This window comes from Moschus berezovskii, chromosome 18 (genome assembly GCF_049115385.1).
Source record: "Moschus berezovskii isolate FMDL1 chromosome 18, NW_MosBer_1.0, whole genome shotgun sequence".
In the NCBI taxonomy this organism is placed as follows: domain Eukaryota; kingdom Metazoa; phylum Chordata; class Mammalia; order Artiodactyla; family Moschidae; genus Moschus; species Moschus berezovskii.
The window spans coordinates 44,861,077-45,437,792 of record NC_142477.1 but is presented as its reverse complement, the minus strand read 5'-3'; the positions used below and the strand labels follow the sequence as shown (position 1 = coordinate 45,437,792).

Genomic DNA, 576,716 nt, shown 5'->3' with positions numbered 1-576,716 from the left:
GGAGAATCTCCTGGAGAAGGGAATGGCAACCCACTCCAGTATTCTTGCCTGGAAAATTCCATGGACATGGGAGCCTGGCGGGCTATAGTCCAAGGGGTTGCAAAAGAGTCAAATATGACTTCAGTTCAGTTTCAGTTCAGTTGCTCAGTCGTGTCCGACTCTCTGCGACCCCATGAATCACAGCACGCTAGGCCTCCCTGTCCATCACCAACTCCCAGAGTTCACTCAGACTCAAGTCCACAGAGTCAGTGATGCCATCCAGCCATCTCATCCTCGGTCGTCCCCTTCTCCTCCCGCCCCCAACCCTTCCCAGCATCAGAGTCTTTTCCAGTGAGTCAACTCGTCTCATGAGGTGGCCAAAGTATTGCAGTCTCAGCTTTAGCATCAGTCCTTCCAATGAACACCCAGGATCGATCTCCCTTAGAATGGACTGGTTGGATCTCCTTGCGGTACAAGGGACTCTCAAGAGTCTTCTCCAACTTAGCACTAAACAATAATATTCTTCACTAATGGTAAGTTTCTACCTTAAGAAATAACAATAGATACTTACTGAGCACTTTCCTTGTAGTCACCATTTTGGAAAGCACTTTAGCTAATCACTCTCTGAGGTAGATACAGACAATCTGACTCATGCTGGTCTAACACAATTTTTCGACTTTATGATGGCACAAAAATGACACACATCCATTAGAAACCACACTTTGTATTTTGATCTTTTCTTGGGCTAGTGATATGCCCTATGACACTCTCATGATGGTGGGCAGTGGCAGCCACAGCTCCAAGTCATGGGATCCCCAGGGTGAACAACCGATATGCTTACAAGCATCCAGTACACACACAACCATTCTGGTTTTCATTTTCAGTACAGCATTCACTAAACTGCACCAGTGGTTCAACACATTATTATAAACTGGGCTTTGTGTTAGGTGATTTTATTCAACTGTAGGTCTAGGTAAGTGTTGACAAGTACAAATTGCCATCTACCTCTACAAGGATTAAATCATGAGCTGCTGCAGCTGCTGACCTTCAACACCCTCTGAAAGGAGCTTGGGGGAGAGCAGAAATGAGGCACCCCGTACTGAGGTAGTGGGGAACTGGCAGAATAGGTTTTTCAGATGGATATTTTCAGGAGCAAATTTTATCAGCCCAATTCTTGTATCTCCTCACATCTAGAAAAGCACTAACATTCTTCATGGTGAGGAATTCTCCTTGTGACTAACAGAAAGTTTCTGCAAAAAAAAAATATATATGTTGCTTGATTGCATGGACTACCCCTTCACCAAAATTACATACATACTGACCTTCCCCCTACTTCTTTGGAGCAGTTTCTCTGAGTTTTCTGAAATACTATCTCCATAGTACTCGTTTTGCTCCAGGTAAAACTTCACTTACAACTCTTACACTGTGCTTTTTTTTTTAGTCTACAGTGTTCTGAGCACATTTAAGGTAGGCTGGGCTAGGCCATGATATTTGGTAGGTGAGATATAGTAAATGCATTAAAAGTTTTTCTTTTTAGCTGTGCTGGGTTTTCATTGCTGTGTGGGCTTTTCTCTACTTAAGGTGGGCAGGGGCTACTCTCTAGTTGCGGGGCCAGGGCTTTTTGTGGTGGTGCTTTTTCTTGTTGCAGGAGGACGGGATACAGACATGCAGTCTTCAGTAGCTGTGACACACAGGCTTAGTTGCTCTGAGGCATGTGGGATCTTCCCAGACCAGGAATTAAACCCATGTCCCCTGAGTTGCAAAGTGGATTCTTAACTACTGGACCACCAGGGATGCCCTTAAATGCATTTTTGACTTACATTATTTTCAACTTATCATGGGTTTATCAGGATGTGACCCCATCGTCAGTCCAGGAAGATCTGTGTTCTTACTGCCCTTGCTTTACAGGTAAAACAACCTAAGGTTTTAGAGATGATATTGACACAATTTAGTAAGTGTTGGGACTCATGTTTGCACCCAGATAGTTTGAATCCCAGAACTCAGGATCTTGTAATTTTGCTCAGTTTCACTTAAAAAAAAATCTGTTTCCTTTTATAAAGGGATGTTCAAAAGTAGAAAATTAAAATAGGTAGATAAGTAGCGAGAGAGAGGGATTAGTGTTTTTCCATCTGCCCCTGTCTTACTTCTCCTCACTGCCTGAACCAAATACCAGGTTGCTCCTTCTTCCCAGCATAAGATTGCTTGGAAGACCTGAATTCCACTCCTGCCCCAGCACTAACTAGGACTATGAGCTGAACTTTCTGTAAAAAATCAGACAATTTCTGCCTGGAAGAGATGCCAAGAGAAGTAGACACCATGAACATTCTAGAGCAGGCTTGTAAAGGTGGTAAATGTTGTGAATGCTGCTGCTGCTGCTGCTGCTAAGTCGCTTCAGTTGTGTCCGACTCTGTGCGACCCCATAGATGGCAGCCCACCAGGCTCCGCCATCCCTGGGATTCTCCAGGCAAGAATGTTGTGAATAACTGCCCCTAAATGACCTTTCTTCACCAGGTCCTCTACTGAAGTTTTCCCAACTCTGTTCCAATCCATTCTACAGTCTACTCAACTTTGAAAAATATGTGTAGGATGGCCCAGTTTCCCCCTATTCTGCCCTTTTTTGATTTCTGACACCCTAAGAGGCCTGGTTAAATAAGCAGGGTGACAATATACAACCTTGACGTACACCTTTTCCTATTTGGAACCAGTCTGTTGTTCCATGTACAGTTCTAACTATTGCTTCCTGACCTGCATACAGGTTTCTCAAGAGGCAGGTCAGGTGGTCTGGTATTCCCATCTCTTTCAGAATGTTCCACAGTTTATTGTGATCGTGTTGGAGAAGACTCTTGAGAGTCCTTTATACTGCAAGGAGATCCAACCAGTCCATTCTAAAGGAGATCAATCCTGGGTGTTCATTGGAGGGACTGATGCTAAAGCTGAAACTGCAATACTTTGGCCACCTCATGCGACGAGTTGACTCACTGGAAAAGACTCTGACGCTGGGAAAGGTTGGGGGCGGGAGGAGAAGGGGACGACGGAGAATGAGATGGCTGGATGGCATCACCGACTCTGTGGACATGAGTTTGAGTGAACTCCGGGAGTTGGTGATGGACAGGGAGGCCTGGCGTGCTGTGATTCATGGGGTCGCGGAGAGTCGGACACGACTGAGCGACTGAACTGAACTGAACTGAACTGAAGAGGCCTCGTTTATCTCTCAGCCCAGACACACTTCTTCTTTAGACCTGGAGATGAAGCTAGGTCACAGCCACACTTTTCCTACAGAAAGCAGGCTTGAAATTCTGCAGTGGAGGAAGCAGCGCTTCAGGCATCCTCGGCCTTCTTCCAGAAATGCTTTAGGCAGTAGGCATTGTCTTAGGACCCCAAGTTGGGTGATCCCTTTTAGCCAGAACCCTGAATTCACCTTGAACTTACTTAACTGTTTTTGTGGGCTGTCTTGGTGAGGTGTCGGAGAAGGAAATGGCAACCCACTCCAGTATTCTTGCCTGGAGAACTCTGTGGACAGAGGAGCCTGGTGGGCTGTTGTCCATGGGGTTGCACGGAGTCGGACATGACTGAAGTGCCTGAGCAGCAGCAGCGTGGTGGGGTGTTGGCATTGATCATAGGTGACATTGATTTTAAAATGCCAGAATTGATGGAACTGAGGAGGGAAATTATGCCATTCCATCATGGAATCATTCTTACTATTAATATTGCAATTAATAGTTGCAATTCCTGGAGTTGCTTTCATAGGAGAAACCAAAATTAGAAAACTAGAAATCAAAATGTTGGTTACACAGTTCAAGGCTTGCCCCATTATATCTTTATATAGCTGGATAACATTCACTTAAAAATGATCAATCTTTTAGTTATTGTTTTCTTATAGATCAATTTGCCTAATAAAAGACAAATCCCTAGATAATAAATCTTTTAAATAGGTTTCTGGAAGCCAATTTACCATATTTACATGTTTCTTTTAATCCTTTAGTTTACTGAACAGTTTTCATTGACTATTCTTATCAAGATTTTAAAGAATGTGGGATTTCTCTCTCAACTTTTCTGCCGCTGCCTATAAATTCGAAATAAAAAATTCTTAGAAAAATATCAAAACTGACCCTTTGAGTGCTAATGATACAACATATAGAGAATGAGCTTAATTTTGTAAGTATGTATGTATTACATGCATTTCCACAAATAAGCATACATATGAGCCAAATAAATGAAAATGTCAACTAATAGGGGTGTTAGTACCTGTTGAAATTATAGGTCATTTACTTTCGTTTTCCACATTTTTCAAAGTGAGTGAATTTTTTTTTTTTTTTTTGGTAATACTAACTGAACTGAACTGAAAAAGGGTTACCACAGGAATTAATATGTATTAAACATAACAAGTAACTTTTGGAAATAGACCTGAAAATTTTAACTCTGCCCCTCACCAGCTGTAGGACTGGGTAAATTAAAGTGATCTAACCTCTCCAACCGAGCTGGTTTTCTCATTTGATGCACGTGGACAGTAAATTTCTTCTTTGTGAGGACTGAATGATGCCACATGTAGGAACTCAGTTCGGTTCAGTTCAGTCAGTCGCTCTGTCGTGTCCGACTCTTTGCGACCGCATAGACTGACTGCAGCACGCCAGGCCTCCCTGTCCATCACCAACTCCCGGAGTTTACCCAAACCCATGTCCATCGAGTCAGTGATGCCATCCAGCCATCTCATCCTCTGTCGTCCCCTTCTCCTGTCTTCACTCTTTCCCAGCATCAGGATCTTTTCAAATGAGTCAGCCCTTCGCATCAGGTGGCCAAAGTATTGGAGTTTCAGCTTCAGCATCAGTCCTTCCAATGAACACCCAGGACCGATCTCCTTTAGGATGGACTGGTTGGATCTCCTTGCAGTCCAAGGGACTCTCAAGAGTCTTCTCCAACACCACAGTTCAAAAACATCAATTCTTCGGCGCTCAGCTTTCTTTATAGTCCAACTCGCATATCCATACACGACTACTGGAAAAACCATAGTCTTGACTAAATGGACCTTTGTTCGCAAAGTAATGTCTCTGCTTTTTAATATGCTGTCTAGGTTGGTCATAACTTTCCTTCCAAGGAGTAAGCGTCTTTTAATTCTATGCAACTCAGGCACATTCAATAAGGATTGTTTCGTTCAGCTCTGAGTCCAACCCGTCATCTAAGGCTGTGTTGCTGTATTCCCGCCTCTCGCGGGCGCTGCAGAGGGGCGGGTCTGGGGTCCGGGCGGGTTCGTGGCGGCTGCAGCTGCCGGGCCTGAGCCGCCGCCTCCTTGCGCCTCCGCATCTCGGTTGTTAGGGTGACGCCTTTTCCCGCCGTCTTCGGAAGGATGACCTGTATAGTCTCTCCCCCAGGCTCCACGACTTCTCGGTGGGCACGGCGGGGAGGCCGGGATCCGCAGCTGGTAACTGGGAACTGGATGGCACCCCCCACTCTCCCGGGGTGGCGGCGAAGGCGCGCGGGCGCCGGGGCTCGCAGGGCTGGGGCTGGGGGCGCGGGGTGGGCAGCCTGGAATCGGAGGAGAAAGCCTCCGGGTGGCTGGTGGGGGCGCCGGGGGCGACGCTAAGAGGTCTGTAAGGATCGGAAGAGTTAGTCCTCTCGGAGGGCTCGAGCCAAGAGCAGCTGGGTCCCGGGGCGGGGGCTGGGGGCTGGGGGCGCGCGGGCGGCGGAGCGGGCTTGGTCCAGGCCGCCAGGGGCCCCGCGCGCTGGGCGGCCCCGCGCGGCGTCTTCCGCTGGTTTCTTAAGCTCTTCGTCCGCCCCCATTCCCTCGGTTTCCGTTTACAGCCCACGCGGATGCCTGGAGCCGCTGGTCTCTCCTCCAGGGGCCCACGGAAGCATCAGCAGCGCCGAAGGAATCGGGGGCGGGTTGCCGCCGCCTGGGGCCTCTGGGGGCGCTGCGCCGGCTCGGGGGGCTGCGGGACGGTACTGTGGGGCGGGGGGCTCCGCGCTCTTTCCCAAACATCGCCGGGGATCTGCGGCCGCCAGGGGCCACCTTGTGGACCGCGAGCGTGAGAGACCTGGAGGCCTGAGCCAGGGTGGCCGGGGGAAGCCGGAGGGCAGAGGCTTCAGAAAAACGCGCAGCGCCCCGTGGGGGCAGTTTTCGCAGAAAGTAAGCTCTGCGTGAGCTTGGAATAGTCGCCTTCTTCCTTGTCCACCGTCTGCTTTATGCTCTTCCAGTGAGCGTATTCCTTTCTCGGATCGCCCTCCTTGGCGTTTTCCATCCTCCCTCGAAAAGGATGCCGCGGGAAAGGAACATTCGGATAATTTAACATTCATAAGTTGGCGTCTGGGGAAGGTTCACCTTTAAGCTAGTGAGACTTGAGCTTTCAAGAAGTGTAAAATTCGCAAAACTAAGATTCCTCCCCCCGCTACCCCCATCTTTCTTAAAGACGCCCCTCACCCCGCATAAACTTCCTGCTCCACAAAACCTTGATGCTGGAGTCACTGGAGGTAAGAATGTATACGGGAATTTCAAAAGATGAGAGAACTAGAGAGCGGGCGAGGGAGAGAACTAGAACCTCCCCTCACGGGGAAGGGAGTGGCTTTAGACTAAAACCCGAAGTTCAGGAGCCCGTTTGTCGCCTGCTTTCCTCTCTCATCCCTGCTTCTGGTCCTTTATCGTGCTTGCAGTTAACAATATTTTTTTTTTTTAACTTTTTATTCTGTATTGGAGTGTAGCTTATTACCAATGTTGTGATAGTTGCAGGTGTACAGCAAAAGGACTCAGCCATACAGCAATACTGTATGTTCACACTGGAAATTTTGCTAAGTGAGATCTTACTATAGGTGTCTTTGTCTCATGCAAACGAATAAGGGGGTAAAGGGAAACTTTTGGAGGTGATGCATTTGTGGCACAGACTGTGGTTTTACCAATGTATGCTGCTGCTGCTGCTGTTTAGTCACTTCAGTCGTGTCCAACTCAGTGTGACTCCATGGTCTGTAGCCCCCCAGGCTTCTCTGTCTGGGGAATTCTCCAGGCAAGAATACTGGAGTGGGTAGCCATTCTTTTCTCCAGGGGATCTTCCTGACCCAGGGATTGAACCCCCATCTCCTGCATTGCAGACAGATTCTTTACCCTTGGAGCCAGGAGGGAAGCCCTGTATATCAATCATACCTCAATTAAATGTTTCATAAAAGTTAAACTCACTGGTCTAAAAACTCTTTCCATATCAATAGTTTAAAATATAATTCTGTTGATAGAAATGAAGTTTCAGAGACCATATTAAAAAAACTTATTTAGAGTTCTTGACTCAGGCAGTGTCTTTTGGTAGGAGGGCAGGAGTGACTATTTTCTCTACAAGTACTAGTGTAGCTGTCTTATCTTTGTTAATGAGTCATGAACTGTGACACCATGTTTGGTAGACAGAATAATGGCTTCTAAAGATGCTCATGTCCTGATCTGCAGAGCCTGTGCATATGTTACCTTACATGGCAAAAAGGGACTTTATGGATATGATTATATTAAAGATCTTGAGGATGAAAGATCACCCTAGATTATCTGGTAGGCCCAATGTAATCACAATTTTGATGCTTGCTGCTGGCCGCGAACTGAGGAATGCAGGTGGCTTCCAGAAACTGGAAAAACATATTCTCCCCTGGAGCCTTCGGGAAAAACGAAGCCCTGTTGACCACCTTGATTTAAGACTTCTGACCTCTAACTTCTGTAAGATGATAAATTCGTGTTGTTTTAGGCCGTGAAGTTTGTGGTATTTTTTTCACAGAAGCAACTGGAAACTAATTTACCAGAGTCTCTTCTTGATGTCCTCTTTTCTCACAGTGGTGTATCAATCATACCCTTGGCTTTTCTAAAACTTTCAGTAACTTCAACGCTTTCATACTCTCACTGTGAACATCCCCTCCTCTGACCATCTCCTTCTGTTTTTCTTTTTTTTTTTTTCTGAAAATACTAGGTTTTATTCACCTCCCTAAGATAACCAATAACCATACTATTAGTTAATAAGCTTTTCTTATAGTAACTAATGTCACTTGACATTCAAAAACCTGTTAATCTAAATTATCAGGTGTAGTCTTACTGGAAATTCTTAACCATGTACTTGTCTTGACAAGTTTTGCTTTTTAAACGATGAATTGTCTTAATGCAAGCCATTGTATTTCTATAACAAAGTAATGACAGGCACAGCTCTTGCAAGCAAACTTAAACCCATTCAACCAGCTAAAAAAATACTTTGGTTCTTCAGGAAAAAAACTTAGCAAGACAAAAAAATCTGGTTCATTTCACAGTTCTGTTCATTTTCATAGCTTTAATCTAACAGTTACACAATAAAAATACTCCAAGAAGAACCAAATTATATAGCAATGGACGAACATGCGTGAGAGATTCTGTGCATTTGATGCAGCTGGCAGAAAAACTAGTTAAAATGCTAAGTAGAACAAATTTGGTCTTTAAAGTATCAGCTCCTTTCCTTTAAAAAAAACTTCTGAGTCTACCAAGAAAATACAAAAACATAAGGCTGTAAGTAAACAATAGCTGTGTTTAGGCTATTACAGTGCAGGTTTCCTCAAGGCCACACACATCCTGCTCACTGCTGCTTGCACTCTGCTGGATTTTGATCCTTCTTTGGGTCATAGTCTGGATCATTTTCCTCATCTCCTTCTTCTTCCCCTTCCTCATCCGCTTCTTCACCTTCTTCATCATAATCATCGTCATCATCTTCAATAGTTTCTCCAGTAAAGTATAACACTGATCTTGGGATTATACTCTCACGTAAAAAGTGACCGATTTCAAAGTCTGCAGCGAGGATAGCTTCAGAATCATCATCCAGATCTCCACTCTCAGGAACTTCAGGAGGGGCAAAAAAATTAAAGAAAGAGTCATTAGAAACTGTTTTGGTCACAGTACGAACTGTCCCACGTCCCTTGTGTTTCTGTTTCTTCTTAATCGTTTTCAAAGTGACATTCTTCCCTTTTTTCCAATCTATCTGGCACCCTGTACAACCCATAATTTCTGGTCCATCAAAAGAAAAGGGATCAGAATCATCTGGTTCTGACCTCATCCTATATGTCTTTGTCAGCACTTCATTTGTGAAATATTCATTGGGTTCAAAGTGAAATTCTAAGACAAAACTCATAGGTTGACCAGCATCTGAGAACTTCACTTTAATATCTTTCAAGTGCTTCAGAATAGGTTCATCATGTTCCTGAACCATATCACTGAGCAAGTCAACATTCTTAAAAACGGTCAACCAAAACTCAGGAATTCCCTTGGGATCTTCTTTTTCTTCATCCTTTTTCTCATCTTCAATCTTGGCCTTTTCTTTCAGCTCCTCTGAAATTTCATCTTCCTCATCTGGTTTCCATTCACATTCTTCTTCTGTAGGTTCATAAATGGCATTAATGATCTCAAATCGCTTATCAAACAGAGGCCGATAAAGAACAGCATACTTTCTTTCAAGATCATGAACTTCCTCATAGAATTTGGCTTCTATCTGTGCACATTTAACTTGAAGGTTTTTGAGAGCATTCACTCGTCTTTTAACTACCCTAGGCAAGCTTTCAATGTATCCTGTCGGTGTTTCTACCAGACCATCAAGTCTTTCTTGAAGGGCTGCAAGAATCTGAGGATTTTGCATCATCTGAACAGTCAGCTGACGCGCTTTGATTTTTGTTTCTTCACCAGTTTCTTCTTCTTCTACTTCTTCAACATCATCCAAATCTTGATCAAGTTCAGACTGTTCTTTGTTGTCAATGTCTGCCATGTTGTACAAATGCCAAATATTTTCAAAAATGGCAAATTTCGTTTTCCAGCTCAGCTCTCCGGTGGCGAGCGCGGGGAGCCGAGCGGCCCGAGCTGCACAGGCAGTGACTCGGCGGTGGCGGGAGGAGCAGGAGGCGGCGCCGCGAGCAGATGGCGCTAAAAAAGCTCCTTCTGTTTTTCTAACACATTTTCTCAATTGCTATATCTGGATTCCTACAGTTTTGACCCCACCAGAGCCCTTAATTTTTAAATTTTACACCTTTTCACTTTTCCGTCTCAAGTCTTCTCTTTACCCAACTTAAATTTCTTGTTTAATTATTATTTAAAAAATTTATTTTTGGCCGCGCTGGGTCTTCGTTGCTTTGTGTGGTCTTTCTCCAGTTGAGGCAGGCGGGGGGTACTCTTCACTGTGGTGTATCAGGGTGGCTCCTCTTCTTGCAGAGCACAGGCTCTAGGGCTTGCAGGTTTCAGTTGCTGCAGCTCGAAGGCTCCGTAGTTGGTGTGCTCAGGCTTAGCTGTTCCAAGGCATGTGGAATCTTCCTGGACCGGGGATTGAACCCATGTCCCTTGCATTTACAGATGCATTCTTATCCATTGTGCCACCAGAGAAGTCCCGTGTTTCATGATCATATCTGCACTCTTGCATAAGGCTTCCACATCTTTGCCACTTTACCATTTTGTTATACTTGGTGAAACCACAACCCCCTTTAAGTTCATCTCTCTAATGCCTGCACGTGCCAGCCAAAAAAGCCTAAAGAAAAATATAGCACCATGCTCACTGACCTGCTTTTAAATTCATAATTACCAACTCTAACTCCATATCTTACTTGGCCTCACTGTAGCATTTGACTCAGCTGATTACTTTTTCCTCTTTGAAATACTTTTACTTGGCTGAATTTTTGTGTACCAACTTTCCCTGACTTTTCTGATGGCTCTTGAATTCAGTCTCCTCTGCTGATTCCTCTTTATCTATCTGCCAATGGATTGAAATACATCGAACAGGTGAAAATTCATAATGATATTACAAAAGAACTCATTTAAAAAAATTGGAAGTTTTTAGCACACCACATAATTATTAGGAAACTGGTGAAAGTGTGAAAGAGTTAGTCGCTCAGTCGTGTCTGACTCTGCAAACCTATAGACTGTAGTCCACAAGGCTTCTCTCTCCCAGGTGAGAATACTGGAGTGGGTTGCCATTTCCTTCTCCAGGGATCAAACCTGGGTCTCCCACATTGCAGGCGGATTCTTTACTGTCTGAGCCACCGGGGAAGCCCCTTAGAAAACTCGTAGATAAATGTTTATCCTGATTTCTCTTCTCAAGCCAAGTTTCAGGGTAAATAAATAGTTGATAAGGAAGTGTTCCTTCTTTTATAAGAAGTCCCATTAGTAAAAGTAGAATGTTAGAATTACAATATTGACATTTTGTAATTCTTAATAAAATAATGGAGCTAGACAATATCAACAATGGCTTCTAAAACCATCATGTGAAAGTTTGATGGAGAACTTTGTAATAAATAGGTTGGCCTGAAATTGCTAATCAATTTTAGCTTTATCCAAAAGGGACAACTGGACAAAATGCACCTCTTAAAGTGACACGATAGGTGTGCATGTATGCTCAGTCATGTCCGACTCTTTGTGACCCCATGGACTGTAGCCCGCCAGGCTCTTCTGTCTATGGGATTTCCCAGACAAGAATGCTGAGGTGGGTTGCCATTTTCTCTCCGGGGGATCTTCCCAATTCAGGGATTGAACTCATGTCTCCTGCACTGGCAGGTGAGGATTCTTTACCCCTGAGCCACCTGAGAATCCACAGTAAGTGTATGCAGCACTATCTATTAGGTATTTTTGCCTAAAAAACTCAGACTCAAGCCTGAAACTGAATTGAATCCAGATTCAGTTCTAACTACTAATTTAGAAAGTGGCATCTTGGGAATGTAGTTAATTAAATGAAGAATGTTGGAGTGTTTCACAGGAAATTATGATGGAATTTCTTCAGTAAATGTCACAGAGGAAGAAAAAAGGTGTTACAGGTGTAAAGAGAGGGGAACAGAGTTAAGAAACACATTGCCTGTCTTAAGCTGGGCTCTCTAGAAAGTAAAGGCTAAAGCCAGAATTTAGATGCTAACAGTCCCTTTGGGTTGTGCAAGCTCTGTGATTAGGAAGGAAGAAAAGATGGGAGAAGGGAGACAATACACAATGTGATGGGGTGTGCTGTGCTGCCTCTGCCTTCACACGAGTGGGGAAGACACACAGCAGATGGCCCAGCACGGTGGGACTCGAGTTCTCCAGCTGGAGTTGGGGGGAAACCACACCGTGGATGGTCTGCTGAAGAATGAAGAGCAAGTTTATTTGCCAGGTGCCCTGATGTCTCCGTTTTTCACTGGTCAAATTTCCCCTTTCAGGAGCCCAACTCTTGCTCTTGGCTTGTTTCATCCGTCTCTCAGGATGTTAGATCCCACACTTGGTGGGCTGGTGTTTCACCCAAGGCCCAAAGCGGCATGCCAACTAAGAAGGAGAAAGGAAGGTAGTTGAGGGCATCTAAAAAGGTGCTTAAGTTTATGTCTAAAACTGTTTATTCCTTTTCCCACGTAGGTCTACTCATACCTTCCCGATACACCCAGCTCTCAAACCACAGTCTGGAGAGTCCCTTTTCTTCCTTGGGAACAAACAAAAATGTCCTCATTCTTTCTATTTCAGGAGAGGTTCAGGTCTGATTAGCCATAGATTCTTCATGATCTCCTAGAAGAGGAAAGCAAGAGTTAAAACAGATACCATTTCTCACTTCTCTGGCTAATATCAAGGCTGTCAAACAGTTTCTCAATGTTGCCACCAGGTGGAGCCATTGGACCAGGCCGGTTTCCTCACGCCCTGAGTAAGGATGGTGGATACATAACCAAATATGTTATGAGATAATTGGTGTAAGGAAACTTTGGAAAGTGTTTCCAATTAAAAGTATACTAATGAGTAAAGTGTTGTTACGAAAGTGCCTGCTTTCAGAATTTTTAGGTTTTGTGGTGGGGTGAGACAGAAACAAAATACATTAACATTTTATTGAGTATAAATGATTTCTTTTCATATCATGTCAATAGCACTTAGAGGATTATGTGTCTTTCCCTGTGCTCGGCCTTGGAGCTACAAAAACAAAACATCAAAGCACTCATAAGCCAGTCAAGAAGAAAACACATTCAAAGGCGATTACAGTATAGTCTGCCCAATATAAAGAAAAAGGTTTTAGATAGATGTTGGAAGGTGGAGAAGGACCCAGCTTCAGGGATAACATTCCAGGAAGATTCTCAGATCAGACATCTGACATCTGAATCGATGATCATATAATTAAGGAGAACAGCATAGGAAAGGCACAAAGGAACAGAGCGATGTGGATGGGTAGGTGACCACCTATGAAAAAGTCATTTTAGGGAGCATAAGGACGCAGGCTCGGAACGGAGAAGGACAAAGATGGGGACTCTCGTCACTAAGAGCCTTGTGTGCTGTGTTGAGCATCGGTGCCCACAGACGCAGGCAGACAATGTTTGCAAGGAGGGGAGAAGGCTGACATTTCACTCTTATCTGTAGGAAGGGTCTTTGAAAGAACAGGCTCTCTCCCATTTGTTTTTGAAACATACTGCCCTCTCTGTCTTTTACCACTTTTGTTTGTAACAGAAATCCAGAGCAACATTCCTCCCCTCATTCACAGGCCCTGAAATACTGTATGCTGAAAAAGCAACTGATATTTGGCTCCGGAGCAGGAAACAGGAACTGGAGGCAAAGAGCAAAGTGGAAATCCCCTGTTCTAAAAGCACACTGCTTTGGGAAATTGTTGTCACAAAGTAACTCAACACAAGTGTTCTTGGGACCCTTTAATTTTTTCCAGAAAGGCAGAATAGTCAGGGATGCCTCAAATTGTGATGTCTTCTTTAAGTTAATGGGAACCATGGAAATATTTTAAGCAGAAGGGGGACATGGTCAAATTCACATCAGAAAAATTACAGTGGCATTTCTATGGAGAGTGGATTGGAAGAAACAATAGGAGAAGCGTGGACAGTTGTTAGAGACTTACTGAATAGGTGACTGGTTATACAGATTGGAATTTGGGCAATAGTGAGGGGAGGAGAGAAGCCAAAGGTGTACATACCACATAAAATATTCAGGCCTTGGTGATGAACTGACATAATTCGATATAATCAGGTTTATATCTACCATCTTGCTGTTTGTCTGTTTGGCCCATAAGTTTTAAGTTCCATTTCTCTCCATTTCTTATCTTCCTCTGGAATACCCAGATACTTTTAGTTTTCCATTGTTTTCTTTGTTGACTTGTTGTTCAGTCACTAAGTCTTGTCTGACTCTTTGAGACCTCATAAACTGCAGCACGCCAGCCTTCCCTGTTCTTTACTATCTCCTGGAGTTTGCGCAAACTCATCTCCATTGAGTCGTGACTTATTGGCTATGCGATATTTTTCAGTTCAGTTCAGTCACTCAGTTGTGTCCGATTCTTTGCAACCCCATGAACTGCAGCACGCCAGGCTTCCCTGTCCATCACCAACTCCCGGAGTTTACCTAAACTCATGTCCATCGAGTCGGTGATGCCATCCAACCATCTCATCCTCCGTCTTCCCCTTTTTCTCCTGCCCTCAATCTTTCCCAGCATCAGGGTCTTTTCAAATGAGTCAGCCCTTCGCATCAGGTGGCCAAAGTATTGGAGTTTCAGCTTCAACATCAGTCCTTCCAATGAGAACCCAGGACTGATCTTCTTTAGGAAGGACTGGTTGGATCTTCTTGCAGTCCAAGGGACTCTCAAGAGTCTTCTCCAACACCACAGTTCAAGAGCATCAATTCTTCGGCGCTCAGCTTTCTTTATAGTCCAACTCTCACATCCATACATGACTACTAGAAAAACTATAGTCTTGACTAGACGGACCTTTGTTGGCAGAGAAATGTCTCTGCTTTTTAATATGTTGTCTAGGTTGGTCATAACTTTCCTTCCAAGGAGTAAGCGTCTTTTAATTTCATGGCTGCAGCCACCATCTGCAGTGATTTTGGAGCCCAGAAAAATAAAGTCTGACACTGTTTCCACTGTTTCCCCATCTATTTCCCATGAAGTGATGGGACCAGATGCCATGATCTTCGTTTTCTGAATGTTGAGCTTCAAGCCAACTTTTTCACTCTCCTCTTTCACTTTCATCAAGAGGCTCTTTAGTTCTTCTTCACTTTCTGCCATAAGGGTGGTATCATCTGCGTATCTGAGGTTATTGATATTTCTCCCAGCAATCTTGATTCCAGCTTGTGCTTCTTCCAGCCCAGTGTTTCTCATGATATACTCTGCATATAAGTTAAGGAAGCAGGGTGACAATATATAACCTTGACGTACTCCTTTTCCTATTTGGAACCAGTCTGTTGTTCCATGTCCAGTTCTAACTGTTGCTTCCTGACCTGCATACAGGTTTCTCAAGAGGCAGGTCAGGTGGTCTGGGATTCCCATCTCTTTCAGAATGTTCCACAATTTATTGTGATCCACACAGTCAAAGACTTTGGCACAGTCAATGAAGCAGAAATAGATGTTTTTCTGGAACTCTCTTGCTTCCTCCATGATCCAGCGGATGTTGGCAGTTTGATCTCTGGTGCCTCTGCCTTTTCTAAAACCAGCTTGAATATCTGGAAGTTTACAATTCACGTATTGCTGAAGCCTGGCTTGGAGAATTTTGAGCATGACTTTACTAGCGTGTGAGATGAGTGCAATTGTGCAGTAGTTTGAGCATTCTTTGGCATTGCCTTTCTTTGGGATTGGAATTAATACTGACCTTTTCCAGTCCTGTGGCCACCGCAGAGTTTTCCAACTTTGCTGGCATATTGAGTGCAGCACTTTCACAGCATCATCATTTAGGATTTGAAATAGCTCAGCTGGAATTCCATCACCTCCAGTAGCTTTGTTTGTAGTGATGCTTCCTAAGGTCCACTTGACTTTGCATCCCAGAATGTCTGGCTCTAGGTGAGTGATCACACCATTGTGATTATCTTGGTCGTGAAGATCTTTTTTGTACAGTTTTCCTGTGTATTCTTGCCACCTCTTCTTAATATCTTCTGCTTCTGTTAGATCCATACAATTTCTGTCCTTTATCGAGCCCATCTTTGCATGAAATGTTCCCTTGTTATCGCTAATTTTCTTGAAGAGATCTCTAGTCTTTCCCATTCAATTGTTTTCCTCTATTTCTTTGCATTGATCAAGTTTGCTCAACTCATGTCCATTGAGTCATGACTTATTGGCTATACGTTATTTTCACAATATACTGTATATTGGTTATTACAGATTATTGATTATATATTAAGTTGTATATTGGTTATTATGTACGTTATTTATATATTTTTAGTGATTACACTAGGGATGAAAACATTCAAACTGGACTTATTTAATCTCATATATATTATTGATTTTACCATTTTTCTTTTTTCTATTAACATCAATATCTGGGTCATCTGTGGATTTAGTTTTTCCACTTAATTCTGGATATTTTCTTGCTTTGTTTTATATAAATTGATTGTGTACCAAATGGCATGAATAAAAATATAGATAGAACCCCCTCCAGAGAAGGTTTCCCCTTCTCTTCTCTTGTTTAGTCACTAAGGAGAGGGAATGAGGGCTTATCAGGGTTTGCGGAAAATTGAAGCTGGGTTGCAGTTTGCCTGTGTTCCATTTTCTCAGAAGGAATCATTCTGTCCTTTACAGCAGAGGTCCCCAACCTCCATAATCTACTGTCTGATCTGAGGTGGAGCTGATGTAATCATAATAGAAATAAACTACACAGTAAATGCAACACGCTTGAATCATCCTGAAACTTTCAAACCCCTGCCCCTGTCCGTGGAAAAATTGCTTTCTACAAAACTGGTCCCTGGTGCCAAAAAGGTTGGGGACCGCTGCTTTACAGAAAGAGCCATGCTAGTTTCCATCTGCAGCCCTGAAGGCCAAAGGAGATCTGGGGCTGTCGGCTCTTCCCAAGTTTTCTCTGCAACCCCAGCTCCTCCTGCTCTGCAACTCCTAACACACCTGGAGGGAGACTCTCCTACCCCAGGGCTAGTGTTATCCCCTTTGTTTTAGAGTAGCCATCACAGATGAATCCTCAGCAAAATTCTTGTTTATGATCTATTTATTAAATTTTTTTTGTTGAGGTATGATTGACATGTAAAAATCCAAACATATTTAGTATATACAACTTGATGGGTTTTGGGCTAAGTATAAACCTGTGAAACCCACCATCAAGTCCATAAAAATGTATCACTTCCCAAAGTTTTCTCTTGCCCTCTTTATTATTACTATCATCGTCATCATTATTTGGGGAGGATGACAATAATTTTATAAGGTGTACATTCTTAGGAAATTTTAGGCATGCCTTGTAGTGTTGTTAGTTACTATGCTGTGTAGTAGATCTTGAGAAATTATTTATCTTGTGTGACTAGATCTTTATACCCTTTGACCATCACCTCCTTATTTCCCCTTCTTCCACCCCCTGGCAACCTCCGTTCTACTATCTGCTTCTATGATTTGACCATTTTTGGATTCCACAAGTGAGATCATAGAGTATTTGTCTTCCTGTGTCTGGCTTGTTTCATTTAACTTTCATGTTGTCACAGATGGCAGGATTTCATTTTTTTTTTAAAGCTGAATAGTAGTCCATGTATGTATACACAACATTTCCTTTAGTCATCTGCTGATAGACATTTAGGTTATATCCATATCTTGGTTGGGAAGATCACCTGGAGAAGGGAATGGCTACCTACTCCAGTATTCTGGCCTGGAGATTTCCATGGATTGTATGGTCACAAAGAGTTGGACACAACTGAGCGACTTTCACTCACCATATCTTGGTTACTGTGAATAATGCACTGAACACAGAAGTGTCTCTTCAAGATCCTAACCTGGATTTTTTTTTTTTTGCATAAATACCCAGAAGTGTAATAGCTGGATCATATAATGGTTCTATTTTTAATTTTTTGAGGAACCTCCACACTGTTTTTCATTGCTATAAACTTGTCTTTTAGAACAGCTTTTGCTGCATCCCATAAGTTTTCATGTCTTGTGCTTCTAGTTTTGTTTGTTTTCAAGATATTTTTTTTGACTTTTGATGTCTTCTTTGACCCATATGCTGTTCAGGAGTATGTGGTTTAATTTTCACAAATTTGTGAACTTTCCACTTTTCCTCTTGTTATTGATTTCTAGTTTCTTAGCATGTTGGTCAGAAAGGATACTTGATATGATTTCAATTGTAAATTTAATACTTGTTTTGTGGCCTAACATATATGATTTGTCTTGGAGAATATACTCTGTTGAACTTGCGAAGAACTTAGATTCTGCTGCTTTTGGATAAAATGTCTTTTACATGTCAGTTAGGTACATTTGGTCTACAGTGTTGTTCAAGTCCACTTTTTCCTTATTGATTCTGCGTCTGATCTGTTGATTGTTGAAAGTAGGGGTACTGAAGTCCCTTACTGTTATTGTATTCCTATGTATATCTCCATTTCTGTTCATATTTACTTCATACATTTAGGTGCTTCTACACTGGGCACATATACAGCTACAGTTGTTATGTCCTCTTGCTGAATTGACCCTTCTTTCATTATATAATGACCTTCTTTGTCTCTTGTGACAGATTTTGACTTAAACTCTGTTTTGTCTGCTTCAAGTATAACAACCCCTCCTCTCTTCTGGTTATCATTTATGTTGAATATCTTTATCCATCTCTTTGCTTTCATCCTGTGTGTGTCCTGAAGCTAAAGCTTATAGGCACATATAGTTGGATCTTACTTTTAAAATCCATTCAGCTACTCTGTCTTTTGATTGGAGGATTTAATCCATTTGCGTTTAAAGTAATTACTGATAGGTAAGGGCTTAGCATTGCCATTTTATTAATTATTTTCTGACTATTTGGTGGTTCTTCTGTTCCTCTCTAACTTTCTTGCTGTCTTCCTTTGTGATTTGATGATTATTTTTTTCTTGTGGCATGCTTTTATTCCCGTCTCTATGTTTTGTATATCTCCTACAGGTTTTTCCTTTGTGGTTTTCCATGAAGCTTATTCAAAACATCTTATAATTATAACAGTCTATTTTAAGCTTATAATTTTTTTTTTAGATAGAAATAATTATAAACTGTAGAGAAAATCCTCAAATATCTTAAACTTCCTCTCTTCCTTTTTAAAGGAGTCAAAGAGGTCAGTGTAATGGCTGGCTGGTCATCTAAGCTGAAACTTGGAGGCCTCAGGCTCTCAGGTCAGGGTGGCTGGAACTGTCTAACACCTCTTGTGGACTCAGAGTGGTTGTATCTGAGCCTGCTGCTGCTGCTGCTAAGTCACTTCAGTCGTGTCCGACTCTGTGCGACCTCATAGATGGCAGCCCACCGGGCTCCGCCGTCCCTGGGATTCTCCAGGCAAGAACACTGGAGTGGGTTGCCATTTCCTTCTCCAATGCATGAAAGTGAAAAGTGAAAGTGAAGTCGCTCAGTCGTGTCTGACTCTTCATGACCCCATGGACTGCTGCCTACCAGGCCCCTCCATCCACGGGATTCTCCAGGCAAGAGTACTGAATATTAGCTAATCCCTGGCCTTCTCCATCTTCATCATAAAGAGGATTCCTCATGTTTGCTCTAAATCATGAGAGTTGTGTCCTTGATTAAAAGATGTCATTAGAGGCTTTTTGGTAGCTGCTCCATTTCTTGTCAACTTTACAAGCTCTTCCTGTGAAGACAGCTTCTTATTTAGGATGGCAAACTGAGGATTCATGTTTGTCTCTCCTCGTTGCTTCATTAAACTTATAGCCAACAAATAATAAAAATTCAAATCAAAGTGAAGAAAATAGGATGGAGGTATCAACAGATGAAATATGTCAATTACTTTTGCAAGTTGGGAAAATAAGAGAGGAAGAATTTGCAACCCAAGGTGCGAAAATGCAGTGATACAGTGAATCTTCTGCCACGGCAACCCTCCAGGTTGTGACCTTGTTAGCAGGTAGAGAAGGGGTGCTGAAGTTAGTGTTTACTAAGAGTCTGCCTATGAAAACCTGTGCCCACTGTCTTCTTACTCCCTCTCTTATGTCTGCATTTGAGAGCAGGTGACTGGAATTTAGCTCCTGAACAAAAGCTGGGAGGTTTTTTCCCTAAAGAACTTGAACATGTAAGGAAAACTGGGGGCTCCTAGCATGTGTGCTGATGCTTTTCAGTTATGTTTTGCATCATTCCTTCTGAAATCTTGTTAATGGATAAACTCTGCTATAGATACAGAGCTTTTTACTCAGAATTTCTGTTCAGGAACAAGCTAGTGGTAAAATGATTTCGAAGCTGTACTTTTATAGCCAGACAAATATGAATCATTGTCAACAAAATGGAAGACTTTTCAGACGTTCAATGGCTCAGACATTTTTCTTCTCCTGCACTGTTTCCGGAGAAGTTGCTTGAAGGTGTTCTAGAAGGAAATGGAGATGTGTTACATGTAGGCAGACTATGTAGGCTATGAGCAGGGAGATGGAACTCAGAAAAAACCAAGAGCCTTTAGAAACTCTCTGGGGAAAAAAAAAAATCCACATTCTGAAGCCAAGGTCCAAATATGAAGCAAACAGACAAAAATGCTAATAATCTTGAAGAACGAATAGCCTGTAAGAAGGGAGGATCTATTAGATCTGAACTTTGGAATCATTTGGAAATGGGAGAAGGAAATGGAATCCCAGGACATTGTGTGGCCCCATAGTGATCAATATTACATAGGCTAACAATATAAATGTTCCTTATTTATTTTTAATTTATTTATATTTTTTTGTGCAGCTTGTGGGATCTTAGTTCCCTGACTCGAGCCCTTGGCAGTGAAATTGTGGAGTCCTAACTACTGGGCCATCTGAGAATTCCTTGCTTTCAATTTTTAAAATCAACATGTAGACAAAGCACAGATTTAAACATGGTGGAGATGCTGTTGGACAGCCCTTAGCAAGAAACCCCTTGGGTAGCAGCAGAACTCTTGTGGGTTCTTAAAGAGATGAAATCTGACCAGGAAGGATGGTAAGTCTGTGTAATAGTCATGTGGAAGTTTCTTTGTCTTGTAGGGAAGGGGCTGGAGTTAGGATATTAATGATGTGTTTCTGGCAGTAGTGGGAAATAGAAGCCTGCCGGTGAGAAAATTCAAGATTCCTCTGAAGTGGTGTGATCCTCACACATTCTTTGGAGATAAGAAAGGCCCTGGGGAGCTGGGTTCTTCTCCCATCTGCTGTATACTTTGCCCCAATAGCTGGACCATATTCTTTATCAGAGTTAAGAAAATGCTTGCTATCATAGTAAATAATGCCTAAGTATTTTATTTTTGCTGATCTACTAACCAATGGGGTTTTTGATTCCTCGCAATAAAAAGTTTCATGTCAAATATTAAACATTGTTACTTCCCTGATGGTCAAGTGACTAAGGCTCTGAGCTCACAATGCAGGGGCCCAGGTTCGATCCCTAGTTGGGGAACTAGATCTCCCACACCTCAACTAAGACCTGGCATGGCCAAATATATAAAAATAAATAATATTAAACATTATCAAGTTATTAACAGTTGTCCTTTTAAGAAATGTACTCATTACCCAAATAGTACTTGTTCATTATAAAATTGGAAAATGCATGTACAGAAAAAAAATACTCACTTATAATCTACTCCTGTAGACTCACTTCTTTCCACTGCTGTTTGTTGATCATTATGGAGAGCTTGTTAAGAATCCACATTTCTGGTTTCTAATCTAGAGCTGCTGGGTCAAAATTTCCCAATGTGAAGCCTGAGAATCTGTGTTTTAAAAATTCTGGTGCAGCAAGTTCACTAATTTGAAACCACAAATCTAGATAGAACCACTGTTAACATTTGGTAGATTCTACCATTTTCTCTGTAATTAATTTTATTTATTTTTATAAAAATTTGACATACTATTATGTAGTACAACAGAACCTCAGTCCCAGTTAAGCCAAGTTTATTGTTTCATAATTGAAAATTCTAAGGTTGGTTCTAACTTGGAGAACTACTCAATCCAGGGCATCTGATACCCATACCATCTTTAACTATTTTTGAAAGTTCAGGCCCTTTTCTCCCTTAACGACTCAAGGAAGAAAAGTACAGGAATTATTCTCATTAGTCCATCTTTGATGATGTGCCAAGTGAATGAGGAACTTAAAATTTGGTCTGAGTCACTTCTTTGGCCTATATGGGTTGGAGTCAGCACCACTTGAAACACACGGAGTTGTTTTCCTACGAGAAAGGGAAATTCTGTTCGTGGAAGAAAGCAGGGATGGACATGTGCTAATAAGACAAAAACAAATTTATGCAACACACCACACAGATGGTACTGCTTCCTGCTGCTTCCACCTAATATTGTGTACTCATCACTTTTTCATGTCATCAAGTATTCTTTGAAAATTTGATATCTTAGTACCACTTAATATTCTACTTAATATGAACAGTGTTAGTTGTCTATTTCTGCAGTATGAATTAACCCAAAATTTAGCAGCTTAAAACAACAAACTTATCATCTCACAAAGTGTCTGAGGGCTTCCCTGGTGACTCAGTGGTAAAGAATCTACCTGTAATGCAGAGGAGACTTGGGTTCGATATCTGGGTTGGGAAGACCCCCTGGAGGAGGGTATGTCAACCCATTTCAGTATTCTTGCCTGGAGAATCCCATGGACAGAGGAGCCTGGCAAGCTACAGTCCATGGGGTCACATAGAGTCAGACACAACTGAAGCGACCAAGCAGCAGCAGCAGTGGAGTGTCTGAATGTCAGGAATCTTTGAGTGACTTAGTTGGGTAGTTCTGGCCCACGGTCTGTCAGGAGGCTGCAGGCAAGCTGTGAACTGCAGCCCCAGGCCTCAAGGACTTGACTGGAGGCTCCTCTTCCAAGCTCAGTCACATGGCTATTGGCCACAGAGTGACCTAAAAGAGAGAGGAAAGTGGAGAAAAAGGTAGTGCACCCTAAACTGGACTCTCCCTCTTTATTTGTCTCATTCTCAGATGACATGCTCCTGCTTCTGGCATAATTTCTGAGATAGACTCCTTGTGCCTGGTGCTTCAATCAAGGTCTGATTTCAAGAGCTGCTGCTGCTAAGTCGCTTCAGTCATGTCCGACTCTGTGCGACCCCATAGACGGCAGCCCACCAGGCTCTTCTGTCCCTGGGATTCTCCAGGCAAGAATATTGGAGTGGGTTGCCATTTCCTTCTCCAGATTTCAAGAGACTACCAAACAAATCAGCAGGGTTTTATAATTACATAGCAATCATCCTGTTGAATTAAACTGTGAAGTCCCAGGAAAGACCAAGAACTCTGCTATTCTGTGAAATACGTGGGACATGGTATACATTCTTTCTCTTACTGTGCTTTTTTGATTAAGAACCATCACTTCCTTGTTTCCTTTACTAAACACATTACAGCAAGCTGCCTAATAAATACTATTAGAAAACTTTGCTTTTTAAAGCTACATATTAAAAAATTTGCTAGGGTTTTTTCCTCCAAGAAAAAGTAGCTTAGATCTACCATATGTAGCATCTTCTCTTGAGAAATCAAGGCTTCCAGCTCCTTCGGCAGGCAGGGTTGTTAGCGGAAGAGACACTGCTATGTAAACAAGGAGGGTTTACCCTGACTGCAGTCCTCATTGGCCAGATGTAGAACATGCCAAAGCCATTACTCAGTACAATTTCCAGCTTGCTGATGTGTCAACAAAGTACAAAGAACAATCTGATATCTCCTGGGCTGACCATGAACCAACTGCTGCCACTTCATATAGGATCCAATTGCTTGGGAAGTGGCTTCAAAACAAATCTCCATTACTCAGGAAAATGGGGGGAGGGGATAGATGACATCTGTTCCATCAATGCCGCTCATCCTCTTTGTACATGTTTTTACAAACTATGGCTATACCTGACTATGTAATAGAAACCTTTGTGAAGAAAAATTGAGTACAACATGTTATCACCGTTTAAAATCACCAGGTGGCGCTAGTGGTAAAGAACCCCCACCTGCCAATGCAGAGGACATGAGAGACGTGGGTTCGATCCCTGGATGGGGAAGATCCCCGGGCGAAGCAAATGGCAACCCACCCCAGTATTCTTGCCTGGAGAATCCCATGGACAGAGGAGCCTGGTGGGCTACAGTCCATAGGGTCGCAAAGGGTTGGACATGACTGAAGCAACCTAGCACACACACACATGCTTATCACTAAACTCAAATTGTACACATTATACACAGATTTTTATATGTATAAAATTTTAAAAAATCACAAAAATGGAGGAGGAGGATGTACATTTACTCATGCAGAGACAGGATAGTTTCAGATTTAGATTTTATCTTTATTAAAATTCTCAACATTCAAAAAGGATGCTAGCTAGCTTCCCAGAACAGCTGTTGGTTAAAACGTTTGTGTCAGAACTAAACTGAGTATACAATTCCCAAGGAATTTGGTATGACTACAACTATAAATTTACTCTTCAGTTCAGTTCAGTTGCTCAATCGTGTCCGACTCTTTGCGACCCCATGAATACAGCACGCCAGGCCTCCCTGTCCATCACCAACTCCCGGAGTTCACTCAAACTCATGTCCATCGAGTCGGTGATGCCATCCAGCCATGTCATTCTTTGTCGTCCCCGCCTCCTCCCACCCCCAATCCCTCCCAGCATCAGACTCTTTTCCAGTGAGTCAACTCGTTGCATGAGGTGGCCAAAGTATTGGAGTTTCAGCTTTAGCATCAGTCCTTCCAATGAACACCCAGGATTGATCTCCTTTAGGATGGACTGGTTGGATCTCCTTGCAGTCCAAGGGACTCTCAAGAGTCTTCTCCAGCACCACAGTTCAAAAGCATCAATTCTTCGGAGATCAGCTTTATTCACGGTCCAACTCTCACATCCATAGATGATCACTGGAAAAACCATAGCCTTGACTAGACGGACCTTGGTTGGCAAAGTAATGTCTCTGCTTCCCAATATGCTATCTAGGGTGGTCATAACTTTCCTTCCAAGGAGTAAGCATCTTTTAATTTCCTGGCTGCAATCAGCATCTGCAGTGATTTTGGAGCCCCCCAAAATAAAGTCTGACACTGTTTCCACGGTTTTTCCATCTATTTCCCATGAAGTGATGGGACCAGATGCCATGATCTTCGTTTTCTGAATGTTGAACTTCAAGCCAAACTTTTCACTCTTCTCTTTTACCCTCATCAAGAGGCCTTTGAGTTCCTCTTCACTTTCTGCCATAAGGGTGGTGTCATCTGCATACTCAATGGATATTAAAAGGTTAAGGTGAGATCCATATGAAAAGGCTAATTTTTTTTTTTTTGAAAAGGCTAACTTTTAAACACTGAATATTTTGGTGAAGTGAGGAATACTTCTATCATGTGAGGAACCACTTTGATTTACGTCTGCATTTTTAAAATATTGAATTACCTGGTGAGTCACAAAGTACCTTTGTAATTAAAATGAACTGACATAATTTTAGCTAAATGCAAAAAAACCTTGGGAGTCTAGTAAGTGTTTGTAGTATTAGAGTAGGCAAATGAAGATATAGTTTTTTTTTTTTTTGAAGTACAATCTTTAATATCTCAGACCTTTTTTACTACATTCAAAGGAATCTTTAGTAAAGGAGCCTTTAGTAGCTGAAAACCCCAAATTAAGGCTCACTGGTTTAGATCACTTTTCTATTGCTTAGAAGTCTTTCTGGGTCATTTGGTGCCAATCAAGTCTGCTGCTGCTGCTGCTAAGTCACTTCAGTCATGTCCGACTCTGTGTGACCCCATAGATGGAAGCCCACCAGACTCCCTCGTCCCTGGGATTCTCCAGGCAAGAACACTGCAGTGGGTTGCCATTTCCATCTCCAATGTGTGAAAGTGAAAGTGAAGTCGCTCAGTTGTGTCCGACCTTAGCGACCCCACGGACTGCAGCCTACCGGGCTCCTCCATCCATGGGATTTTCTAGGCAAGAGTACTGGAGTGGCTTGCCATTGCCTTCTCCAGCCAATCAAGTCTGGTAATCCAAAATTATCTCCAATGCCTGACTCTCAGGTAACCTAAGATCATAAAGTAGTCTCAGAGATAGAGCCCTAACCACTGGGAGATGAGTTCATAGCTAAGTCCACACCAGAGGTAACTCTCTACTGGCAGATTGTGCAGAGAAAATGTTTGATAAGCGTTTTTAGATTGAAGTGCCCCTTTGTGAGGTCAAAGTTGGCCTGTCTGCTGCTCCTGCCTGTGCTGGGGTCTGATCAAAAGCTGGCAGTAGATCATATGGAAGCTTTGCTTTAGGCTCAAGACAGAGAAATTTTAGTCTTTTTGCTTTCCACTCTCTCTTCCCCCAGGCCAGCCCCTGCCTTCCCACACTCCCACCCCTGCCTCTGGCCTCTTCATGCACACACCACACACACACACACACACACACACACACAGACACACACACACACACACACACACACACACGTGGTCTTTCTCCAGTAGAGGGAGGTAGGACATCAGGAGAGCCCCAGATGCAGTCCTTCTCAGCTTCTCTCTCTCTCTCTCACACACACGCATGCACACACACTTGTGCTTTGTTCATCGGAGCAGGAATAGACCCAAGGGCATTGTTTACTGAGCCCACATGTATTGCATGAAGTGCTTTCTCATTTTTTGACATTTAATGATTCCAGGTGTGGGTTACACCTTGAGAAAAGCTAAATATTAGACATGTTCCCTGTCCAATTTTTTCTTATTGAAAGGGCTAAATGTTGAATTCACAACTTTTAGGGTGAAGTCAAGTTATCTTTTTCTAATCGAACACTCAGATTTTTAAGTAATTGACTATGGTCCTTAAAATTTGAGGTTTTTTTTTTCCCCCCTTCCAATCCTTTTTTTTTTTTTTTCCAATCCTCTTTTAAAAAAATACCCATAAGAACTTTCCTTTTGCATTTTGGGTAGTTAAATTTAAGACAGTAATTTAGAAAACATGTGAGTGTATCTTGGTCAATAGGGCAGCAGCTGGAATTCCAGTGTAAAGCCTGTCAGTGGGGCAGAGACCATCTTTCAGCAGCTGCTGTAGTTTTGTTAGCTCTCTGGCTGTTGACAAAGAATCAGTTGCTGTCATTTGATATTGAATAATTTTCAGGGTTAGTTTTCTTCTGCTCATCTCTCATATTTTATAAAGTTTGGAGTCACTGTATGGGGATTATTAGACCCTTGTCATTCCCAGTGAGGATGCTGAGGTCTCAGGGGTTCTGCTTCCATCCCAAGGGCAGCTCTGCTGTGCTGTGCCTGTCACTTTCTTCCTACTGCCCCCGAGTGCCCTGTGTTCCAAGGTCAGATGCTTGAGAAAGAACATGATGAAACAGCCAAGAGGAACTTAGAGGTCAGAGCTCTCTGTTCTCCTCTGGCTTGGATCCACCTCCTCCATGGGACCTTAAGTTTGGCAGGCCTCAGAATTAGCAAAGACGTGAGGCTAACTGACCTTGGCCTTCTCATCAGAAGAGTCCTCTTTCCTCCGGTTCCTGAACCCTCCAGCTTTCTCTAGAAATCTGAAGTTCAATGACTGAACCACGACGTAATTAATGATAGCAGTAAGCAACATGGAGTACCTCCAGTGTTGGGGGCACACTCGAGCTATAATTAGATACTCTATTTACTCCTCAGGGAAACCTGTGAAGATTATTATGCTAATTTATTGGTGATGAGGCTGAGTTTCTGTGAGGCTCAGCTGCTGGTCTAAGATCATTCATCGATTAAAGTCTGGATTTGATTCCAGACTTTGAAGTGTGTTCCCTGCAGGACACTGTGAGAATGGTCACCTTCCTTGGGGATTGCAGAACAAGTACTTGCACCCGGCATATGGAATCCATTAAGATACTGTGTTCCATCCAGGCTGTGCCATCACATGGATGTGTGACAGGGAATGTCTCCTAAGAACACCAGCATCCTCCTCTACGAGGTGAAGGTTTCAGCCACATCTCGGGCCCCTGCTGTGCCAACGGTCCCCCGAATCTAGTCACAGGGAGGAAGGAGGCATTGCATCCGTAAGCTCCCAGGAGAGGGGAAGGTTAAGTAGTGGAGGGGGAGGCTGATCAGGACTTCTTGCAGTTGTGGAGGCATGGGTGCAGGCTGGACTCTGATAACCCGCACGTGTGGCTGAACGATGTGCCTGAGGCAGACTGGGGCAAGTCTGACCGCCTCTGCAGTTGTCCTTCGGGCTCTAGTTGGTGGAGTGAAAGCTGGACGCCCTGTTCTGAGGGCCATCGTCTTCCCTCACCATGACCTTCTCCTCTTTAGCCCACCTGGCCTTGAGATGAGGTCCCCGCAGCCTTCAGTAACCTTCACGTGGGAGTCAGCAATGCCAGGGGCAAGGTATAGGTGGGGAAGGAAGGAAACAAACAACTGGGCTCTGGGCTCCACCCAAATGGATTCCTCTCTTTGCCATTGGGAGCCAGAGCCTTCCGCTCCGTGGAGCCTCATGTTCCTGTGCTAACTAGACCCTCTTCTCACCCTTCCCAGTGCTCCTTGTCACCCGAACTTCTCCAGAGCAGTGCAGCGGGCCTGCCTGTACCTAAGCTCCCTGCATCCATCTGTACAACTCGCCCAGAAGAACGTTTTCCTAAAGTCTGTGTCCCCTGCCTGTGAGCTTCTCTGAGCACCCAAATAACAGCAAAAACTGTGACTGAACCAGATTCCTTTGCCTGATGTGCAGCAAGCCAAATGCTGAGATCCTGAGGTTTGCGGCCGGGAAAGGGTTTACTCACGAGACAGTCAAGTGGGAAAATGGAAAAACAAATCTCAAAACCCCTTGCTGAAGGCGAGGAGCTCAGGATATCTATGGGATAAAGCTGAGCCCTGGGGAGTGTGGGGGAAGGTGATGGGAAACAAGAAAAGGTGAGACAATCATTGTCCTGCCCAGCTGAAACTAATCAAAGCCTTTCCCTGGGCTACAAGTTCAGAAAATGGTGATAGTAGCACCTTCTGATGGAGAAGGCAATGGCACCCCACTCCAGTACTCTTGCCTGGAAAATCCCATGGATGGAGGAGCCTGGAAGGCTGCAGTCCGTGGGGTCACTGAGGGTCTGACACAACTGAGCGACTTCACTTTCACTTTTCACTTTCATGCATTGGAGAAGGAAATGGCAACCCACTCCAGTGTTCTTGCCTGGAGAATCCCAGGGACAGGGGAGCCTGGTGGGCTGCCGTCTATGAGGTCGCACAGAGTCGGACATGACTGAAGTGACTTAGCAGCAGCAGCAGCACCTTCTGAGGGTGAATTCTGAACCCTCTGATGTCAAAATGTCATGGAACGGACACACAAATAGCCAGTTGAAGGGTTGGTGATCTTAACCAGTCCTGACCAGCTCAAACTAGATACAGCTGACTCAAAATTTCCTGAAAAACAACTTGGCAAACAAGTAGGCTACGTGACACTTGGAGGAGTTTTGTGTTTTTTTTTTGCAAGATTTTCCTAGCCACAGTTAAAGCAAGCTTGATCAGTGAAGGTAGGTTACAGGTTTAATGGATTGTGGCTGATAATTACGTTCTGTTTCAAAGCTGCTATTTGTTGAAGGTCTGTTAACGTCCCAGGCATTTTAATAGCAGCCTTAGGTAGTTTATCTAACTTGATTTATTCCTCACCACCCTGTGAGTCAGCTAGTATTACCCCATTTGCTTTTGAGAAAATTGTTGTTGAGAGTTTGAGCTGCGCAGTTACCCAGCTAGTGAAAGGCAGAGCCCATAGTCCTATCAGCTTTCCTGATTGAAAAACTTTGCTTTCCCAAGGCTATTTATCATGACTGTGCTTTCTTAACTAAAAGTTAAAGTGTGCATCCTTTTTTTAATCAATATTTTTTTAAATCAAAGTATACTTGATTTACACTGTTTTGTTAACTTCTGTTGTACAGCTGCTGCTTAAGTTGCTTCAGTCGTGTCCGACTCTGTGAGACCCCATAGACGGCAGCCCACCAGGCTCCCCCGTCCCTGGGATTCTCCAGGCAAGAACACTGGAGTGGGTTGCCATTTCCTTCTCCAATGCATGAAAGTGAAAAGTGAAAGTGAAGTTGCTCAGTCGTATCCGACTCTGCTGTACAGCAAAGTGATTCAATTATACATATATGTACATTGTTTTTAATATTCTTTTCCATTATGATTTATCATAGGATGTTAAATATAGTTCCCTGTGCTATACAATAGGACCTTGTTGTTTATCCAGTCAGTATATAAAAACTTACATCTGCTAACCCCAGCCTCCTACTCCATTCCTTCCTCAGTGTCCTCTCCCTGGGCAACCACCAGTCTGTTCTGTGTGTCTGTTTCACAGGTTCATTTGAAAACATGCCTTCTGATCAGATGTAGTGTGCAGTGGGGCCTCTAATAGAACATCTAAGGTCACAATTGTCTCAAATGAACTGGGACTATGTTGGCATCATATTTCACAACTGCCTCTTGTTCCATCTCCCACACGCCCCAAGTTGGAGGATGAGTATCAGCTAGCCATTAGGAAGGAAGGGACATGATGAAATAAGACATCCCAGTCAGGCTGCTGTGTTGGCTGAGTTGTGTTTTGTTTTCTCTGTGGGTGAACAGGGAAGGGCCTCAAATCACGGAGTAGCTTGAGAGATTTCCTGTGTTTCCTGTAACTGTTTTTAGGGTGATGTTAGCATGTCAGTGCATGCTAAGGCACTTCAGTCATGTCCGACTCTTAGTGACCTCATGAACTGTGGCCCCACCACGCTCCTCTGTCCATGGGATTCTCCAGGCAAGAATACTGGAGTAGGTTGCCGTGCCCTCCTCCAGGGGATCTTCCCAACCCAGGGATGGAACCCCATCTCTTAACGTCTCCTGCATTGGCAGGCATGTTCTTTACCGCTGGTGCCACCTGGGAAACCTGAATGTTAGCATATGCTATTGCTAATTTGACAAGCATTCTTTTTCTCTTGAGCGAGGCACCAAAAGCCCCAGTTTTCCAGCAGATTCAAAGCCCATCTCTGTCTGCACTCTTGCCAGTGCAGTACTGTGTCTGTTAACTTCATTCTTCCCTTTAGTAACAGACTTTGTAAAGGAAGGTGATTAACACAAAAGAAAGTGTGATGGGGTTTCTGGCTGGGAGGGTTTTCCGATTCCTCTGAAATCACACACCAGATAGCCTCCTCCTGCTCCAGGAGTGAGTAAAGTGAGTCCTGGGCTTAAGGAGAGCCCTCCAGGTCGGGAGGAGATAACAGACCCAGGAATGCTCGCATCTCCCCACCCCCACCCAGCTCTCTTTTGGATTATACCTGAGGGAGGCGGCCCAGGCCCTGAGGGGTCTTAAAGTACCAGCTTGATGGGCTGCCCACTGAGACTGCCTTCCCTGGATGGATGCCTGGTTTCTTACTGCCGCAGACTGAGATCCGTGCCCCTCTGCTTCCTGTGCTCAACTCTGACCGCTCGGCTCCTCCTTCTCCCCTGTGGCCTGAGAAAGCGGATACGGGAAAAGGCAGGGTGATGTCCTGGAGGAGCCAGAAGCTCTGCAGTTCTCACTGGGGTAGGGAGGGGGTATTCTGAGGGTAGATTCTGGATCTTCAATATTTGGGAATCTGAGGGTAGAAGAAAGGGTGTGGAAGAAAAGAAGACATCTGCCAGACGTATAGGATCTAGGAAAAGAGGTCACAGCACTGCAGTCAGGGGACCCGTGTCCCAGGCCTGGTGAAGAGGGTGACACCAGCCCACAAGGGTGCCTTCAAGTCAGTTGAAAGACTTTCAATTTTAATGTTATACCAAGGTACTGACTTTAGATTTGTTAGTCTTCCACTGCATGAAACACTTTACTTTTCTCAGTCATTTTTGCTGTTTATTCATTTCTGAGCACCTTTTAATATGGGTGAGAGAAAGGATGTGAACACACTGCAGCCCCCACAGGGCAGGTATATTTACTCCTAATAAACCACTGAGACCAAGCTCCTGGTGGGCATGGGCAACCTGCCTTTGGTCAAGTCTCTGAGGCTGGGTTTCCTCCTAGGAAAGTGTGGGAGAAAATACCTGCCTTGTTTTTCATATACGGCCGTTGTGAGGATTCAGTGGGCTAATAGATTATTCATTTATGTTTTTCTCAACAGATATTTATCAAAAGCCTACTCTGTGCCCACCCTCCTCCATACTTTGGGGGTTCTCAGTAAACCAGATAGACAAGAACCCTAATGTCAAACCATTTACATTCCATAATACATCCATGGTTTTCAATTGTTTTTAAATTAAAAATTAAGTTATTTGTTATTATCTTACCTGCAAATCCAATATGTAAAATAAGTAGGAAGGAAATAAGATCAGGGATTAAAGTTCTGCCTGTTTCTCTCAGCCCCAGTTTCCCCAGTGGACTTTGGGAACACTGTTTGGAGTGCTTTTAGAAATTTCTTCACATTCACTTAGCGTGTGAGAACTCACTGACTCCCGACTTTGCAAATAGTGTATGAGTAGGGCCACCCAGACCACCTACGCTGGTAAGACTAGCAGCGGAGGAGCCTTCACCCTGGGCCTGCAGAGTAAAAGGAGGGAGTAATCATTTTTAGTGAGAGCCACAACCAAAGGAGAAGCTGCTTGCGTGGCTTCAGCAGAGGGACGCACCTGCTGCCAGGCCAAAGCCGGGCTGGAAGGGGCTCTGATCTCTGCTCCTCCCCTTCCCTTCTTCCCTCCCATTTCCTGCCAGTGTACTCCAGGGGTGGAATCCATCCAGAAGCCGGAGGCAAGGAACCCCTCCTGGTGCAGGCACAGAGCAAGGCGGGGATGGGTGTGGAGTTGACCTGTCACCCCTGACATGCCCTGCGCTGTGCCAGGCACCCTGCGAGGTGCTGCAGATACAAAATGGGTGAGCCACAGCCCTGTTCTAGAACACAAGTCAATAGTAACTCCAGGAGAGTGTGACGAAGACAAGCGCTGGCTTAGAATCATGTCCAGATGAAAATCAAATGACAGCTCAGAAACAATCTAGAAGTTGGAATCCTCACACGTAGTTCAGCTTCTATGCACCAGGAGCCTCTGGACCAAAAACCACATTGATAATTGATGCCTTCTTGTCTGTTTTTCTGACGGGGTCCTGCCAGGGAAATGCAGACCTTTGAACCTTCAAAATTCAGTGACCTGGTCTCCTTGTCAATAAAGACTGTTTTACTAATAGCACTAAAAGGTGTCGTCAACAACATAGTAGTAAGGAGTAGAGACAGACTCCCACGGCACCCCCACCCATGTGTCACACCAGCTCAAGATGTGTTTCTGTCATCTCAGAGGAGGCAAAACGGCTGCAACTGTGCAAAATATGATAAACCACGAAACTAAATAGTACCTGACATCTGCTTAAATAGTGAAACCTGAGCTACAGCTTTATGGGTTTGGCAAACATGCTGTGTGTGTGTATCATCCTGAACACTGAAGATGAAGATAAACTATGTGGACTGGCTGCTGCATTAGATGATTCCTTTCCCATCTCAGTTTGTCTCCATCAGGGAGTAGAAGTGGAGATGGGTGTGGCAGGACTCCTGTCACCTAAGCATTGGTGACCCCTCTCCTGCAGTGACTGGCTGAAGGCAGATCCCGAGAAGCCCCAGGGGTCTGCTGGTTCCCTGAGCCCCCTGAGGGAGCACCTGCTGACCAAGAGTGCACAAGAAATTTCATCCTAAATATTGTAGCTCAGTCTCAAATTGAAGTTCCACTGGGATTGTTAGGAAAAATGGAAATAAATTCTCAATCAGAGGGATGAAAAGAATTGGTTTTGGTCAGAGATTTGGTGATGTTTCTAAATGCCAGCAAACACGCGGCCTAAACATCTGAAAAAGACTCTGAGGTTCCGTGATTCTGATGTGATTTTTGGAAGAATTTCAAGCTTAAGTCATTTCATTAGCTGATCCTGAGTACCAGTTCTTTAAGGAAAAGGAAAAGGGACACATATTTTGGCAATATTCTTCCCGTGACTGAGCCCGCCTGAGCCTCTGGGAAGGTGGAGAGGTTTCAATGAATTTTGTGGGCTCCCTTTGCAAAGCAAAACCTGACAGAGGTGGAGATTGTGAATTCCTTTCTGAACAGCAATTGAGACCAAAAGAGCAGAAAGTTCACTTTGGAACACAGGCTGTTCTAGTTGATTTTGTTCTCGGGAGCTGCTATTTCCATTCGCCCGACTGAGCTTTTTAAATGTGCACAATAGAGAAGTGATCCAGCTGGGAGGGCTGGAGAGGAGCCCCAGACGTGACAACCGTGTACACGCTGTTCAGCAGACACACCAGCACAGCCAGGGACCTGAGGGGTGTCGCGGGCTTCTCGGGCTGATGACGGCTCTGCTTCACTTCTGTCCTGGCTGCCCCGTGTGAGGAAAGCTGTGGCTCCTCCTTGTCACCAGTGACTTGACAGGAATGAGGTGTTCCATGTTTCCGAGGAAAGAGTTCATGAACTTGAGGTTCATTAACAAGATACAAGTAACAAGATCCAGGCCCGTTGATTGTCTTTTCCGTGACTGTGTAAATGGTAGATTTTTTTTTTCTCTTTGAAAACTGGAGGTTTAAAGGGCCGGTTTTATTCATGGAAGGCTTCCTTGGTGGCTCAGATGGTAAAGAATCCTCCTGAAATGCAGAAGACCCGGGTTCAGTCCCTGGGTCGGGAAGGTCCCCTGGAGAAGGAAATGCCAACCCACTCTGGTATTCTTGCCTTGAGAATCCTATGGACAGAGGAGCCTGGGGGGCTTAGTCCATGGGGTTGCAAAGAGTCAGACACGACTGAGTCTAAGACTTTATTCATGGAAAACTGGCTGGAAGAATGCTTTTGGGGTTAAGTGCCAAAGCACAGCTTCCTTCTCTTTTTCCCCTTTGAATGGAGTTAACCCATTTCGCCACTGAGTATTGAAAAATAAGCCAGGGAAACTGCAGCTGGGCCTGGCAGAGAGGGAGGCAGGGAGCCCTGGCCCTGCGCGGGACAGGTGGGAAGCGGGTAGGGGTAGGGGGCAGGATGAGGAGGGGGAGAAGCCGGGCACCAGCAGCTTCCTGCTTCCAGTTTTCTTTATACAAAGAAGGAATCCCCTCCTCGTCTCCCTGTTTCTGTCCACATACACCCCCACCTTGATCCTGGGATGGATTCCCCTCCACCAACTATTCGTGTGTGCCTTAGGCAGGTTACATAACTTTCTGTGAAAGGGAAATCATGATAGTCTTTAGTCATTCTGAGGATTCCTGGAGACAGTCCATCAGAAGCTCTTAGAATTGTGGAGAAAACAGAGTTTCTTGGCAAATGCTGATAGACATCAGGGCTCCTCTTCCTGCTTCTGAGTCCTTCTGATTTCCCTCAGGCCTGACTTGAGGCTGAGTTGGGGCGGGGTGCCCTGGGTATAAGCAGTTAACTGGGGAAGTGGAGAAGAAGCATTTGTCCATAAAGTCCTCCTCACTTCTGGAAGCTGGTGAGAAGGTCAGTGACAACAGCTGACCCGGAGACCATAGTAAGCATTGAGGATTCAGTGATAAGGGGTCCTTGCTTCTTTTTTTTTTTTTTTTTGGTTTTCCCACTAAGTTTTATTTGGGCAGACCCGGGGACAGAGGGCAGGCACCTAAAAGAAGGTGTTGGGCCTCTTGGTGGTGAAGTGTGGCTTGTCCTGGCGATGGAGGATCCGGTGGGGCAGTGGGAACTTGATCTTGGAGTCGTGGAACTGCTTGACCGCTGGTCGGCGGCACTTGCTGCCTGCGATCTCCTCCACCTTCATGGTCTGGGTTGAGAGGGCCTGGGCTCCGTGCCAGGCACCCATGTCTCGGCAGCACTGGGTGAGGGCGCCAGCTGTGGTCAGGTCCTGGTACTCCCGGTACATGTTGTGGGTGCCGCTGCGGGAGTCAGTGTAGCCAGATGGTGAAGCTCTTCACCAGCAGGGGAGATTTCTCGAACGCCTGTCCACAGTAGAAGATTTCCCCCGAGGATTTCTTCATCTTCTTCAACTGAGACACAAAGTACCAGAAGTGGGACTCGGCAACAACATGATTAGATGCAAACATTCTCATGCGATAGAGGGGCGGCGTGCAGCGTTTGGGGGTCAGCAGGCAGCGCCCCACCACCTCGAAGCGTCCCTGAGGTCTTCATGGTGCTCTGTCCACGATCGCTGCCACCCTCGAAAAGGCCAGTGTGCGCTGTTGATTGTGCCACACAGAGGGAGTGCTGAGGCCCACAGATCTGTAGCAGGTGATGATATGTAAGAAAGAAGCCACCTTGATGCAGAGAGAAGTATGCATAATGAACAGTAATAGAAAGTGAGGGACTACCTATAGGTTAGGAGTAGCTCCAAATCTCAAGACTTGAGAAGACTCATTTGGGCTTGATCTGAGGCCATAGGGGCTTCCCAGGTGACACTAGTGGTAGAGAGCCCGCTTGCCAATGCAGGAGATGTGGGTTCGATCCCTGGGTGGGGAAAATCCCCTGGTGTAGGAAATGGCAACCCATTCCAGTGTTCTTGCCTGGGAAATTACATGGACCGAGGAGACTGGCGGGCTAGTCAGTGGGACTGCAAAGAGTCATACACGATGGAATGACTGAGCACTTGAGGCTGTAGAGATGACTTTATTTCCCCAGTAGAACTGGGAACTAAACACAGTGGAACAGGGAAGAGCAGCAGGCCTTTGTAGGGAGAGTTTTGAGATGGAAAGATCAGAGATCAGGCAGAAGTAATCATTGTTGTCATTTTCACCATCAATAGCAAATATTTGCTGAATCTCTGGACAATTTTATCTCATAAGCAACACCCAAGGACTTTGAAACCAGGCTGTTTACATGGAACAACCCTACTTGTATAGTGTGTTTACTGTAATTTTTCAGAACATAGTGAAAACTTCTATATTCTAAGTGACTGATTGAGGGGGTTTGCATGACAAATCCTTACTGAAGAGAAATGCATAGAGAAATAGGGTAAAGGTTACAATATTAATAATTAAAAATATTAAAAATGTTGCACTCCCCTCCCCCACCCCCGCACTGAAACATGAAATATGAAATGCTCCTTTAGCCTCTGTGGCAAAGACAGTGCAATGCATTCACCAAGCTGTATGACGTTCAGTTCCTGGGCAAACAAGAGCATTACATTCCCAGTGCTCTTTCATCTAGTTGGAACCATGAGGCTAGTTCTGGCCAGTTGAATATTAGTAGAAGTGATACAGCCACTAATGTTTCCTAGATCTCCAACTCTTCTTTTTCCTTTCCAGGAGGCAGATGGAAGGAGGCTGCTGCTGCTGCTGCTAAGTCACTTCAGTCGTGTCTGACTCTGTGCGATCCCATAGACTGCAGCCCACCAGGCTCCCCCGTCCCTGGGATTCTCCAGGCAAGAACACTGGAGTGGGTTGCCATTGCCTTCTCCAGAAAGAGACTAGATCCTGCCCAATCAATATCAGAATGTGAGTGGACCTGAAATAAAAGCAGCTATGGCTTGATGAAATTTTAGGGTTATTGGTTGTAGAAGCCAGTGTTAAGGACCCTGGATGGTACTGCCTCAGACAGCAAAAATAACCAATATTGAAATCCTTTTATTAGAGTAACCATGGTGTTTCAGAACAATAATATATTTCTTTTGCCTTGAAATTTGGGGATGTTCCTATTAAAGTGAGAATATAGAAGTATTAATATATTAAGTGACTGAAGTTCATGGTATTTGCTGCAGTCAGAGACACATAGAATGGTATAGATTTGTTCATTCATTTATTCAGTATTGAACAGGCACCTACTATGTGCTAGGCAATGGCTGGATGCTAGAGGTACTGAGTTTTTCTGATTGGGAGTTTGTGAAGAGTTTGTTCATTGGGGTGGAGATTTTTTTAGTCTAAATGAGAAACATCCACTTGCTGGGGTGTTCCCCCCCTAGTTTTTCTCAGTCACACCCAGCAAGGGCAAGGGAAGAGTTCTAAACTATGAGCATCTGGGCCCACTCTTTGTGGTGCAAGTGGAGACAACTCCTTGGCAGAGAGGCCCTGGGCTGAGAGCAGGGAGGAGCGGAAATCCTTGTGTATCCAAGTTGGTGGGTAGGAGAGGTCTGTTTACTCATTTATGTTAATTAAGACAGTCAAGATTGGAGCCTGGAGGACTTCTGGGGAGCTTGGGATTCCTTGGAATTAGAATCTGTTAGAAGGTCTTGATGTCTAAAAATGATCATTGGTATTAAAATAAGCAAAAAAAGCAGTGCAGTTTTTTTCCCATCTATATTTATATGTCCTTTGGAATTCTTTTAGCCTTCTTAGTGTGGTGGACATTCTGAATAATGGGGTGAGGAACTGAAGCAGAATTTTAAAATATGATATGAGCAAATTCCATATGTATAGAAAGAGATAAAAGAAATTACCTAACCATTGACAATTGTTTCACTTTTATGCATAAAGTCTTCCATAAGAGAAGGATGAAAGACCTACTGATTTTTTTTCTTTTTTGATATGGACCATTTTTAAAGTCTTTATTGAATTTGTTACAATATTGTTCCTGTTTATGTTTTGGTTTCTTGGAGGTGGGATCTTAGCTCCCCGGCCAGGGATTGAACCTGCACCCCTTGCATTGGAAGGTGAGATCTTAACCACTGGACCACCAGGGAAGTCCCTGCCTACTCTTAATTATCAAGGATGAGACTCGAACAAGCTGATATCCTGGGAAAGGGGACAGAACATTTTGTATTTGATGAAGAGAGCCCTTCACTTAACATGTGGAGTTCCGGAGAAGGAGAGACCAATTGCGTAAAGAGATCAGGCCTTCCTATGAGAAAGAAGTGGGAATATTCCAGATCTGCTGAAGGCAGACTCCTGTTAGGCTGAACTGGAAGGCAGTTGAAGGTAGGAACACTTCCTAGATGACATGTTCACCCTGGCATGATTTCAAGCCTTTGCAGAAAAAAATGGCTGAGCATCAGAAGGTGGACTCGTGCCTGCAAAATGGAAGAGATGAAACCTTGGAACTGTAACCCGGAGCGGGGACAAGCAATCATTAGCTGGAGCAGGGCCAAGAGTGACGGTGGTGCCAGCGGGCTGATGACAGCATCCAGTTCTTGCTCTCCCTCTTTCATCATTTGATTTCTGGACGCTCCTTGTGCTCTTGAACAATAAGGGGTGTGTATTGTGAAACTGTGATGGGGGAGGAAGCAGTGCCTGAGAGGACAGAAAGGGTATACAAAACTTGGAACAACTGAGTAAAAGAAAAAAAATCAGCATCATATTTTCACTCACAATAATTTGCAGGGGTCATGTAGACCTTGCCAGCCTTTAGTATATCTAAGTGAAGAATGGGATTGAAATCTAGCCCCTCAATACATGCACTAAAGGAATATAGGGTGTGTAGCTGTGGTGAAACAGATAATGGACACAGAATCTGTAGCTGCCCTTTGAGCTTGGTCTGGTCTGAACATGTGAACAAGATGAATAATACATAAGAACAATGAGATCCATTCATTTATCCAAGCTAGTTTTGAGAAACAGAAACCAAATGATCCTCGTTGCAGTACTGACTTAAAGGAGAACGGCAATTCATTTAAAACAGGTTCTTCAAAACTAGTTAACATACAGACTTCTTTTAAGGGAAAATATTTTACAGATTTCCACCACTGACTTAAATTATCTCTACTATAATGATATGGTCTTTCTTTTCTCCTTTTTTCTTGTGCTTGGGGACAAGTGGTGGTGGTTTATTCGCTCAGTCGTGTCTGACTCTTTGCGACCCCATGGACTGTCTCTTCAGTCTATGGAATTTTCCAGGCAAGAATACTGGAGTGGCTTGCCATTTCCTTCTCCAGGGGATCTTCCTGACTCAGGGATCGAACATGGGTCTCTGTGGAGATTCTTAAATCTTTAGTTTCTGATTTTTTAAAAATCAGATTTGGAGGATTTCAACCACTATCTCTTCCAATCTTTTATTTTATCACCACACTCACCCCAGTTAATCCAATAACATATAATTAAGTTGCTTGAAGTTGTTCCATAGCTCACTGATACTCTGTTTTATGTTTTTCAGTTTTTCCCATTTCTCAGGGACTACTCTCCTGCACAGCTTGATGCCCAGTGTCTGAAAATCATTGTTTTATATGTTTTCACCCTTTTTCTTTCTTTTTTCCCCCAGTAATTCCAGCAGGAAGGTATAGGTCTTGGCTACTCCATCTTGGCTGAAAGGCGAATGAAACCATCAAGAGTAACTTTCAAAACTTCTCTCTCAAAAAATAGGAACCATCTCTCTCCCAGAAGCCTTCAGGAAATGTCTCTTTTAGGTTCACTAATCATTAATGGTCTTGTGTTGACTGCAAAGCCATAATTCTTGCAGTGCATGACTAGCTCTGTGGTTCTGCTCAAACAGTTCACCTGTCTCATACCCTCCCTAGCCACCAAAGTCCTGCCTTAGAGAAGCACAGTCTCCTCATCACAGACCCTGAGACACTTTTGTGCACAGAGAGAAGCCTTGCTGCTTGAAGGATACTCATAAGACCAGCAGTATGGGTACCACCTGGAAGTTTGTTAGAAATACAGAATTTCAGGCTTCCCCCTCCCCGACCTACTCAATCAGAATCTGTAGTTTAATAAGACCCCTGCATGCTTCGTGTGTGGAGAAGGAAATGGCAATCCACTCCAGTATTCTTGTCTGGAGAATCCCATGGACAGATGAGCCTGGTAGGCTACAGTCCACAGGGTCACAGAGAGTCAGACATGACCAGTGACTAAACAACAAAATGCTTCATGTGCACATTAAAGTTTGAGAAGTGCTATATTTAATCTAGGTGTCCTTCTGTGACTTCTCAAAGTCCTCTCTAGGATAGTGGTTCTTTAACTCAACAGCAGATGACCTGGGCAGTTTTGATCATTCCAGGGAGGTGTGTCTAACCGTCTTATCGATGTTGTGACTCTTGTTAAGGTTGTATTGTCAACAAACATGTCTTCTTCAAACTCTTCATAACTTGGAGTCACACAGGAGGGTTTATTTCTGAAGATCCCAGGTGCGTAGCTGCATTGGATCTAGCACAAGCTAGACATGAATATCCAAGGGACGTGGTCTTGAATGTCAGAAGCACTGTACTTATGCTGTCCCACTGGGGTTATCAGGTGGCTATAAATCATGCTACTTTCAGGATCTTCACAGATAATATACTTCATTCTGTAATGGCTTAGAAATGTAGGGATTATCTTACAGAATGGTGATAGTGACAGGTCTGAAATCTGACTTTCAGTTTTCTAATTCACAGGGCAAGAAAACGGATTTCTCTAGACCTCACTTTTTTTGTAAATTGAAGGGATTAGACTGCTAGTGAAAGTGAAAGTGTTAGTCACTCAGTTGTGTCCGACTCTTTGACCCCATGGACTATACCCCACCAGGCTCCTCTCTCCCTGGAATTTTCCAGGCAAGAATACTGGAGTGGGTTGCCATTCTCTTCTCCAGGGGACCTTCCTGACCCAGGGATTGAAACTGAGTCACCTCCACTGGTGGGTGGATTCTTTATCAACTGAGTCACCAGGGAAGTCCAGATAGTATCTTTACTGTAGCTGTAAAACTTGACTGTGATCATGCAGACCACACTCTGTATGAGTTTATGAAGACTGAAAATGATAAACATAGACTGAGAGAGACTTGGAAAGGACTTCGAACGACTACTAAGATTACTCCTCCAGAAGCATCACAAAGCAGGACACGGAGCTCACTGTGACTTGGTGAGACAGGCTGTGACTGTAGTTATGAGACTGATTCATGTGCTCAAAGTTCAGATGCCTTACAGGGACACTACTTACAGAAACAGAAAGGAACTTTCTGTCTACTTCTGCTTCTGCAGGAGGCGAGGTCTTACCTAGACAAGGATGAGCTTTGCTGGTTCAGCTTCTTCATTTAGCGAAGGGTCAGTGATTGTGGCTTGATATGTGTTCAGCACCAGGAGCTTCTTTTTAAAAAAATTAATTGCAAAGGATTTCAAAAATACAGAAAATAATAGGTACTAACAAATACTAACATTTTGTCATATTTCCTTTAGATCCTTTCTTTTCTCTATAGAAATTACTTACACCTACAATTAGTCACAACCATTCCTACGTTTACTCTAAAATCATGATTTTGAAGTTCTCTCCCTTTGAAATTAGAGATTGTAATTTTATAGCAATAGGAAGGACTGATGCTAAAGCTGAAACTGCAACACTTTGGCCACCTCATGCGACGAGTTGACTCACTGGAAAAGACTCTGATGCTGGGAAAGGTTGGGGGCGGGAGGAGAAGGGGACGACAGAGAATGAGATGGCTGGATGGCATCACCGACTCAATGGACATGGGTTTGAGTGAACTCCAGGAGTTGGTGATGGACAGGGAGGCCTGGTGTGCTGTGATTCATGGGGTAGCGGAGAGTCGGACACGACTGAGCGACCGAACTGAACTGAACTGACCCTTACATTTAAAAAAATACTCTAAAATGTCAAAATTGATGTCTACCCTATTTCTGAGCAAAATAATGACTTTAGAATTCTGTAATTTAAATCACCTTCTCTATCTCCTATTTTTTAAGTATCTTAGTTTTACTTCATTTGAATTCCTCTCTTTTAGTCATTATTATTACCTTTATTTCAGATAGTGAATGAGTATTTACCAAAGTACTTACCAGGTTCTTTGATCCATACTGATTTTTGATCTCCACATGTTTCTTTTCTATTAAATTTTCTTTTTCTAAAGTACATTCTTTAGTAGTTCTTTCAGGGGCTGTTTGAAAACACACACTTTGTTTTATCCATCCTCTTGAATGATATTAGGAGGTATTTTTCCTCAGCACTTTCTGTTATTTTGTGGTCTTTGTTTTTTTCTGTTGAGAAGTCTGCTTTAGTCTAATTGTTAACTTTGTAGGCCATCTATTTTTATTGTTGTTGTTCTGAATGCTAAAATTTTCTTATCACTGGTGTTATGCAGTTTTACTTGGATGAATCTAAGTGTGGATTTTTACTAGTTTAGTATTAATTGTGATTCTTAAGTCTGAACATTTAAGTCTTTCATTGATTCTGGAAAGTTCTTATTGACTATTGCCTTTCCCCCAGTCCTCTGTTCCTTCCTTTGTGATTTCTAGACATTGTCTCAACTCCTCTTCTTCAGTAGTTAACTTTGCATACTTCCTGGAGAATATGGATTTTATCAAGTACAGACTCCTACTTATTCCTACTCCAAACTACAGATGTATTAATAGATGCACCTCTTTTCATTTCAAGACACAGGTTTTGGTGTGAAAATCAAGTTCATATTTGTGTTCCATTATTACTAGCTGTTAGTTAACAATTTTCACACCTCAATTTTAGACTTGAACAGAGGTCCTCAGTGGAGATAAGTATCTAGCAGATGATAATTAAAAAATTGTCATCATATTTGCTTGAGTCAAATTCCTACACCTGTGTTCACTGTCCATCTCCTCTGCAATTTTCAATATTCTCCTTTCCTCTAGTATTTTCAACTTCTTCACCTCTACTCAATCCCACCTCGAAGACTATAATAATATTCAGGGTTTTTTTCTTCTGAAACAACAAGTGCTATCTGTACCCTGAAATCTCCTTCCAATTATCACCCTTTTATCTTCCTTTCTCTGAAAGGCTTTCTGCTACATTCTGCAAATTATCCTTCCCAAATCACTTTTCAACCAACTTTTTGTCTTTTTTCACAAACTTTGCTGTGGGTTGCTGTATAACATAGGGAGCTCAGCCTGGTGCTGTGACGACATGGAGGGGTGGGATGGTAGTGGGGTGGGAGGGAGGTTCAAGAGGGAGGGGACATATGTATACTGTGACTGATTCATATTGTTGTACGGCAGAAACCGACACAACATTGTAAACCAATTACACTTCAGTTGAAAATAATAAAAGATAAAATTCTATATTTAAAATATCTTACTTTTGCATGCAGTCACTTTAATTATGAAGATGGTGATAATAACTATATTAAGCCCTTGCTTTTGGCTAGACATCGGGCTAAGTGCTTCATACCAGTGTCCCATTTAATCTTCATAACAACATGGTGAAGTAAGAACAATTATTATTCCTATTCTACAGATGTTGAACTTGAGATTTAGAAAAACTGAACAACGTGTCTGAGTCATATTCCTAGTAAATGGGAAGTTGGTACTTAAAGCCTAAGTTCCTTGAAACCAACTAATTGGAGTCACTAGATTAAGCTGCGTGTGCTACTTTCAGGATTCCAGTTACATCATCCAATCAGAGTCCTCAGTATTTAAGCCCGCCACATTTTCTGATATTTGTAGTCTGTAGTGTCCTGTAGTTGACCTAGATGGGGTCGCAAAGAGTGGGACACGACTGAGCGACTGAACTGAACTGAACTGAACGGATAATGCTTTAAGTCCCTTAAGGGCTGGGTCTCTGGTATGCTTAACTTTTGTATTTGTTTTTTAATGTGTTTATTTTTGGCTGCTCGGGGTCTTACTTGTGGCGCACAGGATCCTCGTGCGGCTCTGTCTTCTCTCCAGTTGAGAAGTTGTTCAGTAGTTGTTTTTCTCAGGCTTAGTTGCCCTGAGGCATGTGGAATCTTCCCCGACCAGCGACCGAACCCACATCCCCTGCATTGGCAAGTGGATTCTTAACCACTGGACCACCAGGGAAGTCTCATTTTTTGTATTTTTAATTTTTAGCACCTAACACAATGACTCAAACACAGTAGGGATTTGAATTTATCTTGAATGAAAGATTTTATTCTTCACCATTTCTGTTAGGCCCTCCTTCAACTATCCCATTCATTTGAACATTTAACACAGTAATTTTTCTGGAGCAAAGAGGTGGCAGAGCCTCTCTGAGAAGGAGGGGCTGATGTCTGGAATGTTCTGATCTGTAGTCAGACACATGATCATTGAACCACTGACCCCCCTTGGAAGGGCTCATGTCTGAATCACCTGGGAGAGCTTTTCAAACCTATATATTCCTTTACTGTCATCTTGATTCTCCTCTCTATGGGGCATGTTTTCCAGTGTCCTGACTGAGCCACTGAAAAAAATATGTTATAACTTTCCTGTGTATTCAGTTCAGTTCAGTCACTCAGTCGTGTCCGGCTCTGCGACCCTGTGGACTGCAGTATGCCAGGCCTTCCTGTCCATCATGAACTCCTGGAGCTTACTCAAGCTCATGTCCATTGAGTTGGTGATGCCATCCAACCATCTCATCCTCTGTCATCCCCTTCTCCTGCCTTCAATCATTCCCAGCATCAGGGTCTTTTCAAATGAGTCAGTTCTTCACATCAGGTGGCCAAAGCATTGGAGTTTCAACCTCAGCATCAGTTTTTCCAATGAATATTCAGGAATAATTTCCTTTAGGATGGACTGGTTGGACCTCCTTGCAGTCCAGGGGACTCTCAAGAATCTTCTCCAACACCACAGTTCAAAAGCATCAACTTTTCGGTGCTCAGCTTTCTTTATAGTCCAATTCTCACATCCATAGATGACTACTGGGAAAACCAAAGCTTTGACTGTGTATTAGGAGGACAAAAAACTTCCTAGGTACTGTATATTCCTACCTAAATATTCCATGCACACAAATTTTGTCATTTCATATTCCTGAACTTCTCAGGAATTCCTTTTTCATCATGGAAATGTTAGGCTCATAGAAAGAACTAGAAAGGATCTAATATTACCTGATCCATGTTTCATATTTTTCATATTTCATTGATAAGCAACCTGAGGCCTTGAGAATTTAAGCAGTGCTTCCGTGGTTGTATGCTGTGCAATAGCTGGCAAAATGTCAGACACATAAAAATGTGCTCAATAAATACTCATTATAAGGGTGAAAAAAATAGAAATAAAAATCAGATTGACTTCAGAGTTGTCCTGCTGTTCTCCTATGCCTCAGGGCAAAAATGCTGTGTTCTAACCAATTCCAATCACAAATGCCCAATCAGAAAAATGTTAATTGGACCCTTCCTGTCTCTATTCTCTCTTATCTTTGAGTTCTTGGGGTATTATTGTAAGATATATTGTATGATTTAGTGCTTATTGCTCTTATTATCTTTCTGTGCATTTTTAATGTCTTTCTGTGCTTTGCCTTCTGCCCATTAAATGCTCTGAGAGCATCTGAGTTCCTATAGCTTTGCCTACCTCCCCCACACCTAACCGTGGAACAGCTGAGTTCTAATAATGGTTAACAGTGGGGATTTTGTAATGGTTAATAAGTTCTTTTTCATTGATTACTGATAGATTAACTGATGCCTAACTTCTGAGTAAAGTTGCTATACAGGTAACGATTACCTTTTTTGAATTGAATAATGTCATGTGACATAGCTTTAAAAGTAAACAAGTGAAGGTTAAATTCTCTTTTCAGTGTAACTACAGCAAAAAAAAAAAAAAACAACATTGTGCTGACTCCTTCTTAGAGACCTCAAAAGTACATATTTTGAATGTAGCTTCCTGTTATTTATGAACATGTGATCTTAGTCTGCAAAGATTAGCACATTTGAGAACGATATATTATTTACTTATTGCACAATCACAAATCCACAGCCTTGTGAATGTTAATGTTTTCTGGGAATGATAACATAGTTTGGAAAGAAAAAAAGCTGCAAAAATAGTCAGAAGTTATCCATAGTTTTGGATCCTTAATTCTATTGCACAGCAAAAGACAAACATGTAGAGCCCACAATGGCAATAAATTAGCCTGGGGTTGGGAGACTAGTGTTCTAGTTCTGCTGTGGCTCAAGCCAGCTGTGAGACTGTGGATCAGCCTGTAAATCTTGCTGGACCTATAGCTTCTCATCTTTGAAACCAGAAGATTTATTGGTGATGTCTCTTCCGGTTCTAAGATTTCCTATTTGTTTGAAACAACAACCAATGTAACAGGAAGCATAAGTAACGGTGATAGAAAGTAGCACTGGAAAGATGAATTGCACAATGTAGAGGAGTAAACTCGTGATCTTCTGATAGAAAACGTTAGCCACTTAGTCGTGTCCGACTCTTTGTGACCCTGTACTCTAGCCCACCAGGCTCCTCTGTTCGTGGAATTCTCCAAGCAAGAATACTGGAGTGGGTTGCCATTTCCTTCTCCAGGGGATCTTCCCAACCCAGGGATCGAACCCAGGTCTCCTGCATTGCAGGCAGACTGTTTACCGACTGAGTCACCAGGGAAACCTTTTGATAGAGGACGGTCTTAATCCTTCCAGCCAAAATCTTGAATTTCACAGCATCTGAACTGAACAGTTATGTGATTATTTCACTGCTTAGAAAGATTTTGTGAAAGTGTGTTAGTCTCTCAGTCATGTCCGACTCTGTGACCCCATGGACTCTAGCCCACCAGGCTCCTCTGTCCATGGAATTCTCCAGGCAAGAATACTGGAGTGGGTAGCCATTCCCTTCTTCATGGGATCTTCCCGACCTAGGGATCGAACCCAGGTCTCCTGCATTACTGGCAGATTCTTTACCATCTGAGCCACTGGGGAAGCCCAGAAAGATTTTGAAGTCCATAGATATGTTCTTTTACATGAGTGAGACCAAGTTATAACTGGATGAGTTTCATAAAGCTGGCAACTTTTCCACAATTCTCCATCAGTTGTTTTGTATTCTGTCTGGGAACATGAAGACCAAATCTTCATGGTCTCTGTTACCAAAACTTTGCAGTAATTTCTTCAAAGGTATCATCCCATTCATCTCAAAGTCCACTTGATGTGAAAGGTGGCCTGTGGCTAAGAGTAACTGGCTCTGTGAAGCCTATTCTGGGTGACTAGTCCACATGCCTTTTTTCCTTTTTGTTTTTTTGGTTGAGGTTGTCGTTGGTTGCTTTTTCTCTGCCTGCTCCTGAGTTGATCCTGGCTCAGTATTACGTGATGTTCACTCTTTAAACTAAGAGATGTACCGTGGCTGAGTGATTGAGGTTTATAGCAAGGATAAACTACCTAAATGGAGGATAAACTTATAAAGCGACTCCACAAAGATTCATGGAAAATGAGGAACGGCTGGGGTGATAGGTCTCAGGGAAAGAACAACAACAGGATTTGGGAAGCAGAAGAACTGATAGAGACCTAATAGTTGAAATGCCTTGCTGAACCCTCAGCACTGGAGTTTGTGCTCTGTACTGGAGCATTGCCATCATGTGATTCAGTCATGTTCCTGTCTTTGCTTCTCTTTGTGTGTGGTCGCTCCTCCTCTCAAAACAACTTCCTGAGGCTGTTCTCATTTCCCAAGTCAAATTCCTGGGGCAGAATTTACCCATCTAATTGACAGTCCTCATCTTCTGTTTGGGGCTGTGTGCAGAAAAGTCAACGTAGTCAGGCCTGCTATCTTTAGAAGGGGCCAGCTTGCAAGACTGGCCTTTGGGTGGTGTCTGGGTGTTTCTATCATTCTCAAAACTGATAAGGGTGGTTCCTGCAACTTGTTTGCACAAACAAGGATATTTATGCTGAGCATCTGCTTTCTTTCTGGGAGTCTGGAATTCTGATGCATGCTAGGCAGACAGTGCAGGTATGGGCAGCCCCCAAGGAAAATAAAAGTGTTGAATGCTTTGCTTCTAACTAGGACGGAAACACTGCACACATATGACTGCATTTTTCATTCCTGGAGAAAGTAATGTGTTCAAGGGTATTCTTCATAGGAAGAGAACACAGGAAGCCTATGCATGGATTTCTCTAGATTCTTCCTGTCTTTTTCCATTAGGATCTGACAGTGTATCCTTCTTCCATCACTGCAATAGATCTTTAAAAAAATTTTTTTTGGTGTGGACCATTTTTAAAGTCTTTATTGAATTTGTTACAACATTACTTCTGTTTTACATTTTGGTTTTCTGGCCCCAAGACATGTGGGATCTTAGCTCCCCCATCAGGGATCTAACTCATACCCTCTGCATTGGAAGGCAAAGTCTTAACCACTGGACTGCCAGGGAAGTCCCCATAATAGATCTTAACAGTGAGTTCAACTATATATTGAGTCCCATGAGTGCCTGTAGTGAATTTCTGAATATAGGTATTGTCTTGGGGATCCCAACACAGGCCACCTCATAAGATCCAGGCCAACTTAGGTCTTGGCTGTCCTTGGGCCAAGAGTTCAACACTGGTCCCATCAATTGCATATAGAGGAAAGAGGGTGGAGTCATGCTTGGCTTCTCCGACATATGGAATGGTCTGCAGCAGTGGTGCTCAACTCAGGCTGCAAAACAATCATCTATGATGACTTTAAAAATTAGACCCCATCCAGGATTAATCGGAGCCTTGAAATCAGAATCTGTGGGGTTAAGCCTGGATAGTGACATTTTTCAAAGCTCTCCAGGGATTGTAATGTGACGCCAGAGCTGGGACTATGTCCTGGAGCAGTTTTCCTCTGCAGGGCTCTCAGTGGCAATTTCCTTTGGTAGGTGACTGTAGGCTTGGGAGCGTTGTGACTCATCTGGCCAGTATAATGCACACTTTTCATATGAAGAAATGAAGAGCCACGTCTTCAGACATCCTAAAAAATCGATGCAATTGCTTAGTTGTAAAACAAGACTCTGGGAATTGTGTCATTTTAGGGGTTCTACTGAGGCCATCTTTAGAGCATAAAGTTTATGTTGACCACCTTCTGTGCTTCCAAACTGGTAAAAAAAAAAAAAAAAACAGCAAGGGAAAAAAGCATTAAAATATATATAACTGTTGGCACAGAATCCTGAACATGCTGTTCCACAAAGTCTCTCTCTTATGAAATAGTCACGTGTGTTTTTCAGGGGTGATTCAAAGATCCATGCTAAATTGTTTATCTTGATTAGAGAGAGTCTCACTTTGTCTTTAGAAAAGCTGGTTGTCAGGAAAGCCCCAGTGGGTGGTATTGTGATCACCTTCCATTCAGTGCAGGGGACACAGCAGTTGACCTTGGAGAACGGTGGGGGTGGGTTCCTCCCCAACTCTTCCTGTTGCTGGCTTCCTTACAGCCTCCAGTGCCAGAGCTGCTGCACAAACCAGCTCCAGCTCCCTAGAGCAGCTTTCATGGGGGTCCATCTACGTTAATGCAATGTCCTGCTCACAGTGGACACCTGGCAAAGCTGGAGTAGTCTTCATCAGGTTCATCTACCTTCATGCAATGTGCTGCTCACAGTGGATGCCTGGCAAATATTTGTTGAATTGACTTGATATGATGATGAAACTCCTGGAAGAAAGAACTGCTGCTGACAGAGGGGAACTCACCACTCTCCCTCCCTGGTTTCTGTAGAGCCTGAGGCTGCTCTGTAAAGAGCCACTTGGATAAAAGCAGTCCTTTTTTCTATGGAGGCAGCCTTAGCTTGGTCGTCCGTAAGAAATATTCTGATGCTGGTTTAGGATATAATTTTTTCCTCATGATGAAAGTGAAAGGCTAAGTTGCTCACTCGTACTCGACTCTTTGTGACCCCATGGACTGTAGCCCTCTAGGCTACATGGGATTTCCCAGGCAAGGATACTGGAGCAGGTAGCCATTCCTTTCTTCAGGGGATTTTTCCGATCCAGGGATCAAACCCAAGTCTCCCGCATTGTGGGCAGATTGTTTACCATCTGAGCCACCAGGGAAGCCCTTTCCTTATGACAGCTGTAGGGGACTTGTAAGAGACCTGGAGTAACGATGGCGCCACCCCATCACCCTGCACAGCTTCCACTGGCCCTTGCACAGTTGGAGATAAACAGGACTTGACTTCAGCCTCCAGCCTCCCCTTCTTGGAACTGGTATCTTTCTTATCCACACATGCTGTGTATTCTCTCAAGCTGTTCCCCACCAAAACCTGCTTTAGGATAGGGCTTGACACTCATTCATCTTAAGAACTTCGGGTTTAAATACTATTGTGACTTTCTGCATTTTAAGAACCTCAGTGGACAGACCTTCAGGTGAAGGAGGTTCCTTTTGGAAGGTAGGGGTGGTACAGAGGCACTGAGGGGGTTACTTCCGGTACCCTTGGCAGCCCGGCTGGGGTCCCCTCCTGTAGGCTATAGGCTGGCTGATTCCTGGGGTGGCCTGGCTCTGGCTCAGACATGTGGGCCTGGAGGCATCCTGACCCTTAGGACCGCTGCTAAGAGCAGCAGAGGAGCAAGCCCCCCTCCTTCCCCCGCCATTTCGTGGTCTCTGAAGCATTTCATTTCGCCATTCTGTTTTGTTTCCCTTTGGCAAGCTAACCCAGGCGTCTGGCAGCTGTGGTGCCGAGTCAGCAGGAACAGTTCTGTTTTTTCTTAGCAGCTGACACCAGCTCAAATGTGAACGAGTTCTCAATCCGCGACTGTGCTTTTGGAAGTTTTCCTAAACACAAGGGGGCTGCTAAAAGAATTCAGTCTGAAAATGCAGGAAATTCTATACCAAGAGGCCTGAAGAAATGCTATTCAAATGAAAACACCATGAAACCAGAAAACAATATTCTTATGTGTGGGGAGCTTAAATACCCAGAAACAGCACTTCATAAATAGCTAGCAATGAAACTATACCATGCGTGAAAAAAAAAACAAAAACCAACAACAACAGACTGCAAAATAGCGTGTGCAGGTTGATCTGTTATGGTAAAATACAGGCTGGATAAAGTTGCTATTCAGTTGCTCAGTCATGTCTGACTCTTGTAACCCTATGGACTGTAGCCTGCCAGGCTCCTCTGTCCATGGGATTCTTTACCACTGGGCCACCTGGGAAGCAGGCTATATAAAGTATATATACCATTCATTGTTCGCTTATTATGTGCCAGGCACTTTTAGTGTTTACATACCGTATGTTATTGTATACAACTAACAAATCCCCAGGAAGGCAGATTGTATTGATCTCCATTTCATAGATGAGAAAATGAAGCTTCCAACTTGCTTGTACTTGCCCAAAGTCACATTGATAATGTGTGGGAAAAATCCATGCTCCATTAGAATATTTTGAACCATTACTGTTGGGTTGAACCATTACTACTGGTTTTTTAATGGAAAAAATTTTTGGCCAACCCTATATATATATAAACACATATATATATAAACATATATATATATATACCCTATATATATATATATATATACATCTATTTCTGCTTCATTGACTATGCCAAAGCTTTTGACTGTGTGGATCACAATAAACTGTGGAAAATTCTGAAAGAGATGGGAATACCAGACCACCTGACCTGCCTCTTGAGAAACCTGTTTGCAGGTCAGGAAGCAACAGTTAGAACTGGACATGGAACAACAGACTGGTTCCAAATAGGAAAAGGAGTACGTCAAGGTTGTATATTGTCACCTTGCTTATTTAACTTATATGCAGAGTACATCATGAGGAACGCTGGGCTGGAAGAAGCACAAGCTGGAATCAAGATTGCTGGGAGAAATATCAATAATCTCAGATACGCAGATGACACCACACTTTTGGCAGAAAGTGAAGAGGAACTCGAAAGCCTCTTGATGAAAGTGAAAGAGGAGAGTAAAAATGTTGGTTTGAAGCTCAACATTCAGAAAACAAGGATCATGGCATCTGGTCATATCACTTCATGGGAAATAGATGGGGAAACTGTGGAAGCAGTGTCAGACTTTATTATTTTGGTCTCCAAAATCACTGCAGATGCTGATTGCAGCCATGAAATTAAAAGATGCTTACTCCTTGGAAGGAAAGTTATGACCAACCTAGATAGCATATTAAAAAGCAGAGACATTACTTTGCCAACCAAGGTCCATCTAGTCAAGGCTATGGTTTTTCCCGTGGTCATGTATGGGTGTGAGAGTTGGACTGTAAAGAAAGCTGATCGCCGAAGAATTGATGCTTTTGAACTGTGGTGTTGGAGAAGACTCTTGAGAGTCCCTTGTAGTGCAAGGAGATCCAGCCAGTCCATTCTAGAGGAGCTCAATCCTGGGTGTTCATTGGAAGGACTGATGCTAAAGCTGAAACTGCAATACTTTGGCCACCTCATGCAATGAGTTGACTCACTGGGAGGGATTGGGGGTAGGAGGAGACAGGAACGACAGAGAATGATATGGATGGATGGTGGCATCGTTGACTCGATGGACATGAGTTTGAGTGAACTCCGGGAGTTGGTGATGGACAGGGAGGCCTGGCGTGCTGTGATTCATGGGGTCGCAAAGAGTCGGACACGACTGAGCGACCTAACTGAACTGATATATATATATATATATATATATATATATATATATGTATCTATCTGCAAGGATAAATCATTGGTGATAAATCATAATATTAGTTGATAGATTTTTGTTTTCTTCATTTTGCTTATGTATATTTTCTAATTTATCTTCAATGAACATCTTTATTTAATAGAAAGTTATGTTTTTCTAAATGAGAAACTTATACCAGATGCCAAATAGTTTTTCAGTTCAGTTCAGTTCAGTCGCTCAGTCGTGTCCGACTCTTTGCGACCCCATGAATCACAGCATGCCAGGCCTCCCTGCCCATCACCAACTCCCGGAGTTCACTCAGACTCATGACCATCAAGTCTGTGATGCCATCCAGCCATCTCATTCTCTGTCGTCCCCTTCTCCTCCTGCCCCCAATCCCTCCCAGCATCAGAGTCTTTTCTAATGTGTCAGCTCTTTGCATCAGGTGGCCAAAATATTGGAGTTTCAGCTTCAGCATCAGTCCTTCCAATGAATATTCAGGGTTGATTTCCTTTAGGATTGACTGGTTTGATCTTCTTTCTGTCCAAGGGACTCTAAAGAGTCTTCTTCAGCACCACATTTTGAATATCAATCCTTCGGCGCTTAGCCTTCTTTATGGTCCAACTCTCACATCCATACATGACTACTGGAAAAAGCATAGCGTTGACTATACAGACCCTTTGTAGGCAAAGTGATGTCTACTTTTTAATATGCTGTCTAGGTTTGTCATAGCTTTTATTCCGAGGAGCAAACATCTTTTAATTTCACGGCTGCAGTTACTGTCCGCAGTGATTTTGGAGTCCAATAAAGTCTATTACCATTTCCATTTTTTCCCCATCTATTTGCCATGAAGTGATGGGACCAGATGCCATGATCTTAGTTTTCTGAATGTTGAGTTTTAAACCTGCTCTTTCGCTTTCCTCTTTCACCTTCATCATAAAGAGGCTCTTTGCTGCTGCTGCTGCATCACTTCAGTCGTGTCCGACTCTCCGCGACCCCATGAATCACAGCACGCCAGTTCCTCTTTATTTCCTGCCATATGTGTGTGTATGTTAGTTGCTCAGTCATGTCCAACTCTCTGTGACCTCATGGACTGTAGCCTTCCAGGCTCCTCTGTCCATGGAATTCTCCAGGAGAATACTGGAGTGGGTTGCCATTCCCTTCTCTAGGGGATCTGATCTTCCTGACACAGGGATCAAACTCGGGTCTCCCACATTGCAGGCAGATTCTTTACCATCTGAGACACCAGGGAAGCCACCAGGTGTCATCTGAATATCTGAGGTTATTGATATTTCCCCTGGCAATCTTGATTCCAGCTTGAGCTTCATCCATCCTGGCATTTTGCATAATGTACTCTGCATGTAATTTAAATAAACAGTGTGACAATGTATAGCCTTGACGTACTAATTTCCGAATTTGGAACCAGTTCGTTGCTCTATACCTGGCTCTAATTATTGTTTCTTGACCTGCATACAGGTTTCTCAGGAGGCAGGTAAGGTGGTCTGGTATTTCTATCTCTTTAAGAATTTTCCACAGTTTGTTGTGATCTACACAGTCAAAGATGTTAGCGTAGTCAGTGAAGCAGAAGTAGATGTTTCTCTGGAATTCTTTTGCTTTTTCTAAGATCCAACAGATGTTGGCAATTTGATCTCTGGTTCCTCTGCCTTTTCTAAATCCAGCTTGAACATCTGCAAGTTCTCAGTTCATGTACTGTTGAAGCCTAGCTTGAAGGATTTTGAGCATGACCTTGCTAGCATGTGAAATGAGTGTAATTATACAGTAGTTTGAACCTTCTTTGGCATTGCCCTTCTTGGGATTGGAATGAAAACTGACCTTTTCCAGTCCTGTGGCCACTGCTGTGTTTTCCAAATTTCCTGGCATATTGACTGAAGCACTTTAGCAGCATCATCTTTTAGGATTTGAAATAGCTCAGCTGGAATTCTGTCACCTTCACGAGCTTTGTTCGTAGTGAAACTTCCTAAGGCCCACTTGACTTCACAGTCCAGGTTGTCTGGCTCTAGGTGAGTGATCATACTATTCTGGTTATCCAGGTTATTGAGAATTTTTTTGTATAGTTCTTCTGTGTATTTCTGCTACCTCTTCTTAATGTCACCTGCTTCTGTTGAGGATATCCTGTGTCTTCTCAAATACTGCATTCATGAAATAACAGTATTTTTAGAGTAAACCTTATGTGATTTTCCCAAAGACTCCAAAAAGAGCCAAAGAAAGGTCTAATACTGATAATGGTGGTGGTTTAGTTGCTCAGTTGTGTTCGACTCTTTGCAACCCCATGAACTGTAGCCCTCCAGGTTCCTCTGTCCATGGAATTTCCAGGTAGGAATATTGGAGTGGGTTGCCATTTCCTTCTCCAGGAAATCTTCCTGACCCAGGGATCGAACCCTTGTCTCCTGCATTGCAAATGGATTCTTCACTGACTGAGCAACCAGGTAAGTCTAATACTGATAATTAGTTCAGTTCAGTTCAGTTCAGTCGCTCAGTCGTGTCTGATTCTTTGCGACCCCATGAATCACAGCATGCCAGGCCTCCCTGTCCATCACCAACTCCCGGAATTCACTCAAACTCATGTCCACAGAGTCGGTGATGCCATCCAGCCATCTCATTCTCTGTCGTCCCCTTCTCCTCCCGCCCCCAACCTTTCCCAGCATCAGAGTCTTTTCCAGTGAGTCAACTCGTCACATGAGGTGGCCAAAGTATTGGAGTTTCAGCTTTAGCATCAGTCCTTCCAATGAACACCCAGGATTGATCTCCTTTAGAATGGACTGGTTAGATATCCTTGTAGTACAAGGGACTCTCAAGAGTCTTCTCCAACACCACAGTTCAAAAGCATCCATTCTTCGGCGATCAGCTTTCTTCACAGTCCAACTCTCACATCCATACATGACCACGGGAAAAACCATACCTTGACTAGACGGACCTTTGTTGGCAAAGTAATGTCTCTGCTTTTTAATATACTATCAAGGTTGGTCAAAACTTTCCTTCCAAGAAGTAAGCATCCTTTAATTTCATGGCTGCAATGATCAACATTCGGAAAACAAAGATCATGGCATCTGGTCCCATCACTTCATGGGAAATAGATGGAAAAACAGTGGAAACAATGTCAGACTTTATTTTTTTGGGCTCCAAAATCACTGCAGATGCTGATTACAGCCATGAAATACTGATCATATAGATATACAATTGTCACACAGTAGGAATTCAGACTGCTATGACAGTCATCATTAAATCATTCCTTAGTGGTATGGATTTGTGACTCAGGAATTCTCACTTCCACATTGTATGAGACATATGCCGCATTTTAACTAAATTTCTGCAGTCCAAATGATGAGACTTAAGTCCTCAGGATGCTTCATGTGAAAGTGCCTTCTGTTCACTTTGTTTTCCCGTGGTCGTTTCCAGTGATGAATGGTTCACTCAAGCTTCGGAACAATGGAGCAGTATAACAATGACCTCAGAGATGGTACAATAGACTGAAGGAACGAAATTCCACTCCCTGCCCCCACCTCTGACAAGATGAGCAAATGGTGTTGACAGTATTAGGATCAGGCAAAGGATGGTCTCTTACTCCAGAGTCCCTGATGCTGGTGGTTACTGGCCAGAAAGGAAACCTTGAATGAACCTTGTTTCCCCCGCTGTGGCTTTTCCTAATGCCTTTCCCGCTAACTTTCAGACTCTCAAAGGTCTAGACCTGCTTCCCACCTGCCATCATCCACTCTACTCTCTGGCTTTTCCTATCCCCATCTCTGCCTGCCCGTTGAATACTGCCTATCCAGTGAGGTCTGGCCAAGAACCTAGCTCACCTCGTTTGGAATGCCTTTCTCAACTGGAACTTTGATCTTGTTGCCTTCCCTAGATGTTTGTAGACTTGTTCAGAATGTACCTCCTTCAAGACAGGGAACTCTTCTTGTCCCTTATGTGATTTTATCTCAGTAATTCCCTGGTGGCTCAGAGGTTAAAGCGTCTGCCTCCAATGTGGGAGACCCGGGTTCGATCCCTGGGTTGGGAAGATCCCCTGGAGAAGGAAACGGTAACCCACTCCAGTATTCTTGCCTGGAGAATCCCATGGATGGAGAAGCCTGGTAGGCTACAGTCCACGGGGCCGCAGAGAGTTGGACACGACTGAGCGACGGAATGGAACGGAATGCTCAAACAGGAGGTGCTAAGTGAATGGATAGATGAATGAGTTTCACATATTGGGGTCCTTACTTTTGGCACAGTTTCTGTATTAAAAATCTATTGCTGTATAACAAATGACCCCAAAACTTAGTCACTGAACATAACAAACATCTATTATTTCTCAGTTTCTGGAGTTAGGAATCAGGGAACAGTCTATGTGACTACCTCTGCCTCAGGATCTTTAACAAGGTTGCAGTCAAAGTGGCAACTGGGGCTATACAGCCTCATCTGAAAGTTTCAATGAGGGGAGGAGCTGGTTCCAAGTTGGCTCATGTAGTTGTTGGCAGGATTAATTTCTTTGCTGGCTGTTGCACTGAGGGTCTCACTCAGCTTCTTGCCACATGGACTTCTCCACAGGAAAGCTCTCAGCATAGTGGCTGGCTTCCCTCAGAGCCAACGAGCAAGTGAGAGAGGGAAGAAAGATGGAAACCAGAGCCTTTTTGTAACCCAATATTGGAGGTAACATCCCATCGCTTTTGCTGTGTTTTGTTCCTGTCCCACCTGCACTCAGGGAGAGTTAATTACCCAAGGACATGAGGACCAGGAGGCAGGGACCATTGGGGCCTGCTTAGCTGCTGCCTGCCCCAGATCCCACTCTGAACAGGCATTTTTTCTTGTTGCAGTTGGTACTTTTCTCTCCAGGAAGTCAATTTTAACTCCATGGTACAGGCTTCTGGGGGGTGCTCAACTCTGGGCTGGGTTCATAAACCCAAAGTCTGAATGAATAACTCTTGCTTTCATTTAAGAAGGTCTCAGAAAGCTCCAGACATTCGCTCCTGTTCCTGTTTCATTTTCATGGCCTTGATTGGGCTTTATTTTGAGTGACTGTCCTGGATTTTTAGCTTTCTTTACTCTATAGGCAAAACTCTAATTCTGGGTATCTTATTGCTGTGTTACCCTGATAGGATTCCTCCCACTGTGTCACTGTGCAGGCCATTATGGTTTCAGATTGGCCAAACTTTTTAAGTCCATCCAGAAACCAAAAGGAGAAAACTTGAGTTTTGTAGAATGCCATTGCATGATCTTAATTTAGGTTGAGAGGATTTTTAGAGTTGGGGTAAGAAAACACTTAAACTTCAAATATCAAATTATAACTAACAGTTTTTAATTCAAAACTGAATAGGATATGCCATCTTAAACTTGTAATATTCCATTAATGTAGATAGCAGTTCTTACAAAAAGACCAGAAGATCTAGAACTGGATGTTGAAGACCTGGCCCTCAAACTTGGCATGTGATGTTGGGAAAAACATTCAGACTTTGGTCCTGGAGTCCCTACAGCTCTAAAGTGAGGCTAATAATAGTGACCTTATAGAATTTTAAAAAATAATTTTAAAAATTTACTTTGTTTATTTTTATCTTTTTGCCTATGCTGGGTCTCTGTGGCTGTGTGAGGGCTTTCCTTAGTTGCAGAGAAGGGGGAGCTTCTCACTGTGGGGGCCTCTCTTGGGGAGCATGGGCTCCAGGGTGCAGGGGCTTCAGTAGTTGCGGCTCCTGGGCTCTGGAACGCTGGCCCAGTAGTTGTGGTGCATGGACTTAGTTGCTCTGAGACATGTGGGATCTTCCTGGACCAGGGATCAAGCCCATGTCCCCTGCATTGCAAAGTGATTCTTAACTGTTGGGCCACTAGGGAAGCCCTGTTTTACAGAATGTTTTTAAGGTCAACTGGAAAAGACTCTGATGCTGGGAGGGATTGGGGGCGGGAGGAGAGGAGGACAACAGAGAATGAGATGGATGGATGGCATCACCAACTCGATGGACATGAGTTTGAGTGAACTTCGAGAGTTGGTGATGGACAGGGAGGCCTGGCGTGCTGTGATTCATGGGGTCGCAAAGAGTCGGACACGACTGAGCGACTGAACTGAATTGAAAATAATTTATATCCACCAACTGATTAAAAACCTGTATTCTGTCATCATAATAGGATAATCTGTTTTTAAATGATGATAATCATATTGACTTTTTGATATATGAAAATAATAGTATGAATTAAGGTTTTTTTAAAATGTTAATTAAAATATAGAGAGGCCCATGATAGTAATGATTAAGAACAAACTCTATAGAGCACAACTGTCAACTTTGAGCCAACTTACTAGTTGTATGACTTTAGGCAAATTACTCACTCCTCTAGGCTTCAGTTTTTCTCATCGGTAGAATGGGTTTAGTAATAGCGTTCTCATATGATCAATAGAGATTAAATAAGTCAACAGATATAAAAGTGCTTAAAATGGTAACATAGTAGGTTTTCAGTTAAAGATTAGTTTTCTTATGTGCAAATGAATTACAACAATATGTGAGTACAAGCCTTTAGGCAAACGAAGTAAATTTGGAGGCGTTATAGTTAGGCTATATGTCATTCATTCTCTTTAATTTTCTGTAGTATTAATAGCTAATATATTGAACACTTACATAAAGACATTATCTAATTCTCATGTCAATATTATGAAGTAGTTAACATTCCTTTTTTTAGAGTGTAGAAATGGAGACAAAGAGGTTAAATGGTCATTTTGCCAATAGCAATGTGAAAGGAATGGGATTCACACATAGATTTGGACTCAAAATATGTGCTTTTAGCATATTGATGTATGCTATATTGCCTTGTATAATAATGCAATTTAGTAATATGAATTAACAAATATTTGTTTGTTATATGCCAACTACTTTCCTAGAGACTGAGTCTGCAGAAGTAAATAAGACAGCCATGATCCCTAATTTTAGTGGGGAGACAGATAATAAGCAAATACAGAAATAAATACCCAGAAAAATCCAGTGTACTAGGAGCTGTCCCATGAATTAAAGTAAGATGGGGTGACAGTGTAACTGGACAACTATTCAATTTTAATTAATTAATTTTTGGTATATATTTAGGTTTATTTTTAAAATTTATTTTGTTGAAGCATCATTGATTTACAAAATTAATTTCTGCTGTACAGCAAAGTGATTCAGTTATATATGTGTATGTTATATATATGTTTTATATATATATAAAACAATAACTTTACAGGAGAAATTAACACATTATAAATGTATATATGTACGTATATACATATGGGCTTTCTCAGTGGGTGCAGTGGTAAGGAATCTGTCTGCCACTGCAGGAGACACAAGAGATGCATGTTTAATCCCTGGGTTGGGAAAATCCCATGGAATAGGAAGTAGCAACCTATTCTAGTATTCTTGCCTGGAAAATTCCATGGACAGAGGAGCCTGGCAGTCTACAGTCCGGGGCGTCACAGAGTCAGACTCCACTGAGCACACACACACACATACACACATATATACACATATTCTATTTTATATTCTTTTCCTTTATGGTTTATCACAGAATGTTGAATATAATTCCCTGTGCTATACAGTAGGACCGTGTTGTTTATCCATATTATATATAACAGTTTGTATCTGCTAACCCCAAATTCCCACCCTATCCCACCCTCAAACCCTCCTCCCCTCCTTGGCATCCACAAGTCTATGCCTATGAATCTGTTTCTGTTTTGTAGGTAAGTTCACTTGTGTCATATTTTTGCAGGAGTTTGCAGGATGGGAAGTGTAACCTGATAGGTCTCAGACCAAGGTCATGACCTCCATTCCTAGGGACTCAGATCACTGAGCTCATTTGCCATGGTAGCACCCTAGTGAAATCAAATATGCTGGACATACCACTGTAATCCCCACCCTCTAGCAGAGTATGGCTGCTTCACTGATGCTCAGTTATTTATAAACAGTGAAGGAATGCAGCCAGTTTTGTTCCTAAGCAACTTTTGTCATTGTATTAGTATATGGACCCAGGTCTTGTGGTATCAGTATTGGACTAAATAATATCCATTCCAAAGGAGATTGATCCTGGGTTTTCATTGGAAGGACTGATGCTAAAGCTGAAACTCTAATACTTTGGCCACCTCATGTGAAGAGTTGACTCACTGGAAAAGACTCTGATGCTGGGAAGGATTGGGGGCGGGAGGAGAAGGGGAAGACAGAGAATGAGATGGCTGGATGGCATCACCGACATGAGTTTGAGTGAACTCCGGGAGTTGGTGATGGACAGGGAGGCCTGGCGTGCTGTGATTCATGGGGTCGCAAAGAGTCGACACGACTGAGCGACTGAACTGAACTGAATATTTTGAATATGGGTCCAATTGGCCAGTGTGTGTCCTCCAAGGGCTTAGGAATGCCAGAGAAATTGATTGCAAGGCTCTTTGCTACAGCTTTCCTCAGGAAAAAAAAGGAACATATTGTTTTCTTTCCCTATAGGCCTCTAAATGCTAGGCATAAATTTCTTCTCAGACTTTCCAGAAAACCTCACCCTTGGACTAAGATCAAGAAAAGAAAACTCCAGGCTTTTCTCTGGGTAAATGCAAATAAGGTTTTGACTGAAGTCTTCAGCTCCTAGGAATGCTCTGTTTACTTTTATCGAAATTCGTGATTAGCTAGTCAGGTGTCTGGGCTCTGCCATTGGAAACCTGGGAAGGTGAGAGTCTGCTGGGAAATCAGGCGTAGATCTGTTTTCCCTCATGCTGTCACACCAGCTCACAAATTCCTTAATTTAAACATCTTTCCCCAACACAAACATATAATCTTCCCGACTCTTGACTCCTTTTATCAGTCACTTCTTTGCTTTCCACAGAGACCCTAAATGGCATTACTTTAGGGGAAAAAAATCTCTCCCTTTTCTCAAGACAATAAACCACGTAAAGGTAGTAATTATGGTCAGCAAGATGGCAAGGCATGAGTTTTAAATCTCCCTTGAAAGCTCGTAGGGTAGACACGAGTCTGGCAACAAGCTTACAACAACACTCTCAGTCTAATTTGGCCCTTCTTCCACTTCCAGACTTTTCTTCCAGGCTCCTTGTTAAGCCTTTGGACCCCTGCCAGAAGGGAGGTGATGGTTGCGAAAGCAAAGACTGGTGTTTGGAGAAGCTCTTTGGGACGTCGAAGCTGCACACTGCCCCTCTTGCTGCCTTCCAATTACTGTGCATGAAAGTGACATTTGGGAAAATCCAGATCTGATCATCCTACAAACTCCCACAGGTCTACACCACCTGGCTCCTGTGCATGTCATCTAGGCACATGAAGAAGAGGCAAAATATAGAGGTCACTGTGAACAGTGCATTTTCTCTCCCAGTCTTTGGTCATTCATAGTCTAATTCTGGAGTTGAGGGCAGCTCGTTAAAATATTGTATCACTTGATAAGAAAGACAGTTGTATTAATAGCTAATACTACTGTTGAAAAGCAGAGACATTACTTTGCCAAAAAAGGTCCGGCTAGTCAAGGCTATGGTTTTTCCCGTGGTCATGTATGGATGTGAGAGTTGGACTGTGAAGAAGGCTGATCGCTGAAGAATTGATGCTTTTGAACTGTGGTGCTGGAGAAGACTCTTGAGAGTCCCTTGGACTGCAAGGAGATCCAACCAGTCCATTCTAAAGGAGATCAATCCTGGGTGTTCATTGGAAGGACTGATGCTAAAGCTGAAACTCCAATACTTTGGCCACCTCATGTGACGAGTTGACTCACTGGAAAAGACTCTGATGCTGGGAAGGATTGGGGGCGGGAGGAGAAGGGGATGACAGAGAATGAGATGGCTGGATGGCATCACCGACTCGATGGACATGAGTTTGGGTGAACTCTGGGAGTTGGTGATGGACAGGGAGGCCTGGTGTGCTGTGATTTATGGGGTCGCAGAGAGTCGGACACGACTGAGCAACTGAACTGAACTGAACTGTTAAAAATCTGTGTTGCATTAGTAGCCTTTCAAAACTTGCCATTGATGGAGTACCAGTTCTACAGTATTCAAAAAGCTAAGAAAAGCATTTATTCCACAGAAACAATTTCATAAAAACCTCTCAGCTGTTTAATACATCTAGGGAATCCTTTAAAGAATCTGGCTGCAAAGTACAACAGGAAATGTGAGGAAGCAAACTTTCAGATGCTTCAGCAGTTCTAGAGTTCTTAAACAATGGTTTATTTTATTGAGTAGAACCTATATGCAGAGAACTGGGGTGGGCATTGTAGGGGGGGAGACCTTGAGGCATTGTTACCCCCACAGTTTATTATCTATCTGTAGAGTCAGGAAATACAAATTTAATAACAACAGTACAAAAATTACATAGCCATAGAAGAGACTTCAGGCTTAAGATATGTGCCTAATGAGTGGTACACAGTGTAAGTCTGAAGCGCACTTTGAGAGGGGAAATATCACAGCCAACTTGTATGGAGCCATTGAGACTAAAGTTGGGGTTTGAAATAACAACAGCTAATAGTTTTCTAGCACTTACTGCATGAGACATCACAAGAGGTGCTTATCCATATCTTCTTATTTAGTTCTCACAATGACAAAGTCGTTAGGTAACAGAAAACTGGTCATAGTAGAATAATCAAGCTGAGGCTTGCTTTTCCTCACTAATAAGAAGTCCAGGAGTAGACAGTCTGGGCTGATGCAGGTACTTGAGACATCATCAAGATTCCAGCTCCTTCTAACTTCCTGCTCTGCCAGGCTCTGGGTTTGGTTATCCCTGGTACAAAAGGGCCGATCCACTGCAGGCTGTGGATTGGCATCCCAGCCGAAAGGAAGCAACACATGCTAATAAATGGAAAGAAAAACTTCCCTAGGAATCCCTACTGACTTCAAACTTCCCTTTGGTCCCATTGGTTAGACACCTCAGGGGCAGGATTGGGAGATAGAAGGAGGCTTTTGTTTGTTAATCTGACCACTGCTGCTACTGCTGCTAAGTTGCTTCAGTCGTGTCTGACTGTGCGACCCCATAGACGGCGCCCATCAGGCTCCCCCGTCCCTGGGATTCTCCAGGCAGGAACACTGGAGTGGGTTGCCATCTCCTTCTCCAATCTGAGCACAGAGCTGTCTAAAAGTTTCTGAGCTGAAGGAGGAAGAAGGAAGGACCTGGATGTTGGATCAGCTGCTGGTGGTGCCTCCAGCTGATACTGATACTATTCTCATTTTACACATGAGAAAACCTAGGTATTGAGAGTTCAGTTCAGTTCAGTTCAGTCGCTCAGTCGTGTCCGACTCTCCGCGACCCCATGAATCACGGCACGCCAGGCCTCCCTGTCCACCACCAACTCCCGGAGTTCACTCAAACTCATATCCACAGAGTCGGTGATGCCATCCAGCCATCTCATTCTCGGTCGTCCCCTTCTCCTCCCACTCCCAACCTTTCCCAGCATCAGACTCTTTCCCAGTAGTCAACTCGTCGCATGAGGTGGCCAAAGTATTGGAGTTTCAGCTTTAGCATCAGTCCCTCCAATGAACACCCAGATTTGAATGGATTGGTTGGATCTCCTTGCAGTCCAAGGGACTCTCAAGAATCTTCTCCAGCACCACAGTTCAAAAGCATCAATTCTTCGGCGATCAGCTTTCTTCACAGTCCAACTCTCACATCCATACATGACCACAGGAAAAACCATAGCCTTGACTAGATGGACCTTTGTTGGCAAAGTAATGTCTCTGCTTTTAATATACTATCAAGGTTGGTCATAACTTTCCTTCCAAGGAGTAAGCGTCTTTTAATTTCAAGGCTGCAATCAGCATCTGCAGTGATTTTGGAGACCCAAAAAATAAAGTCTGACACCGTCTCCACTGTTTCCCCATCTATTTTCCATGACGTGATGGGACCAGATGCCATGATCTTTGTTTTCTGAATGTTGAGCTTCAAGCCAACCTTTTCACTCTCCTCTTTCACTTTCATCAAGAGGCTTTTGAGTTCCTCTTCACTTTCTGCCATAAGGGTGGTGTCATCTGCAAGTCACACTTAATTAAGGCTGTGTAGTTAATATGTGGAAAACCTGGACTCAAACCCAGGCAATCTGATTCCAGAGCCTGGATTCTTAACCCTGTGCTAGGATTTGAACTGGGAATAGAGGGAAAGGGACTCTGGGGTAGGGGGACTGTGTTCCTGACAAAGTGGGGAGGACAGGGAGCAGGTGAGGCCCTAAGGCTGGAGAAGGGAGCCACACTCAAGAGTCCTGGCAGATCAGGTGGGAGAGCTGGTTTGGCTTCATTCCACCTGCCTGGTTCAGCCTTCAGGGTCATGAGCCTTGTCAGTGCTGAGAATGAAATAATGATGCCATAAATAGGCAAATGTTGGCAAGAAGTGAACACCTTGTCCGGAAGGCAGAATCCAGGTCAGTGAATATGATCTGGGTCAGTATATTGGGAGATGCCAAATGTGAGCAGATCCAGAACCCACAGTTTGTGGCAAATTGAAGTTTGAAGCTGGAACATGTTGAGAAGCTGCAGCCAAGGTTAGGTCCAGGCATGTTCTGAAGGTTCAGATACCTTAGGTGTTCGTAAAGATATAGGAGCTGGAGGCCAGGGTCTGGGTCTGATGGTTTGGGGTCAGAGGATTGAAGAACTGGAAACCTGGTATATTATACACCTAAGGCCTGATTCATTTTATAGAAATATTTGCCCATTCCAAAGCATCACTACGAACAAAGCTAGTGGAGGTGATGGAATCCCAGTTGAGCTATTTCAAATCTTGAAAGATGATGGTGTGAAAGTGCTGCACTCAATATGCCAGCAAATTTGGGAAACTCAGCAGTGGCCACAGGACTGGAAAAGGTCAGTCTTCATTCCAATCCCAAAGAAAGGAAATGCCAAAGAATGCTCAAACTACTGCACAATTGCACTCATCTCACACGCTAGTAAAGTCATGCTAAAAATTCTCCAAGCCAGGCTTCAGCAATACGTGAACCGTGAACTCCCAGATGTTCAAGCAGGTTTTAGAAAAGGCAGAGGCACCAGAGATCAAATTGCCAACATCCGCTGGATCATGGAGAAAGCAAGAGAGTTCCAGAAAAACATCTATTTCTGCTTCATTGACTATGCCAAAGCCTTTGACTGTGTGGATCACAATAAACTGTGGAACATTCTGAAAGAGATGGGAATACCAGACCACCTGACCTGCCTCTTGAGAAACCTGTATGCAGGTCAGGAAGCAACAGTCAGAGCTGTACATGGAACAACAGACTGGTTCCAAATAGGAAAAGGAGTGTGTCAAGGCTGTATATTGTCACTTTGCTTATTTAACTTATATGCAGAGTACATCATGAGGAACGCTGGGCTGGAAGAAGCACAAGCTGGAATCAAGATTGCTGGGAGAAATATCAATAACCTCAGATATGCAGATGACACTACCCTTATGGCAGAAAGTGAAGAGGAACTCAAAAGTCTCTTGATGAAAGTGAAAGAGGAGAGTGAAAAGGTTGGTTTGAAGCTCAACATTCAGAAAACAAAGATCATGGCATCTGGTCATATCACTTCATGGGAAATAGACTTTATTATTTTGGGCTTCAAAATCACTGCAGATGCTGATTGCAGCCATGAAATTAAAAGACACTTACTCCTTGGAAGGAAAGTTATGATCAACCTTGATAATATATTAAAAAGCAGAGATATTACTTTGCCAACCAAGGTCCATCTAGTCAAGGCTATGGTTTTTCCCATGGTCATGTATGGGTGTGAGAGTTGGACTGTGAAGAAAGCTGATCGCTGAAGAATTGATGCTTTTGAACTGTGGTGTTGGAGAAGACTCTTGAGAGTCCCTTGACTCTTGAGACTCAAGGAGATCCAATCAGTCCGTTCTAAGGGAGATCGATCCTGGGTGTTCATTGGAAGGACTGATGCTAAAGCTGAAACTGCAGTACTTTGGCCACCTCATGCGACGAGTTGACTCACTGGAAAAGACTCTGATGCTGGGAAAGGTTGGGGGCGGGAGGAGAAGGGGATGACAGAGAATGAGATGGCTGGATGGCATCACCGACTCTGTGGACATGAGTTTGAGTGTAGTCCGGGAGTTGGTGATGGACAGGGAGGCCTGGCGTGCTGTGATTCATGGGGTCACGGAGAGTCAGACACGACTGAGGGACTGAACTGAACTGAACTGAACTGAACTGCAACATGTTTGACAATGTACTGAGCACCAGCTTTCAGCCACTATAGTTAACACTTAACATTTAAGAGGATGTGATGACCTCAGCACCAAAGCATCATAGAAGGAAGTGTTTTCCATTGGAACTTAATTACTTTCAAGTATTAGCTTCACCTGTGTTATCTCCCAGGGTAACTGGAGTGGGAACACAAAGAAAAAGGTAGAATTCAGAAGGAGGGAACTGGGCACAATGGTAGCCTCATAGCTTTAGACAATGTACTTTTCTATGCAGTTCCCAAGTGCAGATCTTACACCGTGAGATTTCAGGTTCTCGTGGGGAGACTTTACTTACGGCATGGAGACTTATAATATGGGAGGCTCCATGAGGGAACATGTCGCCTCTTGGAGGGGTGAGCTCTTCACACTAAAAATGTTTGAGAATAGGCTAGAAGACTCTTGAGGCAAGAGATTTTGGAATTGTTCCCTGTATGGCGTGTGAGCATGGAGCTTGAGGATTTCAAATCTGCATTTTTGTCATTGTATAGCACACATTGGAGAAGGAAATGGCAACCCACTCCAGTGTTCTTGCCTGGAGAATCCCAGGGACAGGGGAGCCTGGTGGGCTGCCGTCTGTGGGGTCACACAGAGTCGGACACGACTGAAGTGACTTAGCAGCAGCAGCAGCAGCATATTCATCTGAAACTCATCTGATTTTTAGGCTCCAAGTATTGATAGTAATCTGAGAGCATATCAGTCCTGAGTCAGGTGGCTACCAAACAGTAGGAGGGATTTGCAGAGCCCTCTTCCTCCTACTACAAGGTTCTTTCTCCTGAAAAACCTAAGAAGTAAGGTATTGTGGAAAATAGTTATAATGACTCTTCTGTATTACCTAAGAGAATGAAATTCAACTTTAAATGCTGTGCATTTATTTAAATACATGCATATGTCTAGCCTTAAAAATGCATATATGTATATATATATATATATATATATATATACATCCATACACATTTATGAGGAAAAGTAAACTCATATTTATTGTAGCAGCTAAGCTCTTTTTGAACATTGGAATGGTTGAGTTTGAATCCCAACTTTTGTACTTTCTAGATCTGAATCTGGGGCAAGTTACTTAATATCCATTTGCTTCAATTTTCTCATCTACAAAGTGAGGGTAATAGGCTTTTGAGAGGATTAAATGAGCTATTACCTAGGAAAGACTTAGGATAGTGACAGGCGTATAATAAAAGATAGCCATTTTATTATTGTAGACTATTTAGTCATCACTACTGTAGACTTTTCAGAAAAAAGCATGTAAACGCAAAGAACTAAAAACTCACCCTTACACTGAAGGAGGAGGACCGCTGTGAGTTCTGTGTGCCTGCTCGTCTTTAATGCACTTGCCTTCCACTTACTGTCACTCTGGCGTCATGCTCCAGTGTCTAGAGTTTCAGTGCACGGGGGTGTGCACACATGAGAACACAAGGCACACACACACACACACACATCCCTTATGCTTCTTACAAAGATGAGACTGTGCCTTAGTAACCCTGCACAAATATGCATTCAGGATTAAGCTATGCACTAAAAGACTGAAACTTGTTTTAATTGTTATTATGGAGTCATTTTTCAAAAAGAACAGCTATTTTGTCATTTTTCCATTAATCCTCAAATCAAGGAAAGCGTATGCCCTCCTACTGACTACTTGGTTTGAGCACTTATGTATTTGTGTTACATAAACATGAAAGACTTTAAAAAGGAAGTGGATGCCTCATTTATACAACCTATGTTTCATTTCAGAAGGGAAAGGGAGTCTGTCCACAGCTGTAGTTGTGAATTCCCGATGAAGTGTCAACAGTGTTTCAAGGAGCTGACACATTCCTTTTCCCACCTTGGTATGCTCCTGCCTTCCCCACATTCCTTTTTCGTGTAGAGAAGTCAGGTGGCCTCTGCTCATCTGTTTGTCCTTGAGGGAGGGTGATTTGTCCCTTCTCTGACCGTTTGTGGTTCTAGGCTCCTCGGATGTGGTAAAGAACCATAGACACTTACACAGATCAGAAAGCTGGGGTAGAGGGTGATAACAGAGGTTTCCAGGGAGAACTAGGAGTGGGTATGTCTCCTGTTTGCTCTCTGTCCTCCAGAGGGAACATTCTGTGCTCAGTTTCTTCACTTTATCACATGATGATTCTCACAGGTCCAGGGGTCATATCTCTCATTGGTGAAAAACATCACCCCCTACATGAGGGGCATGTGATGATGACAACTTGGCCTACTGATATTCCCCACAGTTGTAAGCCCTAAGTTTCAGCATCCTTCCTTCCAGGCTTCATTTCCTTAGATCCCAACCTTGCTGCAGCACTAACTGGGAATGGCTCCCTTCCCTCTCTCATAACCATTTGCTTTATCCCAGGCCTTTATGGAGACAAAGATGATTTTATTGGGAGGACTTAAGTCATAGAGGAGGTTATTTTTATGCCCCTCAAATTAAAACCACATAGATGATTATTTACCTGCCTCCAAAGACAGATGATTCAACAAACAACTGCTTTATAATTTTTTTTTTGAATGATATGATTGCTTTTACCTGCACTAGAGTGTTAATAATGGAGCAACAAAGGAGGAGAATTTAGAGCTAAATCTGAGTACTGGTCTTACATATTTAATAGCTAGGATGGTCCCATGCTATCAGTATTACACTGAAACTAAGTTGTAGCAAAACCTAGTAAAGTGAAAAGACAACCCTTGGAGTGGGAGAAATTAACAGCAAATAAGACAACTGACAGAGAATTAATTTCCAAAATATACAAGCGGTTCATACAGCTCAATACCAGAAAAACGAACAACCCATCAAAGAGTGGGCAGAAGACGTAAACAGACTTTTCTCCAAAAGAGGCATACAGATGGTTAATAAACACATAAAAAGATGCTCATTATCACTCATTATTCAGTTCAGTTCAGTTCAGTAGCTCAGTCGTGTCCGACTCTCCGCGACCCCATGAATCACAGCACGCCAGGCCTCCCTGTCCATCACCAACTCCCGGCGTTCACTCAAACTCATGTCCACAGAGTCGGTGATGCCATCCAGCCATCTCATTCTCCGTCGTCCCCTTCTCCTCCTGCCCCCAACCTTTCCCAGCATCAGACTCTTTTCCAGTGAGTCAACTCTTTGCATGAGGTGGCCAAAGTATTGGAGTTTCAGCTTTAGCATCAGTCCTTCCAATGAACACCCAGGATTGATCTCCTTTAGAATGGACTGGTTGGATCTCCTTGCACTACAAGGGACTCTCAAGAGTCTTCTCCAACACCACAGTTCAAAAGTATCAATTCTTCGGCTATCAGCTTTCTTCACAGTCCAACTCTCACACCCATACATGACCACGGGAAAAACCATAGCCTTGACTAGATGGACCTTGGTTGGCAAAATAATGTCTCTGCTTTTTAATATACTATCAAGGTTGGTCATAACTTTCCTTCCAAGGAGTAAGCGTCTTTTAATTTCATGGCTGCAATCAGCATCTGCAGTGATTTTGGAGCCCAAAAAAATGAAGTCTGACACTGTTTCCACTGTTTTCCCATCTATTTCCCATGAAGTGATGGGACCAGATGCCATGATCTTTGTTTTCTGAATGTTGAGCTTCAAGCCAACATTTTCACTCTCCTCTTTCACTTTTATCAAGAGGCTTTTGAGTTCCTCTTCACTTTCTGCCATAAGGGTAGTGTCATCTGCATATCTGAGGTTATTGATATTTCTCCCGGCAATCTTGATTCCAGCTTGTGCTTCTTCCAGCCCAGCGTTCCTCATGATGTACTCTGCATATAAGTTAAATAAGCAAGGTGACAATATACAACCTTGACGTACTCCTTTTCCTATTTGGAACCAGTCTGTTGTTCCATGTACAGTTCTGACCATTGCTTCCTGACCTGCATACAGGTTTCTCAAGAGGCAGGTCAGGTGGTCTGGTATTCCCATCTCTTTCAGAATGTTCCACAGTTTATTGTGATTGACACAGTCAAAGGCTTTGGCATAGTCAATGAAGCAGAAATAGATGTTTTTCTGGAACTCTCTTGCTTTCTCCATGATCCAGCGGATGTTGGTAATTTGATCTCTGGTGCCTCTGCCTTTTCTAAAACCTGCTTGAACATCTGGGAGTTCATGGTTCACATATTGCTGAAGCCTGGCTTGGAGAATTTTGAGCATAACTTTGCTAGCGTGTGAGATGAGTGCAATTGTACAGTAGTTTGAGCATTCTTTGGCATTGCCTTTCTTTGGGATTGGAATGAAGACTGACCTTTTCCAGATAGATAGAGTGCCTGATGATCTCTGGACGGAGGTTCGTGACATTGTACAGGAGACAGGGACCAAGACCATCCCCATGGAAAAGCAATGCAAAAAAGAAAAATGGCTGTCTGAGGAGGCCTTACAAATAGCTGTGAAAAGAAGAGAAGCGAAAAGCAAAGGAGAAAAGGAAAGATATAAGCATCTGAATGCAGAGTTCCAAAGAATAGCAAGGAGAGATAAGAAAGCCTTCCTCAGTGATCAATGCAAAGAAATAGAGGAAAACAACAGAATAGGAAAAACAAGAGATCTCTTTAAGAAAATTAGAGATATCAAGGGAACATTTCATGCAGTGATGGGCTCGATAAAGAACAGAAATGGTACGGACCTAACAGAAGCAGAAGATATTAAGAAGAGGTGGCAAGAATACACAGAAGAACTGTACAAAAAAGATCTTCACGACCAAGATAATCACGATGGTGAGATCACTCACCTGGAGCCAGACATCTTGGAATGTGAAGTCAAGTGGGCCTTAGCATCACTACAAAGAAAGCTAGTGGAGGTGATGGAATTCCAGTTGAGCTATTTCAAGTCTTGAAAGATGATGCTGTGAAAGTGCTGCACTCAGTATGCCAGCAAATTTGGAAAACTCAGCAGTGGCCACAGGACTGGAAAAGGTCAGTCTTCATTCCAATCCCAAAGAAAGACAATGCCAAAGAATGCTCACTCATTATTAGAGAAATGCAAATCAAAACTACAGTGAGATATCACCAGTCAGAATGACCATCACCAAAACATCTACACACAATAAATTCTGGAGAGGGTGTGGAGAAAAGGGAACCATCTTACACTGTTGGTGGGGATGCAAATTGATATAGCCAATATGAAGAACTGTACAGAGATTTCTTAGAAAACTAGGAATAAGCTACTGAATGACCTAGCAATCCCACTACTGGGCATAAACACCGAGGAAACGAGAATTTAAAAAGATACATGCACCCCAATGTTCATTGCAGCACCATTTACAATAGCTAGGACATGGAAGCAACTTAGGTATCCATCAACAGATGAATGGATAAGGAAGTTGTGGTACATATATACAATGGAGTATAATTCAACTGAAAAAGGAACACATTTGAGTCAGTTCTAATGAGGTGGATGAGTCTAGAGCCTATTATACAGAGGGAAGCAAGTTAGAAAGAGAAAGACAAATATTGTATATGAATGCATATATATGAAATCTAGAAAGATAGTACTGATGATCCTACTTGCAAGGCAGCAATGGAGACACAAACTTTTTGGACAGTGGGGGAAGGAGATGGGGGGATGATATGAGAGAATAGCATTGAAACATACACATTACCATATGTAAAATAGAAAGCCATGTATGAAGCAGGGAACCCAAAGCCAGTATTCCATGACAACTTCTAGAAGGGTGAGATGGGGAGGGATGTGGGCTCAAGGGGAAGGGGATATATGTACTCCCAGCCCCGATTCATGTTGATGTATGGCAAAAACCATCACAATATTGTAAAGTTAATTATCCTCTAATTAAAACAAACAAACAAACAAACAATAACCTAGTCTGAAAACTCCAAGAGAAACAGAGATGTCATGCTTCTAGCTGGTGATTTAAGGATGATTTAAGCTGGTGACTTAAGGATGTAAGAAAAGTAAAATTCCTTCTGTACTTAGCCTTATATTGCTAATAAACCAGAATTTAAAAGATGCATTCATGTAAGTTGATACATAAAACAACAAAGGTAAACATACAAGAAAGTAAACTTTCCTTAATGTTTGTAATAAATTTTAAAAGATGAGTTTGAGTGTACTCCAGGAGTTGGTGATGGACAGGGAGGCCTGGCGTGCTGTGATTCATGGGGTCGCGGAGAGTCGGACACGACTGAGCGACTGAACTGAACTGAACTGAACTGAATAGCAAAATAGCCAAGAGAGTACAAATGTTTAGTGCTAAGGGCTGTATTGTATTCTCCCAAATATGTGTGTTGAAGTTCTAACCCCAGTACCTCAAAACGTACTGGCTCTGGAGACAGAGCCTTGAAAGAGGTTGTTGTTCAGTTGCTCAATTGTGTCTGCCCCATGATAGCACACCAGACTTCCTGTCCTCCACTATTTCCTGGAGTTTGCGCAAATTCACGTCCATTGAGTTGGTGATGCTATCTAACCATCTCATCATCTGCCGCCCTCTTCTCCTCCTGTCTTCAATCTTTCCCAGCATCAGGGTCTTTTCCAATGAGTCAACTCTTCCAATCATGTGGCCAAATTATTGGTGCTTCAGCTTCAGCATCAGTCCTTCCAATGAATACTCAGGATTGATTTCCTTTAGGATTGACCGGTTTGATCTCCTTGCTGTCCAAGGGACTCTCAAGAGTCTTCTCCAGCACAATTTGAAAGAATCAATTCTTCACCTCTCAGCCTTCTTTATGGTCCAATTCTCACATCTGTACATGGCTACTGGAAAAACCATAGCTTTGACTATATGGACCTTGGTCAGAAAGTGGTGTCTCTGCTTTTTAATATGCATCTAGGTTTGTCATAGCTTTCCTTCTGTTGGGGGAGGGTGTAATTTCTTTGGTTCTGTCTCATTGCAACAAAAATTTGAAGTGACAGATGGACCGGTGTTGGAGCCCCATGTTATTTCCTCGGGCAGACCAGTGTTACAGCTCAGTTTTATTTAGAAAGTAAAGGAAAATACATCCTCGAGGCATGAGGGGAGGCAGACCCAAAAGATGCGAAGAGAAGAAAAGCCCCTGGCCCAATTTTGGCTCCTCTTTTTATATGTTTTTTCTCCTCCCTCTGAGCCTGCCCTATGTATCCTGGGCTAGCCAAGAGGGTTGTTTGTTTTACCTGAGGTCCTCACTCCAGTCCTGGACCTTCCTTTGTTATATTTTCATGGGCTTTTCCCTTCTTTGTCTTTTAGCCACTGCCATTCTGGACTCCTTTTTCCTATTTTAACTACCTAACATTTCCCCCTCAAGAGATGGGAGGCCCAATTCTTTGGGAATAGGGGCATAGAGGTCTCTCTGGCTACTTCCTGCAGAACTGGGATAGCACGGGGCATTGGGCCTCCCCCTCTTGTTAGTCTCAAGCCTTAGAGTCCCTACACTAGTGTCCATCTAAGGGTGATGGTATTTTCTGTGGTCAGCTGCAGTTTTATATATCTTTGTTGAACTGGCACTGCATGTTGTAGCTTCTTGACCTGGGCAGAGACAAAATGGGTTAGACAATTGATAATATATGGAGCAATCATAAACAGCATCAATATGGTGATAACAAGGATTAGCAAGGGTGTTAGCCAACTCCAAATTTCCCATCACCAGGAGGATCCCCCAAAGAGAGATTGTAGCCACCCCGAGAACTCTCCAGCTCATTCTTTGAGATCCTGTAGGGTCTGAATGTTTTTCTTGAGGACTGTGAGACTTTCTTTAACTTAACTGGAGGTATTTACCCAGAAACAACAAGTCTCATTCAAGATGGCTCAAGTCCTTCCTTGTTTGGGGCTCAGGAGATCTATCTTTTGTCTCTTTTTGAGTACAACCCCTGCCAAGCTGTGTTGGCTCTTTAGAGCTATCCTGAGAAATCTTATCCCCAGAAACTTAATTTTGGGAGTGTTCATTAGAATGGCACTCATTTGTAGTCCTGAACAGGTATCTGAGAGCTCCCAGGGGCTCACAGGTGTATTGAGTATCCTCTTCTGTTTTCTTCCATGGCTTGACTCGTGAGTAATGAATCCACGAGTCGTGTCCTGGTACCTTGACTGCTGTGGGGGTAGAAAGTATTACAGGGTAGGGGCCCTTCCATGTGGGCTGGAGTTGAGCCTTTGGGGACCCATCTTTCCAGATTTTAATTAGGACTTCGGTCCCTGGAGCATATAGTGGTGACTCTTTAGAATCTTTTGGGTCCTGGTTGACACCCCACAAGTGTATATCCTGTTGGAATTGCCCAGTGGCTATAGTGTAAGACTGGAGGGTCTGAGCCTCTGGATCTAGGAAGAAGTCATTGACATAAAGTCTCCCATATAGCATCTCATAAGGGCTAAGACCAACTTCTTCCTTAGGGGCAATATGGGTGCAGAGGAGAGCTACTGGTAAAGCCTTTTTCCATCCCAGAGAGGTCTCCTGGATTATCTTTTTTATCGCTGATTTTAAGAATTGATTGGCTCTTTCTACTTTTCCTGAAGACTGAGGCCTCCAGGCACAATGGAGATAATAAGTAATGCCCAAAGCTTTAGAGACCCCTTGGGTGATCTTAGAAGTAAATGATGACCCACTATCACTTTGTAATGACCTGGACAGACCAAATCTTGGAATGATTTTATGGAGCAGTTTTTTTTAACCACCACCCCAAACTTCTCAGTCCAGGTGGGAAAGCCTTCAATCCATGCTGTGAATGTATCTATCATGACTAATAGGTATTTATACCCTTGAGAAACTGGCATATGGGTGAAGTCCATCTCCAAGTCCTTTCCTGGGTAGGCCCCACGTCGTTGGATGGGCTGGGCCAGTGGGGTTTTGAGCTCCTTGGGGGTTGTTTAATTGGCAAGTGGGACAAGAGGAGACCACTTGTCTTATGGTCGTTTGGAGGCCTGTTCCTCTGAAGGATTTTTCTAGTAATCTTTGGAGGGCCTTTTCCTTATATGAGTAGTGGCATGTAAGAAGTTAACCAATTCCTAGGCAGAAAAAGGAGTCCCTCCTTGTGGAACCACCCCATCTGATCTTCTTGAAAGCCCTCACTCTTAGCTTTAAGAGTCTCACCTTCAGTATATGAAGGAGTTTCTGGCAGACAGAGTAGTCTTACTTCCACAGAGTAGTCTGGAACTAGAGTGGCAACCCCTATTAAGTCATTGTTCTGTAATACTGCTCTCTTAGCTGCCTGATAAGCTGCTTGGTTCCCTCATGCCACTTCCATGCTCCCTTTTTGGTGTCCTTTACAGTAGGAGACTGAAACCTCAGAGGGCAGATGAACTACCTCCAAGAGTCTATGGATTTGATCACAATATTTGATTGGGGACCCTCAGGTGGTCAAGTGGCCTCTTTCTTTCCAAGTAGCAGCATGTGAATGTAGCACCAGAAAGGCATACTTGGAGTCAGTGCAAATGGCTACTCTTTTTCCTTTTCCCAGTTCTAAAGCTTGAGTCAGGGCTATGAGCTCAGCTAATTGGGCTGAAGTACCTGGTAGCAAAGGTTTAGCCTCTATGGTCTCAAAATTGGAGACTACTGCATATCCTGCTCTTCTTTTTCCATCCAAGAGAAAGCTGTTTCCATCAGTATACCATATTTCCTCAGGATTGGTCAGGGGATCTTCTGACAATCCCTCTCGGGATTTTGTCTGGTGGTCCAAGGTTTCTAGGCAAGAGTGAAAGGGGAGAGAGCCCTCAGGGCTAGGCAGGAGGGTGGCTGAGTTAAGAACCTCACAAGGGGATAGAGTGAGGCCTGGATTTTCCATCAGCACTACTTGGTATCTGAGGATTCTTTGATCAGACATCCATAAATGGCCTCTTCCAATTACGAGTTGTTTCACTTGAAAGTGAAAGTTTAGTTGCTCAGTAGTGTCCGACTCTTTGCAACCTCATGGACAAAGGAACCTATCAGGCTCCTCCATAAATGGGATTTTCCAGGCAAGAGTACTGGAGTGGGTTGCCATTTCCTTCTCCAGAGGATCTTCCTGACCCAGGGGTCAAAACCGGGTCTCCCACCTTGTAGGCAGATGTTTGACCGTCTGAGCCACCAGGGAAGTCACTAGTTTCACTTGGTGACTGGAAAAAATAGTTTGCCCCCCCCCCCCCAAAGACAGTTTTAAAACATCTTCTATCAGGATTGCAATAGATGCAAGATTCCAAAGGCAGGGAGGCCAGCTTTAGGCATTTGGGTCAAGCCTCTTCGATAAGTAAGCTACAGGCTGGGGCTCAGGTCCCAACCTTTGAGTTAACACTCCCAAGGTAATTCCTTTTTTGTGGACATAAAGTTGGAATGCTTTTGGCTTGTTTTAGTGCAACCTCTACCTTCTTTTGAGGAGTTACCCACATCAGTGGGATTGAATTATCCCATCCCTTCAAGCTTTCATATAAAGGCTGGACAATTAGACCATAGTTGGGTATCCAGATTCTACAATATCCAGTTTGCCCCAGGAAAGCTTGCAGTTGTTTTCAGATTATGGGGGAGGGCAACTTGAGGACTCCTTGCACTCAATCAGAGGATAGGCTCCTGGACCCGTGTGTAATCTGAACCCCCAGGTAAGTGACCTTTGTCTCAACCATCCATGCCTTAGTGCGGGAGACTATATCACCTCTCTGCCAAAAAGTTTAGACCCTGAATTCCATGTTGTTGGACATTTTTCTCATCTGGAGAGCAGATTAGTAAGTTATCTATGTATTATAATATCTTCCTATTAGGTCCCAGGCCCAGATCTAGGAGATTCGGCTAAGAGCCTGCCCAAACAGGTGGGGGCTATTTCTGAAGCCCTGAGGTAATATTGTCCAAGTCATCTGTTGGTGTTTTTCTCCTGGAGCCTCCCACTTGAAAGCAAAAAGATAGTGAGATTCTTTAGCCAGTGGTATGCAAAAGAATGCATCTTTGAGATCCAAGACTGTAAACCACTTGGCACTGGACAGGATTTCTCCCAAGATTACATAGCGATTGGGTACTGTGGGATGGAGGGGGACTACAGCTTCATTTATGACCCAGAGATCTTGAACCATTCGCCAGGTTCTGTCCTTTTTCTTTACAGGGAGGATTGGGGTATTACACGGTGAATTGGTGGGGACCAATAGACCACAGGCAAGGAATTTATTTATTAGAGACTGTAGTCCTTCCCGAGCTTCTCTTCTGAGGGGATATTGTTTCCAGTTTGGAAACTGAGTGGGATCTTGGAGGACAGTGATTACCAGTTCAGCTTGGTAGGCTTGTCCAGGAGTCCCCTGGTCCCACACCTGGGGGTTAATTTTGTCCTCCCATAGTTTTTGGTCCCTTCCTATTGGAGAGGGTGTAATGGGTTTCTCAGTAGTAACCAGAAGCTATGGGGCTCTAGGGGCTGAAAAACTTCCCATCACAAGGGTGATCCCCAGTTTAGGGAGTATATCTCTTCCCAGTAAGAGAGTAGGACACCCAGGGACCACCAGAAATTTGTCCCAGGAACAAAGAAGTGCTTGGGTGAATCATTTAGTAATTGTTTTTCCTGTACAGGTTTGGGATGAGAAGGCTCCAGAGTAGGAGGTTAGGACAGAGTAGGTAACCCCTGTGTCAAACAAGAAATTCTCGGACTTACCTACCACATTCAGTTGCACCCTTGGCTCCAGCCCCTTGATGATTATCTGTGACAGATGGGCTGACTGGAGTGGGCCGCTTCAGTCCTGATGAACCATCGTGAGGAGGCTTGGTGCTTGACCTTGAGGCTCTTGGGTCCCAAGGGCAGAGTGCCGCCCAATGTCCCAGTTGATGGCGTTTGTAGCAAGCCATTTCAGGAGACTTGTCACGGTTTGAACACTCTTTGGCCCAATGTCCTGCCTGTCTACAGGTTAGGCATTTACCTCATGCCTTGTGCTTCAAAGACTTGGGGTTTGCCATAGGGCTTCCCTGGAGAGCAGCCAACATCTGGGCATGGCTTGTCTCTCATTTTCTCCCTTTCCTGGGCTTTGGTCTCCTCTCCTGTTCTCTGTTATAAAAGGTATTGGTGGCTGCCTGGACCATCTCATCTAAAGAGGAAGCAGGATCCTGCTGCTGTAGCTGTTGTAACTTTATCCTGATGTCTGATGCACTTTGGGACAGGAATTTGTCCTTTAAAATCACCTGTCCCTCATAAGAGTCTAATTCCAGATTGGGAAACTTTTGGAGGGCCTCTTTTAGCCTTTCTAGAAAGGCAATGGGGTTCTCTCTGGGCTCCTGAGTTATTGCTGAGACCTGGGCATAGCTGATTACTTTTTGCTGGGCTGCTTTCAGTCCTGCCTTTACACAGATCAGAAAATGATCCCTTTCCCAGATGGGCTCAGGGTCATTATAATTCCAATTAGAATCTGAGGAGGGGACCACAGTTTCCCCTACTGGGTATTTATCGCTTGACATGTGAAGCCCCATAGCGTATCTTCGGGCTTACTTTAAGACCCTAGCATGCTCAAAGGCCAAGGTAATATGTTGGAATGTATCCATATATTTGCCTGGGTCATCTGTATAGCTTCCCAGGTCTTGTTTGATCTGTCTTAGTTCTAAGAGGGAGAAGGGCTTATAGACCCAGGTTGGTCTGAATTCTCCTCCAGTTTTGACTAAGTGACATACTTAAGTTGGCTTTTGTGGAGGGGGTGCTCCCAGATATGGGGGCACATTTGGATACAAGGAAGGAGCACCAGGCAACACAGGAGCCATGGGAGGTGAGCCTTCACGGGGGGGTTTCTTCTCTTGGTTGCCTGTGCCTAACATCATTTGCCTAGTAGGCTCACTTTTAGGGAATACAACGATCCTATACTTAAGACAGAGTTTCTTCATATCTCTTAGTCAGAAGGAAATTTGGACATAGAGATCTCTGTCCATTTCCCTTGTCTTTTGCAGAATAAGTCTAGCTGCAGGATGGTTCAGTTCAGTTCAGTTGCTCAGTTGTGTTCAACTCTATGTGACCCCATGGACTACAGGACGCCAGGCTCCCTGTTCATTGCCAACTCCCAGAGTTTACTCAAACTAATGTCCATTGAGTTGGTAATGCCATCCAACCATCTTATCCTCTGTCATCCCCTGCTCCTCTTGCCTTCAATCTTTCCCAGCATCAGGGTCTTTTCAAATGAGTCAGTTCTTCACATCAGGTGGCCAAAGTACTGGGTTTCAGCTTCAGCATCAGTCCTTCCAGTGAATATTCAGGACTGATTTCCTTTAGGATGGACTTGTTGAATCTCCTTGCATTCCAAGGGACTCTCAAGAGTCTTCTCCAACACCACAAGTCAAAAGCATCAATTCTTCAGTGCTCAGCTTTCTTTATATTCCAACTCTTACATCCACACATGACTACTGGAAAAACCATAGCTTTGGCTAGATGGACCTTTGTAATTTAAATTCCCATCCTCAGGCCGGTGTTCCTTGTCCCCCAGAAGAGAGGAGCTGAAGGTCACTCCAATGTGACCAGTGCTGGGTAGGATTAAGGGGTTGTAATCTTAACTCATTGTCAGTTTGTTCACCACAGATGGGAATAGATATTGTGATATAAAGCAATCCAAGCCTGTGCCCCAGACTGGGAACCTGGTGAAGCAGCCATAAGCCTTATCCTCTTATTGCTCTGAGGGAATGTAAGTCACTGATTTCCTCCCCAGTCCTCCATAAAAGCAGTGTAGGGTGTTTCCAATGGTAAACAATTCATTGTCATAGACCCACTTTAGGTAATAACAGAAGTAATGACAAAGGAGTGGGTTATCTGGTCCTGTAAGGGGCATTAGGAGTATTTTAATAAAAAACATGTGGTGCAATGTTGCCTGGGTCCTGGTTGTAGGAGTTAGTAAGTGACTTAAGAAGAAAATGATAAGAGGCAACAAACCAGATGTTCCATAAAAGTGGAGTGGAGATTTGATCCAGGGGTATGTTTGTAACTTTAGGAGAAAGGTGGTAAGGGTTTTGGCCCAAACAGCCTGCAGGGCTAACTCCCAAAGTGGCAAACATTATCCCTGGGAGCCCAATTGCCCTTGAAGGGATGCCACCAACAGATGAACTTCCAGCAGGCATCCTGTGTCTGTCACCCGCCCTAGTGGGTTCACTGAGAGATGCTGTTGTTGCACATGTAGGAAACACGGAAGATGAAGGCCTGTATAACTAGAGGGACTGGATATTATACAGTATTTCTCTCCCAAGGGTCAGCTATTTTCTGGTTGTCCCTCCAGAAGATTGTAGAAGTAACACTGGGGGCCTGGACAAGGCTTAATAAAAGAGCATGAAACAGGAGGGAAGGGGGCAGGGCACAACTTTTGAAAGAATGACATAGCCCAACATAAACCAATTAAAATCAAATGGGTCCAAGATGACAAGTCAAATTCAACTAAACCTTGATCCCCCAATCTGCAAGCTAAATGACACACCCAAAGTTGCCAGGACAGTTCCAAGGCACTGCCAAAGAGGGGAGAGTGGGTGGTTCCCCAATTGTTGGGGTGATCCTCCCACTCATTAGCATATGAAATCACCCAGCTCTTGAAAACTGACCACACCACATTCCATGGCCCCTGCATGCTCCTCTATGATGGCCCACACCCTGTGGAGTGTGCTTCTCTCTGAATCTGAACAAATCCACCTCTTACTTATCACTGTGTCTCTCACTGGATTTTTGCAATGAGACATCAGAGCCTGAGCTTCATTAGGTCCTGAAGCCAGGCACCATGGGTTTTGTCCGGGCTCAAGTCCCAGGAGAGAGGAACTGAAGGATGGGAGGAAATAGCAGTGGCAATAACATGCCGAGGAATCCCCTTCATAGCCTGCCAGAAAATCTGCTAAATACCTGACCTGTGCTCATTTTTCATTGTCCTGATCCTTGGCACAAAGAAGATTAAGGACAGAAGAACCCCCACATGCTTGGGCAACAGTTACTAGGGCACAGCAGATAGTGGAGCCTTTGGGACACACTGAGGAGTAGCCCCTGCCAGAGTCCCTCAGTTGCACCCACTGCTGCTTGCCTATTCACAGGGGGTTTGAGCAAACAAGAAACGAGAGATTTTAAAGGAATTAAGATTTTGTTAACCATATGTCTTTCCAACCATAGTAGCGAGGAGCTCCTACCTTAACTGGAGGTCTTCTGGAATCTGAGACTGAGCCACGTGAGCTTTCTGTTGATTTTGTTTTTGCTGTCCTGGTTTCCAGCATGGTGGGTTTCTTGTCACTTCCACTGTGCTGGGTTTTCTTCTTCACATTCAGCTTCCACCGCGGGAGCTTTTGCTGAGTTGGGCTTCTGATTTGCTTGGCCTCCACCTTGCGGGGACTAAGCTGAGGTTGTTTCAGCTGGGTTAAATCCAAGTCACGGCACCATAGATGTCGGGGGAGTGTATAATTTCCTCGCTTCTGTCTCTTCGCAACAAAAAACTTGAAACAATGAATGGACCAGTGTTACAGCCCTCAGATGGACTAGTGTTACAGCCCCGTGTAATTTCTTCAGATGGACTAGTGTTACAGCCCCATGTAATTTCCTCGGACAGACCAGTGTTATAGCTCTGTGTTACAGCTCAGTTTTATTTAGAAAGTAAAGGAAAATACATCCTTGAGGCGTGAGGGCAGGCCAACCCAAAAGATGTGAAGAGAAGGAAAACCTCTGGCCCAATTTTGGCTCCTCTTTTTATATGCTTTCTCTCCCCGCCCCCCACCTCCCCGAGCCTGCCCTATGTAAACTGGACTAGCCAGGAGGGCTGTTTGTTTTACCTGAGGTTCTCACTCCAGTCCTCAGACCTTCCTTTGTTTTATTTTCACTGGATTGGGGGTGGGAGGAGGAGGGGACGACAGAGAATGAAATGGCTGGATGGCATCACTGACTCTCTGGACATGAGTTTGAGTGAACTCTGGGAGTTGGTGATGGACAGGGAGGCCTGGCGTGCTGTGATTCATGGGGTTGCAAAGAGTCAGACACGACTGAGTGACTGAACTGAACTGAACTTCCCCTCTTTACCTTTTAGCCACTGCCATTCTGGATTCCTTTTTCCTATTCTAACTACCTAACACTTCCAAGGAGCAATCATCTTATAATTTTGTGGCTGCAATTACCATCTGTAGGATTTTGGAGTCCAAGAAAATAAAATCTTGACCACTTCTACTTTTCCCCTATCTATTTACAAAGTGATGGGGCCAGCTGCCATGATTTTAGTGTTCTGAACGTTGAGTTTCAAGCCAGCTTTTTCACTCTTTTCTTTCACCCTCATCAAATGGCTCTTTAGTTCCTCTTCACTTTCTTCCATTAGATTATTATCATCTGCATATCTGAAGTTGTTGACATTTCTCCTGGCAATCTAAGAAACTCTGAAAGTTTCAAAGAAAATGGGCATAAAGTGTTCTCAGTGGCTAGTCTATGGCATTATTAGTTTTGAGAAGGAACTCATCAGACTGACTTATGTTTTCCATGTCTAGGATATGTGAGGGAATGAATAATCACTTGAGCTGCATTGGCAGTAAGAATTACTCTTATATCTCTTTGGAGTACAAGTTACTTTGGGCTTCTATTTTGGAGAAACTGCAGACATAGGAGGGCTTCCTTCCACCTTGTTTTTGGTGGCACAGTGGTAAAGAACCTGCTTGCCAGTGTGGGAGATGCCAAGAGATACGGGTTTGATCCCTGGGTCGGGAAGATCCTCTGGAGAAGAAAATGGTGACCCACTCTAGTATTTTTGCCTGGATTATTCCATGGACAAAGGAACCTGGCAGGCTAGTCCATGGGGTCACAAGAATCGGACACGACTAAGCATGTGTGTGTACAGACACAGGAGAAGCTCTGAAAATGGAATAGAAGTTATCCTTTTATAAGGGATATTTACATTTATAAGGAAAAACTCCATCTGTAAGAGTATCTCTGTCTCTGAAACAGGAAGAGGAGAATGACCAAATCTCTAGAAACTTATCAGTGGAGAAGACAATGGCCTAAACCTGTGTAATAACCTTACCTTTGTTTACTGTGCTTTCCCCAGTAGCCTCTCATAACCAGCTCCCAACACCTTCTTTTGTCTTTAGCTTAAGATGGTATTTAAGGTGGTGATGTGTGCCATTTCTGGGCGTTACTCAGTTTTCCTGGGCCTCTCCCATATATTCAGGAGGTAAACTTGTTATTGAAGGCAAACCATTCTATATCACAGTAATCCAAGTCTATGCCCCAACCACTAATGCCAAAGAAGCTGGGGTTGAATGGTTCTGTGAAGACATACAAGACCTTCTAGAACTAACACCAAAAAAAGATATCCTTTTCATCATAGGGGACTGAAATGCAAAAGTAGGAAGTCAAAAAATACCTGGAGTAACAGGCAAGTTTGGCCTTGGAGTACAAAATGAAGCAAGGGAAAAGCTAACAGAGTTTTGCCAAGAGAACACACTGGTCATAGCAAACACCCTCTTCCAAAAACACAAGAGAAGACTCTACACATGGACATCACCAGACAGTCAATTCCAAAATCAGATTGATTATATTCTTTGTAGCCGAAGATGGAGAAGCTCTTATACAGTCAGCAAAAACAAGATAGGAAGCTGACTGTGGCTCAGATCATGAACTCCTTATTGCAAAATTAAGACTTAAATTGAAGAAAGTAGTGAAAACCACTAGGCCATTCAGGATGACTTAAATCAAATCCCTTACAATTATACAGGGGAAGTGACAAACAGATTCAAGGGATTAGATCTGATAGAGAGAGTGCCTGAAGAACTATGAACAGAGGTTCCTAACACTGTATAGGAGGCAGTGATCCAAACCATCCCCAAGAAAAAGAAATGCAAAAAGGCAAAATGGTTGTCTGAGGAGGGCTTTCAAACAGCTGAGAAAAGAAGAGAAGTGAAAGACAAAGGAGAAAAGGAAAGATATACCCATCTGAATGCAGAGCTCCAAAGAAGAGCAAGGAGAGAGAAGAAAGCCTTCCTAAGTGTTCAATGCAAAGAAACAGAGGAAAACAATAGAATGGGAAAGACTAGAGATCTATTCAAGAAAATTAGAGATATCAAGAGAATATTTCATGCAAAGATGAACACAATAAAGGACAGAAATGGTATGGACCTAACAGACGCAGATGTTAAGAAGAGGTAGCAAGAATACACAGGAGAACTATACAAAAAAGATCTTCATGACCCAGATAATCACACTGGTGTGATCACTCACCTTGAGCCAGACATCCTGGAATGTGAAGTCAAATGGGCCTTAGGAAGCATCACTACGAACAAAGCTAGTGGTGATGGAATTCCAGCTGAGCTATTTCAAATCCTAAAAGATGATGTTGCTAAAGTGCTGCAGTCAATATGTCAGCAAATTTGGAAAACTCAGCAGTGGCCACAGGACTGGAAAAAATCAGTTTTCATTCCAATCCCAAAGAAGCACAATGACAAAGAATGTTCAAACTACCACATAATTGCACTCATCTCACACGCTAGCAAAGTAATGCTCAAAATTCTCCAAACTAGACTTCAACAGTATATGAACTGAGAACTTCCATATGTTCATACTGGATTTAGAACAGGCAGAAGAACCAGAGATCAAATTATCAATATCTGCTGGATCACAGAAAAAGCAAGACAATTCCAGAAAAACATCTACTTCTTCTTCATTGACTTACACTAAAGCCTTTGACTATGGGGATCACAACAAACTGTGGAAAATTCTTAAAGAGATGGGAATACAAGACCACCTTACCTGCCTCCTGAGAAACCTGAATACGGGTTAAGAAGCAACAGTTAGAACTGGACATGGAACAATGGACTGGTTTCAGATTGGGAAAGGAGTACATCAAGCCTATATATTGTTACCCTGCTTATTTAACTTCTAAGAAGAGTACATCATAAGAAATGCTGGACTGGATGCCAGGGGAAATATCAATAACCTTAGATATGCAGATACCGCCACCCTTATGGCAGAAAGCAAAGAGCAACTAAAGAGCCTCTTGATGAAGGTGAAAGAGGAGAGTGAAAAAGCTGGCTTAAAACTCAATATTCAAGTGGGAAGGAACAAGATGGTGGAGGAATAGGATGGTGAGACCACTCTCTCCCCCACAAATTCATAAAAGAACATTTGAACGCAGAGTAAAGTCCACAAAACAACTTTTGAATGCTGGCAGAGGACATCAGGCACCCAGAAAAGCAGCCCATTGTCTTCGAAAGGAGGTAGGAAAAAAACATAAAAGATAAAAAGAGAGACAAAAGAGGTAAGGACGGAACTCCGTCCCAGGAAAGGAGGCTTTAAAAAGAGAGAAGTTTCCAAACACCAGGAAACACTCTCACTGGCGAATCTGTGGCGAGCCTTGGAACCTCAGAGGGCCACATAACTGGGAGGAAAAAGAAAGAAATAATTAAAACCCACAGATTACCCGCCGAACGGTAACTCCCAGTGGAGAAGCAGTGCAGACGCCTGCATACGCCATTAGCAAGCAGGGGCTGGGCAGGGAGGAGCCGGCTGAACTCCTTAGAGAGAGGACTGGGCTTGAATGCTGCGAGAACAATCTGAGAGAACTGGGGATAGCAAAGCAGATTAGGATAGCTTCCCCATGAAAGGCGGAAAGCTCTAACCTAAGACTCCGCCAGCCCCACTCACAGAACAAAGGGCTGAGCAGAGCGAGCAGGCTGCGGTCGGCCCATCCCCCATCCCCCCATTGAGACAGGCAGGGAGGGCAGCCAGAGCCGGAGGGGGCAACCACGGCCCCAGAAAGGCATCTGATACAAACTGCAGGCAGGCTTGTTGCTAATCAAGACTTCTTGGGCTCAGGCCGGTCGATATCCGCCTGAGAAGGTGCGCTGGTTGTACAACCAGAAAACCGAGTGGCAGGGACTGGGGAGGCGATAAGTCGCAACGACCGTGCTTGCCAAACACCTGGTCACCTGAGCTGCTCAGACCGGGGAAGGCACAAAACGCAGGCCCAACCAAGTCTGCGCCTCTGTGGAGTACCCGAGAACCTGAACTTGAGCTGCTCAGACCTGGGAAGTGCATACAACCCAGCGCCAGCCTCGGACAGTTCCTGGCAGAGCAACCTAAAGCCTGTGCATTGTAGACTGGGACAGCACACGCGCTGTGAGCAGGGGAAAACCCAGTGTGGCCAAGACTCTGTGAGCACTCCCCACAGACGCAAGAGATATTTGTCTGCATTGCTCCTCCCTTTCCAGAACAGGACTGAACAACTGAGCCTTAAAAAGTGTCCACCCGCACCCTAATATCAGGGCAGAAATTAGACACTGAAGAGACCCGCAAACAGAAGCTAAAACAGAGGGAACCACCTTGGAAATGACAGATAGAGATGTCTAGAGGCTACTCCAAGAATAAGACTGAAAACCAGAGGCAAGAGACTTAAGCCAGAATCCTGAGAACACCAGAGAACTCCTGACTCCAGGGAACATTAATTGATAGGAACTCATCAAACGCCTCCATACCTACACTAAAACCAAGCACCACCCAAGGGTCAACAAGTTCCAGAGCAAGACATATCATGCAAATTCTCCAGCAACACAGGAAAATAGCCCTGAGCTTCAATATACAGGCTGCCCAAAGTCACTCCAAACCCACTGACATCTCTAACTCATTACTGAACACTTCATTGCACTCCAGAGAGAAGAAATCAAGCTCCACCACCAGAATACCGACACAAGCTTCCCTAACCAGGGAACTTTGACAAGTCACCCGTCCAACCCCACACACAGCAAGGAAACTACATAATAAAGAGAACTCCACAAACTGCCAGAAGACGGAAAGGCCACCCCAAGCAAAGCAATATAAGCAAGATGAAGAGGCAGAGAAATACCCAGCAAGTAAAGGAACATGATAAATGCCCACCAACACAAACAAAAGAGGAAGATATAGGGAATCTACCTGATAAAGAATTTCGAATTTTGATGGTGAAAATGATTCAAAATCTTGAAAGCAAAATGGAGTTACAGATAAATAACCTGGAGAAAAGGACTGAGAAGATGGAAGAAAGGTTTAATAAGGACTTAGAGGAAATAAAAAAGAGTCAATATACAATGAATAATGCAATAGATGAGATCAGAAACACTCTGGAGGGAACAAACAGCAGAATAACAGAGGCAGAAGACAGGATAAGCGAGCTAGAAGATAGAATTGTAGAAATAAATGAAACAGAGAGGAAAAAAGAAAAACGAATTAAAAGAAATGAGGACAATATTAGAGACCTCTGGGACAATGTTAAACACTCCAACATTCGATTCATAGGAGTCCCAGAAGAAAAAGACAAAAAGAAAGACCATGAGAGAATACTTGAGGAGATAATAGTTGAAAACTTCCCTAAAATGGGGAAAGAAATAATCACCCAAGTGCAAGAAACCCAGAGAGTCCCCAACAGGATAAACCCAAGGCGAAATACTCCAAGACACATATTAATCAAATTAACAAAGATCAAACACAAAGAACAAATATTAAAAGCAGCAAGGGAAAAGCAGCAAATAACACACAAGGGGATTCCCATAAGGATAACAGCTGATCTTTCAACAGAAACTCTTAAGGCCAGGAGGGAATGGCAAGACATACTTAAAGTACTTAAAGTGATGAAAGAAAATAACCTACAGCCCAGATTACTGTACCCAGCAAGGATCTCATTCAAATATGAAGGAGAAATCAAAAGCTTTACAGACAAGCAAAAGCTGAAAGAATTCAGCATCACCAAACCAGCTCTCCAACAAATGTTAAAGGATCTTCTCTAGACAGGAAACACAGAAAGGGTGTATAAACTCGAACCCAAAACAATAAAGAAAATGGCAAAGGGATCGTACTTATCAATAATTACCTTAAATGTAAATGGGTTGAATGCCCCAACCAAAAGACAAAGGCTGGCTGAATGGATACAAAAACAAGACCCCCAAAAATGTTGTCTACAAGAGACCCACCTCAAAACGAGGGACACATACAGACTGAAAGTGAAGGGCCGGAAAAAGATATTCCATGCAAATAGAGACCAAAAGAAAGCAGGAGTAGCAATACTCATATCAGATAAAATAGACTTTAAAACAAAGGCTGTGAAAAGAGACAAAGAAGGAAACTACATAATGATCAAAGGATCAATCCAAGAAGATATAACAATTATAAATATTTATGCACCCAACATAGGAGCACCGCAATATGTAAGACAATTACTAACAAGTATGAAAGGGGAAATTAACAACAATGCAATAATAGTAGGAGATTTTAATACCCCACTTACATCTATGGATAGATCAACAGAAAATTAACAAGGAAACACAAACTTTAAATGATACAATAGACCAGTTAGACCTAATAGATATCTATAGGACATTTCACCCCAAAACAATGAATTTCACCTTTTTTTCAAGCACACACGGAGCCTTTTCCAGGACAGATCACATTCTGGGCCATAAATCTAGCCTTGGTAAATTCAAAAAAATTGAAATCATTCCAAGCATCTTTTCTGACCACAATGCAGTAAGTAAGATTAGATCTCAATTACAGGAGAAAAACTATTAAAAATGCCAACATATGGAGGCTGAACAACATGCTGCTGAATAATGAACAAATCATCAGTTCAGTTCAGTTCAGTCGCTCAGTCGTGTCCTACTCTCCGCGACCCCATGAATCACAGCACGCCAGGCCTCCCTGTCCATCACCAACTCCCAGAGTTCACTCAAACTCATGTCCACAGAGTCGGTGATGCCATCCAGCCATCTCATTCTCTGTCGTCCCCTTCTCCTCCCGCCCCCAACCTTTCCTAGCATCAGAGTCTTTACCAGTGAGTCAACTCGTCGCATGAGGTGGCCAAAGTATTGAATCATAGAAGAGATAAAAAGAGACATCAAAATATGCATAGAAACGAATGAAAATGAAAATACAACAACCCAAAACCTCTGGGACACTGTAAAAGCAGTGCTAAGGGGGAAGTTCATAGCAATACAGGCACACCTCAAGAAACAAGAAAAAAGTCAACTAAATAACCTAACTCTACATCTAAAGCAACTAGGAAAGGAAGAAATGAAGAACCCCAGGGTCAGTAGAAGGAAAGAAATTGTAAAAATTAGGGCAGAGATAAATGTAAAAGAAACAAAAGAGACCATAGCAAAAATCAACAAAGCCAAAAGCTGGTTCTTTGAGAAGGTAAATAAAATTGACAAACCACTAGCCAGACTCATCAAGAAACAAAGGGAGAAGAACCAAATCAATAAAATTAGAAATGAAAATGGAGAGATCACAACTGACAACACAGAAATACAAAGGATTATTAGAGAATACTATCAGCAATTATATGGCAATAAAATGAATAACTTGGAAGAAATGGACAAATTCCTAGAAAAGTACAACTTTCCAAAACTGAACCAGGAAGAAATAGAAAATCTAAATAGACCCATCACAAGCACGGAACTAGAGGCTGTAATCAGAAATCTTCCAGCAAACAAAAGCCCAGGTCCAGACGGCTTCACAGCTGAATTCTACCAAAAATTTAGAGAAGAGCTAACACCTATTCTACTCAAACTCTTCCAGAAAATTGCTGAGGAAGAGAAACTTCCAAACTCATTCTATGAGGCCACCATCACCCTAATCCCAAAACCTGGTAAAGATCCCACAGAAAAAGAAAACTACGGGCCAATATCACTGATGAACACAGATGCAAAAATCCTTAACAAAATTCTAGCAATCAGAATCCAACAACACATTAAGAAGATCATACATCATGACCAAGTGGGCTTTATCCCAGGAAGGCAAGGATTCTTCAATATCCGCAAATCAATCAACGTAATACACCACATTAACAAACTGAAAAATAAAAATCATACGATTATCTCAATAGATGCAGAGAAAGCCTTTGACAAAATTCAACATCTATTTACGATAAAAACCCTCCAGAAAGTGGGAATAGAAGGGACATACCTCAACATAATAAAAGCTGTATATGTATATGACAAACTCACAGCAAACATTATCCTCAATGGTGAAAAACTGAAAGCATTTCCCCTAAAGTCAGGAACAAGACAAGGGTGCCCACTCTCACCACTACTATTCAACATAGTTCTGGAAGTTTTGGCTACAGCAATCAGAGCAGAAAAAGACATAAAAGGAATACAAATTGGAAAAGAAGAAGTAAAACTTTCCCTGTTCGCTGATGACATGATCCTCTACACAGAAAACCCTAAAGACTCTACCAGAACACTACTAGAGCTAATCAATGAATACAGTAAAGTTCAGTTCAGTTCAGTTCAGTCGCTCAGTCGTGTCCGACTCTCCGCGACCCCATGAATCACAGCACGCCAGGCCTCCCTGTCCATCACCAACTCCCAGAGTTCACTCAAACTCATGTCCACAGAGTCGGTGATGCCATCCAGCCATCTCATGTCGTCCCCTTCTTCTCCCACCCCCAACCTTTCCCAGCATCAGAGTCTTTTCCAGTGAGTCAACTCGTCGCATGAGGTGGCCAAAGTATTGCAGCTTCAGCTTTAGCATCAGTCCTTCCAATGAACACCCAGGACTGATCTCTTTTAGAATAGACTGGTTGGATCTCCTTGCGGTCCAAGGGACTCTCAAGAGTCTTCTCCAACACCACAGTTCAAAAGCATCCATTCTTCGGCGATCAGCTTTCTTCACAGTCCAACTCTCACATCCATACATGACCACGGGAAAAACCATAGCCTTGACTAGATGGACCTTGGTTGGCAAAGTAATGTCTCTGCTTTTTAATATACTATCAAGGTTGGTCATAACTTTCCTTCCAAGGAGTAAGCGTCTTTTAATTTCATGGCTGCAATCAGCATCCGCAGTGATTTTGGAGCCCCCAAAAATAAAGTCTGACACTGTTTCCACTGTTTTTCCATCTATTTCCCATGAAGTGATGGGGCCACATGCCATGATCTTTGTTTTCTGAATGTTGAGCTTCAAGCCAACCTTTTCACTCTCTTCTTTCACTTTCATCAAGAGGCTTTTGAGTTCCTCTTCACTTTCTGCCATAAGGGTAGTGTCATCTGCATATCTGAGGTTATTGATATTTCTCCCAGGATATAAAATCAACACACAGAAATCCCTTGCATTCCTGTACACTAATAATGAGAAAATAGAGAAATTAAGGAAACTATTCCATTTACTGTTGCAACAAAAAGAATTAAATACTTAGGAATATATCTACCTAAGGAAACAAAAGACTTGTACATAGAAAACTATAAAACACTAGTGAAAGTAATTAAAGAGGACACTAATAGATGGAGAAATATACCGTGTTTGTGGATTGGAAGAATAAATATTGTAAAAATGAGTATACTACCCAAAGTAATTTATACATTCAATGCAATCCCTATCAAGCTACCAACGATATTTTTTACAGAACTAGAACAAACAATCTCAAAATTTGTATGGAAATACAAAAAAACCTCAAATAGCCAAAGCAATCTTGAGGAAAAAGAATGGAACTGGGGGAATTAACCTGCCGGACTTCAGGCTCTACTACAAAGCCATAGTCATCAAGACAGTATGGTACTGGCATAAAGACAGAGATATAGATCAATGGAACAAAAGAGAAAGCCCAGAGATAAATCCACACACCTATGGACACCTTATATACGACTAAGGAGGCAAGAATATAAAATGGAGAAAAGACAGTCTCTTTAACAAGTGGTGCTGGGAAAACTGGTCAGCCACTTGTAAAAGAATGAAACTAGAATACTTCCTAACACCATACAGCAAAATAAACTCAAAATGGATTAGAGAGCTAAATGTAAGACCAGATTCTATAAAACTCCTAGAGGAGAATGTAGGCAAAACACTCTCCGACATAAATCACAGCAGGATCCTCCAATACCCACCTCCCAGAATATTGGAAATAAAAGCAAAAATAAACAAATGGGACCTAATTAAAATCAAAAGCTTCTGCACAGCAAAGGAAACTATAAGCAAGGTGAAAATACAGCGTTCAGAATGGGAGAAAATAATAGCAAATGAAGCAACTGATAAAGGATTAGTCTCCAAAATATACAAGCAGCTCCTGCAGCTCAATCCCAGAAAAATAAACGACCCAATCAAAAAATGGGCCAAAGAACTAAACAGACATTTCTCCAAAGAAGACATAAAGATGGCTAACAAACACATGAAAAAATGCTCAACATCACTCATTATCAGAGAAATGCAAATCAAAACCACAATGAGATACCATTTCACACCAGTCAGAATGGCTGCTATCCAAAAGTCTACATGCAATAAATGCTGGAGAGGGTGTGGAGAGAAGGGAACCCTCTCACACTGTTGGTGGGAATGCAAACTAGTACAGCCACTATGGAGAACAGTGTGGAGATTCCTCAAAAAACTGGAAATAGAACTGCCATATGATCCAGCAATCGCACTCCTGGGCATACACACCAAGGAAACCAGAATTGAAAGAGACATACGTACTCCAATGTCCATCGCAGCACTATTTATAATAGCCAGGACATGGAAGCAACCTAGATATCCATCTGCAGACGAATGGATAAGAAAGCTTTGGTACATATACCCAATGGAGTATTACTCAGCCATTAAAAAGAATGCATTTGAATCAGTTCTAATGAGGTGGATGAAACTAGAGCCTATTATACAGAGTGAAGTAAGCCAGAAAGAAAAACACCAATACAGTATACTAATGCATATATATATAGAATTTAGAAAGATGCAAATGATAACCCTGTATCAGTTCAGTTCAGTTCAGTCCATTTCAGTCGCTCAGTCGTGTCCGACTCTTTGCGACCCCATGAACCACGGCACGCCAGCCCTCCCTGTCCATCACCAACTCCCGGAGTTCACCCAAACTCATGTCCACAGAGTCGGTGATGCCATCCAGCCATCTCATTCTCTGTTGTCCCCTTCTCCTCCCACCCCCAACCTTTCCCAGCATCAGAGTCTTTTCCAGTGAGTCAACTCGTCACATGAGGTGGCCAAAGTATTGCAGTTTCAGCTTTAGCATCAGTCCTTCCAATGAACACCCAGGATTGATCTCCTTTAGAATGGACTGGTTATGAGACAGCAAAAGAGACACAGATGTATAGAACATTCTTTGGGACTCTGTGGGAGAGGGTGAGGGTGGGATGATTTGGGAGAATGGCATTGAAACATGTATGTTGTCATATGTGAAACGAGTCACCAGTTCAGGGTCGATGCATGTTACAGGATGCTCGGGGCTGGTGTGCGGGGATGACCCAGAGGGAGGATAAGGGGAGGAGGGAGGTGGGAGGGGGGTTCAGGAAGGGGAACTCATGTACACCCGGGGCGGATTCATGTCAATGTATGGCAAAACCAACCAATATAATATTGTAAAATAATTAGCCTCCAATAAAAAATAAATAAATAAAACTCAATATTCCAAAAATTAAGATCATGGCATCTGTTCCCATCATTTCATGGCAAATAGATGGGGAAACAATGGAAAGAGTGAGAGACTTTATTTTTTGGGCTCCAAAATCACTGTAGATGGTGACTGCAGCCATGAAAGCTATGACAAACCTAGATATTAACCTCTGCATATTAAAAACTCTACATGTTAAAAAGCAGAGAGATGACTTTGTTGACAAAGGTCCATTTAGTCAAAGCTATAGTTTTTCCATTGGTCATGTATGGATGTGAGAGCTGGACCATAAACAAGGCTGAGCGCTGAAGAATTGATGCTTTTGACCTGTGGTGTTGGAGAAGACTCTTGAGAGTCCCTTGGACTGCAAGATCAAACCAGTCAATCCTAAAGGAAATCAATCCTGAATATTCAAGGAAAAGACTGATGCTGAAGCTGCAGCTGCAATAATTTGGCCACCTGATGTGAAAACTGCCTCATTGAAAAAGACCCTGGTGCTGGGAAAGATTGGAGGCAGAAAGAAGGAGAAGGGGACGACAGAGGATGAGATGGTTGAATGACATCACTGACTCAGTGGACATGAGTTTGAGCAAACTCTGGGAGATGGTGAGGGACAGGGAAGCCTGGTGTGCTGCAGTTCATGGGGTTGCGAAGAGTTGGACACGACTGAGTGACTGAACAAGAACAAGAACAACACTTGTTATCAAACTTCTCTTCGTTTTCTCTTGTTAGTCTACCGTGTATTACGTGAGAGTCTCAGCCACGAACCTAGAAGGGGAGAGGGAAAATCATTCTTCCTTCTTTACGTGTCATCAAGGGGCTATTTGATGTCCCCTCGCTTCTTGTATGTCGATGCTATGTCCTGTGAGGAGCTGCTGGTGCTGGCTCTGGTTTACACAAACTTTTAATTTTTTTTTTTTTAATAACAGCCTATTTCAAACAGAAATTCTTCTGTTGTCTGTTACTCTCTGAATGTGCTCAGTCCTGCATGAAGTTTGGCACTCTATGTAGTTATTCCCTTAATTGCATTCATGTTTGATATAGCAAACAGTTCTCAGATCTGTCAAACTTCTGAGCCTGAAGAAGAGCTCCCTTCAAAGCATATTTCAGTTCACATGAATCTCAAAGGTTTATATTACTCCTTATCTAATCCAAGCTTCTGGTCCATGCCTTCCTCTGGCCATTGTTCTTATTTTGCCTTTTTAACTTTGAAAGCATCTTGTTTTTTCCTGGACAACCCTTGCATACTCAGTCACTTACCTTTCAACATGGATGTTCAAACAGTATTATATTGGGTATAATGCATAACATGAGGTCTAGGGCACCTCATGTATTTGAAAGGGGAGGAAAAAGAATTTAGGTCAAAGGGTTCCATTTCTCAAAATATTGGAAAAAATCTTCATTTCCCTTTGCTTTTAAAACAACATCTGACAACCAAGCTAAGGGGGTTAATATTTTATATAGTTCCTTCATATGGTTATGACACTCCCTTGTTAATTATTTGAGACATCAATGTTTTACAAATGTTAAATGCTAATGTCATATTATCACCTGCTATAGCTAAGTGATTTCTAAAATCACAGTTCATAGTCCTTTTCTCTTCAAAGTCTATAATGAACTCAGATTCTTAGGGCCCTATTCTCCATGAAAATCACCAACAACACATTAAAAAGTTGAGAGTGCTTATTAAAAACATAGTTTACACATTTACATAGACATTCTGAGGAAAAATGATAAGGCTATGGAAGAAGATAGATTCTTGGCTCCAGGGCTGGAAGTTATGGGAAATTAGGATAAAGTTCAGCTTGATGGGATACAGTCAGTCATCCTAATGTTCCCTGTATGGTGGTATCTGGAACAAGCTCTCAGGAGATTTTAATCGTTCATTAAAAACGGAAACAAAATAATTTTCTAGACAGTCCTATGATCAGAGTTACTGGGGACTTTGGAAGTAGGGTGAGAAACCTAAGATAAAGTGCCTGTTGAACTTGTGCAAACTGTCCTGCTGGCCTTGTCTCCAGGCTGCATTAAGATGCTCCTCTTTTCATTTCCAAGGTTCCAACAGAACCTTGTGCTTACAGGCATTCTAGATATTGTCACACTTTCTAGCGTCTTTTCACTGCTTACTTGTCTGTTGATTCTGTTAGATTTTGAAGTCCTTCAGAACAAGGAACTCAACATTGTGTCTAGCATAAGAACCTAATAAATGTTTGATTTTGTTTGATTTAATGTTATTTAATACTCACTAAAAGTCTGTTCAAAACCTTTGCTTTTTTAAAAAACCTGACTAGACCTAGTACAGGTCTAAGTCATTGCCATTACAGGTCATTGCCCAGCACAGAAGAGGCTACTAAGAACGGATTCCCTTCAAACCCTCTTACCCTGTAGTGGGAATGTAGATTGGTATAGCCACTATGGGAAACAGTATGGAGGGTCCTTAAAAAACTAAACTAGAGCTACCATATAATCCAGTAACCCTGCTCCTGGGCATGTATCCAGAAAAGATGGAAACTCAATTTGGGAAGATACATGCACCCTACTGTTCATAGCAGCACTATTTATAATAGCTAAGACAGGGAAGCAAACTATGTGCCCATCAACAGACAACTGGTTTAAGAAGATGTGGTACATATATACAGTGGAATATTACTCGGCCAAAAGAAAAAATGAAATATTGCCATTTGCAGCAACATGGATGGACCTAGAGATTATCATACTAAATGAAATCAAAGACAAATATTATGATATCACTTATAATGTGGAATCTAAAAAAATACAAATTAATCTATATACAAAACAGAAACAGATTCACAGACATAGAAAACAAACATGGATACCAAAGGGGAAAGGGGGAAGTAATAAATTAGAGGAATATGGGATTAGCAAATACAAGCCACTATACATAAATAGCTAAGCAATAAGGATTTATTGGGTGGGAACTACATTCAATACCTTGTAGTAATCTATAATGAAAAATAATCTAAAAACTATATCTGAATCACTTTGCTGTATGTCTGAAACTAACACAGTAAGTTAACTATGCTTCAGTTTAAAAAGCCTGAATTCCCTTCAAATACTGCAAACTCCCCATCATCTCCTTTGGCCATTTGGGGGTTTTAGACATACAGTGACCTGGACACACACAATCCTGGGTGCTTTGCTTTGGAGCTAGTTGCATACTTACAGGGAATTTTTTGGTACAGGAGGCAAATGCTAAGCCACATGTAAAGGAAGGAGGTGATGGTAAAATACTCAATACTCTGTTGCAGAAAGCCCCAACATGACTATTTAAATTTCGTAAGCAAATGAACCACAGGGGGAATTATCTGTTTTATACGAAATTTTTTTCCCCCACAAGATTCTTTTAAAACACAAGGATGCATATGTGCACTTTTTTTTTTTTTTTTCTGGGGAGAAACTAAGCATTTTACTGGATTCTCAAAGGGACCCTGAAAGATTAAGGTTACTGCTTGGTGTGAGTAAATAGAATTTGACTTTCAAATGCCAAGCTTCTACTTTGATAATATGTTTCCTTACAGGAAAATCACATCTGAGCCTCTTTGTACTCTCTGCACCTTGTAAAGCAGTACCGAGCTCATAGCAATCCATAGTGGTTCATTTGGACAAAGCGCATTTGTAGGGAAAGCAAAGCTTACCTGAAAATCATCACTATCCAGGGCTGACATTGCTTGGCATTGCCGCGTGCCTTACCCATCATGGATGTGCTCAATGGTAGCAGTTAATAGAAAGACTGTATCACTGTCTGAAAGGGTAGTGATTTTCAATATATTCGTATACTTTGAAATGTCCATATTCTTTCCCATGTGCAGCTACTATCACAGTTAGCTTATTTGTATGGTACTTAAATTGGTAACAATTTTACAATAGATTCTTAAGAACTTCTATGGGTCTTCCGTAATGAGAAAACTGAAGCCTGGTTTCCCTCAGACAGAAGGTCTGTTTCCTTATTCCTTCCCGTAAATGATAAAGAAAAGAGCAGAAGTCCTGTGAGATCCCAGAGATTCAAGTTTTAAAGCTGCAGAATAATCCAAGCAGGTCTGTAACAGCAGGAGACTTTTCTAACAAAGCTCACACGGTTTGGGTTGGGCTAGCACCTGACCACTACAAAGTTAAAAAAAATTTTTTTTTCTTTTTTTTAAAGGGACAGCTTACCTCGCTGGCTTAGCAAATATTTTTCCCTATTATAGTTTGTTTGGAAAAGAGCGAAACTTGGAAGCCTTCTTTACCCTTAGCTCTTCCTCCCGCCCCCGACTGTACCATTAAATCCTAGCAAACGGGGTGACTAAAAGCGATAGGGAATATATCAGCAATTACCCCCAAATTTCCCCCATTTTATGTATGTCAGCGCTTGTTACTTTTTAAAAGTTGATTGTAATAACCAGTTCAGGGGTTGTCTCTCCTTGCAAGGTCATAGGCTGAGCGTGCATTGAACTTCTGACTTTAGCTCAGGGGGTGAGGTAAACAACAGGACTATAAATACACGAGTTTCTCACTGTGGCTTTGTGGAGCCGCCCAGCTGAGCAAAGAGAAAGGAAGCAAGCTGGTCGGAAGGGGTTGTGTAAGTAGGAACTTTGTGTTTTCCAAACTTGATTCCTTGAGAGTTTGGTAAATGATTTGATTTTCAGGTCTTGATAAAATATTTATGTTCTTAGAATAGATTTTAAAAAAAGAGATGGGTAAAGAAAAGAAAGAACATAAGAGTCTAAACTCCGGGTGCGGTGGGGACATTGTCAGTTCTAGCTGATTTTTGCCCTGCCTTCTGCACTGCTGAGGATAAAGATAGGGGCAGAGGAGGCTGGAGAAGTGGAATACTTTTCCTCTGCAAAAAGCTGTGTTGTTATATAGGCAATACTGTGTGTTCAAGGTTAAGTATTTCCCACTGAACTGCGAAGTGAGAGCTCTAATGGCAAAACAGCTGGTGGGTTTGAGGAGCAGAGACTGAGATCTGGTCTGTGTAAGGTGCTGTAGAAATGTCCAGGGATATTGTGAGCAATTTCAAGGTAAAAAAAAAGAGAGAGCAGGTTTGGTTCACTGTGCAGAATAGTCATCTTTGAAAGAGTTACACCCAGGTCAAAATCAGTGATGTTGGTGCTTTGAGGAGAATGAGGCGGGGACCCTCAGAAGGGGGTCTGCTGGGTGGGGGAAGAGGGTGGAAAAATTTCTGCATATTTTGCCTTTTAATGGGGAATTTTAAGCAAATATTGGTCTGTTTGTGGTCAAGAAATCTAGGTTTGTCATTGAAAAGTGATGAGATTAGTGAAATTCGCAACTATATTTTAATTGTTACTGCATTCAGTTCAGTTTAGTTGCTCAGTCGTGTCCGACTCTCCGCGACCCCATGAATCACAGCTAATTTTATTTATCGTCATTATTTTATATAGTTGTCTGACAGCTGTAATCAATCAAAAGTTTCTTATGTAAAAAGTGATTTTAAGAAAACAAAGATACCAGCTTCTTGATTATAGTGAGGGGAAAATCTGGGAACTCTGTAATTCACTACCCTCTGCCAATGGCTTCAGTTATTTTTTCATCAAAAAACTAAATGAGTGAAATAACCTTTTCATATATATTCACTCTTCAGCCAGTTGGAATGGTGTGCAGAGTGAGGGTGCCAGGTACTGAGTTTATGCTGAAGGGTCTATAGCTACTGAATTTATAAAGTGGAGAAAATCTAGTCATTCTAGTAAGAAACAAAAAAGCCTGAATAATTTTGATGTTTTCTTTGTCATTTTAGGGCATAAAAAACTCAATCCCCTCTGTCCTAACCTGGGGGGGTGGTGGAGGGGAGAGAGGGAGGCTTAAGGGGGAGGGGGTACATTGTATATACAGCTGATTCATGCTGTTGTTCGTGATGGAAAGCACAGAAACGAACACAACATTGTAAAACAGTTATACTGCAATTAAATAAATATATTAAAACCCCCAAATTCTGGCTACTGTAGTTACTCAAGGTGACCTATTTGAAAAGAGTCAATATATTGCTGTAGGTAAGAGGTCATGTGTTGGAATCAGTAGAACTGGTTTGAATCCAGTTTTCCTGTGACTTAGTACCTGTGCGGACTTGGGCAAGCTGCCTAAACTCACACTTAGCCAGTTTTCTCAGCTGCAAAAGGAGATAATGGTCATATAGTTGTAATCAGGTTTTTAAACGTTCTATCCACACCTACTAGTGCTAAAATCAGTCTGATTTTAGCTTCTCTGCCCCCCTCTTAACTCTGGGCTCACTCTAGGTAATTTATCATTAGCTGCCTCCCCTCCCCCGACCACTCCCGTCCACAGAGTACTTTTACTTTTTTATCATAGATCAGTGCCTGAACATGGCCGACTTCCTAGTTTTGGAATTTTCCCTTGATCTCTCTCTCACCGACACTCATATCAAAATAAGCAAGCTTATCTTGATGACCCGATTCACTTGGTGTGTCTGAAATTAAAAATTCATGTTTGCATAAATGTATGGATTTTTCTTTCTCTGCTCATCTCTGCTGAATATGATCTTTTTCCCATCACCTACCTACAGTTCATGTGTTTTATTTGTACCTCTCTGCAGAGAGCTCTGGCCCTTGTTTTGGGAGTATTTCTCATCATGTATTAACTTTCCTACTCAGAGGGGTCATTTTTTTTTACCCAAGAACATGCCATCTAGTCACAGGAACTTCCTGAATGTAGTGGTAGCCAATAAGTAGATTCATAGGAGTGTAGATTTCAGTGACTCTTAAGGTACAAGGCCCAGTGATTTGTAGTATCCTGGTTAGGTGTCTTCCCATTGGTCCTTATTGGTCTTGGATATAATAGCAACATTTTGGCAGGCAGTTATATCTGAATCTCTTCATGTTGGTGGACTGCCCTCACTGCCATCTCCTTTCTTCCAAAGTTCTCTTCCCGTAATGTCTTTTCATTTCTATGCAGAATTCCCTATATACCCTTTCTTTGCTTAGATTGGTAGAGGATAGAAAGAAGCAGTCAGAACTTGTATCTCAAGAATGAAATCATGTCTGTAGAATGTTACTTGCTTGTAGAGGCCATATTCTCAGAATTTCGCTAGACATGTATTTTCTTCTGGACATGTATCTTCTACTAGAGAAGCACTTGACTCCCTGTTCAGGCTAATCTTCATAGTAGGCTTATTCAAGTATCTTGCTAAGCCAGATAGTCAAGAGGTGCTTAGGCAGCTTTCCTGACTCAGGCTGATCTTTCCGCTTTACAGGAAGATTTGGTGCTAAGATGCCCAATATAAAAAACCCAACAACATGGAGACAGAATTAACTGGCTAGATATTTGTAGAAAGTAGAATTATACCTGCTAGAGATTCCTTATTATGACTATGAAGATGGCAGAAAGGTTTTCTCTTTTACAGGACAACCCCAGCCATGTGGAGAGGCCTGGGGCTGGCCCTGGCTCTCTGTCTCCTCCTAAGCGGAGGAACAGAGAGCCAAGGCCAAAGCTCCTATTGTAAGCAACCTCCAGCCTGGAGCATAAAGGATCAAGACCCTATGCTGAACTCCTATGGTTCAGTGACCGTGGTTGCTCTTCTTCAAGCCAGCTGATACCTGTGCATTCTGCAGGCATCTAGGTAAGGTAGTCTTTCTGTGGTCTAGAATTTCTTGAGGAGATAGCTATTCAATAGATACATGCATCCGTTCCGTTCTGTCGCTCAGTCGTATCCGACTCTTTGTGACCCCGTAGACTGTAGCCTACCAGGCTTCTCCGTCCATGGGATTCTCCAGGCAAGAATACTGGAGTGGGTTACCATTTCCTTCTCCAGGGGATCTTCCCAACCCAGGGAACGAACCCGGGTCTCCCGCATTGGAGGCAGACGCTTTAACCTCTGAGCCACCAGGGAAGCCCAGATACATGCATAAAACAATAAAAATAGAAAAGATATATTTACTAAATTGCATTAAAAAAAAAAACTTTATTTGTTGGCCTAGAACATGTTAGAAGAGAGAAGACTAGGAGGATGTTCACAGTGGCATTCCTGGAGCTATGTAAATTTTTTCTTCTTTTTGTGTACCTGTATTTTATAGTAGCCTACTAAATGTGTATTACTTGTGTAACGAAATGTTCTAAATTGTACTCCTGCAAATGGATTAGTTATTTCAATATAGGAAGCAGATATGAGAGCTTTGGCCGAGTAGAACAAACACTGTATTTGCCACCAAAGGTCTTGAGTCATTTAATGAATTTTATAAATATATATATTTGTTGGGTTATTTGCCAAATACTTATTGGCAGTTGTACTTATGGTACAATTTCTCTGTAACTGGGAGATGGATTAAAAAGATACACACTTCATAGGATTCATTTGAGGACCACATGAACTAATGTTTGTGCAAGCACTTGGCATATAGTTTTAACTGAGTATAAGAGTTCAGTAAATAATTAGAAAAACAAAAGTTTTAGTCTTTTAAAACTATAAAAAAGAGGTCTAAGTAAAAAACAACAAAAGAGTTTCATGTAGGAAAATAGAGGAGAAAGGGAGAAGTCACTAATTATTCCTTTTTTTGTATTTTTTCCAAATATTTTAGATTGGAGGACCTGCGAGTGAAACTGGAGAAAGAAGGATATTCTAACATCTCCTATGTTGTTGTTAATCATCAAGGAACCTCTTCTCGACTAAAATATGTGCATCTTAAAAATAAGGTTTCAGAACATATTCCTGTTTACCAACAAGAAGAAAACCAACCAGATGTCTGGACTCTCTTAAATGGAAATAAAGATGACTTCCTCATATATGACAGGTGTGTACCCACATTTATACACATGTGCATGCACACCCACCCCCAAATTACAATATACCTGCTTCATATTTAATGTCGTAAGTGATTTAAAATAAGACATCTGCTTTTATCTTGTTACCAAATACTGTTTCAAAGTGAGCCCATTAGAATGTTTGGTTTTGCCAGATGACTTCCTTTCACACAAAAGTATTTTCAAAATGACTTCCTTTTACACAGAAGAATTCGCCACTCCAATAGGGAAATAAGGAAACTTGACTCTACTTTCTTCCCCCGTACATTAGCATTCTGATGAAATAAAAGGAAAAATTAATTTGTACCTTACGTACAATTCTCACTTAAAAATTCTGCAGATGAATAACCGTACTTTGCAGACTACTGGCTTATCTCTAAAATCTAATTACTATTAATACATTTTAAGGCTACATATGTGCATTTCTGAACTATAAAGTATGTTAATCATTTAGGCATAATCTGTATGAATCTGCTTTTGATTCCATGAATGAATAAAATGTTTGTATTATGAAAGAACTTCAATGCATACATTATTTGCTATCATCATTTCTAGTTGGTGCTGGTTTGTTTTTTGGTTCTTCAGGGATGGTAAGCCAGACTCTGCCTAGGTCTGAGACCTACTAGGTCTTACTCTTAAGTATTTTTAATATTATATGTTATTCTTTTAGGACTGCAAGCTTCTAATTTAATCTGTTGCCAAGTGTAACCTTTTGATATTCATATAAAATTGTATATACAGGATAAAATGGGGGCTAGAAGGACATTTCAACTCCACCGTTTCTGAAAATGCCAAGTGTATTTCCATTTCTTTCATTGTGCTGAAATTTTTGCTGCATCAGATTCTTTTTTAAATCAATGGGCTACTGGCCAAGACTTGAGGATCTTTTTCATTATGCTGTGATTTCTTATTGTGTGGAATTTGTGCTGCCTTAGCAGTTATGAAAAGATCATGTGATTTGCAGACCCGATTTATGAGGTCAGCGGTTTGAACTCTGATAGAATACATGAGTCAATTACAAAATTGTATTTGACCAAATCACAATAACTACGTAATTTTGACATTATTTATTGTGACGTATATCTATTTCATTTTTCACAATGCTAGTATCAGACTCATTGTAGTCTTTTTCTTTTAAACTTTTTGTTTTGGGGTATAGCTGATTAACAGTGTTGTGGTAGTTAGTTACAGGTGAACAGTGAAGGGACTCAGCCATACGTACACATGTATCTATTCTTCCCCAAGCTCCCCTCTCATCAGGCTGCCACATAACATTGAGCAGAATTCCATGTGCTATACGGTAGGTCCTTATTGGTTATCCACTTTATAGCAGTGTGTACATGTCCATCCCAAACTTCTTTACTATCCCTCCCACCTGGCAACCATATCAGACTCACTATAGTCTCGTCATAACCTGACCTGGTATGCAGTGCCAGGGAGCTTGTGAGACCCCCTTCAGGGAAATTTACTGAAGTTATGAAAGGGTCTTAGTTATAAGACCATTAAACCTATAGTTTCATCCCAGATGGTGCATGAGTAGGATCATGATACTGAAAATATTGTTCAGTTTACTCACTCAGTCGTGTCCAACTCTTTGTGACTCAGTTCTTCGAATCAGGTGGCCAAAGTATTGGAGTTTCAGCTTCAGCATCAGTCCTTCCAAGGAATATTCAGGACTGATTTCCTTTAGGATTGACTGGTTTGATTTTGCAGACTCTCAAGAGTCTTCTCCAACACCACAGTTCAAAAGCATCAATTCTTCAGCACTCAGCTTTCTTTATAGTCCAACTCTCACATCCAAACATGACTACTGGAAAAACCATAGCTTTGACTAGATGGACCTTCATCAGCAAAGTAATGTCTCTGCTTTTTAATATGCTGTCTAGGTTGGTGAAAACTTTTCTTCCAAGGAGCAAGCGTCTTAATTTCATGACTGCAGTCACCATCTGCAGGGATTTTGGAGCCCCGCAAAATAAAGTCTCTCACTGTTTCATTGTTTCCCCATCTATTTGCTATGAAGTGATGGGACCAGATGCCATGATCTTAATTTTTTGATTATTTTAATGACTGTTATTTTTCAGATGTGGCCGCCTTGTATATCATCTTGGTTTGCCTTATTCCTTCCTAACTTTCACATATGTAGAAGACTCCATTAAGACTGTTTACTGTGAAGATAAATGTGGAAACTGCTCTCTCAAGGTATTTTTTCTCAATTGTTTTTCTTTGGAGAAAAGAGGAAATCTTTTACGAGCTATCTAAGTGTTTCATGACTAATTAGGTAAATCAGTGTTTCTTTTGGTTTACTGTAAATAAACTACAATAGTCATTTTTATAATTACCTACACTTCCCATTATGTAACATACACTTTAAAACATCTTTTCAAGATTCATATTGCTTTTATCTAGGAGGAGTTTAGAGAACAAAAATCAATGCAAATTATGTATTTTAATTACCACCAAATGATATTGCATGACTGTTAAGTGCTTAAAGAATTCAGCCAAATACACTATTGCAATATTATGAATGTGCTCATATAAGAATGTAGTGATAGCGAAGATTATCCATGGCATTATCTGAAGTGGAACAGAGGCCCAGATAACTACTTAATTTACCAGAAATGTAAGACTCCCAGCTTTTCTGTGACGCTCTTACACAATGCACTTGGAATTACTGATACTTCTTTCTTAACAACCACTAGGATATTTATTCTTTGTTATGAGAAACACTATATGTATGATTTATAAAAACGATACTCAAGGAATTGATTTTAACTTATATTAACTAAACTTTTTATATTAAATAAACTTCTTTTCCTCTCAGGTTGAGAAGGAAAATAACTCCAAACAATGTTTCCTTGACAGAGCAAGTTGGTAAAATTTGAACTCAGATTCATGTCAATGTATGGCAAAATCAACCAATATAATATTGTAAAATAATTAGCCTCCAATAAAAAAGAAAAAAAAAGATTCAAAAACAATTAAAAAGTTTTATTTTAGATTTTTCCCAACTCTAAAGAAAGCCGTTCACATTTTAATCAATCACTTAAGTTAAAAAGAAAATCAATGGTTTAATTACAGTTTAGTTATGTCATTCTTCACATTTTAATCTGCATAATAATACTGTGAGGGTTATTTTACTGCTTTTACAGATGAGACTGAAGTAAAGCAAATAAAGTACTAAGTCAGTGTCTAACTTATACTCAGTGCATAATGAATGTTAGCTGTGTTGATTCCTATTTTGGGGTTTGTTTCAGTATTTTGCAATTTTGAAAATGACTAGTAATTGTAAATATTAGCAGAGTTAATTTTATTGGCTCTTTTGAGTTATCAGAGAGGAATTAGTTTGTTTCAGAAAATAATATTAGATTTGATGCTTTGTTGACACCGGTGTGAAAGGTTCCGTTTGGTAAACTGATTTTAGGGTTTGATAGTTATTTGACTGTACTGCAGTCAATCTAAGTTCTTTTAACCAGTTTAGTTTTGCTTCTGCAGATATAAATATATGGTTTTGTTTTCTTTTTAAGCCTTACGAATCTCTCAAATTCTTCCTCAGAATTCTTAAAAACTTAGGAAATACTCTTAATAAGGAAAGGAAAATTTGGATTCTGCTGTTGATTTAACTAGTATTGAAACATAATTGTTAAAGCTTTAACTTACTACGTTCTTTTTTTTTAAATCTATTTTCAAAACATTTACATTGATTCATTTGCAAAATGTTTGAAGATTCTTAAGTTAAATGCAAACTTTGTACAAGAAGCACTTTATAATTAGGTATGGATGGGAACCAAATTTTAATAAAAAGTCTAGGTGTTGAGGCTGAGATCAATTTTTTTTCTCTCATTAATCTGATGCCGGAAACACAAAACCAGTTCAATCCTAATTAAGCAGTTTGACTTTCATATATATTAACTCCAGAATTCATTTTTTTCATGCATTCTTGCTAAGTCTATACATTTGTTAAGTGATTTATAAAATGTATTCCAGACACTGGAAGATGAAGACTTCTGTAAAAATGTATCTCTGGCTACCAAGGAGAAAACAGCTGAGACTTCACAGCGACATCAGCATCCCCATCCTCACCCCCATCCTCACCCCCATCCCCACCCCCATCACCATCATGGGCATCAGCTTCATGAAAATGCTCATCTTTCAGAATCTCCAGAACCAGAAGCACCAGATACCCCTGAGAATCCCCCTCCTTCAGGTCTTCATCACCACCACCACAGGCACAAGGGTCACCAAAGTCAGGGCCACTCAGATAACTGTGACACACCAGTAGGAAGTGAAAGTTTACAGCTTTCTCCTCCACAGAAGAAGCTCTGTCGAAAGAGATGCATAAATCAGTTACTCTGACAGCTTCCCAAAGGTTCAGAATCTGCTCTGAGTAGCTGCTGTTGCCACTGTCGACATCTGGTATTTGAAAAAACAGGGTCTGCAATCACCTGACAGTGTACAGAAAGCCTCCCCTCTTTGTGTAGCTGACAGGGCCTTTTGGCAGAGGAGAACGTCATTGAATCCTGACAGTGACGTTTGCCTCCAGCTGCCTGACAGGCAGCAGGTCAGCAGCGCAGCCCCACAGAAACCAGCAGCAAGTGAAGCTGAAACAATCAGGCCAAAATGTGAAAATGACCTTCAAATTAAATGCATGAGATTGGATATACTCCCCAAGTCAATCTACACAATTACATTGCCAGCATTTTATAAGCTACCTAGTTAACAGTGATCCAAAAATAGGAATTGGATTTGTGCAAACATGGAGAAATTGGCTTCCACATTTTAAAATTTAAGTCAAAGAAATTTTGACCCAAACCATATTTTTATTCAGCTGAAAGGTGGTTGCAGCATTTGGTTAATATGTTTTTCTTTTTCTTTTTCCAGTATTCTACTTGCATTAATGAGAACAGAAACATAAACTATAACCTAGGGGTTTCTGTTGGATAGTTGGCAACTTAGAATAGAGGAAGAACAACAAAGACATGTTTTCCATTTTTCTCTTTACTTATTTCTCAAACCAATATTATCTTTGTCTTTTTAATCTTATGTTTTTAACAGATTAAACCTTTAAAGCAAGAAGTGAATTCTGTCTTTTCAGACCCAGAAATACTCACACATGAATATTTTGCTATGATTACATTTTAGATATCCATTTATACTTTTTATATGTAAGACTCATATCTTGATTTTTACTATCATATATGAATGAAGCCTTTATATCTTGTTTTCTTTAGCATTTTATCATACCCTTTAAAATTTGAGATTGCCAATCTTGAAAGATAGATGGGAAAAGATAAAAGAATGTTGTCTAACTCTTGATTGCTTAGAAAGTATTTCCATAGTCAATGATGGTTCAATAGGCAAACCAGGTCCTATAAACCTGAATCTTTTTATGGTTAATACTATTAAGCAGAAATGTAGAACAGGATTGGCAAAAATGTGGATTTTAAATTCAATAAAAAAGTTTAAAGCTTTTTGTTTTCATTGTTGTTATTACTTAGGTACTGTGTTATACTGGCAATCGAAATTAATTTTCAACTGCTTTTAAAGAAATTAAATAGCAACTCATGAATCTACTCAAAACCGTCTACGCTTAAAGTGAGAATCTTTGCCAACAAGTTTAACTTGAGAATCTTTGCTGACAGAGAGGCGTTGTTCTAAATCACGAACGGTATTACGAAGAACTGCAATCTCCTTGTCTTTTTCTTCCTGAAGATGTTGAAGTTTCTAAATGGAGCAGAACAATTTTATTATTGCAGTTCATAAATAATACAATTAAGCATTAATACAAGGAACAACAAAACAGCAAAAACTATGCTTCTGGTTTAAGTAGAAGTAGGTATTTAAAAAGATACCATATTTTAAAAGGTCAATAATTTTTTTTTTGTAGGCATTAACAGGGTAAAACTGGTGTAAGGACAAAAAACACACATTAGCACTATTTGTTGAACAAGAAGAACTATGCTATCTGAGTACTAAACAACTTCAGAATAGTAAGTCAGCTTTAGTTCAAAATACATTGTGGAATTCCTGAGATAGTCCAAAGAGTCAAAGGACTTGTCTAATGTTTTAATTTACCACTAAGATTTACTAGTTTAAATTGAAAGTGACTTACAAAAATTATTAAAAATTTAATGTCTTTCTCATAGTGGGATATATTTTCAGGAAAACTGATAAGTATATTGTTTTAAATATAACATGGAAACACATTAAGATAACTTATTTGAGCAACAGTCATGGAAGAAAAACTCACGTACCCTTTTGTAGATACTGTGTGGCGAAACAGTAGAATCTGGATATGATTTTGATTTAGTTTGAACTCTTGCTAGCTTGGCATCAAACTGAATCAAGTTTAAAAAGAAAGTTGAGAACATTCTAGTTAAAGAAACAATTGTTTCTATAAATATAATCCACTATATTCTTACATGTATAATCTGTAGTTCAAGTTTATTCACTGTATAACAGAAGATAGAAAAGTCTTCAATACAAGAAATACCCAAACAAGATTGACCCCAGCTGCACTTTATCTGGGCAGGTTTTTTAAAGAACCGAATACCTGGATAATACCTTAGAGATTCTGGGGTGGGGTCAGGAGCATTTTTCCTCAAGATATCAGTTTATTCTATCATGTAGGGTTAAGAATCTAGTTAACTAGGGTTGAGAATCTCATTAATTTAAAGGTAGGTAAAAATACTTTCATGTTACTATGAGTGTATTTTGTAAAGAAAATGTAGTGTAATCAACAGTCATGGGAGAAAAATTTAAATACCCTTCTATAGAAACTGTGAGGCTAAATAGAATTTGCATATGATTTTACTGATTTAGTTTGAATGCTTGCTGGTTTGACATTAAGCTGTATTAGGTTAAAAAAATTCTCAAGGGCCATTCTTACAGGTCATGTTTTTTTTGCAAAATCTTCCATTATTTTTCCTTCAGGTTGAGTTTAGTGTAGCCTCAGTGTGAACTAAGAATAAACTCTGTGAGATTGGGTTCTGGTTTGGAGAGAGAATGGATAGTTACAATGAAGATAAACAGCAAGTCAAAGTCACTCAGTTGTGTCCAACTCTTTGTGACCCTATGTATTATACAGTCCATGGGATTCTCCAGGTCAGAATATTAGAGTGGGTAGCTATTCCCTTCTCCAGGGGATAGTCCCAACCGAGAGATCGAACCCAGGTTTCCTGCATTGCAGGCAGATTCTTCACCATCTATCTTTCTACACATTTATTAGGAAAAAATAGTTATTTATTGTAAATGAAAAACTTCCAGTTGGTTCATCAGGGTTTCACAATCACTGCTGAAGAGAGAGTAACATTAAGGATTAAAAACACTCTCCCTACTGCTAGAATGGTAGTCCTAAAAAGGCTGCATAGACTCAGCTGTCAAATACAGGTAATCTTTGAACTGTCTCTGCAGCCAGAGGAGACAGTACCCTCTGTGGAAATCAGCACCTTTTGAACAACTGAAGAGTCCCACCTTGAGGCCAAGTGCTGAAAGGCAGTGTAGCTAACAGTTGTGCAGGGTTTGAGCATTGCGTGCTATGGATGAAGAATAAGCATGTGTGAAACTGTCTCACAGGGTTGTTTCTACCCCTGAAATTTATCTCACTGTGATGGCAGAGAGTGGCCTAGACTAAGGGATGCATCCTCAAATTCAGCAGAGCCTTCAATACTTACCTCTAGCTGTAGTTTGATCATTTCATTTTGTTTTTCCTTTTCTTGAGTTCTTAACTTTGCATTTAACTCGGAAATTTCCAAGTCCTTTTTCTCTATCAGTTCTTTATTCTTTTCTTCGCTTAATTTGACTAAATAAAAAAAAATCACCTTAACATGTCAAAAATCTTAAAAGATTACTTTTTTGTATTTAAAAAAATGACAAGAAAGTACAATTTATTAATAAAAACATATTTTAGAAACTTTATCTGCAGGGTAAGCTTTTATATAGTTTTAACAAGTCTCTTAAAAATGACTGAAACAAAAGGACTGCCCGTTGAATGCTTTGGAGTGAATAAACTAATTTTTACTCTTAAATATCTAGAGAATAATGTTCCTTGAATGCCTGGAGAATAGGAGATTTATTGGTTAAAGAGGGACACAAAGCCTGGGTTCCTAGGTATAGAGGGCTTCACATCACAGGATGATTAGAGCTATACCAGCTTGTTCTGGCTCCCCATTTCCCTTCATAGGCATTTAGTCCAGTAAATTTCTTTGAATTTCTACTCCCATCTTGGTGGTTCCTTGGAGGATCTGAATCAGCACAAGAAACAGTTAGGATGGGCACTTACCACTTTGTGAGGAAGAGGACGCCATCATCAGTGGTATGTGGCAGACTGGGAATTCCTAGTACACCACAAGGGGTCTGATCACTTGAGATTCTATTGTTTAGTTGTTAAGTCGTGTCCAAATCTTTTGCAACCCCATGGAGTGTAGCCTGCCAGGCTCCTCTGTCCATGGGATTTCCCAGGCAAGAATACTTGAGTAGGTAGCCATTTTCTTCTCTAGAGGATCCTCCCAGTCTAGGGACTGAACCCGCCTCTCCTGCATTGGTAGGCGGATTCTTTGCCACTGAGCCACCAGGGAAGCCCACTGAAGGTTTTACCAGCAGTTATCTGGGAAAATGTCCTGGTGGAAGTGAATGCCTTGTACGTATAATAGTTCAGGCATCTGAAAGATGAGAAAAACCCCACAAAGACAGGAGAGTTATTTATCGCTAAATTGAATTGACCTCCTCTGTGTGTGACCCCATGGACCACCAGAGTCCTCTGTCTCTGGGATTCTCCAGGCAAGAATACTGGAGATGAGTTGCCGTGCCTTCCTCTGGGGTATCTTCCCAACCCAGAGATCGAACCTGCGTCTATTACATCTACCTGCATTGGGATAATAAGAAACAGAGCTGTTAGAAGGTAAAGATTTAAAGAACAGGTGTGAGAGTCAGAGGGTCTCTGTGGAAGCCCACAGACAGGCTCTTACGAACTCTAGTGGAAGCGCAGGCACAGCTGAGCAACAGAATCTCATCATTAAAGTTGCAGAACTGCTGCTGCTGCTAAGTCACTTCAGTCGTGTCCGACTCTGTGCGACCCCATAGACGGAAGCCCACCAGGCTCCCCCGTCCCTGGGATTCTCCAGGCAAGAACACTGGAGTGGGTTGCCATTTCCTTCTCCAATGTGTGAAAGTGAAAGTGAAGTCGCTCAGTCGTGTCCAACCCATAGTGACCCCACGGACTGCAGCCTACCAGGCTCCTCCATCCATGGGATTTTCTAGGCAAGAGTACTGGAGTGGCTTGCCATTGCCTTCTCCATGCAGAACTACAGAGAGGTTTAAATGCTCAGCCAAAACAGCTGTGCCATGCTAAATTAGGATCCTGGTTGGAAACACCTAATATCCTAAAAAATAGGACAGGGATATCTGGATCAATGCCTGTGAGGAAACTGCTTTGACAGCTCCCCTAAATGCTCAGAATTGGCAGAAGTGACTTACCTTTTCCTAATAAGAGCTAGCCCTTAGCTTAGCTGATGAAAGATGCTGCAGAGGCTCCTCTCCAAAGCTGCCCCAGCCTCCTCTTTTGGTGGCGAGGCCAATAACTAGGGTTAAAGCTCAGTATCACATGGCTGGGGGAATGCTGGGGCTGGTAAGTGGGGAAGTGAATATACCCCAAAGAGCTGCAAGAATTAGCTAGGTTATATTGGGAAGAGCCATGTGAATACCCTTGAGAAGGCACTTTGAGGGTGCCGGATAGAAGACAGAAATTAAGACTAGGTAAGCAAGAATTCATGGACTTGAAGATACTCTTTAGGGTCAGGGGACATAATACCCTAGCAAGGACCCAGGATATGGGGCAAAATATGATGGAGTAGCCTTAGACCTCTAGAGAAAGCACTGGCCAAAACAGAGTGAAGTGGCGACACCTGAGACCCTGACAGCTAGCGAGAAAGGTATAAGGAGGCTCTCAAAAGTTGGCATGCAAAGCATCAAAGGATTATGTTCCTTAGGAGGACACAGAAGACACACTATTAATCAAGCCACAGGGAATGTGCGGGTGAGAGAACATCACCAAGAAGTTCAACTTTCACTCTTATCTGCAAGCTAGGCCTGACAGTAAGAGGTTATAAAGTTGGGCTCATTAATATTCATGAATGGTGTCCCCCTTCCCCCACCAAGTTATAGAAGCCAGATGATGGTGCTTAACTGCCAGAAGCCAGGAAGCCACAATTATCATAATGACCAGAAAGGTCAGAAAGCAGCCAAAGGGGTGTTTTTGAGAATCTAGAGTTAGTTATCAGATGAGCAGTAAATGCTGCTTCACAAGTACAAAAGAAATTAGAATGGAGGAACAGGAGGCTGAGGGCACATGGCCCCATTAAAAATTATTCTTTGCTTGGTTCCCTAACCTGAACCAAGGTTTTGGTCCCCTAACCTGAACCAAGGTTTTGGTCTAGAACTTGCTAGCTGAAAATACACGATTAGGTCCCTAGGAGGAAGAATACTTCAACAACCCCTCTTCTAGGTTTCTCCTGAGGAAGAAACATCCACAGGAAGTATGGAGAACTTGCTGCCCAAACTCCTATGGAGAAGGAGGTACGTGTAGCGTAAGGAGGGGACTGTTGTGGCCATGGAAATGCATCTTTCAGATCTCCAACTTCAGGGAACGTAACTGACTCATTGCTTTTCACAACCATGTTTATGCTAAGGTCACAATTCCCAAGAGCTGCTCCTAGGCACTGACTGAACTTGGCATGGATACTAAGGCAGATTTGTTCCTGAGAGTTCCTGAGAGTTGCAGAACTTGGTTGATGGGCAGGTTTGGCCCAACTTTGCTGATATTTTTTCTTATGAATGTGTCACAGACTGACTTCTCCTGCCCAGCACACCTTTCTTCCTTCTCTTTTTCACATCAGTTCGACCTGTAACAGCTAACCCATCTCCCCCAGTTTCCTCCTATCTACCCTCACAAATGTTTTCCTTTACAAATCTCTTGAATATCTAATTCTATCTAGGCATCTGCTTCCCAGAGAACCCAAAGAAACTGCAAAACTCTTTTCTAAAGTGGTTGTGTAATTTTACAGTCCCACTGGTAATGTATGGGAATTCTAATTGCTCCATATCCTCACCAACACTTGGCATTGAAGCTTTGAGTCCATGGGGTTGCAAAGAGTTGGACATGACTGAGTGACTGAACAACAGAAAGTGCAATGTGGTATCTCATTGTGGTTTTAATTTGCATTTTCTACTAACCAATTATGTTGAACATGTTTTCATGTGTTTATTTTTTCATCTGTATATATTATTTGTGTCCAGATATTATGTTCATTTTCTTATTGGGTTGTTTGACTTATTATTGAATTAAGAGTTCCTTACAGATTTTTGAACATAAGTTTTTTTTTTATCAGTTACACATTTGTAAGTATTATCTACCTGTAGCCTGTCTTTTCATTTTCTTTTGTGTTGAAGGACAGAAGTTAATAGTTTTTGATGTTCAATTTAGAATTTTTTTCCTTTATTGCTTGTGCTTTTTGTTTCTTTGTTGTGGCTAACTCAGGGTCACAAAGATTATCTTCTACGCTTTCTTCCAGCTGTTTTATAGATATAGGTTTACATTCAGACCTATTATTCAAGTTAACTTTTGCATATGGTGTGCATCTAGGCTTGTTAAGAAACTTTAATACCTTTATGAAACCAGTTAACTCTCAACATTAGTTCATGAGACCTACTTTGCTGGTGGAAGAATATTTCATTAGTGAAATTATATTCAATATAATGAGTATATAAATATCAAAGCTAACTTACATTTTATATTAATTTTACAATAATATTAACTATCTTACATTTAACTTCAAACTCCATGAGTCCAATTTATAAATGTAATTTATATCACATAAATATATAGAAAGCAATAAAACCTAAATTCAGATGTGTAAAGGCAGTGTTTATTCAAGAATACTGGTAATTACTGAAAAAAATTATATATGCATGTAAGTTTTTTTATGGTATCTTAGAATTCAGTAAGTTAAAAATAAAAACTTACCTTTCTTCTGCATATCTTGATAAAGTTTTGTCATTTCAATCTTATGTCCCTCCTCTTTGATTTTCATTTCACTCATAAGTTTGGCAATATTATTCCTATGTTCCTATAGATTAAAACATATATTCATTGTTCAATTTAAGTATGTGCTCACATCTTTTGATAAATTAGATGAAATTTTCTAAGTTTATATTAATTTTTGATATATAGTTATATCTAGAGAGGAAAGATATTGTTCATTGTTTGAATGCTAAACTTTGAGAAGGACCAATTTCTTGTTCAAGTAGATCATCCAGACACAATGATTTTTATCTTTGCCTCCTGAATTCTCAACACCATATCCATAACTTATCATAGATGCTCAAAATATTTTAAGTGTGTGCAGAAATGCTATGAACATTAAAATATTTCAAAAAAGCCAAACTATATTGTAGAGCCAACTTTATGTATCATTTGATAGCCAGCAAGCTTACCCTAATATAGGGTGAATCTCTTTGAATGTGGGCTAAATTTCCATTTCTGACAATTATATAAACATTCCTAATTTCCAGGAGGAGGTTAAGCATTATCTATGGTAAGGGTCAGCTTTATGAGGAGGCTAAAGAAGGATGAATTTGGAATCTGAGAAGTGCTCAACAGCCTCCTAAGTTAGTTTCATAGGCTGCTGAAGCAGAGAAGTGATTTATTATGCTCATAGGGAGAGTGGCATTTAAAAAAGTATTTATTTTTTCGGGTGTGCTGGGTCTTCACTGCGGTGCAAGGGCTTTCTCTAGGTGCAGAGAGCAGGGGCTACTCTCCAGTCGGGGCACCTGGGCTTCTCACTGTAGTGGTTTCTCTTGTTGCAGAGCACAGGCTCTAGGCCCATGGGCTTCAGCAGTCGTGGTGTATTGGCTCAGCTGCGCTGTGGCATGTGGAATCCACCCAGATCAAGGATCAAACTCACGTCCCCTGTACTGTCAGGTGGACTCTTATCTACTGTACTGCCAGGGAAGTCCCTGGAGAGTGACATTGAGAGAAGTATGGAAAGAGAAATCCACCAGAGAGATTCAATTTTCAATTTTTCTAGAGGTATATTTCTAAATGGAGAGGAGTAAAGGAAAGAAGGAAGAATAAAAGCGAAGTGGGATAGTAAGAAAGAGACAATGATGAAGGCAAGAGGCCCAGAAAAATCTTCTAATAAGCACGGTAAGGCTTCCCAGGTGGCACCAGTGGTAAAGAATCTACCTGTCAATGCAGGAGATGCAAGTAACGAGAGTTTGATCCCTGGATCAGAAAGATCCCCTGGAGCAGGAAACGGCAACCCACTCCACTATTCTTGCCAAAATCCCATGGACAGAGGAGCCTGGTGGACTACAGTCCATGGGGTCGCAAAGAGTTGGACATGACTGGGCACGCATGTATGTTAAACACTGTAAAAGCAGGGACTTTGTTTTTACTCACTGTTGTATTCCCATCTCCTGGTGTATATCCCTTGATATATATTCAATGAATGAGAATGCTAATAAGAGTTATTTGTTAGAGGTTCTTACGCTAGACCCAGATAAAGGGTTTTTGAGGGTCTGTTAACTTCCTGAAATTGTATGCAAAATCATGTGTGTATGCATGCATGTGCCCTTTTGAGCACTTTTAAAATCAGAGTTCATGGGTTTTAATAGATATTCAGTATATTCAGGTATTTGAAGAGATTAAAAAAAAGTCAAGATCCACTGGTTTAAGCAGCTATAATTAAAAATAAAGATTAATTTATATATGTAATTAAAAATTTCCTTAAATTCAAGAGGATACAGTCAGGATTCCTACTTGTGCTACTGAGTTTGCCAGAAAACTTGGAGGAATGGTTGAACCTATGCAACCATTGCCTTTGATTAAAGTTAGGTAGGTGACTGAAGGTCAATCTCATAGACTGTGATATCTTTCCTATGCATGTGTCTAGATTTCTAGTTGGACAACTACACAATGGCTTTTGTAAATGACTCCTGACTCAAATGGGTGCACTAAGCAGTTGCTGCTCTGGGAAACTCTAGGAGACAAATCTACATGTCTTTCATTCTCCACTGATTTTCCCACCTGACATGTTGCCATTAGTTTTGTAAGACTGTGGATTTTCACTGTAGTCTTGAGGCATGAAGCCTATCTTAAACGTCTGGGCTGGTACCAGGCTGTATCTCACTAGGTTCTTCTCCTCTAGTATAACCTGTAACAGCCCCCAAAAGTCCAATCTTTTCTTCTCTTTAAGGGGACAAAATTCCAACAGGTTCTTCTTGATTGCCTTCTTTTCATTTGCTTTCTTGAGAACTTTAAATTCCAAGGGACAGCTTCTGGTTCTATCTTTGTATAAAACTTAAGCATTCTTCATATATAAGTTACAAATCTTCCAGTCTCATAAATATGGCTGTTAAGTAACTCCAAAGTTTATTTCTAGGGAGCGGTTCTCCATGTCTTGGATGTGCCTGGAGGTGTTGTACTAGAGAATGTTCATTAGATTGAGGTAATCTTTAGTTTGCTTTGGACAGCAGTTAATAAGTTCAGAATCTTGGATTACAGTGTTTATTCTGTCATTCCCACCCCCCTGAAAATTCATATTATTTTAGACAAAGAAGTATTCTACAATTTGACATTTTAGAAGAGAAAGGAGGCAAAAGTCTTCTCCTTTTCTGTTCCAATTACACCCTGACTTCACATTTATTGTTGAAATGTAGAGGAAAGATATGAAAAGGGTGGGAAAATAAAGGAAAGATATAAAGGAAATATAAAGAATGGGATATAACCCAGGGATATTTAAATTATTTCAAAATTGGTGATGAGAAGCTAAATTTTCCAAGAGTACATCAGATGCCATTCATTACTCTTGAGTATTACCTAGAAGCTCTGGCATGTTTGCAGAGTTAGCTTGGGTTTCTTCCAAGGCTCTTTAAGTGAAGAACCAGATTGAAACAGAGATGATCCTTCAAGTTGAAGTTCTAAGATAGATACAGATCTAAGCTGAGTTTTGGAAATCTTAGATCTGCCAGAGTTTGACATATTGGCTCTTGGGAGATGAGAAAAAAACTAGCATAATAAACCTCCCAAAGGGCAGAGGAGTGGGAACTTATATTCACTGAGGATATTTTATGTTCTAGGCACTAGGTTTTATGTTCTATAATTACTATCATGATGCTGCTCTTACAGGAGAGAAGAAAAAGTAGCAGAGTCTATGCTGGCTCTTGGGAGAAAATTAATAGGTGAGCCACAAAAAGTGCTCTCTTCATTTGGATGGTGCCACAAAATTTCAATAGATCACTCAAATCATAAATACTGAAGGCATTCATTTTATCATAAAAAAGCTTTTATAAAGTGCTAAGAGGTTCAGTTCAGTTGCTCAGTTGTGTCTGACTCTTTGTCACCCCATGAATCGCAGCATGCCAGGCCTCCCTGTCCATCACCAACACCTGGAGTTTACCCAAACTCATGTCCATCGAGTCAGTGATGCCATCCAGCCATCTCATCCTCTCTTGTCCCCTTATACTGAAGAATAAAAACTCTAACATAATTTTAAAACAAATGGTAAAATTGTTGCATCCCTTTTTGTTCGAAAGAAAAAGTAATCCAAGCAATATATTAGTGCATTAGTCTGTAAAACACTGAGGGTCTTCAAAACTTGTCTTTTTAGGCTGCCTATCATTTTCATTAAGAAAAATGACTTTTGTTTTCTAATTTGGGAAGACAGTACTCCACAGGGATTTGATTGAATATAAAGACACATAAACTCACCTGTTCATGCATTTTAAACTTTTCTTTCATAAGATCAGCATTTCTTTTTAGTTGTTCATTTTCACCTGTGTAAAAATCATTGAAGAGTATTATAATATATAGAACTTTTCAATTAATATGGGAATGTTTTTAACTCATCAAGTTTCTGTTCATGTATTAACCCTGTGAATACAAAATCTACTACACATTAGGCTCTGTGCATGACATTGGGAATGCTGAAACAAAAAAATTATTGCTCTTCAAAGAACTTCAGCCTCAGTTCAGTTCAGTTCAGTCGCTCAGTCGTGTCCGACTCTGCGTTCCCATGAATCACAGCACGCCAGGCCTCCCTGTCCATCACCAACTCCCAGAGTTCACTCAAACTCATGTCCACAGAGTCGGTGATGCCATCCAGCCATCTCATCCTCTGTCATCCCCTTCTCCTCCCGCCCCCAATCCCTCCCAGCATCAGAGTCTTTTCCAGTGAGTCAACTCGTCGCATGAGGTGGCCAAAGTATTGGAGTTTCAGCTTTAGCATCAGTCCTTCCAATGAACACCCAGGACTGATCTCCTTTAGAATGGACTGGTTGGATCTCCTTGCAGTCCAAGGTGGTAAGACAGATGTGTAAGCAGTTATGATAATGCTGTGATAACTGTTCTGTAATGGCAGTGTGTCTGAAATATGATGGGGTTACATGGAAGAAAAGGTTAGGTCAGTTCTAAGTCAGGAAAGGGTTTGTAGAAGAGGAAGCACTTGATCTGAGACTTAAATAGTAAGTTGGAGAGATGCATTCTAGATACAGAAAACTATCCAGAAGACTTTGGGCTTTAATCAATATAGCACATTTGGGAAAATTACAATTCAAGTACAGTATTGTTGGAGTGTAAATTATAAGGAGAATGTGTTAAATAGACTGGGAAAGTAACTTTATAGGAGGCAGACAGATTCTAGATGAAAAACTTTGAATTTTATAGGTTACAGACTCATCAAAGAATTCTGAACAGTGAAATTAAATGATTAGTTATATGTTCAAAAAGATTATCTGGCAGTATGGAGGATAAATAGGGAAGGGGTTGACCCCAGAGGATGTCCATACATCAGTAATGAATCAAGTAAGAAATAATGGGAGCCTAAATTAGGTCACTGGCAGTAGGAGACAATGGAAAATAAAGATAACTATATAGATGATAGAATTACCAGGAAACTTAACGCTGATTGGATAGAAGCAGCAAAAGCAAAAGGGGAACATTTGCCTTCTAGGTTTCTGATTTAAGTGGATGAAAACTGTTAATCAATTTGGGAAAAATTAAAAGGAGAAGATTTTTAGTAGAATGATGAATCTCTATCATGCCAAATTTGAAATGCTCGAGATATCCAGAATATTTCTTGTAGGCTGAGAAACACTTAGAGGTGGCTAAAGGAAAACTATCCTATAAAGGAGACTAAGAAGTGTCCAGAGATGCAGGAGAGGGCGTTACTAAGAGAAGAGAGTTTACGGGGGTTATAATCCATGGCAGTAAATGGAATAAAAAGGTGAAATGAGAGAACTTTGAATATGAAATCTTTGGGAGATGCCCAATTGTTCTAAGTTGAAGACTAGCTGAAAAGTGAAGTGAAGTGAAAGTAGCTCAGTCATGTCCAACTCTTTGCAACCCCATGGACTGTATAGTCCATGTATGACTAATCCAGCCCAGAATACTGGAGTGGGTAGCCTTTCCCTTCTCCAGGGGATCTTCCCAACCCAGGGATTGAACCCAGGTCTCCCACTTTGCAGGTGGATTCTTTACCAGCTGAACCACAAGTGAAGCCCAAGCATACTGGAGTGGGTAGCCTATCCCTTCTCCAGTGGATCTCCCTGACCTAGGAATCGAACAGGGGTCTCCTGCACTGCAGGTGGATTCTTAACCAACTGAGCTCTCAGGGAAGCCCCAAACTAGATGAAGGTAAGGAAACAGAGATAGTGAGTGCAGACTACCCCTTGAGACTCTATTGCAAAGGAAAGAGTGAGGGTAATTGGAGGGAATAAATCCACAATCAAGGACACTTTGTTGTGTTTATTGAAAAGATGGGAGAGATCTGAGTTGTTTAAAAGCTGAGAGGAACGACCAACAGAAAGAGGGAATGAAAGAGAGGAAGGAAGGGACAATAAAGATGCAACATCCCAGAAGAGAGAGGTGAAGAGAGATGAGAGTTAAGTGGGAAAATAACTTTGCATAGGAAGAAGGATTTTTTCTCTTCAAAGCTAAGGAGGAAGAAGTGAGGATATGTCTGTGTATGAATACACTGGAGGAAGTGCAGTGGGAAGAAGGGGTAGTGGGTGACAGGAAATCAGGTAGTTTATGTCTGACAGGTTTCATTCTTTCTATGAAATGGAAAGTAAAGTAGGTTCAAAGAGAAAGAAATATTTAAAGTTGGGGACTTAAAGAATGAAAAATTTAAAAGCCTGGATAAATTAAGGGTATATGTGAAACTAGGACTCAAATTAAAATGACTTTGAAATTTATGTTTTTTTACCAATAGCCTTCAGTGCCTATAGCACTGTAAGTCAAACAAGTGTATGGCTGGATTGATCTGTATTTGAGGATTAGTACCGTTTGTATTCTAAGATAGGTGAGGGAAACAAAACCACCGTACAAAAAAGATGAGGGACTTCCCTGGTCGTCCAGTAGTTAAGACTCTGAGCTCTCAATGCAGGGAGTCAGGGGTCGATCCCTGGTCAGGGAACTAGATCCCATAAACTGCAACTAAGACTTGGTGTGGCCAAATAAATAAATAAATATTTTTTAAAAGAAGATGAGTTGATACGCTAAGCTAAACTAGAAGGAAAGGAAGGTTTAATCTTTGAACAACATTTTTGAGAACCATAGTTATATTTATATAATGCCCTATTAAGTACAAATAGCTGTGAAAAGAAGAGAAGCGAAAAGCAAAGGAGAAAAGGAAAGATATAAGCATCTGAATGCAGAGTTCCAAAGAATAGCAAGGAGAGATAAGAAAGACTTCCTCAGTGATCAATGCAAAGAAATAGAGGAAAACAACAGAACAGGAAAAACAAGAGATCTCTTCAAGAAAATTAGAGATATCAAGGGAACATTTCATGCAAAGATGGGCTCGATAAAGGACAGAAATGGTAGGGACCTAACAGAAGCAGAAGATATTAAGAAGAGGTGGCAAGAATACACAGAAGAACTGTACAAAAAAGATCTTCACGAGCAAGATAGTCATGATAATGTGATCACTGACCTAGAGCCAGACATCTTGGAATGTGAGGTCAAATGGGCCTTAGAAAGCATCACTACGAACAAAGCTAGTGGAGGTGATGGAATTCCAGTTGAGCTATTTCAAATCTTGAAAGATGATGCTGTGAAAGTGCTGCACTCAATATGCCAGCAGATTTGGAAAACTCAGCAGTGGCCACAGGACTGGAAAAGGTCAGTCTTCATTCCAATCCCAAAGAAAGGCAATGCCAAAGAATGCTCAAACTACCGCACAATTGCACTCATCTCACATGCTATTAAAGTCATGCTCAAAATTCTCCAAGCCAGGCTTCAGCAATATGTGAACCGTGAACTCCCAGATGTTCAAGCAGGTTTTAGAAAAGGCAGAGGCACCAGAGATCAAATTGCCAACATCTGCTGGATCATGGAGAAAGCAAGAGAGTTTCAGAAAAACATCTATTTCTGCTTCATTGATTATGCCAAAGCCTTTGACTGTGTGGATCACAATAAACTGTGGAACATTCTGAAAGAGATGGGAATACCAGACTACCTGACCTGCCTCTTAAGAAACCTGTATGCAGGTCAGGAAGCAACAGTCAGAACTGTACATGGAACAACTGACTGGTTCCAAATAGGAAAAGGAGTACGTCAAGGCTGTATATTGTCACCTTGCTTATTTAACTTATATGCAGAGTACATCATGAGGAATGCTGGGCTGGAAGAAGCACAAGCTGAAATCAAGATTGCCGGGAGAAATATCAATAACCTCACATATGCAGATGACACTATCCTTATGGCAGAAAGTGAAGAGGAACTCAAAAGCCTCTTGATGAAAGTGAAAGAGGAGAGTGAAAAGGTTGGCTTGAAGCTCAACATTCAGAAAACTAAGATCATGGCTTCTGGTCCCATCACTTCATGGGAAATAGATGGAAAAACAGTGGAAACAGTGTCAGACTTTATTTTTTTGGGCTCCAAAATCACTGCAGATGCTGATTGCAGCCATGAAATTAAAAGACGCTTGCTCCTTGGAAGGAAAGTTATGACCAACCTTGATAGTATATTAAAAAGCAGAGACATTACTTTGCCAACAAAGGTCCGTCTACCCAGGGCTATGGTCTTTCCCGTGGTCATGTATGGATGTGAGAGTTGGATTGTGAAGAAAGCTGAACGCCGAAGAATTGATGCTTTTGAACTGTGGTGCTGGAGAAGACTCTTGAGAGTCCCTTGTACCGCAAGGAGATCCAACCAGTCCATTCTAAAGGAGATCGATCCTGGGTGTTCATTGGAAGGACTGATGCTAAAGCTGAAACTGCAATACTTTGGCCACCTCATGTGACGAGTAGACTCACTGGAAAAGACTCTGATGCTGGGAAAGGTTGGGGGCAGGAGGAGAAGGGGACGACCGAAAATGAGATGGCTGGATGGTATCACCGACTCTGTGGACATGAGTTTGAGTGAACTCCGGAGTTGGTGATGGATAGGGAGGCCTGGCGTGCTGTGATTCATGGGGTCGCGGAGAGTCGGACACGACTGAGTGACTGAACTGAACTGAAGTAAAACTTAGGAAAAAATGAATTTAAGTAAAATAAAATTTTGCATGTTCAATTTGCCCTACTATTTCATATCTATCATAATTTTGACATTTTTTTTAAACCAAAACTCTTCTCTTGATAAGGCATGATGGAGAAGGAGGGGTGCTTTACTTTTTTCTATATTCACTGTTGTTAACCACTAGGTATTTTAAGGAAAATCAGATATATACTTATATCAGGAAAAAGTCAGTCCTGATTTAGTGTGTGGTGAGGGTTTGAAACAGAGCAAGAATCTGTACCTGAGCCAGACATTAAAGGTGCCCATTTAAAAATTCTCTTTGTTCCTGCTGATCAATTTGTAGTGCTCTTTGTATTGTAGATATGAACTACGTTGGTATTTGAAAACACTTTTATTTCAAATAAATTATTTGCTTTTTGACTTTTGTTTTACATGTAACATGTAGAGTTTACATTGTTGTTGTTTGTACTTTTGTTGCATTTTTGTTAAGAAGGTGTGTTAGGTCTTTTTTTTTTCTTTATATAGTAACCGAGGTTCCCAGATTGGTTAAGATGATATCCCGCAGCTTTCTATTGTTCCTTTTTGCACTAAAGTGTTTTTTTTTAATCCATCTGGAATTTATTTTTGATATGGTTGGAAAACTTTCCAGATGGTAAGCTAGTTGTGCCAGTACCATACTTTAAAATATCATTCTTTTTCAGTAAATTGAAATATTCCTTGCATAATACATTAAGTTAGCAAATATTGGGGCCTGTTTCTAGAATTTAGATCATTCTTTCCATGGATGTATTTTTCACTTTCTATGCTAACACCATATTGATTTCATTACAATGGCTTCAGAGCATGCTGTTTTCTGGTAGTGGAAGTCCTCTTCCCTTACGTTCTTCTTATTTTTCATACTTTCTGTTTTTGTTTGTTTCTTCTGTCAAATGAACTGTAAGATTAGCTTATGCAATCTTCTCCTTTACCCCTAAATTTAATATTTTAAACTACATGAAATGTGTATATTAAGTTCAGGAAAATGACATTTTAATGATGCTAAGTTTTCCCTCTGCCAGAAATATTGATCAAGCCACTTCAGTACTATTGCCTAGAAAATCCCATGGATGGAGGAGCCTGGTAGGCTGCAGTCCGTGGGGTTGCTAAGGGTCAGACACGACTGAGCAACTTCACTTTCACTTTTCACTTTCACACATTGGAGAAGGAAATGGCAACCCACTCCAGTGTTCTTGCCTGGAGAATCCCAGGGACGGGGGAGCCTGGTGGGCTTCCGTCTATGGGGTCGCACAGAGTTGGACACGACTGAAGTGACTTAGCAGCAGCAGCAGCTTTGGCATATATGTAATTATGCTAAACAGAAGCACATAACTTACCTATGAATTAAAGTCATCTACTGAAGAAATAGCTAACCTCCTTAATATTTTATACTGCACCTCAGTTGGCTTTTTGTTGGCTTTCATCTGTAGTATAATCCATGTTATTATTATAATCCATGTTATATTATTATTGTTGGCACTGCTCTTTTTCATCATCTTCCCAGATTTTACATTAGATTTTCAAACACATATTTCCACTTCCTTAAGGCTACTTCCTTAAGGTATAAGGCTCTTGCTGCACTGGCTGGAGTAGAGATAAATTCAGATAGCATCTTGATCACTGTAGAGTCCACCTGGTCCTGATATTTGACAAGGAATTGCTCTCTAACCTGAGCTAGACTTTGCTTTAAATCCAGAAAGAAGGAAATGGTCTTCTAAGAAACATGAATGACCAAGCAACTCGATCATATCCTTTCTTACTACTTCTGTTACTTCTCTCTATTAGCCAAACAAAAAATGATGACATGGAACAAAAGGGAAAAATAGGGAAATTCATAGTTATTCTTCTTTTCAGTCTTTTTTTACTCATCAGTAAGCAGAAGGTATAAAGTGTTGGTAGAATGTGCATGTCTCAAGAATTAAAATGAATGAAAAATGGTTGAGGTAGTTTTGTGTAGCATTTCCACTATTCTGGTAAGAATGAAATAGCTATACATGTATAACTATGAAGTATTAATCGTGTACTTCTGTACTTCCACATATGAGTTGTGTTCTTTGAATTTAAAACTAGTTTGTACAACAGAAAGATGAATAGTAGAATTCATGCTCATAATTAAAATTAAAAGCATTTTTCACTGAGACCAATATTGAACAACAAATAAAATATCCTGACAATTGAGAGAGACCACAAAAGAAAGGAAGAAGCTTTACATTTCAGAACCTTTAATGTTATTTTTTTTCCTGATTTTTGAACATGGGCTCCATGTTTTCACTTTGCACTGTGCCCTGAAAATTATGTTGGTGGCCACAATTATTTATAGGTTTTGTTCTTTACCTTCCTTTTAATGTTCCTTTAGGAAATCTCTCTTGGAAGGTGGCAATTTTAAAATAATGAAGATTCTACAGTATACATTCATAAGAAGTCATTTCCCCATACTTAAAGATGCTTATATAAATATGATAGCGTTCGTCAAAAGATATACTATAAGCTAACAAGTCAAAATCACTGCAGATGCTGATTGCAGCCATGAAATTAAAAGACGCTTGCTCCTTGGAAGGAAAGTTATGACCAACCTTGATAGTATATTAAAAAGCAGAGACATTACTTTGCCAACCAAGGTCCGTCTAGTCAAGGCAATGGTTTTTCCCGTGGTCATGTATGGATGTGAGAGTTGGACTGTGAAGAAGGCTGACCGCCGAAGAATCGATGCTTTTGAACTGTGGTGTTGGAGAAGACTCTTGAGAGTCCCTTATACTGCAAGGAGATCCAACCAGTCCATTCTAGAGGAGATCAATCCTGGATGTTCATTGGAGGGACTGATGCTAAAGCTGAAACTGCAATACTTTGGCCACCTCATGCGACGAGTTGACTCACTGGAAAAGACTCTGATGCTGGGAAAGGTTGAGGGCGGGAGGAGAAGGGGACGATGGAGAATGAGATGGCTGGATGGCATCACCGACTCTGTGGACATGAGTTTGAGTGAACTCCGGGAGTTGGTGATGGACAGGGAGGCCTGGCGTGCTGTGATTCATGGGGTCGCGGACACGACTGAGCGACTGAACTGAACTGAACTGAACTGAACAAGTCTGATTATTTTAAGAAGGTCTTTCTCACAATTATGTTGAAAGAAGTATTTCTACATTTTTCAAACTAATTTTCATGCGAGCATTATTTTTTTCTTAAGTAGTAGTTGATCATGGATTAGCTTAGTTTCTCATACAATTCTTTTATAGAATAACACTGAATATATGCTTTTGCTCTTTTTAAAACATTCTGATCAGTGATCAGTTTTGACTAAATCATTTTGTTTAGCACAATTTTATACAGTAAAGCTGCACTGTCCATAACAATGTCTTCCTTAAAATCCACTCTTTTAGAGTATAAGGGCTCAAGTAAATTTAAGTTATTCAGGCTCAGTTCAGACATGAAAAAAGCACTATTAAGTTTTAATGAATTATTTAGAGAAAATTGGTAAATATGTTTGAATTCTACTGATTTTGGAGGTGCTCTGTATTTTTGGCTGATTTCACATCTCTATTTTTTTCTCTTTTCATTGCCCATGTGTTTAAATTCCTGAAATTCAATTGATCTAGGGCTGGTTATATAGCAATAATTCTCCTCTAGTGGAAAAAAGGCTCTGAATCTTGTTTTCTTTGCCCAGGCAGTAATAACCACTGATGATAAGGTAGCAGGTATAATGTCACTATCTCTCATATAGTGAATTACTGAGATTCTCCTAAAGTAGAATATAGAATAATGTATTTACAATAATATAAGAAACAATATAAAAATATTCCTATCATTTATGATATATTGTGATGAATCCTACTCTATGTTCATATCTTGAACTCCAAATACATATTACTTCAAAGATAGAATGAATTCATTCTTTGAATAAAGACCAAATTGGGAAGCAGAGGATACGGTAATGAAGCAACAAGAAAATAAAGGTTCATAGTATAAAGGGCTGCCAACACTCTTGCATAATCTACACAATGGGCCCTTGCCTTTCTCCAGCCTGATAGACAGCACAACAGATGTCATTAAATATTGTTTCATGACTTTCCTTCTCTGTGTCAGGTTATCAGTAATAAATGAAGAGCTTCTTTGGTCCTTGACAATGAGAACATCTCAGAAAATATATTTAATTTAATCATCCAATCACTCATGAGAATGAGAGACTCAAGTTTTCCCTTAAGTTATGAAATTCTAATGCTATTGCAATAAATGGTTTGTTGTTGTTCAGTTGCTAAGTCATGTCTGACTCTTTGTAACCCCATGGACTATAGCCCCACCAGGCGCCTCTGTCCATAGGATTCTCTAGGCAAGAATACTGGAGTGGGTTGTCATTTCCTTCTCCAGGGGATCTTCCTGACCTAGGGATCAAACCCGAGTCTTCTGCATCAGTGGCCAGATTCTTTACCACTGAGCCATCAGGGAATGGTAAGAGGGATCATCCACTGTCTCATATGTAACTGGTAAAATATTAGGAGGGAATAGGCAGGCCAACATAAATAATAAAATTACAAAATCTGAAAAGTAGTGACAAACAGATGAAGTGTTCTCAACTAACAGTCTCCAAACTCTCATAATTGTGTGCCCTGTTAATAAAAATAATGAGAATGTACACCCCAATTCTTGTCTAGTTATTTACAAATTATATATATATATCACTTTAGTATTGTATATAATTCTTAAGATGGATACAAGTAGAAGTTACGAACGTGAACTAAAGAGGAAAAAAATGTTAATTTATTCTAATATTATTTAAAGCACTGTTATAAAACTTTAAAATTATTGAATCACTATTATTAATAAATTTTAGTGAGATAATGCCACTGGAAATGCATCAGTAGCTTTTACAATGTTGATTTAACTCTTTGATTATGAAAGTTTTTTTAATATTCAGGCTGTCTTGATACTTTGGTTTGACGGTACAAATGCATCACTGGCTGCACTTACTAAACCACAACAGTCATCCTTGGGTTTCCCTTGGAGATTAGTTGCAGGACCACTGTGGGTACCAAAATTCATGGATATACTCAAGCCCTTTACATAAAATGGTGTAGTATTTGCATATAACCTATGCACATCCTGTATATCTTTTTAATTTTTTTTAATCTCTAGATTACTTATAACACCTAATACAAGTACTATGTAAATAGTTATAAATACAATGTAAATAGTTACTTTTGTTGTCCAGTCACCAAGTAATGTCAACTCTTGGCAACCCCATAACTGCAGCATGCCAGGCCTTCCTGTCCCTCACCATCTAGTGGACTTTGCCCAAGTTCATGTCCATTGAATCAGTGATGCCCTCCAATCATCTCATCCTCTGTTGCCCTCTTTTCCTGCCTTCAATCTTTACCAACATCAGGGTCTTTTCCAACGAGTAAGCGGTTCGCATCAGGTGGCCAAATCATTGGAGCTTCAGCATCAGTCCTTCCAATTTAGTCTTGATTTCCTTTAGGACTGACCTCTTTGCTGTCCAAGGGACTCTCAAGAGTCTTTTCCAGCACCACAGTTTGAAAGCATTAATTCTTTGGTGTTCTGCCTTCTTTATGGTCCAACTCTCACATCTGTACATGACCCCTGGAAAAACCAAAGTTTTGACTAGATGGACCTTTGTCAGCAAAGTGATGTCTCTGCTTTTTAATATACTGTCTAGGTTGGTCATAGATTTCCTGCCAAGAAGCACTCAGTTCAGTTCAGTTCAGTCACTCGGTTGTGTCTGACTCTTTGCGACCCCATGAATCACAGCACGCCAGGCCTCCCTGTCCATCACCAACTCCCGGAGTTCACTCAAACTCATGTCCATGGAGTCGGTGATGCCATCCAGCCATCTCATTCTCTGTCGTCCCTGTCTCCTCCTGCCCCCAATCCCTCCCAGCATCAGAGTCTTTTCCAGTGAGTCAACTCTTTGCATGAGGTGGCCAAAGTATTGGAGTTTCAGCTTTAGCATCAGTCCTTCCAATGAACACCCAGGATTGAGCTCCTCTAGAATGGACTGGTTGGATCTCCTTGCAGTCCAAGGGACTCTCAAGAGTCTTCTCCAACACCACAGTTCAAAAGCATCAATTCTTTGGCGATCAGCTTTCTTCACAGTCCAACACTCACATCCACACATGATCACTGGAAAAACCATAGCCTTGACTAGGCGGACCTTTGTTGGCAAAGTAATGTCTCTGCTTTTTAATATGCTATCTAGGTTGGTCATAACTTTCCTTCCAAGGAGTAAGCGTCTTTTAATTTCATGGCTGCAATCAGCATCTGCAATGATTTTGGAGCCCCCAAAAATAAAGTCTGACACTGTTTCCACTGTTTTTCCATCTATTTCCCATGAAGTGATGGGACCAGATGCCATGATCTTTGTTTTCTGAATGTTGAGCTTCAAGCCAACCTTTTCACTCTCCTCTTCCACTTTCATCAAGAGGCTTTTGAGTTCCTCTTCACTTTCTGCCATAAGGGTGGTGTCATCTGCATATCTGAGGTTATTGATAATTCTCCTGGCAATCTTGATTCCAGCTTGTGCTTCTTCCAGCCCAGTGTTCCTCTAGTCTTCTAATTTCATGGCTGCAGTCACCATCCTTAGTGATTTTAGAGCCCAAGAAGAGGAAATCTGTCACTGCTTTCACGTTTTCCCCTTCTATTTGCCATGAAGGGATGGAACTGGATGCCATGATCTTAGTTTTTTTAATACTGAGCTTTAAGCCAGCTTTTTCATTCTCCTCTTTCACCTTCATTAAGAGGCTCTTTAGTTCCTCTTTGTTTTCTGCCATTAATAGTTACTGCTGCTGCTGCTAAGTTGCTTCAGTTGTGTCCAACTCTGTGCAACCCCATAGACAGCAGCCTACAAGGCTCCTCCGTCCCTGGGATTTTCCAGGCAAGAACACTGGAGTGGGTTGCCATTTCCTTCTCCTAGCCCTTGGCAAATTCAAGTTTTGGTTTTTTGAAACTTTCTGAATTTTTTTTCAAGTATTTTCAGTCTGGGTTGGTTGAATCCATGGAGGCAGGACCTGCAGATATGAAGGGCCTGCTGTCCTCATTTCTCAGTCCCAAACACTGATTATGCAAAAGTGATTTGTTTTTGAAATTCTGTCAAATCCATCTTCCTTGATGTTATTAAAAGCCTCTCAAAAGATTTTTGGAAACAAACATTTATCAAAGGGTTGAGAATCATTGTTAGATCATTGTTTGAAGAATTATTAATTGAATTTAGCATTTCTATGCCAAGTTTAATACACAAGTAAGAATATTTAAAGTTGACGCATTTTTGACCCCCAATCACTTAATGATGGAACCATTTCTAAATATTCATTTGCAAACAGTTCTGCTATAGATTAATTTTTTCAAAGGTAGTTATACATGGCCAACATTGGCTGACATTTCATCAGTTATGATAGTTTTTCATTATTTTTAAACTTTTTAATGTGTCTGAACTTGTACAAGGGTAGAAGTGACAGCTCTGCTACTTTTTTTTTGCTATTTTTTTATTGCTGATTTGTGCTTGCATTATTAGTATTATTGTCAAACATATTTTATTTCTTAAAGCTTCTGTCCAGTTTGAAAGGATTATTTTGATTGTAAGCAGCTAATATATAAATCCTCTTAAGCAGGTCCATGTAGACTGTACTACGTATCAGTACACTGAGATGAGAAAAAGTAAAGATGCAACTGTTTAGCTTTAGAACTCCCACTCTCCTTGGGAGAAGAATCTTGTGTATCATAAATGATATATAACTGATATGCAGAAAGAATAAAGAATAACGTTCCATTATTAAATTTTCATAAAATTATTTGCCTTCAGTTCAGTTGCTCAGTCGTGTCCCCATGGACTGCAGCACACCCAGCCTCCCTGTCTATCAGCAACTCCCGGAGTATACTCAAACTCATGTCCATTGAGTTGGTGATGCCATCCAACCATCTCATCCTCTGTTGTCCCCTTCTCCTCCCACCTTCAATCTTTCCCAGCATCAGGGTCTTTTCCAATGAGTCAGCTCTTTGCATCGGGTGGCCAAAGTATTGGAGTTTCAGCTTTAGCATCAGTCCTTCCAATGAACACCCAGGACTGATCTCCTTTAGGATGGACTGGTTGGATCTCCTTGCAGTTCAAGGGATTCTCAAGAGTCTTCTCCAACACCACAGTTCAAAAGCATCAATTCTTTGGCACTCAGCTTTCTTTATAGTCCAACTCTCACATTCATACATGACTGACTGCTGCTGCTGCTGCTAAGTTGCTTCAGTCACGTCCGACTCTGTGCAACCCCATAGACGGCAGCCCACCACGCTCCTCTGTCCCTGGGATTCTCCAGGCAAGAATACTGGAGTGGGTTGCCATTTCCTTCTCCAATACATTAAAGTGAAAAGTGAAAGTGAAGTTGCTCAGTCATGTCCGACTCTTCACAACCCCGTGGACTGTAGCCTACCTGGCTCCTACGTCCATGGGGTTTTCCAGGCAAGAGTACTGGAGTAGGTTGCCATTTCCTTCTCCAGTATATGACTGACTACTTTTAATAAAAAATAAGCATTAATAGGAATTGTGTTGTTTTCTTTCTGCATCTCAATGGATCATCTTTTACACAGCCCATAAGCACCTACTGAAAAGACTGATGGATGAGAGTAAAGGGAGGTATCATTTCTCTCATAGTGGCTGAAGAAACTCTTAAGCTTAGAGGGCAACTGATTCAGTAACTCAATAATGCAGTCAAGACACCATGTCCTTTTAGTCTTTTCTTGCTGCTCTCCTCAATGTTGTCATCACTTTCAGGTTGAAAGCAGTTTGTAACAATTTCAGGCATTATATGCAGACTTAACAACAACCAGAAGAACAGTTTTTTGGAAGAGAGGAAAATATTTCAGAATCCCTCCCTTGGAATTGGGGTGTAACTAGCTTCTCCTGAGGCAGATGATCACGTGGATTAAGAATGAATCTTAGAAAAAAAGTCAGGTTTATATTAAGAAAAGGAAATAGTTTCTGGGGAGACAGACATTTATAACCACTGTAACCTTGATAAGCAAATTATCCATACAATCTTGAGAATCAAAGAGAAGAAAGACAGGTAGTTCACATCTATCATGTTGGTCAAAACCTGTAGGAGAACTGGACAAATGAAATCAGTGAATCACTATTTCTTCCTGTGAGGCAGCACGGGCTATCCATTTTCCAGAAATGGATTATTAAAAAATCTGTACTACCATATCTGTGAAAATATAATATTCTTGACTGTTGGTTGATATTTGATAACCTCTTATGAAGCAATATGTTTAACATGTTTATAATCAACTTTCTGGAACTTCCAAGTATTTAATGTTAATTTCTGGTAGATGTTTTATTTGAACAAAATCCTGGAAAGAGTTGAATCCTGTAAAGGATTATGAACAGTTACATTAAAAAAAATGCAGCTAGGTGTCATATTTAGTCAGAGAAAGGAAAAGTTGTTCTGAGCCCTTGGCACTGAGATGGAAAAATGAAAGCCCAAACCAGGTGTAGGATAGGGATCAAATACTGGGAAAAAATGAGCAGGATGCTAGAACCAAGTCAAGGAAAAACCTATGGGACATACCGTGATCAGACATCTGGAGGAAAAAATTTTAAAAAAGGTATTGGAGATGGTATAGTTCGCTGTCTACTACCCTTCTTGATCTCCAGAATAGCTCTTAGTGGTGTATTAACATGGAAATGAATCCTTATGTACTGCAGATGCTGTTGGGCAGTGTAAGTGTGAAGTCTTCTGATCTAATTTCTATATTTGTTTCATTAACACTTGAGGAAATATTTTTTGAGGTAAAGCAATGGGAAAAAAGTAAGAACTAATAGTAATTCTTAAAACATTATAAGGAATAACACATCAAATCAAATAAATACCATGTAAGGTCAGTATTGTATCTCCCCTACATATGTAAGGTAGTTTCATTATGAGAAAAGGAGAGGACTAAGATAAAAAATTCTTATTGTTTGTTGTCAGTTTTATGATACCTTGGAGGCAATTTAGTTTAAACTCATTAATATAGTAGAGGAACATCCTAGGAGAAGGGATAGGCTACCCACTCCAGTATTCTTGGGCTTCCCTTGTGGCTCAGCTGGTAAAGAATCTACCTGCAAAGTGGCAGACCTGGATTCAATCCCTGTGTTGGGAAGATCCCCTGGAGAAGGGAAAGGCTACCTACTCTAGTATTATGGCCTGGAGAATTCCATGGACTGTAGGTCATGGGGTTGCAAAGAGTGGGACACAACTGAGCGACTTTTATTAATTAATTATAGTAGAGGAAAATGCCACTAACATTGCACTGTAGCTAAATTAAAGCAGGACAAAACACTTGGTTGCCTTTTTTAGTCAGTGGTGGCCTATTGGCTTAGCACAACTATACAAGTAAGACAAGCTGAAGATGTTGGCCTCATTTACACAAATAAAGCCTCACTTAATGACAGAAATTAAATAGTAAACTAAACTATCACTGAAGTTTGAATAGAATACTCGTGATGTAATTACTCATAATACCCATCCTTTAAAACTGAACACAAGGTTATTAAAGACCAAGAATACTACTGAGAATAAATATACTTCTAACCTTTCTAAAGTAATAAAGAGAATTATAATCAACTATAAAACCCTGATGTTCTTGTCAGAATATGACTGAATTGTTCTGTTCAGCATGACATTTCTTAATTTACAATAATTTAGGAAGATATTATTGAGTAGTAAGGAATCCTGCTCTTAGCTGATAAATTTAACAAGATTAGAATAAGAGATTACTGGCAGCAATGTAAAAACTTTCTATTCTTAAAGATGCTTAAATACAACCATATATATTTTTTTATTTTACTTTTTTTCTAACTTACCCTTCAAATTATGTTGATATTCAATGGTATGCTGTAGCCCTTTTATCATATCATGAAGAGTAGCACATTCTAAAACATAAAAGATAAATCTATTTGAATATTTACTTTCATTTTGGAATTATCTCAAATTTAAAAATATTTAATTGACAATTATGAGACTTAATAAAGCAACCAGGTATCTCAAAATAAGTTATATAATACACACTTTATTTTTTACATTGAAGGGTAATTGCTTTATAGAATTTTGTGGTTTTCTGTCATATATCAACAAGGATCAGCCATCGGTATACACATGTCCCCTCCCTTCCGAGGCTCCCTCCCATCTCCCTCCCCATACCATCCTTCAGCCTGTCACAGAGCCCTTGTTTGAGTTCCCTGAGTCATACAGCAAATTCCCATTGGCTATCTGTTTTACATATGGTATTGTAAATTTCCATTTTCTCCATATACCTCCCCTTCTCACTCCTCCCCTCCTCTATGTCCATAGGTTTGTTCTCTATTTCTGTTTCTCCACTGCTGCCCTGAAAATGAATTCATCAAAGCCATCTTTTTAGATTCCATATATATATATATGTCAATATACAACATTTATATTTCTCTTTCTGACTTACTTTTATGATAGGCACTAGGTTCATCCACCTCATTAGAACTGACTCAAATGCGTTCCTTTTTATGACTGAGTAGTATTCCACTGTCGGAGAAGGCAATGACAACCCACTCCAGTACTCTTGCCGGGCAAATCCCATGGATGGAGGAGCCTGGTAGTCTGCAGTCCATGGGATCGCTGAGTCAGACACGACTGAGCGACTTCACTTTCATGAGCTGGAGAAGGAAATGGCAACCCACTCCAGTGTTCTTGCCTGGAGAATCCCAGGGATGGGGGAGCCTGGCGGGCTGCCGTCTATGGGGTCGCACAGAGTTGGACACGACTGAAGCGACATAGCAGCAGCAGCAGCAGCAGTATTCCACTGTATACACCACAGCTTCTTTATCCTTTCATTTGTAGATGGACATCTAGGTTGCTGCCATGTTCTAGGTATTGTAAATAGTGCTGCAATGAACATTGGGGTACATGTGTCTTTTTCAGTTCTGATTTCCTCAGGGTATATGCCTAGGAGTGGGACTGCTGTGTCATATGGTGGTTTTTATTCCTAGCTTTTTAAGGACTCTCCATACCATCTTCCATAGTGGTTGTATCAGTTTACATTCCCACCAGTGATGCAAGAGTGTTCCCTTTTCTCCACACCCTCTCCAGCATTGATTGGTAGATTTTTTTATGATGGCCATTCTGACTGGTGTGAGGTGGTATCTCATTGTAGTTTTGATTTGTATTTCTCTTAATAATGTGTGATGTTAAGTATCTTTTCATGTGCTTGTTCAGTTCAGTTCAGTCGCTCAGTCATGTCCGACTCTTTGCAACCCCATGAATCGCAGCACGCCAGGCCTCCCTGTCCATCACCAACTCCCGGAGTTCACTCAAACTCATGTCCACAGAGTCGGCGATGCCACCCAGCCATCTCATTCTCTGTTGTCCCCTTCTCCTCCTGCCCCCAATCCCTCCCAGCATCAGAGTCTTTTCCAGTGAGTCAACTCGTCGCATGAGGTGGCCAAAGTATTGGAGTTTCAGCTTCAACATCAGTCCTTCCAATGAACACCCAGGACTGATCTCCTTTAGAATGGACTGGTTGGATCTCCTTGCACTACAGGGACTCTCAAGAGTCTTCTCCAACACCACAGTTCAAAAGCATCAATTCTTCGGCGATCAGCTTTCTTCACAGTCCAACTCTCACATCCATACATGACCACGGGAAAAATCATAGCCTTGACTAGACGGACCTTTGTTGGCAAAGTAATGTCTCTGCTTTTTAATATGCTATCTAGGTTGGTCATCACTTTCCTTTCAAGGAGTAAGCGTCTTTTAATTTCATGGCTGCAATCAGCATCCGCAGTGATTTTGGAGCCCAAAAAATAAAGTCTGACACTGTTTCCACTGTTTCCCCACCTATTTCCCATGAAGTGATGGGACCAGATGCCATGGTCTTAGTTTTTGGAATGTTGAGCTTCAAGCCAACCTTTTCACTCTCCTCTTTCACTTTCATCAAGAGGCTCTTTAGTTCTTCTTCACTTTCTGCCATAAGGGTGGTGTCATCTGCATATCTGAGGTGATTGATATTTCTCCCAGCAATCTTGATTCCAGCTTGTGCTTCTTCCAGCCCACGTGCTTGTTAGCCATCTGTAATACACACTTTTTAAATCAGTCTTTAAGTCAAACACACTCCATGATTTAGTTATGAGTTTTCTAAGGCATGAAAAACCCAGTAAAGTAGGGATTCCCTCTATGTACTTTTAGCAACAGCTGCCCTAGAAATAAGGCACATTTGGACATGTCTGGAGAACTGTGAGGCATGTATCCAAGTGGCTTTTCCATAAAAAGAACATTCCGAGGAAAGAGAGTCAGAACATTCCAAGGAAAGAGAGTCAAGGAACATGAAGTTCTTTTCAAAGTTACAGAGTCAGAGCTGGTGAACAAGTGTCATTTGGGAGAAGATAATGCTTTTCTTCCTCACTGTCCTCTACCCTGTCCTCTTGCCTGAGTCCTAGGGCAAGGGAGTAGAGACAAAGAGTAAAAACTCAATGTGTTGGGTTACAAGGCATCAGCAACTTTGGTGCCAATGTCTTCTTGCATAATGGGAGAATTCTGTGCAATCAAGCCCAACATGTGCAAATAAGCTTTCAGTATGTATATTCCTGGTATCACCAGCAACAGCTAAACATTTGAAGTGGGGCAACAGTGACGGAGACTTCTGTAACTTTAAGCAGCCCTTGGCTGTAAGCTTCAGGATAGCAGGGACTATCTTCTGTCTTGTTTACCATTTCTCCCTAGTACTTAGTAGAGTTGTGGTCCGTAATAGTCATTTCATAAATATTTGTTAAGTGATTTGATTGACAGGCATTATAATGGTAAGAAAGGAGTAAATGGAGAAACTGTGGTATGAAAATAATAACACACTGCTATTTTACGTGCTTTCCAAATATTAATTCATTTAACTCTTTTAACTCTATGACATTGATTCTAGTATTTGCCTCATTTTTACATACGAGGAAACTGACACATAGAAGTTTAGCAAATTGTCCAAACTCACACTTAAAAGTAGTAGATGGTAGAGCTACAACATGAACTCAAGTAGTTCAGCACTAACGTCAATGATTCTAACTACTTTAATATACCACCAAGAAGATCGGTGCAGGATCACTTCTTCAGACTAACCTGAGTAGGTGTGAGGCCCTGGAAAGAGGGCAGAAATAGAGCCAGAGAAAGACTTTGTGATAGTTATTGCTATCACATTTTTACTATAAGGTTGAGAAACCCAGGTTGCACTAAAGTTTACAATTATAGTAGCTAAATATATAATGATGAAAACTTCACAAAGAGTAACAGTATTTTTAAAAAGAAAGATTAGGCAATTTTGTTCTTATGTGCTTGGCTTAATGGCTATTAAATATTGAACTTTATTCTCTTTCTTTCAGTTTTAGAGGCCCACAGTGGATATTCAGCCACTGTGCATTAGTGTGACATACTTTTATCTAACAATAAAAAGTTGTCTAGGTACATTAAAGTACTATTATTGAATATTTACCCTGTCAGGCACTACATTAAGTACATTATAAACATTATAATCAGTATTCAAACTGATGCTGAGAAGTTGGCATCATTATCTTGATTTCACAAAGGGAGGAAATCACCCATAGGTATCTGGTAACAAAGATTCCACAGTTCATGGAAGATCTAGGTTTGAACACAGGTTTTTCACATTTCAAATCCTGTGCTCTTAATTCAAGACTTCCTCAGGAATTGTATAACATGCTGATGAAACCATGAAATTTGGAATCAGAAGAACTGGATTAGAGTTTTTTTCTTCTTTGCTTTGTAACTATGACGCTCTGGGTAAGGTGCTTTTCTCCTATATTAGGTTGTTCTGACAACCAAATGAAAAAATATACTTTCTAAATTCATTCACAGATATTTGACATTGTTACTTTTTCTCTCCTCTGTGTCCCACAATTTGTATATATTGCTTTTACCCACCATTCACATTACATTTTAGTTAGATGGCTTCTCCCACTAGACAGTGAACTCTTTCATGTAAAGATTTATTTTGATAATCCTTACTTCTAATGTGATGACTATTTCATAAGTGTTCAATAATTGTTGTATTTATTAACTAACTGAGAAAACCAACACTGTGAGAGGAGAGTTCAAAACTTCCCGTTTGCAGTTAGAGGTCCCATAACTCAGTCTCCATGCACTTCAACAACATTAATAGAAATCTAAGTATTCGGTAGAAGTTAAAAGCTTTATGCCAGTACAAGGTTCTACTCCTCCTCTTTCCCTCTCTACCTCCTCTGCTACCAACTCAAAGTTCCCACCATCCTTCATTTTGTTCTGCTGCTGAGTCCCAGGAACAGAATGATGGTTAAATGACAACTGACATCACCTACTTCATGTATATTACTGTATTAGCTGCTGCAATTAAAAATGGAGGTATAGATCCTGCCATCACTTGTCCTTGCACCTTTAGAAGCATGAATCCAGCATGCATAAAGTATGTTATCTCAGTAGCAAATTGAAAACAGAACCCTGAAACTGAAAGTATACTGAATATTTCCAAACTGTGTATTTTCAAATTTAGAACACAAGGTGGCTCTCTAAACACATTTTTTTAAAACAGGAAACTGACTCATTAAGGAATTTTACCCGGGTCTCCTTGCAGGCAGATTCTTTACCAAATGTGAGCCAGCAGGGAAGCCCCATAAAATAGAATATCATTCATTATTTTAGAATAATAGCTTTTAATTTTCTTTGCAAAACTTCTACGCATCATTTCTGTTGGACTATACAGTATAATTTGAAGAATATTATCCTATCCAATTCTTAAAAACTAGAGCTCAGAACATTAAGCTATCACTTATATTGTATAATTTAGTAAACCAGTGATTGTTTTAAGGCCAAGTTTAGGCTCTACCATTACAAGCAATTTGGGCATTAATATCTATATCATAAATCAGTTGGAAATATTAAATAAAATGTGCATGAAAAGGCTTTTTTTTATAGTACTTGGTCTTCAATATCAATATTGTTACCATCTTGAGCTGGCAAAGGCACTGTTTACCTGATATCAAGTGAAAAAAATAAAATATAAAGATATAATGATTTACTTTTGAACAAGTCCAATCACATATATGGTTTGTCCTTCCTAAGTGAATTAGTCTAATGGTTTTCCCACTTTTTTTTTCTTCAGTATATGTATTTATTTTTATTTTTAAAATTTATTTATTTTAATTGGAGGCTAATTACTTTACATTATTGTTTTGGTTTTGCCATACATTGACATGAATCTACCCTGGGTGTACATGTGTTCCCCATCTTGAACCCCTCTCCCACCTCTCTCCCCATCCCATCCCTATGATTTGGGAGAATGGCATTGAAACATGTATATTATCATATGTGAAACGAATCGCCAGTCCAGGTTCAATGCATGATACAGGATGCTCGGGGCTGGTGTATTGGGATGAACCCACTTTCAATTTAAGTCTGAATTTGGCAATAAGGAGTTCATGATCTGAGCCACAGTCAGCTCCCGGACTTGTTTTTGCTGACTGTATAGCGCTTCTCCATCTTTGACTGCAAAGAATATAATCAATCTGATTTCGATGTTGACCATCTGGTGATGTCCATGTGTAGAGTCTTCGCTTGTGTTGTTGGAAGAGGATGTTTGCTATGACCACCAGTGCGCTCTCTTGGCAAAACTCTATTAGCCTTTGCCCTGCTTCATTCCGTACTCCAAGGCCAAATTTGCCTGTTACTCCGGTGTTTCTTGACTTCCTACTTTTGCATTCCAGTCCCCTATAATGAAAAGGACATCTTTTTTGGGTGTTAGATCTAAAAGATCTTGTAGGTCTTCATAGAACCGTTCAACTTCAGCTTCTTCAGCGTTACTGGTTGGGGCATAGGCCTGGATTACTGTAATATTGAATGGTTTGCCTTGGAAACGAACAGAGATCATTCTGTCGTTTTTGAGATTGCATCCAAGTACTGCATTTTGGACTCTTTTGTTGACTATGATGGCTACTTCATTTCTTCTAAGGGATTCCTGCCCACAGTAGTAGATATAATGGTCATCTGAGTTAAATTCACCCATTCCAGTCCATTTTAGTTCGCTGATTCCTAGAATATCTATGTTCACTCTTTCCATCTCCTGTTTAACCACTTCCAATTTGTCTTGATTCATGATTTAAGGGACTATTTCTGATAGATAGAGTGCCTGATGAACTATGGACAGAGGTTCATTACATTGTATAGGAGACAGGGATCAAGACCATCCCCATGACAAAGAAATGCAAAAAAGAAAAATGGCTGTCTGAGGAGGCCTTACAAATAGCTGTGAAAAGAAAAGAAGCGAAAAGCAAAGGAGAAAATGAAAGATATACCCATTTGAATGCAGAGTTCCAAAGAATAGCAAGGAGAGATAAGAAAGCCTTCCTCAGCAATCAGTGCAATGAAATAGAGGAAAACAACAGAATGGGAAAGACTAGAGATCTCTTCAAGAAAATTAGAGATATCAAAGGACCATTTCATGCAAAGATGGGCTTGATAAAGGACAGAAATGGTATGGACCTAACAGAAGCAGAAGATATTAAGAAGAGGTGGCAAGAATACACAGAAGAACTGTACAAAAAAGATCTTCATGACCAAGATAATCACAATGGTGTGATCACTCACCTAGAGCCAGACATCCTGGAATGTTAAGTGAGCCTTAGAAAGCATCACTACGAACAAAACTAGTGGAGGTGACGGAAGTCCAGTTGGCTATTTAAAATCCTGAAAGATGATGCTGTGAAAGTGCTGCACTCAATATGCCAGCAAATTTGGGAAACTCAGCGGTGGCCACAGGACTGGAAAAGGTCAGTCTTCATCCCAATCCCAAAGAAAGGCAATGCCAAAGAATGCTCAAACTACTGCACAATTGCACTCATCTCACACGCTAGTAAAGTCATGCTCAAAATTCTCCAAGCCAGGCTTCCGCAATACGTGAGCCATGAACTTCCAGATGTTCAAGCTGGTTTTAGAAAAGGCAGAGGCACCAGAGATCAAATTGCCAACATCCGCTGGATCATGAAAAAAGCAAGAGAGTTCCAGAAAAACATCTATTTCTGCTTTATTGACTATGCCAAAGCCTTTGACTGTGTGGATCACAATGAACTGTGGAAAATTCTGAAAGAGATGGGAATCCCAGACCACCTGACCTGCCTCTTGAGAAACCTGTATGCAGGTCAGGAAGCAACAGTTAGAACTGGACATGGAACAACAGACTGGTTCCAAACAGGAAAGAGTATGTCAAAGCTGTATATTGTCACCCTGCTTATTTAATTTATCCGCAGAGTACATCATGAGAAACACTGGGCTGGAAGAAGCACAAGCTGGAATCAAGATTGCTGGGAGAAATATCAATAACCTCAGATATGCAGATGACACTACCCTTATGGCAGAAAGTGAATAGAAACTAAAAAGCCTCTTGATGAAAGTGAAAGAGGAGAGTGAAAAGGTTGGCTTAAAGCTCAACATTCAGAAAACGAAGATCATGGCATCTGGTCCCATCACTTCATGGGAAATAGATGGAGAAACAGTGGAAACAGCGTCAGACTTTATTTTTTGGGCTCCAAAATCACTGCAGGTGGTGACTGCAGCCATGAAATTAAAAGACGTTTACTCCTTGTGATTCATGGGGCCGCGGAGAGTCGGACACGACTGAGCGACTGAACTGAACTGAACTGAACTCCTTGGAAGGAAAGTGATGACCAACCTAGATAGCATATTAAAAAGCGGAGACATTACTTTGCCAACAAAGGTCCGTCTAGTCAAGGCTATGGTTTTTCCCGTGGTCATGTATGGATGTGAGAGTTGGACTGTGAAGAAAGGTGAGCGCCGAAGAACTGATGGTTTTGAACTGTAGTGTTGGAGAAGACTCTTGGAGAGTCCCTTGGACTGCAAGGAGATCCAACCAGTCCATTCTAAATGAGATCAGTCTTGGTTGGAAGGACTGATGCTAAAGTTGAAATTCTAATACTTTGGCCACCTCATGCAACAAGTTGACTCACTGGAAAAGACTCTGATGCTGGGAGGGATTGGGGGCAGGAGGAGAAGGGGACGACAGAGAATGAGATGGCTGGATGGCATCACCGACTCGATGGACATGAGTTTGACTGAACTCCGGGAGTTGGTGATGGACAGGGAGGCCTTGCGTGCTGTGATTCATGGGGTCGCAAAGAGTTGGACATGACTGAGTAACTGAACTGAACTGAATTAGTACACACTTTGCTTTCTAAGAGGTCATTCTCACTTGTTCTTTCACTTCTACTGTGTATTATTCAGAAAAAGGCCATTAGATTTAGAATAAGTATAACTAATTTTTAAGGAAGTATTTGATTATGTTTTTCAAATAATACACACACATGAAACACAAGTTTAGTGATAAGTGAATATCTTGACAATCTCTGCCCCAAAACTAAGCAGTTTCTTTCTCCTCAAAGTAAACACTGTTACTGCTGCTGCTGCTGCTAAGTCACTTCAGTCGTGTCCGACTCTTAGTGACCCCATGGACTGCAGCTTACCAGGCTCCTCCATCCAGGCAATTTACTGGAGTGGCTTAAACACTGTTACTAGGGCACTGTTTATCTTTCCAGGGATCTACAAATATACAGGGGAGAGGGTGTTTGTGTGTTAAGATATATTTTTGTAAAAATGATAATACACTGCTGTGTACATTATTTTCATTTACTATATGTGGGAGATTATGCTATGTCATATAAAGATACTTAATTCTTTTTATCAGTTATGTAGTAGTTCATTGCAAAAAAAGACTCTGATGCTGGGAAAGGTTGGGGGCGGGAGGAGAAGGGGACGACGGAGAATGAGATGGCTGGATGGCATCACCGACTCTGTGGACATGAGTTTGAGTGTACTCCGGGAGTTGGTGATGGACAGGGAGGCCTGGCGTGCTGTGATTCATGGGGTCGCGGAGAGTCAGGCACGACTGAGCGACTGAACTGAACTGAACTGATTTAACCAGATATCCACTGACAGATGTCACACTTGGAAAGGCTTTCTCCAGTCTTAAAAACATAAAAACAAAACTCCCTATATTCTCTTCTATTGGTGCTTCCCTTTTCACCCTTAATTAACTTTATTTTTCAGAACAGTTTTAGATGTATAGACGGGTTGCCTAGGTGGTGCTAGTGGTAAAGAATCTCCTGCTAATGCAGGAGTCATGAGATGCTGGTTTGATCCCTGGGTCGGGAAGATCCTCTGGAGTATGAAATGGCAACCTGCTCCAGTATTCTTGCCTGGAAAATCTCATAGACAGAGGAGCCTGGTGGGCTACAGTCCACAGGGTTGCAAAGAGTTGGGCACGACTGAGCGACTGAGCACAGATGTACTCAAGAAAACTTGCTACAGACTTGTGAAATATCCTAAGCAAAGCAGAGAAACGGTAACCCACTCCAGTATTCTTGCCTGGAGAATCCCATGGACGGAGAAGCCTGGTAGGCTATAGTCCACGGGGTCGCATAGAGTCGGACACGACTGAGCGACAGAACGGAACGGAAGCTTCGCCTATTATTAATATCTTACTTTAGTACAGTATGTTTGTTACAGTTAATGAACCAATGTTGATACATTATTATTAACTAAAATCTATACTTTATCGAGCCCATCTTTGCATGAAATGTTCCCTTGGAATCTCTAATTTTCTTGAAGAGGTCTCTTGTTTTTCCTATTCTGTTGTTTTCCTCTATTTCTTTGCATTGATCACTGAGGAAGTCTTTCTTATCTCTCCTTGCTATTCTTTGGAACTCTGCATTCAGATGCTTATATCTTTCCTTTTCTCCTTTGCTTTTCACCTCTCTTCTTTTCACAGCTATTTGTAAGGCCTCCTCAGACAGCCATTTTGCTCTTTTGCATTTCTTTTCCATGGGGATGGTCTTGGTCCCTGTCTCCTGTACAATGTCACGAACCTTCATCCAGAGTTCATCAGGCACTCTATCAATCAGATCTAGTCCCTTAAATCTATTTCTCACTTCCACTGTATAATCATAAGGGATTTGATTGAGGTCATATCTGAATGGTCTAGTGGTTTTCCCTACTTTCTTCAATTTAAGTCTGAATTTCACAATAAGGAGCAGAAGATATTAAGAAGAGGTGGCAGGAATACACAGAAGAACTGTACAAAAAAGATCTTCACGACCAAGATAGTCACGATAACGTGATCACTGACCTAGAGCCAGACATCTTGGAATGTGAAGTCAAGTGGGCCTTAGAAAGCATCACTACTAACAAAGCTAGTGGAGGTGATGGAATTCCAGTTGAGCTATTTCAAGTCTTGAAAGATGATGCTGTGAAAGTGCTGCACTCAATATGCCAGCAGATTTGGAAAACTCAGCAGTGGCCACAGGACTGGAAGAGGTCAGTCTTCATTCCAATCCCAAAGAAAGGCAATGCCAAAGAATGCTCAAACTACTGCACAATTGCACTCATCTCACACGCTAGTAAAGTCATGCTCAAAATTCTCCAAGCCAGGCTTCAGCAGTATGTAAACCGTGAACTCCCAGATGTTCAAGCAGGTTTTAGAAAAGGCAGAGGCACCAGAGATCAAATTGCCAACATCCGCTGGATCATGGAGAAAGCAAGAGAGTTCCAGAAAACCATCTATTTCTGCTTCATTGACTATGCCAAAGCCTTTGACTGTGTGGATCACAATAAACTGTGGAACATTCTGAAAGAGATGGGAATCCCAGACCACCTGACCTGCCTCTTGAGAAACCTGTATGCAGGTCAGAAAGCAACAGTTAGAACTGGACATGGAACAACAGACTGGTTCCAAATAGGAAAAGGTGTATGTCAAGGTTGTATATTGTCACCTTGCTTATTTAACTTCTATGCAGAGTACATCATGAGGAACGCTGGGCTGGAAGAAGCACAAGCTGGAATCAAGATTGCCGGGAGAAATATCAATAACCTCAGATATGCAGCTGACACTACCCTTATGGCAGAAAGTGAAGAGGAACTCAAAAGCCTCTTGATGAAAGTGAAAGAGGAGAGTGAAAAGGTTGGCTTGAAGCTCAACATTCAGAAAACAAAGATCATGGCATCTGGTCCCATCACTTCATGGGAAACAGATGGAAAAACAGTGGAAACAGTGACAGACTTTATTTTTGGGGGCTCCAAAATCACTTCAGATGCTGATTGCAGCCATGAAATTAAAAGACGCTTGCTCCTTGGAAGGAAAGTTATGACCAACCTTGATAGTATATTAAAAAGCAGAGACATTACTTTGCCAACCAAGGTCCATCTAGTCAAGGCTATGGTTTTTTCCGTGGTCATGTATGGATGTGAGAGTTGGACTGTGAAGAAAGCTGATAGCCGAAGAATCGATGCTTTTGAACTGTGGTGTTGGAGAAGACTCTTGAGAGTCCCTTATACTGCAAGGAGATCCAACCAGTCCATTCTAAAGGAGATCAATCTTGGATGTTCATTGGAGGGACTGATGCTAAAGCTGAAACTGCAATACTTTGGCCACCTCATGCGACGAGTTGACTCACTGGAAAAGACTCTGATGCTGGGAAAGGTTGGGGGCGGGAGGAGAAGGGGACGACGGAGAATGAGATGGCTGGATGGCATCACCGACTCTGTGGACATGAGTTTGAGTGTACTCCGGGAGTTGGTGATGGACAGGGAGGCCTGGCGTGCTGTGATTCATGGGGTCACGGAGAGTCGGACACGACTGAGCGACTGAACTGAACCGAACCGATACTTTACTTAGGCTTCCCAGGTGGCGCTTGTGGTAAAAAACTGCCTGCCAATGGTCAGGAAGATCTCCTGGAGAAGGAAATGGTAACCTACTCCAGCATTCTTGCCTGGAGAATCTTTTGACAGAGGAGCCTGGTGGGCAGCAGTCTATAGGGTTGCACAGAGTCAGACACGACTGAAGCGACTTAGCATGCATGCATACTTTACTCTGATTTTTTTAATTTTTACCTAATGTCCCTTCTCTATTCTACGATTCCATCCACAATACCACATTACATTTAGGGGTCATGTCTTCTTCAGGTCCTCTTTGCTGTGACAGTTTTTCAGAGCTTTCTTGTTTTTGATGCACTTAAGTTTTTCAGTCCACTGGCCAGGTCTTTTGTAGATATCCCTCTATGTGAATATGATGCTTATCTCATGATAAGATGAGGTTACAGGGAGGAGGAACATAGAAATAAAGTGAATTTTCATCACATCATAGTAAGGGTACCTACTATCAACGTGACATCAAGTTGACCTTGGTTTCGTGCCTGAAGTTGTGTGTCAGATTTCCCTACTATATAATTACTCGTTATCACCCCCTTTTCCATTCAGTATATGTTTCACTACAGTGAAGAAAATCACTGCACACCACCCACACCTGATGAGTGCCATGTTATAATTATATTTCCTTGAGGCCAAGTCATTTACATAAGCTATTTGGAATTCTGCAGAGATTTATCTCTTCACCCCATTTATTTATTTATTCATTTATTTTTATGAATATGTATTCATGGACACACCTGGGGTTTTAATCTAATACTGCTTTATTTTGTTGCTCAAATTGTTCCAGCTTTGGTCGTTGAGAACTTTTTCACTTGGGTCCTGTATCTTTTACATACCCCATTATTGTGCAGTTTTTTCCTTTTTGAGCACTACAAGATGGTTTAGACTTATATACTTCTTGCCCCCGTCTTAGAATCAGCCATTTCTTCAAGAAGTCCTGGTCCCTTTTGTAATAAGACAGTATTAGAAACCTGGTGCTAGTTTTGCTTGTTGCTATGGATTATGTGCCCTCTCAGTTGACGTAACAAGGAAGTGTATGTATATGGCTCCTTTTTTTCTCTTCCTGATGCCCAGCACTTTATTAGTAAGGAGCCTTGGTGTGTGAAAGGGGAGGCTGGGATGGACAGGACTAACATTCATCTGAGGAGATTTTCCTGGTCATCAGGTGGTTTCTCCATGCAGGTTTAGAGGAAATGTGGATGAAACCCACACAGAGGGTGTCACTGTGACTGGCAAGCAGCAGAAGTAGGAGGGGAGCACTCAGCATAGCTGTGCTCCTGGGACAGCAGTGTTTCCATGTTGGGCACAGATGCACCTTCCAGGAACTTCTCCAAGTTCCAGGCAACATCGCTGCAGCACACAGAGACCAAGTGATGAGCTTGGAATCTGTTGAAAACAGTGGTTGTCAGGGGGCCAGGGCAAGGCCTTCCACAGGAAGGTGCAGAGCAGGTGCATCTGCATGCCACTCACCATACACTTCTGGAAAACTCTCTGAACTTGAGGGAACTCAGGTTCTCTTTGTACCTAGCGTTCTCCTGATGCCAGGAACAAGTTGCATGGGAGGACCAGCACTGCCAGGCCTGGGGTGAAGTTGCTATGCAGCTTGTTCAACTGAGTGTAGTCCCAGACCTTTGTGCTGACAGCAATGCCACTTTCTCAACAAGTAGCACCATGCCAGGCTGGGTGCCCAGGCTCCCACGCTCCGAGGGCTAACGGGTGCACAGAGAGGGGGCAGAGTAGACACAGGGCGGGGGATGGTGGCAGCTGGGAGCTGAGCAGAGCACACGGCATGGATGTCTGAGAAGTGAGCGGGATTAGGACAGCGTCTTTCTAACACTGTAATTTTTGACCCATCTGAAGTTTATTCTGGTGTAATTGTGAGTCAGGAATTCAACTGTACTCTTTCCATGTGTTTGAAGACCTGGACTGAGCCTTGGATTTGTCATTTCTTAGCTGACTGGATGCAGACAGATTACCCTCCTTTGTTTATGTTTCTTCATTATCAAAGTGGAATAATAATATCAGTCCTATCTATATAGTCTTTCAGGGCTATATTAAGGACAAAATGAAATGATAATCTAAAAAGTTCTATGTGAATTAAAAATATTTTACAAACGTAAAATTACTGTTATAGCAAAAAGCACACTCATTAGAATGACTGTTTCTATAGGTAGCAAAGAACTAACCTTGTTTCATTGCGACCTCTTTTGTTTGCATTACTTTTAATAAACAGTTAGCTTTTTCCAACTGCATATCCAGGATATTGTTCTTCCCACTGGATTCCATCATTTTCTATAGAAGAAACAGAATACATTTTATCACCAAATCAATGCTGCTATTTTGATTTTTTTTAACCTAAGAATATGAAAGTATAAACCATTTAATACCTGAAAGTCTAATAATTAGGTTTCGCACACATTTTTAAATAAGTCAACTTCCTAATTTATCTTTAAAGAGTAACATAATAAAAAGTTAAAATAGGTGAACAGTTATGAAAAGTTATAAAAAGTAAAAATATGACCTAATTTGAACTCCCTTCTTTCAAACATTCAACCTCCAGTTCTAAAACTAATCATTCCTCATAAATATTTCCAAAATATTTTATGACTATACAACTATAAAAAAGGGTCACATTATACTCTGCTCTGCACCTTGGATTTTCCACTTAGTACTACTTTCTCAGAGATGATGGCATATGAGCATGTAAAAGTCTTAAACCTCATTCTTATTAACAGCTGCATTGAGTTTCATTCATGAATATAATTTATTTAAATAGTTCCCTATTGAGGAAAATTTGTGCTGCTCCCATTTTTGCTATTACAGTCAATGAACAAATATTCTCAAATATATATCTTTGTGAATAATGTAATAACTGCCATGTACCCTTCAAACACCTTCAAAAATCATCAATTCATAACCTATCCTATATAATCTGTACTTCTGTTGCTCCTGTATAATCTGTACTTCTACCCATTCTCTATTCTCATCGCTTCTGAATTTATCTCAAAGCAACTCCTTGACACTATATTATTTCATTGATAAATATTATCATTTATGTGGCTAAGAGATGACTCAAAAGTACAATCACAGTACCATTATGACATTAAAAAAGAACAATATTTATAATTTAAAATATCTAAGAATATGAGAGATAATTCCAAGTTAAGCTCCAAATGCTTTGTACCAGTTCCTCTGCTACCAAAGTGTTATTTCCTTCTCTCTCCTCTCTTACTTTTGTCAGAATCACTTGGTTAAAAAAAATACAAGCCCATTGTTGAAAAAAAGCTTATTATATGAAAATACCCATTATCATGAAAAATTTTTTATGATGGCAATACTACATTGTACAGAGGAAAAGAAGGAATAGAGAAGGATGGTAAGAAAAAGAGTGAAAATAGAGGTAGGGATTATTCTTCCTCCTATTCCTGTTTCACAAATCTACTTCCCAAATCTGATTTATCCACTGACATTTCTCAACAGATATTCCTACTCCTCTCCCAGGCAGAGGAGACAAAAAGCCTAGTAGATACTTGAGGATATGGTCTGACATATAATTTGTGTAGAGTTTGGGTGGGGGACTTCAAACAGGTCTGCTTTTAGGCAAAAGAGAAAAGGGAACAGATAGAACAGGAAAGACTAAAAAGGAAATTAATCGTAACAGTAAGAGATTGAGGATTGAATCTACTTCAATCCTTACTAAACCATTCTTGAGTTTATGGACATCCTGGGTATATACATATGTATTTCCCCTTTAACTTTAGCAAAAGTATATCAGCTATTTGCTCCTTTGCCCCCAAAACATTTTGATACTAGTATTAATGAGTTACAATCACATATATTCTAAATACAGATTTTAAAAATGAGAGAGAAGGGGCTTAAAAAATACATTTCCATTATTTTTACCTTGCTTCTTTTTTGTATATTGTTTTTTTCTTCCTTACTCCCTCCATTGACAAAATGTTACACTTTCCCTTATATTCTATAATTGTTTGATATCTTTACATACCTTTTCTATCTGTGAAAAGTCACTTATAAGTTTGTCAAGATTCACACTGCTAATCTTTTTCACACATCCTTCGCTGTTTTGATTCATATCTAAACTAGTGAAGAATAGATAGTGTTAAAACAAACAAACAAATAAAATACAAAGCACTATAATAACGATAACAGTCCAAATACTAAAGTTCCTGTATTCCACTCATGGAGCACATACTTCAGTTCCATTGCACTCAAGAGAATTTTTATTATACCCCCATTATTAACAACAATCAAATGAATTAAGGCTTCTCTACTCTTCTGCACATCCATTCCAGCCAAGTTTGCTCTAAACAAATCTATAATTAGTGCAATGATATGTGCATATGTATTATTTGTCCCTATTATACAAAAATTATGCCACCATTCATCATTCAGCTCTTTGCCATCAGTATGACTGTATTTAAAATCTGATGCATTACTAAATCTGATGCATGGCTTTTAAATTCCATGGACAGAGAAGCCTGGCAGGCTACAGTCCAGGGGGTCGCAAAGAGTTGGACACAACTGACTGACACTTGTATTTGCATGTATTCTCAATTTAAAGTGTTTAAAATATTTAACTATCATGCCACAAATAATTTTTGCTGTATTTCTTGGTAGTCTGCTTGTTGCTAGGAACTGATCTATGTCTCCTTCAAACTTGAACCCAAAGCAATAAAGAAAATGGCTACGGGATCGTACTTATCAATAATTACCTTAAACGTAAATGGGTTGAAATTTTCAAAAAGGCTAGGAAACAATTCTCATAGCCGTCAATAGTTCAGTGTTGAGTTCATGAATAGTTTTTAAAGTTTGGGACAAACTGTAGTATTTGCTATTTGAAGTACTATTTGTAATTGGCATATTACGATGTAACATTGGTCTTCATTTCCAACTTAAAATGCCTAAAAATGCCTAACAGGTTTTTAGATTTGTGAATTTTAGTTGAAATGTACTTTACGATGTTACTAAACCTGCAGAAATATTGAAATATTTCAGAGAACTTATTCACTGTACATTTATTTTATTTATAAAAGTTATGAACTGTAAAAAAAAAAGTGGCTGATAAGAGTAAAAAAAAAAAAATTCACATGTTGAAGTTCTAAACCCAACTGTGACTATATCTGGATATATAATATTTAGGAGAATATTAATATTGAATGAAATCATAAAGGTGTGGCCCTAATCTGATAAGACTGTGGCTTATATAAAGAGGAAGAGAGTGATTTTGTTCTTTCTACACTCGTTCACACTGAGGATAGGCCCTGTGAGCACACAGTGAGGTGGTGGCTCTCTGAAACCCAAGGAGAGAGTCTTCACGAGGTATCAACACTGATGTCACCTTAATTTTGGACTTCTCAGCTTCCAGAACTATGAGAAAATAAATTTCTGTTGTTTAAGCCACTGAGCCTGTAGTATTTCGTTATAGCAGCAGCCTGAGTAGACATATACAATTAATTTTCTTATTTTGTTTGGCTGGCAACCTATTTGGTAAATAAAGAACACAAGGAAATTAATATGCTCAAAGCAAGCACTAAGTATTTCTATTATTTTACATAAGAGTACTTTGGGGTATAACCAACTAACTGCTGAAGTGAAGAATAAGAGTTCCAGTTTCAGTTCTATGGACTCAATCATAAGAAATTCTACAGAATTCCAGAGGTAAGCTCATCTAATTAGGATTGAGAAACTGACTTTTGCAAAACAGCAAGTATTTACATTTGAGGGTGGGAGAATGGCTAGAAGAATCATGATTAAAACAATCTAAATGTATGAGATATTTGTCTTTAGACTTATCCCTAGCAAATATGAAGGAGAAAATAAAAATGTGAAATTTAGGTATTCTAGATTGAGGACAGGGCATGTGCAAATGCCTGGTGTGTGACAGTGGCAGTGATAAGTGGTCCAAAGTAAAAGGTAAGTAAAATTCCTAAAGTAATTACTCAAAGTAATTTTGGGGACATATTGTTTAAAATGAGGTACCCCAAAACACAGACATTGTTTGACAATTTGTTACTTCACAAAGAAATCCCATTTCCTTCCTCTTTTTATATTATACTGCATTAACAACTATTAGTGGTTTTAAATTTGAATTTTAGCTGTGTATTTTCAGTTTACTGAATTATTATCCTCTGTAACACATATAGTAGTAAAACTCTAAAATAGTTAAAACTTGATCCTTAAGACAGAAGGCTAACTGTAATAGCATCCCATGATGCTATTAAAATATTTAAATGCAGTAAAATTCCTTTTGGGGTAAAATTTAGAAATCATCACAATATATTATTTTTGTTTAATTTATAGGATAATCTGAAGTAATGATGCAAAATCTTTCCTCACTACTTTTTTCCTTAATTTCTAACATTTTTTTAATTAAAAAATTTTTTATTGAAGTACAGATGATTTACAATGTTATGTCATGCTCTGATATACAGCAAAGTGACTCAGTTATGTACATATATTCTTTTCCATCATGGTTTATCACAGGATATTGAATACAGTTTCCTGTGCTATACAACAGAACCTTGTTCTTTGTCTTTCCTACATAAATCAGTTTGCATCTGCTAATCCCAAACTCCTAGTCTTTCTCTCCCCTACCCTCCTCCCTCATGGCAAACACAAGTCTGTTCTCTATGTCTGCAAGTCTGTTTCTTTTTTGTAGATAGGTTCATTTATGCCATATTTTAGATTCCACATACAAGTGATACTATATGGTATTTCTATTTCTCTTTCAGACTTATTTCACTTAGTATTATACTCTCTAATTGCATCCATGTTGCTGCAACTGGCATTAGTTCATTCTTTTTTATGGCTGAGTAGTATTCCATTGTGTGTATGTACCACATCTTCTTTATCCATTCATCTGTTGATAGACATTTAACTTGTTTGCATCTTTTGGCTATTGTGAATAGTGTTGCTATGAACATAGGGGTTCATAGCATATATCTGAATTACAGTTTTGTCTGGGTATATGCCCAGGAGTGGGACTGCTAGATCATATAGTAACTCTACTTTTAGTTTTCTGAGGAAGCTCCACACTGTTTTCCATAGTTGCTGTAGGAATTTACATTCGTACAGTGTAGGAGGGTTCCCTTTTCTCCACAACCTCTTCAGCATTTGTTACTTGTAGACTTTTAAATGATGGCCATTCTGACCAGTGTGACTTGGTATCTCATTATAGCTTTAACTTACATCTTTTCATGTGCCTACTGGCCATCTATACGTCTTCTCTGTAGTTCTTAACATTTTAAATAAATAAAAGGTTTTACTAGAGCTTTGTCTCAGAATCTGGCTCCTGAACTAAGTTTGTTTTAATTTGAGTTTGATTTCTCCCAACTCCTTCCTCCTAATGAGACCCTTATGGAAGCAACCTAGATGTCCATCTACAGATGAATGGATAAGAAAGCTTTGGTATATATACACAATGGAGTATTATTCAGCCATCAAAAAGAATACATTTGAATCAGTTCTAATGAGGTGGATGAAACTGGAGCCTATTATACAGAGTGAAGTAAGCCAGAAAGAAAAATACCAGTACAGTATACTAACGCATATATAAGCAGGGTGACAATATACAACTTTGACATACTCCTTTTCCTATTTGAAACCAGTCTATTGTTCTATGTCCAGTTCTAACTGTAGTTTCCTGACCTGCATACAGGTTTCTCAAGAGGCAGGTCAGGTGGTCTGGTATTCCCATCTCTTTCAGAATTTTCCACAGTTTATTGTGATCCACACAGTCAAAGGCTTTGGCATAGTCAATGAAGCAGAAATAGATGGTTTTCTGGAACTCTCTTGCTTTCTCCATGATCCAGCGGATGTTGGCAATTTGATCTCTGGTGCCTCTGCCTTTTCTAAAACCTGGAAGTTCATGGTTCACATATTGCTGAAGCCTGGCTTGGAGAATTTTGAGCATGACTTTACTAGCATGTGATATGAGTGTAATTGTGTGGTAGTTTGAGCATTCTTTGGCATTGCCTTGAGTACGTCAAGGTTGTATATTGTCACCCTGCTTATTTAACTTATATGCAGAGTACATCATGAGGAACACTGGGCTGGAAGAAGCACAAGCTGGAATCAAGATTGCCAGGAGAAATATCAATAACCTCAGATATGCAGATGACACCACCCTTATGGCAGAAAGTGAAGAGGAACTCAAAAGCCTCTTGATGAAAGTGAAAGAGGAGAGTGAAAAGGTTGGCTTGAAGCCCAACATTCAGAAAACTAAGATCATGGCATCTGGTCCCATCACTTCATGGGAAATGGAAAAACAGTGGAAACAGTGTCAGACTTTATTTTTGGGGACTCCAAAATCACTGCGGATGCTGATTGCAGCCATGAAATTAAAAGACGCTTGCTCCTTGGAAGGAAAGTGATGACCAACCTAGATAGCATATTAAAAAGCAGAGACATTACTTGCCAACAAAGGTCCGTCTAGTCAAGGCTATGGTTTTTCCCGTGGTCATGTATGGATGTGAGAGTTGGACTGTGAAGAAAGCTGATCGCCGAATTGATGCTTTTGAACTGTGGTGTTGGAGAAGACTCTTGAGAGTCCCTTGGACTGCAAGGATATCCAACCAGTCCATTCTGAAGGAGATCGATCCTGGGTGTTCATTGGAAGGACTGATGCTAAAGCTGAAACTGCAATACTTTGGCCACCTCATGCGAAGAGCTGACTCACTGGAAAAGACTCTGATGCTGGGAAGGATTGGGGGCGGGAGGAGAAGGGGACGACAGAGAATGAGATGGCTGGATGGCATCACCGACTTGATGGACATGAGTTTGGGTGACCTCCGGGAGTTGGTGATGGACAGGGAGGCCTGGCGTGCTGTGATTCATGGGGTCACAAAGAGTCGGTCACGACTGAGCAACTGAACGCATATATATGGAATTTAGAAAGATGGTAACTTTAACCCTGTATACGAGACAGCAAAAGAGACACAGGTGTATAGAACAGTCTTGGGGACTCTGTGGGAGAGGGTAAGGGTGGGATGATTTGGGAGAAATGGCACTGAAGCATGTACATTATCATATGTGAAACGAATCACCAGTCCAGGTTCGACGCATGATACAGGATGCTCGGGGCTGGTGCACGGGGATGACCCTGAGGGAGGATATGGGGAGGAGGGCGGTGGGAGGGGGGTTCAAGAAGGGGAACACATGTACACCCGGGGCAGATTCATGTTAATGTATGGCAAAACCAACCAATATAATATTGTAAAGTAATTAGCCTCCAATTTAAAAAAAAAAAGTGAAAAAAATAAAAAATAAAAATAAAAATTCAGACCATAAAAAAAAGAAAATGAGACCCTTGAGGTGCTTTTCCTCATAAAATCATCCCTAATATTACACTCGCTATCAACACATGCTATCACTTTTGTCACACTGGCCAAACCATGTGACAGTTCCTAGATGTCTTCATTACCTCTCCTCCAATACAGGAGGGACAAGATCAAGATCTCTTCAGTTGGTATGGTCTTCTTGCCCGGTGAACCAGGTCACAAGCTGCTGATTCAGTGACTGGCAAATTCTTGCTGAGAAGCCAGGACTGACTCGTGACTTCTACAACCCCAAATTCAACCACCCCCACAGTGGGCGGCAGCCCCATTTCCTCCCTTGCCCTCGCCCCCGGGATAGGTTTGTGTTATCTCCCCAACCCCCCTCTTTGCCATACTGCGTGAATTCACCCTCAGTCCTGAGGCCTAGGGCCCCTGGTTTCGTCTACTCCTATTCTGGTGTCCCGAGGAGCTCAACTCTACAGCACGACAAAAATCCCCCGGGGTGGGAGAGGTGGCTGGGTCAAACTTCTGCCTCGAACCAGGACAGTGTGAGGAAGTGCTAAGTGAAGAATACCTGCGGAAAAGGAAATTTCGAACCCGCGGAGGAAAGGCCTGGAGCGTTACCTGTTGTCGCTCGCGGTTTCCATAGCCTCCACACGCACAGCTTCCCCCTGGTCCTGGTCCGCCCCTGAGTGTTGTCCCCTCCTCAGGAAGCGTGTTCCCCCAACAATGGGCCCGCCCTACTCCTAGTCCCCACTGAGCCCGCCCTAAGGGCCCCACCTCCAGCCTTACCTCCTTGGGCTTCGTAGGTATTTTCACGTAGATACTAGAATACGGTTCAACACGTAGTGACTATCAGATCAATAATTATTTTCTGAGCAAAGAATAAATCACATTGGATTAAGTTGTGATTAATGAGTCAGCACTACTGAATAAATAGTAATCCATGTTTATTCTAATAACATAAAGTAGGCTTATAAAGTACCAGACACTGTGCTAGGTGATGGAGATGAAATCGTGGATATAATACAATCTGTGCGGTCTGGAGTCAGTTAATGGATATGATCTCCCTTCTACAGAGTTTTGTCTTAGTAGCTCAGTGTTTAACGGCATGAGTTTTAGTGGGTCCAAGCCGCAACTCTTCTATTTACCAAGGGGGTAATCAGTGAGCAGATTCTAAATTACACCTGTTTCAGTCTCTGTCTGTAAAAATAGACATTAGTTAATGCCTACTTTATGGGCTTTTCTGGTGGCTCAGCTCATAAAGAAACTGCCTGCAATGCAGGAGACTTGGGTTCTGTCCCTGATTTGAGAAGATCCTCTGGAGAAGGGAATGGTTACCTGCTCCAGTATTCTTGTCTGGAGAATTCCATGGACAGAGGAGCCTGGCGGGGGACAGCCCATGGGGTTGCAGAGTTGGACAGGACTGAATGACTAATTCAGTTCAGTTCAGTTCAGTCGCTCAGTCGTGTCCGACTCTCCGCGACCCCATGAATCACAGCACGCCAGGCCTCCCTGTCCATCACCAACTCCCGGAGTTCACTCAAACTCATGTCCACAGAGTCGGTGATGCCATCCAGCCATCTCATTCTCCGTCGTCCCCTTCTCCTCCCGCCCCCAACCCTTCCCAGCATCAGAGTCTTTTCCAGTGAGTCAGCTCGTCGCATGAGGTGGCCAAAGTATTGCAGTTTCAGCCTCAGCATCAGTCCTTCCAATGAACATCCAGGATTGATCTCCTCTAGAATGGACTGGTTGGATCTCCTTGCAGTATAAGGGACTCTCAAGAGTCTTCTCCAGCACCACAGTTCAAAAGCATCGATTCTTCGGCGATCAGCCTTCTTCACAGTCCAACTCTCACATCCATACATGACCACGGGAAAAACCATTGCCTTGACTAGACGGACCTTGGTTGGCAAACTAATACTACAGGCTAATTCCTACTTTATAGGGCTGTTGTAATGTTTAAATGAAATGATGTACTTTAAAAGTGCTTAATGTACTTCGTGCCAAAGGTTAAGTGTTAAAAGTATTATTATAACTAAAAAAATTTTTGATAAGCATTTGAAAGTGTATCCACTGCCATCTTTTCCCTTTATTTTTTTTGAATGGGAGAGGGAAGATTTATTAATTTGATTTTTCTATGAACAAAACTGGCAAGCAAAAAAATGTAAAGTGTAATAGGATAAATCATACATTATTATCTGAAAGGTATTATAGCATGGTGGCAACAGAACTAGATCAAAGTGGTAAATATGTGGGTGGGTGGGGGAACCTCTTCATGCTGCTGACCAGTTAGTAATCTTGGAAAGATAATTCCCAAGTCTTTTTTTTCTCACTTTAAAATAAGGAAAGTGGACTAAATAACAGATAAAATTTTAAGATTTTAAATTTGCCTTATGATAAAACATAGCTCATGAAAATGTTTTGAAAATGTTATCTTCTCACGTTCTTTACTGTATTGATTTCACAAAATTCACATACACAAACACACACATAGTTTAATTTTTAGAGATCTTACAAGAGATGAAACTTCTGACTACCCAAGAGGCTTTCCTTGACATTAGTAACAGCACATAGGGATATTGAAAATGGCCTTTTGAATTGCTGATTCTAAATAATTGTTGTTTTGTTAGTCACTCAATTGTGTTTGACTCTGCACCAGGCTCCTCAGTTCATGGGGTTCTCCAGGCAAGAATACTGGAGTGGGTTGCCGTTTCCTTTTCCAGGGGATCTTCTGGACCCAGAGATCAAACCCAGGTCTCCTGTATTGCATGCAGATTCTTTACCACTGAGCCATAAAGGAAACCAATTCAAAATAATAAGTATGCAAATAATGTTCTGTGTTACTTATTTATTGAGTTGAACCCACTTTAAGACCCTCCTAAAATGTTACCTTCTCCATGAGGCATTCACTGATTTTATCAGTCATCAATGACTTACTTTTCCTTGTTCTATGCTTTTATTACTTTTTTCCCCATTACTTTGGATCATCCTGGCCTTCTTTGGTATTTGTTAGGGCTGTTTGAATTGATATCTTTCCTGCTGCACTGTCTGCTCCTTGGAGAAAGAAACTATGTGTTTGTCTGTATATAATATTAGATGTATGTATTTCTGTATTGTGCCAGCATACTCAGGATAAATAGATGAACCAACACGCCAGAAACAAATCACAAAAACCTGGCTTGATTTTTCTAGTTTGAAATGAGTCACAAGCTTCTCTTCCAGTTTGTATATGCTAGCGTTTTTTTTTTTTTTGGAAAAAATCCTGGTGAGTTAAAAATATATCTGTGGATGAGAAACTATATGAACTGCCCATGATTTCATCTTGAAAAAGGAAATGCCTTTCATGGTTGTATTCATCAATACCATCTCACTGAGAAACAGAAAGGACTCATTGAATATTTGCTCAGAAACTGCCTGGAAAACCATAAGAGAGAAATAACTTACATTATTATAACATGATAACAAAGGGAGTAGAAATAAACTAATGTTAGAATCTATTAAAAAGTACCTTGATTTGGAAAATAAATGCAACTGAAGAAAATCGAAAGTTACCAATTTATGTATGTAAGGATCTTAAGATGAATGATACATTGATGTCTTTCTTGTAATAAACAACTTCATTTATTAATCCATTTTAAAATATTTAAGTTCTTGCAAGGTATCAGCTACTAAGGGTGTAGGTGCTAGGGAGAGCAAGACAAATAAGACATTCTCCTTCTGCTTCAGTGCTTATAGTTTCATGAGATGGCCTTTTAAAGATTATCAGCACTAACTCATCTATTTGTTAAAAAACAACATGTTGAGCACCAACCATGTTTGGGGATCTATGAGAACACTAGGAATAAACAAAGAAGACATGGTTCCTGACCCCAGGGGATTTACAGTATAGAGAGGAAAATAGATAATCAACAAGTAAATAAATGATAAATAAAAATTATAATAAGTGAAGGAAAGAAACCCAAATCCATGATTTTGATTTAAAAAGTGAACAGGAGTTGCATTAAATATAGTGCACTGACATGGAGAATGTCTCAGAGAAGATAAGATGGAAGTAAGCCCTGAGGGATACATCAGAATGTTAGCTGAGGGCAACAGATAGATGCTGGGGTTGCTTTCATTTGCCCCCTCCTGCACGCTTGGCACACTTCTCCATGCTGTTATCTCTGTATTTATCTGATTCCCATATTTCACTATCTGCTACTGAACCATCTTGTCCTGTCTTCAACTATAACTTCAGGTCCCAGTTCTGTGACTCCCTGGTTTTCAGCATTGTTTGCAATAATTGGGTAAAAGACACTCTGTACAGGGTCTGTGACCCCATGGAACTATGTTGGTTGGACCTCTCTCCTTCTCCATGTAGAGAGAAAGATTTGGGCATGACTCCAGGATAAATCCTAAATCATGGAATATTTGGACTACTTTTCTTGAAACAATCATCCTTATATATGTAAATATTTCATCTTTCAACAGGCTTCTGTTAAAAGTAGAATCACATTGTAACTGGGAAGAATTTGCATTTTTGGTTGAGGACAGAAAGTACAAATATTCTATTTACTCAGAAGAAACCAATATAGTTTAGACATGAGTATATGATAAAGGTGACTTATTTTTGTGAAAATTAAGGAATCTAGCCAACTCTTGGTAGCTTGGTCTTCCATAGTTGGTTGGAGGTGACTATGGGGGTACTCTCAGTAAAAGTCAGATTTTTTTCTCAAAATACAGTTTTAAGTCTTCACAGGTACATAAACAAGTGATCCATGATGGCTTTAATGTCATAGCATGAATATTTAAAATGGATAACCAGTAAGGACCTATTGTAAAGCACAGGAAACTATGCTCGATGTTATGTGGCAGTCTGGATAGGAGGGAAGTTTGGGGGAGAGTGGATACATGGATATATATGGCTAAATCCCTTTGCTGTTCACCTGAGATTATCATAACATTGTTTGTTAATTGGCTATATTCCAATACAAAATAAAAACTTTAAAAAAGATAATACGTCATGAGTTTAATGGCTTAAGTCTAGAATATCCCTTTCTTCCTGAGAACATCAACTTTTTCATAACATACTTTCTTAGTGATAACTTGATTGTGGGTCAAGGGAATAAATAGACTGTTAGGTATCCATGGGGTTTCAAAAAGTTGGACACAACTGAGCGACTAAGCACAGCACAGCACAGCTTCAATCCCGGCTTTGCACCTATGAGCTGTGTGATTCTAGGCAACTCAGTTTCTGTCTCTACCCCTTAGTTTCATAATTTTCAAATGAGAACAAACTTCTGAAGATCGTGGAAGGGATAAAATGAAATATCTTATCAGGGCAGGCTTAGAGTAGGCCACAGGTATTTGTTGAATGACTTGGTGAATCAATGAACAATGTTAGTTTCTGAATCAATAAGCTATTGTGGTGTAGTAAACTACTCTAACTCCAGTACTTTGGCCACCTCACGTGAAGAGTTGACTCACTGGAAGACTGATGCTGGGAGGGAATGGGGGAAGGAGGAGAAGGGGACGACAGAGAATGAGATGGCTGGATGGCATCACCGACTCAGTGGACATGAGTTTGAGTGAAATCCAGGAGCTGGTGATGGACAGGGAGGCCTGGCGTGCTGTGATTCATGGGGTCGCCAAGAGTCGGACATGACTGAGCGACTGAACTAAACTGAAACTACTCTAAAGCTTAGTGGTTTGAAACAAACATTTATTTACCTACTGCTATTTCTGCTCAGAAATTTAGACTCACCTCAGTGAACTGTCTTTCTGGTCTTGCCTGGGTTTGCTCATGAACTTTGGGTCAGCTGTGGATCAAGGAAGTGCTGTAAGTGGCTTTGTTGGTCTTGATTGGGCTCTCGCATCTTGGGATAGGAGTTGGGATGACTTTCACTCTGTCACTTGGTCTCTCATCCTCAAGCAGGCTTAGTCAGGCTTGTTCTGAAGGAGTGTCAGGTTTTCAGGACAGAAGCAGCAGTGTGCAAGGCTTTCTAGCGGGGGAGGCTCAATACTGGCCCCAGTGACTTCCGCTCCATTATATTGGCCAAAGTGCATTTCAGGGCCACCCAGATGGAAGGAGTGAAGGAACAGATTCCACCTCTTGATGACAGGAATTTTGAACAGAATGAATACAGGGAAGGTAATAATTGTAGTCATTTTGCAAAAAAAAAAAAAAAAGATTAGGTACACCTGTCAAAATATAATTGTTACAGAGTGCATACTTCAGTAAAGGGGAAATAATGGCCTGTTGCATATAATGGTTAAGTATAAACCCAATAAAATTTGGAGGACATCTGGCTCAGACCATAAAGATTTTTGTGTTAGAAAAATTGAAATTTGGTCATTAGTTCTAACAGTGGTTAGATAGCAATGTCTTTTGGGACAACTCCATTTTAATCATCCATATACAGGGGTGTATGTATTCTCTTAGGAAGTTATAAATAATAAAGCAATATCAAAAAGAAATGGAGAAAATGAAGAGGCAGGCGATTCTTAAAACAGAGCTAAATGGGATGTCCTCCACGCTCTTGCCTTCTACCAAAGGAGTCATTAGCAGCCTTGCCATTGGCATCTCCAGAAAGGATTCATGAGTAAAAAACAAATAAGCAAAAAACTAACACACTGAAGCTAGATATATAGTCAATATAGGTAACTATACCTACACTTATACCATAGGAGGGTAACTATAAACATTACAGATGGAACATTCTTCTTGAAAAGAAACAGAGTCAGGTCAGAAAAGAAATCAATACTACTCTATGAGTCTATTCCTTTAATGAAAATCCTCCTTTTTCTTCACCATATGATTTGTCTTTGTTTAGTAAATCCTCAGATAATTACCTTCTTACAATCTCTTTAATAACTCCTTTCCACTATACTCAATTTGTGCCCAGTAGACTTAAGAAGAGGGGCTTCCCTGGTGGCTCAGACCATAAAGAATCTGCTTGTAAAGCAGGAGACCTGGGTTTGATCCCTGGGTTGGGAAGATTCCCTGGAGAAGGGAATGGCAACCCACTCCAGTATTCTTGCCTGGAGAATTCCATGGACAGAGGAGCCTGGCAGGCTACAGTCCATGCAGTTGCAAAGAGTTGGACATGACTGAGTGACTAATACTTCACTACTTCACTTCAACCTTAAGAGGAGGGTGGGTGTTAGCTATGATCAGTGCATTCTGTTGGCAAAACTCTGTTAGCCTTTACTCTGTTTCATTTTGTACTCCAAGGCCAAACTTGCCTATTACTCCAGGGTGCCTGTCACCCTCTTCCAACAACACAAGAGAAGACTCTACACAGGGACATCACCAGATGGTCAACACTGAAATCAGATTGATTACATTCTTTGCAGCTGAAGTTGGATAAGCTCTATACAGTTAGGAAAAGCAAGACAGGGAGCTGACTGTGGCTCAGATCATGAACTCCTTATTGCAAAATTCAGACTTTAATTGAAGAAAGTATGGAAAACCACTAGACCATTGAGGTATGACATAAATCAAATCCCTTACAATTATACAGTGGAAGGGACAAACAGATTGAAGGGATGAGATCTGATAGAGTGCCTGAAGAACTATGGACGAAGGTTCCTAACATTGTACAGGAGGCAGTGATCAAAACCATCCTCAAGAAAAAGAAATGCAAAAAGGTGAAACGGTTGCTCAAGGAGGCCTTACCAATAGCTGAGAAAAGAATAGAAGTGAAAGACAAAGGAGAAAAGGGAAGATATACCCATTTGAATGCAGACTTCCAAAGAAGAACAAGGAGATATAAGAAAGCTTTCCAAGGTGAACAATGCAGATAGAGGAAAATAATAGAATGGGAAAGACTAGAAATCTCTTCAAGAAAATTGGAGATACCAAGTGGACATTTCACACAGAGATGGGCACAATAAAGGACAGAAATGGTATGGACCTAACAGAAGCAGAAGATATTAAGAAGAGGTGGCAAGAATACACAGAAGAACCATACAAAAAGGATCTTCATGACCTAGATAACCATGAGGGTGTGATCACTCACCTAAAGCCTGACATCCTGGAGTGTGAAGTCAAGGGGGCCTTAAGAAACATCACTCCAAACAAAGCTAATGGAGGTGATGGAATTCCAGCTGAGCTATTTCAAATCCTAAAAGATGATGCTGTGAAAGTGCTGCACTCAATATGCCAGCAAATTTGGAAAACTCAGCAATGGCCACAGGACTGGAAAAGGTCAGTCTTCATTCCAACCCAAAAGAAGGCCAATGGCAAAGAATGTTCAAACTACTGCACAATTGCATTAATTTCTCATGGTGGCAAGGTCATGCTCAAAATTCTCCAAGCTAGGCTTCAACAGTACATGAGCTGAGAACTTCCAGATGCATAAGCTGGATTTAGAAAAAGGCAGAGGAACCAGAGATCAAATTGCCAACATCCGTTGGATCATCTAAAAAGCAAGGGAATTCCAGAAAAACATCTACTTCTGCTTTATTGACTATGCTAAAGCCTTTGACTGTGTGGATCACAACAAACTGTGGAAAGTTCTTCAAGGGATGAGAATACCAGACCACCTTACCTGCTTTTTGAGAAACCTGTATGCAGGTCAAGAAGTAACAGTTAGAACCAGACATGGAACAACGGACTGGTTCTAAATTGGGAAAGGAGTATGTCAAGTCTGTATATTGTCACCCTGTTTATTTAACTTACATGCTAAGCACATCATGGGACATGCTGGGCTATATGAAGCACAAGCTGGAATCAAGATTGCTGGGAGAAATATTAATAACCTCAGATATGCCAGTGACACCACCCTAATGGCAGAAAAGGAAGAGGAACTAAAGAGCCTCTTGATGAAGGTGAAAGAGGAGAGTGAAAAAGCTGAATTTAAACTCAACATTCAAAAAATGAAGATCATGGCATCTGGTCCCAACACTTCATGGCATATAGAAGGGGAAACATTGGAAACAGTGAAAGACTTTATTTTCTTGGGCTGCAAAATCACTGCGGATGTTGACTGCAGCCATGAAATAAAAGATACTTGCTCTTTAGAAGAACAGCTATGACAAATCTAGACAGCATATTAAAAAGCATAGATATAACTTTTCTGGCAAAGATCCATGTAGTTAGAGCTAGTTTTACCAGTAGTCATGTTTTTTCCAGGATGTGAGAGTTAGACCATAAAGAAGGTTGAACACCAAAGAATTGATGTTTTTGAACTGTGGTGCTGGAGAAGACTCTTGAGGGTCCCTTGGACTGCAAGATCAAACCAGTCAATTGTAAACAAAATCAACCCTGAATGTTCATTGGAGGGACTGATGCTGAAACTGAAGATCCAATATTTTGGCCACCTGAGGCGAAGAGCTGACTCACTTGAAATGACCCTGATGCTGGGAAAGATAGGAGGCGGGAGGAGAAGTGGATAACAGAGGATGAGATGGTTGGATGGCATCACCGCCTCAAGGGACATGAGTTTGAGTAAGCTCTGGGAGATGGTGAAGGACAGGGGTGTGGCATGCTGCAGTTCATGGGGTTGCAAATAGCTGGACACAGCTGATAAACTGAATAACAACAACAAGCTTAAGAAATCTCTCTTTCTTTCTTAGATTAATTCATATGTTACCAAAATAAAATTAGTTTTGGCTATTATCAGCAATTGCATTAATATTATTATTATTAATATTATTAATTATAATATTATTATTAATGCAATGTGACCCACAAAAGAGAAAATGTAAAGTTGGGAGCCAGTGTGAACACCTCCAAATCCCTTGCAAGCTTCTTGAACTCCTCTTCATCCTTCTCACACAAGCCTCCCTCTGCCCCCTCACCTTGTGCTAGTTAAATGTTCTTCTCAAACATGAAACGAAGGGTACTTTAAAAATTGTTTCTTAATCACAGAATTAATTTTCTCAGTGCACAGAATCTACATTTTCATCTTGAATGTATAGCATTTCAGTTACACTGAGGTTTAACTGTTATGCATCTATAGGTATGCTTAATCATAGAAGCTGACCATTTCTACAGAAAAATGCATTCCGAATACTGAACATTTGAATTAATAATGAAATCTGGAACACATTAATTTTACATATTATATAAAATAAACTGGATTAATTTTCTTTTTAGATTTGTTGGCTGTGCTGATCTTTGTTGCTGCACGTGGGCTTTCTCTAGTTGTGGCAAGTGGGCCCTCCTCTTCATTGTGTTATCTGAGCTTCTCAGTGTGGTGGCTTCTCTTGTAGAGCACAGGCTCTAGCCACACAGGCTTCAGTAGTTGCGGCTTGGGGGCTCTGCAGAGCTGGCTCAGTAGTTGTGGCACACAGGCTTAGTTGCTCTGCAGCATGTGGGGTCTTCCTAGGCCAGAGAACCAACCGGTATCCCTTGCATTGAAAGGTGGATTCTTAACCACTGGATCACCAGGGGAGCCAAACTGGGTTAATTTTTTAAGGAGAAAAAAATTTTCATACTGACTGTATAAAATTTAGAAACATTTGAAGAACATGGAATATTCTGAACAAAATAACAAAGATCAAAAAGAAATAGCAAAATAAAAAGGAAATTGTTGCAAAATGTCGACTCCTCTAAATTAATCTATAAGTTTCAGTTCAGTTCAGTTCAGTCGCTCAGTCGTGTCCGACTCCTTGCGACCCCATGAATCACAGCATGCCAGGCCTCCCTGTCCATCACCAGCTCCCGGAGTTCACTCAAACTCATGTCCATCGAGTTGGTGATGCCATCCAGCCATCTCATTCTCTGTCGTCTCCATCTCCTCCTGCCTCCAACCTTTCCTAGCATCAGAGTCTTTTCCAGTAAGTCAACTCGTTGCATGAGGTGGCCAAAGGATTGCAGTTTCAGCTGTAGCATCAGTCCTTCCAATGAACACCCAGGATTGATCTCCTTTAGAATGGACTGGTTGGATCTCCTTGCAGTCCAAGGGACTCTCAAGAGTCTTCTCCAGCACCACAGTTAAAAAGCATCAATTCTTCAGCGATCAGCTTTCTTCACAGTCCAACTCTCACATCCATACATGACCACGGGAAAAACCATAGCCTTGACTAGACGGACCTTTGTTGGCAAAGTAATGTTTCTGCTTTTTAATATACTATCAAGGTTGGTCATAACTTTCCTTCCAAGGAGTAAGCATCTTTTAATTTCATGGCTGCAATCAGCATCTGCAGTGATTTTGGAGCCCCCCAAAATAAAGTCTGACACTGTTTCCACTGTTTTTCCATCTATTTCCCATGAAGTGATGGGACCAGATGCCATGATCTTAGTTTTCTGAATGTTGAGCTTCAAGCCAACCTTTTCACTCTCCTTTTCCACTTTCATCAAAACGCCTTTGAGTTCCTCTTCACTTTCTGCCATAAGGGTGGTGTCATCTGCATATCTGAGGTTATTGATATTTCTCCCGGCAATCTTGATTCCAGCTTGTGCTTCTTCCAGCCCAACTCCATGTTCAAGGTCAGGAGGGGCGGCCTTGAGATACCCCTCATCCAAGGTAAGGTGCAGCGGCTGCGCTTTCTTGGAGCAGCTGTGAAGAGATATCCCACGACCAAGGTAAGAGAAACCCAAATAAGGTAGGTATTGCGAGGGGGCATCAGAGGGAAGACACACTGAAATCATAATCATAGGAAACTAGTCGATCTGATCACATGGACCATAGCTGAATGTGGTCCACTGGAGAAGGGCATGGCAAACCACTTCAGTATACTTGCCTTGAGAACCCCATGAACAGTATCAAAGGGCAAAATGATAGGATACTGAATGAGGAATTCCCCAGGTCGGTAGGTGCCCAGTATGCTATTGGAGATCAGTGGAGAAATAACTCTAGAAGGAATGAAGGGATGGAGCAAAAGCAAAACCAATACCCAGTTGTGGATGTGACTGGTGATAGAAGCAAGGTCCGGTGTTGTAAAGAGCAATATTGCATAGGAACCTGGAATGTTAGGTCCATGAATCAAGGCAAATTGGAAGTGGTCAAACAGGAGATGGCAAGACTGAACATAGACATTCTAGGAATCAGTGAATTAAAATGGACTGGAATGGGTGAATTTAACTCAGATGACCATTATATCTACTACTGTGGGCAGGAATCCCTTAGAAGAAATGGAGTAGCCATCATGGTCAACAAAAGAGTCCGAAATGCAGTACTTGGATGCAATCTATAAGTTTAGAGCTAAACTAATAAAAGTAAGTTTAGCTCCAGTGTTGTGGTGGTTGTTGCTTTTAAAACATGAAATTTATTGAGGTAAATTAAATGATTTTTACATATTTTAAATAACTTCCTAATAACCTATAAGATGGTCTTTATTATTTAAAATGGGTTCATCTGATCATGTAAAATTTCAATTTTGCTTGAAGTAATAGGTGATTATTCAATCAAAATACCATCAGTATGCTTTTAGATTCTGCTAAGTCGCTTCAGTCGTGTTCGACTCTGTGCGACCCCATAGACGGCAACCCACCAGGCTCCCCTGTCCCTGGGATTCTCTAGGCAAGAACACTGTAGTGGGTTGCCATTTCCTTCTCCAATGTGTGAAAGTGAAAAGTGAAAGTAAAGTCGCTCAGTCTTGTCCGACTGGTAGCGACCCCATGGACTGTAGCCCACCAGGCTCCTCTGTCCATGGGATTTTCTAGGCAAGAGAAGTGGAGTGGCTTGCCATTGCCTTCTCCATTTAGATTCTAGAGTGTTCAAATGTAGTTGGAAATATGTTCATAAGCATTAATTACAAAACATTTTCAGGGAAAAATAAAGTTCTATCAAACTTCTATAAGAGCAAAACTAGCATCAGTTAAATAACTGCAACTAAACTAAAAAGAAATGAGCTACTTTTAGAGACAGAAAACACAGCTAGATGCCCTGTTGTGGCTCTGGATGTTCAGAGGTTGGCTGCTGGGAAAGCTGAATCAGACCTGCTTGTCCACTGGATTCTTGAGTCCTCACAGTGTTACCCCTTTTCTCTGAGGACTTGATCATCCAGCAGTTCTCCTGATCCTCACAGGCCTCTGCCCAGGACTGTGTGTGAAACAGTAGGGGCAAAAGGGCCACTTGGAAAAAGCTGGAATTTAAACCCTGTTTCCACCAATTTTGTCTATCATGACCTTTCCCTCCCCTACCCCACTTTTCTCTCTGACCTTTCTCTCAGTTGACAGAGCTGCCAATCATCTTTCTTGAGGTTTGTCTCACTGGAGATAGTCTGCCCTTGATAGAAGGAAGGCATTCTTTCTCACTCTTTCACCAGATCTTCAGCCATCTCCCTGGTTTAGCTGATGTTTTCACAGTTTGGGAAGCTATTGTTTTCTTTATTCGTGTTATAAGTAGTAAACACCCTCCTCTACTAATTTTCTGCAAGTTGCATTACAGGTTCTTGATAAAGTTCAGGCCATATTTGCAATTTCAGCTGAAGCTTTTGAATTTCATTTTTAACCTGAGAAGGTGAAAGCCACTTAGCTTAAAAGTTCACTGTCTTTCCTGCATGTCCTGAGCACTCCCTGCCTGGCCCCATATACTCAGTCCCTCTATTAATCTGACTTTCTCAATCCCCACCAGAAACAAGTATTTAAATAATTAAACAAGGAGGCTATTAGAATGATTGGCTCTAATGTAGTGGGGGCTTATGTAAGCGAACCAAAATTTAAGGCTGGAAGTGAGAAATAGATTTAACGGACTCTTGCTGATAGATAGAGTGCCTGATGAACTGTGGATGGAGGTTCATGACATTGTACAGGAGACAGGGACCAAGACCATCCCCATGGAAAAGAAATGCAAAAAAGCAAAATGGCTGTCTGAGGAGGCCTTACAAATAGCTGTGAAAAGAAGAGAAGCGAAAAGCAAAGGAGAAAAGGAAAGATATAAGCATCTGAATGCAGAGTTCCAAAGAATAGCAAGGAGAGATAAGAAAGCCTTCCTCAGCAATCAATGCAAAGAAATAGAGGAAAACAACAGAATAGGAAAAACAAGAGATCTCTTTAAGAAAATTAGAGATATCAAGGGAACATTTCATGCAGTGATGGGCTTGATAAAGGACAGAAATGGTACGGACCTAACAGAAGCAGAAGATATTAAGAATAGGTGGCAAGAATACACAGAAGAACTGTACAAAAAAGATCTTCATGACCAAGATAATCACGATGGTGAGATCACTCACTTGGAGCCAGATATCTTGGAATGTGAAGTCAAGTGGGCCTTAGAAGAAAGCTAGTGGAGGTGATGGAATTCCAGTTGAGCTATTTCAAATCTTGAAAGATGATGCTGTGAAAGTGCTGTACTCAATATGCCAACAAATTTGAAAAAACTCAGCAGTGGTCACAGGACTGGAAAAGGTCAGTCTTCATCCCAATCCCAAAGAAAGGCAATGCTCAAACTACTGCACAATTGCACTCATCTCACACGCTAGTAAAGTCACATTCAAAATTCTCCAAGCCAGGCTTCAGCAATATGTGAACCGTGAAGTCCCAGATGTTCAAGCAGGTTTTAGAAAAGGCAGAGGCACCAGAGATCAAATTGCCAACATCCGCTGGATCATGGAAAAAGCAAGAGAGTTCCAGAAAAACATCTATTTCTGCTTCATTGACTGTGCCAAAGCTTTTGCTGTGTGGATCACAATAAACTGGAAAAGTCTGAAAGAGATGGGAATACCAGACCACCTGACCTGCCTCTTGAGAAACCTGTATGCAGGTCAGGAAGCAACAGTTAGAACTGGACATGGAACAACAGACTGGTTCCAAATAGGAAAAGGAGCACGTCAAGGCTGTATATTGTCACCCTGCTTATTTAACTTATATGCAGAGTACATCATGAGGAACGCTGGGCTGGAAGAAGCACAAGCTGGAATCAAGATTGCTGAGAGAAATATCAATAACCTCAGATATGCAGACACCACCCTTATGGCAGAAAGTGAAGAAGAACTAAAGAGCCTCTTGATGAAAGTGAAAGAGGAGAGTGAAAAGGTTGGCTTGAAGCTCAACATTCAGAAAACAAAGATCATGGCATCTGGTCCCATCACTTCATGGGAAATAGGTGGGGAAACAGCGTCAGACTTTATTTTTTTGGGCTCCAAAATCACTGCAGATGCTGATTGCAGCCATGAAATTAAAAGACTCTTACTCCTTGGAAGGAAAGTGATGACCAACCTAGATAGCATATTAAAAAACAGAGACATTACTTTGCCAACAAGGTCCGTCTAGTCAAGGCTGTGGTTTTCCCCGTGGTCATGTATGGATGTGAGAGTTGGACTGTGAAGAAGGCTGAGTGCTGAAGAATTGATGGTTTTGAACTGTGGTGTTGGAGAAGACTCTTGAGAGTCCCTTGGACAGCAAGGAGATCCAACCAGTCCATTCTAAAGGAGCTCAATCCTGGGTATTCATTGGAAGGACTGATGCTAAAGCTGAAACTGCAATACTTTGGCCACCTCATGTGATGAGTTGACTCACTGGAAAAGACTCTGATGCTGGGAGGGATTGGGAGCAGGAGGAGACGGGACGACAGAGAATGAGATGGCTGGATGGCATCACCGACTCAATGGATATGAGTTTGAGTGAACTCTGGGAGTTGGTGATGGACAGGGAGGCCTGGTGTGCTGTGATTCATGGGGTCGCAAGGAGTCGGACACGACTGAGCGACTGAACTGATCTGAACTGAAATACCTTAAGGTTACAAAATCAAAGCGCTAAGGACAATCAATCACAAAGAGCTGACTAGGCTTTAAGTTATAGGCAGTCAGATGTTTCACTCTCTTTGCCTCCACACTTTGTCTGTGTAAGTCTTTCTCCTGGCTCCTATGGGTGGACAGTTCTCAGTCACTCTGTTTGGTGCTGCCTGACTGGAATCTATTTTTGCGAATAGACCTTTAAACTTTGTAATATGCCTCAGTTTATCTCTTAACACAAGTTATCAGAACATTTCTTCTAACTGTACATGGTTGTCTGAAAGGGGATTCTGGGTTGTTTTCTTCATCTTGTTATGTCTCCTGATTGGCACTTAAGCTCTGCCCTAGGCGGTGCTCCTTAATTTGGCCGAGTTCTGGTGGTCCAGGCAGACCCCGCCCTACCTTCAGTGGAACTCCTTGGAGAGTTCGCTCCCTTCCCTCCTTCTCTGCCCACTCTCTTAATGCTCCCTCTCCCTGACCCACTTTTGTGTTCTTATATTTTACTTTTCACTAATCTCTCTTAGTGATCTATGAATCTCCCGTCAGAGTACCTCATGGCATTCACCACGGAGAAGGAAGTCGGTTCTCATTTTCCTGGGTTTTAGGGCACCCATCACTCTTTGAATTTCATGACCAGGTTAAGAGGGAGGCTTTTGGCTCTTTGGAGTTTGAGGAAATGTAATGTCTATTATATCTATTATTGTACATTCAAATATAAATTTCATATTGTGCCTTAAGTTACTTCATTAATCTAGCCTGCCTCTAAATTCTGTGTGAAGACTGGGAAGTGAGGTCTAAGTTTCTTGTGTCTTGACTATGAGAACAACTCAGATAAAGCTGTTTGCAGCTTTTCCTGGAAAAACTGATTAGGCTGTCTCCTCTGAGACTTTGTTAAATCTTCACAAATAGAGTTTACCTCTTTAATAAGAGCTCATTTCTGCTTCATGGGTGATATCTTCATGAGAGATTCTTAAACTCAATCTGAGTTCTGGGAGCCTGTGTTCTATAAGAAAGTCAGTCCAGGTTTTTCCCTTCCTCCATCTCACCTGGTAGCTTTAACCCCTCCTCACCTGTCCCTAATCACAAGAAAGTAACAATATTTAGTCTACTTCTCTCCATCATTAGAAGGTATAAGCAGAAGTTTCAGGACTTTCCTGACTCAACAGTGAGGCTTAGGCTAGCAGGAGGGGAGGGTGGGCAGAAGAGCTCTTACTCACCATCCTCCATTTCTTCTACTGATTGTCATCTTCTAATTATATGACATAAGGTCATGACTCTCCTCTTGTCTGTTTCTTGTCATTGAACATTGTGACTGCTTTCATCTTTTTTTTTTGTTTGTTTATTTTACTAATTTGTAATGTGAGATTCTGTCGTTAGTTTATTATCTCCCATCTTTACCAAGAAGCATTGATAACACTTTGATTGTAAAGCAATTGTGCATAAAGTTTGAAATGATTTAAAGAGATATATAGTATTTTAACATCATTATAACTCCTATGAAACAATTTATCCATTAGTTTCCTATGACATTGCATGAGTCTCAATTTGAGTCATCTCCTAAGACCACTTGGTGTCCACTTCTTAATTGACGTCGCTGCAGAAAGGTGATTTACAGTTCCATTTAAGCTGATACTGTAATCTCTACAGAGTTTACGTTATGATTTTAAAGGCAGAATCCAGGTCAGAGAGGAAGAAGTGGCAACCTGTGACTTGACCCCTTTGTCCACTGCTCTGTGTGACTGCATCTTTCAACCAGGTCCCCATCAGCAGCTTCGTTATTTATTTGCTAAAACTTGTTGAACTCTCTCAAAGCCATGTCTTGGGACAAACAAGATAACAGTGGGAAATAAAATATCTCTGAGAACCAGAAGGACTCATTTCAGTTTTAGGAATTAGAAATACTGCAGAAACCTAAGTTACAGAGGGCTCACAGACTCACCTGAAGGGTTAAACACCTCTAAACTGCTGGGTCGAAGGCACCAAACCTCTGCATCTGAATCTTTAGGGCAAAACACACAAAACCAGCTCCCAACAATGAAGCTATTCCCGTCATCACTGTTGGGGAATATTGGAAAATAATATTGCCCCACCCCTAAAACAGAATGGGAAAATAAGCACATGGGAAACAAAAGGAGATAATTTCCACCTGGATCCCTTTGCTTACTGAAGGAATCACAGAAAATCACGGAGAACCAGCTGCCCAGGGTTAGCAAGTTGTATAAAATGAACACTGGTGGAATAGCTCTAGGGTCAGGCCATTCAAGATGGCTGTTCTCTTGCTCTCTGTGCATCCCCTGATTGACCAGGTCCTGCTTCACTCACACTGTGACCAAGCAGGACCCCATGGGGCCTTGAGGGGGAGGGAACGACGGCCTTCCCCATATCCTCTGCTAAGTCGCTTCAGTCGTGTCCGACTCTATGCGACCCCACAGACGGCAGCCCACCAGGCTCTGCTGTCCCTGGGATTCTCCAGGCAAGAACACTGGAGTGGGTTGCCATTTCCTTCTCCAATGCATGAAAGTGAAAAGTGAAAGTGAAGTCGCTCAGTCGTCCGACTCTTCATGACCCCATGAACTGCAGCCTACCAGGCTCCTCCGCCCACGGGATTTTCCAGGCAAGAGTACTGGAGCCGGTTGCCATTACCTTCTCCCCTGAAGTACCTAGATAATAGTATTTGATGCACATTTCCTGGGTTGTTTTTGTAACAACCCCCCTCTCCAACAAAGGGAAGACGTTAGCTACTTGATGACCATGAGCACGTAGCCCCAGGCCTCATGCAGCCTAAGGACTAATACTGCTAACCCTTGTGGCACCGCTCTGCTTCCTCACCATCAGCCAATCAGAGAGTTGTGCAGAAGCTGACCATAGACCCAGCAACCCTCCTACTTCTTCACCTGGACTTTAAAAGTGTTATGCCAAAACCCTTCAGGGAGCTCAGGGCATTTCAGGGCATGAACCACCCATCTCCTCACAGGGCCCTGCAGTAAACTTTTGTTTGCTCCAAACTCTGAAGTTTTAGTTTGTTTGGGCTCACTGTGTATTGAGCATGTAAACTTGCATTAGTAACATGACTATCCAGTTCTCAATTACAGGGCATCATCAGTGACAGCCTACCGTGCTTGGCCCCCTCCCCCCCAGCTGTAGGTTTCCCTGGTAACTGATGAGCCACGCTGACGTCATTGGCCCTGTAAGTGGCGGATCCTCCTCTGCTCCGGGTCGTGAAGGTTCATGCGGTTGTTAGTCCACCACCACCAGCCACAGCGGGGTGTAGTTCCATGACCTTTTGCTTCAGACAGGTAAGATTCCCTTCCCGGTAAACAGTTGATGTCTTTGTTGCTATTTCCAGGCGCTCTTTCTTTGGTCTTGAGGCTGGCAACTGCAAGGCTTACGGTTCTGTGGGGTGCAGCCCACCAATTGATGAGTGAGCCAGGAGGCCGAAGAGACTCCTGTGAGAGCCAAGATGTCGGGAAGTAAGAACGGGGAAGGGAAAGGTGCTGGGGGGACCCTGGCGTTGCTGTGCAGTAAGGAATGGGTGCCCACAAGAGTCCGGATGGTCAGGGCCCGTCTGAATTGGAACCCTGGGGTGTGCGACCCTGCTGAGGGCTCTGAAGAAGAGGAAGAAGGTTGGGAGGAGGCCGCAGAGGTCCCTGTCTCTCGGGGTAGAGGGGAAGAACAGCTCCCTTCTTCAGAGCGGAGGCAGCTGATTACTGTGAGAGATATTTATCACTATATTGATGATATCCTGTTAACCTCAGAGCCTCGTTTCTACTTTTAAAAGTAGCAGCCCTGCATTTGTGCTCATCTGACTGCACAGGGGTGGCCGCTGAATACAGACAAAATGCAGGAACCTGGATTATCTAGCAAGTACTTGGGTGTTATGTGGTTGGGTAAAATAAGCATTTCCAGAATTACAGACACAGGTTTTAGGGATATTCACCCAGGGACAGGCTTGTGAATTAGATGTGGCCAGTTAACTGGAAGAGTTTGGTTAGGGCCTGTGGCAATGACAAAATGAGTGCCTTTGGTCTTCTGGTCCCGGCTATAGAAAGGGGCAGAGTCATGACACTGTGTTGGAGCAACTGCTACATGTGGGCTAGTGTGTGGCAACAGGTGGAAGGCATTACGAAAGGCCTACCTGAGTCCTTGAACAATGCAATAAAACCACTATTTGGGAGTCCATAACAATCAATCCTGGGTGTTCATTGGAAGGACTGATGCTAAAGCTGAAACTGCAATACTTTGGCCACCTCATGCGACGAGTTGACTCACTGGAAAAGACTCTGATGCTGGGAAAGGTTGGGGGTGGGAGGAGAAGGGGAAGACAGAGAATGAGATGGCTGGATGGCATCACCAACTCTGTGGACATGAGTTTGAGTGAACTCCGGGAGTTGGTGATGGACAGGGAGGCCTGGCGTGCTGTGATTCATGGGGTCGCAGAGAGTCGGACACGACTGAGTGACTGAACTGACCGACTGACTGAACTGAACAGCTGTGCGTGATGCATGGGACTTCCCTGGACTTGAATAGAGACCAAGGGGCCTGCTTTACCAGCCATGAACTTCAAGTTTGGGCCGATAGAAATGACACACACTGGGCTTTCTACCTGCCCTGCAATCCCACTGCTGCCGGCTCATGGAAAATGTAGGTAGACTACTTAAATGACAGTTAGGAAGAAAACTTGCTCAGGATCAGGAAGCTAACCAAGCCCTATGGACTATAAATGAATGTCCAGCGTCTGCACCGTGAACCCAGAGGCAGCTAGGTCCTTCACTTAAGGCAGTAACTCACTTTCATCCTTGCCATAGGATCTAACCACCCTGCCAGGGGAACACACCTTAAAATGTAACAGGCAGGAAGGCCAGGGGTCTCCAAACGGAGGAAATAGCCTGCAAGTGTCAGACATTTTTATCTCTCTTAAGCGCCAGGAGGAAACAAACTAGCGATATTTTTTTCTTCTCTATACAAATTTAAAAGGAAGTTTCTCTTAAAGTACTGTGTTGCCATAATGACACCTGGTTTCACCTGAAGTTAACTATTCTCAAATCTTGAGTTAACCAATGCATTTTTCTTATGGAAAGGTTGGTCTTAAGCTATGTAAACGTACTACGCATTTGCCCCAGACTCTCTCTTCAAGTCGGTTCCGCCAAATGGCTCAGAACCTACTTGACAAACCTGTATGTTATACTCAGATATTGTTCCCTTAATTTATGTAAAATGAAACTATTTGTATGGTAGTCTTCCCTTCTACAGGATTTCAAGTTAATCATTTTATGTCCCGAGATGAATCGTCCAGTGTCAAAATTATCCCCAAATGCATCTTATGGGTGAGGGGCCTGTTGCCATTCTGAGCCTTAAGACAGTCCTTTCTTTCATTAACAGACTGCTAGTGACTATATAACATCCAGATGAAGACTAGCAGGAGGGTACTCTTTCTGCCCCCTTCTGATGTCTATGTCAGAAGCTTTCTCTATCTCCTTTATACTTTAATAAAACTTTATTACACAAAAGCTCTGAGTGATCAAGCCTCGTCTCTGGCCCCGGATTGAATTCTTCTCCTCTGGAGGCCAAGATCCTGGTGTCTTTGTGTCATTCCGCAACAACCTTTCAAGACTGGCAGGTAAATCCCTGGTAGTTTGGGTTTGCTGCCTTTTGGGGGAATAGGATCAAAAAGGGACTTAGATTTCACCTGTCTTCTACCTGGTCACACCTAAAACTACTAAAGTAATCTGGGCCCTTACGGGAGAGGTACCGTTACATTAACCTTGGGGTCTGTTGATGTGTGTGGTCTCCAGTCCTCAGCTCCAACTGTGGCAGCGGAGGCTGGACAGGTAGTGTGGCACTGCCAGCCAGGACAAAACCCCAGGCAGGGGTGGTATTGTCTCAGAATGCTGTGACTGCCTGGACTTTGCTTAATAGTCATGTCTCCCCTGTACTGTGCCTGTCAGATATCTCACGTTTCACCCCTAGTCTGAGCAGAGGAAATGTGTTGAGGACTGGGTGACAAGGGTGGTCTCACTATGAAGTGAGTCTGATTGCTGGGTCAGCAGTGAGATGCTATGGAAAGTTGACCAGGCTAATGCCACTACGTGGGGACAATCGGAAATGCCTACCTCCTTCCTGTCCTGCATGCCAGGAGTCTGGCTCCAGAATTTGCCCACCTCTTGGTGAATCACTGTTTTTAGCATACTGAGTATCTTAACTCCTGATACCCTTTAGCTGCTGTTGTTTGTATTGCATTTGTGGTATTTGGTGTCTGCGTACTTCTGTATAGCTGACCCCAGGGATATCATGGAAGATGGGCAGACCAAGATTGTAAGAGCTGTACAGTGTATGTAGGGGTGCAGTGAAGGCCTTAACAGGCCACTTGCTCTCTCTCTACATCCCTCACATGACACTCTGATCCTCTTAATTATAGGGCTTAATCAGTAGCTGGACCACATAGACCACATAGTGAAAGTTGTGCAAGAATACTGGAGTGGGTTTCCATTCCCTTCTCCAGAGGATCTTCCCAACCCAGGGATCAAACCTGGGTCTCTTGCATTATAGGCAGATTTGTTTACCATTTGAGCCACCAGGGAAGCCCTCGTGCTTGCCTTCGCCCCAGTCACTGGTTTCCCTGGTAACTGATGAGCCCACCTGTCAATTTCACCTATAAATGGTAGCCGCCTTCTACACAGGTAGTGAAGGTTGCTGTCACGTTCTGCCTGCTCTCTCCATAGGTAGTGAGTGGGTTGTCACTCCAGAACATTCTGCTTTGGACTGGTAAGATTCTCTATCCAATGAACTGTTGATTGTCTCTGTAGCTGTTTCCAGGCTCTTTCTTTGGTCTTGAGACTGGGAAACAAGGCCTGCAGGCCTGCGGGGTGTAGCCCAGCAGTACCTGATAGCTAGTTTTAGATGTGACTGAAAGACTTTATTATTGATTTTTTTGGCTGTGCTGGGTCTTCATTGTGCGGGGTTTTCTCTAGTTGTGGTGACTGGGGGCTGCCTTCTAGCTGTGTTGCATCACAGTGGCTTCTCTTGTTGTGGAGCACAGGCTCTAGGGTGTGGGCTTCAGTAGCTGCGGCACGTGAGCTCTAGAGCACAGGGTCTTAGATGCTCTGAGGCACGTGGGATCTTCACGGATCAGAGATCAAACCCACGTCTCCTGCATTAGCAGGAGGATTCTTAATCACCGAGCCATGAGGGAAGCCCAGAAGATTTTATGACTGGGCATGGGTTGTATTTAAAAAAAAAAAATCAAAGCGTTCCTTAGGGAAGGTTAGATATGGCTGGAAGTGCCAGCCTCCAAACGCTCTGACCAGAACTGGCTGCACAAATTATGAGGCCCCTTGCATTAAAAACTAAACTTCAAGACTGAACAGAGCATTGAACCAAGGACAGACCCTTCTGTATGTGGAACCTTGTGCTTGTATACAGGCCACATGCTGATGAAGCTGGCCTGCCTTCCACTCCTGAATTTTTGCTCCACTGCTTTTTACCTTTTTCTAACTTTCCTGTTTTTTGTCTTGGATGTTTAGGGTCTGTAGCTGCTTGGTGGGAATGCTGGAGATGCAGAGGTGGAGGGAGGTGCAGCGCCCCCTGGTGACATCCCTGAAGCATTGCACAATCTCCTGGGAGGACTGCAGGCATCTTCTGGGTTCCCTTTTGGGCTTTGTTACGATCAGTTTTATAGTCATAGTCCAGTGTAAACAATACTTTAGGATACAGGTGAATTTAGGTATTCCAGAATTTCTTCCCTTAGAGCCAAGCCTCCTCCCCGACCCTTTATGTTGGTTAGATTTGATGGAGTCAGGGAGGGTCGGTGCTCACAGCAGGGCTAAGACCACTAAGTCAGTTCATTGCAAATGAAATCCACATGGGTCATCAATCTCCCAGCCAAAGTTAAAAGTCAGTTTTGATTAAGGTCTTGTTCTAAATTAAGATAAAAATTAGAAATGCCTAACCTGAAACTCTGCAGCAGGGTAGAGCCCTGGATAAGCTTGTGATGAGTTTTGAATATCAGACTAAAGAGCATAAAGATTACTTTGGTTAAGACATGTGGCTGCCAAAGGATTGCCACGATCATACATACATTATAGAAAGATACTTCTAAGGCCACAATTTATGGAAAAAGTTGAAGCTGGGAAATTGGACAATAAAACTCTGAACTCTTAAAGACAAGTAGTAGTTGAATTCTTATTCATTTTTTCATTTTTTCCTTGAAGTAGAATTGATTTATGGTATTATACAACTGTGACTCAAATTCTTATACTCCATTTAAAGTTATTATATTGGTTATATTCCCTGTGCTATTTAGTATATCCTTATAGCTTATTTTACACATAGTAGTTTGGACCTCTTAATCCCCTACCCCTGTCTTGTCTCTCCTCGCTTCCCTCTCCCTACTGGCAACCACTGGTTTGTTTGCTAGATCTGTGAATCTGTTTCATGATATACATTCATTTTGTGTTCATTTTGAGCCCACACACTAGTGATAACATGGAATATTTGTCTTTCTCTGACTTGTTAAGCATAACAACCTCCAAGTCTAGCCATGTTGCAAAAGGCAAAATGTCTTTTTTTTTTAAAGCCTGAATAATACTCTGTTGTGTATATATACCACATCTTTAGTCATCTATTGATGAACACGGGAGTTGCTTCCATGTCTTGACTGTAGTAAATCTGCTATGAACATGGGGTGTATGTATCTTTTTGAATTAGTGTTTTCATCTTCTTCATATATATACCCAGGGGTGGAATTGCTGGATCATCTGGTATTTCTATTTTAATTTTATGAGGAAACTTCATACTGTTTTCTCTAGTGGTTTTTCCAATTTATATTTTCGAAAACAGTGTAGGAGTGTCCCCTTTTGTAGAAATTGAATTTTGATTATGGAATTTGATGGAATGGGTATCTGGGAGTCAGAGTGGACATTTGGGGCTTAGATATTTTGTAACTTAGATTAATATAAATGCTGATGCTATCATTTGATATAGGGAGCACCTGCAAATTGCCATTAAAATTCCTACCAGGGGTGAGTTTTGGGGGGGCCTCTACATAGTAAGATAGTAATAAGATACTTACCCTTTAGATTTCTATTTTCAGTCGCATCTTTAGAGATCTAGTCCATTATGACTTTTGAAATTATCAAGCAAGATTAAAAGTTTCTCAGAAAATAGGCTTTAGTAAAGCTGGTGAAAGTGAAAGTCTCTCAGTCGTGTCTGACTCTCTCTGACCCCATGGACTATGCAGTTCATGGAATTCTCCACGCAGAATACTGGAGTGGGTAGCCCTTCCCGTCTCCAGAGGATCTTCCCAACCCAGGGATCTAAAGTAGCTATTAATAAAAAAAACCCAAAAAACAAAGAAACTAGAATACAGCTGAGACAGATGTCTTCCAAAGAGTTTCAATAAAAAGCTGTTATAATGTAAGGCATTAGACTATGGATAATGCCTTTACATTCTGTAGAGAACTCTTGGCAGAATGACTGACTTCCTCAATTTGGGGTAAAATGTTTGCATTCTGCTGTAATCACATACTCATTATGGTGGCAATGAGATTTTCTTTACAGAGGCTTTGAGGGCTCTGTAATCTCACAAGTTTAGCATAGAAAGCTATGTAGTAACAGTATTTTTTCAAGTTTGAATTGAGAGGCAAGTTACCAGGATCTGATAACCTCCAGAAACATAACAAATCCTTAGTGATAGTGGAGACTTTTTTCCCTCTATTCATCTTCCTGAGGGAGCTGCCTGAGCCTGTATTTCTGAATCCATACACTGACTAAACCCAACTTTGTTCATACAATTTTTAAATTGTACTAATTTTTAAAAACAAAGTTTAAAAGCTTCAAAAACTAAATCTTTTGATTAATGTGGCCTGAAAACTCAATCCTGTAATGCTCTTCTAATTTCTTTTTCAAATGTTTGTAGTTATAGAAGGAATGTACTTTAATTTGTAAAGAGTATGTGAGAAATTTATTCATGCATTTTTTTTCATAGGTGTAAGGGTATTTTTTGGAGAAGGTAATGTCACCCCACTCCAGTACTGTTGCCTGGAAAATCCCATGGACGGAGGAGCCTGGTAGGCTGCAGTCCATGAGGTCGCTAAGAGTCGGACACGACTGAGCGACTTCACTTTCACTGTTCAATTTCATGCATTGGAGAAGGAAATGGCCACCCACTCCAGTGTTCTTGCTACCAGGGACGGGGGAACCTGGTAGGAGGCCGTCTATGAGGTCACACAAAGTCGGACATGACTGAAGTGACTTAGGAGCAGCAGCAAGGGTGTTTTTTGGGTTGTCACAATGAATGAGGACCTTATTAGAATTAGTATCTGGAAACCAAAGGTATATCCTATAATGCAGGGGACAGATGTATACCTGAAATCCTGGATAACTGTAGGCTTCTTTGCCTTTAAAAATATTACCAGAATATGTGTAGCTGTATTCGTATAAGCCTGTTGTATTGTTCACCTGGCATACACATGCTATCGCAATATGCAGGGTTTCTTTATATCTCTCTTCTCCAGTCTCTGGATGATCCGGTTGTTATTGTGGCAAAACAAACTATCCCCAAATGTAGTGATGCTCACACCAAGCCTTTTAGCATAGTTCACATAATCAGTGGATCAGGAATTTGAACAAGGCTTGGGTGAGCAATTATTTTGCTGCTTGTATCATCAATTGAAGGTATTCCACAGTACCCAGCTGGTGGATGGGCTGGTGTGTGACATGTCCTGCTCTTTTGGCTTCCTGGCAGGAGTGGTTGGGAGGCTGGGCTTAGCGGTGACTATCTATTGTCCAGAGTGCCTACACATGATGTCACCAGCATGGTGGCCTCAGTGTTGTCATAGTTGTGTGGTGGCTGGATTTTCCAAAAAGGTTGTCCCAGGAGAGCTGAGAAGAAGGTGTATCACCTTTTGTGACTTAATGTTTGAAACCACACAGTATCACTTATCACAGTATTACCACACAATAGCACATACTGATGCTAAACCTGAAACTGCAATACTTTGGCCACCTCATGCGACGAGTTGACTCACTGGAAAAGACTCTGATACTGGGAAAGTTTGGGGGCGGGAGGAGAAGGGGACGACCGAGAATGAGATGGCTGGATGGCATCACCGACTCTGTGGACATGAGTTTGAGTGAACTCTGGGAGTTGGTGATGGACAGGGAGGCCTGGCGTGCTGTGATTCATGGGGTCGCGGAGAGTTGGACATGACTGAGCGACTGAAATGAACTGAACTGAACTGAGCACATACTTTGGTTGAAGCAGTCACAAACTCACCGGATTCCAAGGATGAAAACATAGAAAGCAATTTCATATAAACTACAGAGTTTCCTGGGGCTCCAAGGGTAAAGAATCTGCCTGTAATGCTGGAGACCTGGGTTCGATCCTTGGGTCAGGAAGATCCCCTGGAGAAGGAAATGGCAACCCACTCTTGCCTGGAGAATTCCATGAACAGAGGAGGTTGGTGCGCTACAGTCCACCAGCCCACAAAGAATCAGACACGACTGAAGGACTTACTCATTTAATATTGAGTGTCAAATATGTGCTAAATACTCTGCTGGTCTTAAGGATAATGAACATAGGAAATGCATGCCCTCCTATTAGGTGGGGGGAAAACATGAAAACAAAATCAGCACAAATAACTACATAACAAAAGTGCTAGAGACTTCCCTGGAGGTCCAGTACGCGGAGAGTCTGGGTTCAATCCCTGGTCAGGGAACTAGATTTGCATGCCACAACTTAGACTCAGTGCAGCCAAATAAATATTTTTTAAAAAAGTACTGTGAAGAGCTAATCTGCTCTGGAGATCAAGGGAAGAACTTCCTGTAAAAAGGATATTTCAGGAACTGAAGGATGAGCAGAACATAGCCAAGCTGGGGAGGGAAGGAGCAGACATTCAGGGTGAAGGAGGATGGTCTGGGAAGGTACAAAGTGTTCAGGGAGCAGAGAGATACTCTGCGGCTGGATATTGAGAGTAAGGTGGAAGTGGCCCATATTGTGCCTACTTTTTAAAGGATTTTGTAAATTATCACAGGACAAATGACAAGTGTTTTTTATCAGGGGAGTTGGGACCTGATCAGATCTGAAATTTTACTGTAACTTTGTTTGCTCTGAGCCCCAAGTGAAGGCAGTTGTCTTAGTCATAATCAGTTTATAGCACAGCATCCATGATGTGTCTTTCCTCCTCTTAGTCTTTTTAACCTTCATCTTCCCGCTTCCATTTCCCTTCTTCCATCAAAGGCTGCTCCTCTAAAGTGATTAATGTAAATCCTCGGCAAGATATATATCATTCAAAGATATGGTGTATTTATCTATTAGGTGTGCCTTACATTTGGTAGCTCAGAGGTTAAAGCGTCTGCCTGCAATGCGGGAGACCTGGGTTCGGTCCCTCGGTCGGGAAGATCCCCTGGAGAAGGAAATAACAACCCACTCCAGTATTCTTGCCTGGAGAATATCATGGACAGAGGAGTCTGGTGGGCTACGGGGTCGCGAAGAGTTGGACACGACTGATCAACTTCACTTTCACATTTGCATGAAGTATTATGTGCTAGCTCTTGTTCTATTTCTTTTTCCCATTCAACATTTTATCCACAAAGTTTATACTTGGGGTAATGGTTAAAAGTATTTAACCAAAAGCATTTAAAAGCATGACCTCTCAAAATTAAAATTTCTCCATTTAAACCCTGGCTCTGCCACTTTTTAGCTATGTGACCTTAAGCAAATTGCTTCACCTCTCCTTTCCTTGGTGTCCACAATTAGGAATGCTATAATGGAACACTGGGTTGAATAAAGGTGGTGCAGATAAACATTACTTTCCCGACAAAGGTCTGTCTAGTCAAGGCTATGGTTTTTCCAGTAGTCATGTATGGATATGAGAGTTAGACCATAAAGAAGGCTGAGCGCCGAAGAATTGATGCTTTTGAACTGTGGTATTGGAGAAGACTCTTGCAAGTCCCTTGGACTCCAAGGAGATGCAACCAGTCCATCCTAAAGGAAATCAGTCGTGAATATTCATTGGAAGGACTGATGCTGAAGCTCCAGCACTTTGGCCACCTGATGCAAATAACTGACTCATTAGAAAAGACCCTGATGCTGGGAAAGATTGAAGGCAGAAGGAGAAGGGGACAACAGAGGATGAGCTAGCTGGATGGCATAACTGACTCGATGGACATGAGTTTGAGCAAGCTCCAGGAGTTGGTGATGGACAGGAAAGCCTGGCATGCTGAAGTCCATGGGGTCGCAAAGAGTCGGACACGACTGATCAACTGAACTGAGATAAACAAAGAGGCTGGCAAATAATAAATTAGCTAGCATTTCCACACACCCACCCCCCACAGAAACTTAAAGTTTACTCACTGAAGTAAAAGAATTGCTGAATTGACAAAATTGAATAACTTATTCCTCCAAGTTACTAGTTTGCTTAAAAATCACAAAAGAAAGGGATGAAAAGAAAGAAGTTAGAGGTTCTTAGTATTATCATTACCTGCAGTTCATTATTGGAGAAGGAAATGGCAACCCACTCCAGTGTTCTTGCCTGGAGAAGCCCAGGGACGGCAGAGCCTGGTCGGCTGCCGTCTATGGGGTCGCACAGAGTCGGACACGACTGGAGCGACTTAGCAGCAGTAGCAGCAGTTCATTAAGGGCTTCCCAGGTGGCACAAGTGGTAAAGAACCCGGGTGCCAATGCAGAAGACAGATATGGGTTCCATCTCTGGGTGGAAAATATCCCCTGGAGGAGGGTATGACAGCCCACTCCAGTATTCTTGCTTGGAGAATCCCATGGACAGATGAGCCCTGACGGATACAGTCCATAGTGTCACAAAGAGTCAAATGCAACTTAGCACACAGTACATGTAGTTCATTAAATGTTCACTATTATCCTCAGTTCACTGTTTCTGACCACTGAATAGGGCTGTCATATGCCTCCACCCCATCTGGCTTATGTGGTTCCTTGGTGATGGACAACACAGACTTTAATTCCCTGTTACACCATTTCTCCCTTGTAAATCTATTTAAGAGTTACTCTGAGGAACACAAGTAATATTGACAAGTCACAGGATGTGTGCTGACCCAGATCCACTAACTGCTAAATTGCATACTCTTTAGAATGTCTATAGTAGTTTATACTCCTGACTAATTGAGGCAGGGGAATGTAGGCCTGAATGGGCTTTCCTGGTGGCTCGGTGGGAATGAACTCCCTTGCCAAAGGAGGGGGTGCGGCTTGGTCCCTGGGCCAGGAGGGTTCCCCTGGAGAAGGAAATGGCAACCCACTCCACTATTCTTGCCTGGGAAATCCCATGGACAGAGGAGCCTGGCGGGTTGCAGTCCATGGGTTGCAAAGAGTCGAAACGACTTAGTGACTAAGCAATAGCAAATGTAGGCCTGCGCATCTTGGGACAGTTCAGGACTATCTTGAATATCCCAGGTCTGGCACTCTCTGGGGGTGGGGTGAGAGGGATGGGAAGACTTTCTTGGCCTGCTTTGAATCCTGACCTTTTGTTCTGCCCACTCCTTTTCATTCCTGTCACAGATGTCCGTTCCCGGGGTACTCCCTAATAAATAGTCTGCATGCTAAACTTTGCTTCCTGGAGAACCTCAACCTGAGACTCTGTGCTATTTTTCAACTAAATTTTTAAACAATTTTATACATTAAGCATTCAAATAATATGAATTTTACAACATGCCAATGAGAAGGCCATGTAATTTTGTCACAATGTTGAAATAATTGTTTTTAGGAAAATACATTCATTTCTTTCTGTTTTGCTTCCTCTCTTTTTGAAAAACTAGTTTTTCCCTGAATCTCTATTAAAGGAAATAAAATATTGAAGGATAGCAGATTATGCCACCCCAAATTATGCTTCTTTGGCATACAGATTATTTTGAGAAACTGCAGACACAGACGTTCTGAAACCAGTAGAAGGGATCTTCTAGAAGAGTAATTTACATTAGAAAGGGGGCCTATACAAGGAAGAGAGTTATTGTTCAGTTACTCAGTTGTGTCTGACTCTGAAACCCCATGGGCTGCAGCATACCAGGCTTCCCTGTCCATCACCATCTCCTGGAGTTTGCCCAAACTCATGTCCTTTGAGTTGATGATGCCACCCAACCATCTCACCCTCTGTCGGTCGCCCCCCTTCTCCTCCTGCCCTCAGTCTTTCCCAGCAACAGGGTCATTTCCAATGAGTCGGCTCTTTGCATCAGGTGGCCAAAGTATTGGAGCTTCAGCGTCAGTCCTTCCAGTGAATATTAGGGTTGATTTCCTTGACTGGTTGGATCTCCTTGCTGTCCAAGGGACTCTCAAGAGTCTTATCCGGCACCACAGTTCAAAAGCATCAATTCTTTGGCGCTCAGCCTTCTGTATGGTCCAACTCTCACATCTGTACATGATTATTCCATTGCTTTGACTATACAGACCTTTGTCATCAAAGTGATATCTGTGCTTTTTAATATGCTGTCTAGGCTCGTCATAGCTTTTCTTCCAAGGAGCAAGCGTCTTTAAATTTCATGACTGCAGTTACCATCCTCAGTGATTTTGGAACCCAAGAAAATAAGCCTGTCACTGTTTCCATTTTCCCCATCTATTTGCAATGAAGTGATGGGACTGGATGCTATGATCTTAGGCAAGAATATTGGATGGGGTAACCATTTCCCTTCTCCAGGGTGTCTTTCTGACCAAGGAATCAAACCTGGGTCTCTTGCATTGCAGGTGAATTCTTTACTGTCTGAGCCAACAGGGAAGCCCAGAGAGCTATCACCAGAGGTAATAGTCACCTGAGGTACCTACCTTCAAGGCAGGCAACATTAATTTAACAAACATTTAATTTTCACTTTTCACCTTCCCATGAATTGTCTCTCTCTTTGAAATCCAGACCTTCATCACTTTCATTAGGTCAGAACTGTATATAAGCCTCAATTGTCTGGCTGCCTTTTGAGTCGCCCATCTTTGAAAGGCTCCTTATATAAGAACATAATTAAAATAGTGTTTTTTTCCTGTTTATGACAGTTTAATTTTAAGTCAGCCACAGAACCTTGAAGGGTAGAATGGAGTTTTCCTCTCTTACGATGTTAATATGCTAAAACTTGATTTTCTTTTCCTTTTTTTGAACTAACACATTGATTTTCTAAAATTTATTTTTAATTGGAGGATAATTGCTATATCATCTTTATAGTTTCTGATATAATCATCAATGAAGCAGCTGTAAGTATACATATATCCCCTCCTTATTGAACCTCCTGCCCCTCTTTGTAGACCACTAAGCTGAGTTCCTTTCTATACAGCAGCTTCCCACTAGCGAGCCTTTTTACACACACATATATATATATGAGTTTGAGTGAACTCCGGGAGTTGGTGATGGAGAGGGAGGCCTGGCATGTTGTGATTCATGGGGTTGCAAAGAGTCGGACACAACTAAACCGAACTGAATATCTATCTATCTATCTATCTATATATATCTATGTTAGAGCTACTCTCTATTCATCCCACACTCTCCTTCCCCCACTGTGTCCACAAATCTGTTCTCCACATATACGTCTCTATTCCTGCTCTGAAAATAGGCTCATCAGTCCCATCTTTCTAGATTCCATATATGTGCGTCAATATGCAATATTTGTTTTTCTCTTTATGACTTCACTCTGTATGATAGACTCTGGTTCATCCACCTCACTGCAACTGACTCAATTTTGTTCCTTTTTATGGCTGAGTAGTATTCCATTCCATGTATATACCACAACTTCTTTATCCGTTCGTTGGGTGATGGACATCTAGGTTGCTTCCATGTCCTGGCTATTATAAGTAGTGCTGCAATGAGCATTGGGGTACATGTCTTTTTTTGAAAAATTATTTATTTATTTTTGGCTGTGCTGGATCTTAGTTGCTGTGTGCTGGCTTTCTCTGGTTCTGGCGAGAGGGGGCCTCTCTCTGGTTGAGGTGCATGGGCTTTTCATTGTGGTGGCTTCTTGTGTTGCAGACCAAAGGTTTCAGAGTGTGCAGACTTCAGTAGCTGTAGCAGGCGGGCTCTAGAGAATGGGCTCAGTAGTTGTGATGCTTGGGCTTAGTTGTCCCACTGCATGTGGAATCTTCCCGGACCAGGGATCAATGTGTACCCTGCAGTGGCAAGTGGACTCTTAACCACTGAACCACTAGGGAAGTCCACGTGTGTCTTTTTGAACCATGGTTTTCTCAAAGTATATGCCCAGTAGTAGGCTTGCTGGGTCATATGGTAGTTTTATTCTTAGTTTCTTAAGGAATCTCCATAGAGGCTCTATCAATTTATATTCCCACCAACAGTACAAGAGGGTTGCCTTTTCTCCACATCCTTTCCAGCATTTATTGCTTGTAGATATTTTGATGACCAGTGTGAGGTGATACCTCATTATAGTTTTGATTTTCATTTGTCTAATAAAGAGCAGTGTTGACCATTTTTTCATGTGTTTGTTGGTCATCTGTATGTGTTCTTTGGAGAAATGTCTGTTTAAGTCTTCTGCCCATTTTTTGATTGGGCTGTTTGTTTTTCTGATATTGAGCAGAGTGAATGGCTTGTATACTTTGGAAATGAATCCTTTGTCAGTTGCTTCATTTGCAATTATTTTCTCCCATTCTGAGGGTTGTCTTTTCAGCTTGTTTACAGTTTCCTTAGGTGTGCAAAGGCTTTTAAGTTTAATTAGGCCCCATTTGCTTATTTTTGTTTGTATTTCTACTACTCTAGGAGGTGGGTCAAAGAGAATCGTGCTGCAATTTATGTCAAAGGGTGTTCTGCATGGGTTTTATAGTTTCTGGCCTTGCATTTAGGTCCATTTTGAATTTATTTTTGTGTATGGTGTTAGGAAGTGCTCTAATTTCAGTCTTTTACATGGTTCAATCCCTGGGTGGGGAAGATCCCCTTGAGGAGGAAAAAGCAACCCACTCCAGTATTCTTGCCTGGAGAATCCCATGGACAGAAGAGCCTGGCGGACAGTCTACAGGGTTGCAAAGAGCCAGACATGAGTGAAGTGACTGAGCACAGATAGTATGCTACTTGGATGCATAGGACAGCTCCTTCTCCAAGGTTGGGAAATACAACCAACCTACCAAATACATGAAAATAAAAACAGCAACTTAGGCAAAATGAGGTGTTTAGCTTAGCAAAGTCTTACCCAGTCTCTAAACTGAAGACAACTGCTCAGTATCCAAACTGAGTCTTCCCAGTGTGTTTTAAACTGATAATAACCTGCTCAGTGCCTAAACTGAGCAAAATCGTTCCAAGTCCTTTGACTGAGGATAACGCAGGTGCATCTTCTTGAGACCAAGTTTCTGAGATCCTGGAACCAGGATGTCTGGACTTCTCGAGGAGGCGGATGGGCACAAGAGGCCTCTGCTGATTCCAAGGCTCTGGATTCTCTTAGAATTCAGGTGAAAGAGAGGAATCTGCTCTGGTCCCTTCATTGGCTGCCATAACTGGACTTCAAAAATATTCACAACCTAAGAGTTAAAAATTATGTTTTATCTGGTGGGAATTTTTAGGATTTCAAGCTCTGGAGATAGCATCTCAAGTGACCCTGCTTCCCGTTTTTTGATTTCTTTTTGTTAAAACTAGCTTCTTACTCTGTGCATCCATTCTTCTCCTGAATCCTTTGTTCATTTTAATGATCACTATTCTGAACTATCCTGAACTCCTCCTTGAGTGGATTGCCTATCTCCACTTCACTTAGTTCTTCTGAGGTTGTATCTTGTTCCTTTGTTTGGAACATGAGGCTTCTGTTCCTCTGTCACCTCATTTAGCCTAGATTGCTGTTTTTACTTTTATGTATTTGGTAGGTTGATTATGGAGAAGGAAATGGCAACCCACTCCAGTATTCTTGCCTGGAGAATCCCAGGGACAGAGGAGTCTGGTGGCATGCCGTCTATGGGGCTGCAGAGTTTGACACAACTGAAGTGACTTAGCAGCAGCAGTAGGTTGATTATATTTCCCAGCCTTGGAGAAGGAGACATCCTGTGCATCTAAGTAGCGTACTACCCACTTGCAACCCAAGCTATATGCTCTCAAGGCTCCCAGCTATGAGGGCTTGGGGGTCTTTCTGTTGTAGTGGGCTTACCATGTAGCATTCTGGCATGGTTGGTCAAGTTGACGGCCAGGCTGTACCTTGTGCAGAGAATGTAGGCTGCTGATTGGTGGGACCAGGGCATGAAGCGGCTGACTGTGGAGTCTCAGGGGGCCCCAAGTATTATGCTCACTCACTGCTGGACTGAGCCAGAGTCAGAAGACTCAGGGGTGTTGCCTGCCCTCTGGTGGGTAAAGCCAAGTTCAAGGGTGAGAGCCAGGTCCTGGAGTCTGGTTGCAAAACCCAGAGGCCCCAAAGCTGGTGGGGCGGACTGGTTTCTGACACAGTTGGGTTTAGTGTCAGAGTGTCTTGAAGTTTGTTGGCCTGCTAGTGGACGAGGCCAAGGCCCAGCTAGTCTCATGTCAGAGTCTGTTTTACTGATGGACATACTGGGTCTACAGGCTAGGGGATTCTGGTTTTCTTGAGTCTGGTTTCTGCCCCCTGGTGGGTGAGGCTGCTCCAGAGACCAGACTAGGCTCCCTGGAAGGCAGGGCTTGGACCCAGGGTATTCTGGGACTGGTGTCTGCCCAGTGATGGATGCAGCTATATCCCTGGTCCCTCTGGTGTGTTGCAGAGTCATGTCCAGAGGTGGCTGTGGGCTTAGGGGGTCTTACGGCAGCCTGTCTCCTGGTGAGTGGGGTTTTGAACCCACTCAGCTAGTTGCTTGGCCTCAGGCATCCAAGTACTGGCCAGTTTTCCATGAATAAAGTCTTAGTTGCTCAGTCATGTCTGACTCTTTGTGACCCCATGGACTATAGCCCGCCAGGTTCCTCTGTCCATGGAGATTCTCCAGGCAAGAATATTGGAGCGGGTTGCCATTTTCTTCTCCAGGGGATCTTCCCAGCCCAGGGATCACACCCAGTTTTCCTGCATTGAAGCAGATTCTTTACTGTCTGAGCCACCAGGGAAGCCCTGGTGTCATCAAAGATACTGGGCTGTAATTTTCTTCTTTTGTAATGTCCTTGTCTGGTTTTGGTATGAGAGTGATGGTGGCTTTATAGAATGTTTCTGGGAGTGTGCCCTCCTCTTCAATTTTTTGGAATGGTTTAAACAGGATAGGTAAAAGTTCTTTACATGTTTGGTAGAATTCTTCAGTGAAGCTATACAGTCCTGGACTTTTGATGAAGTTTTAAAAATTACAGATTCTGTTTCACTTCTAGTGATCAGTCTGTTCACATTATCTCTTTCTTCTTGACTCAGTTTTGGCAGGCTGTTTCTAGAAACTTGTCCATGTCTTCCAGGTTGTCCAACTTGTCGAAATACAGCTTCATAGTATTCTCTTATGAATTTTTAAAATTTCTGTGTTTTCAGTTGTTGAATTTTCTCCTCTTTCTTATTTTATTTGGTTCATCTTGCTTTTCTTCTTGGTGAGCCTGGCTAGAAGTTTGTTAATTTTTGTTTCTTTTCAAAAAACCAGTTTTATTTTATTGAAACTAGTCTTAGTTTTATTGATCTCTTTAATTGTTTTTTTAAATCTCTGTCTCCTCTCTGATCTTTATTTCCTTTGTTCTGCTAACTTTGGCTTTTGTTATTTTCAAATTCTTTTAGGTGAAAGATTGGGTTATTTATTTGAGATCTTTCTTGTATCATTATGAACTTCCCTCTTCACAATTGCTTTTGCTTTATTCCATAGATTTTGTAGGTTGGATTTTCATTTTTGTTTGCCTTGATATTTTCCAAAATTGTCCTTGGTTTCTTCATTGACCTATTGGTCTTTTAGTAGTATCATGTTGTTTAGTCTCCATTTGTTTGTTATTTTCCCAATTTTCTTTCTGTGGTTAATTTCTAATTTCACACTATTGTGGTCAGAAAAGATGCTTTAAATAATTTCTGTCTTAAACTTGTGAATTGTTTTGAAACCTGGTGTATGGTCTCTTGAAGGTTATATGCAAACTTGATAACAATATGTATTTTGTTGTTTTGGAATACCAGGGTATTGTAGCTATCAAGTCCAACTGGCTTATTGTATCATTTAGTATCTCTGTTGCCTTATTGATTTTTCGGGTGATCTGTATATTGATATCAGTGAGTATTAAAGTTTCCTACTATTGCTGTATTATTGTCTGTTTCTCCCTTTATATCTGTTAATATCTGTTTTATATATTTATATATTCAGGTACATCTATATTGGATGTGGGGATTCCCAGGTGCCGCTAGTGGTAAAGAACCCGCCTGCCAATGCAGGAGATGTAAGAGACTTGTTTCGATCCCTGTGTTTGGAAGATCCTGTGGAGGAGGGCATAGCAACCCACTCCAGTATTTTTTCTTGGAGAAGCCTGTGGACAGAAGAGCCTGGTAGTCTACAGTCCATCGTGCTATAAAGAATTGGACACAACTGAAGTGCAGAGTACATCATGAGGAACGCTGGGCTGGAAGAAACACAAGCTGGAATCAAGACTGCCGGGAGAAATATCAATAACCTCAGATATGCAGATGATACCACCCTTATGGCAGAAAGTGAAGAGGAACTCAAAGGCCTCTTGATGAAAGTGAAAGAGGAGAGTGAAAAGGTTGGCTTGAAGTTCAACATTCAGAAAACTAAGATCAGGGCATGTGGTCCCATCACTTCATGGGAAATAGATGGGGAAACAGTGGAAACGGTGTCAAACTTTATTTTTTGGGCTCCAAAATCACTGCAGATGCTGATTGCAGCCATGAAATTAAAAGACGCTTACTCCTTGGAAGGAAAGTTATGACCAGCCTAGATAGCATATTAAAAAGCAGAGACATTACTTTGCCAACCAAGGTCCGTCTAGTCAAGGCTATGGTTTTTCCCGTGGTCATGTATGGATGTGAGAGTTGGACTGTGAAGAAAGCTGATCGCTGAAGAATTGATGCTTTTGAACTGTGGTGTTGGAGAAGACTCTTGAGAGTCCCTTGGACTGCAAGGAGATCCAACCAGTCCATTCTAGAGGAGATCAATCCTGGGTGTTCATTGGAAGGACTTATGCTAAAGCTGAAACTCCAATACTTTGGCCACCTCATGCGATGAGTTGACTCACTGGAAAAGACTCTGATGCTGGGAGCGATTGGGGGTGGGAGGAGACGGGGACGACAGAGAATGAGATGGCTGGATGGCATCACCGACTCGATGGGCATGAGTTTGAATGAACTCCGGGAGTTGGTGATGGACAGGGAGGTCTGGCGTGCTGTGGTTCATGGGGTCGCGGAGAGTCGGACACGACTGAGCGACTGAACTGAACTGAAGTGACTTAGCACACATATTGGGTGCATATATGTGAGTGAGTAATACCTTCTTGTGTTGATCTCTCTATTGTTATCTAATGCCCATCTTTGTTTTCCTTTACAGTGTTTATTTTAGTCTTTTTTGTCTGATGTGAGTATTGCTACCCCCACTTTCTTGTTTCTATTTGCATGAAATATTTTTCCATCCCCTCTTTCATTATGTGTGTTTACCTTGAGCCTCTTGTAGGCACACTATAGGTTCTTGTCTTTTTAAATCCGATTTCCACTCTGTCTTTTGGTTGGAGCATTTTAGTCCATTGACTTTTCTTTTGCTGCACTATGTGGCATGCTGGATCCTAGTTCCCTGACCAGGGGTTGAAAATGTGCCCCCTGAATTGGGAGAATGGATTCTTAACCGCTGGACCACCAGGGAAGTCCCAGTCCATTGACATTTAAAATAATTATTGATGCGTATGTAGTTATTGTCATTTTAAACCTATTTGCTAGTTTTGAGTTCTCCATTAACTTATTATTTTTGTCCTTCCTTTTGTGGTTTGAAAATTTTCTTTCATAGTTTGATTTTCGTTTGTAGTATGCTTGAGTTCCTTTTCTTTTGGCCTTTCTTAATCTATTGTATGTTTTTGATTTGTGGTTGCCATGGATTTCAAGAATGTTGATGCATAACTATATTTACTTGCTTTAAACCGATAAGTGTACAAGTTCAAACAGATTCTAAAAGTGAAAAGTGAAATCACTCAGTCGTGTCCAACTCTTTGTGACCACATAGACTGCAGCCTACCAGGCTCCTCCATCTATGGGATTTTCCAGGCAAGAGTACTGGAGTGGGTTGCCATTTCCTTCTCCAGGGGATCTTCCCAACCCAGGGTTTGAACCCACGTCTCCTGCATTGCAGGCAGATGCTTTACCATCTACAGGTAAAGCCACCAGTTTTATAATCCTCTCCCAAATCTCATAATTTTTATATCCTGTTTTAACATCTTCATGCTTATCTTTTTACTGTTAATTGTAGTCATCACTTTTATAAAATTTTTTTTTCAATCTTTATACAGGCTTATTTAAGTGATCGTGAATCCTTTTTATATTTGCTTTTCCTATTGTGATTTTTCCTTTTCCTCTAGATTCTTGCTTCTTTTTTTATTTAGAGAAGACCCTTCAATATTTCTTTTAGGATAGGTTTAGCTTTGCTGAATTCTTTTGGTATTTAAAGGACTTATAAAGATAAATTCTTTATTTCTTTCTATTCTAAATGATAATGTTTCTGGGTAGCAAATCCTAGGTTTCAGGTTTTTTCCTTTACAGGACTTTGAATATATCATGTCATTGTCTTCTGGGCTACAAATGTTCTGCAAATAAATCAGTTGGTAGCCTTATGGGAGTTTCCTTGTAATTAACTCTGTTTTTCTCTTGCTATCTTTAGATTCTCTTTAACTTTATATGTTAATTATATTTCTTTGTGTGGGTCTGTTTGGGTTCATTTTATTTTGGACTTTCTGTGATTCATGTACCTGGATATCTTTTTCCTTTTAGGGTTGGGAATTTTACAGTCCTAATTTCTTCAAATACATTTTAGACTTCTTTCTCTCTCTCTTCTCCTTTGGGAATCCCTATCATGCATAGTTGGCATGTTTTATATGATCCCATAGATATTCTGGTCCCATCAACTCATGGGAAATAGATGGGGAAACAGTGTCAGACTTTATTTTTTTGGGCTCCAAAATCACTGCGGATGCATTGCAGCCATGAAATTAAAAGACGCTTACTCCTTGGAAGGAAAGTTATGACCAACCTAGATAGCATATTAAAAAGCAGAGACATTACTTTGCCAACCAAGCTCTGTCTAGTCAAGGATATGGTTTTTCCAGTGGTCATGTATGGATGTGAGAGTTGGACTATAAAGAAAGCTGAGCGCCGAAGAATTGAAGCTTTTGAACTGTGGTGCTGGAGAAGACTCTTGAGAGTCCCTTGGACTGCAAGGAGATCCAACCAGTCCATCCTAAAGGAGATCAGTCCTGGTTGTTCATTGGAAGGACTGATGCTAAAGCTGAAACTCCAGTACTTTGGCCACCTCATGCGATGAGTTGACTCACTGGAAAAAACTCTGATGCTGGGAAGGACTGGCGGCGGGAGGAGAAGGGGACGACAGAGAATGAGATGGCTGGATGGCATCACCGACTCAATGGACATGAGTTTGAGTGAAGTCCGGGAGTTGGTGATGGACAGGGAGGCCTGGCGTGCTGTGATTCATGGGGTCACAAAGAGTCGCACATGACTGAGCGGCTGAACTGACTGACTGACTGACTGATAGATATCATATATTGCTTTCATTTTTTTTTCATCTGTCTTTCTGTTTGCTGTTCTGATTAGGAGATTTCCATTATTCTATCTTCCAAATAACTTATTTGTTCTTCCGTGTCATTTAGTCTGCTCTTCACTGTGTGTAGATTGATTTTTATCTTGGCAATTGAATTGTCTGTTTTTGATTGGTTCATCTTTATGGTTTCTAGTTCCTTGTTACAGTAATCTGCATTTCTGTTGATAATCATTCTTGAGCATTTCTATTACCTCCTTTTTTGAACTCAGTGTCTAGTAGGCTGATGATGTCTGTTTCATTCTTTCAGGTAATTTCTCTCATTCCTTTAATTCGGAGTAGCTTTTCTGCCATTCCAGTTTACTTAAGTTTCTCTAGTTCTATAAATTTAGGAGAATTCAATTACCTACTGTGGCCTTGAAAGTGTATTTTTATGTGGTAGCATCTCTGTGTGGATTGCGTGTGTTCAATGTTTTTGGAGTGTGGGCTGATTTTGGTATGGATGCCAGCCATATCTTTCCTTGGAGTGCTGCCCATTATCCCCTTGATTGGTGGTGGATATAAAGCCTATGCAACATGTGATACCAGGTTTTCTCTGTGTGCTGTGGCTCTCTCCACCCTGTCAGTGATGGGGGTCTACCCTCCAGTTGTAGTAGAAGCCCTGAAGGTTAGGTTTGATCAGGCTCCATTGCCCTTGAGTGCATGCCCTGTCCCAGAAGAGGCAGTTGCTGGCACAAGTGTGGCCTATGTGTTCACAGAGGACCTTTGCACTACCTATGTAGGCATCCATGGTTCTGCTCAGTAGCAGCCCAAGGTGGCATCCCTTTCTCTGTTGTGTTTGCACTAGATCTAGTGCAAGCCTGTGGTGTATCTCAGTTTTTTTATCCCACATTTTCTTTATCAGTTCATTTATCAGTAGACACTTGGGTTGCTTTCATATCTTGGTTGTTGTGAGTCATGAAGAGAGTGCAGATATCTCTTTGTGATCTTGTTTTCAATTCCAGAAGTAGGACTACTGGATAACATGGTAGTTTTTATATTTTTTCTAGCTCCTTTCTGGAATTGGAGTGCTTGTATTGGCATCTTGACATTAATTTTGTGACTTTCATCATAGTTAGTAAATTCTCAACTTTGGACGTCGTTAAGCTGGGAATTCTCTGCTGGCTCAGATGGTAAAGAATCTGTCTTCAATGCAGGAGACCCATGTTTGATCCTTGAGTCAGGAAAATTCCCTGGAGAAGGGAATGGCTGCCCACTCCTTTATTATTGCCTGGAGAATTACATGGACAGAGGAGCCTGGCGGGCTATGGTCCATGGGGTCGCAAAGAGTCAGACATGACTGAGCTACTAACACAGCTGGGAGTAATAGAATTTACTTTATAGGAGTAAATCAGTTGGGAGGATAAAATAATTTCACGTATGTAAAATGTTTAGGAAAGTATCTGGGACATAAGTGCTTAATAAATATCAGCTAGATATGCTGTCGAGCCATTATGAAGAATGCCATCCATTAGATGGAATTATCAGGTTTTGTAGACTCAGTGGTGTGCTGGAGCTGGTTTCAATTGTGTTATGAGGGAGAGCTGATTGTGCAATCTCTTCCTGACTCTGTGTTCAGTGATGAAACAATGATGGCTTAAAATCAGTCACATTGGGAGTACTATATTCACAACCCACAGAAATTTGTGAATACTATGAATCTGGGCTCCCTCCCAGCCCCTACCTCCCTGCACTTAGTTAAATGTTTACTAGAACAATGCTGCTTATGTTTATCAGAAAAACTTTTATCTCTAGCAGGTGATTCTTTGGATTCATGGACACTCTGAAACAGTTTTCCATTTTCTTCACACTGAGTAGGATCAGAAGCTTTTCTTCTAATCAAGAAATGTTACAACCTATACTGTTTTTATTTTTTAAAAATTATTTATTCTTTTAAAGTTTTTATTTAGTTATTTAATTGGGGGGGGCTATGCTGGGTCTTTGCTGTGCATGGGCTTTCTCTAGTTGCGGAGAGCAGGGGCTGTTCTCTAGTTGTGGCACACGGGCTTCTTATTGCAGTGGCTTCTCTTGTTGCAGAGAATGGGCTCTAGGATTAGTGGGCACAGTCGTTGTAATGACAGGCTTAGATGTGGAATCTTTCCAGACTAGGGTTCAAACTCATGTACCCTGCATTAGCAAGAGGATTCGTAACCACTGAATCACCAGGGAAGTCCTATACTGTTTTCAGAATACTGGACTAGTCAGGAGGTCTATGCTTCTTTTCTGGCTCTAACACTTATCAGTCAGTTAACTCTGGGAAAATCTGTTAGATTTCCTGAGCCTAGGTTTTCTTGCCTGTAAAATGTTAAAAATAATGTCTGAGTTGCTTATATATTTATGTTTAAATGAAGCAATACATATGAAAGTACTTTATAAAATTAAAACACTATGCAAATTATTTTTATCATATGGTACCATTTAAAGGGAAGCCTAATAATAAAAATCTTTCTATTTTAGACTTTTGGGAAACCCACTGGGAAGGTCAAAGTGCATTACAGTTTCCTGACAAATGATTTCATCCTTGCAGAAAATACTGGTAACATCTCTTATTGTCCGTAGAGCAATTGTGTAGAAATTCATTAAAAAATCAATAGAAAATTGCTTTTCAATATATCCCTACAAAGACTGCTTCCTGGGACTATGTACAAAAATCTATTACCCTTGAAGTCTTCTTTGGGTGATTTTCTAATTGTTTTTGACTCAGAAGATAAAAATAAGGTATGAAATTATTTGTATTTAGGCAATAACATACACATTAGTCTGTATCTTCCCAGCAAAATATGCTCTTCATGAAGAGTGACTATTTCACGGTGTTGTAACCCTTATTTCACAGTAAACTAAATGCACTGAAATTGAGAATTTGTTACCGTTGCTAAATTCCATGTGTTAACCCTCCTCAGCTAGTCTTCCAGTTGAAAGAGGAAAATTTGGTCTTTTTCCAGCAAGGAGATAGAAAGTAAATGCCACAGAGAAGACAGTGAATGCTCTAAGGCCACCAAGGTCTTAGAAAAATGTCATTTCATGTGTGAAAAAACATAATGTATCTGTGTTGAGAAGGATCTGTGGTTATTTTAATCATGTAGCGGCTTTGCCTTTTATTCCTTAGGAAGTTTTATTGATAAGTTTTATGGCCTCAAAGATGCTCTGTTCAGATTCATGTTTACCTGAATTTTATTATAACTTTGTTTTGTGCCAGGCTTGCTAGTTATTCTTCTAGAGCTGTTTTCCCCAAGTGTTATTATATTCAATGATGTGTACTCCTTTACCATTATATTTTCCATTGTTGAATAAATTGGAAAATGTGTTTAAATTGAAGTAGATTTCTTTAACAGTAGTTTAAAATGTCAATTTGTACTCTGGCTTTCCCGGAGGGAAGTATAGTATAAAGTGTTTTCTAACTTTAGAGAATTGCTCATTTAAGACCAGTTAAGGGAACAGGTATGCTCTAGCGTACATGTTGGTAAACCCATTCTAGGCAGGTTGTTAGGTGAGCTAAAAACTAGAGTGTGATAAACACCATTTAGAAGTGGTTCAAAGGAGGGAGTGATCATTCAAGGCTCGAGGGAATTAGGTGGGCTGCATGAAGGAAGTCTTGAGCTGGGCCATGAATAATGAGGGGAAATTTGACAGGCAGGCTTTGTAGGTGGGAGCTTTACAGGTGAAGCAAGAGGCAGGAACAAAACACATAGAGATGGGAAAGCACAAACTCTATTCAAGGAGTGGCAAGTGTCTTTTTCTGCCTCCATAAGGGGATCTTAAGTTCAAGTCAACATTCCCTAGATGACTACAGGCAATACTTGTTTCTAGTTTACTGATGAGAATGTAGGACAGGGCAGTATGAGGCTTTCTGTTTTATAGTCATGGTTGTAGCTATAGTCCATATAGCAGCCTATACAATCATTAATACAGCTGTCCAGTATTTTCTTTCTCTCCTCTGCCAAGTGATGGAGGTATAGGAGCCGGAGACTGGTAGTGGGCATATAAAGGAGTCCCCCCAAGGCTTAGAAGCTCTATGTCTCACTGGTGCCACTAGCTCTTGTTACAACTCCATAGGCAAAACTTACAACGTCCCCGCATGGGCTGTATTCAAAGAGTCACCATACTTATGCTTAAAGCATGGTTTATCTTTGAGCATTTAGAGTTGTTCCTTATCCAGATGCAATTTACCAGTCAGGTCATTTTAACCATGAGCAATTTTACTTGTGTAACATAGTTGACATAATATTCTTTGATTTCCAAGGGAACAGAGCTTAACCAGAGGTCAAACTCTTACTCTGAAGCTGTGCTGTTTCCACACAGCCCTTAAATATTAAGTTAGCAAGGAGACTAGGCAAATGATCTTGGATTCCACCTAGAGTCTGGATTCAAGTAACTTCTATAGTGACATATATTTATTCATAATAATCTCTTATGATCCTTTGTATTTCTGTGGTGTTCATTGTAACTCTTTTTCATTTCTAATTTTATTGATTTGAGTGCTTTTTCTTTTTTCCTTGGTGAGTCTGGGTCTGGCTAAAGGTTTATCAATTTTATCTTTTCGAAGAATTAGCTTTTAGTTTCATTTTTTTCTATTTTTTTCAACCCTCGTTCATTTTCTTTCCTTCTACTAATTTTGAGTTTTGTTTTCTCTTTCTGTAGCTCCTTTAGGTGTTCAGTTCAGTTCAGTCCAGTCACTCAATTTTTCTTGTTTCCTGATGTAAGGTTGTATTGCTATAAACTTCCCCTTTACAGCTGCTTTTACTGCGTCCCATAGGTTTTGAATCATTATGTTTTCATTTTCATTTGTCTCCTGGCATTTTTTTACTCCCTCTTTGATTTCTTTGGTGAGCCATTGGTTGTTCAGTAGCATATTGTGTAGCTTCCACATGTTTGTGTGTTTACAGTCTTTTTTTTTTCCTTGTAGTTTCTTTCTAATCTCATAGTGTTGTGATCAGAAAAGATTCTTGATATGATTTCAATTTTCTTAAATTTACCAAGGCTTGTTTTGTGGTCTAGCATGTGATCAACTTGGAGAATGTTCCATGACACTTGGAAAGAATGTATATACTATTCCTTTTGGATGAAATGCTTTATAAATATCAATTAAGTTCATCTAGTCTAGTGTATCCTTTAAGGTCTGTTTCCTTTGTTGATTTTCTGTCTGGATGATCTATTGATGAAAGTGGGGTGTTAAAGTCTCCCTTTATTATTGTGTTACTGTTTATTTCTCCTTTTATGGCTGTTAGTATTTGCCTTATGTACTGAGGTGCCGCTATGTTAGGTGCATATGTATTTATACTTATTACATCTTCTTGGATTGGGACCTTGATCATTATGTAGTGTCTTTTTTAAGAGTATTTTTTTTAAACCATCTATTTTGTCTTAAGTAGTGTTACCCCAGCTTTCCTTTGATTTCCATTTGCATGGAAAACTTCTCATCCCCTTTCTATCTGTATGTGTCCCTAGATCTGATGCGGGTCTCTTATAGTATGGGTTTTGTTTTTGTAACTGTTCAGTCAGTATGTGTCTTTTGGTTGGAGCATTTAATCTCTTTACATTTAACACTTATTGATAGACATGTTCTTATTGCCATTTTGTTAATTGTTTTGGATTTGTTTTTGTAGGTCTTTTTTCTTCCCTTCCTTTTTTTGTTCTCTTCTCTTGTAATGACTAAATTTACTCTTGTGTTTTCTTTGTGTGTGTATCTATCATAGATTTTTGGTTTGCAGTTACCATGAGGTTTTGATATAGTGGTCTATATCTATAAGCAAGGTTGCTTTAAGTTGCTGTTTTTTTAAAATTTCATTTTCAATATCCTACATTTGTACTCTCCTCATGATGACTGGTTTTGATGTCATATTTATGTGCGAGTGATTTTCTACCATTACTGAATGATGGCCTTTACCAGTGAGCTTTTCCATTTGTAATTTTCTTCCTTCTGGTAGTGACCTTTCCACCTAGAGAAGTTCCTTTAGCATTTGTTGCAAAGTTGGTTTTATCTGGTGGTGCTGAATTCTATTAGCTTTTCCTTGTTTGTAAAGCTTTTGATCTCTCCATCAAATCTGAATAAGAGTCTTCTTGGTTTTAGGTTCTTCCCTTTCATCACTTTAAATATATCCTGCCATTCCCTTTTGACCTTCTGTGGAGTTTCTGCTGAAAAAATCAGCTGATAAACTTGTACGTTATTTGCTGCTTTTCCCTTGTTGCTTTTAGTATTATCACTTTGTCTTTAATTTTTGTCAACTTGATTACTATAAGTCTGTGTGTGTTCCCCCTTGGGTTTATCCTTCCTGGGAGGAGTCTCTGCTTCCTCGGCTTGGGTGACTGTTTCCTTTCCCATGTTAGGAAAGTTTCAGCTATTATTTCTTCCGTTATTTCTCAGGTCCTTTCTCTCTTCTCCTTATGGTACCCCTATATTGCTAATGTTAGTGCATTTAATATTGTCCCAGAAGTCTCTTAAGACTGTCCTCATTTCTTTTCATTCTTTTTTAAAATTCTGTTCCACAGTAGTGATTTATACCATTCTGTCTTCCAGCTCACATATACATTCTCCTGCCTTATTTTTTCTGTTTATTCCTTCTAGTATACTTTTATTTTTACTTATTGTATTGTTCATCTCTGTTCTTTAGTTCTTCATTAAACATTTATCGTATCTTCTTGTCCTGTGCCCCTGTTCTTTTTCTTCTTCTTCTTTTTTTTTTTTTTGAGATCTTGGATAATCTTTACTATCATTTCTCTGAATTGTTTCAGGAAGATGTCTACCTCCACTTCACTTAGTTGTTCTTCTGGGGTTTTAGCTTTTTCCTTCATCTGGGATATATTCCTCTGCCATCTTTGTCTGTTTTCGTGGCTTCCATTCTGCAGGATGCAGGGTTGTAGCTCTTCTTGTTTCTGCTGATCTGCCCCCTTGTGGATGAGGCTGGTCTCAGGGCCTTGTGCTGGCTTCCTGGGGAGAGGACTGGTTTGTGTCCACTGCTGGGTGAAGCTGGGTCGTTCCTTGTTTTGTTTAATGACCAGCTGTGGGCTTAGTAAAACTTTAGGCAGACTGCCAGCTGATGGGTGAACTATGTTCCCACCCTGTTGGTTGTTTGACCTGAGGTGTTCCAGCACTGGAGCCTATAGGCTATTGGGTGGGGCCAGGTCTTGGTGAGAAAGTGGTAGCCTCCAGGAGAGCTCATGCCAATAAGTACCCTCCCGAACTATTGCTACCAGTGTCTTTGTTCCTGCAGTGAGTCATAGCCACCTGCTGCTGGTTCTGTAGGAGACCCTTCAATACAAGCAGGTAGGTCTGACCCAGGGTCTTACAAGGTCACTACTTTTCCTCCTGGGTTCTCAAGACCTTGTATGTGCCCTCTAAGAGTGCGATTTCTGTTTTCCCCAGTCCTGTGGAAGTCTTGTGATCAAATCTAGTTGCCTTCAAAGCCAGATGCTCTGGGGGCACTTCCTGCCAATGCTAGACCCCCAGCTAGGGAGCCTGATGCAGGACTCAAAACTGTCACTCCTGTGGGAGAATCTCTGTAATATAATCATTTTTCTGTTTGTGGGTTGCCCACCTGGTATGTATAGGATTTGACTTTATCACAATTTCATCTCTCCAGGAGCTGGAACCTTCTGTGGAAGAATCTCTGCCTTATGGCTTTCCTGTTCTCAGGGTCCTACACAACCTGCCTAATTAGCTTCCCTCCCACTCTTGAGTTCTTACCAGCCTCCCATTATGACAAGGAGCTTGTCTGACAAACTGACTTGTTCTAATGTGGGAATGGTAGAGGGAGAGCTGTTTTTCCCTTCTAGGCAACAGGCTTAAGCTCTCCCCCTTCTCACAAACAAACACCCCCACATGTGTCATGCATGCTTTGATACATCCAAAATATGGCTCTAAGAGTCCAGGAAAGCCAGCAGGATATTTTTGTGCTGGGCTCTTGTTTCCTTAAAAAAAAAAAAAAAGTAAAGAGCTATTTCTTCTGCTTCTGTATTTCAGCCCAGATCAAAAAGCACACACATTGCTACTGTGTTTAAGCTACTGTGCTAAGTTCTCCTTATAAGGAGAAGAACTCAAGAGTATGCAGTCTGATTGAGGATGTTTTTCTGTGGTGTTTGAAAACAGAAAGATACCATCACAAATCCAAGAAAATAAATTTATTAAACTTTGAAGGAAAAAAATCCACAGACATAAAGAAAGTTAAATATAAACTGCAGGACACAACTAGTCATACTAGTGAATAATGGCTTGTGTGGCCAGCAAAGTACCAAAATGACATTCGGAGACCAATTGAGGTATTAACTATTTTTGGCTATAGAAATGTTGTCAGCCTACTGTGAAATGGTAAGATAGTTTCCCCAAACACACAGTTTTAAGTTGAATTAGGTTCTACATAGATGAAATTGTCTATGAAACTAAATTATGTAGCTCTTAGAGAAAACCATAGCAGCAAGATAGCAGAAAACCTATTGAACATTTATTACAAGTACTTTAAACACCCAATTCTAGTTTTTCACTGTCCTTCCTGCAAGAAAGAAGGAATTTAAAATTACCAACCATTAAGCTTATTTTCTAAAAAGGTCTGAGCTAAATGGAAAATATGCTTTTTAAGTTAAAGCTAACTTTAAAGTTTTATTAACTTTTAAAAAATAGTTAAAGTGAGAAGCATTCATGGGTGAGATGAGTCTTCTCTTTCTGACAAACCTTTTGCGGAGCAATCCCAATGCTCCTGTGAATGATGTTTAATTTATTAAGGGATTGAGCAATAATTTATAAATTACTCAGACCCCTTTTTCTTCTAACTACCAGCTTTAAGGCCAATTCACTCAGAGGGGAGGTAAAAAAATGATGAAACTCATTTTACTGCTTTAAATAAATCCTATAAAAGATGTGGTGAGGAAGAAATTTTCTGCTATGGTTTTAAATAAATTTTTGAGTTATCTTTTGGGATTTAAAATCTAGTTTTTGTTTGTTTGTTTGTTTCTCATTATCACTAACAATGAGCATGTGTCTGGCTATCGGCTATGAAAGAAAAACCTACTTCTTGAACTTTTATTCCATAATCTGGTTAACTTCACTTTGACCAGCTTCAACTTACAAAATGCTTCTTGTTCCTATTCCTTCCTTAGATAAATATGAAATACGAGACATTGCAGTGGAGGTTCTAAGGCTTGACTCTTATGATATGCATGCACTAAGACAGTTTTTCCCAGGGTACTGCAGTGATTAAGCATCCTGGTCAATAGGAACGAGCTGTAATTTCTACTTCTCTTAGTATGTAGCCCTCTGACATGAACCAAAACTTGGGTAAGAAAAGGTTTTTTTTTTTTTTTGCTCTTCTGTGTTGTTTTTTTTTTTTTTGGTTCATGGTAAGTTGACTTGTGCAAACATTTAAAAGTTTTCTAAATTATGAGCACTTTTCCAATAATGCAGCTAACTACAATCATTTCAGAATCACTTAAAGAGTTTTAGGAGGTATAAAAAGGGACTTGTAAAAAACTAGTTTTTCTTCAGGTGCATTGACCAAAGCATTAAACCAGCTTTAGACTGCAGTTATTACATTCCTTAGATTGGTTGGCATGAACTACAGTACACCATGTACAGTGTAATACAAAATAGCCATGCTTAAAGTGTAAATTATTAAAAATATCTTTATCCATTTTATGCCAAAATAAATGTTTTACATATCCAAACTATTTCTTGTCTTCTTACCTATAATTTTAGTTCCCAATTATTAAAAAAAAATTAACCTGTGCTATGATTTGCATTCAATCTTCCTGAACTGCAAAAGCCACCTGATTTTTCGCTTTTTCAAAAAGCATGATTAACTATACATTAAAAAACATAGCCATTCAATGCTTAGTAGCACAAAATTAACACCCACAATAACAAGACAATTACTGCCACTGAACAGTCTTTGAGACAGTTCTTTAAAATATTTACAATTCACAACAGGAATATCTATCTGATTAAGAATTCTTCTTTTTTTAATATCATGTTTCAACATTTCAGGAAAAGGCATTTGGAATTCATATTCCCCACCCTCAACTCACCCCCTCCCCAAAAAAGTTTAAACATTGTTTTGGTTTAAGCATTCATGCCTCAGCCAACTCTGTGCCATTCAATGGGTAGCTCATGGGAAATCAAAGGAAAGCTATGGCATGATTTTGTTCAGTTGGTCTGTGCTCACATAGCCACATGATGAGAGAAACTCTTTGTCAGGCAAGGGCAGGGCAGTTGCATTGAGTACAAGGCCCTGTGGAGACTGTACTATATGAATGGAGGTATAATCTGGGACAGGTATCTCAGAACTTGGAACATGTTCTGCTGTCCCCGACCTCCCGGCTGTAGTGGTAAGGCTTTCTGTGGTGATGTAAATGTCTTCCTGGTTAAAGCTTGGCTCTACATGTGATTCAGCCTCGACGTGAGGGGCCAGGGAAATGTACTTTTTGGCGTCTACCTCGCAGAAGTAAGCGTTGTCCATGATGAAGTTTGCTTGGCAGGGTGTGACCACTTCTGGGTGCATGTCACACTGGGGGTTCCCAGTCTTATTCTTTTGGCCTGGGGAAAGGACCACATTTCCTGCTGGTGTAATGTCGCTTACCTGGGCATAAAAATCAATGTTTGCCAATGAACTTGGATTGCTGAGCTGTGTATGGACAGCTTGATGAGTTGACTCAGTTCCACCAATAAGAAGTGGTCTTGGTTTGTTTTCCTCTACTAGGATAACACTGGGCTGCTGGCTAGCAGGGGCAGCATCATTAGAAGGTGAGTTATTTTGATTCTTCTGATCAAGGCACAAGATATCTGCTTCCCCTTTTAACCTTTGTGGCTGAGCAACCTCTGAGGTACCATCACACATGTCACTGACATGGAAATCAGTCTCCAGAATGTCAGGTTCGTAACAGCTGGTACGCCCAGAGTCATCATCCTTTGCCCCAAAGATATTGAGTGATTTTTCATGGTCATTGCTCAGAAGTCTGTCTGTGTCTGACCCTTCAGTCTTTTCATCAGGGTCATCAATATCTAGTTCAATAAATTCAACCCAAGAGTCATCATTGTAGAATTCGTGTTTATAGTTGTCATGAATGGCTAAGATTGTATTCACCTCTTCTAATTTTCCTTCCTATAAAATAGAAAAAGAATATTTATGAAAATAAACTCACAATTGATTTAACAAATAATATTGTGTCTAATCAGCAACAAAATCATATAACAAACCATATAACACATACATTAGTGAAGAACTTTTCTTTTTTAAATTATTTTCCATTATGGTTCATCATAGGATACTGAACATAGTTCTCTGTGCTATACAGTAGGACCTTGTTGTTTATCCATTCCATATATAATAGCTTAAATCTGCTAACCCCAACATCCCACACCATCCCTCCTCCAACCCTCTCCCCTTTGGCAATCATGAGTCTGTTCTCTATGTCTGTGAGTCTGTTTTTATTTTGTACATAGATTAATTTGTCCACATATAGGTGGTATCATATGGTATATGTCTTTCTCTTTATGATTTACTTCACTTAGTATGATAATCTCTAGCTGTATCCTTGTTGCTACAAATAGCATTATTTCATTCTTTTTTAAATGGCTGAGTAGTATTCCATTGTATATATATACCACATCTTTATTCGTTCATCTGTTGATGGACATTTAGGTTGTTTCCCAGTCTTGGCTATTGTGAATAGTGCTTCTATGAACACAGGGGTGCATGTATCGTCTTGGATTAGAGTTTTGTCTGGATACATGTCTAGAAGTGGGACTGCTGGATCACTGTTGTTCTTATTCAGTTGCCAGTCGTGTCTGACTCTTTGCGACCCCGTGGACCATGGCATGCCAGGCCTCCCTGTCCCTCCCCATCTTCCAAAGTTTGCCCAAGTTCATGTCCATTGCATCAGTGATGCCATTTAGCCATCTTATCCTCTGATGCCCTCTTCTCCTTGTGCCCTCAATCTTTCCCAGCATCAGAGACTTTTTTGATGAGTTGGCTGTTCTTATCAGATGAACAAAATACTGCTGCTTCAGCATCAGTCCTTCCAATGAGTATTCAGGATTGATCTCCCTTAAGATCGACTGGTTTGATCTCCTTGCTGTCCAGGGGACTTTCAGGAGCCTTCTCCATCACCACAGTTCGAAGGCATCAAATCTTTGATGCTCTGCCTTCTTTACAGTCCATCTCTCACAACTGTATGTAACCACTGGGAAGACCATAGCTTTGACTATACAGACCTTTGTTGGCAGAGTAATGTCTCCACTTTTCATCACACTGTCTAGGTTTGTCATAGCTTTCCTGCCAGCAAAAAGCTTGAATCATATGGTAATTCTTTAGTTTTCTGAGAAATCTGCATACTATAAGTATTTTCCATTGTGGCTGTACCAGCTTACATTCCAACAGTATAGGAGGGTTCCCTTTTGTTCACATCCTCTCCAGCATCTGTTATTTGTAGTTTTTAATGATGGCCATTCTGACTGGTGTGAGGTGGTACCTCATTGTAGTTTTGATTTGTACTTCTCTAATAATTAGCAATGTTTAACATCTTTCCATGTGCCTATTGGCCATTTGTATTTCTTCTTTGAAGAAATGTCTGTTTAGGTCTTCTGCTCAGTTTTTGACTGGGTTTTTTACTGTTGTTGTTGAGTTGTATGAGCTGTTTTCATATTTTGGAAATGAAGCCCTTGTTGGTCTCATTATTGGCAAATACTTTCTCCCATTATGTAGGTTCTTTTCCTTTATGGTTTCTTTTGCTGTGCAAAAGCCTGTAAGATTAAGTCCCATTTGTTTATTTTCGCTTTTATTTCTATTGCCTTGGGAAACGGACCACAAATACATTGATATGATTTATGTCAGAGAATGTTTTGCCTATGATCTCTTCTAGGAGCTTGATGGTATGTATGTGTTAGTTGCTCAGTCGTGTCCAACTCTGTGTGACCCCATGGACTATAGCCCAGGAGGCTCCTCTGTCCATGGGGATTCTTCAGGCAAGAATACTGGAATGGGTTGCCATGCCCTTCTCCAGGGGATCCTCCCAACCCAGGGATTGAACCCGGGTCTCCTGTATTACAGGCAGATTTTTTACTGTCTGAGCTACCAGGGAAGCCCTGATGGTAAAATGCCTTATATTTAAGTCATCTGCATATAACAGTTGGCCTCTTCCCTTCCAACTTGGATAAATTTTATTTCTTTTTCTTGTCTGATTTCTGTGGCTAGGACTTCCAGTATTATGTTAAATAGAAGAGGTGAGAGTCGGCATCCTGGTCCTGTTCTAGATTTTAGCATGAAGGCTTTCAGCTTTTCACCATTGGCTGTGGGTTTGTCATAAATGGCTTTTATTATGTTGCAATATGTTCCCTTTATACCCACTTTGGTAAGAGTTTTATCATGAATGGATGTGAAATTTTGTCAGATGGTCTTTTTTTCTCGAGATGATCATGTGATTTTGTCTTTTGTTTATGTATCACATTGACTTGTATATGTTGAACATCCTTGTGAACTTGGAATGACTCTTGCTTGTAGTATATGATCTTTTATTTGTTGTTGCTTTTGGATTTGGCCTGCTAATATTTTGTTGAGAACTTTTGCATCTATATTCCTCAAAGATATTGGCCTGTAATTTTCTTCTTTGGTGGTGTCTTTGTCTGGTTTTGGTATCAGGGTGGTTTCATAGAATGCCTTTGGAACTCCTCTTCAATTTTTTGTAAGAGTTTGAGAAGGATCAGTATTATTTCTTCTTTGTATGTTTGGTAGAATTCACCTGTGAAGCCATCTGGTCCTGGACTTTTCTTTATAGGAAGTTTTAAAATTACATATTCCATTTTACCTCTAGTGATCGGTCTTTTCTAATTATCTATTTCTTGACTCAATTTTGGTGGGCTGTGATTCAAATTTGGTGGGTATGTTTCTAGAAACTTGTCCATTTCTTCTAGGTTGTCAAATTTGTTGGTATATAATTGTTTATAGCATTCCCTATGGTCTTTGGTATTATTGTGGTATCAGTTTTTATGTCTCCTTTCTCCTTTCTTGTTTATTTGGATTCTCTCTCTTCTTCTTGGTGAAACTGGCCAGAGGTTTATCTTGTTTACCTTTTCAAAGAATGAACTTTTGGTTTTATTGATTTTTTTTTCTATTTTCTAACCACTATTTTATTTATTTCCTCTTTGATCTTGATTATTTCCTTCCTTTTGCTGATTTTATGTTTTGTTTGTTTTCTACTTCAAGTGGTAGATTAGGTTTTTTTCTTGTTTTGATGAGGAAGGCCTGTATAGCTATGAATTTCCCTCTAAGAACTGCTTTTGCTACATCTCAAAGATTTTGTATGGTTGTATTTTCATTGTCATCTTTCTCAAGGTATTTTTTAATTTACTTTCATCATTGACTCATTGGTTTTTTAGTAGCATATTTCATTTTTATTTCATTTCTTTTTCTGTGGTTGATTTTTAGTTTCATGTCATTGTGGTCAGAAAAGATGCTTGAGATAATTTCTATATTCTTTGTTGAGGCCTGTTTTTGTGCCCCAGTATGTGGTCAATCCTAGAGAATATTTCATGTGCACTTAAAGAATGTGTATTCTGTTTTTCATGGATATAATGTCCTGAAAACATCAATTAGGTCTAACTCTTCTATCATGTCATTTTTGATCCCTGTTGCCTTGATTTTTGTCTAGAAGATCTGTCCACTGATGTGAGTAGGGTGTTAAAAGTCTGGTACTATTACTGTATTCCTGTTGGTTTCTCCCTTTATATCTGTTAGGATCTGTTTTCTGTATTTGGGTGCTGCAACATTAGGTGCATATATGTTGACGAGTATAAAGTTCTTTTCTTGTATTGATCCTTTTATCTTTATCTAGTGTCCTTCTTTATCTTTTTTATGGCCTTTATTTTAAGGTATGTTTTGTCTGGCATGTGTATTGTGATTCCCACTTTGTCGTTTCCATTTGCATGAAATCTTCTCCCATCACCTTTCAATCTGTGTGTCCTTTGCTTTAAACTGGGTCTCTTGTAGGCAACATAATGTAGGTGCTCATTTTTTCACACAGGCTGCTACTCTGTGTATTCTGATTGGGACGTTTCGTCCATTGACATTTAAGGTAATTATTAATCGATATGTATTTATTGCTATTTTAAGTCCTGCTTTCCCACTGATTTTTACATTTCTTCCTTGTCCTCCCCCTTTTTTTGTGGTTTGAATTATTTTTGTATTATGTTCTTTTTGGTTTTTGTGAATCTGTTGTATGTTTTTAATTTGTGGTTACCTTGTTTTTCAAGTATGTATATACCATATTATATTCCACCTGCCTTAGACTAGTAATCATACAGGCTCAAACACATTCTAGGAAATGATTTAAAAAATTTACATTTTTGTACTCTTTTCTCCCGCATTTTAGGATTTTGATGTCCTCTTACATCTTCATGTTCATCCTTTTGCTGTTCATTTTGGTTATCATCACTTTCACAGACATTTAAAAAAATCTGTATACTGGCTTATTTAGGTGATTTGCTTTCTAACTATGATTTCCTCTTCTCTATATATTCTTACTTCTTTTATATTTAGAGAAGGCCTTTCAGTATTTCCTTTGTATATGTGTATGCTCAGTCATGTCTGACTCCTTATGATTCCATGGACTATAGCCCGCTAGGCTCCTCTATCCATGGAATTTTCCAGCAAAGAATACTGGAGTGGTTTGCCATTTCCTTCTCCAGATGTCTGCCCATCCCAGGGATTGAACCTGCATCTCTTGCATTGACTGGTGGGTTCTTTACTAGCTGAGCCACCAGGGAAGCCCTTTAGGTAGGGAAGTCCTTTCAGTTCAGTTCAGTTGCTCAGTTGTATCCAACTCTTTGTGACCCTTTGGACTGCAGCATGCCAGGCTTCCCTGAGAATCACCAACTCCTGGAGTTTACTCAAACTCATGTTCATTGAGTTGGTGATGCTATCCAACCATCCCATCCTCTCTTGTCCCCTTCTACTCCCGCCTTCAGTCTTTCCCAGCATCAGGGTCTTTTCCATTGAGTCAGTTCTTCGCATCAGGTGGCAAAGTAATGGAGTTTCAGCTTCAGCATCAGTCTGTAAAATGAATATTCAGGAATGATTTCTTTAGGATTGATAGGTTCGGTCTCCTTGCAGTCCAAGGGACTCTCAAGAGTCTTCTCCAATACTACAGTTCAAAAGCATCAATTCTTTGGCGCTCATCTTTCTTCATAGTCCAACTCTGACATCCACACATGACTATTGGAAAAACAATAGCTTTTGAGTAGACAGGCCTTTGTTGGCAAAGTAATGTCTCTGCTTTTTAATATGCTGTGTAGTTTGGTCATAGCTTTTCCTCCAAGGAGCAAGCATCTTTTAATTTCATGGCTGCAGTCACCATCTGCAGTGCTTTTGGAGCACCCCCAAAATAAAGTCTGTCACTGTTTCCATTGTTTCCCTACCTATGTGCCAGGAAGTGATGGGACCAGATGCCATGATCTTAGTTTTCTGAATGTTGAATTTTAAGCCAGCTTTTTCACTCTCCTCTTTCACTTTCATCAAGAGGCTCTTTAGTTCTTCTTTACTTTCTTCCATAAGGGTGGTGTAATCTACATATCTGAGGTTATTCATATTCCTCCTGGCAATCTTGATTCCAGCTTGTGCTTCATCCAGCCCAGCATGTCCCATGATGCACTCTGCATATAAGTTAAATAAGCAGGGTGACAATATACAGCCCTGATGTATTCCTTTCTCAATTTGGAACTAGTCTGCTATTCCATGTCCAGTTCTAACTATTGCTTCTGACCTGCATATAGATTTCTCAGGAGACAGGTCCGGTGGTCTGGTATTCCCATCTCTTTAAGAATTTTTCACAGTTTGTCATGATCCACACTGTCAAATGCTTTGGAATAGTCCATAAAACAGAAGTAGATGTTTTTCTGGAACGCTCTTGCTTTTTTGATGATCCAATTTGGCAATGTGATCTCTGGTTCCTCTGCCTTTTCTAAATCCAGCTTGAACATCTGAAAGTTTTTGGTTCATGTATTGTTGAAGCCTGGTTTGGAGAATTTTGAGCATTACTTTACCAGCATTTGAGATGAGTGCAATTGTGCGGTAGTTTGAACATTCTTTAGCATTGCCTTTTTTTGGAATTGGAATGAAAACTGATCGTTTCCAGTTCTGTGGCCACTGCTGAGTTTCCCAAATTTGCTGGCATATTGAGTGCAGCACTTTCACAGCATCATCTTTTAGGATCTGAAATAGCTCAACTGGAATTCCATCATCTCCACTAGCTTTGTTCATAGTGATGCTTCCTACGGTCCACTTGACTTCGCATTCCAGGATGCCTGGCTTTAAATCAGTGATCACACCATCACCATCTGGGTCATTAAGATCTTTTTTGTATAGTTGTTTTGTGTATTCTTGCCACCTCTTCTTAATATCTTCTGCTTCTGTTAGGTCCATACCGTTTCTGTCCTTTATTGTGCCCATCTTTGATGAAATGTTCCCTTGGTATCTCTGATTTTCTTGAAGAGATCTCTAGTCTTTTCCAGTCTATTGTTTTCCTCTATTGATCACTGAGGAAGGCTCAGATTATGAACTCCTTATTGCCAAATTCAGACTTAAATTGAAGAAAGTAGGGAAAACCACTAGACCATTCAGGTATGACTTAAATCCCTTATGATTATAATGTGGAAGTGAGAAACACATTCAAGGGATTAGATCTGATAGAGTGCCTGAAGAACTATGGACAGAGGTTTGTGACATTGTACAGAAGACAGTGATCAAGAACATCCCCAAGAAAAAGAAATGCAAAAAGGTGAAACGGCTGTCTGAGGAGGCCTGACAAATAGCTGAGAAAAGAAGAGAAGCTAAAGGCAAAGGAGAAAAGGAAAGAGATACCCATTTGAATGCAGAGTTTCAAAGAATAGCAAGGAGAGATAAGAAAGCCTTCCTCAGTGATCAATGCAAAGAAATAGAGGAAAACAATAGAAGGGAAGTTCTTTAGGGTAGGTTTAGTATTGTTGTATTCTTTTAGTTTTTGTTTGTCTGAGAATTCTAAATAATAATCTTGCTCGGTAGAACATCCTAGATTGCAGCTTTTTTCCTTTCAGGACTTTTGAATATATCTTGCCACTCCCTTCTGGCCTGCAGTGTTTCTGTATAGAAATCAGTGGATAGCCTTATGGGGGTTCCCTTGTAATCAACTCATTGTTTTTTTTCTTGCTGCCTTTAGAATCCTCTATTTCACTTTTGCTATATTTATCATAATATGTCTTGGTGTGTTTAGGTTTACCTTGTTTGGGATTCTGTGCTTCCTATACCTGGATGTTTCTTTCTTTAGGTTTGGGACGTTTTCAGCATTCCAAATGCATTTTCAATACCCTTTTCTCTTTCTTCCCCTTCTGGAATCCCTATTATGCATAGATTGGCAAGGGAAGAAGAAAGACTCCAGTGTTCTTGGGCTTCCCTGGTAGCTTAGCTAGTAAAGAATCTGCCTGCAATGTGGGAGACCTGGGTTTGATCCCTGGGTTGGGAAGATCCCCTGGAGAAGGGAAAGGCTACCCACTCTAGTATTCTGGCCTGAAGAATTCTATGGACTATATAGTCCATGGGGTTGCAAAGAATTGGACAAGACTGAGCAACTTTTACTTGGCAAGATTTGTATTATCCCATAGGTCTCTTATATAGCTTTCATTTTTTTTTTTTTTCAATTTGACTTTCTGTCTGCTGTCCTGATTGGTTGATTTCCATTATTTTTTCTTTCAGGTCACGTATTCATTTTTCTGCATTATTCCTCCTGCTATTCATTGCCTTTAGTTTAGTGTTCATCTTGGCAAATGAGTTTTCTCTTTCTTTGTTCTTCCTTATAGTTTCTAATTTCTTTTTACAGTACTCTGCATTTCTGTCAACAGCCTGTCTTAATTCCTTCAGTATTTTCATATCTTCTGTTTTGAACTAGATGTCTATTAGACTGAAGAGGTCTGTTTCATTGTTCTTTCAGGGGAATTCTCTTGGTTTAAATGAGAATTGTTCCTCTGCTTCTTCATCTTAATTATTTCTCTTATTCTGTGAGTTTAGGAGAAATAATGATCTATGGTCTTAGAGGACTATTTACATGTGGCATTGTTCCTGTGTAATTTATGTGGGTTTAATATATTCAGTGGGCTTTCCTGGTTCAGTTCAGTTGCTCAGTCATGTCTGACTGCGACCCCATGGAATGCAGCACACCAGGTCTCCCTGTCCATCACCAACTCCCTGAGTTTACTCAAACTCATGTCCATTGAGTCAGTGATGCCATCCAACCATCTCATCCTCTGTCGTCACCTTCTTCTCTTGCCTTCAATCGTTCCCAGCATCAGGGTGTCTTCAAATGAGTGAGCTCTTTGCATCAGGTGGCCAAAGTATTGGAGTTTCAGCTTTAACATCAGTCCTTCCAATGAACACTCAGGACTGATCTCCTGTAGGATGGACTGGTTGGATCTCTTTGCAATCCAAGGGACTCTCAAGAGTCTTCTCCAACACCACAGTTCAAAAGCATCAATTTTTCAGCACTCAACTTTCTTTATAGTCCAACTCGCACATCCATACATGACTACTGGAAAAAACCAGCCTTGGCAATGGAAGACAGACCTTTGTTGGCAAAGTAATGTCTCTGCTTTTTAATATGCTGTCTAGGTTGGTCATAACTCTTCTTCCAAGGAGCAAGCATCTTTTAATTTCATGGCTTCAGTCACCATCTGCAGTGATTTTGGAGCCCAAGAAAATAAAGTCTCTCACTGTCTCCACTGTTGCCCCATCTATTTGCCATGAAGTGATGGGACCGGATACCATGATCTTAGTTTTCTGAATGTTGAGCTTTAAACCAATTTTTTCACTCTCCTCTTTCACTTTCATCAAGAGGCTCCTTAGTTTCTCTTCACTTTCTGCCATAAGGGTGGTGTCATCTGCATATCTGAGGTTATTGATATTTCTCCTGGCAATCTTGATTCTAGCCTGTGCTTCATCCAGCCCAGCATTTCTCATGATGTACTCGGGATATAAGTTAAATAAGCAGGGTGACAATATAGAGCCTTGACGTACTCCTTTTCCTATTTGGAACCAGTCTGTTGTTTCATGTCCAATTCTAAGTGTTGCTTCCGGACCTGCATATAGATTTCTCAAGAGGCAGGTCAGGTGGTCTGGTATTTCAGTCTCTTTCATAATTTTCCAGTTTATTGTGATCCACACAGTCAGAGGCTTCCCTGGTGTCTCAGTGGTAAAGAATATACCTGCCAATGCAGGAGATATGGGTTTGATCCCTGGGTTGGGAAGATCCCCTGGAGAGGGAAATGGCAATCCACTCTAGTAGTTTGTTTTTATTATGGATGCCTGTCGCGTTTTCCTTCAGTATCTGCTGGCCTTATTCCCCTGATAAGGAGAGTATGCAGGTGTGATAGCTGGTGCCCAATCCTGGGGTAATCTGTGGTGGCTCACGTGTGCTCCTGGAGCATGTATTAGGAGCAGAGGTGGCTCACAGTCAATCCTTGAGTCTACAAGGAAAGTGGTGTCAGCTCATGACCACTCCTGAAGTGTAGGGGGAAGGCAGTGGCTTGTGATAGCTCTTGGAGCTGGTGAGGGGGGTGCCTGTTACCTGAGAGCAGATGCAGGGATAAAGGCTGCAAGGTCCCACCTCAGACCTCACCCAAACAACAGTGCCTGGCCTCTAAGATGGTCCAGGCTTCCACCATGTACATCCTCAGGTGCGGTTACACCAAACTCCAACCCCTTCAGGCTGTTTTTACACAACCAACCCAAGTCCTTTCCCTGGGTCTAATCTCTGAAGCCTGAGCTTCAGCACCCGGCCTGTACCAGTGGACATGGGTCTCTGGCTGGGGAGTGCAGGGGAGTGGCACTGACCATCTGTTCAGGTTTCTCTTCATGCTAGCTGCTGCAAACCAGTTCCTGTGTTCTTCTCTAAAGCTCTGAAGTTCCCCCTCTGTCCTGGCTGATCTCCCTACCAGTGAAGGGACTTCCTGGGGTGGAGTCCCTTTCCAATTTCTTTCTTTATTCTTTTGTCCTACTCAGTTACATGGAGATTTTCTTGCCCTTTCAGAGTTCAGATGTCTTCTGCCAGTGTTCAGTAGATATTCTCTGAGGATCAATCCATATGTAGATATATTTTTGATAAATTTGTGGGAGGAGGTGAGCTTCATGTTCTACTAGTCTGTCATCTTGATGCAGAAGTGAAGAACTTTTAAATACATAAGACATTCTCATAATTTTAAGGGATGTATTATTTAAAAACTTTTTCCAGAAGGAATACAGAAAATTAAATGTGATACATATAGCTTGCAAAAGGTTTCAATATAAGGCTCTGTTCTTAAGGTAACATTTAATTAGTGTCATGTACAATTCAGATATTTTATTAGTTACCTTGAGGAGATCTGGATCAATTCCTTTAATCTTTGGAACTGGAACTGGGGGTAGAATCAACATCTTAATCCTTGAAAACAAAAATTTGTTTTGATGTAAGTTACACATTCTCATTTCAAAAGACAGAAATAAAATATTGACAATATTATTACTAATATAAAGTAACAGAATATTTGGAATAAGTGAATCTGAAAAAGAGAAGGAAAAGCATTAAGCAGTGAACGATGAGGCAAAACTAAAGAACGGAAAACAAAAAATCCTCATCTGAAGTGAATTTAAATAAAATATGGTTTTCCTATAACTTTTCCTTAATGTCTTTTATGACAGTTTCAGAATTGGGAGTTAGACATTTAATTCCATCTGAAGCCAATTTCCATGTCAGTTATAAGGAGGTAATTTTAATACATATCTCATCCATAATTTGTTGGGGAAGGGGAGGAGAAAGAGCCAATCCATGTAGAGATATACACCCTAAAAAAAGAATGGGCTGAGATAAGTTCATACCACAATGCTCACATGAATTATAAAATTATCTAAGACAATCTCATTAACCAGGATGTCATTGCATGGTCCATTTCAGTTGGGACAGACTAAATTTGAACTATATCTAATAACAGGTTTATATACACAATTCTATAATGCACTTAAATTTTCTGTTCCAAATATTCACATTACTTTTTGACCATAATTTATTTCAATGTCTATCCTGCCTATCTTGTGCCTAATTGTATTCCCAGCACCTAAAAAATTCCTGGCACAGAGAAACATTGCCTGAATAAATCATTTTCTATTTCAGTAATAGTGTAAATAGAGTTTTCATTTTAAAATCAACATTGTGGCTCTGGAATAGAGATTATCCATTCCAATCTGATTTTTGGATATCAGATGACATTCACTCAGTGTGAATAAATAGTTCGGTCTACTCAATAGGGAGGTCTTCCTGGGTAGCTCAGCTGGTAAAGAATCTGCCAGTAGTGCAGGAGAGCCTGGTTTGATCCCTGGGTTGGGAAGATCCCCTGGAGGACAGCATGGCAACCCACTCCAGTATTCTTGCCTGAAGACTCCCCATGGACAGAGGAGCCTGGTGGATTACAGTCCGTGAGGCTGAAAAGAGTCACACACGACTGAGCAACTAAGCACAGCACTCACTAGGGAACCCATTCTCTGAATGTTTCCATCACTTTTTTTTTCATCACTTTTTAACCTAATCCAAGGCAAATTTCATTTTGTAAATTGAGTCTGAGTAGACTCACTAGTTTTACTTAGTGGGACAAGTCTTAAATTGTTACTGATGAATAGAAATAATAGGAAAAAAATGCATGCTATTAATAACTGCTGCCACTTTTGAATACCTCTATGAAGAGGAACTAAAAAGCCTCTTGATGAAAGTGAAAAAGGAGAGTGAAAAGGTTGGCTTGAAGTTCAACATTCAGAAAACAAAGATCATGGCATCTGGTCCCACCATTTCATGGGAAATAGATGGGGAAACAGTGGAAACAGTGTCAGACTTTATTTTTTTGGGCTCCAAAATCACTGCAGATGGTGATTGCAGCCATGAAATGAAAAGACGCTTACTCCTTGGAAGGAAAGTTATGACCAACCTAGATAGTATATTAAAAAGCAGAGACATTACTTTGACAACAAAGGTCCGTCTAGTCAAGGCTATGGTTTTTCCCGTGGTCATGTATGGATGTGAGAGTTGGACTGTGAAGAAAGCTGATCGCCGAAGAATTGATGCTTTTTAACTGTGGTGCTGGAGAAGACTCTTGAGAGTCCCTTGGACTGCAAGGAGATCCAACCAGTCCATTCTAAAGGAGATCAATCCTGGGTGTTCATTGGAAGGACTTATGCTAAAGCTGAAACTCCAATCCTTTGGCCACCTCATGCGACGAGTTGACTCACTGGAAAAGAGTCTGATGCTGGGAGTGATGGGGGCAGGAGGAGACGGGGACGACAGAGAATGAGATGGCTGGATGGCATCACCGACTCGATGGACATGAGTTTGAGTGAAGTCTGGGAGTTGGTGATGGACAGGGAGGCCTGGCGTGCTGTGATTCATGGGGTTGCAAAGAGTCGGACACGACTGAGCGACTGAACTGAACTGAATAATGCTTCCAAACGCTGAAACTCTGTGTTGGCAAATTTCAGTCTGTGGGCCAAATCTGTTCTGCCCTCTGTTTTTGTAAAGAAAGTTTTTTAGAACATGGAGTCAGCTCGTTTAACATATTATCTATGTAACATAGTTTACATATTATCTATGGCTGCTTTCACGCCACAGTGGCAGAGCTGTTAGTGACAGACTGCCTAGCCCAGAAAGCTGAAGATTTACTGTTGGGTTATTTTTAAAACAACTTTGCCAACATTTGTGCTAAACATTTCCTTTGATGCTTACCACTACCAGGGAGGAAGAAGATATTATCTGTGGAAAGATTTAGAGATTTAAGGAACATATTCAAATCACACAGTAATACTTGGTTCATCTGGGACTCAAATTCAAAGCAGCTGACTCCAAAACCCATGCCCTTTGCTTTCTGTCATGCTGCTGAGTTAACTTGGTTCTGCATTTCTAAATAAATAATTCACAGGTTCTGTTGTTGTTTAGTTGCTAACTCATGTCTGACTCTTGCATCCCATGGACTGCAGCACACCAGCAGGCTCCTCTGTTCTCCATTAACTTCTGGAGTTTGCTTAAACTTGTGTCCATTGAGTTGGTGTTGCTATCTAACAATCTCATTCTTGGCTGCCCTCTTCTTTTGCCTTCAATCTTTCCTGGCATCAGGGTCTTTTCCAATGAGTCAGTTCTTCGAATCAGGTGGCCAAAGTATTGGAGCTTCAGCTTTAGCATCAGTCCTTCTGATGAATTAGTCAGGACTGATTTCTTTTAGGATTGACTGATTTGATCTCCTTGCTGTCCAAGGGACTCTCCCAGCATCACAATTCAGAAGAATCAGTTCTTTAGCACTCAGCTTTCTTTATGGTCCAACTCTCACATATGTACATGACTACCGGAAAAACCATAGCTTTTTTTGACTATACGGACCTTTGTTGGCAAAGTGATATCTCTGCTTTTTAATATGCTGTCTAGGTATGTGATAGCTTTCCTTCCATGGAGCAGCATCTTTTAATTTCATGGCTGCAGTCACTGTCAGCAGAGCCCAAGAAAATAAAATCTGTCACTACTTCCACTTTTTCCCCTTCTATTTGCCATAAAGTGATGGGACTGGATGCCATAATCTTAGTTTTCTTTGAATGTTGTTTCAAGCCAGCTTTTTCACTCTTCTCTTTCACTTTCATCAAGAGGCTCTTTAGTTCCTCTTCACTTTCTGCCATAAGGGAGGTGTCATCTGCATATCTGAAGTTATTGATATTTCTCCCGGCAGTCTTGCTTCCAATTTGTGATTTGTCCAGCCTAGCATTTAGCATGATACTCTGCAAATAAGTTTAATAAGCAGGGTGACAATGTTTAGCCTTGACATACTCCTCTCCCAATTTTGAACCAGTCTCTTGTTCTGGGTCCAGTTCTAACTACTGCATACAAGTTTCTCACGAGACAGGTAAAGTAGTCTGGTATTTCCATCTCTTTAGGAATTTTCTAGTTTGTTGTGATCCACGCAACCAAAGGCTTTAGCATAGTTAATGAAGCAGAAGTAAATGTTTTTCTGGAATTCCCTTGCTTTCCCCATGATCCAACGGATGTTGGCAATTTGATCTCTGGTTCCTCTGCCTTTTCTAAATTTAGCTGGTATATCTGGAAGTTCTTAGTTCACATACTGTTGAAGCCTAGCTTGAAGGATTTTGAGTATTACCTTGCTAGCATGTGAAATGAGCACAATCGTACAATAGCTTGAACATTCTTTGGCATTGCCTTTCTTTGGGATTAGAATGAAAACTGACCTTTTCTAGTCCCGTGGCCACTGCTGAGTTTTCCAAATTTGCTGACATATTGAGTGCAGCACTTTTGCAGCATCATCGTTCAGGATTTGAAATAGCTTAGTTGGAATTTGGTCATGTCCACTAGAATTGTTCGTAGTGATGCTTCCTGAGGCCCACTTGACTTCAGACTCCAGGATGTCTGGCTCTAGGTAGTGACTACACCATCGTGGTTAGCTGGGTCATTAAGACCTTTTTGTTTAGTTCTTTTGTGTATTCATGCCACCTCTTTTTAATCTCTTCTGCTTCTGTTAGGTCCTTACCATTTCTGTCCTTTATCCTGCCCATCCTTGCATGAACTGTTCCTTTGATATCTCTCATTTTATTGAAGAGATCTCTAGTCTTTCCCATTCTAGTGTTTTTCTTTATTTCTTTGCATTGTTCATTTAAGAAGGCCTTCTTATCTCACCTTGCTATTCTCTGGAACTCTGCATTCAGTTGGGTATGTCTTACCCTTTCTCCCACGCCTTTCGTGTCTCTTCTCAGCTATTTGTAAAGCCCCACCCCCCCCACCGCCCCCACCCCAGACAACCACTTTGCCTCCTTGCATTTCTTTTTCTTTGAGATGGTTTTGATCACTGCCTCCTGTACAATGTTATGAACTTCCATAGTTCTTTAGATACTCTGTGTACCAGATCCAGTCCCTTGAATCTATTCATCACCTCTACTGTATAATCATAAGGGATTTGATATAGGTCATGCCTGAAAGGCCTAGTCGTTTCCCATACTTTCTTCTATTTAAGTCTGAATTTTGCAATAAGGAGCTGATGATCTGAGCCACAGTCAGCTCCAGGTCTTCTTTTTGCTGACTGTATAGAGCTTCAAAGGTTCAAAAACAAAAATGTAACATAACTCTAATTATAGGAAGCAAAGATCCTGGAACATGCTTTACTCTGTAGGGGTCCCTCTTTTTTTTTTTTTTTAAAAGAGAATGATGCATTTAGGTACTTGAGAGTCAGCTGTCAGGAAGTGTTGATGCCTTTAGGCTAGAGTGGCACACCCTGTAGCCTGGAGCGACCAAGCCAGTCATGGGGAGAGATGGGAATTGTGACAGAGAACATGTGCCCTTTTCGAATGGGATGGTTGGTCCTCTGTCTCGGGACATATTGCCATGCAGGATTATCAACCCAGTTTCACTATTTTTTTTTTTTTAATATGGCAATGACTTAATATTTTTAAAATTTATTTTGGGTGTTCTGATCTCTGTTGCTGCACAGGCTTTTCTCTAGTTGTGGGGAATGAGGTCTACTCTAGTTGTGGTGCATGGGCTTCTCATGCAGTGGCTTCTCTTATTGCAGAGCATGGGCTCTCGGGCCTGCAGGCTTCAGCAGCTGCAGCACGTGGTCTCAGAGGTTGCAGTTCCTGAGCTCTAGAGCACAGGCTCAATAGTTGTGCACAGGATTAGTTGCTGCACAGTATGTTGGATCTTCCCAGACCAAGGATTGAACACATGTCTCCTGCAGGGGCAGGCAGATTCTTAACGACTGTACCTACCACCAGGGAAGTCCCAGATTTCTGTTTTTAAAGATAATCTAGTAATCTTGATTTTTGTGTGACAATTCCCTGTGTTTAGAAACCCTTTGTAGCAAAACCGTTCCTCAAAAATCAGAAGGAAAAAACAAAACAAAACATCAAAACATGGATCTGCAGGCTGAATCGGGCTTTCAGGTTGCCACTTCTGTTTTATGTTGATTCAGTTATTTCGTTCCTGATTTAGTCATATAGCTTGATGGCTAGAGTAAGTTGTATGGTGGGAGAAACAGAGTATAGAATAAAGATAAACTGGCATGAAACTATGTTTCTGATCTTTATTGTTTAATCCAAATCCAAATTACACTATACATTATACTAGAGTTGACTCTTAATGATTTGGATTAAGAAAGGGAGCAGTGACTTGGTTTGTGAACTAACAAAATCTCAAGCAAACACAAGGAGCACCTGAAATCCTTTCTAGTCCTGAAGTTCTGTGGTAACTGACACAGTATCTCATTCTTTGAGTTTTGATTGTTCTTTCTACACTTGCTGACAGCTATTTTCTACCCTTTTCTACTTTCATTAGAACATGGAAATTTAGACAATGATAAGGGTTTTTGTGGGCATATGAAAAAGGAAGATAAGTTTTTTGTTGCAAAGAATTAAATTCAGAACAGGGAATTTGGCAGTACAAATAGATTTTCAATTTCTTTTTTTTCCAGTTTGGTGATTTTGACCAAGTGTCATAGTTAAAAACTTCATTATTCACAGAAAACGATCTTTTAGACAAAGGTTAATATATTTCCTTTGAAATTCTATTTGATCAGAGGATTACTTTTTCTTCCAAATATTATTAGCTAATGTAATTCAGCAACATAAATGTGGTTGGCCTTCGTGATGACTTGAAATTGACAACTAATGCTAAAAGTAAATTAGTTTATGTATGTAGTGAGTTTATCTACTGTAGTTATATATAAATTAGCCTATCACCTAACTGGACAGTTCAGTGAATTCAAATTAATCTACAGAATAAGTTGGCTCCTTTGGCATTACTTAAATGTATCCATTACTTAAATAAATAATTGTTTAGAATTTTATTTACTAACTCCCCACCCCAAATTAAAAGCTGTTGTTATACTGCTTTATAATACTTGTATTTCTAAGACAATAATGTTGCTAGAAAGATAGAAAATAAAATTGTCCAGAGTGAATTTTGTCCCCCTGAGTTTACATTATTAAATTGGAGATGAAACTCTACTAAAAATAATTCTTCCTTCATTCACTTGGAGACTTTAAAGCATGCTTGACACTCTGGAACTCTAGAATTCTTCTCTCTATTGAAATTCTTTTTTGATGTTTACAGATGCTATACAGCTTCAAAATACAATGTAAAAATTTTTTACAATATATTCATAATATAGAGCCTATTTTGATTTCTAGATGCCTCATGACTTCACCTGGAGAACTTGTCTTTGGTTTTAGATAGAGTAGCCAACTGTCTCAGTTTGCCTAGACACAGAATTTTTAGTGTTAAAACCAGCAAAGTCCCAAGCAAACAGAGTGTTAGCAACCCTAATTCTAGGAGAAGGGACAAGATTAACCCATGGGACTTAAAGCATATTCTAAATGTAAGAAAACTGGCAACCCATACCAGTAACTTTTCCAATATTTTGTATTAAAAGTTTCTGTAGTCTGTACTGAGTTTCTTTCAAGAATGAAAATAGAATAATTAGTCCTTACAGCTTAAGGGAAATTTATTTTATTTTTATTGGAGGCAAATTACCTGACATTAATATATTGGTTGGTTTTGCCATACATTGACACGAATCTGCCCCGGGTGTACATGTGTTCCCCTTCTTGAACCCCCCTCCCACCTCCCTCTTCCCCACATCCTCCCTCCAGGTCATCCCCGTGCACCAGCCCCGCGCATCCTGTATCATGCGTCAAACCTGGACTGGTGATTCGTTTCACATGTGATAATATACATGCTAAAATGCCATTCTACCAAATCATCCCACCTTCACCCTCTCCCACAGAGTCCCAAAGACTGTTCTATATACCTATGTCTCTTTTGCTGTCTCGTATACAGGGTTAAGGTTACCATCTTTCTAAATTCCAAATATATGTGTTAGTATACTGTATTGATGTTTTTCTTTCTGGCTTACTTCACTCTGTATAATAGGCTCCAATTTCATCCACCTCATTAAAACTGATTCAAATGCATTCTTTTTGATGGCTGAAAAATACTCCATTGTGGGAAATTTAAACATCATATAATCCAACACCCTCAAATTGCCCATGGAACATGGAGTCCTAGACCGATAAAGGGACTCAAATGAACTCAAACAACAGTAGCAGAATAATAACCGGACCCTGCCTTCTGGCTGCAAGAGGATGCAGAATGGTATCCTCAAACTTAGAATTTTGTCTCTGACAAAAGAAGGTAAAATACCAAACTGTAAGTATCCAAGCAATTTAAATAAACCCAAATTTACTTAAGATTGGTATCATATGAAGTCTAAAGAAAGGTTTTATTAGATTGAAATATCTAGTAGCTTTAGTTCACCACTTAAATTTTTGCTCTTGTATTAGGACTATGTCAAACTTAGCTAAAGTCTCAAAGCTACCTCAGGGTCCTGGAATAAATATCAGTTCAGAACTTAAAGGTGCATGTCACAAGGTCAGTAGCCTCACCCTCTTAACATCCTATGCAACTTTCCAGATAAAACTGAGATCTGTGTTGTCTCTATGTGGACACAACAAAGGTGTAAATGTATAGTGAGAGATAACGTTTCACTGGGTTGATGAAACACTTCACTTATGATTCACAAAAACATCAAACAATAAATGGAAACATGGACATTTGCTAAATAACTGGCAAAACATATCAGAGTAGGTTATATCACACTTACCTTTGCTGTTTAGAAAATATGAGTAAAAATAATGTCACTGCTAGCCCAAGTATTCCAAAGATAATAATTAAGAACCACGGAAACTGGAAATCTGAAAAACACAAAAATAGTATCTCACAGAACTATGAATAATTGAAGTTTATATCTCATTCTCCTGTTCCACATAAAACTTCCTAATTTGTATTCATCTAGTAAAGTCAATGATTTCACTTGATAACCACTGAAATAGAATTCAATGACTTAGTATTTTCTAAGAACACCTATATCCACTTCTTTAGATCCTTTCATATACCAAAAAAAAAAAAGTAACAGCATACAATTTAAGCATAATCCATGTTTATTATATAAACAACCTGCTTTAAACATCTTATGTATTCAGGGTATGTCATTAAAAGGTTTTTAGCTCGAGGGAAAAGTGATGCTTGTTAATATACTTCCGTTCCGTTCCGTAGCTCAGTCGTGTCCGACTCTTTGCGACCCCATGGACTGTAGCCTACCAGGCTTCTCCGTCCATGGGATTCTCCAGGCAAGAATACTGGAGTGGGTTACCATTTCCTTCTCCAGCGGATCTTCCCGACCCAGGGATCGAACCCGGGTCTCCCTCATCGGAGGCAGACGCTTTAACCTCTGAGTATTGGAGGGACTGATGCTGAAGCTGAAACTACAATACTTTGGCCACCTCATGCGACGAGTTGACTCACTGGAAAAGACTCTGATGCTGGGAAAGGTTGGGGGCGGGAGGAGAAGGGGACGACGGAGAATGAGATGGCTGGATGGCATCACCGACTCTGTAGACATGAGTTTGAGTGTACTCCTGGAGTTGGTGATGGACAGGGAGGCCTGGCGTGCTGTGATTCATGGGGTCGCAGAGAGTCGGACACGACTGAGTGACTGAACTGAACTGAACTTTACCTAAATAATGTCGTTTTTTTAAAAAATGTGATCTTTAGATCTAGATCTGATCTAGACTGTGGATCCATCAAAAAGATGGGGGCCAAGTTGTATTTTTGAATCATTAAAACTTCTTAGAAATGCAGGGTGTACATTTTTGCAGCTTAAAAAGTATTGTTTGACAGAAGAAGATCAGTACTAGGCTCTCAGATTTTAGAAACTGTTCAGTTGCTAAGTCATGTCTGACTCTTTGCAACCCCATGAACTGCAGCATGCCAGGCTTCCTTATCCTTCATTATCTGCCAGAGTTTGCTCTAACTCATGTTCATTGAGTCATGCCCATTGATTCAGATTTTAGTATAACTGATAGAAAAGTTGTGGGAGACTGTTCGTCTTCTATTTCATTTCTTTAGAACAAGTGCCACAGTGGCAGAGGTTGACTACTTTTAAGGTGGCATTTCCCTGGTGGCTCAGACTGTAAAGGATCTGCCTGCAAGGTGGGGAAAGATCCCCTGGAGAAGGGAATGGCTATCCACTCCAGTATTCTTGCCTGGAGAATCCCATTGACAGAGGGGCTTTGTGGGCTACAGTCCATGAGGTCGCAAAGAGTAGGACATGACTGAGCAGCTAACACTTTCCCACTTCTTTTCACTTTTACCATAACACTGCTTTACTGAAAGTAAGCTTTTATGGTGTGATATTCTTTTATTTATTTTCTTATTCACATATTAAAATCCACAAGGGCGCTATTGTGCATGTTATAAAGAATTAGTGGGGGAGAGAATACCATTTTTTTTTGTTCTTGTGGTATCTATATCAATGATATACTCAGGAACATAATATAAGGCAAGAGATTTTTTCCTTTTCTAACAGAAGTAAAAAGTTGTTTAAAAAAATCTTTAAGTGAATTAAATGCCATCACAATAGAGGGCATGTGGCAAATGTACTTTTAAGCCAGAATTTCCATATATCAAATACTGTCTGAAACAAGCCTACTGAGGAGAGCTTAGAAAAAATGGTGCTATAGACATTTTCACCTGTGCTATATAGTACCATGGGTTCTACCTGTACCATAGGTGCAGAAACGATTGTGTTTATATTTTAAAATTACATTTCTTTTATATAGGATCTTCAAATATTCTATGTCACCCTTGAGCATAACTAGCACATGATTTAGTAAGCCTTCCTCCAGATAAAAGCCACACACAAACTTTCTAAAACCAATAAACACCTGCCATTGACTACTTGCTGCTGCTAAGTCACTTCAGTCGTGTCCGACTCTGTGTGACCCCATAGACGGAAGCCCACCAGGCTCCCCCGTCCCTGGGACTCTCCAGGCAAGAACACTGGAGTGGGTTGCCATTTCCTTCTCCAATGTGTGAAAGTGAAAAGTGAAAGTGAAGTCGCTCAGTCGTGTCCGACCCTTAGCGACCCCACGGACTGCAGCCCACCAGGCTCCTCCATCCATGGGATTTTCTAGGCAAGAGTACTGGAGTGGCTTGCCATTGCCTTCTCCGATTGACTACTTATGCTGATTCAATACCAGGCTTTCTCTTAGAAGCCACATAGATAGACATCCATCCAGATTCAGAATTTCTTCTGTGTATTTGAAAGACTTTTTTTTAAAGATTATAAATGCAAAACAAACTCAAAAGGAAATATTAGAAATACACAAACATATAAAGAATCACCTGAAATTCTGTTATCTGGAATTATCACCCCACTCTGCTCCATCAATAACTCTGTGTCTCTTCTCTTTAACTTGTACCTACATCATGACTTTTCCTGAACAATTCAGAAGTGAAATCCTTCTTCCTGTTTTGTTATGGATAATACCTGTTACAGGTAGTGAACACCAGGTCCCTTATGCTGAAAACTGACGCTAATGTATACTGATCTGGACAACTCTCTAACAGTGTAGGGAATGCACGCCTGGGTATTGACAGAAATCACGTTGGCTGCCGTCTTAATCTCTTAGGTTTACCTTCTTCACATGCAGACGGGGTCATCTGAGGAAATGTTATCAGGAGCACCTCACTGAACTTGCCGTATTTTTCAGTGTTTCGTTGTCTGGTTCTCACACGCACTTCATACTCTTTATCCAGCCTCAACGAGTACATCGGAACTGATGTTACCAATAAAGGGTCCATCTTTGAAGACAAAATATAAAACTTACTGGTTAGAGAGTCAACAACTCAATGCAATAAGCTCCACGAGGTGCTTCTGCATTTTTATTCAAAATGAATTTCTGGAAAGTAGGAAATATTTTAAAATGCACTCGTGGAGTTTGCTCTTTAGAGAAAGATCTAAGTAAGTAACTTGGTAACACATTGTAAATGAACTACACTTCAATTAAAAAATGATAAAAAAGTCATTTTGTTAAATAAATCACAGTTCTCAAATTAGTTCTGTAGTAAACCCAAAGATATGATAGACTTGTTTAAAGAAATGCATCTCTATTCTTGCATTAGGCTGTCAGATATTCTCCTAAGATCAAAGCATAATAGAATTATAATTCCATGCCACTCATAAAGTCTTAAAAAAAAAACAACCCCCAAAATTAAAAAACACAATTGGTTTAACAGGTAGATAGTTGTAAGCAACTACATGGTCATTAGAATTACTATTATATTAAAATGTGTTTAATAAATAAAAAAATGGGCATATTAATACTAAATTCAATGTTGTCAAATGGTAAATTCCTGATATAAGCAACACACATTAGCTTTTTCCCCCTTGACTTACAATCCTCTTTTTTTTTTTTAATGCTTATGCCTCTTGTTTTTACAACCAACTAGATCATAAGTTCTTTAAGAAAGGTCAGTTCTCATAGATAGGTCCTTGATTCTCATGGCAACTCTGAGACACTTGCAAATTACCAAACTTATAAGTATCATGGATTTATAACTGAGAATTTAAAAAATACTAATTTCAAAATGATGATAAACTGATTTTATGTTCACATATTTTTATAAGAATTATTGCACTTTCTGAAATAATAAAATTATAGTGAGAAAAATGACATTGTTTCACATTTTTGCAAATCTCTTTACTATCTGGCTTAGTAGAAGATGCTTATATTTTTACATTTGCTACTGAATTAAAACTGTTAGGATGTGTGATTTTGGTTGAGGTGCATGAATAAAACTTGATTTCACAGATATATAGTGAGAAAATGGAGGAGATCTTTTAATAGCTGTTTCAGCTAATTATATATATTCTTCCTTAACACCACCACCAACAAAAAAACTCAGTAAGTGGTATTTTCTTAAAGGTTAGTTGCAGTGTGAAATCTGAAACCGTGTCAATAAATCTTTCACACTTTTTTATATTAAAATCCACCATTGCAACTAGTACTTTGAATGCATCATTTCTCCATTCGTGGTTTGGTTACAGCATGTATTGGTCACTTGGAAATATCACTCACTGAGTTATGTAGATTTTCTAACTGTTCACACATTTCATTATACAATATTAAAAAAAAAAACACTTTTGCTAAGATCACCATTGATCGCATCAGATCTTCAAAGGTTGGGAACACACTCAAGCTCACAGCGTCAGATGGAGAAGTTTTCCAAAATTTGAAAGCTCAAATTTTCTCACTGGCAACAAATACTGTCAATTGTTTTTCTTGAAGTGTTAAGCTCACTTTATTCTTTTCCAAGAACTATTTGCCAAATATTTGCCAACTCAAATATGAAAAGTCATCTATCAGTTTATCAGTTGTTCTTTCAAAGTAAAAATGGTGTTCCAAGCAAAAAGCAGCTAGTTCAAGCAGGAACTCGGGTGTTTAAATGCCTTTGCTCAAAAGAACCATCCACAGCTCAGTATGCAGCCAAAGTGCTTTCTGTGTACACAGAATATGAAAAACTACATAGTCAGAAATCATGATTTAATGAACTTAGAAATATATATACTGCTTCGTCAAGGACATTCTTATGTGATCTGCCTCCCCTACCTCCCCTGCTCGCATTTCTTTTCTGTGAGTACAGAGTGGTGCAGAGCATAGTGACTATCAGCGTAGTTTGGAGTTACTGCCCTGATTTGTGTGAAGGCAGCAGCAGTGTTTCCACCATTGCTTTTGTACCACCTGTGTAAATCAACACGGTCAAAAAAGGAAAGAACATTCTAGTATTATTATGGAAATAGTCTTGACCCTGTGGGCTCCCTGAAAGAGTCCCAGGGACCCTCAAGGGTTCAAAATTTATACTTTGGGAAAATGCCGCCCTGGAGTGCCTAGCACAGTGCTTTGTGTATACTAGTTATTTTAATACTCAGTTGGTTGCTGAATAAATGTTTGACTGAAGTTTGAATTTAGAAAGCCTTGTTTGACACAGTATTCAGCCAAACTTTTCTGTACCAAGTTATGGAACAGATATCTAAATTAGAATGATTCCACAAACAGAACCTTGAAGCCAATGTTTAACTGTTCATAGTGCTCTAAACTTAACTTTCCTGTAATGTCAAAACTGGCTTCGTTTTCAGCAGTTCACTGAATGGACAGGGCCTGGTGTCTCAATTCTAAGAGTGAGGCCATGCCAGGATGCTGGGCACGACCTGGTGACTGGCCAGAAACCACTTGGCTTGGCCAGGCCTGTGGCTGTGGTTAGACTGATTTAGAATTGGTTACATTGAAAGCAGCGTGATAATCCTGTTTTTCTTCTTGTTGTGTGCCATGTAGAATTTATCTAAGTGCCCAGTTCCCATGCCCTTGGCAAGGAAGTGAGGAGTTCAGAGGTCAACCCAGTACCAGGCTACTTGCCTAAGTAAAAATCTCTTAGCTTGATTCTCCCCTGGGGTATGTGACAAAACATCCTTCTGAAACTTGAGGGGATCAATTCCCTCCCTTTGTTTCCCTCCTGGAGTCACTGAAGAACTTATTTTAGTGGGAGTCTGCTGAACAGTGGCAACTAAAATCCTGGGCGAATATTTGGCCACAGCTCATCACTGACCTTGATCATAACCTTTCCCATGTTTAACCACATCCTCACAGACAGCTGAGTGACTAGAGTATGTGATATTGTTCTAAGGTTAGACTGGAGAAATCATTTCCCTTTACTTCCACAGGTTTCCATATAAAACTCCATGTAACAATCTGCTGTCTTAAAGAATTCCAAGATGAAATTTTACTGATTATATCCATTTTTCTCAAATAAGAAATTAGAACTGAGATACATGGTATTAAGTCAAAAGAAAGTCTAAGAAAGTCTAATTAGAAATGAGAGGGGTTGTTGAACACAAAAAAGAAAAGTCAAACGGTTTTTCAATGTGAGATGGAATAATATCTTACCATTTTCCACTGGGTCTCATTTAATTCTTTATAGTGCAGTTCATACTCCAGGATTATCCATCCCATCTTAACATCTGTATTGGGTGGTGGTTCCCATTTCACTAGGATGTCAGCATGAATCTCCGTCAAACTGATGTTCAGTAGAGTCCAGTTGAGGCCAACGGGTGGATCCGGTTGTACTGTGCATTTCAGCAGAGAATTAGTACACAGACATAGCTTGATGTTAGTGGAATGCTTTTTTCCGAAGATGACTAAGTTACTTCATACATTATTCTCGATTCTTCTAATATTCCCATCATTATACTTCCACTTTATGGCAGAGTATCATTTTTAAAATTGAGGATAACCTGTTATTAACTGAAAAAAAAGCCCCTATAAAAAATTCCTTTTTGAATTTAAAATCTGATCTTGAAGGTCTGTCACATTTTGCATTTCTTTTGGCTCTGATAAGATGAATACTTTGGGATTTTGGCAAAGGAATTCACTTTAACTCAGAACTGAAAGGAATAGAGAGTCAGAAAGACCCAAGTGTATTTAAACATGTGGCCATTTTGGAGCGAGGGGTGGAGAAATCTTTTTTCTTCTGTATGTTACCTGGGGCAAGGCCTTTCAAATTTTCTTTCTCATTTATTTCTGCACTGCTACAGAAGCACAGTCCTTCAGAACACTTGGGAAATACCCCTTCCTTTGTCTTCCTAGCCCCATGTGATCATTTCTTCAGATATAAAAGGAAGGCATTACACTGATCTCTCAAATGGTGATGAATCAGTGTTTTCTGTGTTTGACTTAACTGCATGCTATTGACTACTGGCGAGTGGATACGACCCAGAGGGAGGATAAAGGGAGGAGGGAGGTGGGAGGGGGGTTCAGGAGGGGGAACTTATGTAAACCCGGGGCGAATTTATGTCAATGTATGGCAAAACCAACCAATATAATATTGTAAAATAATTTGCCTCCAATAAAAAATAAATTAATTACTTGAAAAAAAAAAACAGAGAAAGTCCCAATTTGACTAATCATGACCACATTTTAGAAATTAAATTGGATTTGGCAAAATGGCTAAGCTACATATGTCACATAATGATACCTATACTTCATCTTTCCAGTTTTGTTGGGGATTGATGAATTCTGAAAACCAAAGCTTAACACTTTATATGACTGAACTATAAAAATATTTTTAAAGGGAAATTTTCTCAAACTTATTACACATGTTGCATCTCAACCCCTCTCCTACTTTGAATAGAGGATATGGAACAGGGTCCCTTTTGAGAATGCTCAGTACACCATGATGAGCATCATAATAGCCATCTCTCTTACTTCTAGTCATCCGCCTGTAACCTGCTCCTCTTCCACCTTCCCTAATTCTGTTAATGACGACTCCATTCCTGCAGGATGAAAACGGTGAACCCTTCCATGACTCACTTTTTTCTCCCCATCACCTCACATTCTGTCAGCTGTAATTTCAAGGTATTTCCAGAATCTACCCACTTCTCATCACCTGCCCCGCTCTTACCTGGTCCTAGCCATTATCATTTTGTTTTGAGGCGTTCGCCTCCTAACTAGTCTCTTCCTGTGGTCCATGTCCCGATTCAGTTTATTCTCGATACAATCCTCAACACTGTGGACGTGCTGGTCATCCTAACACTTAAGTTAGATCACATTGCTCATCATTTAAAGCTTTCTAAAGGCAATGGCAAGCTACTCCAGTACTCTTGCCTAGAAAATCCCATGGATGGAGGAGCCTGGTAGGCTGCAGTCTGTGGGGTCGCTAAGGGTCGGACACGACTGAGCGACTTCACTTTCACTTTTCACTTTCACACATTGGAGAAGGAAATGGCAACCCACTCCAGTGTTCTTGCCTGGAGAATCGCAGGGACGGGGGAGCCTGGTGGGCTTCTGTCTATGGGGTCACACAGAGTCGGACACGACTGAAGTGACTTAGCAGTAGCAGTAGCAAAGGCTTCCTATGTCCAGACGAAAGTCAAAGTCACACTGTGGTTTAAAGGGTGCCCTAGCTTTGACCCTCTGATCTCCAGGATCTGGTTTATGATCATGCTCCTCTTCTCTCTCTGTGTAACCTTCCACTACCCCATGCTCTTTCTTGAGTGAGCAAAGGCACGCTCCCACCTCCAGACCTTTACCCTGCCTATGTCCTCTTCCATCAGATAGACATGGGACTGTTTTCTCATTTCCTTCTTTACTCAAGGGCCTCTGTCTCAATGAGACTGTGTGTGATAATGCTCCCATTGCAGCCTCTCCTATTTTCCCACATGGTCTTTCCTCCCAGCATGGTCTCCTTCCACCATGTCCCCCTGCTGCAGACACTTCCTGCCGCTAGCCCCTAGAACGCTGCCTGGCCCAAGGAAGAGACTCAAAGAAGCGCAGAATAAACTGACTGAATGACAGACGCCTAACTCATATACGACTTTAAATCCGAAGACCAGCCCTGAGAGGTCTCGTAGAGTACGTGCATAATACACGAGGAAGCTGAAGCTTGTGATCAGCATCCTCAGAGCTGCAGGGTCACCCCAGTTCTTTGTTGTCTCTCGTTCTCAGCTCCCTCCCTCCCTGCTATCACGGTAACCCTGCCTTGTCATCATCTCTTGCCTTGATTATCACAAAGCCTTCTAATCTAGTCTGTGCTATTCTAATCTACCCTCCACACTGCAGCAAGATGAATATCCCTGAGACGTTAGTACCATACTCTCGGGCTTCCCAGGGGGCGCTAGTGGTAAAGAACTTGTCCGCTAACACAGGAGACATAAGAGATGTGGGTTTGATCCCTGGGTTGGAAAGATCCCCTCGAGGAGGGTATGGCAACCCACTGCAGTATTCTTGCCTGGAGAATCCCCTGGACAGAGGAGCCTGGTGGGCTACAGTCCACAGGATTGCAAAGAGTCAGACACAATTGAAGCAACTTTGCATGTGCGCGTGTGCACACACATACACACACTCACACTATGGCTTTGAGGTTAAGAGCATGGGCTCTGGAGCTATGCTGCCTAGATGCAAATCTCAGCTCTGCCTAGCAGTAGTTCTGACCTTGGGCTAGACATTGAACTGCTTTGGAGATCAGTCTCACCATCTGTAATATGGGAATTATAATAGAACCCATCTAGCACAGTTATCATACCTGATTTATGGTACGTGCTTTGTAAATATCCTGAGGTCATTTCCCTGCTTAAACATCCTCAAATGTACCCCTGGGTAGTCAGATAAAGTCCAGATTCCCTTGTGGGGCACACAGAATCACTGATGATTCCTCTGGTCAACCAGTCAGGCCTGCCAAACCGCTCCTGAGTCTGTGAACATTCTGTGCTGTCACTTTTGGAACTCAGTAGCCATTAGCAGACACTGTCCATCTTGTATACCTGGCAACTCCTGCTGAGGCTTTAAGAAGTAACTGAACTGTCACCATCTCCATGCAGCCCTTTCTCATCCCTCAGGCCCAGTCAATCATTCACACCTCTGGCTACCACCTCGGCTTGCTGTGCATTCCACACACCTTGAGGCCAGCACCTACTGTGCCGTATCTCAGTTATTTGTAAACATGCCTGCTTTCCCTACTTGACTGTGTCTTACTCATTTTGTAGTCAACACACCCAGCCAGGAGCCAGGCACTCAGTGAAAATCAGCCAAGTGAACGAGTGGGGTGCCTACTGGCAGGACAGGTTTAGAACACGAGTCTTTGACACTGTATTCTTTCTACTACCCATCTAGACATTAGACAGCTACATCTATTGGCTTCAGGGCATATATTCAATTACTGATCGCGTCTCTGGATTCAGTAGTTTCTTTAAACCATGCAGACAGGTTATCTTCTGCTTGTTACATTTTCCTCAATCTTCTCCCTCCAAGTCAGTCTATCAGATTTACTATCTGCATCTTCCATCCTCCCTCTCTCAGACTCTTCCAGCCTGGAAACCACACATAAGAACAGTACATCTAAGTGAGACTCCAAGGAGTTCCTGTAAGCAACAAACAAGCTTTGCGGATAGATACGAGGCATCAATGTCAGCTACTCATGGTCCTTCTGTGATTCTATTTAGCTGTTTCTACTATTATAGTATAAACACGAATATTCCAATTATGGTTGTCTTGTTTCATTTCCCCTGTGTCCACGTGGTGGGCAAGGGATAAGCTGCTTGAATCTTTCACTTAGTTCACTGAACTGATTATCTCCAGTGTTTGTTTGAGATCTTATAAACATGCCTGTAAACTGATTTTGGCTTTTTTGTCAATGTAAAATTCCAGAATGATTATGCCTTGTGGCAGAGAAAATCTTGGACTGTAGCCCACCAGGCTCCTCTGTCTTTGGGATGCTCCAGGCAAGAATACTGGACTGGATTGCCATTTCCTTCTCCAGGAGATCTTCCTGACCCTGGGATTGACCCTGTGTCTCTTGCATCTCCTGCACAGTCAGGCAAGTTCTTTACCACTAGCACCACCTGGGAAACCCAAAGAAAATCTAGGCATTTATGATAGGAATGCCAGAGATCAAGGCCAATGTATTCCAGTAGAGCTGATATAATCGTCATATCAGATCATGAGGAGAGAAGGAATCTTAAGAGTGCATTGAGTTTCTTCCTTGTAGTGGCACACAAGAATACAAACTGGCATTCAGAGACCTTCTCAAGGAAAAGACTCCACAAGACTCCTATTCTTTCCTTTATAAACCTCCTGCCAGGTTGTTTTATATTAGAGCCAACCTGAGCTCCCCCTGCCCTTTCTCTCTTGTTCGCCAGCTTATCTCATGTGCTATAAAGGAGACTTCCATCCACCCAGAGAATGCAATGCAATGCAATGCAATGCAATGACGAAGTCTTCCTACTTGCATGCACTTGGACTTTGCAGCCTTCCCCGCTTATGTAATCTAAAGCCATGTCAAATAAAACACAAACCTGTGATTTACCTATGTCCTCAACAGAGAAACACTTGTGATCCACGATACCACCATTGCTAGTTAGCTTGATGCAGTAGGGGGTCCACACGGAGGTATAAGATGAATTAAAGTAACAGCTGTTTTCACCAGCAGAGACGTAATCGGGGCATTCTTTCCATTCTTGAATGTCCCTGAAATGGAGGGTAAAAAGGAAGAATTGTTCCCTAAATCATGCAGTAGTGCAAGTCAAAGCAAGTGCTTAAGAGTCAGATTCAATAAACCAGGACACAAGTATTTTATGAGCAAGTATCTTACTGGTACCATTTCCAAGGACTAGCACATCTGTGGACTGATGATCAGTGTCTGCAGACCGAGAGGAGGCCTTTTGGCACATCTGTCTACAGTAAAAGCATCCCTTCATTGACTGCATATGAGGTGCCAGCTCCTAATTTAAGTGATTCATTGGTAGGTACTTTCCCCTTTCTACAGATGAAAGTTCTGAGGCTTATGGAGGTTTAAAAATATTCCTTTATTAAAACACTGCAGATCAACTCCCAAACTATAGAGATTCCCAGCAAACAGCTGAGTCTTTAAACCTGGGTATTTCCCCAACTCATGGCGGAAGAAACTGAGGCGACACATGGATGGTGTTCTCTAAGCTGAGTGACATTGAGACGTGGGTGGTCCTGAAGAGGAAAATCAGCTACCACCCTACTCTGAACCACTGCATCCTATGTCCATTTCCTCCTCAAGGTTGTCCTATGCTTGGCAGTGGAGGGCGGGAGTTTTCCTGATGCCTTGATACCTTCCCATATTCCTGATATCTTTTCTTAATTAAACAAAGAGCCATGGTAACATTTGAAACATGCTGGACATCCAGGTAACCTTTAAGAAACACGGGACTCCTAGCCTTTCCCCCTCTACTCATAAAAAAAACCAAAGAAATGTAAAACCTAGAAATTAAAAAAAATTCTCCAAACTAAGAAAGCAGTTTTCTTTCCATTTTGTAAATAGGAATGGACATTTAATTATATCAAAAGAATGGAAAAAACAAAAATGGGGCTGTATTGAATCAATGTGTTTACCTATCAGTTCCTTTGTGAGTTTCTCTACAAAGAATGAGCTCATCCTTTCCTGTATCTTGGATCAGATAAGAACAAATGAAACAAGTCATAGAAGACAGATGGACAGATGGAGAACACTGAAGAAATCAGAAAAGCTATACCTCCATATCTAAGATCCACCCTAGAGTTACTCACCTCCACGCCGTTCTACAGGAAGCATTATTTACCTCGATGACTTAAAACAACAGCAGAATTGATGTCGAATGGAAAAGAGATGGCAGGAAGGTCACTGGGGGAGGATGTCAGAATTTGGGGAAAGGATTTACCCTGATCAGCTGCCAAGGGGACCTGAGTAAAAATGCAGAGCAATCAAAAGATGGCTCAGACTCAAGTCCATCCCAACAGGAACATGTGAGAGAATGTGACACAGCTCTTTTCCAACCTCCCATCTGCCTGCCTGCCTGAATGAGTGAATGCAGCAAGCCATCTCTGGGTGCCTCCTATGCAAGCATTCTGCAGGTATCATATCTGACACTAGCACTGTGTGGCCGTAGGATTAATAGGACTTGGTCCCTACTTTCAGGCTAGAAGGTGACTCAGAAATTACCCACTGAGTACTTTCTTATCTCCTTTATTCAGGACATGAGTATTTCATAAGCATTGATTATACATAAAATATTGTGCTTGATATATACAGGGGAGTCATGTGTGTCTAAAGAAATACTTCAGCCTCAAGGGAATGACTGAGAAACCATATTACAAAGCAGAGTGGGCAAGTGTTCATATGTAGTGCTCACTGGAGTTAGAAAAGAGAATGATTGCCTTGACCATTCGTGGGCGGCTTCGAGGTGAACGTGGCACTCTTAGCAATCTTGAAGATGGGTAAAAGTTTAAAAGATAGCAACAGGGGAAGGAAGAGAGGGAACACAAGGCAGTGGAGTCACTGGGCAAAACTTTCTTAAATTAGAATTGCTACTTAGGTGGGGTTATTCTTTACTTACTCTCAGCCCTCTAGGCTGAGAGGGTGTTTTACACATCAAGGAGACATAAAGCAGGTAACCTGTGGCTGAGGCAGAAGGGGAAGGAATGACCTTGCGTCTCTGAGGTGCTTGGGGCTGGCGGGCCAGGCTGTGGAGGTCTGTGAGCATCACCTAGGGAGTGGGTGCTTGGCAGCAGGAGACAAGAAGGACCCCACAGACTGTGCAAGGGCAGGGACTGGAAGAAAGGGATGAGAAGCTGGGAGAAGACACACATTTTCTTCTTTACAGCTGTTTCCCAAGCTGGTCTGTTTGGCACTAGGAGGACACTTATGTAATATCAAGGGGTCCTTGAGACAGCTGCTCATCAGCTGTTGGAAAGAACTTGGGATTAACATGGACAGTGGACTGTTACTTAATTTCTGGTTGAAGCTCTTAAAAGTTGCATACCCTTGGATGAGAGGGAGATTCATCTCCAATGGGAAAATTAAGGGGGGTAGAGGGTAGAATGAAGCATAAACTGTGTGTTGTGTATATATGTTTAGAATAGGAAAAAGACTGAAAAAGTATGGCTAGGTAGGTCATTGAACCATAGTATAGTTTATCTTGATAGACTTTCAAAATAAATGAGAGTGTAATAAAAGAGAATGGTTTCAAAGATTGCCTAGGGAATGAGATTTGCATATAATAGTTAAGGAGTCAAGTTTCGTATAATAGTCAAATGTATTTAGCAAATTGACAATATTAAAGTCAGTATGAAACGTTCTGAAGATGCAGGCCCGTGCTTAGCAGGTCTGGATTGGTAATAGGAGATGAGCTCTGTGTATGGCATGCAGTTTCTCAACTCTGGCCTGTCGGCAACCTGGTCCCCCCAGGGATGGTATGAAAAACCCTGTTTAGATTATCTCCAGCCCATTAGCTTCACAGAACAAACAACTTAAAGTACTTCTCTAAAGCACAATGGATCAGGAAGAGCTACTTCAAAACACAACTCCCAACCCCCTCCTTCATTAACTGAAGTTGAATTTTATTTTAAATACATACCTAAAACTTATTTTTAAACTGTTAAATTTAGACAAACGCCAAATGGACACACAACACAGATGCTCTGTTGCCTGCCTTCACTGGGTTGAATTTCTCTACAGATGACCAAAGCCCATTTCTAAAAGCTACTCTTTCCTTCTTTTAGTCCCAAGACTTAAGTGCTTTAGGTTTGTTCCCAGACTGGCTTGTGAAATAGGGCTGAGAACTCTAGAAAGAGCCTATCCATAAAAATCAGAATAAAGAGCAGAAGACGTGCTTTCCACCTAAAGGCACCCAACCGGAAGACAAAAAAACCCAAACCATCATTTATGTCCTAAGGGCAACTGTTTTCAAGCCATCCAGATCATATGTTTTAGGCTTAACATTTTCTTTTTTTTTTTTTTAGAAAAAAGAAAGTAACACTGCTCATTTTCCTTTCTAATTTCCTCTGCAACCTGGCAGGGCAAATAAACTTTCTTTTCAAAAACCAGGATAATTTGTTGGGGGGGGTTGTGGGAGTGGGGGACATATAGCCTTTGGGAACGAGTCTTCACTCGCCTACTTCTGTGGGAATGAGGCATCTGCGGGAACAGGCTGAGAGCAGAGCAGGCTGTCAGGCTCCCAGAGGCCCCTTTTCACTAGGCCTGCAATTTGCATTCCTGCAGAGACCTGGCCCAGCTCCGAGGCTGAATCTGGCATGGTCCTGTCACAGGGTGGCACGGACTGTTCTGAATTGGCCGCCTCTTCCACTGGCTCACCTGGTTGTGAGCAGAGCCAGTCAAGTGTGCAGTCTGGGCCTGTCCTGTGGACCAGCCTGACCTGGTTAGATTCCCTGGTGCTTCAGCTACCAAGGCCAGGCCTGGAGTGCGGTGGCCCCATCCCACTCCTCCCTGCCTCCCCAACTCTGCCTCTGGATGACTTCAGGTAACAGTTTCATTTGTGCGCAAGGAACAGGGAGTCGTGATTCTATGGTTCCAGGAGGTGCCTGGGAACTGCTTTCCAAGAAACAGTGACTGGAGCCAGAGAGTGCATCTGTATCTGCCTCTTCGTGTAAGCAGGTGATGCAGAGTCCCACACACGTGTACTCTACTAGGTGCAGCCCTGCTACTGCAGACTCCTAATACTCCTAATCCCATCAACTCTACCCTTTTCAGATAAATGGCGCTGGGCTCTTTGGGCTGAAATACTCGAGGTTCATAAGATTGTACAGAAGGAGGTGATCAAAACCATCCCCAAGAAAAAGAAATGCAAAAAGGCTGTATGAGAAGGCCTTGTAAATAGCTGAGAAAAAAAGACAAGTGGATGGCAAAGGAGAAAAGGAAAGAAATACCCATCTAAGTGCACAGTTCCAAAGAATAGCAAGGAGAGACAAGAAAGCCTTCCTTAGCAATCAATGCAAAGAAATAGAGGAAAACAATAGAATGGGAAAAACTAGAGATTTCTTCAAAAAAATTAGATACCAAGGGAACATTTCATGAAAAGATGGGCACAAAAAAGGACAGAAATGGTACGGGCCTAACAGAGGCAGAAGATATTAAGAAGAGGTGGCAAGAATACATAGAAGAACTATACAGAAAAGATCTTTAAGACCCAGATCACTCACCTAAAGCCAGACATCTTGGAGTGCAAAGTCAAGTGGGCCTTAGGAAGCATAACTATGAACAAAGCTAGTGGTGGTGATGGAATTCCAGTTGAGCTATTTCAAATCCTGAAAGATGATGCTGTGAAAGTGCTGCACTCAATATGCCAGCAAATTTGGAAAACTCAGCAGTGGCCACCGGACAGGAAAAGGTCAATTTTCATTCCAATCCCAAAGAAAGGCAATGCCAAAGAATGCTCAAACTACTGCACAATTGCAATCATCTCACACGTTAGCAAAGTGATGCTCAAAATTCTCCAAGCCAGGCTTCAACAGTACATGAATTGAGAACTTCCAGATGTTCAAGCTGGATTTAGAAAAGGCAGATGAGCCAGAGATCAAATTGCCAACATCAGCTGGATCATAGAAAAGGCAAGAGAGTTCAGAAAAAAATCTACTTCTGTTTTATTGACTATGCTAAAGCCTTTGACTGTGTGGATCACAACAAACTGTGGCAAAGTCTTAAAGAGATGGGAATACAGGACCACCTTACCTGCCTCCTTTGAAACCTGTATGCAGGTCAAGAAGCAACAGTTAGAACCGGACATGGAACAATAGACTGGTTCCAAACTGGGAAAGAGTACGTCAAGGTTGTATATTGTCACCCTGTTTATTTAACTTATATGCAGAGTACATCATGTGATATGCTGGGCTGGATGAAGCATAAGCTGGAATCAACATTGCTGGGAGAAATATCAAAACCTCAGATATGCTGATGACACCACCCTAATGGCAGAAAGCAAAGAGGAAGTAAAAAGCCTCTTGATGAGAGTGAAAGAGGAGCGTGGAAAAAGCTGGCTTAAAACTCAACATTCAAAAGACTAAGATCATGGCATCCAGCCCCATCATCACTTCATGGCAAATAGATGGGGAAACAATGGATACAGTGACAGACTTTATTTTCTTGGGCTCCAAAAGCACTGCAGATGGTGACTGCAGCCATGAAATTAAGACGCTTGCTCCTTAGAAGAAAAGCTATGACAAACCTAGACAACATATTAAAAAGGAGAGACATTACTTTTGCCAACAAAGGTCTGTATAGTCAAAGCTATGGTTTTTCCAGTTCACGTATGGATGTGAGAGTTGGACTATAAAGAAGGCTGAGCACTGAAGAATTGATGCTTTTGAACTGTGGTATTGGAGAAGACTCTTGAGAGTCCCTTGGACTGCAAGGAGATCAAACCAGTCAATCCTAAAGAAAATCAATCCTGAATATTCATTGGAAGGATTGATGTTGAAACTGAAGCTCCAATACTTTGGTCACCTGATGCAAAGAGCTGACTCATTGGAAAAGACCCTGATGCTGGGGAAGATTGAAGGCAGGAGGAGAAGGGGATGACAGAGGATGAGATGGCTGGATGGCATCACTGACTAGATGGACATGAGTTTGAGCAAGCTCTGGGAGACGGTGAAGGACAAGGAAGCCTGGCGTGATTCAGTCCAACCTCTTCAGTATTAGCCTTGCAGGGGTAAAAGTTCATTTGGTGCCCAAGTATCTCATCCTTGTGTACCCTTTGGGGTATGTTTGAGAGACCTCTCACACATCTGGAAGGCGAGTAAGGCCCATCCTGGTTGTTAATTCAAAGTATTTATTTGCAAATTAAGTACCTGTCTCTGCATTAAAAATGGTCTTATATCAATAATCATAGGCAGTAAAAAAAAAAAATTGCTTTTGTAGCCCAGGAACTGGAACTCTATAGTATTTTAGATTATTCTCATACTACCAATAATAAGAATAGCAGCTGTTATTCAGTCAGTACTTACTATGCTTGTCACCAAGCCCTGTGATAAGGCTTTTTCATGTGTTACTTAATAAAATTCTTCCAAGAAGCCATGGGGCAAGGTCTGTTATCTTCATTTTTCATACGAAGTGGCTGAATTATGGACAGAATGACTAATCTGTCCAGTATTACTCTCAAGCAAGGACTGGAGCCAGGCTGAAATATAGGATGGTTGGCCCTAAGCTCTCTCCCTTCACTGCCGGCTGCCCCTTGCCCCTTCCTTTAGTTTCCTGGCTTCTCCGGGGGACCGACAGCACCATCCTGGGACTGACGACCACCACCTAAGGGGGTCTCCACTAACCTTGCCTCTTGGTTTAGGCCTTCCCTGAGGGTTGGGTGGACAGGAGAACATGATAGAGAGTTTGAGCCTAAGGTTTTAAAGAGCATAAAGGTATAATTAGAATATACAGAAATGGAAATCATACCAAGTGGGGGGCAAGCAGTAAATGACTTGGATGGTGATTATACTGAAAGATCTTTGTCTTCACTTTTCTTTACAGGACCACCCGTAAAAGTGGAAAAGAGAAGTATCACAGTCCCTTATTGAAGATAATGAATTTAACAGGGGCAAAGTCTATTTTCTACATAGGAACCAAATCATCTTACACATTTCTTAAAACCAAACCAAACCCTATGGCTCCGCACCACAGAGGAAGTCGGCTGGGCTGTGGCCTTCACGGCTTGTCTCGGTCTGGTCCCACTTAACCCTCTGACTCCTGCCCCGGTCACTCCCCTTGACTTCCGCCTTGTCCAAGCCAGCCTCCTGCTTTCCTCCAACCTGCCACGTCAGCCAGGTGCCTTTGTGCTTGCAGTTTCTTCTGTCTGTACAGGCTTTCCCTCAGATAGTCACATGGCCTCTTTCACCTATTTTATGTCTCTGCTCTCAGGTACCACTAGAGGGGCCTCTGAAGACCTCATTTAAGGCATCACCCGAGCTCTCAACAGGCACACGCACTCATGCATGCTCACTTTCACACATTTCCTCTCCCATATGCTCCCATGTACAGATACACTCATGCACATCCACACCCACCCCACACTGTCACACATATTCACACATGCACACTCACCTGCTTTCCCACATTCATGCATAGTCACACTACACCCACTATTGCACACTGACATTCATGCACCCACACGTGCTCACTCACACACACTTATCCTCAGACACTCTCATGCACGTGCAGATGTTTACACAGTGCTAACATTCTTCCTGGCTTTACTTTTCTTAGTAACCCATATACCAGTTGAAATTTAGTTTTTTAAGTTTTTAAATTTTTGTCTATCTTTCCCCACTGGAAATTAATCTTCAGGAGGACAGGACTTTATCCTTTTGGCATCACTGCCATATTTCCAGCATCTAAAATAGTACCCAACATATAGTAAGGGCTTAACTAATATATTTGAATGAATGAATGGGTGAATGCATTTAGATCGCCAAAGCAGATCATTTCTATTCCCACCACTGCATGACACTCAATGCATTTTCATCAGAAAATTCATGGAGAGAAATCAGAAAAGCATGAAGCCCATACCTTCTGATATAGAACATCTGTACAGATCCTGGGCTCTGTAAACTGTGATTAGCCCCATCTGTCCAGTGACATGAGAAAGTCTCCAGTTCAGGTGAACGGCACTTGGTGAATTTAGGATTCCCGGAAGAATCTGCAGAATAAAAAGACAAGACAAGTCGTGAAATCAGGAGGGTAATGGATGGTCCTAATGAGACACATATTTAAAGTGATCAAGAGCAACCACTGCTAGAAATGCTGTTTCTCTGGGCCATAGCTTCAGAGCTGTTGTCAGTTCTTTCTGTTAGCCCTTGATTCCAGGAACAAACCATTTTGCCTTTATTTCCAACATTATTTCTTGGGGTGGGGGGTGCTGTTTAAGAAACCAGAGTTAGAGATGAGGACTTGGGCAGAAGTAGTTTCCTAGGAGGGTGACTCCAGGCAAGGGAGAGAGGGATGTGGGGAGCAGAGAGCAGCGAACACAGCGTGTGCTATTCAGCTCATTCCCATAGTGGCCGACGGGGGCCCAGCCCCACAGCAGTCCCTCTGAGAAGCTGTGCAGACTGTGCCTTCCTGGTATCCTTGTCTGGAAGACCAGGGCACTTGTATGCCATCTTCTACCTCCCAAGGGCTGAGGGCTGTCCGGGAGGTATTAATGCCCATGAACTTCTAGGCTATACCTGCACATGGTTTAAGGGTCCTTGCTAGACTTCTTAGAAACCTAGAGAGGCACCTGTAAAGTGCCCAGTGATATGCATGGTGGCAGCTGCCCACCATGGATGACTGTCTTGGCACCAGGTGGGCCCAAGGGATGTGGTGTGGGGACCACAGCATTCACCACAGAGCCTTTTCTCTTTTTACCAATTTTTGATGAAAAGTTACTAACGTTTGCCTTCTTTTAAAAGGTTCAGCCAGTAAACTTATTAAATAGATACCTACTTTAAACAACTTATGCATATATATGTATCAATTCTAACATGCGAAGTGGAGAAAGCCGCCTAGATGTGAGGATATTAGCAGACTCCTCTGCATCTGTGAAATCTGCAGAAGGTCTGAGGCAAAACAAATTTTTGTGTATAAGTTTTAATTGTTCTTCTGATTTCCATGGCCATTTTGAAGATGGTGGTCAGTGTTAATTAACTGAAGTGTAGGAGCTTGTATGATCTGTTGCAAATGAAAAAAGTGTGTGTGTTGTTAGCCAAACACTTTATTATACAGTAGAGTTCCTGGAAAAGTTCCTTTTTCTATTAGCTGATGCACTGGAAGTGTTATTTTTAGATCCTTCCAGAATATCAGTGCTAAATAAACCACATTTAGGCCATAACTAACATGTTTTAGGGCTTCCCAGGTGGCTCAGTGGTAAAGAATATGCCTGCCAATGTAGGACACGTAGGTTTGATCCCTGGGTAGGGCAGAGCCTCTGGACAAGGGAATGGCTACCCACTCAGTATTCATGCCTGGAGAATCGCAGGAACAGAGGAGCCTGGTGGACCACAGTCCACAGGACTGCAAAGAGTTGTTGACTTGACATCAACAACAGTAAACATGTTTCAACGCCTGCAGTGTTGAGGCAGGACTGCACATTCTGACTGCTCTTTTGCACAGAATGTGAGGAGAGGACATACCCCAGATTTCAAACTGAGAGATCTGTGATCTATTCTCAGCTTGGACAATATTTAGCCTTGAACTTCCTTAGTCATCTGGGCCTCAGCTTCCTCAATAGAGAGGCTGGAATAGATGAACTCTTTCTTAAACTTTATGACTTCACTTTTACAGTTAAGTGACATGTGCTATGCTGAGTCGCTCAGTTGTGTCTGATTCTTTGTGACCCCATGAACTGCAGCCCACGAGGCTCCTCTGTCCGTGGGGATTCTCCAGGCAAGCATACTGGAGTGGGTTGCCACATCCTCCTCCAGGGGATCTTCCCAACCCAGGGATCGAACCCATGTCTCCCAAATTGCAGGCAGATTCTTTACTATCTGAGTCACCAGGGAAGCCCATGAATACTGGAGTGGGCAACCTATCCCTTCTCCAGGGGATCTTCCCGACCCAGGAATCGAACTGGGGTCTTCTGCTTTGCAGGCTGATTCTTTACCAGCTAAGTTACCCGGGAAGCCCTTAAGTGACATAAACAACCATTAATAACAATGTATTTCTATACATTGATCAAAATATATAAATATATATATAAACATCAACAATAGTAAACATGTTTTGATGCTGAAGCAAAATATAAAAAAATATATTTATATATATATATATTATAAAAATATATATAAAATATATATAACAATGATCAAAATATAATTTTGGCATTTGAGCCGAAACCACCAGAGAACACCAAATGCAAACACCATTCAGGTTCCTATAGCCTCTGTGCAATAAGCCTGCCACACACTGGTAAGAAGAATAAATCCAATCCGAAAACTTGAAATATGAAGGAAAAAAATCGCTAGCTTGGGTGCAGAGAACTTAAAAGAATTAATTTGAAACACATTTTGCTTGCTTCAACTTACTATTCCTGATTATCCTGTTTCCTTTTAACTCCAGATGTATAGAAAGCCCCATATTATCTTCCATTTTAAGTGAGGAATAGGAAATTCATAGCTGTGGTGCTAATGTGATGAAATAACATGCCCACGGAGGAATCCGGCTGTAGACGCAGTGCAGCAAAGCTAATATTTTGGCCTCTTTTAACGTCTGTCTTTCATTGCTTGCCTTCCTTTTTTTCCTCCCTCCTTGCACCCTCTTTCTCACCTTCCTTCCTTCCTTTTATGCTGGGTGTGTGCTCTTAGGTGCTGTGACGCCATGGATCCCAGCCTCCTGTTATCCACCTTAAGTATGTTCTCCCCTTGAGCAACTTGCCTTGAATCTGTGGAATCTAACAGCACTGAGGGGGTGTCGCATCTGTGATTAGGATACAAAAGACTGTGACTTCTGTCTTGCTGGCTGGCTGAGTCTCTTGCCGGTTTTGCTGAAGCAAGCTGCCACGGTGGTGAGAACCACACAGCAAAGAACTGAGGGTGGCCTCTGGTCCACAATCAGGAAGAAGTTGAGGCCCTCAGTCTAACAGCCCTCCAAGAGCTGAATCCTGGGAAACGATTGCTCAGTGAGTGTGGAAACCGATCCTTCCCCAGTCCACACCACAGATGAGATCACAGCCCTTGCTGGCACTTTGAGCATAGCCCTGCGAGAGAATCTGAAGCAGGCCGACCTGCTAAGTCCATGTGGAGGAAGGATAGGGAAAAATACTAACCACAGTAAATATTTGAATGCTGGTGATATGTAAGGAATAAATCTAATATATTGGGCTTCTCTGGTGGCTCAGATGGTAAAGAATCTGCCTGCAATGCAGGAGACCTGGGTTCAATTTCTAGGTTGGGAAGATCCTCTGGATGAGGGCATGGCACTCCCCTCTAGTATTCTTGGCTTGGAGAATCCCCATGGACAGAGGAGCCTCGCAGGCTACAGTCCATGGGGTTGCAAGGAGTCAGATACAACTGAGTGCCTAAGCACATCAGAACTAGAAGAAGCATTTAAGAATGACATAAGTCACAAATAGAATATGTCACAATGAGCATAGGAAAGGGGGTAAATTCCCTTTTGGAGGCAAGAAGAACTGCAGTATAGCTGGTCGCTTCTCTTTTTCTTCGAGTCCGCCTGCTTCAGCTGTTACCACTGTGGTTGAAGATATTCAGCAGTCCTAAGTCCAGGTCCTTAGAGTCATACTGAACTTTTCCAAATTTGAGAGGTACTGGCCTAACCTTAAAATGAACACCTGTCTATTAGATCTAAAAATCCCAGTAGAAACCTGTTCTGTGTCTCACTATGAAGACGACTGACGGTTATGATACTCTCTGAGGTCCTCTCTGATGAGCCCATACAGTCACTTCTAAAGCAGAAATACTTCCTACTTGCTAGTGATTTTTTTTTTTTTTTAGTATATCCCTAAAGACAGTGTATGGCAACCCACTCCAGTGTTCCTGCCTGGAGAATCCCAGGGATGGGGGAGCCTGGTGGGCTTCCGTCTATGGGGTCACACAGAGTCGGACACGACTGAAGTGACTTAGCAGCAGCAAAGACAGTGTAGTACACTATCCATCTACAGTATCTCTTAATGTTGCAATGGACAAGAGAAACCACCTTTGACCCTAAATTAATTCTCACTAAGACAAATGACTATTCCAACTCAAGTGGTCCTGCCTCCTGAATAAATGTTAGTATCAACAATGCTCAGCATTCAAAAATATTAACAATAAATTTGGGATTCATTTTTATTCTCTTTGGAGTTCCATTTTGAAAATAACTGTAATGACATACTTATTTTAGTTATTATTACTAGGTTACATACATCATGCTATATATTACATCATGTTGATAATATCATGTTTATATTATCTCATTTAACACTAATAACAGCTCTAGAAGGCAGGTACTACTTTCACTTGCTGCTGCTGCTGCTAAGTCGCTTCAGTCATGTCTGACTCTGTGCGACCCCATAGACGGCAGCCCACCAGGCTCCGCCGTCCCTGGGATTCTCCAGGCAAGAACACTGGAGTGGGTTGCCATTTCCTTCTCCAGTGCATGAAAGTGAAAAGTGAAAGTGAAGTCGCTCAGTCGTGTCCGACTCCTCGTGACCCCATGGACTGTAGCCTACCAGGCTCCTCCGTCCATGGGATTTCCCAGGCAAGAGTACTGGAGTGGGTTGCCATTGCCTTCTCTGACTATTTTCACTTAGAAATGGGTAAAACTGGAGTTCAGAGAAGTGAGCTGCCCATGTTTATATTACTGTTGTATGCAGATGGGATTAAAACACAAATCTATGGGATTTCATCTAAACTCAGCACTAGCAAAAAATAGTAGCTTTTTTTGTCAGATAATTATCTTTTGCTTCTCAAAAATCCCCAGAAAGGAAAGATGATAAGCAAACAGATGTGCTCTTAACTAAACTCTTGGTAATCTGTAACCTGGCGAGCCCTAAGAGCAGGATTTCCTTAATGTGATTGCACATCAGAATCAACCGAGGGGTTGTGAAAGATACTGATGCCTTGGTCGATTCCCAGTGGCTTGACCCAATGTGGCAGGGGTGCAGCATGGGCATTGAGATTTTTTAAAATTCACCTGTTGCTTGAAATATGTAGCCCAGGTTGAGAGAGCCACTGCTGTAGAGAAACACAGCTACATGTAAACACTGAAAAGTTGGCTTTCCATATCCGTTAGGTTCTCTGATCAGTTCTAGCAGAACTACAGATCAAGAGTGATACTTGGTGTTAGTCCTGTAAGCCAAGTTCTGGAGGGTGCTGGAAGGATACAAATATTAATTGTGGCCTGAAAAGAACATAATAATGGTTCATGAACCCTTGGAAAACTAACAGATATTTCAAATACATGTATAAAATGATACATCGACATGCTAAACCTGCCCAAATTTCTGGTGGACTATAAACTGGTAATAAAAATTAAGAGTAAGTTAAACTAGTATTACTGAAATTATTACTTCATGAAAGCTTGAAGAGAGTTTTACTACAATTCAGGTTTTGAAAAGTCGATTTGTGTTCAGTCCTATGAAGGCAGAAGGACCGCGTGAGAGTGGCTGGGAGGCACTGCTGGTTGCCCCGTGTCGCCTTTGACAGTGGCCATGGCTGACTCTGCCGCCAGACTGGCCGGGCCCCCTTCCCTGCCCAGTGGCCCTCCCTATGGAGGAAGACCATCTTCCTGGGCAGGACACAGACATCAAGCAGCTGCTGCACACCAGAACCGTCATTTGCCGCCTTCTGCTCTGTTCTCTCACCAGTCACGCTCTCCTGTCCTCAATTCGTGACAAAACGGAAACAAAAACCAAGTGAAATCACATACAAGTGCCCAAGGTGTGCTTGAGGGCTCAGGGTTAGAAGAGAAGGAAGAAGAGGAGCAATTGAAGTGGGTGGGGAAGGCTGGAAGGAAAGGACAGCCTTCTTCCTGGAGCACCAGCTCATGAAGGGGAAGGCAGGCATGCTGCAGCCACGTGCCTGTCAATGTACAGCCTCCACTGCAGCCTGTCATGTGGACCATCTGCTGTCAACAGTCCTGGACACTTGTTATCACCGCTGAAAGGGGGTTGGAGACTCAATATCTTGTGAAGAGACAACCTTGCTCTCTGACCAAAGCATAACTGAGCGCAGACAGTTGACAGCTACCTTTTGAATTGGGTGGCATAGACAAACAGTAAGGAAAGAAAACAAAAGTGGTTGATATGATTAAGAATGATAACTTGCAAAGGCATACAAAAGACAACAATTTTATGGAACAGACAAATGATCTTCATAAGTAAATAAGTGGAATGGGCCAGGTGGTTGAATTGTGTTTCTAAAATGTTACCTTTTATTTTTTGGTAAAGTCTAAATCTTTGCTGGTCTTCCTGGGGATTAGGTTCTGGATTGAGGGGCACTGTATTTTGCACACACCTGTAAACACTTAGGTGGAGGGAAAAGAACCCCTTGCCCAGCTTTCTGGAGTCTTCCCTTTTGAAACTCTGCTTTGAGACGATGCATCCTTGGTGGCTCAGCTGGTAAACAATCTGCCCACAATGCATGAGACCTGGGTCAGATCCCTGGATTGGGAAGATCCCCTAGAGAAGGGAATAGCTACCCACTCCAGTATACTGGCCTGGAGAATTCCATGGACTTTACAGTGCATGGGGTCACAAAGAGTCGGACACAACAGAGAGAATTTCACTTCACTTCATCCTTCTCCAAAGTACACTTGTTATTTTCTTTTTCTTTTTTTTATTGGAGGCTGATTATTTTACAATATTATATTGGTTGGTTTTGCCATACACTGACATGAATCTGCCCCAGGTGTACATGAGTTCCCCTTCCTTGTTAATTTCAATGAATGAAAGTCACTCAGTCGTGTCCGACTCTTTGTGACCCCATGGACTATACAGGCCACGGAATTCTCTTGGCCAGAATACTGGAGTGGGTAGCCTTTCCCTTGTACTCATCTAGTTGAAGAGCTTCAGAAATTCAGTGATTTCTCCACCCTAGAGCATCTTACACCCTCCTTACTAAATAAAAGTCTTGTCTTTGATGGATGCTAGCCTGTCAAAATATGGTAAAAGAAATCTGTAAACTTCCTGGTTGATCACTATTGTTAAGTAACTAAGCTGCCTTAGAGATAAAATGGGCTTCCCAGGTGATGCTAGAGGTAAGGAATCTGCCTGCCAATGCAGGAAATTCAAGAGACGCAAGTTTGATCCCTGGGTCGGGAAGATCCCCTGGAGAAGGAAACGGCAACCCACTCCAGTATTCTTGCCTGGAAAATTCCATGGGCAGAGTATCCTGGTGTACTACAGTCCAAGGGGCTGAAAGGAGTCAGACACAGCTGAGCACACAGATAATCTAGTGTCAAAGGACACACGTTTTAAAAGTCTGGTAGGCTTTTTATAATCTACGAATTACCAAATGGTTCTGAAACTATTACTATTTAGTTTGTATAAGCTATTGGAAAAAAATCTTTAACACTGGAAATTGGCAAAGAATTTAATAAATTATTTTGCATTGGACGATACTAAATGTAAGGAATTCACCTTCACGCTTGATTTCCTTTATGGCTCGCTGCAGAACTGAGGAAGGCACAGCTGTAAAATCTTCTGCTTAGGCACTTAACGGCTTAGAGTTCAGAGTGAGAGTTCACAAAATTTCCCCTGAACTATTAATTTCTTTCTTCCTTATTTTAAATAACTCTAGTACGTTTTAAAAAATGGATTCTTGGTGCATTTAAAACACTGTAAGTTTGACTAAAACAAAAACTTAGTGAAAACATCCAGTTACTTTAAGATGAATGTCAAGTCAAGTGAACTTTACAGTGTCTTGGAACAATATTTGCAGCACATGTGGCCTGGCAGGGAATTTAACTGGATGCAGCCCCTGTGGATAGCTCATCTGTATGGCAGTGTTAGGAAACAGAGCTATGCATGTAGTATTGTTAGCGTTTAAGCCTCTATCTTTTCACCAAAGTTTGTTTTGTTGTTTTATTTAATTTTCATGGAACAGTTTCATTATCAAATGTATTTACTTTCCTTCTGAAACAGTTGTGGTTGTACATAATTAATCCTAGTTTTGAATATTCAGGGTAATTAATCAATCATCCTTTTCCTCTTTCCTCTCTCCTTCATGGCGTTTATTCAGTGTATTTAGCTTGCTCATTGCTTTCCCTGGTGGCTCAGATGGTAAAGAATCTGCCTGCAATGTGAGAGACCCAGGTTCAATCCCTGGGTTGGAAGATCCCTGGAGAAGGAAATGACAACCCACTCCAGTATTCTTGCCTGGAAAATTCCATGGACAGAGGAGCCTGGTGGGCTACAATCCATGGGGTTGCGAAGAGTTGGACATGACTGAGCAACTAACACACACACATGCACAGTACTTTCCCATTATTTCACTCAATTCTCTAGGACAGAATGGTCACACACTTTCCTATCTAAGGCTTTCTCTTTTCTTCCATCAATTCTCTTGAAATTGGGTGGGCAGGTGGGAGCACTATTTTCCCTGGTGTTTTTTCTCTGGCTAGGGAGGGGGATCTACCAAGGCAGTTCCAGCTGCTCCAGGTTCTAACAGTGTAGCCTGCTGGAAGATGAAAGAGGAGCGTCACCTCCAAGATGCATACTTACTGCCCCTGCAGGATAAATGACTTAGGAAATACAACTGCCATAGTTTCATTATTTTTTAAAAAAAATTCTTATAGCATGGTTTTAATATGTCAAAGAAACAATTAACATTAAATTTGGTAAAATTTATTTTTTGTTTGGTTGAAGCAAGGGACATCTTAGATAATATAATCAAATAATTAAAATATAAAGCAAGAGGATGTAGAATAATGAAACCTCCAGTAGGAATGTAAACTGGTACAGTCACTGTAGAAAAAGTTTACCAGTTCTTCACAAGTTAGACGGGGCTTCCCAGGTGGTGCTAGTGGTAAAGAACCTGCCTGCCAATGCTGGAGACACAAGAGACGCGGGTCCAGTCCCTGGGTCAGGAAGATCCCCTGGAGGAGGGTGTGGCACCCACTCCAGTATTCTTGCCTGGAAAAATTCCAGGAGCCTGGTAGGCTATAGTCCATGGGGCCACAAAGAGTTGGACATGACTCAGCATACAGCATGCGTTGTTAATTTTGGCATGCCATTGTCACAATAGAAGGGTTTATAACTCACTGCACAGAAGACACTGATAGAGGGGGACTTCCCTGGTGGTCCAGTGGTTAAGACTTCACCTTCCAATGCTGGGGGTGTGGCTTCTATCCCTGGTCAGGGACTTAAGATCACTCATGTCCAAAAATCCAAAACATAAAACTGAAGCAAAATTCTAACAAATTCAATAAAGACTTTAAAATGGTCCACATTAAAAAAAAATAGTCTTAAAAAAAAAAAGACTACTGGATCCCCTGGTCATATGAAAATGTCCCAAGTGAAACTTAGCTGAAGCACTTGTGAATGAGGTTATCAGGTTCTTTTTAGTGAAATGATCCCAATTCCTGGAGATAGGTGGCTGACAGAGGGGCTATACTCAGAATTAGGACATTGTATGCTGGAATCTCCTGGAGAATTAAAAATAATTACTGATGCTGTGCTCTACTCTTTGAGATTCTACTTTAACTGATAATATATTGGAATCTCCAATTTAGTTATCTGGCCATTGGATTTTTAAAGGCTCCCCAGTGATTTTAAAGGACAGAAGAATTCAAGAACCACTGAATTATATCATCTTTTCCCTTCTGAGTGCAAAAGACATCCTGCTTGTTCCCACCACTGGAGCCTCTTGTCTGGTTTTCACAGACAAGTTCTTTGCCAGGAACGGGAGGGAAAAGTACATGTGGGTATATTCTCATCCAAGCCTAAAAGTATAGCCATGCTCTGCCAAAGTCAAAACTCTTGTCACCGAAAGACACAAACCTAAAGTCTCAGGGGAGCCTTCTATCGCCAGAAGAAACCAAATGATGAATGAGCTTTTATTTTCCCCTCGTAATTTTGTCAAGGCCATTTAATTCTCACTGATGATAATGTAGTCTTCTATGTAATTTCATTTCTAAGGTTTGGAGTTTCAAATGCAGTAAAACAGGGTCTTTTGTAATGAGGACACCAAAGCTTTTTAGTTTTAGGGTTACAGGCACATGCAACATGAATTCATTCATTTGTCCACTTATTCAACAATCATTGAACATCTGTTTATGTGCCAGGCTCCAGCTTAATGAACATCATCACTTGCTGGAACAGTAAATATGGTCCAAGGATGATGGCACAGCAGACAATTTTATATCAAGAGACTGGGCCAGTTCCCTGAGAGAGAATCGGCCTGGTCCTTCTTTCTTCATAACTTTTGCTCTGTGGATACTCTCTCGCTGGGTATAATTTACTCCCACCATATGTTTGAATTCTGAAGTCTATATTAAGATTTTTAAAATGTTTCATGTATATATTTCTATTTCCATAAAAGAATGTCCAGTATGACAAATGCAAAGATAAATATGGTATACACAGCCGTGGCTTCCAAAGTATGAGAGAACATTTTCCTATGAATACTTCTATACATATTTCTCAGGAACATAGCTTGTAATTCTTTTGTGTGTGTGTGTATGAATTTTTAAAGGTATTTAGTGTTGCAGCAAGGCAGCTCTGTCACTCTTCATTCTTCGAAACCAAGAGCTGTCAACCAGGGTGGGTTTCCTTCCCAGTAGATGTTTCCTGGAGACATATTGGATTGTCATGGCTGGGGGAGGGGTGACATTTTTCAGGTAGAGGCCAGAGATGCTGTGAAACATCCTGCAGTACACAGGAGACTCCCTGTGACCAGATAACAAAGAATTATCTGGTCTAAAACGATGATAATGCCCTCTTCCAAACAGATAATTAAGACTGTTAACTTACAAAGTAGTTCTCCAAAATTTAAATATGTACCCAGAATGGAAAAAGCTAACACAAACATTGAATTTTTTTTTTTTTCTGCTCAACAATGAAAAACGTCTTGCATTTTTAACTTGTTTGGGATTTTAAAGAGACTTTCATACAGACACTCTATTAATCAAGAAGCATTTATGTGGTACCCATTATGTGTAAGGTTCTCTTTTGAGTGTTGTGGGAATGATAAAATAACATGACATATGGATGCTGCCTTTGAAGAGCTGTAGTAGTACAGGAAATAATATGTGAGAAGTAGTTAACAATAAAAGGTAGTTCCAATAAAGATAATAATTGCTTTAGGAAATCAAAGAAACTTTTGATGACTAAGAGCTGAGGGTGGAGAGACAGATGAAGTCTTCAAGGATGAATACGGAGAGAGTGGTGAACTTATCCTAGTTTGCTGAGATGGAAAAAGATTGATGATGGTCAAGAACCAAATGCCACGAGGGACATATCTGTACATAAGGTTGGGCTTATTTGTCCTCTTTGGGTTGAATCAGAATCTGCATTCTAACAAGTTCCCAAGTTATGTGTATTATGTACATTAAAGATTGAGAAGCATTAACTTAAGGTATCTGACTGACAGCTAAGGGCTCTTTCAAACTGGACCAGTTGTTCTCAATGCTGGCTGCACATTAGCATCACCTGGAGGTCTTTAACAAAATACCTTCCAGAGATCTAATTTAATTAGATGGGGTAATGCCTATACAGTGTTAGATGTCACTTATATCTTTAAAAATATAAACACTACTCTCAATGTACAGAGGGAAAAAACTGAAGTGATACTTAGGCATTGGTATTTTTTAAAATGCCCCAGGTGACTCTAATGTGCAAGCACGGTTGGGAACCTCTGAATTAGAACAAAGAGCTTCTGTGTTAGATTAGTACAATGAATTCCTTAGCAGATATATTGAAAGACCCCTTAAATGCCGAGTTCTGTGAAAAACACACCAAATAAGGTTAGCAAGGCAAAGCAGCATGCGTTGAAATCTCCAAGGGGAACCAGATCAATGCCCCAATTATGGGGATGTTGAGTGTGTCTGTGTCGGCTCTTGGAGATGGCAGTGTGGTGGACAGCACAAGCCCCTCTGTGGGTGATCTTCCTGGAGTCTCCCAGGAAGGCCCAGCCTTAAATTCCACTGTGTGGAGCAGAAACACATGCTCGCAGCTGTGTTTCGGGGGATTTAAAGTTGCAGTTTTAAGCATATACGGTGTTGTGGGAGTGCAGCTGCCTTAACTGTGGGAGTCATGGAAGTTAGTGTGAGATTCTGTGCCATAGATCCTGGGAGTAGAGCCAGCTCCGGGCTCCAGGACAGCCCCGTGTTAGTCCACACGGTAGAATGGCCACGGCGGCCTTTGCGGGAAATGACTATGTCTCAGTGGAACACATCATACCAAGCCCTGGCAATGCTCCAGCAGCAAATTTCCTAAGTTCCCGTAGTTCATCATTTATTCACTCCTCCTGCAGTTCTCTGTTGGAGAGATTCATGTTTTTTGAGAGACATGCTTTTCAAATTTTAGTATGAGAAATCTAAAGTTGAAATCTTGTTAAAATGCAGATTCAGTAGGTAGGACCTGAGATTTTGAACTTTTGACAAGCTTCTGGATGCTGCTTCTGGTGACCACATGCCAAGGGGCAAGAATTTAGATCTGTGTCATCCAGTATGATAGCCATTAGTGTCATTTGGCTATTGAGGACTTGAAATGGGGGTACTGTGACCAAGATCTTGAATTTTATTCAATTTAAATTAATTTACTTTTAAAAATGAATGCAGTGTAAAATGTTTTTCCTTAAATATAACTTTGTTTCAATAGGACTACATTCCATTTCTCTGAAACTTTGGCATCCCAAAGTGTGATGTAAAATACACATTGAATTTTGAAGATTATGAAAAAATAATGTAAATATCACCATACCGTTTTATTAGATTGATTACATGTTGAAATTGTAGTATAAATATACCTTATTTAATACTTGGCTAAGTAAGATATAAAAGTTAATTTTACCTGTTTCTTTACTTTTCTAATGTGGCTAATAGAAAATTTAAGATTATGTGTGTGTGTGTGTGTGTGTGTGTGTGCTTAGTTGTGTCTGACTCTTTGCAAACCCATGGACTGTAGCCTGCCAGGCTCCTCTGTCCATGGAATTTTCCAGGCAAAGATAGGGAGTAGGTTGCCATTTTCTACTCCAGGGGATCTTCCTGACCCAGGGATTGAACCTGCATCTCTTGCTTCCTGCATTGGCAGGCGGGTTCTTTGCCATTGTGCCACCTGGAAAGCCCTAAAACTGCATATGTAGCACTCGTATTTCTATTTGACACTACTTGCTTAGATGGTAGAACTGATTTCAAAAGAAAAAATAATTAAAAAGGAAGAATTCAGAAAATTCATTGTGTCAGCTTAAACATGGAAGACCTAAAAAAAGTTGCTAAACTGGCAAACTGTATAAATTTGAGGTATAGAGCTAATACCCATTTCAACAAATCCATTCTCTCTGATCCACTGTCCTGAGAAAGCTCGAGGTTTTCACCTAATTCATGGACACTCATAGGCCCCTCAGCAAGAGACCCAATCCAACCTTCCTGAGCAAAGCCCCTAATCTATGTTTCTTTCCTACCCACCTCTGTTTCCAGTCTTAGACCTTTGGTGAATAGGGCATCACGGAGCAGCAGAAAGAGTACAGGCTTGAAGGCCAGCTGAATGTGGGTGTGAATCTCAGATGTGCAACTTGCTAGAAATATTATATATTCCCATGTGTAAAATGAAAGCAAAATACTTATCCAGATGCTGAAAATTAAATCAGATTATTTACATAAAGTGCCTGACATGTGACTGGTTTTCAACAAAGAACCATCACCATTATTACAGAGGACAAACTCACTAAATTTAAAATTGCATATAAAACTCTCGTATTTACTCGTGTGGATTAGTTAGATCCTCACTCCTTCATCTGTTGAGTTTCAAGGCTATTTTTGAAATATAACAGGGCCTTATACATTGTAATGATTTAGTCTAAAAGTATGGTTCATAATGAGAATCTGAAACACCGAAATGGTTCACATAGGAAGGTATTTAAAAAAAGTAAAAGTTCAGTTGTGTCTGACTCTTTGCAACCCCATAGACTAGCCCACTAGGCTCCTCTGTCATGGAATTCTCTAGGAAGGAATACTAAAGTGGGAAGCCATTCCTTTCTCCACGGTATCTTCCCAATCCAGGGATCAAACCCAGGTCTCCTGCATTGCAGGCAGATTCTTTGCCATCTGAGCCACCAGGGAAGCCCAGAAAGATATTTAGGACTAGGCAAATCTACTCAGAATCCCCCAAAATGGAAACTACTTTCTTATTCATGTATCCAGTCAGTCTCAAGTGTAAAACACATTTTTGTCAGAAGTAATGGGCTCTCTAGGTTCTATAGCAGGGTTGATACATTAGGGCGGCTAACTCTTTATTGTGAGGGCTATCCTGAGCTTCCCAGGTGGCTGAGTGGTAAAGAATCTGCCTGCCAATGCAGGTGATGCAAGAGACACCGGTTCAATCACTGGGTTGGGCAGATCCCCTGGAGAAGGAAATGGCAACCATTATGGTATTCTTGTCCAGGAAGTCCCATGGACAGAGGAGCCTGGTGGGCTACAGTTCACGGTGTTGCAAAGAGTTGGACATGACCGAGTGACTACAAAACAACAATTCTTTTTTTTTGGAGGCTAATTACTTTACATTATTGTATTGGTTTTGCCATACATTGACATGAATCTGCCCTGGGTGTACATGTGTTCCCCATCTTGAACCCCCTTCCCATTTCCCTCCCCATCCCATCCCTCTGGTTCATCCCAGTACATCGGGAGGATGTTTAGCATCATTCTCTACCCACGAGATGTCAGCAGCTCTTCTCTCTCCCCCAGCTGTGACCACCAAAATATTTCTAGCTAGTGCCAAATGTCCCCTGGGGGTGAGAATCACCCCTGGTAAGAACCAGTGCTCCATGGGAATGTACCACTTTTTAGTACCTCAATTACCAATGCCCTGATTATACTGCAATTGCACTTACAATTAATAAATGGAATCATTTTTATTGTATATTAGTAAAAGCATTTTACTTAATGTGTAAAAGTTCTTTTTGACTACCACGGGCTGAACTTCTCGTATGTGCGAAGTTCTTGCCCCATACTTCTCATCTTGTCTTGACAACCCTTCTGTGAGGAATGGTGTATGAGAGTATAATAATCTTTACTTTATAGATAAAGAAGCTTAACTTCAGTAAAGGTACAGCAGTTTCAGCCAAAGCACAAACCAGCAAGCAGCAAGGCTGGGGTTTGAATACAGATTCTTTTCATTTCAAAATGTTTTTCCTCATATGCTGCACTACTGCTTTCAGTTTTATTTGGGTTTTCTCTTTATGGTAAGGTTGCTTTTTTGGCATCAGGCTGAGAGATTTATCAGCTTCTATGAGCTGTGAGATAGCATGTAGAGACTAGAGCTTAGAGATTAAGTGTCCTGTACTTGGTCTGAGAAGTTCTCGTACTTCACCTTTTAACCGATGCAAATCAGAAAAGCCTGCTTATCATCAGAACCATATGTATCCCTAACTAGCAGTGTCAGATCCCCTCATGGAAACAAGAAACTAACAACAGTCCTTGCCTCTGTGAAGTTTTCAATCTAGTTGGGGAAATAAGATGTAAACATATAAAATGATCAGAAAATAAACCATTTAGGAAATACTGGAGTAGCTATATTGATCTGTATAAAGAAAGGGAGAAGCAGTATAAATTACAATGAATCTAGAATCTTTCATAGACAAGTTTGGATGGGAGGAGAGAAAAAATGGAGGTGCATTTTAGGAAGCTGATCATTTATAACAGATATTATACTTCTAAATTTGCCATTGTGAGTTAAGAGAGGAGGTTAAGTGCACCTTGGTGAATATCTGCTTATCCATGGCTAGACAACATTCCACTGGGGGAACTCTCGAGAATAAAGGACATAAAATCATGGCCCATATTTGCTTTTCTCTCTCTCTTCCAAGTCAGGATTTCCACTCACTTCTAACCATAACCCAAAAGACAGACATACATATAGAAGAATTAGAGAAGCAATGTTTATTACAGACATAAAAAGAGAATTCTGGGAACATGACTTTGGCAATTCTGAACAGAAGTTTATATGTAGTCACATGCTCTTAGAGCTGTGACTACAGAAACTTATACTCAGGGAGGCCCACCATTTCACTCAGCTGAAGAACGTAATGTTAAAAAAAGGAGAAATGAATTGTCCAAGTAAGAAGCCAGGCTATGTGTTCCACTGCCTCCATAAAAATCACGGTCACTAAACATGATGATCTGATGATTTTTATGGATTTACTTCACATCTGACAACCTCTAAAGCCTCACCAAATTTCAAAGTGTCACATTTATAGAGTGAACCAAGCTAAATCCTGAGCCCTAGACTCTATGACAATATTAAACCATGTCTTGGATCCCTGATTTTAGAAAAAACAGGCCACTAATTAGGCACTTTGAAAGCTTTTAAGAAACCCAGATGAAGTATTTTAAGTACTAACATTCAACCACATAATGAGTCCAGAATTCCATGCATAATTAACCTATTTTTATTACACTAGATGGCAGCAAATAGGTATCTGTGTTTATAGTCAGTTAACTAGGAAATTGAAAACAAAATGAAACTACACACCGATTGTAGTTCATACAATATTCACTGAATGAAGTAGAAGTCCACAAGTATTAATCTCTTGCATGCTCTCAAACATTCTTGAAGTTGTGGTTCTTTTATGTTTTTTACTGAGATTCCTTCTTATGTATAGTAGGTTGCTAAAAATTGTGGTGAATTGTTGCAATGTTGAACTGTAGAATCATTGGCTCTTGGCAGGTAGGGCAATATTTTATTTATTTACAGAATCTTTCTCTGGCTATCAGAGGATAGGGGATGTGCAGTAGTGAGAAGACAGGTCTGGGAAGAGATGTTGCAGGATATGACCATTACGATGCACAGGGTGGAAATGTCTATTAAGAAAAGTAGGCTCTAAATACTGGCAGGTATTTAGAAAAATTAGAGGCTACCTAATCACCAAAAGGGCCGAAAGACTGTCTAAGTTATCGTCTTCAAAATGGACCATGTAAAATGATCCACTGGGAATGAAAAGAACACACTAAAGCTTTTTATTAACATATGTTGTTTATCTAACATAGAAATTAAGGGTTACTAATAATGAACATGGAGAGTCACAGGGAGCCTTCATCCAGCTTGTGTCAGAGTCACATGCCACATCTGGCACGAGGAGGGTTCTGCAGGAAGGATGGGCAGGCACAGTTTAAAGAGTTGGTGAGTAGTTCCTTCACTTGTCTCTTTCTTTTTTAACATGTTAGGCCATTTTTAAAAAAGGTTCTACATGGCTGATTTAATGGCTAAACATTAAACTGATATTATGGTGGTTTAGCTAATCATAACATAGGAAATAAATGATTTAAAAATATTCATGTAATGATATCATTTATATGTGGAATCCAAAATATGGCACAAATGAACTTATCTATAAAACAGAAACAGACTTGGAGACATAGAGAACAGACTTGTGGTTGCCAAGGAGAAGAGGGGAGGGAGAGGGATGCACTGGAAGCCTGGGTTTGGTAGATGCAAACTCTTACGTACAGAATGGAAAAACAAGGTCCTAATGTAAGACGCTTGCTCCTTGGAAGGAAAGTTATGACCAACCTTGATAGTATATTAAAAAGCAGAGACATTTCTTTGCCAACCAAGGTCCGTCTAGTCAAGGCTATGGTTTTTCCCGTGGTCATGTATGGATGTGAGAGTTGGACTGTGAAGAAAGCTGATCGCCAAAGAATTGATGCTTTTGAACTGTGGTGTTGGAGAAGACTCTTGAGAGTTCCTTATACTGCAAGGAGATCCAACCAGTCCATTCTAAAGGAGATCAGTCCTGGGTGTTCATTGGAAGGACAGATGCTAAAGCTGGAACTGCAATACTTTGGCCACCTCATGAGACGAGTTGACTCACTGGAAAAGACTCTGATGCTGGGAAAGGTTGGGGGCGGGAGGAGAAGGGGACGACAGAGAATGAGATGGCTGGATGGCATCACTGACTCTGTGGACATGAGTTTGAGTGAACTCCGGGAGTTGGTGATGGATAGGGAGGCCTGGCGTGCTGTGATTCATGGAGTCGCGGAGAGTCGGACACGACTGAGCGACTGAACTGAACTGAACTGAATGTATAGCGTGGGGACTATATTCAATATCCTGGGGTAAACCATAATGGAGAAGAATATAAAAAAAGTGTATATATGTGTATAACTGAATCACTTTTCTGTACTGCAGAGATTGGCACAACATTGTAAATCAACCATACTTCAATAAAAAAAACTGAAGAAAAAATATTCAAGTAAAGAAATCTATTATTGAAAGTAATTCTAATGATGCCAGTCCAAGTCAATAATAAGGCACTGGCCTAGATGATACTTTTTCTTATCCGTAGTATAGCTTTATCCAAATCTGATAGGAAGCCGATTTCCAAAATGGGAAATTATCCTAAAGACTATTTGAAATATAGATTGACATCTTCTACAACTACTCTTCATTTTTTTTTAACATCTAACTTGATATATCTTGTTCTTTTCAGATATGAGACTGAGAAAGTAAAGTAATGAAATAAATATAGCACAGATCCAACCCCTTTCAAACTGTGTTTCCTAAACTGTTCAACGAAGACTTCTTTCTCCTAAAGAAGTAAACTTCAAATGCACTGCAGGAAGTATTTTGTTTTATCAAACACGGGACTATTTTATAATGTTGTTTGGTTCAACTTAAGACTTTAAAATGTATATATTTATGAATATTCTGTAACAAAATATATTAGAACACTGCACATAAATTAGAAATATGGAAGCATATATTTTGTGAGTTTTTAAAAAATTTTATTAAATATTGGGATATAGAATCCAAACTTTAGTGACCTATAACTAAGCATAATCCCTTTACAGATGAATGAGGAAAATGAGGTCCAGAGGCTTACAGACTACTAAGGTCAATACAGAACATTAATTTTTAAATTCTTTAGACTCCATTGCTTTCTATTTGCATTCATCCCCTTTTCAGGCTTAACTTGTATACATTTAGGTACACAGGTCCAGGGCAGACCACTAGATCTTATCCTCTTACAACTCTCCAAATGCCTTTATCCTTAAAGAATTACTGTTGGAAGCAGAAAGGTGCAAGGAATAGTAAAGAGAAGACATCTGACCATCACAAAAAATGCAACTATGTGTGATAGAAGGACCCAGGTACTAGAGCAGAAAGATACCACAGGATAAGCTAAGTGTTTATTCCTACAATTAATCTTGTCAAATAACTCTCATAAGCAAGAGAATTACTAGAAATGTATTCACTATTTTGAACTGCATAGGAAAGTGAGGAATGGCTTAAAAATAAAAGGTTGATGTGGTCATGGAGAAAACTTTGGTATTCTGGGGCAGGTACAAGAGAATTTCCTTCCCAGATGAGGCATGCACTCAATATGCCAGCAGATTTGGAAAACTCAGCAGTGGCCACAGGACTGGAAGAGGTCAGTCTTCATTCCAATCCCAAAGAAAGGGAATGCCAAAGAATGCTCAAACTACCGCACAATTGCACTCATCTCACACGCTAGTAAAGTCATGCTCAAAATTCTCCAAGCCAGGCTTCAGCAGTATGTAAACCGTGAACTCCCAGATGTTCAAGCAGGTTTTAGAAAAGGCAGAGGCACCAGAGATCAAATTGCCAACATCCGCTGGATCATGGAGAAAGCAAGAGAGTTTCAGAAAAACATCTATTTCTGCTTCATTGACTATGCCAAAGCCTTTGACTGTGTGGATCACAATAAACTGTGGAACATTCTGAAAGAGATGGGAATCCCAGACCACCTGACCTGCCTCTTGAGAAACCTGTATGCAGGTCAGGAAGCAACTGTTAGAACCAGTCATGGAACAACAGACTGGTTCCAAATAGGAAAAGGTGTACGTCAAGGTTGTATATTGTCACCTTGCTTATTTAACTTATATGCAGAGTACATCATGAGGAACGCTGGGCTGGAAGAAGCACAAGCTGGAATCAAGATTGCTGGGAGAAATATCAATAACCTCAGATATGCAGATGACACTACCCTTATGGCAGAAAGTGAAGAGGAACTCAAAAGCCTCTTGATGAAAGTGAAAGAGGAGAGTGAAAAGGTTGGCTTGAAGCTCAACATTCAGAAAACAAAGATCATGGCATCTGGTCCCATCACTTCATGGGAAATAGATGGAAAAACAGTGGAAACAGTGTCAGACTTTGTTTTTTTGGGCTCCAAAATCACTGCAGATGCTGATTGCAGCCATGAAATTAAAAGACGCTTGCTCCTTGGAAGGAAAGTTATGACCAACCTTGATAGTATATTAAAAAGCAGAGACATTACTTTGCCGACCAAGGTCCGTCTAGTCAAGGCAATGGTTTTTCCCGTGGTCATGTATGGATGTGAGAGTTGGACTGTGAAGAAAGCTGATCGCCGAAGAATCGATGCTTTTGAACTGTGGTGTTGGAGAAGACTCTTGAGAGTCCCTTATACTGCAAGGAGATCCAACCAGTCCATTCTAAAGGAGATCAATCCTGGATGTTCATTGGAGGGACTGATGCTAAAGCTGAAACTCCAATACTTTGGCCACCTCATGAGACGAGTTGACTCACTGGAAAAGACTCTGATGCTGGGAAAGGTTGGGGGCGGGAGGAGAAGGGGACGACGGAGAATGAGATGGCTGGATGGCATCACCGATTCTGTGGACATGAGTTTGAGTGAACTCCGGGAGTTGGTGATGGACAGGGAGGCCTGGCGTGCTGTGATTCATGGGGTCGCGGAGAGTCGGACACGACTGAGCGACTGAACTGAACTGAACTGATGAGGCATTTCCCTAGCCCCGGTGGTTTTTTTCTCCATGTTGGCTCTCTCTACTTGGTGGAGCTATGATCAATGATCTACATAAATTCTGCAGCAGAAGGTATACGTAGTCTTGGGTGACCACCGTGCTCTCCACCAGGGCAACCTAAGAAACACCTAGGTTTCAGCGCTGCACTCCAGACCAAATTCTCTGACAGAGGCAAAGGAATCGATTTTTGCTTCCCTAGCTGATTTGTATACTTTTGGGTCCCAACTCTCTGGCAGTGTGTGTTGTATGGCAGGGGTCCCCAACCTCCAGCCATGGACTGGCACCTCCCATCAAATCAGTGGCAGCATTAAATTAGGAATAAAGTACACAATAAATGTGATGCGCTTGAATCATCCCCAAACCATCCCTCCCAACCCCTTCCTGGTTCATGGAAAAATTTTCTTCCATGAAACTGGTTCCTGGTACCAAAAAGGTTGTTGATTGCTGCTTTATGGTAACCACAAAGGGAGAAAGATCAGAGGTTTCCGTGCTGGCCTGAGATAATTAGGGGCACCCTTTTCAAAGACAGTATTATATTCATGCTGTGAACTTCAGTAAGATATAAGAGAATGTTTGACCCATAAAGAAAATTAAACACTAGAATGGATTCATTTAAGAAGAGATGGTAAATCTTTACCTTGAAAGAGAAACCTCTTTTTGGTCTTCTAAGATGTGTCTTTGCTTACATGGAGGTGGTGGCAGGGCACTGGGACAGATTCAGCTAACATTTACTACATGCAACTACGTTCCAGAAACGTAAATTTAATGCTCAAGGTAACCATAGAAGGCAGTCAGGGTTATTCCCACTTTACGGATGGGAATGTAAGACTTTGAGAGGTTAAATGTCTCATTTAAATTCATTCAGCTAATAAGAGGCAGAAGTGGGATCTGCACCAGATCTCTGAAATTCACAACTAGTACATTTCCCACTGCCTTTGCACCACTATCCTGGTTTTAAAATTCAGTTTACCATTAATAAACAGATGAGAGAAAAAGTAAAAGTATGGTTGTTGTTTAGTCACTAAGTCATGTCCGACTCTTTGTGACCCGGTGGACTGCAGCCCACCAGGCTCCTCTGTCCATGGGATTCCCAACCCAGGGATTAAACCTGCATCTCCTGCTTGGCAGGCGGATTCTTTACCACTGAGCCATCTGGGAAGCCCCAAAGTAAAGAGGAGACAGGAAACAAGAGGGAACAGCTAGTGTATTTGGTGAAATGGAAATATGCAGGCATTCCCTCTGACCATTTGATAGAACTATAATAACCCTTACAGTAAAGGGGAGTAAAAGAATCTCTCTAAACTGATGACTTATCACCCATGAAGTTGTGGGTCAACAAACAGGAAATATTCACTCGGTTTGAACTAGAACATAAAGTTCCTGTTTTAAGAGAAATTTATAGGATTGTCAACAATGACAAGTGGTCGGGTCAGCTGTTGAGTTTCACATCTTCCATGGACAGAGCAGTCTTAACATCCCCCTGGAGCCATGATTCAGCACTGATTCAAGAAGCAGTTAACTCTCCATTAGAAGCCACAGCTGCCACTTCATATATCAAGCAAGATTTCCTGGGTGGTCTCTCACCATACCATAATTATTAATGTGACTTTATTTATGGACTCGACAGCTCTTAGCACAGAACAGCATGGTTGTTATCCACTGAGCCAATACAGCTGTATTGCATTTGTTACATGCTCATGATGTAATTTCATAAGCACAACATTAATTCTCTGCTTTACTATTACCTCTGCTTTGCATTGGTGTTTTTGGTCAATGTAGGGACTGACAGAACAATCCTGGGGTTTAGAACAAGACAAGAGTGGTAGATGGAGCTAAAGCTTTGGGGCAAGTGTTCTGAGTTTGAATCCTTGCTTATCTGATTTTAGAAAATAACATGTTTCTGGAGTGTGAGTGGTCTCAAATTCAGTGAAATGGGAATGTACGAGTTACCTTACTGAGTTATTGTGAGATAAACTCTAAGAAGTGCCCACTTAATAAATGTTAATCATCTTTCACCCAGGAAATTTGGCTACTGTAATTCACATACTAGGGTTGATAGTAATATAATGTAAACAAGAGGTAATACTTATTGTCAGTGCTTGAACAGGCCATCTCTCAGACTCTGTCCTCAGAGCTTTGGTGTATTAACTCATTCAGTATTTCTAACAAGTATTATGAGGTGGGGATTGATGGTATCCCATGGTAAAGATGGGAAAACTTTGACCTACAGATGGAAAATACCATGCCTAGGAAGTCCTATTTCAAAGCCCATACTTTCAATCACTGTGCTGTGCTGTCTCTTCAGTCATGTCCGACTCTTTGTGACCCTATGGACGGTAGCCTGCCAGGCTCCTCTGTCCACGGTATTTTCTTGGCAAGAATACTGGAGTGGGTTGCCATGCCCTCCTCCAGGGATTGAACCCATGTCTCTTGTGTCTCCCGCACTGCAGGCAGATTCTTTATCGCTGAGCCTCCGGGGAAGTCCCTCCATATCACCACTTCCCACCATTCTAGAAGAAGAGTTCTACATCAAGAAGATGTACAGAGGCAGCACAGCACAGTGGTGATGAGCAAGGGTGCGGTGCCTGAGTCAGTTAGTGAGAAAGTGAAAGTGAAAGTCACTCAGTCGTGTCCAACTCTTTGTGACCCCATGGACTGTAGTCCATGGAATTCTCCAGGCCAGAATACTGCAGTGGGTAGCTGTTCCATTTTCCAGGGGCTCTTCCTAACCCAGGGATCGAACACAGGTCTCCTGCATTGCAGGCAGATTCTTTAGCAGCTGAGCCACTAGGGAAGCCCACCTGAGTCAGTTTACCTGGTTTGAATTGCCACTTTGTACTTCTTAGCGATGCGTGCTTTGAACAAGTCCTCATTCTCCTGTGCACCATCTCCTCATCCGTTAAATACGGATAACAGTAGGATTGTTATGAGAATTACTGATTTAAAATATGTAAAGTGTTTAGCACATGGGGTCACAAAGAGTCAGACACGACTGAGCGACTGAAAAAAAAAACAAAAACACGATGTAAATCCCATTATATTAATGAAGTATTTCCAGGTGGTAAATCTGGTGATGGTGTCTTCAACACTGGAACTGTAAATAAACAATCTGTCCTTGCCCCCTTCAATGATTACAAACCTTTCCTTATAATTCTGCCTCAAATAATAACTTTGCCAGTGTTTTATGAACTAAAATATTATCTCAATTTCTTCTTAATGCAATAACCCATTTTAATAACCCATTCTGGCCTCTGTAATGTGAACAGTAGTAAAACTCATTTGGGTCAGTGAAATCATAGAGTAAGAAAAAGAGGAGAAATAAAAACGTGGTCTTTAAAAGTAGGCACTCATTAGATCAGAGACCCCATTTGACATGCTAGCCACACCCACCATATGCAGACTGTAATTTTGAAAATTCATGCTGTAGCAGTGTCATCATTTTTAAAGACCTACTTTTAAAGACCATATTTTATTTTTTAAGGTCAAAAACGCTGAGTTCAGAATTTGAAGTCTGAAAGCTCAGAATTCCTTATAGTTGTCACAACTACCTGTGCTACAGAATCTAGTACCTTTATCTTGTCTTTTTGGTATAAGGAGTGGGATGTGAGCAACATTTTACTTAACTCTTTTGGCAGAGAGTTTCAGTTCAGTTCAGTTCAGTCGCTCAGTCGTGTCCGACTCTCCGCAACCCCATGAATCACAGCACGCCAGGCCTCCCTGTCCATCACCAACTCCCGGAGTTCACTCAAACTCATGTCCATCCAGTCGGTGATGCCATCCAGCCATCTCATTCTCTGTCATCCCCGTCTCCTCCCACCCCCAATCCCTCCCAGCATCAGACTCTTTACCAGTGAGTCAACTTGTCACATGAGGTGGCCAAAGGATTGGAGTTTCAGCTTTAGCATCAATCCTTCCAATGAACACCCAGGATTGATCTCCTTTAGAATGGACTGGTTGGATGTCCTGCAGTCCAAGGGACTCTCAAGAGTCTGCTCCAGCACCACAGCTCAAAAGCATCAATTCTTCGGTGATCAGCTTTCTTCACAGTCCAACTCTCACATCCATACATGACCACGGGAAAAACCATAGCCTTGACTAGACGGACCTTGGTTGGCTTACCAGAGTCTAATTTTGAACTTTTCTTTGGCCAACAACTCTTGGTTTATGACTTGTAATTTGAAAGCTATGTTATCAGCACAGTTATACAGGAAAGGAGCACTTAGAAATTTCTCTTTTTGAATAAGTCTAAAGAAAAACAAACACAACTGAATAATCCCCCAGATAGTTAAATATATAGGTCATTTATAAAATTTAAAACAGTGCTTTTTTCTTTTGTACTCTTTTGGGTTAATGTTTTTAAATCGAGAGCTTAATTCACGGTTGATGCAAATATCCTATCAGGTTGAAAATACATTTTAAAAATACTTGTACTGGGACATAATGCTTAAGTTGAGAATATAGCAGAAGTCCTACCAAATGAAATCAGTCAATATAAGTTTCCCTTTTAATTCAAAACTATATCCATCTCTGGATTGATAATATCAGTCTAGAAAAAGTTTTTGAGTAAACACATTTATTTGCTGGACAGATGAGAGAGAGAATAAATAGAAACTGAGGGGCAGAGAGGCAAGAGATGGAGAACAAACAGTTGAGGGACTTCCCTGGTGGCCCAGTGGCTAAGACTCCCCACTCCCAATTCAGGGGGCCTGGGTTCGATCCCTGGTCAGGGAACCAGATCCTGCATGCTGCAACTAAGACCCGATACAGCTAAATAAATAAATATTACTAAAAAAATGAAAAAAGAGAACAGTTCAGCATGTCACTCTAAGGAGTATGTCTCTTGTACTTCTCACAGCTCCAGGATACACTACAACCCAGCTGAGAGAAAAATGTGCCTCTTGGTCCATGTGTCTACTAACGTGTGGTCCCTGACCAGCTCTTCTCCATTCCTAACTGGCTACCAAAGAATGCTCCAACTACTGCACAATTGCACGTATCTCACACGCTAGTAAAGTCATGCTTAAAATTCTCCAAGCCAGGCTTCAGCAATACGTGAACCATGAACTTCCAGATATTCAAGCAGGTTTTAGAGAAGGCAAAGGAACCAGAGATCAAATTGCCAACATCCACTGGATCATGGAAAAAGCAAGAGAGTTTCAGAAAAACATCTGGAGCCTGAAGGTCACTTGGGACTAAACCATCATAAAATAAAGACTTTGCCTTTCAGGTGTGAACCAGACACACTTCATTGACTATGCCAAAGCCTTTGACTGTGTGGATCACAATAAACTGTGGAACATTCTGAAAGAGATGGAAATATCAGACCACCTGACCTGCCTCTTGAGAAACCTGTATGCAAGTCAGAAAGCAAGTTAGAAATGGACATGGAACAACAGACTGGTCCCAAATAGGAAAAGGAGTACGTCAAGGCTGTATATTGTCACCCTGCTTATTTAACTTATATGCAGAGTACATCATGAGAAATGATGGGCTGGAGGAAGCACAATCTGGAATCAAGATTGCCAGGAGAAATATCAATAACCTCAGATATGCAGATGACACCACCCTTATGGCATAAAGTGAAGAAGAACTAAAGAGCCTCTTGATGAAAGAGGAGAGTGGAAGAAGTTGGCTTAAAGCTCAACATTCAGAAAACAAAGATCATGGCATCTGGTTCCATCACTTCATGGAAAATAGATGGGGAAACAGTGTCAGACTTTATTTTTCTGGGCTCCAAAATCACTGCAGATGGTGACTACAGCCATGAAATTAAAAGATGCTTACTCCTTAGAAGCAGAGTTATGACCAACCTGGACAGCATATTAAAAAGCAGAGACATTACTTTGTCAACAGAGGTCTGTCTCGTCAAGGCTATGGTTTTTCCAGTGGTCATGTATGGATGTGAGTGACTGTAAAGAAAGCTGAGTGCCAAAGTATTGATGCTCTTGAACTGTGGTGTTGGAGAAGACTCTTGAGAGTCCCTTGGACAGCAAGGAGATCCAACCAGTCCGTCCTAAAGGAAATCAGTCCTAAATATTCATTGGAAGGACTGATGCTGAAGCTGAAACTCAAATACTTTGGCCACCTGATGTAAAGAACTGACTCATTGGAAAAGACCCTGATGCTGGGAAAGATTGAGGGCAGGAAGAGAAGGGGACGACAGAGGATGAGATGGTTGGATGGCATCACCGACTCAATGGATATGGGTTTGGGTGGACTCTGGGAGTTGGTGATAGAGAGGGAGGCCTTGTGTGCTGTGGTTCATGGGGTCGCAAAGAGTCGGACATGACTGAACTGAAAAAGCTACTATGCACTAAGCTTTCTGTTTCATTCTTAACACTGCACAGGGTATCCAGTCAAAATCTGGTTCAGCCTTGAGAATCTGGAGGTTCACTAACCTCTCTTACAATTTTCAAGATGTTGGAAGGCCATGGAAAGACCAGAGATGTGGCTGGGTGGAGCCTGAAGGTCACTTGGGACTAAACCATCATAAAATAAAGACTTTGCCTTTTAGGTGTGAACCAGACACACTTTAGGGAAACATGTAAGCGGTGTGGTTTCTTTAGGATTCAATGATAGGAAGCCCAAGCCTTGACAACATTCGTGAAAGTCTCCTAGAATCACTTTGAAACAGGAAGGAAGGGGGCAGGACACAACTTTTAAAAAATGATATAGCCATGGGACATGACAAAGACTGTTACAACCAACCGAGTCCAAGATGGTGGAAGATTTGACTTCCAGTAGCCCTTGAGCCTCATTACATGCTCATCATAATACACTAGCATGCTAAATGGCACCCTCACCAGCGCACCATGACAGTTCTGAGGTCAACCATAAGAGGCCAAAAAGTGGGCAGTGGCCCAATTCCTGGAAATCTCGGCTCCTTCCCCCAAATAACTGGAATGATCCTCCCACTCATTAGTCGATGAAATTACCAGCTCATAAAAACTAACCATGCCATATTTCAAGGCTCTCTCACCTTCTGAATGGCCCACACTCTGTGGAGTGTGTTTCTCTCTAAATAAATCCACTTCTTACTATCACTTCATCTCCAAATTCTTTTGTGACAAAGTAGCAACCTCAAATTCACTGGGAACAACTCTAAGGATCCTTACTACCCATGCAGGACCCTTTTTTGCTAGAATGGAGAAATAAGGAAAATCCTATTTGCTTGATCTCTTTCCCTATTTGACAACTCCATTTCTTCCAGCAAAGTCCCTATGGAGCAGGTTAGATATTAAGTCCACTACATTCTAAAGAAGGCCTATAACCATTTAAAATCACCTTGGAGTTAATAGTTGGCTCCCTGCACTCACAAATTTACAGTATTTGGAAACATAGTCAGGATAAAGGCTATGTGACACACTTATTCGGGGCTTCTCTGGTGACTGAGATGGTAAAGAGTCCTTCTGCAATGCATGAGACCCAGGTTTGATCTCTGGGTTGGAAACATCCTCTGGAGAAGGGAATGGCTACCAACTCCAGTATTCTTACCTAGAGAATTCCATGGAAAAGGAGACTGGTGGGCTACAGTCTGTGGGGTTGCAAAAAGTTGGACATGACTCACTTTTACGCACTTATTTGGGGCATCTGGTTCAGGGTCTCAAGAGGACAATTACAATGACAGCAATATATCACACACTTTAGAAACAAAGACTTCCATATGCTGTATATTATCATCACATTCACTAATATCATATATTGTATTTCAACTATTAGCAATTTATGTGATTACAAAGTAATAAAACTTATCATTTTAATCATTATGCAGGCATTCATATATTTAAATAACATTTTCTTTAAAAGTGAGTACCTTGGAAAGCTTTAAATAAATCCCAATGAGGTTGTTACTTTCTTCTAAAGGAATTATCTTTAGAGTTAAATTAATTCATGAGTCACATAAGCAAATCAGTCCTATTACTTTTTAGTCTGAATGAACCAATCTAATTTAGTAATACTGTGAACGTTTTTGGAGCAAATAATTTCATTATCTGGAACTGGCTGGTACTGGATTTTCCTGTCACTGCTTGCAATTTCCCCAGGCAACTGCAGATAACTGGGTAGTGAATATAATTGAAGTATTTAAGTGTCACTATTGTTCTCTGTAATATTACCTCCAGTAAATTTATATGGCCTCTTATATGACTTTGAGTAACATGGTGTAAGGAAAATGGGGACAAAATGTCCTCAAATAAATTGTAAGGCTTCAGGTTCAAGGGTCATATCTCCTCTCTTTCCACACCCTGCGCCCTAACCTATCACTCCCTAGGCAATTTAGGATAGTTTTATGCTCTTAATAGAGGCTCAGTGCATGCGTGCATGCCAAGTTGCTTCAGTTGTGTCCAACTCTTTGCAACCCTACGGACTGTAACCTGGCAGGCTTCTCTGTCCATGGAATTCTCCAGGCAAGAATACTGGAATAGGTTGCCATGCCCTCCTCCAGGGCATCTTCCCAACCCAGGGATTGAACCCCGTCTCCTGCATTGTAGGTGGATTCTTTACCCACATATTCTCAATTCACTAGGTTGAAGGTTGAAACTTACCTTTCTAGTTTTTTCTTCCTCCTGAAACCTACATTTCTTAAAGAAAAGGACTCCAGTATCCCCCTGGCTGGCTGGCTGGCTCACCACCAAAGTAAACAGGATTTTCAGAACACTGTCCATTTTCTCAACCTGTCACACTGCCTTAGAGCAGTCAAACCAAATCCTTGTATTGAGCTGCTTTATTTTCAAATCTCTGTGAAAATCATCTCCACTCCATGCCCTGGATCATGCTTTTTGGATTTAATTATTTTCACCAGTTCTGATAAATCATTTCATCTCTTGGCTGTTCTTTTTGTGCAAGAGGAGGTTGCTTTTCCAGGGTGGGAAATAAGGCCCAGGGAGACCATAATTTTCCAGATGTCTGTTTTCAAAAGCCCTTCAAAGAGAACCAGCCTGTTTGGCTTTGTCTTCTCTTTAATGGGTTTTTATGGTTTCTATTACTTTGAAAATATCATATGCCCTGTATCTCACTGCTTTGATAATTTCCTCTTTTTCTGAATGTTTATCTTCAGTTTATTCTCTGCAAATTCATTAGTTATTTTATTTTTAAATTAATTCTTCCTATTATTTTACAAATATTCCTTATTTCATTGATAGCATTTCCAATTAGTGCCCCTTTAAAAAAATATTCTCAAGGATCTCAGATCTTGCATTTGGTGTATTTATATGCTTTCCCCCTGTGTTAATGAAATGTTAATGACTTCCTACACCACATATTTTCAGAGCTGGATAGAAAAAGGAAGGAAACTAACACGTTTGTGGAAATTTTTATGCATGCTTACAAGGCAGGTAGAATTTATCCTTGTTTACAGATCAGTGGCTTAAGGCTCAGAGGTTAAGTGATTTGTCCCAAATCCCACAGCTAGGAAGTAGCAGGGTCAGAAAGCCAGCCATGACTGACTCACAGCCTAAATGCTCAGGCGAGCTTCTCAAAGACTGCTCCTTTCAGGGTTCACTTTTCAGGTACCCCTCTTATTTGAGGGAATTTTTAGGAAAATCACTTGTGCTTTTTGAACCTCTCAGAAAAGATTATCATTACTGATTCCAAGAACAAGAAATATTGGTCAGGTTTAAGATACAGGACTTAAGTGCTAAAGGCATTCCAGGTTGTCCTAAGTTTGTTGAGGCAAAGTCTGAAACAACCCAAATCATAGAGCTGCCACTCAGGTACAGGAAGTATTTCTATTTTTTTCTATTACTCTTTTTATTTCTCTTCATTAATAATAGCAATAATAACAATATTACTATTATATATTGTATCACAGTATAGAATCTATAACATATAGAATAGAATATATAAAATATATACTATGTATACACTATGTTTTATTGTTCAGTTGTCGAGTTGTGTCTGACTCTTTTGGGAAAGAAAAGCCATAGGCAAATAAAACTTCTCTCAAAATTTTGAAGTAAAAACTCCAAAAGCTATATTCAAGGAAATAGCACTTTGGGTACTTGATGTGCCTACTGTAAAACTGTTTAGCCAGGAGCGAAGAGGGAAAAGCAAGCTTGAGTGCCGCTTTTTCTAAGCTAGCTTCCTGTGATTTTATCCCTGCTTCCTTCCAGTTGGTGAGCTTCTTTGCTCTTCGTTATACTTGCATGGGAACATATGAAAATTAGATTTTCCTTTTATTTTTATTTTGACTCTTGATTTTATTACACTATTAATATCATACTACAAAGTGCTTGTGGCAGTTGGCTAATTAGTCTTGTTCATATTGAAAAAAGACCATAATCCCATCTGAAACTTTGCACAGTGCAGCTCAGTGTTTTCTACTCAGACGGTTCTCAACCATAATGTTATAATTATACCATTTTCTCAGCAGCGTCACCCACATACTATAATTATAGTTAAAGCTAAGGCTATGTTTATAGTGTACTAAAGAGGATGGAATTGTTTCATTTTAAGTGATTCATTTACCTCCTCTGTTGGTAACAGAAATGCGTGGTAATGGAAAGAGTCATAGTTTAATATGCTTCTCTGAACAACAACTTCAGACACCAAAAAAAGATAAAGCTCCCAAACCCCAATATGAGAAAGTATGGGAAACATGATTTCAAGTCTGGTTACCACAATGACTCCTCATTTGGAAATCTAGGATGGGCAAGGGAATGGAAACTAGCATGCTGATGGCTACTGTGGGGTCTTGGGAGGATCTCAGTTGATCTACCTGGTGTCAGGACAACCCCACTCAATCAAGTCAGTTTGCAGGACTGACGCTGTGGTTCTGAGCCTATAGGATGATGACTCATCTAAGCACAAGGAACTTCTGGAAGTTCCCTGTGGAACCGGCAACCATTGGTTCCTTTATGGATGAACGAATGAATGGATATATCATTCATATCCACTATAAGCTAGTTCTAGATGCCAAGTGCACAGCAAGAGACAAAGCAGAAATCACTGTTTTCTTGGAACTCAACTCCAGTGAATTTTAGATGTCTTTTGCTTATTTACTTGAGTGAATAAAAAGTTTTATAGTTGACTGACAAAATTGTGTTAGCTTCAGGAGTATAGCAAAGTGATTGGTTATACATATACATGTATACACACATACATATATTCTTTTTCAGGTTATTTTACATTATAAGCTATTATAAGATATAGTTCCTTATGCTATACAGTAAATCCTTATTGCTTATTTTATACATAGTGCTGTATCTGTTAATACCATACTCCTAATTATCCCTCCACTACCCTTTCCCCTTTGGTAACCACAGATTTGTTTTATATGTCTGTGAGGCTGTTTCTGTTTTATAAATAATTTCACTTGTATTATTTTTTCAGATTCTACATACAAGTGATATCACATAATATTTGTCTTTGTTTGAATTTCATTTAGTGTGATAATCTCTAGGTTCACACATGTTGTTGCGAATGGAAATATTTCATTCTTTTTTAGAGCTGAGGAATATCCCATTGTGTATATATACACTATATCACCTTTTTTCATCTGTTGCTGGACACTTAGGTTGCTTCCATGTATTGGCTACTGTAAACAGTGCTGCTATGAATATTGGTGTGCATGTATCAGAAAGCTTTTACTTTTGCTGTGGGTGACATAGGCTCACCGATATTAGCTTGCATGGCAAAATGCTAGTCCACCATAGATTGGAAGCACCATTTTCTTGACATATGGGCATGGACCCAACCTGGTGAAAAGAGGGATGATTGGGACAGTCTGGTGTTAGATGTTCTGGGGTTCATTTGTAATCAGCCAAGACAGAACACCCATCTGCTCTCCGACATTGATGAGGTAGAGATGGCCACTTTATTTCCATTATTTCATCTCCTCTCACTGGCTTGCCCAAAGCCTGTGGTTGAAAATATTTCATAAAATCTTGACTTTCTTTGACTTTTCTTGCCCCAAGGAACCTTAAGTGCAGCAGGAGTGGAAGACAGCATTGTGGGAAACCATATAGGATCACTTGATGGGAAGACGTATATGTGTAGGTATGTGGCTCATGGTTCTGTTTCAGGAATTATTTCTCAAATGTATGGGGTTTCCTTTTCTTTTTAGAACAGCTAAATTATGAACTGATTTCAGGCCAACAAGCAGATGCCTGTGTTACAAATGATTTCTTTTCTTGGTTCTGACACATCCAACAGCTGAGCCTAAGCTGCTTAGAAATCAGTCAACAACACGAAGGGGACTGAACAGTCTTTGAAATGAAATTCTATTATATTCGGTTTTCATTTAGATTTCCTCCTATTTACGTGGGCTTCAATGACTATGTTATCTTCAGACCTCTCGACCTCTAAGCCCCTGACACAGGACAGCAGGGCAGAAGTAGAGAGGAGGCAGGTTGAGTGGCATGGACAAGGGCAGGGGTGGCCATTTTTCAAATATGTACTGCAGGCTTGTAAATGTCAAGCCTTAAAGTTGGACCTTCAATAACAGATATCTTGAGGATAGAAATAAGAGACTGCATTTAGAAAATTGCAACTAACTGGTTCTGTTTTCTGTCCTCACTTTTTGGTTTGTGATTTAATCAAAAGCCAGTTGGTTATTTTTCTTTTCTTTTTCTTCTTTTAGGAGTGGCAAGAGGCTAATTCAAAGGGGAAAGAATTTAAATACTCCATGGCCACGCCATCTTGGAATCTCTCTAGGGACATAGCAATGTTCACTGTAATTTGACTTCAGCTCTAGGAAATTGCTCGCATGAACATTGAATCTCTAGCAGAAGTTGCACAAGCAAATTCATCATGGTAGATAACAGCAGCAATGAAAATTTCAGTCCAAATTGAGCTCAAATACATCCTAGAGCCACAATCTTAAATTCTAGACAAGTAATTTTCCTTGCCACTTGAAAACAGAGTATCATCTTTCAACATGAACCATTTAGGACCACACACTTCAACACAATTCATGTCTAGTTAGCTAGAACTCAGTATTTTCTGCTTTTCCCATAGCAATTTTCTAAACTAATGTGTTCACATAAATGCCTTTTCCATATAAATGTATTTTCATAGAATTCTGGTCACCAGTAAAGCTAATTCATGGTTTCCACTGGGGTTGTGAATTATCTCTACTTGGGGGTGGGAATGGGTGTCTCTTCATGAGTGATTACTCTATTTTTATCATGGAATTTGAAAATACACAAAAATAGCAAGCATGGTTTTAATATTGTCCTCACCCAGCTTAAACAATTATCAGCATTTGACCTATCCTGTTTGGTACTTTCTTTGCCTTTGTTTTTAATAATCTGCTTTCACCTATAGCTACATACATATGTATCTTTAAAAGCTAAGGACTCTCTCATTAAAAAAATAATCTAATATTATACCTAGCAAATTGATAATGACTCCTCAGTATCATCTAATACAATTCATGCTCAGATTTCCAAAAATATCTCAAAAAAGTCTTTTGGCCATTTGTTTGAATAAGGATGCAAACTAGGCCCATGCAATGTCTCAAATATGTCCAAATCCATAATACTTCTCACTTTTTTGTTACATCATTGTTTTGGTTGAAGATAATTTTCTTTAGGGTACGTCAAGGTTGTATATTGTCACCCTGCTTATTTAACGTATATGCAGAGTACATCATGAGGAATGCTGGGCTGGAAGAAGCACAAGCTGGAATCAAGATTGCCAGGAGAAATATCAATAACTTCAGATATGCAGATGACACCACCCTTATGGCAGAAAGTGAAGAGGAACTAAAAAGCCTCTTGATGAAAGTGAAAGAGGAGAGTGAAAAGGTTGGCTTGAAGCTCAACATTCAGAAAACAAAGATCATGGCATCTGGTCCCATCACTTCATGGGAAATAGATGGGGAAACAGTGGAAACAGTGGCTGAATTTATTTTTTTGGGCTCCAAAATCACTGCAGATGGTGATTGCAGCCATGAAATTAAAAGACACTTACTCCTTGGAAGGAAAGTTATGACCAACCTAGATAGCATATTAAAAAGCAGAGACATTACTTTGCCAACCAAGGTCCGTCTAGTCAAGGCTATGGTTTTTCCTGTGGTCATGTATGGATGTGAGAGTTGGACTGTGAAGAAAGCTGATCACCGAAGAAATGATGCTTTTGAACTGTGGTGCTGGAGAAGACTCTTGAGAGTCCCTTGGACTGCAAGGAGATCTAACCAGTCCATTCTGGAGATCAATCCTGGGTGTTCATTGGAAGGACTGATGCTAAAGCTGAAACTCCAGTACTTTGGCCACCTCATGTGAAGAGCTGACTCACTGGAAAAGACTCTGATGCTGGGAGGGATTGGGGGCGGGAGGAGAAGAGACGACAGAGAATGAGATGGCTGGATGGCATCACCGACTCGATGGACATGAGTTTGAGTGAACTCCGGGAGTTGGTGATGGACAGGGAGGTCTGGCGTGCTGTGATTCATGGGGTTGCAAAGAGTCAGACACGACTGAGCGACTGAACTGAACTGAACTGATGCATTCTTAATGAGTCATTTAAGATATCCTTCTTTTTCTGCTGTTTTCTATAAACTAGCAGTAAGACCCAGAGGCTTATTGACTTTATCTCTAATGGAAAGAATCCCTCATGGGTAGCTGTGAACTCCTGTATCAGGGACATATTATATCATATGATGACAAGACTTATCTATGTTTGAAATGTTGCCAGACTGATTAGAATAGAACAATTTTTATCATTTACTGATGATCTTGTCCAAATCATATGTCATTGGTGGTGGTGGTGGTTTAGTCATTAAGTTGTGTCCGACTCTTGTGACCCAACTCTTGTAGCCCACCAGGCTCTTCTGTCCATGGGATTTCCCAGGCAAGAATACTGGAGTGGGTTGCCATTTCCTTCTCCAAATCATTATGTCATTAGGGCTTCTAAGCTGGTTTGAGTGAACTCCGAGAGTTGCTGATGGACAGGGGGGCCTGGTGTGCTGTGATTCATGGGGTCACAAAGAGTTGGACACGACTGAGCGACTGAACTGAACTGAACATTCAAAGGTGACCATTTTTAAAAAAGTATCATTATGAACTTACTGATGATTCATGTTTTGATGCAATTTTTAGGGGGCTGTAATGATAGGAATAGAAAGGATGAAGTCATTTCATCTTTTGTCAGTTATTCTGAGCTGTTTTCAGATAAAAAGCTCACTGTGTAATCTTGGCTAACTTTCCTGTTTCCATTCTCCCTTTTTCCTCTCTATCACTCTATTTTACCAGGCTCCCTCTATAAAAATGGCTGGAAGCAAGCATTGAGACTAGATGACATCTAAAAATCCATGTATATATACAAATTCTCAAGGCAAACCCCTGTGGTTTTTAAGTTAAAAAAATTAAAAAAATATGTACATTTTTAAAATTGGAGGATAATTGCCCTGTGGGTATTTAGTGAGGGATTCACACATACTCAGGGAAGGGTAGGTACAGACATCCGCAAGCTACATATTTGATCCATGATCTACATGTTTGATCACTAGACCCATGCCATGCCCACAGCATTGAGCACAGCTGCAGAGGTGCCAGTCACTAGCAACCATGCTCCTTTGAACACTAGTGTCCACTGGGGTAGCAGTAGGTAATGCTTTGAAAAGAAGTTCCCTGGCCAACTATTTTCAGGAAGTGCTGTGGTTCTTTTATTTCTTTTGGATATTCACAATGTGCCCAGACAGACAGATTAGACTCTGAGTGGTTTTGTAATGAAGAAGCCTGTTTAACTTTGCATGTTCCAGCATTTCCCAAGCACTGGAAACATCGTAGGCTAAACAGTTAAGGCCAGATTTCTTTGTAAGGGTGTGTGAAGAATATTAGTGGAGGAAATTAAAAAAAAAACAAAAAACTTTATGCTGCTGCTGCTGCTAAGTCACTTCAGCTGTGTCCGACTCTGTGTGACCCCATAGACGGCAGCCCACCAGGCTCCCCCGTCCCTGGGATTCTCCAGGCAAGAACACTGGCGTGGAGAAGGCCATTTCCTTCTCCAATGCATGAAAGTGAAAAGTGAAAGTGAAGTCCCTCAGTTGCGTCCGACTCTTCGTGACCCCCTGGACTGCAGCCTACCAGGCTCCTCCATCCATGGGATTTTCCAGGCAAGAGGACTGGAGTAGGTTGCCATTGCCTTCTCCGAACTTTATGCTACTTCACATAAAATAGATAAGCAATAAGGTCCTACTGTATAGCACATGGAACTATGTTCACTATCTTGTAATAACCTATAATAAAAGAGAATCTGAAAAAGAATCTACCTATTTCTGAATCACTTTGCTGTACACCAGAAACTAACACAATATTAGTATCTCTGGTACACTTCTGAATGTGCCCTTCATTGCAAAATAGGTCTTTGCAGATGTAATTAAGGTAAAGATTTCAAGATGAGGCTATCCTGGGTTAGGGCTCTAGATGGAATGATGGGTGTCCTTATAAGACAAAGAAAGGAAGACCAGACATAGAGGCACAGGGAGAAGACCATGTGAAGATGGAGATAGGGACTGAGGTAATAAATCTACAAACCAAGAAACACCAACAATTGGTAGGAGAAGAAGCTAGGAGAGAAGAAGGAATAAATTCTCAGAGAGTCCAGAAGGAATCAACATTGACGTCACCTTGATTTTGAATTCTGGCTTCCATAAATGTGACAGATTAAACTTTGTTGTTTTAAGCTACTAGGATTAGGTAATTCGTTACACAGCCATTTCAGGAAATAAATAAAATATGCCTGAATCAATGGAGATTGGCTCAGGAGATCTGCAGTAATGGCATTCCTATTTACTAAAAATATCCACAGCTGATTCTGATGGACATATATACATCAAGAACCACCACTTTAGGACCCTGGGGGCTGACCTGCTTATATTGACATCCTGTTGGATTTAGTCACCTGATGTGATGAGCTGACTCATCGGAAAAGACCTTGATGCTGGGAAAGATTGAGGGCAGGAGAAGAGGGCAACAGGAGATGAGATGGTTGGATGGCATCACAAGCTCAATGGACATGAGTTTGAGCAAGCTCTGGGAGACAGTGAAGGGCAGGGAAGCCTGGCATGCTTCAGTTCATGGGGTCGCAAAGAGTTGTAAATGACTTAGCAACTGAACCATAGCAATGGACTTTAGGCTCTTGCTGTGACTCCAGCGGACCAATAAAACTTTTTGCCCTTTACCCCCAAGTCGGTTTTTCAGAGAGCACAGTCCCAAAGAAAATGCTATCAGGTTATCCCTTAGGTAGTACACTGGAAGTAGTTTTTACAGGTGGTGATGAAGGTCAAGGCTGCGAGAGTAGAAAGAGGACTACTCTTCAGTAGGTTCAAAGGGAGGAGAGGAAGATCAGCACTTGACCATCCGATTAACCAAGCGGATCTCACCTGAAGGGAGTCTCATTCTGCAGCCTGAACAAGGCGGAGCTTGCTTTCTTTTGGTAGCTTGATAAACCCTGTTCTCCTATGACTTCAGATCCTTCTAGACTCAGTTGCCTTCTTTTTCTCAGCTGCCCAAGAAGACTGCTCCTTTCATCTCCAGCTTCTATTCATCTGAAAACATCTTCTTTCTTTTCCTAACTGTTCTCATTTTAGTGCTTATCTTCCCTAGCTTTCCAGATCTGGTCTGCCCTCTCAGTCTTTGATTTCTCCAAAGGAGTAGGAGATGTCTCTCCTGTCCTGTCCAGAGCTGATGATTAATAAATAAGGCACCTGCTCTTAAAAATACCTCCACAAGGAGAGGTATTTAGTATTTAGACTAGCTCTTTGCCAGTCAGGAAAGAGCTAATGTATGCTCTTCCGGTTTTCTGGTTTGACAGCTTCTCATACAGAGGCTGACTAGACCCTAGGAGGTTATTTGCTTATGGTTTAACCAAGATTATCCAGTCAAAAACTAAATTTGGGAGAAGGCACCAAAGAAAAATTTCAAAATTTTTGCCCCAGGTGCTTCTTCATCCAGGAAGGGTGAAGTGTGATGATGGGGGATAAGACAGTGAAGGAGATATTCCTTCTCCTTATAAACCACAGGGCTCCTGATCCAGTTCTTGGAGCCAGCCACAGTTCACCTGCAACTCAGTTCAAACAGGCCGTCAGAGCCTAGACTGGGTACTTAACCATTAGTTAATATATTATTTGTTGCTGCTGTTAAACTCGATTTGGGGAGCCTCCTTATAGCTGAACTTCTGAAGCAAAACCAAATTTTAAGTTAGGGACTCCAGGGACTTATAAATGTGTACATATAAAAGAATCCTAGCAATAAAACAGTATTTCATTATTACCAAATGACTCAACCAGGCAGTAAATGTTCTAAAAGCTCAAAGAAAGAAGATTAGGCCTGAGTTTAGTTCAGTTGGGGGAAAAGTTGCCCTTTGGAAAAGTAGAAAAAGTTTCTTGTAATCACATATCTTTTCGCTGTCTGGACAGCTTCATGGCTTCTAGAACTAAAGACAGTCTTTTTCAGGGGAAAGAGGAAGAAAAGGAAATAACCTTCTACAGGGTGCCAAGTAATGTGGTAAACATTTGATCTAATCCTGCCTCATGGCAGTCCTGAGGCAAAAGAGTGAAGCAAGGAAGTCAGCTTCCAAGCTGCTCTTTCCTCCTCTTGCCCACCACCTCCTTGTTGGGGTGTCCGTCCTTCTTGCCTGGTATCCACGTCTCATCCTCTGAAGTCTGGCAAGCCCCTCAGTCCCTTCCTCTCAGAAAGTGCCCCATGCTCCCCCAGCTCTAAAGGGCCAGCCTGACCTATAGTCCGCCTAGTCAAGGCTGTGGTTTTTCCAGTGGTCATGTATGGATGACTTTATAGTTGCACTATAAAGAAAGCTGAGCACTGAAGAATTGATGCTTTTGAACTGCAGTGTTGGAGAGAACTCTTTAGAGTCCCTTGGATAACAAGGAGATCAAACCAGTCAATCCTAAAGGAGATCAGTCCTGAATATTCATTGAAAGGATGGATTCTAAAACTGAAACTCCAATACTTTGGCCACCTGATGGGAAGAACTGACTCCTGGGAAAAGACCCTGATGCTGGGAAAGATTGAAGGCAGGAGAAGAGGAAGACAGAGGATGAGCTGGTTGGATGGCATCACCGACTTGATGGACATGAGTTTGAGCAAGCTCCAGGAGTTAGTGATGGACAGCAAAGCCTGCCATACTTTAGTCCATGCAGTCACAAACAGCTGGACATGACTAAGTGACTGAACTGAACTGACTTATAGTCCAGGTTGAAGTGCTTACAGAAGAACATGAAGAAAGCAGGGCTTCTCAGATGAGGGTCTTCTGGGATATGAAGTTTTGTTCTTTTTTCTTTTTGTAGAGATAAGTGACAATGAAAAGGCATATTTCTAATATTAAAATTTATTTTTTAAATAAATTTTTCTCAAACAGGCATTTTTTGGAGTCTGTGAGAATTTTATTACCTTAAAAATATACTCCTCAAAATAGAGCTACCATATGACATAGCAATCCTACTCCTGGGCATATATTTGGAGAAAATCATAATTTGAAAAGATTCATACACCTAGTCATGTCCAACTCTTTTTTTTTTTTTTTCATGTCCAACTCTTTGTGACCCCATGGACTGTAGCCCACCAGGTTTCTCTGTCCATGGGATTCTCCAGGCAAGAATATTGGAGTGGGTAGCTATTGCCTTCTCGAGGGGATCTTCCTGACCCAGGGATTGAACCCTGTTCTCCTGCACTGCAGGCAGATTCTTTGCCATCTGACCCACCAGGGAAGCCCCTTTCTTTTTTCACTTTCAGTGTTCATAACAGCACTATTTACAATAGCCAGGATGTGGAAGCAACATGAATGTCCATCAACGGAAGAATGGATAAAGAAGATGTGGTATATATAAACAATGGAGTATTACTCAGCCATAAAAAGAACAAAGTAAGGCCATTTGCAGTGATATGGATGGATGTAGAGATTATCATACTGAGTGACGTTAAGTCAGAGAAAGGCAAATATGATATGATACTACTTATATGTAGATTTTAAAAAAATGGTATAAATAAAGATATTTACAAAAAACAGAAATAGACTTACACATGTAGAAAACAAACTTAAGATTACTAAGGGAAAAGTGGGGGTGGAAGGGATAAACAAAGAATAACTAGAGTCCCCTATAGTACAGGGAACTCTACTCAGTACTCTAATGACCTATATGGGAATAGAATCCAAAGACAAGAAAGAAAGAAAGTCGCACAGTCGTGTCTGACTCTTGCGATCCTACGGACTGTGGCCTGCCAGGCTCCTCTGTCCATGGGATTTTCCAGGCAAGAGTACTAGAGTGGGTTGCCATTTCCTTCCCCAGGGGATCTTCCTGACCTAGGGATCAAACCAAGGTCTCCTGCATTGCAGGCAGATTCTTTACCAACTGAGCTACAGAATCCAAATAGGAGTGGATATATGTATACATATAACTGATTCACTTTGCTGTACAGCATAAATTGACACAACATTGTAAATCAACTATACTCCAATAAAAATTAATTAAAAATATACTACTCAATATGAGATATATTCTACTAGATCCAGCATCCTTCTTATCCTCCTAGAAAATATAAATAGAAGAAAAGCTCTGGTGACTGAGGTGAGGAGGTAGATGGGATGGTTAAGGGTAATAGTCACAGTAGCAGCAGCAGTAAGAGTAAAAATAATAAAATATCTAATTTTTATTCCATGCCTACTTTGTGCCAGGAATTTTCCTATGTACTTTTCTGCTCCTCAAAATGATCCTCTGAGATAGATGTCAATATCGCCACTGACAGATAAATCAGAGTCCACAGCATGTCAGCAGTATGCCAAGTGCATACACACATAACAACTCATGTTCTCCAGCTCCCCGAACTCCAAAGTCCTCATCACATAGCTTGGCACACCAATTGAAACCCATAATAGAATTTCTACAACCACTACTGGTTTAGAAGAACAAATACCTCTAATACTTTTGTAGGACCTTCTTGTTTGCTTTTCCTTAGGAGAAAGAAAAATTGCACAAGAGAAAATGTGTCTGCTGCTCTGATTTGGGAAATGATTCTCATCAGTGTTAGTGTTGTGGAGAGGATGCTAAACTCAAACGCCATGAGATCTAAACTAACACTTCCCCCTATACCTTCCTTCTGCATTTGCTCTCAAGTCTCTCCTGGAACTCAGTATAATATTCCTTTAACCAATAGTCATTTTGTATCAGGCCCTGTTTATATTGTGACAGAAGAGAGTAGGGCATATAAAGATGCTGCTGCTGCTGCTAAGTCACTTCAGTCGTGTCTGACTCTGTGTGACCCCATAGACGGAAGCCCACCAGGCTCCCCCATCCCTGGGATTCTCCAGGCAAGAACACTGGAGTGGGTTGCCATTTCCTTCTCCAATGTGTGAAAGTGAAAAGTGAAAGTGAAGTCGCTCAGTCGTGTCCGACCCTTAGCGACCCCACGGACTGCAGCCTACCAGGCTCCTCCATCCATGGGATTTTCTAGGCAAGAGTACTGGAGTGGCTTGCCATTGCCTTCTCCAATAAAGATGAGGGAAGACCAAATTCTTTCCCTCTAAGAGTTTACAATCGAAGGGAAGTTACCATACGGATATGAGCCACCTGAGTTCAACCAAAAGATGTACAACCTCAAAAGCTCTTGGAATTCAGAAGAAGAGTTTTAGTTCAGTTATTTTTGGTTTAAATATGTATCATTTCTTATTGCATACATTTGCCATTTTTCTGGGCATTTGCTTGGCAGGAGCACAGAGCTGCTCTTGGAAATGTTAGTTCTCCCATGAACCCAAATTTTGAGTGCTAAAACTATTGATTATGGAATATTAAGTGGGGAAAAAAGATGAGTTAAAGGCTGCTTTTCCATAACACCCAAAAACAAAAAGATAATCTGTAGCAGTAACGACACAAATGTTACTTAAGAATATGTTGAGGACACACAAAGGCCATTCATCTGAACGGTAACATCTACTACGATGAGGTGGGGTTTCTGGCTTATGAGTCTTTCATGATGCACAGTTTCCTAACAGGACAGTTTCCTGTCTTTATTCTTCAGCCTGGATTCAGTGCTCAGTGGCAGCAGTCAGCTTACCCACAAAGTCAAACTGCAAAGTCAAATCCGCAAACCCATAAAGTCAAACCGCAAAGTCAAACCTGCAAACCCACAAAGTCAAGCCTGCCCTCACTCTTCATGAGATAAATGTTATGTGATAATGATGACACAGCTCAGACAGTTCAGTTGCAAACTTTTGCCTATTCAATCCATCACCAAGCATTTACAGATGCTCAGCTTTCATTTTGTGGTATACCAATAATGATAGAAATGTACAAGTCCACACTGCTTGGTAGATACTGTTAATCTTACTTTACAATAGAATGTATTTCAGAGGAGGTGACTGTGAAGGAAATTCATAAAATGCATCCTGAATTCTCATTAATGTTACGAATTGAAGACAAGTTTCTACAGGAGACTAAAAAACAACGAATTCAAACATGATGACTAAAAATACCTTATTACAGAAACAATCTTTTTTCTGTTTATAAAAGGGGTTGGCATTCTTTTTCTTCAGGGGCCAGATAGTAAATATTTTAGGCTTGCAGACTCATCTGTTTTAGTTACTCAGCTCTGCCATGGTATTCCCAAAGTAGCCATAGATGACCTGAAACAAATAGGTCTGGCTGTATTGCAATAAAACTTTACAAAACAAGCATCTGGTCTAAAGACTGCAGCTTGCCAACCCCTGGTTTAAATATTTGTCAGCCTTAAAAAAAGAATTAGCTTATTTTGTGTTATATATTGTGAATTACTTGCAAATCAATTTCCTAGAAATTATATATATTTAAAGTCCCTTTGAAAGTTGTATTAGTTCAGTTCAGCTGCTCAGTCGTATCCGACTCTTCGCGACCGCATGAATCACAGCACGCCAGGCCTCCCTGTCCATCCCCAACTCCCGGAGTTCACTCAAACTCATGTCCATCGAGTCGGTGATGCCATCCAGCCATCTCATTCTCTGTCGTCCCCTTCTCCTCCTGCCCCCAATCCTTCCCAGCATCAGAGTCAAGTTGTATAGATTATTTTATTTTTTAAATTTTTAATTGAAGGGTAATTGCTTTACAATATTGTGTTAGTTTCTGCCATACATCAAATGAATCAGCCACAGGATACATATATCCCCTCCCACTTGAACTGCCCTCCCATCTGCCACCCCATTCCATCCCACTAGGTTGCCACAGAGCACTGGATTTGAAATCCCTGCATCATACAGCAAATTCCCACTGGCTATCTATTTTACATATGGTGCAATCAGTTGTCTCTTAAGTTATTTTTAGTTTAAATATATATTATCTCATATTACATGTGCTTGCCATAAGGCACACTATTATCTGAATTTCTATTCAATGTACCTGCTTTTGAATTTCTTAAATCTTTTTTTTATAAATGTGATGTTCAGTATGCTTTCTCATTGCACAGATGAATCTATATTAAAATCAGGGCACACGTATATGATGAATTCAAGATATTTTTTTTCTCAGTGCAGAAGTACACATTATCTGAAAAACTGTGCATTGCATGTAGGAGTTGGTCTGGACAAAGGCCTTTCAGGAATAACAGGGTCTGGGGTCCTCACCCTAGAGAGGCTTCTGTGTGCAGAAGCAAGAGCTTTCTTGACAGCAGTGATTCCAGAGTGGGTTTTGAAGCTGTAGAACTCAGCAAGTCAGCAGGGCTGCAGGCTAGAACTCCAAAGTCACAATCAACTTTGGGATGCTTTAATTTTCAGGCCATGAAAGAGTTTGCCACCCACTGGGGTTACCCAGGGTGAAAGAATGCTTGTCTTGGATTTCACCCCTGAGAAGTGGGCATTATGCTCTGGAAGAGACACCATACTAGGAATGGGTAGAGAGAGTCCACACAGGCCCCCTGGAATTTTTAGAGGGACGCTTAATCTTCCTTCTGAGACTTAAAAAAAATATTACTCGCTTCTATGATCCAGGCTTTCTGAAGCTTATACCCACAGACTTCCAATTCTTTTCTTACTGTTTTAGGATCCGTCATAAACAGACGACCTTGACATATGCTGACAATCAGAAAGGACCTGCAGGTGCTTGAGGAGGCTCGTCTTGAGCTTTGGGCTCGCTCCCCACTCCAGATATTCAGTTAACGCTGGCCTGAGTGGGTGCACAGAGAATAGGCCTCTCGTAAACTGTATGGGAAACATCTAATCACTGCTGATTATGGCTCAGCAAATTGCTGGGAGTTGAGGAGGATAAAGAAGTTAAGACCTACTATTTATCTTACAAAGAATCGTTAACTCCCCCAACAATCACATGTGAAGGTAGACAGTGTATAATGAAGCACCATTGCTGGGAAACTAATAGCAGGCATTATCTGCATATTTCAGGCTGGAAAAAAGTCACTATCAAGTCTACTTGAAGATAACCGAACACTGTTATTTCACTGATCAATAACATGCATTACCTACCCTTTGTTTTGTTCATCTAGGTGCAGATATAAAGCATCACACTGCTGGTGCCTTCTTTAATCTCTCATTGGTCAGTTAAAGAGACTTAGGAGAACTGTGGGCTTTTGGGGTAGCTCAGTTTGTAAAGAATCTGCCTGCAGTGCAGGAGACCTGGGTTCGATCCCTGGGTCGAGATGATCCCCTGGAGAAGGAAATAGCAACCCACTCCAGTATTCTTGCCTGGGAAATCCTATGGACAGAGGAGCCTGGAGGGCTATAGTCCATGGGGTCATAAGAGTTAGACATGACTTTTCATGCAAAGATGGGCACAAAAAAGGACAGAAATGGTATGGACCTAACAGAAGCTGAAGATATTAAGAAGAAGTGGCAAGAATACACAGGAGAAGTGTACAAGAAAGATCTTCACGACCCAGATAACCACAATGGTGTAATCACTCACCTAGAGCCAGACATCCTGGAGTGTGAAGTCAAGTAGGCCTTAGGAAGAATCATTACAAACAATGCTAGTGGTGGTGATGGAATTCTAGCTGAGCTATTTCAAATCCAAAAAGATGATGCTGTGAAAGTGCTGCACTCAATATGCCAGCAAATTTGAAAAATTCAGCAGTTGCCACAGGACTGGAAAAGGTCAGTTTTCATTTCAATCCAAAAGAAGGGCAATGCCAAAGAATGGTCAAATTACCACACAATTGAATTCATTTCACATGCCAGCAAAGTAATGCTCAAAATTATCCAAGCTAGGCTTCATCAGTACGTGAACTGAGAACTTCCAGATGTTTAAGCTGGATTTAGAAAAGGCAGAGGAACCAGAGATCAAACTGCCAACATCTGCTGGATCATAGAAAAGGCAAGAGAATTTCAGAAAAACATCTTCTGCTTCATTGACTATGCTAACACTTTTGACTTTGTGGATCTCAACAAACTGTGGGAAATTCTTCAAGAGATGGGAATACCAGACCACCTGACCTGCCTCCTATGAAACCTGTATGCAGGTTAAGAAGCAACAGTTGGAACCAGACATGGAACAACAGACTGGTTCCACACTGGGAAAGAGTACGTCAAGGCTGTATACTGTCACCCTGCTTATTTAACTTACATGCAGAGTTCAGTTCAGTTCAGTTCAGTCGCTCAGTCGTGTCCGACTCTCTGCGACCCCATGAATCACAGCACGCCAGGCCTCCCTGTCCATCACCAACTCCCGGAGTTCACTCAAACTCATGTCCACAGAGTCGGTACATCATCTGAAATGCTGGGCTGGATGAAGCACAGGCTGGAATCAAGATTGCCTGGAGAAATATCAACACCTGATATGCAGATGACACCACCCTCATGGCAGGAAAGAAAGAGGAACTAAAGAGCCTCTTGATGAAGGTGAAAGAAGAGAGTGAAAAAGATGGCTTAAAACTCAACATTCAAAAAATGAAGATCATGGCATCCAGTTCCATCACTTCATGACAAATAAATGGGGAAACAGTGGAAACAGTGACAGACTTTATTTTCTTGGGCTCCAAAATCACTGCGGATGCTGACTGCAGTCATGAAATTAAAAGGTGCTTGCTCCTTGGAAGAAAAGCTATGACAGACCTAGACAGTGTATTAAAAAGCAGAGATACTACTTTGCCAACAAAGGTCTGTAGAGTCAAAGCTATGGTTTGACTATGGATCATGTATGGATGTGAGAATTGGACCATAAAGAAGGCTGAGTGCCAAAGAATTGATGCTTTTGAACTGTGGTGTTGGAGAAGACTCTTGAGAGTCCCTTGGACAGAAGGAGATCCAACCAGTCAATCCTAAAGGAAATCAGTCCTAAATATTCATTGGGGACTAATGCTGAAGCTGAAATGCCAATACTTTGGCCACTTGATGTGAAGAGCTGACTCATTGGAAAAGACCCTGATGCTGGGAAAGACTGAAGGCAGGAGGAGAAGGGGACGACAGAGGATGAGATGGTTGGATAGCATCATGGACTCAATGGACATGTGTTTGAGCAAGCTCCGGGAGTTGGTGAAGGACAGGGAAGCCTGGTGTGCTGCAGTTATGCGGTCGCAAAGAGTTGGATACAACTGAGTGGCTGAACAACAACAGGAGCGCTGTTTGGTCTCTACCTCCGTTTCTTCTTGGATAAAGTGTATGATTCTACTGGCCTTCCTCTGACCTCAGAGAAGCAAGCATAGAGGCTAAATAGTCTCTGCAGGATGCTTGGCATTATCAGAACATTAGCGCTGTCTGTGCCCACTCCAGTACTCTTGCCTAGAAAATCCCATGGATGGAGGAGCCTGGTAGGCTGCAGTCCATGGGGTCGCTATGAGTCAGACATGACTGAGTGACTTCACTTTCACTTTTCACTTTCACTTTTCACTTTCACACATTGGAGAAGGAAATGGCAACCCACTCCAGTGTTCTTGCCTGGAGAATCCCAGGGATGGGGAAGCCTGGTGGGCTGCCGTCTCTGGGGTCGCACAGAGTCAGACACGACTGAAGTGACTTAGCAGCAGCAGCAGCAGCAGTGAGTTAGAAAGGGCTACCACTAGTTTGGGTGCAAAAAATAGCCAACATAAACACCATTTCCTTAAAAGGCATTCTAATTATCTATGTTAACTTACTGTGTCGTCTACTGAGTTGTTTGTAAACAGTGCGCTGTCAAGAATTCAATGTCAGCTTTGATGTCACAGCCCTGTGCCACTCTCTAATGTGTGTCCGAGGCTCAATGAGTAAAGGCTGCACATTCTAAGACATAATCTGTGCAAGGACACACTTCCTTTATCCTGTGTTTCTTTTACATGGGTTGTTAGCTTGTGCTTATTTCAGCTGTATTGTCAACTAATAAACCCTTAAGGTTGAAAATATCTGATGAAAAACAATGCTTAAAGCTGAGAGGGTCATTTGGCTTTTAGGGGGCAGTGGTGGGTTACAGGCAGGAGGGAGGCTTCTATTCCTTTGGCACAGGAAGTGCCCGTAGGATAGTACAGTGATGACACAGGAACATCCTGGGACAGCCCCCTAGGACTACACCCATGACACTCGTCCCATGATCTGACAATAAGGTTCTATGGAAGGCTTTTGGGAAAGGCTTATAAGTAAGTACTTATAGTAATGAACAGGAGAAATGTCTCCTTCTGCATATTTTAATCTCTATCCTCTCATAAATGACTGCCGGAGGATATAAAGCTATTATGAGGGAGCCAAAGAATAATTAAGATACTGGGGGAACACCTGGCTTCTATTTTTTGAATTTTTGTTTTGTGTCCATGAAAAATCCACTGAATACTCAATAAAGACTTGGCATTTGCCAGGTCCTTACCAGGTGCTGTAAGATAATAAGGATGTAAAAGATAAAGCCCTTTCTCTTTGGGGTAGTCTAGTCTATCAGAGGGACTAGAAAGCATGTACAAGTCTCCATTAGGTTGAAACAGAGGATATTAACGATACTAAGGTCCAAATGGGAGTTGAGTACGGGAAATTTCCTACAGGCCAATTCTAATTCTTGTTGGAATATAAATAAGAGCCATAAGAGAGTACAGTAAGGACCATGGAGCCAGGTACTATTCTAAGTACTTTAAATATATCAACACTTAGAATCCTCATCACAACCTTACGAGGTAGGTACTATTAGCATGTTCATTTTAGAGATAAAAAAGCAAAACAAAACAGAACCAAGGTACAAAGAGGTCAGAAACCTTAAATAAGATCATGCAGGAAGTAAGCTGCAGAAGTGGACTACATCAAAGTTGCAGAGGTTGAGTTCTTGAAGTACTGGGCTACATACTACCTCTCTTAGAGGGAAAGAAAGGGTTACCAAGATTCCAAGATGGAAGTGCACATTCTCTTGGGGGAAGTGGGAAAAGCTTTGTGGATAAAGCAATATTTGAAATATGCCATAAAGACAAAAATCCATAAAGGTTTGTTCCCACCTGGGAGGGAAGAAGGGGGAACCTCTGGCAAAGGAGTCATCATGAAAGGCTATAAAGAGCAGGCGTTCTGCTGACATAAAAATGGGTGTACATAGTATGCAAGTGAGATGAGGCTGGAAGTACACACAGGATCCATGCTGTGGGCCTTCTTAAAGGCCAGAGAGATGAGTTTATTCATAGATTAGGAAACAGTGGGGAGCTACTGAAGACGATGGGGCAGAAGAACCACTGGATCAGAGGTAGGGAGTTAGAATGAATGTGGAAGCAGAGGGCAGGGGGGCTGGGAACAGGAAAAAAATAGGAGGTAGGGAAGAAAAGTTAGGAGGCTAGGACAGGAGTCCAGCCATGAACGTATAGTAAGGACCCCAACAAGCAAGATGACAATTATTACAGTAAATTATTATCTCATGTATGTGTTTTTTAAATTGAATTTTTAATTTCATATTGGAGTATAGCTGATTTACAATGTTGTGTTAGTTTGTGTACAACAAAGTCATTCACTTATACATATATCCAAAATCCTCCTCAGAAAGGTGTGCAATCAGCTAGTAATTTCTCTAATACTTAACAAGTCTTAAGTATTTGTCCCATACAATCATCAAATCCTGTGCCAAAAACCAACTAAGAGACAGATGAAATTATTAAAAAAAAAACAAAACACATGAGATCACAGCAGCCTGACTCAGGAGTCTGCCTACTTCAGGAACACTAGAAATGTTCTGTCTTTCTCTGAAAGATTCTAACCATTCTCATCACTCTCCCCCACAACTAAAAGCAGCTTTCTTTGTAGTAAGCTTGTGCCACTACTTCTTTCAAGTATACAAAGATGTCTATCTCTTTCAATTGTAAACTCCTTCAACCCCCTTCTTATCCTGTATGTTTTTGCTCATATTTATATCTCTGCATTGGTGAATTACACTGCGACCCGTGTGTGTGGGCTGAACACTTCTCATGGGAACTTTTAAAGAACTTTTAAAGTTCTCTTTAAAACTTTTAAAAATAGTCCTTTGTTTCCAGAAAATATTTCTCAAGCCTGTACTCTGCGGAAGGTATGTTAGTATGTGCCCATGACTGCACAAACCCCCATTCATGGGATTAGGTCCTGTACCCACACAGAGAGCAAAGCCCTGAGGGCTTAGAAGATGGGCCAGACACTTGTTGATGAGCAAGAGAAGAAAGAGATGAGTGCAGTGGATGATTCTTTAGGTGGTGCATTGCATGGGTTAATCTTAGCTGGTCTGGTTTGATCACATGCTTTTTCCCCAGGGTATTGCTTGGCAATGCTGTGTATGGATCATGTTAACTAAAGATGAATGATGTGCTCTAGTCATGGGTCCCCAAATTGTTTCAGGGCAAGATATGTCAGCTAGTTGATGCTGCTTAGCATTAGAATTAGATTTATGATCTGCACCTAAATTCACTGGAACTGAGGCCTGACAGTTAAGGCTGTCTACAAAGCTAGGGTGCACCTACATGACCAGCTCACTCTAGGAAACTCCGTCATGAGCAGACTTTGGGCTTCCTGTTACTGAGGTGCTTGGCAGGAACATGAGTAGTGGTTCCAGACCTGGAGACAAAGGCTGACTGTTGTGACTGGGAAGTGAGAGGACAGAAAGGCCCACACGTGGGTTCTGCAGATCCTGGTCAGCGCACTTTCCCATCTACTGTTGCTGTACTGTATCTCTTGCCTGTCAGGAAGCTGTCCTCTGCGTAGACACCATTTGATTTCTATGATTCTTTTAGCAATAGAACCCTGAAGGTGGTCAATGTGCAGTTAATACAGGCGGTGAGATCTGATCCTCTATGAATGCCCCCCCAACCCCCAGTAAGCCAAGAGGTTCCATGATAACAAGGTGGGGGTGGGGGGCTGGTGGGAATTGTTAAGTGTGCAGAGGGTGGGTAGTCAGGGAGCTATTAAGGATACTCCCATTTAGTTACTTTATTTGCAATATCATTTATTATTTGCTGTGTTCAAGGTACCATTTGGGGTACTGTGAACTGTGAACTATACAACCCTGAATAAGACACAGCTGTTCATGATCCAGATAGGGAGATAAGAGAAATGCAAACAACTATACTCCAAAGCAGTGTTTAATATATTACTTCAGAGTGGTAAGGAATCACATGAGCTCCTTCAAAGACACACAGGGAAGAAGCAGGGACTGCTCCAGGCCGGGGTTAAAGTGTTTTGGCTGAACCTTAAAGTATGGGTAGGATTCATATTTCCAGAATGTGGGATAAGGCAGGAGGAGGACAGTTTTGGAAGATGGGATGGCAAGAACAGCATCCCAGGGGAGGGAAAGCACAGTGTTCCTGGGGAGGAGTGACTCGTCTAGACTTACAGTTGAGGTCAGACGACAGATGGGGGATTCGAGTGTTTTGGAATAAGTTTTCAGTTTTAAATTTTAGGTAGTGGGGAGGGCACTAGAGACATTTAAGGCTATTTAGAGCAGAGGGATGTGTTGGATTCTGAACATCTTCATTGGCAAAGGAAGATGGATATAAGGAAGGAGAGGTGGGAAGAGGGTGGAAGGAGGGAGACGGTTACTCAGGGGTTATTGTGACCCCTTAGTATAAAGTCGAGGTGGCCTGCTGAAGGGTGGTGGCATTTATTTATGTTTGGATAGTTCGGTCTAGGATTCGCTCTGAGAAGATTCATTTATTTTTATTCCATGGGGTTTCGCTTTGAATTCAGAAAAGTGCACATAGAAAATGTATACATTACAATTGTAAATTGGTGGATCATGAACAATAGTTTTTTTTTTTTCTTAACTGGAGTAATATTGGTTTATAATGTTGTGTTAGTTTCTGCTGTACAGTGAAGGGACTCAGCTCTATGCATACACATATCCCCCCCGGACTTCCCTCCTACCCAGTCCCCGCTCCTCCACCTGGCATCCCATCCACCTAGGTTACCGCAGAGCACTGAGCTGAGCTCCGGGTTCAGAGCTGGGCAAGACTGATCACTTAACACTTTCACGGATGAAGGTAAGTAGCTATTCTTCTTGCTTATCACAAGGACAAAAAAATCAACATATGCAAAATAAGTGGCAGCAATTTCTTCAACATATCCGCCATACTCAGAGGTTGTCTTTCAACAAAGCCCAAAGTTTAAGCTCCTCAGACCCCATGACATGACAAAGAAAACGGCTTGGGGAAATTCTACCCCCACTTTGGGGGAAGTGATGGGCAACGTATTATATTTGTGTGTGGGAGAGGGTTTCAGTGTGGGATAGAGCATGCGCCAATTAGTAAAACATTTTAAACTCATTCCTTCTCATTTCCTTACAGAAAGTAATAAGTCACATTATCTTCTGCATGAAGGCTCTGGAATATACTGGCTGGGATAACGCAAACATAACTAACAGCTAGCCCATTTATGGCCCCTCACATTAATTAGGGAGCAGATTAACATGTCAGATGCTTCTAAAACAGAAGGGTTGTAGCGAGTCTGTGGTCTGGTACAACTGACACATTGATGACATGTGTTAAAAACAGCACCAACCCTCCCTTTGAGTGACCTCCAAGAAAAATGATGTTTACATCGCATATTAGAACTGTAGCCTGAAATTTAGTCATAAAACCCCAATTATGGTTTCATGACGCTGGAATGACCCATGAAACAGCAATGGCTTAAACGGTCAGGTACACTGTCTTCCCTTTCTTTATTGTGTAATGTGGACTTGAGCATATACTTCAGTTGAGGAAGAGAAAATCCATTCGTAGAATTTAATTAAAGGTACCTACTATGTGGGGTTTCCCAGGTGGTTCAGTGGTAAAGAATCTGCCTGCCAATGCAGAGACGGGAGTTCGATCCCAAGGTTGGGAGAATCCCCTGGAGAAGGAAATGGCAACCTGCTCCAGTATTCTTGCCTGGGAAATCCCATGGACAGAGAAGTCTCGTGGGTCCCCGTCCACAGGGTCGCAAAAGAGCTGGACATGACTTAGTGACTAAACAAAACCACCACCACCTACTAGGTAATTAGGATTTTTTTTAGGGCATGTGAGGGATTTAGAAGAAGCAGAAAACATGGGTTTTGCCTTCCTTGACTGCAACATAATTAATTCTTGAAGCTCTCACAACTTTTTGAGTCCTGTGCATGGAATGAACACATACAAGACGATGTTGTGAGGTATAAACGTTATCACAGAGCAGTGAGCAAAGTTCCATGGAAGCATAGATGCAGAACAGGTTTTTGGAGCTAAAGGATTTTGAGAGGTGTTCCCAAGAGAGCAGATGTTTGAGTTCAGTCTTTAAGATAAAGAAAAGATTGTCACAGGACAAGAGGGGGATGTGCAAGTCATGTTAAGGAGAAGAGACAGCTTGTATGAAGGCAGAATTTCAGAGTCCAAGGTGATTTGGTTAAAGGGACAAATTTAACTGTCTGTTAATGTGATCATTAGGTAAAGAAATATCTCCAAGTAATAATGAAAATATGATACAGGACTTATAAAAAGAAAGATTCCTAAACTCAGTAACCTACTTGCTGGCTCACGATAAATTATTTCATCTTTCTTTTCTTTGCATTAAGTTGGTCTTACTTAACCTCTAAGGCTGGGCTTCCCAGGTGGCTCAGCAGTAAAGAATTCACCTGCTAATGCAGGGGACACAGGTTTGATCCCTGGGTGGGGAAGATCCCCCTGGAGAAGGAAATGGCTACCCATTCCAGTATTCTTGCCTGGGAAATCCCATGGTTGGAGGAGCCTGGTGGGCTACAGTCCATGGGTTTGCAAAAGAGTTGGACATGACTTAGCAACTAAAGAACAACAACCTATAAGATAACCATATGAGAGAAATAAAGAAGCAGCCTTTTTTTCTCCCCCCCCCCAAAAAAGGACATGAAAATGACCAACAAGCAAATGAAAAGATGCTCAACATTGGTAATCATCAGGCAAATGCAAATCAAAACCACAGCGAGAAATCACCTCACACCTGGCAGAAAGGCTATCATCAAAAAGAACACAAATAACAGATGTTAGCAAAGATGTGGAAAAAAGGGAAGCCTTATACACTATGGGTGGGAATGTAAACTGGAGTAGCCACCACAGAAAACAGTATGGGGTTTCTAAAAAAACTAAAAATGACCTAGCAATTCCACTCCTGAGTATATATCTCCCCCAAACAAAAACATGAATTCAAAAAGGTACATTTATCCCAGTGCTCATGGCAGCACTATTTACAGTTGCTGAGATATGGAAGCAATGTAAGTTGCATCAACAGATGAATGGATAAAGAAGATGTGGTATATACATGTAATGGAATACTGCTGCTGCTGCTGCTGCTGCTAAGTCGCTTCAGTCGTGTCTGACTCTGTGCGACCCCATAGATGGCAGCCCACCAGGCTCCCCGGTCCCTGGGATTCTCCAGGCAAGAACACCGGAGTGGGTTCCCATTTCCTTCTCCAATGCATACTCAGCTATAAAAAACGAGTTTTTGCCATCCGCAGCAGCATGGATGGAGCTGGGGGTGCATTATGCTTAGTGAAATAAGTCAGACACAGAAAGACAAGTACTGTGTGATGTCACTTATATGTGCAATCTAACGAACTTAACAAACAAATGAAGAAAACAAAAAGAAGCAGACTCACAGATACGGAGAACAAACTAGTGGTTACCAGTAGGGGGAAGGAAAGGGGTCGGGGGAAAAAGGGTTATTATGTGATTATATGGTATCATGTGTGTGAAACTTTTGAAAATTGTAAAGCATTACAGAATTTAAAGAATCTTTCACTCAGTTAAAACAGAAAAGCAGCAGCCTTGTGGAGAAGTTGACAAAGAAATTCTGAAAAAAAAATTTTTTTTAGTTTTTCCCTACAATTTCAGTTATTCATTCATCCAGTACCATATCCTAAATAAAACAGAGTAAGGACAGTAGCTTGAATTATAGTAAAATCTGGACAATATTGCCAAAGGCATAAAAAGGATTGAGATTCTTACTTGTCTCTAGGACTGGATATAGTATCTGCAGACTCTGAGATGCTCTGACAAAGAAAGCTGGTGTGGCTGAAAGAGAACGAGGGAAAAAAACCCATTAGTCACCCCTGTAAAAAATGGTCTGATGTGACCCTGTTACATTCTTATTTTCAAATGTCAATGTGTGACCTGGCCTAATCTCACAAAAATTCTCTCCTTTTTTCTTTCTTTTCAAAACTAAAATTGCACCTATCCTCTAAAAGGAACTCCTAAATATTCAGAGCAAATGGAAACCTTTTACTTAGTTGCCTCTGGTCTCACGCCTGGACATAGTCAGGAAGGATGAAAAATTGCCTTCCTACATCATTTGGGTCCAAACTTAAGTCTTGCTTGTGAAAACAAGGAGGAACATAAATTCTTTTTAAAAACAGTATTAAAAACAGTTCAGTCAAACACGTTTATTCTTAGAAACAAACACGTGAGCAACCCCGGGAGTACGGAAGGAATGAGGGGAAGTGAAAAACTGGACAAGAGGGAGAGACACAACTTTAGGACACGAGATGGGCAATGAGTCATCTATTACAAAGGAGTTCTAAGGAAACTCCGATACTTTGGTCATCTTATTCGAAGAGTTGACTCACTGGAAAAGACTCTGATGCTGGGAGGGATTGGGGGCAGGAGGAGAAGGGGATGACAGAGGATGAGATGGCTGGATGGCATCACCGACTCGATGGACATGAGTTTGAGTGAACTCCAGGAGTTGGTGATAGACAGGGAGGCCTGGCGTGTTGTGATTCATGGGGTCGCAAAGAGTCGGATACGACTGAGCGACTGAATGGTACTGATACTAGTATTAGGTTGCATTAAAAACAGGAAAAATGGAATGTGATCAATGTAGCTATCATTGAACTGCTGAACTGGGTTGAACTGCAAACACCTCAACTGCAAACATACTGTAACTGCTGTCTGGTTTTGGTGGAGAGGAGGGTGTCTGTAAGACTATTCTCATCCCATCAGCTTATCCCTGGGTCACTAGAGAGGCAGTGTGACCCAGGTCCATAGCAAACACAGAGCATTATCTCAAAGCAGCGAAACTGCTAATGCTTTTGGTGCTCAACAGAAACCCACAGCAACAGTGCTAAGAAATCATTCTCTGATAGGAAGAAAGGAAGAGGAAGAAAATGAAGATGCAGGGACAGTGAACTGGCCCACATCCATCTCCCTGAGTTTCAGCACGGGTGAATCCTGTCCATCTGTCCTGATTCACTTTTCAATGTGTTTTTTCACTAACTCCTCCCACCTGGCCAACCAGTAGGAAGCAGCTGTCGGGTCTGGAGCTCAGAATATAGAACCTAACAGAGGAAATTAAGGCCCTCTCATCAAACGCTGCAGAATTCTAACCCTTAAAAGTTTTTGCAGCCTGGGCATATCAGGGAGAGTATTTTTCCAAGTGAAGTTAGGTTTGGGGGCCTTTGGCAAATAATAGTGTAAATTCTGTATGACTTTCAGCTCCAAAAGGATTTCTTTTCATTCTCTTTCTAAATTTTAATATTAACTTTATCTGCAGAAGTTCATTTACTCCCAAATGCAATAAAGAATTATGACAGAAAGCAAACAGAATACACATTTCCCTAGAATAGATAATGTACTACACATGGATTTTAACGTGACCAGAAAGGAAAATTGCATTTTATGAAAATCCTCAAGTCTACTCACTGCCTTGATACCCTTGAATCTTTGTTATTATCATTATCTAGACCCCAACCCCCACCTTTAATTCCTTGCTACAAATCAGAGAACACTTTATTACCCCTTGCCCTAAATTGGGCACTAGAACATTATTTTTGGTCAAGGTTGGACAAGTTTATATAACTTTCAACTGTGAATGACCTCTTTCACTGAAAACTATGTATGCCTTGAGAATGTTAAAAAATGGTCCAAAAAAAGAGGAAAATTAAGTCAATCAGGGATGACAGACACACAATCATCTGTTTTATTTTGGTCAAAATTATCCAGTGAGTTTTTACTTGACACCAAGTAAAAAAACACCAGTTTCCAGGCTCAGACCAGCAGGAAAGTTGATGAATTTCTCCAGAACAATGACTGATACAGAAAGTGGGGGGTCAATTATGAGGCCCCAGGGGAGCCCACAGAGCCAAACCTTAGGCCCAGAAATGCTTGGGCAGCGCTGGCCACCCTTGACTCTATTGCTTTCCTTGCAGACAGAGGTCTGGTGCCTTCCTCTTTATGGTGTCTTTGGTAACATTTTCATGAATCAGAAAGTCTTACTCAGCTAACAGCCTCCACAGAATATGGTGAATCAAGGCATAAAAGGAGCAAATGGCATCCTTGGGGAAGAAACACAGATTTACGCCAGCACTGAGAAGGCACTGATTACAAAATCGAGAACCATGAACAAAACTGTGACATCTTAGCAAATGGAGTTATCACCCTCAGTGGTCCATTTTAGTGTCCCAGCTGTCCTCACTGTCTAGAAGTGCTGAGTAATAGAGGAAAGCAAGTGAAGGGCGGCAATAATAAGAGAAGCACTGCTCTAGTATATCCTATGGGGGCTTTTAAATCCTGGTATTATAAAATGAATTAGTTACAGCCCTTGGCCTCAGTGAGCCCACAGTTTTTGGGCAGGGATATATAAAGGAAGGAGTGGTTTGCATTGGAGGAACAATGCAGTGTCCTTTAACAAGTCAGGACAAGGTTCCTGGGGAAGGTGACCCCTTGGATGAGTGCTGAATTTGGGATAACTAGGAGATCTAACCAGTCCATTCTAAAGGAGATCGATCCTGGGTGTTTGTTGGAAGGACTGATGCTAAAGCTGAAACTCCAATACTTTGGCCACCTCATGCGAAGAGTTGACTCACTGGAAAAGACTCTGATGCTGGGAAGGATTGGGGGCGGGAGGAGAAGGGGACGACAGAGAATGAGATGGCTGGATGGCATCACCGACTTGATGGACGTGAGTTTGAGTGAACTCCGGGAGTTGGTGATGGACAGGGAGGCCTGGCGTGCTGTGATTCATGGGGTTGCGAAGAGTTGGTCATGACTGAGCGACTGAACTGAACTGAAGCAAATGAAAAGGAAAGGATAAGGCAGTTGGTGCCCAGTTGGTGCCCAGGGAAGCACTGAATAAAGAGAGGGCTAAGACATGGCCGGGCATGTGAGTCACAATCTGTTGGGAGTGGGTAGAGCACAGCTGACCAGGGGTGTGTTGAGTGGGGAGAAGTCATGTTAGGATGGTCTTTCCAAAGAACTTAATTGTGATCCTGCAAACACTGGAGAACTACTCCTTTGCGGGGCCTTGAGGAGGAGCTTCTCATGATGAACCTGCTTAAGAACAAACTGCCATCTATACTTTCCTACTTATGTCCAACCCTGTGCTCAACTTCCCAACCATGGCACACAATTGGATCTCAGTTTCTCTGTCTGTAAAATGGGGCCAGTTGCAGTATCTACACAAGTCAATGTATTTAATACAATGCAGTATTTAAATATGCAATATAGTAAATGCTTAGAGTTAGATACTGTTTTTATTATTGTCACTGTTATTATTGCTACCACTACCCTGAAAGTAGAGGAGAGCATGGCAACCCACTCCAGTATTCTTACCTTGGAAATCCCATGGACAGAGGAGCCCAGCAGGCTGCAGTCCACAGGGCTGCACAGAGTTGGACACGACTGAAGTGACTTAACATGCATGCCCGCACACACCCTGAAAGTAAGGCCTTGTCTTTTACAACAAACAATTCAGCACAATTCTTTGTTGTAAAAGAATGTGACAATTCACAGACTTTGTGAGCTTAAGGCTTTGCACATATGAAGACATGATTCGGTCCTAAGTGCACCAGGATCTGCTCTGTTTATTTAGGTCCTCCTGTGCAGGCTGGACACAGGCACTGGGACCCTGGAGAAGTGAGATCAGTGGCACTGAGGATGGGAATCTACCTGGGACTCAGTGCAGTCATTTCCAGTTTTTGTACGTTGGTGACTTCCCTACTGTATCAATAGGAAAGTTAGTATGGGAGAATTAACGTTCTGCTGAGGACTGTACTTTACCCATTGTGCAGCAGTGGCATTTAGAATCAGCCATGAATAGTGCAAACACAAGTAAGTAAACCAAGATACAGCATATGGCAACAATTTTACACCATGACAGGAGAACACAGAGCGCCTCATATGGCATCTGCCATAAAATAAGCATTGGTTGATGTCAGCTATTGTCATTATTATTAGCTTATGGTTGCTATAAGGATAATGCTGATGTAACTGTCATGAAATCTCCATTTCAAGACTTCCTCTGATTGCAATAATCATTTTGTGGTATGCACACATATCAAACAATCGTGTTGGACACAAACTTGCACAATATTTTATGTTAATTTTATCTCAATAAAGCTGGAAAAAAAAAAGACTTCCACTGAAGTCTCCCTTGGGCAGTAGGTAAGTTGTCCTTCACCCAGCAGCCCTAGAAACAACTCTTACACCCTTTGCAGTAACTGCTTTTCCTGTGCCCTATGACACACAGTAAGTTTCTGGAGATGGGTATTGCATTTATCTTTGTAACCTCTGTTAGGAGTGAAGGGCATGGCACCTAGCAGAAAACTAGGGCTTGCTAAACAAAGGAGGTAGATGAATTATAAATGCTTTAAACTTTGGCTTTTGGACTAAAAGGAGATCAAAGAAAAATGGTTTATTCTCAGCAAACGACATCTCTCCTTGTAAATCTCAACTTCGCTTGACCATTTTTCCTGCCTTTTGGAAGTCTAGTTATCCTTGAGCATATTTCAGAAATTTCCCCTGCTCAGATTTCAACCTCTAAAGCTCTTTCCAGACCCAATTCTGCCTTTCTGTCCTTTTTTTCTCTATCACACTATGATCACCATCACTGAAGAGTATTCTGTTTAAAGTCCTCATCTCCTCCAGATGTGTGGTCTCCTTGCAATAAGGCTCGAGTTCTAGCTCACTGTCTGGCCACACTGATATCATGTCCCAGGCCATCCTGCTGACTCTGAAGGGGCCAGCTGATGGCAAAGTCAAAAAAATGTGTGTGAGGTGTTTACCTCTCATGTTTGCTATGCCTTTAAAATGTAGCGGCACCATGCTTCAAGACATTTTTTGAATTTTTTCCATTTTTACCTTCACTACAACCCTCTGAACTGGATACAATTTGTTACATTGTATGCATGAGGGAGGGGCTTCCCTGGTGGCTCAAGATGGTCAAGAATCTGCCTGCAATGCAGGAGTCCTGGGTTCGATCCCTGGGTTGGGAAGATCCCCGGGAGAAGGGCATGGCAACCCACTCCAGTTTTCTTGCCAGCGGAATTTCACGAACAGAGGAGACTGGTGGGCTTACAGTACATGGGTCGCAAAGAGCTGGACACAATTGAGTGACTAAACAACAACAATGCATGAGGGATCTGAGGTTCAAAGAAGTAACTTGTCTAAGGCCGTCCAGCAATTACATGGCAGAAGCCAAATTTGGAGCTGGAGCCAGGTTCTGACTCCATCCCAGTCTACCGTTTCCCAAACCTGTCTGACCATCAAGATTTACTGTGGCATTTGTATTCATTCACTGAAGTATAGTTAATTTAACTGTGGCATTTGTTAAACATGTGGATTCCAAGGCTCTGTACCAGATCTATAGAATCTGGGTCTCTAGGGCCCAGGTCAATCTGTAGGCTTGCAAGGCCCTGAGAATATATATGTTTACTTTGCATGTCCCACCCTCAGCCAGGTGATTCCTATGACATGACACATTTGGAGAAACTGTTCACTGGCCAGTACTTTCTTGCTCTGGTCAGTCACTGTGTCCTCTGTGGGGCTCCCCTTCCAGGCTCCCCCACTAAGTGTCCACAGCTGGAGTTTATGGCTCACTAGAGCACAACCTGATTTATTTGAATGCTCCAAATGTTCTGGAAAGTTAAACTGATGGAACCAAGGTGCTGAGGATCTGAGTGGAAATACCCTTCAGGGGTCATTGCATGAGGAAGCAGGTAAGGCACGCAACACCCTGGGAGCCAGGCCTCTTTCTTTTGCTGTGTCGTCCAGTGATGTGTACACAGCAGCTCCTGGGGCTGCAGCTGTTGTCTCGGTCATGGCCACCCCTTGGCACTCCAAGTCCTGGACCCCAGCACTATGACAATTCTAAGCTGGAATTTCATTTCTTCTGGCGCTCACTGGCTAAGTTGAATTCCCATCCATAGTTTCTCCTGAATGAAGACATATTATCTCCTACAGACTATGACTCTTGGCAGCTCTAAGGAAGCCTGCGAAATCTGAACAGAAAATCTCTGAACCTTTCAAACAGATAGCATCACCTCTCCAGATCTCCATGAGAGAATGCAGTTCTTCTACACTTGAACAGTAAATCACAGAGCACATTACATAAGATAATTTAAACAAACAAGAAAAGGAGCTGTGAGATGATGCTGGTGGTTTCAAACACATTTTAATGCTAAAAAAAAAAACCCCAAAAAACCTCAAAACAAAGAAAAAAACTGTGTCACAAACAATCTACAGCAATTTTGGAGGAGAAACTAGTGTCATGAAAAGAAGCACATGCTGAAATAAATCTGTAGCAGTCATTTTTTGCCGTAAATGCTTTTAGAGAGTAGCTGGGCCTCGAGGTTAGAAGAATGAACGTGCAATGAGAGATCCTAGTGGACAAATGTGGAAGTTTCCTAACAGCTTGAAGCTTCACATGTTCCTTTCCTGTTTGGCAGTGCTCTCCGTGGTAAGTTAAAAAAATCCTGACACAAGTTTATGCACGTACTGAGGACATCTGCCTGCAATTAAGGACAGAAACTAGGGCACGACTTTTCAAATGTAGCTCTCAGGGTGATAAGGCCAGTTAGGGGTGCAGTGACTTAAGGAGAACACATTGGGGAGGGTGCCTTTTTTTTTTTTTTAATTTAAAAGAGGTTAATATGCATGCTGAGCTCAGCTGGCTTGCATCTTCCTTTGGCCATGGTTCCCAGCAATTCCTCCAGCTTTCCCTTTTAACTGCTGCGAGAACAGTGAAACACCCTGCCCAGCTAGCTGCCCTTAAGGCTTCTTCTCATTATGAGAACAGCAAGTGTGTTAACACCAGGCAATGGGTAGAAAGCCAGTCCTCTGTGCCCTGTGACAGCAGGGTGTCAGGGGAATCACATTTCTGCTAAGGGGAAGCACACAGGATCCAGGTTGGCACCAGACCATTATCAGCCCTAGGTGGCCAGGCAGGGGCATAGAACTGGGACTGGAAGGACAGCCAGAGTATTAAAAGGTTAGACTGAGGTGCAGAGAAGAGGGCAGAGGGGTCTCTTCCCTTACAATGTTGTCTTAAATGTTTTTAATACCTGTGAATCCACTCATTAGAGCAACAGAATTGGATGATTTAATAAAGTCTAAAGCTCAGAAGACTCTTGAGAGTCCCTTGGACTGCAAGGAGATCCAACCAGTCCATTCTAAAGGAGATCAATCCTGGGTGTTCATTGGAAGGACTGATGCTAAAGCTGAAACTCCAATACTTTGGCCACCTCATGCGAAGAGTTGACTCACTGGAAAAGAGTCTGATGCTGGGAGGGATTGGGGGTGGGAGGAGACGGGGACGACAGAGAATGAGATGGCTGGATGGCATCACTGACTCGATGGACATGAGTTTGAGTGAACTCCGGGAGTTGGTGATGGACAGGGGGGCCTGGCGTGCTGTGATTCATGGGGTTGCAAAGAGTCAGACACGACTGAGCGACTGAACTGAACTGAACTGAAAGCTCAGAAAGCTAATCGCCGAAGAATTGATGCTTTTGAACTGTGGTGCTGGAGAAGACTCTTGGGAGTCCCTTGTACTGCAAGGAGATCCAACCAGTCCATTCTAAAGGAGATCAATCCTGGGTATTCATTGGAAGGACTGATACTAAAGCTGAAACTCCAATACTTTGGTCACCTCATGAGAAGATCTGACTCACTGGAAAAGACTCTGATGCTGGGAAAGGTTGGGGGTGGAAGGAGAAGGGGACAACAGAGAATGAGATGGCTGGATGGCATCACCAACTCTGTGGACATGAGTTTGAGTGAACTCTGGGAGTTGGTGATGGACAGGGAGGCCTGGTGTGCTGTGATTCATGGGGTCGCAGAGAGTCAGACACGACTGAGCGACTGAACTGAACTGAACTGAACTGAAAGCTCAGATGGTGACTCAGATGATGCGCCGGAGCTGGGACCTCTTCTCAACTCTTTATTCAGGGATATCACGTCACTGACTTGAAATCAGCTGTGGTGGTAATATTTACACCACAAAAATCAGTGAATACTTCAAATCAGGGCTTTTTGCCACAGTCTGTGGGAATTCCATTCACCTTTCAAGATGAGTGTGTCTTCTCCACGATGCATTTTGTATTTTCTCCCAGATGGGATCCATCTCTCCATTCTTCGTGCTCTCACAGAATAGCTGGACTGTGGCATTTCTTATTCTTTGTCTAGTATCTCAGGTATCTGACTTGCCCAATGAATGATGTACCGGATGTTTGATGGCAAGGACCCTGTCTCCTCCTTCTGATCCACCAGAGCATTAGCACAGCCTCTTCAATACAGTAAGCGCTCAACGTTTATTTATGAAATTACTGCGTATCTCACTGGGAAGTATTTCAAGAAATGTTACAAGGCACCATGACTTTACCTATATTATTATTTTGAATTTAGCAGACATTGTGTGGTCCCTGGAGTCTCACTTTGGAAGTTCTAAAGCATACCATTAGATCTTATGACAAATGCCCACCCAGGACCTTGAGTGCTTAAACTTGAGGCAAAGTCCATGTATTTCAACTTATCTTCATGGTATCAGATCACTTAACAGAGTTCAGTGAGGTTCGAAGAATAAATGAACATAGGCGTGTAGTTTCCTCACCTGCCTTCCTGTTACCTGGATAGATGCATTTGCTTGGTTTTGGCTACAGCAGTCAGCCAGTCTTTTGATACCATTTACTAGGCTAAGGCTGGTTTTACTGACTCTTAAGTCCTGGGCATCAGTTGTTTTGGCAGATTCATGGATCTCCTTTTTGAGATGGGTCAGCATTTCAGAAGTGTGAAATGGTAAAGGTGTCCTAGGCAAGCATATAGTTTGCCAGAGGTTTTAAGGCATGCTTTTCCTTTGCTGAGCAAGTGAAATGAAAGTCACTCAGTCATGTCTGACTCTTTGCGACCCCATGGACTGTAGCCCACCAGGCTCTGTCCATGAGGATTCTCCAGGTAAGAATACTGGAGTGGGTTGCCATGCCCTTCTCCAGAGGATCTTCCCAACTTAGGGATCGAACCCAGGTTTCCCGCGTTGCAGACGGATTCTTTTTACTGTGTAAGCCACCAGGGAAGGACCAAAGGCACCTTTTATAAATAGGTTTATCTAACTCCTGCCACTCTGCCTCTCGTTCCCAAGCTCTACTCATCAATTTCCATGGAATTTCCTGAACAAAATCCTATTCCTTTGAGACGCAGGTATCTGAGAGGTATTGAGAGCTCAGAATTGCAGTGTGTGGGCACTTATACGATATAGCAGGTGCTGTCCTGGATGCCGGAGATATGATGGTGAGGACTGCAGAGGGAGGTCTGCTCTTACAGTCCAGCATGTGGGAGGAAGGCAGGAAACAGATGAGCCAACAGATGATGCAGACAGCAGGGGAGGGCAGTGAGGTGTGGGGAGAGGGGCTATTAAGAGACCTGAGAGCAGCATGAAAGAGTACAGGCCCTAAGATGGGATTGGGGGGCAGAAAGGAGGTCAGTATGGGTGGAACAAGTGGAGACAAGGAACACAGGAAGAGGAGAGAAGAAGGATTTGAGGTAATGGAGTGCCAGGGGCCAGGTATTGCACCATCTTGCAGGCCAACGTGAGACGTGTGGACTGCTCACCACTTCACCGTGTCAGGTTTCATGAAAAGACACCAGTGAGTTGGAGCTGCTGCTGCTGTCACATCTGTCCCATTATACTGTGTCCTTCCCACCTGAATCCTTCATTGTAATAGCTGGGAATTGGGAAGTGTTGTCAAAGGGTCCTGAGGCTTTTTGGTGTATGGCTTTAATTCACTAAGTACCTTTACCCCACTGTACTTCATCTGAGTTATAGACATAAGCCAGAGGGCCATTTGTTTGTTCAAGACATACTTACTGAGCACCTATAATGTTAAGGCACTATGCTAGACGTTGGGATATGGTGGTGAACAGACTACCACAGCACTCAAGGTTCATTTCTCTCTGTTCCCCTCAGTAGACCCTTAGCCCCAGACCAATGCATCTGTTTGCCATCTGGCACATACCTGATTTTAGGTCTTTGCTCACCTTATATCATTCTCTTTGCTTTCTCTAGAATGGGGAGAAAATCAGAGGTAATTACTGTTTATGGAGTGGGGATAATAATTCAGAAAATGAAATTGATGTATATAAAGTATTTCACAGAATGTCTGGCACAATAAAAAAAAAAGAATGAAAGAATGCTATTTGCAGCTATGTGGATGTACCTAGAGGTTATCAAACTAGGTGAAGTAAGTCAGAAAGAGTAAGACAAACACCGTATGACAACACTTATATGTGGAATCTAAAATATGACACAAATGAACATACTTATGAAACAGAAATAGACTACAGACTTAGAGAAAAGACTTGTGGTTGCCAAGAGGGTGCGGGCGTGGGGGAGGGAAAGACTGGGAGTTTGGGATTAGCCGATGCAAACTAGTATGTATAGGATGGATAAACAGCATGGCTCTATACTATAGCACAGGAAACTACATTCAATATCCTGTGATAAATCATAATGGAAAAGAATATGAAGAATAATATATATGTGTATAACTGAGTCACTGCTGTACAGCAGAAATGAACACAACAGGAAGTCAACTATACTTTAATAAAATTAAAACTTTTTTTAAAGTAAAAAGACTCTCTGGTACATGTTTATGATTACAGTTGCCTCTCAGTTAATGGCATGTATTATACATGCCACTCATCTGATAAAAATGCTGATTATTCTATTAATATATTTGCCGCCTCAATTGGATTACAAATCCCTTGAAAGTAGGAACCATATTTTATCCTTTCCAACCCTACACATATGAGGCCCTCCATTAATATCTGTATTATGATGGCTAGCTGGTCTTTTATCCTAACATGCTCTCCTTTTGATTAGTATCTACAAGATTACAGGTTTTTTTGGTTAATAAAGGGTCTTAGTCGAAGATCATGTACACTTCACAGATATATTTGTCACAAAATATATAGAGTTCAAAACTCTGTAGAGTTCAAAAAGAAAACAAAACTTGGATACAGCTTCTCTAAGATACTTGACACAAAATTTTTAGATTCATTTTCTGAAGGCCAGTTATGGAAAGAAATGATTGAAACTCTGTAACTAACAGGAAACCAATTCCAAAAATTATTTTGCAGCGGAAATAGAAGCTCTACCAAAACATGAATGGAGACGGATAAGGTGACAGTCCCCTATAGACACGTACCTTGGCAGCAAGGTACCTGATGCTTACTTTTATGAGCTTTGTTCTTTTTGTTGGGCCTGTAGTTTTTGGCTCCAGTGAGAAGCAGCCCTTATGGGCTGAACTTTAATTCTCAATCTAACTTCAGAGTTTCCAAAATGGACAATTAGAGTCAAAACAGTCCATCAAATCACATAACATCAATCTAAAGCGAAACATTGTACTGGATGTGAAAAAAAAGGTCATGGTATTTTTCTGGAAGGAATATGTTTCAACTGAAAAGAAACTCCATTTCTTTGCAGCTATAGGGCAGGCAAAGTCTTGTAGTCTAAAATATAAGTTTTGATCCCTTGCTGGAGTTATGTTTAATGTGATGACGATATGACATAAAGAAAAAAAAAAATCAAAAGCCTTATTGATCATCCATATGTGGCCACTGCTCTGGGCATGGATGCCTTGCACAGTGTGCCTTTGTGTCAGCCTGAAGGGGCGCCCTGCCCATAGGCTCCCTGGCGAGACAGGGACACTGTATGGCTTTAAGTGTTCCCTGATTGAATGTGGGAAAAGCAGCCACAAGCCAAGTTCTGAACAGAGTTTTTATTGTGCTGAGGCCAGGAGATGATGGGGAGGGAGAGGGGCAGGACTCCCATGCAACTTCTGCCTTGCTCTACTTTCTGGTAGACGTAAGTTGAAAAGGCTGAGAAAGGCACCTTTGGGTAGATGGGACACAGAACGATTTGGGACTCTATAGAGTTCAAGTTCAGGAAATTTGCAAGTGCAAAAAAAAAAAAATATATATATACATAAATAATATGAATTACATGTATATAATGTATATGATATATACAATTCATATAATTTAATTTTTCTTAATTTACATTTTGTTTATATTTTATGAACTTCCAAGCAGCAGCCAGTGCAACTGAAGAGCACACAAAATAATAAATGACCATACAGAGCCTGCTCGAGTCTTGTCCGCTATTAGCCCCTGCCCTAAGTTGGAAAATCTGAATGGCCTAGTTTTTTTTTGTAATGAAGGAGCACGTAGCAAAAAAGGATCCAGAGAAGGATCGAGCGATATGGTTGGACCACAAACATCAATTTCAAATGAAAGTCACAAGAGGACATTTCTCTTTTGAAAGAGGGACACAAAAAACAATTTAAAAACCTTATCTGGAAAGTACACTCATTTTTGAGTCCTTAGGAGCTGTGCTCCCAAGAAGCTTCTTTCCTGTTCCTGGATCTTTAAAGCGCTGCCTGACTGACTCCACTTCTTCGTTTCTTCTCTTTTGAATCCTTTTCAGCTGTGCTTCTGACCCTTACCCTCCACTAAACTTGCTCTTATCAAGTGCAATGGTCTCTTCTCCTACCTTTTATGTTCAGTTGCATTTGCCCCAGTAGACCACTGCCTTTTAAAGGTATGCTGTTTGTCTAACATCTATTATGCCAAGTTTGCCTCAGTTCAGCTCAGTTGCTCAGTCATGTCTGAGTCTTTGAGTCCCCATGGACTGTAACACGACAGGCTTCCCTGTCCTACTCCAGCTCACGTAGCTTGCTTAAACTCATGTCCATCAGTCAGTGATGCCCTCCAACCATCTCATCCTCTGTCATCCCCTTCTCCTTCTGCCTTCAATTTGTCACATCAGAGTCTTTTCCAATAAGTCAGTACTTCGCATCAGGCGGCCAAAGTATTGAAGCTTCAGCTTCAGCGTCAGTCCTTCCAATGAATATTCAGGATTTCTTTTCTTTAGGATTAATTGCTTTGATTTCCTTGCAGTCCAAGGGACGCTCAAGAGTCTTCTCTAACACCACAGTTCAACAGTATCAATTCTTCAGCGCTCAGCTTTCTTGATGGTCCAACTCTCATATCAATATATGACTACTAGAAAAAACATAGCTTTAACTATACAGACCTTTGTCGGTGAAGTAATGTCTCTGCTTTTTAATATGCTGTCTAGGTTGGTCATAGCTTTTCTTCCAAGGAGCAAGTGTCTTTTAATCTCATGACTGCAGTCACCATTTGCAGTGACTTTGGAGCCCAAGAAAATAAAGTCTCTCACTGTTTCCACTGTTTTCTCATCTACTTGCCATGAAGTGAAGAAACTGGATGCCATGATCTTAGATTTTTTGAATGTTGAGTTTTAAGCCATCTTTTTCACTCTCCTCTTTCACCTTCATCAAGAGGCTCTTTAGTTCCTCTTTGCTTTCTGCCATAAGGGTGGGGTCATCTGCATATCTGAGGTTATTGATACTTCTCCTGGCAATCTTGATTCCAGCTTGTGCTTCATCCAGCCTGGCATGTTGCAAGATGTACAGTGCATAGAAGTTAAATAAGCAGGGTGACAATATACAGCCTTGATGTACTTCTTTCCCAATTTGGAACCAGTCCGTTGTTCCATACCCAGCTTTAACTGTTGCTTCTGGACCTGGAAACAGATTTCTCAGGAGGCAGGTAAGGTGTTTTGGTATTTCCATCTCTTGAAGAATTTTCCACAGTTTGATGTGATCCACACAGTCAAAGGCTTTAGCATAGTCAATGAAGAAGCAGATGTTTTTCTGGAACTCTCTCGCTTTTTCAATGATCCAACGGATGCTGGCAATTTGACTCTGGTTCCTCTGTCTTTTCTCAATTCAGCATGAACATCTGGAAGTTCTCGGTTCATGAACTGTTGAAGCCTAGCTTGGAGAATTTTGAGCATTAATTTGCTAGCATGTGAGATGAGTGCAATTGGATAGTAGTTTGAACATTCTTTGGCATCGCCTTTCTTTGGGATTGGCATGAAAATTGACCTTTCGTAGTCCTGTGGCCACTGCTGAGTTTTACAGATTTGTTAGCATATTGAGTGCAGCACTTTCACAGCATCATCTTTTAGGGTTTGAAATAGTTTCGCTCAGATTCCATCACGTCCACTAGCTTTGTTCATAGTGATGCTTCCTAAGACCCATTTGACTTTGCAATCCAGGATATCTGGCCCTAGGAGAGTGATCACACCATCATGGTTATCTAGATCATGAAGATCTTTCTTGTACAGTTCTCCTGTGTATTCTTGCCACCTCTTAATATCATCTGCTTCTGTTAGGTCCATACCATTTCTGTCCTTTATTGAGCCCATTTTTGCATGAAATGTCCTCTTAGTATCTCTAATTTTCTTGAAGAGATCTCTAATCTTTCCCATTCTATTGTTTCCCTCTATTTCTTTGCACTGATCACTTAGGAAGGCTGTGTCTCCGATGTCTCCTGCATTGGCAGGTGGATTCTTTACCATTGAGCCACTTGGGAAGCCCATCCACGCTTCTACTTAATCTAAAAACCTGTAGGTCATCTTTGTTTGCCTGGTTTCCCTTTTACTTCACTGGCTATTCTTTCTTGCTCTGCTTTGTTGGCTTCTCTTCCTTTGCTTTACCCATAAATATTACTATTTCATAGACTCTTCGCTTTCCTACCCTTTCCCCGCCAGAAAAGGAAATCTCATCAAGTCTTATAGCTTTAAAAATCACTATATGCCGATGATCCAAATTTCTCACCATAAAAGCCTGAAACTCTGTTGAACTCCAGGCTCAACTTGGCCTCTTCAGCCTCTTCACTAGATATCCAATAGATATCTCAGTCCTAACACAGAACTCTTGAGTAATTCATGATGAACATCTTTCTTCTGAACTCTTCACTATCTTTGTAAATTATTTCACCATCCATGCTGGTGAGTGCATGCTTAGTTGTGCCCGCCTTTGTGACTCCATGCATTGTAGCCCCACCAGGCTCCTCTGTCCATTGAATTTTCCTGGCAAAAATACTTGAGTGTGTTGCCATTTCCTACTCCAGAGGATCTTCCTGACCGAGGGACTGAACTTGTGTCTCCTATGTCTCCTGCATTGGCAGGTGGATTCTTAACCACTGAGCCACTAGGGAAGCCCATCCACACTTGCACTTAATCTAAATATGTGTAGGTCATCTTCGTGTCTTCACTCTCCCTAACTCCCATTCCCTTGTTTAACCCACTGACAAACTGTGTCAGTTCCATCTCAATTCACTTCTCTCCTTTCCCTGTGCTATTATTATACCCCAAACTCCCAACAATTCTTGCCTAGACTATCAAATGACTTCCTAATTGGCCTTCTCACTTCCACTCTTATCCCCCTTCAATTAAGCACTGAAATATTAAACAGGGTGACCTTTTAAAAGCATAAACCAGATCATGGTACTTAACTAAAATGCTCTGCAGCTTCCCATGTAATCAGACTACAGCTCAAATTCCTTATAATGGACATCAAGATCTCTTGTGTGGTAAACATGGCTGGTTGCCTACCCAGACTGCCTTCCTCCTTCCTTCAACAGAATCTTGATTTTGTTTGGGTAACCATTCCTCCCCAAGCAGCTCACATGCCTCAAGAGAAACTGACCCAACCCCAGCTCCATGAGTAGGTATAACTGGATAGAGTGTTATTTCTATCCTCTTTTGAAGTCCAAGAAAGAGGATGTGGCCCAAAGGGAACCCTATTGGGAGGCATTCTGGAAAATTTAAGGGAAAAAATGACAGAATGCCCTGAATCTCCTTGCTTTAACAATTTCACCCCAAACCTGAAGATGCAGTTGATACGACTAAGAGGGCAAAGACATTCTGGAAAATGAATTTGAAGCTGCTCGATTTAGCTAATCCAAAGCCTTCTCCAACTCTTCTTTTCTAATTATATGAATTATTTTTCTTATTACTTAAGTTAGTTTGAATGATTCTTCCTATCTCTTGCTCCTGATACTGACTCCTATTAATATATTCAAAGAGTGGCCCCACTTCCCTTTCTTTCTCTTTGCACCGATGTCTGCTTACCATCATGCCCCAGCCCTGAACTTGACGATCTTACTCAGACTGAACTCTTCCTGATCTTAGTACCCACGTGATCTTCCTGTGGATGGCTTAGGCTTCAGTTCATATGGTATCTTCTTAGGGACACTTTCTCTGACCTAATAATCTGAAGGACAATCACCATATTTTATTTTCTTCATAGTCCTTATTTATCTTTGTGTTGAGTTTTTTGTCTATTTTTCCTGTCTTCTCTCCACTAAAATATAAGGCCTGAAGAAAGCAAGAATCTTCTTTTACAGCACAAAGTAGGCATTCTATAAATATCTGTCGAATGGATAAACGCATAAATGAAGGTTTTGGCCTAGTAATAATGGGCACTTTACTTTTTGCTTGTTACCTTAGATTTAAAAGCTCTAGGCTACACTTGGATGTGAGAGTTGGACTGTGAGGAAGGCTGATCGCCGAAGAATTGATGCTTTTGAACTGTGGTGTTGGAGAAGACTCTTGAGAGTCTCTTATACTGCAAGGAGATCCAACCAGTCCATTCTAAAGGAGATCAATCCTGGATGTTCATTGGAGGGACTGATGCTAAAGCTGAAACTGCAATACTTTGGCCACCTCATGCATCGAGTTGACTCACTGGAAAGGACTCTGATGCTGGGAAAGGTTGGGGGCGGGAGGAGAAGGGGACGACGGAGAATGAGATGGCTGGATGGCATCACCGACTCTGTGGACATGAGTTTGAGTGTACTCCGGGAGTTGGTGATGGACAGGGAGGCCTGGAGTGCTGTGATTCATGGGGTCGCGGAGAGTTGGACACGACTGAGCGACTGAAATGAACTGAACTGAACTGAGGCTACACTTTCTAAAGATGTATCTATAAATATATTCCTGGAAACTCTATGACAATCCCTCACATTAGCAACAAATAAATGGTTGCTAATTTGCTTAACTGGGCATAAAGGTTGTTAAAGCAGGCAGAATCTTTGAATGCAAACAGTTGGTAATCTAGAGATAGGCTAGTATCTTTTCTCAATTCCTAGATGTCCATCATCACTGTTTTCTTGGACTTGGACTACAATTGTGGATTTGTCTGTGATTTCCCTTTTCTCTACTAGTTGTCAGAACCTACAATTGGTTCTTTCCTTCCATGATGTGTTTCCTAGGCTTCTCCTCTCTTTTCCCATTTCTACTTGCCTAATGAGACATTTCTCCACTCAAGCCTTACCACAAAGCTTCCTGTTATCTCTGCCCCGAGCGGGGATTCAAGTCTAATCTTTGTGCTCTAATTTTCCTAAAATACCACTGTCATTCTGCCATACCCCTGCTGTGTGGCTGTGTTAGTTGCTTGGTTGTGTCTGACCCTTTGTGACTCCATGGACTGTAGCCCATTAGGCTCTTATGTCTGTTGGATTCTCCAGGTAAGAATACTGGAGTGGGTAGCCTATTCTCCTCTCCAGGGGATCTTTCTAACCCTGGGATTGAACCCGGGTCTCCTGCATTGCAGACAGATTCTTTACTGTCTGAGCCAATGCCCCTGCTGATAAGACTCACATGCCACTCTCTCACTTGCTGGATTAAGTCCAAATTCTGCAGCCTGATATTTGAGGTGTTTCTTCAGCAGGCACTGCTTTGCTCCAACTTCTTTCCCACAACTCATTAATGCAAACACTCTTCAGTCAAAACGGCATCCCTACGATCATCAGCCTGTGTCCTCGTTTCTTTATCCTGTACATTTTCCTCTTTATCCTCTTCTGCTGAAAGTTTCCATACTTCCCTCCCTGAGCAAAATCTCTACCTCCCTGGAGAACACCGCTCCTTCACAAGACCTTCCTTGAAAATTGGCTCCCTTCTGACAATTTTTGACATTTCACCTCTCCCCTTGAACTGGCTACTGAAGTTCTCCGTCAGTGATTTTTCTTGAAAAGACTGTTAACAGGAACATAGAATGTAAACTATTTGTATATAGTGACTATCATTAGGATAATCTCTCCAAATAGGAAAATGGAACCTAAGAGTATGTGATAAATGAGTAGCATAACAACTTTAGAGGACACGGAGGCTCCAAAAATGTTCTTCAAGTCACACTGGAATGTGAACTATTTGTGACACTTATTTCCAATAATTAGAATCTACCCAAAACTTCTAGGAAATAATTTACATTGTTCTACCTCCTTGAACACCTTCTTAAGAGAAGATTTTCACAAACTGGTATATTTTAGACATATTAAAATTGATAATCACATAATTTTCTTTAATTAAAACCCACTAAGTATATGTTTATTGTGTCAAATTTCTGCATCTAGAATGCAGCGTGAGCAGGTAACCTCCTTTGTTTCTTGAGCTTGTGTGTGTGTTAGTCACTCAGTTGTTTACAACTCTTTGCTACCCCATAGACTGCAGCCCATCAGGCTCCTCTGTCCATGAGATTCTCCAGGCAAGAATACTGGAGTGGGTTGCCATTTCCTTCTCCAGGGGATCTTCCCAACCCAGGGATTGAACCCAGGTATCCTGCATTGCAGGCAGATTCTCTACCATCTGAGCTACCAGGGAAGCCCTTCTTGAGTTTAACCACAGTATTTATTAGTCATAACTGGCAGCCTGTGTAAAGATAATGGATGATATGCCCATCTTGTCTGAAAATGTCTTTCCTAAAACCATTCTTTAAAAATGAAAAAATATTGAGATGGCAAACTGATTATCCATTTCAGCCAAAATATTTATAGGGTGCATGCTTAGTCGCTCAGACATGTTCAATTTTTTATGACCCCATGGGTTATATTTCACTAGGCTCCTCTGTCCATGGAGTTCTCCAGGCAAGAATATTGGAGTGGGTTGCCATTCCCTTCTCCAGGGGACCTTTCCAATCCAGGGATCAAACCCAGGTCTCCTGCATTGCAGGCAGATACTTTACCACCTGAGCCACCAGAGAAGCCCATTTATAGGGAGCAATGCCTAAATACCTAGATTTTTGCTAGGTTCCATGGGCTAAGGAAAAGTATTGATAGTTGAAAAGTAGTTCCTGGGCTTAGTAGTTCCATCTTAGTTCCAGATGGTCAATACTGAAATCAGACTGATTGTAGTGTTTGCACCTGAAGATGGAGAAGCTTTATACAGTCAGCAAAAACAAGACTGGGAGCTAACTGTGGCTCAGATCATGAAATCCTTACTGCAAAATTCAGACATGAATTGAAGAAAGTAGGCAAAACCACTAGACTTTTCAGGTATGACCTAAATCAAATCCCTTACAATTATACAGTGGAAGTGACAAATAGATTCAAATGATTAGATCTGATAGACAAGAGTGCCTGAAGAACTATGGACAGAGGTTCATAACATTGTACAGGAGGCTGTGATCAAAACCATCTCCAAGAAAAAGAAATGCAAAAAGGTAAAATGGCTCTGAGGAGGCCTTGCAAATAGCTGAGAAAAGAACAGAAGCTAAAGGAAAGATATACCCATCTGAATGCAGAGTTCCAAAGAATAGCAAAGAGAAATAAATAGAGTTAAGAAGCTGTTGTACATTTATGATTTAATAAAATAATTCTAAAGGAAAAAAAAAAGAAAGCTTTCCTAAGTTTTCAATGCAAATAAATAAAGGAAAACAATAGAATGGGAAGGACTAGAGATCTCTTCAAGAAAATCAGAGATACAAAGGGAATATTTCCTGAAAAGATGGGCAAAATAAAGGACAGAAATAGTATGGACCTAACAGAAGCAGAAGATATTAAGAAAAGGTGGCAAGAATACATAGAAGAACTATACAAAAAAGATCTTCATGATCCAGATCACCATGACGGTGTGATCACTTACCTAGAGCCAGACATCCTGGAGTGCAAAGTCAAGTGAGCCTTGGAAGCGTCACTACGAACAAAGCGACTGGAGGTGATAGAATTCCAGCTGAGCTATTTCAAATCCTAAAAGATGATGCTGTGAAAGTGCTGCACTCAATATGCCAGCAAATTTGGAAAACTCAGCAGTGCCACAGGACTGGAAACAGTTAGTTTTCATTCCAGTCCCAAAGAAAATCAATGTCAAAGAATGTTCGAACTACCACACAATTGCACTCATCTCACATGCTAGCAAAGCAATGCTCAAAATCCTCCAAGCTAAGCTTCAACAGTACATGAACCGAGAATTTCCAGATGTTCAAGCTGGATTGAGAAAAGGCAGAGGAACGAGAGACCAAATTGCCAACATCTGCTGGATCATACAAAAAGCAATGCCAAAAAAAATCTACTTCTGCTTCATTGACTATGCTAAAGCCTTTGACTGTGTGGATCACAACAAACTGTGAAAAATTCTTCAAGAGATGGGAATACCAGACCACCTGATCTGCTTCCTGAGAAATCTGGATGCAGGACCAGAAATAACAGTTAGAACCGGACATGAGACAACAGACTGGTTCCAAATTGGGAAAGGAGTACGTCAAAGCTATTTATTGTTACCCTGCTTATTTTACTTATATTACTTATATATGCTTATTTTCCATATGTTTTACTTATATGCTTATATACTTGTCATGAGAAATCACAAGCTAGAATCAAGATTGCTGGGAGAAATATTAGTAACTTCAGATATGCAGATGACACCACCCTAATGGTAGAAAGCAAAGACGAACTAAAGAGACTATTGATCAAAGTGAAAGAGGAGAGTGAAAAAGTTGGTTTAAAACTCAACACTCAAAATACGAAGATCATGGCATCTGGTCCAATCACTTCATGACAAATAGATGGGGAAACAATTGAAACACTGACAGACTTTATTTTCTTGGGCTCCAAGATCCCTGCAGATGGTGACTGCAACCATGAAATTAAAAGACGCTTGCTCCTTGGAAGAAAAGCTATGACACACCTAGACAGCATATTAAAAAGCAGAGACATTACTTTGGTGACAAAGGTCCGTCTAGTCAAAGCTATGGTTCTTCCAGTTGTCAAGTACTGATGTGAGAGTTGGACCGTAAGGAAAGCTGAGTGGCAAAGAATTGATGCTTTTGAGCTGTGGTGTTAGAGAAGACTCTTGAGATCCCTTGGTCTGCAAGGAGATCAAAGCAGTCAATCCTAAAAGAAATCAGTCCTGACTATTCATTGGAAGGACTGATGCTGAAGCTGAAACTCCAATACTTTGGCCACCCGATGCAAAGAACTGACTCATTGGAAAAGACCCTGATGCTGGGAAAGAGTGAAGGCAGGAGGAGAAGGGGACGACAGAGGATGAGATGGTTGGATGGCATCACCGACTTGATGGACATGAGTTTGAGCAAGCTCCGGGAGCTGGAGTAGGACAGGGAAGCCTGGCGTGCTGCAGTTCATGAAGCTGCAAAGAGTCAGACACAACTGAGTGACTGAACTGAACTGAAGGAATTTTCAACTGGTCTGGGAGCAATACTAACAAACCAGATGCTATGTGAGGCTCCTAAGGGCTAAAATGCTTGGAACTTAGTGATGCCCAAGGAGTCTGGGAAGTGGGAAAGCAGCACAGTCAGGAGCTGCTTGCTAACCTTTACAGCAGCCATGGTGTTGGGATTGATTTTGAAGGCTTGTAGGATGGAGGACGCAGACAGATCGGCAGAAGCGAAATAACATGTCTCAGGGCAATGATAAAAGGGCACGACTGGCTTACAGGAGCATTGCGAAGGACAGATATGGCCATTAAGGGGAATGTGTTTGGGTGGAGATGGGGAAATACTGGCCATTCAGTGTACAGCCAGATGGCCTCAACACACAGAGTTGTAGCCTTTGGCAATGGGAACCACTAAGATTCTTGAACTGGAGTGTGATAGGACAAAAGGGCTGTTTTAGGAAACTGGGCTCTTCAGCTGCATGCCTAAGTGATTGGGGAATTCAAGGGGTTCTTGCAATAGCTCAGGCATGACCTCTGAGAGCACTGAGATCATATCCATTATTCTCTATTGTTCTTACTTGTTCAGAAGACCTTGACAAAACAAAGCTTTTGCCACATGGCTTGATTTCTATGTGAAAGTTTCCTTTTCCATATCTCCTGCCAAGTCTGCTAAGGACCATCCCCCTTGCTTCTTTCCTTCAGGGTATGGTGACCTCTTCAGGACGAAGCTCATGGCCATTAAGTACTAAAACTCCCGTGTGATCATAGTTTGCGTCAGCTGAGACTTTAAACCCAGAAGGGTCCAAAAATTAACACAAATGTTTGTTTTGAAAAGTTTTAACTTCTTGAGAAATAAAAATATGGTAATAAATTTCTATTAGGTGTTCCTTTCCTCCCTGCAAAGTGTGCCATGCCAAATCCTCCTTTCCTTTTGACACAGGGCTCTGTTATGACATTTTCACCTGACAAAATAACTTCATTTTGATGTTAAAGACTGAATCTGTTTATTTTAAATTGGGGTTGCTTTGACCAAAGAGGGAAGAGAAGGCCCAAGTCTGCCTCTAGCAAAAAGTTTAGAAATTAAAAAAATAAAATATTTGATTTAAATGATATTTCATGATACAAAGGAACTTATTTATGAAACAGAAACACACTCACAGACTTAGAGAATGAACTTATGGTTGCCAGGGGGAAGAATGGGGAGAAGAGATAGGGAGTTTGGGATTGACATGTACATTTTGCTATATTTAAAATGGAAAACCAGCAAGGTTCTACTGTATAGCACAGGGAACTCTGCTCAGTGGTATATGGTGCCTGGATGGGAGGGGAGTTTGTGGAAGAATGGATACGTGTATATGTATGGCTGAGTCCCTTTGCTGTCCATCCGAAACTATCATAACATTGTTATTGGTTATACTCTAATATAAAATAAAAAGTTCAAAACAAAAAAAATATTTCAGTGGATATCTGTAGTTACCTAAAAATTTATGAGGTGCTTCCAGCAACGGACTAATGAATTGCTTCTACTTATTCATTAAATCGACAAATAACAACCAATGATTTACTACACCTACTATATGACTGGCATGACTCAAAGCTCTAAGGACACAACACTGAAATATCCCTACCTTCATGAAGGTTATAGTCTATGGCTACCCTATTTCAATAGCATCAATTTGGTTAAAAATGCCAAGATAGTAACTGTTTTATGGCTTTTAAAAAGTAATCCAATTTCTTTAGTGAGCAGAAAAATTAAGACTATGATATGAAAACACTAGGGAATGAATTTGGAAAATAGCCCAAATCTTAGACAGTTAAATTTCCTTTACATATAGAACTCAGTTTTCAACCAACAAAGCCGTAAGCTGGATGGGAAAATAGTTTCTGGGGAGTGTGCGATGTACTAACCTAAGTAAATGTCAGCATTATGTACTGAATGCATGTTAGTCTCTCAGTCGTGTCCGACTCTCTGTGACTACATGAACTGTACCCCACCAGGCTCCTCTGACCATGGGATTCTCCAGGCAAGAATACTGAAGTGGGTAGCCACCCCCTCCTCCAAGGGATCTTCCCTACCCAGGGATCGAACGAGGGTCTCCAGCACCGCGGGCAGATTCTTTACCATCTGAACCACCAGGGAAGCCCGCTGAATGCATATTATTGATATTAACAAGTAAAGGTGCAAGTTCACAGGGTAGGCTATTTCTGCCTCCTATACTCAGTTCTATTAACAGCTACATATCAGTGTACCTGCACAAAAATATCCTTATTTTCTCTTTAGCATATTTTTCTGTAGAGTTTAAAAAAATCTTAAGAGCATACTCTTGTAAACTTCCCAAGTATAGATTTCACGTAAAGCTGGCATAAATTTTCTACAAAGTCATCAGGGTGCAAAGAATGCCACATTATTGCACTTCTGTAAAATTGATTTGCGCCTGACTCTGAGCCTCCTCAGTTCTTACCAAGTTGGTGGGATATTCAGTCTCAGCTCTTTCTATAGGAAAAAGGTCTTTGGCAGTCTTCAGTTCAGTTCAGTCACTCAGTCGTGTCCGACTCTCCGCAACCCCATGAATCACAGCACGCCAGGCCTCCCTATCCATCACCAACTCCCGGAGTTCACTCAAACTCATGTCCATAGAGTCGGTGATGCCATCCAGGCATCTCATTCTCTGTCGTCCCCGTCTCCTCCTACCCCCAATCCCTCCCAGCATCAGTCTTTTCCAGTGAGTCAACTAGTCGCATGAGGTGGCCAAAGTATTGGAGTTTCAGCTTTAGCATCAGATAAACATTTACAAAAAGTATCCATTCTCTTTCTCTTTCTTTTCTTCAGATCCCCTCTCTCCTTAACTCAAGAGAAGTTCAGCTCCCCTCTCCAATATTTATAAACAAACCTAGGAAGAGAAGTCCGTTCCAGACCTGCAAAAACCCCTGGGGCCAAGAGAAAAAGAAGGCTTGGCTGCCTTTGGAATGGGAGCTGGAACAAAACACAGATTACTGCATCCACAGTGCTCCTGCCACAGCTGAAAGGGTAAATGGCTAGTGTTCACCTCCCATTCTTGCTAAGTGTTACAGGAGTGTTGAGAGGCAGAGTTTTTTAATCATTAAAAATGACTAAAACTATCCCCATGTCCTTGGAAATGTAGCCTAGAATTGTAATTTGAGCTCCTTGTTAAAAAAAATTCTCCTTGTTCTAGAGAGCTTACTACTCAAAGCAGTGTCTCGTCTGTGTCAACAGCATCGGTGGCCTGTTAGAAATGCAGAGTCTCAGGCTCCATCCCAGACCTTCAGAATGAGACCCTGCATTTGAACAAGTTCCCCAAGTGACTTGCACGCACCTTAAAGTTTGAGAACTGCTTCTCTAAATGATGTTTTCCTCCCTTTTTTCTTTTCCATTTTCTTTTCTTTTCCATTTCTCAAACACAAGGCATAATCTCTGCATGACTTACCCTGAAGAAACCCTTCCAAATGAGTGATGAAAATGAAGCTTTCTGAAGGGGCTTCTGTCTCTGCTGCAACACTTGGACAAAACCTGCACCACAACATCTGGGATTAGGTAACCAATAGAATTCCAAAGAGAAGAGAGTTCACATTTCTTTTGGAGGGAACAAGGCATAGTTGCACCCTGGTTCCATGTTTATGCTGCTAATTTTATTAAATTGTGTATGGAGGGACTTCTGAGCTCAGATCACTAAGCTGTAATTTGAGAAATGAAAGGCCAGCATTTGGTCCAGATCCCAAATACAGCTTACTGACTGCTTACTACAGACAGTAAGGAAAATGTCCTTTGAGCCAGGGTACAAGTAGTTTTCAAAAGCCATTAGACTTGCAAAAATTGTATCTGGCTTATAAAATTTACACTTGGCATTTACACTTTGCAATGCCAGTTTATTTTCTAAGTAGATATCCCCTTCTCCTATTGTCCATAATGTTAAGAGTCAAGGATCAGGAATATTTGCCTGTTACAAATACCTAATTCTTCCTCATTCTTCCCCACAGTGGAGATTAGAGAAGAAAAATAGATTAGGTTAACTTAAAAAAATCACTTCCACATTTCATGGCATTTAGGTATGTCATTCATTCACCCGTTCATTCATTTTTACTTCTGTCCACTTTCAGGTAGCTGTTTTTAAGGAAATTTTGTGTCTTCAAAATAATGTCAAAGTCAAATACCTAAAATAATTTACAAGTGATAAATTTCTTGTTTTTGAAATGATGCACTCCAAAGTACATAGCTTTTCATAGTGGTGCCTGGTATAAAGTGCTATTAAGAAATACTTGGTTTCCTCATTTCTTAAAAACATTTATCAAGTGGCTGTTTTGTGTCCAATTAGTTATCAAGCATAGATTAAGCAATGTTGAGAGGCAAGGGTTGTGAGAAGTAAAAGTATAAGACAAATCCCCATGCTCAGATAAAGCCAGCTTCGTTTAAAGAGCCAGATTGGAACACACCCACAGTGGACCAACAGCAAGGATGAGTCAGTACTAGCAGAGCATTACCAGAGGGCCTTCCCCAAATATTTCATGATGATTAACTAACCAGGGCGGTGATGTGATCGAGATCAATCAAAGTTGGAACAAATTGGGAAACCTACATGGATAAAGTAGGACTTAAAGTAGATCCTGGAGGATGGCTAGGTGGAAGTTAGAAGAAGAGAAATCCCAAGAGGCACAGTCATAGAGAATATTATGTACTTATTTTGATTTTGAAATAGCTCTGTCTGAAATAACTATAAAAGAAAATAATTTCTTCTGTGGAAGAACAATTTGGAAATGAAAAACTGCATTTTGTGACTAAATGAGGCTTAATTTGTAGAGGGTCTAGACACCAATCTTATATCAATAAGGCAATGGCAAGCCACTCCAGTACTCTTGCCTAGAAAATCCCATGGACAGAGGCGCCTGGTGGGCTACAGTCCATGGGGTCACTACTAGTCGGACAAGACTGAGCGACTTCACTTTCACTTTTCACTTTCACACATTGGAGAAGGAAATGGCAACCCACTCCAGTGTTCTTGCCCGGAGAATCCCAGGGATGGCGGAACCTGGTGGGCTTCCATCTATGGGGTCGCACAGAGTCGGACACGACTGAAGCAACTTAGCAGCAGCAGCACCAGGGGAGACTTTAGGGGCTGCACTGCATGCTGGGTAGTGAGAATTTCTGACCGGGGTCATTACAGACAACATGTTTGTGAGGCTCTGGACTCTTGATGGAAATCTCCCCTGGAAGGTACAGTTCTTATTCTGAGAGCAAGTACAGTTCTAATTTAATCCAGGAAGGATAAACAGCTTCCTAAATTCAATCAAATGCCTTGAGCTGAAATTAAATGGCCAGAAGTTTTATAATGTTATTAAAAATCTAAAACAAATAACAAAACTACACCACCTAGTAAGTTAACATCAGGAAAATATTTGAGCAATAATTATACAACCTCAGAGGTTCCCTGGTCCAGGAACCAGAACCCAGTCGTTAGCAAATATAATCCTCAGTATTGGTCTCTCCATTCTTCCCATCATTGCTCATCACAGTACTGCCTGATGGAGTCACCATCGGACACTGCACGATTAAGTCTAAGTCATTATAAGATCTTGGCTTCTGTTCAAGGAATGTTTTTTTTAATTTTTAAAGGTCAAAATGCCAGAAAAGAGTTTTATCTTTATCCTTCGGGGCTATGTCTTGTGAAAGAATCAAAAACAGTTGTGAAGAGTTTCTAATACTTATCCTCCATGTGTAGCAAATCACCAATAATTGTGAAAATTATTAATGTTATGACAAAATTAAATAGCTTCCCAAGCACACTTACTGGCAGAACATTTCTGAGAAATATTATGCCTGTGACTTTAGGTCATTTCAGTGACATAGCTCATCTTCCCAGAGACTCAAGTGGAATGCCTCTTTTTCTTTTGAGTTTCCTTAAATCATAACACTATGGAAACCCAAACCGGTATTTTGCTCCAAAACTGTTTTTGTAGTGAGACTTAAAGGTATTCATTCATTGTAGAGGCAGAAGAGCTAACTCTGTGTGAATGTGTTCCAGACTATTTAAAAGTTAAATACTTAAATGTGATGAATTTTCAGTCAGTCCTATCTGAAAGGAAGCAGATAAGCTACTGTTTCTCTGGCATCTCAGAAATAGCCATATTAAAACCAATACCCTAATAATTTAGAGACTATCACACCATTTGTGACTCTTAGTAAAGACATTTGTATCTTTCCATTCCTATTGCCTTCTTTACTATTCTTATCTGTACCTCTAGGCTTTTTGGTTCTTCAGCCTTCATTCAGGAAAATTTCTCATGACAGCTAAGTACAATATTTTCTTCTCCATCAAAGTAACAAAAATAAGTGACTTTGCTGCATTTCTATGTATCACCTCCCTGGACGAGAACTTTGGCATTTTGGAAATTTTAAATTCACATAGGCGGAAGTGGGGACATTCTGTGGCTTCACTCTGCACAGTGCTATGGGCACATATGTATTGAATATAGAAAATTCATGTTAGCTGAGAGCTAATAACCACTTTCTATGGGCCACATACCATGCTAAGCACTTTACAAAGATGATCTCTATTAATTCCTCAGACAACCTCATGAAGCTACTGTGTAAGTGTTATTACCATCTTTTTAAAGATGTGAATAGTGAGGCACAAAGAGTGTAACTCACCCCAAATCACAAGGTAGTAAATGGAACTAAGCCAGGCAGAGGCTCTAGAGCTCATACACTTAACCCCACAATTCAGTTGATATTTCCTTCAATGTCTGTCTATGAATCCTGTTACTTGGATCATCACCAGAATCTGACAGCAGTTCAGGTATGACCTAAATCAAATCCCTTATGATTATATAGTGAATGTGATAAATAGATTCAAGAGATTAGATCTGATAGACACGAGTACCCGAAGAACAATGGATGGAGGTTCATAATATTGTACAGGATGCAGTGATCAAAACTATCCCCAAGAAAAAGAAATGCAAAAAGGTAAAATGGTTGTCCGAGGAGCCCTTAAAAATAGCTGGGAAAAGAACAGAAGCTAAAGGCAAAAGAGTATAGGAAAGATAAATCCATCTGAATGCAAAGTTCCAAAGAATAGCAAGGAGAGATAAGAAAGTCTACTTAAGTGAACAATGGAAAGAAATAGAGAAAACAATAGAATGGGAAAGACTAGAGATCTCTTCAAGAAAATTAAAGATTTCAAATAAACATTCCACGCAAAATGGGCACAATAAAGGACAAAAACAGTACTAACCTAACAGCAGCAGAAGATATTAGGAAGAGGTGGCAAGAATACACAGGAGAACTGTACAAAAAAGATCTTAATGACCCAGATAACCACGACGGTGTGATCACTCACCTAGAGCCAGACATCCTGCAGTTGAAAGTCAAGTGGGCCTTAGGAAGCATTACTATGAACAAAGCTAGTGGAGGTGATGGAATTCCAACTGAGCTACTTCAAATCCTAAAAGATGATGCTGTTAAAGGGCTGTACCCAATATGCCAGCAAATTTGGAAAACTCAGCAGTGATCACAGGGCTGGAAAAGGTCAGTTTTCATTCCAATCCCAAAGAAAGGCAATGCCAAAGACTGTTCAAACAACAGCACAATTGGACTCATTTCACATGATTGCAAGGGAATGCTCAAAATGAAAGCAGCAAATAAAACCAAATAAAAGCATTGAAGGCTGATGTTGGAATGGACCTAATTGTTAAATGGGTCATAATTTTAGAGATGAAATAACTGGGTCCCAAAGTGGTTAAGGGACTGCTCAAAACCTCACAACTAGTTAGTTGGACTGAAAATGTAATCTAGGTCTTTAGCTTTGTCTGTAAGGGCTCTTTCCACTGGCCCATGCTCCCAATTCCTGATCTGTCCCTCCTCTGCCATGTTATTCCTCTGTTCCATGCAAAGCTCAGGGCATGAAGGCATTCAAAATCAGAAGCAGAAGTATGAGTTGTAAATTAAGTAAAACCATAGAATTAAACTGGTGCACACTTTATTTATTTCATGGTTTGCTTTCTACTTAAAAGCTACCATTTACTGGTTCCCCCTTTGACAGATAACATTTTAATGAGAAGTAAAAATGAAGAAATAGGTACAGATACACATATGTATTGGCTTGACTGGTTAAATGAAAAATTTTCACTGTTCTAAAAACTATAGCCTTAGGTTAGGTAACAAGAATAGCATGTGTGTGAGGACTGAAGCTGAGAGGATGGAGACAGTGATGTAACAGGGACAGGAATGAACTTCAAAGTAGTTCAAAGGCAGTGGCAACAAGTACCTCTTGCCTAGGACGTGAACAGAGGCATGCTGGGTAGAATTTCTAGTATTTACTACAGAATGGAGATTTGCAAACATAATGACAAATTTTTAAATATTTTTAAAAACTTGGCAGATATTAACATGCATTCAATGTTTAGAGGCAGAAGAATAAAGTTACTTTTTGGCTGATTCATCTCCTGTCCCAAATGATGTCCTAAACCCTTGTTTCCAGGAATAGTTTAGGTGACAAAAACCAGTACAGAAGCTGGTAACGCTCATTTTGCCATTTTAAAATAACATGTATGGCCTCTCTGAAAAGTGAAACTTTTGAAGGGAGTAAGATTGGATGTGATGACACAATTTAGGATGAGGAACATTTACCTACTGGTGTCTCAATACACTACAACGTGAAAATTGAAGTTCTTGCCTTTGTGAAACTCAGCCTGTAGTTAGAGTTTCCTGTAGGAAAACAATATGACATCATTAAAATACTCTTCATACAAGCAAAAGGTCAATATCAAGATAAAACTTTTTTCTCTGGATAAAACTTTGAAATGAAAGTCTGAGATGGTAGCTTATCAAAAATACATCATATTCCTTCTCTTTGCTTATTTCCCTAGGTCCCTGCCAAAACTTTCCTAGCCGTGTTCTGCTATCAAAGACCTTTCCTCCCCCGTCTCCCCACCCTCCCTCTCTCCTTCCTTCCTTCTCTCTTTTTCTTTTCTCATCCCTACATTTATTTATTTTTCGCAGAAGTTGGAACTGCACTGCAGTCTGACAGCTCTCCCGGTCCCCTCAGTTTCTTCCCCACTTTTTGTCAGGCATTTCCTCTAATATATCGCCTGCATATCTAATCTCCAGGAAATCCCTTGCAGGTCTGAGTCTCAGAAAACTCAGGCTAACCAAGGAGTCAAAATTTACATTCCCAGGATCATGATAGCTTGAGAAAAATAAATGCCAACTGGTCAGCCACTAACAAGCTGAAAAGACCCCAAAATACCATACCATGGGCTTATGAGCCACTTAGTTTTGTTTCTTCTTCTAAGAGTGAACTGTATGCTCAGAGTAAAGAAGTTGTCAAGCTTCGCAGTGAAAAGAGAGGCTCGAGGACTGGAGGGCTTCAGACTCAGGTTAGCCTCACTGCTGACTGGGTGCTTGCCAAGGAGGACCCAGAGGCTGGAAGAACCCAGGTAACCTTGGCCTCCGGGACCTTTTCATTTCCCCTTTGAACATGCTATCCATACATTTCCTCTATACTCTTAGGATTTATGTCTGGTCTTCTTGTTTTAGAAATTGCTTTCCCTCTGTTGACATGTGAATAAAAAAATAAGAGTAACTCCTATCACACAGTTATAATATTCTACTTCCTGCCATTCAAGGGCCTTCCTGAGTGCCCTGCCTGTCAAGCACTTTCATGCCTCCTGTTTACTATTTAAAGCCATGTTTGCATTTTAGTGACAGTCGCTAAGGTCACTTCCAAGATTTCTCTTAATCATTGGCCCATTATTTTCCCTTCTTGAGCACTGTACCAAATGATGGAGAATACAGATGCTAAAGGTGATTTTGAACTGAAGAAGGTTAAGATTTCATAGGCTATCTGAAATGAGTTAATCTTGAGAAAGCAAAAGATAACTGTGTTCACAATAGAGCAGAAATGAATCAGGCCAATTGTGTATCCTTTTAATCTACTAATTCATTTCTTTCTTTGAAACTGTGATCTTGAATCTGTTGTGTTTATGAATTCAATCAGGACACTTCATTCTTTACTTTATCCTTTAAAGAAGTTCTAGTGGGTCGACACTATTGGTTGGCGACTCAATAGCCAGGAACCAAATTACCCCAAACCCATGGCTAGATTGGGATTAGTCTAAACCAGTTAAGGTATCCCATTCACCTTCGCCAGATGTTCACACTTATGACACCCTTTGCAACTGGAGGTGCAGGTGAAAGAATTCTGGTTAAAGAGACTATTGTGAAAGTCGGCTGAAGATGTCTGGAAAATCAGACAGATGTAAAAGAAGAGCTTGCTGACACCACTACCTCTTCTATCTCCATGCTGCGAATATGTGTGTGATGTCTGGGACTTCAGCTATCATCTGGCCTGAAAGCAGTGACAATCATGAAGGCAAAAAGTTCGTGAAGCCAAAAAGTCATCACACTAGCGGTGGGGCAGAAACCCAAGAAGAATCTGATGACACCCGTAAGCTGCCTGACCAAACCTGAGACCACTTCTAAATTTAAGTAAGCAGTAAATTCACACATGGCTTGAGCCACTGTTAATGGGATATTCTGTAAAAAAATTTTTTGATGCAAATCCAAGTCCCCCCTCTCTGCTTCTGTTTCTGGCAGAGTCTGTGTTCCACCATAACAGCTCTGGTCAAATGGCTCTTCTCCTACTGTTCTGACTCCCACCTGGGATCTAGCTCACTGTTTTCTCCACTTGCTTTTAGGCATGAGGGAAGTAGAGGCTCTCAGTTATTGCTAGCTTTGGATGTGTCACCAGGGATGGATTGATTAAACTTACGAATCTATTGTGAAGAGACACATCATTATGCTCTCTCTACTTAAACTCTTTGCATATACCATCTCTTTCTGCCCTGGATTTTAGATGATAAAATGGATTTCTGTACATACTGAGTTTTATTTTTGATTACACAATCCTGATTGAGAGTTTTAAAAATAAGCAACTTAAAATTGTCCAGAAAACATAGGGCAAGATGAGTTCTAGGCAAGTAGATTTTAGTGGAACAAACAAAGCAACTCTTTACTTTTTACACTGGGTAGAACAAGTAAAGGTAGAATTTGAGTTTCAGCAATAGACATAAGAAAAAAAAAATGCAGAATATGTAGTGAAAGTGAAGTGAAAGTCACTCAGTCGTGTCTGACTCTTTAGGACCCCACGGACTATACATTCCAAGGAATTCTCCAGGCCAGAATACTGGAGTGGGAAGCCATTCTCTTCTCCAGCAGATCTTTCTAATCCAGGGATCAAACCCACATCTCCCACATTGGAGGCAGATTCTTTACCAGCTGAGCCACAAGAGAAGCCCAAGAATACTGGAGTGGGTAGCCTATCCCTTCTCCAGGGGATCTTCCCAACCCAGGAACTGGGGTCTCCTGCATTGCAGGCAGATTCTTTACCAACTGAGCTATGAGGGAAGAATATGTAGTACTATGCCCTATTTCACCGACTCAAGGGACATGAGTTTGAGCAGCTCTGGGAGTTGGTGATGGACAGGAAAGCCTGGTGTGCTACAGTCCATGGGGTTGCAAAGAGTTGGACATGACTGAGTGACTGAACTAGCTATGCCCTATTTCATCATGTTAATAGTGTAACTTATCTCTGAAATATATATATATATATATATATATATATATTTGGTTTAGCTTGAGGATTTGAAAAAATGAGAACTGAATGTTTTGTACTTTCAGTACTGTAGTATAACCAGGGCTTTCAATCTATGACAACAATCCAAATACAAATTTGACCCATATGCATAATATATAACTGATGGTTGATTGTAAAAAAAACACTAGTTAGGGAGTTTGGAATTGACACGTACACACTATATTAAAAATGAATGACCAACAAGGGTGTACTGTATAATACAGGGAATTATGCTCTGTATTATGTGACAACATAAATGGTAAAAGAATTTGAAAAAGAATAAATACATGTATGCCTATAACTAAATCACTTTGCTGTACACCTGAGACTAACACAATGTTGATGATCAACTAAGTTGCTGTTCAGTCGCTAAGTTGCGTCTGACTCTACGATCCCATGAACTGCAGCACGCGAGGCTTCCCTGTCCTTCACTGTCTCCCAGAGTTTGCTCAAACTCATGTCCATTGTATCGATGACGCCGTCCAATCATTTCATCCTCTGTTACCCTCTTCTCCTCCTGACCTCAATCTTTCCCAGCATCAGGGTCTTTTCCAATGAGTCAGTTCTTTGCATCAGGTGGTCAAACTATGGGAGCTTCAGCTTCAGCATCAGTCCTTCTGATAAATATTCAGGACTGATTTCCTTTAGGATGGACTGGTTGGATCTCCTTGTAGTCCAAGGGACTATCAAGAGTCTTCTCTAACACCACAGTTCAAAAGCATCAATTCTTCAGCACTCAGCCTTCTTCATGGTCCAGCTCTCACATCCATACATGACTACTGGAGAAAATAATAGCTTTCACTATATGGACCTTTGTCATGAAAGTGATGTTTCTGCTTTTTAATATGCTATCTAGGGTTGCCATAGCTTTTCTTCCAAGGAGAAAGTGTCTTAATTTCATGGCTGCAGTCACTATCTGCAGTGATTTTGGAGCTGAAGAAAATAGAATTTGTCACCTCTTCCACTTTTCCCCCTTCTATTTGCTATGAAGTAGTGAAACCGGATGTCATGATCTTGGTTTTCTGATTGTTGAATTTTAAGCCAGCTTTTTCACTCTCCTCTTTCACCCTCATCAAGAGGCTCTTTAGTTCCTCTTTGCTTTCTTTCATAAGGGTGGTGTCATCTGCATATCTGAGGCTGTTGATATTTCTCCTGGCAATCTTGATTCCAGCTTGTGATTTATCCAGCCCAGCATTTTGCATGATGTACACTGCATATAAGTTAAATAAGCAGGGTAACAATATACAGCCTTGACAAACTCCTTTCTCAATTTTGAACCAGTCTGTTGCTCTCTGTCTGGTTCTAACTGTTGCTTCTTGACCTGCATACAGGTTTCTCAGGAGGCTGGAAAAGTAATCTGGCATTCCCATATCTTGAAGAAGTTTCCATAGTTTGTTGTGATCCACATAGACTAAAGTCTTTGTGTAGTCAATGAAGCAGAAGTAGATGTTTTTCTGGAATCCCCTTGATTTTTCTATGATCCAGTGGATGCTGGCAATTTGGTCTCTGGTTTCTCTGTCTTTTCTAAATCCAGCTTGTACATCTGAAAGTTCTCAGTTCATGTACTGCTGAAGTTTGACTTGAAGGATTTTGAGCATTACCTTGCTAGCATGTGAAATGAGCACAAATGTACAGTAGATTGAACATTCTTTGGCACTGTCTTTCTTTGGGACTGGAATGAAGACTGACCTTTTCCAGTCCTGTGGCCACTGATGAGTTTTCCAAATTTGCTGACATATGGAGTGCAACACTTTGACAGCATCAACTTTTAAGATTTGCAATAGATCAGCTGGAATTCCATAATCTCCACTAGTTTCATTTTTAGTAATGCTTCCTAAGGCCCACTTGACTTCACACTCTAGGATATCTGACTCTAGGTGAGTAACTACACCATTGTGATCATCAGAGTCCTTAATACATATATGTATATATATATTTTGTATAATCAACTATACTCCAATATAAAGTAAAAAGCTTAACAAATGAAAAAAACAACAAACTAGTTGAACCTTACTTAATTTTGTGATTGCTATTTGTAGTGTAAAAACTTGTATGGAAACACAAAAGACCATGAATAGCTAAAATAATCTTGAGAAGGAAGAACAGAGTTGGAGGAATCACACGCTTTGATTTCAGACTATATTACAAAGCTACAGTAATCAAAACAATATGGTACTGGCACAAAATCAGACACATAGATCAATGGAACAGTAGACAGAGCCCAGAAATAAACCCTTAAGCACTTAGGGTAAATCTACAACAAAGGAGGCAAGAAAATACAGCAGAGAAAAATAGAGTCTCTTCAATAAATGGTGCTGGGAAAACTGGACTGCTACAAGGAAAAGAGTATAATAAGAGCATTCTCTAACAGCATATACAAAAATAAATTCAAAATGGATTAAAGCCTAAATAGAAGACCAGATACTATAAAATTCCTAGAGGAAAACATATGCAGAATACTCTGATAAAAATTGCAGCAATATATTTTTTGATCTGTCTCTAAAGTAATAAAAGCAAAAAAAAAATCTCTATGTTTACCTTATCAGACTTAAAAACTTTTGCACAGCAAAGGAAACCATCAACAAAAAGACAACCTAGTATGTTGGGGGAAATATTTGCAAATGATATTACCAATAAGAGATTAATATCCAGTATCTGTAAATAGCTCATGCAGTTCAACATCAAAAAAACAAACAATCCAATTAAAAAATGGGCAGAAGACTGTTTAAGCATTTTTCCAAAGAGAAAAATGCAGATGGCCATCAGGCACATGAATAGATGCTCAATATTGCTAATCATCAGGGAAGTACAAATCAGAACCATAATGAGATACCACCTCACACCTGGCAAAATGGCTATCACCCAAAGGAACACAAATAACAAATGCTGGTCAAGATGTAGAGAAAAGGAAATCCTCGTACACTGTTGGTGGGAATGTAAATTGTTGCAGCCACTGTGGAAAACAGTATGCAGCCTTCTCAAAAAACTAAAAATAGAACAATAATATGACCAGTAATTCCACTCCTGGCTACATATCCAAAAAAATAAAAAAAACCACGCATTTGCAAAGATACATGCACCCTAATGCTCAGAACAGCATTATTTAGAATTGACAAGATATGAACGCAAGCTAAGTGTCCACCAACAGGTGAATGGATAAAGAAGGTGTGGTACACGTACACAATGGAATACTACTCAGCCAGAAAGAAGAATGAAATTTCACCATTGGCAGCAACATGACTGGACTTGGAAGGCATTACGCTAAGTTAAATACATTAAAGAAGGACAGATACTGTATGATATTACTTATATGTGGAATCTAAAATATACAACAAACTAATGAATATAACAAAAAAGAAGCAGACACAGAGAACAACTAGTGGTTGCCAGTGAAGAGAGAGGAGGAACAATATAGGAGTTGGGAAGTGGGAGGCATAAACTATTGGGTGTACGATGGAATGCACTGTGCAACATGGGGGAATATAGCCAATATTTTATAATAACTATAAATGAATTATACCATGGAGAAGGAAATGGCAACCCACTCCAGTATTCTTGCCTGAGAAATCCCATGGACAGAGGAGCCTGGCGGACCATAGATTATGGGGTTGCAAAAAGAGTCGGGCATGACTTAATGACTAAACAACAAATGGATTATAACCATAAAAAACTGTATAAACATAAAAATGAATAAAACAAAAAATATATTCATCTTTAAAACAAAAAACATTGCACTTAACTTTTTAATGAAAGACTCTAAATCAATGACATAAAAGTGTGGTTTAGTGGAGAAGGTAACAAAAACACTAACATTTGTATTGTTAAATATTTTAAAAAGAATTTCACATTGACTGATATAATTTAATAGCCACAAAACCCAGTGATATAACTAAGACTCTCATTTCTATTCCTAGATGAGAAAACCAGAGCTCACAATATTTAACAATTTGCTCATGTTCACACTGCCAGGAAATACAGATTTTCATCGTTTGATGCTGAATTCCTAACTCTTTGACTCTAGAATCAACCCAAACTGTAGTTTAGAAAGTCAATAACTTCAGTTGTAAAGCAATAAAAAAAAATTGCCTCTTTTACTTTGCCAGGAAATCTTGAAAGTAGATTGAGGGGTTGGATGTTTTCAACACTTGCAATTTTTATGAGAAAGTTACTAATAACTTCTTATCACTATCAAGCCTCTGCTATTTTAATCTTTCTATAAACCCTGTGCCTCTAATATTGCTACTATACTGAAATGAGCCTCTTCCATTTCATTTCATTTGTTTTTCCACATCTCACTCTCTTCTTTAACACTCAAGGTAACTTCTCTTTTCCATGCAGTCTTCCTGACCAACTCCTATCCACCCTGCCCCCTTTCAGTTTTCTGAATTCTGCCATCACTTACATACTCAATAGAGGAGCACTTAGCAACTTATTATGTTGCCTTACTTTGCCTTTATATGTGTATGGCTTTTCTTCCTGATTAGATTGTACACTGAGAGTAAAGATTTTTATGGCTGCATCTTTCCTAGCCCTTAGCATAATATGGACTACCTACTTGGTATGTTCAAGAAAATGCTTAGCTATTAATAAATGCCAGACTTATTTTTAAACTCTGCTTGCTTCTTTCCCTCTTTCTTTTTATAGGTTTCAAAATTTAAGACAAGAGACAGAACATTTTTGAGCTATAAATTCTATTGAAAACAACCTTTAACACATAAATTTTCATTAAAAGTTTATGAGAGGAATAAAAAGCTGAATGAAAGAAAGAATAAGAACCAGCACAACTAAAATAGTAACAGGTTCTTTAGTATTTGACATCTAAGGGCAATTATATTATGTATCTTTAATATAAAATTTCAATAAATCAGATTAGATTTTAGCAATTAATGACATTAATCCCATCAGGGATGAGAGAAGGGAAGGGAGTGGTAGGAAAATTCCACTTGCATTAACACTTCAATGAGATTTTGGAAAATAACAAACCTATGATGAATTTGGGATTCATCTGTGATTTCTTCTTTGGGACAACTGCTTCAGACCCACTTAGAAAAATATATCTATTATTGGGTTAAAATCCCTAAAATCCATTTTGCAGTAAAGTGAGTTTTTCCAAATGCCTGGATCACCAATCCTCTGAATAGATCCAAATTAAATAAAAGTAAAAAGTTGCACCAGGAATTGTACAAACCAGAGATGAAGACATTTGATTATTCCTTGTGTGGTAAACATGGTAGAGTTAGAGTTTCAGGGGAAAGAAAAGGGAAGGCATCAGAAGAAAGAAGATTCTAGTCCTTCTCAAAAAGCATTCTTTTTTGAGGTTTAAAGTAAGATATTATAAGAGTTGATTTAGATTTCTGAACACAGAATGGTCACAGTTTGATGATCTAATACTATGTGAAGATGAAACAATTTCTGTAGTGACTAAATAAGTTGCTATAGCAAAGGGGATAGAAAGTATTATGGCATCAAAACTGCTCTCTTAGGCCAGAACTTGTTTGATCCTGAATTAGTGCAAAGAACTTAGGCACAGCCTTGGGTAACATATAGGAAAGGGTCAAACCCTGTGTCTAGAGGTGGAGTTGATATTTGTCACTGTACATCTGCTGGCTGTAGGGGCCACTGTGGTGTGCTGTCCAGACCCCTTCAATGAAGGACCTATTGTTCTAGATGCTGGAGGTGCTCCAGGCCAAGAGCCTTCAGTTCTCAGCCCCTTTCAGGAACTGCCTCAGTAGCAGAGAGCTGCCTCTGCCAAGGCCAAGACCATTCCCGCATTTAGTGAGTGATCCATGTTGGGGTGGTTGGCCAGGTCATCTCAGTCCCATGGGAGACAATTATGAAGGGCCACCTCGGCTCCTGAGCTTCCGGTGGGGTCAGCTGAGGCTGTCCCTGGGCCTGTTCTGCAGCTGAACTTCCTGCCCTGCCCACCTTTGCCCCGCCTTTTGTTTGATTTGTTTGAATTTTGAAATAATTATAGATGCATAAGAAGTTGCGAAGATAGTACAGAAAGATCCTCTGTATCCTTTACCGAGGTCTTCAAGGTAGTTATATCTCACATAATTATAAGACAATATCGAACCCAGGAAATTGACACTGGTACAGAGTATATGTAGAGTTCTGTGTCATTTCTTCACATAGGAAGATTCGGGTCACCACCACTGCAGTCAAAATGGAGATTCCATCACCACAAAGGTCTTCCTGCTGCCCCGTTTTCTGCTCTGCCCACTCATGTTCCCTTTCTCGCTTTCACAGGTATTTATTGATTACGTACTCTTGGGAGGAAATATATTTATATATATAGTTATGACTGATTCACGTTGCTATATGGGAGAAACCAACACAACATTGTAAAGCAATTATCCTCCAACTTAAAAAAATTTTTATTTAAAAAAAGTGCTCTTAATAAACATGCTGTACTTCCGTGCTAGTTGGTAAAAAGCTACCAATCCAAGCTCCTGAGGGCCCCACTCCCTGAACTGCCTCCCCAGTTCCTTCCTTGGGACCTCCTGGACCTTTTTATGGTCCAGTAATTAGATGGGTCATGTCCAGCCTGCTGTTGTTCAGTCGCTCAGCTGTGTCCAGCTCTTTGCAACCCCATGGACTGCAGCACGCCAGGCCTCCCTGTCTTCACTATCTCCCAGAATCTGCTCAAACTCATGTCCATTGAGTTGGTGATGCCATCCAACCTTCTCATCCTCTGTCACTCTCTTCTCCTCCTGCCCTTAATCTTTCCCAGCATTGGGGTCTTTTCCAATGTCCAGTCTAGCACATTCATATTCTAGGATTCTGTGCTGGTGCTCAGGCCTAGTTCCTGCTGACTGGTATCTGACTGCCCATGTAATACCTGTTATTCAGTCTTAAATATGTGCTGGCCTACTGAAGCCAAGTGGGTAGCAGAAATGTCGAAAGAAGCCTGGAGCGGGTAGAGTGGGGTGACAAGCAGAGAATGTTTGCTCCATCTTACAAGGCCAGTGGTTACTTAGGCCCAGACAACTGTCTTATCCATGCAGGCTCAGACTTGTTTAATTAGTCAGAGAAAGGACAGAAGTAAGGTTTTTTTTTCTGCTAAATAATTCAAATTTTAGATGATACCCACCAATATGACTTTATAAAAATGCTGCCTGGGTGACATAAAACATCTGGCCTATGGATATCAGTTTGTGGGCTTTGTGGCAAGATCCACCTGGTCCACATGGTCCTAGGAGGCCAACCCCAGTAGGGGTTGTTTGGTAGCTTGGCTGGATTTTCTCATTTCTGCCTGATATGACATCTGTGGATATGTGGAAACACTTCAGTTTATGCCCCAACTCATATGACCTGGCTGGGATCAAGGAGTTTAACCTAAAACCCGTCTCAGAAAGGCACCGCATCCACTGAGGAATGTGCCACTGACCCAGTCTGCCTTAAATCTCATCATCTCTTTCAGAAAAGCTTCGCCCACTGTCGCAGCAGAGGTCACACATAGACAGCTCAAGAACTCAACTGTACATTTGTTTTGAACTGCAAAACTGAGTAACACAAAGCTTTGACACTGTGCCAGATACTCTGATTTCAAACGAAGATGAGCTCTCCAGATGCTCCTGCCTACACATATTCTTCATATTGCATATTCGTATCTCCACTGATGTATCTACTTTTTAAAGCTTTTCTTTCATTCTTGAGTAATTTGCCCTTAAAAAGGAAGGTTTTAAGAGGCTTCAGGCAATGTGTATTTTTTTTCCCCCAAATTCTCAGTCCAGATTTATAGGAATATATTTCTTGAAGATGACAGGTCAAAGAAAATTCTAGAATTACTGGCAGAAGTTGGGCCCAATAAATTTAAAACACAAGCATAAAGAGAGTTCCAGGGGCTTATAGCTATTTATGTGCATCAAATTGTCTTTAAAACTGAAGTAGCTGCCGTAAACAGCTACTTAAATGATGAAAGATTAATTCTCTTAACTAAAGGTATATTGTTTTTCCAATTTACCTTTTGCAGAGAAGCAGAAGAACTTTAGATATAAAGACTACTGTTTTGGCAGTGAGCAAACATTCCCAGTAAGAACAGGTTAGGGCCAAGCCCTGAGAGGAAGCCTCCAGGGGCACCCCATGGCCTGTGCACTGACTGGGGAAATTTCTTTTTTTTTTTTTTCTATATCCTCATCCACCCTTTTTATTTTCTTTATAATAGCCTAATGGGTGCGAGAGACGCTGGCTCCGGCGGCACAGACGCAGAGGGCGCAACCGACCATGTGCAGAAGCGTGGCCAAGAGGAGCTACCCCACGCCCAAGGTTAGGGCGGTGGCTGAGAGGAGCTGTCCCACGTCCAAGAGGCGGTGGCTGCTTGGGCACAGGAGGGCCTAGAGGAGCTACTCCACATTCAAGGTCAGGAAGGGCGGCCTTGAGGAGATACCCCTCATCCAAGGTAAGGTACAACAGCTGCACTTTGCTGGAGCAGCTGTGAAGAGGTACTCCACGACCAAGGTAAGTGAAACCCAAATAAGAGGGTAGGTATTGGGAGGGGGCATTAGAGGGCAGACACATTGAAATCATAATCACAAAAAACTAGTTGATCTGATCATATGGACCACAGTCCTGTCTAACTTAATGAAGCTAAGCCATGCCATGTGGGGCCATCCAAGATGGACGGGTCATGGTGGAGAGGTCTGACAGAATGTGGTCCACTGGAGAAGGGAATGGCAAACCACTTCAGTATACTTGCCTTGAGAACCCCATGAACAGTATCAAAAGGCAAAATGATAGGATAGTGAATGAGGAATTCTTTAGGTTGGTGGGTGCCCAGTATGCTACTGGAGATCAGTGGAGAAATAACTCCAGAAAGAATGAAGGGATGGAGCCAAAGCAAAACAAATACCCAGTTGTGGATGTGACTGATGCTAGAAGCAAGGTCCGATGCTGTAAAGAGCAATATTGCATAGGAACCTGGAATATTAGGTCCATGAATCAAGACAAATTGGAAGTGGTCAAACAAGAGATGGCAAGAGTGAACGTCGACATTCTAGGAATCAATGAACTAAAATGGACTGGAATGGGTGAATTTAACTCAGATGACCATTATATCTACTACTGTGGGCAGGAATCCCTTAGAAGAAATGGAGTAGCCATCATGGTCAACAAAAGAGTCCGAAATGCAGTACTTGGATGCAATCTTAAAAATGACAGAATGATTTATGTTCGTTTCCAAGGCAAACCATTCAATATTACAGTAATCCAAGTCTATGCCCCAACCAGTAATGCTGAAGAAGCCGAAGTTGAACAGTTCTATGAAGACCTACAAGACCTTTTAGAACTAACACCCAAAAAAGATGTCCTTTTCATTATAGGGGACTGGAATGCAAAAGTAGGAAGTCAAGAAACACCTGGAGTACCAGGCAAATTTGGCCTTGGAGCACGAAATGAAGTAGGGCAAAGGCTAATAGAGTTTTGCCAAGAGAACGCACTGGTCATAGCAAACACCCTCTTCCAACAACACAAGAGAAGACTCTACACATGGACATCACCAGATGGTCAACACTGAAATCAGATTGATTATATTCTTTGCAGCCAAAGATGGAGAAGCTGTATACAGTTAGCAAAAACAAGACCAGGAGCTGACTGTGGCTCAGATCATGAACTCCTTATTGCCAAATTCAGACTGAAATTGAAGAAAGTAGGGAAAACCACTAGACCATTCAGATATGACCTAAATCAAATCCCTTATGATTACACAGTGGAAGTAAGAAATAGATTTAAGGGTCTAGATCTGATAGATAGAGTGCCTGATGAACTCTGGACGGAGGTTCGTGACATTGTACAGGAGACAGGGACCAAGACCATCCCCATGGAAAAGAAATGCAAAAAAGCAAAATGGCTGTCTGAGGAGGCCTTACAAATAGCTGTGAAAAGAAGAGAAGCGAAAAGTAAAGGAGGAAAGGAAAGATATAAGCATCTGAATGCAGAGTTCCAAAGAATAGCAAGGAGAGATAAGAAAGCCTTCCTCAGCAATCAATGCAAATAGAGGAAAAAAACAGAATAGGAAAAACAAGAGATCTTTTCAAGAAAATTAGAGATATGAAGGGAACATTTCATGCAAAGATGGGCTCGATAAAGGACAGAAATGGTATGGACCTAACAGAAGCAGAAGATATTAAGAAGAGGTGGCAAGAATACACAGAAGAATTGTACAAAAAAGATCTTCACGAGCAAGATAGTCACGATGGCGTGATCACTCACCTGGAACCAGACATCTTGGAATGTGAAGTCAAGTGGGCCTTAGAGAGCATCACGACGAACAAAGCTAGCGGAGGTGATGGAATTCCAACTGAGCTATTTCAAATCCTGAAAGATGATGCTGTCAAAGTGCTGCACTCAATATGCCAGCAAATTTGGAAAACTCAGCAATGGCCACAGGACTGGAAAAGGTCAGTCTTCATTCCAATCCCAAAGAAAGGGAATGCCAAAGAATGCTCAAACTACCGCACAATTGCACTCACCTCACACGCTAGTAAAGTCATGCTCAAAATTCTCCAAGCTAGGCTTCAGCAATATGTGAATCGTGAACTTCCAGATGTTCAAGCAGGTTTTAGAAAAGGCAGAGGCACCAGAGATCAAATTGCCAACATCCGCTGGGTTATGGAGAGAGCAAGAGAGTTCCAGAAAAACATCTATTTCTGCTTCATTGACTATGCCAAGGCCTTTGACTGTGTGGATCACAATAAACTGTGGAAAATTCTGAAAGAGATGGGAATACCAGACCACCTGACCTGCCTCTTGAGAAACCTGTATGCAGGTCAGGAAGCAACAGTTAGAACTGGACATGGAACAACAGACTGGTCCCAAATAGGAAAAGGAGTACGTCAAGATTGTATATTGTCACCCTGATTATTTAACTTATATGCAGAGTACATCATGAGGAACACTGGGCTGGAAGAAGCACAAGCTGGAATCAAGATTGCTAGGAGAAATATCAGTAACCTCAGATATGCAGATGACACCACGCTTATGGCAGAAAGTGAAGAGGAACTCAAAAGCCTCTTGATGAAAGTGAAAGAGGAGAGTGAAAAGGTTGGCTTGAAGCTCAACATTCAGAATACAAAGATCATGGCATCTGGTCCCATCACTTCTTGGGAAATAGATGGGGAAACAGTGGAAACCGTGTCAGACTTTATTTTTTTGGGCTCCAAAATCACTGCGGATGCTGATTGCAGCCATGAAATTAAAAGACACTTGCTCCTTGGAAGGAAAGTTATGACCAGCCTAGATAGCATATTAAAGAGCAGAGACATTACTTTGCCAACCAAGGTCCGTCTAGTCAAGGCTATGGTTTTTCCCGTGGTCATGTATGGATGTGAGAGTTGGATTGTGAAGAAAGCTGAGTGCCAAAGAATTGATGCTTTTGAACTGTGGTGCTGGAGAAGACTCTTGAGAGTCCCTTGGACTGCAAGAAGATCCAACCAGTCCATTCTAAGGGAGATCAATCCTGGGTGTTCATTGGAAGGACTGATGCTAAAGCTGAAACTCCAATATTTTGGCCACCTCATGTGACGAGTTGACTCACTGGAAAAGACTCTGATGCTGGGAGCGATTGGGGGTAGGAGGAGACGGGGATGACAGAGAATGAGGTGGCTGGATGGCATCACCGACTCGATGGACATGAGTTTGAGTGAACTCCAGGAGTTGGTGATGGACAGGGAGGCCTGGCATGCTGTGGTTCATGGGATCGCAAAGAGTCAGACACGACTGAGCGACTGAACTGAACTGAACTGAATGGGTGTGAAGTAGTATCTCATTATAGATGTTTTAAAAGTCTTTTAAAAATAGTGTTCAGTTGTGGCTGCACTGGCTCTTAGTTATGGCACATGGGATCATCCCTTGTGGCACTCAGCCTTCTAGTTGCGGCACGTGGGCTCCAGAGTGCGTGGGCTCCAGAGTGTGTGGGCTCTGTATTTTGAGGAATGTGGGCTTAGTTCCCCTACGGTATGTGGGACCTTAGTTCCCTGACCAGGGATTGAACCCATGTCCCCTGCATTGGCAGGTGGATCTTAAACCACTGGATCATGGAGGAAATCCCTCATTGTAGTTTTGATTTGCAGACTCTTGAGAGTCCCTTGGACTGCAAGGAGATCCAACCAGTCCATTCTAAAGGAGATCAATCCTGGGTGTTCATTGGAAGGACTGATGCTAAAGGTGAAACTCCAATACTTTGGCCACCTCATGCGACGAGTTGACTCACTGGAAAAGAGTCTGATGCTGGGAGGGATTGGGGGCGGGAGAAGAAGGGGATGACAGAGAGTGAGATGGCTGGATGGCATCACCGACTCTGTGGACATGAGTTTGAGTGAAGTCCGGGAGTTGGTGATGGACAGGGAGGCCTGGCGTGCTGTGATTCATGGGGTCGCAAAGAGTCGGACACGACTGAGCGACTGAACTGAACTGATGAGTGATGTTGAACAAGCTGTCAATGTACATACTGACCACTCATACATCTTTTTCAGAGGAATGTCTGTTCAAAAGCTTTGCCCATTTTCGTTTTTTTAATTTTTAAAAAATTTTTAATTTTTAAATTTTAATTGGAGGCTAGTTACTTTACAATATTGTATTGGTTTTGCCATACATCGACATGAATCTGTCCCGGGTGTACATGTGTTCCCCATCTTGAACCCCCTTCCCACCTCCCTCCCCATCCCATCCCTCTGGGTCATCCCAGTGCACCAGCCCCAAGCATCCTGTATCATGCATCGAACCTGGACTGGCGATTCGTTTCATATACGATAATATACATGTTTCAATGCCATTCTCCCAAATCATCCACCCTCGCCCTCTCCCACAGAGTCCAAAAGACTGTTCTATACATCTGTGTCTCTTTTGCTGTCTCATATACAGGGTCATCGTTACCATCTTTCTAAATTCCATATATATGCGTTAGTATACTGTGTTGGTGTTTTTCTTTCTGGCTTACTTCACTCTGTATAATAGGCTCCAGTTTCATCCACCTCATTAGAACTGATTCAAATGCATTCTTTTTAATGGCTGAGTAATACTCCATTGTGTATATGTACCAAAGCTTTCTTATCCATTCGTCTGCAGATGGACATCTAGGTTGCTTCCGTGTCCTCGCTATTATAAACAGTGCTGCAATGAACATTGGGGTACATGTGTCTCTTTCAATTCTGGTTTCCTCGGTGTGTATGCCCAGGAGTGGGATTGCTGGGTCGTATGGCAGTTCTATTTCCAGTTTTTTGAGGAATCTCCACACTGTTCTCCATAGTGGCTGTACTAGTTTGCATTCCCACCAATAGTGTAAGAGGATTCCCTTTTCTCCACACCCTCTCCAGCATTTATTGCTTGTAGACTTTTGGATAGCAGCCATTCTGACTGGTGTGAAATGGTATCTCATTGTGGTTTTGATTTGCATTTCTCTGATAATGAGTGATGTTGAGCATCTTTTCATGTGTTTGTTAGCCATCTGTATGTCTTCTTTGGAGAAATGTCTGTTTAGTTCTTTGGCCCATTTTTTGATTGGGTCGCTTATTTTTCTGGAATTGAGCTGCATGAGCTGCTTGTACATTTTTGAGATTAACTCTTTGTCAGTTGCTTCATTTGCTATTATTTTCTCCCATTCTGAAGGCTGTCTTTTCACCTTGCTTATAGTTTCCTTTGCTGTGCAGAAGCTTTTAATTTTAATTAGGTCCCATTTGTTTATTTTTGCTTTTATTTCCAATATTCTGGGAGGTGGGTGATGGAGGATCCTGCTGTTGACTGGGGAAATTTCAACCAGGATCCCCGAGTAATGGGTGGTACTCCCAAGGGTGTTCCCAGACTTCTTCCAAAAACGTACGTATATTGAATCACTTTGCTGTACCCTTCACACTAATACAACATTGTAAGTAAACTATATTTCAACATAAAAACAAAAATTATACTAAAAATAACCCCCTCCCATCACAAATCTGATTCTTTTCAGTTCCCTGCTTATTCTAAAGTCATCCTATTACTAAAAGGAAAACATTTTGAACTCTTCAGCAAGACAGAAAAATGCCCCTGACAACCTGGTCCTGAACCCCTCCCCACTCTTATCTCTTCTTGCTCGCTGGGTGAGAGCACTCTGGGGCCTCTTATAGTTCCAACTGTTCTGCTTCATGACTTCACCACCCTTAAAGGCCCATGCCCTACTACCATCGCCTTGGGGATTTGAATGTCAACATATTTGAACTTATTAGAATATATTTGCATTTGAATTTGGGGGGCACACAAACATTCAGACCACAGCAGCTCCCTGTCCAGGTACCCATGTAGGCACCTGGGCAATACAGAAACATTCTATTAGGCTTCGTATTCCTACCCTTTGTGTGCCTAGTTTCCTCTGCCAAGAATACCCACTCTACCATCTTTCCCTCCGACTTCCGTGATCAGTCTTCTCTAGTCACCATGAAAGACAATTCAAATATTCCTTTCTTCACGTTTCTCTGACCCATTTCAGAGCTATACTGATTTCTCCTTTATTTCTGCATTCTGTCTATCTAATACTCAAATCCCTCAGGAAAAACCTGTTACTCAGGTTGTTTTGAATTTCTTGGTGGAGTCCTCAGTGAATGTGTCACTGGGTTTCCCACTTAGTACTGGACATGGCAGGACTTCCTAGGTGGCTCCCTGGTGAAGAACTTGCCTGCTAATGCAGGTGACACTGGAGATGTGGATTCGATCCTTAGGTTGGGAGGATCCCCTGCAGGAGGGCATGGCAACCCACTCCAGGATTCTTGCCTGGAAAATTCAATGGACAGAGGAGCCTGGTGGGTTACAGTCCATGGGGTCACAAAGAGCCAGACATGACTGAGCATGCATGCAGTGGATATGGCAGGGGGGCAGAGCAATCATTCCAATATCTCCTAACATCATCACTCTGCTCTCAGGGCCTCCCAGCAAACGTATAAAACTGCACCATCCAGTACCCATAATTGAAACTGACTGTCAACCATGGATACCAGGACCTGAAGCTAAGTAAGTAATTCAAGACAATCCACTCTTCCTTCAGAATGTTTCCTGGGCCATTGGAAGAGACCCGGGAGCAACGGTGCAAGGCCTAGTTATTATTCTTTCCCTGATCCAGCACTGGAGCCACCTTTCCTGTGCCAACCAGTGTTGGCACCCTTCCTGGCAGAACAAAGTACTTCTTTCAGATTGTTCTCACCGAGTGGAGTGCTGGAATCAGCTTTTACCAGTTCATGGGGGTGAGTTGGTGGTCACATTTTTAGGAATTGTGTGAGCTAGTTATTAAACATAGGCATTATTGAAAATTAAATGATATCACCTTAAAATTAAATGCATTATATTAAAAATGCATTATATTATATTGATTATATTTGTAATCAAGACAAACCTCATCACTTCACAATTATTTCATTACATTTCATTACTCTCTGTGATCTTGAGGTTATTTATGTCTATTGAATCTGTCTGGTGGAAATACTACATAACAGTAGACTACTGTGCCTTTCTTCCCAATGCTACTTTCTGTTACCCTGGTAGCTTGAAATTGGCCATGAGGGGGGTGGTATTTACACCACAGAAATCAGCAAATACTGTAGTTCACTGCTTCCCTTCTCCCTATCACCAAAAGCAGTTGCTCAACATTTAATAGCACTGCACTGCACACAGTCCTTGCCAATCCACCTTAATGGAACCCAACCAACAGGCTGGAGTGGTCACCCTTTTCTAACCATCCTCCATAGTGTCCCATGGCTATGTTGCTGATCAGCCTCCCAAGTCTTACAAGTTGGAGTGAACAGGTCACTGGCGGTGTAGAGCACAATGCTTAAGGGCTGCACTTTCAATCATGTTGGTGAACTGAGAGTTAAGGACTCATTTTCTCAAGACTGATCTTCCTACAAGAAGGCCTCCAAGAAAAGGAATTGGCTTCCTGCAAAGCTCTGCAACAGTTCTTACCCAATGTTTATGGCAGTCAATTCTATTCATCCTAAAGGTCTGGAACTCAGACACTTGATCATGCCAGGAGAGAGGCCAATGCTCCCTGCAACCACAAACACTAAGCTGGCAGGATTAGGCTGGAGCCAAGGTTCTGACATATATGTCTACTGTACCCTGGCTCCTGATCACACCAGGGGAGGAGCTAATACTTTGCTCATCAGGTGACTTAAAGATCCCACAGTCCAAGGGCCCTGCAAGAAGGTTTATGTGCTTCCCTGGAATGTGAAATGGCAATCCAGGAATTACACATCTGCTTCTGCTGCTGTCTCTGCTCCCCCAGGACTTCAGCTCCAGTCTTTGTGCTGAGAATCCTATTTTTCTTTATTTATTAGACCCTTTCAGAGCGATTTAAACATATTTCACTTTATCTATTTATTTACCTGATTCATTTTCCTTGGAGGCAGGGACCCATTTCATTCATCTAAGAACATTTATGAGGCACCTACTCTGGGCTAAATACCATGGTAGGCTCTGTACGTGGTGATCAATCAAGCAGACCTCGTGAGAAGTCAGTAATAGTGAATTCTATTCAGACTTAATTTTCTTCGGCTCTAAAATCACTGCAGATAGTGACTGCAGCCATGAAATTAAAAGACACTTTTTCCTTGGAAGAAAAGCTGTGACAGACCTAGACAGCATACTAAAAAAGCAGAGATATTACTTTGCTAACAAAGGTCCATATAGTTAAAACTATGCTTTTTCCAGTAGTCACGTATGGATGTGAGAGTTGGACCATAAAGAAGGCTTAGCGCTGAAGAACTGATGCTTTTGAAATGTGGAGATTTCAAAATGCTGGAGAAGATCTGAGAGTCCCTTGGACTACAACGAGAGCAAACCAGTCAATCCTAAAGGAAATTAACCCTGAATATTCATCGGAAAGACTGATGCTGAAGCTGAAGCTCTAACACTTTAACCACCTAAAGAGCTGACTCATTGGAGAAGACCCTGATGCTGGGAAAGATTGAAGGCAGGAGAATGGGGTGACAGAGGATGAGATGGTTGGATGGTATCACTGACTCAATAGACATGACTTTGAGCAAGCTCCAGGAGGTGGTGAAGGACAGGGAAGCCTGGCGTGCTATAGTCCACAGGGTCTCAAAGAGTCAGACACAACTCAGCTATTGAACAACAACTAGGTGACAAAAGCTCACTGCAATGCAATGATTCTTCTTTGTGCTCTCACCCATTTCTTCCTTATTTGGGTTTAGCTAACCCTAGTTCTGGAGAAGGAAACGGCAACCCACTCCAGTGTTCTTGCCTGGAGAATCCCAGGGATGGGGGAGCCTGGTGGGCTGCTGTCTATGGGGTCGAACAGAGTTGGACACGACTGATGCGACTGAGCAGCAGCAGCCCCAGTTCTGTGTGTGTGTGTGTGTGTATGAATTTTCTCTTGATTGGCCTCTTAGCCTTTCATTCTCTACCTTCTTATTTATTTTAGAAACTGAGCAAAGCTAGCCTAGATAAATGATCCCTTGGTCTAGGCTTCTCTTTATTGCCTCATGCCCTTCCCATTCTTAAGTTTCAAAACTCTGCTTCAGAAACCAGCAGCTAAACTCCCAAGTAAGAAAATCTGTCGCTGTTCCAGAGCCTCAAGAATGGTTATCAGTCTACTCAACTCAGAAGAGGAAGCGAGGATTGGATCAGGTCTCTGAAATCACCTTCTATTTCCAGCAAAGGGAATTCCCCCACAAGTGGAAAATGTGTGTGACCTCTCTCAGGGCCTCTTTAAATTCCAGGCCCAGGCAATGCAGTCCAGCTCCTGGCCTTCAGAAATACCCTCAGCAGGGCTGCTCCTTTGGTGGTCCTTAAGCACAGGTGGCCTCCTTAGGAAGTAGCTCTACCAAGATCAAGTCCAGGATTCAATTAGGGCAGAATGACTGAAGTAACAGTGCCTCAGACTTCTTCAGCTGCCCAGTGCTCGGCACCTTGAATATAGGCAAGGCCCCATATATATATATATCCATATAGATATAGAATGTTCACCAAATCAGTTGAATCCATTTGTTTATGCAAAAATAGTTACTTTGACATCAATGTTGATACGCAAGAGCTAAGAGACAGCTTCCCTTGGCTTAACCCTGCATCCTAAGGAAAACAGAGATTGTCATACTGAGTGAAGCTAGAGAAAGACAAATATACAATATCACATATACGTGGAATCTAGAAAATGGTACAAATGAACTTATTAAACAAAACAGAAAGAGAGTCACAGAAGTAGGAAACAAATGTTTAGCAAGGGGGAACTGGGGGAGGGATAAATTAGGAGATTGGGATTGACATATGCACACTGCTGCTGCTGTTGCTGCTATCGGTTGTGTTGGACTCTGTGCGACCCCATAGACGGCAGCCCACCAGGCTCCCCTGTCCCTGGGATTCTCAAGGCAAGAACACTGTATGTGAAATAAATAATAATAACCTACTATACAGCAAGGGCTTCCCTGATAGCTCAGTTGGTAAAGAATCTGCCTGAAATGCAGAAGACCCTGGTTCAACTCCTGAGTTGGGAAGATCCGCTAGAGAAGGAATAGGCTACTCACTCCAGTATTCTTGGGCTTCCCTTGTGGCTCAGTTGGTAAAGAATTCTCCTGCAATGCGGAAGACCTAGGTTTGATCCCTGGGTTGAGAAGATCCTCTGGAGAAGGGAAAGGCTACCCACTCCAGTATTCTGACCTGGAGAATTCCTTGGACTGTGTACTCCATGGGGTTGCAGGAGTTGGACACTACTGAGAGACTTTCACTGTGTAGCAAAGGGAATTCTATTCAGTAATTGGTAATGACTTATATGAGAAAAGAATCTGAAAAAGAATGGATACATGAACCTGTATAACTGATTTACTTTGCTGTACAGCAGAAACTAACACAACATTGTAAATCAACTATACTCTAATAAAAATTAAAAAGCAAAATAAAACAAAACCCCAAACTGTATCAGTTCATTAAATAAATTTTACACAAAGCACATTGCTAGATGCTATGTAGACTGATGAGATATGGCACCTGGCACCAGGCATTTCACATCCAAGGAAATGACATGAAATCACACAGCTGAAAATTTAAGTTCAATATTAATTTCTAAAAATGTCTTGACAGTATCTACTGCTTTGCAACAATAAACAGTGTTTGGATAATTAAACAGCATTTTCACAAGAATGATGTCTCCATCATTCTCTGCTTCTAAACTATATGTTTATAACAGAACTGTAAGGGTAGAGCCCAGATTTTCCACTTGGAAACTGCTTTGTCTTCATGGAGAATCTTCGAAATAATTTTCTTTGGGATTGTTGGCTTCTAGAGGGCAACTGGGCTTCCTAGGTGGTTCAGTGGTAAAGAATCTGCTTGCCAATACAGGAGACCCAGGTTTGATCCCTGGGTCAGGAAGATCTCCTGGAGAAGGGAATGGTTCCCCACTCCAGTATTCCTGCCTGGAGAATTTCATGGACAGAGGAGCCTGGCGGGCTATAGTTCATGGGGGTGCAGAGAGTCAGACATGATTGAGTGACTAAAACAGCAAAAACAGAGGGCAAGTATTGCCCTTTTCTAACTAAACAGACTAAGCTATCTCTCTTTATCAATTCGTCTACCTGGCATTCTGTTCTGTTCCGTTCCGTCGCTCAGTCGTGTCCGACTCTATGAGACCCCATGGACTGTAGCCTACCAGGCTTCTCCGTCCATGGGATTCTCCAGGCAAGAATACTGGAGTGGGTTACCGTTTCCTTCTCCAGGGGATCTTCCCGACCCAGGGATCGAACCCGGGTCTCCCTCAATGGAGGCAGACGCTTTAACCTCTGAGCCACCAGGGCATTACTTCATATTATTTGGTTAACAGAAGTTTTCTGAAGTTTAACAAATCTACAGGTAAGGATATCAAGGGATATTTTCAGGTTAATTGGAGACTTGGTTTAACAACCTGAAATAAACTAGTAGTCAATACAATACCTCTTTAATTTTCACTGATTTTCAATAAACTCTGGCAAAGAAGTAAAGATGCTTTCAAAGACATAACTGAACTATGTATCTTTAAGAAAACATGGCATAAATTATTTTATGATTTTTTCATGGGCCATCAGTTTGGGGCACATGTAAATAGGTTTTTAGGTGGAAGTTCCAAAGTCTAGAGCTCTTTTGGGAGGGTGGGCCTGTTAGGAATGCAGAGGGATGCTCTGGCGGCAGGCAAAGTGTGGTGGGGGCGGGGGGTGGGTGTGGTGGGTAGGAAACAAGAGAGAGGTGGGGTCTCAGAGAGAGAGAGCTGTGGAAGATTTACATGCTGAAACAACCTTACCAACTGCACAGTTCTCCCTGGTGAGCACATCTGAGATTTTGCAATGGTCTTGACATGGTTTCTCACCCGGGGGAAGATGGCGGACACTGGAGGATGGTGGGAAGTAACAGTTCTCAAGGCCCATCCTCCCTCCCTTCAGCTGCAGCCACAAGTACATCTAGTGGTGATGAGAGGGAAACAATTCAAAAGCCGAAGATCCTACCCGCTGGTTCTGGAGGAGAAAACTAGTCTAGGAAACAGCAGAACACGGTCCATGAGAGCAATCTGCCTCCAATGGGGTCAAAAGTTCACTTCCTGACCGGAGTTGCTGCCACTCCTTTGACCTAACTCGGAAGGTCTGCTCTGTTTCTGGGCATCCCAAGTGCTGTCAACAGCTTGCACAGCTCCTATAGACAACCTCTGACGGCGTTACAGCTGTTTTCTTGCTTGCCAATTCCCTTAAACTTGCAAGGTTCTCTATTCTTTCAAATCAGGGCTGGAAGCTATAGCTAATGTGGATGCTTCAGGCCAAGTGTTTCTCATTTTGATTGCAGAACTGTACATTTGCCTAATGCGGAATGCATCCACACAGAGTTCCCTTTTAGAGCTTGTGAGGTGGGTGGCCAAAGGGGAGTTCTCTTCCACTCAGATTTTACTGTGCTTACTGAAAAACAAGTTGCTAGGCTTACAGCACGGAAATCTGCCATGGTCTCTGCAACACACACACAGCTGTCTAAGGAAATCCAATGGGGCAGGCAAGGAGTCGTTTCACTCCCATACTCCTTGAGAAAAGTCTTGCCAGTTCTAGGCACACATACGGGGTTTCTGATCCTATAAACCCATGAGAAGTCAGTGGGTGGAATGTCAATGCATGTACTTACTGTTATGAGCAACACTCCTTCTTAATATCAAGATTACCTACTTTTAATGCTGGTGTATAGTTGCGTTTCCCACAGCAGAGTTTAAGTAGCAAAACCCAGGGATAATTGGTTTTAACAGAAAACTTCTTGGCATTCTGTTGCTGGTTTGCAATCTGAATATGTGGCAAAATCTGATGCTCTGTGGTTGCTTTCAGGGGGACAGAAGGCCTCGAATATTGAATTTGTGTTTCCATTTCCCTGATCACATCTCTATCGCACTGCCAACACAGCAGTCTCCCCCACACTATAAAACATGCAAAGGAAGGAAAACAATGAAAAAGCATCATATTTAGTAGCTGAGCAGAAAACTCTAGTTTTAGAAACTTTCCTCACAGAAACATCTCTCCTTCCTTTCGGACTCTAATCTTAAGCTTTTTAAATGGTGACAGACTCTTTGGGGATCTTTCTTTTTTATTATTTTGAAGCATTAGGTGTTAAAATAGAAGTTGTCTACGGCTTATCACTTTAAGTGCTTGGCTGTGTGTTCAGAAAAGCATCAGATCAGATCAGATCAGATCAGTCGCTCAGTCATGTCCGACTCTCCACGACCCCATGAATCACAGCACGCCAGGCCTCCCTGTCCATCACCAACTCCCGGAGCCCACTCAAACTCATGTCCACAGAGTCGGTGATGCCATCCAGCCATCTCATTCTCCGTCGTCCCCTTCTCCTCCCGCCCCCAACCTTTCCCAGCATCAGAGTCTTTTCCAGTGAGTCAACTCGTCGCGTGAGGTGGCCAAAGTATTGCAGTTTCAGCTTTAGCATCAGTCATTCCAATGAACACCCAGGATTGATCTCCTTTAGAATGGACTGGTTGGATCTCCTTGCAGTATAAGGGACTCTCAAGAGTCTTCTCCAACACCACAGTTCAAAAGCATCGATTCTTCGGCGATCGGCTTTCTTCACAGTCCAACTCTCACATCCATACACGACCACGGGAAAAACCATTGCCTTGACTAGACGGACCTTGGTTGGCAAAGTAATGTCTCTGCTTTTTAATAACTTGATCTTTGTTTTCTGAATGTTGAGCTTCAAGCCAACCTTTTCACTCTCCTCTTTCACTTTCATCAAGAGGCTTTTGAGTTCCTCTTCACTTTCTGCCATAAGGGTAGTGTCATCTGCATATCTGAGGTTATTGATATTTCTCCCAGCAATCTTGATTCCAGCTTGTGCTTCTTCCAGCCCAGCGTTCCTCATGATGTACTCTGCATATAAGTTAAATAAGCAAGGTGACAATATACAACCTTGACGTACACCTTTTCCTATTTGGAACCAGTCTGTTGTTCCATGTCCAGTTCTAACTGTTGCTTCCTGACCTGCATACAGGTTTCTCAAGAGGCAGGTCAGGTGTAAAGCATAACCAGCTGTAATTGAAGGCAGAGAATAATTGTTTCTCATTTATTCTCACCTCTTTGTGTGCTTCCCTCACCCTTCTCAGGGAAACTGGGATGATGCCAGGCATGCAGCAGGCTCTCAATAAACACTGACAAATGAATGAGTGAAATAATAAGTTACTGCTGCCTTTCCCTCTCCCAACTTGCCATTGACCTCCTGCTGACCTCTAGGGGCCCAGAGCCATTCACCTCTGGCTGACTCTGAATTTCTCACCACTATCCCTCTCTACCTGAACTTAATGATCTTGGGTTTCATGGCATCTTGCCAAGTATTGGTACAAATCTGATAATTTGCTATGTTTAGATTATAATTTGTGGACTTGTTACCTATTCCAGGAATAATAATTCAAAGGCCTCATCTCCACCTTAAATTATACCTCATGCATAGGTAGACTCTTAGTCCTCTCATAGGTAGTACAAATGACCTTAAAATAGTCAGGATGCACTGAAAGAGTGAAATTAATATTAAAAGAAGTATACAAGTACACATATATGTGTGTATATCTATGTGTGTGTATATATATATATATAATACATATATATGTGTATACACACAGAGAAAGAGAGACAGGGAGACTATAGACCATTTTTTTAAAAAGCTGATGCAATAATTGATAGTTTAGAACTTTTACACTTATAAGGTAAAGCTCTAAATTGAGATATTTAGTCTCTTCTCACAAAACTATAAACTACTATGAAAACAATAAGAACAGATAACTCAGAAAGGAAGAGAGCAAAGGGAAACTTTTATAGAATTTTCCTTTTCTCAGCGAAGGGTAGTAACATGAAGACTGGAGTGTACCAAATAAACGAAGTTAATAAAACTGAAGTCTAAAGCCAATGAACAATAAGCATAATCCCAAAGCTAATGATGAGTTCATTTCTGAGGATCTTCAGAGGGAAAAAAAAAAGCTTGAATAAGTTAAAAGGGCACATTCTTAATCTATACCTTTAGCTTCAATCCCCAGAAACATGCTAGAATGAATTGTTGGTTTCTGATTATCCAGAAAGGAAACCATGGGTCACTTGGAACCAGCATGGATTCATTAAGAACAAATCATTATTGGAAATGCACTTCATTTCCCTTCATGAAAGGATTATCTGGCTGTTTAGAAGAGTGTTGTTCATCAAATGTTTCTCAATTTCAGTGAGGCAAGGGACATAGTCTCTCATGACATGCTGTAGGTAAAAGCTATTCCTGTTTTCTGAATAATTATAAATGAATTCATAGATGGTTAAACAAATGACCCAAGAAGTGAATTACAGAATTCTAAACAGCCTGGGTCATGATCTTCAAGGGCAGGTTGCAAGGTTTTGAATTTGGTTTTGCTATAAAGGCTTTGGTAGAAGAGCTCCCACAAAGTGGGGACATGCATATGGATTTATCAAGTCCATAGATGAAAAATAATTGGTAATTCTGTTCTGGAGGGAAAAGAAGGACAGGGTTTCCAATCTAACAGATCTCATTAGATTCAACTAACGGACTGAAATGAACTAAAATTCTCCAAAATTATTTGGAGAAAAGGTCAAGTTCCCAGTTTGCAATTCTCTTGCAAAAGTACCCCTTTAACAGCCTGCATCACTGCCTGACATCTCACTGGCAAAGCCTGTGCTCAAACTTCCCTGACTCCTTGGAAGCTGCATCAGTAGGATCTGACTCCAAGCATCATTTTGATTTAAAAAATGAGATTCAAAGCAGACACCAAATTATCATGATTTTAAACAATACACACTTGAACACTGAAAACCTTACTCTCTCTAACTCAGTCCTCTCTGGCAAAGACAGATATCCATGCAAAGAGAGAAGACAAGTGCATTCATATCTTAGAAGATTGTCCCTGAGCCAGTGGGTTACGCTCCTGGGAGATAAAACTCACAGTCAGGGGTAGACATATAACCACAAGGTATGGTGGTGACGGAGGTGGGGAAGGGTGGGAGGAAGAGGTGACGGTGGACAGAGAACACGGTCCAGCCCCAGGGAAAGGCATGTGGCCCCATTTGTCTAAGCATCTCATCTTGTTCTTTAATTAGCTGTGGTCTTCCTGTGCCAGGGAATGGATTTATGGGAACAAATCTGTTTCTTAAAAAAAAAAAAAAGCAGCAGAACATATCCCCCAAAGTTCACATTCCTAAATAAAAAGAGAAGGGAGCAAAACCTTTGCCACTAAACAGGAAGACCAGGCAGTTGTGTTTGCACAAGGTTCCCAGGGAGGAAGGGGGAGGGGTCAGACTAGTGATAAGATCACAGCTTCCAGCCGCTGAGTGGCTCACCCTGACCCTCTGGTCTTGGGAGTTTTGGAGCAGAATTCAGATCCCTTCTGGCTTTGACAAGGGAAAACAAAACCAAAAACAGAAAGGGGCAGAGAAAAAGAAAACTTTCCCAAGTTACTGATCTTTTCCCCTCATTCCTTTGGTCCTGAGTCCATCTGTCCTCCTGTGACGATGCTTAATTTGGAGGAGGAGGAGACCATTTTAGTAAGAGCCTTAAACATTTCAGTTTCTGCAGCCTCCCAGCCTTAGACCATGCTCAGAAGAGCATGTCGCCTTCCTGGGGTTTGTTTCTTGCTTTTGTTTTCATTTGTTTTGAAATGATATCCATGTTTTTCAGTGTATTCCAAATAAAAGCAACACTCTTTTAAAATGCTTACTGCAAACTTACAAACATCTTGATAAGAAAAAAAGGAGCCTGTGTGGAGTCAATTTACTCAGGAAGCCCATTTTTTTCCAGTGTGTTATCACTTTGGGGTTCAGTATTAGAAAAGGTGTCCCTCAAAGATCAGACAGCAACTCAATAGGTTGACCCTCTTCCCTTTTCATGTTATTTATAAACCATTTCTCCAACAAATTTATCTGCGATACCCAAGGCCACGTGTTCGAGCTTTTTTTAGTCAGACATTTTGCACCTTCATTCAGCTTTGGCTGGAATCCCAGTGCTCTGGCTCAGACGAACTTTATGGCCTGGCAAGAAGGGCCCTTTGAGGTCAGTGGGGCCTTGGTAAGGAAGGGTGAGGACCGGGGACTAGGGAGAGACGCGTGGCAGGCACTGACGGCCTGAGGGATAACTCTCCTCTTAGATTTGGATTTTCATTATGCTTTCTTGAGAATGACCTGTACAAAATACAGCAACAAAAGCAGAATACTGATGAAGTAAGACAAGAGGGCCTTCAGAGTGAACATCTCTCCTAAAAGGACGGTGACAGGCCCAGGGTGTTCATCTTTTAGATATCCGAGGCCAGCTGTCCTATTTTATCACTGAGTCAATCGAAAAGTTAAACCCATTTCTTAGGAAACAAGCTTTCTGTTGCCATACAGCCCATTACTGTTGGAGGCAGCCACTTTAGCTGAAAGGTACACCTGATTATCAAAACACTTCCTGCCCTCCAACTGGCACAATCTCTTCTGTTCTTCTAAATGTTTTCACTGAAAATTCTTAAGTTGAGAGAAAGAGAAATAGGCAGGGGTGTATTGGGAGGGGAGCAAAGTGGGATCAGAAAAAGGCAGAGGAGAAGGAAATGTGATCAGTATCTCACCAAACCATATAACTTCTGGGTTCTCTTCCTTTAGTTTCATAACAATAAGAGCTTATATCTATTGAGTGTTTATGTGCTAGAGAGGTTTTAGGTTCTTATGTGTATCCACTGATTTAATGCTCACAATAACCCTGTATGTTAGGCACTGTTATTGTCCCCCCTTGCATGAGGAAACTGAGGCACACAGAGAGGTGAAGTAACCTCACTGAGGGCATACAGCATGCAGGTGCTAGAAGCGCTTGTGCTTAGTTGCTCGGTTGTGTCTGACTCTTTGCAACCCTTTGGGCTGTAGCCCGCCAGTCTCCTCTGTCCATGGGATTTCCCAGGCAAAAATCCTGGAGTGGGTTTCCTCCTCCAGGGGATCTCCCCAACCCAGGGACTTAACCCTCATCTCCCGTGTCCCTTGCCTTGCAGGAGATCAAATGCATTCTGTTCTCTGAACAGTCTGCTTAACGGGCTCCATGTTACACAACCCCCGTGACACAGGGCAGGTTAGGTCGGCGAGCTTATCTAGAAACAGCATCCCCTCTCTTTCAACCTTACTGACCACTCTTCACCTTTCTTTTCAAGTTTGTGATAGCACAAATGAAGATACAGCTCAGAGAGCTGGAAAGTCTGTGAGGAATCCTTCAGATGAGCCTGGTCAACTGACTATATGCAATAGAATTCTGGTTTTACCGGCTCACTTTGGTTTACTCACCCCGACAAAGTAACAAAGTTCTAAAGTGGCAGGACGGCAGGGAACTGGAGTCTACATCCTAAGTATTGTTCTTTCCACACTACAATTCTCTTATCTACACAGAGCTGTATTTTCTATCATTGCAGGGGAAAAGGCAGTTCAGGGTGTGTGTGTGTGTGTGTACATACACATACCTTCCAGTTAAGATGTTAAATAGACTGTATGACAGCATTCCAATAATAGTGATATACAAGGGATAGAAAAATGACTCAAATGAAATCTATTGTTTTGTCCCTTAAGAAAAATATTGATGGAGACGCCCGGCTCCGGCGGCGCAGGCGTGGGAGACGCCCGGCTCCCACGCAACCGACCACATGTAGAATCGTGGCTGAGATGAGCTACCCCGCGCCCAGGGTTAGGGCGGTGGCTGAGAGGAGCTGTACCACGTTCAGGAGGCGGTGGCTGCTTGGGCACCGAAGGGCCGAGAGGAACTGATCTACATTCAAAGCAGGAGGCGCGGCCTTGAGGAGATACCCCTCGTCCAAGGTAAGGTACAGCGGCTGCGCCTTGCTGGAGCAGCTGGGAAGAGATACTCCACGACCAAGTGGAATATAAGAATCCAGTGTTCTGGGGAGGAAGGAACAAGATGGCGGAGGGATAAGATGGCAAGACCACTTTCTCCCCCACAAATTCATCAAAAGAACATTTGAACGCGGAGTAAAGTCCACAAAACAACTTCTGAATACTGGCAGAGGACATCAGGCTCCCAGAAAAGCAGCCCATTGTCTTCTAAAGGTGAGAGAAGAAATCCAGCTCCACCCACCAGAACACCGACACATGCTTCCCTAACCAGGGAACCCGGACAAGTCACCCGTCCAACCCCACACACAGCGAAGAAACTACGTAATAAAGAGAACTCCACAAACTGCAAGAAGAGGGAAAGGCCACCCCAAGCAAAGCAATATAAGCAAGATGAAGAGGCAGAGAAATACCCAGCAAGTAAAGGAACAAGATAATTGCCCACCAACACAAACAAAAGAAGAAGATATAGGGAATTTACCTGATAAAGAATTTCAAATTTTGATGGTGAAAATGATTCAAAATCTTGAAAGCAAAATGGAGTTACAGATAAATAACCTGGAGAAAAGGATTGAGAAGATGGAAGAAAGATTTAATAAGGACTTAGAAGAAATAAAAAAGAGTCAATATACAATGAATAATGCAATAGATGAGATCAGAAACACTCTGGAGGGAACAAACAGTAGAATAACAGAGGCAGAAGACAGGATAAGCGAACTAGAAGATAGAATTGTAGAAATAAATGAAACAGAGAGGAAAAAAGAAAAATGAATTAAAAGAAATGAGGACAATATTAGAGACCTCTGGGACAATGTTAAACGCTCCAACATTCGAATCATAGGAGTCCCAGAAGAAGAAGACAAAAAGAAAGACCATGAGAGAATACTTGAGGAGATACTAGTTGAAAACTTCCCTAAAATGGGGAAAGAAATAATCACCCAAGTCCAAGAAACCCAGAGAGTCCCCAACAGGATAAACCCAAGGCGAAATACTCCAAGACACATATTAATCAAATTAACAAAGATCAAACACAAAGAACAAATATTAAAAGCAGCAAGGGAAAAGCAGCAAATAACACATAAGGGGATTCCCATAAGGATAACAGCTGATCTTTCAACAGAAACTCTTCAGGCCAGAAGGGAGTGGCAAGACATACTTAAAGTGATGAAAGAAAATACCCTACAGCCCAGATTACTATACCCAGCAAGGATCTCATTCAAATATGAAGGAGAAATCAAAAGCTTTACAGACAAGCAAAAGCTGAGGGAATTCAGCATCACCAAACCAGCTCTCCAACAAATGCTAAAGGATCTTCTATAGACAGGATACACAGAAAGAGTGTATAAACTTGAACCCAAAGCAATAAAGAAAATGGCTACGGGATCGTACTTATCAATAATTACCTTAAACGTAAATGGGTTGAAATTTTCAAAAAGGCTAGGAAACAATTCTCATAGCCATCAATAGTTCAGTGTTGAGTTCATGAATAGTTTTTAAAGTTTGGGACAAACTGTAGTATTTGCTATTTGAAGTACTATTTGTAATTGGCATATTACGATGTAACATTGGTCTTCATTTCCAACTTAAAACGCCTAAAAATGCCTAACAGGTTTTTAGATTTGTGAATTTTAGTTGAAATGTATTTTACGATGTTACTAAACCTGCAGAAATATTGAAATATTTCAGAGAACTTATTCACTGTACATTTAATTTATTTTATTTATAAAAGTTATGAACTGTAGAAAGTTTTACTTGTTGGGTCAAATGCTTGTTGCTTCAAATGCGTGTTGCATTTGAAGTGCTAGTTACAAGAAAATCAAATACCTTCAATGTATAAATGCTATTAAGTTTTTAAAGGACTCTGGAGTATAAGTAAGTTTGTTTAAAGAAATTTAGTCTGTTCAACTTGAAAAAAATAAATAAATAAAATTGGAAAAAAAAAAAGAAAAAATAAATGCAAATAAACAGAGAAAAAAAATAAATTACAGTAAATCCTTTTAAAAACAAAGAACACTTTGTGAATAAAAATTGCTTTTCAGTTAAAAAAAAAAAAAGAAAAATATTGATAAAAAGATCACTGACCAAGATATTCACAATCAAGAGTGGAAAACAACCACTACCAAAAGGGTCCATTCATGCTGATATAGCACTCGTGCAGGGTGCTATGGGAGCTGGATGGACACACACACCCCAACAGACAGACAGACAGACAGACACATACACAGAGTTTCTATCAGTGTTTGACCTCTGAGTGCTGCTCTGCTGGTTAATACAGACAACTATTTAGTTTCACTGAAGCCTGCAGGAGTATACTGTATCTGCCCTGTGATAGCCAATCTCAAATTTCCAACACTTTTGTGGCTTTTGCTGTCCTTACCTCCTCCCAAACTCACCCACCTGCCAAGTTCCTTTGCTAAATAACTCTAGATGCAAGACTGCTGGAGGAACTGAGGATGGTGAGGGACACTGATTATTAAACATTCATTCAAGGAAAAGAACGAACTTACTATGAGATTTAATGTAATTTATCATGACAGTTACTGTGAATATTCACCGGGAGGACTAATGTTGAAACTCCAATGCTGGGGCCACCTGATGCAAAGAGCTAGCTCACTGGAAAAGACCCTGATGCTGGGAAAGATTGAGGGCAGGAGGAGACGGGGGTGACAGAGGATGAGATGGTTGGATGGCATCAGTGACTCAATGGACATGAGTTTGAGCAGGCTCCAGGAGCTGGTGAAGGACAGGGAAGCCTGTCATGATGCAGTCCATGGCGCTGCAAATAGTCAGACACGGCTTAGTGACCACAAGAGCAACAACCATGAAAGTTATGACTTCTGTATCATTAATCCAAGGACTAAACAAGCACTGCTTGGAGGTGGCGAGCACATTAAAGGAACATACAGGGGCTGGCCATCAGCCAGACCTGGGTTCTGCTGTGTGACAGACCGCAACCTCCTTGAGGTTTCTTGACTTCAGGTCCTCCTGGGTAAAGAGGACTACCGCACACACCTTCCAGGGTGTCTGTAGGATGCAGGGTGAGCACAGTTACCTGGGTGTTGCTTACACTTAATGCTGAGTTCATGTCTGTCCCTTTAATCTAGTGACGGGAAGTTTCTAAGGATCTTTTAGAAATATCCTTTTTTTTTTTTTTTCAAAATTAAAAAAATCCAAAGGTTTGGGGAGGTGGGGAGGAATTGACCCCTTCTGCAAGAAGTAGGATTTGGGTAAATGACAGAAGAAACGGAGGGGGCAAGGAAGTAAAAATATCCCAAGGACAGTCTTTGCCAGGTAGATTTCTGAAACCTGGGGGTAAGGAGAGGTTCAGAACCCATAAATAGATGCCGGGATGTTTATAAAGTTCTGCTCTGAATATAAGTCGTGTGCCCGCAGTGTCCCATAAGCTTGAGGTGATCCTAATGATTCCTCTCATAGCTGTGGTCTGTGGATATCTCCTAGGGGACTGGCCAGCTCAAACCGGCCAACCCCTGGTGGCTCCCGTTTAAACATTTTGCTGCTTCTCAGCACCTCCACTAGAGGGCAGCAGGTGGAAGGAAGAGGATGTCCCAATGGATCAATGTTGGTGCTTGGCAAGAGCAGCTGTCAAGGTGGGGTGCCAAGTAATGGGGGGATGCAAAGGGGCAATTCAACTGAGTGGAAAAGATGAGAGCCTGAGTGATTACTGGTTTTCCATTTCTAAGTGAAGCCAGGGATGGAAGGAGAAAGAGCCCACTGCTAGGAGGAAGCTGGAAGAAGGTTTTCCAAACCAGCTGATCTTCAGATTCACGTTTGGAGTTTTCCTAAAACATACACACACACAAACACATAATATGAAAACAGATAAAACTGCAGGCATCACTCTCAGGCTTTGGCATCAGAATCTCTGGATATAGAGCTTATGAATCTGTATTTTTCAAAAAAGTCCCAGCTTATTCTGTAACAGCCAAGGTTGGCCTCATTAGGGTGTTTAAGATCCCTTCCAACTCTCAGAAGACTAATTTCACTGACATAAAACAAGCCTGAAGCAGCCTTCAAAATAACAGTAAACTTGTCTATCCGTCTAGTAACTTGTCTTCAGAGAAAGAAGGGGCAGAAATTGCTAGAGTATGGATTTCAAGTAATGGTTTTCTGAGAGCTATACAGACACAATCTCCCTTAACCTTTTACTCTTTACAGCACGCCTGTGTGTGGGAAGATTAAGAAACCCCATGTACAGCTAGGGAAACCAAATCCCAGGGAGGCTGCCTTGTGGTGGTGAATGTGGGAACCATGACTGTTGACGTCAGTTCACTCCAGCGCGTGACTATTTCCAGTGTCTTTTCAATTCTGTTCTTTCAGTTCAGTTCAGTCGCTCAGTCGTGTCCGACTCTCCGCGACCCCATGAATCACAGCACACCAGGCCTCCCTGTCCATCACCACCAACTCCCGGAGTTCACTCAAACTCACGTCCACAGAGTTGGTGATGCCATCCAGCCATCTCATTCTCTGTCGTCCCCTTCTCCTCCCACCCCCAATCCCTGCTAGCATCAGACTCTTTTCCAGTGAGTCAACTCGTCGCATGAGGTGGCCAAAGTATTGCAGTTTCAGCTTTAGCATCAGTCCTTCCAATGAACACCCAGGATCGATCTCCTCTAGAATGGACTGGTTGGATCTCCCAGCAGTCCAAGGGACTCTCAAGAGTCTTCTCCAACACCACAGTTCAAAAGCATCAATTCTTTGGCGATCAGCTTTCTTCACAGTCCAACTCTCACATCCATATATGACCATGGGAAAAACCATAGCCTTGACTAGATGGACCTTGGTTGGCAAAGTAATGTCTCTGCTTTTTAATATGCTATCTAGGTTGGTCATAACTTTCCTTCCTGGATTTATAAACAATATTTTCATGAAATGATTTCATCAAACTCTAAGAATGATTGATGACCAAGCCCGAGATATGTGTGGAACAGGAATGGAGACAGGACTAAGAAAAGGCTATATTGGCAAGGGGACTTCCTCATGGCTCAGCCAATAAAGAACCTGTCTGCAACGTAGGAGACCTGGGTTCAATTTCTGGGTTGCGGAGATCCTCTGGAGGAGAAAATGGAAACCCACTCCAGTACTCTTGCCTGGGAAATCCCATGGACGGAGAGGCCTACAGGATACAGTCCATGGGGTCACAAAGAGTCAGACACAACTGGGTGACTAACACACACACACATGACAGCAAGGCCTTAGACCCATCTCCAGCCGTGTCTCTGGTGCTCCAGGAAGCCGGAGAAGAATGGTCAGTGGTAGTCTGTGAGCGAGAAAGACGAATGAGGGTGCAAGATTCAGGGGTCACACTTCTGTGGCTGGCCTGCCTCAGGGGAGGACAGAATGATTTCATAAAGGTCTTGTCTCAACCCAACTCGTTCATTGCAGAATCTCCTTTCTGCTCTTGACCACTCTGTCGTGAGGGCGCCACTCTGCCTGCACGTTTAGATGTTTTAAATTTTGCAACGTTTCAAAACAGATTTTCAAACAGATTTCACCAACTAGGTTGCTTGCTATCAAAGGCTAACCTATGGAGGAACATGCACCAAAGAAGGAGCCTGCATTTCGGCCCTGCTCCTGTTGATGACTATTGGAACTTTGGGACAGTCATTTCACTTTTCTGGGCTGGGCTTCCTCCTTAATAAACAGAGAGGGTGTGTGCTGTAGTTTCTAGACATGACCATGAGGACACGTTTAGTGTCAAATGATTTTTGAATAGATTCCTAACATTTAAGGGCTTCCCTGGTGGCTCAGATAGTTAAGAATTTCATTTATGTTATAAACCATGAGCACCCCATCAAAAGACGGGAACTGCTTTTGTTAATTCATATAAATATATATATATTTATGACTGTATCACTTTGCTATACACCTGAAACAAACACAGCACTGTAAATAAAATATAGTACAATATAAAATAAAAATAATTAACAGACCTTTGGGGCTTTACACTGAGTTAGATTTCCTATCAGAGGGATAACAGCACCACAGCATTATTTTGTGAGAGGGATAACTTAGGTATGGCATTAGTTTTTTTTTTCTTTTTGCAGCTGGAGGCAGTTGTAAAATAACTTAATGTAGCTTTTTACAACTGTGTATTCTATAGTATTTTTTCATTTGGTGAAGTTTTAACTGTTAATGTTTTTGGCATTGTGCTTTGTACCATTTATTAAATTGTTAAAAAAAAAAAAAAGAGTTCACCTGCAATGCAGGAGACCTGGGTTCAATCCCTGGGTCGGGAGGATCCCCTGGAGAAGGGAATGGCTACCTACTCCAGTATTCTTGCCTGGAGAACTCCATGGACAGAGGAGCCTGGCAGCTACAGTTCATGGGGGTCACAAAGAATCAGACAGGACTGAATGATTAATATGTTCACTTACATTTAAAACAGGAGATAAAAATATTTCAAGATCAACTTTTGGCTACACTCCAATGAAGAACAAATGGAATGGTTTTCCATAGCACTTTCTACCTTCTAACATACTAGATAATTTAAGTATTATTTTTATAGCCTATCTTCTGCCTCACGCACCCACATAGCTTTAAAACACACACATGCAAACACATCCTGTTAAGGAAAGCTCGTGGTATAGGATGCTTTATATTTCTTGTTCACCGAAGCATTCTAAGCACCTATTAAGACTAGTGCCTGGCACATAATAAATACTCAGAAAATATTTGCTTTTTTAAAACCCTCTTTAATTGAAGTAGAGTTAATTTGCAATAAAAATATCTGTTGACTCAATTCTTCATAATTTTATGAAAAGTATGGTTTTCTCGAGTGAAGGAAGCTAAAGACAATAAGTACGACTTAGAGATATGAATATATCCAACAAATTCCTGATTTAAAAATTATAATACAGGCTTCGTTTTCACTGTGAGTCATCAAATTAGGTCTGCTGATACATACTTATGCTACATACAACATATACAGTTCTCATAAATACAATCATATTGAGATTGAAAAAAACAACAGTGTTGAAAGAGTTTGCAAAGAATTCTAAATGCACCACAAGATCCACCTGTCAACTGTTTCTTTCACTGGTAATGCTTAAAAAACAGCACAGCATGCTATTCTAATGGCATGTGACCAACAGTTCAGTATGCGGAATGTTCCATACTGATAGGACCTCAAATGCGGAGACTGATTTCTCTGGTGGTAAAAGACAGGTCTTAAAACTGATGAAATATAATCTCACACCAATTACATTGATTTCAACAACTGGCTTTACAGTTCCCATCCTTTTTTTCCTAAATGCCCAGGGTAGTCTCCCAGTTCACTCCACCAGGCTCTAATTTTCAAAGCTGCAGAGGGAGAAGTGACAGGAAGCATTTGTCGGAAGCACTCAGATGTGGCTGTGCACGCAAAGGGATTTGTTAGCTGATGCTGAAGTTGTTGCATTCCCCATAAACAAGCATGAGTGGTAGGCTTTACGAGTGATCTTCCAAAACAAATGTGACTCAGCATCATTAGGGCAACTCAGGCTCAAGCTAGCCACTCCGGCTCTAGTCAACCTGCACAGACCTCTGCAACAAGCAACAGTAAAAACTGTAGGCAGGCTGAAAGGGGGGAAATGCCTTAAGGTATTGTGGCTCCATCAGACACACCAGTTTTTTTATATGGAGCTTCCTTGTTAATGAATATTTAATGTAGAACACTTTGGAATAAAGTTTGGAACTTGTGGTACTTTCATAATGGTCAACCTCGACTCTATGGTACTAAGAGGTAATTACTCAGACAGAATTATTTCTACCTAAATATACAATGTCAGATTTAGAGCTTAAAACAGATATTCATGATTCTAGGAATGGTTCTTCTTGAATCAACAGACCTCATATGAATTAATCGAGGTTTATCTGAAGAATATACTCAAGATTGAGCTTCCCGTATTTGTGGAAGGAATACAGGAAGGAAATTTACATAATTAAATCTGGATTGGAGAGTTTGTCTTTATTTTTTGTTGTTGTTGTTTGTTTGCTATCATTGGAGCAGGTATGCAAAAAGACAGGAAACAATAAGAATTGTCTAACTTCAATTAAGTTGCTCATTCAGATTTCATATTCCGTTAAGTGTAGCCCTAAAAAAATGATTAATACCTTAATCATTGCTGATCACTGTCTGCATGCACCTTAAATACTCCTGGCAAAACTGCACGAATATATGTCATTGTATGAAGGAGCATTAGTCACAATTAGTTGAATGGTGTTGTCACAGAGCTTGGACTATGCAGTCCAACTGGTTCTCTATGATTTCGGTCAAAGGCCGCCCTTCCTTCCTTGGGGTTACCACAGCATTTTGTGCATGTTATGTATATTCATTATGGGATGTCTTCTAGGATTGTTCTCTTTCTTCCAAGTCCTTTGTTTATTTGGCAAATCTTTAAGGCTCTCAAAGTTTATTTATTATTTAAAAGTGTCCTTCACCTGGCTCAAAAAATCTTGGATGAGCAAATGAACCAGTGAAAAGATAAGGGCTTCATTGTAACTATACACACACACACATTTTTTTTCTTTCCCTTTAAAAGTCTATAAACATGCTTTGTCTAATCTGACCCCTGCAACGATCCTGAGCACTGTCAGGTCAACATGCAAGCTCCTGATCTAGGGCAGTGGCTCTCAACTGTGAGTCATTTCCCACCTCCACCACTCCTTCTCCGCCCCTCACCCCCAACCCAGGGAATATTTAGCAATGTCTGGAAATGTTCTGGTTCTTACAACTGAGGGTGGAGGGTACCATCTAGTAGCTACAGGTCACAATTCTGTTTAGGAAGCATGGAAAAATAACGTACCAAAAATGTAGACTTTGGGAACCAAACCTGTGCATGTAAAAATTTTAGTTCTATCAGTTTCAATTCTGTGACTGAGTTATTCAATTCCTCAGATTGTTCATTTCTCATCTTGAAATAGAGGTAATGATATGTTGCTCAGAAAGTCATCCACGAAAGCTAGGTGAGCTGGCATGTTAAGTACTTGGCATAGTTACTGGTAAGAGTTAGGTTTTTTTTTTTCTTTGACTGAGCTAAAATAGTTTTCTTTTTTTTTCAAGGTTTTCCATCTATTTTTTTTTTCAAAAACAATTTTAGGAATCTTTACTTAAAAACAACCTTATCTTAAAATGGAGTAACTTTAGTTTTACGAGCAGCAAGCAAAGTACAGAAGCAAAAACGCATTACAGGAGCATTAAGTTCTACATTAGGTCACAGCGTCTAATCTGAAATCACAAAGAGTTAGGTTTTTGAACCGTGAACTCTCAGATGTTCAAGCAGGTTTTAGAAAAGGCAGAGGCACCAGAGATCAAATTGCCAACATCCGCTGGATCATGGAGAAAGCAAGAGAGTTCCAGAAAAACATCTATTTCTGCTTCATTGACTATGCCAAAGCCTTTGACTGTGTGGATCACAAGAAACTGTGGAAAATTCTGAAAGAGACGGGAATACCAGACCACCTGACTGCCTCTTGAGAAACCTGTATGCTGGTCAGGAAGCAACAGTGAGAACTGTACAAGGAACAACAGACTGGTTCCAAATAGGAAAAGGAGTACGTCAAGGCTGTATATTGTCACCTTGCTTATTTAACTTATATGCAGAGTACATCATGAGGAATGCTGGGCTGGAGGAAGCACAAGCTGGAATCAAGATTGCCAGGAGAAATAGCAATAACCTCAGATATGCAGATGACACCACCCTTATGGCAGAAAGTGAAGAGGAACTCAAAAGCCTCTTGATGAAAGTGAAAGAGGAGAGTGAAAAGGTTGGCTTGAAGCTCAACATTCAGAAAACAAAGATCATGGCATCTGGTCCCATCACTTCATGGGAAATAGATGGAAAAACAGTGGAAACAGTGTCAGACTTTATTTTTTTTGGGCTTCAAAATCACTGAGGATGCTGATTGCAGCCATGAAATTAAAAGATGCTTACTCCTTGGAAGGAAAGTTATGACCAACCTAGATAGTATATTAAAAAGCAGAGACATTACTTTGCCAACCAAGGTCCGTCTAGTCAAGGCTATGGTTTTTCCCGTGGTCATGTATGGATGTGAGAGTTGGACTGTGAAGAAAGCTGATCGCCGAAGAATTGATGCTTTTGAACTGTGGTGCTGGAAAAGACTCTTGAGAGTCCCTTGGACTGCAAGGAGATCCAACCAGTCCATTCTAAAGGAGATCAATCCTGGGTGTTCATTGGAAGGACTGATGCTAAAGCTGAAACTCCAATACTTTGGCCACCTCATGTGACGAGTTGACTCACTGGAAAAGACTCTGATGCTGGGAAGGATTGGGGACGGGAGGAGAAGGGGACGACAGAGAATGAGATAGCTGGATGGCATCACCGACTCTATGGACATGAAATTGAGTGAACTCCAGGAGTTGGTGATAGACAGGGAGGCCTGGCGTGCTGTGGTTCATGGGGTTGCAAAGAGTCGGACATGACTGAGTGACTGAACTGTATCTCTTATTTCCTTCAAGAGGGGAAGAACAAGGTCAATTAGATCGCTTTTCTAGAAAGTACTCTATGCCTATTGCAATTATCCCAAAGCAGAATGGGTTCCCAAGTCATACAGGTCTGGGGTTAAGGTCTTGGAGAGCACTGCTGAACTGCCAAGGCACTCTGGTGCCCCACTCTGAATCCAAATATAGCTTCATGTCTTAATTTTGATTTCTACACGGTAAGTTTCCAGGTATGATTTTGTGTGAATGAATAGTTCATCAAATTTTTAAAAGGAAGAAAATCAGTGGATAAGAAGATTCCTAGATGTCTTTGTTCTCCCTGTTTTCTGCATGTCTGTGTTGCTGGGATTGATATTCACTAGAACATGCATGATTCTGCTGGAGATGGAGTTAGAAAAGATCCAAATGTGTTCTTTCACTATACCCATGAAATTTGGGAATCATTTTTGCAAGCTGTAGAAAGATATTCAGTTGTAATAAACAAAAAGGACTTCTAGACCCCTGTTTATAGTTCCCTTATCACTGCAATAGTATGAGTTCCTGCTCACCCCACCCCCCAGTCATGTATAATTTTCTCAAAGGTAAAAGGTGTAATTAACTTGCCAGTCCCTGGTAGCTCAGATGGTAAAATTTTTGAGAACAAGAATTTATGAGAACAAGAATCTTCCACCCATTGAAATTTCTTTTTGTGTTACTCTTTTAGGATAAAAGGTCATGTTGTCAGAAAAGAAAACCGTATCAAGAAATTGTTTAAAAACAAATCTGTTATGTCTTTCTTGCCATTAGTGATCCTGCCTAATGGTATAACAGGAAATAAACATTGACCAAACACCAACTCTAAGGGGCTTCCCTGGTGGCTCAGAAAGAAAGAAAGAGAAGTCGCTCAGTCATGTCCAGCTCTTTGCGACCCCATGGACTGTAGCCTACCAGGCTCCTCCATCCCTGGGTTGGGAAGATCTCAAGAGTTGGACACGACTTAGTGACAAAACCACCCAGACTTCGTGATTGGTGGTAGTGGTGGTTTTGTCACTAAGTCATGTCCAACTCTTGAGATCCCACAGACTGCAGCCCACCAGGCTCCTCTGTCCATGTCATTCTCCAGGGGATCTTCCCAACCCAGGTATCGAACCCATGTCTCCTGCATTGCAGGCAGATTCTTTACCACTCCAGTACCTCTTGCCTGGAAAATCCCATGGACAGAGGAGCCTGGTGGAATATACTCAATGGGTGGAAGACTCTTGTTCTCATAAATTTGGTTTCTCTTCCACTGATTTGTATGGACAAAATTTTATTAGAAAAATGGTAGTGATAAATCTATTTGCAGGGCAGGGATAGAGATGCAGATGCAGAGGACAGGCTTGTGGACACAGTGGGAGAAGGAGAGGGTGGGACAAATTGAGAGTGTAGCGTTGACATATATACACTATCACGTGTAAAACATAGTAATGGGAACCTGCTGTATGACACAGAGAGCCTAGCTCAGTGCTCAGCAGAAACTAACACAGCTGCTGCTGCTGCTGCTAAGTCACTTCAGTCGTGTCTGACTGTGCGACCCCATAGATGGCAGCCCACTAGGCTCCCCTGTCCCTGGGATTCTCCAGGCAAGAACACTGGAGTGGGTTCATTTCCTTTTCCAATGCATGAAAGTGAAGTCGCTCATTTGTGTCTGTCCGACCCTCAGCAACCCCATGGACTGCAGCCTACCAGGCTCCTCCATCCATGGGATTTTCTAGGCAAGAGTACTGGAGTAGGGTGCCATTGCCTTCTCCGACTAACATAGCATTGTAAAGCAATTATCCTCCAATTAGAAAATATATTTAAAAATATTAATAGACTCGTTTTAAAACACTTCTGATGCAAATATTGTGAGAAAGTAGGACCCTTGGGAGAATAGAGAGAAATACAAGATAAGAGAAATATAAGCAGTGCTTTATCATTGTCCCTGATTTTCAATAAATTAACAAATATTTTTGGTCTCCATCCCTCAGTTCAGTTCAGTTCAGTTCAATCGCTCAGTTGTGTCCGACTCTCCGCGACCCCATGAATCACAGCACGCCAGGCCTCCCTGTCCATCACCAACTCCCGGAGTACACTCAAACTCATGTCCACAGAGTCGGTGATGCCATCCAGCCATCTCATTCTCCGTCGTCCCCTTCTCCTCACGCCCCCAACCTTTCCCAGCATCAGAGTCTTTTCCAGTGAGTCAACTCATCCCATGAGGTGGCCAAAGTATTGCAGTTTCAGCTTTAGCATCAGTCCCTCCAATGAACATCCAGGATTGATCTCCTTTAGAATACCTCCCCCCAATAAGAAAAACGGTGTAGAAACAATGTTACACCCAACACAAGTCCAAGGTACAAAATAGGGAATGTTAATCCAGTGAAAATGAGGAAAGCTTTGGTAAGGAGGTACAGACTTAGAAACAGGTAAAAAGTACATGGTATAAGAGTGAGTGTGGTATAATTCTCTAGGCATAGTAGTATAAAGGGGAGATAGTTTTCCTTTACTTTGATGGCTTTTGCATTCATTGAGAATCCAGGAATGATAAGAAGAGAAAACCCAGAGTTGATTTCATAAGACAGTTTTAGCACTTCCCTAGAACAACATCAGGAGAGCCTTGTAGATATCAAGGCTGCACAGTATCAAATAGTATTGTTCAGTGGCCCAGTAGGTACCTTTTAAGGATTTTTTCAAAAGAAGAGGTGGCTCCTGTCTCCACAAACTTGGCTACTGAGTTAGCCTCGGGAAGAGATGCCCATGTGATTTGAAGAAAATTGCCCATACTTCATCATAAATCTCATATATAAGTATATGGGATACTTATATATGAAGTAACAAGGTCCACACAAAGTCAAAGTGCTACATGAAACCGAATGAATCTGAAACCTAGAGAATTTACATGAATTCAAGTAATTGCCTCTTGTCTCTTTGACATAATATAACTATGACTCTTGACCGAGGCTGAGGAAGTAAAACACATGCAACTTTAGACTTCAGCTGAAATCCCTGCAGAAGTGAGTACCGCAGTTCGGTAAGCACCGCGGGGATCCTAAGACACGTGTGAGGCGATGTATTGTGCACTGTGGGGTCAGACTACTTGGGTTGGACTCCTACTTTGGCCTTCGCCGGTTATGTAAGTTAGTTACATAAGTATTGTTGGTGTCCTTACCTAACACAGGTAATAATGGAACTTATCTCTTTTTGCTGGGGGCATTAACCAAGGTTATAAGCATGAAGTTCTTAAAGCTATGCCCACTAAAATGCTTCAATCATTATCACAGTGAACTGGCTTTAATTCACTCTCTCCATATCCGCAGCCCACCCAGTGACCAACTTGGGAAACTGGGAGGGCCTCAGTCCTCTTGGCCTTGTGTTTGCCATATGCAAAAACTCAAAGAAAGTTCACTGAAGTCAACTGACTTGCCCAGCACCACCCCCAGTATCAGTGTCAGCTCACTCCAGACCCACTTGCTGGACTGATCAGATTCAATTTTATTCAAAGTATAAGAACCACAGAACTAAGATGTGATCAAACTTGTCCTCTGAGCATTTACTGTTAAAACTATAACCATAGAACAGTGTCCAAGCCCCTAAAAGTTTATACCATCAGGTCTTAGTTCTATTGTTGAAAGCACTTTTAGAATTAGAATCCTCTTCTAGACAGTTTTCTGGATTCATCGTTAAAATTATCTTTAGCTTCCAAAACTTCCTTGTGTAACAAATGCTCCTTTTAGGCATACATTGTTATACTTCAGATTCTTCATGTCTGTTTAGTTTGCATGTTTATTTGAGGCCTCAGGGTTTGTAGGTAGTCAACCTGAGGTTGGTAAGCATTACCAGCTCTTGAATACTTAGGGACTCTTCCTGTGTCATCTCAGCAGGTGCGTTTACTATTGTTACTTCCTTGACGGTTTTAAACAAGTTCTTTTCCTCCCATTTAACATATGAGAAAACTGAGGCTCAGAGTGTATAAGAAACTATAAAAGCCTTTGCAGCACATGTTGTCTGTGCTCTGCTGACGCAGAGCCCATATCCATATTTGTACACATGAATTCCTTCCGTGCCTTCACTTTCCACACCAGGCACCAGTGACTCTGTCACCTGGACCTGCACTGGAAGAGCTGAAATTCTCTAGGATTTGATGACCTCCCCTGGTCATCCCATGGTCAGTTCTTAACCACCAACTGAGGGCTGTTCTGAACAACTTGAAACACTACTTTGGAGGAGACTATGTCACATATCATCCCATCATTTACCCTACCACTGTGGGGTAGCACTGGATATTGAATTCTTGATTATTTCTTTTTCTTTTTTTTTTTTTTAGCCTTTCCCTTGTCTCATTTTCCTACTCTTTTTCAGTTTTCCCCTGGAATATTTCCCCCCTGGAATAATAATCCACTTTCATTTAAAACCTTGTTTCAGCATCTGGCTTCTGGGGAACTCAAACTAAAAAATATCACACCACTCATAAGTGACAGAACTGGGATTCAAACCCAGTTCTGACAAAGTTCGAGATCAGTGCTCTAAAATTCCCAATCTAGACTGCTTCTCCCAACAGTGGCAGAGAAGACACAGGCAGGAATCAGAAGTGTCTGGTGCAGAGACTTGCTTACTGGTCCTACTCCCTAAGCATCTCTGTACATTCTCCAAGTACCAGCCAAGGCCATCTGACCAGCCTCTCTCCTTTCCCTGCTGGAGTTCTTCGACAAGTCCCCTTTCCCCTCTGAGGGTCTAGGCCTCTGGTGATTGCTGCTGTCTCCTGTAATAGCCAAGGGCAATATCATAGAATGGGAGGGACATTGTATATAACCACAGTAAATGCAGATCAAACTGGGCTCCTAACAACTAATGCAGAAATCAATCATCAGTCTACATGGTATTTACTGAATGCCAACCGAGGGCTCAGCGACCGACGCAGTCCCCTCACATCAGCCTAGAATCTCAGTCTTTTCCTTCTACCTTCTGCTTTAAGGCATCTGTTGACTCTCCCCTGTGTCAAAGGTTTCTGACTTTGGGTTTACAGCAGCCTACTTTCAACCAACATGGTGGAGGGTGGTGGTTCCCTCTCCAAATTTGATGGTTAGGAAATAGTTTCACTTTAGATACATCTGAAGGAAATGGCAACCCACTCCAGTGTTCTTGTCTGGAGAATCCCAGGGATGGGGGAGCCTGGTGGGCTTCCGTCTATGGGATCACACAGAGTCGGACACGACTGAGCGACTTAGCAGCAGCAGCATGTTAATGAAAGTGCTACATATTCTTTTGTCTTTAATAGTCTTCTATTTTTTCCTTAAAGTAAGATTTCAAGACTTAAAAATACAGGCTTTCAGTATTCATACACAGACACAAGACAGGGAGTAGCCACATTTTTGCCTCTAACAACTATCATGGCTCTACAAACACAAGTTTGACATGTATATATGGCCAGGGTATGCGCAGGAGTTAATCTAGTTAATTTCTATTCCTCGATAGGAGCTTTTCAGGAAGTCAGGTTTAGTGATAGCTACAAAGGGAAAGAGAGCTAGTCAACCATGCCTATGAAATTCAGAGCAAACACCTAAAACTATGGTGTAGGCACGGCTGACAAGGGAAGTCAGGCACAGTCACAAACCCATTTGTAAACTCAGCCCAGGCTGTCTAAGCACAGCACCTCAATACTTCACTGCATTCTCTACCCCAGAACCTCATCTGGCCCAACTGTGCCCTGACACAGGGCATGGCTCTTTGACTGATTCCCCCAATTCCTGACTGCCCTGCTCTCTTCACAACACATTAATTCATTGTTAGTTATTAGAAAAAGCATGGAGCTTCTTTTTTATTTTAACACTGAAAACATTTTGGACTGAGGTATAGCTGATTAACAGTCTTGAGGTAGTTTCAGGCGAACAGCAAAGGGACTCAGCCATATATATTAAGGCAGGTACTTCTTGCTTCAATCAAGGAAATAGCTGGGCCACTGGTTGGGCAGTGGAGGAGAAAGGAAGGTCCTGAGTTAGGCAGCCAAAAGGTCCTTTCCTAAAACATGAGCTCGCAGTTTGGGGGAAGCCACCAGTATTCTTGCCTGGGAAATCCCATGGACAGAAGAGCCTGGCGGGCTCTTTTCATGCAGTCACAAAAGAGTCAGACACAATAAACAAAGGCAAGGTAAACATCCCCAATTCAACTTCAATGTGAATCTATTAACATTGGGTTGGGCAAGAAGTTCATTCAGGTTTTTCCATAAGATCATATGGAAAACCCTGAATCAACTTTTTGGCCAACCCAACACTTGATAACACATGACTGTCTACAAGTCAAATATTCTTAACATTATTTCTCCTTCCACAAATTTGCAAGATTTTATTACTCTGCTGACAAAGGTCTGTCTAGTCAAAGCTGTTTTATCCAGTAGTCATGTATGGATGTGAGAGTTGGACCATGAAGAAGGCTGAGCATCAAAGAATTGATGCTTTCGAACTGTGGTGTTGGATAAGAGTCTTGAGAGTCCCTCGGACTGTGAGGAGGTCAATCCAGTCAATCCTAAAGGAAATCAACCCTGAACATTCATTGGAAGGACTGATGCTGGAGCTCCAATACTATGGCCACCTGATGTGAAGAGCCGACTCATTGGAAAAGACCCCGAGGCTGGGAAAGACAGAAAGCAGGAGAAGGCGACAACAGAGGATAAGACGGTTGGATGACATCACTGACTCAATGGACATGAGTTTGAGCAAGCTCCAGGAGATGGTGAAGGTCAGGAAAGCCTGGTGTGATGTAGTCCAAGGGGTCACAAAGAGTTGGACATGACTGAGCGACTGGACAATAACTAAAAGATTAGATTACACAAAATACAATTTTTTTTTCCTATTCAGGGATGAAGACTGTAGGATCTTTATCAAAATGATTGACAATTTTGAGAGTTTCATACTTTCAGATGAGCTCTCACTGGAAAACCGGAAAAACCTATTTCAGGGATGAGGCAGGGAAAACTGATCAGCTCTCCATAAGATTGCTCATCAGGGTCTTTTGTAATCAAAAGTTCAATGTCCAAAAGGGCAGAGACAACTTGGATCTGGAATCTGAAACCCTCATGACACCTGTCTGTCTGTCAATATTTGAGGCAATTTAATCAGGGAGGTGGGACGCAGATAAAGGTGGTTCAGGGGTAGGTGCTGGGTGACTGGTCTATTCAATGAAGGATGTTGGCCAGTGGCTGGTATGTGGGGTACAGAGTTCAGTCACCTGGGAAAAGGTTGGCAAGACTTAGACATGGTATCAGATGCCCAGGCACTGGTGGGTTGGGCAAAGTTCTGACTCTAGAGGCATCTGAAGTACAAAGCAAGAAAATGACTCTTCTGCCCACAAATCAGGGCTTTGGGTCAGGCACAGGAAGGCTTGGGGCTTTCTGGAGAACAGTTTCTACAGCTGCACAGCTATTTCCAGACCGTTCCTACTGAAAAAGGGTCCAGATCCAGCCTCTGCCCTGGTGAGGGCTGGGCATAACAGAGCATTAGTGATAACTGTGGACAATGATTAGGGAAGTCCCAGGTCAGGATTTAGAAGTTGATTTCCTTAAAGAAAATGAAGATCAAAAAAAAAAAGAAAATGAAGATCTACTCCATGTCTCAGAATGCCTCAGAATGGGGAAACAGGGGTGAACAAAAGACTCTTTGTGAATCTTTAGGTCGACTAAGTTTTAACCTGTAACTATTTATTGTACAGAGTTTGCAGTGGTCATTTTGTCAATCTTTTGAAAACAAATTGCATATATTTCAAGCTCAATCCAGAATGTGACACACAACTCAAAACACAGATGTCATGACAACTTCATTTAGAAACAAAAAGTGAAAGTGTTAGTCACTCAGTCATGTCTGACTCTTTGTGACCCCATGGACTGCAGCCCACCAGGCTCCTCTGTCCGTGGAATTCTCCAGGTAAGAACACTTGAGTGGGTTGCCATTCCCTTTTCCGGGGGAACTTCCTGACCCAGTGATTGGATCCAGGTCTCCCACATTGCAGGCAGATTCTTTACCATCTGAGCCACCAGGGAAGAAACATTTAGAAGAGAGACATGCAACAAATGTCATCTCTCCCACCCCCTGATCCTCTGCCACTGACTGCCCTTCTAGAAGCCCATCCTTCTGTCCTGTGTCTTGGTAAAGTTTCTAAAAACAATGAACAAGATGCTGAAACATTCCCTCTGTGTGGACACTCTCCTCCATGCTCTAATACCTGCAACCTTCTTGTGGAGATATAACACCAATGCTGTAATTAGTTACGGTTAAAGCCTAAGGCTGGTGAGTTGTTTCATATATAGAAACAGAGATTCCTGATAGATGTATCTGACAAAATATAGCAGATTCATTTTTAGACAGATTTGGGGAATACAGACCAGAGAAAACTCTGATTTCCAGCTGAGGTTGGAAGAAGCACTCCAGGCTCAGGGGCATGGTCTGCATGGTGCTGGCCAGACAAGGCACCATGGAATCCTCTCTGCATGACTGGCTGCCTCAGATTTCAGACAGTGTTTATGCCACACATCATCGCCGCCTTGATGCTGCTAACTACAGATGAGGAAGGAGCTGTGCTCTGGGTTTGAGGGATGACCCTGTTGACAGCATGTGAGAATTTCTTGAAGAGCCACAATGGGACCACGGTGCCTGCTGCTTGGGAAAGCTGAGGGTGGTCCTTGGGCTGTGGCTGCCGGTGACTCTGCCTAATGACCAAGTTACAGACATACATGACTGTGGATAAGCAGGCAGTTCCAAGGAGCAGGGGTTGGGCCCCAAAGATTGTGGGCCTGAAATGGGTCTGCAATGCCTATAATTCTTTATCACTGAGTTTAAGGTTAAGGCTTTGAAGCAAACCAACTCCGAGAAAGTAACACAATGACTTAAAATCAGGGTGAGAAGAAAACCAGCCCCCACAGGATCTTCCTAAGAGGGTTTCTTAGGGAAACCTGGGTGATGGAGAGACCTGGGCCCCTAGCTATGATAGATGACATCAGCCAGAGAGAGGCTGGCCAGGTCAGTCCAAGCCAGTGTGGACTTCTGCACACTTAAACTTAGGTGAGCCTCTGCTCGAGGCAGGAAACCAGGTGTGTGGATGAACAGGAGCTGGTGGCCAGCAACATCAGCAAACACATTTTGTCCACCACATTCCTGACCCCACATAACAGGAGCCTGAGTGTGGGCTACTGAACCAAAGTGGTTTGCCAACATTGTGCATAGAAGCTCTTGTCCTATAATGTTGGCATCCAAAGTGGAAGACTGGAGGTATAGTCGAACACTGGCATGTGGGACCTGAACGTTCAAGGTTTAGACTACTCTTGGGTGGTCCCAGTCCTTTTAATACTAACTAGCTAGGGTACAAACCTCATCACTCACATGGCCAGCTGCTTCACAGGGGTGAGTCACATAGCTACTGTGGAAGTCTCATCAACCTCCCAGATTCTGCTCAGTGCATAGCTGTGCTGCCCTCGACCCATCCTGCTGCTGCTGTCACTTCAGTCGTGTCCGACTCTGTGCGACCCCATAGACGGAAGTCCACCAGGCTTCCCCGTCCCTGGGATTCTCTAGGCAAGAGTACTGGAGTGGGTTGCCATTTCCTTCTTCAATGCAGGAAAATGAAAAGTGAAAGTGAAGTCGCTCAGTCGTGTCCGACTCTTAGTGACCCCATGGACTGCAGCCCACCAGGCTCCTCCATCCATGGGATTTTCCAGGCGAGAGTACTGGAGTGGGATGCCATTGCCTTTTCCGAGTGCATACTCTAGGGGTGATCAAATATCTGGGGATATGTCAAGGTCTTGGGATTGAGTCATGAATGTGCAGAGACAACATGGAGTCAGGAGTTGAGGCCTTTGTTCCTGCTGTGGACCCTCAGGGCTCAGTGGCCAAGCCGTATCACAGACACAGCACAGAGGGGAGCAGACGGCCGTGGGACCCGGGCTGGGCCCAGGCAGGAGGGGTTCTGGTAACGGCACAGCAGAAAGCTTGCTTAGACACTCTGCTGTCACTGGTCTCAGTGTTCCCCCAACACAGAGCAGAGGCGTGCAAGTACCACGGCACCGCTCACAGGCTGAGCTGTATCCAGCGCTTCACGCGGTGACCAGTGAGCCACTGCTGATGCTGGTAACATGAACTCAAGATGCAGAAACTTTGAAATGGATGGAGTAAGAAAGCTCTGCCAGTTCCTGAAGGCAAAAACCCACACGTAACTGGACTCCAAGTGCCCCTCGACATCTGTCTGTAACCCATCTATGTGTTCTTTTTAACTACCACTGGCACCTTTGCATCATCTCTCTTGGCCTATTACAACCGCCTTCCTCCACACTCATCTCTCTCCAATTCACTTTTAATATACTACGGCCACTGCAACTTTCAATGTACCACTACAAACATTGTCACTGTTTCCAAAATGACAATCTAACAGTAGTATTACCCTGCTTAAAACTCTTTAGGGACTTGCCTGGTGGTTGAGTGGCTAAGACTCCATGTTCTCAACACAGGGGGTCTGGGTTCGATCCCTGGTGAGGGAACTAGATCCCGCATGTCATAACCAAGAGTTTGCATGCAGCAATTAAAGACACCGCATGCCACAATGAGGACTGAAGATCCCTAATGCCACAACTAATACCTGGCACTGTCAAATAAAATCACATATATATTAAAAATCTCTTTAATAGCCTCAGAGGACCACAGTTAAATTAAGTTCATTTGTCTGTCTTCTATAGCTCATTAGCTCCTTAAAGGCAGATAGGTAAATTCAAATTTACATTCAATAAAAACTTGCTGAAAGACCTCATCACCCACAAAGGTCTCTGCATATCTTCCACTGGCATCACCCAGGTAGATGAGGCTGGAAGCTCCATCACCTGGCCTGCTAGGACCTGAACTCCAGCGGCTTAGCCATCTGTGATACACCATGAGGCCCAGGTGACACAGGGCCGCTGACGGCCACAGGGCCAGAAGAGACTAAGTCGACTTCTTGTCTCTGGAAGGAAAGACAGCAGGAATCTCATGCTCCATGGCTTTCTCGCTAACTTCTAGGGTGAACTGAAGGAAAGCCTTGAACTACTACTTCTTGAAAACATTTTTAACAGGTACATCTTTTACAGTTTACCAACTACAGCCATGACTCAAATACACAGGTGAAATACATCCTGCATGACCTGAAGCTCTGTGGGGCTTTGCCTGCAAGCAGGCATGAAAGAGAAAGGTTTATTTAAAAAAAAAAAAAATAATGTTCTTGCCATTGGGTCATTATTTCCTATCGTCAGCAATTAGACCAGAGGTATCTTTTTTTTTTTTTTTTACAAAAGTGCTGCGTATGTTTGCATAAGTTTACAAAAAATATTCAAAGATAGAAAACATTATTTGAGGGATCTTGGTTCCTTTGAGACATGGCATCTCACTTCTAGTATAAGTTATTAATTGGAATGATATTTAGAGTGATAAGATACTAACGATGTGGTTTGTCTGGAAACCATGCCCTACACACACACATACACACATATGTATGTATGTATGTTTTGGTCAAGTTGCATGACTTATGGGATTTTAGTCCCGCCCCCAACTAGGGATTGGCCCCGGAAGTGAAAGTGCCGAATCCTAACCACTGAATCATCAGGGAATTCCCTCAGTTCAGTTCAGTTCAGTTGCTCAGTCATGTCCGACTCTTTGCGACCCCATGAATCACAGCACGCCAGGCCTCCCTGTCCATCACCAACTCCCGGAGCTCACTCAAACTCATGTCCATTGAGTCGGTGATGCCATCTAGTCATCTCATTCTCGGTCGTCCCCGTCTCCTTCCACCCCCAATCCCTCCCAGCATCAGAGTCTTTTCCAGTGAGTCAACTCGTCGCATGAGGTGGCCAAAGTATTGCAGTTTCAGCTTTAGCATCAGTCATTCCAATGAACACCCAGGACTGATCTCCTTTAGAATGGACTGGTTGGATCTCCTTGCAGTCCAAGGGACTCTCAAGAGTCTTCTCCAGCACCACAGTTCAAAAGCATCAATTTTTCGGTGATCAGCTTTCTTCACAGTCCAACTCTCACATCCATACATGACCACAGGAAAAACCATAGCCTTGACCAGACGGACCTTTGTTGGCAAAGTAATGTCTCTGCTTTTTAATATGCTATCTAGGTTGGTCATAACTTTCCTTCCAAGGAGTAAGTGTCTTTTAATTTCCTGGCTACAATCAGCATCCGCAGTGATTTTGGAGCCCAAAAAAATAAAGTCTGACACTGTTTCCACTGTTTCCCCATTTATTTCCCATGAAGTGATGGGACCAAATGCCATGATCTTCGTTTTCTGAATGTTGAGCTTCAAGCCAACCTTTTTACTCTCCTCTTTCACTTTCATCAAGAGGCTTTTGTGTTCCTCTTCACTTTCTTCCATAAGGGTGGTGTCATCAATAACCTCAGCATATCTGAGGTTATTGATATTTCTATATATGCTATATATAAATACTACACACACACACACACACACACACACAAAATGCACCCCCATGAACACTTTCACCTGGCCTAGAATTTAAGAACTGTGACTTGCTGGATATGGTATACTGCTGCTGCTGCTCCTGCTGCTAAATTGCTTCAGTCGTGTCTGACTCTATGCCACTCCATAGATGGCAGCCCACCAGGCTCCCCCGTCCCTAGGATTCTCCAGGCAAGAACACTGGAGTGGGTTGCCATTTCCTTCTCCAATGCATGAAAGTGAAAAGTGAAAGTGAAGTCGCTCAGTCGTGCCCGACTCCTAGTGACCCCCATGGACTGCAGCCTACCAGGCTCCTCCATCCATGGGATTTTCCAGGCAAGAGTACTGGAGTGGGTTGCCATTGCCTTCTCTTGGATATGGTATAAGCCTCTCCAAATACTACCCATCTTCCCGGCCCAACAAGCCTTGCCTTCTCCATGAAGCTTTTGCCATCTTCAGACTTCTATAATTTATCTTGAATTCATTGACCTAAGTTTACATAGAAAGGGAATAATTACAAACACAGTGTTCATATAGTGTACACTCTGACCAAATTAATTATCCGCCTTCCACAAAGGAAGTGCTGGAAAAACATCTGTTGGATGCCAAGTGTGTGAGATAGAGCCACTCACTGCCTCGCACAGTGCCCTGCATGTAGTGCCAACCCAGGGACCAGATGCTCTGCACGTCTGTCACCTATCTATGCCTGAGCACTTCTTTCCTGCTGTCCCATCGCCACCCATGCTACTTCTGCAGCCACGCCTGCTCTTCTCAGCCTTTCAAATCTTAACCCAGTATTCTCATTTCTGCTGAAATAACACCAGCATCCTCTGTGAAGTCCCCTCGACTTCAGCACAGCTTGACGTGACTCTCCTCTCTTCACTCCTCTTAAAGACAGTAGTTCAGGCCACTGTTTCCATATGTAACCACCTTATACAGTCATTCTCTGTGGATGTTCTTGACCTCTTAAGTCATGATAAATTCCTTGAAGGAAGAATCACTATCTTCCTCATAGACCTGAGTTCAATCTTTAAAAATGAGAAGCTCTGAAGAAATATCCCTACACTGAATTTGTTGAATTAAACTATTCCAGCCACCTGGATTTATTCTTTTTCAGAACATCTTGGTCATTTGTGTTCATTACACAATCTAGACCTTAAAGCTATATTCTCTCATTAATACCTACAGGATCCTCACATCCCAGCTAGACTGAACTTTTTCAGGGCAGGGCTTGCCTGCTCTCACCTGAGGTTGCTGAGGTCAAGAGGATGCTCATTTGTGGACCAATAGAAAGAGCAGAGGTACGACAACATATAACAGGTCCTCCTCAGAAGTATGTTTATATCCATAACACCTTTATGCGTATTTCTCATTAAAATCATTATCATAGGAGCAGCAGTTTTAAGGCAACCAGCTGACAGTTCAACCCTGTGAAGCCCTCTGAAAATGGGGCACTGTTGCTCATTTCTGATTTTGGAATAAGAAATTCTCCCTGAGAACCCTCTTACATAGTTGGTGGGAATGTAAATTGGGGCAGCCACTATGGAAACAGTATGGCGCTTCTTCAAAACACTAAAAACAGAAGTACCATGTGATCCATCAACTCTATCCCTGGGTATCCATCTGGAAAAAATGAAACACTTATTTGAAAAGAGACAGGCACTCTGATGTTCACAGCAGCACTATTTACAATAGCCAAACATGGAAGCAACCCAAGTATCTATCAGCAAATGGATAAAACAAGATGTATATATGTGTTAATATACAATGGACTATTACTCGGTCATAAAAAAGAATGGAATTCTGCCATTTGCAATAATGCGGATGGCCATGGAGGGTATTATGCTTACTGAAAAAAGTTAGAGAAACACAAATATTCTATCATATCACTTATTTGTCAAATCTAAAGAATAAAGCAAAGGTATATAGCAAAATAGAAACAGACTCGCAGAGAGAACGAGTAGTGAGCAGTGGATAGAGTGCAGAGAAGAGGGGCAGCATAGCAACATGGGATTAAGAGGTATAAACTTCTATACGTAAAATAGATAAGCCACAAGGATACATTGCACAGTCTGGGAAATTACAGCTGTAATTTTACAATAACTTTAAATGGGATATAATCTATGAAAATACCAAGTCACTATGCTGTACCCCTGAAAGTAATATAATATTGTAAATGAACTATATTTTAATTTAAAAAGTTAAATAAACTACACCCAGGAAAAAAAAGAAAGTCTCCCTAAGAGTAGGTATACTGCCTTGAGGATCATATATAAAGACTAATATTAACAGCTTATGGATCAGAGACATATTAATACAACTTTTGTTACCCGAACATTATTGACCAGAGTGTGTCAATATTCACTTACATACCACATCGCTAGCACAGGCGTTAGTTCCTGCAAAATCCCCCAGTCAATCATGTATTAAGGATGAAAGATAGAGAAAGCAGCTATTCCAACACTGTAGCTAATACAACGGTGGCACTGTTCTGGGCTTAGTTCTCATTAAATTTCTGATAGGCCAATTAGACTTAATACAAAAATTCTCTCAGGGCTAGTATATTTTCAATTGCTCATCTGCCCAAGCAAGAAAAGCCCTGCTCAAGGCTTCAAGTGCCAACCCTCCCTGGGCACGCAGATCTGCCATCTTCTACCAGCCTCTGGGCAGCTCTTCTCCAGGTGACACTTCCCAGATCACTTGCTCAGCAGCACCACCTCTTCCACTGACCAAACTAGATTCAGTGAATGGATGGTAAAACTAGAGAAACACCTTTTTTTTTTTCCAAAGTCCTCTCTTATATTTTTAGTCTGTCTTATACAATGGGAGAGAAAATAAAGTGATCTGGGTACAATCTGGAGATCTGGCAGGAAAAAAAAAACATGTGGCCCATGAAGGTCATCTGAGATTCAATTCATGTCATGTCAGGAGATCACTCTGGCTGAACCCATTGGATAAATGGCCAGAACTGGCAAGCACCACACACACACACACACACACACACACACTCGCTCATGTTCAAACATGCTCATCTGCATCTTCTTATACAAACATCATACCCTGTCCTTAACAATCCTCAGGCCATTTTAAGCTAAGAATTCTGGAGTAGCCACATATTCCAAAGGAATTTTGGTTAGCCCACTAAGAAAAAAAGAACAACTTTTTCCCCTTTGCTAAATTACTTAGTATGTGCAAGTACTGTTAAACTCTAAGTACTGTTGAATTTACAATTTGTATTTACTATAAACTATTGCATTTTCTTATTCTGTGCTCCCCACAAACAAAAAACTATCAAAAAGCAAAAAAAAAAGCAAACATGGAACCAGCTAATTGTTTCATTTCCTCCACAAAGTTAAAGGTTTACTAAAATGTCAAAGCAGTTGAAATACATGCTCTTTTGCAGGCTCTCTAGGTCAAAAATGTAATTTGAGTTCTAGTCTTTCAGCCAGGCATACATTTAAAATTTTCTTTAGAGTTTCTTTGCCATACTTTTCATTTCACAAGTCTTTTAAATTCCTCAGGCCTCGCCCGGTAGAGTGAAAGTCACCTTAATGAAGAAAGTAGAGATTAAACCACCATGACTTTGGAATGGCACAGGATCTCAGCTGTAAATCTTTGGCTCAGAACCAGTGTCTAAAACCGGCCATGGGAAAAGCTGCTGACATGGAGCCTGTGATTCCCTCCATGTTCGCCTTGCATAATGTTGACATTATAACACCAGAGAGACCCCAAAATATTTCAAACAATTGTGACTTCTTTTCTATCAATATTTTAAAATTGTTTTAGGAGATAAAATAACATTTTACCCTTTTTGTTTTCTTAGTTATTCTGGTTGCCCTCAGCAGCTCACTACTAGGGATTTATTTTTGGCTCGAAGGTCAGGGAGGGCATTTTAAGGCACTACTTCTGTTGCTAAACTGTGTTTTCCAACATGAGTTGCCTGGTAAGTAGGGGAGCTGGCCGCTCTTAAAGCCACAAGTGACTGTCGAATCATAGAATAGGAGAAACAGATGATCCTTTCCTTTGTTGAAGCTCAGGCAAGAAAAAAATATCAAGTATTCAAGATGATATTTTAAAAAGTCTCCCACTTCATTATAAGCACAGTTTTCTTTCGGGGCAGAAAAATCTTTTTCGTTCCCTTTCATTACTCGCCTATTCCAGTTATTACTGTTTGAGTCTTAAATTTGAATATATGACAACTTTTCCAATAGGAAGAGCGTATAAAGGAGAAGGGAGAATTACAGAGATGGCCAAGGAAATTAGTGACATCTGAGCACATCATTCAACTACTTCAGCTGTTTCTTCCTTCAAACTTAGCCAAATGGTAATTGTCCAGTGAGTGAGAGGTGAACTTTATTTGAAATCTGAAATTTCCACTCTCAGAGAATATGATTAAGAGGCCTTAAATCTAAGCTCTGGATACAGGCTTTGGTAACCTTAGTCACAGATGAGCTGAGTGATCAGTTGGTGAATAACCCTTCAGTGCAATTTCAATCTTTCTCCCAGAGCCTGAGACCAAGAGACCTGGCGTGCCTTCACCAGAAATGTCCTCAGCATGATTTGCAGCATTTATTTTTGATGATGAAACATCAGCTGTCAAAGCTGACTACTGTGTTCCTCCTAAAACATCCCCAGAGATGTCCTCCTAGTTTGCAATTTTAAAGCTACAACAGGTTTTCTATTTACTGTTACTTAAAACTTACCTCTTTTAATTACATCAACCCAAAGAACTTAGATTTCACAAATAAAGTTCAGTGTGGTTTCAAAACACTGCGAATGGGAATGGAAAAGCAGAACTCACCTTCACTCCCAGAAAAAGCATCACTGGAGCCTGCCACTGCCAAGGTCAACAGCAGCTGCCAGAGATCCATACCTGTAGGACCTGCAATCATACAAAGAAAAATAAAATTAAGCCAAGCAGTTAAAAGCAGACCATGTTCGTCAAAAATTGTTTAAATACTGGCTCAATCAGGAATGAGTTGACATGTACATCAGCTCTAGAAGGAATCTTCGTAAATCTTTTGCTGCCCTAGCATCTCACGTTGTCACACTTTTCATGAGAACAAACAGCAGATTGTAATACATTCTACTTCCGGTGGGTGCTCCCCTTGAGAAAGAACATGTACACTAGATTTCCACATTCTTGCCAACAGCCATAGCAAACGACCCCCACACATTGCTTTCATGACAGCGCCAGCATGGTTCATTTTAATTTGATCTGGAAATAGGAACTCCTCAGCTGTATCATTAAGCAAGGGACCTTGGGCTGGACAGTCCAAAAAAGGAAAAACAAAACAACCCACTTTAGGCATAGTAAAACTTCTCCAACGTGTCTCCCAGTGAACAAAAGAGCTCAATTAACACTCAAAACACTGTGCTAATGAGCCATAGGAAGGAGGCTTCATTCAAAGGCTGCAGAGAGAAGGTGGGAAGTGAAAAGGAAAAAAACACCAGTGCTTCCTAGGTGGCCTCCCCTGGGACGCCTGGTGTCCTTGTGGGTTTTAGTTGCAGAAGGAATGAGGTCTCTGAAAAGCCCAGGAATGTGAGCATCTCAGACTCTAGGAAGGGTCAGTTTGCGGGCTGGCCATTTGGAATCCCAAGCTTGGCCACACCTTGGACCCTTCAGTATGATGAATGGGGGGAACAGGTAAACATGCCTCAGCCAGCACACACCTTTACCTGGAGGAAATGAAGCTTCTTTGTAATAAATAAACCAGATGTCCACCCCCTTGATCTCTAAAGAGACAAGTTTAGGCTGGCTTAAAATGAACTCAGCAGACTGCCCTTTGGAGAGCTGCTGCTACATCTGACGACGAATGCCAACTACTTAAATCTTAGCTGCAATATTTCCATAAAATTACAGCTCTTTACAAGTTATTCAGGCAGATCTGATCATCATTCTGGGACCTCCATCAGTGCCTTTATTGGACTTATTTTTATTAGTCTTGACAACAACGGAATAGTCCTTCTGTTACCCCTAATCAAACTGAAATGATGAACATGGATGATTGTTTTCACGGGTAATGGAAGGCTGTGGTCTGGGTAACGACTGTGTAATTCTGAATAGGAATTAAATGTCTGATGCTCTACATTTTCATTTCTAGACAGCGGATAATGCAACATTTTAAAAATTCTGTATCATTTCATGTTCTTAAAAAATTCTAAGAAAACATCTCTAGGTGAATGGAATCTCTCTTCTGTTCCCACATGCATGAGAACAGCCCTCATACAGTGCCCCAAGGGTCATTTATAGGATTGAGCGTGACATCATAGAGGAATACACTTTGCCAACAGTGAGAGTTCACACTAATGTGAGTTGGGGTTATTGTGACACCCGGTTTTAACTTCTTAACCTGGAAGGTTCTGGGCTAATGGCTTTGCATCATCCACATCTACTTTCACTGAGCCTGTCTCCCTAGTAAAGATCCTTTACTCCTAGATGAACAGGCCATTATACTCATAATTTGAGGTCTCCAGCATAAATATTAGTTTGGCCAAGAAGTTCGTTTGGGTTTTGGGAATACATAAAGAGGCTAAAAACAAACATGTTAAGGTTGAAAATGTTACCCTCTTGATAGGTGGGTATTTCCTTTAAAATTTTATTTCAAAAGTCTTTTTTAAGGAAGAAAAGCTTTGAGGAACTGGCCTCTGTACCTAGTGCTGGGTTCACTCACCATGCCTTACTACACTGGGTGTCAGGTAAAGAAGCCTCCCCTGGCACATGCTCTCTTGACGTCAGGTCCTAACAGTGAATCCCTTTCTGAGGTAGCACTGTATGCCCTGTGACTGAACAAGGATATGAACAGGTTTGCATTTCTCAGAAGGATGTTTCCCTGGTTTGAAAGTCACCTCTCCATACTTTTCAAAGAGTCTTGCCAGATGCTAGAGACAAGTGAATTTTGCTTCAGATAAAATGTAGTTGGCCTCCACCCACCCCCAAAACTTTTGAAAGCTGCCGCCTACAAATGAACTTCACTTCCCCCAAATAAGGAACTGATGATCACAACAATTCCTTTAGGAGCCAAATCCATCTCCAACAGGCCACATTCTATCTCACGAAACACATCGGAATCCGCAAAGCAAAATGAACCAGAAACCTGTTGGGACAATCCCACAGCAGAAAAGGAGGTTATTTAGAACAGCCATCATCCCACATAGAGTAGTTCACTTCCATCGAGAGCAGAGCATAGGGACCCCTCAACTCTAGGGCTCTAACAAGGGGTGGGAGCAGAGAAGAAGATAAAGCAATGTGGCTGGATTCCAGGGAGGACTAAGTGTTTCCTTAGAGATGAATGCGCCCCTTCCACTGTTGCTGGCTCAGTGGGGATGACTGCGAAAGTGGTCCCCTTGTGCACTCCCCTCCTTCCCACTGCCCTAGTGAACTCTCTCTAATGCCTTCACATGAACACACTGTCAGCTGACCTGGGCTGATTCAACTGTAAGTTTCCCCCTTCAACTATGCAGAGCTCTGCATGGCAGCTTCTAGTTGAGAAGATTCTCTTTCATTAGGTCCTAGAGGAGATAAAATGTCACTGGGAGAGGAGAGCGCGCCAAAACACAAAGTTTGGTACTTTAATCTATCAGTGATGTGCCAGATGTGAGCAGGAGAAAAATCCCTTTATTTCCCTTTCCTAATAGAATAGTTTAACTAGAGGCAGGCATTGTTCAGAGGCATCTATTAAACTGTACCTTAGTCTATAGGACTTTTGAAGTTCGCAATATTTTCCTAGGGAAAACCCCTCTCTAGGTTTCTGATGACATTTATGCATTCTTTGGCTATAGCCACAAAGCATGATTTTCACTGGGGTGGGGGAAGAAGTAGCTGCTATTCCTGCATCAGGGAACTTACACCATTTATTTGGAGCTCAATGTGCCTGAGGCATTTTGCCTGTTCCCCCTTCCTCAAAGGACAGCCAGTTGAAAAGCCCTGTGATCCAACTGGCATGAGTTTTAATTCTGTAAACTGCCTAGCCGAGGAGGCCTCCAAATCACAGTGCGGCCAATGATATAGTTTTGTTCCTTGGCTATAAAATAATCCATAAACACACAAGAAGAGAAGATGGAGATAAAATACAATATTTTTTCCCAATATGTTATAACCAACTCCAGGCAAAGGAAGCCATTGGTTCAATTCTCTTTCACTTAAAATTAGCAAGTATTTGTTGAATCACCGGTACCTGCTAGCACTATTCAAGGCACAATGGAAAATATGAAAGCAATCAAAATCATTGAGAAATCATTGGATTTCAGAGATATCCACTCAGAAATATGAGCAGCAGGTCAATTTAAAGTGAAGATAAGACTACTTTGCAAAGAATCCCCATGTCATCTTTATTAAAAGTAACACTAAAACAGATATAAAGCCATACAGGAAAAAATGTGCTCATATCTGGTTAGCAATTTACCAGAGATATAATGAACCACTACCCAAAACCATCTACATCCTCTGATTTGCATCATGTATTTAAAAGGAAAACAGTCAAAAAGCATCCTTAGAAGTATGATGTTAACATTTTAATAAGTGGGAGGAGTAAAATAACAGATTTGGGAGCTTGTAGTCCTGTCACAGTCAAGTTAGGAAGAAAATCAAAAGGGTGGCTTGAATTGATCAGAAATAAGTTTCCCCAAATTTCTGTTTTACTGATCGAGTGATTCTGCTCTGCAAGAAGTGAAAGAAAGAAAGTGAAGTGGCTCAGTCGTGTCCGACTCTTAGAGATGGCATGCACTGTAGCCCACCAGGCTCCTCTGTCCATGGGATTTTCCAGGCAAGAATACTGGAGTGGGTTGCCATTTCCTTCTCCATGGGATCTTCCCAACCCAGGGATCGAACTTGGGTCTCCCGCACTACAGGCAGACTCTTTACCATCTGAGCCACTAGGGAAGCCCTGGAAAAAGTGAGGGCCGATTAAAAAGCCCCAAAAGAAGCAGAATTGTTTATATTGCAAAACCAAGACTCCAGGTAGATAACCTAATAAATGTGTACTTTCTGATGCTAGTGTTGATTACTAATGAAATATTGCAAAACTGAATCTCATTGATTTCCTGGTGAAGCTTTTCTAAGAACTCAGCACTGAAAAAGGAAGAAGTTCATCCAAAAGGGTATTTAAAATAATCTATTCTAATTAGCTTCAGGCATTTATTTGAACAGTTTGCACCTAGAGTTCATGTTATTATCTACTTTTTGGTGATGGTCATTTGAAAATCTGTCAGACACAAAATGCCTTAGGTCAATTTATCTCCTTCCAATTCACAGACATTATTGATATAACTACTCTTGCTGAAATTTCTCTCCCTTCATGGATCCAGTAGGGAATACAAGGTGGGAAAGTAAATTAAATGAATAAGGAGTGAGGGGAAAAAATCCTTTGGAAGTGGTATATATAGTAGGTCTCCATTTTTACTAAAAAGACAGAGCATATATGTTGGGTATTAACACTTGTGGTAATTTAGTCACTACCAGTCACAACCACTGAAAATTTCAAATGTGGCTAACACAACCGAAGAATTAAATAAGCTTAATTATACTTAATTTTGATTAAATATTTCAATTAAATATTTAAGTATATATTCAGAACAGGTTGGGTATGTAAACCTTTTTCAACAGTACATTTTATAAGATCTAAGTACAGATCAAGTATATTTCAGATGAAAAGTTGGCATCTAAATTGAGACATACTGTAAGTGTAAAATATACATGGACTTTGACGGTTTGGTACAAAAGGATACAAAATATTTCAATAATGTTTATGTTGATTACATGTTAAAATCATATTTTTGGGCTGTTGAATAAAATATTAAAACTGCTATCCCTCATTTAAAATAATTTAACTATAGAGAATTAGTTAAATTACATATGTGGCTTGAATTATATTTTATATTCCTATTTGACAATATTGATATACATACTTTATGGCTTGTATGTCTGTACCTGCATTCAGAAACATTAGCCTGTTACGGGAGCATATCTGCTTTCATAACAAAAACAATACACAAAATAAAATTGTATATTTATAGTGACATATGAAATCATAATGGTTAAGTCTTTAGAGGTCTTCCCAAATGCAGAATGATGGGGACAAAAGATTTATTGAAGACTTCAGTTCAGTTCAGTTCAGTTCAGTCACTCAGTCGTGTCCGACTCTTTGCGACCCCATGAATCACAGCAAGCCAGGCCTCCCTGTCCATCACCAACTCTCGGAGTTCACTCAAACTCATGTCCACAGAGTCGGTGATGCCATCCAGCCATCTCATTCTCGGTCGTCCCCTTCTCCTCCCGCCCCCAACCCTTCCCAGCATCAGAGTCTTTTCCAGTGAGTCAACTCGTCGCATGAGGTGGCCAAAGTATTGGAGTTTCAGCTTTAGCATCAGTCCTTCCAATGGACACCCAGGATCGATCTCCCTTAGAATGGACTGGTTGGATCTCCTTGCAGTCCAAGGGACTCTCAAGAGTCTTCTCCAACACCACAGTTCAAAAGCATCAATTCTTCGGCGATCAGCTTTCTTCACAGTCCAACTCTCACATCCATACATGACCATGGGAAAAACCATAGCCTTGACTAGAATTGAAGACTTAGGTATGATTATATTTATGGGAGCTTTTTAGGGTACCCACTGTGCCTTTGTTTACCTTTAGAAGTATGACAATTCACAGTGTATCTCTCTTTGAGTCATAGTCAGTGGTGTACTAATATCTAACAATTGTCTCTCTGGAGTAATAACTTTAAAAGGGCCACAGTTTGTAGCATTTGCCAATCTCTGTGATATAAATACCTCCACTAAGGCTGATTTTAAGTTACCAAGTCACTTAACTTGGATTCACCGATTCAGTGACATCACTAAATCTAGATTCACAAGGTGGTATAAGCTGGACCCAGAACAGCACCAGCTGGGAAAGTAAATGAAGCTCTCTGGACTCCAGGTGAGGTAACAGGTACAAAGATTAAACAATCTGCTGACATGGACACATCAGGCAGGAGACAGTGCTACTGAGTGAGCCCTGGACACTTGGGTTCATCTGATGCCATGTGTTTCACGTCAGATGGCCATATGTCACTAATAATCACTGATACTTTTCCAGGGCTATAGAAATTACTGTCAAACTCTATCATAGATGCTATCCTTGCCCTTCAACTACAGAGGGTGAGCTTAGGGCTTCAGTGCACAAGATCTGGAGTCAGGTTCAAATCCTTGCTTTACCAAACCTCAGTTTACTCTGGGTGTAACAACACTTGCTATTTATTACACTTTCTGATACTAGTGATTAAGTAGACCATTTTATGTTTCCATGGGGTTGGCAGAGGGGCCCTCATTGTAGGTCCTGGAATGGAAGCCCAGGGATGTGGTAATTCCATGAGCACAACAGGTGAGGCTCTCCTCTTCAATGAAGCACTTAAAGCACACGAGTGTCCAGGGAAGGGGAAGGATCATCATAATGTAACGAGTGCATCTCCTAGGATAAGCAGGAATGCTGTTCATGGAGGTGGGAGAAGTAATCAGAATAAAAAGTATGGGAATCCAGAGGTTGATTTCCCCCTTAATCACAATCTCACCTACTGTAAGAATATTATATGCTGCTGTTTACTGGATCCAGATCATGTTTCATGAGTTATGAATTTCTACAGCTGAAAACTGGGTAGATGAATCCTAATAATAAGATGCTTGGTTTAAAGCCAGGAATCTTCCTGTGAGAACACAGAGAAGGCAACTGGGTTATAGGAACCTGGGCTTCCACCCTTTTCTTTCTGGAGGAGTGAAAGAATAAGGGCCATTTCAAGACCAGTTGCGTGGAGCTTCCCCTTTCCTGGTAAGTGAGCATGGGCACTCTGTTGGGAGTGGGCCTTTCGGCGCATGGGACACCCTGTTTGAATTCAGCAGGACCCAGTGGCACTGTGAAACCCCTCAACACAATAGCTAGACCAATGGATGACCTTCAAACTCACCCAGCCTGATACACTTGGTGCATTCACTGAGCACGAGGCAGGTGTAACTCTTACATGGAAGAGAAAATCAGTCACATAGGTGGGAGTTTATTTGAGCAGTATGTTCCATTTCTTTGTATATCTTACAGTATTGCACCTACAAAGTAATTTTTTTTTCCTAAACAGAGTTTTAGAAAGCAAACCTCTTACTGGATTTCTGGTTTCTCTCTTTCCATGAGTGGCTTACCCCCCACCCCAAAATCTAATTTTTATTACCGTGACAGATCACACAGAACATGGAGAATGTACTTTAAACAAAGTTGAAGATGTTGAAGTTTCTTCCAAGACTCTCAGATGGGAATACAGACTTTGTTTTACCTAATTTATTGGAATAGGTAAGCTGTTGAAGATCTCATAGGATGAAGTCTTCAAATAACAAAAAGGATTCAGTATCTTGATGAGGTATAATCTGACAATGATTTCGACCATAACTCAGAGTATTCAAGGAGTCACTCACATACCTGGATCACATATAGAGCAAACCTTGGAAGAAACTCTTTTTTTTTTTGTTTTATCAAGTCCAAAATAGTGAAGCTGTTGTTTCAGGGTAAACAAGTTGGGAAACCAAGAGTGAGGCAATATGCTCTCCTGGAAATGGCTAGAAAAGGAGTCAGCAATCCTGTGCCCTGGATTGCAGCCCTGCAACTGCCCAGTGTGATGGCTCGGGCAGTAAGCTCATCACTGCAGGGCCTGTCTCCTCACCTACACACCATGTCAGGCTTCTGTGAGGCCCAGACCCCGTGCTGTGCAATGTAATAAACAGCTGCCAGGCACAGAGGGTTCCTCCTGTCCTGAAGCTGCCAGGCTCCTTGTCTTTCTTGTCCTCCAGCTGTGAGTAACCTGGAGGCCACAGCTGTATGTCACTCACACTTTTATCCCCAAAAACTAGCCCTGGACCCCACAGAGTAGATGCCCCTTCCAAAATCTGCCAATGAATAAATATTCCAAGTGCCTTATTATTTCATTCATTCCTTGCAAAAAATCCTCATTTTAAAGTAGGGAAAACAAAAGTTTAGAGGTGAGAAGCGAAGGGAATCACGCCAGCTCAGATGGAATACTTCCAGGTATGGATTGGAACCTTCTCCAAGGCCTGCCATTGCCTTTCATGTTTCTTTGAAAATGCTAAGCTAGGCCGACTAAACACACGAGTAGGGTACCAGCGAGCAGGCCATACTTCAGAGAACAAGAGAAAGAGGGAAGTCCAGATTTAAATCATGGACAGGGACAGGCGCTATAGTATTTCTAGTACTGAGGGCCTGTCAAGGACGGTGATAACTCATAAGTGCTGATGTAGTTCCTTTAGGAGAAGGATATTCATCTCTATGGCTCAGAGATTCCAAGAGCACCTGGTCTACTTTTAGGTACATTACTTAAGAGCTATGTGGTGTGCCCTTTCCATGACATGAGGGCATCACCCGCCTCTTCAGAGCCTATATTATAAATAGAAAGAAGTCTATTTGGCCAGACTGACTGGCTGCCAGATAGATGGCAAACACAGGGCAGATCAATGTCACGTCTCATTGCCAGGAAGTTTACAATACACCATTTCACCCTTCAGATCATGGAAGGTGTAATAGCTTGATGTGGACCATCCATTGCTAATAGCTTTAGTAGAAAATGCTCTCCAAGAAAGCACCTTGTCACTGAAATATAATGCCAACCACAAATGCCTGCCATCTGTGTAATTTTAAATTTCCTAGTAACCACATTAAGAGTAAGAAATAGATACATTTTAATTATAAATCCTAATTAACCCAATATATCTAAAATATCATCACTTCATCATGTAGTAAATAGGAAAAGTATTGAGATATTTTATGCACTTTTCTTTTCCCACAGATTCTTTGAATCTGGTGTGTATTTCACACTCACAGTACAGGGCAACCGGCACCAGTCACATTAAAAGTGCTTAAGAGCCGCAGGCAGTGAGTGGCCACTGCACTGGACGGTGCAGTTCTGAGACTCCGAGACTGGGGAGGTCCATGTACCCAGCCCCTGGCTACTGCAGGATGTATCTGTAGACCAAACTGCTGAGAAGAGACTTTTAAACATATTTGGCAAGGTCCAATAATTTCTTAAGGTCCTAGAAAGAGTTTTTCTACTGAAGCGAGAAGCAGGCTTTTCTGGACTGTAACACTCATTTTTGCATATAATTACTGAGCACTGAACTCTACAAATAATTAAACCGTAAACCCAGCAACAGATCTGTCACTAGGTATGGGACTTTAGGTAAATCATTTCACACCCTTAGCCTCTTTATTTCCAAAAGAGTATGTTGGGACCATATCAATAGTTCTTAGCCTTGACTGTATTTTAGACTTCACAAACAAATGCCCTGGCTTTACCATAGTACCAAAGGTAAATGGGAAATTTGGGTTCCCAGGTGGCACAGTGGTAAAGAATCCACCTGCCAATTCAGGAGATGCAGGAGACGTGGGTTTGATCCCTGGCAGGAGAGATTCCCTGGAGTAGGAAATGGCAACCCACTTCAGTAATTTTGCCTGAAAAATTCAATGAACAGGGGAGTCCGGTGGGCTACAGTCCATAGGGTTGCAAAGAATCAGATACAACTGAGCACGCATGAGCAAACTGTAAATCAATGACCTATTGCAAGTCAAACGTGCTATGATTTTGAAGTCTGTGAAAACAGAGTCCAGCTGTTCCAAGCAGCCTCTATGGGGAGCTGGTGAGGGGGAGGGGGAGGGGGACAGCAAAACATCATTCTCCCCCATTCAGCTGACCAATAAACATATTCTTAAAAAATAACACAGAACCCTCTAAGCCAAGGGGTTTAAATGCTGAAATATGAAAAGTAGGATCAGAAAATATTAACCAATGAAACTGCAAAAGAAAGAACATGTGTAAACAGATGAGACCAGTCATCCACAGATATTTGATCATTCCAATAATGATATAACATGATTTCAAAGTATTGCTGATAAGACTGGATAGGCAGAATGCTAAAGAGTGTCCCCAGTCCCCCAAAGACAATCATCTCTGGTTATTCTACGATTAACAGAGGTACTGTACTGGTGAGACCTCACAGATGTTATTAAGGTTACAAATCAACTGACTTTAAAATAGGGAGACTATTCTGGATTGTCTGGGTGATTTACATTTAATCACATTAGTCTGTAAGACCAGGAGAGGAAGTTAACCAGTGAGATGTGGCAGAAGGGGAAGTCAGAGAGGTTAGAAACTTGAGAGGGACTTGCCCTGCTGTTACTAGAGGGGCCATACAGCACAAGATGAAATGCAGGCAGCCTTGAGGAGCAAAAATGATCTCCTAGCTAACAATCAGCAAGGAAATGGGGACAACAGTCCTGCAACAGCCACGAACTGAATTTGGTCAACAACGTGAATGAACTTGGAAGCAAATTCATGCCTAGGACCTCCCAAAGGTAATGCAGCCCTAATGACAGCTGATTTCAGCCTTGTGAACTCTGAGCAGACAATCCAGTTGCACCAGCCTGTGTCCAGACTTCTCACTTACAGAACTGGAAGCTAACAAATGGGTTTTTATAAAGTCACTCAATTTATGGTAAGCAATAGAAAACAAACATGGTCTTTAAAAGTCTATTTTAGAGCCTGAAGTTGACATCCTAAACATTAGTCAGGAAGACAACTATCAAGCCATGATGGAAACACAGCCAGAAGGAGAGGAGATTTTTACAAGAGCACAGAATTTTGGAGGCAGAAGGAGCTTTAGAGATAATCCAGTCTAATCAATTAATAATTGATGGAGAACCCTGAAAAAAAATTAGTAAATAATTTATGGCTTTGTCTCGCCCAACTATTTAGGACCAACAAGAATGTCCCAATACAGAGACAGGTATAAGAATTTTCCTTTCAGAGCCTGCTGATGCTCTCCCTTGAGGCCATTCAGTTCTCTCCATTCTAACTCTATAATTGCCAATGACCTGCTGATTCTTGTCTTGTTTTCTGGGTTCTCTCTGGAAAATTAATACAATAACAAGCTGCAATGAAATTGCTTCACAGCTGACATGGAAAACAAACAAATGTATTGGCATTCATCTCATGTAAGTTGGGCGCCTAGAATCTAATAATCTCTGGGTCAGTTGATGCAATTTATTGTTTGAACACATCAATCTGGACATGAGTTGATCAGCTGATTCCAGAGAAAGCCTGAGGGATCCCATCTAAATTAGTTTGCTGGCCTTGCTTCTCATTTTAACCTCCTGTCAGACAGGAAATTAAAAAACTGTCAATGAAAAGATAAATCAAAATCAAGGTCAAAATCCATAAAAGAATAGAGTTGGGAGAAGATAAGGACAAGGTGCATGTATTTATGGAGGAAAAGGTCTTGTGGAAGGGAGGACAGGCTATCTTTGCAACATGTCCTTGTAAATCTAACATCTTGGCTCAGGAGAGCTTGTTTTCAGTACCCCTGAATGGAATGTTCATTTTCCAGGAGCCTTATTTTTACCACGCCATGGGACCACCACAGCATAACTCAGGAAACTTAACTCAATGATCTGGTCATGTTTCTCCTAAATCAGTTGACTAGTGAATGAAGCTGGAACAAGTGGGCTGAACCAAAGTCTGAATGGCTATTTTTTTTTTCTTCATATAATCTCTCTCCTTTATTTATTTTTTGCCATATGCCATATATTGACATGAATCTGCCACAGGTGTACATGAATGGCTATTAATTCAAGAAGACCGTCCTCCTATCAAGAAGTCAAAGGAACAGACACTAATACACTTTCCATCGCAATCGGTTTGAGAGAAATCAGTTATTTCACATCTTGGAGAGCAGTAATCAAAAATTCATCTTCCCATCAAACTGAAAAGTGATTCAAATGAATTTTTCACTTTCAACCACTTGTGATCATCTTATCAGTCAAAACTTTACTTCCAAATGGGGAAGAAAAGCTACAGGGAATCCCATCATGGCAGTTTACACAGAGCATTATGTAAATGTTGAACCAGAAGGCAGGTGCCCTAGACAAAGGGAAACAGTCACTGGGATGCCCATAAGCCTCTGAAATCAGTCCTGTCCAAACTGAACGAACTCAGCAGCTCCTACCCGCCCCCAGTTTCCCACCTAACAAACAAACGGCTTCATCTCATGCATTTTCTAACTTGCTTAATGAAGTTATGGCTCCCACATTAGCTGAACCATCAAGAGATAACTTGGTTACTCCATATATACCATGTGTAACTTGTCACCATAAGGGGGTGATTTCTACCTCAGAATTCTCTCTGGAAGGTACTGCCTCCTCCCTCAATGCCTGCCACACTTCTTTAGACTTAAAACAGCTGTTGTCACGGTCTCTCTTCCTTGACCTTCAAGGCTGCTGCTGGACAAACCCCAAATTTTATTCTTCAAAATCATGCTCAAATATCACTATCTTCATGAAGCCTTCCACACTCTCCTGAGACTTAACTTTTCAGCCCTCTACTATAAAACGTTCCCTGACACAGAAGTCACAAGGTAACAAATCCCTGTTTGTGGAATGAACAAGTTCTCAGTGCCTGTGCTGTTATAAGTTTCCTCAGGGCAAGACACCGGAGAAGGCCATGGCACCCACTCCAGTACACTTGCCTGGAGAATCCCATGGACGGAGGGGCCTGGTGGGCTGCGGTCCATGGGGTCGTGAAGAGTCGGACATGACTGAGTGACTCCACTTTCACTTTTCACTTTCATGCATTGGAGAAGGCAATGGCAACCCACTCCAGTGTTCCTGCCTGGAGAATCCCAGGGACGGGGGAGCCTGGTGGGCTGCTGTCTATGGGGTCGCACAGAGTCGGACATGACTGAAGTGTCACAGCAGCAGCAGCAGGGCAAGACACAGACTTTCCCCTCATCTATTTATCACTCTGCTCTAGGAATTAGTTTGGGTGAAACAGAGCATAGGGTACTTTGGAGGTTAGGGGATGGGCCTAGGACTGATCTTTGGGCAGCCAGAATATCACCTGGGGATGCTGGATATAAGTGCAAGAGAATTTCACAAAGGCACAGAAGATCATAGTTACTCAAAATTCTGCCCAACATCTACCTGACCGGCTGGCTGCTTATGACAGAGGAAAGGCTTCACTGCTCCTCTGGAAGGTGGCAGACCTCACAGGTCAGTCTTCCCCATCAGTGTCTTACCTTAGTCCCCTCAGAATTCACAGCCAATCTTCTCTTTCCTTTTACAGGAGGGACAAGCAGAAAAAGTCAAGAGAAAAAGAAGGAAGTCAGGTGCAGGGGGCTTCCTGCTCCCCTTTTACCATTGGCACAGGATAGAGCACGAATCACAATTCCATTTTTTCTTTGGAAATGATTTCCCATGCTCACTAGATTACATTCTTTAAACTACAACTTCATTTAAGGAAATGGGTTTACTAGTTTCTCTTGAAAAAAAGAAAAACGTCCGGAAGCCTAACAGTAGTGATGGTGGGGGTTGGGAGGACCACTGGGGAGATGGTATCACAAGCAGAGAGCTTAGGGGCTGAATGGGGCTCTAAGGACCGTGCTACTGTATAGGTCTTACTTCACAGATGAGGTAAGCAAAGCCCAAAGGGATTCAATGATGGGTACAAGACCCCACTGCTGCTTGCAGGCGGGCTGGGAGCAGCACCCAGGCCTCTCGTCCCCAGTCCCTCGGGCTTTTCAGTACTTCACCTTGTCTTCAACATGTTGCTCTATTTTCAAGGAGCAAAAAGTCAGTTTACCCGCAGGCTCACATGTGCTGTCACATATAATATCATGTATCACTAGGCATTCAGCACAAACAAATCCTAACAAGTGTGGAGGTGAGATGAGCCAAGATCTCCTGGCCTTTCCTTTCCCAGCTCCACAGTGAGCTCCCCTAGCCACTTTCTGTGAGTTAAGACAAGAGCCCTGGAACAACCCAGAAATGAAATCTGCTCACAGCCAGCCCTCAGGACTGGAGCAAACTGAGCCTGAAGTTCCGAGAATAATCTTGATTAGCACTTTGCAAAAATCTACTCTCCACACTGACACCACACAGCTCTCCTTCCAAGTGCAGCTTGGCAGGCTTTTCACTCTATCTAGTATCCATGACAAACCCTTAGCAAGGTCCTTCCAGTCCTGTCAGTCCTGTGTGATCTCGCCTGGACTCCTATTTTCCCATGTCCATCTTCCACCACTTGCCCAAACCTCCCCATTTCCTCCGTCCATGGAGGAACCTTCTCAGAAGGCTGTGAGCTATTCACACCTTCAGCCCTGTGTACCTTCCACCCTATTCCTATTTCACTTCATTCATCGCAGGTACTCATTCCCCAAACCTCAGCTCAAGGTCAATTCAACTTAAATACATTTCTAGCAACAAACCCCCACTTCCTACCAGGAGAAGTTAGGTGCCTCTCTTCTATCTTTGCCAAACCTCCATCATAGCATCCTGAGATGCCCACTACTTTTCTCTCCCCTGAGGGTCATCTCTGTATCCCCCACTATCTTGCAATACCTAACACACTCAGCTTGAAATGAATCACTGCAGAAATGAATAGATTCCCCTGGACTTTAAAGTAGATGTTTTTAAGGGGGTAGGAGCACATCCTTCTGTTGAAAGTTCAGCTGAATACTTTTCAATGAGATAAAATAAATGGCATTTCCCATCGTATAAGGCACGATGTGTGTGTGTGTTAGTCACTCATTCGTGTCTGACTCTTTGCGACCCCATGGACTCTAGCCCTCCAGGTTCCCCCAGGCAAGAATGCTGGAATTGGTAGCCATTCCCTTCTCCAGCAGATCTTCCTGACCCAGGGATCGAACCCAGGTCTCCTGCATTGCAGGCAGATTCTTTACTGTCTGAGACTTAAGGGAAGTCCATGGCATGACAGGACAGCCCTAACCCGGCATGTGGGTAGGAACCTGAGATATCAAAGTAAACCAGTCAATGGGTACAGCTAGCAGTACAAAAAAACTAAGTCTTATTTTCCTTTTCGTCAATATGTTAATCATCCCTAAGACTTTAGGAAACCTGGAAGAAAATGCAAAACAAATATGCAATTGTGGTGGCACTTCTTCATGACACTCCTCTAAAATATAAACTGACTGCTGAAATGTAAAACATGAACCACAATTATAACCCTGAAATGTTGCCTGAGTGCCAATTATTATTTCTGTCGACTTTCTCAAAATGTATCAGCTTCTTAAACACGCAGAAAACTAGCCTTTCATTCACAGAATAAACTTCAGAGACCTAAATTACATTATAATGGTCATTGGACAGGGAGGAAGGCAGTCTGAGGTTTTGCCTAACTGGAATATTTTAAAGGCTGCTGGACAGGAGAAAGAAGTTTCGTTCAGAGTAGGAGGAGGAGAGTGGAAGAGGAGGGCAAGGAGGGAGGGAGGAATAAAGCCGGAATAGGGAAGAGTGAGGCGGGAGAAGAAAAGCAGCTGACCAAGTCAAGTGCAAAAGCAAGTTTTTTTGTTTTTTTTTAAAGACACTTGACTCTCACCCTTTTAAGCAAAGTGAACAAGAAGGGAAATACTAACCAAGAGTCCGGCAGACACTCCTGAAACAGAGGCTGGGTTTTCGTATGGTTTCCTCCAGGCTTTATGGCAAGGACGTTTAAATTTCTGTATTCATTCAGTCATGTATGGAAGCAGACCGCACTATGCTAATTTGGTTAAGATTTGGCAAACAGTGTGGGGTTGGAGGAGGAATATGGTGAACGTTTCTTGGTCACCGCTTGGCAGTAGATTCTTGGTCTTGCTGCTTTCCTATATAAACCTTCCCCAAATCCTCCCCAAATCAATTACATTTTCTTTCTCTTCCTCCCTCCCAATCACACACACACACACACACACACACACAACCTGGTACCAGAAAAGATTAGAGCACACAACCCATTGCCTCACATAACGAACCCCCCGACCTTTGCCCAGGGCTGGGTTCTGCCAACTGAAGTGAAGGCCAGGCCTGGGCTGGAGTCTCACGAGGCTCATCAGGATGCAGCCAGCCAGACCAACTGAGAAGACCATGTATTAGAATTTGACAAAGACCATAAGCCGGAGGGGCTGAAGACAGTGAGAGTTATCTGAATCTAATCCCACAACTAAGGCGTTCAAGAAGGGAAGCTCCAGGAGGGCAGAAGTGCTGGAATCTCCGTGAAGGATCTCAAGAACCCAGAGTATAGAAAGTGGAATATTTCTTAAATGAAGGGTAAACAATTAAATTTTAAAACATTAGTGCCCACTGGAGATCCAAACATACTTAAAGTTACACATTTAATTATAGTATCTATCAGTGGCTATTATCTGGAGCTTCACCAGATTTCTTGTAACCTCCTCACCAGTTAGAACAATCGCGATTCCCACCATTGAGTGTAGGTTGAGCTGCTGTGCATGCAAAGCTTTGTTGTTAGTTATCCAGTCATCTCTGATTCTGCAAACCCAACGGCTGTAGCCTGCCAGGCTCCTTTGTCCATGGGGTTTCCCAGACAAGAACACTGCAGTGTGATTTCCTTCTCCAGGAGATCTTTCCGACTCAGGGAATGAACCTGTGTCTCCTGCATTGGCAGGTGGATTCTCTACCAGTCAGCCATCAGGGAAGCCTGCATGCAAAGCTATGTGAGTATTATTCTTATATGACCAATGGTCCTGTCCATGCTCCCAATACAAGACTGTCCATCCTCCTACAGTGTTGGTGGGAATGTAAATTGGCACAATCACTATGGAAAAAAGTATGGAGGTTCCTCGAAAAAGTAAAAATAGAATTACCATATGACCCTGCAATCTCACTTTTGGGCATATATCCAGAGAAAAACATGATCTGAAAGGATACATGCACCCCAATGTTCATTACAGTATTATTAACAACAGCCAAGACCTGAAAGTAACCTGAATGTCCACTGACAGAGGAAAGGTTAAAAAAGATGTGGTATGCATATATAAACACGTGCACACACATACACACACACACACACACACAGGTGTATTACTCGGCCATTAAAAAGAATGAAATAATGTCATCTGCAGCAACACGGATGAACCTAGAGAGTGTCATACTGATTGAAGTAAGTCAGATAAAGAAGAAGAAATACTGTATGACATCCCTTATATGTGGAAACTAAAAAGAAATGATACAAATGAACTTACAAAACAGATATAGACTCACAGATTTAGAGACTGAATTTATGGTTGCTGGAAGGAAAGCTGGAGGAAGAGATAGTTAGGGTTTTGGGGATGCACATGAACACACTTCTATATTTAAAATGAACATAAACAAGGATCTGCCATATAGCACATGGAATTCTGCTCAATGTTATGTGGCAGCCTGGATGAGAGGGGAGTTTGGGGGAGCACAGATACATATATATGTATGGCTGAGTCCCTTTGCTGTTTACCTGAAACAATCACAACATTGTTAATTGGCTATATCCCATCCAATACAAAATAAAAAGTTTAAAAAAATAATTTATTGAAAAAAAGACTGTTCATGATTGATGAGCATAGCTGAAATTAGCAAGTCTTTTACTGTTTAAAAGACTCCTGCTTGGCTGGCTTTCCTGTGTTTATGTGCAACAGACAATTCTGTGACATGTGACACATACAAAGCCATTTAATATAAGGAACCCTCACAGGTAATCCTCAAGCTGGAATCAACATTGCTGGGAGAAATAGCAACCTCAAATATACAGATGATACCACTGTAATGGCAGCAAGTGAAGAGTAAAGAGCCTCTTGATGAGGGTGAAAGAAGAGAGTGAAAAAGCTGGCTTAAAACTCAGCATTTTTAAAACTAAGGTCATGGAATCTGGTCCCATCACTTCATGGCAAATAGAAGGGGAAAAAGTAAAAGCAGTGACAGATTTTATTTTCCTGGGCTCCAAAATCACTGTGGATAGTGACTGCAGCCATGAAATTAAAAGATGCTTGCTCCTTAGAAGGAAAGCTATGACAAACCTAGACAGTGTATTCAAAAGAAGAGACATCACTTTGCTGACAAAGGTCTATAAAGTCAAAGCTATGGTTTTTCCAGTGGTCATATATGGATGTGAGAGTTGGATCATAAAGAAGGCTAGGCACGGAACTGATGATTTTGAACTGTGGTGCTGGATAAGACTCTTGGGAGTCCCTTGAACAGCAAGGAGATCAAACCAGTCAGTCCTAAAGAAATCAACTCTGAATATTCATTGGAAGGACTGATGCTGAAGCTGAAGTTCCCATACTTTGGCCACCTGATGTGAAGGGCTGACTCACTGGAAAAGACCCTGATGCTGGGAAAGACTGTGGGCAGGAAGAGAAGGAGATGGCAGAGGATGAGAAGATTGGATGGCATCACCGACTCAATGGACATGAATTTGAACAAATTCTGGGAGTCAGTGAAAAACAGGGAAACCTGGTGTGCTGCAGTCCATGGGGTTGCAAAGAGTCAGACACCACTTAGCCGCTGAACAACAAAAACCTTAGAGGGAAATGTTCATTCGAATAGATTAGTTGACAATGACTAGATTTGAGACTCCCTGACTGTGAGTTGGTGGACTGTGAGTTCATTTACTCTGAATGATATTTTGGATGAGTAGAAACAGCCCTTCTGACAGATGTTTCCAAAATCAGACTCAGGAGTCCATGAGTCCTCATCTCCAAACCCTGTCTTCCTCCAGAGTCTTTAACAAAAGCCAGAAATCTAGGGGTTACCTTTTCTACCTCTTCTGCCCCAATTTCATCTGTCAACTTTAGCTCTTCAGTATCTTTTGAATTCATTCCATCCCCTTTATCCTCTCTACTGCTACCACCAAGTCCTAGCCATGATCTCTCATTGAGACTTTAGGAATGGCCTCATAACACCCATGAGGAGCCTCGGGCTCCCTCCAATCCATTTTTTATGGAAAAATTATGTTTTGAAACAAATATGATCATGGCATCCCTGTGAATAAAACATTCAAATGATTTTCCTTGTTCATACAATTAATATAACCCATCATGTGAGTTAATAGTTACTAGTTATCCCCCAGCATTCACTCTCCCCACCTTCAATTAGTAATAGAACCCAGTAAGCGAGCGTCTGTCACAGCCAACCTTGCAGCCACCTCTGGTCATATTAAGACTCACTTCTGGCTACAGGATGTCAGAAGTAGCAGAAACATCTTTCAGGAAATGTTTGTCCCTTTCACTTTTCCTTCTCCACTCCCACTGGCTTGATGGGCTGGATCACCAAACACAGGGATGAGGGCATCTACATCTGTGGAACATTTCTGGAACTCATGAAGTGTGAAGTTGTTTTCAGAAGGCACTGGTGTAAAGAACCCAACTGCAATGCAGGAGAAGCAGGAGACAAAAGTTTGATCCTTGGGTCAGGAAGATCTCCTGGAGGAGGAACTGACAACCCACTCCAGTATTCTTGCTGGGAGAATCCCATGGAGAGAGCAGACTGGTGGACTACAGTCAATGGGGTTGCAAAGAGTTGGACAGGACTGAGCAATTGAGCATACATACATGCTTGAAGTTGGATCTCAGATAATAAGGGTTTAAGTACTCGTAAATGACTTAACTAGTCAGTGGTTTGTTGACCAGCCAGTTGAGGTCTTTCTAGCTTATTCTTGAAAGAAAAAATTTTTTTTTACTGAATTTTTCAGGTTCAACTGAAAAGAAGTGGGAAAGAAAAATCAAGAGGTCTAAAAGCATAAGCTTTCCCTGGTGGCTCAGAAGGTAAAGAATCTGTCTGCAACACGGAGACCTGGCTTCAATCCCTGGGTCGGGAAGATCCCCTGGAGAAGGAAATGGCAACCCACTCCAGTATTCTCGCCTGGAGAAACCCATGGACAGAGGAGCCTGGTGGGCTACAGTCCACAGGGTCGCAAAGAGTCAGACACAACTGAAGTGACTTAGCACACATGTATATAAAAGCATATGCTGAAATTTCATCCTCAATATGTATAAAGAGAGAAACTTGACAGGAGCACATGACAGTCTGACATGAATTTTTTTCATGGGGCCTTAAGAGACACCCCTTCCATTTCTAAGAGAGAGTTATGAATTCTAGTGCACTCAAACCAAAAGTATTTAGAAATGAGTAGCTTTATTAGCAGCAGCAGCAACAGCTTTATTTAGGGAATTATTAGGGCCCACAGTAATGACCATCATATACAGACAGAAATAATATTTTGGTCTATTAAAGAAAACAGGGGACACTCTGCCCAACCTTATCCCAAACAAAATTAGCAAACCTCAAGTTACTAGGAGATTTATTGCATAAATAAAATCTGGCAGTAAATAATGGTCATACAAAGAGTAGGGAAGTATGGGGCCTTATGAACAGGATCTTTCTAAGTTTTTGCACCCAGTCCCCCTAGACTAAGCTGCATCCAAACATGACGCTTTCTGTTTTAAGGCGAATTTTATTTGTAGATACTTCAAATTTAGATATTTATACCAAGAACATGAGCTAAATCAAGAGTAGGGGTAAAAAAAAAAAGTAGGGGTACATGATGTGAATTTGCAAAGTGATCATTTTCCCCACAGCCAGTTTGGGTTTTTTTCCCCTGGTTATAAATAAATGTACAATACTTATTTTTGCAGAAATTTGGTAAGAATTAATATAATGTAAAACAAATTTTAGATTCCTTTTCTGTCACTCTCCTTCTAATAGTTTCTAAAACAAAGGTTGAAAACAGACCCCGTACCAAAAATTTGTTTATTTTTGTTTTTCCATTTAACATTAGTGTCTCAAGCATCTGCCAATTAGATTGCCACTTTTTCTAGGAAATGCAGCTTTTAGCAATTCTTTGTTGATTCAAACGAAATCAACCTGGCTCAGCCTGTATTGACTGATTAGACTGAGAATGAAGTCCCAATATTAAGGGCAGACCAGTAAGAAATGATTGAAATTAAATGTCGGATGACCCAGGCAGACTATTAGCTTGGAGATGTAACAAGTAAGAGGAGAGAGAGCTTGAGGACATCAGGAAGAATCCATGAAAGGGACATGACGTAGTGAGAGGGAGACAGAGGGAGATACAGAAGGATGACTAGGCACCTGCAAAGAGATCTGGTATCTTTACAGTAAGTCCCCATTGTATGGAGTTACATGGAAACATCCTCTCCCTTGCTGCCTGAAAAAGTATAATCCCCACCTATCCCAAACCAAGGGCTTCCCAGGTGGTGTTAGTGTTAAAGAACCTGCCTGCCAATGCAGGAGACATTAGAGACACAGGTTCAATCCCTGGATCAGGAAGATCCCCTGGAGGAGGACATGGCAACCCACTCCAATATCCTTGCCGGGAGAATCCCATGGGCAGAGGAGCCTGGGGGGCTACAGTCCATAGTGTTGCAGAGAGTCAGACACCACAAAGCAACTCAGCACACATTCTAGATCAAAATAAAAAACTGAACATAAATGGTTGTATGAATTAATATTCCATCATATTCCTATTCAGGTGAGAGTACTCTTTAAACTGAGCCATAACCTATAATTAGGCCGTGTAGTCAATTTAGTGTCTCAAAACCAGCTTTGTCAATTTGTTTAAATGGATGGGATGGAATGATGCTATGGAACAAATATTTGTGCCCCCTGACCCCAAATTCATATGTTGAAATGGACATGGGGGGTCTTGAGGTGATTAGACCATGAGTATAGAGCCCTCATGAGTAGGACCATGGCCCTTGTAAAAGTGGTTCCAGAGAGCCTGCGCCACCTTTCTGCCATGAGAGGACATAGCAAAAAGACAGCTGTTTGTGAACCAGAAGTGAGTGCTCACCAGACACTGAATCTGCTGGTGCCTTGATCATAGACTTCCCAGCATCCAGAACTGTGAGCAATAAACTTCTGTTATTTATAAGCCATTCAGTTTATGTTACTTCTATTATAGAAGTCCAAACAGAATAATAAGACAAATGGAATGGAATGGTGGTTTCTTCACATGAAAAATTTTTTAATGTGTGTGTATGAAATTAAAAGACGCTTGCTCCTTGGAACGGAGAAGGCAATGGCAAGCCACTCCAGTACTCTTGCCTAGAAAATCCCATGGATGGAGGAGCCTGGTAGGCTGCAGTCCATGGGGTCGCTAAGGGTCGGACACGACTGAGTGACTTCACTTTCATTTTTCACTTTCACACATTGGAGAAGGAAATGGCAACCCACTCCAGTGTTCTTGCCTGGAGAATCCCAGGGACGGGGGAGGCTGGTGGGCTTCCGTCTATGGGGTCACACAGAGTCGGACACGACTGAAGTGACTTAGCAGCAGCAGCAGCAGCTCCTTGGAAGGAAAGTTATGACCAACCTTGATAGTATATTAAAAAGCAGAGACATTACTTTGCCAACCAAGGTCCGTCTAGTCAAGGCAATGGTTTTTCCCGTGGTCATGTATGGATGTGAGAGTTGGACTGTGAAGAAGGCTGATCGCCGAAGAATCGATGCTTTTGAACTGTGGTGTTGGAGAAGACTCTTGAGAGTCCCTTATACTGCAAGGAGATCCAACCAGTCCATTCTAAAGGAGATCAATCCTGGATGTTCATTGGAGGGACTGATGCTAAAGCTGAAACTGCAATACTTTGGCCACCTCATGCGACGAGTTGACTCACTGGAAAAGACTCTGATGCTGGGAAAGGTTGGGGGCGGGAGGAGAAGGGGACGACGGAGAATGAGATGGCTGGATGGCATCACCGACTCTGTGGACATGAGTTTGAGTGTACTCCGGGAGTTGGTGATGGACAGGGAGGCCTGGCGTGCTGTGATTCATGGGGTCGCGGAGAGTCGGACACGACTGAGCGACTGAACTGAACTGAACTGAACTGATGACTATTGGCTCACTATGAAGACCTGATTATTTCTTACTGTGGACAGTAGTCAAAAAAGTTCATAGGTCATCGATATAGATTGTTTCTAATTTATAAATATCATAAGTAATGGTAAAATTACTTACTAAATTACTTACTTACAATTACTTACTAAAAAGCCTCTTGATGAAAGTGAAAGAGGAGAGTGAAAAAGTTGGCTTAAAACTCAACATTCAGAAAACTAAGATCATGGCATCTGGTCCCATCACTTCATGGCAAATAGATGGGGCAACAGTGGAAACAGTGTCAGACTTTACTTTTTTGGGGGGCTCCAAAATCACTACAGATGGTGACTGCAGCCATGAAATTAAGATGCTTACTCCTTGGAAGGAAAGTTATGACCAACCGAGATAGCATATTAAAAAGCAGAGACATTACTTTGCCAACCAAGGTCTGCCTAGTCAAGGCTATGGTTTTTCCAGTGGTCATGTACGGATGTGAGAGTTGGACTGTGAAGAAAGCTGATCGCTGAAGAATTGATGCTTTTGAACTGTGGTGTTGGAGAAGACTCCTGAGAGTCCCTTGGACTGCAAGGAGATCTAACCAGTCCATCCAAAAGGAGACCAGTCCTGGGTGTTCATTGGAAGGATTGATGCTGAGGCTGAAAATCCAATACTTGGCCGCCTCATGCGAAGAGTTGACTCATTGGAAAAGACCCTGATGCTGAGAGGGATTGGTGGCAGGAGGAGAAGGGGACGACAGAGGGTGAGATGGCTGGATGGCATCACCGACTCGATGGACATGAGTTTGAGTGAACTCTGGGAGTTGGTGATGGACAGGGAGGCCTGGAGTGCTGTGATTCATGGGGTTGCAAAGAGCTAGACATGACTGAACAACTGAACTGAACTGAATGGTACAATAAATATCTCCTGGCAGGGAGGGGACTTGGCCTATATTTCCATTTATTGCCAAGTGATTGATTCCCAGAAACAATGTTACTGAGTGAAAGTGGTAAAAATTTATAAAGTTTTTTGATAAATATTACTCAATGCTTTCAAACTATCTTAATTTAGACTCTGACCAGACCAACAGAGAACTCCAATATCAGTGTACAACTGTCAGAAATAATTTTATTCTCCTCCCATCATTGCTAATTTGATGGGTAAAAATGATCTTCTATTGTTTTAATATAGTTATTTGAAAATGAGTGAGGTTACTTCTTTGAAACATTTAATGTGAATTATATAAATAATTTGTTAATTTCTTTTTTTTTTACAGTTCATAACTTTTATAAATAAAATAAATTAAATGTACAGTGAATAAATTCTCTGAAATATTTCAATATTTCTGCAGGTTTAGTAACATCGTAAAATACATTTCAACTAAAATTCACAAATCTAAAAACCTGTTAGGCATTTTTAGGCGTTTTAAGATGGAAATGAAGACCAATGTTACATCGTAATATGCCAATTACAAATAGTACTTCAAATAGCAAATACTACAGTTTGTCCCAAACTTTAAAAACTATTCATGAACTCAACACTGAACTATTGATGGCTATGAGAATTGTTTCCTAGCCTTTTTGAAAATTTCAAAACATTTACATTTAAGGTAATTATTGATAAGTACGATCCCATAGCCATTTTCTTTATTGCTTTGGGTTCAAGTTTATACACTCTTTCTGTGTATCCTGTCTATAGAAGATCCTTTAGCATTTGTTGGAGAGCTGGTTTGGTGATGCTGAATTCCCTCAGCTTCTGCTTGTCTGTAAAGCTTTTGATTTCTCCTTCATATTTGAATGAGATCCTTGCTGGGTATAGTAATCTAGGCTGTAGGGTATTTTCTTTCATCACTTTAAGTATGTCTTGCCACTCCCTTCTGGCCTGAAGAGTTTCTGTTGAAAGATCAGCTGTTATCCTTATGGGAATCCCCTTATGTGTTATTTGCTGCTTTTCCCTTGCTGCTTTTAATATTTGTTCTTTGTGTTTGATCTTTGTTAATTTGATTAATATGTGTCTTGGAGTATTTCACCTTGGGTTTATCCTGTTGCGGACTCTCTGGGTTTCTTGGACTTGGGTGATTATTTCTTTCCCCATTTTAGGGAAGTTTTCAACTATTATCTCCTCAAGTATTCTCTCATGGTCTTTCTTTTTGTCTTCTTCTTCTGGGACTCCTATGATTCGAATGTTGGAGCATTTAACATTGTCCCAGAGGTCTCTAATATTGTCCTCATTTCTTTTAATTCGTTTTTCTTTTTTCCTCTCTGTTTCATTTATTTCTACAATTCTATCTTGTAGTTCGTTTATCCTGTCTTCTGCCTCTGTTATTCTACTGTTTGTTCCCTCCAGAGTGTTTCTGATCTCATCTATTGCATTATTCATTGTATATTGACTCTTTTTTATTTCTTCTAAGTCCTTATTAAATCTTTCTTCCATCTTCTCAATCCTTTTCTCCAGGTTATTTATCTGTAACTCCATTTTGCTTTCAAGATTTTGAATCATTTTCACCATCAAAATTTGAAATTCTTTATCAGGTAAATTCCCTATATCTTGTTCTTTTGTTTGTGTTGGTGGGCAATTGTCTTGTTCCTTTACTTGCTGGGTATTTCTCTGCCTCTTCATCTTGCTTATATTGCTTTGCTTGGGGTGGCCTTTCCCTCTTCTTGCAGTTTGTGGAGTTCTCTTTATTACATAGTTTCTTCGCTGTGTGTGGGGTTGGACGGGTGACTTGTCCGGGTTCCCTGGTTAGGGAAGCATGTGTCGGTGTTCTGGTGGGTGGAGCTGGATTTCTTCTCTCTCCTTTAGAAGACAATGGGCTGCTTTTCTGGGAGCCTGATATCCTCTGCCAGTATTCAGAAGTTGTTTTGTGGACTTTACTCCGCGTTCAAATGTTCTTTTGATGAATTTGTGGGGGAGAAAGTGGTCTTGCCATCTTATCCCTCCGCCATCTTGTTCCTTCCTCCCCAGAACACTGGATTCTTATATTCCACTTGGTCGTGGAGTATCTCTTCCCAGCTGCTCCAGCAAGGCGCAGCCGCTGTACCTTACCTTGGACGAGGGGTATCTCCTCAAGGCCACGCCTCCTGCTTTGAATGTAGATCAGCTCCTCTCGGCCCTCCGGTGCCCAAGCAGCCACCGCCTCCTGAACGTGGTACAGCTCCTCTCGGCCACCGCCCTAACCCTGGGCGCGGGGTAGCTCATCTCAGCCATGATTCTGCACGTGGTTGGTTGCGCCAGAGCTGGGCGTCTCCCGCGTCTGCGCTGCCGGAGCCAGGCGTCTCCCGTGTCTGCGCCGCCGGAGCCGGGCGTCTCCCTGTTAATTTCTTTGTTGGAGTTCCTACCTTTTTATTTCTACTCTTTTATTCATTTTTAAAGGGACAGTTTCTTAGTTATTCTCTAGGAATGAAGGTGTAGCAAGGAGAGAAAATAAGAGAGTATTTCAATTGGCTTGATTTTGCCAGACTGATATCAAACTAACCTTAGGCGTTTAATCCTTCACTTGATTTTGAACCAGCTGCATGATACAGTATATCAGCCGTAAAAATAACTAGTGTCAGAAATGCAGCCAATATGCAAGTTTACACTTTGTACTTCCTCTTCTGTGCTAAATACTTCAATGCTGCTGCTGCTGCTAAGTCGCTTCAGTCGTGTCCAACTCTGTGCGACCCCATAGACGGAAGCCCACCAGGCTCCCCCGTCCCTGGGATTCTCCAGGCAAGAACACTGGAGTGGGTTGCCATTTCCTTCTCCAATGCATGAAAGATAAAAGTGAAAGTGAAGGCGCTCAGTCGTGTCTGACTCTTCGCGACCCCATGGACTGCAGCCTACCAGGCTCCTCCGTCCATGGGATTTTCCAGGCAAGAGTACTGGAGTGGGGTGCCATTGCCTTCTCTGACATCAATGCTAGGCTTACTTAAAAAAAAAAAATTAAGACAGTAGTACTGGAAAATGTGAAAAAGCAATTACACACCAAAGAATGCAGATTGAGAAGCTCCAACATACACAGGATGGAATTTGAATTAAATTCCAACTGCAAAGAATAAGTTTTGGAAAATGTTGTTATTGACAATTTTATAAAAATTAAAGAATAAAATGAGTTTTCAGGTTAAAAGCAAAAGTAGTAGTTCAGTTATGTTGCCAAGGCTCAGTTCAGTTCAGTTCAGTCGCTCAGTCATGTCCGACTCTTTGCGACCCTGTGAATCACAGCACGCCAGGCCTCCCTGTCCATCACCAACTCCCGGAGTTCACTCAAACTCATGTCCACAGAGTCGGTGATGCCATCCAGCCATCTCATTCTCTGTCGTCCCCTTCTCCTCCTGCCCCCAACCTTTCCCAGCATCAGAGTCCTAGTAAGAAACTCAAATGGACAAGTAGAAGACTTTCTCTCAGCAACAACAGATAACAGATCACAAATGAAAACCTTCAAAGTGGTAGAGAAATAACCATCTATTTAGAAATTGATACCCAGCTAAATGCTAAGTCTTTTGCATGGGTGGAGAACAGAGCCAGAGGCATATGAAAACTGAGTTTACAACCTAAAGGTTCTAATTTAAGTAACTACTAAAGGAGCTATTTTGCAAGAAGACAAAAAATCTTAAGTGCTGAAATTCTCATCTCTTAAAAGATTCTCTTCCAATTACTTAAGTTATTATCCTGTAGTTATTGAACTATTTCTCTTCTTCCCTTTAAAGTAAAATATATTGAACGAATTGAATTATGTTTTTATTACCAATTAATTTTTGTCTCTTTTGTCAAATGTGCTCAAATCAGACTTTAATCCCCACCACTCCAATTAAATAGCTTTTGTCCTGGTCTCTAATGACTTCTATTAATACATTGCTAAATCTAGTAGCTACTTTTTAATTATCTTCATTTGAACTGTTAAAACAACATACGACACAGTGGCCTTCTCTTTGAAACGCTACCTTAATCTGATCACTTTATCTGTGAGCTCTTTCGTGATAACCTACACTCTCCACTGATTCTCCCACCCTGCTGGACACTTAATTACGGTCGATTTTGCTGTGTCCTCTTCATTTTCTCAACCATGTAATACGGGAACACCCCTAGGACTTCTCCTCTCCTTTTCCCCCTGTTTACACTTATTCCCTAGGTGACCTCATTCAGTATTATGACATCAATATCATCTATGATTCAGTTCAGTTCAGTTCAGTTGCTCAGTCGTGTTCGACTCTTTGAGACCCCATGAATCACAGCACGCCAGGCCTCCCTGTCCATCACCAACTCCCGGAGTTCACTCAAACTCATGTCCATCGAGTCGGTGATGCCATCCAGCCATCTCATTCTCTGTCGTCCCCTTCTCCTCCTGCCCCCAATCCTTCCCAGCATCAGAGTCTTTTCCACTCGTCGCATGAGATGGCCAAAGTATTGGAGTTTCAGCTTTAGCATCAGTCCTTCCAATGAACACCCCGGATTGATCTCCTTTAGAATGGACTGGTTGTTTTCCAAATACATAATTTCAACTCACACCTTTTCTTGAACAACAAACTCATCTATCCAATGACTAATAATTCCCTTGGATGTTTGATAGGAATCTCAAACTTATAAATCTATAACCAAACTTCTGATTTTACCATCCTAACCTGCTCATTCTACAGTCTTGGTCATTTCAACCTAAATCACCTTCATCTTTCTAGATTCTCAGTCCTTTCACTCATACCCCTGATTAATTCATGAGCTAATCCCGTTAGACATACTTTCAAATTATATCCAGAATGTGATCACAGCTTACCATCCCCATCTTTATTTTCCTTATCCAAGATACTGTTTCTTATCTGGATTATAAATTATAATAATTTATTAATTGGTCTACTTTCTTGTCTTGAACATCTTATATTCAAAACATAAGCCACCCACCAAGATCTTAATCTTGATAAAACAAGAATATGTCAATTTTTTAAGACCCTCTGATGGTCTCCATTTCACTCAGAGTAAATGCCAAAATTCTCACAGGGGTCTGAGCATCTTGTTTGATCCCCTCAACCCTCACCCCCGACTCTCATATCCCCTATCTCTGCCACCATCAACCACCTTACCCTTTTTTGCTCATTCTGCTCCAACAACATTAGACTGTTTGATGTTTCTTAGCCCTCATGCAGCATATGCCATTTGCTCTGCACAGGGTACTTTTCTCCCAGACTTCCTTTAAGTATCCATTCAAATATCACTTTATCTGTGAGCTCTTTCCTGATAACCTACATCAATAATAACCTTCAAACTCATTTTTTTCCCCATAGCATTTATATTATATAGTCATTAACTTTTTTCTCTCTTCTTTTACTAGAATATCAACTACATGAGTTTAGGGACTTTATCCATTCTGTTCATTGCTGTATCTCCAAGTACCTATAACCATGGCAGGCCAAGAGAAAACATGTGGTAAGGATTTACTAGATCAATAAATAAATGATGAGGAAGAGAAGGGCAAAACTGGGTTGGCTAATTCAACTCCATATTGCTTCTATAAAAACAATATTAATCACTTTTCTTATTAATCAAAAAAGATAAAAATACATTTTAGACAGTAAAAATATGGGAAATAGTTGACATTATCTCAAAGGATGACTAAAATGTACTAGATTCTCTACTCTGTGAGAAAGACGGTGCATGTGTAACGGGAATGCTAACAGTGCTTGATGCGGGAGTGAGCAGCCCGACAGGGGTACATGGATAGATGCATGGACAGGTGGAGAGTGCTGCCAGCGTGGTCCCTGCAGCTTCTGCTGTCTTAAGAATTAGCAGGGTGGTGCTGGGGACCCTCCCTGGGGAAGACTGAGGGAGTCACAGCCCACCAGAGAGACTAGGAAGAGAGAAGCTGAGACTGATCACAATTCTTTGAAAAGTGACAGTCTTCACAGAGCTTAGAAAATAGGAAAAGGAGATGTTTTAGGCTTTTGTTCTAGGAATGTTTCCATTCTCAATCGGCAGAAAATGGACAATCCCTTTTCCTAGGTAATGCCTATATTTGAAATAAAATGAAAGGAAAACCTCTGCATTTTTAACTTTTCTAAGAAACATTTCTAAAAATTATTTACATCAATACCCATAAAAGCATGTTTACCAAAATACATGTTAAGACTAAAAAATGAAACAAAAATGACACAGTAATACATCCCATTCAAGTAAGATTTAGACTCAAAATATAATGATAATTCATTTTCAGAAGGCTCAATATAATTTTCAGAATTAATAATTTAGAAAAGGCAGTCAAATGGTTATTTTAACATGCAGAAGACTGATGTTATAATTTATATTTATTTACCAATTCTCTTAAGAAACTAGAAATAGAGAACAGTTTTCTTAATCTGACAAAAATAGGCCACCTCCAAACCTATACCTGATAGCATTCTTCAAGTGAAACTTTTGAAGACTCTCACTATAATGAAGTACAAGTGAAATTTTTGAAGACTTTCACTATAACATAAAAATGCTTATTATAACGAAATAGTATTTACATGGCATGGTATCTTGTAAGAATAGGAAAGTTCAGATCAGTGGGAAAATAGAGCCTAGAAAGTCCAAAGCATATGTGGGATTTTAGTGGGTAACAGAGAAGACACTACAAACGATGGAGACGGAATGAGGCTTTTCAGTGAATGGCGTTGGGACTAGCTTTTCACACGGGAAAAAAGATTCATGCTTTACACCACCCACATTCATTAACCCCACATAAATTAAAAGTCTACTTATTTAAAGCAAAACTTTCTTAAGTAAATTAAAGCACCTTAGAATATGGGAGGAGTTAATATAAAATATAACCCTGAAGGAGAAAATGATTTCTTAAGCAAGGCACAAAAAGCAGAATAACAAGGAAATTTAAATATATCAAAAATTTAAAATTATCTGTGCTAAAAGAAGTCATAAAAATTACAATCCAATCAACAGATGGGAGGCAAAATTTTCTATGTATATAATAGACAAAGGGTTAGTCCCATACATATGAATGCATATCATGAAAAATAAACATATATTAAGATACATATGCATTATGTTATATTATGTTAGTCACTCAGTCGTGCCCGACTCTTTGTGACCCCATGGACTGAAGCCCACCGGGCACCTTTGTCCATGAGATTTTCCAGGCAAGGATACTGGAGTGGGTTGCCATTTTCTTCTCCAGTATAAGGGAGATGTGAACAAAAATTCAAAAACCAAGGAGAGGATCACCACTGTGTGTGTGTTCTTTCACACAAGCAAATCTGGCCTGGGAAGGATGGAGAGAATATAACATCCACAGGCTTTATCACAGAAGCGCTTATATAAATACTCAGAAAATAGTCTGGCCAGAATGAACTTCAGTTTCCCATCATCTGCAAAATATTTCACACTAAACTGAGGTCTCAACGTTATGTACCATGGCTTACCAGACCTTGCATCTATTGCTAGTGTGTCAGCAAGAAAAATAACATGGAAAAATTTTAAGGAAAGCGTGTTTTCAGTAAAAGAAGGTGTGAGGGATGAAAAAATACTGAAAAGAGTTATGTACAATCAGGATTTTCTAAGATTGGACTGAGTTCAGTTGGGTAAACAGATTTCGGGAGGGCCCCTGAGGCATCCCAGAGAGAAATATTTAACTAGTATTATTTAGTATGTTTGGAGTAAGGTAAAGTAACATATACATTAGGATCACATGTATACACATTTTTATAAATCAACAGTGAGAATAGACAAGAAAAGAATGGACAGAGAGTAGAAAAAGACACAGAGGAGGAAATCCAAATGGCACTGCACAAATGATGTTCAATTTCATAAATAATGAGTCATGAAAATTAAAACAATGAGATTCATATGCAGTATCCATCAACTCTCAGATAATTAAATCTGAGAGTAATCAAGTGTTGGCAGGGACCTGGGGAAGGGAGGGTTCTCACAAATTGGTGATACTAGTACAAACTGGTTGTGCAATTGGTAGAGCAATTCGGTAATATCTCACAGATACAGAAATGCACACATCCTATGATGTAGCAAGTTTCCACTGATACACACTCCAGACAAGCTCTATCACATATGCCCAAGGGGATATTTAGCTCAGTATCAATTATTTCAGTAAAACAATGAAATCAATTCAAATTCCAATCAGTGTGGGAATAGAGAGTGATATCTTCAAAAGATGGAGTAATACACAGCAATTTAAAAAAATGAACTAGGGTAATATAACTATGAAGGTGAGTTCTGAAAACAAAATACTTGGTAGTTAAAGTAGCAATTGCCAGAGTAACACATTCCACACCCAAAGTAAAAAATACGTACTTGAAAAAACATGCAAATAATTTGGTTCATGTATGTAATAAGCATGTTTCATATTTGCAGTAAAATTTAAAGTATAAAAACAGGATTGTGCAAATGCCAATACACAACAGCTGTATCCTCTGGAGTGACAGAGAGCATGGCAAGACTGGAAAAGGTTAAAGTAGAGACTTCACATTTACCCAGATAGTTTGCTTCTTTACAAACAATGGCTATGAAGCAGGCAGGGCAAATAGGTTTGCGTTTGATGTATTCATCTGGGTGGCAAGTACACAGGCATTTATTGTAGCATCCCTAGTACATTAAGAGAATGACATAAAAAACAAAGTAGGTCAGGGTTGACACCCATACTCAGCCTTGAAGCAGTTGAAGAAGATGGACTGCCACCCCTCTCTTTCCCATAAGAACATGGAAGTCTCCGAGGGGGGAAGCAATCAGGAGGGAAGAGGGTGGGACACACAGTTTAAAAGAATGGCATAGTCCAAAGCCACAACGTAAACTCATCTGAGACCCAAACAGGTCCAAGACGGCAGACAAGTCTACCTCCACTAGACACTGAGCCTCAGTGTATGCTCATCATTAACACATCGTCAAGTTAAGTGACATACCCACCAGCTCCAAGACAGTTCAGGAGTCCAGAGCATCAAAGACCAAGAAGTCGGCAGTGGCCTGAATCCTGGAATCTCTGCCTCTTTCCCAGGATAGTTGGAATAATCCATCCACTCATTACCCTATGAAATTACCCAGTCCATAAACACTAACCAAGCCATCTTTTGAGTCACCCTCACCTTGGTTCAGATGGTAAAGAATCTGCCTGCAATGCAGGGGACCTGAGTTTGATCCCTGGGTCAGAAAGTTCCCCTGGAGAAGAGAATGGCTACCCACTCCAATATACTTGCCTGGAAAATTCCATGGACAGAGGAGCTGGGCAGGCTACAGTGCATGGGGTAGCAAAGTGTCAGATACAACTGAGTAATTAACATTTTTACTTTTCACCTTTGGAGAGGGCCCACACTGTGGAGTATGGAGGGCCCACTAAATAAGTCCACTTATTACCTATCAAAAAACCCAAACAGAAACAAAAACAAACAAACAAGCAAAAATACAAAGTAGTTTAGAGAGCCCCAAGTCTACATCCTTGGCCAGAGTCAAAGGTGACAACCACATTAAGTACTGTACAGATGGAAAGCTAGAGACACGCTTATATTGACTTTCCACGCGTGGAGACACTGAGATGGAAAGGTGGAATGGTGACTCAGGTTGGTTCCAGTCACTGAATCCATGACAGTCACCCCCACATCCATTGCACTTTCCCCTATGGCTTAATAGTTGACCCTCAGTCAACTGGTATAAGGAGGAAGGGGAGCTGACTCAATCCCAGTTTTTAGGTTGAGAAACACTGTCTTCACAGATTCCAGAGAAAAGCCACAGAGTGGAACTTCCAAGAAGAAAAGCAAATCGTATGTGATGCTGCTCAGGCCAGGTCCTGTCACAAGGCTTCCCAGAGGTCTGGTGCCAGCAGAGCCTGATGAAAATGAAAAAAGCTGTATTCCTCACTAGCCTTCAAGAAGCACACTAATTTGAGTGCTTCAGTACTCCATTGAAAAACTGTCTGATTTGGGGGCATAATTATTAATAAGGGGCTTCCCAGGTGGTACTAGTGGTAAAGAACTTGCTTGCCAATGCAGGAGACATAAGAGACAGCTTTGACTCCTTGGTCAAGCAGATCCCCTGGAGGAGGGCATGATACTCACTCCAGTACTCTTGCTTAGAGAATCCCATGGACAGAGAAGCCTGGCAGGCTACAGTCCATAGGGTCACAAAGAGTCAGACAGGACTGGAGCGACTTAACATGCATACAATGATTGATAAACGATTCTCAGTCTCTCTCCCTGAAGTTACACAAACAGGAAAAGACCTCAGTAAGCTGGATGGGGGGTTCTGTTTAGTCTCCCTGAATTGCAATTAATGACTCTGAAAGGGCTGGTTCATTTTAATCAAGTGGACTATTGGAAAACCTGCCAGCAAACACCCACTGAAACAATAATCAAAATATTTCACATACTATTATGTGATGCAGTTGGTTGAGAAACATCAAAATAATAAAACAGTAACCATAAAAGGGCAGTACAGGCAGAATATCCTGTTCAGAACATCCAGGATGAATGGCATACATCTGTGGTCATCTCAGTTCCTAAGTACAGAGGCCCCAGGATACCACACTTGTTGCCTCAAATGACTGCAGAGAATATTCTGAGAAAGTTGATAATTAGCTTCCTCGATTTTACTTTTAAGAAACAACGAGCTTCCTCAGTGGCTCTGTCGGTAAAGAATCCACTGCAATGCAGAATCTGGGTTTGATCCCTGGCCTGGGAATATTCCCTGGAGAAGGATATGACTACCTACTACAGTACTCTTGCCTGGAGAATCCCATGGACAGAGGAGTCTGTCAAGCCACAGTCCATGGGGTTGTATGAGTCGGACACAAATTAGTGACTAAACCACCACCATTCAGTTCAGTTCAGTTCAGTCGCTTAGTCGTGTCCAACTCTTTTATTCCAAATAGGCTTCTATGTATATTCCACTGTATGTAGAAATGTGTCCCTTGTATATTTTATCTGCATGTCCTACAATAGCACCATGTTTCACAAGTATGTTTCCACAGAGTTGGCCAGAGCAGCTTCGACTGCAGCTCTAGAAACTATTTAGCTGTTCTTATTGAAAGAGATGAAAAACTAAGAGAATAGGTACCTTAGTTTGTGCCAACAATCTACTTCTGAACATGACACAGCTTGTACAAAACTGACAAATCTTGCCCACTAAAAGATGTGGCTCCAGTAGTCTTTTCCACAGCGCCTACTGATTTGCAGCCATATCTAGAAAGTTTTTAAAGTCCTGTGACTTTATTTCCGATTACTTTTTTCCCTTGAAAAGGTAAAGGCATTTTTATTCTGTGAGTTCTTACAAGGTTCCCACTTTTCTCCCATATGTAACTATTTTATAACAAACAAATATAAATTATTTCACAGATCCTTCTAATAAAGAGTATTTCACTTTTAAGACAACAGTTCTTTAACTGTTAGCAAGACTGGTTTCAGAATACTTTAAAGCATTGAAACAGATGCATACATTATTTCAACAAAATGTACAGTAAAAAAACAAGTATAACAAAAAGTATTCTGAATGATGGAAGTATATAAAATAAATAAGATCCCTTTATAATCTGGTTAATGCATAGAAATTTAACCAATAAATTAGAATCTGTAATATCAGATATATATTTCTATATATCAGTCCTAACAAGCTGGAATCAAGATTGCCAGGAGAAATATCAATAACCTCAGATATGCAGATGACACCAAACGTACGGCAGAAAGCAAAGAAGAACTAAAGAGCCTCTTGATGAAAGTGAAAGAGAGTGAAAAAGTTGACTTAAAGCTCAACATTCAGAAAACTAAGATCATGGCATCCAGTCCCATCACTTTATGGCAGATAGATGGGGAAACACTGGAAACTGGCTGACTTCATTTTTCTGGGCTCCAAAATCACTGCAGATGGTGATTGCAGCCATGAAATTAAGACACTTACTCCTTGGAAGGAAAGTTATGACCAACCTAGATAGCATATTGAAAAGCAGAGACATTACTTTGCCAACAAAGGTCCATCTTGTCAAAGCTATGGTTTTTCTAATAGTCATGCATGGATGTGAGAGCTGGACTATAAACAAAGCTGATCGCCGAGGAATTGGTGTTGGAGAAGACTTGAGAGTCTCTTGGACTGCAAGGAGATCCAACCAGTCAATTCTAAAGGAAATCAGTCCTGAATATTCATTGGAAGGACTGATGCTGAAGCTGAAGCTCCAATACTTTGGCCACTTGATGTGAAGAACTGACTCATTTGAAAAGATCCTGATGCTGGGAAAGATTGAAGGCGGGAAGAGAAGGGGACGAAAGAGGATGACATGGTTGGATGGCATCACCGACTCAACGGACATGAGTTTGGGTGAACTTCGGGAGTTGGTGATGGACAGGGAGGCCTGGCTTTCTGCACTCCATGGGGTCACAAAGAGTCAGACATGACTGAGTGACTGAACTGAACAGTGCTTCTAAACTGATTGATGCCAGTTTTGAAACAATTATTGACACTTAGGTCAAATTTTATTCCACATCTAAGATGCTGGCATATTTTCAAGTTTGCCTTCCTTTGCTAAATTCAGTTTGTTTTCTGAAGTCTACATATTTTAGGTATTCTGGAAGTTCCTACTTTAAAGCTAAGAGGAAGAGTAGGCAACAGATAAGAATCCCCTAGTTGCCACTGACTTCCATCCATGGCTCATTTTGCCCTTTTAACTATACTGGCACTATGAATGCTTCTGTAAGACAGCATGGGCTTTTTCTTTCATAACAATCATTTCAGAGTTAAGTGCTCCCATTCATTCCTGAATGTCTGACTGTCTAAGTCTTCCTCAGAAGGCTCACAGCTTGTCAGTTATTTCTAAAGCTGGAAAGCTACATGACAATTTTTCTTCTTCCATCAGAATTTTAATATGTGTCGTAGGTTGTAGCCAGTGTTCAAAAGAGAAAAAATTCAAATTCTCTCTTTAATGCTAATTTTACATTTAATTTATTTCAGGTGAAGAAGTCGGGGCTGGCATAATAAACTTAGAAAAGATGAAGGGTGATTTAATTCGTTCATTTTTATTTCTCGTCCTGAGAATGGATTTTGTCTCCATATTTAGTGAATAATGGAAGATTTAAAAATCATAGATCCAAAAGATGTTCCAGATCTTGTATTTTAGGGAAGGAAGGGATGACAAGTAGATTATTTATAAATGTGAAATTTGCTGAAGCCTCAACCAAGCAGAACTAATCAACCCACCCAAGGGTTAAGCTGTGTCTGACACAGCACCTGTCAGAACATCGACTTTCATGCAGACTGTCAAACTCGAAACTGGCCAGACAGATTCACCTTCCAGACTCAGACTTATGCACAGTGGTAGAACAACAAACCATAAATGGGCCAAAGCTGCCTTTACTGCTTGTCGAAGCACACAGCACTGCAATCTTTGATGCTGCAGAGAATAATGAGATGGCCAGGACTTTAACCAAGGAGATTAGTATGGATGTATATATTTGAATATATTCCTTACAGTATACATCGCTGACTGATCTATTACATCATTAGGTATTGCTCATAATTCCATATTTAGACCACCCATTCACCTACTGCAATGAATCTCCATTGGATGTTTCACTTAATTTGTGTTCTAGACAGACCCTACTCCTTTGGAAGACACTAATTTGTGAAGGGGTTTTGTTGTGATCATCACCAACAATGTATCTGCCTCTTTGCTCATTTTAAAGACTATTAACCACCACATACTCCTCATTGGTCCCCCTGTTTTCTGACTCTTGTCTCTGATCCTTCTTGCACTTTGTTGCCAGGAAGCAGACCTCCATCTCTGAACATAACATTTCCTTGATTCAGTTCAGTTCAGTTCAGTTCAGTTCAGTTCAGTTCAGTCGCTCAGTCGTGTCCGACTCTCCGCGACCCCATGAACCACAGCACGCCAGGCCTCCCTGTCCATCACCAACTCCCGGAGTACACTCAAACTCATGTCCACAGAGTCAGTGATGCCATCCAGCCATCTCATTCTCCGTCGTCCCCTTCTCCTCCCGCCCCCAACCTTTCCCAGCATCAGAGTCTTTTCCAGTGAGTCAACTCGTCGCATGAGGTGGCCAAAGTATTGCAGCTTCAGCTTTAGCATCAGTCCCTCCAATGAACATCCATGTTAGTATTCTTTAATGACTTCCCATGCTTAGGCCCTAACTCCTTAGCTGGCAATCAGTGTTCAGTCCAAACTGGTCCTAGTCTTTCAAGCTACACTCAATGTCATTCAATTTGTTACATGGATAAACTCCAACTTTTAACCAATATGTTCTATAGTACCTTGCTGCTGCTGCTGCTAAGTCACTTCAGTTGTGTCCATGTGACCCCATAGACGGAAGCCCACCAGGCTCCCCCCGTCCCTGGGATTCTCCAGGCAAGAACACTGGAGTGGGTTGCCATTGCCTTCTCCATAGTACCTTGAGTGCCCTCTATTTCCCTTTCTCTCCATGTTTTGGCTTTTTTCGTTGTGTAATACAACCTACCAAATTTCCTGTCTCTTCCTTCAGAAAGTTTTCCTCAGTCATTGAATCAGGCAGGATCTTTCTGAGCTCTGAAGCTACATGCTTTCTTTGTCAAAATCTTGCTTAGTTTATCACAGTCTGTCTGACAACGAGCTGGACGTGGTCTTTATCAAACTAAAAGTTCCCTTAGGGAGATAGAGGCTTATTATATTTGGTGTTAAAGTGACACTGTTTAATATTGGAAAGGGTGACTGACAAATGTGATCATCTGCTTTACAAAACTAAATAAATTTTAAAATTATCCATGGCTTTTCAGCTCTGCCTTCTCATTCCCCAGTGCCCAAAGGGAAAGAGATCTAAGACTTCAAAAGCAAGACCTCATCTGTGCCTCCTCTATTATCTTGCATAATGTCTGGAAAATTATAGGCCCTAATAAAATGTTCTTTTTCTCCTCCAGTAAATGAGCCTTGGCTGAACAGAAGCACAGCCAACCACTTCAGCACAAGGTGCATGATCTTTGGGGTTTGATACTCTTTCTTATAAGGGGAGAAAGAACCTTAGGAGTGAGAAAAGTTGCCCAAACAGTAACAATGGCAACCCATGCAGGCAGCACTCAACAGTGATGATTAGACACTATGCTCTTTTTCAGGATGAGCTAGGAGTACTTGAGGTGGGGGTGGGGCAGTGCAGAGATTTTTGACTTAACATTTCAAGATCAGAGGAAAATGTTTTTACCTTTACAGTGTTCTGTTGATTGCCAGAGCTAAAACAGTTGCCAGAGCAGGGGGAAAGAAGTGGTAAGAAGATGGAAAGATCAATCTATTAGAACTGAATTTATCTGTACTAACACTGTCACCCTCAAGCTTTGAGTTGAAGATGCCTTAATCAAGATATTTTAACAGACTGCTGAAAAACATAATGTATCTATGCCATTTCTTCTGGTAAGTACTAACATACATAAATTTCTTACATAATGGATGAGAAAATTTTATTTTCTTTTTACTTTAAAAAAATTTTTTTATTGGAGGTTAATTACTTTACAATATTATATTGGTTGGTTTTGCCATACATTGACATGAATCTGCCCTGGGTGTACATGTGTTCCCCCTCTTGAACCCCCCTCCCAGAAAATTTTACTTTTTAATATATAAATTATCTTTTCTTGTGTTGAAAGACATTTGGAAGTCAACCTGTACCACCCTTTACGAACCAAGTGGCTCAACCAACTACTGGCCTTTTCTTACAAATCTGGTGATCTGGATCCCCTTAATGGCATAATGCTTGGGATGTTTTCCCTTGTGCAACACAAAATTATGGGACAATGAAGTGTCTCTTTTGGCCAACTGACTTTGTACAAAGGTCCTATCCATGTCCCCCCTTCAAAAACTCTTGTAAATTTGTAACACCCCAAAAGTTAACGAGCAAAAAACATAACTTTAGTCTTTCCTTTGGGCTAAAATCTTTAATTTGGGGAATGCAAATAAGTCTTTCAAGATCATTTTTAAATAGCTGAGAGAACCCATGAATATGTCGAACCCTGGTAACTCCAAACTATTTCCCCAAATTGTCTGTTTCATTTTTGATTCAGTTAAGAACTACAGAAATATATTTCATGTAACTAGCACTCTCAACCCTAATCAAATCTTCTCTTTTAAAAAAAAGAAGTCAGTTTTCCCTCCCTCCTCCTTTAGGTTTTCCCAACAGAGAAAAATCAACTTAAAACACAATTAGCCTAAGTATTATGAAAAATGTATGCCTGAGGTAGGGCTTCCAGTGGCACTGGTGGTAAAGAACCTGCCTGTCAATGCAGAAGATGAAAGAGATGTGGGTTCGATCCCTGGGTCAGGAAAACAGCACCCCCACCCCTCCACCCAGCCAAGAAGGAAATGGCAACACACTTCAGTATTCTTGCCTGGAGAATCCCATAGACAGAGGAGCCTGGTGGGCTATAGTTCATAGGGTTGCATAGGTTGGGCAAGACTGAAGTGACTTAGCACACACACATACACCTGAGGTATCTTCAGTGATCTGATTTTTAACTAGATAAGACTCTTTGGCAGATGAAAATCATTAGCAAGAGAAACTGTAAAGTTTTTAAGATGTGTTAAAAAAGTTTCAGAGAAGACTTACAGCATACAGAGCTTCATAAACCTGAAATGACATTCTAAATTATACCTGGAAGTCAGTGATAACCAGAAGGCCTAGAATAAGAACTATGGATGAAATCTTGAAACATACTGGTCTCAGCAACTGCATCTTTACAGTAGAGATCACAGGAGCCTGTATTAGAGCTGCATCCTTTAATCTGAAGAGCATGGATATATACCATCCTAGTGTCTATTGCTTCACCAGTAGAGAGTAGGTTTGGTGCCAAGGCAAAGGCACCTGAAGATCGGTGGACAAGAGGTTTTCTTCAGGCAAAGAACATAATAGGATTCAACCACTGCCCTCACCCTCTGGCCATTCTTGTATTCAATTAGTCATTCAGTGTGCATGTTTGAGCACCTATCATGCATCATACTTTCCAGGACACTCTAAATCAGCACTAAAGCTTTCCTATTTCATGAAACTGAGAATTCTACTGGAAGAAAATTTACAATAGACAGTAAGCAAGTGAAAAATGCTTAGACAGCATCACCGATTTCATGGACATGAATTTGAGCAAACTCTGGGAGATAGTGAAGGACAGGGAAGCCTGGGGTGCTGCAGTCCATGGGGTCATGGACATGACTTAGTGACTGAACAACAATGAGTGGAAAACTATTAGATGGTTAAATGCTATAAAGCAAGCATAATGGGATGACATGATAGAAAGTAAACGGAAACAAGGGTAGGGATGGTTGGTTACTGGGGCCACAAAGACCTTTCAGTTGAGTTGAGACCAGAGCCAACAATGCCAAAATCTGAGGGTGAAACATTCCAGGCAAAAGGACAGTTAGCTTGGTGGGTTAGGGAACATGAGAAAAAGTCAGTGTGGCTGGAGTGCAGAGAGCTGTTTGTCCTCCAGCCAATTGCCTATAACTGTACACACTTTGGTTTCTGCCATACATTCTTCAAACTTAGGGTGAAACAAGAAGGACTAGAGGCAAAAATGTACCCACGTTCGTATAAAGCATAAAGAGATCCTGGGGGTCTTATGCATATAATAATGATCTTGATGGCAAGTTTGTTTTCCAATATTGAGAGATGGGACCCGTTTCTCAAGGTTGAAGGCACAGAGTGCAAAGCTGGTAGGGTTAAGGAGAGCCCCATATGGCTGTGAGCGGAAATGCAACTAACTGCCTATCCTCAGGGGGCCTCTGATCATAAAGGGAACACCAGCAATCTTTCCTTGATCCTACGGGAGATTTGCACAAGGTCACAAGGTATCTTGTGACACAGCAATCTCTCTCAAGCTTTTAACTCTCACCTGATTATTATATTCTGCCTTGAGTAATAGTTTTTTCAGGATTTGTCTTTTTGCTACCAGTAGCCTACAGGACCGGAGAAGGCAATGGCAAGCCACTCCAGTACTCTTGCCTAGAAAATCCCATGGATGGAGGAGCCTGGTGGGCTGCAGTCCGTGGGGTTGCTAAGGGTCAGATACGACTGAGCGACTTCCTTTCACTTTTCACTTTCACACATTGGAGAAGGAAATGGCAACCCACTCCAGTGTTCTTGCCTGGAGAATCCCAGGGATGGGGGAGCCTGGTGGGCTTCCGTCTATGGGGTCACACAGAGTCGGATACGACTGAAGTGACTTAGCAGCAGCAGCAGCAGCCTACAGGACATTCCTTGACAGAGACTGTTTCTTACCAATCTTTCTCTTTTCAGTACCTAATGCAGTGCCTGGCACATAACAGATGCTCAGTAAATGATAAATTTCCTGGGTCTGCTTTTACTTTATTAGCCGAATATTCCAATTATAGGAATTGCAATGGTACCTACACAATATACTTGTTTTGGTGTATAAATAATAAATCCTTAAGAACTTCTGTGTCATTGACCAAAGGGCAGATTCCCGTCAACTCCTGGCATAAAACAGATAATGATGCTTGCTGAACGCACACATGCATGTCTTAATGGACAAATCAATGAACAAATGCCAGTAAGAACAATTGTACTCAGAGTGATTTAATTCATTCAGCAGTGAGTTTCCACCATATGCTCAACATTAAAGCTAAGTGTCACAGAGACAATGAGTAAGAGAGACACGGGCTCTGCCATAATGGAGCTGTGGATCTAGTGGGGAAGCACAGCTGAAGTCGTTACACATGTATGTAATTAGGCTGCAAGTGCTTGGAAGAAATGCATGAGCTAGTCTGATGATCACAGAAGGCTTCTTTGAAGTCCACTTGAAAGACAAGGTCTACTTTATTCAAAATGTAGACAAGGGGGTCAGTGCCAGTAAATAATCATGAAGTCTTCAGGAACCACGTAGACATGTAGCAAGTGGTCAAGAAAGATGAGAACCGATGGTAGCTGCGACTGCCTCTTGGTAACTAGCTGGGGACGGATTCCTGCAAGACTAAGCGGAATCTTCCTCTTCGGCCATCTTTAACACTAGACCAGAGCTTTTTATGTGTGTCCCAATTGTGTGTGGTCTTGTTTAAACACAAGAGGATATACTGAGTAACCTAAAACTGTCTTCCACAGGCCTTCTTGACCAGCCCATTATTCTTTTACTAGACACTTTAAACGGAGGAGCTTTGCTGTTTTTCTGACATATACCAGGCAAAAATTGACATTTATTTTATGAGCTGAAGAAACAATGCATTACCCTCATTCTCCCATCATTCAGGAAAAACAGCTAAGTGAAATTTTGGTCAAACTTTCCAAAGAGCTTTGGGCTGAGGACAAGCATGGAAAAATTCAAGCCCAAACGAGAAATTTCCAGAATCTTAGAAGCAAGTGAAAACAGGGGGTTATAACAGTTCAGCACTTGCTGCCAGGAACAAAGTATATATGATATTATTTATTGCTGAAAGCCTTTCAGAGAGGCAGCATCTGGTTTCAGTGAGGTCCTGCTTTCATTCCCTCCAGCAGCTGGACTGAATACTACAGCACAAGGAGATCAACCAATTTGCCAAGGTGACACAGTGAGTTAGTGACTCTCTCCAGATTAGACCACAAGAGCCTCTGGCTCCTTGAACACCAAGAATAAGTCACATGACCCATGCAGAGTTTAGCACTTTTTATCAACTCTTAAGTGGATTCTCCAGTTTCAATTTTTGTGTTTTTATATTTTCAGAGTCCCAGAGAATCATTCTCTCTCTCACTTTTCTCTAGTGGAAAGATCAGATATCACCCTGGATCCCTGTAAATGCCAACAGTCTCTGCCCCCTCCACTGGGATGTGTTCATTTAGGCTGTGTGTGCTAACGGCAGGAAGAGGCAGAAATGGTCCTGTAGTGTCCTGCTCACACTGAGAAGGGGACGATGGGGATCTGAGAAGCTGGGCACTCTGCTGTGGTCACTCCACATGTACTTCTGAGGCCAGGGAAAAGCTGATGAGGACGAGATTACTCTGCCAGGAGAAAGTGCCCCAAGCTTTTACTTCCCTGTGAGCCTGTTTTCCTACCCGTGTTATTGCTCACAGAGCCCTGGCTCCAGCAAACACATCCCTTCATTTCTTTTGCACATGTCTTCCATATCGACAGTGGAAAAGGAGGCTCTGTTGTTTCCTGAGCATATGTCTTCCCTGCATCCCAAGAAGTCTGTTATTTGAGTTGCAAAGGGAACAAACACCACCACACACACTCACAAAATTTAATAAAAAATTTTAGCATTCATCCAATGGCCAAATTATCTACCAATCACTCTCTCCCCTTTGTATATGTGTTTGTACACACATATGCTATTAATTATTATGGCTGGATGGCATCACCGACTTGATGGAGGTGAGTTTGAGTGAACTCCAGGAGTTGGTGATGGACAGGGAGGCCTGGCGTGCTGTGATTCATGGGGTCGCAAAGAGTCGGACACGACTGAGTGACTGAACTGAACTGAATAGAAATAATTATCAAGATATTCATATAAAACTATTACTACTATTCATTATTAATATCCTGGAATCAAGAGACCAATTTTAGGGAAAGAAGGAGAAGAAAGGGCAGTGGAGAGGATCACAGTCATTGCTTTTAATGTCTAAACTTCCAGCCGGTAGGTAATCTGAGAAGACCAGAAAACAGAACACTGAGCCAGTTCATTGTGTCAATGGACTTGGCATATTCTACAGCAAAAGAGACACAGATGTATAGAACAGTCTTTGGGACTCTGTGGGAGAGGGTGAGGGTGGGATGATTTGGGAGAATGGCATTGAAACATGTATGTTGTCATATGTGAAATGAATCAGCAGTTCAGGGTCGATGTATGTTACAGGATGCTCAGGGCTGGCATGCGGGAATGACCCAGAGGGAGGATAAAGGGAGGAGGGAGGTGGGAGGGAGGTTCAGGAGGGAGAACTCATGTACACCCGGGGCGAATTCATGTCAATGTATGGCAAAACCAACCAATATAATATTGTAAAATAATTTGCCTCCAATAAAAAATAAATTAAAAAAAAATAAAGTGTTCAGAAGAATATCAGGAAAGGAACAAGACCTCATTTGGTCCTTAGACTCTGCAATGGCAATGGAGCAGAGCATCAAGAGAAATTATGCAAGTGTTTGGATTACATGATCATGCCCAGAAGACATGCCATTTTAATAACGTCAAACATACATCTACTCAGAATGGTAGTAACCCAACCTTCACTGAAAGTTGGAACGAACAAGACACCACTAAGAAATGTCTGACAATCTCAATACAACAGGATTTGGGAAATCAACTCAAAACTTACTACAGACGTCAAACACAATAGAAATAAAGAGTATCTCACTTTGTTTCCTTTATATCACATTTTTCCTTTTAATTGGAACAGACAGCATAGGTCCTGACGATAAATAAGTGATGACATATCCCCCTTTGACTTAATATTATTCCAAGGGACAGTTATGCTAATTTAGATACTGTATTCATTCATTCAGAGTTATTGACTGCCTCCATGACCTGGGTACTGATACAGGCCCAAAGACGTAGTCATAAATGACACCGACACATTCCTGATCTCCTGGAAATTCTAATTCACTAGTTTGATCTTATTTCAAAGTTCAATTATTGTTTTGATAAATCTCACTTCAAGTTTTTAAAAGAAAATCTTCATCAGAGGAAAATTCTTGTTATTATTGTCTTTTCAAAATTTATCTTCTCAACCCCTACGTAATATCAGTCCATTGATATTAAACTAACAGTTACTGTCTTCTTAGAGGAAAGAGATGGAACATAATAAAGCATTGTTTTTTTGCTTTGAGAAGATAAATTTCTAAATAATAAACGTCTAATGAATTAACCAGTAGGTTTGGTTGCTACATGCCAAACGAAGGGCTGTCACAACAGCCAGGCCAACTGAAGAAGATGCCTCCAAGTATTAAACTTAATCCTGTCTCAGCCATAATAGCTAAGCTAACATCTTTAGCAAGCACCAGTAAATAATTACACATTTTGGCAAATAAGTTCAAATAGTCAGGCTTCAAAGTTTGCCCCAATTACCTGTCCAAAAAATTCTTTGTACCAATAGGGATCAATTCGACCACAGGGGACACCAGGCAACTGGGCAGGACATAAATCACACAGGTCCATACCTCTGCTTCAATGTAAGCTCCAGTCTTTTGCTGATGTATACCAAAGTTTGTCCAAATCATATGAGCATACCTGTGTATCTCTTCTTGTGAAAAACTAAAAAACAGCCATTTTATATTTGATATCCTTCCACTGTTTCTCTAGCATTCTCTCCCTTCTCCTCTTGCCCAACCCTCACTGTCTTGTCCCCTTTCCTCTCATAGTTTCTCCCCTACTTTCCCTACAGGGTGAGATACTGTTCTAAGCTCTTTGTGTATATTACCTAATTTCACAACCCCCATGAAGAAACTCTGCAATCATCATATACAGCAGAAGGTTACACAGCTTGGAAGCAGCCAAACCAAGATCAGGTTCCTGAAACCCAAGGTTACATAGCTTGGGAGCAGCCAAACCAAGATCCCAGTTAGCCCTTCTGAGCCAACCACTATGTCATGCTGCATCCAAGTGATTTTTGGCTTACATGTTTATGGTAAAGATGAACGGTTTTTAGGCTTTAGGTTGCAGAGTAGTAGTGATCCGGTTAACAAACACTCACTTTAAAGGTGGCAATGAAAGTGGTAATTAATGGGGCAGTTTATTATATTTTATATGTTGGCTGCACCAAGTCTTTTGCCACTCCCATATGGGAAGCACATTGACAAAAATCAGAAACAAATACCAGTTAGAGGTTATGATCACCCAAATGAATAATCAAAAAGTAAATAAAAATCTACTCTATAACATTACAGTTATTCTCTGTGTCCACTCCAAAAGTAAGCCAAATAAAGCCTTTTTTCCAAGTGACAATCATTATTGTTATTCACTTCATGGGTCAGAAGAGCTTTCAATGAGCATAGCTCTTAGATTTAAACTAAATGACTTGATGGAGGGAAAACTAAAATATGAGCTACTACAAGATCAACCTGCCCAATGAACTAATTTCTTGACTGTGACAAAATGGAAGAAATGGAAGGATTGTTACCACTCTCCTTCAACAACCATTTTCCAACTCAGCTCTGGTCTTACCGGTGGTGAAGCCTGGACCACCCACTAAATTTTCTACAGCTAAACAAACAGCTACAGTCCAGAGAAGCACAAATTTCTTGGCTTACTGTTTTTATATCCACCCAGTGTTAAGTCAAGACTGTTCCAGAAGGTCACAGACTAAATCCAACAACATGCAACTGGGATCTTAATTAAGCCTTCCTGCCAAATGAAGGAAATCATTAAGTTAGTCCTCAACCTGTGTCCACCATCACTCTTCTTTCCTGTGAACAACTAACTCCCGGGTGAACAGAAGCCAAAGCTCTCAGATGACACAAAGCACAGTAAGATTGATCTCACGGACCAAGAAAAATGCACCAGCTTATAAAGTGGGTTTCATTAGTAAACTGAAAAAATTAACAACAGGAAGAGAGTATACTGGAAGATAAGGAAGGAAAAACATGATAACAACAGTTGCAAACAGTAGCCGTCTGCCATGAAAGAGACACAAGCCTATGCCAAAGTAAACTACAAGGAAAAGAAAACTGTTTTTACCAGTAATGCAAAACTGCTTTCTGGATTTGCAATCATTTCCCTGTAGAGTCATTCTTTGGTTTTCTGGAAGGGCCCATGTTCAAGGTCTCTATGGAAGTCTGATGAGATCTGGGGAAAAGCAGCAGCTAGTATGTATTTAGCAAATATATTAAGGGCCTACTAATGTGTAAGATACTGCATCTTGGGTAAACCTGCACCATGCTTTATGACTCTGGAGCAGAAGTACTCTCTGCAACTTCAGTTGCGCTCTTGATAAAAAGTAACTGCCCTCTTCTGGCCACCTTTAATGAGACAGCTGGCTTTAAGGCTTAGCTGGCCCATCACCTGCCCCCACCACTCTTTCTCCTCCGAGATGTCACAAATTCCGAGTGAAATGGAGTGTCTTATTGGTCCCTAAAGACCCAGTCTTCTTTTAGATGTGGTAAACATAGGAAGGTTTACAAAGCTCCTTTATCAAACAGAACTGGGATGATACTATTTACGGGGACCCCATGGACCCTCCCACAATCTTTTCCTTCCATCTTTCCTTCTCTTTCTGTAATAACCACCGATCTTTACCAACGTCCCCGTCATGACAGAATTCCAGGGGCATGCCTGGCCATTGCCTCACCAGGGGTCCCAGGTTCATCATTTCCCTATCCGCCATCTTACTGAGATCATGCCCCAACTTCGACCTCTATTTATTAAATCCTGAACCTTGTTCTCTGGCTTCTCCACTAAAGTTGGTTTCAGATTATCTATCTCTGGATTTTTTTTTTCCTTGCATCTAGAACCATTTATGTCCACGATCATGAATAGCTGGGAGTTTACATAGACTCAGATAATAATTTTGGGGGATCACAAATTCTAAAAGGACGGAAGAGAGGCCTGGTTATCAGAGAAGCAAGGCTAAAGATTTCTCCAAGAAATATAGCATGGATTTATCTTCTGAGTGTGAAATCTCTGGGTCTGCCTACCCAAAGATGTGACCTTGCTCATGGAAGATTTGCAGAACAAATCTTGTTTGAGGACCTGTACCCAGAGGCCACTTGTAAGCAGCAAGATTTCTGCACATGGAATCCAGGACATAGATGTAAGGTGCATCTTTTGACTTAAGCAATTATTTTACTATATTTAGTCACAGTTCTGGTCAAGAACTTGCTCAAATTTGACTAGGAAAAATAACAAAGTAAGTTTTATTTTGATTTTCCTGTAAGTAAACATATATTTTTTTAAGAACCTATAGGATAGTAAAGAACTTTTATACCAACCTCATTCATGTCTACAGCCAACTCATGCTTAATTACTAGAAAAGGGAACAGGAGAAAGGAAAAAGGTATGATACATAAGCTAAAGTCACAGATAATCCCCAAACCTCTTTAATCAAGTTTTAGCCTCATCCTGCTAAGCCTTTTATCAGAGCTGCTAAGAAAGAACCAATGTGACATACTTAAGCTTTATCTCATCCATTTCCTCTCCCTGGCCTCTAGTTGGGCTGCTAATAAGCTATGAAGTGGCCAAAGATAGCTGGCGTCCACATGGAAGGGAGAGGACTAGAGGCTGAATAATCCACAAAGTCATTTGGAGACTTCACAAATGACTTTTTACTGTTTACTTCTCATCCCAGCCTTGGGATGAAATGATTAAAGAGGCTGAGTAGGGCATGTTCCCCTCATATAACCTATACAGTTGAAATCTCACCAAAGAGGTAAGTTTGGGGTGGTGTTGGTTAAAACATTAGGTCTCTAGTAACCATTTGATTATGGAAATTTGGCCACATTAATCTACTGAGATGCAGAAATGTGGAGGAGCTTATCAGTGATACCCAACCTGTTAGTGGCAGACCAGAAGACTATGCTTACAGAAAGGTACTGCTTTCATCATAAACTTCACGAAGGATCTAAATCAACTTTATTTCCTTGATCATTAAAATTTTTTTTTCTCCCAGAGCCATGAGTTTAGGACACCAAAGTAAGAACCTTAAGGTGTTCAAAAATTTTGGCAGGGGAGGGGCGTTGAAACACCACAAGTTGAGAAGTAGATCAGAGCTGGTAGAAGGAACCTAAGACAGAATTGAGAAAGAAGATGTGTTACAACTAAAACATCCAAGTCAAAAACTGTTATAGGGTGTCTACTTGTGCCATTACTTTTATTAATTCACAGTCTATAAAGCTAGTTTTCAATGAGCAACCTGCTAGTCAAGTGCAGGACCCTAAAGGATTTGAATATATAGTTAAGCTTTACTACAGAGAAAATGCAGAAATGATTACTGATAGATCATTCATTCAAATATATATCAATATTCACTGTTGCGTTTTCTCTACCTTATCTATCTCCTGATACCTTAACTGTCTCCGGAGAAATCTGTATGTGGATCAAGAAGTAACAGTTAGAACCAGACATGGGACAATGGACTGGTTCAAAATTGGGAAAGGAGTACATCAAGGCTGTATATTGTCACCTTGCTTATTTAACTTATATGCAGAGTGCATCATGCAAAATGCCAGTCTGGGTGAATCACAAGAGGAAACCAAGATTGCTGGGAGAAATACAATAACCTCAGATATGCAGTTGATACCATTCTAATGGTAGAAAGCAAAGAGGAACTAAAGAGCCTCTTGATGAAGGTGAAAGAGGAGAGTGAAAAGGCTGGCTTAAAACTCAGCATTCGAAAAATGAAGATCATGGCATCCAGTCCCATCACTTGATAGCAAATAGAGGGGAAAAAGTGGAAACAGTGACAGCCTTTATTTTCTTGGGCTCCAAATCACTGTGGACAATGACTGCAGTCATGAAATTAAAAGACGCTTGCTCCCTGGAAGAAAAGTTATGACAAACATAGAAAGCATATTAAAAAGCAGAGACATTACTTTGCTGACAAAGGTCTGTCTAGTCAAAGCTACGGTTTTTCCAGTAGTCATGTATGGATGTGAGCTGCTGCTGCTGCTGCTGCTAAGTCGCTTCAGTCGTATCCGACTCTGTGCGACCCCATAGACGGCAGCCCACCAGGCTCTGCCTTCCCTGAGATTCTCCAGACAAGAACACTGGAGTGGGTTGCCATTTCTTTCTCCAATGCATGAAAGTGAAAAGTGAAAGTGAAGTCGCTCAGTCGTGTCCGACTCTTCATGACCCCATGGACTGTAGCCTACCAGGCTCCTCCATCCATGGGATTTTCCAGGCAAGAGTACTGGAGTGGGTTGCGTTGCCTTCTCCGATGGAAGTGAGCACTGGATCATAAAGACAGCTGAGCACTGAAGAATTGATGCTTTTGAATTGTGGTGCTGGAGAAGACTCTTCAGGGTCCCTTGAACCGCAAGGAGACCAAACCAGTCAATCCTAAGGAAAATCAGTCCTGAATGTTCATGGGAAGGACTGATGCTGAAGCTCCAATACTTTGGCTACCTGATGCAAGGGGCTGACTCATTGGAAAAGACCATGATGCTGGGAAAGACTGAGGGCAGGAGGAGAATGGGGAAACAGAGGATGAGATGGTTGGATGGCATGACTGACTCAATGGACATGAGTTTGAGCAAGGTCTGGGTATTGGTGATGGACAGGGAAGCCTGGCACGCTGTAGTCCACAGCGTGGACAAAGAGTCAGACACGACTTAGCAACTGAACAACAATAAATGTACACAAATCATATATGTGTGTGTATGTCTATATGTGTGTGTGTGTTATATATTCATGAAACAAATAGGTTCTTCTGTTATATGCCAGGCACTCATCTAAGCACTGGGGACAGAGATCTTTTCTCCAAACAAGCTGTCAGTTCCAAGAAGCCAAGTACTGTTTGGGAAAGGTGAGGAATGGGAAGACCAATCCAGTCATATCACCTAAACTTGAGAGCTCCCTAGGGGGGTCAAGTTCACAAGGGTCTGTTGCTCTCCTCAGGATTTCCTACACCCCCATCACCTCTATGTCTAATTATTCACCATATGTTGATGAATACACTGGAATCTGTACATTTCTGTGCCTTAAATGGCACATGCCGACTCCTGGATCCACTGGAATGACTCCGGTCTGCACCCCCAGCCTTGAGAACCTCTACACTTACTACCCTCTGCCCTATCAACCTCAAACACCACCGCCACCTCTCAACACCACCCTCATGAAGCCATGTCCAGCACCAGAGGGAGTCAGTCATCATCTCCCTGCCCCTTCATAATATTAGCATAAACCTGTGCCATAGCCATCACTGTGGAATATTGGGAGGATCTGTTTTCTCTAACTATACACTAAGACTGGTAGTGGGTATAGAGGTAATACATTTCAAATTTCCATCAAAAATTAATTCTACAGTAACCCACTAGCAGTTAAAGCACAGGCTAACATTTGAAAAGCCACAAATCTAATTAACTTAATTTTTAATTGTTATCACAAAAGCTTGGATTTCTAAAGGGGAACAAACAGTACTTATGTTGGTAGAGGGGTACAAAAAGATACACAAAACCTGGCACCATGATCTTTTCCAGCACACCCTTTATAATAAATTTCTAAAATATCCAAGCTTAAAAGGTTAGAACATCCTCAGGGGCACTGTGGTGAGTATGAAATGGCATGCAAGTCTGACGCATACCAAAGAAGCCACGAAAACAGGCTTGATAAAATCCATTCTTCCTGTCACATATGCACACAAACATATAAACAACATCAGAAGAAAAATAAAGGCAGACAGACTGTTCTCTAGCCTGGAAGGAAATTCTGATGAATTCTAAAGGAGTTCGAGGTTCATTCATTCAGTCGACATTTTTGAAATGCCTCGCTCACACATGTGGGTCCAAGTTCCAGGCACTGAAGATCTAGCAGAGAAAAACACAGGAAGCAAATAAAATGAAAAAGTCCACAATCCTTGCCTTCCCAGAAGCTTGTAGACTCATGGATGTGGGTCAGGCAATAAGTGAGTCATATATATCAGATGATAAGCACCATGGGGAAAAATAAACAATGACGTGCAGGAGACAGCGTCGGGGTTGGGGGGACAGTGAGGCTGTTGTCCTCTTAAAGGAGCTGTCCAGGGAAGCTGCCACTATGCAGGACATATTAGCATAAAGATCTGAAAGAGATGAAGAAATCAGGAGGATTTAGGAGGAAGGCCTCACCAGGTGGTAAGAAGAACAAAGGCAGAAGCCTGTTGGTGGGTGCTCTCCTGACACCTCGGAGGAGGAGGCAAGATGGCCCAGAGTAAGCGAGGACAGGCTGTTCTGTCACAACGTGTATTTCTGTAACAGCAATTAGCTCATAGGCTATTGGCAGATAGTAGCATAAACGTTGGTATAACATGGAAACTTTTTTTTTTTCCTTAGGCAAAAGGAGCCAGAAGAGCTGGAATAGAATTCTCATATTTTAGCAGGAAAGGAGAAAGGCCTCAGGTTGGCTGCAGCACAGGCCGGAGGGATTTCGCCTCCAGCTGAGAGAATGAGCACCTGCCCCTTGCTGTCTCCCCAGAAACGTGCCCCCTCCCGCCGGTGCAGCTCTCCCAAGCTATCTCTGGTGAGTGCTGGGGTTTTAAGTCATAGAAGATTAGGAGAGGCCCACTCTAATCCTACTTTCCCCCCAAATGCTGTTTTTCTAAGAGTACATTTTTCAGACATAGGGAAGAATATGGGCTTCCCTGGTGGCTCAGCTGGTAAAGAATCCGCCTGCAATGAGGAAGACCTGCGTTCGATCCCTGGGTCGGGAAGATCCCCTGGAGAAGGGAACAGCTACCAACTCCTGTATTCTGGCCTGAAGAATTTGTGGACTGTAGAGTCCAAAGGGTCACAAAGAGTCGGACACAACTGAGTGACTTTTTTTTTTTTTCAGAACACAGAGTTTTACAGGAAGTGTGTACGTGCTAAGTTGTGTCCAACTCTTTGCAACCCCATGGACTGTAGCTGGCCGGGCTCCTCAGTCCATGAGATTCTCCAGACAAGAGTACTGGAGTGAGTGGGCATGCCCCTCTCCAGCAGATCTTCCCGACCCAGGGATGGAGTTCATGCCTCTTAGGTCTCCTGCATTGGGAAGATGGGTTCTTTACCACTAGTGCCACCTGGGAAGCCCCCATTTTACAGGACACACATACACTATTATTCCAGAGACATCTGCCAAGTGCAGGGCCTCACAGGACACATGAAATGGGAGGGGACCGGTGGGCTTTGAGAGGAGGCATGAGATGACCTGATGCACTGATAAAGCGGTGGGACGATGGAGGGACAGGGTGAGCAAGTGGGAAGCAACTGACCAGTGAGGGGCCTTTGCAACAGTCAGGTGAGAGAGGGCTGGCCCAGGAAGTGAGCAGTGACAATGGAGTAAGATGCTTAGAATTTGCTGATGAATTGGCTTCGGGAAAGACCAGAGCTAAGAGGACGCCAATGTTTTTCAGCCTAAGCAACTGAAGGATGGAGGGGTCACTAGATGACTGTAGTATGATTCAGTTAAGGGTGGTCACTTCAATTTTGGTGAACTCAATTTCAAGTGGCTATAAATTAAGTGGGAATTTCAACTAGGTAGTCAAAATAGATGTGTCCAAAACTCAGGAGGGAATAGTTTGAAAGTTTTCAGTGTATATCATATTAAACCCTTAGAGTAAATGTATTCCAATTTTCAAAGACTGATTTTTCCAGCAACCTACTAGCAGCTGGAGCAGAAGCCAAAAGCTACAAAACCTGTGGACTTGGGTTTCAATTCTTAGTATGAGAGCCTGGATACCTGGAATGGGAGTAGGGGAGTGCTTATGGTGGGAGAAGGGTGCTGGAAAAGGTCTGAAGCCAGCTCTGGGTCATTCTAACAGTCAGAGGTTGGGGTAATGAGCAAAAACAGCAAAGAGCTTACAAGGAAGACCTGTGAAGTGTCAGAAACACTAGAAAAATGTAGCATTCTGGATACCAAGTAAGAAGTGTGGGTGATCCAAGAGGTGAACCGAGATGAGGACTGAGCACGTGCTACTGAATTTAGCAAGTGGGACAGGGCAGCAGCTGTCCCAGCGGCCAAGCTCGGCTTCCATCCACTGTCCCACCATAGTCAGTGGAGTACGTTTCAGCCAAACATGGAGTTTTGTTGAAAAGGATAGGAAAATGGGGTGGGGGGTGCTAAAGGAAGACATAGGATCAACAATTGTATGCTTATCTGTTATAATAATATTGGGACATTATGGCATGTTTTTATGGTGATGGAATGATCCAGTGGAGAGGAAAAAATAAATCCAAGAGAGGGAGAGGGAGAGTTGTGGGGGTAATGTCCCTAAGAAGAAGGCAAGAGAAAAAGCAGGTGTCATGTGAAGAGGTTTGCCTACAAAATGCTGCGTTAACAGGAGGTAGGCAGAGCTGATGGGCACTGGCTCCAGAAGAGAAGCAGGCGTGGTGGGAGCTTGCCTTCTGCTGCGTGTGGGGTCTGTCTGCAGTGAGAGAGAAAGAAGGCCATCTGCACAGAGGAGGGATGCAGGAAGGAAGTGTTAGGGGCTTGAGGAGGGAAGTGAGGAGGTGTGAAACAGTTGTCTAGACAAAGTGAATGGCTCAGGGAAAACAGCTTTGCCAGTTGTATGAAAAACTTGGGGAGGTTAGTGGCCATGCATTTAACTAGCAACCAACCATCAGGGTGTGCATTTTCTCCTGTCATATTCAGCTCTCAGGTGCTGGCATGGTATAGGTAGAGAGTTGGATTTATTCTGGGATGGAATTTTGCCAGACAAAAGTATGATGAAGCAAAAGAAGTACAAAAGATTATAATCAATTACTGCAGTCTGACTTCCCCAGTGGCTCAGATGGTAAAGTATCTGCCTACAATGCAGGAGACCTGGGTTCAATCCCTGGGTCGGGAAGATCTCCTGGAGAAGGAAATGGCAACCCACTCCAGAATTCTTGCCTGGAAAATCCCATAGACAGAGGAGCCTGGTAGGCTACAGTCCATGGGGTCACAAAGAGTTAGACACGACTGAGCGACTTCACTTCACTGCAGTCTGAAGCCAAATTCATCAGCTGAAATCTTAATCCCCAAAGGTGATGGGATTAGTGGTGAGGCCTTTGGGAGGTGATTAGGTCATGAGCCCTTGTGAATGGGATAAGGGCTCTTATAGAGACCCCAGAGAACTCTGTAGACCCTTCCACTGTGTGGGCATACAACGAGAAGTTCGAGACCCAGAAGAGGCCCCTCACCCAACCAAGCTGGCACCACAATCTCAGACTTACACCCTGAGAACTGTGAGCAGTACGTTTCTATCATTTGTAAGCCACTTAGACTGTGGCATCTTGTTCTAGCAACCCAGAAAGGACTCAGGTATGAGCCATAGGATAAAGGCATTGGGTAAGGGTGTTTATTTCTTGTCAGCTGCCAATGGAACATTAATCAGTATAGCCTTTAACCAAGTGACAGTCCACAACTAAACATCTCATCACACAGTGATACTTCTGTCCCTTCTAAAGATATTATTTTCCCCTTTCATGCTGGTGAAACAATAGTAACTTCAAATACAGACTCCCTGTTGGCTGATGTGTAAGGTGGGTAATACCACTGTTCATACTGAGAGCAGTCATCTCTTGGGACTCAATATTTGTAATAAGGAGTCCCCACTTGCCTGCAATGAGGGCTCTAGAAGATACCAGGGCTGCAAGAGCATGGGGCAGAACATGGCCCAGGAGCTGGGAAATCATTCGCAGGGTATTTTTAGGCTCGTGCCTCCTCCAGGCTTTCTCTCCACTCCTAGTTTATCCCTAGTTATTATACTTCTTGCAGAAATTCTCAATGACATTCTCATTTTTCTTGTTTTTCCTGTTTGCTATCAGGGAGCTATAGGGCCAGCCCCCTTGGGCCCTATGACCACATTCAGTGCTGCGACTGGGACAGACTGAAATGAGCAGCAATTCTAGCTGCCGTCAGGTGACTCCAAGTGTATTTGAAGGTGATTCAGAAAGAAGATGCTGCTGCTGCTGCTAAGTCGCGTCAGTCGTGTCCGACTCTGTGCGACCCCACAGATGGCAGCCCAACAGGCTCCCCTGTCCCTGGGATTCTCCAGGCAAGAATACTGGAGTAGGTTGCCATTTTCTTCTCCAAGAAGATGCTAACCCAAGCTTAAATGAATTCAGGGCTCTGAATTATTTGAATACACTGTTCTTTTTGTGGGGGCAGTTTGTGGGGGCAGCATTTCCCACCTGGGCCAGTTCGTCTCTGATTGACTCTTCTCCCCTAGCGGATCCATTCTAGGTTTCTCTCTTTACTGCACCTCAGGAGGCTGGTCTGCTGGGGGCAGAGTCTGCAGGCTCCCTTCCTGGCTGACTCTCCACTGCATTTGAACAACAGAGACCAGAAGGTTGAGAGAGAGGTCAGGGATAACCTCCCCCACAATCCCCATGCTCTGTCAGAACCTGTCCCCACAGGACCTTAGCTTCTGTCTTATGGTCCCTCCTCCCAGAACAATGGTAACACAATTTCCTTCCACTGCTGCTCCAGGTCTAGGGGTGACAACAGCCTCCCTGTGGCCGGGGTCTGAGTACCTCAACATGCCTTGTTGGTCACTTTAACCCCACCCATACTTCCTGCATTTCCCCTTCATTAAAGTCTCAGGAACCTCCCGAGTTAGATTCTGTTTCTTGCTGACTGACACATAAACCATTTCAAATTCCACTATGTGTAACTTGGGTGCTTCCCAGATGGAGCTAGTGGTAAAGAACTTGCCTGCCAATGCAGGAGATGCCAGAGATGTGGGTTCGATCTCTGGGTTGGAAAGATCCCCTGGAGGAGGGCATGGCAACTCACTCCAGAAATTGTGCCTGCAGAATCCCATGGACAGAGGAGCCTGGTGGGCTACAGTCCACAGGGTCGCACAGAGTCAGAAACTACTGAAGCAAGTTACCACACACACACACACGTAAATTTACAATTACACTTTGGTGCTGAAGCTGCTACACCAGAGGAAGGAAAAGCAAACTCCAAACAAATAATATATTCATTGATTCAATGTAGGTGAAAATGCTAACATTTATGTCTTGTTAAAGCGAGACAGAGTCTTTTCCAATGAGTCAACTCGTCGCATGAGGTGGCCAAAGTATTGGAGTTTCAGCTTTAGCATCAGTCCCTCCAATGAACATCCAGGATTGATCTCCTTTAGAATGGACTGGTTGGATCTCCTTGCAGTATAAGGGACTTTCAAGAGTCTTCTCCAACACCACAGTTCAAAAGCATCGATTCTTCGGCGATCAGCTTTCTTCACAGTCCAACTCTCACATCCATACATGACCACGGGAAAAACCATTGCCTTGACTAGACGGACCTTGGTCGGCAAAGTAATGTCTCTGCTTTTTAATATACTATCAAGGTTGGTCATAACTTTCCTTCCAAGGAGCAAGCGTCTTTTAATTTCATGGCTGCAATCAGCATCTGCAGTGATTTTGGAGCCCAAAAAAACAAAGTCTGACACTGTTTCCACTGTTTTTCCATCTATTTCCCATGAAGTGATGGGACCAGATGCCATGATCTTTGTTTTCTGAATGTTGAGCTTCAAGCCAACCTTTTCACTCTCCTCTTTCACTTTCATCAAGAGGCTTTTGAGTTCCTCTTCACTTTCTGCCATAAGGGTAGTGTCATCTGCATATCTGAGGTTATTGATATTTCTCCCAGCAATCTTGATTCCAGCTTGTGCTTCTTCCAGCCCAGCGTTCCTCATGATGTACTCTGCATATAAGTTAAATAAGCAAGGTGACAATATACAACCTTGACGTACACCTTTTCCTATTTGGAACCAGATGGCTGGATGGCATCACCGACTCTGTGGACATGAGTTTGAGTGTACTCCGGGAGTTGGTGATGGACAGGGAGGCCTGGCGTGCTGTGATTCATGGGGTCGCGGAGAGTCGGACACGACTGAGCGACTGAACTGAACTGAACTGAACTGAAAGCGAGACAGAACTCCACTCTAAGAACCTCAGAATAACTTAACAGGGAACCAGGTTTACAAATGGCTTTTTTTCAATAGAAGTTTCACTTCTCAAATCGAAGGATACTTACAAAGGCTAGTGGATCACCTTTGCTGAAGTCTTTTTCCATTAACTGTGACTCTGAAACTGTAATCATTTTGATGACAGAGCTGATTTGTTATAATTAGGGCTTCCCTGGTGGTTCAGTGGTAAAGAATTTGCCTGCCAATGCAGGGGACATGTGCAGGAGATGCGGCTTTGGTCCCTGGGTTGGGAAGATTGCCTGGAGAAGGAAATGGCAACTCACTCCAGTAATTCTTCCCTAGGAAACACTATGGACAGAAGAGTCTGGTGGGCGACAGTCCATGGGGCTGCAAAAGAGTGGGACACGATTGAGCGACTAAACAACAATCAGCTTAATAAGATTTTTTGGGAGGTTGTCCTGCCATAACAGAAGGCCCTAAGATTGTGTTTCAGAGAATGGAACACAGGAAAGAAGAATTTTAATATACTTCAAAAAAAATTTTAGCAGTAACAACTGGCCCATTCGACAGCTAATTTGTGCTGTCAATAGATTAGAAATACAGTCTTATATTTACTGAAGATTAGCAGTCTGGCTATAAAAACTGAGGTCAAAGAATACTGCTGTTAATTTTCAATGAATTCGCTTAATAATCAACTGCTAATGACTACATCCCCATTTCCTTGTAAGGACCCAGGATCCTGAAAGTCTAGGGGAAAATCTGCTGGTATCACCCAGGTGAATTCAGGTCAGGGTGAGATTTCTAAAAAAGATCTGAGTCCAATAGGTTCTTATCTAAAAGAAAATAACTTTTTAGATTGACCAATGTCACTGGTGATGTAAACACCCAAAGGATGTCAATAATACATTGCACAAGACAGCCTATGAAGTCTGGCTTAAAGGACTAAAAAGGTATTCCTGTTAAGAACTAATAAACAGGCAATCTACCACTCAATTTAGGAATGATCAAACACATTTTGCTATGTGGTGAACAAAGGAATATATGTTGGCAACTTTTTGCTTCCAAGGAACATGGTAAAGTAAACAAAACTAGACAAAGCTTAGTCAAATTCCAGCTTTGCCTTTCTTACTTTCATTAATCTTGAGCATGTAAGTTAACTTCTCTCAGTCTTATTTTATCATCCAAAATATAGGGGAAATATTTACTTCTCTTGCTTCAAAGATTTCATCATGTATAAGATGCCCTGTCTTGGGAGCTCAGTCCAGTGCTCTATGACAACCTAGAGGGGTGTGATGGGGATGAGGTGGGAAGGAGATTTAAGAGGGAGGGGATATGTGTATGTTTATAGCTGATTCACTTCACTGTACAACAGAAACTAACACAATATTGTAAAACAATTATCCTTTGATTAAAAATAAATTTTAAAAAACAGATGCCCTGCTCTCTCACTTAGAAATGACTTCTGGGAAAAAAAAAAAAGAGAAAAACATTACCACAGTAAATATACATATCAATTATACAGGGCATCTTGACTTCAGAAATATCAAACTGGATAAAATTTCCGGCTTGGAATCTGAAAAATAGAGAATTCCAGAAAAACATCTACTTCTGCTTCATTGACTACACTAAAGACTTTGACTGTGTGGATCACAACAAACTGAGAAAAATTCTTAAAGAGAAGGGAATACCAGACCACCTTATCAACCTCCTGAGAAATGTATGTAGATCAAGAAGTAACAGTTAGAACTGGACATGGAACAATGGACTGGTTCAAAATTGGGAAAGGAGTATGTCAAGGCTGTATATTGTTACCCTGCTTATTTAACTTACATGCAGAGTACATCATGTGAAATGCCAGACTGGATCAAGCACAAGCTGGAATCAGACATGCAGATGACACCACCCTTATGGCAGAGTGAAGAGGAACTAAAAAGCCTCTTGATGAAAGTGAAAGAAGAGTGAAAAAGCTGGCTTAAAATTCAACATTCAAAAAACGAAGATCATAGCATCTGGTCCCATCAGTTCATGGAAAATAGATGGGAAAATGATGGAAACAATGACAAACTTAATTTTCTTGGACTCCTAAATGACTGCAGATGGTGACTACAGCCATGAAATTAAAAGACACTTGCTCCTTAGAAGAAAAGCTATGACCAACCTAGACAGTGTATTAAAAAACAGAGACATCACTCTGTCAACAAAGGCTTGTACAGTCAAAGCTATGGTTTTTTTTCCCAGTAGTCATGTATGGGTGTGAGAGCTGGACCATAAAGAAGGCTGAGTACCAAAGAACTGATGGTTTCGAACTGTGGTGTTGGAGAAGACTCTTTAGAGTCCCTTGGACTACAAGGAGATCAAATCAATCAATCCGAAAGGAAAACAACCTTGAATATTCATTGGAAGGACTGATGCTGAAGCTGAAGCTCCAATACTTTGGTCACCTGACCAAAGAGCCAACTCACTGGAAAAGACTCTGATGCTGGGAAAGTTAGAAGGCAGGAAGAAAAGCGGATGACAGAAGATGAGATGGTTGGATGGCATCACCAACTTAATGGACATGAGTTTGAGGAAGCTCTGGGAGATGGTGAAAGACAGGGAAGCCTGGCATGCTGCAGTCCATGGGGTCGCAAAGAGTTGGACACAACTGAGCAACCAAACAACAACAAAGTACTTACTAGGTTCCAGGCACTAACTGCTTTATGTATAGTATTAGTGCATTATCACAGCAATCCAAAGGACAATGTAATAGGTACTACTGTTCCATTTTACAGAAGAGGATGCCGAGGCCCACACAGGATAAGAGAATCTCACAGAGGCACACTCTTAGTCAGAGTTAGCGCTCTGAGTCAAAGCCACGGCTGCCTAACTCCAAACTCTGGATTCTTTTCATTGAGTTATGCCTCCTACTTGACTTTTCACTTGCTCCTTCTTGTTTCACTGCTGGAAGTCTTAAACTATTAATTCGTCAAGAGCAAGGACAATGTTACCTATTCCTTTTGACAACGCATGGCCCAAGACTGGGCCCTGGGTAGGTGCTCAAAAGATGTTTTCTAAGTATACGGCAGCACTTTAAAAGAATTATGACTTGGTAAAAGCAAAAAACCATGAACACTGAAGTACTTGAAACAAGCAAACTGGACAAAATTGCTCAAACAATGAGTTGCACTTGGACGCCATCCCTTTTCAGAAAGTAGTTCCTTTTTTTTTTTTTAAATCACTCTTGATTTATCAGTCCAAGAATTGGGCTTCAAGAGAAATGCTCCTCAGCTCTATGAAGTAGAATTCTAGCATTTTCACCTGCTACTCCTAGGCCATTTCTCCTTTCTTTAAACAGCCAACAACTCCCAGAAGGCATGCTCAACAACCCTCAAGGCAGGGCAGGCCTGAGAGGCATATAGGTGAAATCTGACTGTCATTAAGAACAGGGAAACAACTTCCAGTTGGTACAGGCGACCTCGTTTAATGCTAACATTCAAAAACCTGAGCAGGTCTCGGCTGAATGTGACAGGGCTAACTAATGCCTCTTTTCCTTTCATACTTAAAGAGGATGAAGGCCCTCTTGAGATAGAGACCTAGGATATAAGGTAAGAATTTCTAAAAGACTAAAGTCCTCAGCATCCTTGTCCTGTCCTACAGATTTCACACTCCTTAGAAGACCATATCGCTCATACTGAAGACTGGCATAGGAGGCTCAGGTAACATGGGATCTTCACCTATACTCAGCTTTTTCTGCATTTCCTCCTTGAAATTGGGCTTCTCTGGTGGGCCAGATGGTAAAGAATATGCCTGCAATGTGGGATACACAGGTTTGATCCCTGAACTGGGAAGATCCCCCTGGAGAAGGGCATGGCTATCCACTCCAGTATTCTTGCCTGGAGAATCCCATGGACAAATGAGCCTGCAGGCCACAGACTATAGTCCATGGGGTGGTAAAGAGTGACTAACATTTTTACTTTCACTTTGCTTGAAATTGTACCCCTTCTTCCCTTCTACCTGGCATAAAAAGCCCATTCCCGCCTAAAGATAGGGCACAAAATCTGTTGAACTGGACCAGAGCCCATAGTCAGCTACAACCTGAGTGTATTACTTCTCAGCTCAAATTAATATCATCCACCCTGGGGAACCTTATGGCAGAAAGTGAAGAGGAACTAAAAATCCTCTTGATGAAAGTGAAAGAGGAGAGTGAAAAGGTTGGCTTGAAGCTCAACATTCAGAAAACAAAGATCATGGCATCTGGTCCCATCACTTCATGGGAAATAGATGGGGAAACAGTGGAAACAGTGTCAGACTTTATTTTTTGGGGCTCCAAAATCACTGCGGATGCTGATTGCAGCCAGGAAATTAAAAGACGCTTACTCCTTGGAAGGAAAGTTATGACCAAACTAGATAGCATATTAAAAAGCAGAGACAGTACTTTGCCAACCAAGGTCCGCCTAGTCAAGGCTATGGTTTTTCCTGTGGTCATGTATGGATGTGAGAGTTGGACTCTGAAGAAAGCTGATCACCAAAGAATTGGTGCTTTTGAACTGTGGTGTTGGAGAAGACTCTTGAGAGTCCCTTATACTGCAAGGAGATCCAACCAGTCCATTCTAAAGGAGATCAATCCTGGGTGTTCATTGGAAGGACTGGTGCTAAAGCTTAAACTCCAATACTTTGGCCACCTCATGAGACGAGTTGACTCACTGGAAAAGAGTCTGATGCTGGGAGGGATTGGGGGCAGGAGGATAAGGGGATGACAGAGAATGAGATGGCTGGATGGCATCACCGACTCAATGGACATGAGTTTGAGTGAACTCCGGGAGTTGGTGATGGACAGGGAGGCCTGGCGTGCTGTGATTCATGGGGTCGCAAAGAGTCAGACATGACTGAGCGACTGAAATGAACTGAACTGAACTGAACTGAGCCTTGGCAACATAACTGAACTACTGCTTTCTGAGTGAGTCTAAGGTTTGCAGGGTAATTTCAAAAGATAATCCCACATTCACTACAACTCAGCTGAAACGACCATGATGTTTAACAGAGCTATGGGTCTCACTTAAAAACTATGTAAGAGATTTGCAAACATACAATCCAATTTTATGGTTTTTCCAATCAGTGCTGTTTTCATTAAGGATATATATATATATATATATATATTAATGTAGCCCTAATTCCTTCCCAAAGCTCCCCCTTTTCTTTTATCCCACCCCCTTTAATTCTAAGCACATATAGACCTGCCCTTTCTCAGGACTAATAAATTTCCTGTTGAAACGTTTATAACAGTTTCTGGTATCCTCCCCCAGATAGCATCAGGCTTTATTTCCTAAAGAGGAGAGTGGAAAAGTTGGCTTAAAGCTCAACATTCAGAAAACTAAGATCATGGCATCTGGTCCCATCACTTCATGGGAAATAGATGGGGAAACAGTGGAAACAGTGTCAGACTTTATTTTTTGGGCTCCAAAATCACTGCGGATGCTGATTGCAGCCATGAAATTAAAAGATGCTTACTCCTTGGAAGGAAAGTTATGACCAACCTAGATAGCATATTTAAAAGCAGAGACATTACTTTGCCAACAAAGGTCCATCTAGTCAAGGCTATGGTTTTTCCAGTGGTCATGTATGGATGTGAGAGTTGGACTGTGAAGAAAGCTGATCGCTGAAAAATTGATGCTTTTGAACTGTGGTGCTGGAGAAGACTCTTGAGAGTCCCTTGGACTGCAAGGAGATCCAGCCAGTCCGTTCTAAAGGAGATCAATCCTGGGTGTTCATTGGCAGGACTGATGCTAAAGTTGAAACTCCAATACTTTGGCCACCTCATGCGGCGAGTTGACTCACTGGAAAAGACTCTGATGCTGGGAGGGATTGGGGGCATGAGGATAAGGGGACGACAGAGAATGAGATGGCTGGATGGCATCACCGACTCGATGGACATGAGTTTGAGTGAACTCCGGGAGTTGGTGATGGACAGGGAGGCCTGGCGTGCTGTGATTCATGGGGTCGCGGAGAGTCGGATACGACTGAGCGACTGAACTGAACTGAACAAATGTCACCTTATTAGGGAGGCACTCCCTGACTATCCCATATAAAATACTAACCCTTTGGCTCACCCAGCTCCACCTATCCCCTTACAGTGTTTTGGTTTCTCCATAACACTCATCTCTACCTGACTTAACATATATTTGTCGACTGACAGTCTCCCTTCACTAAATGTGGGAAAGTACTTTGTTCTTTGTGGATTCTTTACTACCTATAGCAGTGATTAACTCACTAGTAATAACAGGCTCTGCATAAATGTTTGCTAAATGCATTAACAGTCTTCCTTTCACATCATTGCCAAGAGGTGACAGTGTAATCTACCGTGTTTTGGGTAAAAATATCACATCTCTTTTAGCCACGTCTCTCCTTAAAATCTATAGCAGATCGTATCTCCATCCTGAAAACAAGCATTTTTTTTTTTAAGAAAGTTATATGCTTATTTTACTAGTACTTTCCATATTTTGACACCGTACCCACTTCTGGAGAGATCATCCTCTAGGGCCAAACAAAGCTGAAGGCATCATCTGAAGTCTTTCAATAACCTTTACACCCACGTCACAGTAGGAAGCTTTTCTTTTATTGCTTAGGTACAGGAAGATACTTGAACATGACATGAGTAGTATTAGATCCATACCTGACCTAGTAATCACAAACTAAAGGTAGGCAGAGAACGAGGCACTCTACCAGGCAGCAAGGGTGCTCCTTGTAATCAAAACTCCCACATACCAGAATATGCTGTACCTTTCTTGTCATGATCTCATCTTCCAGTTAAATATCACCTGAATCTGAAAATTTTCCTGCCTGTTTCTTCCTTAGATCAGGAACTGACCACATGTAGAAAACACAAATCCTAGACACGTAGAAAGAACACTGAGTTTTAAATACACGATTAGTCATTTCCTCCAATTAGTAAAAGAAATTTGGATGCAGGGATGGGTATCCTGTACCCATGGGATGCATTCATTCATGTTGCTTCATTTTAGAATTATGATCTGGGTAAAGATAATGCTGCATGAAGGGAGGAGAAGAAAGACTATTTGATCAACTTAAGGACAAGTCAATTATAAACCATTACTCAAGTTCCAAATAACTTATTTGGTGGGCATAGTGACTCATTAGAAAAGACCCTGATGTTGGGAAAGATTGAAGGCAGGAGGAGGAGGGGACAACAGAGAATGAGATGGCTGGATGGCATCACAGACTCAATGGACATGAGTTTGGGTGAACTCTGGGAGTTGGTGATGGACAGGGAGGCCTGGTGTGCTGCGGTTCATGGGGGTCGCAGAGTCGGACACGAAATTGAGTGACTGAACTGAAGTGTATAAGTATGATAAGGTACATTAATGGAAATCTACCATTCCCTCACTGGAAAAGACCCTGATGCTGGGAAAGATTGAAGGCAAAAGGAGAAGGGGGCAGGAGAGGATAATATGGTTAGACAGCATCACCAACTCAGTGGACATGAATCTGAGCAAACTCCAGGAGATAGTGAAGGACAGAGGAGCATGGCATGCTACAGCCTATAAGGTTGACAGTCTGTGAGGTTGCAAAGAATTGGACCTGACTTATCGACTGAACAACAAAAACCATTTCCAATAGATCAACATTATGCAGTCATGTGTTGTAAAAAAATATAGAACTTTCTGGATTCTGAAGCAAGAGGTACACTGATGGCAACCTTAATTTTTTGAGCCTTTGATTTGAAAAACATTTAAAATTTTGTTTCTCAGTTCAGTTCAGTTCAGTCGCTCAGTCGTGTCTGACTCTTAGTGACCCCATGAATCACAGCACTCCAGGCCTCCCTGTCCATCACCAACTCCCGGAGTTCACTCAAACTCATGTCCATCGAGTCGGTGATGCCATCCAGCCATCTCATTCTCTGTCGTCCCCGTCTCCTCCCACCCCCAATTCTTTCTAGCATCAGAGTCTTTTCCAGTGAGTCAACTCGACGCATGAGGTGGCCAAAGTATTGCAGTTTCAGCTTTAGCATCAGTCCTTCCAATGAACACCCAGGATTGATCTCCTTTAGAATGGACTGGTTGGATCTCCTTGCAGTCCAAGGGACTCTCAAGAGTCTTCTCCAGCACCACAGTTCAAAAGCATCAATTCTTTGGCGATCAGCTTTCTTCACAGTCCAACTCTCACATCCATACATGACCACTAGAAAAACCATAGCCTTGACTAGACGGACCTTGGTTGGCAAAGTACTGTCTCTGCTTTTTAATATGCTATCTAGGTTGGTCATAACTTTCCTTCCAAGGAGTAAGCATCTTTTAATTTCATGGCTGCAATCAGCATCTGCAGTGATTTTGGAGCCCGAAAAAATAAAGTCTGACACTGTTTCCACTATTTCCCCATCTATTTCCCATGAAGTGATGGGACCAGATGCCATGATCTTTGTTTTCTGAATGTTGAGCTTCAAGCCAACCTTTTCACTCTCCTCTTTCACTTTCATCAATAGGCTTTTGAGTTCCTCTTCACTTTCTGCCATAAGGGTGGTGTCATCTGCATATCTGAGGTTATTGATATTTCTCCCAGAAATCTTGATTCCAGCTTGTGCTTCTTCCAGCCCAGCATTCCTCATGATGTACTCTGCTTATAAGTTAAATAAGCAGGGTGACAATATACAACCTTGACGTACTCCTTTTCCTAGTTGGAACCAGTCTGTTGTTCCATGTCCAGTTCTAACTGTTGCTTCCTGACCTGCATCCAGGTTTCTCAAGAGGCAGGTCAGGTGGTCTGGGATTCCCATCTCTTTCAGAATGTTCCACAGTTTATTGTGATCCACACAGTCAAAGGCTTTGGCATAGTCAATGAAGCAGACATAGATGTTTTTCTGGAACTCTCTTGCTTTCTCCATGATCCAGCGGATGTTGGCAATTTGATCTCTGGTGCCTCTGCCTTTTCTAAAACCTGCTTGAACATCTGGAAGTTCACGGTTCACAAACTGCTGAAGCCTGGCTTGGAGAATTTTGTGCATGACTTTACTAGCATGTGAGATGAGTGCAATTGTGCGGTAGTTTGAGCATTCTTTGGTATTCCCTTTCTTTGGGATTGGAATGAAGACTGACCTTTTCCAATCCTGTGGCCACTGCTGAGTTTTCCAAATTTGCTGGCATATTGAGTGCAGCACTTTCACAGCATCATTTCTCAGGATTTGAAATAGCTCAATTGGAATTCCATCACCTCCACTAGCTTTGTTCGTCGTGATGCTCTCTAAGGCCCACTTGACTTCACATTCCAAGATGTCTGGCTCCAGGTGAGTGATCACGCCATTGTGATTATCTTCATCGTGAAGATCTTTTTCGTACAGTTCTTCTGTGCATTCTTGCCACCTCTTCTTAATATCTTCTGCATCTGTTAGGTCCATACCATTTCTGTCCTTTATCGAGTCCATCTTTGCATGAAATGTTCCCTTGATATCTCTACTTTTCTTGCAAAGATCTCTTGTTTTTCCTATTCTGTTGTTTTCCTCTATTTCTTTGCATTGATCGCTGAAGAAGGCTTTCTTATCTCTCCTTGCTATTCTTTGGAACTCTGCATTCAGATGCTTATATCTTTCCTTTTCTCCTTTGCTTTTCTCTTCTCTTCTTTTCACAGCTATTTGTAAGGCCTCCTCAGACAGCCATTTTGCTTTTTTGCATTTCTGGTTTCTCTTAATTATTCCTAAGCACTTGAAAATTGCCATAAGAGTATAATTTTGACATTGTACTCAGTAATAATTTTGTGCCTATATTGTTCTGTGCCTACATCATTGAAAATTTCAAATTAGTATCTGAATCACTGAGGTTTATCATAAATTTTGCTACAAACTCTATTCCCTGAACCTCAGTGTCTTGTCCTATAAAACATGAGAGGCCGACTAGAAGATCTGAAATCTCTCTTTTATGAACCTTATTCCCACCTACTGACTCTTTATACACAAGCACTGCTGAATAAGAAACACTCCCGTTTGAAAGAAGTCTGGAGAAATACCTTAAGGGTGATCTCAGTGACGACACATCCTTCTAGACTGGTCAGTTTGCTAGCATTTAACATGACATATGGAAAAGCTGCTTTGAGGCGTAGCAAAATCCCCCATTTGCCAAACACGGTGAACATCCTACTCTTAATTGCAGAGGCAACGCAGCCACGACAGCAAGGATTTACCTGACCTAAAATGTCAATAGTACCAAGATGGAGAAACCAAGTGCTGAGATGGAAAAAGAAGCTTTACATAATTTTAAAATTCAGTTTTAATTGGAGGATAATTGCCTTACAATGTTGTGTTAGCTTCTCCTGTACAACAACACGAATCAGCCCAAGTATACATATATCCCCTCTCTCCTGAGCCTATCTCCAACCCCCACCCCACCCCTCCAGGTCTTCACAGAGCACCAACCTGAGCTCCCTGTGCTATACAGCAGGGCTAGCTGGCTTCCTGCTAGCTATCTGTATTATTCATGGTAGTGTATACATGTTGATGCTACTCTCTCAATTCATCCGACTTGTTCCTTCCCTCCCTGCATCCACAAGTCCCTTCTCCACGTTTGTATCTCTGTTCCTTCCCTGAAAATAGGTTCATGAGTACCATTTTTCTAGATTCCATAAATATGCATTAACATATATATATTTTTTTCTTTTGGACTCATTTCACTTTAGAGAGAAAGCTTTAGATGGATGGTAGTGTAACCAAGTGAGGCAAGTAAGAATTGGAGTTCTTGGGGGAAATCCTTGATTATTGAGTTTCACAGATATTTTTCATATTCATTTAGGGCTTACATGAGTGTTTAGGGGAAGCGCAGAAATTACTGGAGAAAAAAGTTAATGTAGATGTAGGTTGTACTAAGTTATTTCTTGGACTTCCTTTTTTTGAGTATATTTCAAAGTAAGTTGATAGGTTACCACTTCTTTATATTTAACTCTTCGATATGATTGGACCTTCCCGAGCAACCCTGATGGCTGTTGTCTCATTTCAGCCCAAACCCTGACAGCCGACCTCAGATTTGTTATGGTCAGCACTGAGCTAACTCTCCCCCGGAACAGTCTCAGGGGTAAGAATCAATCTTTTACGCAGAGCATGCCTGTTGGATTGTTGGATGCAAACCCACTGGGACAGTTTTTAATGATGGAGTCTTGGTTCTGTGGCCTGCTCCCTAGAGAATGAGCCAGTTTAGAAGATGAACTCAATAACTCAGCATTTGCCACTTGAACTCCCACCAGTTTTAGACTACTTTCACTATAAATCATTCTAAAATGATCCCATACACCTTTGCCTTTTGCAACAGACAATACCATGATTAATTTTATCTTCTGTTAATGGTTTTACACTATCACTGTTATAGATGTCAGTTCTTAATCCCTGTAATTGCTTTATGCACTGAGACAGAAATAGTGGTTCAAGCAAAGTGTTTACTTCATTGAAGTTCTTGTGGCGTTGGTAGATGAGTCAATCTGGCTATTTGAGCTCCCTGCCTTCAAAGTCACCAAGAGTGCGAGCATTTCCTGAAGAAGTGGAAGGATATCAAGAAGGCTTGACACACACTTTGTCACCCACTTCATAGACTGTGAACTCGCCAACAAAACTGGACTTGCAGAGACAAGCCGTTAAGTATGCAAACTCAGGTTTTTACATGATTTTTGATACCAACTAATCAAGTGCGGAGAAGAATCTTGAGAGTCCCTTGGACTGCAAGGAGATCAAACCAGTCAATCCTACAGGAAGTCAGTCCTGAATATTCATTGGAAGGATTGATGCTGAAGCTGAAACTCCAATACTTTGCCACCTGATATGAAGAACTGACTCATTTGAAAAGGCCCTGATGCTGGGAAAGACTGAAGGCGGGAGGAGAAGGGGACGACAGAGGATGAGATGGTTGGATGGCATCACTGATTTGATGGACATGAGTTTAAGCAAGCTCCGGGAGTTGGTGAGGGACAGGGAAGCCTGGTGTGCTGCAGTCCATGGGGTCACAAAGAGTCAGACACGACTGAGCAACTGAACTGAACTGAATCAAGTGCTGAGTATTAAACACACTCTGAATGGCTAAATGCTTTTCATGAATTATCTAATTCCATCCTCACAACAGCCCTCTGAGATAGGCCATTTCACAGACACAGGAGGCTGAGGCAGAGAAACACGGAATAATTTGGCTAAATGACAAAACCCAGATTTGAAGTCAGACAGTCTGACCCCAGAGCTCTGTTTTAACCACAACTCCAGACACTGCAAAATGATAGCCTGTGGGCTAAGTGTGGCCCACAGATATGTTTTGCTTGACTTACATATGTAACTTTGGGGTCACCATCTAAAGTTGGGCAGCTTGCGTCTGGCGCAAAGGCTCAGCCCTGGGGTGAGCAAAATCCAGGCCTCACTGGACTTAGACCATCACGGGCGCCAGCGTGGATAAAGGGGTGCCATTTTCCAATTTGGAAAAAAGAGCCAGATGAGCCAGTGGCAACCCTGGTTGTCAACACTAACAATTTGGGCTCCTTGTGTGAAATTCCAAATTTACTGCTTCTTAGGGAAGGACAGAGGGAAAAAACAGAGGAAAGAGAGAAGGAGAAAGGAAGAGAGGAAGGAAAGAGGAAAGACACAGGGAAGGAGGGAGGGAGGCAGAACCAGTATTCCTCTGTTTAGCAGTGTCTCTAGAAGGCACACAGGCTTGCCTGCAAGCAACTGGCTCACTTCAGACATTTATGTTACCTCCCAAGATGCCACAAGCTTTCCAATGTTGTGACCTCTGGATTCATTACATTTATGGTGCTTTGTTTTAAAAAGCCCCTCTCGAAAATGGGTCTACTCACAGCTCTTCAGCTAAGGTTTAACCCCTTTGCAGAAGGGGCAAAAAGCACATCCAGATTCTGGGCTGACTGACTCCCTCAGGTGATCAAGCTCAGTGGATTCTTCCTCTGCTGGTTGAAATTCTTGTTTTTCAGGACATACTGTTCTCTTGAGGCTCTATGTTTGGCAGCCAAAACCAAAAAACAAATGAACAAAATACCCACCCAACTTTGTGTGTGGGTAGCCAGGTGGGGGACACGGACTTAGGCATAAATCATAAATGCTTCCTTATGGTGCAAATGGTCACAGGAATGTTTACACTTTGGAGGCATCACTATTCCTTTTCCTTGCATCTCAAGAGGCATCACCAAGGCCTGGAGCTTGCGGACAATCCACAAAGAGCCACAGGCACGGTGACTGGACATAAAGATTAATGCTGACTGAAAGGCAAAGGAGAAAAGGAAAGATATACCCATTTGAATGCAGAGTTCCAAAGAATAGCAAGGAGAGATAAAGCAATAATCTCAGTGATCAATGCAAAGAAACAGAGGAAAACAATAGATTGGGAAAGACTAGAGAGCTCTTCAAGAAAATTAGAGATACCAATGGAACTTTTCATGCAAAGATGGGCACAATAAAGGACAGAATACTATGGATCTAACAGAAGCAGAAGATATTAAGACGAGGTGGCAAGAATACACAGAAGAACTGTACAAAAAAGATTTTCATGACACAGATAATCATGACGGTATGATTACTCACCTAGAGCCAGACATCCTGGAATTCGAAGTCAAGTGGGCCTTAGGAAGCATCATTATGAACAAAGCTAGTGGAGATGATGGAATTCCAGTTGAGCTATTTCAAATCCTAAAAGATTATGCTGTGAAAGTGCTTCACTCAATATGCCAGCAAATTTGGAAAACTCAGCAGTGGCCACAGGACTGGAAAAGGTCAATTTTCATTCCAATCCCAAAGAAAGGCAATGCCAAAGAATGTTCAAACTACTGCACAACTACACTCATTTCACCTACTAGCAAAGAAATGCTTAAAATTCTCCAACCCAGGCTTCAGCAGTATGTGAACCATGAACTTCCAGATGTTCAAGCTGGATTTAGAAAAGGCAGAGGAACCAGAGATCAAACTGCCAACATCCATTGGATCATTGAAAAAGCAAGAGAGTTCCAGAAAAACATCTACTTCTGCTTTATGGACTATGCCAAAGCCTTTGACTGTGTGGATCACAATAAACTGTGGAAAATTCTGAAAGAGATGGGAATACCAGACCACCTGACCTGCCTCCTGAGAAATCTGTATGCAGGTCAAGAAGTAACAGTTAGAACTGGACATGGAACAACAGACTGGTTCCAAATCAGGAAAGGAGTATGTCAAGGCTGTATATTGTCACCCTGCTTATTTAACTTATATGCAGAGTACATCATGAGAAATGCTGGGCTGGAAGAAGCATAAGCTGGAATCAAGATTGCCAGGAGAAATATCAATTACCTCCGATATGCAGATGACACCACCCTTATGGCAGAAAGCAAAGAAGAACTAAAGAGCCTCTTGATGAAAGTGAAAGAGGAGAGTGAAAAAGTTGGCTTAAGGCTTAACATTCAGAAAACTAAGATCATGGCATCTGGTCCCATCACTTCACGGCAAATAGATGGGGAAACGGAAAACAGTGGCAGACTTTATTTTTTTTGACTTCAAAAATCAATGCGGTGGTGATTGCAGCCATGAAAGTAAAAGACCCTTGCTCCTTGGAAGAAAAACTATGACAAACATAGACAACACATTAAAAAGCAGAGACGTTACTTTGCCAACAAAGGTCCTTCTAGTCAAAACTATGGTTTTTCCAGTAGTCATGCATGGATGTGAGAGTTGGACTATAAAGAAAGCTGAGCACCAAAGAACTGATGCTTTTGAACTGTGGCGCTGGATAAGACTCTTGAGAGTCCCTTGGACAGCAAGGAGATCCAACCAGTCCATCCTAAAGGAAAGGACTGATGCTGAAGCTGAAACTCCAATACTTTAGCCACCTGATGCAAAGAACTGACTCATTTCCTGATGCTGGCAAAGATTGAAGGCAGGAGCAGAAAGGGATGATAGAGGATGAGATGATGGTTGGATGGCTCACCGACTCAATGGATATGATTTTGAGTAAACTCCAGGAGTTGGTAATGGACATGGAGGTCTGGCGTTCTGCAGTCCATGGGTTTGCAAACAATCAGACATGACTGAGCAACTGAACTGAACTGAACTACTCAGCTCTGCTGCTGTAATGAGACCCCAACCATTGATAATGTGGAAAGGAACGCATGTGGCTATGCTCCAATTAAATCACATTCAAAAAACAGGTGGCCTACAGTTGGCAGTCCCCGCCTCAAAAGACACTGGAACCATGCAAAACTAGACAAGAAACATTTGGGAACAGGCAGGACTCTCTCACCAGTAATCATCACCATGAAACAAACCAGAAGGCTTGAAGTAAAAGCTACAGAGAAGAGGGAAGGAGACAGGAGAGGCAGGCATCCCTACAACATGAGAAGCTGTCTACCATGTGAAGCCAAAGACACAAGTGCTCCAAGATCAACGCCCACTGTGAAAAGGAAAGGCAGAGAATACCATTTGACTGCATAGAAGCATGACAATGAAGACATTCAAGTGAATAAAATAATCTGCAGACTACAGCATGGGGGTTCTACAGGAAGGTCAGGGGACCATTGGGAGTGGATGGGAAACACCAGTAAGTGTTTCAGCCTTTGACTCTTGAAGCACAAAGAGACAGATACAAGGCAAGAGGTTGGAGCAGGAGCACAAGCGCCAATTCGATGCCCTCCGAACATCTGAGGGCCCTCACTCCTGGTCCCAGCACTGCTTGGCATGGGTGTCACTGCTCTGCTTTCTTCCTTACTCACATGCAAAGCATTCATAATATGAAAATAAACTATGTGGCATGAAGCATGGAAAAAGTAAGGAAAACAGAAAATGCAACGAGGAAAAACTAGTCAGAGGAAGATCATCAGGCCTGGTGCAAGTTTCTGGAAGGCTGGTCGTGGGACTTACCTAGTGGTCCAGCAGCTAAGACTCTGTGCTCCCAAGGCAAGGGGCCTGGGTTTGATCCCTGGTCAGGGAACTAGATCTCACATGGCACAACTGAGACTTGGCATGCTGCAACTAAAGATCCTACATGCCTCAACCAAGACTGAAGATCCCATGCAGGCAAATAAAGAAAGAAATGATTTTTAAAATAGGAAGGCTGGTCTTTTGGCTTTTTGATGGCTGTTGCTCTCTCCTAGAAATGTATCTGTTTCACTACTCTCCTTGCCCTGAACTCCATTCTAACTTCTTTCATAAATAACAGCCCACACTTTGGAAGTACTTACTTCATGGCAATGTTCTAAGTATGTTATGTACATATATGTTGATCTTGATCTTCAGCCCGGTGAGGTGTGTCCTGTACTATCATTGAACAGATGAGGCAACTGAACCACAGAGAGGTCAAGTCATGTTTCCAGAGGTACGCAGCTGAGAAATGACAGCACTGAAACTGGAACCCAGACAGCCTGGCCCCAGCAGCTATGCTGTTGGCCATTACATTTCCCCAAGGTCACACCGTCTTCCTCCTCCACATCCCAAAGCCAGCGCCACACACCAACAACTCCATTCCACCCTCTGGGGCACGTCCATATGTACTTTTTCCATTTTCTTCAGAAAATTTAATACAACTTTCAGATGCAGTTACCAATTTACAGAATATAAAGAGAACAGAAAAAACATGTCAAAAGATACCAAGGGGGAACATCATCTCCAGAACAAACCATTCCGTTTCTTCAACTGATAAACTGCAGGAAGAGATAGGAGAGACAGAGAGAAAGACAGAGGGGGAAGGAAGGAGGCAGAGGGGAGGATAGATGTTGAACCTGCAGATTTAGAGGTATTTAAAAGACTTGTAACCAATTGCAATACGTGGAAATTTGGAGCCTAATTCAAACTATCAAAACTCTTGACATGTATGAGGCAACTGTAATTGAACAGTATATGAATATTCAATGATTTAAAGATTATTATTTTTAAATATAATAATGATATTATGAATATATCTTAAAATCAGTTCAGTTCAGTTGCTCAGTTGTGTCCGACTCTCCGCGATCCCATGAATCACAGCACACCAGGCCTCCCTGTCCATCACCAACTCCTGGAGTTCACTCAAACTCATGTCCACAGAGTCGGTGATGCCATCCAGCCATCTCATTCTCTGTCGTTCCCTTCTCCTCCCGCCCCCAATCCCTCCCAGCATCAGACTCTTTTCCAGTGAGTCAACTCGTTGCATGAGGTGGCCAAAGGATTGGAGTTTCAGCTTTAGCATCAGTCCTTCCAATGGACACCCTTCAGTTCAGTTCAGTTCAGTCGCTCAGTCGTGTCCAACTCTTTGCGACCCCGTGAATCACAGCACGCCAGGCCTCCCTGTCCATCACCAACTCCCGGAGTACACTCAAACTCATGTCCACAGAGTCGGTGATGCCATCCAGCCATCTCATTCTCTGTCGTCCCCTTCTCCTCCCGCCCCAAACCTTTCCCAGCATCAGAGTCTTTTCCAGTGAGTCAACTCGTCGCATGAGGTAGCCAAAGTATTGCAGTTTCAGCTTTAGAATCAGTCCTTCCAATGAACACCCAGGATTGATCTCCCTTAAAATACTATCTTTTAAATAAATGAAATGATAGATATATTAATTAACTAGATGGGGGAATCCTTTTACAAGATATACATATCAAATTATCATAATGGACACTTTAAATATCTCATAATTTTATCAAGTATAAATAAATTCTCAATAAATCTTGGGGAAAAAAGGAAAAAAATGCTTATCTTTTAGAGATGTATACTGAAATACTAGTGAATGAAATGAAATGATGCCTGGATTTGCTTCCCAATAATATGGGAGGGATAAACTGGGTGGGACAGAGGTAAAATAAGATTTCCATGAGCTAATAACTATTGAAGCTGGTAACAACTATCTGAAATTCATTAAACTATTCTACCTAATTTTATAAATGTTGAAAATTTTGTATAACAAGAGCTTCATAAAAATTTGAAGGACAGAATTCTTAGGCTTAAAAAATAAAATGTCAGGCTGGGAGGAAATTCTAAATTTATCAGCATTTCACCTGTATGTACATGCATAGTTTCTTCCTCCTTTAGCAGGTATTTTAAAGCTTAAGGAAGGAATTAAAGGAAGTTGAAGCAGGGAAGTAAACTGTTCTTATTCCTGAAAGATAAGCTTTGGAGATGCTGGAATAATCTGCAACTTAACTTCTTAATGAATGAATTTCTTGAATGTCACTCACATATTCTCAGCAGTGAAGTATAACCCTCTGTTGTTGTTTACTAACTAAGTTTTGTCTAACTCTTTGTGACCCCATGGACTATAGCCTGCCAGGCTCCTCTATCCATGGGATTTCCCAGGCATGAATACTGGAGTGGGTTGTCATTTCCTTCTTGAGAGGATCTTCCTGGCCGAGGGATCAAACCCATGTCTACTGCATTGAGGTGGATTTTTTACCACTGAGCCAAAAGAAAAGCCCTTAAACCTCTGTAACCCCTTCCAATGCTTCATCATGATGTTGACAAGCTCAAGGTAGAAAGTATGAGGAAGAAGAAAAACCACACCCAATGGTTTCAAGATTGGAGGATGAAGAGGAAATATTCAGCAGGGGGGAATAGGGAACATCTACCTATACACAGAGTGAAAGGCCACATGGTGCCATGTTTAAGTGACTATCCCAAGAGACCCAGGTCTCAATCTCAGGCTGCAACCAGTCAGCTGACCAAACCTAGAGAGTCACTTAACCACTGTGGACCTCAAGAATTTTATCTGTAAATTGAAGGATTTGGTTTAGAATTCCTAGGACAATGAAGCATCTAAGAGGTAAAACTAAAGACTTATGCTCTTAAAAGCCAGTCTGAACACTAGACTCCAACAGATTACCCATGTCGATTAGTCATGTCTGACTCTTTGCAAACCCATGGACTGCAGCCTGCCAGGCTCCTCTGTCCATGTAATTCTCTAGGCAAGAATATGGAGTGGGTTGCCATTTCCTTCTCCAGAGGAATTTTCCCAACCAAGGGATCAAACCCAAGTCTTCTGCATTGCAGACAGATTCTTTACCACTCAGCCACCAGGGAAGACCAATAGATTACCCAGTTCTAGTCTAACAAAAGCTGCTTTGAAAAGTTACCATGGAGCCACAGAGCCCTGGGTTTCTGGCAAGACAAAGAAACAGGATGAATTAGTGAAGTCAGGAAGAGACTATCTTGAATACAATGAAATGTGAGAAGTAACATGCCCTGCACTGGGATCACTGACTCAACTAAGGGGATACATTATGGATGAAAATGATGGATGGGAATAAATGTACTTTCTCTCTGGACACTGCTAACTCTGAGTATTCAGCCATTCACAGGTGCCAACTGTCCTGAAGGCAATCTGGCCTTCAACAGGCATAATCCGTGTTCTGTTGGACAAGGCAGACCTGATACTTACAAGCCCACAGGCCAAATACTGCCTCAACTTCTGGAAACTAGGCTCCTACCTACAATACAAGGCATGGATTTCCATTTGGTGTGTCCAAGGTAAGGTACAGCGGCTGCACTTTGCTGGAGCAGCTGTGAAGAGATTTTCCACGACCAAGGTAAGAGAAACCCAAATAAGACGGTAGGTATTGCGAGGGGGCATCAGAGGGCAGACACACTGAAATCATAATCACAGGAAACTAGTCGATCTGATCACATGGACCACAGCCGAATGTGGTCCACTGGAGAAGGGAATGGCAAACCACTTCAGTATACTTGCCTTGAGAACCCCATGAACAGTAACAAAGGGCAAAATGATAGGATACTGAATGAGGAATTCCCCAGGTCGGTAGGTGCCCAGTATGCTACTGGAGCTCAGTGGAGAAATAACTATAGAAGGAATGAAGGGATGGAGCAAAAGTAAAACCAATACCCAGCTGTCGATGTGACCAGTGATAGAAGCAAGGTCCGGTGCTGTAAAGAGCAATATTGCATAGGAACCTGGAATGTTAGGTCCATGAATCAAGGCAAATTGGAAGTGGTCAAACAGGAGATGGCAAGAGTGAACGTCGACATTCTAGGAATCAGTGAATTAAAATGGACTGGAATGGGTGAATTTAACTCGGATGACCATTATATCTACTACTGTGGGCAGGAAACCCTTAGAAGAAATGGAGCATCATGGTCAACAAAAGAGTCCGAAATGCAGTACTTGGATGCAATCTTAAAAATGACAGAATGATTTCTGTTCGTTTCCAAGGCAAACCATTCAATATTACAGTAATCCAGGCCTATGCCCCAACCAGTAATGCTGAAGAAGCCGAAGTTAATCGGTTCTATGAAGACCTACAAGACCTTTTAGAACTAAAACCCAAAAAAGATGTCCTTTTCATTATAGGGGACTGGAATGCAAAAGTAGGAAGTCAAGAAACACCTGGAGTAACTGGCAAATTTGGCCTTGGAGCACGGAATGAAGCAGGGCAAAGGCTAATAGAGTTTTGTCAAGAGAATGCACTGGTCATAGCAAACACCCTCTTCCAACAACACAAGAGAAGACTCTACACATGGACATCACCAGATGGTCAACACCGAAATCAGATTGATTATATTCTTTGCAGCCAAAGATGGAGAACCTGTATACAGTTAGCGAAAACAAGACCAGGAGCTGACTGTGGCTCAGATCATGAACTCCTTATTGCCAAATTCAGACTTTAATTGAAGAAAGTAGGGAAAACCACTAGACCATTCAGATATGACCTCAATCAAATCCCTTATGATTATACAGTGGAAGTGAGAAATAGATTTAAGGGACTAGATCTGATTGATAGAGTGCCTGATGAACTCTGGACGGAGGTTCGTGACATTGTGCAAGAGACAGGGACCAAGACCATCCCCATGGAAAAGAAATGCAAAAAAGCAAAATGGCTGTTTGAGGAGGCCTTACAAATAGCTGTGAAAAGAAGAGAAGTGAAAAGCAAAGGAGAAAAGGAAAGATATAAGCATCTGAATGCAGAGTTCCAAAGAATAGCAAGGAGAGATAAGAAAGACTTCCTCAGTGATCAATGCAAAGAAATAGAGAAAAACAACAGAATAGGAAAAACAAGAGACCTCTTCAAGAAAATTAGAGATTCCAAAGGAACACTTCATGCAAAGATGGGCTCGATAAAGGACAGAAATAGTATGGATCTAACAGAAGCAGAAGATATTAAGAAGAGGTGGCAAGAATACACAGAAGAACTGTACAAAAAAGATCTTCATGACCAAGATAGTCACGATAACGTGATCACTGACCTAGAGCCAGACATCTTGGAATGTGAAGTCAAGTGGGCCTTAGAAAGCATCACTACTAACAAAGCTAGTGGAGGTGATGGAATTCCAGTTGAGCTATTTCAAGTCTTGAAAGATGATGCTGTGAAAGTGCTGCACTAAATATGCCAGCAGATTTGGAAAACTCAGCGCTGGCCACAGGACTGGAAGAGGTCAGTCTTCATTCCAATCCCAAAGAAAGGCAATGCCAAAGAATGCTCAAACTACCGCACAATTGCACTCATCTCACACGCTAGTAAAGTCATGCTCAAAATTCTCCAAGCTAGGCTTCAGCAATATGTGAACCGTGAACTCCCAGATGTTCAAGCAGGTTTTAGAAAAGGCAGAGGCACCAGAGATCAAATTGCCAACATCCGCTGGATCATGGAGGAAGCAAGAGAGTTCCAGAAAAACATCTATTTCTGCTTCATTGACTATGCCAAAGCCTTTGACTGTGTGGATCACAATAAACTGTGGAACATTCTGAAAGAGATGGGAATCCCAGACCACCTGACCTGCCTCTTGAGAAACCTGTATGCAGGTCAGGAAGCAACAGTTAGAACTGGACATGGAACAACAGACTGGTTCCAAATAGGAAAAGGTGTACGTCAAGGTTGTATATTGTCACCTTGCTTATTTAACTTATATGCAGAGTACATCATGAGGAACGCTGGGCTGGAAGAAGCACAAGCTGGAATCAAGATTGCTGGGAGAAATATCAATAACCTCAGATATGCAGATGACACTACCCTTATGGCAGAAAGTGAAGAGGAACTCAAAAGCCTCTTGATGAAAGTAAAAGAGGAGAGTGAAAAGGTTGGCTTGAAGCTCAACATTCAGAAAACAAAGATCATGGCATCTGGTCTCATCACTTCATGGGAAATAGATGGAAAAACAGTGGAAACAGTGTCAGACTTTATTTTTTTGGGCTCCAAAATCACTGCAGATGCTGATTGCAGCCATGAAATTAAAAGACGCTTGCTCCTTGGAAGGAAAGTTATGACCAACCTTGATAGTATATTGAAAAGCAGAGACATTACTTTGCCAACCAAGGTCCGTCTAGTCAAGGCAATGGTTTTTCCCGTGGTCATGTATGGATGTGAGAGTTGGACTGTGAAGAAGGCTGATCGCCGAAGAATCAATGCTTTTGAACTGTGGTGTTGGAGAAGACTCTTGAGAGTCCCTTGGACTGCAAGGAGATCCAACCAGTCCGTTCTAAAGGAGATCAATCCTGGATGTTCATTGGAGGGACTGATGCTAAAGCTGAAACTCCAATACTTTGGCCACCTCATGCGACGAGTTGACTCACTGGATAAGACTCTGATGCTGGGAAAGGTTGGGGGCGGGAGGAGAAGGGGACGACGGAGAATGAGATGGCTGGATGGCATCACCGACTCTATGGACATGAGTTTGAGTGTACTCCGGGAGTTGGTGATGGACAGGGAGGCCTGGCGTGCTGTGATTCATGGGGTCGCGGAGAGTCGGACACGACTGAGCGACTGAACTGGACTGAACTGAACTGTGCCCTAATCAGGCAGAGCTCCAGATGGACATCTCCATATACATGTATCCAACATATCCAGCCTTAAGCTTTCTGCATGTCATGAGGTCTGCATCAAGACTCTAAGGGGGGAAAAATGGTCTGGTCCAGTTTGCTAAATGACCTTCGAAGAGAACAAGTCATTGGAAATGAAGAAACCCGGTATACTCAATTAGTTGACAATACTTTAGACCTTAAATGGCAGAAACTGTTCACTAGTCACGAAGAACAAATTCTCTCTGCTCAGAAAGCCTAATTATGTTTGTGCTTATGCATCCCCCTCCGACACAAAATATCACTGCACAAAACAGTGAGGCTTTGGACTCTGCTGCCTCAGCTAGTCTTGCCAAGAGAAGAGGTGAGTCACGCAACAGCCTGGCATGCCCTCTACCTGCAATAACTCCTCACCAAGGGCTAAGTCATGGCCGGCTAGATGCAGACAGCTTTGTCTTCCTTTTTTTCCTTAATAAAAAGAAGGGCAAAAAAAAAAAAAGAAGGGCGTTCCCAAAGGACGAGTGCTACTTGACATAATTTGAAGAATTACTGGTGACTTAGGCAGAGCTGCTGTCAAGAGCAGATCTGGGTACATGGACAGCAGAGAGGACTGACTTCATCTAAAACTAACCTGGAGCAAGAGATAAAATATTAACCATCATCTCTTGCAGAATGGAAAAAAAATACAGAGCTAACTAGCTCTGAGATTCCTGAACTCCACCTCCATTAGATCACTAGAAGCCAAACCTTTCATGCTTCCTCTATTGTGTTTCTTCTTGAAATTTGAAGATACGCACACAAGCTTGAGTTATGTACACAAATACCTGTCTGTTGCTGCTGCTGCTAAGTCACTTCAGTCGTGTCCGACTCTGTGTGACCCCACAGACGGAAGCCCATCAGGCTCCCCCATTCCTGGGATTCTCCAGGCAAGAACACTGGAGTGGGTTGCCATTTCCTTCTCCAATGTGTGAAAGTGAAAAGTGAAAGTGAAGTCGCTCAGTCGTGTGAGACCCTTAGCGACCCCATGGACTGCAGCCTACCAGGCTCCTCCATCCATGGGATTTTCTAGGCAAGAGTACCTGTCTACTCCAACCCAAATGAACATCCACATATGCCTGGTTGGGCTAATTTTGAGGCCAGTATTTTTTTTTTGGATCTTGAAGTAATAGGGCAGTGACAAAAGGCTGTTCTGAGCAAAAACAAGAGATGGAGACTAGGGGGATTGTGTTTAATACAGGATGAGTAATGTAAATATGTTAATAAATAGAGCAAGAGATATTAATAACTTGTAAGACTGGCAAGCAACATGTGAGATGATTGTAAACTTGGTGGAAAAATTAGCTAATACATAATTCATGAGTCTCTCGGGGGTAGGGAAGACAACTTTTACTCTTCAGCCACACCATGTCACTCTCAAAGAAGTCTGCTGCTGTATTTCTGTGTGCACATCTCTCATTATGAGAAAAGTGTCTGGAACACTCTACAAATACTTATTAGATAGATGGAGTGAACTAAAAGTGGCATGGGCCCATCTTCCTTCTAGCTATTATTTTTCCCTTCTTTTTTTTTGCTTGCCTATAGAAGGAATAAGTACCTTCAAGCAATAGCTGTACAGATGAAATGACATCATTTCAGTCATGCTCAGTGCATTCAACTCTTTGCCACTTTTTGGACTATGGCCCACCAGGCTCCTCTGTTCATGGGGGGGCGGATTTCCTAAGCAAGAATACTGGAGTGGGTTATCATTTCTTACTCCAGAGGATTGTTCTGACCCAGCAATCGAACCTGTGTCTCCTGCACTGTAGGCAGATTCTTTATGCACTGAGCTGTCGGGGAAGCCTCAAACATCATCTATTCCCTTCAAAAAAGGGGGCTTGGAATTGGAAGGCATGTCATTCAGTTAGATGTGTCACTTAGTTCCATCCATGTGAAACAATCAAATGTAGATGCTAGCCTATTGGCTCAGTGAGAAGGGACATATTCAGAAACAGAAAAACAAAGGAATGGGAGTTTCCATCACCTGTCTAGGGGGTATGATAAATCAAAGACTTAATTCCAACCACTTGCACGTTGGGCTCTGACAGCCAAGCATCGCCCCAGATAGAACACAATTTTACAGTGTAGTTCACTCATCTATAAAGGAGAGTGAACAGAAATAAATATCCAATGTTAAGAAGATTCTTCATTAGATTTTTCAGCTCCAGGTGAGGAAGTCATCCATCCAAGGATCAGCTTGCTCTATGCAGTTGTACTTAAAGCAATAAACTTTCTGACTTATCCCCCGATTCACGCTAAGCTACGCTTGAAGGTACAGAGAGATCTGACTGTCTCCCAGCAGATTTCCAGAAGCCAGAGTGTCGAGTGAAAGCTTCAGATTCTGGGGTTAGTTACACAGATGGTGTGTCTCCTGGATTCTGCCACTTTCATGTCTATTTATCCATGCTTGATGGTACTGGAGGAGTTTTAGATAAGAGAGGACGTAAGGAGACATTTTCCCCCCATTAAGTCTTGAATAATGAGAGCTGTTTCTAGATATTAGGAGTGTGAATAGGGCTCCATTCCTTCTTGAGCTGCATTTCCAGTACCCGACTAAAGAGGGAACAGGGAGGCAAGAGGTTATACATGATTTCTTGCTTCCCCTTGAAAATGACCATCCTGTTCTCAGTTGTTCCGACAGGGAGAGGTGTCATGTCAGCCAGAGAACCTTAAGGGTCCATCTTGGTTTTGATGTTCCCTTTAGTCCTTATTCTTCCTTTTGACTCCCTAAGATAGTTCAGTTACAGGGTTGATGGTGGTTTGGCCGAAACCAGTAGGATAAAGTAGACTCTGCCTGTGGCTTCCCAGGTGGTCCAGTGGTAAAGAATATGCCTGCCAATGCAGGAAATGCAGGAGACGCAAGTTTGATCCCCGGGTGGGGAAGATCCCCTGGAGTAGGAAACGGCAACCCGCTCCAGTATTCTTGCCTGGGAAATTCCATGGACAGAGAAGCCTGGCTGGCTACAGTCCACGGGGTCACAGAGTCTGACACCACTGAGTGACTGAGCACAGCACATGGGACTTAGATTCTCTCAAGCAACCATTAGAGCTCCTATTCTAGGAGCTGAAGTGAGGAATATTCCCAAGAGATTTGAAGGTTCACTTTCTGGTCTCCAAGAGCTCAGTGTCCGTCTCTTAAATGACTTCCCGATGTTGATTATGTAAAACCATGCTTGTTGACCTCTAGACAGCTAAGCCTACCTCAGCCTACCCATCTCCCCAAAAACAACCACAATAGAAGATTTCCAGCACAGTTGTGGAATAGGCAGATGGTGACTGCAGCCATGAAATTAAAAGACACTTGCTCCTTGGGAGAAAAGCTATGACCAACCTAGACAGCATATTAAAAAGCAGAGACATTACTTTGTCAACAAAGGTCTGTCTAGTCAAAGCTATGGTTTTTCCAGTAGTCCTGTATGGATGTGAGAGTTGGACTATAAAGAAAGCTGAGCACCAAAGAGTTGATGCTTTTGGACTGTGGTGTTGGAGAAGACTATTGGGAGTCCCTTGGACTGCAAGGAGATCCAACCAGTCCATCCTAAAGGAAACCAGTCCTGAATATTCATTGGAAGGACTGATGCCGAAGCTGAAAATCCAACACTCTGGCCACCTGATGCAAAGAACTGATTCACTGGAAAAGACCCTGATACTGGGAAAGATTGAAGGCAGGAGGAGAGGGGACAAAAGACGATGAGATGGTTGGATGGCATCACCAACTCGATGGACATGGGTTTGGGTGGACTCTGGGAGTTGGTGATGGACAGGGAGGCCTGGTGTGCTGCAGTCCATGGGGTCAAAGAGTTGGGCATGACTGAGCAACTGAACTGAACTGATGAGGATTAACAGATCATAAATGTGTTACTTTCCTTTCTGCCAACACTGCACATGGATCTCATTAATAACAAATAATGTGTGATCCTCCTAATTATGAGTTGCTGCTGCTGCTATTGCTAAGTCGCTTCAGTAAGAGTACTGGAGTGGGTTGCCATTTCCTTCTCCAATGCATGAAAGTGAAAAGGGAAAGTGAAGTCGCTCAGTCGTGTCCGACTCCTAGCGACCCCATAGACTGCAGCCTACCAGGCTCCTCCGTCCATGGGATTTTCCAGGTGAGAGCATTATGAGTTAGAGCCCACCAAAAAATCATTTATTATCAGATAACACAGTCTTCTTTGAAAGTCATATACAAAATCTGAAATGATGTATCATCTATCCATGTAACCACACAAAAAAAGTGATTTTTAGGCATATAATGCTCTACAGAAACAGGTTTCCATTCTTTATTTTATTTTATTTGAATCAGAGTTTGAAAATGTTTAAATATTAGTCAGTCATTTCAAAAAAATACTTGAAAGCCTAAAATTTAAAAGTCTACCATTAGAATACGTTTCTCTATGATACACCAATTTCCTTCTCTGTTATAAAGGCTGGCTCTATTCTAAGCAATGGCTTTCATTTAATACAGTTAGTCTATTCCCCACCTCCACTCTATCAAAAACCTGTTTTCTGCCTACAGAATCACAAACTAGAGAACATCCCAGCCATTCAGTGATGAAATCACCATTTCCTTTTTATTTTTACACAATAACATGACTTTTGTGACAGCAGGAATCTGCTCTTCCATTACACTTTCCATCACTGTATTTGTGGTTATTTAAACTATTTCTTAAATTCTTGAGGTCTCCACCCTTTAAATACTTGTGTAGGCTTATCTGTGTTTTAAGTCAATTTTTGCCCATTGTTTGCCAAATCCCCATTTAATTCTCACAACTTTTACCCAGGCAACAGAATTTTTGGTTCCCTTATCTTGAATTTGAATGTACATAAAATACACCTTTTCAATTTGCCCCATGTGTAGAGCTTTCTCTTAGCAATACTTTTAAGCTATGACACCAAGATATGCTCCCTAGGAATCATTCCAAATATAGTCCTCCAAGGATTTTTTTTTTTCCAAATGAGCAGCAAAAAGAAAATCTGGATTATATTTAACATTTACAAATTTTACTTCATAATTTACCATTAGTTAATTATGTTGGAAATCACTCTTTTTTCTACATATAAACATTAACCAGTATCAAGGAGAACCACAGTCCTCTCCATGATCTCTTCCTTGGGTTCACCTCCACTACTAGTACCTACAGCACAAAATCCCCTCTGCATCTCCCTGAACATGCACTCCTGGTCTTAGGAAGGGCCAACAACAGAAAGAGACCCCAAGCAGTTTTTAGCTACACACACCAGATTTTCTATACTGCTTAAACTCAGATCACTAGCAGTTCCTTCCTCATATTTCCGTTTACTTTTTCACTTACTGTATTTCATTTTTCTCTATCCTAACCCTCCATTCCTCAGAATTAGCCACTTTTTTCTCCCACCACTATCCTCCACAGGGATTTGTTGGTTTTATAAACTCAATCTGCCCTTTGCCTGATCATTACACAGCAGACAGCTTTGACTTTTTAAAAAATCACTCACAGAAACACAATTGGTTCAAGATCGAGAAAGCAGTACAACAGGGCTGTCTGCTGTCACTCTGTTTGCTTAACCTATACACTGAGCACATCATGAGAAATGCTGGGCTGGATGGGTTACAAGCTGGAATCAAAATAGGTGGGAGTAACATCAACAAACTCAGATATGCGGATGATACCACTCTAATGGCAGAACGCGAAGAGGCTCTAAAGAGCCTCTTGATGAGAGTGAAGGAGGAGAGTGAAAGAGATGGCTTAAGACTAAATATTAAAAAAAACTAAGACCATGGCATCCGGTCCTATTATTGCATGGCAAATAGAGGGGGAAAAGGTAGAAGTACTGACAGATTTCCTCTTCCTGGGCTCCAAAATCACCGTGGATGGTGACTGCAGCCATGAAATCAGATGAATGCTTCTTGGCAGGAAAGCAACGACAAACCTAGACAGTGTGTTGAAAAGCAGAGACATTACTCTGCCAAAAAAGGTCCGTACGATCAAGGTTATGGTCTTCCCAGTGGTCATAGACAGTTGTTAGAGCTGGACAGTAAAGAAGGCAGAATGCCAATGAATTGATGTCTTTGAACTGTGGTCCTAGAGAAGACTCTTGAGAGTCCCTTGGACAGCAAGATCTACCCAGTCAATCTTGAGGGAAATTAACCCTAAATACTCACTAGAAGGACTGACACTTTTTTTTTTTTGGTAATTAATTTATTTTTTATTGGAGGCAAATTATTTTACAATATTATATTGGTTGGTTTTGCCATACATTGATATGAATTTGCCCCGGGTTTACATAAGTTCCCCCTCCTGAACCGCCCTCCCACCTCCCTCCTCCCTTTATCCTCCCTCTGGGTCATCCCCGCATGCCAGCCCCGAGCATCCTATAACATGCATTGACCCTGAACTAGTGATTCGTTTCACATATGACAATATACGTGTTTAAAGCTCCAGTACTTTGGTCATCTGATGTGAACAGATGACTCATTGGAAAAGTCCCTGATGCTGGGAAAGATAGAGGGCAGAAGGAGACGAGGGCATCAGAGGACGGGACGGCTGGATGCATCACTGATGCAATGAACGTGAACTTGGGCAAAGTCCGGGAGATGGTGAGGGACAGGGAGGCCTGGCATGCTGCAGTCCATGGGGCTGCAAAGAGTCAGACACGACCGGGCAACTGGACGGCAACAGCAATAGAAACAGAATGCAAGGAAAGCCAGAGCTGCCTGAACACGACGCAGGGCGAGAGGGGAGGTGTGTGCTTAGTCACTCAGTGCTGTCCGACTCTGCGACCCCATGGACTACGGCCTGCCAGGCTCCTCTGGCCACAGGCTTGTCCAGGCGAGAATACTGGAATGGGTTGCCATGCCCTCCTCCAGAGGATCTTCCCAATCCAGGGATCGAAACCGCACCCCTTCCCTGCATTGGCAGGCCAGTTCTTTACCACTAGTGCCACCTGGGAAGCCCAGGAGGGAAGGCAGGGGAGAAAGGAGGCCTTGTGGGTTTTCTTTTCCTCCAGCCAGTGGTCACTCTTTCACGAAGCCCTAGTCTGCCTGCTGTTCAAGGTCTCCAGTCTTACCTAAACTACCTAATCTTTTGCCTTGAAAACACTGTAGCATTCCTGTCTTCACTCCTTAGTGGGACCTACACCCGCCCCCATGAATGTGCTCTCCTTTGGCCTGGTTGGTGAAGTCCTGCCCATATGCCTGGCCCCAGCTTGATCCCATGCCTTGGAGGGCAGACTTCCTCATCCACGCCTCCTGCTGGGCCTGGGGAAACTGGACTCTCCTCACTTAGCACTTTACATATTCTGTCTCATAGAAAATATACATAAAAGTATGTCTGACCCAGAAAAACAGCCACCATGCAGCGATCCAAAGACTGTATACACATTTCTATTCTCAAAAGAACTTTGCCACAGAGTATTAGTATCCATATTTTCTAGAAAAGGAAACAGCCTTAGGAAATGGAAGTAATGGGTCTAAGGCCATAGTTCAACAGAACTAGGTTTGAATCCATGTCCACCCACCTCTGAAACTCATGTCTGTTTCATCCTGCTCATGCCTCTGTTTCTACAGGCTTGTATTTCCACCTTGACTGCTCTTGATTTCTATTCTTGAGTACTTAATGAATATTCACGAAAAGGTTACATTTAAATGAGATTCTCTGTATAGTGGTATACTCAGGAAATTTAGAGGGCTGAGCAGCAAAGGAGAGAAAGTTCAAGACTAAAACTTCTGCAGATAATCCACAAAGTGAATAATCCACGGGCATGATAATCCACTGTTGGCTAGATAGCCAATTCCAGAGGTCTCCTGCCTAATTTCACAATGTCAGGGCATAAGCACCAGTGTTTACTTCTATGGTTGTTTCTGCTCATCCAATGAGCTGTCTGGGCCTGGAATTAATCCTTTGGGGATGTTAGAAATATTATGACAACAGCTGGTAATGTCATTTACAGTGTCCAAAATGGAACTTACATTTTTCCTCCCCAAGAAAGATTCATGTGTTTCTTCTGAAATGCCAGACTTATTTCAAAATTAAAACCTTCACATTTTCTTCAACAGTTAGGTTGTTCTGATGATTAAAAAACACAGAAAAATGGTTCCCATGGGGTCGCAAAGAGTCGGACACAACTGAGCGACTGAACTGAACATCAAACTAGCTTCCCTTAGAGATTGTGGTATTGTCATATTTCATAGTTCGGATTTATTTCAGGAAACATGCTTGTAATTGTGACTTTTGAATCTGTGCAGTTACAAGATGCAAAACAAATGGATACTACCGTAGTGCTTTTGGTAGTGGATGGAGGGCACTCTCTTTTTTAAAAAGTAAAAACATGCAAGATTACTTTTCTTAAAGAAACAAATCTGTTACACCTATGATATGGCACAGCCAGGCAAGAAACTGGGGGCCAAGATAAGGCTGTTTGCTAGGGTATCTACTTCTTTGAAGCACAGTTCACCTAACCAAGACTTGCTGATCTTTAATTTTGCATTTAGAGGTTGTCAAAGTGGCATATGCCAATCAAGGCCACACCAGCTGTCACAAATGCAAATACAGTCAGGTGGATTCAATGGCAAAACATAGTTTTGCCAAGCTAACTCAGATTTCTAGACCAGGGTTATAATCATAGTTTGTTTAATTCTGAGAAATTAGTGAGGCTCTTCTAAACATTTGTATATAGCACTCATAATTCAAGTGGTGATCCCATTACTAAGAGTAAATGTGGTCTTAGGTAGCACACAACCTAATCCTTCTGGAAGAACTAAAGTATAAGCCACAGGTGACCACATGAGCCATTCCAGTACTTGAGTAAATGCTGGATTTCTGAACATCTCAGTAATCAAAACTTACCCACACCATTCCACAGGCTAAGAAGTTCATTTTGTATTTCCTCTTTCAAGTTCTACTGGTAAGCTGCAAGTACTTGCCCAATTTTTGTAGTTTTCCATGAAGAAATATCTCTTACCAAAATGTGCCTGCTATATTTTTCTTTAGAATCCACCGTAATGGCTGACTTTTGCCTTCTTTTCCTTCAGTTCAGTTAGAGAAGCAAAAAAACAGGGTATTTCAATGAAGTTTAGAGTTCAAAAAGCTAAATAGATGGGCAGTTTATTCAGCTGGGCACATCCAACACTGCTCTCACATGTTTATTTTACAGCTTTGTCCTATTTTAAAAGTCTTATTTATGAAGATGAATGGCCATAACTTCTGAAACTGGAGAGAACAGCTCAAAATGCTTAAGCTCAGAATCCAAATGAAACTCCAATGATAATTTGTATCAGTGCAGGGGATGATTACCAAAGCAGCTCTCTACACAATAGAGGCAAGCTCAAAAGTTCTTTTTGTTGTTGAATTAACAAAAATATGCTTCTCAGTAAAGTGACATTCAATGCATAAAACACTGTGTGTTTGTATGTGTGTGGTAGCCTATATTTAGCTACTTAGAAATTATGGAGAGCTAGGCTCTGTAATCACTCACTTAGGTTTCTAACAGAAAAGGTAAGGAGATTTTTCTTTATTTCAATCCCATATTCTACTTCTGTTTTCACCTAGCTAATTATCTTAAGTAGGAGAAGGAAATGGCAACCCACTCCAGTGTTCTTGCCTGGAGAATCCCAGGGAAGGGGGAGCCTGGTGGGCTTCCGTCTATGGGGTCACACAGAGTCGGACACGACTGAAGTGACTTAGCAGCAGTAGCAGTAGCAGCAGTATGGTATGAACATAAAACAGACACACAGATCAAGTGAACAGAAGAGAAAATCCAGATATTAAAGCCTTGTATATCATCAAAATATGGTTAATTAGCTTAGAACAAAGGAGCCAAGAATGTACAACAGAGAAAGGACAGTCTCTAAATGGTGCTGGGAAAACTGGGCAGCTACCTGCAATAGAATGAAACTAGACCACTGTCTTACACCAGACACAAAAATTAACTCAAAATGGATTTAAGGCTTGAAAACAAGAGCTGAAACCATAAGATTTTAAAAACACATAAGCGGTCAGTTCCTTGACACTGGTCTCAGGGAAGATTTTTTGGATTCGGCACTAAAGCAGAGGAAACAAAACACAAGTTGGAGAAAAGCACATTAAGAAGCTTCTGCACAGTAAAGGAAACCAGCAACAAAATGAAGAAAATCTACCAAATGGCAGAAAGTATTTGCAAAACATATACCTGATAACGGGTTAATATCCAAAATATACAAAGAACTCATACAACTCAACAACAAAAATAAATCTGATTTAAAAATGGGTTAGATGTGCTATGTGCTTAGTCGCTCAGTCATGCCTGACTCTTTGCAACCCCATGGACTGCAGTCCACCAGGCTCTTCTGTCCATGGGGATTCTCCACAGAAGAATATTGGGGTGGCGGCGGGGCATGCCCTCCTCCAGCTGATCGTCCCAACCCAGGGACTGAACCCAGGTCTCCTGAATCATGGGTGGAATCTTTACCATCTGAGCCACCACAGAAGCAAAGAAATGGGTAGAGGATCTGAACAAATATTTTTCCATATAAGATATACAGATGACCAACAGGTACATGAAAAGGTACTCAACATCACTTATCATCCGGGAAATGCAAATCAAAACCACTATGATCAAATCAAAATCACCTCACACCTTTTAGAATGCCTACTATCAAAATGATAAGAAATAAAACGTGTTGGCAAGGATGTGAAGGGAACCCTCATGTACTGTTGGTGGGAAAATAAATTGGTATAGCCACTCTTGAAAACAGTCTGGAGGTTCCTCAAAAAATTAAAAATTGAACTACCATATAACTCAGCAGTTCCACTTCTGGATATTTATACCTGAAGAAAATGAAAACAGTAACTCAAAAAGATATATGCATCCCCATGTTCACTGCAGCATTATTACAATAGCTAAGATATGAAAGCAACCTAAGTTTCCAGTGATAGATGAATGGATAAAGAAAATGTGGTATATATACATAAGGGGATATTATTCAGCCATAAGAAATGAAATCTTGCCACTCGCAACAACACAGATGGACCCTGAGAGCATTATGCTAAGCGAAACAAGTCAGAGAAAGACAAATACCATATGATTTATATGTGGAATCTAAATAAAACAAAACTAAGTAACAAAAAACCCTGAGCTCATGGATACAGAGAATAAATTGGCAGTTGTCAAAAGTGGGCAAGGGTGGACCAAGGGAAGGGACACAAAATGGAGAAGCAGGTCACAAAGTACAAACTTCTAGGTATTAAAATAAGACATGAGAATACAGTATACAGCATAATGAATATAGTTAATACTGTATTGTATGTTTGAAAGTTGCTGAGAGTAGATTTTAAAAGTTTTTACCACAAGAAAAAAAGTTTTGTAACTACAATATATATGGTGATGTATGTTAACTAGAATTATTGTGATCATTTCACCATATATGCAAATATCAATCACTGCTACATATCTGAAACTAACATATATTATGTCAATTATATCTAAAAAAATTATATCCAAAGATGAGTATCTCTTTTCAATTTCTACTGTGGACAAGATAAGCTGAAAGTTTCAAGTTGAATTTTGACAGAAAAGTTTCATGATATGCACATGTTCAGAACCATTGACAAATATCAACAGTCTAACCTCAGATATGCAGATGACACTACCATTATGGCAGAAAGTGAAGAGGAACTCAAAAGCCTCTTGATGAAAGTGAAAGAGGAGAGTGAAAAGGTTGGCTTGAAGCTCAACATTCAGAAAATGAAGATCATGGCATCTGGTCCCATCACTTCATGGGAAATAGATGGAAAAACAGTGGAAATAGTGTCAGACTTCATTTTTTTGGGCTTCAGAATCACTGCAGATGCTGATTGCAGCCATGAAATTAAAAGACGCTTACCCTTGGAAGGAAAGTTATGACCAACCTTGATAATATATTAAAAAGCAGAGACATTACTTTGCCAACAAAGGTCCGTCTAGTCAAGGCTATGGTTTTTCCCGTGGTCATGTATGGATGTGAGAGTTGGACTGTGAAGAAAGCTGATCGCCGAAGAATTGATGCTTTTGAACTGTGGTGTTGGAGAAGACTCTTGAGAGTCCCTTGTACCGCAAGGAGATCCAACCCGTCCATTCTAAGGGAGATCGATCCTGGGTGTCCATTGGAAGGACTGATGGTAAAGCTGAAACTGCAATTTTTTGGCCACCTCATACGACGAGTTGACTCACTGGAAAAGACTGTGATGCTGGGAAAGGTTGGGGGCGAGAGGAGAAGGGGACGACCGAGAATGAGATGGCTGGATGGCATCACTGACTCTGTGGACATGAGTTTAAGTGAACTCCGGGAGTTGGTGATGGACAGGGAGGCCTGGCGTGCTGTGATTCATGGGGTCGCGGAGAGTTGGACACGACTGAGCGACTGAACTGAACTGAAGCTTCATTTTCAGGGGCTTTAAGTTACATAGGCAGTAATCTTTATTAGTGTTTCAAATACTATTCTGCCTACAGGTTAATGGGTATAATAACTCAGTCTTCCTACACAGAAGGATAAATAGCATTTACCTCTTAACTGATTTTTGGTGAGTGTCAGGGAAGAGTGATACAAATCTGGCCCGCTGTCTCAAGAAACCACATCTAGGAATTCGACCTTTGGTAGGTCATCTGTGTTGATTTATAATTGTGTGATTTGGTCTCTAAAGGCCTTTTACTAATGGTGCTGTATATCATGATCTCTATTCATTTTAATCCTACTGATGAACTGCACTGTGATAGGTAGGCATATTCTTCTGCGCCAATTTGGAAACTGAGTCACAAAAAAGGTAAGCCCGATGTCCAAAATAGTCACAGAAGATGAAGCTTTTCTTGGCCTAAATTTGTTTGCCAAGGCTTAAAAATAAATATATTAGTTAAAAACAACAGCCAATTGCCAATGAACTAGACATAGAAAATGTTTCCTATACACTAAACCAATACACTAAAAAACACTGATTATAATATCCTATTTTGTTTTGTTTTTTTTAAAAGAATATTCTATTTGATAAAACTGCTCCCCTGGGAAGAGAACCTTTTGACATTCCCAGACTCCAGAACTACTTTGGTCCTTTAAGGAGCAATGGGAAGCGAGTTCAGTCATTGGATTTTGACTACTGAGATTCCCCATGAAAAATGACAGTCTCATTTATGATATTTGCTGAAGAAAACTGATGTGACAATATAGCATATTTAAAACAAGGAGAAAAAATGGATTATGAATTACTAAGCCTATAGAAGCTATCATTAAGCAGAAGATTCCTTTCTGCAAATTTGTGAAGTGATGCTCTGGAACTCATCTTTTGGATTTAAAAATATAAACTGTTAAGTAATGAAAAGCAAGTATTTTTATAAATCATGCAGAGAAAAGAGAAATAATTTGAATAATATCATACCATTAAATATTTTAAAAGCATCCTTTGAATTAAAATAAATGAGACATTTGAAGGGAAGTTGGAAGCTCCAATACTTTGGCCACCTGATGTGAAGAACTGACTCATTGGAAAAGACTCTGATGCTGGGAAGGATTGAAGGCAGGAGGAGAAGGGGATGACAGAGAATGAGATGGCTGGATGGCATCACCGACTTGATGGACATGAGTTTGAGTGAACTCGGGGAGTTGATGACGGACAGGGAGGCCTGGCGTGCTGCAGTCCATGGGGTCGCAAAGAGTCAGATGCGACTGAACTGAGCGCTTTACATTATGCTGCTCATGACTACCATTAATTCATTCAATTATCACTGGTTAATAAGTTCAGAGCCCTGTATCAAAATATTATTAAGGATCCAGAAGGAATAAAATATGGTAGGTTAAAGAATATACATCTTAAGTAGAAGACAACGTTTCACTAGGTTTCTGCCAGATAATTTAAATAGTGTTGAATTAGTTATATGTGAACCAATCAAGGTGCACATGTCATAGGAATATAACCAATTTTAGAAAATAAAGTAGAAAAGTTTCCATTTCTTTTATATGTCTTACATAAATGCTCTATCTGATTCCTCAGTCATCCAAAGAACAACAATACTGAATTAGGAAAAGACTTAATATTAAGAACACAGGCAGAAATGAGTCAATTTAGAATGATCTGGTACACTTATGATTTATAGTCAAGATTAATTATGTGACAACGCAAATGAAAGGTATCAGTGACGAAGAACAGACATAGCATCCTTATGCAAAGTTCTTAAGGAAAACAATCAGAATGCAAAGTGGTTCACTGCGAAATTTTTGAAGTACGCTTGGTCCTCACTTCCCCCACTTCTAACTGCCTAGAGGAGGCAGAGTGCCTTTGCCTGGCGTATCTATATTGCAGTGCCTCAGAGGGGAGCAAATTCAGATCTCTGAACCTAGTGTGCCGTTTGAATACCTCTTAGAGTTACAGACCTTTCTTAGGATACAGGGAGGTTCAAGTTCACTTTCTTTTATGACATGTCATTAGTCAGTTCCATCCATTCCACAAAACAAACAAACAAAAAGACAAACTTGGAAGCCAAACTACAATTCCTAGAGAACCAAAATAGTCATGCATCTTTACAGAAATATTAATTCATTTATAATCACTAGACACGGCTACATGTATCTGACCCTTGAAGAAGGCAGGAGGTAGGGGTGCTGACTGACTCTGCAACAGTTGAAAACCTGAGTATAACTTATAATTGGCCCTCTGTATTTGCTGTTCCTTCGTATCCATGGATTCACCCAATCATGAATCATGTAGTACTGCAGTATCTGCTATTGAAAAAAATCTGTAGCATGAGCAGACCTGCGCAGCTTAAACCCATTTTGTTCAAGGCTCAAGTGTATCTTAAATAGTACACCTGACAGAGGAAATTTAAGCAGTTTTGTTAATAAAGTAGTAAAGAAATAAAGGCATTAGAGTGGATGATGTAAAAAATGCACAAAGAGGGTTAAATGCTGGAGCAGTGTCCTGAAACGGACAAAATAAAAAATTGGTAGTGATAAGGTTCAGCTTGAGAAGAGAATAAGGCTTCTGTAGGTCAGCATTCAGAAAAAAAATAAAAAAGAGGGAGGATAAAAATCTGGACAGTTTCGTGTTGAAGATACCCTATCGTATAAGATGGTCTAAGTCAGGGTTCTCAAAGGGAGGTCCTCTGGTAGGACCTGCGAGTTTGTTAGAAAAGCAATCTCAGGAGCCCCGCCCTGACCACCTGAATTAGAATCCCTGGGGATAAGACTCAGGAAGCTATATTACAGCAAGCCCCAAATTGTGCCATGTGATTTTTAAACAGATTAAAGTTTAAGAACCACAGACCTAAACCATCTTAGTAAAAGTGGTAAACCACATCATGTGCTGATGTCCCACAAGGAGGTGGGGCCAGGACTTCAGGGCTGGAGATTCAGAACAGCTGCAGAGAGGAATGTGGGACAGAGGTGAGGACCTCAGGGAAGGCTAGCTGAGTTGAGCTAGGCCCATGTGAAGCTGGTCAGCACACCTTTCCGAATTAGCAGCCTTCTTGTGAGGTGGCTTTTGAGTGTGACTTCCCTCCACGGTAATATGGAATCTATGTAAAACTGCATTCTGATCTTCATGTAACCAACTAGGGCCCTGGAAAGACAGCTTTATTATAAGAAAGGGACTGTTTGTATATTATATATATGTGTGTGTGTTTATATATACATGTATGTATGTATGCTGTGTGTTTTAGTCACTCAGTCGTGTCTGACTCTTTATGATCCAATAGACTTAACCTGCCAGGCCCCAGGCTCCTCTGTCCATGGGATTCTTCAGTTAAGAATACTGGAGTGGGTTGCCTTTCCCTTTTCCATGGGATCTTCCTAACCCAGGGATCGAACTCAGGTCTCCTGTATTGCAGGCAAATTCTTTACCATCTGAGTTACCAGGGTATAGAATGAATCAAATTAGGCAAAAAGAAAAGATTTATTGGCATTAAAATAGGGGAGAAATTATACTGGAAGGAAACTTAAAGACTCAGTGAAGCCCACAACTCTGTGTGGCCCTGGGAAGGTTATTAAACATCTTCAGAGTTCATTTTCTCCTCTAGCTTTGTACCTAGCTATTCATTTATTCAAACAACAAGGGAAGGGGGAAAATAATATTGTACGGAAAACCCAAACGAACATTTTGGACAACCCAATACGTAAGTACACAGCAGATTACAGTAAAGGCTATGATAGGCATATTGATAATACACAATGCCTAGAGAACAATGAGGTATTAGCAACTAATTCTAAGTAAGGAAAACAAGAGAGCCTTCATGTTGAAGGGACAGTGGAGGTAGATCCCAAAGAGGGAGAAAAATCAACAGATGAAGACCACGAAGGTAGAGAGTGAGAAAGGGCAGGGCAAGCGTAGGAGTGGAAACAGCCCAGCGTGGATTTGCAGACGCTAGACTGATGACGGAAAGACAAGACCTTTTTCTAGCTCTGAGATTGATTTTTCAAATAATTTTCAGCAGCCTGAAAATAATGGGCAAATTTGATGGTGTAATTTTATCAACCAGTCCAGTGCCAGGACAACTTTTATTTCATTTTCAGCAGTTCATAAATACTGAATTTGGGGTAAAAGTTTATCTCAGACTTCTTGGCTGGCTTTAAAGTAAAGGTGTTAATTGTCCTTAGAGTATCTAACTCTTCCATTTCCCTTACTCCTGCCATTAGATTAGAGGCATTTCTGGGACTACCTGGCAGAAGGATTGCTTGCCTCTTTGAAAAATAAATCTTGTTGCTCAGAGGCCAGAATTTAAATTGATTCCATCAGAAGAAAGGAAGAACACCATACAGTGAACTTTCGATTAACCTTTTATAAGTGGGCCAACTTTGTAATCTCATGGTAAAATTCATATATTGAATCTCTGGCAGAGGGCCTCTGCCGAGAACCCCTTTTCTGTCTTGGGTCAGGCCTCAGAGGGTCTGAGTGATCAGAAAGCAGCTGTCCTCTTGAATTTAAAAGCAGTTCTGAGCTCTCCTCAGGGCAGCATGGTTACACTTAAGCCAGAAGAGCAGCAGCTCTGAATTTCTGGAAGAGAATGCACAGAAAACATCTTTTCATCTTGCTCAGATTTCACAATTGCAGGAGTAAGGTTACAAGCTAGACAATCATAATGTCAAACCTCCCTCTTCTGCAAAGCATTTATTTCTGATCACTTTTTACAGCTTGTGAAAACCATCCACACTACAAGAGTAAAACGGCATCCAAACAGTGGACATCTGTGGTCCTACCCAAGGTGAAGGATGGATCGTATTTTCAGTTAATGAATTGTATGCCATGTACATGAGTCCTGAGAGTTTAGTCCAAAGAACAGTGTTTCACTGAGTTCTAAGTTCACGTGGAATAAGACGCATGTTTGTCTATAAAAGATGCCCTTTCTGGGCTTTTTAAGAATGTCCACAGCATAAAGAGTCCAAAGGGCCACAAACTCTCCAGAGGAGAGTGTTTAAAACACATTTACCACCATTAATAAGTTCTTTGTGCTGAGCACAGAGACTGCCATGGCTGGTTTTAAACACAAGATAAAAATCGGGGTCAAATCCGACCCTTGGGATATAGCCCAGGATTACAAGATAGCCAACAATTACAATCATCGGTTTTTAATCTTTTCTCTGACAGTGCTCTGACAGAATGACAGTGCTTGAGTTTTGAGAGTTCAGATCTGGGTGAATTGATCAAATAGCTACTCAACTTTACGTTAATGATAATGTTTTGGACACCGGCTTAAGACTTGCCTTGTTAAGTTTTTCCTTAGTTATCACGCCATCACTTGGCCTCATTAAATGAGCATCTCTTTTAGGCTTGGCTCCTTTCCATAACATGTTAACTACTATCATTTGGGAAACAGTTGATATAATGAATGATTATCTCTTTCCTCAGTAATCCTTATCACCAACAATAAGATGGCTTTTTTGAATGTTATAAAGAAACTTTTTACATGTTGAGATAAAATTTATCTTCAAAGATCTCTCAGAATCAGAAACTCACAGACAGGGCTAAAAGGAACCCTTATTCACCAAGCTCAGACTCCTTGGACAGACTTCTCATTTGCAAACTGTGTACTCAGACAAATAAAAAGAGAGTAAGTGTGACAGTAACAAGAACCACAAATGCATGAAGAGAGAAGGGGAAAAGGCATAAGAGACCCTCACCTCACAAGATTCCATTGATAGTCTATCAGAGACAGTTCCACCCTGGAGCGCTGTAAATTTCCTCCAGCTTCTGCTAAATTTTTGTTGGCTGCATTTCTCTCTCAGAAGGGAACTTGAGGGAAAGGTTTTATAATTACGGAAAGTAGCAGGGGAAAAGGGAGAATACAGTTAATTTCTTCCACCAGCAGTCTCTCATCATTATTTTCACACAACTCATTGTCAATCTGCATTATTTTTAAGAATGCATGATTTTAAATATTTAATATCATGTATTTCTCTTAACCAATACATAAAAGTATACCATGCAAAGGACATTCCTGTTCAAAACAGATCTTTAAGATGAGGGAATAACTCTGTGTGCCTACTGTCAGAAACTGGTAGGAATACAGATGCCAATTCACTTTCACTCGCGACTTGACATTTTGGCTGACTCTGTTAGGGGCAATTTCTGATTCATTATCTACTGCATTCCTAACCCCAGGGGAAGATCCATGTTTGTAAGGCCCGAAACTTACGCAACTTGGAAAATATTTAAGAAAAATATACCTTATAACATATACAAAGCACCACGTTCACTTCAATGCCACCTACCTGACGGCAAGCACATAGGAGGGCAAGTTGAACTGGAAGGAGGTAGTGATTTTAATCAACTCTCGATGGTTGAAATACATTATGTTTTGCAGTTTTAGAAAAAATAGCTCAGTGCTCTGGGAGGACCTAGAGGGGTATGGGATGGAGGGGAGGGAGGCTCAGGAGGAAGGAGATATATGCATATCAACATATAGCTGAATCATGTTGTTGTACAGCAGAAACAGAACATGGTAAAGCAGTTATACTCCTATTTAAAAAATAACTTGAAAATAAAACAAAATTACATTAAAAATAAATGAAATGACCATGACAACACATTGCTAGGATCTCTCCCAGTAGTTTCATACCACACCTGCCTCTGTTCTTACCCTAAATCTCTGCAGCCTGCATTACAGCTAACTCAGGGGGAAATTCCAGCCCAAGAATAAGCCTTATCCCTTTACTTGATCCCCTTAACCCTGAGAAAGACTTATTATGACTCAAAGAGACATAATAACTCAAAATCAAAAGGTAAAAAAAAGGAAAATATATTGTAGAAAATTAAAATATTGTTCCTAAAAATACAGAATCTCAGCCCTCAAAATACTACTCACACCTCCTTGATCATCTTGTCTGAGCACCCAGTTTTCATAGGGTACATATTACCATGATGTTCTCTTTCACAGAATGTACTGTTAGCAATCAAAACTTACTTCGCACTTAAGAAAAAAGGAACTTAAGTCCAAAGAGGATCTTTTATTGTAGTTCTTGGCTCAGGTCAGAGAAATAATGCTTCATTCAGAACTTGCCAAAGACCTCTGCCTGCTTCCGGGGCTACCTGCAACACCTCCCTTAGAAGGTGTGTCGCAAAGGTTCAGTCCTGACCATACCAGCAAGTGACTGGCTCCCCTGACAGCAGCTGAAGCACATGATCTCTTAGACCAAGCACTTCCACGGCCGGAAAAGGGCTCCTCTCAGAAGCTCACTGCTGGGCAGATACACTTCAAAAGGCCATTCTAGTTCATTTACCAGCTTTCCTGAGCTTCACCTAAGAATAAGGCCTCATCTTCTGAATGCACATTATACAGATCATCTAATTCAGTCAATTCAGTCACGTCTGACTCTTTGAAACCCCATGGACTGCAGCACACCAGGCCTCCCTGTCCATCACCAACTCCTGGAGCCTACTCAAACTCATGTCCATTCAATCGGTGATGCCATCCAACCGCCTCATCCTCTGTTTTCCCCTTCTCCTCCTGCCTTCAGTCTTTCCCAGCATCAGGGTCTTTTCAAATCGGTCAGTTCTTCACATCAGGTGGCCAATTAGATTCTGGTTATGACCTACAATTAGGTTCTGGTTATGACCTACAATATATGCAACAAGGCCCAAAAGCAAATTCTTTTCGGCCACAGAGAAATCTGATCTTTGCACCATTCATATCTCTCCGGCTTAGAAAGAAGAGTTTCACTCTTAGCCTCAACTGCTTTTATGGCAAAAATCATGCTGATGGGCACAGCAGTGCATTCAGTCTTTAGGCAAACACTGACTTTTAACATTATTCAGAGTAACCAGTGTAAGAACAGCACTGGAGATGACATCCAAGTCATGAAATCATCGTAGCAGATACTTATAATAGAAGGAACCTTCAAGGTGATCTGGTTGAACCTCCCATCCAGCAGTAGGACTCTAGTCCTCAGGGTCCAGAAGCTTGTTCGTCTGGCTGCAAAAAGATTCACTCTCAGAGAGCCCCTGCTTACCTGGCAGGCCATTTCCTTGGAGTCTGAGTTTACTATTTAGGAAATCTTCCTTACATTTTCCCACTTCTAGGCTTTAGTGCCTCGTAGGAAAAGGTGTACGTCAAGGTTGTATATTGTCACCTTGCTTATTTAACTTATATGCAGAGTACATCATGAGAAACGCTGGGCTGGAAGAAGCACAAGCTGGAATCAAGATTGCCGGGAGAAATATCAATAACCTCAGATATGCAGATGACACTACCCTTATGGCAGAAAGTGAAGAGGAACTCAAAAGCCTCTTGATGAAAGTGAAAGAGGAGAGTGAAAAGATTGGCTTGAAGCTCAACATTCAGAAAACAAAGATCATGGCATCTGGTCCCATCACTTCATGGGAAATAGATGGAAAAACAGTGGAAACAGTGTCAGAGTTTATTTTTTTGGGCTCCAAAATCACTGCAGATGCTGATTGCAGCCATGAAATTAAAAGACGCTTGCTCCTTGGAAGGAAAGTTATGACCAACCTTGATAGTATATTAAAAAGCAGAGACATTACTTTGCCAACCAAGGTCTGTCTAGTCAAGGCAATGGTTTTTCCCGTGGTCATGTATGGATGTGAGAGTTGGACTGTGAAGAAGGCTGACCGCCGAAGAATCGATGCTTTTGAACTGTGGTGTTGGAGAAGACTCTTGAGAGTCCCTTATACTGCAAGGAGATCCAACCAGTCCATTCTGGAGGAGATCAATCCTGGATGTTCATTGGAGGGACTGATGCTAAAGCTGAAACTGCAATACTTTGGCCACCTCATGCGACGAGTTGACTCACTGGAAAAGACTCTGATGCTGGGAAAGGTTGGGGGCAGGAGGAGAAGGGGACGACGGAGAATGAGATGGCTGGATGGCATCACCGACTCTGTGGACATGAGTTTGAGTGAACTCCGGGAGTTGGTGATGGACAGGGAGGCCTGGCGTGCTGTGATTCATGGGGTCGCGGAGAGTCGGACACGACTGAGCGACTGAACTGAACTGAACTGAACTACCACTCCTGCCCAGGAAGCAAGCAAGAACAACCCTCTTCTGTAGTGTGCACACACAAACACACTGGAATATTACTCAGCCATAAAAAGAATGAATAATAATACCATTTGCAGCAATATGGATGGACCAGAAATCATCATATTATGAAATAAGACAGACAAATAGCACATGGTATCACTTACATGTAGAATCTAAAATATGACACCAATAAATATATTTATGAAACAGTAATAGACTCAAAAACATAGAGAACAGACTTGTGGTTGCCAAGGGGGAAGAGGAGTGTAGGAGGGAAGGATTGGAGTTTGGTATTAGCCAAGGAAAACTATTACAACAAAGTGTTATTGTATAGTATACGTAACTATATTCAATATCCTGTGATAAGCCAAAATGCAAAAGAACATATATGTATAATTGAATCACTTAGCTATACAGCAGAAATTAGCACACTGCAGATCAACTATACTTTAATTAAATTTTTTTTAAAAGGACACTTTTTTTACTCTACCAATGACAGTCTTTTTATGAACATATCAAGTTCCAATTAAACATTTAATTCTCTTTCTACTGTTAAACACTTGGCACAGTTTCTTTCCCTTACACAATTCTGGCACTGGCTTCTAAATGTCCTCTAATTTGTCAATATCATTCTTAAAACATTTATCTATACCTGAAACCATGAATCTAGATGTTGTCTGACTATGCATATCTGTACCAAATACTTCTATTTTCATGCAACAGCATTTGTACAACCCACAGTTGAGCTAATCTGGTGGGAGGCAGGGGGCACTATGCCAAACTTGTGGCTTAAATTCTGGGGGAAATTAATCCTAGGTGTTTATTGGAAGGACTGATGCTAAAGCTGAAACTCCGATACTTTGGCCACCTCATGCGACAAGTTGACTCACTGGAAAAGACTCTGATGCTGGGAAGGATTGGGGGCGGGAGGAGAAGGAGACGACAGAGAGTGAGATGGCTGGATGGCATCACCGACTCAATGGACATGAGTTTGAGTGAACTCCGGGAGTTGGTGATGGACAGGGAGGCCTGGCGTGCTGTGATTCATGGGGTCGCAAAGAGTCAGACACGACTGAGCGACTGAACTGAACTGAACTGAAGCTCCCTGCCAATTACATTTAAAACAAGAACAGTGCTTGCTTCAGCAGCACATATACTAAAACTGGAACGATACAGAGAAGATAGCATGGCCCCTGTGCAAGGAAGACACGCAAATTCGTAAAGCATTCCATATTTTGGTACGTATACATAATGGAGTATTACTCAGCCATCACAAAGAATGCATTTGAATCAGTTCTAATGAGGTGGATGAAACTGGAGCCTATTATACAGAGTGAAGTAAGCCAGAAAGAAAAACATCAATACAGTATACTAACACATATATATGGAATTTAGAAAGATGGTAACCTTAACCCTGTATACAAGACTGCAAAAGAGACATAGGTATATAGAACATCCTTTGGGACTCTGTGGGAGAGGGTGAAGGTGGGACGATTTGGGAGAATGGCAATGTAGCATGTATATTATCATATGTGAAATGAATCACCAGTCCAGGTTCGACGCATGATACAGGATGCTTGGCGCTGGTGCACGGGGATGACCTGGAGGGAGGATATGGGGAAGAGGGAGGTGGGAAGGGGGTTCAAGAAAGGGAACACATGTACATCCGGGGCAGATTCGTGTCAATGTATGACAAAACCAACCAATATATTAATGTAAGGTAATTTGCCTCCAATAAAATAAAAAAAAGAAAAAAATATTTTTAAAGAATGATGAGGTGAAGAAAAACAGAGGGCAGTAGCTTCAAGGAGACAAGGGTAGAGAAAGGGCTTTTGAAGCGGCAGACCAAGAGTAAGATGTCAGGGAGTTAGGACCAGGGCAGGGCCTACCTATTATTTCTTCCAAAATGAAGTAGCTTTCCCTGGAAAGACTTTTTCTTCCCATGTGTACCTGGACCATAAAGTAGCTGTTATTTTCCAGTCACGGGGGGGTTGATTAGCCTGTGAATGCAATGGAAACTATTTGCTTGAGAATTCTATCACTGCGACTAACTATATCACTGACTGGTGTTTGAACCTGAAAGTTCCAGACCTGAGTTCCTGAGCATTTCCTCCCTCCTTCTTCATCTTCATTACCAAATATTTGCTAGTCACCTCCTAGGTGCCTGATTTTATGCTAATTTGGGCATGGGTGAAGGTCGGAGGGAGCTTACTAGGAAAGACTATGTTCCAATATAAAAAAAAAATAAAATACAACAAGAACATTCTCTAACCTAGATTCTCTAAGAAGAGAATATCATGTGTCTTCCAAGGCAGTTAATGTATCTTACCATCATCATCTTCCAGTAGATGTTTAAAGGAGGGAATCCCATCATACTCCCTCCATTGACCTTCTGCAGTTTGTCACCCAAAGGTAAGCAAATTTATCTTCAAATTCTGCTGAAAGCCTACACAATACCATGCTATGCATAGAAGGTGTCCTTTAGTTTAAGACAAGAGAGTGCTCTGTGGAATGGTCACCAGCCCTAAAAAAAAGACATCTTGTCTAACCCAGGTTAAGTAAATGTTCTATAAATTTCTTTTATATTTTTATCATCTCTGCAAAGTTAACAGTGCCAAGGCCCATAGTAAGCATTAAATAGTTACTTATTGACTAAACCACTGGATAAATGAATGATTAGTTCCCAAGCTCCCATCCTCCCTTTAATAATGTTGGTTGGTGTTCCTCAGTTCTTTTCATTCCCCACATTGCTCTTAAGAGCTACAGCTCTCCACTAGGGCACTGGGCAGTGCTCATATTCTTGTCTCTGCCATTGACTGATTCTGTTACTTTAGAAACATGTGTAAACCTCTCAAGACCCTTGTTTCCCCCACTGAACAACAATCTCAACATTTCATGTATTTACACAAAGACATGTGGTATATATAATGGGACCAGGCAGTCCTAAGTACTTTACAAATATTAATTTAATCCTGGGAAACCAAACTGAAGGACAGAAAGGTTAACTAACACAGGGACTGTAGCACCAACAAGTGGTGGAGCTGGGTTTTGAACCCGGGCAGTCTGCCTTTTATATGTGTGCATTTTACCACCATGCCATGCTCCCTCCATGTGAGCTGATGGCAGAAACATTTGGATAGTAAGGAAGGTCACTGACCACACTCCTTAAGAAAGTGAATTTTTCTCAATTTCCCATTAGTTCTCAACACATAGCAGCTTCTCTTTTCAGTCATATTTTTGTCACTAACCAGTGGGGGGAAAAATCACTAAAATATAGTGCTTTGAACATAAAGTGGATGCAAATGCCTTGCACTGATTTGCATTCCTTCCCAGTCACAACTGCTGGAAATATTCACCCAAAATGTTAGGGACCATGAGACCCGGTCGACCTATTGCCAGAACAAGGACAAATCAAAAGAGGGCTACACCAGGCATCAGGAATCTGGGGGAAAGGAAAAATGCACTTCCTAGGAAAAACATCAAGATGCAGACTATTCCAGAGCTAAGCACTGGCCTACCTGAAGGTAGGAACAGAAAGGTCCTCAAATATTTACAGGTAGCTTACAACAACAACTTACATACAGCAACTTTTATCCTCACCAATAAGCAATCTCAGGATCTGCTATCTTGCTCCAGGTGCCTCCCCACACACATTCTCAGTTAGCAAGTCTGCTGGAATATAGTAGATATTCTTGGTGCACTTAAATTATCCTAATGGGTTCAGTACAATGAATTTTTGAAAAACCATTAAAGTGGTGAACTTCCCTGGTGGCTCAGATGGTAAAAGCGTCTGCCTACAATGCAGGAGACCCAGGTTTGATCCCTGGTTTAGGAAGATCCCCTGGAGAAGGAAATGACAACCCACTCCAGTATTCTTGCCTGGAAAATCCCATGGACGGAGGAGCCTGGTTGGCTACAGTCCATGGGGTTGCAGAGTTGGACATGACTGAGCGACTTGACGAAAGCTCTAAACAAGCTCCTCAAGATAGGGGAAGAAGGAAATGCCAGTTAGGAAGAAAAAGTGGTCGCAGAAGCAGCTTTACTGAGTGGTATATTTTTACTTCAAATTTAGATTCAGACTGAACTCAGTATTCCTTCAGGTAAGAAATATTCAAGCGCTACAGGGAGCCAGAGCCCTGGGGACGGAGGTGGGATGGGGACCATTTTCCAATTTACAGTGAACCTCACAGAAGGCAAGATCTTTCCATTAAGGACTAGGGTCTATGGCAAACTATTCTCTAAGTTCTGAATTTCTCTCTCAAAAGTTTAGGTCTGAAAGGAGGGTATGTGATCAGCTCTAATCATCAGAAAGGCACTGATGGGCATTGGAATGACCAAAAGTCATGTTTCATTTGAGGGAGGCAGCAGTGGGCAACAAACAGAACCTCTGTATCCAGCTCCAGTTAGAGATGGAATGATCCACCAGATTCTGAAGGAAATCTGTTGGGAATACAGATATGAATTTGGATTTTCATTGTGCTAATTTAAATATTCTGGTCTACTGAAGAGAATGAGCAGTTAAGAGTTGCAAGACATGATTTTTTTTTTTTTTAGCAAATAAGCAATATACATGCATATATGTTTATGTACAACACACATATACATTCCTCCCCACTCCCACTTAGCAGGTGAGACTATGAGGTTTTGAGACAGGCTAATTCTCAATATGCTTTTCTGAAAGATGAAATGAGTCTTTACCCCACACTGAGTATCTCTGGGAACCTTCCAGAAAGGAACTCTTACACTATAAAAGAAAAAAACCACCAAACCAGTAAACTAGAAGCTAGGAGATGAAGCAACAGACCAGATCAAGTCCACACTTGGAACTCAAGCACAGCTTATGCTTATGTTCTGATACCAAAAGCTCCATTTTCCAGTTGTGCGAGGTGATGCAGAAATCAGAAGAATACAGTCTAGGGATGCCAGTCTAGGGAATCCCGTCTAGGGTCTCTGGGTCCCAGGAGGCTTCTCTCCTCTCCATGCTGCCCTGAGCCTTTAAGTCTGGCTTTTGCTATTGTCAGGGGAATCAGGGTTCTAGGAAGATGACTGTTCACTGGCCAGAGGGGAAGGTGTCTTGAGGCTCTAAGACAAGCTGCTTGGACCTGACTGAGAGGCAAGGCTGGGCAGAAGCACTGACAAGGGCAACGAGGGCCCTTTTGCTGCCACCGTGAGACTCTTTTTCTGTCTGACATCTCCTTCAATATCTGCCAAGGTAGATAATGGATTGGTCTGTCAAAGTAGATGGTATGATACGTGAAAAGTTCTGAGCCTCAATCTCCTTATCTGTAAAATGGAGATAATTTTCCCACCTCTTCCATTTCAAAAGCTTGCTTTGAGAATCCCAACACATGCAAGTAGCCTGCTATACACTGAATATTTGTGTTTCCAATTCATATACTGAGACCTAATGCAAAAAGAGAAAACAAAATAAATAAAAATCATTTATATGTGGCTTTTATATGTGGCATATAGAAAAATGGTACAGATGAATTTGTTTACAAAGCAGAAACAGAGATATAGATGTAGACAAGCAACTTATGGATACCAAGGGAGTAAGAGAGGAATGGGATGACTTGGGAGATTGGAAATGACACGTATACACTACTATGAATAAAATAGGTAACTAATGAGAACCTACTGTGCTGCACAGGGAACTCTACTCAATGCTCGGTGGTGACTTAAATGGGAAGGAAATCCAAAACAGAGAGGATATATGTAAACACAGAGCTGATTCGCTTTGCTGTACAGCAGAGACACAACATTGTAAAGCAACAATACTCCAAAAAAAAATTTTTTTTTTAATCCTTATATTCAGTATAAGAAAAACACTGTCTGAAGTTACTGTTCTGGCTTTGCCAACCCGCCTGCTGCCTCTGGACCCAGCTGCTCTGCTTTTCTTAATTCAGATGCTTATTATTAACCAACATGTTCCATTCCTCTAAACCATCTCTAACTCAGGCTCTGCGTCACACAGTTCCTACCATCCCAGCACCATTTACAGAATTCTGTTTTCAAGAAGATCACAGAGTTGCTCAATTGGCAACAGAAAACAATTATTCCTAGAAAGAGTGTCTTTTTCTACTGCATTTCAAAAATTATTTTCCCCAAAATAAATACATCCCAATGTACTTTTTCAGTTTGTTCAATTTACTCACTTGGGTCACTGTGACCTAGTTACTTCTAGTCTGGAAAGAAAAATCAGATTTTTGTTTTTTTGGTAGATGAGAAGATAGAAGATTCTCATAATGACACATCAGCATGTGCACTGTGTGTGTGTGTGTGTGTGGATAGACACACATAACTGAGAACATTAGCTTTGCCAAGGACTCTAGGAATCACCTAGATTAACCCTCTTTGGCCCCACTATATATTTGGAAAAACTGAGGCAACGTGGCTGAGAAGTCACTAGTCTGCTTCTCCTACAGCCTGTCAGCACACAACCGTAGAACGTGGTCATGACCCTCCTACTTTTCCTCTGCTTCATACTTGCTTTGTTGCACTCTCTTGATTAGGTCCATATTTTAGGGGATGCATTCTTGCCTACATCTTCTACTGCCTTCCAGAGACCTCATTTCATGAGGAAGCTGAGCTTTTCACAAAGTATCTCTGATGAGAGCCCCACTCGCATTCTCTAAAACGTCCAAAGTCAAAAGAAACTTACAATTCGATGCTGCACATGAAGTAAAAGGGCAGTTTCCATTGGAACAAGAAAAGAAAATTAATTTGAGTCAGAATGTGAACTCCCTTCATCATTATATCCTTGACACCCATAGCAGCACTCATTAATGCTCAGTACACACCAATGCAGACTCCTGAGGGATGTTGAGGAGCAGTCGCTGGCAGGTAGAAAACGATAAATGCAAACTGCATCAGGAAGTCAGATGACCTGGAATCTAGTAACAGCTCTGAAAGGATTAAATTATGTGGCTATGAGCAAATGTTTTCCTTGGTTTAAAAAAAAAAATCAATGGGGTCGGCACTAAATTATTTTTAAAATATTCTTTAAACATTTTATGGTAAATATAATAAAAATATATAAATTACAGCTATAGGTTGAGAGGTCTCCAAAGAGGTTTGTGGTCCAGCCACCCACCTCTCCCCTTCATTTTGTATTTCCAGAAAGACGATTATCCCATTTGGAAAACTTCCAGGAAAATATTTTAAACTAAGATTTTATTTTAAGAAAACACTCTCAGATTTAACCTAAAAAATCTACATTTATACCACTGTTAATCAATTTAGGGTTTAAATATACAATTATCAAATTCCACAACCATCATTATCCTGGATTGTAATTTTATTTTCAGTGCAAGTATTAAAAGATATGGCCAACATGGCATAAGAACATTTTCCCTGAAGTCATATCACTGACAAAGTCATTAAGCTTGCCTACTGTGCTTCTCTCTAAATATACATTTATAGCAGGAGTTGATTAGTTTTCTACCAAGAAATACATGTTTATTAAATTCTCTCTCATTCACCAAGACTCCTTATTTATCTTAGTAATTTTAATGGAAATGTATATGAAACATTATTACATAAATGCTTACAGAGATGACAGTAATTTTATTATAAATCAAATAAAAGATCAAATAAATATTAAAATCTTTTAGGAATTGCAGTATAAGCTTTAAAATCATGAATCTCCTCCTTGCATTTTTATAACTTAGTCTTTAAATATTTACCAGTGTAATAATGAAACTAAGTTATCATGACTTATTTTCTGGAAATTTCTTGGTTTTTCAAAAGCTTAAATATAGAGGACATATTTAGCACATTCTAGTTTTCCATTTCAGAAATGTTATGATGCAAAGCTACATCTCTCCAACAATAAAAATTACACAATAAGAAGTGTTGGCATTTCTGGATTTGAGGGCCACCTTATATATACACTGGAGAAGGTAATGGCAACCCACTCCAGTACTCTTGCCTGGAAAATCCCATGGAAGGAGGAGTCTGGTGGGCTACAGTCCATGAGGTCGCTAAGAGTCGGGCACGACTGAGCAACTTCACTTTCCCTTTTCACTTTCATGCACTGGAGAAGGAAATGGCAACCCACTCCAGTGTTCTTGCCTGGAGAATCCCAGGGACAGGGGGAGCCTGGTGGGCTGCTGTCTATGGGGTCGCACTGTGTCAAACATGACTGAAGTGGCAGCAGCAGCTATATATACACATGTTCTTAAACACACACATTTTGTTATCAAAATATCTAAAACAAAGTAGTCAGTCTCATAACCACAACTAGCCAGAAACAAAGGAAGAAACTTGTTCTCAATAATAAGGAACCAACTGAATTAACTGTAACCTTATACAAAGCAAATATTTAGGTAATCTCATTATCTATTTGAAAACAGGTCTACTATGTGGATCAAACAGTTTATATGTGATGACAAAGTAGCTTAAATATATATCTGAATTAATAAAAGCATTAAAAATCTAAGTCTTCCTCCTTATATCCTGTTTGGGTGCAAAAGTAAAAAAGAAAAAATCAACAAGTATTACTGAATTTAATTTAGCTTCATTTTAATAAGCAACTTCATAATTCCTATGGTCATGCTAAAGAAATTTATGACTCAGAGAGTCCAAGTTGAAACACGTAAATCATTCTAAAGACAGAAACAGAGCTATGACCTCTAACAGACTGATAAAAGAAAACCAACAATTCAAATAAGCCCTACACAGAGTAATTCCCAGTTTCTTTGTTCAAGTCAGTATATCTGGATTGGAAACTGAACATTAGATTGGCCACTTATTTTTAAGAGTCAGCTTCCAAAACGGGGGAGGCAGCTCCTGGTCCCTGGGTCCCATGCCTCTGTCTGGAAGAGGAAGCTTGCACACCAGAGGGATTACTTCCATAACCCCTTAAAGCTGGCAGACCTGGAGGTGGTCTACCAGAAGCAAAGTCTCCAAGAAGCTAACATTAATTCCCTGTGCTTTTCCATTCTTCAACTTGTTCCCATACACCTCTCCTGCCAGCACCCTGTTTCCCTAAGGCTAGATGCCTGCACTTCACTTTCCCTAGATGAAATACAGAATGCTCTCTTTTCCTTTCTACATGTTCCCTTCCACAAATACTCATGACATCAGCACTGAGCTAGGTTCTGAAGGCACAGTTGGAACCAAACACACACAGGTCCACCCACAGGTGCTGAGGGACTAGTGGGGGAAGGCAAGCGTGAACCACATAACTGTGGAGATCAACACACAGTCCGTCAATGGCGGGGAGGAAAGGCCTAAGGAAATGACAATTGAACTGACAGTCATTACATAAGAGGGGCACAGTAGGTGCTGGCACCTGAGGACCTGAAAGAAGACAGACGTGGCCAAAAAGGAAGGTTGTAATGTGAAGCTGGAGAGAAAAACAGCTGCCAGACCATGTGGCTTTGAGGAAGATGGTAAAGATGTATTCAAAGAACACTGGGGAACAATGAAAGAATTTTATGCAGATAATGAAATAATGAAGTCTAAATTTAGGGGAAAAAAAAAAGTCGCTCTGGCCAGAAAAGTCACCGTGACCAAATGTGGTGGACAGAGAGAATGAAAGAAGGGACAAAAGTCACCCATCAGCCAAATAAAACCTAAACTTCACAACCAAACCATTTTGCAAGGTTGAGGGAAAAAGTAATGTGCTTCTACGGCTAGTAAATGGTAGAATCTGGATCTGAAATTTTAAGTAATGTATCTACTAAATTTAAGTAATCTGCTTACGTGGTGGTATTTCAGTTTGTTCAGCTGCCACACAAAAGACCACAGAGTAGGGGGCTAAACAACAGAAAGTCCTTTCTCACAGTTTTAGCCAATTCTGTTCCTGGGGAGACCTCTGTCTTGCAGATAGCTGCTTTCTCCGTGTCCCTGACTGTCAGAGAGAGCACTCTGGTGTCTCTTTCTCTTCTTCTAAGGTCACAAGATATATTGGAGGAAACAGCAACCCACTCCAGTATTCTTGCCTGGGAAATCCCATGGACAGAGGAACCTGTCAGGCTACAGTCCATGGGGGCGCAAAGAGTCGACACAACTTAGTGACTGACACTTTGAACCTCATTTGACCTTTATCACCTCCACAGAGGCCTTACCTACAAATACAGTCACACTGGGGATTAGGGTTTCAACATGAGGATTTGGGGGGGACACATTCAGTCCATATATAACATGTGGGTAGAAAATGATACATGCAGGATTTGAAAAGAGGATGAGGTGGTCAGATAGCATCACTGACTAAACGGACATGAGTTTGAGCAAGCTCCGAGAGATGGTGAAGGACAGGGAAGCCTGGCATGCTTCAGTTCATGGGGTCTCAAAGAACAGGACACGACTTACTGGTTGAACGACGACAACACAAAGTGATATGAGCAGGATTTGAATAGAGGTCTCAAAGACCCATAATCGGAACACTTACCAAGCTATCCTCCCAGAGAGGGAAGTACAGTAGCTTAAACTCCAAAGAACTAGATCATTAGTGTGTTAAGACAATGGGACTTAAACTCTAGTCCAGCTGGCACACTCCTAAATTTCTTTTTTTAATAAGTCTTTAAATAGAGGAGGAGAGATGATAGAACTCAGCATTTATTCTTCACCGTTTTTACAAGATTAAAGAGTCAAATATTGGTTTTGTATGTGCCAAACAGAGAACTTTATTAGAAAGCTGTTTTAAAATAAATGTTTATCCCACAATATGAAAAACAAAAAAATTTCTTGGGCAGCTATTTACTGGGGAAGATTGTATTTCCCATTATCATTATTGAATTCATGACAGTAATTATATATAGCACTAGCTACAGTAAGTAAGCACACAGCATACATACATATTCATATTGATATGAAGGTATGCGGAAAACACCACAGGGATGGAGACCTAAGATTATGAATCCGATTTCAGCTTTTTACTTTAAAAGGCTCCTACTTCTGGCCATCCCAGGTGGCGCAGTGGTAAAGAGTCTGCCTCCCAATGTAGGATACGCTGAAGATGTGGGTTCAACCCCTGGATCAGGAAGATTCCCTGGAGGAAGAAATGGCAACCCACTCCAGGATATTTGCTTGGAAAATCCCATGGACAGAGGAGCCTGGCGGTCTACAGTCCATAGGGCCGTGAAGAGTCAGACATGACTTTTGCAGCAAGATAATTAGTTATGACAAGCACACAATCACACATAAAAAAAATGAGAAGCTCAACTTATAATTTAAATTACTTAGCGGCCAAGCAAAACTGTGCCCTCATTTCCCTCCCAGTCCCAAGAAATCTTTGCCTGACAAGTTCAGTTCAGTTCAGTTCACTCAGTATGAGCTATCTAGATGATAGGGCAGATTCACATCATGTGTCAACAGAGGTTGACATATATACAGAGGTTGAATATATACAAGCAACCTTTCAGCACCAAAAAAACAGATAAGGTTTCAACTAGAGAAATTAATCCATCACATTATCCATCCACACTGAAGAGAGCTTGGCAGCAGTTGCTTTGAGGCAGTGTGGAAGAGGACTCTGCAGGAAACCAGTAGGAAAACGAAATCAACTTTCAGCCTGGGTTTCAGAGATAAATTCACATTGTCCAACCAATCTAAAAGCCTTTAATGGGATTAAATCTCTCAAATGGAAAAATCTCCATGGATTGTTTTTTAACAACCAACAATTCTTTAACAAAAGAATGTTCATCTCATATTCTGTATCACAATGAACACAACATACTTAAGTAATTTCTAGAGTTGATGAAATACATTTCATTCATGATCATACTTGATCCTGGAAATACCCTTGTGGACAGAGATCAGGTGTATATTATAATCTCCATTTTTCCAGCCAGAAAAGTGGTAGAGAGGCCCACGGTCATGTGGATAAGAAGTAATTTGCTTGAGTTATTGCTGCAAATTTTTTCTTAAAAGGCAGGATATACAGTTTATAAGACAGATAAATTCAAAATTTTTGTAGTTGCATGAAATTTTGTAGCCCACCATGTGTAAACAACATCAGTAGATAATAACAATAAATCCAGTGAAGTAACTGGTGGAACTAGGAAGAAAATATATTTAACATACAACAATGTGACATGTCTTGGTCAAAACCAATACACATTTGAATTTGCTAAAAACAGAGATCTGGTTATACAGGTTAATGGATCTCACTTAACCTAGCAATGACATATGGGAAATCAAATAACTGGCTTTGCACCTCATTGTTCCTTATCTAAAAAACAGAAATAACGAATAGCATCTAGTTCATAGAGTTGTGAGGAATAAATCAGATATCTATGAAAAGTACCTGGAACACTTCTGGCAGATAAAGTGCTCATTAAATGCTATTTTTTATTATTATTACCATATATAACATATCATAGGTGTAGAGTAGATCACTTTGACACATATATTTATATATAGTATGAATGCTAATAGTAATATGTATCACATTACTCAATTATAGTATAATTGTTTATATTCACTGCAATAAGTAAATTGCTTATTTACTTCTCTTTACAAATTTGTAACCTTAAGTACCATCACTCTTAGTGAAAAAAAAGTAAGAAAAATAGAGCAAGGCACAAAGGATTACTCACTTTGGGCAAGAGGTCTTATACCAACCAAATACTTATTTTCAATCTGTAAAAAGTAAAATCCTATTAATTCAAATACACCCACTTAAATATCAGGATAGGCGGCTCCCAATAAGCCACACTAATCAGTCCTTCCACCCAAGTATTTGGCAGACACAAGGAAGCTGAAGGTGAGCGAGACCCTTAAGAGGCTCGCTTGCACAGCAAAAATCTCACAGGAAAGTGAGCAAAACCTGATAATTGCCTTTCTGCTCCCTTGGGAGGGCCAGTCACATCCCAACTAATGATCCAGCACTCGAACAGGAAATAGTGAAAAAGAAGGGGGAAATTATCATTAAAAATCCCAGGAAGATGAATTAATCCCCTTCCTCCCCTTCCCGTTTGCCCCCAGCATGTGTCCTGTGAATAGTGGCACGCAGAGTTCTGCGGTTAACACATTCTCTCTCCTTCCACTGGACCCTGGGGTTTTTCCATCTTCAAAGATTAAATTCCCTTTGATTTAATATAACAACCAGTTTATAGATAAAGGTGCCATTTGTTTGCACCAGTTTTCTGGCTTTGGAAACAAGAAATTTAAATAATTTGAGACTTTAGAGACCTTCTAGTTCAAATGAAACTGCCTCCAAAGGCCAGGAAGGTAACACAAATAAGTGAAATAGGCCAGGTAGAAACTGGGGTTTATTTTGTTGAATTTTTACCACTCAGAATTATAAACCCAGTTGCTGCCCAATCTTTCCATTTTTCCAAGAGAAACGAAATTCTTTAATGTTGACAACTAGTTTAAAAGATTATTAAGCTCCATATCCATGTGCATATTAAACTCACCTGTAGATTTCCAGTTGGGAATGCCAACCTATCCTGGTGAGCTTCAGTCCTAGCTTAGAAAAGAAAAATAGAATCACCCAGGAGCTACACTGCTGCTGCTGCTGCTGCTGCTAAGTCACTTCAGTCGTGTCCGACTCTGTGTGACCCCATAGACGGAAGCCCACCAGGCTCCCCCGTCCCTGGGATTCCCTAGGCAAGAATACTGGAGTGGGTTGCCATTTCCTTCTCCAATGCATGAAAGTGAAAAGGGAAAGTGAAGTCACTCAGTCGTGTCTGACTCTTAGCGACCCCATGGACTGCAGCCCACCAGGCTCCTTTGTCCATGGGATTCTCCAGGCAAGAGTACTGGAGTGGGGTGCCATTGCCAGAATCACCCAGGAGCTACACTAGTCTGCCTCAATTCGTCAAGGGTAAGCTTTCAGGTGATTCTATTAGGCAGCCAGAGTTGAAAAACACCAATCTGGTCTAATCTATGAGTTCTACAGAGAGGAAATAGTGGCTCAAAGACTAAAGCAACCTGAAGCTACCAGGAGAGAAAGAACGGGGCTTTTTACCCAACATGCTGACCGAGCAAAACTTGACTATAAACGCTACTTTTCTTGCCAATGAACTGGCAACACAGTTTGGGCTCCAACACTGTAAAGTGTTCCAAACACTTCCTCAACAGAAGTGTTAGGAAAAAGAGGATCATAGCATCAAGAACTCAGTTGAGTGACTCTCATGCCACATTTGCATTGCACTGCAAATTCCCTGAAAGCAAGGGATTGGTGAGTCCCTCCCTCACCAGTGAGATAAGTCATCATTTCAATAAACACTTGGTCGATAAATGACTTTGTGATTTTCAAAGTTCTATTCCTATATAAATTGGGAATAAAATTCCCTAAAAGTTCAAAAATCAATTTTCTACGGAGCAATGTCTAGAAACACTTCAGAGGAACAAATTATCAGGTCTCATCTATCTAGGAGGGAGACCCCTAGGTCACTGCTGCCAAGAGCTGTACACAGTAACTGAAGGAATAGGCTGTTCACAAGAGCCCATCTTATTAGGTTTAAAGCTTCCTCTCTCTGCTGCTACTGCTGCTGCTAAGTCACTTCAGTCGTGTTCGACTCTGTGCGATCCCAAAGATGGCAGCCCACCAGGCTCCTCTGTCCCTGGGATTCTCCAGGCAAGAATACTGGAGTGGGCTGCCATTTCCTTCTCCAGCTTCCTCTCTTCTCTGCAACAGTACAAAAAGGAACAGACCTCTCTATTTATGTCACTTTCATCGCCACCACTAACTCAGAGTAGTTATTTTCCCTGGAGCTGATCCCTTGCCAATATCAATAGCTGCAGCTTAAATATCCGGTTTGGTTTCTTGACTCCCTATGACACAACTCTGCAATCACTTATCTGTCTGCATTTTTATTCCTTTTCACACACTACAGGGATGACTCACCTCAAAACATGGAATATGGTGTTGTGTTATATTGACATCTCAAAAGATTTGATGATCAATACCAGGCTTCCTTGCATCCTATGAAGATACCAGAAATTCCTATTCATCATGTAAGAGTAAGACAAGCTATTGCTCATTTGGTTTATTATTTAAGAACAAAAACACACACTTCTGCTTTACCTGTCAGTCAAAGCAATCCATTCCTCTCTCTTCTTCATAGTGAGCTGCCGTTTTGTCACTGAACCAGGTTTGTCTTGCCAGGATGCACAGCAAACCAAAATGCTGAGACGCCAAGGTTTGCAGCAAAGCAGCCAAGTGAGGAGAGGGGAGAACAAATCTCCAATCCGCCTCCCAAAGAGGAGGGGCTGGGGTATAGAGACGCAGCATGGGAGGCGTGGGGAATGGTGATTGGAAAAAGTGCAGGAATCCCCCTTCTGCACAGTCTACAGGTCTCTGAACCTTCTGAGGGTGGAGTTTTCACCCTCTGATGTCAAAAGGTCACCAAGCTGACACAAGCATGTCCAGGTGAAGGGTCTGTAGTCCTATCCAGTCTCAACCAGCTCAGCACCAACTAGACGCTGCTGATTCCAAGTTCCTGAGAGATAACCTGGGCAAACATCTGATTATTTAGGCAAAGTACCGCTGAGAGGACAGGCAAGTCTTGCAACAAACTTAATTAGTGAAGGCAGGTGGGATGGATCTGACTGATTATCCATGGTTTTATCTCTAAAATAACAAATTCTGATCGTGTCATTTACCCACATAAGAAATACTGGTGCAACTACCTACCATGCCCCAGAAAAGGTCTGAGATCCCTGGGGCAATGTATGAACTCTATCAACTTTTCCAGCCTCATTTCTCTTCACCTACCCTCAAAATATCCTCTGGTTCAGCCACCTTAAACCACTTAGCAAACACACCATCTTCTTTTATAGGTCCATGAGTATGAGCTGGCCCTTTAAGAACTCCCCTTCCCCTTTTCTCTACCTGGTAGGCTTTTCAAGAATCAGTTTAAAAGGCATATCTTCCAAGCCTTCCACGACTCTTCAGGACAGTGAGTCTCTGTCGCCTCCATCTCTCCTGCCTCCCCTTGGGGTTAGTTGTGAATGCGATTAAATGGCTCCAGGCTGTGTGCTCCCAAAGCCGGTGCCTGCCCTTCGTCGCCTCCTGGTGCCTGGCTTATGCAGGCACTCCGTATGGAACACAGGTTTGCCAAGTTCAGCCAAGTGCTGCTGCCTCACCTGTGCAGATAAGCAGACAAATGGGTGTCCTGGGCGGTTCCGCCTCCTGTGGCAACTCTGGCTCCCATCCACAGTAAGCCTACTCACTGTGACTGTTTTCCTTAACCATGCTTTGGCTTCAGATGCTCCATTGTAAGCCTCTCTTGTGAAAGAAAAATCCTGGACAATCTCACTTATATAGAATCTCAAAGAGGTGAACTCATAAAAATAAAGTACAATGGTGGCTAGAAAGGTTGGGAGTTGGGTGAAATAGGGAGAAATTTGTCAAAGGGTATGAACCTTCACTTATAAAATGAACAAGTCCTAGAGGCCTAATGTACAGCATGGAGATTACAGTTAACAATACTGTATTGCATACTTGAAATTTGCTAAGAGAATAGCTCTTACATGTTCTCCGCCCCACACACAAATGTGAGGTGATGGACGTGTTAACTAACATTCATACGGTAACCATTTTACAATATGTTTACATATATCAGATCCTCACAAAAACTCACACAATATTATTAGTCAGCTACCTCAATAAAGACTTTAAAATACATTGAAATAAACCAGCAATCAAAAATATGCTCTATTCTCAAACAAACTGAGCTTAAGTCAGAACCTCCTTATTAAACATAATATATGACATAAAAGTCAATGTTTCAATTTACAATCCCTTCCAGTGCAAGAGGGTTGCCTTTTCTCCACACCCTCTCCAGCATTGACTGTTTGTAGATTTTTTGATGAGGACCTTTCTGACAGGTGCGATGCTGAGCCTGGTACTGATGAACCTATGTTCAGGGCAGCAGTGGAGATGCGGGCATCGTGATTAGACTTGTGGACACAGTGCGGGAAGGAGAGGGTGGGACAAACCAGGAAAGTAGCACTGAAACATATACATTACCGTGTGTAAAATAGACAGCCAGTGGGAATTTGCTGTATGACACAGGGAGCTCAAATTCAGTGCTCTGTGACCACCTGAAAGGGTGGGATGGGGCAGGAGGTGGGAGGGAGGTTCAGGAGGCAGAGGACACATGTACACCTGTGGCTGATTCACGTTGATGTATGGCAGAAACCAAGGCAACATTGTAAAGCACTCATCCTCCAATTAAAAATAAATTAATAAAAAAGTCAATGTTGATTGAAGTACGCTTTTCAAATCAGACATCATAGGCACTCTCTCTTGATATTTACCTGAATCTCTTTTGTGGTGATTTATTTATTTATCACATGTGTAGCTTTGTGACCATCACCACTATTTAGATATAAACAATTCCATCACTAAGATTCCTTGGGCGCATCTTTTTTTAAAAATTTTTATTGGAGTATAGTTGCTTTACAGTGTTCTCTTATTTTCTACTGTATAGTCTTTTGTTGTGATTTAAATCAGGAGATATGAAGAATATCTTCAGAAAAGTCACCACCAGAGATGGAGGAAACAGAAAACCAGAGTCACGTCAAGTTTACACATGAAAATAGATTCTAAAAACCACAATGATTACCAGACTACCAAGTCTTTACCCCAGAAAAAGGTCACACTCACACTGCTGGTTTAGTACAGAGAGCTAGCGATGCCTGCTCTCAGAGTGGGTTATTATCTATTGACGTCAGTGTCAATCCTGTAGAGCTTGATGGTGGCACAATTCCATCAATGATTCTCACTCATGATTGACTAATTTTCTGTCTGCTGGCCTTTAAAGATATCACGCATGCCTGTGAGCTCAGTCGTGTCCAACACTGCAACCCCACAAACTGTAGCCCACCAGACTCCTCCGTCCATGTGATTTTCCCAGCAAGAATACTGGAATGCGTTGCCAGTTCCTCCTCCAGGGGATCTTCTCGACCTAGGAACTGAACCCACGTCTCCTGCGCTTCCTGAATTGGCAGGTAAATTCTTTACCACCGGGCCACCTGGGAAACCCCAAAGATACCACAGTGCCCTCATAAAGTGCATCATCAATAAGGTTACCTTTTGAACTTGTATCATCAATTCTACCTTAGTCTGAATGCATCCAAAACAACTTTATCACATACAGAATAAATCCATCAGTTACAAATTACCGAATGCCCACTATAGCCCAGCACACTGCTAAGTTCTCTGGATGATATGCAAAAATAAATAAATAAATAAAAATTCTTTTCTTGATGAAACTAATAAATCAGAATGAGGGTTTACACATCAGGCCCCTTATTTTGATTTCTCTCAACAAGATCTCACAGAGCAGAGTGCTTAGCATCTGGGGAGACTGTGGACTTCGTTCCCACATGTAGGCCATATGCAGTGAGATAATACTCATGAGAAACTTAAGTGAGAGAAAGTATGAGACGTTTCATAAATATGCCAAGGAAATGGCAGGGGAAAGGAAAAGAGAGCTTGCAACTGGAAAGGGAGCAGATGCAGGAGAACGATCAGATCAGAGCAGATGCTGTGGAGTTTGACGTCACAGCCTTTGATCTGGGCCTCAAAGGATGAGTAGGGTGAGAGAATGAAACAGAGCGAGAAAGAGCTCACTGTGAACAGAATCACATGAACAAAAACTGTTGGGCAGAAACAAATGAGATATTTTGAGGGCACAGGAGTAGTTCGGTTTGAAGCTTGGCAGAAAATTCAGATGGCCAAGTAGGTTGGGGTAATATCACAGGGCTCTGACCATGTGGCTAAGGAATCTAAAAATCAATCCTTAGGCTAATAAGATGATTTTTGAGAGACTGAGTGGTCAGAACACCAATTATTTAAGATGATTTGGCAATGATGTTGTTGTTTAGTCTGTAAGTCGTGTCCAACTCTTTGTGACCCCAGGGCTGCAGCATGCAGGCTCCCCTGACCTTCATATCTTCCAGAGTTTGCTCAAATTCATGTCCATTGAGTTGGTGATGCCATTTAACCATCTCATTCTCTGCCACCCCCTTCTCCTTTTTGCAATAGTGAGATGAGATAAAGAAGGGTAAATAAGGACTTCTGTGGTTGTGGCTTCTGCTCCAACAAGTGTATGAGCTGAACACAGTAGGGATCCTTCTGATTAATGTTCCCAGATACTGTCAAACGGAAATCTATTAACTGCTGTGGTGCCTTGCTTCTCAGAGCTTTGGCTTCAAACACATTATTATGAAGTCTCTTGTCACTGGCATCGAGCAGTCTGTGTGCTTGCTGTTGGCCCAGAACTGTTATATTACCAAAGTGCCAAAAAATACGTACAGCAAAATGCTCATGATTCCCAGCAAAGACCAAACCAAACTTGTAGTGTGATGTTTATGTTCTACATAGCACCTGATGAATACGAAGCACTCAAAAAAAAAAGTATTTTTGTTGGTGGTGGTTCCAAAGAAGACAGTTCTCCCACTTGGCGTTTGGTTAATTTTATGTGTCTACTGGACTGGGTCACAGTGCCCAGAGACATGGTCAAACACTATTCTCAGGGTGTTTTTTTGATGAGATTAACATTTACATCAGTAGACTTTATGCAGATTGCCTTTCAGAATGTGGGTGGACTCACTAAACCAGCTGACAGCCTGAATGGAACAAAAGACCGACCTCGCAGAGTCAGGGAGAATGCTGTAACAGACAATTTAATTTGAAGTGCAACATTAGCTCTGCTCCAGAGCTCTAGCCCACCCTGCAGATTTTGAGCTTACTAGCTTCCGTAATTGTGTGAACTAATTCCTTCAATCTCCTTCCATATATGTATACTCATTCCATTGGTTCTGTTTCTCGGGAGAACGCTCATACAGTGGTAAAACATACCAGAGTTTCCACAACCTGCTTCCTGTCCACATGAATCTTCTTATGATCATCTTCTCTAGAAAATTCCCTTGACGTGAAATTTATGGGGTGACAGATAAGGGTTATCAGCTGGGTGCTGTTAGTCGCTCCTTGTGTCTTAACTCTTTATGATCCCATGGACTGTAGCCTGCCAGGCTCCTCTGTCCATGGGATTCTCCAGGCAAGAATACTGGAGTGGATTGTCATTCACTTCTCCAGGAGATGTTCCTGACTCAGGAATTGAACCCAGGTCTCCCACACTGCAGGTAGATTCTTTAATATCTGAGTCACCAGGGAAGCCTCAGAGTAGGAGTATTTAGCTAGATTGTTGGGCTTTCTTAGGCAATAATTGTGCCTATGAGCCCTGTGTATTTAATAAGCAGTCCGCTTAGCCAGACATTAACTATATGATGGCCTTCTATTTAACATGTGGAGAACAGAAGTGAGTTTTCTGAACTGAAAAGACAAGGCAGTGATGATCTTTGTTACTGACTTCCAGATAAAACATTAATATAACCTCACATCTGATTTCAATGAATGATATTTCGACACCTCACCAAGGAGACTGGACCATGATAAAGCCACCAAGTCCAAGGATCTGGGCTAACAGAGAGCCAACCAAGCTCCTTACAGGAACCCAAGTCCCACATTCAGACCTCTGTAGCCAGACCAACAACATCCCATGTCAAGGAAGCCAAGGTGCTGTCCCTCCAAAGAGACTGTCAGTCAGTCAGTCAGTCAGTTCAGTCGCTCAGTCGTGTCTGACTCTTTGCGACCCCATGAATCACAGCACGCCAGGCCTCCCTGTCCATCACCAACTCCCGGAGTTCACTCAAACTCATGTTCATCAAGTCGGTGATGCCATCCAGCCATCTCATTCTCTGTCGTCCCCGTCTCCTCCCACCCCCAATTCTTCCTAGCATCAGACTCTTTTCCAGTGAGCCAACTCGAGGCATGATGTTGCCAAAGTATTGGAGTTTAAGCTTCAGCATCAGTCCTTCCAATGAACACCCAGGATTGATCTCCTTTAGAATGGACTGGTTGGATCTCCTAGCAGTCCAAGGGACTCTCAAAAGACTGTAGTGAACAAATAGTACCATGTTTCCAGTTCCTGTTTGCATCAGCTCAATCCCAGAGTATCAGATAATTTGTCCTGAATTGTACATTTTGTTGTTGTTTAGTTGCTAAATTGTACTGGACTCTTTGCAACCCTACGGGCTGTTACCCGCTAGGCTCCTCTGTCCATGGGATTCTCCAAGCAAAAATACTGGAGTGGGTTGCATTGCCTTCTGAATTGTACTAGCTTCCCTATAATAATCTTTGCTATGGACTTCTAAAATCAAAGAGTCTCATAGAGGATCCTCCTGTGATTTATGTCGGACAGTGTTTTGCCTATGTTCTCCTCTAGGAGTTTTATAGTTTCTGGTCTTACATTTAGATCTTTAATCCATTTTGAGTTTATTTTTGTGTATGGTGTTAGGAAGTGTTCTAGTTTCATTCTTTTACAAGTGGCTGACCAGTTTTCCCAGCACCACTTGTTAAAAAGACTCTCTTTTCTCCATTTTATATTCTTGCCTCTTTTGTCAAAGATAAGGTGTCCATAGGTGTGTGGATTTATCTCTGGGCTTTCTATTTTGTTCCATTGATCTATATTTCTGTCTTTATGCCAGTACCATACTGTCTTGATGACTGTGGCTTTGTAGTAGAGCCTGAAATCTGCCAGGTTGATTCCCCCAGTTCCATTCTTCTTCATGACCCACCTCCCAGAATATTGGAAATAAAAGCAAAAATAAACAAATGGGACCTAATTAAAATTAAAAGATTCTGCACAGAAAAGGAAACTATAAGCAAGGTGAAAAGACAGCCTTCAGAATGGGAGAAAATAATAGCAAATGAAACAACTGACAAAGAATTAATCTCCAAAATATACAAGCAGCTCCTGCAGCTCAATTCCAGAAAAATAAATGACCCAATCAAAAAATGGGCCAAAGAACTAAACAGACACTTCTCCAAAGAAAACATACGGATGGCTAACAAACACATGAAAAAATGCTCAACATCCCTCATAATCAGAGAAATGCAAATCAAAACCACAATGAGATACCATTACACACCAGTCAGAATGGCTGCTATCCAAAAGTCTACATGCAGTAAATGCTGGAGAGGGTGTGGAGAAAAGGGAACCCTCTTACACTGTTGGTGGGAATGCAAACTAGTACAGCCACTATGGAGAACAGTGTGGAGATTCCTTAAAAAACTGGAAATAGAACTGCCATATGATCCAGCAATCGCACTCCTGGGCATACACACCGAGGAAACCAGAATTGAAAGAGACACATGTACTCCAATGTTCATTGCAGCACTGTTTATAATAGCCAGGACATGGAAGCAACCTAGATGTCCATCAGCAGACGAATGGATAAGAAAGCTTTGGTACATATACACAATGGAGTATTATTCAGCCATTAAAAAGAATACATTTGAATCAGTTCTAATGAGGTGGATGAAACTGGAGCCTATTATACAGAGTGAAGTAAGCCAGAAAGAAAAACACCAATACAGTATACTAATGCATATATATAGAATTTAGAAAGATGGTAACCTTAACCCTGTATACAAGACAGCAAAAGAGACACAAATGTATAGAACAGTCTTTGGGACTCTGTGGGAGAGGGTGAGTGTGGGATGATTTTGGAGAATGGTATTGGAACATGTATATTATCATATGTGAAACAAATCACCAGTCCAGGTTCCACACATGATACAGGATGATTGGGGCTGGTGCACAGGGATGACCAAGAGGGAGGATATAAGAAGGAGGGAGGTGGGAGGGGGATTCAAGAATAGGGAGCACATGTACACCTGGGGTAGATTCATGTCAATGTATGGCAAAACCAACCAATATAATATTGTAAAGTAATTAGCCTCCAATAAAATAATAAAATAAAATCAGAGAATGAGCAAGAAGGAAGGGCCTATGACTTCAGTTTGTGAGAAAGGAAATGCTTGATTTCAGAGTTTTTGTTTTAAAGGCACCCCTTTTTGACTGCATTCTCTAATTATATCTTCATCTTGATTTCACACTGCTAGTATCCTTTTTCATAATCATTTCATCATATTCCTGTTTTTGTTTGTTTTTTACATTACATCCCTATATTCCTTTTTCAAAAAAGCACTGGAATCACCAGTGAGCTTTAAGCAATCAATGGGCCCTACCTTAAGAATCTGAATTTATTTGTTCTTGGGTGCAGCATCCTGTTCTTATCACCGACTTCTATTCTACCACATTTAATCAACTCCTCTGATTCCTACTCTCTCTCCATCTCGTCTTTTTTTTCTTAATCAGCTTAAGTCCTTGCTTAGTCCTTTCAGTGGCTCCCTTGTTCCTGCCATCTTCTCATCACAGCTCTCTGACAGAACCCAAGGCCTAGAGGATTCCACTTTTCCTGTGTGTGGTAACGGCTGAGTCCCTCCAGAAAGCGGCACAGACTTTATCCTTTCAACAGTGTGTCACCATAAATCTGTGATCATCAGTCTCAACAGGGCCTTCAAGGAATAACTAGGGATCCTATTAAGCTCTACTAGTTTATTCCCTTTCCTATTCAAGCTCTCTCTGTCCTCTGAAAAAATTTGAAACTGCTTCCTTTCTTTGCCAGGATGCCATCCCTTTCTCTTTCTCATTCAACGACTTTCCAAAATTGATAGAAGCCATGAAGCAGAAACGCCTTTAACTTGCAGCTACCACAGCTCGGCATCTGCACCGTTCCCTTCTTCTTCTCTCCTAGTACAGAAGGGCAGGGATCCTTGCTCCTCTCGGATTCCTCCAGCTGTTGTCCGAGTGGAACCATACTATCTTCTCAGGAATCCTGCACGATCGATTACCCACCCTCTCTAGCTTCAAGCCACACCCTCACCTTCTCATTGCTCTTTTCCATCAACCCTTAGATAAGCTCCCTGTCACAGCTTTCACTCTTATTTGTCAGCTTCTCTTCCATGTAGCTTTTAAATGTTGGAATTCCTCAGGACTCAGGTTTACTCTTTCTTTTCTCACTCTGCTTTCACTCTGGGAGCTCAGAGTGCTATCTCTGCGGCTTCAATACTGTGTGGAAACCACTGACTTCCAAATTTTTATCTCCAGATACCTCTGATCCAGGACTAAGACTACAATGGGTCTCCTTATGAGCGTCTTAAAAAGTTCCCCCATTGAAAATGTCCCCATATTAAGCCACTGTCTCCCAACCTATGCTTGGTCTCCCTCCAGTGTTCCCCATTCACCTGAAGAAGCCAAATACTGGGAAGTTTTACATGGCATTTCTCACCCAGTCATATCCAAGTCAGCACGAAGTCCAGTCCACTTTGTTTCATAAATAAGTGGTAAATCCATTAACCATTGTTGAAAGTTTAAAGTGTTAGTTTCTCAGTCATGTCCGACTCTTTGTGTCTCTATGGACTAGCAGGGTCTAATCTATGTTCTCCAACACAGGGAAGGAAAACCAGCATCTCTGTATTCCTTCTGAATACCAAGCAAGAACTAGTCATATCCACTTCATGAATGAATTCCTTAACTTACTTAAATCACTTTGTAAGTACATAAGAAAAAAAAATCACCTTTCAGTTATATGTTTTTTAAAAAAGCAAATCATTTAGAGTCTTCCATGAAGATCTTAAAATGCTCTAAATTCAGTAGGTATACATGTACTAAATCCAATATTAACCCATCTCTTTCCAGCTCTGAGAGTCCATCTTTAAATAAGTTTACAGTACTATGTCCCAAAGTCTTATACAAATTCTTGGGTTTAAGTTCAAAAGATATTAATCAAAGTCCAAGTAATTTATTAAACTGTAAGTGGCCATAAAGCAAAGTTAATGCAATTTGGCAGGCAGAGCAAACCAAGACATGGCTTGACCTATGAGCTTTTAGGACCCCCTTTGAAAAGTTGAGTGAAATCACTAGGGAAGAGGTTAAAATTCAACTTTGTTTTATATCCCTCTTTAAATACTTTACAGTGCAAGCATGCTCCTGACAATCTAAGATTATGAGTGATAACTTACCAAACAAAATATTTCCTGAGTTTTCCCATGAGGATTTTTTTAAAAGTTCAAAATGCTATCTTCAGCAATGTGGTTATTATTAATATCCTTCCTTTTAAATCATGGATTTTTAAGGCAGTTGTCCTTTGAATTACAAAATCCCAAATCCCAGGGATGTCATTATAACTATTATGTTAACGGGTCATTAACATTTTACTACTTATATTTGGCAGCTGTTTTTTTTTTGGAAAATTTCTCTTTGCTATATCAATATTTCAAAATTTAAGATCTACTGAAATTAAGATAATTTATTTTTTTTAAGTGATTAAGGCAGTGTTAGGCTGCCTTAGTTATCTATTACTGCATAGCAAGTAAACTCAAAATGTAGCAGTTTAAAACAACAAACATTTATTATCTTACAGTCTGTGGGTAAGGACCTAGAAGAGGTTTAGCTGGGTGATTCTAACTCAGGGTCTTTCACAAGGTCACAGTCAAGATGTTGGCAGGAAAGGGTCATTCTGAGGCTGGACTGGGGCTGATGGCTTCATCTCCAAGGTCATGGTAGTTATTGTCCAGAGGCTTTGGTTTCACACTGGCTACTGGGTTGGGGGCCTGAGTTTCATTCCACGCTGGCTGTGGGCCTCTTCACAGGGCAGCTCAACACATGGCTGTCGGTTTCCCCCAGAATGAATGATCCAAAAGACAGAGCAGCCAAGACAGAAGCCACAGTGCCTTTGAGTGATCTGAACTCCAAAGTTTCGAATCATCACTTCTACTTTATTCCGTTCCTTAGAAATGAGTCACCAAGTCCAGGTCCCACTCTGAGGGAGAAAAACCTGGAGTCCACCTCTTGATGGGAACAGTAGCAAAGAATTTGTGGATATGTTTTTAAAAACCACCCCACAGGTAGTGGCTAGAAGCATGGGAGTTGGAATTGGGAAGGTGCGTGTTTGAAAACTGACTGTGCTACTTACAGCTGCAGATCATTGAAAAATTATTCAACCTCCCGGTGTCATAGTTTCACCAAATGTAGAATCAGGTGGCTCATGGGGGTTTTGTGTGGGATTAAATAACATAACATGAAAAAAGGCCTTGGAATAGCTTCTGGTAATAGTAAGCACTTTAACGTTGCCCATAAACAGTAGCTGGCAAAGCAAACTACTGAGTGCCCACAAAGTAGAATATACACAGTCCATTGCCCTGTGCATGGGTGCTAAATCGCTTCAGTCGTGTGCCGCTCTTTGCGACACTATGGACTGTAGCCTGCCAGGCTTCTCTGTCTGTGGGATTATCTAAGCAAGAACACTGGAGTGGGTTGCCATGCCCTCCTCCAGGGAATCTTCCAAATCCAGGGCTCAAACTCACATCTCTTTAGTCTCCTGCATTGGCAGGTGGGTTCTTTACCACTAGTGCCACTGGGAAGCCTCCTTTGCCCTGTGGGAGCTTATAATCTCTCCATTATGAAAGTAAATCTGAATTTAGACATAGAAAAGTTAATGTGACGTAGAAAAACTAATTTTTCCTCTAGAAATCCAAGGACTTCCTAAAGAGAACATGTAGTTCCTAAAGAGAAGTGGTCAGAAAAGCAGTCTAAACAAAATAAGGAAATATATGATGGTTTAAATGTGTTTGGTTGCCTGTTTGCTTTTTTTTTTTTTTTTTTGGAGAAGAGAGGTTCTCTTCCTTCAACTTACTTTTTCTCAGAAGCGTGATGCACAAAACAGAGGTAAGCACAGCACTCTGCAGAGGGAAGCCTACAGTGCAGTCAGCGTGGCCCTCTCCTCTGGACAGCCTGAGGGCCCTGAGTCGGGGGCTTGCTGAAGCACAATTTGCAAAGCTGCATGAATAGATTGTGCCTAGGTCACAAATACTAAGATCAAAGGTCAAATGGCCCTTTGACCATCCGATCAAAGGTCACGGTTTAAACCCATGCCAACCTAATGCAGTCATTTAAGGAAAGAAAACAGTTTCATAAATATGATCTGAATAGTAATGCTTTTTCTCCTTTAAAAATGTGCAATGCTTCAAACATTAAAATCTGAAGGGATTACCTTTCAGTCAATCCCTGTTTATTCTTTCTAAGGACAAAAGACCATTTTTACATGATTGTTTCTGTGTATCTTCTTAGAAGTTAGATCTCATTCTGAGCCAATAATTTGTGTTTTACATAGATTGTGTTATTAGACACTAACCCTAAGCTTCCAACAACTTGTAATCAAAGCAAAAGCAAACAAAAAACCTTAAAGACTATTCTTTTCTGAATTTAGAATTAGAGGTTAGAGGGATTTCAGCATTGGTTAGCCCAGATATCCATGTTGTTTATCTCCCCAGAGTCAAAGTTTGAATAATTTATAAAAATTTCTTCTTCTGAATTTCATGACCCAAGTTCCAAAGCAACCAAGGGTAATTTTCAGTTGGGCTACTGAAAGTATAGAGATCAGTCAATGATTTCACTGAATATTCCATATCCTTCATGTAATATGTAAAAAAAAAAAAAAAGTAACTATAGAAGGACTGAGAAATAGAGGTTAACAAAGTCAAACATATTATAAAATAATAAAATATTTGAATTATGATACAACATCAAAGCCTGCTCTATTGAGGTGCTTAATTCTATTATTGACCCTGGATCAACTTTATTGTTAGAGCACAGAACTCACTGGAAAAGACCCTGATGCAGGGAGACTGAAGGCAGGAGGAGAAGGGGACGACAGGATGAGATAGTGGGATGGCATCACCGACTCAATGGACATGAGTTTGAGCAAGCTCCAGAGTGGTGATGGACTGGGAAGCCTGGCATGCTGCAGTCCGTGGGGTCGCAAAGAGTCAGATACGACTGAGCTACTGGACTTAACTGAATTTTCTGATGAACTTCTTGGTCAATGTATGCAGATATCAAGATAACAGTTTTTACAAATTGTTAGGCAGGCTCAGAAAATGTTTCATAGATCTAATGCTGACAGTTAATCCAAATTACTGAGAAATATACCATGCATGTTTCATAAAACAGATTTGTCAATCAAAAGGCACCAAGGAGAGGGGCTGAGCAAGCAGCTAGAGAAGAGTGGGAAGGTGGGAGGATAGTATCAAGAGAATAAGCTCCAAAGCAGAAAACATATGTCTTCATTTTAACTGAGTTATTTACCACTTGTAAATCCCTGGGCAAGTAAAAACTTCCCTGAGGTTCATTCCCTCATCTATCTAAGGGACTCAAGGTATGGGCTATGTGACTCACAGCAGAATTAAATGTGACAAGCATACACAAAGCCAGGCACATGGAACTGACTGGGTCATGTCTGATTTAGTGGATCCTGCTTCACATTTGATGTTCAGGACACAATGTTCAAAATAAAATTTCTTCCAAGTCATCATACTGCTATGTGTAATTCTGAGCTAACTGATGGCAGCTCAGCTACATACAGCCCTATCAAATAGTCTTGTGCTTTTGATATATTTGTTTTGAGACCATACTCTGTGTTCAACATGTTGTTGGATACCAACATCATTGGATTTTCACTCATAGAACATACTGTTTAGTTACAAAGATTAGCTGGTTGAACATATAACAGCACCCTCATAAAAGAGTGTATGTGCAATATTTTAAAATTTTATAATTAAATAAAGTGTGATACTCTTGAGTGAATTCTGAAGTGGAAAAAGGACATTAGTGAAAACACCAATAATATGTGAATAAAGTCTGGAGTTTAGTTAATAGTTTTGTACTAAAATATACCATGATTATTGGTGTTAACATTAGGGGAAACTGGGCAAGGGACAGACAGGAACTCTATAGTTTTTGCAACTTTTCTGTAAATCTGAAATTAGTCCAAAATAAAAAGTTTATTTTAAAAACTCATATTGTGCTATTCAACTCAAGATACCTGTCCCTTCCCCAATCCCTAATATGGCACACTGCCTAATTTCCCACTGCACCTGTATTTCTCTGCCTGAAGGTTCTCTCTTGCATCTGGAGATTGCCTTGCCCTCCTGAATGTTAGTTACCAGGAATTAATGACTGATGGAAGTTGGTGGGTAAATATTCAAATTCTCTCAGCTTTGGGTGAGAGGATTCTGAGATGTATATTTTGCCGGGGCTCCCAAAATCTCTCCAAGAAGATGACAAACTCCAGAAGATGACAAACTGCCAGTGACAGTACCTTGCTTCATAACATATCCTTTATTGGCTCCTTTCACTTCCTTTTTTCACTCTCCCAAATAAAACATTTATCCGGATTCCTTCTGTTATGGCTTTCTTCCGGGAGAAATCCAAACCAAGACACAACTCAAGTGAAGAGCCTACTGAATATATCAGTTTAAGGTCATTATGGAGAGAGATGGGGTTTCCCAGGTGGCGCTAGTGGTAAAGAACACACCTGCCAAATGCAGGAGATGTAAAGACATGGCTTGAATCCCTTAGTCAGGAAGATCCCTGTAGGATGGCATGGCAACCCATTCCAGTATTCTTGCCTATAGAATCCCACGGACAGAGAAGCCTGGCAGGTTACAGTCCATAGGGTTGCAAAGAGTTGGACACAACTGAAGCAACTTTGCATGTACTGCTGCTGCTGCTGCTGCTGAGTCGCTTCAGTCGTGTTCGACTCTGTGCGACCCCATAGACAGCAGCCCACCAGGTTCTTCCATCTATGGGATTTTCCAGGCAAGAGTACTGGAGTGGGTTGCCATTGCCTTCTCCTTCGCATGTAAAGAGAGTGATAATAACTGACCTAATTTTACCTCTGGTCCCTCATTCCCTGCTATGAGGAAATCCCACCAAATTATAAATACACTAGGAATTGGCACATGAAAGCCATGCGTGTTTGGACATGTGGAAGGGAAATAAATTTTTGGAGAATGCTAACAAAACTTCCATGAACTACTAAAATGCATTCATTCAACCAAAACTTAGGAAGGATTTTCTACAGGATATAAAGTGAACAAGATAAAAGGTCTGTACTATTAGAGAGCTTAAGATTTTGTTGGTGGAGATGGACAAAAAAATAGAAAAGTTAATAAATAAGATAATATTAGGTAAGTGGTAGGTGCTGTGATAAAAATAAAACAGAGATATATGATAGCATCCCCTAGTTGAGGAAAGACTATCTAGCTAGGGGTCAGAGAAGTCCTTTTGAGAAGGTGACATTTGAGCTTGGGCCTGAATGACAAAAGAGAACTAGTCTTACATGGATGCATATGGACATACATGTGTGTGTGTATACACACACACACACACACATTCACACCTCTATCATATTAGAGTCAGGCCTGAGGAGTATAATGTCCTTTCATAAAGTATTCTCTCTCTATCCATCATAAAATATAGACCACCTGGTTATTAAAAATAGGAGGCTTACTTGTTAGATAAAATACTAAAGTATTTGCATCTACAAATGGAAAGATAAGATGTCTGAGCTTTAAAATATTTAGGGGCAATGTGGAAAGATTAAACTAGATTAGCAAAATATTGATGACCCTAGAAGCTGAGTAATGGGTACCTGAAGATCAAAATACTATTTGCTTTACTTTGTTTATGTAAAACTTCCCACAATCAAATGCTTTTTTAAAGTAAAATGTATATCAAAGAAAGAGAATTTCCAAAGTTATAGAAATCCCACCTCACCAAGTTTTCATCAGCAAATTAGAAGTTCTACCAAGAACAGGAGTCCTGTGGAATCATGAAGGCATAAGGAGAAACTCTGGACTATACAACGAGAAAGGAAATTACAGGATATCCTTTCAATGGAATGCTGAGCCTCCAGGGATTAGCTGATCCTATGGGAGTCTGAGCCTTTGTCTTTGACTATGCTATTTTATAGCTTTGCAGAATCAGAAGTTAACTTGTAGAAATGAGCTGTAAAAATAGTTTTTGTCCAAATAAATACAAATCAGTTGTATCCATGGGATGTAATTGATTATTTCCCTATGGATAGGTCAGAGTTCACAAATTCATTTCAACATACCTCTACTGTATCGACATTAATATGGTTCTCCTTAGAATTGACTACAACATCTTTTCAAGTTCCTTCATTAATCAATACCTGTATTATTTTACATCTGTTTGTTTTCTATCATGATTTTACCTTTTAAGAAAATTAACCTTTAACAAAGAGAAGCAACTTTAAAGTGCTCCAGTAATAGAAGATGTGCACGTAGGTGTCAAAATCTGCAAGTTTTTTCAAAGTCAAGGACTGAAACACTTGGGCTTTTGTGCTCATTCCCCGAGGTTCTTACGAGTCACGGCACATCAATGTAGGCTGTTCTGTCCTCAGAAAAGCCATTTACTACAAGCCCCACCACCCCAATTGGCCAACTTTCCATCGTCCCTTAACTCACCAAGCAGCACTTCACCTACACTGACAGATAGCAATCTCTCTGACAAATATATATCCAGAAATGACTTCAGTTCAGTTCAGTTCAGTTGCTCAGTCGTGTCCGACTCTCTGTGACCCCATGAATCACAGCACGCCAGGCCTCCCTGTCCATCACCAACACCCGGAGTTCACTCAAACTCATGTCCATCGAGTCGGTGATGCCATCCAGCCATCTCATTCTCGGTCGTCCCCTTCTCCTCCCGCCCCCAACCTTTCCCAGCATCAGAGTCTTTTCCAGTGAGTCAACTCGTCTCAGGAGGTGGTCAAAGTATTGCAGTTTCAGCTTTAGCATCAGTCCTTCCAATGAACACCCAGGATCGATCTCCCTTAGAATGGACTGGTTGGATCTCCTTGCGGTACAAGGGACTCTCAAGAGTCTTCTCCAACACCACAGTTCAAAAGCATCAATTCTTTGGCGATCAGCTTTCTTCACAGTCCAACTCTCACATCCATACATGACCACTGGAAAAACCATAGCCTTGACTAGACGGACCTTTGTTGGCAAAGTAATGTCTCTGCTTTTTAATATATTATCAAGGTTGGTCATAACTTTCCTTCCAAGGAGTAAGCGTCTTTTAATTTCATGGCTGCAGTCAGCATCTGCAGTGATTTTGGAGCCCAAAAAAATAAAGTCTGACACTGTTTCCACTGTTATGTTACTGATTTTAAAAGTCACATTTCACAAACCACTGATAATTATCTGGATGTATCTTTCATTTCTGTTGTATGGTAATAGTCTAGGCGCATTAACAGAGAAGTCACAAAAAACTAATCTCTGGCCTCTTCTGAAGGAGGAAATTTCAAAAATTCAAACAAAAAAAACACTTCAGGGACTCATTAAAGCTGTAACTTGGGTTGCAGAGAAAGCACAAGTGGCGGAAAAAGCAGCAATTGGTATCAAATAACCTTTTAGGAGGAAAGGTTTTAAGGCTCGCTCTTAGAGCAAGATGGTGCTGGTCATCCATATGAGCCAGGCATTGTTTGGATTCATTTAAACTACATCAACTTTCGCAAGTAAGAATCACTATCCCCCTTTTGTAGAGAAAGCTCAGAATGATTCATTAACTTGCTGAGAGTTGTAAAGGTAGTAAATGGCAGTGAAAAAGTGAAAATGTTAGTCGCTTAGTCATGTCTGACTCTTTGCGACCCCATTTGTGACCCCATGGACTGTAGCCCACCAGGCTCCTCTGTCCATGAAATTCTCCAGGCAAGAATACTGGAGTGGGTTGCCATTCTCTTCTCTAGGAGAGTAAATGATTGAGCTGGATTCAAATCTCTTCAGACAAGCCAGATTTGTGTGATTCCAAAGCCTACTTCCAAAGCATGCCCTTTCCAAAATGCCAACCTACCTTTAGGCTTCTGCAGTGGCTGCCACCCCAGAAGACATCCTCCAGCCCTGACTCACAGGCAAATCTCTGTGTGTTCCCAGGGAAAAGAACTGCTGGTCAAGTGTCACTTGTCTTAATCCACAACCCACCCACTCATGAATGATGGAGATAAACCACATGCTATAAACAACAGAGTGAAAGTCAATGTTTATGAGTGGGACTGTGATGTAGCAGAAAGAACCCTTGAAAGAAAGCTAGAAGAATGGGGCTATAAATCTGGCACTGTCCCTGGGGAGTTCAATGCTGGGGAAGTCTTGTCACTCCCATTTCCTCTTCTATAAATAAAGGGAGGATGTTAGATTCAGCTTTCAGCAAGGGTCTACTAGCACTCTCATATGTGTAGGGTTGCCTCAGGCATTACAGAGATTTAGCATCCTGACTGTAGGCACTAAAAGTCCATAAATCCTTCCAGTCCTTTGAACAACCCTATTTCTAAATGCCCCTATGCCCTGCTTAGCAGAATGGCTGAGAATCACTGGTGAAGGATCTGAGATTCTAGGAAGCTCCATGGCTCTATAGGCCCAACGCTGTCAGAACAAGGATGTGGCAGGGAAGTGGGGCTAGAGGAGGAAATCTCAGGCCAGCTCTACCATCATAGGTTCCATTCAAGATCATACTCTTAAAGGGAAACCACAATGTGGGCATCTTTAATAGACTTCTTGGAATATTGCTAAAGAAAGAAGTTTTAAAATTGAATTTACATAACATTCACGCAAGAGAAGTTTACAGAGACACCTGCAAGCGTCACCACTGTCTAGCAAGGACTAGGTTCAGGATGGCCATATCCCAACAGCCACCCAAGGGAGGGGCCTATATGGCACGTCTGTAAATCCATAATTAGCAATGAGAAGGGCTTCCATTGGGAAACTAATCCACAGCCTGCTACACCCCTCCTGCTCCCTGTTACAAATGACCCCGGGAGCTCCAGACATACCTCCTGGAGCTCAGTTCCCACCCTTCTCACACACAATGTCTACCTATCCAAACAATTCACTGTATTTTAAATCCTGGCCCTGGAGCCACTTTGTCCACAATGCCTCCCCTCAAACACTTTAGCTCAAAACAGATCTCCCTTCACTCTAAATAAATGTCACATTTACATTCTGTAATATAATTTTTCGTTAAATTGTGTACTTGTCAGTACATAGGCACCCCATGTACATTATTAGTGTTGCTTTCCTAACTTAATTGCTAGGTCCTCAAATCAAAGGTCATGTCTTATATTACTTTTGTATTCTCCAGTGTCCTGAACATTTCTGGGAACATGGTAATGGCTCAATAAATATGTGTTCTCAACAAAGGAAACTATAAGCAAGGTGAAAGACAGCCTTCAGAATGGGAGAAAATAACAGCAAACAAAACAACTGACAAAGAATTAATCTCAAAAATACATAAGCAGCTCATGCAGCTCAATTCCAGAAAAATAAGCGACCCAATCAAAAAATGGGCCAAAGAACTAAAAAGACATTTCTCCAAAGAAGACATACAGATGGCTAACAAACACATGGAAAGATGCTCAACATCCCTCATAATCAGAGAAATGCAAATCAAAACCACAATGAGGTACCAACTCACGCCGGTCAGAATGGCTACTATCAAAAAGTCTACAAACAATAAATGCTGGAGAGGGTGTAGAGAAAAACGAACCCTCTTACACTGTTGGTGGGAATGCAAACTAGTACAGCCACTATGGAGAATAGTGTGGAGATTCCTTAAAACGCTGGAAATAGAACTGCCATATGACCCAGCAATCCCACTGCTGTGCATACACACCAAGGAAACCAGAACTGAAAGAGACACGTGTACCCCAATGTTCATTGCAGCACTGTTTACAATAGCCAGGACATGGAAGCAACCTAGATGTCCATCTGCAGACGAATGGATAAGAAAGCTGTGGTACATATACACAATGGAGTATTACTCAGCCATTAAAAAGAACACATTTGAATCAGTTCTAATGAGGTGAATGAAACTGGAGCCTATTATACAGAATGAAGTAAGTCAGAAAGAAAAGCAGCAATACAGTATATTAACGCATACATATGGAATTTAGAAAGATGGTAACAATGACCCTATATGTGAGACAGCAAGAGACGTAGATGTAAAGAACAGACTGTTGGACTCTGTGGAAGAAGGTGAGGGTGGGATGACTTGAGAGAATAGCATTGAAACATGTATGCTATCATATGTGAAACAGATTGCCAGTCAAGATTTGATGCATGAGGCAGGGTGCTCAGGGCTGGTGCACTGGGATGACCCTGAGGGATGGGATGGGGAGGGAGGTGGGAGGGAGGGTCAGGGTAGGGAACACATGTACACCCATGGCTGATTCACATGAATGTATGGCAAAAACCACCACAATATTGTAAAGTAATTAGCCTCCAAATAAAATAATAAAAATAAATAAATAAATTGGAAATGACATAAATAGAACTTGGATAATACTTATGAAGTATAAAGATGAAGTCTGTATAAAGATGTATCTTCCCAATCAACCTGTGTTATATATCTTCAAGTAATTTTACTGTATAAGGTAAATACATGATTGATCATGAAAAGAATTTTAAATGCCTATATATTATGTGGTATTATCATCAAATATATACTAAAATGCAGACAAATCGAAATACATGTTTTAATACAAAAATAAATAAATGTGTTCTGTCTTTGATTTTTCACAGTGATTCCCAAAATACCAGTAGCTTGGTCAATTTGCATCCTGCAGGCTAATAAAATATCTTATTTATTCGCATCTTTTCCTAATTAGTTTTCAAAGTACTTTTCAGATGACATAATTAACTCTGGCATACTTTATATGTACTGAAGGAATAAATAAAAACACTAAAGTATACAGGACAAAGGCAAAGAGAATTAAAATCTCATACTCTGTGATGAAGGTATACCAAGAGCTGGCAGACAGGATGAGTATTCCCAGTTCGACAGAGAATGAGATGGATGGATGGCATCACCGACTCGATGGACATGAGTTTGGGTGAGCTCCGGGAGTTGGTGATGGACAGGGAGGCCTGGCGTGCTGTGATTCATGGGGTCGCAGAGAGTTGGACATGACTGAGTGACTGAACTGAACTGAACTGCACCCTGTGGAAAAATTCAAAATGTTTGCCCCTTGCTTCAATGTTTCCAAGGCCCTGAATAAGATCCACTTTGAAAACCTGATCATCACGTTTGGGTGCCATCATTAATCTAAGGCGAATTAACACTACATTTGCATTATGACTTAGAGTCTAGTCATCTTCCAATCCTATCCACATCCCTTTGCCCCCAACTCTCCATGGAGGTCTTGTCAACAACCTCAATTTCTCTCTGTGTTTTACTACATACTAACATCATTAGTTCTTCTGTGTATTCTTGCCAATTCTTCTTAATCTCTTCTGCTTCTGTTAGGTTCTTACTGTTTCTGTCCTTTATTGTGCCCTTTTTGCATGAAATATTTCCTTGATATCTCCAATTTTCTTGATGAGATCTTTGCTGCTGCTGCTGCTGCTAACTCGCTTCAGTCGTGTCTGACTGTGCAACCCCATAGAGGGCAGCCCACCAGGCGTCCCTGATCCTGGGAATTCTCCAGGCAAGGAACACTGGAGTGGGTTGCCATTTCCTTCTCCCGTGCATGAAAGTGAAAGTGAAGCTCAGTCGTGTCCCACTCTTAGCAACCCCATGGACTGCAGCCTACCAGGCTCCTCTGCCCATGTGATTTTCCAGGCAAGAGTACTGGAGAGGGGTGCCATTGCCTTCTCCGATGAGATCTCTAGTCTTTCCCAATCTACGGTTTTCCTCTATTTCTTGGCATTGTTCATTTAAGAAGGGCTTCTTATCTCTCCTTGTTATTCTCTGCATACAGTTGGGTGTATCTTTCCCTTTCTCCCTTGCCTTTCACTTCTCTTCTTTTCTTAGCTATTTGTAAAGCCTCATAAGACAACCACTTTGTCTTCTTGCATTTTTTTTCCCTTGGGATGGTTTTGGTCACCGCCTATTGTATAATGTTATGAACCTCCACATAGTTTTTCAGGCACTCTGTCTACCAGATCTAATCTCTTAAATATATTCCCTACCTCCACAGTATAATCATAAGGGATTTTATTTAGGTCAAATCCGACTGGCCTAGTGGTTTTTTCCCCCACTTTCTTTAATTTGAGCCTGAACGTTGAAATAAGGAGCTCATGATCTGAGCTACAGTCAGCTCAGGGTCTTATTTTCGCTGACTGTATAGAGCTTCTCCAACTTCAGCTACAAAGAATATGATCAGTCTGATTTTGGTATTGACCATCTGGTGATGTCCATGTGTAGAGTCATCTCTTGTGTTGCTGGAAGAGGGTGTTTGTTGTGACCCGTGCATTCTCTTGAGAAAACCGTTAACCTTTGCTCTACTTCATTTTGAACTCCAAGGCCAAACTTGCCTGTTACTCCAGGTGTCTCTTGACTTGTCTCTTGACTACTTCTGCATTCCAATCCCCTAGGATGAAAAGGGTATTCTTTATTTGGTCTTAGTTCTAGAAGGTGTTGTAGGTCTGTACAGATGTTCAAAAAAGGTGTTAATGACATGGATAATGATGGTGTGGTCACTCACCTAGAGCCAGACATCCTGGAGTGTGAAGCTAAGTGAGCCTTAGTACAAATAAAGCTAGAGGAGGTGATGGAATTCCAGCTGAGCTATTTCAAATCCTGAAAGATGATGCCGTTAAAGTGCTGCACTGAATATCTTAGCAAATTTGGAAAACTCAGCAGTGGCCACAGGACTGGAAAAGGTTAACTTACATTCCAATACCAAAGAAGGGCAATGCCAAAGAATGTTTTAACTACCGCACAATTGCACTCATTTCACACGCTAGCGAGGTAATGCTCAACATCCTTCAAGCTAGGCTTCAGCAGTATGTGAACTGAGAACTTCCAGATATACAAGCTGGATTTAGAAAAGGCAGAGGAACCAGAGATCAAATTGCCAACGTTCATTCGATCATAGAAAAAGCACGGAATTCCTGAAAATTATCTACTTCTGTATCACTGACTACGCTAAAGCCTTTGACTGTGTGGATCACAAAAATCTGTGGAAAATTCTCAAAGAGATGCAAATACCAGTGTACCTTACCTCTTTCCTGAGAAACCTCCATGCAGGTCAAGAAGCAACAGTTAGAAACGGACATGGAGCAAACTGGTTCAAACTGGGAAAAGAATACGTCAAGACTGTACATTGTCACCTTTCTAATTTAACTTCTATGCAGAGTACATCATATGAAATGCCAGGCTGAATTAAGCACAAGCTGGAATCAAGGTTGCTGGGAGAAATATCAACAACTTCAGATATGCAGATGATACCACTCTAATGGCAGAAAGCGAAGATGAACTAAAGAGCCTCTTGAGGAGGTGAAAGAGAAGAACAAAAAAACTGGCTTAAAACTCAAATTCAAAAAACTAAGATCACAGCATCCAGTCTCATCACTTCATGGCAAATAGGTGGGAGAAACTGAAAAGAGTGATAGATTTTCTTTTCTTGGGCTCCAGAATCACTCGGGACAGTGACTGCAGTCATGAAATTAAAAGACACTCACTCCTCAGACGGAGAAGGCAATGGCAAGCCACTTCAGTACTCTTGCCTAGAAAATCCCATGGATGGAGGAGCCTGGTTGGCTGCAGTCCGTGGGGTCACTATGGGTCGGACACGACTGAGCGACTTCACTTTCACTTTTCACTTTCACACATTGGAGAAGGAAATGGCAAACCACTCCAGTGTTCTTGCCTGGAGAATCCCAGGGACGGGGGAGCCTGGTGGGCTTCCATCTATGGGGTCACACAGAGTCGGACACAACTGAAGTGACTTAGCAGCAGCAGCAGCACTCCTCAGAAGGAAAGCTATGACAAACCTAGACAGCATACTCAAAAGCAGAAACATCACTCTGCCAACAAAGGTCCATATAGTCAAAACTATAGTTATTCCAGTAGACATGTATGGATATGAGAGTTAGACCAAAAAGAAGGCTGAGTGCCAAAGAACTGATCCTTTCAAATTGTGGTGCTGGAGAAGACTCTTAAGAGTCCCTTGGACGGTAAGGAAATCAACTCTGAATATTCACTGGAAGGACTGATGCTGAAGCTGAAGCTCCAATACATTGGCCACCTGATGCAAAGAGCTGACTCACCCTGATAGCTGGGAAAGACTGAAGGCAGGAGGAGAAGGGGATGACAGAGGATGAGATGGTTGGATGGCATCACCGACCCACTGACATGAGTTTGAGCAAACTCTGAGAGATAGTAAAGGACAGGGAAGCCTGGCATACTGCAGTCCATGGGGTCGCAAAAAGTCAGACATGACTTAGTGACTGAACAAAAACAACATCATTAGTAACATATCAGTACTGAATGTTTATTCTATGCCAAACAAAGGTTGTTTTGCACACGTCCCTATTGGAAACATGGTGCTGCATGACTGCTGATAAAAAGAAACTTTTCCTCTTTATTCTGCTGCTCATTCTTCAGTCTTTCTGATTTGCTCGGTATAAAATTGGTGTCTTTTCTGTCATCATCATCTTGGCAGGGATCCTGCTATTTCTCCCCTTATGGAAAGAAACCATTGTAGAGGGTTTGTCTTCAGGAATCTTTTCACAATTTCTCATTCACTTATGCTTTTTCCAGGCTCTTCTTTACTTTGCTTTATCAAATTGAGGTTTCTCTTGGGTAACAATAACATAGCTTGAAGATGTCCAAAGAAGCCACTGATAAAGTGAAGTGGGATCATACGCCAATCATCCTGACCAAGGACAAAGCTGCCATCTGACTAACAGCAGTCATAACTGGAAGTCTAACTGAGGATTCATCAGCCATCCTCAAACTCGAGATGAGGTATTTTCTGCATCACAGTAGCACCTTCTAGTTTAACAAGCACCAGAAGAAAACTTTGTAAGACTGTTTTGTAATGATCTCACTCTACATTTTTTATATGACCACTCAAAGATTAAAAAAAAAGGTAGATATAATGTGATACTATGATAAAGGATATTTTTAAGCAAGAAAAAAATGAGTTTTTCTATGCACCAATGACTTTATCATATGTCTAATATACTAACAGGTGTTAGTCACTCATTTGTTTTCGACTCTTTGTGAGCCCATGGACTGTAACCTGCCAGGCCCCTCTATCCATGGGATTCTCCAGATAAGAATACTGGAGTTGGTTATCATTCCCTTCTCCAGGAGATCTTCCTAACCCAGGGATTGAACCTGGGTCTTCAGCATTGCAGGCAGATTCTTTACCATCTGAGCCACCAGGGAAGCCCTATACTAAAGGAACAGAGAGGGATGCCGCTCTTAAGGTTTTTAATTATATATTACTTTAAATGTTTTATTCTGTAAACAACTGAGGATATAATCAAGGAGTTATTACAGCAAGTGTCTAGCATAGCAGGCTGTCCACCATAGACCAATACATCAAAGCACCTGTTCAATTTGCAAGCCCTTTTGGTTCTAATGCTGACTGAGGGATTTATAGGGTACTTTCCACCACTAGTGCCAGATCTCCACGAAGTGAGCATTTTCCTTACGATACATTTTCCACTTAGAAGCCCAGCCAGCTGGGAATAGACTTGTTTATGTTTAAACAAATTCACAATCTAAGAAGTCTATTTCATTGGGATTATAATGACATTCTTCTAAAGAAAACTGACTGAAGTCTAGTCAATAACAAAAGATGCAAGCCCTAAACAGAGCAGTAAACACATCTGGAAGTTTTAAGGACTCTGCAGAAGAAATTATCTACTGATTTGGGAAGGAAGTATTTGAAGGTAAGTTGAGAGGCTAATTAAAAACACACAGCCCAACAATTTGACGAAATCATCGCCTTCCTATGAATCATTATTCAGTGAAATGGGGACCTGACCTAAGGGTTTGTTCGCCTATATTAAAAGGTACTGAGAAACGCCCAACAAGGAAGTTGAAACTAAGCAATGACCCTCTCTGTCATCCTTCTTTTAAGAGTCTGGTACTCTTCATGGAAATTTGTTTAGCTCAAAGAAAAAACAACAAAAGAAAAGAAACTACTTCAGGAAGACCTCCTGCATTAGACTGTGATGAGCTGGTATTGTTTAGAAATGGGAGCTGGAAGCATGATTGTGATTACATTTTAATCTGTTTTACATAATTGATTTTTAAAAATTAATGGTAAGGGAAGAGAATCATTAAACAGCATTTCTTGATGCTTATATCCAAAATTGTTGCACACTGTTAAATAAATGATATAAATTAAAGCTCGACTGTCCAAGGTAGCCCACATTAAGTCAATTAACACTCTTTCCACACAGCTGTGTCTACAGCATTCAGCAGAGGGAAACAATAAAAAAATGAATCACATTTATTTTGTGCTCTTGAGAATCCCACAGCCTAGCAAGGAAGACAGATATGTAAAGACTAGACCACGAGACTGAAAATGAGTGAGACAGGTGTTCCTACAGACGTTCAAGCAAAGCCCAAAAAGATCTGAGAGAGAAATTCAACAATTTAATGGATACAAATATAGCTCTGCAAAAAGCCCTAGCAGATCATCTTGATAATTCCTCTCTTTTTGTTGTTTGTTATTAACTTGTGAGAAATATGAAGCTCAAGAAAGTTAAGTAGTCTGCAAAAATTACAAAGCCTATTAGAAGCAGAGGTGAGGAGACCCAGGTTTCCTGACACCTACTTTATTTCACATTATGTCATCCTAACTGGCAGGTTTCTAATATCAAAGCAGAACTTTGGTTTAGAAATTATATATTCAAATACTTATCAGTAGATCTGCTATATTTGAGGAAGGAGGGTGAATAGGAGGTAGGGAGTAGTGAAATAGATAAAAAAAATTTTTTTATTGACATATAGCTGATTTACAATATTGTGTTACTTCCAAGTGTACAGCAGAGTGGCTCATATATATATATATGTATATATATATATCTTTTTCAGCTTCTTTTTCCACATAGGTCATTACAATGAAATAGATTTTTGAACTTTAAAAAATGTACTTTATCATTGATTATTTCCTCCCTTTAAAAGAGGAAAGAAAAAAGCAAGGAAGAAAATGTAATATGGATGGAGACCTTAATGCAAGGGGGATGGGTGAGGACTCTTACTGCAAACACACACACACACACACACACACACACACACACACACGAGGGGGACAGCATGGACAATTCCATCTAACATCACAAGACTCACACTGGCCCCTTGTCCTGACTGAAGTTTGTGCACAAGTAGGATCTTCTGATAGGCCCAGAAGTCAGTCTTTATCACAGGTTAGTTTTCTCTTTTTGCCAAGAAGAAATGGTCATTTCTTTCACATCCAGACTTGCTGATATAAACAATACTGTCATCATCATCAAGCATAAACACTTTCTGCAGGAAGACAGAAGAGTCTCGGCTGTGGCAGATTCTCAGCTGGTGGCAGAGGAAACTCATAATTTAGTCGGGAAGCCTCAGCCGGATACACAAAAGAGAAATCAATCGTAACAGATAGGTGTCCAATACCGAGTCCAGGTCGTAAATGCTACATGTGGAAACACCAACGATGTCCTGGCACAAAATACTCACAGAGGAGAAAATACTCACTGGCAGTAGGCACAAATATTCACAGAGGAGAAAAGTCATTCTCAGTGGAGTTAATTTGCATGTTGGTGGTAAAGTTCAGACTCAAACTGGGTTCAGATGGGTCCCAAAGTTGTTGCCTTTGCACCACGCCCTCTCCCCTGTATGCACCGGCTTCGCTTCCTCCCTCCACGGTGAGGACATGGAAAGTGAGGAGTATCAGGGAGCTCCCTGAGTACTGAGATATAACTGCTCCAGACTTCCCTGCGGCGTCGGCGAGCATTTATCTCCAGAGGAAGGCAAGGCTGTTGACTCAGTTCATGTCTGACATGTACATCTTCAACCCCAGTTGCCTGAGGAAGTGTCTGATGTACTTTCACTTCATTTAGGGTCAGATAGCATAGTGTCCGGAGAAGGCAATGGCAAGCCACTCCAGTACTCTTGCCTAGAAAATCCCATGGATGGAGGAGGAGCCTGGTAGGCTGCAGTCCGTGGGGTCGCTAAGGGTCGGACAGGACTGAGCGACTTCACTTTTACTTTTCACTTTCACACATTGGAGAAGGAAATGGCAACCCACTCCAGTGTTCTTGCCTGGAGAATCCCAGGGATGGGGGACCCTGGTGGGCTTCTGTCTATGGGGTCACACAGAGTCGGACACGACTGAAGTGACGCAGCAGCAGCAGCAGCAGCATAGTGTCCAGGACTTGGACAGAACAAGCCTTCAATATAAATGCTGACTGCACGTACCAACTCACACTTGTGAAAAGAATATCTCACAATGTCATCTCTACCTGTCTGTAACGTGCAGCTGCAATTTGCTCATTTTCAGAATATTCTGCATCTGCTATTCAGGGCTTGGTATTCCTTGATAGTTAGAAACGAGAGAGCTGTCTTCACTGCATGTAGAATTATATTCACCTACACAGTATTACATTTTCCACAGACTCATTGGGAGTTCAGGCATGAAACAAAGTCTTGAAACTATTATATCATAATGTTTTGACTGTGGATGATTAATAATCTGAAAAGAAATGAGTTGATTACAGATTTGAAATTAGTGAACAGTGTAATGAAATGGCTAAAACAGCTCATGAATATTAAGCTGACTTAATAGATGTAGAGGGCTTCCCTGGTGGCTCAGAGGTTAAAGCGTCTGCCTCCAATGTTCGATCCCTGGGTCGGGAAGATCCCCTGGAGAAGGAAATGGTAACCCACTCCAGTATTCTTGCCTGGAGAATCCCATGGACGGAGAAGCCTGGTAGGCTACAGTCCATGGGGTCGCATAGAGTAGTCGGACACGACTGAGCGCCGGAACGGAATAGATGTAGAACGTCCAGGACTTGGGATTTCACATCTATGTTTTGGATGATACACATTAGGAAAGATGGTGAGAACGTGGATTCGAGGGCATATTGGTCAGGGCAGAAATGGGTGGCAATCCACAGTGGGTGAGGAACAACTCTGAGAATAGGCAAAAAAGAATTCAGGAGGAAGGAGCGTGCTGCTTGTTCTCCATACAGCACTTAAAGGGATGGGAGATGAGATTCACTGTATGTGGTTCCAGTTTAGGCCAGTAAGCAGAAAATGTTGATTCAGTACAGGCAGAACTTTCTAGTCATGAATCTCTCCTAGAAGAGACAGGCTAGTGAGGAAGCAAGATTTTCATCTGATTATTTCCCAGAAGAGCTCAGCTGGTCCACTAATAGGGATGGCTCTGAAGTGGTGATTCTTGCCCCTGGTAGGGAGTTACCTCTAAAGTCAGTGATCATACTAATCAACCATGTTATTGAGTATATTCTTTACTTTATACTGTCCCAAGTTTTAAAAAATATCACTTTACCAAAAAGACATCCTGTATTGCCTTGTTTACCCAACTAGCAAAGGTATGACTCTAGCCTTAAAACACTTCGATTCTTATCAACTCAAGATTCAGAAAATGATTGGTTGATTTGAATACTCATTTAAGTCACTACCACAGTTTATAGGGTTTTCTTTTTTAAAAAGAAAAAGAGGTGTATGGACATATGTGAACACACTCACAAAACAGAAATTATTTTCATTATTGACATACTTTTGAAAAATGTATTCTCTGAAAGTAAACCAAAACTCTGGAATTGTGCAGTTTACCAGTGGAATGACCAGAAGCTTAAGGTTAGTAGATTTAAAAAATACAAGCCATGCCTTTTTTCTAAGCTAACCATTATGCTGTGCCTTATTCTCAGTGTATCACTCAGATCTATCTTTATATTAACAATGCTTACTAGCAGATAGCCAAAAAGGTTTGCCAAGTTGGACCAACTTTAAGATTTGTTTCCATGTTGGGGTGCTTCAAGTGCTTGGCAGAAGCAGACGGCAATGAGGGTTCATTTATTATATTATGCTATAAACATTATGTCTTGAGCTAACAAGATACTCAACATGACAATTCCATAGGTTACTAAGCACTGTAAACATCTGTTAACACAGGCACCAGAGATAGCACAGAGAAGGCGTCTAATAACAGAATCCATTTAAAAGTTTATGATGTGGAGTCTACTGTTTAAAAACCAACAATCAAAAGCATAGCCCCAAACTCTGCCTAGAACAAATATTTGCCAGGCAAAGTTATGCTCAGTTTGAAAAAAAAATGCACTGGTGTCCTCACTTTGTCAATGCATTTATAGGTTTTCATTTCACACCTCTGCCCATGAAGTGCTGCTTTTCCATGCTACTCAGATTTAAACTATAATTTCACTGTGATATATTTACTCCAAAAGAAAAACTGAATGTTGACTCACCAACTTTCCTTAGACTTCATGTGAAGCAAGAAGTTTACAAGAGGGAGGAAGAAGATGAGAGATGGGACATACTTAAGCCACAAATGAAGTTTTTCCAGTGGTCTCTGGCTTAAAACACATCCTTCCAGCTCCATCTAAAGTCCATCTGAAGGGAAACCATCAATGACCCAGACTCCTTGAAATCTAATCTGGCAACACTGAGCTTTGCTTTTCTCAGAAGGAAACAATCCTCAATCACAGAAAAGATGGAACCAACAACTCTCGTCCACTAAATTTTATTTCGTTTCTATCCAGCATTTTAATTTCTAGAAATGTTTCAATACTAGTTACCTGCAAAGTCTATATACCCTGGCACCCCCAGAGAAGAGGACTTCCAAGATGACAACAACTACTCAGGGCACAGAACTGCCACGGTGAGGAAAGGTGAGTGCCTTCCCAGGCGCACACACTAGGGAGTCTAAACTCCCCAGAGACTGACTACAGCACCCTGGGAATCTCAGATCCACCGATCCAAACTGCGTCCCGCGTCTCCGGGCTTCTGGACCCACACATTCACACTTCTCCTAGACCCTCAGTCCTCCTGTGCAGGTCTCCTGAGAGCTCCAGAAACCTCTACCACCAGCCCTTCGATGGCAAAGGGATTAGTATTTTAAAGTCTGTGGTATTTAAATCCCGTTCAGCAACTCTTGCGGCTTCCCAACCCTCTGGCTTCCCGTTACCTTTCCCTGCCCCTTCCAAGGTCTTCGGGCGGCACAAACAGACGGGCCGCACCTCTCCGGCCTCCTCCCCCCAACTCCCCCGCACACCCTACTGGCTTAGGCTCCGACACGCCCCCCACCCCCAGGAGCACACATGGGCGCACACACACAGAGCTCACGTACACACCCATCCCGCACTCAGGCCCCGCACCCGGCCACCGACTCCCGCAGCGCAGCCCCAACAGGCGTACCCCCTGCTCCGGGTTATAGACAAAGCACTCACCCCAAAATAGACTTCCCTGTGCACCCGCAAGTCGGTGACCCTGCTCACACCCTCCCACTGAGCGCGGCCAGACTCCTCACCCCAGATCCGGCACTATCCCACTCACCCGCGGCTCTCCTGCCTGAGCAGTTCTGTCAAAACTTTGAGCCTGGTCGATTTCATAACCACAAGTGTGTCCAGGGCTGGAGGAGCTCGGCTCGCCACGATCTCCACCCACCCCAGCTCATGCGGACTGCTGGCCGTGACTCTAGCCCCAGCTCCGTGGGTGCCAATGTCCCGGCTGCAGCCCGCACAAACGCACAAAGGGTGGTGCGCTTTGGGGAGGAGCGCGAGGGGTAGAGCGCACAGCCGGACCACCTCCTCCCTCCTGCCCTCTCCCCGCGCAGCCTGGGACCTCTCCTCGCTCGGCAGCCGAGCCTCTGCAGTTCCTGCCTCAGCCTGGCTGACTGATGGTGTCAAACAGAAACGCTCGCAGAACTTCTAAGACTTGAACAAAACTGGATTCGGAGGAAGCCCCTCCAGGCACCGCAAACACGGGTGGGTGCAGGCGCCAGCGTGGGATGGTTCGCCTGTCACCCCTAACTCCCTGATGCCCCCCACTAACTTACACAAACACACACACATACACACGTCCAGAGCGTGGATCGGGTTACAACGACCCACCAGTTGAAAACAACTTCTTGGCGAGGAGGAGGGGCGCACCGCCAACCCCCAAGTCACCAGGACAAAAATTATCAGTGTAAATACGCAAGACAGATTGCCCACTTTTCATAAACAACCGGCGTCCCCGGCTCCACTCCCAGGCCCCCCGATACAACAGTGGACAAGTAACAGCCCGGTCCCGGACCTCCTTCCAGTACCTCCGAGCCTCGCCTCCGGAGAGAGAGCGCGGTTCGCGCCGCGCTGGGGCCGAGGGCGCAGGGCCCTGCGGCCCCCCGGTCCCCGCCGCCGCCGCGGCTCAGCAGCCGCCGCCGCCGCCGCTCCGCAGACCGCCTCCTCCTCCCATGGCTGCGCCCGGCTCGGCGGCCCGCTGGCTGTCAGGCTCGGGGAGGGGGAGGGGGCGGGGGCAGCCGGGAAGGGAGGCCGGGGGGGAGGGCTGGGAACCGGCGGCCGCTGTTCACCAGGGGCCACGCCGGGCCCGGCCCGCCGCCCCCGGGAGCCGGGCGGCCGCGGCGAGGGGGAGCGGGAGTTGGGGGCGGCCGGTTCGAGACCCGCTGCGGAGGCGCCGAGCGCCGTCCCGGCCGAGCATTCCGCGGAGCTGGGATGAAGCGATCCCCGGCGAGGAGTTGGGAGTTGGTGCGTGTCACTCTCATCTGGGCTGCGCGGCTCCTCCTAGAGGAAAATATTGGTAGTTGCAGGGCACTTCCTTCCTCTCCGCCCACCCCTGTTCCCAAAGAGGGGCAGGACCTAAAAGAGCCTAAGTGCAGTCAACAAATTCAGAGGAAAGCTTACGTTAGCTTTGCTGGAAAGGGGGAGAAAACGGACAAGGCCGCTTGAACAGCGTAATTAGCAAACCCACCACTGCCTCTTTCCACCTGCAACCAATTTCCAAACTCCTGCTTGCTGGGGCATGGTGAAAAGATAGTTAAAAGTAGGAAGAACCACATTTTAGAGGTTAGAAAACAGAGGCAGGAGAGATGAAGTAACTTACCAAGGACACAAGGCATGTTAGAATAGGAGTGTGTCCAGACCCTGAAGCACAGGGAGGCGGGTATTCAGACACAGGCCTCAGCCCCCGGATTGTCCTCGTGTGCAACCTAGGGAATGTGGCTTTTAAATGTCCTGCGCGGGACATCTGTCAAATACGGGCCTTTCCATCTCATTCCACTGCAGGGAAAATAAAGTGAGAAGCTGTCAACGCGATTTAGAAAGTCAGTATCGTTCTGCATAAGCCCGTCATGTTCTTAAAGCATCAAACTCTTGTCACCACAGGCTTTTCTAAGCAGAAAGTTCAAAAGTCCAGTTCCAGGTTTTCTGAGATCTGAGAGAGCAGCGCCTCATGCTATCTTTTTATTATTTACTTTATTACTGACAGCCACTTGTAATGTCATTTATTTAACAGCTTGGGTTTACTAAATTTTATATATACATATGTATGTATGTATGTAATTTACAGGATTCTGAGACACAAAGCCAAATTTATACCCAGAGATAAATGTTTAAGCAACAACTTAAAGAAACCAAGCGTCTTAGCACTGCTGCTGCTGCTAAGTCACGTCAGTGGTGTCCGACTCTGTGCAACCCCATAGACGGCAGCCCACCAGGCTCCCCCGTCCCTGGGATTCTCCAGGCAAGAACACTGGAGTGTGTTGCCATTTGCTTCTCCAACGCAAGAAAGTGAAAAGTGAAAGTGAAGTCGCTCAGTCGTGTCTGACTCTTAGCGACCCCGTAGATGGCAGCCCACCAGGCTCCTCCATCCATGGGGTTTTCCAGGCACTAGAATAAAACAAAAATCCCTGGGGCATGGAAAATAGTAGAGGGGGGCAGTCCGGAGGGTGGGTGGGACAAGAATGGAAGAAACACAAGACCAAAGACTTGGGGGCAGCAGATGTTACGTCAGATATCCCTGTTTTTAAGGGATTCACAGAAGTGGAAAATTCTGTTCCTTGGAGTCCTTTCTGGTGCTCAGCTGTGGCTCAGCAACCCAACTGTTCAAGGCAAAGACACCCAGCAGGAAAGGAGGGGGAAGATTCTAGACGGGGTGTGGATCACACTGTCCCATCTCGAGGCAGGTGGGTGTTGATCTTGAACTGGTCCTTCCCCAGCTCTATCCCCTCTATCATTAGACTCAAGTCCTTTCCCTCAGTGGCTAGCTTGTGTCCGACTCTGTGACCCCGTGGACTGCAGCACGCCTGGCTTCCCTGTCCTTCACTATCTCCCAAAGTTTGCTCGAATTCATGTCCTTTCCCTCAGAACCACCCCTAATCCTTTGACTTCTGGAGTTATATATTCCTAGAGCAGTAGGAGTGCTTATCAATGTCTGGGGTTTTTAAAAGGGGAGTTGCCCACATAGAGATTAGGGCACAGGCAGGCAGAACACCTGCTGGGTGGTCACTGCTGCTGCCAGGTTGGCTGAAAGGGCAGTACTGACAGGAGTGGAAATCAGGCAGTCCTAGAATGCTGACTCTACTCCTTCTGAGATGACCTTCCAAGTTGGCACTTCAGACTCTGGCATCGCCAGATTCTCTCTTTATGTCACCTCTGTGCCTTCTTATCCTTGCTCCCCCTTCTCCCCCTCAAGTCCAAACTTGATCTAGTCTAGCAGGTGCCAGATGGACTCACGAAATATATTCTAAGTTCTAGTGTTTGTGCCCTGAGACCATTTCAGGGCCATGCTTAGCAAAGAAAGATTACCTTCTTTCTTCCTCTGGGTTCATCTAGAGCCTTTATTCTGTGAGGCAGGGGAACTGACTGCTCCATCTTTGAGAGGCAGGTCATCATGCACTAAAAACATTGGTTAATATAAAAAGTTATGGAACAAGACATAAAATTGCAGCTTACATGAAAGGCAGTCCTCTTTAAGCTCCATGAATAAAGATCCTCCGATCTCATATATGATCGTATTAGGTCTATCGTAGTGTTTGCCTCTTTGTATTTTCTAGATTATGAGGGGAAATATATCAGGTACTGAATTAATTCATTTGCCTCAAGTTAAGAAAGAGGAGAGTGAAAAAGTTGACTTAAAGCTCACCATTCAGAAAACTAAGATTATGGCATCTGGTCCCATCAATTCATGGGAAATAGATGGGGAAACAGTGGAAACAGTATCAGACTTTATTTTTTGGGCTCCAAAATCACTGCAGATTGTGATTGCAGTCATGAAATTAAAAGACACTTACTCCTTGGAAGGAAAGTTATGACCAACCTAGATAGCATATTAAAAATCAGCATGTATATTATCATAAGTGACCAGTCCAGGTTCGACGCATAAATTTTCCTCTGTTCATTTCTTTGCATTTGTGCTTTTTTAATAAAAATACTTTTAACTGTAAAAAAAAAAAAAAAATCAGAGACATTACTTTGCCAACCAAGGTCCGTCTAGTCAAGGCTATGGTTTTTCCCGTGGTCATGTATGGATGTGAGAGTTGGACTGTGAAGAAAGTTGATTGCCAAAGAATTGATGCTTTTGAACTGTGGTGCTGGAGAAGACTCTTGAGCATCCCTTGGACTGCAAGGAGATCCAACCAGTCCATTCTAGAGGAGACCAATCCTGGGCGTTCATTGGAAGGACTTATGCTAAAGCTGAAACTCCAATACTCTTGCCACCTCATGCGGCGAGTTGACTCACTGGAAAAGACCCTGATGCTGGGAGGGGTTGGGTGCAGGAGGAGAAGGGGACGACAGAGGGATGAGATGGCTGGATGGCATCACCGACTCGATGGATGTGAGTTTGAGTGAATTCTGGGAGTTGGTGATGGACAGGGAGGCCTGGCGTGCTGCGATTCATGGGGTCGCAAAGAGTCGGACGCGACTGAGTGACTGAACTGAACTGAAGGCATGACAGAGTACCTTTAACATATGAAGCATGAAGTTGGACTTATCAAGCCTTCCTATCTGCCTGAAATATTCTACTTTGACCAGATAGGGAGATTCTCCTTAACCTTCAAATTCCAACTCCATTGTTTCATGACTAACTTTTCCCAAAGGTGAAATTAATTAACTATCCCTGCATGTGTGTCCTCATAGGTCTTTATACCTACTTTTATTAAATATTTCAGTTTTTATTAATATGTCTACTGTTCACATTAATTATGAGGCCTCTGCGGGAGGTACTATATATTCTTACAATTTGTATCTAAAATGTCTATGTGGGTTCCCAGCAAATGGTAGGATGCCCAATAAATATTTATTCAAGTTTAATGAAAATATAGCGCTTCCAAATTTGTATCTCAAACCTAGGTCTTTATACAGAGGTCCAGACTGCCACCCTCCACATTTTGTCATACGCCATGTTCAGAATTGGGTCTCTTCTTGAGCCTTCTATACCTAGCACCTGGTCTGATCCACCATCATCTTTTCTGCCTGGGTTACTGCAATTGTCTCCCAAATTTTACTGTTCCTGTTTTGCTGGAGAATTTAAACCATGACAATATTTGCTGGTAAAATTAGTAATATTCTAAAGATAAAACACACTTACTTTAAAGGATTTTTGAAAACTAACACTGAATCCCCATCCACCAGGTTCTTTCACTCAACAAGTACTGGAGAGGCTGCAGCATGACAGATTTGTTCTAGGAACTTAAGCTGCATCACGTAACAAAACTTACCTGACATGCTCACAGAGACCTTGCCTTCACGGGACTCTCATTCTAGTTGGGGGAGACAGTGAACAATAATAAACATAATGAACAGGTAAATCACTGAGGAGCTGCTCAGCTTTATACTAGGATAAAGCATTCAGGAAAGCCTGGTAACAAGTGGAAAAATGTTGGGAATGTCTTCCTTGCCCAAGACTCAGCAGCATATTATGAAGTTGAGCATGTGATGGTTGTGAACACTCTGCAAGAGCACACTTGACTCTCCCACCCTGTCCTTAGCCTTCACTCCCAATTGCATTGGTTGAGAGGGTGGCCGGGGATTCATGAAGGGAAGAAAACAACTGAGGAATGAATTTACCCTTTCTTTCCTCTGTTGAAAGCCAACAGGGGAAAAACTATTTCCTAATCTGGAAATTCTTAGCCAAGATTTATGAGGAGGTCCGAGAGCCAGTATTAGAGCTTGTAATCACCATTTGTTTTATGAATCTCAAAGAATAGGTATTTAAATTCAGAGCTCTTAAAAATTAAAAGGAATATTATTGCCTTGACTCTCTGGTGGAGTCAGAGTCACCCCCAGGAAAGCTCAGGGCCTGGGCAATGCTATCCATGTGCAGCTAGCAGGTAGAAAGGAACCAGACAAGACAGGACTTAACAGAGACTCATGAATGAATGTTCCTCTTTAAATGATTTGAGTGTAAAGATTTTTTTAAAATGTTTTAAATATTTTGAGATTATTTTCTCTATCCTGCGACTACATGCAAAAGCTTGTTTTTAAAAAGTAGCTGATAGACAATCTTCCACCTTCTGTCTGGATAATTATATTGATGTGTAACCCATTAGCTCCCTCATTGGAAACCAAGTTCCATTCTGTGATCGCACCATTTGTTAAAAGTACTTTAGCCAGAATCTGATATTCTATTATTATACCTGACTCTATCTCTAAAGCACATAGGGAAAAACTAGAAATTTTCAATTTGTTTTTTTCCATGAGACACACTTTCTTCATGTCACACCATAAGTTACCTCTCTCCCAGGCCAAACACATGTAGTTCTTTCCACTACTTCTTATGTGATGAGTTTTCCAGACTTTATACCATCCTAGGCCTCTGCCTTAATTATATTCCAGTTCATCAAAATCCTTCATAAATTACTGATGCCAGTATCAAATTGATCAATCCTGGATGTTCATTGGAGGGACTGATGCTAAAGCTGAAACTGCAATACTTTGGCCACCTCATGCAACGAGTTGACTCACTGGAAAAGACTCTGATGCTGGGAAAGGTTGGGGGCGGGAGGAGAAGGGGACGACAGAGAATGAGATGGCTGGATGGCATCACCGACTCTGTGGACATGAGTTTGAGTGAACTCCGGGAGTTGGTGATGGACAGGGAGGCCTGGCGTGCTGTGATTCATGGGGTCGCGGAGAGTCGGACACGACTGAGCGACTGAACTGAACTGAACTGATGATCACCACAAGATAGAGGAAAGCTATGAACCTCCATCTAGGTTCTCTGGCGTGTTGGAAATGGCAGAAGTCTTGAAGTCTGAGAGATGTGGTAGGATCCCCAGCTCTGATCCATCTTCCATTGTCACTCAGCCTATGCTCCATGGAAGTGCAATCTTACCATTATCAGGGCATTTCCATCCCTTCTTTGCTTTCACATTCAATCATCTCCTACTCTGTCTTCACATATTACTTGGTTCTTTCTATTTATCCTCTTTATTTTTAAAAGAAGAGGAAATACAAAAATAAAAAAGGAATGTGAGTGAGAAAGTAATCTGAGCAGATATGAAAAAGTTTTTCATAGCAACTTTAGAGAAATTAGGCACACAGAATATTTCCAGTTACTAAATAAACTATCTAATTTGCTAATCAGACTTCTCCAAGGGTATTGTGAAAACCCAGGAGGAAAAATACTGATCCCTTGGTGTACCAAAAGAATAGACCTGCCTACTACCTGGTGTCCACCCAGTGAAGCCAGCAAAGGTCAAGGTGAGAGGAGGAACTGCTGGAGAATTCCTGGCTGGGAAAAATGCTTAGGCAGGGCTAGGACTATTGAGGAGAGAGAGGGCCTGCAGCATAGCAGCACTTTCCTCAAGGTCACTGGCCCTCTGCAGCACGTGCTGAATGAGGTAAAGGCTGAGACATATTAACCAGAGGAACTCAGGATGTTTTGGATGAAAGAAAATTTGAGAGCTAAGTCAAACAGGTCTCAACTGTTGTAGACGAATAGTAAATCACAATGTCGGTCAAAATTAAATTTGTTCCATAAAATTTGTTTCTCATACGTTTTCCTAACATTATAGAGTATTCCAAGCACATTCACAGCAATTATGTCAATGTTTCTTCACAGCAGTGCTATGAAGAAGGTGTGATTATCCTATTGTGAGCAAGTTGATAAGAGAAGCAAAACTGGACCAAATCATGCAGTGAGGTAGATGTAAGGGCGGGATGGGAACCCAGAGCCTTTCTGGGTCAGGCCATCCTGGAGACTCCTCCACATCCTCTCCAGTCACCCACGCCAGTCAGCCATTTTGTGTTTTTAAACCAGCAGACCACAAACATCTGAGACAAAAAACTTTAAAATTTCCCCCACATATATGAATAGTAATTTTTTAACTATTTGGAAAGATTACATTAAATTATTAACCGTGGTTTTAGAACAACCGTGTTATTCTTTTCAGTTGCTAAGTCATGTCCCACTCTTTGCAGCCCCACAGACTACAGCTTGCCAGGCTTCCCTATCCATCAGCACCTTCCCAGAGTTTGCTCACTCCTGTCCACTGAGTTGGTGACACTATCCAGGGCATGAAAAATTTTAGAAAGTTGCATGGAGTCGGGGAATGAAAGAACAAGGACTTTTATACTTTTATACTCTAGTTTTCTTTTGTTATTATTGAGGTATAGTTGATTTACAGTATTAAGTTTCATATGTGCAACATAGTGATTCACAAGGTTAAAGGTTATAGTCCATTTCCAGCTATTATGAAAGTTTTCTTTTAAATCAGGGAGCATAAAAGCTGAATCTGCATAGCACAAGCTTCATCTATATCAGAAGCTGAGTGTTCATATGATCCTAAAATTCTGCACTTGATAAATGTTGGAATGGCAAGCTTCTCTAGTAGATTAAATGTGTAATTTGCTTTAAAATAATTTGACTCATAAGCAACATTCTAGAAACACATCCATTGTATAATGTAAGATGAGGTATATCCTCTCATCAATTTATTATATAATTTTTATGTATAACAATAGACAGCTTTTATTCTGTATGTCTTATTATCTATTTTTCATTTATTTCCTTTTTTTCTCCCCTATTTAATGTTTTCCTAGCCCCCTTCTTCTGAAAAGGAAGTGAGGTACCTTCTAGAGGGTTATGGGCTCTCCAGTAGCTCAGATGGTAAAGAATCCACCTGCAGTGCAGGAGACCCAGGTTTGATCTCTGGGTCAGAAAGATCCCCTGGAGGAGGGAATGGCAACCCACTCCACTGTTCTTGCCTGGAGAATCCCATGGACGGAGGAGCCTGGTAGGCTACAGTCCATGGGGTCACAAAGAGTCAGACACAATTGAGCAACTCAACAATAACATAAATACATCAACCGTTTCACTTAAATGTTTATAACTCAAAAAAGAGTTAATAAACATTTTGAACCACATTTGTATGTCTGATGCATGATGGGTGTTGATTCTAAAATGAAAATTATCAAAACACAACTTAGAGCTTGTTTTCTCCCTGTTCGAGTGCTCTCTAGAAATAAGTTTGTAGAAATAAACACCATTAGTAACTTTAAATTATTGGAAGTGGTCATAATAGGACTGGCAGAATCAGCAGCCCAGTTTTTGTGGCACAAATCAAGGTCATCAAAGTTTCCCTGATAAAATTCCCCACTATCTTCTCACACTGCTATAACCCAAATTCATCTTTCTAAGCATGCAATTCTAATTGCAAAATCTCTTCTTTTGGCTAAGTCTTCATTTGTACAATGGTCTTGTCAAAATTGAAATATTTATTTAATATGAGCAATAAATTAATCTATTAGAAACTATTTACACATTCACAGAGATGAATTAAGTGATTATACAGTTTTAAAACAAAGTAGTTGTTTAATTTATCTGTTTTCCCCAAGAATTCATATTTTGAAGGAGTTTGTGTGCCAAGTATAAGTTTGTTTGTATTTCCATTTTCATTATTCTCTTCATATAAATACAAAATTGTACTGCAGATCACTGTGAAATAAAATTTGACATAGTTTCACTCAATGGGCAGAAATTTGGTGTTTCATATTTCCTACCTGACTTTATTATGGGTCATGTATATTTTGGGTCATGTATATTTTGGATTACAAGAAATTCATTAGACATAGATATAGATAATAATAATTTAATTTATGCTTCTATATTCTAGAATTTTAATTTTAAAACATATTTCCATGATAGAAAAAAATGAACACTAAAGAATATAGAATGAAAATTTATATGCAACAGATTAAGACAGAGAAAAATTTAATTAACCTATAAAGAAGTCTTAAAAACTGATTTAAAAAGAGAGACAAATTACCCAGTAGAAAAATAAATATTTCAAAGATGATTAAGAAGAGACAACTCACAAAAAAATAAAAATAATTAGAAACATATGAAAAGATACTCAAACTTATTTGTGCTAAAAATATAAATCAAAGCAATACAAATTTTTATTAGCCTATCATATTGGAAAAAACATATTAGTAATATACATTATCAGTCAGGGTGTGGAGACAAAGACATTCTTATTCAATGTCAATTAAGAATGTAAATAGGTAAAATCTGTCTTCAGGACAATTTGACATGTTGATAAAATTTTAAATGCATGTATCCTGTATCCTTTTATTCAGAAATCCCTTTTAGAGGTATATACTTGTAAACTCACAAAATTTCACGAAATTATATGAATGAAAGCAATGTTAAAATGATTCCATATTCTTTATCTTTTGACTTTTTAAAAATGGTTTGAAGTGAAGTGGCTCAGTCATGTCCAACTCTTTGCGACCCCGTGGACTGTAGCCTACCAGGCTCCTCTGTCTATGGGATTCTCCAGGCAACAGTACTGGAGTGGGTTGCCATTTCCTTCTCCAGGGGGTCTTCCCAACCCAGGGATTGAACCCAGGTCTCCTGCGTTGGAGGCAGACGCTTTAACCTCAGAACCACCAGTGTTTCTATAAAGAGACATGTAATTTTTACTTAGTAATATTTACCCACTTGTTCATCAAGGACTGTTTCGTCACTTAGTTAACTCTGTCTTGAGATAAAACCAAATACCACCACTTTTCAAGAAACCAAACCAAAAGAGCATTCACTCACTCAAAATGAAAGTAGAGATTTTGATCTCAGTTCTAACTGACTTCAAAGTCTATGATATTTTCTCCTCATTATACTCAATCTTGAAATGTTGAAAAGATTGAAAGTTTGAAAGTAACTCAGGGATCACCACCACTGTTTTAATTCTTACCAATTTGGGGGCCACCAGATGGGAGAAGGGATTCTTAACTGCTAATGCATAGATCTCCTTAGTATGGTCACTTATTCCACCTCTTAGTTTTTGGTATATAAAGTATGCACCCAAATCTTTCTCAGCCTTAGAATGTTAGACATATTTCCATGTTTGGAAATTTATCTCTAAAGGTATTAATGTTTTCAGTGATTTCCAAATAATGAATTAACACATTAGAAAGACTGATAAAATAGCTAATCAACTAGAACCTACTGCATAACAGGGAACTCAATATTCTATAATAACCTATATGGAAAAGAATCTGAAAAAGAGTGGATATATATATATATATATATATATATACATATATATATATAATATATATATTATATTTGCTGTATATCTAAAACTAACATAGCATTGAAAATCAATTATACAAAGCAGGGACACTACTTTGCCAGCAAAGGTCTGTCTAGTCAAGGCTGTGGTTTTTCCAGTGGTCATGTATGGATGTGAGAGTTGGACTGTGAAGAAAGCTGATCGCCAAAGAATTGATGCTTTTGAACTCTGGTGCTGGAGAAGACTCTTGAGAGTCCCTTGGACTGCAAGGAGATCCAACCAGTCCATTCTAAAGGAGATCAGTCCTGGGTGTTCATTGGAAGGAATGATGCTAAAGCTGAAACTCCAATACTTTGGCTACCTCATGTGATGAGTTGACTCACTGGAAAAGACTCTGATGCTGGGAAGGATTGGGGGCGGGAGGAGAAGTGGACGACAGAGAATGAGATGGCTGGATGGCATCACCGACTCGATGGACATGAGTTTGGGTAGACTCTGGGAGTTGGTGATGGACAGGGAGGCCTGGCGTGCTGTGATTCATGGGGTCGCAAAGAGACATGACTGAGCGACTGAACTGAACTGAACTGAACTAAATAAAGATTAAATTAATAAAAGATTGATCACATCTAGGATGACAAATGCATTAGAAAAGGGGCGTTCCCATATAATTATGGTTATATATGATTAGTAACGTTTTCAAAAGGCATTTGGCTACATATATAAAATTTTAAATTCTGCAAACCCTTTGAACCATCAATTCTACTTCTGGGACTATCCTAGAGTTACATTTACCCAAGTACAAAGACATATGGACAATATTTACTCCATATTTGATGGCAATAGAGAAAAAATTGATGACAAAATGCTCCTTAGTATAATCAATTAAATCAGAATTTTATACAATGGAGTGGGATGCAGATATACAAAGAATGAGATGTATCAGTCTTCATTGGCATGACTTCTGTTACTGATATATTATTAAATTTAAAAAGTTGTAGAAAACTAAAGGATGAACCAACTTTTGTAAAAATGCATAGCAAAAGATCTGGGTTACCCCTAAAGAGGGGAAATGGGGAAGGGCAAGTGGGGAAGGGTGAATATTCACTCTGTATTTCATATATTTTGTGTACTATTTGAATTTTTTCCAATGAGTATTTAAAACTTTCACAAATTCAGTCTTCATGTAGTTTTGTTAGGTTTTTTCCCCTCTAGTGAGCAAAGAGAACTTCTGTAGTTTTTTTAAAGAGCAATAATTTTTATAAAGATGAAAGTAAATACATCTGCTTTGGTTTAAGAAACAGTGTAGCCAAGCGCTGGGATAAACTTTTGACTCAAACTAAGTCTGAAATCTCTCTTCCATTAACAACACAAAGCAATAGATTAGAGTTTTACTTTCAATAAGAATTGTTTACATTAAAATTTGGCTTTTCCATTAACTCAGCTTTCTGGAGAGGTCTTAAAACCATTCAAGCAAAAATGAGTCACAGAGAATGATGGTTGTGTTACAAATCCCCATGAGGCCTCCGTCGGCATCATATAAGCCCAATTTACCTGTATATTGTGAAAAAAGGAAGAGTTTAAAGTGGGATAAGGCTGGTCACTCATTACAGCTCCCATATAATCAATTTCTTTTATTTCTTCTGTGAGCTGGCACCCCATCTCTGAGCCTAGTAGATTATCATCTTGGTGTAAGTAGGGAGGAGACATGCATTCTTTCCTGGGGAGGAGTTGTCAGAATTCTTGGCACATCTTAGGTTAAGGTTGGATTATGCTATCATGGTAAAGGGTTTAGCTCAGGAGGTCATCTGTACTTTGTTAATTTATCTGGGCACAGGATTTGCTAAGGAAAAACTCTGTGTCTCTTGCTCCCTAGAAGATTTCAAAGACATGATAGCTTTTCTGCTTGAATGCTCTGCATATGCAGTGCTTTGTGATTCTTAAACTTCTACCCAAAGGAAAAGTTTTAGTTAGAGGCTGAAGACGATTCTTTTAAAAACAGAAATTCTAGATGATGCCAGACAAGAGGCTGGTCTGATTAGGCCTGGGGGTGGTGTTGGTGTAGTTTAGATTTAGAAGTCAGAAACCTGTGGAAACGCTTCTGGTCGTTGCAGTGAGAGGTTTCAGCACTGTTATACAGAGGCAAAGCCTAACAGACTGCAATTTGCTTCTTCTTGGACTCAAACCCTACAATTACTTTTCTGCCCCAAAGCCAGGGACATGAAACCCACCCCATTGTCTCTCCATCCGCTCTTCCCTGTGTAGAACAACAGAGACAGCTCAGAAACAGCAGAGCTGTGACAGGTCTTACAAGTGAAGTCATCGTTCCCACGTAACAATGACTGTCAAAGAAGAAAGAACACTCTTTAACTTTTGTGAAATAAAGAAGTCACTAAGCTACTGAAAGTGCACAAAGTCAGAATTAATGAAAGAGCAGTTGAGACTGATAATTTTGTAGTATTATCAATAATACAGTCAATTATTTGATGAAAAAGGCATTTCAACCTACAATTGCACGACACTCAGATAAAAGAAACCCAAGCTATAAAATAGCTAAGAAGGAAACTTGAACTTACCATAAAAGCAATTGCTTAAACCATGTTAGACTAAAGGTTTTACCAGTGCCTGTGTACAGAAGCTAAAAGTTATTATCTAAACCCCAGCTGTTAACTTTATTTCATTGCATATAATGTCATATATAGTAAAATGTATATAACTCTTATTTCAGTCATTCTTAACTATTCCTCCTATCTTTTTAAGGAACCCAGTTGGAGATGGATATGATTTCAGGAAGGCATCTGTAGCATTCAAGGAAATGCTTAGATCTCCCTCCTAGAGAACTTAGTCCAAGAACTGTGATTGGCAGACAGCCTCGCGAGCCCCAACCTTTGGATCTGCCATAATTTTCACACGAAGGCTTCACTTTCTTTAGGCTGTACCCAACCAGTGACTGGCAACTAGAGCTGAGCCATTTCTGCCCAACATAGGCTCTTCCAAAGGACAGGCTGTGTTCTGTGGCTTCCCAATGACCTGACTGATGCAGTGTCAGGCTATAGTCCACGGGGTCACAATGAGTCAGACACGACTGAGCAACTAACACTTTGATTTTCTAAAAGTTCTTTTAACTTTTACATATACTTTTGAAGAACTTTTTGGCACTATTTAAAAGCTTGTTCCAACAAGAGTCATTACTATCTGAATGTGTTTTAGATTATATACTTACAAGAAAGCCTTGAGCAAGGGGCCCCTTATCTGAACAATGGAGCTATTGCTGTTTAGAGTGTTATGAGAGAATCTTCAGGGACTTGGTTTTCTCTCTGACCCTAGTGCAATTTGCCTCTCAGGCAAAAAGTTACTTAAGTGCCAGTTGGCCATCACTCTTGATTAGCATCTTATTGACTATACTTTGCAAAACTATGTTTGATGTTCAGGTTCAGAGTTCTCACACAAGATCAAATAACTGGATCCATCAATTCTAAAGAATAAGAGTATTATATAGAATTTCCCTACATTCATTAAAATGGTAACCTATTGAGGATGTCAAAATCTGCTTTTAATATGATCATATTCAGATTCAATTAATGAAAAAGGATAAATCAAGAGGACTAGTTTGCTTAAACTTTCCAGCTCTGTCTGTATGTATCTATAGCATGTTCATTCTCCCTGCAGATGGGCACATGAGTCATCCACTTGCTCACTTACACAGACCTCTTTCAATGTGGCTTGGTTTTACATAGGCACTTTGGGTGCTTTAGTGCTCTGGGTTCAGTGCAATACTCTGTGCAACTGGTGAGATTCATAAATATAATTTAAACAATCTGAAAAACTGCTTGATAAAACTCCATTCAAATTCAATTTTTGAGCAATTTAGAGCAGATTATTTTCACTATGTATTACAATGCCATCATAAATGTGAGCGTAGTGGATTTTTATATTTCCTGTGTTATTATTTTCTATGTGCAATGACCTGTTGAATTGATTATCTCACATAATTCACATTATAACACTATGTGTTATGTTATCTCTAATTTACAATATGGAAGCTGGGTTTTAGAAAGGATGAGTAACTTGCTCAAGGTTACATAACTAGCTCTCAGTTTAGCAAGGATTTTAATGTGGGTTAGTCTGACCCCAAGTCTGTACTTGTTTATACACATGGTACATCCTTCCTAAATGTCCTAAATAGTAGATGGGGGCCATGCTACACATTAATGCAACATTGGGCAAGTCTCTTTACTTCTTCAGGAGAATTTATAATACAGGCAGGGTGAGTTGGCCTCGAGCCCTAGACCCTCTCTGGGGTTCCTTCCTGCTTGAACATTCCTTTGCTCTATAGCTAATCTGGATAAGCTCCTACCAAAACACAGTCTGAAAAAAATTACATGCAGTGTAGGGAGCAAGCCTCTGCACATGCTGATCGAGTGTGCCAAGTCTTCTGAAATGTTCTTAAATGTCTATTCCTTGCTCTACCTTAAAACAGAGTATATATGGCAAGAAAAGAAAAACGTTGTTTATAGCTTTGATGAATAGGTGTCCTGTGCTCCTGTTAGGGAGTATATCTAACTTAAAACCATGAATAAATCTCAAAACCAAGACATCATAATTTAAAATGAATGAATAGCTGTAAACTGTATATAAAAATGCAACTGAATTTACCTGAAAGTTTAAAAAAGCTTTATATCCTGCAAAATTTAAATTAGTGTTCCTTATTTATAAATTCAAATTTAAGCAATAGTATTTGGGTTACAGGTATCTGATTTCCTCTCCTGCATTCATCCTAAATTTTCTAGTCTGATAATAATGCTAGCAATCTATAATAATGATGGTATCTGAGATAAAGGCATTTGTATCTGGAAATGGTCACTTCAAGACTGTTCAAAAATCAGCAAATCATCCAAATAGAAAGCCTTCTCTATGCAGTATGCTACAAAATTATTTTTTCTCTTTGAAGGACTGGCAGTTCAAATTTATCCTGTGCCTGAAAATATACAATTTCCACGTAAAATATAGTCAATTTCATGTTTGCATTAGCAAATTGATGCCATGTGACCAAAGTATTGTATAGGCCAGGTGGCACTATGACACAACCGTATCATTTCCTCCTCAGAGGTCTCTTCAGTTTTATTCATTTATTCCTATAGTAAGTCTTGAATAGATTTTCTGGCATTTTGGATATAATAGAATGTTGTTGAATAACTTGTTCATCCCCCACTTGTTGATATCACACACACAAAAATAGACATTGAAAAGTTAAGTTAATATTTAACTAGAGTTCCCAAAAACACTGAGCCCAGGATTTAGTTTATAAAATTACTCTTCTCATGTCTTCTCTCCCCATCTGTTGTTCTTATCTTATCATCCACTTCAAGTTCAAGCCAAAATGTCTGCTAAATGGACCTTCCATTGCATGTTTATTATTTCTTTAAAATCAATTCTAGCATCATTTTGAAAGCATACTGAATGATCAAAATGAATTCTGTAAAGCTCAGTCTTTCTTTCCTATTTTTTCCACAGTGACAGCTGAAATAGAGATGCTTTCAAGAACGGAGAAAAATTGCTCCTTCTTTTTATGGATGCACTAAGCCAGACTTGAAAATATCATTTCCTTTTCTTTTCCCCATGAGGGGAAATAACCCAGATTTTAATTTGGCAAATGTGCCTGTGAAACAAAACTGAGTGATCTCAGTTTATGTGGATGGTCTCCTTTTGACACACCATAACCAAAATGAAGCCTAGAAACCAAGGTTTTTTTCCTGGTTGAAACAAAGAATTAACAAAAGGAAACAGAATAAACAAGCTCTTATCTTGCCAGAAGTACACATATGCACCCAGTTCCTGGAGATGCTACATGACTGATATGGCTCTTGTTCAACAGTAACTAATAGCAAAATGGGGGCTTACCAGCTGTCTCAGAAGTAAAGAATCTGTCTGCCAATGCCAAAGTCTATCCCTAGTCTGGGAAGATCCCCTGGGAGGAAATGGCAACCCACTCCAGTACTCTTGCCTGGAAAATTCAATGGACAGAAGAGCCTGGAGGGCTATAGTACAAAAGAGTTGGACACGACCTAGCGTACACAACAATAGCAAAATGGCAAGTGGCTAAAAGGAAATTGGTTTAACACTTCTCAACCCCCAAGTGAAGTGCTGTAATGAAAGGGAAGCACAGAGAACAGGTTGTAACTTAACCTCTTGATGTTAAGTCATAGAAAATAACTGTCAGGATTTGGGTCTTGTGAGCAATGAGTTCAGGCACACCCATATTTTTCTGGGTGAATAATGCTTAAGTTTGTAGCTGTTAATTATGCTACTGTCTGAGCCCATTCAGAATGACTTACCAATTACATACCAGGGTTTACAATTTCAGATGATTATTTTGTATGTCTCATCTCCCCTTGAACACCAACCTCTCCTCTCCATCCTCACTTTTAGCTGGTGACCTTGTTTCTTAGTTCACTGAGAAGACTGAAGTAATTGGAGGAGAGCTTCCAGAAACCAGCCCTCTACCACCACTGCCGCTACACCTATACACCTTCCAGCATCTGTCCATGGACACTTGTCATGATTCATCAGATTCCCACTCTGACTAAAGCCAGACTCCCTTCTTGTGCATAAGATTCCATATGGCTTCGCTCAGAACATTTCTGTCTCCCTTCTCCCCCACTCTCAATTTTTGCTCTCTCTTGACTCATTACTGACAGATAGTCATAATTACCATATTAAAAAGAAAAACTATTCTTGACTCCAATTCCACTCCCAGCTATCATCTATTTTTTTCTCTGCCTTTGATAGCAAAACTTTTTGAAAGAGTTCCTTGTACTCACTATTTCCAATCCCTTTCTCCAATTGCTCTTAATTTCATCCCATTCAGATATTTCCTCCACAGCTCCATTAATAATGACTTTGCCTAGGTGATCAATAAACTCCCCATGGCTGAAGACAAAGGTCAGTTCTTAGCCTTCGTCTTACTTGACCTGTCAGCAGCACTTGAAGGAACTGATCACTCTCAACGCTATGATATTGCTTCCTCACTAGCCAAGGAGAGACATCCAGATGGACCTGTAAACTCATTTCTTCTTCGGTTTTGGTAGCTTCAGTTCAGTTCAGTTCAGTCGCTCAGTCGTGTCCGACTCTTTGCGATCCCATGAATCACAGCATACCTAGTGAGGCTGCATTGACTCAGCTTAAAAACTGGTGGATATTAACTGATGAGCTTCAGAATGGACTTTCTAAGATGCTCACTTACTGGACAAGGAAGCTTCCAGTGTTACATGATAATCTGTAACCTATACAGATTAGCTGTATATTCTTAGCTTTGCTTATAACATTCTTAGCTGTTCCTATACATATGCAGAGCATTATAGGTGTGGTGCCCTTTCCCTAGAGTCATATCTGTGGACATGAGAACTCAGAGTATCAGGCATGCTCAACTGCTTCTTGGTTTGTGAGATTTTGCCCAATAAAACCTATTCTGTGTGTAACATGATGCTCACAAGTTGAGTGTGTCTGTGACTCCTTTGATATCAACTGGCTTCCAGATCTCTTCACTCAAATGTTTTTTCTCTCACTGTCATGTCCATTCCCTTAATGTTGTCATCCAGTCTCATGACTGATTTTTAAGCCAGACATCTGAATTGACAATGAGACAGCAAGAGTGACATTCCTGGAGTGCTGGTAATGTTGTAAAATTAGATATGGAGGAGGAGGAAATGTCGCTCAGTCCTGTCTGACATTTTGCGACCCCATAGACTGTAGCCCACTAGATTCCTCTGTCCATGGAATTCTCCAGGCAAGAATAATGGAGTGGATCACCATGCCCTGCTCCAGGGGATTTTCCAGACTGGGGGATCGAAGCTGGGTCTCCTACATTGCAGGCAGGAACCACCAGGGAAGCCGAACCTAGATATGGGTAATGGTTAAATGGGCATGTAAGAATTCACTGAATTGTATACTATTATTTGTCATGTTTCTATACAATAAACCGGAAAATTCTGAAAGAGATGGGAATACCAGACCACCTGACCTGCCTCTTGAGAAACCTGTATGCAGGTCAGGAAGCAACAGTCAGAACTGTTCATGGAACAACAGACTGGTTCCAAATAGGAAAAGCAGTATGTCAAGGTTGTATATTGTCACCCTGCTTATTTAACTTATATGCAGAGTACGTCATGAGGAACGCTGGGCTGGAAGAAGCACAAGCTGGAATCGAGATTGCCGGGAGGAATATCAATAACCTCAGATATGCAGATGACACTACCCTTATGGCAGAAAGTGAAGAGGAACTCAAAAGCCTCTTGATGAAAGTGAAAGAGGAGAGTGAAAAAGTTGACTTGAAGCTCAACATTCAGAAAACGAAGATCATGGCATCTGGTCCCATCACTTCATGGGAAATAGATGGAGAAACAGTGGAAAGTCGCTTGGTGGAAAGTCGTGTCCAACTCTTTGCGACCCCATGGACTATACAGTCCATGGAATTCCCCAGGCCAGAAAACGAGTGGGTAGCCATTCCCTTCTCCAGGGCATCTTCCAAACCCAAGGATGGAACCCAGGTCTCCTACATTGCAGGTGGATTCTTTACCAGCTGAGCCACCAAGGAACATTAATTCTAAAAAGGAAGTTTTCAACATGTGGGTTATAAAGTATTATCTGATTAGAAGAAAGGTGTATGTGTGTCTTTATTAATCTGTATTCATCTGGAATACTGAGTAAAAAAGTGAAGTGCTAAGTGGGTGCATAGAGTATTTACTGTTCCATACTGTGAGTGTGTGAGCACACACATACAGTAGATCCTTATACATTTGCATATGCACAAAATGATAACCAAAACACTGCTTGCCTCTGTGAACAAAAGGTTACAGGCTAAGGACAGGAAGGAGTGAAATCATAAGGGCCAGTCTTCCTTGACACCATGTCCCTGATGCCTTGTCAACTGCCCTCATCCACACTTCTATAATTTCTATTCTATATCATGTCCCAATCATTTTCCTCCCCAACCCTATCTTCTAGTGTTTCATTTTTGTTCTATGTTGACTTCCATGAATGTCCTGTTAAGAACAATGGTTAATAGCAGGAGCACTAAAAGTGAATTATTAACATTGGCCATCGCCAGGTTTGTAGAAGGGTCGATCCATATGGAATGAGGGATGCTAGTGTAGCAGGAATAATCTTCCTGTTGTTCCTGCCTCTTCTCCTTAATATGTGTCTGTTGTGCTAAGTCTGTTTAGTCATGTCCAACTCTTTGCATCTGTAGAGTTGGTCTATAGCCCACCAGGCTCCTCTGTCTGTGATTCTTCAGGCAAGAATACTGGAGTGGATTTCCATGCCCTCCTCTTGGGAATCTTCCCGACTCAGAGACTGAACCCTTCTCCCCTGTGGCTCCTGCATTGCAGACAGATCCTTTACTGCTGGGCCACCAAGGAAACCTTCTCCTTAAGCCTTCCATGTTTTCAGGCACTATTTGCTAATCAGTGACATATATCACATTAGTAGTACAATCAGTTTAAGATGGCCATTACCAGATTAAAACAAAGAAACCAAATAGAATAATGTTTATTTGCAGTAGACTCAAACTGGAAACAACCCAAATCCATACTTGCATGTTAAGTAAGTAAAGTCGCTCAGTCGTGTCTGACTCTTTGCGACCCCGTGGACGGTAGCCTACCAGCTTCTCCATCCATGGGATTTTCCAGGCAAGAATACTGGAGTGGGTTACCATTTCCTTCTCCAGGGGATCTTCCCGACCCAGGGATCGAACCCAGGTCTCCCGCATTTGAGGCAGACGCTTTAACCTAATGAATAAACAAATTGTGGTATAGCCATACAATGGAATATTACTTAACAACGAAAAAAATGAACTACTGACACATAAAATAACGTAGATAACTCTCAGAATGCTTACATAATCAGTGAAAGAAGCCAGGCCAAAAAGTGCATACTTTATGATTCCATCGCAAATGAAGACTAATCTATGGTGACAGAAAGCACATTAGTGGTTTTCTGTGGATGGGGGAAGGAATACAGGTGAGAGGAAGGGATAACATAAGGACATGAGAAAACTTCTGATAATATTGGATGTTTTCATTATCTTGATTGTGTTAATGAGTCTACAAGTCTACACCTATTTCAAAACTTTTTATATAGTATACATTAAATATTTGTAGTTTAGTATTTATCAGTTACAACTCAATAAGTCTCTTAAATTAAAACATCAGAGTGTATCACTCAGGAAATTTAAACTTTGTTTCATGAAAATTGTGTGTGTGTGTATCCAGCGCTTGTATTTTCATATTGATTATCTCTCCCTTTAAAAAGCTATGTTCTAATTAGTTAATTTCTGCCCTTTAGGTATGCTTTTTTGCACTCCCTTTGTGCTTCTCCTTCTCCTAAAATCTGGAATTAAAGGAATAACTCATTTATTTTTTCTCTCTTGCTTTTAAGAATAAAATAATTTGAGGCTCAACCCTGAATATTCATTGGAAGAACTGATACTGAAACTGAAGGTGCAATATTTTGGCCACTTGATGTGAAGAGACAACTTGTTGGAAAAGATCCTGATTCTGGGAAAGACTGAAGGCAAAAGGAGAAGGGGGTAGCAGAGGGTGAGATAGTCAGGTAGCCTCATCAACTCAATGGACAAGAATTTGAGTAAACTCTAGGAGACAGTAAAGGACAGGGGAGTCTGGCATGCTGCAGACTATGTGGTTGCAAAGGGTCAGACATAACTTGGTGATTGAAAAACAACAACAAAAATAAATGTATTGGGGGCTTCTCATAGATCATTTTAATGTAGTGTTTTCAGTGTCATTAGCTTGTTCTGGGTTTCTTTGTTGACTAAAACCAAGATTAATTAAAACTTAGAGTTTTTAAAATTATATTTTATTGAAGTTTACTTTCTAACTTTATTGTATTGTGCTCAGAGAATGGGCCCTTATCAAATTCTTATAGAGGGATATAATCTGAGTGGCCTCAGAAGTTCAAGTGGGCCTTAGGAAGCATTAATATGAACAAAGCTGGTGGAGATGATGAGATTTCAGCTGACCTATTTAAAATCATAAAAGATTATGTTGTTAAAGTGCTGCACTCAGTCTGCCAACAAATTTGGAAAACTCAGCAATGGGCATAGGACTGGAAAAGTTCAGTTTTTATTCCAGTCTGAAAAAAGGGCAATGCCAAAGAATGTTTGAACTACCATTTCACATGCTAGCAAGATAATGCTCAAAATCCTTCATGCTAGGCTTCAACAGTATGTGAACCAAGAACTTCTAAATTACAAGCTGGATTTAGAAAAGGCAGAGGAACCAGAGATCAAATTGCCATCATTTGTTGGATCATAGAAAAAGCAAGTGAATTTCAGAAAAACATCTACTTCTGCTTCACTGATTATGCTAAAGCCTTTGACTGTGTGGATTGCAACAAACTGTGGAAAATTCTTCAAGAGGTTGGAATACCAGACCATCTTACCTGTCTCCTGAGAAACCTGTATGGATGTCAAGAAGCAACAGAACCAGATATGGAACAACAGACTGGTTCAAAATTGGAAAAGAAGTACATTAAGGCTGCATATTGTCACCACATTTCCTTCTCCAGGGGAATCTTCCTGACCCAAGAATCGAACCTGGGTCTCCTGAACTGCAGGCAGATTCTTTACCGACTGAGCTACAATGGAAGCCCACTATTGTCACCCATCTTATTTAATATACATGGAGAGTACATCATGCGAAATGCCAGGCTGGAAGACTCACAAGCTGGAATCAAGATTGCCAGGAGAAATAGCAAAAACCTCAGATGTGCAGATGATACCACCCTATTGGCAGAAAGTGAAGAGGAACTAAAGAACCTCTCAATGAGGGTGAAAGAGAAGAGTGAAAAAACTGGCTTAAAACTCAACATTCAAAAAACTAAGATCATGACATCTGGTCCAATCACTTCATGGCAAATAGAAGGGGTCAAAGTGAATTTTATTTTCTTGGGCTCCAAAATCACTGTGCATCGTGACTGCAGCCATGAAATTAAAAGATGCTTGCTTCTTGGAAGAAAAGCTATGACAAACCTAGATAGCATATTCAAAAGCAGAGATATTACTTTGCCAATAAAGGTCCACATAGTCAAAGCTATGGTTTTTCCAGTAGTTGGGCTTCCCTGGTGACTCACACCATAAAGAATCTGCTTGTAATGTGGGAGGCCTGAGTTCAATCGCTGGTTTGGGAAGATACCCTGGAGGAGGGCATGGTATCCCACTCCAGTATTCTTGCTGGAGAATCCCTATGGACAGAGGAGTCTGGCAGGCTAAAGTCCATGGGGTCACAAAGAGTCAGACATGGCAGCAACTAAGCACAACTCAACAACACAAATGTACGGATTTGAAAGTTGGACCATAAAAAAGGCTGAGCACCAAAGAATTGATGTATTCTAATTATGGTGCTGGAGAAGACTGTTGAGAGTCCTTTGGACAGCAAGGAGATCAATTAGCCCATCCTTAAGAAAATCAACCTTGAATATTCATTGGTAGGTCTGATGCTAAAGTTGAAGCTCCAATATTTTGGCCACCTGATGCAAAGTGCTGACTCGCTGGAAAAGACCCTGATGCTAAGAAAGACTGAGGGCAGGAGGAGATGGGGGCAACAGAGGATGAGATGGTTGTGTGACATCACTGACTCAATGGACATGAGTTTGAGCAAACTCTGGGAGCTGGTGAAGGACCAGGAAAACTGGCATGCTGCAGTTCATGAGGTTACAAGAGTCAAACATGACTTAGCAACTGAACAGCAGCAATCTGGGTGGAGAGAGTGTATTAAAGTGATTAGGAGCATAACTCTGAAGTCAGGCATGCTGGAGTTAAAATTCTTTTTCTCCCACTACAATTGTGATGTGGGGGGCACAAATTAGATAAGTTCTTTATAGTTTCTGCATCTTTAAATATGTTCAATAATGTCCTTCTCATTGCATTGTTGTAAGGATTAAATGAAATGATAAGTGCCTGAAGGTCATATCTGAATGGTCTAGTGGTTTTCCCTACTTTCTTCAATTTAAGTCTGAACTTCGCAATAAGGAGTTCATGATCTGAGCCACAGTCAGCTCCTGGTCTTGTTTTCGCTAACTGTATACAGCTTCTCCATCTTTGGTTGCAAAGAATATAATCAATCTGATTTTGGTGTTGACCATCTGGTGATGTCCATGTGTAGAGTCTTCTCTTGTGTTGTTGGAAGAGGGTGTTTGCTATGACCAGTGCATTCTCTTGACAAAACTCTATTAGCCTTTGCCCTGCTTCATTCCGTGCTCCAAGGCCAAATTTGCCAGTTACTCCAGGTGTTTCTTGACTTCCTACTTTTGCATTCCAGTCCCCTAGAATGAAAAGGACATCTTTTTTGGGTGTTAGTTCTAAAAGGTCTTGTAGGTCTTCATAGAACCGATTAACTTCGGCTTCTTCAGCAGTACTGGTTGGGGCATAGGCCTGGATTACTGTAATATTGAATGGTTTGCCTTGGAAACGAACAGAAATCATCCTGTCATTTTTAAGATTGCATCCAAGTACTGCATTTCGGACTCTTTTGTTGACCATGATGGCTACTCCATTTCTTCTAAGGGATTCCTGCCCACAGTAGTAGATATAATGGTCATCCGAGTTAAATTCACCCATTCCAGTCCATTTTAATTCACTGATTCCTAGAATGTCGACGTTCACTCTTGCCATCTCCTGTTTGACCACATCCAATTTGCCTTGATTCATGGACCTAACATTCCAGGTTCCTATGCAATATTGCTCTTTACAGCACCGGACCTTGTTTCCATCATTGGTCACATCCACAACTGGGTATTGGTTTTGCTTTTGCTCCATCCCTTTATTCCTTCTAGAGTTATTTCTCCACTGAGCTCCAGTAGCATACTGGGCACCTACCGACCTGGGGAATTCCTCATTCAGTATCCTATCATTTTGCCCTTTGTTACTGTTCATGGGGTTCTCAAGGCAAGTATACTGAAGTGGTTTGCCATTCCCTTCTCCAGGGGACCACATTCGGCTGTGGTCCATGTGATTAGATCAGCTAGTTTCCTGTGATTATGATTTCAGTTTGTCTGCCCTCTGGTGCCCCCTAGCAATACCTACCGTCTTATTTGGGTTTCTCTTACCTTGGTCGTGGAAAATCTCTTCACAGCCGCTCCAGCAAAGTGCAGCCGCTGTACCTTACCTTGGACGAGGGGTATCTCCTCAAGGCCACCCCTCCTGACCTTGAACGCGGAGTAGCTCCTCTCGGCCCTCCTGCGCCCGCGCAGCCACCGCCTGTTGGACGTGGGGTAGCTCCTCTCGGCCGCCGGCCCTGGCCTCAGGCGTGGGGTAGCTCCTCACGGCCGCACCTCTTTGCGTGGTTCGTTGCGCCGGGGCCGGCGTCTCTCGCGTCGCGTCTGCGCCGCCGGGGCCGGCGTCTCTCGCGTCGCGTCTGCGCCGCCGGGGCCGGCGTCTCTCGCGTCGCGTCTGCGCCGCCGGGGCCGGCGTCTCTCGCGTCGCGTCTGCGCCGCCGGGGCCGGCGTCTCTCGCGTCGCGTCTGCGCCGCCGGGGCCGGCGTCTCTCGCGTCGCGTCTGCGCCGCCGGGGCCGGCGTCTCTCGCGTCGCGTCTGCGCCGCCGGGGCCGGCGTCTCTCGCGTCGCGTCTGCGCCGCCGGGGCCGGCGTCTCTCGCGTCGCGTCTGCGCCGCCGGGGCCGGCGTCTCTCGCGTCGCGTCTGCGCCGCCGGGGCCGGCGTCTCTCGCGTCGCGTCTGCGCCGCCGGGGCCGGCGTCTCTCGCGTCTGCTTAAATTGAAGAAAGTAGGGAAAACCACTAGACCATTCAGATATGACCTCAATCAAATCCCTTATGATTATGCAGTGGAAGTGAGAAATAGATTTAAGGGACTAGATCTGATTGATAGAGTGCCTGATGAACTCTGGACGGAGGTTCGTGACATTGTACAGGAGACAGGGACCAAGACCATCCCCATGGAAAAGAAATGCAAAAGAGCGAAATGGCTGTCTGAGGAGGCCTTACAAATAGCTGTAAAAAGAAGAGAGGCGAAAAGCAAAGGAGAAAAGGAAAGATATAAGCATCTGAATGCAGAGTTCCAAAGAATAGCAAGGAGAGATAAGAAAGCCTTCCTCAGTGATCAATGCAAAGAAATAGAGGAAAACAACAGAATAGGAAAAACAAGAGACCTCTTCAAGAAAATTAGAGATTCCAAGGGAACTTTTCATGCAAAGATGGGCTCGATAAAGGACAGAAATGGTATGGACCTAACAGAAGCAGAAGCTATTAAGAAGAGGTGGCAGGAATACACAGAAGAACTGTACAAAAAAGATCTTCCCGACCAAGATAGTCACGATAATGTGATCACTGACCTAGAGCCAGACATCTTGGAATGTGAAGTCAAGTGGGCCTTAGAAAGCATCACTACGAACAAAGCTAGTGGAGGTGATGGAATTCCAGTTGAGCTATTTCAAGTCTTGAAAGATGATGCTGTGAAAGTGCTGCACTCAATATGCCAGCAGATTTGGAAAACTCAGCAGTGGCCACAGGACTGGAAGAGGTCAGTCTTCATTCCAATCCCAAAGAAAGGCAATGCCAAAGAATGCTCAAACTACCGCACAATTGCACTCATCTCACACGCTAGTAAAGTCATGCTCAAAATTCTCCAAGCCAGGCTTCAGCAGTATGTAAACCGTGAACTCCCAGATGTTCAAGCAGGTTTTAGAAAAGGCAGAGGCACCAGAGATCAAATTGCCAACATCCGCTGGATCATGGAGAAAGCAAGAGAGTTCCAGAAAAACATCTATTTCTGCTTCATTGACTATGCCAAAGCCTTTGACTGTGTGGATCACAATAAACTGTGGAACATTCTGAAAGAGATGGGAATCCCAGACCACCTGACCTGCCTCTTGAGAAACCTGTATGCAGGTCAGGAAGCAACAGTTAGAACCGGTCATGGAACAACAGACTGGTTCCAAATAGGAAAAGGTGTACGTCAAGGTTGTATATTGTCACCTTGCTTATTTAACTTATATGCAGAGTACATCATGAGGAACGCTGGGCTGGAAGAAGCACAAGCTGGAATCAAGATTGCTGGGAGAAATATCAATAACCTTAGATATGCAGATGACACTACCCTTATGGCAGAAAGTGAAGAGGAACTCAAAAGCCTCTTGGTGAAAGTGAAAGAGGAGAGTGAAAAGGTTGGCTTGAAGCTCAACATTCAGAAAACAAAGATCATGGCATCTGGTCCCATCACTTCATGGGAAATAGATGGAAAAACAATGGAAACAGTGTCAGACTTTGTTTTTTTGGGCTCCAAAATCACTGCAGATGCTGATTGCAGCCATGAAATTAAAAGATGCTTGCTCCTTGGCAGGAAAGTTATGACCAACCTTGATAGTATATTAAAAAGCAGAGACATTACTTTGCCGACCAAGGTCCGTCTAGTCAAGGCAATGGTTTTTCCCGTGGTCATGTATGGATGTGAGAGTTGGACTGTGAAGAAAGCTGATCGCCGAAGAATCGATGCTTTTGAACTGTGGTGTTGGAGAAGACTCTTGAGAGTCCCTTATACTGCAAGGAGATCCAACCAGTCCATTCTAAAGGAGATCAATCCTGGATGTTCATTGGAGGGACTGATGCTAAAGCTGAAACTCCAGTACTTTGGCCACCTCATGCGACGAGTTGACTCACTGGAAAAGACTCTGATGCTGGGAAAGGTTGGGGGCGGGAGGAGAAGGGGACGACGGAGAATGAGATGGCTGGATGGCATCACCGACTCTGTGGACATGAGTTTGAGTGTACTCCGGGAGTTGGTGATGGACAGGGAGGCCTGGCGTGCTGTGATTCATGGGGTCGCGGAGAGTCGGACCCGACTGAGCGACTGAACTGAACTGAACTGACTGAAGTGCCTGAAATGGAACTAAACTCAAATTAGCTAACTAGTATTAACATTGTCAATTCTCTTTTTGACTAGGAAATAATGTTTACTCTAATTTGTATTCCCAAAATACAGTATTTAATTTATAGGGCATCTTTATAATTATATTATTTAAATCAGGTATGTCATTTTTTTTGTATTTCAAAGTGGACCGCTAAAGTCTCCCATTAAAGTATTTTTTCAAGGACTTGTTTTCTGCAGTCACTTTTTTGTTGTATATTTCAATGATTTGATATTCACTCCACAAAGTTTTTTTAATTATAATCTCTTCTTTGGGGAACCGTGAATCAGTATAAAGTATTGACCTTTTCCCCCTTAATCTAGTCCTTATAGGTTTGAATTCTATGTTGTTTCTTTCAATAAAAACAGTTACTGTTTTTTGCTCACTTTTTTTTACACATACCTAAAAATCCTTTTTTTAATTTAAATCTTTATGTTACACTTTTAAGTCCATCTTTTCAAAGACCATGAAGAATTTGACAAATCTGTTAGTCTTTGTTTTTCAATACTATCAGTCCAGTTTTGATTAGGATTATGTACCTCTTCTGCATTAAAGTTTCTTAGAGGTGATTTTTTACTCTGGTATTTGATTATGTTTTTTTTTTTATTCAGTTGATTTCTAAGATACACTATTTGGAATTATTTTTATTAGAAAAATTAGATCTGTTTTTCTTATGAATACTAAGAATGCAATGATTTCCATCGACACATCTGTAAAATAATTTTGCTCATCCTCTCCAAATTTCCCAGTTTTATTGACATCATCTATTATTCAAATTGAGAACTTATTTGATAAGAGTCTAATGTTTTACAAGCTTATTTTTAATATTTGCATTGGAATTTTTAAACATTTAAAAATAGCTTATTGATATTTTAGTAGTCTCTGGTTTGTGAGGTTTTTTAAGATTTATTATTTATTTGTTATTTTTGGCTGTCCTGGGTCTTGTTGCTGTGTGGGCTTTTCTCTAGTTTTGGGGAGTAGGGGTCATTCTAGGGCTTCTCATTGAGATGACTTCTCTCGTCGTGGAGCACAGGTTATAGAGCTTCAGCAGCTGTGTCACGTGGGCTCTACAGCCCAGGCTCAGCAATTGTGGTGCATGGGTTTAGTTGCGCCACAGCACGTGGGATCTTCCTAGACCAGGGATCAAACCCATGTCTCCTGCATTGGCAGGAAGATTCTTTACCATCAAGCCACCAGGGAAGTCCTGGTTTCTGAGTTTTAATGCTTATCCACAGTTCATTTATTTTCCTCATTCTTGAGTTTTCTAGTTTCATCCACTTATGTTTTAAGGCATGGTATCTAGATAGTGAGAAGGCAATGGCAAGCCACTCCAGTACTCTTGCCTAGAAAATCCCATGGATGGAGGAGCCTGGTAGGCTGCAGTCCATGGGGTCGCTAAGGGTCAGACAGGACTGAGCGACTTCACTTTCACTTTTCACTTTCACACATTGGAGAAGGAAATGGCAACCCACTCCAGTGTTCTTGCCTGGAGAATCCCAGGGACGGGGGAGCCTGGTGGGCTGCCGTCTATGGGGTCGCACAGAGTCGGACACGACTGAAGCGATTTAGCAGCAGCAGCAGCATCTAGATAGTACATTGTTTAAAGCTCTTTCATTTCAGTTCTTTGATGAGCATTTTTGATCAGTAGACTCAAATCTTTCTTTAATTCAAGAAATATTTTATTTTCCTATTTTTTTTATCACAGACTTTGCACAGTATGCGGTGTACTTTTCTTCTTATAGTCCCATTAAACTCACTTTGTGTTATTTTCAGTCCCTGTGTGAATAGTCTCCATTTACCCCTCAGACCCATTTGTCCCTCAGCCCTTCTCTGTCCTGCTGTGTGTCTCAGAAAGCCAACCTCTGTGGTCTGCATTGTCCTGTTTCTCTTGCCCCTGGTCTGTTGTTAAAAGGAGCCAGTAAAAGATCAGAAGGAGTGAGGATTGTGTGTGGGGTACTCACTCACCCTGCTCACTTTCTACCAGGCCTCAGCTGGAATAGAGGCTGCAATCCTCTACCAAATGTCACAGCTCCTGTTGGGCAGCACCTGTCCCATGGTTAATGGCAGAGAAAGAGAACAATATAAAAATGTATAAAGTAAGTAAGTACTATTTGGAATATTTTCCATGAGTCAATAATTGGGGTATTATGACATAGAATACCCTGTGGAGGCTGCTTAGCATTTGGGCAAGGAAACCTTCCCTTTGGAAGTAACACTTAAGATGATCAGGACCAGTCATATGAAGAGCTGAAGAGAGAATGGTACATACAGAAGGAATTGTAGAGCAAGAAGCTTTGGAAATTCTGAGAATGAATAAGAAAATCTAGTGTGACTATCCGGAGAAGGCAATGGCACCCCAGTCCAGTACTCTTGCCTGGAAAAATCCCATGGATGGAGGAGCTAGTAGGCTGCAGTCCATGGGGTCACTAAGAGTCAGACACAACTGAGTGACTTCACTTTCACTTTTCACTTTCATGCATTGGAGAAGGAAATGGCAACCCACTCCAGTGTTCTTGCCTGGAGAATCCCAGGGACAGGGGAGCCTGGTGGGCTTCCATCTATGGGGTCGCACAGAGTTGGACACAACTGAAGTGACTTAGCAGCAGCAGTGTGACTATCATGGAATTAAATAAAGACAAGAAATTAAAGTGCAGTGGAAAGCTATTTGAAAGCTTGTTAGTAGGAAGACATGAATGTTTCTAAAGGTTTATTTTGAAGACTGTATGGAGGGTGTGTGTATTAGTCGCTCAGTCGTATCTGACTCTTTGTGACTCCAAGGACTGTAGCCTGCCAGGCTCCTCTGTCCATGAGATTTTCCCAGGCAAAAATATTGGAGTGTATTGACATTTCCTTCTCCAGGGGTTCTTCCTGACCCAGGGATCAAACGCAGGTCTCCTGCACTACAGGCAGATTCTTTTTGTTTGAACCACCAGGGAAGTATGGAGGGTCAATTGTTGCAAGAGTGAAAATGACCAGTACAGGAGGTTGGTTGTTGTAATCCATGTGAGAGATGCTGAGGACTAAGATGGTAGCAGTTGATTATTCCTTTCTCATTTCAGCCTTTTTGCAGCTCTAAGATTTTTCACTCTTGTGTCTTTCCAATGTAGAACTTGAACATCTGAAAATACTTAAAAAACACTCAAAGACTGCCTCTTGTTCCAGTACCTCTTTCTCAGCTGTTTCATCTTAGGAAATCTTTGCTTGCTTCACCTTTAGTGCCAGATTCGATTCAAGTTTTAAAGTAGAGCATTGGGGCCTTTTTGGTTCATGTGCTGTTTGTTCACATACTTCCAAAAGCTGTCAACGATTGAAGGGTCTGTCTGTATTTCTTTTTTTCCTTTGCCTCAGCCATCTTGACTTTTATAAACAGGACTGCCTTACTTTACTTCCCATGTACTTCCACTTTAAAAATATGCAATGATTCAGACTCTACTTACATTTAACTCTGCTGGCCTTTCATAAAGGCCATACCTTCTAATCAAGGTTACTCCTTATCTCCACATGGTGGCAGACAATGAAGAAAGTAGATGGTGAATCTCCAAAGTCCTTGGAGAGCAAGGTCTTCTCTTACATTTCTTTCATACACTTCAAAGGGCAAGGCTAAGCCCAGAGCTGGACATGGGCCTGATGCCAGATCAGTGAGTGGGTGGACATCTCAGAGTTATGCCTACAAGGTCTCTACACAGCAAATTATAGAAGTGACTTTTTTTTCATCTAAGGCCAGACGTGATGTTCAATAGCTTCTCCTAAATTATATAACCCTACTTCAAGTTTAATGGGGAACTAAACTTCATCCCTCTTCTGTTTCATGCCAAGGCAAGACACTATTCCTTGGTTTGCTCAGCTCGTGGTGAGCCTGCTACTTTCTCTAGGGGATTTGTTCCTCATTTTATTCAGGCAGGGTTTGGATTCTAGAAAACTTGGCCAAAATTCCCAAATGCTTTGCATTTGTTTTCCTATAAGGACTAGGAAAAACAAATAAAATTAGAGATAGCCACATCTATCCTAGAGTGTAATATGGAAAGTATGCATATTAAACTTCATCATGGTTCTAGCTTATATATTATGACTACAAAAAATCAGTTTTAGTTCATGTATCCAATACATAAATGAAGCAAATGTGGGCCGGGGCGGGGGAAAATGTAAGCTGCATAAAAATCAGATAGTAGTTCTTAGAACACCTGCCTTCTATTTTCTCTTGGTTTGATCTGAGAAGGAATTGATATTAAAGGAATGACCTAAGCAGAGTTTATCTGCTTTAGGAGGACAGCTATGGATTCCTGGGCTCTGTTGGCATAGAAGTGCCTAAGTTTGAGTTGAAGTCACAATGCCTCAGTGTTCAAAAGAGTTGAAATGACTAGATGTCCATGCTACAGTGCAGTCATTTGGATTTTCTGTTATTAGGCTGAATAATTTAAAAGAAATTATTAACCAGTGAAACACAAGCATGACTTAATAAAGTCTGTGGAGTCCTAAGGGTTTGGATGGAAAGTATAGGAATGCATAAGAAAAATTCTGCCCTTGGTAGTCTTATTCCCTAGAGGGTGAGAACTGTGACTTGCTTCTAACCAACCGAATACAGCAGATACATCACAAAGCCACAAGAAAGAGATGGGAAGAAAGGAGCTGATGAAAGTAACTTTAGGAAACAGTGTTTTGACTGAACACTCTAAGTCTAAAAATAAGAGAACTATATAGAAACATTTCACTATAATTGGAAAATTTATTTCTTACAAGGATATGGGTAGCAATTCTGAAACTACTTTGTTTTTATACTACTGCCAGGTTTCTCATTTTCAGAGAAAGAAGTTACAAATGAGGAGAGGAGGAAAGTAGAATAAACCCCATAGAAGTGGATTGGTGCCACAGGCATCAAAATGATCTCATGTATGTTTTTAGCTTTGTCCACCGAGTGGTTCCCTTGAGGAGGAAATGGCAACCCACCAGTATTCCTGCCTGGGAAATCTCATGGACAGAGGAGCCGGGCAGGCCACAGTCCATCCAGTCACAAAGAGTCAGACACAACTGAGCAACTGAGCACATAGTGAGTGACTAAAATAGTGATATCCCAGTAGCAATAAGCACATCTAACACCCTGAGCTTTCTTTCTAAATGTCATTCTCCAATAAAAGGAACCAGGACTCTTGGAAAGCTGATTTACTCCAGGACGGAATCAGGGAAAACACAGATTAGCTTGAACATCTTGTGGTATCTGAAATGAAGTGCACACACACAAAGGAGAACTGGGGCGTATGAAAAGAGCACAGTTTAAAAATTCCAAAAAAGCTCCCAATGGCCAGATTTAGAACTTGAGTGATAAAATTGATAACCCAAAGGATAAAATAAATATTCATGAATTCATACTAATATTTACATTGTTATTATATAGTAATAAATTCATATATATGTATAAATATATAAATGATTTAGAAGTAGCAACTCTTTCTTACAGAAGAAGTACAATTAAGACATGTAAAAGGAATGAAGGAAATTTACAAATCATCATTAGACTATCATAGTTCAAATTGCTATAGGCAAGGTCCATTATGTTTCCTTAACTCTATTGGTTAGAGTTTAATCAAAGCAGGACTTTTGTCTAGATGTCTAATTTATGAATCCCTTAGTCACCAAATGTATTAAATACTACTTTTGATCAAGTATAACATTAATTAAAACAGAAGACATACCAATAAACATAATAGTTCATTAAATTTCTACTTTAATATTCTTATACAATTCCACTGTATTTAAAAAACCATTTATTTTATTATAATTCCCTCCTCAAGCACAAGAATGTTATAGGCATTTTACTGACCCTTGATTTAAGTGTAATGTAGGATCCCGTGATACAGACAAAGCAGAATTAATGGGGAAAAAAATGGTAAAATCTGAATTAGCTGTTTATTAGTTAATCATACCAAGATTAATTTCTTAGTTTTCATAAATATTCTATGTTTATGAAAAAGGTAAACATTAATGAAAACTAGGGGAGTGATATATAGAAATTCTGTATAATTTTGCAATTCTTTTGTAAATCTAAAATTATTTTTTTTAATCTCCAAAAAATCAGTTAGACAGATACATACATACATACATACTTAGATACATATATACATCACTGGAATTGAAGATACCTAAGAGAGAACAGAGGCATGTTACTGCAGGAAGAATCAACGAAAACTTGGCCAGAAGCATATTTGCAGGCCTGGTGAGCTTTGAAAACTGCTACAAATTGAGCTCTCGTTTGTTGTTGTTTTTTTTTTTTAATCAAAATTCACTAAAATTTTCCCTTTAAGCATTTTTATTTTTATGCTTGTGACAACAGACATGTTGGGAGCCATTTAGGAGATTCTTAAGGTAACTTACATGAAAATAGTTCATGTGTAGAGAAAACTCACAGCTTTAAAGAACTACTAAAAGGTATATTTATGAACTGGTCAAAACAGAGTTTCTTCTAATCATCCTAAAATGATCCTTTCATTGATTCAGGATAAACAGTCAACTTATTTAAAGAGTCTGAGGTCTTTTGTGTGATTAGGAACATAAAAAGATCTTCCCAAAAGACAAAGGCAGATAGCTCTACTTATATATATTCACAGATTTCATTCTACATTTCCTCTGAAAGTTAAATTGTTAGTCGCTCATTCATGTCTGACTCTTTGTGACACCATGGACTGTAGATTGCCAGGCTCTTCTGTCCATGGAATTCTCCAGGCAAGAATACTGGAGTGGGTTGCCATTCCCTTCTCCAGGGGATCTTCCCCACCCAGGGATCAAACCCAGGTCTCCCACATTTCCTCTAAATCCAATTAAAATGCATAAGTGTTTTCCCTGGATATATAGAAATATGTGGTGGGAATGTGGGTAGAGTTTGTGGCATTTGGACTTAGGCTGGAATTCCTACCTTCCTTTGGTAGGAATCATATGCTATATATTTCTGGCTCCCCACCCCCCCAACCTTTTTTTTTTTTTTTTTTTGTATTGTTAAACCATACTTGTAGGATCTTAGGAGATCATTCGGAGAAGGCAATGGCAAGCCACTCCAGTACTATTGCCTAGAAAATCCCATGGATGGAGGAGCCTGGTAGGCTGCAGTCCATGGGGTCGCTAAGGGTCGGACACAACTGAGCGACTTCACTTTCACTTTTAACTTTCACACATTGGAGAAGGAAATGGCAACCCACTCCAGTGTTCTTGTCTGGAGAATCCCAGGGATGGGGGAGCCTGGTGGACTGCCGTCTATGGGGTTGCACAGAGTCAGACATGACTGAAGTGACTTAGCAGCAGCAGCAACAGCAGGAGATCATTTACCTTGGAAGTACCTGAATTCATCAGCTATCAGGCAATTAACAAACCTTTATTAAGTAACTGCTGTGTGGTAAGTCTCAATTCCCATCTTGTCTAACTCAAACCCTGTTAGGGAAAACTCTGAAATCTATCATAAATCTAACCAATTCCCACCATCTCCTAAGTCCTAAACGAATACAAACTGCCATTGCTTCTCACCTGGGCTCCTGCATCACCTCTTATTTATTTCCTATGTCCACTCTTCAGTTTGCTCTTCACATAGTAACCAGAACTGGAATTCAGATCACATAATTTCTCTGATTTATTCCTCCTATATTTTCCCATTTCATTAAAAATAAACCTGAAATTTAAAACTGGAATTTATATCACATCACTTGTCTGATTAAGTTGTCTTATATTTCGCATTGAATTAAAAACCCAAAATCCTTTTCAAGGACTACCCAGTCCAACACAATCTCTATCCTTCTTACCTCTCTGTTCTAATATTGTTATTCCCTTTATGTGGAATGTTACTCCTCAGGATTTTGTGTGTATTCATGTGTGTGTGTGTGTGGGGGGGAATTGGTGGGGGTCTTGTTCTTATTTAGATCTCAGCTCAGATGTCAGAAAACCCGCCTGAACTTCATGTACATAAAGTTAATCCCATCAGTCTCTATCTCATTCCATTCTTTTCTTCATAGTACTTGCTATGCTCTGCAATTAGCCTGTTTCTTTTACAGGGCTATTTTCTTGAACTAGTTCCTTGAGAGTACGGACTATATCTGTCTTGCCCACCACTGTATTTCCAATGCCCAAAATGTGTCTAGCGTGAATAGGTGGGAAATGAATACTCCTTATTAAAAATAAGTGAATGAATTAATGCAAATTACTGTACTAAGCAACAAACAACTAATTATTGGATTTCTGATTGAATTCAAGATTGGATTTCTGTCCCCAGAGAGCTTATAATCTAGTAATTTGCAAGACATACTATGTTGTTGTTTAGTCACTAAGTCATATTCAACTCTTTTGCGATCCCATGGACTGTAGCCCATCAGGCTCCTCTGTTCATGGGATTTTCCGGACAAGAATACTGGAGTGGGTTGACATTCCCTTCTCCAAGGGGGATGTCCCCACCCAGGGATCAAACCCAGATCTCCTGCAATGCAGGCAGATTCTTTACCACTGTGCCACCAGAGAAGTGCAGACATACTACGCAGTGAAGTGAAAGTCGCTCAGTCATGTCCAACTCTTTGTGACCCTATGAACTATAGAGTCCATGGAATCCTCCAGGCAGGCCAGAATACTGGAGTGGGTAGCCATTCCCTTGTCCAGGGGATCTTCCCAACCCAGGGATTGAACCCAGGTTTCCCTCATTGCAGGAGGATTCTTTACCAGCTGAGCCATGAGGGAAGCCCCAGACATACTATTAGATATATTAAAAGACAAGGGCAATGCAAAGCCAGGATGGCTCATAGTTTCCCATGACTGGTAAATACTGACTGAGGAGATCAAAGATCAAAGCAGTATAATGCAAATTATGCCTTAAAAGAGTCAGTAAACTTTTAAAATGCAAAAACCTGTGACTGCAGAAGGGTGAGTAGACTGCCCTCTCCATTTAATCCTCCAGGCCAAGGATAAAGTCTATCAAGGAATGTAGCAGTAGACAGCAGACAATGGGAAACAGGAACCAAGAATACAGGGTTTGTGGGTCAGTTAACAAGTCTTCTGTTCATTAAGTGACAACTGGAGCTACGGAAATAGAAGAAATTTTGAGAGAAAAGCAGAGAAATGATGCAAATGCAAGTAGAATAAATAATTACATCGAAGCAATAGGTAAACATAAAGTTACTATTTCAGAGAGAGAAACAGAAAGAAAGAGGCCAGGAGAATGGCCAGAGTGGTAGGAAGAGAGTATATAATAGAAATTCATAAAAACATATCAGCCCTTTCATGTCAAGTTTGAAACTAACAAACACAAACTTTATCTGGTAGGATTTTAACCAGAAGAGTTACAGAAACTGAGGGAAAAGAGATCCAAGAATGAGGAGTTGGCCAACAGGGTCAAACAACAAGTCTAGAGAACTGGGAATTAGTTTGGCAATCAGGAGGTTGCTGCAGACTTTCTGGGAACAGCTCTAGAGAAGTGCTGGAGACAGGAGGCAAAGTGCAGTGGGATAAAAAGTCACTGGCAGGGGGTCAAGTGGAGGGAAGGCAGTGAGTTGGGCTTTGTTTTTCAAGAAGTTTGGTAGTGAATGGAGTTACAGAAAATGTGTACTTTATTTTTGTCTTGTTTTGGTTTTTTTTGCGGGAGGGCACGTAGCCACTGCAACCATGGATGGAGGTCCTGCATCACTGAGTCCTAGTGACAGACAAAAATGTGCAAATATTCTCAGTGCCAAAAAGATTCCCTCCTCATTGGTTCAGTTCTGTTCAGTCACTCAGTTGTGTCCGACTCTTTGCATCCATGGACTGCAGCACAACAGGCTTTTCTGTCCATCACCAACTCCCAGAGCTTGTTCAAACTCCTGTCCAAGAAGTGGGTGATGCCATCCAACCATCTTATCCTCTGTCACCCCCTTCTCCTCCTTTCTTCAATCTTTCCCAGCATCGGGGTCTTTTCCAATGAGTCGGCTCTTGGCATCAGGTGGCAAAAGTATTGGAGCTTCAGCTTCAGCATCAGTCCTCATAAAGTGAAGAAAAGTGGGGCCAGCCAAGCTAACCTAAGTGTATTAAACTGAGTTAAATTTGGCTCATAAACATATGAGTCTGTGAAATTCATCTGTTTCTACACTCTTTGTTTTGTATTCTCTTAGTTTTTTCTCTTAAGGTGTTTTTAAAAAAACTTTCACTTTAGTTTGACTAAATTAGAACAAAAGTAATTTTTTTTTCACACTTTAGTCAAGGTAGATTAGTATATAATCGTGCAATTGGGGAAACGGTGCGTGTGTATTTGTGTGTATGTCTGTTGGATGATAGTATAGAGTTAAAACGATTTAAGGTGGATGGGTGAATAAAAATTTGGAACATATTAGGGGGAAAGGTAGGGACAACTGTAGACACTGGTCCTTTACTACATGCATAGTTGTCCCTATTATGTTATAGAACATAGATCAATTGACTATCAAACTTTTGGGGGGCTCAAAATCTTACTCAGACTTTAAATATGCTTGAGTATCTAGCTTATCCCTGAGTTCACGCATCTCAAGGGTGGCACGTGGCCTTCCTCTTGCACTGCTCACCCTCAACAGTGCCTAGCATGAGATCACTTCATGTGTTCTCCTCTGCTGATGGCTTTGACCAAGATTTACAACAGCTTTAGAATTCCTGCTGCATTTCAGTGCATTCAGATGTGGCCTGAGGCATGTTTTGAGACATGAAAGGCTGAATCAAACATGACACTAATTCTGTATCCAATATGAATCCTCTTAAATTAATAGCCCAATGTCTGGAAATTGTTTCTCCCTCCCAAGACCCAAGGCGATTGTAAATTATTTTAGTGCGAAGGCTGTTTATGATGCTGGAGAAGAAAGGCACTGAAAACTGATTTCTTTAAAGTAACTGAAGAAAATGTCATTCAATCAGTCAAGAAACATGTATTTGGCACCTTGAATTTTCTACGTCCTGGGCAGTTAGGTATTTGTCATGAAAAGTTAAATAAGGAAATAGTTCCTATTATTAATGTGCTCTACTCAAATGATCTGTGTGAGACGGTGCCCTTGAGACAAGAAAAGCTCGTCTCTGCAAGCTGTAAATAGGAGTCATTACTTAAGAGAACAGATATAATAATGTACAGGCATACCTATAGGAAGGACAGCCATGTATGACGTCTACAAACCACACAGGAGTTGTTGACAATGGTTTGGACTTTACTATAAAAGTCAAGAAGACAGCAAGAAGCCCTGGATTTAGCAGGAGTCTTCTACCAGTTACTCTGGCCACCAAGGCCCTGAATTTGATTCCTTTGTTGCAGGGATAATTGCACAAGACAAATAGATAAGATGACATTAAAACATTAGAACAGTGGCCATAATGAAGCAGAAGAATTTACAAAAGTCATCTCTTTAGAGGGTAGTGATGAAAGCAAAAGCGAACTTACAAGGTCTCCTGCTGCTGCTGCTGCTAAGTCACTTCAGTCGTGTCCGACTATGTGCGACCCCATAGATGGCAGCCGACCAGGCTCCGCCATCCCTGGGATTCTCCAGGCAAGAACACTGGAGTGGATTGCCATTTCCTTCTCCAATGTAAGGTCTCCTAACAGAGAGGTATTAGGATATATCTGCCATTTCTATTCCTTCACTCCTCTTTCATGACACCTATCTGTTGCCTGTCACCTCACCTGTGGACTCAGGATTAGCCAGCTTATTTGACTTGCTATTTGACTCTGTTAACTGCACTGATAGCTGATGCCTTTGACTGACTCAACTGTAGATCCTTCTGTATTGATAACACGGGATTGTGCCTGAGCTCTGGTAACTAACACTGTTGGGCTTTTTTTTCCTGTTTGAAGTGAGTTTTGCAGGATTTTGCCTGGTGACAGTATTTTATTCCACACCACAATATAACAGATGGGAAAACAAAGATAAGGTGGCAAATGGGAAAGGGCAGCTGGATTTTGACTACATGCTGGTAGTTTTGATGACAAAACTTGATTGTGTCACCTCTTTAAATAAGCTGGTCTACAAGGATACACTTAATCCAATGCTATGTATCCATGCTAAGTTCAGAATCAAACTATGTGGTATATCTTCCTAGTATCCAGTGAAAAAGCAGAGACATCACTTTCCCAACAAAGTGATGGTTTTCCCATTATAGTCAAAGATATGGTTTTTCCAGTAGTAATGTACAGACGCAAGAGTTGAACCTTAAAGAAGGCTGAGAGCTGAAGAATTGATGTTTTTGAACTGTGCTTCTGGAGAAGACTTTTGAGAGTACCTTGGACAGCAAGGAGATCAATCCCAGTCAATCCTAAAGGAAATCAGTCCTGAATATTCACTGGAAGGACTGATGCTGAAGCTGAAGCTCAAACACTTTGGCCATCTTGTGCAAAGAGCCAATTCATTGGAAAAGATTTTGATGCTGGGAAAGGTTGAGGGCAGAAGGAGAATGGGGAAACAGGATGAGACAGTTGGATGGCATCACCGACTTGATGGACATGAGTCTGATCAAACTTGGGGAGATAGTGAAAGACAGGGAAGCCTGGCATGCTGAAGTCCATGGGGTTGCAAAGAGCTGGACATGACTTAGCCACTGAACAACAACAACAATCCAATGAAAGACACCATTCTCTCTGAATTTAGACCAAATTCTGGAGCAGAGGTGTATGTGCATTTCACCAGCTGGAGTGTGTGTGATTTTTCCCTTTTCATCAGCCATGGTGCTTAAGTCTTTACTTTTTAATCAAAACA

The 576,716-nt window shown here is 41.5% G+C and overlaps 3 protein-coding genes, 1 long non-coding RNA gene, 1 other non-coding gene and 2 pseudogenes across 12 annotated transcripts; 3 read left to right on the top strand and 4 right to left on the bottom strand.

The window, feature by feature from the left end:
• The first annotated feature begins 4,450 nt into the window (after positions 1-4,450).
• LOC129553290 (uncharacterized) lies at positions 4,451-25,076 on the top strand. Of its 2 annotated transcripts, none has more exons than XR_016035234.1 (3): positions 4,451-5,361; positions 20,503-20,733; positions 22,707-25,076. It is a non-coding gene; the product is annotated as an uncharacterized LOC129553290 (long non-coding RNA). The 2 variants fall into 2 exon arrangements; XR_008685424.2 differs by having other exon boundaries at positions 4,451-5,395.
• LOC129553288 (nucleosome assembly protein 1-like 1 pseudogene) lies at positions 8,470-9,797 on the bottom strand (annotated as a pseudogene).
• A 10,138-nt stretch (positions 25,077-35,214) lies between the features above and the next one.
• LOC129553289 (large ribosomal subunit protein eL20 pseudogene) lies at positions 35,215-35,748 on the bottom strand (annotated as a pseudogene).
• A 62,631-nt stretch (positions 35,749-98,379) lies between these two features.
• SELENOP (selenoprotein P) lies at positions 98,380-108,189 on the top strand. Of its 2 annotated transcripts, none has more exons than XM_055422108.2 (5): positions 98,380-98,531; positions 101,328-101,543; positions 102,499-102,711; positions 104,803-104,920; positions 106,706-108,189. In XM_055422108.2, the coding sequence occupies exons 2-5, from the start codon at positions 101,341-101,343 to the stop codon at positions 107,360-107,362; spliced, it is 1,191 nt and encodes a 396-aa protein (XP_055278083.2). In that variant the 5' UTR covers positions 98,380-98,531; positions 101,328-101,340; the 3' UTR covers positions 107,363-108,189. The 2 variants fall into 2 exon arrangements, with proteins under 2 accessions (XP_055278083.2, XP_055278084.2); XM_055422109.2 differs by having other exon boundaries at positions 98,438-98,535.
• Positions 108,190-108,292: 103 nt separating this feature from the next.
• CCDC152 (coiled-coil domain containing 152) lies at positions 108,293-150,110 on the bottom strand. The gene is made up of 8 exons (XM_055421752.2): positions 150,024-150,110; positions 148,204-148,309; positions 134,110-134,178; positions 118,485-118,549; positions 114,738-114,840; positions 110,392-110,519; positions 108,973-109,056; positions 108,293-108,442 (listed from the first exon to the last, which is right to left on the bottom strand). The coding sequence occupies exons 1-8, from the start codon at positions 150,108-150,110 to the stop codon at positions 108,293-108,295; spliced, it is 792 nt and encodes a 263-aa protein (XP_055277727.2).
• A 53,534-nt stretch (positions 150,111-203,644) lies between these two features.
• GHR (growth hormone receptor) lies at positions 203,645-537,344 on the bottom strand. Of its 6 annotated transcripts, none has more exons than XM_055422112.2 (10): positions 536,888-537,344; positions 387,668-387,748; positions 299,398-299,463; positions 244,289-244,418; positions 236,300-236,460; positions 231,388-231,566; positions 228,082-228,247; positions 225,207-225,297; positions 216,892-216,961; positions 203,645-206,628 (listed from the first exon to the last, which is right to left on the bottom strand). In XM_055422112.2, the coding sequence occupies exons 2-10, from the start codon at positions 387,735-387,737 to the stop codon at positions 205,657-205,659; spliced, it is 1,905 nt and encodes a 634-aa protein (XP_055278087.1). In that variant the 5' UTR covers positions 387,738-387,748; positions 536,888-537,344; the 3' UTR covers positions 203,645-205,656. The 6 variants fall into 6 exon arrangements, with proteins under 6 accessions (XP_055278087.1, XP_055278088.1, XP_055278089.1 ...); XM_055422113.2 differs by lacking the exon at positions 536,888-537,344 and adding an exon at positions 536,134-536,881; XM_055422114.2 differs by lacking the exon at positions 299,398-299,463 and having other exon boundaries at positions 536,888-537,019.
• On the top strand, positions 491,268-491,373 carry LOC129553442 (U6 spliceosomal RNA). Its single transcript, XR_008685467.2, has one exon. It is a non-coding gene; the product is annotated as a U6 spliceosomal RNA (small nuclear RNA).
• Positions 537,345-576,716: the final 39,372 nt, after the last annotated feature.

Coding starts and splice junctions, on each gene's coding strand:
- CCDC152 (XM_055421752.2), bottom strand. CDS start 150,110: ATGAATCAAAACAGCGAAGGATGTGTGAAAAAGATTAGCAGTGTGAAT. Junction 118,550..134,109: donor ATATCAACATAATTTGAAGG/GTAAGTTAGAAA, acceptor ATTTTTACACAG/GTGAAAATGAACAACTAAAA. Junction 108,443..108,972: donor CACACAGTATCTACAAAAGG/GTACGTGAGTTT, acceptor TGCTCCATTTAG/AAACTTCAACATCTTCAGGA.
- GHR (XM_055422110.2), bottom strand. CDS start 353,021: ATGTACTTGTGGCTGCAGCTGAAGGGAGGGAGGATGGGCCTTGAGAAC. Junction 225,298..228,081: donor CCCGTCTGCATGTGAAGAAG/GTAAACCTAAGA, acceptor TGTGTTTTTCAG/ATTTCCAGTTTCCGTGGTTC. Junction 216,962..225,206: donor ATATTTTCTAAACAGCAAAG/GTAAGTGTGATA, acceptor TTTGTTTTCAAG/GATTAAGATGTTGATTCTAC.